The sequence below is a fragment of the Ursus americanus genome, chromosome 12 (genome assembly GCF_024610735.1).
Source record: "Ursus americanus isolate L20-20 chromosome 12, mUrsAme1.1.p, whole genome shotgun sequence".
Taxonomy (NCBI): Eukaryota; Metazoa; Chordata; class Mammalia; order Carnivora; family Ursidae; genus Ursus; species Ursus americanus.
The window spans coordinates 30830618-31407333 of record NC_142138.1 but is presented as its reverse complement, the minus strand read 5'-3'; the positions used below and the strand labels follow the sequence as shown (position 1 = coordinate 31407333).

The 576716-nt window shown below is 39.5% G+C and overlaps 3 protein-coding genes, 1 long non-coding RNA gene and 2 pseudogenes across 8 annotated transcripts in view; 2 read left to right on the top strand and 4 right to left on the bottom strand.

Moving 5' to 3' along the window:
- AK5 (adenylate kinase 5) overlaps positions 1-233688 on the bottom strand; it is a 240236-nt gene extending 6548 nt beyond the window's left edge. The window contains exons 1-13 of one of the 3 annotated variants that reach the window (XM_045801984.2): positions 233270-233688; positions 228592-228778; positions 222937-223104; positions 218005-218174; positions 217789-217902; positions 180058-180249; positions 109077-109167; positions 101402-101478; positions 61565-61607; positions 56541-56585; positions 29788-29951; positions 28572-28688; positions 17517-17705 (exon numbers count right to left, since the gene is read on the bottom strand). In XM_045801984.2, the coding sequence (XP_045657940.1) occupies positions 17517-17705; positions 28572-28688; positions 29788-29951; positions 56541-56585; positions 61565-61607; positions 101402-101478; positions 109077-109167; positions 180058-180249; positions 217789-217902; positions 218005-218174; positions 222937-223104; positions 228592-228778; positions 233270-233329 (1617 nt within the window). In that variant the 5' untranslated portion in view covers positions 233330-233688. The remainder of the gene's footprint in view (positions 1-17516; positions 17706-28571; positions 28689-29787; positions 29952-56540; positions 56586-61564; positions 61608-101401; positions 101479-109076; positions 109168-180057; positions 180250-217788; positions 217903-218004; positions 218175-222936; positions 223105-228591; positions 228779-233269) is intronic. The other 2 variants (XM_045801985.2, XM_045801986.2) reach the window with 2 other exon arrangements.
- A 242-nt stretch (positions 233689-233930) lies between these two features.
- On the top strand, positions 233931-256003 carry LOC123794973 (uncharacterized). Its single transcript, XR_006780288.2, has 3 exons — positions 233931-234061; positions 236911-237000; positions 255493-256003. It is a non-coding gene; the product is annotated as an uncharacterized LOC123794973 (long non-coding RNA).
- A 17240-nt stretch (positions 256004-273243) lies between these two features.
- LOC123794908 (serine protease inhibitor Kazal-type 2 pseudogene) lies at positions 273244-273505 on the bottom strand (annotated as a pseudogene).
- A 3406-nt stretch (positions 273506-276911) lies between these two features.
- On the top strand, positions 276912-387669 carry PIGK (phosphatidylinositol glycan anchor biosynthesis class K). Of its 3 annotated transcripts, XR_015726270.1 has the most exons (12): positions 276912-277042; positions 280369-280422; positions 284382-284473; positions 310867-311002; positions 312434-312545; positions 315367-315463; positions 317589-317706; positions 319013-319123; positions 324135-324307; positions 350239-350323; positions 383484-383622; positions 387316-387669. XR_015726270.1 is itself a non-coding variant. In XM_045801987.2 (11 exons), the coding sequence occupies exons 1-11, from the start codon at positions 276950-276952 to the stop codon at positions 387430-387432; spliced, it is 1188 nt and encodes a 395-aa protein (XP_045657943.1). In that variant the 5' UTR covers positions 276912-276949; the 3' UTR covers positions 387433-387669. The 3 variants fall into 3 exon arrangements, 2 of the variants coding, with proteins under 2 accessions (XP_045657943.1, XP_087722142.1); XM_045801987.2 differs by lacking the exon at positions 383484-383622; XM_087866016.1 differs by lacking the exons at positions 350239-350323; positions 383484-383622.
- LOC123795403 (protein tyrosine phosphatase type IVA 1 pseudogene) lies at positions 302378-302862 on the bottom strand (annotated as a pseudogene).
- An 18890-nt stretch (positions 387670-406559) lies between the features above and the next one.
- On the bottom strand, positions 406560-573930 carry ST6GALNAC5 (ST6 N-acetylgalactosaminide alpha-2,6-sialyltransferase 5). The gene is made up of 4 exons (XM_087866015.1): positions 573714-573930; positions 434622-435031; positions 428211-428318; positions 406560-415939 (listed from the first exon to the last, which is right to left on the bottom strand). The coding sequence occupies exons 1-4, from the start codon at positions 573897-573899 to the stop codon at positions 415708-415710; spliced, it is 936 nt and encodes a 311-aa protein (XP_087722141.1). The 5' UTR covers positions 573900-573930; the 3' UTR covers positions 406560-415707.
- Between the last annotated feature and the right edge of the window lie 2786 nt (positions 573931-576716).

Genomic DNA, 576716 nt, shown 5'->3' with positions numbered 1-576716 from the left:
GTTTTTCGTGTCCTGGCGCCATGGGGCTTCTGGGACAAACCCAAGCTGCCACTGAGTGGTTTATGATTGCTGTGTGCGCCACCTTCTTCCTCTTTTAATCTCATCCTTCGTCCAGCCAGACGGAGCCCCCCACCACAGGGTCCCCTCACTGCTGGACGGGCTCGGCAAAGGCAAAGCCCTTCATATGCAGCCCCTGCGCGCTGTCTGGGGCCCAGCGCCCGATGCATTCTTCAAAAGTTAGGGTTATGTAAACGACGCTTCTGGGGAGCCCTCCACTTCACATATCCGGTCAGGCCACATAGTTCTCCTTGTTCTCAAGGCCCTAGGAAGAAGGAGGGCTATGGAGGCCTTTAAAGACAAGCATCAGCAACAATTTAAGAACAATTTAAAATCTGCACGTTAACGGCTTCTCAGCACGTAGGACTTTCCAAAGTCCGGGGGCGGTTTGTCCATTTAAAAAGTTAATGTTTAAATCTTTCCTTCTTTTTCCTCTTCTTCCAAATTTTGAACGAAGTTTAACTTTGAATGACAGCTTTTTCATAGACATCAAAAAAATTCTAAGACCTACCTGGCCATTTTCCTGTTTAAAATACCAGGAGTTTTTAGGTCGAACTTTCTAGGATAGTCTAGAACTGTGTTATCCAACGCGGGAGCCAGAGGGGCCCCCTGAACACTTGAAAGGTGGCTAGCAGGGAGGAACTGAATCTTTAATGCTGTGGAATTAAAATCAATCTAACTTTCAGGCGTGTGTGGGGGGCTCAGTCAGTTAAGTGGCTGCCTTTAGCTCGGGTCATGATCCCAGGGTCCCTGGGATTGAGCCCCACATTGGGCTCCCTGCTCAGCAGGGACCCTGTTTCTCCCTCTCCCTCTGCTGCTCCCGCTGCTTGTGCTGTCAAATAAATAAATAAAATCTTTGAAAAAAAGAAAATCAATCTAACTTTTAAAACTGGTACTTGACTCAATTATTGGAAAATTCAAAAATATAATGGAACAATTTGGGTATGTGAAACCTACCTTCTTAACCATAAATCTTACGAAATACAAATACAATCTACGATTTCTGATGAAAATTTAGCATCTGAATTGAGTCATGCTTATGTGCCAAATATTGAACACACAGTAAAAAATATTTTAAAGTATCTCATAATTTTTATATTGATGACATATTGAAAAGCTAATACTTAGGATATATTGGGTTCAATAAAATATGTCATTAAATTCATTTCATTTGTTTCTTTGCCTTTTTCTTGTTAATGTGACTACTAGGAAATTGTAAATTCTATGTACATGGCCCACATTCTCTTTCTGTGGGAATATGGGGCTCTAGCAAATTTGTTGAATGAAGGAGGAATGAATGAATGGGTTCAGGTCCTTTACAGTCTTGCGTCAACCTTGCTTTCTGGTCTAGTGTCCCCCTACTTCCATTCATCTGCTTGGCACCACAGTGCCATGCTAACGTTACTGGGTGCTTCCTGTGTCAGGGCCTTTGTCCCCTTCCCCTCCGCCTGTCAGCAACTTGTATTCTCCTTTAGGACCCGCAGAAAAATATCCTCTTTTTTTCTGAAGGCCTTACCTACCTTTCCAGGCCTTGTGCTCCCAAAGACCCAGAACATTCTGTAAATCTTGTTACTATATTTACCACCTTGCTCTGGTGCAGTGTTTTATGGGTCTCTTTTCCTCTTGGAATTCCTGGCATTAAGCATTGGACATTACAGATGCCCCATAAATATCTTCTGAATATGTCAAGGACCTTAAAGGAAACAGCACCAATTCTCTGCTGGTAGAATCCCTGTCAATGGCTCCTGGAGACGTGGGTTAAAGTGACGTGGGACTGCCCTGAACGGGGCGAAGATAAAACCTGCCATGTGATTAGAGCGACCACTGGGAAAGGAAATCAAGAAAGTGTATAGAAGAGAACAGGGTCTGGAGTTCTCTTCTGCCTGCTGTTCTGGGAGGATACAAATATGCAGTGAGCACAACTCATTTCAACAGGACCACAGGGGTGCAAAGAATAAGGCACCGAATCCAAGTCTCCCTGACAATCAGGGAGGGAGGGGGCGTAGGAAGAAGACTCTTCAAGCACAGTCATGAAGAATGAGTTTCTTAAGTCTCTCAGAGACAGATGGAAGATTCATGCCTCATTTGTCATGTGAAAGGACAGAACCTTAGGGCTCCTTGAAGTCACCTGCCCCTTCGTGCACCTTTCTTTTCACTGGGCGGGCAGGAGGGAGCGCGGTCTCCAAATCCGGCTCGCTAGTGGCACTCCACGCAGGCAGGTCCAGCCTGAACCCGGGGAGGCGTCACGCTCAGAACGGAGATGCAAACTTCGCTGATGAGGGGCATTGATAGGAGAGGCCAAGCAGTTGGCAACTGGGAAATCCCAGAGCTTTTCTGAATTCAAAAAACTCTTCTCCAGCGCCAGGGAGAGAAAGGGAAGTGGATGCGAACGGGTTAAAAAAAAGCCTCTGCTGAAGGCAGCTCAACAGTCTCTCCTAGGAGAAACAAAAGCCTGAATAAGGGTGTTCCCATTGATTGCACAGTTGTTAGTAGTGGACAAAACAAACTAGAAACAAACCGGCTGAAGAAACTATAGAATATCCGTATTATAGAGTATTTCATAGCTATTAAAAAGAAAACATCTTTGTGATGTGTACGGACTGCCAGGTGTTTCAGAGAAATGTGTACGGGATAGTAGGATTTTCACGAAAACAGAAGCTTCCACCTCGGTAGGCGTCGGGGGCCAGGTGTTTATACAGAGTAGATTGGTTGGGGTCAGAGAGTGAGAGCAAGAGAATATGAGACAGAGACAGAGAAAGAAGGAGGAGGAGGTGGAGGAAGAAGAGGGTGAGGAGGGGAGGTGGAAGATAGACAGTAAATTGTTCACACTGGGTATTTGAGGGGGTAAGTTTGGAGGGAGCATTGCTAGCTGTTTGATTTACACATGTCCATACATACTTAGATACTTTTACTCTTGGCTTATTCTAGTAAGCACTTATTACTTTGGTAATTTAAAAAAATTCTTTGAAATAAATCTAATCCCAGCCGTCAACATGAGCACTTGACAGTTTTAACACAGCTGCGACCACTGAATCCCCTGCTAATGCTTTTTTCTCCTTAGCCTGTTTGATCTTCAGAGAATCTGAAGAGACTCCACCCCCCCAATTGCCTGGGGAATGGGATCCGGCAAGCCCTTGATAAGGCCTCTCCCGGTTTCCCACTAAAATGCCAATGGAGACCCAGAAAAAAGTGAATGGTCACAAGAATTCTGAAAAACTTGGATTGCTACTTATTGCCAGTGGAATTAGATTCCATAATCTGCTCCTGACTCAGAAAATGACCAGAAAACCAGGCATCCATCCTCCTGCTGTGTGGCCACGACTTCCAAAGGCAAGAGCTGTTCTCCTTAAGCCCCACCAGGACATCCTCTTCTAAATCTAATTTAAGACCGGACTACCAAAAGAACAAGGGGAGAGGGGGACCACCCCCCAAACCAGAAGGACTGACCTGGCCCAGGGGGGACCCAGAACGAGCCACAGGAGCATGTGAATCTCAGGGTGGCGGTGGTCCCTGCTCAGCACGTCTCAGCCCCGAGATCCCAGGTTAGGTGTGAGCCTCCCGGAGGCACCCCAGCTTGCCTTCCAGTGCGAGAACCAAAAGGACCATTCCTGAGTGCCACCCGTCCTCGAGCACACATAAAGTGACACTAACGGTCACCTGCCCGTCCTGTGGGTCAGGAGAGTCCCTTCCACTCCACTCCCAAACTGAAGGACATAGCAGATTATGGTTTCCAAAGAGAGTTGAAACAATATCTCCCACCCCACATATTCTTCTGAATATGACCTTGCTACTCACTCACTGAGAGATGAAATAGAACCCCCTTCTCCTTGAACCTGGGCTGGCCTGAGGGACATTCTGATAAGCAGTAGCATGTGGCAGAAGTGACGCTGTGTGATTTCCCAGGCTTGGCCAGAAGAAATCTCCCAGCTCCTGCCTTGGTGTTTCAGAACACTCACTCACTGGAGGCTCCCACCTTTGGAACCCAGGAACCGAGCTGTGACAAGTGCAAGCCGTTCTAGAGAGGCCACGTGTAGGTGCTCTAGGGGACAGTTCCGGCGAAGCCAGCCCCGTTGAGGCCCCGGACCTGTGAATGAGGACCCATCTCCGTAGTGGACGCAGCAGCCCGCGCCGTGGCAGCCCCCTGCTGCTGGAGTCATCCCAGTTGAAGCCCCAAACACCACGGAGCAAAGAAGCACCATGCCCACCGTGCTTCCTCCAAACGCCTTAAGCACAGAAGCCACAGCTATCGAGTAACAGCTGTTGGTTTATGCCACTAAGTTTTGGACCGGTTTGTCACACAGAAGTAGATCACCAGAAGAGAGGATGAGTACACTTAAGACAAACCGAGGTTTCCGGGGAAAACCACTCTAGATAAACAGGCAAAGGGCACACATTCGCAGAGACTCATTAGGGAAGAAGATCTCTGATAATCATATCCTAGAGGAACTAGAAAAATTTTAAATATAATTTTCTGAATACTCAGCAATCACTATTTATTGAGCACTTTTTTTTTTCTTGTGCCAGACAATGTGCCCCGGGGATAAAGCTGTGGACAAGACAGACATAATGCTTCCCACTACAGAATTTACTTTCTCTCGGTAGCCGCAGACATGTAAAGAAGTCATTATAATAGACGGAGGAGTTAAGATGGCGGAGGAGTAGGAGACACCGTTTTCAGCCGGTCCTCCGAGTCGAGCTGGATAGGTACCAGACCAGCCTAAACACCCACGGAACCAGCCTGAGACGCAGGAAGACGCATCTGGATCTCTACAAATGAACATCTCCAGCGCTGAGTATTGAGGTACGAAGCGGGGAGCCATGAAACTGTGCACAGATATGGGAAGATAAACGGAAGGGGGAGGGAGCCGCCGCGTTCGGGCGCCGTGAAGCGGTAGCCACTTGCACGGGAGAGCGGGCGGGCTCGTGGTCGGCACCCGCAAAACAGCAGACTGAGACCGTGAGCCGGGTGCGCGCGCCACCAGGCATCTCGCGGAACCCCGGAATCCCGGTGCACTCACTGGATCCAAACTGAGACTGGGAGCTCCGGGAGTGCGTGGGGGCAGCTGGCGGCTGGCGGCATTAGAAACACAAAGGACAGAGACGCGCCGGCCCTGGAAGTGAGGGCTGGGACGCCGGGTGTGGGGCGCACATCCCGGACGCTGCAGGGTTGAGCAGCACCAACAGAAACAGAGTTAAAGTGGCCAGAACATTAGTAGAGAACGGGCCGCAATCCCTCTGTTCTGTGACAGAGGCTGAAATTTGGCCGCTGCTGCTCTGACTCTCAGAAGAGGCACAGCAAACCGCCAGGGAAAGCCGCCAGAGAACAAAAGCCTGGAAACACCGGCTCAGGGAGTGCCCATCCCCATCCCCCCTCGCAGGGGACACGGAGTCTCTACCCAAACAGGGTTGCCTGAGTATCGGCGCGGCAGGCCCCTCCCCCAGAAGGCAGGCTGAAAAATCAAGAAGCCCACAACCCGAGGCGCCGGGGTGGCGCAGTCATTGAGCGCCTGCCTTCGGCTTAGGGCGTGATCCCGGCGTTCCGGAAAGGAGTCCCTCGTTGGGCTCCTCCGCTGGGAGCCTGCTTCTTCCTCTCCCACTCCCCTGCTTCTGTTCCCTCTCTCGCTGGTTGGCTGCCACATAAATAAATAAATAAAATCTTTAAAGAAGAAGCCCACATCCCTAAGATCCCTATAAAACAAGGGGCACGGCCTGGGACCCAGTCAATAATTTGGGCTCTGGAAACCCCGCAACCTCTCTTCATCAGAATGACAAGAAGGAGAAGCCCCCCCCAGCAAAGAAAAGACAGTGAGTCTGTGGCCTCTGCCACAGAAATAATGGATATGGATGTAACCAAATTATCAGAAATGGAATTCAGAGTAACGATGGTCAAAATGATGAGTAGAATTGAAAAAACTATTAACGAAAAGGTTACTGAGAATATAGAATCCCTAAGAACAGAAATGAGAGCGAATCTGACAGAAATTAAAAATTCTATGAGCCAAATGCAGGCAAAACTAGAGGCTCTGATGGCCAGGGTCGCAGAAGCAGAGGAACGGGTTAGTGAATTGGAGGATGGGTTAATAGAGGAAAAAATGAAAATAGAAGATGGTCTTAAAAAAATCCACGCCCACGAATGTAGGTTACGGGAGATTACTGACTCAATGAAACGATCCAATGTTAGAATCATCGGCATCCCCGAGGGGGTGGAGAAAAACAGAGGTCTAGAAGAGATATTTGAACAAATTGTAGCTGAAAACTTCCCTAATCTAGCAAGGGAAACAAACATTCGTGTCCAAGAGGCAGAGAGGACCCCTCCCAAGCTCAACCATGACAAACCTACGCCACGTCATGTCATAGTGCAATTCGCAAATATTAGATGCAAGGATACAGTATTGAAAGCGGCCAGGGCAAAGAAATTTCTCACGTACCAAGGCAAAAGCATCAGAATTACGTCAGACCTGTCTACACAGACCTGGAATGAGAGAAAGGGTTGGGGGAGCATATTTAAAGCTCTTTCAGAGAAAAACATGCAGCCAAGGATCCTTTACCCAGCAAGGCTGTCATTCAGAATTGATGGAGAAATAAAGACATTTCAGAATCGCCAGTCACTAACCAATTTTGTAACCACGAAACCAGCCCTACAGGAGATATTACGGGGGGTTCTATAAAAGTGAAAAGGCCCCAAGAGTGATACAGAACAGAAAGTCACAGCCAATACAAACAAAGACTTTACTGGCAACATGGCAACATTAAAATCATATCTCTCAGTAATCAGTCTTAATGTAAATGGTTTGAACCATCCCATAAAACGCCACAGGGTTGCAGATTGGATAAAAAGAAATGACCCATCCATTTGCTGTCTACAAGAGACTCATTTCAAACCCAAAGATGCATTCAGACTGAGAGTAAGGGGATGGAGTACCATCTTTCATGCAAATGGACCTCAAAAGAAAGCTGGGGTAGCAATTCTCATATCAGATAAATTGGATTTTAAACTACAGACTATAGTTAGAGATGCAGAAGGGCACTATATTATTCTTAAGGGAAGTATTCAACAAGTGGATATGACAATTATAAATATATATGCCCCCAACAGGGGAGCAGCAAGATACACAAGCCAACTCTTAACCAGAATAAAGAGACATATAAATAAAAATACATTAATAGTAGGGGACCTCAACACTCCACTATCAGAAATAGACAGAACACCCTGGCAAAAACTAAGCAAAGAATCAAAGGCTTTGAATGCCATACTCGACGAGTTGGACCTCATAGATATATATAGAACACTACACCCCAGAACCAAAGAATACTCATTCTATTCTAATGCCCATGGAACATTCTCAAGAATAGACCATGTTCTGGGACACAAAACAGGTCTCAACCAATACCAAAAGATTGAAATTATCCCCTGCATATTCTCAGACCACAACGCTCTGAAATTGGAACTCAACCACAAGGAAAAATTTGGAAGAAACTCAAACACTTGGAGACTAAGAACCATCCTGCTCAGGAATGACTCGATAAACCAGGAAATCAAAAATCAAATTAAACAATTTATGGAGACCAATGAGAACGAAAATACAACAGTCCAAAACCTATGGGATACTGCAAAGGCAGTCCTAAGGGGGAAATACATAGCCATCCAAGCCTCACTCAAAAGAATAGAAAAATCTAAAATGCAGTTTTTATATTCTCACCTCAAGAAGCTGGAACAGCAACAGAGGGACAGGCCTAATCCACGCACGAGGAAGCAGTTGACCAAAATTAGAGCTGAAATCAATCAAGCAGAAACCAGAAGTACAGTAGAGCAGATCAGCAGGACTAGAAGCTGGTTCTTTGAGAGAATCAATAAAATTGACAGACCACTGGCAAGACTTATCCAAAAGAAAAGAGAAAGGACCCAGATTATTAAAATTATGAATGAAAAAGGAGAGGTCACGACGAGCACCATTGAAATTGGAAGGATTATTAGAAATTTTTATCAACAGCTATATGCCAATAAACTAAGCAATCTGGAAGAGATGGAATCCTTCCTGGAAACCTATAAACTACCAAGATTGAAACAGGAAGAAATTGATTCCTTAAACAGGCCAATTAATTATGAAGAAATTGAGTCAGTGATAAACAACCTTCCAAATAACAAAACTCCAGGCCCGGACGGTTTTCCTGGGGAATTCTACCAAACATTCAAAGAAGAAATAATACCTATTCTCCTAAAGCTATTTCAAAAAATAGAAACAGAAGGAAAGCTACCAAACTCATTCTATGAGGCCAATATTACCTTGATCCCCAAACCAGGCAAAGACCCCATCAAAAAGGAGAATTACAGACCGATTTCCCTAATGAATATGGACGCCAAAATCCTCAACAAGATACTTGCTAATAGAATCCAACAGTACATTAAAAGGATTATCCATCACGATCAAGTGGGATTCATACCTGGGATGCAAGCGTGGTTCAATATTCGCAAATCAATCAGCGTGATACATCATATCAACAAGAAAAGACTCAGGAACCATATGATCCTCTCAATCGATGCCGAAAAAGCATTTGACAAAATACAGCATCCTTTCCTGATTAAAACCCTTCAGAGTGTAGGAATAGAAGGTACATTTCTCAATCTCATAAAAGCCATCTATGAAAAGCCTACTGCAAATATTATTCTCAATGGGGAAAAGCTGGAAGCCTTTCCCTTAAGATCAGGAACTCGACAAGGATGCCCACTCTCGCCACTATTATTCAACATAGTACTAGAAGTCCTTGCAACAGCAATCAGACGACAAAAAGGGATCAAAGGTATTCAAATTGGCAAAGAAGAAGTCAAAATGTCTCTCTTTGCAGATGACATGATACTCTATATGGAAAACCCAAAAGAAGCCACTCCCAAACTATTAGAAGTTATAGAGCAATTCAGTAACGTGGCGGGATACAAAATAAATGCTCAGAAATCAGTTGCATTTCTATACACGAATAACGAGACCGAAGAAAGAGAAATTAGGGAATCCATCCCATTTACAATAGCACCAAAAACCATACGTTACCTTGGAATTAACTTAACCAGAGATGTAAAGGACCTATATTCTAGAAACTATAAATCACTCTTAAAAGACATTGAGGAAGACATAAAAAGATGGAAAGATATTCCATGCTCATGGATCGGAAGAATTAACATAGTTAAAATGTCCATGCTACCCAGAGCAATCTACACTTTCAATGCTATCCCGATCAAAATACCAAGGACATTTTTCAAAGAACTGGAACAAACAGTCCTTAAATTTGTATGGAAACAGAAAAGGCCCCGAATCTCCAAGGAACTGTTGAAAAGGAAAAACAAAGCTGGGGGCATCACAATGCCGGATTTCGAGCTGTACTACAAAGCTGTGATCACAAAGACAGCATGGTACTGGCACAAAAACAGACACATAGACCAATGGAACAGAATAGAGAGCCCAGAAATGGACCCTCGGCTCTTTGGGCAACTAATATTTGATAAAGCAGGAAAAAACATCCAGTGGGAAAAAGACAGTCTCTTCAATAAATGGTGCTGGGAAAATTGGACAGCTACATGCAAGAGAATGAAACTTGACCACTATCTCACACCATACACAAAAATAAACTCCAAATGGATGAAAGACCTCGATGTGAGACAGGAATCCATCAAAATTCTAGAGGAGAACATAGGCAACAACCTCTACGACATCGGCCAAAGCAAACTTTTTCATGACACATCCCCAAAGGCAAGAGAAACAAAAGATAAAATGAATTTATGGGACTTCATCAAGATTAAAAGTTTCTGCACAGCCAAGGAAACAGTCAGAAAAACTAAGAGGCAGCCCACGGAATGGGAGAATATATTTGCAAATGACACTACAGATAAAGGACTGGTATCCAAGATCTACAAAGAACTTCTCAAACTCAATACACGAGAAACAAATAAACAAATCAAAAAATGGGCAGAAGATATGAACAGACACTTTTCCAATGAAGACATACAAATGGCTAACAGACACATGAAAAAATGTTCAAAATCATTAGCCATCAAGGAAATTCAAATCAAAACCACACTGAGATACCACCTTATGCCAGTTAGAATGGCAAAAATAGACAAGGCAAGAAACAACAATTGTTGGAGAGGATGTGGAGAAAGGGGATCCCTCCTACATTGTTGGTGGGAATGCAAGTTGGTACAGCCACTCTGGAAAACAGTGTGGAGGTCCCTTAAAAAGTTAAAAATTGAGCTACCCTATGACCCAGCCATTGCACTACTGGGTATTTACCCCAAAGATACAGACGTAGTGAAGAGAAGGGCCATATGCACCCCAATGTTCAATGTTCATAGCAGCAATGTCCACAATAGCTAAATTGTGGAAGGAGCCGAGATGCCCTTCAACAGATGACTGGATTAAGAAGTTGTGGTCCATATATACAATGGAATATTACTCAGCTATCAGAAAGAACGAGTTCTCAACATTTGCTACAACATGGACAGCACTGGAGGAGATAATGCTAAGTGAAATAAGTCAAGCAGAGAAAGACAACTATCATATGATTTCTCTCATCTATGGAACATAAGAACTAGGATGATCAGTAGGGGAAGAAAGGGATAAAGAAAGGGGGGGTAATCAGAAGGGGGAATGAAACATGAGAGACTATGGACTATGAGAAACAAACTGAGGACTTCAGAGGGGAGGGGGGTGGGGGAATGGGATAGACCGGTGATGGGTAGTAAGGAGGGCACGTATTGCATGGTGCACTGGGTGTTATATGCAACTAACGAATCATCGAGCCTTACATCGGAAACCGGGGATGTACTGTATGGTGACTAACATAATATAATAAAAAATCATTTAAAAAAAAAAAAAAGAAGTCATTATAATAAAGCATGACAAATACAAAGCTGGGGAAAGAAACAGTGTTCTACAAACACACGGGAGGGACGGCAAATGCATATGGTGGCTAGTTTAGACCGTATGTAAGAGGATGTGGTTGCTGTGACCACTAAGTGCAGACAGTCTTGACGCGAGAACAGGTGTGGTGAGAAGGCAGCAGCATGAGAAGAAAAGAATGAGCTGGGCCCACAGACACGCACCTGAGCATTGAGACCTATGTCAGTAGCTCAGGAGCAGGAATGATAGTGCGAAAAACTGAGCCGGAAAGATGCAAACACATTTGGGATTTCTCCTAGAAAGCCGAGAGCACAGCAGTGACCATCATGGAGTGGGTGGTAGATACTGAACTCTGCTCTCCGGTGAGGAAGTCACTGCCACAGGCTGATCTCGAGTCCCTGAGTGTGGCCACTCCCAGCTGAGATGTGCTGTCCCTGTGAAATACACTCTGGGTTGCAAAGACTTAATCAAATCAGGGTCGCCCATTTCTTTTGACTTTTTAAAAATGTGGCTACTAGGAAACTTAAAATTACACATTGGGTCCCATTTATGTTTCTTTTGGACAGAGCTAGTATAGAAGGACCAGAGGAGAAACAAGGAATAGAAGTACGTCAAAAATAAAGGATAATTACAGAAAACTCTCAAGTTAAAAGAAAAAAAGGTGCCTATGCCAGTGCAAGTCGATGAAGGTGGACTGACTGATATCTGGACACAAGTTTTGAATGACATGAAAAAATTGGGGAAAAAAACCTCACCCCAATATATTTAAAGGTACCACCTGAAAACAGTTGACTTCCAAATTTGTCTCTGCCTTTTCCTCCACAACACTAAATGCCTGAAAACAGTGGAGCCATGTTTTCTGGATGCTGATCGAGAAATACTATGACCAGGGCGCCTGGGTGGCTCGGTGGGTTAAGCGTCTGCCTTGGGCTCAGGTCGCGATCTCGCCCTGCACTGGGCCCCTGCTCAGCGGGGAGCCTGCTGCTCCCTCTCTCTCCGCCATGCCCCCTGCTTGTGCGTGCTCACGCGCTCTCTCTCTCTCTCTCTTGCTCTTGCTGTCTCGCGAATAAACTCTTTAAAAAAAAGAAAGAAAACTATTATGACCAAAATGTTATGTCCAGTGAAGCTGTCATTGGTGTGTAAAGCCACTAGAGCAACATTCTCACATTTTCACAGAAAAACTGAAGAGTTAGTTGAGCCAACTGAAAGCCCTCAAGGACGGAGACTTCAAGGTATAAAGGTCATCTGGGGCTTTCCTTTACTTGTGTGAGATTCCGAACTTCGGAATCCAGTCCACTCAGGGTTGTCAAGGGTGAAGTCTGACCTTCCCGTGCCTTCTGCCTCCCCCCTTGCCGGGCGGTGCCAGCGGCTGCCTTTCTCATTCTTTCTCCCTCAGTTCAAGGGAAGTCTCCTGCCAGGTTGGATGACTCCCCAGAACAACAATGGATGTTGCTCTATTTCAGGACTTACTAAAAATGGCTAAACTATTTATGAAGTCGGGACACTGCGGCGGAAGAATGGGCGAACAAAAACCGTAACTTTCCCCTCGGCGAAGGCAGAGAGAGCTGCCAGGGAACTTGATTTCCTGCATCTGTGAAATGAATGTTTACGAGTGCTTGGCCTCTCTCTCTCTTTTTAAATTGGTTAAGACTAATAAATAACCCAGGGACAGTTATCGTCTGTTATCAGGCCCCCTTCATCTATGGCCTGGGGCATTTCTGGGCTGATTACACCATGAGCAAAAAGTACTACCAGGTGGAGAAAGACAAATGTAAGAAAATATACCAAAATGTTCATTAGTGGTTTGGGTGGAAGATGCTTTTTAAAAATTTTTTAAAAAGATTTTGTTTATTTATTTGACAGAGAGAGCGAGCACAAGCAGGGGGAGCTGCAGAAGGAGAGGGAGAGGCGGGCTCCCCGCTGCGGAGGGAGCCCAATGCGGGACTCGATGCCAGGACCTGAGATGTGACGTGAGCTGAAGCCACTCAGGCGCCCCACGGTGGAAGATGCTTATCTTTATACTCTTGTATTTTCAAAGTTTGTGTCTTTTTTAAAAAGTAGTTGTTACTTTTATACTTGGCTAAAAGAGAAGCTTGAAACATTAATTTATGCAATTCCATATATGCCACCGAGGTAGCTATTTCTGGGGTTTCTCACAACAAGCCCTTCTCTTCTAGGAATTCCTTATCCCCCACCCAATTCTCAGGGAAGACTTCCAGGCAGCCATGTGTATAGGGGCCAGGTTTTAATTCAAATGCTACCTCCTCAGAGAGTTTCCAAACACCCACCTAAATATATGCACCCTCCCCCGCCCCATCGACAACTCACTGTTTTGTTTTGTTCATAGAGATTATCCTATTAACAATGATTTTACTTTCTTGTCTAACATGTTTCTCTTTTCAGTCTGTGGTGTTTAGTGCTGTGCCCCCAGCACCAAGAACAGTATCTGACATATAGTAGCCACAACAAAATATCCCCAGAACAATGAAAAGGTCCCATGTGACCCCACCTGCCTGGCCAGAGTCGACAGGACCAGGGAGAAGGCCCTGAGCAAAGCCAGGCCAGTCAGAACATTTCTGTCTGGAACTTGGAACGGCTGTGGTAACATGTGGATGTGGAATTTGCAGGGTGGCCGTATGCTGGCTTCTGGGCCAGAGAAAGAAAAGTCTGGATGAGTGAGAGAAGAAGGCATTTGTGCAAAGCAAGAGGGACCTGGTCGCACAGGTCTGGGGTTTCAGCTGTGGGCTGCATCACAAGTTTTGTGTTTTGGGTTAGGCCAACTGGAGTTGGTGCCTCTTACTACAACCAAGGAGACCTAATCAACCAGTACACCTATGGTTACAATCACGTTGTTAAAATTCACAGCAACAAAGTTGGAGGAAATACTCCAGAATGTGTGCCTCTGAGTGGTGATAAGACCTCATAAGACCTCATATGAGATTTCTGTATTTTCCAAAATAAATCTGTTACTTTTATGATTAGAAAATTATATCTACATATATATTCCCCCCCTCCCAAGGATCGTAGTGATAGACCTGGAGGATTCCAGGAGGTCCAATTCTGTCCATCCATCTTAGTTTAGGATGAAGGAGGGCGAGGTTAGACAGTGAAATCACTCACCCAGATTCACAGAGCTCGTTCACACCACCGTGCCTCAGGCTTCCTGGTGCCCAAGACGGTATGTTCTCTGCCAGGGGTCCTTGGCCGGGTACTATGCTTTTTACCCTGAAATGCTACATTTCAGTGTTTTTCTTTCTTTCTTTCCCTTTCTTTCTTTCTTTCTTTCTTTCTTTCTTTCTTTCTTTCTTTCTTTCTTTTTTTTAAATAAATAATGAGTTCTCTCACTCAAATGGTGAAAAGCTTCCTTTTAGGGGCCGACTCTACTGAGTTGGCTGTGCCTGTCATACTGCGGCGTTGGGCAAGTCTCTGAGGCAGCTGTCCGGACTTGGGTAGAAACGCAGCCCTACCGTTGATTACTGAGGTCTGCCCAGAGCACAGGCGAGGGAGAGGGTGCAATGAAGAAAAGTTCTGTTCCAGCGCTTCCTCAGATGCAGAGCAAAGCTGCCTTTATGAGAGAGGGGAGAGAGCTGGGAAGTCAGGGGATCCATTTGTCTCACATACGCCCCCACCCCTCGGTTTATGTGGTAAGAAGTTCCGTTTTGTATGAAGATGGCATCATGAGGGCGTGAAGAGTGAGGCAGTGGCTGGATCAGTTCCACTTTGCTTTTTTGTTACCTTTGTTTGAAATTTCACTGCACTTTTTTTTTGGCTGGCTGGTGGCCAAAAGGGCTGCCTGTCACTAGGCAGGGGTGTTAGCTGATGGAGTCACCCTTAGCATACCTGGGCCTGAGGGAAACGCTGGTGCTGGGTGGTCTATTTCTGGACTGGACCATAACGTGGCTCTAGCTCCTACGTAAACCTCACCGAGCTGCTGATTTGTCTTGCTCGCGTCTTGGAGTGCGGTCACCACTCCACCTCGTTTTAAGAAAACTGAAATGATCTAGGGCCCCATCTGCAGGGTACACAGCCCTGACTTGGGCTCCCAGGAACCCAACCAGACAGGGAGGGAGGTGTTAACCATCCAAAGAGCATCACAGGGACGAGCCACAAACTGTCACTTAGAATCCAGAGAGAGATGATGCTGTTGCAAGAAGATGGGGTAGGAGCCCAGAGGCCAAGAAGCACAAAGGGACAGAGGCTTTCCCCTTCCCCATGGAATACAAGTCTGTCTCCTTCCCCTGCTTCTCCTCCCGTCCTCACTTCTGTAGCCCAGCTGCTGGCAACGCCCACTGGCCACCTGCAAACGAATCTCACCTCCCTGCGCCCAGTACTCAAGAGGGCCCTGCCGTCTTTAGGCAAGGCTGGGGAGGGGGCGCGTTCATCCAGTTATGGGCAGAGGCACTTCCTCTGAGAGGCCCTCTGGGAGTCCCGCGGGCTGCAGCCGCACTGCTCTGCAGTCAGGGCTGGAGAGGTCTTAAATATCTGCTAAGCGGATCATGAATGTGATCTCACCATGGACCCAGCTGCCAATATCTCCAAAATGCAGGGAAAGCTGACGAGATGAGTCAAATGGAACTAGAAACTTCGTTTTTCACTAACTGAGACATTTCTAAGGAGGATTCCAGAGCTCAGGTTTATCTGAGAACTGGGTCCTGTATACCTGTGAGTGTGTAGAATTTAGGTTAGAATGATTCCAGAGGGAGAGAAAAGGGATTTTCTGACTCTGCAAGTGGTTAAACTCTGAATGACTTCGGGATTTTTTTTTTCACCTCTTCAAATCGAAAGTGGAAGAAATTCTCCTCTATCTGGACAATTTTCTTATGTGTTCCAGGCTGCACAAAGGGTGGAAATCACTAATCTTGTAAAGGCTTTTGTGACCCTGAATTCTTAAGACCCTGCTCTTACATTATGTACTTTCTTGTTTTGCTTGTGTTGAACGTGTGTGTTTTATGTGGCCGACAGAGCTTACACAAGGCACAGCACACAGGTTTCCTCTTGCAGATCAAGTCCTATGACTTGCTAGCAGCCGCCTGGAGTGCTGAGCTAACAAGCGCTCCGAGGGCCCCGGAACGAGTGAGTCGGCAATGTCTGCTGCGGAGAGGAAGTTGGGGATGGGCGCTCTCAGGCCCCGTGTTTGACATCCCTGTGTTAAATCAACGGACACCGTTCAGACCTCTACACCCAGGGCTAAGTTCTTAGGATTCTGGAAAATGGACCATTAGCTGGTGTAGAAGATGAGAATTCACTATCAGTGGTTTCTGCCAAGGAATGGATGACGTAGCTGCCTCAGAGACAAGCTGGGTATTTACTGATTGGTGCCTCCTCTGAACTTCCCGTGAGCAGCAGAAAGTAGGCGCTCCCGCTCTTTACTGTGCTTTGGGACCCAGCCTCCCGGGAGTGGTCTCTTAGCCTTGCCTGTGCTGGACTGAGCGTTCTGTCTTAAGTCCTGACTGTGTCTGCCCCCCTCCCATCCACCACAGGACAATTACTTGCTTCAGCATAAGGTTCGTCTTCATCTGGTCCATGCTTCCCTCTCCATCCCTATCTCTTGTTTTTCTTTTCCTTGGCACTCTACGTCCTAGCCAGACTGAGCTCCCAGTTGCTCCTGACCTTTTTACTTGGGTCTCCTTCTGGGTGGGGTGCCCTGCTCCCCTCCCGTCACTCCCTCTTTGAGGCTCAGCTTAGTTGTCCTCCGGTGACCTTCCTTGATGCTTTTCCTTTCCCCCTAGACTGCTTAAGTCTAAGTTCCCCTGGAACTGGCTCTGTGCTCACTTTGACCCCGTACAGTGATCAGAGGCTTGTCTATCTCTAGGAGGCAAGAACCGTGTCTGGGATTCGTATCTAAACCACTAGGGCAAGGGGTGGCCCATGGGAGGGGTTTCATACATGTTTATTAGATGAGTGGATGAAGGGGGATTAGATGAGGGGATGGAGGGGAAGTAGTTTTCCCAAATTCATGAAATGAATGGTGATTCACCAGGGATTATCCCTTGTGATCGTTAGGTTGACGCGACCCATTTCCCCACAGTCTCTTCACTGTTGCAGCAAACTACCTGCTCTCCTGGCCCCGTATGCTGCTTTTCTCAATCGCAGTTACTGTGAGAAATCCAAGTGCCCATTATGAACTGTGTAGAAATCTAGAAATTCAAAGTCATTGAATATTAAATCCAGAAGAGACCTTTTGGGTCATCCTGTTCAGCTGAGGTCTAGAAGGCCGAACCTACGCCTCGTCCATGTCTCCCTCACCCCTGCCCTTCCTCCCGCCCTCCCTCTCTCTATTTGGGAAAAAGGAGTTGCTTGCAGCACCTGTAAGGGCATCTGTGAAAACTCTGTGACCAACTTTTTATGATCTGTGTGATGACGACAGATATTTAATTTTGATTTATACAAAGGTGAAACTGTGCAGCTGTATGCAGCTCTAATTCCCAGATCCCTTGACCAAAATTTCCCTTTTCTTGAAAAAAAAAGAAAGAGAAGAAAGAAAGAAAGAAAGAAAGAAAGAAAGAAAGAAAGAAAGAAGAAAGAAAAGGTAACCCGCTCATTTTGGAGGAGGCAAGTGAAATGTGTCACCTTGTGTAGCTGTGTTTTCGTCTCATAGTACGCAGTCACAGGGATGGACGCTCGGTAGTAGGTTTCAAGGCGCTTGGCGATGGCGGTGGTGTCTTCCGTGCAAGGGCTGCTCTGGCCCCTCTGGAGAAGGCGGTTGGTCATAGTGTCTGCTGAGCAGTCCATACAGATCACCAGGTGCGGGTCTCCAATCTGGGGGTGGGGGAGCACAACATGGTCAGAAATTCCACTCTGACGTTCTGGAAAGACCTGGGACCTCTAGTTCTTTCCTTTCCTGACCTTCTAGTTCCTCTCAAGGTCCCCGAACTACACTGTGGCGGAGCTGAGACTGGACTTCATGGCTCCTGTTTTCTAGGTTGGTATCTTTCCACATGCCGCCTCAGAGCTGTCTCTTGTCCTCAGCCTTTGTCACCTCACAAAATGTAGAGGTCATAAAATATGCTACTTAATGCAGTCACAATCTGTCCTCAATACTAAGGGGACATAGGTGTGCGTATGCATATGGGTGTTTCTTCTGGGAAGACTTCCTTCCCTGACCTATTGAGGCAGGGCTAATCACTTCCTTCTTTGTACCTGGATGCATCCTAGGCGACCACTAGGGCACGGTGTGCCTGTGCCTGTTTGATGCGGGGTCAGCGGAGCGTAAGCGTGGAATGCACAAAGGTTGGAGTCAGGCTGCTTAAGGTGTGGTGACTTTCTCTAAGGTGGTCTTCATCAATTCCTTGCCTTGGTGTGCTTGAAGCTCTTCCCCCACTGAGACATAGAACCCAGAGCTCTACCTCCTCCAGTTACAGGTGAGCTGACCTGTAACCACTCGGACCAATAGAATATGATGGAAATGATGCCGCATGCTTTTAGAAGCAAGATCATGAGAAATTTTGCAGTTTGGGCTGGTCAACTGTCATCTAAGATGTCCAACTGTTCTTTTTTTTTTTTTTTTAAGATTTTATTTATTTGACAGACAGAGACACAGTGAGACACAGAACACAAGCAGAGGGAGAGGGAGAAGCAGGCTTCCCGCTGAGCAGGGAGCCAGACTCGGGGCTCGATCCCAGGACCCTGGGATCATGACCTGAGCCGAAGGCAGATGGTTAACAACTGAGCCACCCAGGTGTCCCAAGATGTCCTTGCAAACAGAGATGCCTGGCCAGCTCTGGACTGTTTTAGATAGGCCAGCCCTGGGTCCAGATACGTACACTAGCCTTAGCTGCTATCTGACTGTATAAAGTCAGCTGTACAACGGACCTCCAGTGAGAACCAGCCAGCCAAGCCCATCAAACCCCAGAACCCTATTAGAGAAAATAACAAATTGTAATTTTAAGCTGACTCTGTCATTAACTGAAAGTATCACTCAACTTCTCTTCATCCCAATTTTCTTTCTTATTTATCTATTTATTTATTTGACAGAAAGAGCACAAACAGGGGGAGTGGCAGGCAGAGGGAGAGGGAGAAGTAGACTCCCTGTTGAACAGGGAGCCCAAAGTAGGGCTTGATCCCTGGACCCCGAGATCATCACCTGAGCTGAATGCGGACACTTAACTGACTAAGCCACTTAGGCGCCCCTCCTTTTTTTCTTTTTTTTTTTTTTTAAGTAGGCTTCATGCCCTGCATGGGGCTTGAACTCCCAACCCTGAGATTGAGTTGCACACTCTACTGACTGAGCCAGTCAGGTTCCTCTCATTTTCTCATTTGTACAATGAGGATGATCACAGATTGCTGTAAGGACTGAATAAAATTAAATAAAATAATGTAAGGATGTTGTTTGGCATATGTACTCAGTAAGTGTTAGCTATTAGGCTTATTTCTCCTTAGGCTACAATCTCTTTGTGCGGGGTTAGGAGGGCTTGACTCCTGGTCCCAAGTCTTGCAGATAGTAGGCAGGTGATTAAGAAGTGTTTTAGTACGTTGATGGTATGATCAGCAGCGAGAATCTCCCAATCTCCCTATCCTCCCCCAAAACGTTCCCTGGCTCCTGATGTCTCTGTGTCCATGCTGCCTCCACCACCACAACCACCAAGAGACTCGCTCCCTCTAGTCATCTTGCAGTGGTCAGCCTGTGAGTAAACGAAGGCTGGCCACCCCACTCTGGAAACTGCCTGGGACAGATGGGAACAAAGTGGGGGTGGGGTGGGGAAGGAGTACTTTCAGGCACCACAGAACAGTAAGTTGCTGGTAAGTGTTGATCAAACATTTATCTACCCCTTCTATAGGATGTACTTGAAGGAATAGAGTGAGAAAATTCTCCAAAATCTAGAAGAGTGAAATAAACCTCTGGACTATGTCATGCAACTTTTCTGCCTGTATTAATTGGAAAACAAGAATAAGCCTCCGAGCAGCAAGGCTGGGTTTGGAAGAAAATGACTCATGTCTACCAGCAGAGGGCGAGCTTGGGAGGCAGCCTAGGGTTGCGTTAGAGTTTGGCTGCCTGGAGCAGTTTCTGGTTGGGTCTGCATGAGAAGACTAATCGTGGGAGTTTTGAGGCCACTCTTGAAGACAGGAGAGAGAATTCAGGGACACATTCAGGTGCAAACAGAGATAATGGGCATCTGAGCAGGAGCTGGCGGTAATAGACCCTCTGCCTCAAAGTAAGTGCAGAACTGAGAGGTGGTTCTGTCTTCCACATGGATTCTCCAAGTGTGGTCCACAGCCCAGCAGCACAGGCAGCATTTGGGGGCGAGTGAGAAAGGCGGTTTCAGGCACCATCCCTGAGCTGCTGAATCAGTCTTGCATTTTAAGAAAATCTCCAGGCCAGTTCTTCACAAAATAATAATTTGAAAAGCTGCTCAACCAAGCCATTTCCGAGACAATGGGTTTGACCTAACCTTCCTTCCACGCTCCCTTCCCGCATAACATGCTATGGAGCAGTCACTGCATTTGGAAGTGGCCTGTACCACTAATGGTTTTAGTACCGAACATTTTCTGAAATACTATTTAATCATTTTTCAAAACTTTGATCTATATCTATCTTTAGAAAGTCGTCTGGAGTAGCTCTCCGTGTCCCAGCTCTGCCTCTTTTTCATTAGACTGTGGTTTACCTTTAAGCTCACGGGACTGGAAAAGCACTCTGCCCTTGTCTGAATGAATCACAGAGGCTTGGGGACAACTCCCTGCCCCCGACCTCACCCTGCTGGAATCCCTGGAATTCTGCCATAGCAGAGTTGGGTTCTTCACAACCTTTGGGTGTTCAGGGGATCCCTATTACAGCACAAGTGTCCTGTAGGGGCGGTTGGCATCCTGCAAGCAAACAACATTTCAGTAGCTAAGGCCTTTACCGACAGCCATCGCTTTAACCCGTTTAGCCCCCTGCCAGGGAGTATTCTTTCTCCTCTAAGTAAGAGGATGGAGGCTCACAGAGGTTAACTTGCCCAAAGCCACTGAGGACATTAACGACAGTCCTGAGCCAGCTGTGTGTGGTTCCAAAGCCTGGTGACTTTACCCTCGTGGACTTCTCCTCCAGAATGGGGCTCAGGCCAGATGCCTGGTGGGCCAAACGGGGCCAGGAGAGGAGGGCAAGACAGGGGGAAAGGAAGTGGGTGGGGTCAGAGACCATTTTATTTTGTGGGAGCTGGCTCTCGCTGCCTCTTGGGATCCAGTTGGGATGAGTACTCATCCCAGCTGAGGGCAGCCACCAGGATGAGAATGGCAGCTTCAGCTGACTTGTGATAATGGCTTCGCCTCAGTGATTCCAGCAGGGGGGACAGGAGGAGGAGTTTACCCTGCCCTCCTCTGACCCCCACTTTAGTTTTCTTCTGATTAAGTCAGGACACTGGTTAGGCCATGTTTACCAGTGGGCAGGGGCATGCCACCCAGAAATTCTCTTTTGTTGAGAAAAATAGCTATCTTGTTCTCTCTGGGTGCCTCGTTTTCCTCATTTTAAAATGAGGATAATAGTAGTTTCAACCTCAATAGGACGATTGCCAGGATGAAATGAATTAATAGATGTCAAGTGCCCGGCCCATTTTAATGTGAGCCTGGCAATGGATTCATCCCTTTGAATTGTAAAAGCCCCCGTTGGTCAGATTTGGCTTTAGAACGAGTCAGAGGCCCCACCCATGCTTTTCGCTTAAGTCACACGCTCCAGCATATTTCCTCTTTTCACTCCACTGGGAGGTAAGGGTTAACAATAAAGTGGCGTATACCTATTTCCCATTTGCTCTCACCTCTGAGGTACCGCCCCTTAGGGAGCCTCCCTAGAAAGGGGTATCTGGGTCATTCCAGCATTCTTGAACACATAACCTTAATAATAATAATATCATCCCACTGCCACATACTGCCATCACACAGCTCAAAGTTCTACAAAGAACTGGAGGTCAGATGGAAAGGGCAGAAAATTGCAAGTGGAGAATCCCAAGGTGGTCTCCAAGGCTCCTCACAATTCCAAGCAATGAGAACACACCAACTAGAACGTCCTTTGGCCAGATTCATAACCCCCCCCCACCTTTTTTTTTTTTTTTTTGCAAAGAGCTCATTCTGAAAACGAGAATCACTTATCCTGTAGATGGAAGTGTTATGAGGTAGTTAAGAGTCGTTGGGCAGAGGGATAGTAATGTCATCTTTCACACACCCCGGAAAATGATCTGCATATTCAGGCTAAGGGCACAATTTAAGCTAAGAGGCTCCTGGGAGGGAAAAGCCAAGAGCAAGCACGGGCATTTTATTTCTGTTAATATCTGTTTAGTTTGGCTGTTGTTGAGCACAAGGTTGGGTTAATGCAGGAAAGCACTTCAATTTCACACTCGAGAGCCAGGCTAAGCACACACCCCTCCCCGAGATGATAACAACTCTACAAAGTGGAAACAATAGTATCTGCTGAATAGGATTATAAAGATTAATAAAATGACATATGTAAAGCATATTTTAAGTGCTCAAAAAATAGCAGCTATTACTCTGTTAATTGTGTATTCCATACGATATTATCTGTACACAAATGGGTAGAACTCAGACTGGAAGAACATACATCACAATGTTAATAGGAGTTACCTCTGGGTGATGAGTTAGTTTTTGTTTTATACTTTTCTGTATTGTCTCACAGCTATACAATTTTTATTTCTGTAGTCAGAAAAAATACATAATTTTGGAAAAGATGGTAACAATTTATTGAACACCATATGTAGGCTTATAAATGTGTCAGGTACTCTGCAAGGACCCCATCCAATCTTCCCAAGAGGCATGGCTATAGCCATTTTCAATTTACATTTTATGGAAGAGGAGACCGAGCTATGTAAGGTTAGATGACTTGCCAGTGAGTTGTGTAGCAGAGCTTTGAATACAGGCCTGTTGAGACCAGTCCCTGTGCCCAGCGGTTCTCAACTGGACTGGGAGATGGAGAGGGAGATGGAGATGATGGTCAGAAACCCCAACTCCTTCTTCATATTCCTTCCTGTCACCCACACGCTGACACACCTGCACTCGCACACACACACACACACACACACACACACACTCACCCCCTTCCCTCCTCCCCGTATACCATGTTGGATACTGAAGGCACAGATCATGAATTCAGTGGGGCCAAAACCAGCGTTGGGAATAGAGGATAGGACGGTAATAGAGGAATCGCGCACAGACACACTCTTACGCGGTGGACACTGGTTTGGGTTTGGTCTTGGGTGGTGTCGTGCACAGCAGTCAAGCAAACCCTTACAGATGCTGCGTCTCAGAGGACTCCACCATAGGTGTGCGAGAACGCCAGCCTAACTAACTGAACTGGGGTTTTGCGGCAACAGATGGTCCCGTGCAGCAGGCCCATCGGTGTCTGCGACACAGAAAGCCTGATTAAAGCCATTCCCAGGCCTGAAGGGGCTTCAAGCAGCGGTGGGCCTGATTAGTGTATGAGAAACACTCACTGTGCTCCCAAGCCGGCTGATTGCTCTAAGGCTCTGGGGAAAATCAGACATCCGTGTTTGTCTTTGCCAAATTTCGAATTAATTCCTTGCCTGTAATTTGGAGGGGCTCTACGAACGATGGGGTCCCTGCAGGGGCATAAATGAATCAAGAGCGGCTCAGTCCGCGAATTGGTAGCATCTTTGTTTTTCTGGTCAGGTTTAGAGCAAGTAGTTGCTTTGGAAGGTCAGGTGTGTTCCCTTGCATACAGCCTAAGTATGGGACGTTAGAATCTTCCAAGGTCACCATACCCAGGGGCAAATCAGTACTATGCTTGGCCTATGCAAACTCCTCCCAGCAGCGCGTAAAAGACTGTTTTGATAGATGGCTCACTGTAGGTCATCAGTTCATTAATGAAACGGGGCACTCGTGTATTTTTTGAAATGGCAAAATGAATTTTAGCATTGATTGAAACTGTCTGATCATCATGCTAATGACTCTTTCTCTTTATTTATTTATTTGAGAAAGAGAGAGAGAGAGAGCACAAGCTGGGAAGGGGTAGAGGGAGAGGGAGAAGCAGGCTTCCCACGGAGCTGGGAGCTGGGCTCAATCCCAGGACCCTGACATCATGACCCGAGCCCAAGGCAGACTTAACTGACTGAGCCACCCAGGCGCCCCTCTGCCACATTCTAATGCCTGTCTGAACGGGGCCCACAGTGGGAGGGGGAGTTCTGCTTTACTTTGGGGGAGATCATATGGGTTTTTGAATTCATACATACCAAAGGCCAGGGACAGGCCACTGACCATGTAAAGCCTTTACCCCACATAGTCTACCTGGGTTATAGGCAGAGGAGAAAGGTTTGATGAAGTAGGGATTTATAGATTTGTGTGAGGTGTGATTAAAAAAACGAGCGACCCTGGGGCAGTGGCTCAGTCAGTTAAGTGTCTGACTCTTGATTTTGGCTCAGGTCATGATCTCATGAGTCATGGGATCAAGCCCTGCATCGGGATCTGTGCTGAGCGTGGAGTCTACTTACAATTCTCTGTTTCCCTCTCAACCTCTATCCCCCGAATGTGAGTGCTCTCTCTCTCAAAAATAAAAAGTGACCTGAATCTAGATAATATTTTATAGCCTTTTATAGTTTAGAAAACACATTTATGTATGTTATGTCATTCAATGTTCACAAAATCCTCAAATTAGGTTTTAGCAAGTGTATTATTACCTCCATTTTCCAGAGGAGGAGTCTGAAGTTGAGTGACTTGCCCAGGGTCACACTAATATATGACAGAGGCAAGCTTCAGCTTTTTGGACTCTGGACCACGTGAGTGACTTGCTTTAAGGAGGCTTTACGTGAATGTCACCGCTCAAAACAGTTTGGAACCCCACAAGCCTAAAATCAGGGACTTGCCTACAGACCCAGTTATAAAAACCCCCAAGGGAGAATATGGATTATAACTTTGTTGTTGTTTGCACTTTGACCAAAAAAAGAAATGCTCATCTTTACATCTTACTTATCACAGTGGACATTTGGGGGCTTCAAAAGAACAGTTTAGTAAAGTAGACTTTTCAGAGACATTTTCCCCCAGTACTTCCAAGCAAGTGCATGACCTGTCCTGACTCTCTTGGAGATCCTCCCAGGGCTCTTCGGACCTTAAGTTCACAGGCAAAGTAAGTGTGAAATCACCTAGAAGTGTGCTGCCACCGTGAAGCCTGAACCCCAGGATACACTGTGGGCCCTGTGGCAGTCATGGTGTATCTCCCACTGTATTTGAATGGTGTGCTTCCAGAACTCCAATCCCTGCTAGGCAGGCAGCACGTCAAGAGCCTGACACAACTCCTCTCTATTCCCTTCTCGATCCTCTAGCCTTGCCAAAGCCCTACTTCTGAAGTCGTGTAGAAAAAATTTCCCTGTTCCTCAATTTTTCAGCATGTATCCTCAGGAACTTTATCCACTGCACAGCTAAAAGACTAGAATAAGCTAAAATGTAAAACAATCTACGGAAGACTCAATACTGTTAAGATGACAATACTACCTAAAGCTATCTACAGATTTAAAGCAACTCCTATCAAAGTCCCAATGGCATTGGATTTTTTTTTTTTTTACAGAAATAGAAATACCCATCCTAAAATTCATATGGAATCTCAAGGTCTCCTGAATAGGCAAAACAATCTTGAAAAAGAACAAAGCTAGAGGTCGCACACTTCCTGATTTAAAAACTTATTACAAAGTCACAGTGATAGAAACAGTATGGTACTGGTATAAAGACAGACACATAGACCAATGGAATAGAATAGAGGGCCTAGAAATAGACTCTTACATAGATGGTCAAATGATTTTGACAAGGGGGTCAAGGCCATTCAACTGGAGAAAAAATCTTTTCAATAAATGGTGTTGGGAAAACCAGATATCCACATGCAAAAGAATGAAATTGGACCCTTACTTTACACCATATACAAAAATTGGTCAAAATGAATTAAAGACCTAAAAGTAAGAACTAAAACTATAAAATTCTTAAAGAAAACATAGGAGGAAAGCTTTGTGACATTGGATTTAGCAATGGTTTCTTGAACATGACATTAAAACACAGGGAACAAAAGCAAAACCAGATAAATTATACTATAACAAAATAAAAAACTTCTGTGTGCTAAGGTGCCTGTCTGGCTCAGTCAGTCGAGCACAAGACTCTTGATCTTGGGGTTGTAAGTTCGAGCCCCACCGTGGGTGTGGAGATTACTAAAATAATAAAATCTTAAAAAAAAAAACTTCTGTGCATTAAAAGCCACAATCAACAGAATGAAAAGGCAATGTACAGAATGGGAGAAAATATTAGCAAATCATATATCTGATAAGGAGTTAATATCCAGAATATATAAATAATTCCTACAACTCAATAACAAGAAACCAAACTACCTGATTCAAAAATGGGCAAGGGATGTGAATAGACATTTCTCCAAAGAAGATATATAAATGGCCAACAAGAACATGAACAGATGCTCAACATCATTCATCTTTGGGAAAATGCAAACCAAAACCACAATGAGAGATCACCTCATGCTCATTAGGGTGGCTACTATCAAAACCCCCAGAAAATAACAGGTGTTGGTGAAGATGTAGAGAAGCTGGAACACTCGCGAACTGCTCGTGGGAATGTAAAATGGCGCAGCAGCTGCGGTGGTGGTGCGTTAGAGAATTGCCCGATGCTCCAGTGACTTCACCTGTGTATATATACCCAAAGGAGTTGAAAGCAGAGTCCTGAAGAGAGATTTGTACATCCATATTCGTAGCATTATCTACAATAGCCGAAGAGAGGAGGCAACCCAAGTAACTGTTCATGGATGAATGGATAAACAAAATATTGTTCAGCCCTAAAAGGGAAGGAAATTGCAACACATGCTACAACATGAATGAACCTTGAGGACATGATGCTAAGAGAAATAGGCCAGCCACAAAAGGACAAATCAGACTGATTCCACTTAGAAGAGGTCCCTAGAGTAGTCAGATTCATAGAGATGGAAAGTAGAATGGTGGTTGCAGGGGCTGAGGGGAGAGAAAGACAGGAAATTGTTGTTTAATGGGTGTAGAGTTTTAGTTTTCCAAGAAGAGAAGACTTCTTGAGACTGGACAACAATGCAAATACACTTAACACTATTGAACTCTACACTTAAAAGTGATTAAGATGTTAACTTTTATGTTATGTGTACTGTATCATGATATTTTAAGAAAGTATAACAATCTTCCTAATTCCACTTTTTGAAAAAAAGTAGTTGATGTATGTTGAAGTGTGAGCTCTTGAAGTGGTTTGTTGTGTGGGAGAAAGTTCAGTAGAATACTGGCCGTGAGAGCCCCCCCACTGGCAACTGCCCACAACCACTAGAGTCACAGGCTCTGCTACTCTCCCCTTGTTGCTGGAGGCTCTGGAGCTGAGGGACAGCCCTGGTGAGCTCATCCCACTCTTGCCAACTAGGCCAGCGCATATTTTTCTTTGACTCTGGTTGCTGGTAGGAAACGTAGGGGAAGGTGAGCAACTGGTCTTTAAATATTCAGATACTGTCTAAGGAAGTTCAATGAAACAGGCTCAGAAGGTCAGATTAACCTCCAGGAGACACACAAGTACGATTCACTGTCATCCACATTGCAGTGTTAGAGATGGATGGAGACGAGCCCCCGAATCTTCATCCTACCAGCAGTTGTCACTTACCAGCCATGTGATTGTGGGCAAGTCATGTAATCTCTTTGGGCTGAATTCATTACCTTTAACGTGAATTAAATACCTCCTCTATCTATCTAATAAGGTTAGTAAAAATATATGAAATGAAATAGGAAAATTCTTTAGTCTAGAGAGATACCTAGATAAATATTAATTCTTATGAGCTCGGGAATTTTTGTTTAATAAATGGGGACAATTTGTTTCCCCCTTGCTTGGATTTTAGAGGTAAATGTATGTACAGTGTGTAGCACAGGAGTGAGCCCAGAGTAGGTTCAGTAAAGGATAGTTATGATGGTTTTTACTTACTACTGTTCCCCTGTGAGTGGCCCTGCCCCACCTGCTTCCCTAGGAGACGGAGGGACTTGGGGAGGCTGGATGGTGGGAGACCGGAGCAGTGCATACACTGGACTCTACCTGCCCAGCATCAATTCCCTTGCCAGCTTCTAAGGGCATTCCTATTCTTTCTTGGGTAATTTCCCTTCCCTTCTCAGTCCATGTGCTTCAGGTATGGTGCTCCCTCCTCCTTGCTTCTCCCCAGCCTGGTCTTCCAGGATGAATCAGGGTATTCCTAGGTATTCTACTATATGCCCTCCCATCTTCGCCTTGGCCACAGTGATTGGTTCAGCGATGGCTCAGGACCTAATCCAGGATAATGAAACACAACCCTGGGTCTTTTGCTGCCCACATTGGAAAAGAAGAAAACTTTCTGTGAGATCACTTATATGGTGAAATATAAGCCCTGAATCCAAGAGATGGAGAAAGTCACACAATTGATGAACAAATTTGAATACACGGGTCCAACCAAGTGAACCACTCCTGGACATTTTAGTTACTTGAGCCAATTAATCCACCACAATCACCCACCCCACTACCCTCTTTTTTGGTCAGTTTCTGTTAAGTTTTTGCCATTTGCAACTGAAAGTTTGATTGCTGTAATTAGGAGAGGGACAGACTTCCGAACTTATCCCCCAACCTCAATGATGTCCCTTTTTTCGTTCTGGGTAGATCCCCATAACAACAGCTCACCCTACGTCCGAACTCTTCCCCTTGCTTCACTTCCTGGGGATAGCCATCAATCAGAAAGCCCTTGGTGTCACTGAGGCTGGCCAACATGGCCTCCTTCAGGAGCTCCAGAATGATGCCCTGGAGCAGAGAGACAGTGGTCAGGATCTGAGCACTTCCACAGAACAACATTAGCATTACCACCCATTTCCACTAGTCATCCCATTTTGGGAGGGAGAAAGGTTCAGATAAGATTAACAGCCAACATAATACATCATATTTCATCCACTCTTAGGCTCACTTTCCTCCACATTTTATTGTCTATGAAATTGGTAGGTATCTTACAATCAGTCACAGTTTAGTAGTTTTTTTTGTGTGTGTGTGTGCTGGTATAGTTATATATGGAATAGTTTATTAGTTATATTTTACTGGGGTGTCTTAAAATAACATCAGAATAGATGAAATACAGTGGCTGTATTTCATATGTTAACACTCCATAATGGCAGTTTAAAACTAGGCAAAACAGGGCATAAAATGTGCTTCTCTGTTGATTTTTTCCAGTAAATATTTTATAAAATTTGATATCCACTGACTTGAGAGAATTGCTAGGGACTGTAGCTGGTTGAAGAGGAAGCATAAAGCTCTGGTAGTTAATACGGCTGCACTGTACAAGCCCTGATTACAGAGCCTAGCATGGGCCTTCGTAGGGCACAGATGAATATTTTTTGATACCCATGGCATCCAGCTACTCAGAGATGGATGGTGACTTGAAAGGAAAAAAGATGCATCAAGGGATATTCTTTACTTCAACTATCTAAGGAAGATACCAGATTGCAAGATAATGCTATCATACTTTCCAGACAAGACCAAAATGTTATTTTCTATTTTCCAGAGGGTTCTAAATATAGGCTCTGCTACAGCATGCTCACCTCAGCTTTGAAGGTTTTAACACTAATGTGGGGACCAGTTTCTTGGGAGAATATGAGATTGGCTAACACTCGAGGGGCTGGCAGAGCAACAGAGTGGAAGGAACCCGGGCCGGGACAATGTGGTCTGGCAGACGGGTCTCTGCTGTGGACCCTCCACCTGCCTCTTGACTTTTACATCAGAGAGAAATAAAATGTAGCTATCGTCTTTTGGGGCTTCTTTTTTCCAGCAGCTTAGAGTAACTGCAACACTCCAAAATATCCATTGCTTACCGCCCCCCCGCTCCCCGCCAGGGAGGGCAACTGTTGCTTACTGAAGGCACGAGGTCGCCACGTTCCATGATGTCTCTGATCAATTTGCTTCTTTCAGATTCTGATGACAGCTCATTACGCAAGAGCTCACCAGTCGAGAGATGTGTAAATCCATATTTTTCCACCAGCTTTTCACACTGTGTGCCTTTGCCAGAGCCTGGGCCACCTAGAAAAGGAGTGATGTATCAGACACCCGTCCCAAGTCGCCATAATGAACAAGCCTACGCACTTCATTCACCAAGCACGTACGGGGTACTTACGCTTTACAGGAAGCTGCTTTGGGAGCTGTGGATACAGTGGAGAATGGGGTACATTTCTTGCCCTCAAAGAGCGGGCTGTCCAAGGTGGGGGGTGGGCAGGCGTTATATACCCCAACAAGCAGTTAGTAGGTAACTACTGTAGGTATCTAGTGGGGAGAGTTCTTGCTGCTCCAGGGGCCCTGGGGAGGGGTGCAGGACTCTTTTGGTAGAGATGAAAGAGAAGTTTCCTGGGGGAACTGAATACACTCATGTGCAAAGCCTAACCACCGTGCTGGGTACACAGTGGGTGCTCAACAAATGTTAGCTATTAATTTTTAAAATACATTGTTTTCATTTTCAAACAATCCCAAACATAGAGAAGAGCTATCAGTAGAGAACAAAGAACTTTCTGAAATATTTGAGAGTCATCGGCCAACCTGATGTCTCATCGCTACAGAACACTTTAGTTTCATTGCCTCCAGACAAGGAGCACATCCTTCTACATAACTACATCTTCACAACCCGTTCAGATTTCAGTGCATTTGTCCCAGTAAAGTCCTTTGAAGCCAATGCGTCAAGTTCAGAATCATGCACTGTCTTTTGTTGTCATGTCCTTCTCGTCTCCTTCCATATAGAACAAATTTCTTCATATTTCCTCGACACTTTTGGAGGTTATATTTATTTTGTAGAATGTCCCTCAATATGATTTTTTTCCCTGCTGTGTTCTGAATATTATTATTACTTCTGAGTATGAGCCATATTCCTTGGATGAGCATTACACCCTTGACTCTTTCTCTTGTCTTCCCCCACCCCAAGTTCAACCAGTTGCTAAATTATAAGATTTTACATCTGAAAATAACAGCTAACCTTTATCAGCAGCTTACTGTACCACTCACTGTTCTAAGCATTTAATGTATTAATTTAAAATAATCTTAAGAGGCAGGCACTATTGCCCCCATTTTACAGATGGGGAAGGAGAAGCACAGAGAATTAACCCAGCTGACATAGCTGCATGGCTGGTATGTAGCAAGTCAAGGCTGTGAATGAAGCCTGGACTCTGGCTCTCAGAGGCATTTCCTCTTCTCTTCCCTACTAGCCAGGCTTGCCTGTAGGATGAGCAGGTCCTCAAGAGTCATTCCACCTCTGCAGGGGGGGAGGGGTGAGGCTTCGGAGTCCAGCAGACCTGCTAGCAGGATGATTCTCGCCTAAAAAGCATTGACGCTTCCCAGCTTCAGAGCATTCAATGGCTTCCCAGTCCCCACAGGATAAGATCCGGACTCCTTAGGGTGGCATTTCAACCTTTCCGAATCTAGTTTAACCTCTCCAATCTTTCTTTCTTTCTTTTTTTTTTTTTTCATTTCTTATCCCCGTCCAATACTGTCGCGTCCAGCTACATACTGTCCCTGCAACAAGACATAATTTTTCCATGCCACCGTGCTTTTGCTCTCCCAGGTCCTCAGCCTCGTAGGTCCTTCCTTCCTCCTCTAACTACAGAGATCCTCTTCATCTCTTAGGCCTCCATCAGATGTTTGCCCCTTCTGCCAGGAATCAGACTTGTCCCTCTACCCTCTGTGGGAGTGAGCAGTTTCAACAACACGTGGGGGCCTGCGGCCTGTCTGCAGCTTGGACTCCAGGTCCCTCACTAGTATTGTAACTTGCACACAGTAGGTGCTTCATAAGTGCCTGACAGATGAATTTTTTCCTGTTAGAGAGAATACTGAACATTAAAATGAAAAACGTGGTGGAGATGTTGACATAGTAGCGAGGATTTATGACTTATTGCGCCATTTCCCTGGTTCGCCTCACTTCATATTCAAAACTCCTCTCTGAGGACAGTTAGCAACTTCCCTCTTGAGGGAAACTTTGTTGTTCCTTGTTAGTAGAAGGGCCTCGCCTTCTCTCTCCTTTGGCCTGGCCGAAAATGAAGGAAAGTCCACGTTTTCTACGTTCTGCTCAGCCACACAGCTGCTGTCAGCTAAGCAGGGAGGGTTCAGACACCTCACAGGACTGTCATGGACAGGCTAGAGGCAACAGGAAGACAGCAATTACAGGCTCACCAAAACAATGCAGACCACTGGGGAGGCACAGCCAGTCGCCAGCTAATGCCGCACTTGCCCTGAGCACTGGGACGGTCTCCTACCACAACAGAAACGGAGGGAGAGTGCAACGAGAGAAGGCCACTCAGGCAAGGAGTGCTTCCAGATAAAAGAGTAAGGACAACAAGGGGCTGAGCCCCTGCAGAAGCCTCCAGGGCTTCCGTGGTCGGATTTACCTAGAAACCCTTTTCTTGGGATGGCTGGAAACCAGTCATGTGGAAAAGGTATTTTCAGACTTGGCTTACGAGGCAAAAATGCGGCATTCCAAGGACTTTCTTCCTTCAGCATTCCACTAATATGACTATTACAGTTTTTGTGTCTCTAAAATGTTATTTAATAAATTTTGACACAAAGGCAATTAAAAATCTTCAGCTCAAATTAACAACAGCTGTGTGTTCCACGGCAGCCACCGCCCCAGTTAGGAACCTTTTGGAGCAACAGCTGCAAATTCTCAGCATTCTTTGGCCAAATGGTACAGGCACAGTGGAATTCTAAGTAATCCACACAATGCTTTGATTCTTCCCAGGGCTCCAAACTGGAGAACAAAGTGATTTTTATCACTGCGGTGAAGGCACAAACACTGTGAGTAGAAATATGAATTTTCATATAATGTCACTTGCATGTCTTTGAGGCCTGATGACTTTTAAATAAAAAACAACGGGGTTGATATCCCTCTAGGATAATTTGTTATAATGGAAAAAAATCTTTGGAGGTGCCACATATCAGAATGAGTGGGCTGTGTTCTCTGGTGACGGGATGACTGATAGCGGTGAGGAGCTGTCACGTTTCCCGTCCTCTCACTGACTCCTGGTGGATCATTCCTCAAGGCTCAAACCCCGCAGCGACCCTACACGCAATACCACGTGGTGTCATTCACAAAGTGTCTGCGATGTGAGATCCCAGTTCGAAGGGGTCGTCACCACTTCAAAAGAAAATATAGTTGAGAAATCTTTATTTTCAACCTCCAATATAACTTAAATTTTCTTCCATGGAAAGCCCAAGGTGCTATATTGTGCAAGCGGAAATCCTGGGACCGCTCACGTCACAGCTGGGTAGGTATCTGCCCCCCACTGAGGTGCCAGTTGGCAGCGCTACACAGAAGGAGGCCCTGCGGAAGAGCTGCCTACCCGGGGGTCCCTGTTCTTCCTTGTGGTGGAACTGAAAACCGCATCACCACCTCCGCAGTTGTCCGGAGACAACTCCTGGCTTCACTGGCTGGGCCCTGCAAGAGAGCACCTGCCCCCAAAGCAACTATCGCATTGTGCTGGGTGTCAGGATGGAAGGGCTAAGCTGGTGTGTTGTAGCACATTCTGGGCTCAGAAAGAGAAGATCAAACAAATCATGATGTCAGGTAGGTAATTAGCTGAACCCCAAATCCAAACAAATGCAAGTATGTAAGTTTCTATTACACTTTTATTTTTTTAAAAAAAGATTTTATTTATTTGTTTGATACAGAGAACAAGTGAGAGAGCCAACAACTGAGCACAAGCTGGGGGAGGGGGGGCGCGGCAGAGGGAGAGGGAGAAGCAGGCTCCCCGCTGATCAGGGCTTGACATGGGACTCCATTCTGGGACCCTAGGATCATGACCTGAGCAGAAGGCAGACTCTTGACCGACGGAGCCACCCAGGTGCCCCTACACTTTTATTTTTAAATATTTCAAATAGTAATGGCACAGACCAGGTTATAATGTCCTTTGTTGACATTTTATGGTATCTTGTTAACTGTAGGGTGCCACCTGGAATTAAGACTATTAATACAGCTCTTCCTTTGACTAACAGCTGCGGGGCAGCTAGTATAGGTCAGATGCTGTGCTAAGTACTGAGAATAAAAAGATTCCAAGGCCCTGTCCTTTCCAACAGAGAATTCAGTCCAATTGGGAGGCTGGCAGGTGAACCCAGCATCACAGCAGTGAGATAGACCTATGAGCCGGGTCGGTAAACACCACTGCACAAACACTGGGAGGGACTCCTCGCCCCGGCAGGAATTAATGAGTATGCACAATTGCCTTCACCGGTACAGGGGAAATGTGGAAAAGAAGAGCATGAAAGGTGAGCCTGGTATCTTTAGTACGGTGGTTTGGAGTGTGAGCTGGTCCTGCGGGGAATGGCAGGAAGGGAGGAGAGTATTGTACTGGGAAGGGCACGGGGCAGGTGGATCAGTCAATAAAATCCCAGCTCTGCTACTTACTAGTCGTGTGGCTACAGGGGAGTCTGACTTTCTCTGAGCCTTAGTTTCTTCATCTGTAAAATAAGGGGAAATGAGAATCCACTCTCTGCATCATTCCATCTTAGATTCTCCTTCTTCCTTCTCTCCCATACCTGACCAGTTGTTAAGCCACTTAGAAAAGCCGAGTCCATGTTTAAAGTCTCTGAAATCTGTCCCTTTGCCTAAAATTTCATTAAACACTTCCCTTGTCCCCATCTCTTTGCCCCCAAACTGGTGATTGGTAAATATTACATATAGAAAGGGAAGGTCCCTCATCCTGCTAGTTCTTCCTGAGTTATATCTGCAGGGTGTCAGCCAGTGTATTGGGGTTTGAATTACACATCATCTAAAATTTGGGGATTAGCCATCACTTAGGGATGTCCAGACCACTTGTAGGTAATTAAGATATATATCAGCATGTGTGTTTACACACACACACACACACACACACAAATGTGTCTGATTTAGAAAACTCATAAAATTTATTTTCTGTAAGGCACAACAGAGAGGATAGCATTCTCTGGGTTCTAATTGTCATCAGGCAAAGTTTTCCAGGTCTTAATTCCCATTCCACCCCAGCCTCAGCATTCTTTAAACCTCGTCAGCACCGATGACCTGTATCACTGACCCAATGTTAGCTCCCTATTCATCTGGCAGAACCCGAGAGTTCCTTGTGGTGTGGGTCTATCCTTCCACTCTGGTTGTGTCTTTCTCTCACTTCTTCTTTTCAACATCTCAACTTGTTCTCTGCCCTCCTTGTGACCTCATAGATTTAGTCTATTCCCTTTGGACCACTTACCTCCCTAGCCAGCTGGACACCAGGCCATAGCTGTGAATCCTTTGCCCCCAGTGAGTTCTGCTGTGGCTGCCATGAGAACCAGCAACTACTCTCTGCCCAACCTACTTACTTTTATGTGCATCTATTCTGGGTTGCTAAGGGTTCCTTGAGAAAGTTGGAAAACCAAGCCAACTGGGTCATGCTATCTAACTTCAAAATAGCTTCTATTGCTTCTGGGTAAATATATTCCTCTTTTGCTGATACCAAATTGGATGTCCATGGGTAAATTCTAATATTTCCCCATTGTCCTCAAACCTTCCAACATAGTCTTCAAACATATTCAAACATATTCTTACTCCTACAAGTATTTTTAATCCTCCTATTCCCTAGGAAGGTGAAGGTTATCTTCTTTCCTCAACATTTTCAAATCTTATAGTGTCTTCATCTCTTGTCTTCTGTCCCTCCTTTCTTTTGTTTGGAAGACTATTTTATACTACTATTCAGCTGAAGGCTGACTTCTCTGCTCTGGCTCTTGCAGCACTGTGGCATTTTCCTTGATAGCACTTTTTACAGTATAAGGACTCTCTCTCATCTATCTGTCAACCATCTACTTAAGGTCTGTCTTCTGTGTTAGATTCGATGGTTCACAAGCACAGGCTATGGGTATGCTTTGCTCACTCTGGAGCCCAAACTCAGTGCCTGAAACACAACAGACACTTCATAATCATGGCGGAAAGAATAAATTATTTTTATTTTATTTTATATTTTAATTCCAGTATAGTTAACATACAGTGTTATGTTACTTTCAAGTGTACAATATAGTGACTCAGCACTTCCACACATCACCCAGTGCTCATCACAAGTGCAATCCTTAGTCCCTATCACCTATTACATCCATCCTCTTCAAGAATAAATTATTTGATGATGAAAGGATCCTCACCTCCTTCCTGCTCCAAAAACTTGCTCCTCTTTCTTGTCCACATTAAATGTACTCCTCTCAGTTGGCACCATCTTATTTCTCTTCTGTGTAACAACAGGCTGGTTTCTTTCCAATCCAAATGAAAATATTTCTACCATTGTCTGCATCCTCCAGTTATTTTTATATTCTTTCCTATTTTTTTTCGGTATCCTGAAACTGCCTGTTTCCATTTCCCTCTCTTTTATTGACTCCCTGTCCTCTTGCAAGCCACATCCTGCTCTCATCACTCTCTGAAGTTGATCTTTTAGAGTTCAAGAGTGATTGTGTAATTGTCATATAATTTAATGACCTTCTTCTAGTCTTTACCGTTTTTGTCCCTTTCGTAGCATTAATACCATTGATAAACATCTTGGAATTCTCTCTTCAACTGGCTTCAGGACACATATTTTGCCCACATTCTCTTCCTTCCTTTGCTAGGCTGAAGTTCACAGAGAATAGAGAGTGCTTTATTTTTGTTGGTATCCCCACAGAACCTTGCGTGGTGTCACAGGCAACTGTTCAGTAGGGTCAATGTCTAGGAATCTTGTGGCCCTACAAAAGTGACAACTCTATTTCCTTTCATGGAAAGGACCAAATGACTCAAGTTCCGGGTTTATATCTCATACCTGTATCCAGTTAGAGGACACTGATCAAGTCACTTATCCTCTTTGAGCTTCAACCTCTTTAATAACAAATTAGGAAACAGCACTTTCATATTGTGATACTATTTTAACATCTTTAAAGATGGATAGTCTTCACAGTTACAGCTTGTGAAGGTATCAAATATCTTTTGCATATCAAACTATCCTATTTTTATATAGTCATCAGAGTTGTTTAAAAATCTATTCAGTTCTTACCTCTTGAAATACTTCTTTCTCCCTAAGTGAAAATGTGCTCCAAGGTTGGGTTTAGGTTTTTGTAACTGAATGATTCCTTTCAGAGAAAAGCTATTATTCCATCGGATCATGAACCAACTGTGCCCTAGGAATGATCCCCAACCACTGTAGGGCTATGAGTCACTTTCAACTTTCTGTATCTGGGATGAGCTCTATCACCATGCTGAGTTTCAGCAGGCTGTTGCTCTGAACTGACTCTGTCTGACTGGAAACAACTAAGAAAAAATAGATCTTTATCCTCAAAGACAACATCTCTATTAGTTCTGAAATGCACTGCTGCTTCAGGTTATTTGGTGAATAGGATAAAATATGCCAGTGACAGTGTCAGCTGCAGGTTATATGGAAAAACTTCACATGTGACCATGAACTTCTTGATGGCAGGTGTTATGCCTTACGTATCAGTGCCTGGTGTATAGTGGGCCCTCAGTAGTTGTTAGATCAGTGAATGAATGAATAAATGGATGGTAAACAATCTGAGAGCTTCAGGGAATGGGAAGTAGCCCTGTGACTTTGAGAGTTAGCCGATTTTGGCTCTAGGCCATTCCTGCATTGAACTAGCAGAGTGATCCTGGGAGACCTTGGGAGCTTTTGTCTCTTAGGATGCTGGCTTCCTTGTCTGTGAACTGAAGAGTCTGGATTAAATTAGTGGTCCCCTCTCTCTCTCTGTGCTTATGTGTGTGTGTTTTATTACTCTTCCTAAATATTCGAGCTTCCCTTCCATAGTGCTTGTCCCTGAGGAATGATTATTTGTCCCTACTTTTTTTTAACTTAAGAGTTCCCAAGTGCTTTGGTCAATGAAATGTGAGCAGAAGTCGATGTGTATCACATCTAGACAGAGGTTTTTAAAGTCAGTACATGGTTTTCTATGCCTCTTGTCCCTTTACCATGAAACTAACAATGTTTCAGAGAGTAGGGGTTCCATCAGCATGGTTACCAGAGTGAAGCCTAGTCACCTGTCGATGAACATGTAGTATTAGTCCAGAACGAGAACAAGAAGAGGAAGAGGGGAAAGAAGAAGAAGAAAAAACATCTTCATTGCTCTGCACTACAGAGATTTTTAGGTGGGTTTATTTGTTACTACAGCATAACCTAGCTTCTTCTGACTGATACTTTCCCAGACTTGCCTGTGTAGCATAATCACCTAGGGTATTGAAAACATTCCTGAATCAGTAGATCTGTGAACCACTGGGGCTGAAGTCTGGGAAATTAGTTTTAGAAAGCTCTCCAGGTAAAGTATGCCTATATCTGCATTTTACTTGAAATGTGTAAGAAAAAAAAGATGTATTGATGGCTGGACAGAGGGATGGATAGAAGGACAGATACGTGATAAAAACAAGTTTTAGTAAAATGTTAATGGCAGAATCTAGGTGGTGGCTGTACCAGAGTTCGCTGTAAAATTCAGTTTTGCTGAATGTTTGAAATATTCTCATAATAAAAAAAGATGATCAGATGATCTTTAAAAAATTCCTCAGATGATTCTGATGATTAACCCAATTTGCAACTTCTGGATTATATAACCTTAAAGAAGGCAATGTGCTGTGAGCTCCGCAGTGTTCACTGCTGTGAGTCTTTGCTGATCTTTCCTTTAATATTTACAGTGTAATAATGCTGAGATAATGGTTCTATTGTGAATGAATACTTGTTATAATCATTAATAAAAATCCTCATTGCCTTATCAATAGCAGGGTTATCCTCTCTCTTGCAGATGAGGGGAACTTTTTGTTTTCTCAGCATCAAGCCTGAGAGAATAGAAGGGGGACTGTGGCCTATTTTGTACCAATGAAGTGGTTCAGAGACAGAAATGCTTGGGAAGTCATTGCAGACTGTTCAGATAAACATGTCTGGTTCATAGTGCTTTTGGCTTGATATTTAATCTAATAAGTATCTGTACTGTGTATGTGTGTGTGTGTGTGTGTGTGTGTGTGTGTGTGTGTGTTTTAATGTTAGGTTTCGCTGCCTTGGTGCCTGCTATTTTCTCTCACCCAAGACCTGAACCTTCCTTGTCTTATCTCTATGTAAGAGCTAGAATCATTTAATCCTTACAATAACTATTTTAAGTAAGTGCTATTTGTTTCTTTTGTTGTTGTTTTTGTTGTTAAAGATTAATTAATTAATTAATTTATTTATTACAGAGAGAGAGAGAGAGGGACAGAGCACAAGCAGGGGGGAGCAGCAGGCAGAGGGAGAAGCAGGCTCCCGCCGAGCAGAGAGCCCAATGTGGGACAGGATCGCAGGACTCTGGGATCATGACCAGAGCCAAAGGCAGACGCTTACCCAACTGAGCCACTCAAGTGGCTACAAGTTCTACTTGTAACCCTATTATACAGGTTAAAAATCTGTGTCCAAGGTCACATCTGTGCCTTGGTAACTGCTAAGCTCTACAGCCTTTCACATGTAAGGTCATTCTGGAAATCAGGACACCTGCCGCTCAGAAATGCACTGCACAGCCTTCAGTCAACTAGGAGCCAAGCTTTCATGAGGGCCCCATAGGGTTGCCAGCTGACATCCAGTTAATTATTACATCAGATGTGCTTACACTACACACCATCACTGTCTATCCAAAATTCTAATTTAACTAGCTGTCTTGTATTTATATTTGTTAAAACTAGCAAACCTATCAGCTCCACCACTTACTAACCTGGAGACTTTACGGACATGACTTCATCTCTGTTGTGACAGTTCTAACAGTCAAAGATTCTGGCATAGAAAGGCATAGAAAGACGTGTGAAATGTCTAATTAAGAAAAGACTCTGGAATTGGATTCCATGACTTTAGCTTTTAGATAGAGACAAGACAAAGAGGGTTCAAGTCTTGGGTGAGAGGAAACAGCATGCACCAAGGTAGTGATTCCTAAACATTTCCACCACACGATGCTGTGAGCTCTTATAGCTCTTAGGACAAACTGCTCTCCATCCTAAATCCATTTCCATTCTAATCCCAGCCCATCCCATCCCATCCCATCCCCATCTCAGCCCCATCTCCATCCTAACTCTATCTCCAAACAGAGACAGAGACAGGATTTCCAAATTGTAGTATAAATACTACTAAATAATCTGTCCTTTTCTTCTTCACCCAGAGATCTCCAGGGCCTTTTCCAGACCTGACTCACCAAGCTTACAGACTAGAGCCTTCCAAAAGTTGTTTCAGTCAGGCTCTTTTTCTTTTCTTTTCTTTTCTTTTCTTTCTTTCTTTTTTTCTTTCTTTCTTTCTTTCTTTCTTTCTTTCTTTCTTTCTTTCTTTCTTTCTTTCTTTCTTTCTTTCTTTCTTTCCTTCCTTCCTTCCTTCCTTCCTTCCTTCCTTCCTTCCTTCCTTCTTTTTTTTTCTTTTGAGAGGGAGGGGGAGGGGCAGAGGTAGAAGGAATGAATCTTAAGTAGGCTCATCTGCCTGATCTCACAACCCTGAGATCATGACCTGGGCTGAAATTAAGAGTTGAATGCTTAAATGACTGAGCCACTCAGGCGCCCCCAGTCAGGCTATTCTTATTTGGGCTCTAAATTCTGAGAATTCATTGTTCTAGAGTATTCTGCCTCATCCAAATTCATCTTAAATTTATCAAGCCACCTTTTTCCCTATTTGGAAGCCCACTTTACACTATGATCTTAGGCGTGCATTAAACGAATATAGTAGGCAATTTACAAAATTAGTCTCTCCTTTCTATGTTTTCCTTCTTTTAAAGAAAATAGTTTTTCTCTACTGTCAAAGAAATATATGCTCCTTATTGGAGATTTATATAATTCAGAAAAGTAAAAGGAAGAAAAATCTCCCATAATCCTACTTCCCAAAGGTAGCTGCCAGAAATACATTTTGTTTTCTTTCTTTTTTAAAGATTTCATTTATTCACTTGAGAGAGAGAGAGAGAGAGAGAGCAGGGGGAGAAGCAGAGGGAGAAGCAGACTCCCTGCTGAGTTGGGAGCCCGACATGGGGCTCGATCCCAGACCTCTGGGATCGTGACCTGAGCCGAAGGCAGATGCTTAACCATCTGAGCCACCCAGGCGCCCCTGTTTTATTTCATTGCAGCTTTTTTTCTACACATGGCCTTCTGGTTTGGTTTTCACTGGGAATCTGTCTGAGCTGACATTTTCTCCTCTTTGAGCTTCTGTATTCTCATCTGAAAATAAGCTTGTTGGACCAGATAAATTCCAAGGTCATTTCCAGCACTATCATTCTACATTTTCGTCTTTGTCAGAGAACGTAGAGAATATTCGTACTTGCGGTCTATTTATGTACTGTAAAAGGAAGTGAGGATATTTAAGACCAGTAGAGACATTTATGGTGGATGTTAGTTGGATTACATCTGGGGTTTTGTGTTCAATTTTGGGCCATACCACGGAAATTGGAAGTCTTATATCCTATGATGGGAATATAAAATTGGCAAATCTTTCAGAAGGGCAATCTGTTACGTAAGTCAAAAGTCTTAAATTTTTTAGTCAGTGGATTTATCGTAAGGAAAAAAAAATCACTGTTCAGTACATAGATATTCATTAGAGAATTTTAAATGAAAGCAAAAAATTGGTGAAAATGAATAACAATAGGAATAAACTGCATAAATTACAGCAATTCAAAGATAGTGTGCGGTCATTAAAATGACGTATTGAAAGAGGACAGATACAGATACATATAGTATGATTCCGTTTATATAAAGTTCAAAAATATCTTTGGTATTTCTTGCAGGGGGCAGTGAATAGGAGGAGGCACAAGGAAACTTCTGGGATGTTAGTCATGTTCAATTTCTTGATCTGCATGTTGGTAAGATGAATGTGACACTTAGTGAAAATTTATCAAGCTAAACACTCGTGATTTTTCTGTTTTTCTGTTTCAGTGCAATTGCTAGAAAACCTCAAGACATGACATAGTGTATTCAGGATCTTGGAAAGGCCCCTAAGATATTTTGTTAGGTATAAAAAGTAGGATTTAAAGTTGCATGGTCTCATTTTGATGAAAAATGTGTATTTAAAAAATTTATATGCATAGAAAAAAATTAAGAGGACTATAAATAAAAATCTTAATAATATTCATCTTTAAGCTTTGGGATTTTGGGTGATTTGTTGAGATTGATACATGTTTTCTAGATGAAGATATCTTACTTTTTTAAAAGATTTTATTTATTTATTTTGAGAGAGACAGAGAGAGAGAGAGAGAGAGCACAGGTGGGGGGAGGGGAGGAGCAAAGGGAGAGGGAGAAAGAGACTCCCTGCTGAGCAGGGAGCCTAACACGGGGCTCAATTCCAGGATCATGACTTGAGCTGAAGGCAGCCACTTAACTAACTGAGCCAACCAGGCACCCCGAAGATGTATTATTTTTATAAAAAGAAAAGAAGTTCTTCAGGGGCAACTGGGTGGCTCAGCCGTTAAGTGTCTGCCTTGGCTCAGGTCATGATCCCAGGGTCCTGGGATCGAGCCCCACATTGGGCTCCCTGCTCAGCAGGAAGCCTGCTTCTCCCTCTTCCACTCCCCTTGCTTGTGTTCCCTCTCTCGCTGTCTCTCTCTGTCAAAAAAATAAATAAAATCTTTAAAAAAAAAAAAGAAAGAAAAGAAGTTCTTCAATTAAAAAAAAATGTGGTAATCTGTTTTAGGAGAGATTTTGGCTGCATGAGTCCAAAGAGAAATGAGGGAGTGGGAAATAATAAAAGTCGAGCAAATTCATCAAGGGTAGTTTTTCCCTTCTGGTGCTTCCTGCCTGTTCACCAGCCCTGGACTCCTCCTTGGTCGACATCACATTATTTCTCAGCATTCAGGACTTCTATGATTTGGTCCATCTTCTTCCTGTTCCTGGACCATGAAGGGCATATTCCTACTACTATAATTTGTTTCCTGCTTAAAATCTCCCTTCTTGGAAGACCTCTCTCCTCAGCCCTCTTTCAAGCTTAGGGGATCCCATCCATTCTCTGAGGCTCCCCTTGGTTCTCAGACTCCCCCGGAAGGGGCTCCCAACCATTGAGCCATTTTGCTTTCTTTGTCCTCCCATCCCTCTAACACTCACTAAATAGTTCGGCAGTTAACTCTACACTGTCCTGTAGTAGATCTAAAGTTTTCATAAACATCAATTCTCACCTCATCAAATAGATTATAAGCTCCTTGAGGGATGGGAACATTTTTTTAAAATTCTCCTCCTTTTCTTGTTCTCCTATCTTCAAGGGCAGATTAACATTAAACCAACTCTAGTCTGCATTCCCTTCTTTGAATGATGGTAACACTTGGAATCAGCAGCATCAAGGTCAATGATTTGCCAGCTATTGTTTTGTATTTTGCTTCCTGGCATCTATGCCAGTTACACAGTGATGGACTGGAACTTGATTCTGATAGAGAAACCACATGGTACTTTACCCGGCAGAATTTACTAAAGGCATGACATTTTTTATTTTGTTTCTGTGGGAAGGGGCCAGGAAGGCTTCATAAAGACTTCGTATTGATCTTTCAGGACCCAACCAGAGGAAGAGTCTCTTAGTTATGGTTGGTTCTTAAAAATGGTCAAGCCCCATGGAGTGCCGTGGTGGCTCAGTCGGTTAAGCATCTGCCTTCAGCTCAGGTCCTGGGATCGAGCTCTGCATCGGGCTTCTTGCTCATCGGGGAGTCTGCTTCTCCCTCTCCCTCTACCTGCTGCTCCCCCTGCTTGTGCTCTCTTTCTCTCTCATTCTGTCAAATAAATAAATAAAATCTTAAAAAAAAATGGCCAAGCCCTATAGCTTTACTTGATACTTCTGCTCTTATCATTATGACTCTAAGAAGGTTATTGGTAGAAGACAAATTAATATATTTACTTCCGACAATGAAGTCTTTATATCTTCCATTCCATTTTAATCCATTCATTCATTCTTTCTGAAGATATGTATTGAATGCCTACTAAGTGCCAGGTATCCTGATAGGTGCTGCAGAAAGAAGGGAAAAAAGGAAAAAGAAAGGGCATGGTCTTTGTCTTCTAGGAGATTTAGTAAAAACCGTTTTCCAATCAAAGGCCATCATTGCCTTCAAGCAAGCAGTCAGTGGAAGAAGGAGTCTCCGGGAGTAGATTCTAGGAGACTGCTGGTCAGGCTTAGCCAGGTTTCTCACTGCTTAATATTCTCTTCCTCTCTCAATAAATGTTGGAATGAGGGGCCGTCTCAGAGTCTGCCTTAACAGCTCCACCCAGACCGAGCTGAGGATTTCCAAGACAAATAAGACTATGTTCTGCTTGCTGCTCTGTCCATGCCAGCTTTCCACGCATTTACTGTAAGAGCTAGTCCGTGCAGGAAAATATGTAATTGGACCAAATAAGTTCCTTCCACTTTAAATTGAGGTCATTTGGCTGGTGTGGATGGGCAGGTGTGTGGCACTGACACGGTGATCCACTTTCCGGTGGAAGGCATTCTACACAGCACAGTTGAGCCACGAGGAACACTGCCTTTAGAGTCAGTGCCCCAGACAATATGAAACAATAAATCAACTGGGGCACAGAACTATGTCCTTTTAACACAAAATAGCTACGCTCAGTTACAAGAGGAGAGAATCTTTCATTGCCTTGACCACCTGAGGGTTGGTTGAAATATGTTTCATTTACAACTAAAAAAGTGCTCTGAGACTCTTAGTCCTGGAGTCTAGAGCAAAATGAGAGGGAAGTACTTTGGGAATGTTACATTTGGGAAGGCTGAAACAGTTACCATCGCCTTAATCACTGGCTTGTTATTCTGCTTTATTCCTCAAGGCTAAATACAGCCTCCTACAGTAAAATCTGGGTTGTGTTGTAAACAACTGCCATAATGTGTCCACAAGAGGAAATGGCAGCCAAAAGGCAGGTGTAAGCCCAGGGCCTAAGAGATACTTTCCCACTTCAGCTTCCCTGACCCCAGCCAACCCCAGATGCTCCAGGGAAAACACTACTGAGCCGGTCAGTCCCTTAGGGAGTGCTTACTTTAAAAAATGACACTAGAAACAGACGTGCTTACCCAACCTCTTACGCTGTCATGCCCCGCCCCCCTCCTGTAGGTGTCCTTACCTCTTTTCAATTTACTTCCCATCCTATCCTAGCCTCCCCTTTCTCTGGATCCTCTCTTTTTCATTGCCTGTCTCCCCTCACTCACCATATGATAGTTGTAATAGTAGCTAATACTTGTTGAATATTTACTAGGGGCGCTGTGACATATGTTAACTCATTTCATCCTCACATCAACGCTATGACCCAGATAAAATCATTACTTCCACATTACAGGAGAGAAAACTGAGGAAGAGTGGGTGTAAGGATGTTGCCCAAGGTCAGCCGGCCAGGACAGAGGGGAGCTGGCAGTGAACTCAAGTAGGTCGTGCTCTTAACTAGACTCTGTACTTCCGCTCTCTCTCTTTTAAAGATTCATTTATTTATTTGAGAGAGAGAGAGCATGCGAGTGGGGGGGGGAGGGCAGAGGCAGAGGGAGCAGGAGAGAATCTCAAGCAGGCTCGGTGGCGAGCGAGGAGCATGACATGCAGCTGGATCCCACAACCCTGAGATCATGACCTGAGCTGAAATCAAGAATCAGACGATTAACTGACTAAGCCACCCAGGCACCCCACTACTACCTCTCTCTGTAAACATGCTTCATGCTTTTGTACCCACTTTTGACCTTCTTTCCCTTTAGATACGGCTCTAAGTCTTTGCTTTCTCTCAGAGCCAAGTTTCTGGCAAGTTAGTCTATATGCATCCCCATTTCCTTACCTCCCAAGTGCCCTCAACCAGCTGGCTTTACTCCTTTCTGTTCCACTGGAACTGCTCTCACCAAAGGCACCAGTAATTCTGTGGTTGCCAAATTCAACAGACAATTCTCATCACATTTTACTTAACCTTGCCCACATGGAAACTCTCTCCTCCCTTGCCTGCTAGGACACCATTTGCTCTTGATACTCTGCTTTCCTCTCTGTTTTCTCCTCCTTGGACTCTGGCACGGGCGTTTCCTAGACTTCAGGTCTCAGCCTCCCTCCAGCCTCACTGTCCGTAAGCTCGCTGGGGTGATCCCTTGCACATGCGTGGTTTCACTGCCGTTGTATCCTGGCGAGTTCCACATCTGTGTCTATAGCCAGGACTTGTAAAATTTTGAGTACTACATTTAAAAAACCCTCTTGTCTAATGGACATTACCTGATGGATGTCCCATAAGCATCTCAATCTTAAAATGTTTAAAACTCAACTCTTCATCACTTTCTCAAAACTCATTTCTTCTCCACATGCCTTATCTCCTTGAATGACACCTCTGCTTATCTGGTCATCTAAATTAGCCACTTCTGAGTCCTGCTCATTGCTCTCATTCACCCCAACACAATGGGTCTTTATGTCCTATTGATTCTACTTCCTGTAATCTTTTGGATCTGTTGCCTCTTTTCCACTTCAACAGCCTCCTTGTTCCTCACCTGCATGACCATCCGTCTGACCTCCTGGCTGGCCTCCCTGCTGCAGCCCAGGCTCCCTCTCACCGCTTCCAGAGTATGTGACAGAGCAAAAGCCTTGACAGCTCCCCGTTGCTACAGGCTGAAGTTTGTATTTGTTAGCTGGGTGTTCTCAGCCTTTCCTGCCCTGGACCCTGCATCTGTCTCCAGCTCTGTCTCTCACAGCTTCCCACCCCCTCACCTCTGAGGCTCTCGCACACGTGTTCCCTCTCCTTGCCATGGACCCACGCCAACTTTCTTCCCACTTAGCAGCTGGCCAATTCCTTTTCTTTCTCCAGACTCAGCTGACTACCCTCTCCACGCCCACACACCCACTTCGGTCTTTCCTCCCATTACCCGTGCTGTTGCCATGACATGTGCCAGGTTGTGCGGGTTATCTGCTCCCTCCCTAGAATGAGTTCCTTGAGATCTTTCATCTTTGTATGATTATGCCTATCAACTTTGCTGATATATGGTAGAAACTCAATAAATGTATCAAATGAATTAATGAAAGTCACCCAAAGGAATACAGTTAATGGGAGAATTTAATATAGTGGTGAGAAAATATTTTTTATCATTAGGGAGTTACACAGCCTCCCTGAAGTCTGTATATCCCCTGGCCTAGGCTATTTTTTCCCTCCCCTTCAAACTAAGCTATTGTTTGAAATCAATATGTGGTCAACCCACAACGATAATCTGAGAAGCACCAGGTTCCTTCAGATACACCCAGAATCACATTCTCAAACACTTGCTCATTGTTGCCCTTGGCTCTTTGAAATACTTTTGGTAACACTCACAAAAAAGGTACCCACGATATGCCTTCTTGATAAAAAGATGCAGTGTGTATTCCAAAATCAATGTGCTTTGGGGGCCCGGTGTTCAGGACGGTTCAGATACTATTATGGCTTCAAATTGTTTCCTGTTTTGAAGTTATTATGGAATTGCAAATAATTGGCAGAACATGGCTGAGGCACTCAGAGGTCTGTTTCACTGCTATCCATTTGATGTCTTATTATTTTGTCTTTGCTTTCAGACATCAATAGCTAGCTACATAGGAACAAAGTCAAATAGGAACCTGAGGTATTTATTCACATAATTATGGCACACTCAACCCCCACCCACTCTACTCCCATAACCTGTCCTTACTACATTTTAGAGCTTGGGCTTTGAAGTCTAGGAAAGTGGGGTAGGAGTCCCAACTCTGTCATTATTAACTGTGTAACCTTGGGAAACTGCCTTAACCTTCTGAGCCTCTACTTCCTCATCTGTAAATGGGAAAGAACATGAATGTGAGAAATAAATAAGATAATATGTAAAAAGGCAACACAGTATCTACAATGAAGTAAGTCACCAGTACATGTTAGTTTTAATACTATTATTAGGTAATTAAATATATGGGAGGTAGAAGATGAGGACTTGGACTTATTCAGTGGCCTTCACACTTTACTTCCTTGGGGCTATGTCTCTGTTGTACATGTTTCCAATTAAGAGAATGGTTAGCAACGTGTCAATTCATTGGCAGCTCAAATTTGGGGTAGACATAAAACAAATATTATTTTGCCATTTTAAAAGAAACTCAGAGAGGCTAAGAGATGGCCCAAGGGCACACAGAGGTTGGATATAAACATAAGATTCTGGGTGTTCTCTCATTTCCAGTGCTGCGTCCTTCTAGAGTCTGTGGCATTGATCATTCTTAGTGGGTCTCACAACAAGCAAAGGAAGCTTTCAGTGAGTCAGGCCCCGAGATGTGGCCTTGGGTGAGTGAACAGGTTGAGTAACTAAATCTTCACCAGGTGACTGTGTTGGTAAGTTAATGCTGCCTCCAAAAAGATTTCTTCTTTTTTTTTTTTAAGATTTTATTTATTTATTTGAGAGAGAGAGAATGAGAGAAAGAGAGAGCAGGAGAGGGGGGAGAGTCAGATTCCCTGCGAAGCAGGGAGCTCAGCTGATGCAGAACTTGATCCTGGGACCCCAGGATCATGATCTGAGCCGAAGGCAGTCGCTTAACCAACTGAGCCACCCAGGCGCCCCCTCCAAAAAGATTTCAAGAAATAGGTTGGGTGACAATGAGTGTGATGGCGTGAGGTCCCCAAACCCTTTACTTGGTAAAAGTCATTCACTTGTGTGCTTTTCTTTTTAGCAGTAATTTGCCCTTCTGGATAACTCGATTGACTCAGCAACATTCCTTTCTTGAGGAAATAATTTTAAAAACATGGAAAAAACCCTGTACTTCTGCCATGTCATGCAGTGTTCCAAGGACTGTTAAATGTCTTTTTGAACCTCGTAGTTCTCTAAGCATAGTAAGCCCTGGATAAAGGTTTATTAATTTGGTCCGATTAAATGAAGAAAGTGTTTTGTTCTGTTCAGTATTACTTAGAGCCTTTTTGCAGTGAAAAGGTTTATGTTATTAAATAGGTTCATTGTCAGCACACAATGCCTGCATTTCTCCAACATTAGAAAGATGTCCCGGGGCGCCTGGGTGGCACAGTGGTTAAGCGTCTGCCTTCGGCTCAGGGCATGATCCCGGCATTATGGGATCGAGCCCCACATCAGGCTCCTCTGCTGTGAGCCTGCTTCTTCCTCTCCCACTCCCCCTGCTTGTGTTTCCTCTCTCGTTGGCTGTCTCTATCTCTGTCAAATAAATAAATAAAATCTTTAAAAAAAAAAGAAAGATGTTCCATTGGTTTGTAAATGTACTTGAGGCTCTCTTGGAAAGTGGACCAATGTCTCTCTTCCTTTACTCTCCCATCCTGAATGGCCTGGACTTTGAAAAAACAGATGTCAGGCCGGGAGAGTGCCAAAAGGGCACTTAATAACTGTATGCCTTCATGGAGAAAAGGCTGTGGCAATCATGTGTCTACGTCCAGAGCAGAGATGATGTTTCAGTTAGGGCAGACCACAGGTTTGACAGTCATATGGAAACATATTTCTTTCTCTGAACCCAGTCTAGCTGATGACCTATCTGTTTTCATTTCATAGTAGAAACTCAATTGAGTCTAGTCTGAGTTTTCTTAGTCTAATCCAATAATTCTGATAACCACAATAGTCCATTTTCTGCTATAAACTGAATGTTGGTGTCCCCTTCCAATCAATATGTTAAATCCTAAAGCCCAATGTGACGGTGTAAGAAGTGGAGTTTTGGAAGGTGATTAGGTCATAAGGGTGGAGTCTGTACAAATAAGATTAGTGCCTTTTTAAAGGAGGCCTCAGAGAGCTCCCTCACCCCTTCCAGCATGTGATGTTAGGGGAAAAGATAGCCGTCGATGAATCAGGCTGTAGGCCTTCATCAGACATCAAATCTGCCAGTGTCGTGATCTTGGAATTCCCAGCCTCCCACAATGGTGAGAAATGAGTTTCTGTTGTTTATAAGCCACCCAGGCTATGGTATTTTGTGATAGCAGCCTGATGGGACCAATTAAAGCTCAAAGTTTAGTCTCCACGTCAGGGCTCTTCTCCCACCTGAAGGGTTTTCTACACTCTTCCTCCAGTCCTGGTTCTTCCAGTGCTATCGATCCCTGAAACTGGTACCCTCCACCTCCATCTAGCCCCTGCTTTGGATCTCCTGTGGGTCCTCCTGATGCATTCTTCTTTATCCACCTCTGACTAGTACCCAGGCTTTCCTTTCAGGCGTTCCTCATACTGCTGCCTACACAGAAACATCCAGGGCTTCTCCAGGCCCACAGCAGCCCAGAGAAATGGACTTTCAGTAGATGCACCCCTTTATCCTTCACCCCTTGCCCATGTTTGTGAGGTTATTTGCTTTTGAAAGGACACGTGAAAATAAGGCACAAGGGACTATTTTCTCCTCCAAGATTTCCCAAATGCTAAGTATAGGGTTTCATACACCTGCTTAACATACTCCCTACCTCAATTAATCCTAAATGGTTCTCAAAGTGTGGTCACAGATGCTGGGGGCTGGGTGGGGTCCTCTATTTTTTTCTTTCTTTTTTAAAAAATTTAACTCCAGTATAGTTAACATACAGTGTTATATTAGTTTCAGGCGTACAATGTAATGATTCAATACTTCCATCCAACACCCGGTGCTCGTCTCACAAGGGCACTCCTAATCCCCATCACCCATTTTACCCATCACCCCACCCCCCTCCCCTCTGGTACCATCAGCTTGTTCTCTATAGTTAAGAGTCTGTTTTCTTGGTTTGACACTTTTTTCCCTCTATGATAGTTTGTTTTGTTTCTTAAATTCCACATATGAGTGAAATCACATGGTATTTGTCTTTCTCCGACGACTTATTTTGCTTAGCATAATACTCTCTAGCTCCATTCATGTCATGGCAGATGGCAAGATTTCATTCTTTTTTATGACTGAATAATATTCTACGGCGTGTGTGTGTGTGTGTGTGTGTGTGTGTGTGTGTGTGTGTGTATATACACCACATCATCTTTATCCATTCATCTATGGTGGACACTTGGGCTACTTCCATAATTTGGCTCTTGTAGATAATGCTGCAGTAAACATAGGGGTGCATGTATCCCTTTGAATTAGTGTTTTTGTATTTTTTAAAAAAGATTTATTCATTTATTTGAGAGAGAGAGAGAGAGAGAGAGCGGGGGGAGGGGGAGAGGGAAAGAGAGAATCTCAAGCAGATTCTGTGCTGAGCATGGAGCCCAAAGTGGGGTTTGATCTCATGACCCGAGGATCATGACCTGAGCTGAAACCAAGAGTGGGATGCTCAACCCACTGTGCCACCCAGGTGCCCTGTGTTTTTGTATTTTGGGGGGGCGGTCCCCTATTTTCATTACAACACTTGGATGCTATTTTCTTTCACTAACAGTACAGAAGCAATTGTTATAAAACCACAACATGAATCAAGACAGCTGCATCCAATTCTATTACATGTATTCATCACCATGAACTCACAGTAAAACAAAAAGAAAATGCCAGGGTTACTTAAGAATGCCCTTGATAAAGCAGTATAAAAGATCAATTTTATTTAATTTCAGCCCTTAAGTATAAGTCATTTTAATATTTTGTGTGAAGTGTGCACAGAGCGCTTTACCACACCTAGGTTATTGGCTTTCTTGAGGAAGAACACTGTGTGATTGTTGGAGTTGATTAACTAGTTGCTTTTTCTAGCTGGACACCATTTTTTCCCTTTTTTAAAAAAAGATTTTATTTATTTATTTGCCAGAGAGAAAGAGAACAAGCAGGGGGGAGCAGCAGGCAGAGGGAGAAGCAGGCTCCCCGCCAAGCAAGGAGCCCAGTGCAGGACTCGATCCCAGGATCCTGGGATCATGACCTGAGCCGAAGGCAGATGCTTAACTGACTGAACCCAGGTGTCCTGCTGAACACCATTTTTACCTTCTGAAAGATGGACTAACAGATAAACTATGGATTTTCAGACTTGAGTATCTAGCAGACATTTTATTGAAAAGAAATAAAGTAAGCCTGTCACAATAGGATGGGCTTCAAGGACAAGGACAAAAACTGGCAGCATTTGTTGCCAATGATAAAATCCAAGCTTTCAAGCCCCAGATCCATCACTCATTAGCAAATTACTTAACTCTCTACCATCTTACCAAAAAAGTCAGGATGGGGATAGTACTTACCCCATAGGGTAGATGCAAGCATTAAATAAGATAACATTATTTATACAGTATCTAGTGTCTGTTAGCTGCTCAATGAATGTTGGCTTCTAATACAGCTACCTCAAGTTAAAACAATCAGCTTTGTTTTTCATTTTTTATTTAACCAAATATGTGCATTGATGTCATGAAGATGTTTAATCTGGGTCCCAAGAAAATATTCCCTAAAGATTACATTAGTTTACTGTTCTTTGATAACAGGGCAACAATGAAATGACATCAGGGCTATAGTGAAATAATGGCAGGCATTAAAATATTGAGTTTGAGGGGTGCCTGGGTGGCTCAGTTGGTTAAGTGTCTGCCTTGGGCTCCGGTTATGGTCCTGGGGTCCTGGTATTGAGCCACATATTGGGCTCCCTGCTCAGCTGGGAGTCTGCTTCTCCCTCTCCCTCTGCCCACTGCTTCCCCTGCTTGTGCCCTCTCTCTCTTTCTCTCTCAAAGAAAGAAATAAAATCTTTTAAAAAATATTGAATTTTAAGGAAAAATTCTCATTTCTACAGTTTTCCTTAAGGAAATAAATAGGACTAGTTTGCACTGGGTTAAAAATACACAGAATAACACAAAATATTGTAGCAGTGCGTCCTGAAGCTTACTACCTAAAAGCAGTTTATCAGTACTAACGCTAAGGTACACAGAGCCATCTGTGACCGTGACATCCTGAAAGTTATAGTCACAGAATGATGTCTTGACCGTCATGCCATTAGCATCACACCTCCCCTGTAAAGCCAGATGATTTCCCAAATTAAAGCACTTCTACCAAAGCTTTGGATAGGAATTAATGGGAATTCAGGTTATGTCACACTTTGGGCACAGGCAGGCTATGAAAAGCACGGAAGGGAAAAAGAAGCCAAAATAGATTGGATAATAGCAAGATAATGATCAAGAGATTAAAAAAAAAACCCAAAAGACGAGAGAGACAGAAAGGAAAGAAATGTACCAGAAAAGGTTGTGAAAACTGTAGGAGCCTGTCAGTGGGACATAATGAGGCTCTTTAAAGGACATTTTTACACTATCCAAATACTTCTCCGTTTTCAGCCATGACTGAGCCCCAGTCTCGTACATCAGCACAGTTCTTATGTCTTGTGTGTGAGCTACCAACGTCCAGAGAACCTTTTTTCAATCCTTTTGATCACTGGCCTGATCCTGTGAGATCCCTTATCTGTCCTGTGGAAAGTATTTCTCTAGAAACAGTGACTGAGCTGCTTTCTCCATGAACAAAGAGGTAATACTCACACCACATTCGAAGGGCTAACTAGATCCATCCTTGCTGCTTTTCCTTTCTGTCCAGACAGTATACTTTCCCCGAACATGTTTTCCACTCAGATGGTGGCCCGCACTATTAACCGTGACTTCAAACTATTTTGCAAATGAGCAAGAAATTTCACCAGCTTTGGGGAGTGGGATGAGCTGGTGCTGCTCTTCTGGAGGAGAGGGGAGCAGCTACCATGGAGTCAGGAGCTTCTGATGAGGCTCATAATTAACCTGAAAACTGTCCTGCCAAAACAGCTCCAAGCAGCAGCAACCTGCCTGTCAGTTCCAGTCCAAGAATTCCCATTGCTATTTTGGTTGTTATGGAAACTGACCACACTGCCTCCTAAAGAATTCATTATCCCAACAAATATTTGTTTTTCTAAGTCATTATGGGGTAGCTAAATGAGCGGTGCCGACACAAGCAATGGAGGTGCACACAGAAAGAAGGCTGGCAATTAGAGAAGACCTCACGGGGAGCTAGAACTTCCACCTGACCTTGGGGCATCATTAGCTAGGGGAGAAGACATTTCAAGTGACAGGACTGGCAAAACCGAGGGAAGTTCAAGAGATAATGATAACTCAGGTGGGGTTGCAGCCACAGTCTCAGGGAGGGTTGGAGTGCGAAATGGGAAGGTACATGGGGGCTAGTGGGGAGAAGGCTTTGAAGGTCAGTCTAAGGAGTTGCACGTTTCTGTGGACAAAAGGGAACTAGGGTATGTTAAAGCAGGGGGACGGTGCTTTAGGGATATTGATTTTTATCTTCAGTCTAATAGCGAGGATGGCAACCTAGTTTCTGGCTAATACCACAACCCCACGTGTCTTGGTAGATGTCAAGACAATAATTTGAAAAGTTAAAAGTTCAATCATCTTCTCATATAGGCAACACCACACTTGTTTCACTGAAATTGATAGGCTCTGGTTTATTAGGGCTCATCAAAACCGCTATGGGTGTGGCTATGACATCCTGAGTATTTTTACGAGCTTGAAAGTGACCTGTAATATACAGCCCCAAATACCATTCTGCCATCTGTCAAGGAAGTGTTTAGAACTAAGGCCTTGATTTTCAAGCAAATACCCTAGAGGTAGAACAATCATTTTTTCTCATATCACAATGGTTTTGTACCTTCTACCACCCAAACGGTAGGCAGAAATCTTTCCTGGAATAGTAACTGGCCAATAAATTAAAATACAGAAGAACTTGGTTAATATGAGAAAAACCCTTATTCAGAGCAACAGTTCTTGGAGTGTAGTCTGTGGACCCTTGCGGGTCTCAAGCTTTGTCTGAGGCCAAAGATTTTATATTGTGCTATTTGACTTTGCGAAGGGCACAGGTCTTAGTAACAGGTGAGCCAAGGTCTTTAGTTATATATAGACAGAGAAAAGTGATACTTGAAAATACATTTCAAAATTTAATTGTGAGTGGTAAACTGGGTAAATCTGAAATAATATTATTGCTAGAGAAAATAATAACCACAAAACATGGTTTACTATTTTTAGAAGGTTTTTTTGGACCACATTATTAAAAACACAGATTTCCATGTGATAATAAAGGCTCATTCTTTGGATAATGAACATTAGGTTTAAAGAGCCTCTCTTCTTCCTAATTTGGCCCCTAAGATAAAAGCTGAACAGAAAGTATAATTCATTGTGTATGGCCTTGATGCCAAGAAGAGTGATTAAAATTTAAGGGGAAAGGGGCATTTTCTTTGCTATTTCGATGATGAGTCTCTCTTCAGTTAAGGAACAGAAATAATGTACTCCGTCTTTCTGAAAAGAATGTGAAAAGTGTGGCAAGAATTCATCCAGCTTCCATGGTTAAGGTCAACAAGAGGCAAGCAGGTCAGAAACAGAACTCAGGTTGGGCTCCAGAATTTTCACTGCTCAAGACACGCCATTCTCTTTGGCTGGAATTCCTCCTCCTCTCACCTCTGTTAGTCCGGCCCCGCCCCCGCTGCTGTCCCCCGGTTGCTCCATCTCCTCCTTTACTTCCCTGCCTACAGGTCCCTTCTGCGGGGAAGACTTGCCCGATCACTCTGATCCCCCACGTCTACCCCAGATACTCAACTCAGGTTGTTCTGTTTCAGCTCTTTGTTTCCTTCCTACGTGTGTGATAATAATTCCTTGAGTTCTTCCTTCCATCTAGGAGGGAAGCTCTGTGATCCCTGCTCATTGCCCAGCATAGGTCCAATACTCCGGCAGTATTGGGTGGGTGACTGAATGTGGGAGACAGCCCGGGGAAACCACCCACACAACTGAGTGGTGGAGTGGGGAGAGGCCTGGTCTCCCCTCTGCTGCCAGCTGGTTAAATGACCGTGATAAGACCTTCTAAATTCTCTGGGACTCAGTTTCTTCATCTGACAAGGAGGGAAATTTAGTGAGAGATTTCCAAGGCAACATCCCGACTTTAGGGTGCAAGATTCTAAGTTTATCCAATTATATTTCTTGGATCCTGATAACCATTCTTTTTCCCACTCTTTGAGGAGGTGTGGACCTTTTCATTATTTCTAAATATGAATAGATGTTTTTCTGAAAAATGCAAAGGTAGGTGTATTAACTTTTCTACAGACTTGAATCATTAGAGGGAAAAGTACGAAGTTTTGGAAAGTGCTCTGACAATATTTTGTGCTTTTCTGTGCAATTTTAACTGTTGCTCAAATAGCCCCATTGATTTCCATGGGGGAAAACTGGACATCTGGCTCTCACACTCATTAGCTATGTGACCTTGGACCAGTTCCTTTACCTTCCTGAGTCTCTGTCTCCTTATCTGTGTAATAGATATGTAATAGAGATAGACCACCAACCTATAGGATTGCAGAATTAAGTGAGATGACCTGGAACACAATAGGTGCTTAGAAGATGCTGGTGAACCCAAGTGAATTTTATCCCACACTTAATTTACCAGTGACTTTCATACTACAAGGCGCGAAATTGCTTTTATCATTAGCTAAGAGGAATGCAGGGTATGGTTACTGAAGTATAGTTGACTATGTGGTTGCTGGTGTATTTAGCGGTGAGGTTTAGGGAGCAGTGGCTCATCGTTCTAACAGAAAATGTGTGTGTTAGATTTTGATGTACAACATCTTCATACCCCTAGGATTATAATGTATTTTATTATAGTTGAGCTAAACTCAGGAGCCTGACGCTCCTTGGAGTCCTACTTTGTCTATGCTGTAAAGATACAAAGCCAAAAACAATATAAAACTGCAGAAACAGAAGCAACAATCCAGAAGCCTCGGGGGTATTATCCTAACCAAAAAAGCGGCAAGACTTCAAAGCAGAGTGAGAACTGAACCATCTTTTTTCTCTACCAAGTTGTGTATTAGGAGCAGTCGCATTAGAAAACTTGAGGGCTGTTACTCACCAATCATGAAAATAATTTTACACTTTCTCAAATCTTCCGTGAAACCTTTAAAGTAAGAATAATTGAAGTTACTGGCAAGAAATACTGTTTTGAAACCTTAGTATTACTCATGTTGTGTAAAAACCAAAATCTTGTAGTTTTATTTGGTAAGAGGCCCAAGTTGAGTAAATGTGTTAATAGGTCATAATGAATAGGCACCAATGACCATTTCAGCCTTATCCCCAGACCCAGGCAAACATATTTTCATTTTAACACAAACTATCAATTTTAGGTGGCAAAACTGATGATTCATTAAATAACATGAATTATAAAGAAGTATAATTTTTAATAGTTTTTTGCATTATTTTAAATTTTTTTCTTCACATTTGCTGATCTCTTTTAATCAAGAGGGGTTAAAGCACAAATGGGGAGTCTGGAAGACAGTAATTTAAATATAGTTCTTATTTACGGAAAATAATACTATTTTCCATTTAAGGTAGTGATATAAAAGTTCCTTCTATTTAAATAATAACCGTGAGTCAACTTAGAGAAAAATATTAAATAAATAATATCTAGTATAGGTCATATACGTGCAGAGATGAAGCAAAAATCACAAAGATGGTGGGAGTGAGGACTGAATTTTGGGAACCACTATTTTATTTATTTTTTTCAAGTTTTTATTTAAATTCCATCTAGTTAACATACAGTGTCATATTAGTTTCAGGTGTAGAATTTAGTGATTCATCACTTATATACAACACCCAGTGCTCTTCACAAGTGCCTTCCTTAATCCGCATCACCCATTTCACCAATCCCCCCACGCCCTCCCCTTTGGTAACCACCAGTTTTTTCTCTGTAGTTAAGAGTCTGTTTCTTGGTCTGCCTCTCGTTTTTATCCCCCCTATGTTTGTTTGTTTTGTTTCTTAAATTCCACATGAGTACAATCATATGGTATTTGTCTTTCTCTGATTTATTCCACTTAGCAGTATACTCTCTAGCTCCACCCATGTCATCGCAAATGGCAAGATTTCATTCTCTTTTATAGCTGAGTAATATTCTATTATATATCTATATCTATATCTCTATCCATTCATCAGTCACTGGACATTTGGGCTCTTTCCGTAATTTGGCTATTGTTGATAATGCTGCTATAAACATATAAACATCAGGGTGCATGTACCCCTTAGAATTAGTATTTTTGTATCCTTTGGGTAAATACATAGTAGTTCAACTGCTGGATCATAGGGTAGTTCTATTTTTAACTTTTTGAGGAACCTCCATACCGTTCTCCAGAGTGGTTGCACCAGTGTGCATTCCCACCAGCAATGTAAGAGGGGGACTACTACTTCAAAGCAAGGGAATGATTAGGAATTTTTGGCAAAGTGCAAAACCCTCCAGAGTTTGTGGAACCCTAAAAGATTTCCAGTTGTCATGTGGTGCAGTAGGTGGCCATGAAGGATGGATAGACAATAGCTATACTTTTGCTCCTGTTCTCAACTGACTAGACCTAGGCTAGTGACCTCCTCTTCTTGGACTTCAGTTTCTCCATTTGTAAAGTAAAGCTGTTGGACCCAGTAGTGATCTCTAATGTCTCTTTCGGTTCAAATACCTGTGATTCTGTGGTTCCTGTAAACGAATGAACCACAGGAGGAAATGGTTCCATTTGTCTCTTGGCCAAGATTATGATGCGATTATTGTTGCATGTTTAAGATTTACGTGTGTGTGTGTGTGTGTGTTTAGAGAGAAGGGGCAGGAGCGGAGGGCGAGAGAGAGAATCTCAAGCAGGCTCCATGCCCAGTACGGAGTCCAACTCTGGGCTCCATCTCACAACTCTGAGATCATGACCTGGGCCAAATCGAGAGTCAGATATTTAACTGAGTCATCCAGGCTCCCCGCATGTTTAAGATATCTCAAATAAACCAAAATTCTAAGCAGACCTTGGGTAAGAGTGAGGTTACTTGAAGAGATGACCACAGCCCCAAACTTGAATTGGGAATGGCTCTGTGAAAGTGCCAATGGTTACTGTTTGAGCCTGGAAGCAGGGCATCCTCAAACTAAAAAAAAAAAGTTTAGAGTGAGGACCTGAGAGGACAGAAGAAACAACAGTCCTACCCAAGAATGTTTCAGAGAAGAGCAGAAACAAAGATTTCCCCTGGCTTTAAGGCCATGGGGCTTTAGTTATGGAGATTAGGCTGCCTACCCAGCTGTGCCAGGACAGGGTCACAGAGTTTGGGGGCAGGCCAACAGCACAGAAGAAGTAGATTAGTTCAGGACGCTCTGAAGTTCATAGAGGGAATCTGCACAAGCCACTAAGGGGGGTACTGCTCCAACCTAGAGGCCGTCCTGAACAAATGACGGTGAAAAGCTGAAGATGCGGGCTCTAGGAGGCTCAGAGGATGTCACTATGTTCAAGTCGCTCCTTGTACTGGCTCATTTCTGAGCAGCTTAGTTTAATACCCACAGGGCTGGGGGTGGGGTAGCAGGCTAATTCCACAAAGAACTTCAGAAGAGTTTCTTTGAGGTGCTTAGGCAAAGGCCAGGCAAAGATTCTATAACGGTAAGGTGGGTTGGCATGGAGTGTTGTGAACTATAGCTAACAAGAGCTAACCTTCAAAGTCAAGTTTTTAGAGCACCGTGCCGGACAAACAAAATATATCTGAGACTAGATGCTTCCCTCAGCTGGACAGACGTAACTGCAGATGGAGTAACAAGACAATTTTGAAGACTTTATGATTCTTGTTAACCCCTATACTAAAGGACATGCTTCTCAAACTATAATAGACACTGAACAGACAGTAATATATTAGGATGTAGGATATTGTGATTTTTCAGTCCATGGAAAATATGCACGAAGTTTTAAAGTGAAGATTCTAAAGTTCAAAGGTATTTGGTGCTTTTGTTGGAACCCAGGGCCCCTGAGCTGTGTTCAGACCCCGGGCTGTGGAAGTTCTTGGAGCAGCCGCCTTAGTGGGGAGACCCAGGAGGGAGGGGCCTGACTGGGTGGAGCCAGCCCTGAGTTCTTAGTCTAGTGGAGCTCTGGGCTCTTTTCCTGGTTCTAGAAGCAGCTGCTTTTGCTCATCCTGTGGGTGTGAGTTGACTAAAATGATGGAGGGAATGTGATTACCAGAGAGAGAGAGTACAAGGTTTTTATTTCCTATCTTGGTGAAAAAACTGCAATTTTTACACTTAAAATGAACTGATAGCACTCTGACTTCCACTTCACATTTTATGTAGATGATAAGTACTTTTGAAAGCTAGATCGCTCCTCTGACAGTTATCAAACTTGCTTTTCAGAAGAACTGGGATGCTTCATTTATATACACAAAGCCACCTTTTTGCTGGAATCCACTATTAGCTGAGGGGAAGACCCAATTCCAGAGAGAGAGTGGGACATGAAGAATTGGGCTGGGAACAAGAGGGGAAGGGGACAGGGAGGCTAAAATCAGAGGAAAGATGTGAATTTGGGGTTTTTGGAAACATTTGGTTTTCAGATTGAGGGATGAAATTTTTTGTTCTTTCTAATCAAAGAGATGCTGCCGTCTCTTTACAGAATAGCCTACAGTGACTGGAAAAAATCCTGTTATCTGGAGCTTTCTATTAAAGGCACATACATTGGTGCTTTTAACTTGTGGACCAGATGGTCATCTCATGTTCTCTAGACTTCCAGCTTCCTTTTTGGAAGCTGAGCTATGATTTAAAAAAAAAAAATTCCATATAGTTAACGTACAGGGTTATATTGATTTCAGGTGTACAATATAGTGATTCAACAATTCTATATGAAGCTGAGCAACTTTTAATGTACTTGCAATCTAGGAAAGTGTGGTTATTATTAGGTATAGTTGTACCTGTGATGAAGCATTTATACAGTGTAGTCATCACAAGCTACCGTTATAGAGTTTGTAACGACATGAGAATATGCTTATGTTATGATATACACAAAGAGAATAATATGTGCATATACACATGTATTCTCAACTGTGTAAAAATAGGTATATAGCAAACACACTGGAATGTTAACCATGATTATTTAGAGGTCATAAGGTTTTAGATGGTTCTTATTTTCTACTTTAAAAAAATTTCCACAATGAACGCATGCTAATCTTATAACCAGGAAAAGAGGAAACTTTATTAGGCAATCAATCAATCCCTATCCAGTTGGGACTAAGTTGATTATTTGCACTTGGCTCATGTGTATGTGCCTTTCCCCATGAATCACCATGATGTCATCTGGTGACCGAGATTTTCACATACTGCTATAGCCATTATCATCAAATGGCACTTTATCTACCACCTCATGCTCGTGGGTCAGTGTAGGATTAGAGCTGGGTTATTTGGAAAGCCAGATCACTTACTTGTATGTGCTCACAGTCAATACAAACCTATTTTCATGAACCATAATTACAGCAACATTTATTACCGAGTAGAAATGTTAGAAGGTACTTTACCTCAGGCAATCAGGAACCTTATCTCTCTTGGACAATCTCAAATTCACATAATGTTACCTATTTTCAGCTCCATGTGTAGCTAGTTAAGGCTGGGTTTTTTAGTTGCTGCAAGACTTTCGACATGACAGCAGTTACAAAGCAGGATAATGTGGGTGTTTCTTAGGTTGCATCCCAACAGCAGGTTAGTAATTATGCAGGAAAAAGACTTTTGAATTCCAATAAATCTGAAGACTGTTAAATTAAAGTTAGCCAGCTGTCTTTACTGCAGGACTTGCAGGAGTCTTGCTATGCTGTTATGTGTGCCTCTTCTAAAGGGGATTGAGCATTCAGGGTTTCCCAGGTATATTTTACCAGAACATTCTATTTTCGCCGAGCGTGTCGAGGGTCATGTTCTCTGGGTAGTCAGGAAATGCATCTCTAAGTAAGGCGTCCCTTGGTTCTTTGCATGGACCAAGAGGGAACGACCCAACGATTTCCAATCTGAATTATGTAGCCTGGTTAAGGGAACAGTGCATGCTGTTCTCGGTTGGTGTTTAATAAAGAAGACATGCTCAAAGCTACCAAAACACAACTTTGGTCTGATCAGTGAAGGAAACTCACCTCCCACGGTGTCTTCTCCAAATACATTTAACTGGTCATCACCCTGTACATAAAAAAAATCAAAATATTAGATGACAGTACTAACAGGTATTGTGCTAAATTTCTTGCCAACATGCGTTAACATACTTAACCTTCCAAACAACTCTATGAAGGAGGCACTAATACTATCTGCCTTTATAGGTGAAGAAACTGAGAGTTTGAGAAGTAATCACCCACGATCACGTAGCAGTGAGGGACAAAGCCCAGATCGAACCCTGAGTTCTTGCTGTTCTTGCTATATCGCTCGATACAATATCACAAGTCATTTTCCTGGTGCACGGCCTATCTGATCAGAAAAGCTGATACGAAGAAGACAACACTCTTCAGTACTCAAAGCTCACTGATGCGTGTAGTCACGGCAGTTTTACAAACAGCTCCGTGGTTTAATGTTGGACGTGGCACACGTTCTGTACAGCGCCGGATAGGAAGTATTTTCGGCATTCTGAGTCATACGGTTAACCACTGGCCAATCCCTGAAAACTAAAGCATGAAATAAGGGAAATTGGAAGGACCAGCTTTGATTGACACCTGCTTTTGAATTTTTTAATTTTATTTTTTAACCAAGCAGCTGCTGCACTTTCCTTACAGAAGAACCAGTGGTAGTTGGGGAAAAAAATCTAGGATGAAAATTTATAAAAAGACATTTGGTTAGAATTCGAATTTCTACTTATGTCTCCATCCATCCCATTTTCCCACTCCCTCATTCGGTATAGGCGACCACTCATAGAAGGTTTGTTTTTTTTTTTCCCTGCATCTTTTTCCAGATAAACAGAATACGACTTCCAGATACCTATGGACATATTTGAATATAAATATATTATCTTGTTACCTCCATTTTGTACACAGAAAGGAGCGCACTTATGTTACACATGCATATATGTTCATAATATACACACTGCTGTAGAATGATACTGTCCTTGCCCTTGCTTTTTCACTTAATGATGTACCCGGGAGCACTTCCCATGTCCATCCACAATGTTCTCGATTGTACGTCTTCTACTGTATGGAAGCTACCACAGTTGTTGTTTTTAACTAGTCCTTTATTAATGGAGCACTGAGTCGTTTCCGATCTTGTATTATTTTGGAAAAAGTAGCACAACCTTAAGCTCTTCTAAAGGTCACTTTATACACATCTGCCTGCAGGATAAATTCCCGGAGAAGGGGCTGTGTGACCAAAGAGTTAATGTATTTATAACTGATAGACTTTGCCCAACTGCTCTTCATAGAGGTGGTGCCATTTGGCGGGGACAGTCTGTGGCTCATGCTTCACTCCAGCCTCTGGCTTCTAATTTGCTTTGATGTAGGAGTCAGTTAAATGAGGTTGCCTGGTTGCATTAATGCTCCCTTGAGGTAATTGCTCTGAGAGTACTGGTTTGAAAACAGAGCCTTGCCATCCCTTTTCAGAACCATACGCCTTCAGGGCAACTTTACTGCTTGTCTTCTTAGATTTGCCTGTGTATCCAGAGCTGTGCCAGGTGAGAGAAGAGTTTTTAATGGAGTGGTCATTCAGGGACACATTTACATAAATTAACTCCCTTCCACGAATAGGAAAAATGTCAATTATTCCTCAGTGAGCCTACCCCTACTTCTGTTGTTGAAATAATTGCATTTTGGAGCTGGGAGTTATGGAGATTGTCTAATCCAACGCTGCCCTCCCCTCTCCCATTTTACAGATGAGGAAATAAATGGTTACAGAGGCCATTTGAGGGGCCCATGGCCATAGCATCATGTCTTTAGAGCAGTCAGGGTTAGGATGAGAAACATATTTCCTATCACATAACATGGCTCCTAGAGGCTTAGTCCCATCAGCTTAGCTACCACCATGAATCTGTTACTTTCCTGCCACTTCCTGGCTGGTGCCCCCATCCCTCAGCTGTTGCTAAGGGCTCCCAGAAGTCTGGCCCCGCCCTCAACCTGGGATGACTCTGGTATAAGTTTCTCTCGAGATCAGGCTGAAGCTAATATCCAGAGATCACGCTGAAGCTAATAACCAGCAGGCATCCCACCCTTGCTCAGCTCCTACTCTTCGCTATCCTGCATCTATCCCCCTCTCCTAAGAGCACTCCCTAACAACATACTTGCAAAGAATCCCAGTTTCAGGTTTTGCTTCTAGGGAAGCCCACCTGAGACAGGGACCTGTTCGAAGCAGTTTTATGTTTGCCGAAGGTGCATCTACATAGAAAGAGGCTCAGCAGCCTCTGCTGGAAAAGAATTGTTCAGTCAGACTCTGCTTATTGCTTGTCAAACAGCTATCGAACATATCCGGGTAGTGGAGAGGTCCTCTCCCTCAATTTTTAATATTATTGTTGAATTACTAGACTTACACCCCTCTTTCAGGCTGAACTGCGTCAGATCTTTCTTATATCTGGCTGTCATGTTTTGGGAGACAGATCAAGGTTAATCTGAATTCATAAAACAATGCACCGTGTTATAAAGGGAACTATCTCACCTTTATTTGGCTTCTTGAGTCTGACCTGTTTTTGTCCATTGCTCTTATTCACAGCCTTCTAGTCTGTTCACCCAAATGGTTCAAATGAGTCCCAGCTTTATTTCCATGAAAACATTGATAGTGCACAGGTTTTTGGAGCAGAGTGGAGCCAGGAATGGGACACACTGCATTCACTGACAGCAAAGCCCAGGTAAATGGGCTGCTTGATTAAAGGGTGTTATTTTCCAGTGATGCTCAATAAACCTCATGATTCCTATGTGAGTCTTTTGTAAATAAACTTAATCTGGCATCTTAAACACACACACACCAACAACCAATGAGAGGTCAACACCTCTTCTATTTTGTTGAAAAAGATGCCATACAGAGTCTGGAGGCCCTAAGTCTTGTCCCTTTCTTTTCAAATGCTGGTGTGTTCTGCATGAAAGGCATTAATTCAGAACGTCAGTTCTATAAGAAGCAAAATGCTCTAAGTTTATTTGAGAACCACCTGATAAGGTGTTTCTATGCAGCGGCATTGGTGCTGCCTCTTCAATGAGGCATGCCTTGAGAAAGCACAGCCCACGAACTCCCAAGCTCCACCCTGGCAGCCCGTGGGGGCTTCTTCGTGTTACTACAGCCTTTCACAGTGGTGTCTTCCATCTAGTCAGCCTTCTGTCGCCCGTAAGTCTGACTTGTGAGGTTGGGCTTTGTGGGTACAAGGAGACAGAGGTGACTCTCCACAGTATTAAACTAGGTTTTGGAGGCATAACGCGGAATACCAAATCTGAACAAACCAACAGACATAGTACTAATATTGGCCCAGGTTTTATGTAAGTGTCAATTATGACTCACACATATGGAGCCAAGACACAGCCTTGCAATGATGTGATTAATGCTGGGGATGATGGGAAAAGCTGCAGCCAAACCACTAACACACAAAACCGAGTTCAGGTCAGCACGTCTTTTTGTGCTATATTTATGATGGTACGTTGGTAACCGAAGAGGAGAAATCAAGAATTCTGTTGAAGTGACACCACTAGAACCTCAGGATGGGATTTGCGGTTTTATGGGAAACTGGGTTTGGACTATGGATTTGTTTTGGTCTACATTTCTCTTTCTCCAGTCAAGTCAGAGTCATAAGGAGAACAAAAGTGACTTGCATTCAACTTTATTTCCCTGTGCGGATGTGTAGGCAAGGAACTGCCTTCGCAAGGCTAGATTCTGGTAGGATTGGTAGGAAGAGAGCGGCCAGTTGGTGTGTGTATATGTTTTCCTTTCGGATCAGAGCTCTTATTATCACCACCTTGTGATATGGATGTCTGTCACTCCAATTCCTTGAATTACTGAAATTTGGGGGGGAGAGATCAAAATAGAGCAACATGGCCTCCCAGATGGGTTCACCAATCCTAAGAAATGACATCCTGCAGCCTGCTCTGACTGCAGCACAGTGTGTGCTCCTGGCTGTAGGACCAGTTCTGTGTGGCCCTATCACAAGCAGATCAGGTCATAATACGAAGTGGACATTGAACTAGTGCCTTCCAGCTCTGGAACAGTTTCTGCAGATAGAATCTCACTGGATCCTTGCTGCGACCCTGTGCGTGAAGAATGACGTAACTGGAGTTCTATGTGATGCTGGATGGGGTGTGCCTGAGCCTCCACTGCTGCCCTCGGGGCCCTGATACCACCGTGTTTCCTTCTCAGCATCCTCTCACTGGTCTTGGAGGTGAGGTCATGTCGTCACATATTCCTACTGCCCCTTCTTAGGTAGACAGTGTTGATGTTTAAAAATCCTTTTGGCAAGGGGACTCCTGGATGACTCAGTAGGTTAAACATCTGACTTTGGCTTGGGTCATGGTCTTGGGGTCCAGGGATCGAGCACCGTGTGGGGCTCCCTGCTTAGCGGGGAGTCTGCTTTTCCCTCTGGCCCTCCCCCCATTCATGCTCTCTCTTTCTCTCAAATAAATTAATGAAATCTTTAAAAAAAATCCTTTTGGGGACTACAAAATGAAAGCTCCCCTGGGAAGGAGGGAGAAGTAGTAGGTCATTTTGGGGGTGTCCTCCTAGTTCTTGTTTGTATTAAACAGCGTGTGTGGGTTTCATGGTATAAAGATGTATATAGCTTCAAAAGGGATTATGAGAAAGAGGCTTTATTTAACAACAGGATGTCACAGCTAAGATGAATTTCTTGCCCTAAAATTCCAAATGCTGCAAAGAAAAGACTATTTTCTTTCTCTGACCCTGAGCACAGATATCAACTTCAAGATTCAAAAAAATGGATTTCAAAGAGGTTCTCTAGTTTCTGAAACGAATGTGAAGAGCAGTCTTTTCTAATTCTTCTTCTTACCTCAACTAGTACTAAGCAGGTGACCCAAATTCTGGAGGAATCATGGACCATGAAATGCTAGCATACGAGGATTTTCCTAGGTTTCTTTTTAAATTGATCTAATGCCTCCATCACTGGTTCTAAGAAGCAGCAGCAGGAAGGTGGGGATGGGTTTGAGGCACAAAATGTCCCGTAGTTCTCAGAAGGGGTCATCTTCATTGAGAAGCAGAATCTTAACAGAAAGAAATAATAATTCAAAGAAGAACAATCCAAACGATACCAGGCTATTTCCCCATCTTGTAACCTGAAAATGAAAACTTTGGACTCTTTCTTGTTAAAAAACAAAAACAGTGAACACCTCATATGAATGGTTTTAAAAACGGTTATTGGACTTGCTATTTGCTAGTATTTAGAGTGTCTTTAATGTTCATGATCTCATCCGGTCCTCGGAAAAACACTAGGAGGTGGGCAAGTTTGATATTTCCCATTGTTCTGATGAGGAAATTCAGGCTCAGCACGCTTCTGTGACTGAGAAGGATGCCCCAGCGAGGGGGGTTTCCTGGTTCCCAAGCCTGTGCTCTGATGGTCTCCTGCTGCCCCCACGGAGCGTGATGACCTGTCCGCATACCCAGCGCAGGAGCAGAGTCTAACAAGGGGCTACATGACACCTGGGTGTAGTGAATGCTCCTGGTGTCACATGAGTAGGAAGGAAGGGGAATTCATTGGCTAAAAGAGGAACTGAAGCTGGATCGTGCTTACCAAGGGATTTGAAAGTGAAATTGTCAAGTTCACCGGGAAGCTGTGAATGAAGTTTTGAAATTCCTTGATCTTCAGCACAGGAATATTGGCAACGAGAAACATAACTGCATTTTATCAGCAGGAAGAAGGGAGACTGGTCCTTTAGAAATGTTTGGAGTGTTTACAGTTCTTTTCGAAAGCATGTTTTCATTTAAAGTAATGGGCAATTTGGAAAAAAAAAAGTATGGGAAGTAGTGTGTAATTTAGTTACACCCAAGAATTTATTTTACGGCAAGTCTCATTTCTCTTTCACTGAAGTATACACAATTAGAGGTCTGCTTGCTGTGGAAGTACTTGTATAATTGAGTAAACAGGGATAAAAAAATATAGGGGATGCTGGGCTAACCTTTTTCCAGTCTTATTGAATTGCAGGTTCTCTACATGAACTACTTGAACTAGTGGTTTACAGATCTACTTCTCTAGGAGGAATGGTGTTTTTCTTCTTTTATGTATAAATTGAAATGTTGGTGTCTCTAATAAAAATTTTAAAGAAAAAGGCTTTCTTACAACTTCCTGTTTTCATCTCACTGCTAGAAGACCATACAAGACACACTTGGATCTTGTCTTCATAGGTCAAATGCAGCAATGTTGTTAAGCAGGGCTTGGTCAGGCTGCTGGTGTAAAGGAAGGAGCAAAGTTCCCATTCTGATTTCCTCTCATTTAAAGTTAATGCTGGCCATCTTCACAGTCAAATCTGACTAGAGTCGGACGGAGAAGAGTTATTTGTTTTCTGACTCCTTATTAAATGGAGATAAAATGGTAAAGCTTAGTTTCGACCATTGGGAACTATAGAGCACGTTGGCTTGTCTCTAGCCCTTTGTTAGGTGCTATGAGAATATACTCTCCTTATGAGTTACTCTCAGCAAAATGGAAAATCAGATTAACTATTAGAACAACACATACTATATATGTGTTCATGTGTTTTCCAGGGAGAAAAATATTGCCCAGGGGAGTCATCCTTTGTCCCTCCCACCATCTTTATTTAAAAAGGAAGGAAGACTGCGGGGAGGCAGGTGGGGTGAAGTCAGCAAGTGGAGGGCTCAAAGGACTCTTTGACAACCCCTCTCCTGATCCCTCTGCCCTCTGAGTTCTTCGCTCACCACGGGAGCACCCCCAATGCCTTCTCTGCATTCTGAAGTACTTTTCATTGTTTTAAGATTTTATTTATTTGACAGAATGAGCGAGAGAGCACAAGCAGGGGGAACAACAGAGGGAAGGGGACAAGCAGGCTCCCCGCCAAGCAGGGAGCCCAACGTGGGGCTCCATCCCAGGACCCTGGGATCTTGACCTGAGCCAAAGGCAGACGCCTAACCATCTGAGCCACCCAGGCGCCCCCTCTGAAGCACTTCTTGCTGATTACTATGACAGATCCAACAAACGGCTTCCCAAGGACCACCCCTAAATCTAGAGTCCAGCTCCAACCTTGTCCTACATCTCTTGCGCTCATGATTCTCCAACTTGAATGTCCGTGTCCATTTCCCTGAGGTTCTAGAGGGCAAGGCTGGGTGGGGAGTGGAATAGGGTTAGATGGTGGCTGTGGGACATATAGCAAGAAGGAACTAACGACGACATCCAGGCTGGAGCTGTGAATCAAAGAGGCAGGTCAAAAAAATTGTTCTTCCTACTGGAAACAATGTGTAGACCTGAATCGATGGGGAATGAGATCTTGCTGGGCCGCTGATTTTAGCTGAGTGAAATCCGCTTTGGATTTCTGACCTCCGGAACTGTTAAGATGACCAATTTGTGTTATTTTTGTCCACCAGGTTTGTGGTGATTTGTGAGAGCAGCAATAGGGAATAACACAAACTTCCTATATGCTAGGAATGGTTCAAGATGCTGGGAAGGTAACGGTGAGCAGACAGTTAGACTCACCGAGTCTATGAGGTATTTGAGCATGTGTGAAAACAAGAGGTTGCAAATGATTTTAATCCATGGGAGCTTTTATTCAAACAGAATCTCATAGGGAAGCCTAAGATCTAACACAGAGAAGAATGGAGCTCCTATTGGTGGAGGTGGAATAGGTGGTTCCAGAAGCTTCCAGGCCACCCCCCTGCCCTCCCCACTAAACCCCTTTGACAGACACTCTTAGATTCCTACTCAACAGCCCACTTTCTTGCAGGCAGAGCCACCTCCCTCTTTGGACACTGAAGATGCCAGATCCTTGCTTTTCCATCCTTTGCATTATGGGGATAGGATTCTGACCCAAACTGGGCCAACAGGATGTGAACAGCAAGTCTCTGGGCTTCAGAGGAAAGATTTCCTCCCTATTAAAAAGAGAGAGGGACAAACACGGGGATCAGGCTCACTCATCCATTCTATTTTTGCAAATGATCGTGTGAGGACGAGATGCTTGGAGCTGCCCTTGCCACCTGGAGACCTTGAAGGGAGGCAATGCTCACACACTGAGGGGGGAAGATGGGAAAGGGGGAACAGTCTGGCCCTGGGTGACTACTTCTGGTCCAACCCTGGAACCATCTGCCTCTAGACTGTGGTTAAGGGAGAAAATAACATTTAACATTGCTTAAGCCAATTTTAGTAGGTTTCTAGCAGGTGCAAGCAACCTCATTGAATCCTGTTGAACTTATCCAAATGGCAAAATCCTTTCTTGGGTAAAAAATGGCTCAAGTGTATAGAATTTCATTTTTTGCTCATACTTGAAGGCACTTACTAGTATTCCAATAAATGAGTTGTTAAAGGTTAAGAGTATTTGGAATCCAAACCTAAAATCAGTGTGTTTTTAGAGCTCTTGGAGGACTCCAATTCGTATCCTAAGAATCTGGGCTACTGTACAAGGCCCAGAAATGTTCGGTGCTCCCACCAGACTGTGGCACGTGCTAAAACTGGCCATCTTGACAGTTTTCAGGAAGGATGCTTTCTTGCTGCTGTTCTTGTTTTTCATTATAAATTATGATCTCTTTATCTTATTACAGATTTAATTTTTTGTGGTTGTTTACTTAATGCTAGCCCCTGTGGTGATACTTATTTGCACTGACAGACTCTGGGGATAGACTGTAAGGTGTGCAAAGGTAACAGTTCACAGATGAGCCTCCACACTCGTCCAGTTACAGAAGGGAAGTCTCTCTACACCCTAACATGCTGGTGCAATAACGCTCAGCTCTGTCATAGTTGTTTTTTTCAGGGATAAATGAGAATAGGTGAAGTAAGCAGGCAGTTGAGACAATTAAAAAAAAAAAAAAGGCATTTCAGTGCATTCTAAGCCCTGAAATAATATTTCTATCATTTTATTACATTGGTTATAATACTAACAACTGCATTTATTGGTTATCATCTCATTTAATTTGTTCACCAGCAGCCTACTGAAGGAGATGCTATCATTCCTGTTATACATATTTGAAGCTCTGTTTTAGGGATTATGGAAATCTGCCTGAGTATTGGGGCTAAAAAATGTGTGAGCTGGGATTCGAATTCAGGTCTTTCTGATTCCAAAACCTGAGCATCAACTTAAATGTGCCATTAAATAAGAAAATTCAAAACAATGAAAAGTTTGGGGATTGGATTGTGTTTGTATCCATAATGTGTTTTTTCCCCCTGTATATTCAAAAACTGTTTTTGAATGACCACATAGAGACTAAGATATTTGTCAAGTAATTATTTTATGTTGAAAATAATTTTTGCTTATGTATCTTGACCCTACAAAAATAGTTAAATTAAATTTCCAGTCCTGTGCCTCAAATGCGTGTTGCTTTCTTTTTTCTTGTACACAGTAGGTGCTCAAGGGTTGCTGGCAAAGGGAAGTATCATTTGCTGAGCTCCTTCCAGGCACTACAACTGGTGCTTTCACAGATACCTCATTATTCTCATGCAGATCTCATGAGGTAGGTATTACAACCCCTCACTTATAAGTAAGAAAATGAAGGGCTCTGAATATTTTAGTTTATAGTTTTACCTGCCTTTAAGGAGTGGGAAAAGGCATACTCGTGGTTAGAAAAACGTTTGATGTGTGTCCTTTTCTGTACCATTGTATCAAATAGTCTGTGATAGCCGACCTCAAATTTTCACTTTTGTTTGCGCTCATGTGTCTTGCAAGTTCACTTTGTAGCCCTCATCAAGAGGTGAGTCTTTTCTCCCACCTCTGAAGTTGGGCCAGGTTTATGACCTGCTGCAGCCATAGAATGAAGAAGAGGAGATGGTGTACAAGTTCTAAGGCTACACTTCAAGAACCTTGCGTGCTGCCATGTCCTCCTTTGGTCCCCTGCCACTGCCATGAGGACAGACCCAGGCCAGCCTGCTTAAGGACGAGAGACTGTGTGGAGCAGAGTTCCACTCATCACTGTGAGGCCAACCCAGACTGACCAGGCTCTGGCCAACCCAGGAGCTGGCTCAGACCCAGTGAGAGTTCTGTCAAAGAAACGGACCCAGAAAGATACAACTTTATCTCTCTGTTTCTGTCTTTGTAAGAGATTTATTGCAAGGAATTGGCTTACAGGAGTGTGGCGGCTGGGTAGGCAAGTCTGAAATCCATAAGGCAGATTGGTGGGCTGGACACTCTATGGCAGGAGGTAACACTGCAGACCATGGGCAGGATTTCTTCCTCCTCAGGGAAACCTCAGTTTTGCCCTTAAGGCCTTTAAACTGATTGGGTGAGGCCCACCCTTATTATGAAGGATTATCTCGCGAACGTAAATTGGTGCAACCATTGTAGAAAAGAGTATGGAGGTTCTCAAAGAAATTAAAAATAGAACTCCTTTGTGATCCAGCGATTCCACTTAGGAGTATTCATGCAAAGCAAAAGAAATCACTGTCTCGCAAAGATATCCACACTCCCATATTTACTGCAGTATATTTATAATAGCCAAGGTGCCAAGAAACCTATGTCTACTGTGTCCACTGACAGATGAATGGATAAAGAAAATGTCACACACACACACACGAATATTATTCAGCCATAAAAAGAAGGAAATCCTGCTATTTGTAACAATGTGGATGGACCTTGAGGTCCTTATGCTAAGTGAAATAAATCAGATGGAGAAAGACAAATACTGTATGCTATCACTTATATGTGGATTCTAAAATTAAAAAACTCCAACTCATAGATACAGGGAACAGATTGATGGTTGACAGAGGCAGGGGGTGGGGGTTGGGCCAAATGGGTGAAGGCAGTTAAAGGTACAAACTTCCAGGTCTAAGATAAATAAGTCCTACTAGGGAATGTGATGTCCAGCATGGTGACCATAGTCAAAAATACTGACCTGTATCTTTGACAGATGCTAAGAGAGAAGATCTTAAGCGTTTTCACATACACACAAAATTTGCAATGGTGTGTGGTGATGGATGTTAACGAGACTTATCGTGGCCATCATTTGCAATATATACATATTGAATCATTATCTTGTACACCTAAAATGAATACAATGTTACATGTCAATTATATCTCAATTAAAAAAAGATAATCTCCCTCCATAAGGGCAACTCGTTGTAGATGTTAACCCTATCTACAATCTGCCTTAACAGCAACATCTAAATTGGTTTGATTCAGTAACTGGGACCCACAGCCTAGCCAAGGTGATACATAAAAGGGACGTTACATTATGGATGTGTGAGTGAGCCCAGCTTCCATCAGTGGACCTGCTTAGCCAGTCCCAGGGTTTCAAGAGAAATATTAAATGGAGGTGGCTTTAAGCCACTAAGTTCATAGCAGTTTGTAGCAATGGTTCACTGATACACTGCACCTCTTATTTTGAAACAGTATTTGAAAATCCTTTCTCCCAGCGACTTTGCCCTTTCTCTCTTGGCTGTCTGCTATAATTTTGCCAAGACAATGCAGAGGACAGCTAACGGTTGTTTTCTAGAGTGACCTAGCTGTGTGCCTCCTGCAATATGTTGTACTTGAAGGCCAGCCTTTTTATCTCCTCTTTGTTTTAAAATCTTAGTAGAAAGTTCCATAGGAGGTAAAAGAAAAATACTTCACTACCTTTTGAAGAGACTTTGGCAAAGAGTACTTGGGGAATATTTAAAAGGCACGATGACATCATATTGGAAAAGCACACATTCAACCCACTACCAGAAAACACACAGATGCAGAAACCAAGGAAACCAGCCTGCTCTTTTCTACTTCTCAAAGTCTCTCATACAGAATGCCATACAGAAAAAAGAAACGACTGCCAAAAGCAGAAATAAAAGCAGCTCAGGAAAGACGAACTAGATGAGAAGTGAGCTCTTCAAAGCTGGGACATTCAGAATGGAGGGCTGGACTCCCGCTGCTGAGAGAAGGCAGCCCTCTCTCCCTGTTGCTGGAATCTGGAGGCAGCTTGCCCCTGAGGCAGGACTTCCATGTACAGTTCTGCAGTTGTGCACTGTGCAAACTGTCTTCGCTGGGGAACTGAGTAGGACCTGAATCTACTCACCAACCCGTGTGTTCCTAAGGATGTGTGTGCTGAGAGGAGGCTCTTTTCTAATTTGCACAGAGGCCCTCAATGGGCTAGTAGTGGCCTGCTTGAGGTGAAGCTTGGTCATTTTTTTCTCTGTTAAATATTCAGAATAGGAAAAAAAACAACGAGTTATGGGGGAGAGAGCAAATGAGAGTTCTACGGTTCTTGCAAATGCCACTTCCATGGTATCAGTCAGATTCCCCTCACCCCCGGCCTAAGCTACGCCTCCAAGTACACACGCACTCTGCTTCTAAGCCTGGCACCGGCTATGCCAGCTTGGCCTTGGCCTGGTCCTCTAGCCACCACTTTGACACAACCCCAACACTTAAGCCCCTCTTCTCTGTTCCTTCCCTGATTCGTAACACAGGACCCACCACTCCCTTCCTTCTTCACGATGCTACTGTTTTGGGGAATGGATGAGGTCTGAAGAGAAAGGGCAGGGTATGAATACAGGCTGTGCTTTCTGTTTAGGAAACCACTTGACCTGGAGAGAGGGGCAGGACCGGTGTCCTTAGACACATCTTAGGAGCTCAGAGTGGTCTCCTTCCCCTGAAGTTGCAAGACATAAAACTTTAAAGGACAATGGGAATGTTCTAAAGGCTGGAATAAATCTTTCTCTTCAATGGCTCTTCATGTCTTTCCTGCATATGTACTAAAATTAAAGAATGAGACTTGGTGCCTGGGCTCAGGAGATTTGTGTCTATTTGGAGAGACTGATATTAATTCGATGATTATATAAGTAAATGTATATTAAATGTGGATGTACAGAAAATACAAGATTCTAGGAAAATGAAATAGGAGCTCTGATATGGATCATGGTTGGCCATCTGGGAAAGGGAGGGGGAGGGGTGGGGAGAGATAAGGCCATGCCAGGAAGAGCCCTCAGCGGATGCAAAGACCCAGAAGACTAGCAGCCTGCACCCGAACCAGCTCACGGCAGACCAGCGAGGCTGGGTGAAGACAGCCAGGCGGTAGGTGCACCGAGGCACCTTGCGAGGCCCCGGGGAGCTCCAGTGAGGGTTCAGGTTTTATTCCAAGAGCAATGGGAGGAAAGGCATTGAGGGCCGTAAGCTGGAAAGTGACAAGATCAGCTCAGTGTTTTCATAAGGATCCCTCTGTCCAAAGTGGGAAGAACGAGAGAGCGGCGGCCAAGAGAAAATGAGACCATTGAGAGTATTTCGTTAGCAGCATACTCGTGCACAGTGTAAGGTGTTATAATTATTACACCCTTTGTTTCTTAGTCTATCAAGGCAGCGGTAATTTCTCATGTCTTCAGAAAAGTCACATCTCTTATTTAAGATTATAAGAGAAGGTTGGGGTCAGATCTGGTGCTAGAAGCCACCCACCATTCCCACCTACTCTCCCAACATAGGCTCTACTCTGTCACCTTAAGAACAGAAATCTATCCAAGTGGCCTTTGGTGGAAGCTGAATGTAAGCAAATGTTACCCCAGAACATTCCGAGGTGAAATCTGAGGCTCATGTGTTGCTCACCATGGATGACAGCAAGCCTCGCATTTAGCTTGGCATGGAGGGGTGAACAGGACGTGCTGGTGGAAAGGCAAAGCAGAAAATGCAGCCTTAGGAAAGCCTTGGGGAAAATAACTCACCAAACATATTACTTTCTTTTCCTTTTTCTTTCTTTTTTTTTTTTTTAAAGAATGTTAAGCTCAGGAGCAACTACAGTACATTTGTTTTTTCATTTTTTTTTCACTTAATTGAGCAGTTGCCATGGCAACTCAAGAACAGACTACTCATTGCCTTCAATGAATTGCAGATACACATTTTTCATCTACTGAAAGTTGCAGTGAGCTTTTTAAAAAGGTAATCTAGAGCTATTGCTTTTTTTTCCTGGCCTGCTATCAGTATTCTCTCTCCAAAGGACCCTGGAGTGGCAACACTTGGCTTTCATGAATGAGAAAAATATGTCACAGGGTTGGAGGATTTAGAAATTGCATCAGAATTCACACTTGCCAGCCAGTCAACATTCAAACATCAATCACAGTGTGTAGAGCAGAAGAGCAGGCACAGGGGCGCCTGGGTGGCTCAGTCGTTAAGTGTCTGCCTTCGGTTCAGGGCGTGATCCCAGGGTCCTGGGATCGAGCCCCGCATCAGGCTCCTCTGCTGGGAGCCTGCTTCTTCCTCTCCCACTCCCCCTGCCTGTGTTCCCTCTCTCGCTGTCTCTCCTGCTCTGTCCTGTGTTAGAGGTAGCTGTGTGCTTCATTCATCTTCTCATCCTCCACAGTGTTTTCCACGTACAAGACAGAGCAGGTGACTTCCTCCTCATGAACCCATAACATTTCTTTCATTTCTCAACATAGTAAGCATCTGTTAGATTCACTACCCAGCACCCATCCTGCCCCTAAACTAACTGTGGCCAAAGGTGACTGGATCAGGAGTGCACCTACACCAAGCTTGGACTATTAACACTCTTTCCTGGGAATTTACACTGAGAGACACTGGCCTCTCTGTTGGCTGGACCAGTTGGTGAACACTTAACTACCATGAAAGGAGACCAGTAGAAGATGCGTAGAGCGGTACAGAGACATGAAATGAAGGGACTTCTTAATGGTCTTTCGGCACCTAGTTCTGCATTGTTTTAATGGTTCGGTACATTCTTCCTTGGATTTGTGAGAGGTCCCCAAAGTTTAATAATAAAGTTCCCTTTTTGTGCAAGCTAGCTTAAACAGGTCTCTGACTTGCAACCGCAAGAACCTTAATTAAGGCATTTACATAGTGAGGGTATGTTTTTTGTAACGTGCTTGCCTTTCTCAAGAGATTGAGATCTTTGAAGGCAAGCAGTAAGTGAATCCTAATTAAGTTTTGTCACCCCAGAATCTGGCATCATGCCTGATATTCAGTACACAGATGTTCAGTATGCAGCTGTTGAATGGACGTATTGACATTTTCTTGCCTCAGATGAGCTGATGGATAAAACTCCAAAAGCAATAAACCAATGTGAGCCTCATTTATTATTATCAGACTCACTGTGCTGAGCTCTGTTCCCTTGCTTTCCAGGGGAGAAAGGGGACTGTTGGGGGACTTCTCAATTATTTAGAAGTCAGGCAGGAAGGAGGGCTGCTAGCTATTGGGCCCCCCTCAAACATCAGGAGTGAAGGTTCCTCCCTCCAATATTCTCCTATAACTTACATGAAATGCTTCACTAATTCACACCCAACGAATCCATACTTATCATAATCCCATTAGGATCTGAACTCTTTGCATGCCATTAAAAAAAAGGATTTGGTGATAAATTGCAAGTAAAACAGCAGGGACACCATTAAACTAGTCAAGAGAATAAATTTTAAGATAACTTTAAGCATTGCAGAGCTTCTAGTTTGCCCAGAATTGATACAAATTACTTTTCTCCATTAAAACAGAGTTCAAGTTATCAATAATAATCTTCCTAGCCTGTCTGAAGAATATTTTCAACAAACTCAGTTTTATTATTTTAAGGCATAGAGAAAAATGCCGCTGTGTTTATTGAATATGATTCTGAAATTGAGACTATACAAACCTACAAAATTCCCAAATTATTGTGCTTTTTTTCTGCTTTTATGCAGCTGTTTAAAAATGGTGAGGAAGCATATTAATTAATTAATATTAAAAAAAGATTTTATTAATTTATTTGAGAGAGAGAGAGAGGGAGGGAGAGCACAGAGGGAGTGGGAGAGGGAGAGGCAGACTTCCCACTGAGCAGAGAGCCCAACGTGGGGCTCGATCCCAGGACCCTGAGATCATGACCTGAGCTGAACGCAAACTCTTAACCGACTGAGGCACCCAGACACCCCAAGGAAACATATTCATTAATACTGAAAGAAATTCACAACACATTACTATGTTAATAGGTAACTAAATAGTAGGCATACTGTGATCCCTGTTTTTATAAAAAGTATATATGTATACACAAAAAGTTTTAATAAAAATTAAAGTATTAACATGTTAAATAGCTTAAATTTGGATGCATGGTTACAGGTCCTTTTCCTTTTAAATACCTATATTTTATAACTTCTATAAAATAAACATGTATTGCTCAAGTAAAATATTTTTTAATCAGAAAATTCAGGACTCATATATATATAACTCATCCTTTCATTTGTCTCTGTCCATCTGTCTTTCCATCCACCCATCCAGTTATTCAACAAATATTTGCTAAGCACCTACGATGGGCCAGACGAAGGCAGTGAATGTGTTCCTTGGCTTGTTCATTTTCTTGTGCAAAAGCTGTAATAGTAAAGTTTATGATGTGGGTAATATGGACCATCTGCTCTCTTGTCCTTATGAATAGCATAAGAGCTTGTGGGCCTTGGAAAGACAGAAAATGTTCTTAGAAAGTAGAGAGTCAGAAATGCTTTTCTAAAGACTACTGTTTGTCCTCCTATAAAGAAAACTTTCTATTCTTCAAATAATATTCCTAGAACATTTTGATGTCTTCTCTGGATCATGTTAAACCAAGCTGAAATGCAGAGCAATTTTAAGATAGGTAATTTAATTTCCAAACAACAATGGCTATTATGTTTCTTTCCTTTTTACTGGGGCCAATGCATGTGAGAAAACAAATTCTAATCTTAAACTGAGTTTGGCAAAAAATCCCTGTTGAAAGTATGGAGTGGGTCTATATATGTAAATATCCACTCTTCCTTTGAATTGCTTTGTCTATTTCTTGTGACATTTACTATTATTTTGAATGCTCCTCACTGGATTCCTCTTTTGCAATGTAGCTAGCAATGACATAATCTCTTCTCTACACCTTTGCTTATTTTGTGTGTACAGTGACCCATTTTATAAGGTCTTTTCTTTTTTTCATTCTATAAGGTGTTAATCAGTTTATTAGCATTCATCGGACACAGTCACTATGTTTGAAAATGTTTTCATTTTTGTCTTAATGACTCTTTTATTAATGAAATCTGTATTCTTGGGCAAGGTCTAGAATTCTGTCATATTTCTGAGATACGAGATGTACCTTAAGCCTAAAGTGATCACTCTGCTTATTGTAAGAACATAATATTTAGAGCCTTCACAGATTTCTCTGGATGTCAGCGTTTCCTCTTGGTACCTGCACTGTACCAGATGAAAGATTGCAAGTTCTATTTCTTTAAAAGAGTATAAAGTGTATTTTAATGATCCAGAAGTCACAGATATTTAATTAATTATTCCCTAGTTCAAGAAACTCAAGACAAATTTCCTTTTCCAACTGTTTCTATCAGTAATGGTAATAATGATAGCTACCACTTATTAAGACCCTACCATATGCCAAATACTCTGTTAGCTTGTGGGGATGCAGAGGTGAACAAGACAATGCTCCACAGGTAGGCTTTTAATCTGTAGTTAGAAGTGTGGTCCCTGGACCAGAAGCATCGGCATCACTCGGACACTTGTAAGAGATGCACATTCTCAGACTTTACCTCAATCGGAAACTGCAGGAGTGGGGCACAGGAACTGTGTTTTAGCTGGTGCTCCAGATGTTTCTCCGTGTCCTTAAAGTTTGAGAGCTGTTGGGTCAAATGAATGAATGGGGACAGTTTTGGTGTCTTTGTGGCTCTTCCAGGCTACTGGGGTGGGGGTGGGGCCCTCAGAGAAGTCAACAGGCAATGGCAGACTCTCAAACTTGCCATGATAGGGGAAGTACAGGATACTTAGAGAACTTTTACAGGCTAGAGAAGCAAGCAGAAGCCTAACCATTTATGAACTTGTAATCCATGAAAGGCGAAATTAGTCTTGAGAACAGTGAGAAGCATAAAGAGGTTTTAAAGGAGAGGGATAAAATTAGAGCAGTTTTAATAAGATTACTTGGGTTCTTTAGAGAAAGGAGACAGGATAAAAGTTCCAGACCAAGGATCTGGGTCCTGGGACCCAGAAAGGAGCCCAGAGGCTGAAAATGAGACGGGACATATGGACTGCTAAATCCACTCTCAGTGAGTTAACTAACAGCCAGGATCCTGTTCCTTGGCAAGACACCAGAAGTTACTTGTTTGGAAACGATAGCAAAATTTCCATATTCTGGCATTGGAGGTCCACAGGGAAATGCCCAGTCCCTGCCTAGAGTAGGCTGAATAATGCTCCAACCCCCTGCCCCAAATAAATCCACATCCTAATCCTCAGAATTGGTGAGCATGTTACCTATGGCAAAAGGAAGTTTGCAGAGCTGATTAAGTTAGAGGTCGTGAGATAGGCAGATTTTCCCGATGGTCAGGGTGGGTGTGGGGCATTGTAATCACAAGAATTCTTAAAGAGAGAGTTAGGAGGTCAGAGTCAGAATGGGAGGCATGAGAAAGAAGCAGTAATCAGAGAGAGGGAGGACACAGAGGAATGGATTGGCTGGAAGAGGCTAGCTGCTGGCCTTGAAGATGGATGAAGGGTCTACAAGCTAAGGAATGTGGGCAGCTTCTAGAAACTAGAAAAGGCAAGGAAACAGATCTTCCACTAGAGCCTCTAGAAGGAAGGCAGCCCTGCTGGTATCTTGACTTTAGAACTTCTGTAAGATGGTAAGTTTGTGTTAAGTCACTAAGTTTGTAGGAATTTTTTACAGTAGCAAGAGGAAACTAATACACTGTCTAATCATGCTGGCCTGCCTCATTTTTTTTTTTAGATTGATTATTTATTTTAGAGAGAGAGAGTGCACGCTGGGGCGGGGTGGGAGGGAAGGGGCAGAGGGAGAGAGAGAGAGAATCTCAAGCAGACTCCCTGTGGAGTGCGGAGCCCCACGCTGGGCTCAATCTCATGACCCTGACATCATGACCTGAGCCAAAATCAAAAGTTGGATGCTCAACTGACTAAGCCACCTGGGCGCCCCGGCTTGCCTCATTCTTAATAGAATTAGATGCCCATGGATCTCAAAACTTAGGAGGAAAGCTTTAAAGATGAAAGAAAGAGGTACAAACAAACATATACATCCACAGGAAATAAAAATAATGTAGGAAACAAAGAAAATTTAGAAACCAATCTAAATGGTATAGAATGGTATGAGATGAAATTACAACCATAAAAGTAAAAAAAAAAAAATGTGGCGTGAGAAGGGAACAGTTAGAGAAAAAGAAAAGGCTCTTGAAAATTAGAAATATGATGGCCAAAATCAATCAGTAGAACAGTAGGAAGGTGAAGTTAAGGAATTTCCCAGAAAGCAGAACATAGTAGAAAAGCTAAGAGGCAGAAAATGGGAAAAAAGAATGAGATCAATTTAGGAAGTCTAACAGCTGAATCTAAAAAGCAGGAATAGAAATAGCAGAGGTTAGAAAATAAGCAAAGAAAAAAAATACTAGGAAATGTCTCAGGGTTGAAGGGCCTGAGTCTCCACATTGGAAGGTCACACCAAATGCCCAGCCCCGGGAAGGAAACCAAGATTCACACCAAGGCACATCACAGTGAAACTTCAGAAAACGAGGAATAAATAGAGGATCTTTAAAAATTTCTAGGGAGGTGAGTTTTGGGGAGAGGACAAGTTACAATAATAGAGGATGAAAAATCAGAGTAACAGCGGACTGCAACATGGCAAGGTAGAAGACAGTATGCTCTAGCGCAGTGCCTTCCACATTTTGAGGAAAATTGATTGCTGCTCTCAGGTAAATACTTGGGTAGCCAATCAGAAAATGCTGAGGAAAGAATCACACCGTTCAGTAATGGGAGACTTAAAAAAACTTACCTTCTGCTGATTATTTTTTAGGAAGCTACTCCAGGATGTGCTCCAGAAAAAGAAAGGAATACACAGAGAGGAAGACATCGGACCTCAGACACTGGAAAGAGGCTCAAACAGGCCCACACAGAAGGAGTTTTTTGGCCTTCAGAAAATGCTGCCCAGGGCAGGTGGAAAAACCAGGCTTTCGGCTCCACTGATGCCCTGTATGCCACTGCTTCCCCATTCCTCATGGTTTTTTGGGACTAAGGTGGCCAACCATCCATTTCTGTTTGCCCAGAACCCAGGGGCTTCCCAGCATTTGGGTCTCTGGCCTTTAAGATCAGAACAGTTGCAGGCAAGCCGGGACAGCTGGTCACCCTACTTGGAACTATGGCCACACCTGTGCTTTCATGTCTGTGTCTTTGTCTGTGTTCGCCTCACCTCTTTTTTTTTTTTTTAAGATTTTATTTATTTATTTGACAGACAGAGAGAGACAGTGAGAGAGGGAACACAAGCAGGGAGAGAGGGAGAGGGAGAAGCAGGCTTCCCACTGAGCAGGGAGCCCGATGCAGGGCTCAATCCCAGGACCCTGGGATCATGACCTGAGCTGAAGGCAGATGCTTAACCAATTGAGTCACCCAGGTGCTCCTGTGTTCTCCCTTTCTGACACACACTCCCCCTGCCCGGCCAACTCCTCCTCACTCTCTCAGCCCCAGGTCAAGTTTGGAGAGGGAGAAATGCAGCCAGGTCAAGGTGGCTCTCTCCTCTCTGGCACAGGACAGTCTTTTAACCTCTTCAGGAGTCTCTATTCGAGCAGATGCCGAATGACACCTCTCCCTGCTCAGAGGGGATCGCTGGAGGTGGGGTGGGGTTGACTCCCAGGTTCCTGCAAGATCAGAGGCTAGAGTCTTCTCTTGACTGTTCTCTAAAAACTGTGAAATCTCACACTTCCTTCCTCATTTGCTGACTTGAATTATTTGCTGAGTTAGGGTCTTCCCCTGGCGCATTTCTCTGCCAGACAAATCCTGCCACTGTGGGCAAAGTCTGTCTGGAACTGGCAAAGTCCCAGGCACCTCCGTTATACTTACTCTGGTTTCGGGTCACCTTCATGAATTGGCACATCTTTTTCACATTTAAACAAACTTGAAAGGATCCTATTTTCTTGCATCTTGGAAACCACTGCTGCTGGCGCCTTTGATCTGCTCTCCTAGTTCTGTGCCCTTGAGTCCTTTCGGCCATCAGCCTTTGTAACTGGGGGCAGAGGCTCTGCTGCAATTCAGAATCACCTGGAGAGTTTTTAAAGCATAGTTTTGCCCAGGTTTCTCTCCCAGACCAAAAACATCAGAATCTTTGGGGGGTGGGGCAGGTTTACCAACTCACCAGGTGATTCTAATGGCAAGCAAGGGCAATGGCTACCAGATTTAGAGCCCTGGTTTTAGATCAAAGAGACTTGGTACAAGTCCTACTTCAGCAACACACTAGGTGTTTTATTTGGCCAAGTCATGTAACACTCAGTCTCAGTTTCCTTATCTATAAAATGGGCTTAATAATGCTGACCAGATAGGGCTTTGGTATGGATACAGGATGTGCAACACTTAATGCCTGACTCATACTGAGAGCTCAGCAAGAGGGAGTTGGTCATCCTTGCTTGGGCAGTGGAAAAAGCCTTCTACCATAGAGCCAAAGAAAGGACATGATTAACCAACTTGTTCAAGATCTTTGTTTGGCAGGGGGAATGAAGCATGAGAGACTATGGACTCTGAGAAACAAACTGAGGGCTTCAGAGGGGAGGGGGGGTGGGGGAATGGGACAGGCTGGTGATGGGTAGTAAGGACGGCACGTATTGCATGGTGCGCTGGGTGTTATACGCAACTAATGAATCATCGAACTTTACATCAAAAACCAGGGATGTACTGTATGGTGACTAACATAATATAATAAAAAAAACATTAAAAAAAAAAGATCTTCGTTCAGCGAGAAGATGAAACTTGAGATCTTAACTCTTGGTAAAGATTGTGGTCTGTAAATTAAACTCCACAAAAGAAAAAAAAAAGCTTGAGAAAGAAGGTCTCCATTTAAATGGTAGCCTAGACCTACTCAAGCACATGTGTAAAATTACTGTTGTCCAATTACTTGTGTGCCAGACCGAATCAGTTAAAACTGATATAAATCAGTTAAATATTTAGGATCAGTTCAGCTGCAGGTACAGCTGCTCTCCATTCAACTTGACTTTGCCTGACAATGATTTTTTTTTCTTGGTGATAAATATTAATTTCTGGTTTTAGCAAATCTATTAACTCCCTTTGGAAAACATAAAGTCGACAAGATAGCTACTGTCTGGTCTTCAGAATTTAAATACATTATTTGAATGCAATCATCTTCAGAGTAAATAAAAGCTGATAAAAATAAAAATGATTAAAATCTCTAGAAATAAAGCTAGCCGGATATGTGATGAAAAAGTAACCACATCTTATTTTCTGCTGTTGGTTCATTTTACACACACACACACACACACACACACACACACACACACACACACAGGGAATGCAAATGCATAGCTTCTTAGGACAGATGGAGTAATGCTGCCCAAGAGACGATGTGATTGGTGTGAGATCTGAAGAGAGAAGAGTAGACCAATACTGCTTTCCCCAGACGGGACAGTGAGACTACCCCAGCACAAAGAGGGGGTTAGTAGTGTATGGATGGACGAGACCTGAGCCCCGCTCTCATGCCAATAGTCCTAGAAAATGACAAGGCCTGTGGGAGAGTTTGGTAGGTGAATGGCTGGGGTCTCAATGGCCCCTGTGGTCCAGCTGGCCCTAACAGCATGGATGCTGTGAGTGGAGCAGCCCACTTTTGAGTGGATCACAAAGGCTCAAGCAATACAAACCTCATGGTGACCATAAATAACTGAAGAGCAGAAACCACTTCCTCAAACTTTTTGGGCCGGGGAAGTTTTTCCAGACTCTACTAAGACTCCAAAGGAGAGGAAGAAGGGGCTTTCCATACCATAACTGAGAATGGAACTTCCATTGCCTACAAGGATAGGGAGGTAGAAGCAAACTGATTTAGAAAAACACATAAGTGTTACATGGAGGCAGTCTATACCTAACTACTGTACCACTGATGCTAAAAGTGTTCTAAATGTTTCTAATTTAGAGTTGACACATATTTCAAATATAGTATGACTGTACTTATACATGTTTTTACTGATAGAACTGCATAAAGTTATAGAATTGGATGAAGTGATAGAACTGCATAAATCCAATTACCTTTGGTATATTATTATTACATTTAAATATTTAGGATCAGTTCAGCGAGAGCAATTTGGAAAGGTGTAATTAAGTTGAAGATTCCCAAACCCATTGAAAGACTGGCTGGTCAGCTGGCCTCATTTCACTTGTGAAGAAGCTGATGGCCAGAGGGCTGAGCTGATTTCTCAACTTCCCATTCACCCTAGTAGAGATTTAAAAGAGGAAGAGATTTAGCAGAGCCAAGGGCCAGACTCTGTCCACTTTCTCCCCCGCTATTTGTTATAGAGAAGCCCTACATAATGGAAAAGGGGGTAGTTTCCTGATGTTCCTGTACGGAATTTACAATGTTAAAAATCGGAAGGAACCTAAATGTTGATTACTAGAAGCAGTAAAAAAAAATGAAGCAGGGTTTACCAGCACAAAGTAAGAAGGATACATACGATATAGGACAATTTATTGGGGCTTAAAAACATGAAAAACTCCTACATTGCTTAGGAATGCATTGTCTATACTACACACAATAAATACTTATTGACCACCTACCACGTGCCAGATGCTGTTCTAGGTGCTTGCGATAGAGCAGCGAACAGAGCGCCTGCTTTCCCAAGAACCTACATTCTAGGGACATAGCTGCACATGGAGCAGAAACATAAAGAAAGACGTTGGATTGATAAACACTGAATGCAGAGTAGCGGACACCTCTGGGGAGGGCCAGGGGAATGGGATTGGAGAGGTGGTACACAGAGGGCTTCAATTATTTGCAGTGTTTTATTTCTTAAGCTGGGAAGTGGATCCATGGTGTTTGTTGTATCATTCTCTATGGCTTCTAGTCTGTCTGATGTATTTTATAAGAATCGATTTACTTTTCTTTCCTAGTTTTGCTTCTACAAATTTCTTTTGTTCCTGTAAAAACACGTTTTCCTCTACAGATAACAGGGAGGTCAAATGAAACATAAGGAAATTAATGGAGATGTTCTGGGAACTAGCTGTAAGTATTTAAGAGAGCCTGTGTGTTTGGAAATTGCAAGAACTCTTGAATGTTTTGAATGATATTGTTTCTAGAGAAAGGAAGAAGACACCGGCACACAGCTGGGCCCAAGGAAAGTCGGTTAACTGCTTGTTGAAATAAAGGACTGACTGCGGATTTAGCTAGTTCCAAGGAAAAAAATGACAACGGATTCTGCCGCACGTCCTAGAGCCTTAACCAAGCCTGCCCCCCTGGGTGACTGGCATTACGGACTACTACCTTATTGATCAATGGACTGCAGATATTTTTAGCACCTAATGTACGTTCTGTATCCAGAGTCATGTAGGACTAAATTGGACCCAATTTGACAGCTCTTATTTCAAATAATTTAGAAGAACAGCTGTATATAAAAATCTTTTTTAGAATCCTTTTGTCTCGTCAAGAATCCTTGCTTATCACTGAAGTATATCTTATTAGAAAGAAGTAGAAATATTGCAATACTATCTTTTATAACCTGTGGGCTAATAATCTCATTAGGAATCTTTCCTAGGTAATAATCAGAGATACGGGCAAGGTTGATGTGCAATGACATGCCAGGGCAGCATTATTTATAACCGTAAAAAGATGAAAAATAAATGCCCTGGAGTAAGGGAATGATGAAAATAAAGAAAGTATATCTGTAAAATTATATTTTATACTGTCATTAAGGAAGTGTTTATAAAAATTATTTGAGGACATGGGAATTCTATAATATTAAATGAAAAAAATTGATTATGACTTTATTATATATCTGCATATCTATTAATCAATAAAATAATCTAAAATGTTAATGTTAACTTTCTTCTTTATCTTATCGTATTTTCTAAAATTTCCAGAGCATTTAGTTTCGCTTCTATAAATGAGAAGTTATTAAGTTTAAGTAAATGACAAAGAAATGAAAGATTATTATGCATCGAAAGAGAAGCAATCACAGACTTGACACTTCTTACAAGCTCAGACATCTGCTTCTGTGGCTTGCTCATTTTATAAGCCAATTATATGATTTCAAATACTGGGATAAAATACAAGCTAGTTTTCTTGTTTGTATTTTTTTGTTATTTTGTTTGTTTACAGGGAGATGGTTGCTGGGTCATTATTACAGATTCTGGGGCAGCAGCATGGCTTACAGGGAAGAGATGAACTTGGAGTGAAGACGTTATTAGTTTTGTGACCTTGGGGATAATGATACTTTCCTCCTAGGGTAGAGGTGAGGATTAAACCGATCATGAGAGCTCTTGGCACAGGGCAGGCACTTAATAAAAGCTGCCAACTCTGAATTTTCTTCAAGGTTATGAATATACAGTAAAAAACTGGAAGTTTTAGGTTGGGTTCTCTGCTGGTGTCCCCCAAACAAGATTAATTAAAAAGCCAAGTGATTTTAAAAGGGGTGTTGTTGCATTTACTGTTTAGAACCAAGTGTGCTCTTCCTGAGTCATCAAGCTTCTAAATTAAAGACAAGCAAACAGAAAGCCCCATACCTCCTAGCACATGGTGTGTGCCTCAAAAGTCCATCCCATCTGTTCGTCTCTGGGCCCATTCCCTCTCCCAACGTTGGGGGAAGTTCTAGCAAAATCGTCAAAAAGGTAAATGGGTTCCAACTGTCTTTGTCTCTTTTTCAACTCAACACCCTATCTTCCTCTGGATCTTGAAACTGATATGGTTTCCTGGTTTCCCAAGTCCCCTGCCCCACCGAGGGCTATCCTAAAGTAGCACCTTAGTGTGGTGGCTAAGACTTAGTCTCAGTGATGTCAGACTGCCTGGTTTAATTTTTGACATGTTACTTAACCTCTTTGGGCCTCAGTTCTGTATCTGTAAAATGGGAATAATAACAAAACTTTGTAGGGTTGTGGTGAGGCTTAATGCATGTGAAGTGTTTTGAATAGTGCCTGAAACATAGAAAGCACTCCAGAAATTTTAGCTAATATTATCATTATCATTATTATTATTGTTATTATTATTACTCTTCCTCCAGGTTCTTACCCTGAAAATCCCACACGGATGCAAGGCTGGAAAGCAACATTTTCAGCAAGGAGGCTGAGGAGGTCAGGAGCACAGGGCTTGGACTGGACAGAGCAGAGCTGCGTTACAGCTCTGCCGCTCCCCAGCTGGGTGACCTGGGGCAAGCCAGTTGATAGCTCTTTCTCAACTGAAACTTGGGGCCCGAGGTAGAGTTGTTAAGATAACTGAATAATGCTTAGTATTATGTCTGATTTGGAGTAGGTACTTGGTATTATTACTGTTCTGAGTGCACTGTTATTTTATCTCACTTAGACCTCACAAAACTGCTATTTTGCAAGTGAGGAAACTTTAGCACAAAGAAGTTCAAGGCCACACGATTAGTCACTGGCAGGAACAGAACTGCAACCCAGGCTGTCTGACCCCTCAACCTACGGTTTTAACCACTGTGCAGCTCTGGTCGTAACGCTGGACAAACACCACCCCTGGCTAACGATGAGGAATTCCTTCATGCTTCAGGGTCCGTGACTGACAATGACTTAATGTGTTTCTACTCCTACCAAGGTTACATTTTTAAAGAACATGCCTATGGTTTTTGATATTTGATAATACCACGACTTTTACTGGTCTGAATTTAAAGCTGAATTAACAATTAACAATGTTCTAACATCATGACAATTTTATTCACCTGCAGTTGGTTACATTTGATTAAATATGTTTGTGATGGAAAATTGACTGAGACCTTCTAGCGACACAGTATCAAGCCTCCCCTCCCCCTTCAGCTCCCTGGTGATGGGACCTCAGGCCCCGGAGCAGACTAGTGGGGACAATATTTAGATATTTCTGGGATGATGGCAGTGGGAGTTGATGTTTTTACACACACACACACACACACACACACACACACACACATATACCCTGGGTTGTTTGTATACAAATAGACTCAGAGATGCAAAGGACCTTAGGAGGCATGGAATACCCCCACCCCATGCCAGTACAGATCATTTTTGAAAAACATGCATGAGGAATGGCTATCCAGAATTTGAGTATCTTCAATGAGATATTCAACTGGACCCTAATACTAGTTAGAAAATTCCTTATACATTGATCTGAATCTCACCCCTTTGTCATTGCTATTTCTAGGACTCAATTCTCTAACTCCCTCTTCTAAAATGACCTAGTCCCTTATGGATAACGGAATTTCTACACTGAAGAGTTCATTACTGAGCATCACTCAGGTGCAAGGCGTCAGGAACAGAGATGTGAACAAGACCACAGACCCCACCCAGCATGGCCTGAACAGGCCAGCAAGAGCTTGCTCAGTCACCATGCTTTTAGGAGAATGTACTTCTCCCCTTAGATATTTCCAGATCCTTCAACCACATCTTACATGATCGCTTTTGGAACTCTCAACATCCTAGCTACCCTCCTTCAAAAGCATAAATTAAAACAATGTTTTCATCATCGCCATGTATATTTGTTTTATTCCCTGGTCTCTGGTCACTGTGTGAGAATGTCAGATTTCCTCCTTGTACTTCCCTTTGAAATTCTTCATTCTGTTTATGGAGAAAATATGTTGAAATTGCCCTCCTATTTTGTGTCAAGCGTTATGCAAAGAATTAAGAAATTATAGTAAAGTAGACATTGTCCGTGCCCCTGGGTATAATTTATTAGAGAAGAAAGACACGTATACAAAAAGCCATAATCCATGGGACAAGGGCTATGCTAAAAATAGGAACAAGTTCTGGTCAAAGTTAGGAAAGTCTGCCCGAAACTTTTAGGATGGTAGTGGAATCCCAAATAAATTTTTTGTGTTTACTATTTTATTATTTTCTTGGGGTCCTTTAAAAATCTAAGTGGTAAAACTGTTGTTCCCTAACACGTTTTCTATCTACATTCAAAAGAGGACAAGAGAAACATACAGTAAATAATGACGTTTGTAGAACTGCGTATATAGTGTTTTACATTTGACAGAATGCCTTGGTAGAAATCCGCTCTTTAATCTTCACATTATTTTCTTCATTTTACAGATTTGGAAACTGAGGCTCAGAGCATTAAGTGGATGTGCCAACATCACCAAGCCACAAAATGGCAGAACCAGAACTGAGACCCAGTCAGGACTCCAAGCCTGGGGTCTTCACTCGCCGTAGTCACAGCCGCCATCCCTAATAAAAACAGGGATTCCATAGGAAAATTGATATATGGATATACACTGTGACCCAACACCCCAGAAAGAGGAAGATCATCAGCAGGTGGGTGATGGTAACGCTGCTCCTTGGTAACCAGCTCCAAAGGGCAAAGGGCACCCTCGTCACACCGCTCTCCTGCCACTTACTGTGAGGTCTGTGTAAGCCGCTGTTTGCCTTTAGATTGGGTTCTCAGCGTTTTGCACTCTCTCCCCACCCTTACTTCTGTAAATACATCATAATCCTAGAAGCTTATTTGGTTTCCCATTAACGACAGTTTCCTGTTTTTGAGGCTCCGAGGCAAATCAGGTAGCAGGTCACACATAGTTCTGTTTCTTTCCCTTTATTAGGCAGTGATACTATTGTGTTATCACAAATATTTTCATTTTGCCTTCAAAATGACAAGAAATTCAAGATTACTCCAGTTAATAGGATGTCACAGGAGCTTGTGAGATTAATTACCAAACCTGTCTGACAAGGATAATAAGGTTTTTGAAAAGAGGAAAGCAAACAGTCTCTACTGATCAGTCTTTCATATGTTTTTACCTCTGGAGTATATCCTACTGCTTTGAAATGAGGAATTCTATCAGATCTCATTACCTTCTGCAAAGATTTGTCCTATAGTCCTGTGATGGGGCACACTAGACGTGCATAGTGATGAGCCATTTACTTCACGTCTTCAGAGTGTGGAAATATATGGAACTCTGGCCCAAATTGGCAACCTAAGTGATATAATACTGCTGTTGAATATTTAATATCTACACTGAAAATATGAAGGACATCCCTGACTCTGCAGTCAAGAATAGTGGAAATATATTCTGATTAACTTATGACATTTACAAATGGGACTAGTCTTTCTTCTTACAGAATCAATTAGCTCCAACTCCCCATGGCCAATGAAGACAGCCAGGGACAGCTGGCAGCTTCAACCCACAGCAGGTATTTTTGTATCGGTGTTTGGGAAAAGCTAGATTTACAACTTCCTGACCTTGGTCCCTCTCCAATGTTCCTGCTTTTATTATTTCAATGGGCCACCAACAGTTTTCACTACCAAGAACAAGTGCTTACTGCAGAGCTGAGAGGTATACCTAGCCATTCCATTTTTCCAGCTTTGGCTGGGCCTTGTAGGACTTGCCACAAAAACCTGGTTTGCCCATTAGAACAGGACTCAGAATGTCGGCTTCAAGTTAATTAGTGCCTAAATTATGATAAGTGCCGTGCCACTCAAATATACTGGTTTGGGAATGGCAGTGTTTGAATCAGCCTTACAAATACAACCCAACACATGCTTTGGCTAAATGTAGTTTTTCTTGGTTTAGAAGGTAAATACCGCTATGGAAATTCCGTTAACACACACATGTAAACTCTGTTATCTGTTCTGGCTGGGCAATGCGGCATTATGGCTCTATTCATTAAGTATATTTTGATTCTAACGGTGTCCCTGTCACAGTTTAGTAGGCACGAAGAAGTACATCTAAAGGTCTTCCTTTCTGAGAAGGAAAGAAAGAAGAGGATGGCTCACTGTGCCAGGTACCTTCACATAGATTCTCATTTTTTAAAAAGATTTTATTTCTTTTAGAGAGAGAGAGAGTGTGAGTGGGGAGAGGAGCAGAGAGGGAGGGGGACAGATAGGGAGAGGGAAAGAATCCCAAGTAGAGAGTGAAGCCCAACACAGGGACTGATCCCATGACCCAGAGATCATGACATGAGCCGAAATCAAGAGTTGGACCCTAACCAACTAAGCTATCAGGTGCCCCCTGTTTAATCTAAATAGCCTGCAAAGACTTACGTCCATTTTTATAGGTTGAAGAAACTCTGGCTTGAAGAGGTTAAGTAGCTTGGAACTCATGCGTGTGACACGGGCTCTAAATCATGTCTGTCCGTTTCCGTGGTCTATGTTCTTTTTCAATAATGGATGCATGTAGGAGACAATCAAGGATTGATAGGAGACAGTGTATAATGAAGTACAAGATTAAATACAATCAAGTGCTAAGACTGAGGAGTACAAACCTCAAGTGCTCTGGGTGTTCAGTGGGGCAGGCAAGAAATTAATGTTCAATTATTAGAGAAGATCTCAAGGAAGAAGGAGGAGGATGTGAAATCCTTGCAGAATTGCCAGGATCGCAAGATAAAATATTCTATTTAATAAAGAGTTAGCTCGTATTTGTGACATCGAGTTATATTTTTAAAGAAGTCAAAGGTACTGCTAGTTCTTCTGGACTTTGTGCCCTACCTGTCCTGGGTCCACTCTCCTTCCTGTTCTGGGCCCACCATCCCTTACTCTCTGCTGTTGCTCTGTTTGCAGCACATACTTGGGACAACTCCAACGCTGAGTGACGGGAACTACCCACCTTCTCTGTGCCCCATGGAAATTCCACAGCACTCTGTATCATTAGTGTCTAGAGAGTGTTGGGCACCCACGCGGTACCCAATAAACATTTGCTAAATGAATGGGAAAAAAAAAAAAGAAAAAGAATAGATCGGTCAAAATAAATTTCTAGGCACTAACGTCAAATGGACTCCCTGACTGCTTGCCAGTCCTGCTGTGTTTCCTTAGTTCTTTCTCCACTGGATTCTACAAGTCAATCCTCTACTTGCCTCAAATCTCAGGCTCTCAACAGGTGGATGTGCCTCTGCAAGTCATCTGACAGGAACACATTAACTCCCACATTACACACCTGACCCTAGAACCCAATCTTCCTGCATTCAGAGGAAACTTCCTCTGTCTCGTATATTCTCCTTCTCCCTAATGAGTGGATCCTTCCTGTGAGTTTTTAACATGCTCAATTGACTTCCATTACAAACTAACAAAAAACAACGTCCCCAACAGCACTTTGTAAGGTCAACAATTTTCTCCATGTTTCTATATACAATGGCCATTTTCCATTCTCCCTCAACATCTGACCCTCTCTGCTTCTTGAAATACTGTTTTGTTTGGGTTTTGGAACACTGCATTCTTCTGGTTTTCCTCCTATCTCTCTAAGAGCTCCTTCTACATCTTCTCCCTGCCCCATCTTCCCTTACCTGGTCTCTAAATTTCCTCATTGCTCAGTGGTAGATCCGCTTCTCTTCTCAAGTCTGTTTTCTTTAAGTAGCCTCTCCATATGCAGCTTCACTTTCTACCTATATTCAGAAGCTCACAAATATCTATTTCCAGCCCAGATCTTTCCTCTGAGCACCAGATTTGTATATTCAATTGTTCACTTGAATTCTCTACTTGGATGCCTTAAGGCATTTTGAACTCACATATCTAAAATTACACTCATGCTCTTTCCTTTCAGAACTGGTGTTTTCTTAGTGTTCTTTCTCAGTGAATGCCACTACCATCTACCCAGCTGTACAAGTTAAAAACCCAAGTATTTTTTCCAAAGTTCACTCCCTGTTGGCTCTCATACCCATTTTAACACGAAGTCCTGTTGATTTTGCCTCATAAGTACCTCTTAAATAAATCCCTTTCTGTCCATCTCCTCCACCACTCTGGTGCAAGGTACCATTCATCATCTCTTTTCAGGACCACTGAAGCTCCCTAGACCCATTCTTGCCTTCCTCCAATATGTTCTTCACATTGCAGCAAGAGCAATCTTTTTTAAAAACATAAATGTAATCATGTTATGTCCTACCCCTCCCCCCCATACCCCTCCCATAAACAAAACAAGACAACTCTTCAAGGCTTCCCATTGTTCTTAGAATAAAGTCAAAACACCTAACCTGCTCTACAAACCCCGCTCTCCAGGCTCCTCTCATATCACAGACCATAATGGGGGGAGGAGACAAAGAAATGAGGCCATAGAGGTGGCATAAGCCAAGGGATCCAAAAGTTTTAAGAAAGCAGAAAGTGTCATCAGTGTGTTAGACTCCATACATTGTAAATGTCTTCCTGACTTGGCAGTAATGAGATTATTTTTAACAGTCTCTTAGAGAAACAGGGTAGGCAGAAGCTGGTTTACAAGGATAGATTGGGAGGTAAAGTCATGGAGCATAGGAGCTGACTTTGCTTTTACCAAATTTGGTGTTGAAGAAAAGGGGAGAAGACTGTATCCCACTTGGCCTTCCTATGACACTTGGTGCTGTTGACCACTCCTTTCTTCAAAATAGGGATGTTGGGTTGTTAGAGAAAAAGAAAGATACTTTGAGGATGAGAGCCTTGAGAAAGATGAAGCAATACCCATTAATGGAACAAGGTCCTAGGGAGATGGAAGGGGTGGGATCAAGGAGTTGGGTGGACAGTGAGCCTGGACCCACTCTGTTGTTTGGTGCATATCCATTAAAGATTGTTATGTCTTCTTGGAATATTGACTCCTTTCTTGTTATGTAATGCTCTTTTTATCCCTGATAAATTTCTTTGCTCTTACATTTGCTCTGTCTGAAATTAATATAGCTACTCTTATTTTGTTTTTGTTAGCGGTAGCACAGTATATCTCTCTCCATTTGTTTACATTAATTTACAAGTGTCTTTATATTTAAAGTAGGTTTCTTGTAGACAACATATATTTGGGTCTTATTTTTTTATCCACTCTGAAAATCCCTGTCTTTTACTTGGTATATTTAAATTGCTGACATTTTTGTTTATTTGTTCATTTATTTTTTTAGTAATCTCTACACCCAACTTGGGGCTTGAGCTCATGACCCCAAGATCAAGAGTTGCATGTTCTTCCGACTGAGCTAGCCAGATGCCCCTAGATCACTGACATTTAAAGTGTTTGTTGATATAGTTGGATTAATATCTGCATATTTGTTACTGTTTTCTATTTATTGTTCATTTTCTTTGTTCCTCTTTTTGGTTTCCAAACCTTTTCTGCCTTCATGGTTTTAACTGAGCTTTAAATCATCTAATTGGCGTTTTAAATGATTCTATTTTCTCTCCTTTCTTAGCATATCAATTATACTTCTTTTTAAACTTTTTTTAAGTGGCTGCCCTAGAGTTTGCAATATACATTTAAAAGAATCCAAGTCCATTTTCAAATAAGTGGACAGTGAGAACGGCTTATAATAACAAAATATTCCCAATTCATCCTCCCATGCCTTGTATCATTGCTGTCATTCATTTCACTTATACATAAGCATGCATCATTGAATACATCATTGCTATTATTATTTTGAACAAACTATTATCTGTTAGATCAATTAAGAATAAGAAAAATAAAAGTTTTCATTTTACCTTCATTTATTCATTCTCTAATAGTTTCCCTTCCTTTATTATGTAGATACCAATTTCTAATCTATATCACTTCCCTTCTCATTAGAGAACTTCTTTTAATATTTCTTGCAAGGCAGGTCTATTGGCAACAAACTCTCTCAATTTTGGTTTGAGAAAATCTTTTGCTCCTTCACTTTTAAAGCATAATTTACAGCATAGGTTACAGAATTCCAGGTTTAAAAATTTTTTCCCCTTACACACTAAGTATTTCACTCTACTCTCTTCTTGCTTGCAAGTTGTTTGAGAAGCTGAATGTCTTCTTTTTCTTTGCTTCTCTATAAGTAAGGTGTATTTTTTTCTCATGCTTTTTTCAAGATTTTTTTTATCTTTGATTACTTTTGCAGTTTGAATGCATTTGTATATGTCATCTTTTGTAATTGTCTCATAGTTCTTGAATGTTCTGTTTTTTGTTTTTGTTTTGTTTTTTGTCTTCTTTCTGCCTTTCAGTTTTGGAAGTTTTTGTTGTCATCCTCAAGTTCAGATATTTTTTCTTCCTCAGCCAGGTCCAGTTTACTAATGAGCCTATCAAAGGCATTTTTCATTTCTGTTATAGTGTTTTTGATCTCTGGCATCTCTTTTTGTTTCTTTCTTAGGATTTCCATCGCTCTGCTTACATTACCTTGCATGTCATCTGTTCTTGCATGTTGCCTGCTTTTTCCACTTAAGCCCTCAACACATTCATCGTCTTTTTTAGAAAAAATCTTGTTCTGATAAGTCCAGTAGTCCTGCCATTTATTATGCTTGTTTTAATGCTTTTCAAATGTGTTTTTGTCTTTTAGTATGCCTTGTAATTTTTTTGTTGAAAGGTGGACATGATGTACTAGGTAAAAGAAACTGCAGTAAATTAACTTTTAGTAATGTAGTGGTTAGGTGAGGGGACAAAGGAAACATTCTATGAAACACATATAGTCCTATGATTAGGTCTCAGTTTTTTGGTGAGCCCCTGGACAATGAACCTCAGCAGTGTACCTTAGGTTTTCCCCCTTTTAGGTGGGACAGGATAGCTTGCAGGGGTGCTGGAGTCAGGTATTTCCGTTCTCCCAGGTAGGGTAGGTTCTAATAAAATCCCAGAAAATTAGGTTCTGATAAAATAGTTTCTCCCGAGAGCAGGTCTTGTTAAGAACAGAGGGCTCTGGTGTATTTCAAAATGGTTCCTTTTCCCCTCCTTCTTGCCAGAAGCACTAAATGATTTTTCTCTGATATTCACTCTGAGGACCTGGTAGAGCTCCTGGAGGTAAAACTCATGAAAGTGTGGGGACCTCTGTGACTGGCTCCCCCTGGAGTTTTTAACTCCCACACTTGTCCACACTGAGCCTCCTGCAATTTGCCAATTACAGTTTAGGTTTTCCTACCCTGGCCCTGGTTCCTGGTGAGGTTCTTGCTTGTGGGTTTCTACTCTTGTGATTTTTTTGACTCCGCCTGTCTGTCTCTCCAATTTTTGGTACAGCGGTTTGCCTTGTGACCTCACAAGTCTCTGAGAGCTCTAAGAACTGTTGAATTTTCAGTTTGTTCAGCTTTTTACTTGTTAAGAAACACTGGTTACGATTATGCTCCTACATGCCAGACTGAAAACCAGAAGTGCTCAATTAGCATTCCCTTAGCTGAGGAAGTGGGGGCCTCTGTCAGATACAGAAAGGCAGTGATTTCTGAAAAGTTCAGTCTAAGCTGGAAAAGAAGGGTTTACATTTATGGAGCATTTGTTCTGTACAAGGTCCCCTGCACCGTGTCCCTCTCCCAACAGTACTTCTAAGTGAGGTTATCATCGAGTTATCATCATCACCAGGCTCAAAAGAATGAGCAAGAGTTAACAAGTTATCAAAAATTACATATTAAGAAGAAGAACTGAAGTCATTTTATGGGCTTTTAAAAATGGACTTTTATTGGTCACACACTGCACACCAGGCTGTGTGGCAGGCATTAAAGACAACTATAACAAAACACAACCCCTGCAATGCCAGAGAATATTACAATAGGGTCTCAAGGGCCCCTCGAGAAAGTGAACTGAACATGTAACAAGATAAAGGCTTCCTTGAGATGAAGCTTGGTCTTGATGGCACATGAGTGGGGTTATCCGGGATAGGCATGATAGGGTTGTGGAAGTTTCCGTATAGAAGAAAAGGACTGTGCAAATCACAAGCCACTTGGGAGAACTGAAAATGACTTGGTGTAGCTGGAGCACTGAGTATGTTTCGGTGATTGGCAAGGGATGAGTTTGGGAGGGATGCAGGGTGTCAGATTCTGATTCAAAGGTTCTCATGTACTACGATAAGAGGTTCCAGTTTCATTCTGACATCAATGAGGAGCCAAAAAGGGTTTTTAAGAAGGAGAATGCCATGACTGGCTTTGCTTTTCAACAAGATGATTATGATGGGTGAGGAGGCTGGGACAGGGAGACTGGTGAGGAGACAGGCTCTGTGATCCCAGGGACGAAGGCTGAGAGTGCCAACCAGGGCAATGGCAGTGGCACCAGAGTGGGAAGGAGCGATTTCTGCACAGGAGAAATGACTGACTTCTTGATCAAACTGATGTAGGGAGGAGAGAAAGGAAGGAGGCTATGAAGACATCCTGTCTCTGGCTTGGGCAGCTGGCAGGCTGGAGGTATCATTAACAGAAATAGGGAAAACAGAAGGACGAGCAGATTTTGTGGGGGAAGATGGTGATTTTGGTTTTGGATGTGCTGAGTTTGAGATGCACATGGGAAATCCAACAGCACTGTTTAGTAGGCAGACATATGCAACAGGAGCTCACCTGGGAGCCCTAAGCGAAGTGGATCATGGCTGTGGTTGAGCTTTTTAAAGGAGAACATGTTCAGTGAGGATTGAAGGGGCCACAGATGCTGGGGGAACACTCACATTTGAAGAAGGGAGCAGCAGAGAGCAGCTCAGCAAGGACACCAAGAACTAGTGGACCGATATGTGGGAAGAGAGTCAAGAGAGTGAACACAGAGTAGGGCAAGAGATATGTGGCTGAGGCTGACTCAGTGTTCACCAAACTCATCCCTCCATTCCTGGATGCATAAGCAAGCTCCATTTCCCAGCCTCCCCGCATGTGGGGAGGGCCAGGGTTGCCAAACGAATGTGGGAGGAGGTAACGTGCAATTCAGAGCAGGTCCATCTTCCTCAGACTCTGCCTTCCCAGCCATGATCGCTTTGGAGGTTGCATGTAAAAGAACCTCTGGAAGGAAAGCACTCAGATTTTGAGTATTATTTGTTACTACAGCAGAGCCTAGGCTATCCTGGCTGATCCTGGCTCTGGAGTCAGATGGCTGTGTTTGAATTCTGTCTTTATCTCTTGTCAGTTGTGTAACTTTGAATAAACTGCTTAATTTCTCTGTACCTCAGTCTCCTTATTGGAATAACAATAATAATAGAATAAATAATAATAGAATAAATGACAATAAAATATACTTTAAGCAAAATATATGTTAACAAAATATAACAATAATATTATAATGATATCTATCTCCTATAGTTGCCTGAGGATAAAATGAGGCAACAAATGTGAAGTATTTAGAGTAGAAGAAATAATTTAGAAATGTTAGAGTCTAAGGGAGAGGAGAACGTCAAGAATTGGAGGGTGGTTTACAGCTGGGATCAGCCAACTACAGCCTGCAGGTCAAATCCACCATGCTGTCAGTTTGGGTACAGCCTTTCGGCTTAAATGGGTTTTACATTTTTAAATAGTTGAGATAAATCACATGAGAATTATATGGAATTCAAGTTTCAGTATCAATACATAAAGCTTTCCTGGGACCCAGCCGTACTCCTCTGTTTCCGTATTGTTACGGCTGGTTTTGCTCAACAATCCCAACAGAGGACATATGGCTCACAGAGCCTAAAGTATTTACCACACAACCCTTTAAGGTAAAAGTTTGGTGAATAAATTGCAGCAGAGGTCAAGAAAGATAACTAAAGAGGATTACTTGGAATTGGCACTAGACCACCAGCGACCCGGATAACGGCTTTATTGGGAACGGTAAAAAGGAGAAACTAGATTTTGGTGCCAGGCTGATCAAAGTCTGTTTCCTGACTCCACAGCTCACTAGCTGTGCGGTCTTGGGAAGTGTCTTAACTTCCACGAGATTCAATGTCCTTTGCAGTAAATTGGGGAGAAATGGAGCTACCTTTTTGGGTTTTCGTAAGGATTAGCAATAATGCACGTAACTCATAAAACACAGTGTCCGCCTTATAACGGGTGCTCAGTAAATGTGAGCTCTTGCTTGATTTCCTCTGCTGTCACCAAAATTGCTGTTCCTTTATAGGTAATGCCTTTTGGCTTTTAATATTTTATTTTAGTCTTCAGTGTTCTGATGTTTTACATTCTATGCCAGGTCTCTGCCAGATGGCTCCCCTTTAAGGAGGCCATCCTATTTAATATTATAACCTGTTCCCAACCCCAGCATTCCTAACCCCCTTACCTTGGTCTACTTTTCCTTTTCTCATAGGACTTACCACTTCTGACATCTAGAGAATTTACTAATTTATCTTGTTGATTGTTCAGTATCTGTCTACTCTACCAGAATGTAAGCTTCTTGCCTATTTTTTATAGTTACACATTTCAAGTACCTACACAGTACCTGGCATACAGTAGGGGCACAATTAGTATTTGTTAAATGACTAAATGAGAAAAAGAATAAGTGAAGAGTTTTGTTTTTGTTGTTTTTATCCTGCTCAGAACTGGATGTGCTCCTGTAATCTGGGGACTTGTGATGTTTCTCATCTCTGCAAAAAGTCTCAACTATTCTCTGTTAAAATAATAAATCAAAGAATAAATAAAAGGGAGCCTCTGCTCCATCCCCCTATTTTTTCCTGGAACTCTTTTTTGAATATGTCGGCCTAATCAATCTATCCTCAGTGACTCCTGAGTTGTTTCTTATATCTGACAACTGTTTAGCTTTCTGGTTTATTCTAAGGCAATTTCCTCAGTTCTGTCATTTAGTGTCTTCAGCTGTGTCTAGTCTACTATTCAAACTGTTAACAGAATTTTTATTTCAATGACAGTATTTTTTGTGCCTAGAATTTCTATATCTTTCCTTTTCTTTCTTGCCTCTTCCTTCCCATTCTTTTCTATACTTGTTTCATGGCTTATTTTCCTTCTATCTTCTTGAATATTTTAAGTATTTCCATATTGACATTTCTTTCAGACTTTCCTGTTCTCTCTAATTCTTGGGGCATGAAAACTTGTATTTTTTAATCAGCTGGATATCTGGTCATCGTTCATGTCTTTATGCAGCTTGTGGTTTTGGATCATGAGCTCCCCTTCAATAGCGGTGTTTGGAATTTGCCTCTGCTAGGGTCTTGGGAGGTAGCAACTGAAAAGACTCCTCAAGTCTATCACTGAACGCCCTGTCATTGGAGGCTGAGTTAGGAGGCAGTAGGGTGTACATGTGAGGAAATGTGCCCTAAGTTCACTTCCCTACTGTGAATCTATTTTTGTAACTGTGGGCAAATTACTCTGTGAGTCTTTATTTTCTTATCTATAAAATAAAAATAATAATTCCTATTTCCTAGAGATGTTGTAACGAATTAGTGACAGCATAAAACTAAGGAACAGGCACAATGTTCAGTATGTATTAACTGTTAATAAATGCTAAAAATATTATAAATACACGGTACCTATTATATCACTTGTCAATATTTTCTCCTTGCTTTTGAATATGAAAGAAGGAATCTAATGCTTATGAAAATAACTTCTTTTTTTTTTTTAAAGATTTTATTTATTTGAGAGAGAGAGCACATGCACGCGGGAGAGCATCAGCATGGTGGAGGGGCAGAGGGAGAAGCAGACTCCCCCCACTGAGTGCAGAGCCCTACATGGGGCTCAATCCCAGGACCCCGGATCATGACCTGAGCCAAAGACAGATGCTTAACTGATTGAGCCACCCAGGCACCCCTTGAAAATAGCTTCTGAATATGAATATGAAATGCATAGCTAGCCATTATATTCAGACACTGGTTATATCCATCTGCTTTATTTGTGACATATATTAGTTGAAGATGGGGGGAAAAACCCTCATGTTCACTCGGCTTTCAGCCATCGCAGAGGAGCACTGATGAGCAGTAGAAGGAAGTTTCAGACATTACCCTCTTTTTAAACAAAAAGCCTAATTACAGAGTTGGATCATTTGCCAACTATTTTGGATTATTAAAATATAGCAGGAGGGAGAGTTCTTCTGCTGAGAGGAAAATGACCCAGATAAATTTCTCTGGTTTTATTAAAATAGAAAATATATTTGACTTCTTGGCTGTGTTGTCATTGGTCGTTAGTCTTTTCAAAGGTTAGAAATAGCAAAGCAGAACCCTGAACCTGTAGCTAGTACTCACTAAATACTGATAGTTCATTATCGGAAAGGGATAGAGAGACACAGGCAAATTCTTGCGCAAGAGAACCTCACATAACCTCATTTCCTTCTCATGTAACTTAAACCACAAACCTTTCCTTAATTAATTGCTGTTTTGGAACTGTGGGGAAGAGGGGGCTGAAGGGCCAACGTTAGTGAATAAAAGCTGTAGGCTAGTATGATTTATCGTGGAATATGCTGTTATCTGTACGCACCTCAAAAATGATTTATAACTCTAATTTTCATAAAACATTTACAAAGGCTAAAATTGAAACATTTAAAGAGAGAGATCTTTTTAGATTTTAATTACCTGATCTTCATAATCAGAGCCTGTATCAATGGTCTCTCCAGTGTCCAACATCATTGAAGGATCAAGGTCACTCGAACCTAAGATTAGAAAAGAAAAGATTACCCGGTGAAGGCCGTCTGTGTATGTTTCTAAAGCAAACCCTCTCCCACTAGGTTTCCATATTGTTCTATGGTTATGTTAAATTCTCAAACATTTTTAGACTCTTCTCCTCTGCTGGGCACCATGTTTGGGCTCCCAGATAGAAAACATAGATATTCTAGACACTGTTTCCGGCCCTAAGAAGAAGACCGCCCTGTGGAAGAGACTGATTTGTCAACAGCAAGGTTCAGAAACCAAAATAAAGAGCTACTAATTCCGACTAGAAGTGGAAGTGATGACGGAGGTAAGAGCTAAGCACAAGGAATGAATCTATGAGCCCGAACTTTGAGGGTGAGTAAGGATGGTCCAGGAGGGGTAGCGGCTTAGGGGTGTACAGTAGTAAATGAGATTGAGGGAACACCATGAGCACAGTACAGAGTGGGAGAAGAGCAGGAAGTTCCAGAAATAAGTGGGGCTGAGTTTGCTCACTCCATGAAAACAAGTTTTTCCTCCAGCCTTTGGGTCACTTTAGTCCCTGATGATGAGAAACATTGGGTTAACTTAAAGTATTAATAGAGAACTGCCCCCCGCCCAGGTACTACAGGTTACATTAATTTTCTTACCCATTAATCCTCAAGGCTCAAACTCAAACCGGTAATTTTCATAATGGGGCTCCTGGAGCACAACTGATTTATCATCCTTGTTTAATGACTCTTTCCTCCCGGGAAATACATATCACCTATCTAGCCAGAAAAACAGAATTCAGTGCTGCCCATAAAATGCTATATGGCCCTGTGAAGAAACGAACCACTCCGCATTTCATTGTAGACTTGTCCTTGCCAGATAATTCTTGGTCAGAAGACACGATGACTAATGCTTAATGAACATTAAAGACGTCAAGCATCTCACATGCTTTTCAGAGATAGACCTCTCCCAGAGAGGCTGCTCTCATACTTTCTTCCAAAGAGAGATTTAAGGTATATCCTCACACCGTCTTTTCTCATCTCTTCTCTTGTTTTTTTCTACTCATCATTACCCCTACTGTTTATCAAATTAACTAAGGACTAGCCCATTGACCTGTTGTCTAAGTACTAAGCAGTAACAACCTTGTTTTTGTGTATCTTTACACTTTTTTTAAAGGGTGATAAAATGTTTCAGAGTGGAGATCCTTGACCCATCAAAGAATTTTGGAAAAGTAACTAACTGTGGAGTTGCCATAGAGAGCAGCCCTTACCAACCCCATTGTTAATAAGGTGGTTGCCAGAAAGGACTGGGGAAGGGGCGCCTTTGTGGCTCAGTTGTTAAGTGTTTGTCTTCAGCCCGGGGCATGATCCTGGGATCCTGGGATTCTGGGATCCTGGGATCAAGCCCTGCATTGGGCTCCCTGCTCTGCTGGGAGCCTGCTTCTTCCTCTCCCACTCCCCGTGCTTGTGTTCCCTCTCTCACTGGCTGTCTCTCTCTTTCTCTCTCCATCAAATAAATAAATAAAATCTTAAAAAAAAAAGAAGAAGAAAGAAAGGACTGGGGAAGACAATGCACCACACGCTATTAACAAAGTGAGACTAAAGGGGTCATAAGGAAACTTAGATATCATGTATAATTTTATGAAGTAATGGCATCATACGTAATTTTTCTATCTTTGTATTTTTGCTATTTTTCAAATACGAAATTTTATAAGGTATATCTGAGGGCCAAAATATTTGATTGATTTGAAGCCCATTTTGGGATCAGTTTGCACTTATGTGTTGTGGGGTAGTCGAGATGTCAGAAGTAAACATGTATTCTTCCATTATAGGATCATGGAAGTTTTAGGACCAGTATTTCATAGAATACCACCCCCTCATTTTAGAAAAGAAGAAAATAAGCTTTGCAGAAGTAAAATAACTTGGGCTAGGTCCTACAGAAAGTGAGTGAGATCAAAGACAGAATTCATAGGTCCCAACATATCCTGCCTACTCCAAAGTCTAAGCAGGGGGGATCCAAACAGCTTTATGAATAGATGGTTCATTACAGTACCCTACGGGACGGGACTTGGAGGAGTTGCTGTCTCTCCCACATTCTGAGAAAATGAGTAACAGGGGATGGCTGGTGATGAGACGTGTCACCAGGTGGCTGTGGAAATGGGAAAATCAGAAGTGGAATCAAGGAGTGCCACTCCAGTCTGGGACAATCAATGCTCCTTTTGGGGTGGTTGCTATTGAGAGCATCATTAAAGGTAATGCCAATTTTCTTTAGCTTTCACTGTTTTCATAATATGGATATTACCCACCACTGACTCGCAGAAGTGGTGATAGGTACTTGGATTAAGCGGTACCCTCATCTCAGCTGTATTTGGAGTGATTCATGTGGAATGAGCAATGCGCTCTGAACACAAAGGGTTATTAAACATATAGCCGCTTTTAGTTCCTGTGTCCTACTTATTTTATTCAATTAGAAACTGTTCTGTCAGTTGTTTTTAAAAAGTACAAATGTTGAAGAGCTCTTAAACAACCTCGTTAACAGCTATTACACATTAATATTTAAACTGAAACAAGATTGTTAGAAAACTACCTCCAGCAATGATAGAATGAAGAGACCTTTGTTTAAGGGGGGGAAAAATCTCTTTAAAAAAAAAACTTGTGCTTACAGAAAAGAAGAGATTGGCTTTCCTAATAAAATGCTTTTAACAGAAATTTTATTGTATCATTAAGGGATGCAATTTCTTGACATGTTGTTGCTCTTGGCAACAGTACTAATAAATCATAGGAAGCAATAGACAATGGATGTCATTATCAGCTCAGATAGTGATTGAATAGCTTTCATGTTCTTTTAGCATTGGTTGCTTGGTTTGCTGAAAATGGGACCTTTAATAATAGTCTAAGGTTTGACATACAGTAGAAGGAGGTAAATATAGATATATGTACACATTTTTGCCTTCTTTCATTGAACAATTTAACACATAAAACACCTGCAATGATCTCATTACTCAAAAGGGACAGCAAAATTAGGGCATTTTGTAAAAGTGATAGTATGGCTTTCACTTCCCCCCATTTTGAATTTCTCAATTTCTTTTAGATTTAAAAATACTCTTTCTGTAGGTACAGAGCTGAAATAGAATCCCCCAGGGAGCACTCCGCGTCACCAGTTTCAGATGTCGAGTGGTCTTCGGAACGATTATTTTCAGGCTGTCTCCCTAAATTTAAGTGGGAAGATGATACAAATTGGCTTAAGAGGTACTGGAAGGCTAAGCATATCGCTTTCTGGGACAATGTTGCAGACTTTTCTCCTCCTCGTGGATCTTTAATCTGAAGTTTTAGGAAGATCCCCCTCCCACTTTGAGTCCCAAGTCGAGGGGCACTCCTGCAAGGCAGAGCTTCCTGGGTAGCGAAGGGCATCTGCAGTTAAAGTTCCTCTAACACATCGTTTGCCCCGTCTGAGGAGAGCGGTTCTCCCTTGTCCTGTCTCTTCTGCTGAACCGTAAGCAGCTTTAGGTGGCATTGTATTTCATCTCTAAATTTAAGAACAAAATTTAGACATTCTATGCATTTGATACATACATGCTGCATGACTGAAAAACGAGTAAAAGGATATGTACATTTTGCTTTTGCAAATCTCGATCTTCTCCATTCACTCCACAAACATGCAATCCCTCCTAAGTGCCTCAGGCGTCAGGCACCGAGAGCCCAGCTCTTATTCCAACAAGCATGGAAAGTGTTAGTAACAGTTTGCATTAGAATTCCTTTGAAGAGCACTGCATTTCTTTGGAAAAATATCTGGACAGTATTTGGGATTAGAAGGTGAGCTCCTCCAGGGATCTGGTGTTGGAACCATTTCTGGGTGAGCTGGGCAGGAGTGATTTTCCAGTTACTCCAGAGGGAGGAAGGAAAAGAGAGAGGGCAAAGAGAGCAGAAGAGAGGAGGAGGAGAGGCTGTGAGTCCACATACTGAGACGAGTGGTCCAGCTGAGGTGACTAGCTGGATGAAAAAGGGCTTCTGTGGTATCTCCTATGAGATTCATACCACGTATCAAACACACACACACTCTCCATCCTCATAAAGTCTTGCATTCTAATAAAGGAAACAGATTTTTAACAAGCAGTCCTATACCTGATTATATAATCACAATTGTGATAAACACCCTGAAGGAAAAGTACAGGGGAGTGTGCCGGGTCTAATCTAGTCTGTGATGGGGGCTGAGAACGCCTCCTGAGGAAAATCACATTTAAACTGAGATACAAAATATGATCTGGTCGGGTGAAGGATGGTCTAGGGGGTAAGAGAGTAGAGAGGATGCACACGGGGGCAGGGATACTAAGTAACTTGTGCAAATGGCCAGAGGCACCAAGGTGCTTGAGACATTCAAGGAGCTGGAGGAAGCTGGTGGGGTGTCGGGGGTGGGGGAAGGCGGTGCTGGGGCAGGAGGAGGACCCCGCAGCAAAGCTAAGGGTATTTCTGTCATGCTAAGGACACTGGCTCTCAGCCTGCAGGGAAGTCACTGAAGGTTTTGCTTTGTTTTGTTTTGTTGGGAAGGCAGAGGGGGCAGAGCTGCATTGAACGAGGAGCCCCATGGCAGCAACAGGATTCAGAACAGATGGGAGAGGCTAAGGATGGGGTAAGAGGCCAGGGATGAGGTAAAAGGCCCAGAAAGAATGACAAAGCCCTGACGAGTGCAGTGGGGATAAAGAACAGGGACTGTCCCAAGGTATCCTTGAGGAATGACGACTAGTGTGGGCCGTGAGGATAGGGACATTTTTGCCTGGCTCCCTTAATAGAGAAAAACTGCCTGATCTCACTGAAAGGTGGAATCTAAAAAACAAAACAAAACAAAACAAAACACTGAAGCAGAGAGTAGAGCGATGGTTACCAAGGCATGCAGGCAGGGGAAATGGGAGATGTTGGCCAAAGGGGCAAAGTTGCAGTTATATAGGATGAGTAAGTCTAGGGACGTAATGTACAGCCTGATGACTATAGTAATAACCCTGTATTAAGTACTGGAAATTTGCTAAGAGAATATATTTTGGGTGCTCTTGTTACACACAGAAGAATGGTGACTAGGTGAAGAGAAGATATATTAATTAGCTTACCTGTAGTATTCATTCCGCCGTGTAATCATCATGATGCACATCTTAAATATATATTTTAAATATATAAATTTTAAAAATTTAAAAGAAGAATGGAAAGCCATTCACAGGGAGGTGATATGGGAGCTGTGGGGCGGCTGAGATTGTGCAAAGAGGGGGTCCAGAGAGAAAGGAAGAGTAGAGGGACAACCTGGGGGCTGACAATTCACAGAGCAGGGGCCACGGACATGGCTCGTTTAACTGGGTGAGTCAGCAGCATTTACAAGCCTGGAGATTTCACCTACAGATGAGGGCTTCTGTTTTCTCTTGAAAGAGAGACAGAGATCCAGCAATGACTGGCCCATTCCTTAATGGCAACAATAACACGGGGCTCCAAAGTGGCTGCCTCCTGTAGGGGAGGCATCGTGTATTTCCCATTTACCACAGTCCTCCCTTGCTCACTCCATCAACGGAGGGCTGTTATAGATAGAACAGGCTTATTTTAAGGCTGGAACAGGACTCAGTTTTCAGGGTTCTGAGGCGTGGAGGGGAGCTCGTGGGAGTTGAGGCTGTGAGCAGACTCCTCTGTTCAGAAGTTTGGAGGTACAGAGAGGAAAGATGAGGTCCCCAGAAACCTCTGCTATGGGGCAGGGTCTCTGTACTCTGAGGACGCAGCCCCTGCCCTCGGGCGGTTTACAGACGCGCACAGAAGCCAGTGCAGCCACGTCACTGTGGGATGAGGCCACCTTGGAGAAACGCCACTAGAGAGCCACAAAGTGTAGTGTCGACTGTTCTAAAGAAGGCAGCTTAGAGGACGTGGAGAAAAAGGAACCCTCACATTGTCAGTGGGAATGCAAACTGGTGCAGCCACCGTGGAAAACAGCATGGAGGGTCCTCAAAAAACTAAAAAGAGAACTACCATATCGTCCAGTAATTCCACTAGTGGGTATTTACCCAAAGAATACAAAACCACTAATTTGAAAAGATATATGCACCCCTATGTTTACTGCAGCATTATGTACAAGAGCCAAATTACGGAAGCAGCCCAGATGTCCATCGACAGATGAATGGATAAAGAAGATGTGGTATATATGTACATTGTAGTATTATTCAGCCATAAAAAAGAATGACATCTTGCCATTTGCAACAACATGGATGGACCTAGAGGGTATGATGCTAAGTGAAATAAGTCAGTTAGAGAAAGACAAATACCATACGATTTCACTCACATGTGGAATTTAAGAAACAAAACCAATGAACAAAGGAAAGAAAGAGAGACAAACCAAGAAGTAGACTCAACCATAGAGAACAAATTGATGGTTACCAGTGGGGAGGCGGGTGGGGGATGGGTGAAAGAGGGGAAGGGGATTAAGAGTCCACTTATCATGATGAGCACTGAGTCCTGTACAGAATTGTTGAATCCCTCCACTGCACACCTGATAATAATATCACACTGTATGTTAACTATACAGTAATTAAAATTTGAAAAAATAAAGAAAACCCAAGGGTCAGCTTAAATCAGCTCCTCCACTCCACCGTCTTAGCAAACTGAGGATACCTAGCCATTAGATGTTTGTTGTTAGAGGTCTAAGTAAATGTTCTAAATAAAAGATTGACTTACAAGGCATGGGGGTCATAGCATTTTCCAGAGCAGCAACGCTCTGGTTTACATGATCTTACATGCTTCTCACTATTCCACCTTTCCCTGCAGTAGGCTATCTTATTGTAACTATCACTGAAAAACCAGGCAGGTGCGTTTACATTGTTATCTGTGCTCTGCGGGGCTGCCCAGAAAGACTACGTCCTTGCCTTTCTTTGAAACTACTCTTCGGGTGCTTCAAATCAAATATGGTTAAACATTTTAAGTGCATAGCCTTTTTCTTTACAGCTCAGAGCTTTTTTGGTCTTTACCCACTGAGGCCATTATTGAGAAGAAATGTCAGGACTGGGACAAAGATTTGAGAGTCATCCACATGGAACTGATTGTTGAGACTACGAGGGACAATGAGTTGACCAGAGTCAGAGCCAAAGAGAGTGAGAAAAGGGCCAAGGGCAGAACTGTGAGTACTGCCTGCAGAGGGGAATGTGATAGCCCCGCACTATCACAATGTCAAACTTCTGGGGTGTGAGTGCTTAGGAAGAGAAGGCTCAGAGCCAAAACGGGAGCTGTGGGTTGGGATGGGAGTAGCCATCTGACAGAGGGGAGGCTTTTCCCAAGGAGGTGCGGCAGAGGCAAGTATGAGTTAAGGAGTCCTAGGGGAACTGTATCTATATATTTTTCAATTATAGTCACATAGGTCCTATGTTACGTTGGGACTGCCTGCTAATTTACATGTGCAATGACTGCAGGAAAAGCATTACCTATAAGGGCCAGATGGAGAGTCCTTCTTTTCTATTTTGTTTTGTACCTTCATTTTTAAATCAGGAAGTATAAGGCTCTGAGGACAGTGTCATCCTTAAAACCTTACAGCAGATTGTTGTGCTCCAATATTACTACGACGCTCCAGACACTTGGCAGTGGTCAGGCCGGACTGTGGCCCAAAGGACACAGTGACTTACCTGCTGCAGCTTCTTTGTTTGGAAATAACTTGCTGTCAACTGCCACGCTGATGTCATAGAACACCTCATCCTCGTCTCGGTCAGCATCAAACTGGGCGCAATCAGGACAGACAAGTTGGGAACAAGAGAAGACATAGATTAGTTCATTCCCAAATACAATGAGCATGCATCACACAACTGTATTTCTAACACAGCAGGTCAACAGGAATTAAAGCCCCTTGAGTCTTAAACAGACCCCTAGAGTTTTTCAGCCTAGACCACATATCAAACAGAGAAGGATATTGGGGAGTAAGTGTACAGTCACTCACTTATGGTTAAGAAAAATGTGTAGAATTTTCTTAATTTGTAAAGTACGCTCTGGAAAAATGTATTAAAATTTACCTCGTGCCTTCTGGCTCTTAGGGTTTTTGTTTTTAATTAAAAAGAACCATGAAAATACGTAGTTCTGAACAATGGGGGGGGTTTCCAACGTACCCCCCAATGTTGAAAAAAGAAAGAGCCCCAAACCGAATTTTAGTTACTATACTAGATACTATAGATACTATACAATAGATGGAGTCTGTAGACACTACAGACTAAGATGTAATAAAAATTATAGACTTAAACATTTCACCATTCTTTAAAATTTAGAAAAATTTAAATATTAAAAATGTGGTTATATTTATAAGTCCTCTATGTCCCAAGTTGTGCAGTGTTTTTTAAAAAATACATGCTCATCTCTTTAGTTTTTAAAAACTAAAGCTTTGCTGAATTATAATCAACATATAATAAACTGTATATATTTAAAGTGTACGAATTATTAAGTTTTGACATCCATGTCTGCATAGCTGTGAAACCATCATAAAAATCAAAATAGTGAACATAACTATCACCCTCAAAAGTGTCTTTGTGCCCCTTGGGAATGAAGTCCTTCCACCTGCTCCCTTACCTGGTAATTAATCATTGACCTACACTTCTCTAACTCTAGATTATTTTGCATCCTCTAGAATTTCATATAAAAGGATTTATACAGCATGCAATCTTTTTTGTCTGGACTCTTTCACTCAGCCCAGTTATTCTGAGATTCATCAATGTTTTATCCATCATTCATCCCTTTTCATTGCTGAGTAGTATTCTGCTGTACGGCTACACTGTTAATCTCATCCTGGGTATCTTTCAGCTCAGACATTATAGTTTTCATCTCTAGATGTTTGATTTGAGTCTTTAAAAAAATTTATGTCTCTATTTAAGCCTTTGAATATCTGAAATACAATTATAACATTTAATGTCCTTTGCTAATTCTAACATCTGGTGTTTCTTTGCATGTTTGGTAGTTTTTATTGGATGCCAAGCATCGTCATTTTGACTGTGTTGGGTGTTAGTTATTTTTGTATTCCTATAAATATTCTTGAGCTTTGTTCTGGAATGCAGTTTAGTTACTTGGAAACAACTTGATCCTTTCAGATGTTGATTTTAAGACTCGTTGAGCTGACCAAAAAATTGCTAGAACTGATACACAATTTCACTAAAGTCGCAGAATACAAATCAACGCACAGAAATCTGTTGCATGTCTATACACCAATAATGAAGCAGCAGAAAGAGAAATCAATAAATCGATCTCATTTATAATTGCATCAAAAGCCATAAGATACCTAAGAATAAACCTAACCAAAGAAGTAAAAGACCTGTACTCTGACAACTCTAAAACACTGATGAAAGAAATTAAAGATGACACAAAGAAATGGAAAAACATTCCATTCTCATGGATCAGAAGAGAAAATATTGTTAAAATGTCTATATTACCCAAAGCAATCTACACATTTAGTGTAATCCCTATCAAAATATCAGCATTTTTCACAGCTAGAGCAAGCCTAAACTTTGTATCAAACTGTGAAAGACCCTGAATAGCCAAAGCAATCTTGAAAAAGCAAAGCAAAGCTGGAGGCATCACAGTTCTGAACTTCAAGTTATATTACAAAGCTGTAGTGATCAAGACAGTATGGTACTGGCACAAAAACAGACACCTAGGTCAATGGAACAGAATAAGAAACCCAGAAATGAAAACAACTATATGGGCAATTAATCTTCAACAAAGTAAGAAAGAATATCTAATGGAACAAAGACAGCCTCTTCAACAAATGGTGTTGGGAAAACTGGACAGAGACACACAGAAGAATGAAACTGGACCACTGTCTTATACCATATACAAAAATAAATTCAAAATGGATGAAAGACCTAAATGTGAGTCAGGAAACCATCAAAATCCTAGAGGGCAACACAGGCTGTAACCTCTTTGACATCAACTGCAGCAACTTCTTACTAGATATGTCTCTCGAGGCAAGGAAAACAAAAGCAAAAATAAACTATTGGGACTTCATCAAAATAAAAAGCTTCTGCACAGCAAGGGAAGCAATCAACAAAACTAAAAGGCAACCTACAGAATGGGAGATGATATTTGCAAATGACATGTATGATAAAGGATTAGTATCTAAAATATATAAAGAACTTATCAAACTCAACACTCAAAAAACAAATAATCCAATTAAGAAGTGGGCAGAAGACATGAATAGACATTTTCCCAAAAACTATCCAAAGCCATCCACTTGGCTAACTAAAAGATGCTCACCATCACTCATCATCAGGGAAATAGAAATCAAAACTACGATGAGATATTACCTCACACCAGTCAGAATGGCTAAAATTGACAACATAGGAACAACAGGTATTGGCCAGGATGTGGAGAAAGAGAAACCTTCTTACACTGTTGATGGGAATGTGCACTGGTACAGCCACTCTGGAGAACAGTATGGAGGTTCCTCAAAAAGTTAAAAATAGAATTACCCTATGATCCAGGAATTGCACTACTAGGTATTCACTGGAAGGATACAAAAATACTGATTTGAAGGGGTACATGCACTCCAATGTTTATAGTAGCCTTATCAACAGTAGCTAAATTATGGAAAGAATCCAGATGTCCACTGACAAAACCCAAATGTCCACTGACAAATGAATGGATAAAGAAGATGTGGTATTGGGGTGCCTGGGTGGTTCAGTCAGTTAAGTATCTGCCTTTGGTTCAGGTCATGATCCCAGGGTCCTGGGATAGAGCCCCGCGTCAGGCTCCCTGCTCAACGGGGAGCCTACTTCTCCCTCTCCCTGCTTACTGCTTTTGTTTCCTTTCTCTCTAGGAATCACCTCATTGCTTGATGTAAAGTATCTTGAAAATTGTTTTTTAAAATATTTTTTTCTTTTTCTTTTGTCTGTTTGTTTTACGTGGGAGGGAAAATCCAGTCTCTATTATTCCATCTTGGTCAGAAGTCTCAATTCTTTAGCTTTTAATCTTAATTATTATCTTGAAGACATTTAAGAGGATTTAAGTGATTACTCCTTTATATTCTCCTACTGAAGCGTTTCATCATTCTTAGTGAGGGAAATTTTGGAAGCCTAAATTAGAAAGTTACTTCCTTACCTCCTCTTATAGTTAAAGCACATCTGAATGGTGTTTCAAAGTGCTTTTACCATGTCACAACAGCCCATGGGAAAGGTGAGGCAGATAGTTTTCTATTTTACAGGTGAGGAAATATCTACTTAGAGATATTATGACTTTCTCAAGTCAAACAGCTAGTAAGCAGAGCTAGGACTTGAATTCAGGATGACTGACACTTTCCATCCTACAGATACCGTCACAGTAAGACAAATATAGCCCTTCTGCTCAAATGAGTGTTAACACAGCCCTTTTTATCTAAAAGCAAGATAAGAAAAGCAGCTGGTAGTTGATACAAGGGCAGATACAAGGAGACCATGAAGGCACATTTAGTGCCATCTTGATGCACTGTTCCTTATATCCATGCATACTATGGCTGGTTTTTTCTTTCAAAATATTTATTAGCTATCATCAGGAAGAAGCAACATACTAAGGAGGGATTTTGATTTTCTTTTTTCTTGGACTTTTGAGATATGGGTGGCAGCATTGTCATTTTATAAATAAAAGAGCTTAAATTTATGTTTTAGTTTGGGGTTAACATTTTACTGGAGGGTGGGTGTGTGTGCAATCCCAGGGCAGTAAGTGTAAGGAAAAAAGAAAAGGCAAAGAAAAAGGGAAAACAAATGTAAGGTAGTACATTCCTGGAAAGGCCACAGCTTCACAAGAAAACGGAGCTGGCAGATTGGTCTCTAGAAAGGCTAAATGGACCCTCTGCATCTCAGAAGAATCTGACAGAAGGGGGAACAGGAGAGGTATTTATATGTTGGTTCCTTTCAGTTTTTTTTCTCTTTTTTTTTCTTTTCTTTCTTTCCTTTCCCTCTTTCTTCCTCCCCTCCCTCCCTTCCTTTCTTCCCTGCCTCCCTCCCCTCCCTCCCTTCCTTTCTTCCCTGCCTCCCTCCCTTCCCTCCCTTTCTTTCTTTTCTTTCTTTCCCTTTCTTTCTTTCTTTCTTTCTTTCTTTCTTTCTTTCTTTCTTTCTTTTTTCTTTCTTTCTTTCTTTTTCTTTCTTTTTCTTTCTTTTCCTTTTTTCCTTCCTTCCTTCCTTCCTTCCTTCCTTCCTTCCTTCCTTCCTTCCTTCCTTTCATTTGAGAGAGAGCATGCAAGCATGGTGTGGGGAGGGGAGGGGGAAATGGAGGAGGAGGGGGAGGGGCAGAGAGCAGAGGGAGAGGAAGGAGTGGAGGGAGAAGCAGAATCCCTGCTGAGTGGGACTCTGGGCTCATGACCTGACCTGACAGCAGATACTTAACCTACTGAGCCACACAGGTGCTCCTGGTTTCCTGTTTTTCACTGGTCCAAGTTTTTACCTCTGAGGAGTTAAGTACCCTCTAATTCTTGATTGCGCTGTCTAGCCCCTGGGGCAGCCACTGAGAAGCCATACCCCCTGCAAGAGGAAGCAGCACAGCATCTGGATCTAGAAATGCTAAAAGGAGCCAGAGCCTCTGTAGGGCTGGTCTGGTTGGGCCTGCGTGCTGTCTCTGTAGAGATTTCCATCATGGTGGGGATGATGAAGCCCAGCCTTTAACGCTGAAGAGGCTGCTCGGTTGTCAGCAATGTTGGACATACAGGGCAGTGGTGACAAGGCTCTCCGTTCAATAAGCACCCAAAGCCTGGCACACAAGTGAGTCAGGGAGGCTTCAGACTGGGCTCAGACAGCTTGAAACTCGACTGGAGCTTGGTTTGAATTTCTGCTTCCCCCTGTAGCAGCTGTCTGGTTTGAGCAACTTATATCCCCCTGTTCTTAGCACCTACACAACAGGACTGCTGCAAGGCCTAAGGAGATGGTATATATTTAACACATAGCACAGAGCCTGGCATAAACTGCAGTCCTTCTTTTATCCTCTCTCTCTGCAACGACCTAGGTCTGAGGGAGTATATCTTACAGATCTTTGATTGCGTCTGTACTTTGGAGACACATACACACAGACACACAATCACACACACACTTTTTTTTTCTTAACTTGGGGATTGTGGAATAAGGAATACAAGAGACTTTGAGATGTTCTAGGCGATATTCTATCCTCTGACTGATTTGAACAAAGCTATGTTTATTTCTAGCACAGACTAAAGTACCTGATTGTCCAAGCCAAAAGCCAACTGCACCATTCATGAAACATTCAACAAGTATTTGCTGAGTAACTACTACAGGCTGGGTAGATTCCAACGGCTAAGCGTTTGGATAATGAACGTGGACCATGAGGAAGGAAGGCGACACCCACATACCCAGCTCAGCTCTGGATTACACAGATGCTGCTGAACCCCGTTTACTTCTGCATCAGGATCACAACAGTGAACCCAGACAGCTTTATTTTCTGTAACATCCCACTTGTACAACTCCAGGACTAGCGCGGGACTCGTCTCTCCACTCCCTCAGCAGATAACGTGGCACGCAGACCTTGGAGAGCACTGTGATTAGTCACTATCACAACACTTGGCCGCTTACCTGGCTAAGAGTTTTGCAAAATGGTAGCATTCAGTGTTGCAGAGGTTGTGTGTATGGTAAGAGGAGAACTGACTTTTATTTTTTTTTTTAAATGATTTTTTATTATATTATGTTAGTCACCATACAGTACATCCCCGGTTTCCAATGTAAGGCTCAATGATTCATTAGTTCTGTATAACACCCAGTGCACCATGCAATACGTGCCCTCTTTACTACCCATCACCGGTCTATCCCATTCCCCCACCCCCTCCCCTCTGAAGTCCTCAGTTTGTTTCTCATAGTCCATAGTCTCTCATGTTTCATTCCCCCTTCTGATTACCCCCCCTTTCTTTATCCCTTTCTTCCCCTACTGATCATCCTAGTTCTTATGTTCCATAGATGAGAGAAATCATATGATAGTTGTCTTTCTCTGCTTGACTTATTTCACTTAGCATTATCTCCTCCAGTGCCGTCCATGTTGTAGCAAATGTTGAGAACTCGGAGAACTGACTTTTAAATCATCACATTTTACTTATTTGTTTTTGCATAAACCATATATAGTTCTCAACCAGAATAAATTCTCTCTCCCTCTCCTTCCCCCACCCCAACATTAGGCAACGTTGGGAGACATTTCTTGTTGTCACAACAGGCAGGGGAGACACTCCTGGCCAGGGAGGCTGCGAAATCTCCTACAGTGCCCAGGACAGCTCCTCACAACAGAGAATTACCCAGTCTGCGTGTCAGTCGTGCCAGAGCTGAGAAACCTGGGCTTCACCAAGGCATGCTCAGCTTTTGGGTTTCCAAACCGTGTTTCTGAAACTCAAGAAGTGATTATTTTTCTTTTTTCTTTTTTGAAAGGTTTTGAACTGCAAGAACCTGGGCTGTTAACTTCAAAATGCAATGCATAGCAGAAGGGGTGATGCTGCAGGGGTACCATGGGCAGAGCGTGATGGAAGCTCTAGGGATGAAAGTTCATTTACAGCTCACAGGTCAGAAGCAAGCTTCATGGGGCAGACGGAATCCTGCTATCTGAGGTTGCTCCCAGCTCCGAAATTCTGTGATTAGATGGGCAACTTTATCTTTTTGGTGACTGTTATCTCTCTGGCACTCTTTTTTTTTTTTTAAGATTTTATTTATTTATTTATTTGAGAGAGAGCATGAGCAGGGCGAGGGGCAGAGGGATAGGGGGAAGCAGGCTTCCCAGTGAACAACAGGGAGCCCCATCACAGAACTTGATCCGAAGACCCGGAGATCATGACTTGAACTGAAGGTGGCCACTTAACCAACTGAGCCACCCAGGCGCCCCTCTGTCTGGCAATCTTAACAAAACGCTTTTCTTGTTCTGAGGGAAAGGGCTCATCGAGGACATGGTCTGCATAATCTGTTTCAGGTCATTTAATGTCAGAGGCCTGGAGAGGTCAACTGGTAGCTTCAAAATGAAAGGCTTATCAAATTGCCCAGTTCACTCACAACACATGTTGTAATTTGAATAACAAGTGTTGGAACAGCTTTCAAAATCGTACAAAATATACCTGTGTTAGGAAAGAAAATTGTAGTAGGGGGAGGGGAGGCAATGCCATGTGAGGAGAAAGTGCATTTTTAATGGCAGACATGAGGTTTTGGTTTTGTTTCCTTTGGGCTCTGCTTTTCAGCCTGCAACCGGCAGTCCAAATCTTCTCCATGGAGACAGGGCTTTCTGCATTTCTTGCTCTGCTAGGTAGGAATGTTAGGTTTACAAAATGTCTCTAAGTGGACTTGAAGGAAGAACACCATTTCAATTTCTCTTCCCAGATTGCACCTTTCATTGAGTGTAGGTCTATCTCCCACTTTTTCTCTGCTTAAGTTTGAGGAAGAAATAAATGGGTTCTGTTATTCATATTGTCTCAGTTTTATATATGTCATTCTTGGAGCATTAAGCTGGCTTCCTGAATTATTTACCCCTCCTTGGTATCACGCAAGGGATTTCAATTAAGCATGCTCTCCACCAATGGCTTTTGTCATTTGCTGCTGGAGATCCCCCAACATGCAGAAAACTGGTCCTTCAAATTTTCTCTTTTATATGTTTAGAGACTTCTCTCTACATGATTGATTGGTTGGCATTCTCTTTACAGTGACTTTGTTTTTCTCCAACAAAAATTGGAAATTGCCTTAAAATAGTAATAATTTAAAGACCCTTGGTAACTGGAGTGAAATCTGTAGTTATCAGCGACGGAGTAATGACAGTTTATATTAGTCTGCAGAATTGTGTTGCTAAAGCTTCATAATTAATTACAAAATTTGAAAGAAAAGCACCTCCATGGATTTGGTGGGGGGATGGGTAGAGACAATATTCTGTCTGAGAAAGCCGAATCCATCCCATTTTGATGAGCAGAATTCCTGTGGTACGGCCCTGCTCAGCTGGGATGTGTAGAACACATTGCTTAACAGAATGAAATAAGGGGGAAACGTGAGAAGATAGATCTAAAAACAGGCATGATTGGTATGCAAAGTGATGAGTACAGAACAGTAGAAAGCTGTGGATATCTGAGTAAAAGATTCTTTTCAGCTTTTTGTATAGAATCTTTATTTCACTGGATATTCAGATCATAGACAGCATCTGGAAAATTTTGCTGGGAGTAAGGCTACACAATACAGAGGTTCCAGGGAAAACTGTTGCAATATATATGAAGTGTTTCAAGAAAAAGTTTCTTCCTGAACTTGAAACCTTAAGGTAATAATGACTGACGTATCCTGCTATAGAGACTTAGAAAAGGAGGCTAAGAATTTTGATTACTCTCATTATGCTGGCTGACACATCATTTTTCAGAATATGCATCAGCACTCAATAACCAATCAACAAAGTACCAGGTATAGTTACTATTTTTTGAGCACCTACTATGTGCCATTCACTGTTAGAATTTTTAAAATATGTGTTTATCATTATTATTATCAATATTATATAAGGGGTATAATTTTTTTTTAAGATTTTATTTATTTATTTGACAGAGAGAGAGACAGCCAGCAAGAGAGGGAACACAAGCAGGGGGAGTGGGAGAGGAAGAAGCAGGCTGCCAGCAGAGCAGGGAGCCCAATGCGGGGCTCGATCCCAGGACCCTGGGATCATGCCCTGAGCTGAAGGCAGATGCTTAACGACTGAGCCACCCAGGCCGCCAAGGGGTATAATTTTTAATTTAAATTCAATTAATTAACATCTAGTGTATTATTAGTTTCAGAGGTAGAATTCAGTGATTCATCAGTCTTATATAATATCCAGTGCTCATTACATCATGTGCCCTCCTTAATGTCCATTATTCAGTTACCTAAAAGGGGTATCATTATTCCCAGATTCAAAAACTCAGAGAGATTAGATAACTTGTCCAAGGCCACACAGGTGGTAGAGCCAGGATCTGAATCCACATCTGTCTACATCAAACTGCGAATCCTGCCACCCACCAAGGCTGTGAGGATCAGCTCTCAACTCCACAGGCGACTTAATCTTAGCTGGGCACTTGCAGAACAAATCAAGGCTTTTAGAAGGATTCTTAGGACAGACCTCTAAGAATCTGCAGAAGCCAAGCCAAGCTAGGTCCAGAGACAAAATACTCAAACATTCTTGATCCTATTCCCTATTTTTAGACCATACTTGCTGGTTTTATTTGTCTGAATGATGGGTGTACCCTACCAGATGGCTGTAGCTGTTGGCAGAAGGACCTCCCTCTCTGCAGGCTGGCCAGGAGCATTGGAAGGAGCACGGACAGGCGAAGTTGACCGCATGAGGCAGATGACTGTCCAGCTCCTAAAAGAGCTCTCCTAGGGGGCCTTTAGCTTCAAGCTACCAATTTCACAGGGAAACTGGCTACTGCTCCACAGTCCTCTGTGTCTACTGTTGACTCCAGCTGGGTCCTCCACAGCAGCTTTAACAAGCAGCCTGCTTCTTCCTCTCCCACTCCCCCTGCTTGTGTTCCTTCTCAGCTAAAATGTCTTTCTGCAAACAGCCCTGCCTTAAGTCACCTAGCTTGGATTCTGTGTCTCTTTTCATCCCAACTTAGTCTTCCCTCAGCAACCTACCCTCCTTCTAGGAGCTTCTTTGGGGCTGGAGAGCAGATTTCTGATACGGGTCCATGTCTGGTCTGGTGTGTCGGAGAAGCTACTCTGCTTCTGCTCCAGAGCTCCATCGACCAGGACCTAGGGCCTGGCCTGGCTCAACCACTCCTCCCCACAGCCCAGTCAGGGCTTCAGCTCTGCCTCTGACCAACAGGCAGCCTTCCAGACGACTTTCCTAAAGCTCCTTGCTCTGGCTGTCTTATCAGGGGACGGTGGACAAGTCCATATCCCTCATGATAAGAGGGGAGAGGCCCGGCCTTCAGTCACGCAGGGGGTTCCCAATGAGAGAGGAGGCCCAAGAATCAAGAATCCAAGTCAGTGGTGGGAACTGGGTCTGGAACAATTTTTGAGCTGAAGGGCTTGGGGCTGCGGTAGTTAGTTATTAAATTTTGCAGGCTCAGATAGACCCAGAGCAGACTGACCAATGTCCAAATCATGAATGAGTAACAAATGGCCAAGATCCTGCTCATTGATCTGTGGGCACTATGATGGGACACTTTTCTAAAATTAGGTCGCTGCATGCGGCATCTAAAAAATAAAAGCCAAACTCATAGAAACACAGAGGAGAATAGTGGTTGCAAGGGGCTGAGGGGCAGGGGAAATGGGGAGATGTCTGTCAAAGGGTACAAACTTCCAGTTAGTAGATGAATATATTCGGGGGATCTAATATTCAGCATGGTGACCACAATTAACAATACTGTTTATGAAAGTTGCTAAGAGAGAAGATCTTAAACATTCTCACTACACACACATACACACATTGTAATTATGTGACGTGACGGATGTGTTAACTAACCTTATCGTGGGAAGCATGTCACAACACATACATGTATCAAATTACCACATTATACACCTGAAACTTACACAATGTTATAAGTCAATGATAGCTCAAGCCAGGAAAAGTGTTAAATCAATTGACTTTGCTGCAGAAAGCACAGAAAAGGTATATACAGTGAATGGAATTAGCTGAAATAAACCCCTACTGAGTACATGCCAAAAGAATTTAATATTTTATTAAGATGCTGCTACTAAACGTTGTTTCTCCCTTAAAACTTAAGAAACAGATCTGTAGCCCAGCAAATAGGTTGATAGAATGGATTTTGTCAAATAAGCAAAATTTTAGAACATGTCTTGGAATGGATATGGATCCTGTCCAATCTCTTATCCTGCATACATGATGTAATCCAATTCAATTAAGATTTATCGAGTACCTACTTCGTGCCAGGTATGTGCTGGGCACTGAAGATGCATGGAAGGAAGAATAAATCATGTTAGCTTTTCTATAATTACGAAGGTGCCAGTAAGGGCTAAAATACCTTGAGAAAAACTTGATAAAAAAAGATGAAAAGAATACAATGGAAAATAGACAAGACACACTCATTGTAGACAAGACTCATAGTGTAGCTGCTAGTTTTTCTCTGCTGCACCTTGGAAGGCTCCAAGCCCAGCAGCTAGATAGCAAATAGTGTCAAACTGAATTACCCAGAGAATTCAGTGAATTAAAATATCCTTTCCCCTTCCTATTTGCTCTTCTTTCTCTCTCCTCCCAGCATTCCAGCAAGCTAAGGTTTTATCAAGCTACAAGGTGGTGGGATAGAGATTTAAACTTCTGCCAAGACAGCTTCCAAACTAAAGAGGCTGGTTAGGAGTCTCAGAAGTCAAATTTCAGCCTCATGTGACACTTGGCACCTTTTCTAATTACAGGCTCCATTCTCTGCAGCGCTCAAGTGTCTCCTGCTGCCGAGCCCTAAGTGGTACCCTGGGAGCCCGAAAAAACCGCTGTGCTGCCTGAGCTCCAGATGTGTGCCTAGGGGCTAATTCAGGCCTGGGGAAGATCAGACTCATTCTGGTTCCTTATATTTACTTATTTTTCTTTCTTTCCTTTCTTCTTAGTTGAGAGGCTTCATGCTTTTATTTTTTCAAATTTTCTCTCCAGCAGTGTTGACTTTAACTACCATGGCCAAATGTGATCAGTTCCTAATTGTGTGGGTGACTCAGGAGGAGGCCAAGTGGAATGGAAGAGGTTAGCCTAGACAGTGAAAAGCAGACAGAAATGCATCTTTTGATATGAGTGCAGGACATTGCAATGAAACACATCGCTTACAAGTAGGAAAGAAGTTAAAATTTTAAATCAAATCCCTTTGTAGTTCATACACATGTTCTATGTTACCAGTACTAAGAGGCTGTCTTTCTCTTTACACATTTCTTTGGGACAACACTTAACATTTACGGAAACATATTTTATGGGAATAGTCAACAATCATTGCAGATCATAAAATAGCTCTTAGAAGAATCATGTTATTGTTTCCCCTTGTTGGAGACGTGAACATGAAGTCAGTGCGATTTTGGAGAAATAATTAAATTCAGTCAAATATGGCAGAGTCTCTGCCCTCGTGGAGATCAAGGTCTATGTTGAGAATATGATAAGGAAATCATGACAATTCCGTGTGGGAAGGGCTGTGATGGGGGTGCACATGGGGTGTCCTGGGGAATGGAGCTGGGCAAGTGGGCAGTGTGGGAGTTGAGGAGCCAGATCCAGGAGTCAAGTTGTGAACAAGTGAGACTAGGCAAAATGAAGAAAGTAAGGGAAGGGCATTCCAAGGAGAGGGAACAGCAGTGGAAAGGGTTGAAAAGCATCATTTCTTTGAAGAAAACGAGGGTAACTTCTGCCTTAAGATCTTGGGATGTGCCTTCTGAGAAGGGATTGGGTGATGTACCTTCTTGTTTCCTGAAGTTATTTGGAGGCCCACTTGGGGCTTTTGGATCTGGTAGCTGCTTCCTCTACCAGAAATCCCTGGACACGCGCCTGTAGTAAGTGACAGCTTACATAGGAACGTGACAGCTGAGCTCATGTCCATGACAGTACTTACCATTTATTGAGCACTAGCTCTATGCTACGCAACAGGCAATGCACTTTGCAAACATCTCAATCAACCCCCAGAACAACCTTAGGGATACTCTCCCAAGGAACGAGTTGGCTGGCAAAGGTAAGTACTTACTTAAGGTCATACAACTGGTGAAGATCAGGGCTTAGGTATGATTTCAGGTCTATCTTCCTACAATGCCTGTGCTCTTAAGAACTAAGCTATTTTGGCTCTGGGAAGAACAAACCCTATGTTCTTAGTTATCCCACACTCATTTCTTTTTTCCTCTCTCTTTTTAGCTTTAAGGTCATTTCCAAATTCAGAGCCATTTAAGCAACCATTCTCATTTTTTCCTTTACTCACTAACCCCAAGTCTAGTACTTTGTGATAATATTGTGTGTACCAAGTTTCCAAAAAAACCAAACTGGTCTTTGTTTCAGAATAATTAACTTATTAGCAAGATGGCTGCGACAGTCTTGATAGTAAAAAGTAATTAAAGAGTGGAAACAAATGGAGGATCGTTTAACAACTTGATAGCCATTGGGCCCTTTGGATAATTCAGCAGTTTTGCTCCAAGTTTTAGGGGAAAAATAAATGAAGCAAGAGAGAAAAAGAAAATTATGAGAATGGAAATCAGATTTGTAATAATGGGATATATATTTAGGTCCATGGACAGAAGAGGGAAATTAATATGCCAATGGATAAAGCATCCCTATAAAGGCTTCTGATGCTAAGACCTTATGTAAATTTAGCTGACTCAACTAAAAGGACAGCTAATCTTATTTCTCTGCTAAAATGATTAACCTCTGACTAGAAGCAATCTTAGAAAAAGAGATTACGTGTCATCCATAAGCAATATCTAGATTTTATTTGTTGAATTTTGAAGTGGGTCATCTAGAAAAAGAGTTCTATTGGCCACATAACGCTCGTCCAACTGTGCATTCAGCAAATTCGATTCCTGGATAGCGCTGGGTTGATTCTGCTGAGTAAGTGTGGCATTGACAGATCCTTCAGACAGTAGTTGATGCAAATCTAGGGGGGACGAAGATGGGTGAGTCAGGGGTACAGCTGTAGAATATGGCTCTATCTCATCCAATCCCAGTTCTACCTTCTCCATCACTATTTTTTTGTGTTTCTTTTGGTCTGTTCGAAGTTATTTTTGTTTAATTATTCCTCTATCCTTTTATTTTCAAACATGCTTGAGACCCTAGAGGAAATCCTTAGCCTCCCAAAGACACCAGCAATGAGAGATTCTGTTCTACAAAGGTTGTCTTCCTTCAAAGACAAAGTAAGTACAACATTTGAAAAGCTGATCGGTCTCCATGCTGTCTCAAGCTGAGTCTGCTTCTCTTTTTATTTTTATTTCTACATGGTGAATTTCCTCCTAAAGAGGACTGGGATTGGTAACCTTATGTAAGGTATAAAGGGTGTGTAGCATTTGCAAGGTAAGAGACTCCTCCAAAATTTTATAGACAACTTTCCACTTGCTACACATGGGACATGTCAATGGAGACCAAAGCCAATGAGAATCTGTTAGGAGTCTCAGGACACAAAGCTGAGCCTAAGAAAAACAAAATTAATACCAATTTCAAATGCAACCTCCAGGCTCATAGAATGAGGAAGCTTTGATTACACAAAAGCAAAAGCAGTAAGTCATCTTTTACAAATGACAAAGTAAATTTCTAGGACAGCTGGAAAATTTATCATATCCCACAGGGCTCCTTGCAAGCTCATTGGAAAGTTCTCGTGGTTGGTTTTCATTTACTCAACAAATATTTATTGAGTACCTAACGTTTGCTGTGGGTATAGAATGCAAAGATGTTTGGCTCCTTCTATCTTATAATAGAATAGGGAGAATTTTGTTTTCAGCTCCTATGAATGTCTTCTCCATTCAGGGTAAGTGAAAAAGTGATGCTATTGATTTTGTGGAAACTTTTATTAATTCATTCATTAAAAAAAAACACCGTGCACCTACTGTCTGCCATGCATTGGAGGTTCAGTGCTCAGTAAATAGGACTCTTAAAAGAGTTCACAGTCAAGTGAGGGGGCATTCACTTGAACTCTAACATTCATAGAGAGTAAGGGCTGTCACAGACCTATACAGAAATGTGCAGTGGGAGATCAGAGGAGAAAGGAGAATTAGTTGGTTTCAGAGAGGGAAGGGGGATTAAGAAGAATATGTAGCATGGGTGAAATTGAGGATTAAGGAAAGTGTCAAAGGAGAGTGGGCATCTGAGCCCCCAATATTCAAGACCCATAAATGTCCTTGTCTGGTTTTATGGCTGCACCATCAGATCTAATAAAGATACTCTTCTTTATCTGACAACAATTTATGAATCAGAAAACACAGTCAGATCTACACTATTTTTTTTGTCCGGTTAGAGAATTAAGCTTCTCAATAATAATAATTCATTGTTTGGTTTGACCGCAGATAACAAGGGAAGTGATAATGTGTAGAGGGAGATTTTTGAGCTAGCCTGTCTGGAATCACGTTCTAGTGCTACCATTATTCATCGTGTAACGTTGGAGGAGTTACTGACCGGCCAAGCCTCTTTCCTCATCCATAAAAAGGTGATAACCATCGTGCCTCTCTCTGCCCTGTGGTTGTGGGTCACCAAAAGGTTAAGTAAGACAACCCGTGATTGCTGTAGAGCTTGGCCCACAGATCTCAAAAGGTGTCCGCTGTTACTGTATTGGGGGAGTGGCAAATGGATTGTCTGGCAGAATCACATTTTCTGGAAGCTTTTAAAGTGGGATACATTCTTTTAACTCCAAAATGATTTACATATGTTTCTGACAACTTTGTAGGTCTTATCATTGCTTCTGCTTTTTAAAAATCCCCCCTGGTTTAAATTATTTTATAAATACCATCATAAATTGTTAGAGCAGAAATAAGAGGCACAAGAGCAACAGATAACCCCAATCCTGCCTCGCTCTGACTTTCCCGCAATCTCTTTTGTACCAAGCGCAGTCACTCATCTAGGGGAGGTGCTCTGCAAGTGACTAAATGGATAAATACATGAATTATCTGAATTATCTCCATGGTTCTGCCTCAAAAAGATATATAAGGTATTACAAAAAGCATGCCCTAAGAAGTAGGCTAAATTTCTGTGTTTACCCTGAAAGCTGGTAATAGCTGTAGTAGCATAAAATGCCTTCCTGAATTTTAAAATATTTAAAAAGAAATCCCACCGCTGTTTCCTGGCTGGAAGGGCAGGTTGGGAGATGGTGGGCAGAGCTGAACTTGGCATGAGAGCCGACAGTGATGACGCTAATCCTAGATCACCATAACAGGTTTCCACGGAGTATAAAAAAACAGTCCTTTGGCCACCAAAAGGCCATTTCCTTTTGGCATAAAATCATGACCTACTTAGCTGTCTTGTCAGGGGAGGCAGAACCTCCATTATGAATGTGCTGATTCTGGTTCCGCATATGCTTGGTCACAATGAACACAGCTGGGAGATAGCCGAGGGGGTTAAGCCTAATTCCGTGAGCGCGCGTGGAAGAGAAACCAATATAGGTTCTTTTAAAAATTCAGATGCACGATTTTTAAAGATTGGTAAGTAGCCAGCGACTTATCTCATTGTAAGATAATATTAGTATTCATTTAAAATGTGTTATTGTAAGTTTTTTCTCTAATATATCAAGCGAATTACAGAGGGATGTGTCTCTAAGTTCCGTACCTCATCTACGGCCCAGAGCAAACAAGTAATCACACTGAGGAGCAAAGCAACTCATTAGAAAGGCCCCAAATGTGTTAAAGGCTTTTCCCCAAAAGATTCATGAGATTCTGAGTTTGAAAACTTGTGCCTTAGAGGAACGCTGAAAACTAATTACCATCCATTTTAATCTCATGCTTTCCAATAATATTCGTTGCATATTTTCAACTACAGTCAGGTCTACATATAAACAACCAATTTAAAACGCATAATCATATATGTGCACATTCAATGGTGAATCTATCATGTAGCAGAGACAAGAAGACTGTGGATCTTGTGGATATTTCAACCATTCTGAGGGATCCAAGGATTCTAGAATTTCTGATTTTGATTCAAGGATTATCTTAGAGTCGACATTCCTGGCCTTTTAGAAGGAGGGAGGTGAAGCAATTAATTCCTTTTTTTAAAAGGGGGAAAAAAACCACTCTAGGAAGCTACAGATGACCCAGGATCAGTGGTTTTCAGTATTTATTTTATTTATTTCACTCTCCTCATTTCTGAGCATTTGGTAGAATGAGGTTAAGAGCGTGGGCTCTCTTATCGCACCAGCTATGTAGCCCTGGAAAACATATCCATTTCAGTTTCTGCAGGTGTAAACAGGGTCATAAAAATTCCTACCTGACAAAAATAATCCATGCATAATGTCTGCACATGGCAAATGTTTTATAAATGCTAGTTATTATTATTATTATTATTGCTTTCTTATGATCTAGTTCTTCTGTATCTTTTCTGTTGTATCTATCCATTTGTTTATTCAACCCCCAGCTATTAACTGAACACCTGCTATGCACAGACACTGCAATGTCAATAGCCTGAGGATGCTTTTACATGAAGAAGGGACTGAGGGAGAAAATACATATGTGCTGGGTTGGTATACCCATTCCCAGTTGTTGAGAGTGTTGGGGGCTAACAAGACACTCCCGAACTGTTCTGGTGAGAGCTGCTCCCCTGGGCTGTCGCTATGCAATTCACCCTCCAGAGCTGCTGGTGAGATCAGGCTGGGTCTGGACTGCTCTTGAAACCATTTATTTGTTTCTGCTTTGTTTCCCTGCATTCTTCTGTTTCCCTCACTCAATGACAGGTGTCTTCAGAGAGCGCTCCCTCAATGACCCCTCAGAGGCTCTGCTGCTACAGAATCCAGCCCAAGACAAAATATTCCCATGCATCATTCTGGTAAAAATGTTAATAACATAGCTTTCAAGTAAATACATCAATAATAACTAACCACAAATTTCTAGAGCTTCTCTAACGTACATAAATAAAAATTGTCCATTATTTTCCTTAAGTGATTGAATGCATACTTTTAAAGTATTTTTTTTAAAGATTTTATTTATTTATTTGATAGAGACAGAAGGAGAGGAACACAAGCAGGGGGAGTGGGAAAGGGAGAAGCAGGCTTCCTGCGGAGCAGGGAGCCCAATGCAGGGCTGGCTCCCAGGACCCTGGGATCACGACCTGAGCCGAAAGCAGACGCTTAATGACTGAGACACCCAGGTGCCCCTAAGGTATTCTTATTAAGACTTCACTTTGCTGTTTATTATCTTAGTTTCTTTAGAACTTCCTCACCTTTAAAGCTAAGAAATCATGCTATATAATGGATGTAAAGTAAACAGAACAAAAATCTTATTTAAGAACTTTAAAAAGCCCTTTTTGGATTTATTTTTATTTCCTATGTTCTTTCAAAATGGATATAAAAGCCTTCTTTTTTGGATGGATTGGTGATTTTGATCATCTCCCTGGCTCTGTGTTTCTTCTCATTGATTTTTTTTCCTTTACGCATTACAAGTGGTCTGGGTTTGTCGTTCTGCATAAGAGTAGGTTGTTGGCTTCACACACCAGCTGAAATGGGTTTCTACACTCTCGCCTGAGTGTCCAGCACTACAGTTTCATCAACTGTTTCCTGGTACTGGTAATGAGCCCATCCAGGACAGAAGTCTGGCCAAATATAATTTTCACATAATGAAATACCTGCTCTGGGCAAAACTTCACGTATTTGTTTTATAAACCATAACAAATAATGCAATTACGAATAATTACAGATGAGCGGTTGGTATAGTCATTTCACACTATTAGAGATCATGCTAATCAATGTAGCTTTTTAGATGAAACTAAGCATGACTGACTGTAACTGGGTATGAGAATCAGACAAAAACAGAATGAACTTCTTAATATTCTGCGTGTCCCATCGAATGGCTAATTATCCTTCGTTGCTGGTGATCCTTCCCAAACCACAGAATCCCAGGGTTAAATTGGATCTCATGCGTCCAGCTGAGGCCCTCTTCTCACTCCTGAATTCACGAAGACCCACGTTTGAAGTCCACTTGCCTTGCGGACCACACTCCTTTAAAAAAGAATTTTAGAAAACTGTGGCTGTGAAGTAATAATAATTAGGTAAAATAGCAATAATTTGCAATTATTTTACCTCCCCAATTCCACAAATTCCTTAATAATCACACTCAGTTTCTTTAAAGAGATAAAATGGTATTCATTTCGTCTTCCTGCAGTCTTCTCCCTTCTCAGGGCCTTGTCCTGACACTCTTCTGTACTTATGTAATGCAGCATTTCTGCTGTGCTGGGCACCCTCTGTGCCCCGGATAACGCTACTTTTCTCCTTTCTTCTTTCCTATCAGCAAGGCCCCGAAACCTTTCCTGTGGTAGCCATAAATTCATCCACTTTCTCTCCTCGCATCTGGAGCAAGAATTTGCTAAGGTCTTTTCTACATGTTTTAGACTTGAATGTTACTATTCTTTCCCCATCTCCGAGTTTTCTTTTCTCAGGCAGATGGTCTTGACTTTCACCAACAGGGCTTCACATCAGAGCAATTCCATAGTCTCCCTCTGGAAACATCAGAAAATCAGCCTTGGGCTACCTAGTTTGAATACATCTCAGGGCCCCCAAATACAGTCGTTTGTGATTCAGGCTTTGGGTTTGTCAAAGAAGTCAGTTACTATAATCAATGGGGTAAGCTTTATAGATCCTTATTTAGCTATTTGGTTATCACTAAGGCTCCTATTTTCCAGATAGGATAGTTCTCAATCCGTGAGCAAGCTCATCTTCTATCCAGCCTTCCAGCTTGTCTCTTCTACTTTTATCTCCAGTTGCTGATATTCTGTATTTGCTTCCTTACTTTGTGGTCTCTGACTCAGCCTGCCCCCTGGAATAGCGGCTCTCAGAGCTGCCCTGCCAAAAAGGCCTCCCCACTTTACATTTGCCTTGTGGCCAAGTGCAGAAAGTTCAAGGTCGTCATCAATCTTCTTTTTTTAAAAAATAGATCTCGTCCTTCCCACACTTTGTGTTCAGTAGTGCATAATATTCTCTTAAGTGTCAGGTTTTATGCAGCTGAGAAGATTTTAAAAGTATTTCTCCCACATTTCATTCTAAATTATCCTCGTTTCCCATACGTGAGGAATGCTTAATGTGAAAAAGGGAAGATAAGATCTAGAATATTTTACACGGATTTTGGGTTACTGAGTTGTTAAAGATTTGGCAGCAAAGACTCTACCTGAATGCTGAGAACAGCTTCCTGATGGAGAGAGAGGGTGCATGAATGGAGTGGTAATTCAGAAGAGAATACGAAGATTAATTTGCTCCCTAAATGTAGCATTAACAGGGGCAGAACTGTGACTGCTGTTTTACTTTTCCTTCCCTTTAACGACAACCATCTGCTAATCTGGCAGCTTGATTTATACCATAAAATATGGATGTCACTACGGAGACTTTTGAGGTTGGTCTGAATAAGCAATTAACATGCCCAACACTTGTGATATTCTGTTTGCAGAGTTATGAAAGAAAAAAAAATGTCATGGAGTAGAATAAGTCAAATTCGCACCTCAGGTTAAGGCTCCGTTTATTTGTGTATATGACAATGGAAACTTTAAACAATGTGACTGTTAATGTGCCATTATGTCAGATTAGATCAAGAAACAGTAAGCCTGCTCTTGTTTAAAATGGCAGGATAATAACCCATTAAGTACCCGAGAAATCAATGTTAGAAAAAGTATCCAGGTGGTGCTTTTACCAACCAATTTTAACCCAGAAATAATGGCTTATCTTGCTTTCAGCAAGCCTCTAATAAAGGAAAATCCAGTCTTAAGCAAAAGATAAATGAGGGGATCATTATTTGCTTTTTAAGTGACTTAGTTTTTCCCTAAAAGTGCTACTAGTCAGACAGCAGGTCCTGTTAATTCTCAGCAGAACATAACTAATTTTGAACAAGATGCAGGAAGCTCATTCTGGCTCCCTTCTGCTAATAACTTCAAGTGTGATTAGGGATGTAAGTTTCTCCACCTATAAATGGAGACTTTCTGGGTCCAGTTAGTGGTTTCCAACTTGGGAGTCTCCCTGGGGTTTCAGAAAGCAGTAACAAGCATCCATGAGTCTCTTCTAAGTATTGTGTATTTCAGAATGCCTGATGGAAATTGCACTTTTACTCACAAGAATGCTCTGAAAACCACCTAGAACCTGAGTGCCTGCCCTTGTCAACTTGATAAAGTAACAGTCATTAGCTCATGCTAATCAAAGTTTCTGATTGGCCATAATGACATTCTAGAAATTTCCAACGACAATTAGGATAGAATGATTTTTTAAGTTCCTTGGTGGTGAAAATCTTGTGAATCAGAAGTTTTCCAATCTGTAATGTTCCCATATCCTTCCCCTGCATCACCACTGCCACTGTTACAGTTAGAATTATTCTCCCCTGGCTGGAATATTGCGATAACCGCTTGACTCTTCGCCTCCCTCTGGCCTGGTCTCCCGATCACAGCATCCCACATACTACCTTCCACCAGGCTGATCTTGTCTAGTCTTGGTCAAAAATGTTCAGAGACTTATTATTTCCTATGAACTAAAGTCCACACTGGCATGGCTTCTCCAGACTGCCCTTTTGTAATAATTCCCACTCCACCCAACTTTTTTCAACATACATCGTATGCTGCTGCAAGCTGGTTTACTCCCTGGTATGGGCTGGATTGTGTCCTCCCCAATTCATTTGTTCAAGCCCTAATCCCCAATACCTTAGAATGTACTGTATGGGGTGATACGGCCTTTAAAGAGGTCATTAAGTAAAAATGGGGTCATTAGGGTGGGCTCTCATCCAAACTAACTGATGTCCGTATAAGAAAGGTTAATTTTTGCTGTTCTTACTGGTGTAAGGTGGTATCTTAGTGTGGTTTTGATTTGAATTTCCCTGATGGCTAATGATTTTGAACATTTTTTCATGTGTCTGTTAGCCATTTGTATGTCTTCATTGGAAAAGTGTCTGTTCATATATTCTGCCCATTTTATGATTTGTTTATTTGTTTCTTGTGTATTGAGTTTGAGAAGTTCTTTGTAGATCTTGGATACCAGTCTTTTATCTGTAGTCATTTGTAAATATATTCTCCCATTCCGTGGGCTGCCTCTTAGTTTTTTTGACTGTTTCCTTGGCTGTGCAGAAGCTTTTTATCTTGATGAAGTCCCACAAATTCATTTTATCTTTTGTTTCTCTTGCCTTTGGAGATGTGTCACGAAAAAGGTTGCTGTGGCCGATGTCATAGAGGTTGCTGCCTATGCTCTCCTCTAGGATTTTGATGGATTCCTGTCTCACATCGAGGTTTTTCATCCATTTGGAGTTTATCTTTGTGTATGCTGTGAGAGAGTGGTCAAGTTTCATTCTTTGCATGTAGCTGTCCAATTTTCCCAGCACCATTTATTGAAGAGACTGTCTTTTTTCCACTGGATGTTTTTTCCTGCTTTATCAAAGATTAGTTGCCCAAAGAGCCGAGGGTCCATTTCTGGGTTCTCTATTCTGTTCCATTGGTCTATGTGTTTGTTTTTGTGCCAGTACCATGCTGTCCTTGTGATCACAGCTTTGTAGTACAACTTGAAATCTGGCATTGTGATGTCCCCAGCTTTGTTTTTCCTTTTCAACAGTTCCTTGGCGATTCGTGGCCTTTTCTGGTTCCACAAAAATTTAAGGGCTGTTTGTTCCAGTTCTTTGAAAAATGTCATTGGTATTTTGATCAGGATAGCATTGAAAAATTGACAAGGCAAGAAACAACAATTGTTGGAGAGGATGTGGAGAAAGGAGATCCCTCCTACATTGTTGGTCGGAATGCAAGTTGGTACAGCCACTCTGGAAGACAATGTGGAGGTCCCTTAAAAAGTTAAAAATTGAGCTACCCTATGACCCAGCCATTGCACTACTGGGTATCTACCCCGAAGATACAGACATAGTGAAGAGAAGGGCCATATGCACCCCAATGTTCATAGCAGCATTGTCCACAATAGCTAAATCGTGGAAGGAGCTGAGATGCCCTTCAACAGATGACTGGGTTAAGAAACTGTGGTCCATATATACAATGGAATATTACTCAGCTATCAAAAAGAACGATTTCTCAACATTTGCTGCAACATGGACGGCACTGGAGGAGATAATGCTAAGTGAAATAAGTCAAGCAGAGAAAGACAACTATCATATGGTTTCTCTCATCTATGGAATATAAGAATTAGAAAGATCGGTAGGAGAAGAAAGGGATAAAGAAGGGGGGGTAATCAGAAGGGGGAATGAAGCATGAAAGACTATGGAACTCTGAGAAACAAATTGAGGGCTTCAGAGGGGAGGGGGTAGGGGAATGGGATAGGCTGGTGATGGGTAGTAAGGAGGGCACGTATTGCATGGTGCACTGGGTGTTATACGCAACTAATGAATCATCGAACTTTACATCAAAAACCAGAGATGTACTGTATGGTGACTAACACAATAAAATAAAAAAAAATTATTTAAAAATAAATAAATAAAATCAGGAAAACATGTTTCACACTTTCTAGAAATCCTGTAATGCCCTGTTCAGACCTCCTCAGGGTGAGGGACAGTTGTTTTAAACCTCTAAATCCCAAGCAGTTATTACAGGGGCCCACAAACAAGAAATTCTTAGTAAATCCTTGCAAAACTGCTCAATTAAATAAAAATTTCTTCATTCAAAAAAAAAAAAAGAAAGAAGGTTAAAACACAGACAAGACAGAGGGATGACCATGTGAGAGCAAAGCAAAAAGGTGGCACACTGCAAACCAAGAGAGAGAAACCAAACCTGCTGACATCTTGATGTTGGACTGCTGGTCTCCAGAATTGTGAGAAAATACATTTCTGTTTAAGCTGCCCAGTCTTTGGTATTTTGTTATGGCAGCCCTAGCAAATTAATACACTGTCGATCTTGTAATCACATCTGTAATCACATGCTTATCTTTGCTCCCTTGTGCCTCCTACTATCTCTGTGGGAAAGTCTCCTCCCCCCCTCTGCTTAACCATGTGCTGCTTCTCTGTGTGCAATTCTATCTCTTTTCTGTAAACTGAAGCCCAAATCACATCATCTCCTTTCCGAAGTCCTAAGACAAACCAGTTGTTACTCTTAGTATTTGGAATACACTGCCTTCTAACACTGTCTTCCCCAAAAAACTGTAGACTCATGGAAGGAATAGAATGTCTTGCAATTCTTTATATTCCTCCACAGAGCTTAAAATAATTATTGGGCTTACTAAAAGGGCTCAGAGATAATTAAATAATCAATAATTAATATTGATTGATTTATAAAAATTAATCTAAGCATATTGCCAGCTATTACATTAAGCAAGGTTATGACTATTCCAAGTCTTTTTTTAAAATTGAAAATAATTAAATCAAAGCAATACCTCCCCAGAGTTGGAAAGAAAAAGGGTATGTTATTGAAAGGCTCAATGAAAAATAACAGTCTAAAAAAAAAGGAAAGAAGAATAACAGTCTCCTTTCTCTTGCAGGCAAAACATGTTTTTATGTTAGCTGGTTCTTCTGGATGTTACCATGATTATAAAGGATATACTTTTACTGCTATATCTTGAGTTCTCAATTTTAGAATTTATCACTTATACCACCCTCCACCTCCTATTGTTATGATCTGCCAAAATATTATATCACTATTTTCTATTAAATAATTAATGCTCTTTTGTGCATCTTGCCCCTGTTCCTTGCTGACACTATTTTCTCCTGTCTCTCAGAAGATGTAACTAGAATGGCATTAATGTTTTCTCTCATCTCCATTTATTTCAGGTTCATTGTTTTCTGTTGTTTGTATTGTATCCTCTTGCATGCCGAAAGATTCCCTTAAAAGTCTTTTTGGTCGACCAGGCGTATTTATGAATGAGGCTATTTTGCCAAGAGGACTCTCAAATGTCAGAACGTACTTCATTGGGGCCCGTCAGTTTCTCCAGAGAGACATATTTAGTAACTGCCTATGTGTATATCTGTCTCAGCCTCCTGTACATGACATCTTTGAAAGCAGAGTCCGTGGTTTGCTCTTTGCAGCCTTTGGTGCCGAGCATGGCGTCTTATCCAAAGTTGGCCAGAGTTAAATACTCGTTGAAGAAATGGATGGACGACTGGAATCTGGACTAAACTGAATCTTGCTTAAGACACAGAGAACTTCCTTTATTCATGCTCTAAGAGAGCCTTAAAGCATTAACAGTATTAAGTTGAAAAGTGGAGTTAGGATTGTTAAGTCTCATCTCCTCCACGTCCCTTCCTCAGTCTAAACTCCAGCCATAACTTTGCTGTTTGCTGGCTATGCCATGCTTTCACCTCCATGCTCTCTCTGGTTAGGACTTCTTGGGCTCCAGGTCTCACCCCGCTCATTCCTGTTTTTCATTCGTAACTTGATTCAAGGACACCTCCTCCCGGAGACTCTCCCTGGCCATCTTCGATGGGCCTGTCTCTGCAGCACACCTCTACCTTGACAGCATGTGGTGCTCATTCCTGTTATTTGTCCATCCACACCACTTCTGTGTGCTTTTCTTGATGGTGTTCTTTTTTTTTTTTTTTAAGATTTTATTTATTTATTTGAGGGAGAGAGAAAGAGAGAGAGCATGAGGTGGGGGAGGGACAGACGGAGAGGGAGAAGCAGACTCTCTGCTGAGCAGGGAGCCCGATGCAGGGCTCCATCCCAGGACCCTGGGATCATGACCTGAGCCGAAGGCAGATGCTCAACCCACTGAGCCACCCAGACGTCCCTTGAGGATGCTCTTAACCATGTTCGTGCCCCAGTACTTAGCATGGTGCCTGTGCCTGGTACAGTGGAAGGGCTCGGTAAATGCTGGTTCCTCACATCAAGTGAAGAAGTACGCTCACAGTTTTCTGTTGGGGCTACCACCATGTGTTGTCCATAGTGAAGATGTGAGGAGCTGAGGAACCTCCTCCAGATATAGGCATGTGGGGGGGGGGGTGGCAGAGTCAATGGGTTGGCAATGTGGGCTCCAAAGTCAGTCACTGATCTCCAGCCCTGGCTCTACTACTTACTGGTTGTGTGACATTGAGTACTTAACATACCTTCTTCAAACCTCATTTCTAGTCTGTAAGAACAGGGATAGCAGTAGTACCGTCAGTGATGTGGTGGCTCGGGGAGCTGGCTAGACAGTGCTTGGCATGGCATCTGGTGCTCTGCAAGTGCTTTTAAAAGTGAAGCACTGAGCGTGCTAGGCTTAGTTCGTGCCTCTTACTGCAGCCCCCTTCCCATGTCAAGGGCTGTGGTGGGAGGTTCTGAGCAGTTCCCTTGGCCACCCCAGCCCTGAGGGGGAGGATGCCAAAGAGGAGCTGTACCCTTACAGCATCACGTTTCAGCTGGCTTGGCCAGTGTGTGCCTTTTCAACAGTCTCAAACACTCTTTACTCTGTGAGCTCAATAGGAAACTTCAGGATGCTGTCATCAATAATTATTAGTTTCTTGGAACCCTGCAAGCTGTTGACATGCTACAGAAACAGATAGAAAACCCAGTCTTCCCACAGGGAATAGTCAAATATGTTTGAGATTCCATCGGCTTTCAAGGCCTGTGTGAAATGCACACTTTAAGCACTGACCAAGATCAGTTATTTCTGGGGCGCCTGGGTGGCACAGCGGTTGAGCGTCTGCCTTCGGCTCAGGGTGTGATCCCGGCGTTATGGGATCGAGCCCCACATCAGGCTCCTCCGCTACGAGCCTGCTTCTTTCTCTCCCACTCCCCCTGCTTGTGTTCCCTCTCTCGCTGGCTGTCTCTGTGTTAAATAAATAAATAAAATCTTAAAAAAAAAAAAGATCAGTTATTTATGTTTTTTTAGGTTCATGACATACACAAGTTACAATCTGAGAAATGCCATGCAATGGAAACACTGAGATCAAACAGCACTAACGAAGTCAACTGTATTTCTTGTTTCTATCTTCTATATTTATTTTGTTTTCAAATTTCAACATGGACACCTTGTCTAGTCACCTTGTACATTCAGACAGATATGCCTGGCTTAAACCCAAGCATCCTAGTTACAGAATTTAAAAGGGAACTAATGAAATAATAAATTCATGACACTGAATATACTCCTCCATCCTCAAGTATACTTCATTTGCAGGTTCTTCTACTGCCAACACAAAGATTATTTGGATCACTAGGAACAAAGGATTTAAATGGGACGCTGGAGGGGGTGGTCCTTTGAGTCTGTGCGGAGTGCCAGTCCTTGGGAATCTCTGATGCTAATCCTTAAGGCTCCCAAATACAAAGGAGAAATAATTCTGCTGTCACCTGCCATCAGCAGAGAAAGGAAGCAAGAAACCTGGAGCCTCTCCATTTGGGGGCCTGTGAATAATGATGACGATTAATGCCCTCTGCAAACCACAATGGGCAAGTGTCCAGAAGGGGTCTTGAAGATGCCAATTGCATTCATTGCAAGGGGCGCCTTATATGTGAGGGAAACGGCCATCTGAAGTTGTCTGCCAGGGGCTCCCCAAGAGCTAGGGATCTCTGCAACACACTATTCCTTCCTATTTAATCACTGGTCCTTCTTATACTGGATCATCCTAGACCCGTGAAGTTCAAGGGGCATATGATATGTTCCAACCACAAGACTGGGGGGTAATGCTGCTGTGGTGGCTGGGACTGGGGAGTAAAATTAAGAAACACAGTTTTTACAAAGTAGGAACACCTGGTATATTCTCTCCTATGGGTGCTGTGGTGCTTTTGGCCAGACCTCCCAAGATTGTGAACGCATGTCCATTCTATACAGAACAGCTAGAATAATAACGCACCTCACTGTTTATTGTACCTCTTCTCTGTTCAAATCTATGCCAGTTTCCTGTCATAAGATCTAACCTTGCCTCAGCCTAGAGATTCTAAGTACTTCTGACACTTCAATTGTATCAACCCTCATCCTTGTTGCCTTAATAGCTCCAATGTCTTCCCTGGAGGGCCTCCTCAGATTTGTAGACTTTTTCGCTAACCTCTCTGCAGTTCAAATGAGGACTTCTTCCAAGTTTCTTCATCCATCTAGCCTTGCTTTAATATACGTCTTTAATTAATCAGGCTCTACCTTCAAACAGTTACATTACTTCACATGTGGGATAAGGACCTTACAACAGTATGCTCCCAAATCCTACCTCTCATCTTTTGTGCTCATGCACTGTACATTTGTTTTTAATCTTACAGTTTACACTGTCATACATTTTACTTTTACATATGCTATAAACACAAAATACATGTCGGCTGATTATGCCTTAGATAGTTTTCTTCTTGAGCAATTAAAAAATAAGAAAAAATGAGTTTTCCTTTAACTTTTCTTGAATTGTAGGTCTGTTGGCAATGAATTCTCTCGATTTTTATTTGTCTGAGGAAGTCTTGATTTCTTCATTTTTGAAAGACATTTTCTCTGGGTATAGGATTCTTTGTTGACTCTTCATGTCAGCAGGTTATTGCCTTCTGGCTTGCAAGTCTTCTGACAAGAAGAATGCTATGATTCTTATCTTTGTTCCTCTGTATATAATGTGTCTTTTTTCTCTGACTGCCTTCAAGATTTTCTCTTTGTATCTTGTTTGTAGAAGCTTGGTTATTATATGCCTAGGTGTTTTGTTTGTTTTTGCACTTACCCTTTGGTATTCTCTGAGCTTCTTGTAACTGAGGTTCAGTGTTCAACATTAATTTTTGGAAAATTGATTCTTAAATTTAAATTAAACTTAAATTCTTCTGCCATTTTCTCTTTCCTCCCATTCCAGGAGTCAAGTAAAATGTATGTTAGATTATTTAGTATGCTCACTTCTGTTTTTGTTTTTGTTTTCTATTTCACTTCCTCCCCCCTCTGTGTTTTAGTTTGGGCAATTTTTTTTAAAGTTTATTTATTTATTTATAAGCAATCTCTACACCCAACACAGGGCTCAAATTCACAACCCCACAATCAAGAGTCGCATGCTCTTCCGACTTAGCCTGCCAGGTGCCCCAGTTTGGGTAATTTCTATTGACCTGTATTGAAATTCTCTGATTCTTTCTTTGGTTGTGTTGAATAAAACTATTTCATAATTTTTAGAAAAAGAACATCATAAAATAGCATGATAAGTGCTATCAAGGAGGTATTTACAAGTTGCTATAGGAACACAAAGGAGGAGGATTTCATAGAGATGGTGACATTCAAGTTAAGTCTTAAAGGATGAGAAAGAATTCTCCAAGGGTAAAAGGTATGCAAAGTAACATCTTTTTCGAAAGCACAAAGGTATGAAATCACTCTGTGTATGTATCCCTCACTTACAACTGTTAGTATTTCAGTAAAGTCAGAAAGAAATATGGTAGAATAGCCCTACATTCATGCTAAGAAATCCTCATGTTGGGGCGCCTGGGTGGCACAGCGGTTAAGCGTCTGCCTTCGGCTCAGGGCGTGATCCCGGCGTTGTGGGATCGAGCCCCACATCGGGCTCCTCCGCTAGGAGCCTGCTTCTTCCTCTCCCACTCCCCCTGCTTGTGTTCCCTCTCTCTCTGGCTGTCTCTATCTCTGTCAAATAAATAAATAAAATCTTAAAAAAAAAAAAAAGAAATCCTCATGTTATTCAAGACGTAATAAGGAAGCAGTAAAAGACTTTAAGCATTTGAGTGATGTGATCAGACATATCACCCATGAAGAATGCAGATATTGTCTGGAAGGAATTGGATTGGAAAAAAGGAAAGCAGTGAGTTATTGTAGCAATGTCAGCAAGAGGAAACGGTGGGGAGGCTATGCTAAATGAAATTGTAGCAGCAGGAGAGGCCAACCCAAGGAGATCTCTAAAAGTCAGGAAGACAAGAACTTCAGCACTGATTGGACATGGGGATATGCGAGAGAGGGTGGTCAATAATGACTGAGATTTTTGACACTGAGCTCCTTAGAGATGGACATTTAGTGAGGTAAGGAAAGGGCAGAAATTGTGAATTCAGTCTTGGACAAATTGTGTTCAATTGTCCATGGGACACTTTAGAAAGGATTCCACTCTCAGAGAGTCTGATTTATTGATTTTGAGCTCCCACAGAGAGTATGAGATGAGAGGTGGCTGACGAGAGAAACCAAGAATGATAACACAAAGCCCAGAGGAGAAACAGAGCCCACAAAAGATGAGGAGATGACATCCTTCATACTTTTGGAACAAGTGATTGTCACATTACACTGAATACTCAAGTAGAGGGATGTAGTTGTTTATTTCAGCTTTACTACAGAGCAATACTATTTAATGTGTCACTTAATGCAAGTGAAACTTCTGTGTATTTCTCATTTTAGCCATACCCCTTTTACTTCAGTTGGCATGTACAACCTTTATAGAAACTACAACACCAAAATGCCAATGGTTCTTTTTGAAAATTAGAGAAAAAAAATCAAAGAGAAAACCATAGGAATAGCTATATGCACCACCGATCAAGTGAGTAATAATAATAATAATAATAAAGACAAGATTTATTTTCTGGCATTGAATGCACTGAAGTTTCCACCTTTTATCTCTGGTTTTGCATCAGTTGTAGACTTGGTAGGCTCCCTTCCCCAGGTGTTAATAAATGAGCACCATCAGAGCTTGCCTCCGACTACTCGTTTGCCCTCTTGATTTGTGTTGAGTATGAGTAGAGAAGGATGGAGCCTGAACCATGTGGCTGTAGACTCTAAATCAAATTACTGTCATGTTCCCTAATTATCGTTCAGTAACTAGAATCTCAAGTAACATAAACCAGTGGTGCTTTTTGAGTTTTCATGCAGCACCAGAAGTCTGAGGCTGCAGTGAATGTATTCAACACTAAAGCATGACCTTTACTGCTGTTTTTTTTTTATAAGAAACTGTGAAACATTTAATAAAATGTACCATTAGCTATTACACACGCCTCTAATAATGAAAACACATAGCTCTTGGGAGTTCACAGTCCACGTGCACCTACATTCTCATATTTGAGCATCACAGCAAACTAGTGAAACAGGTATTAACATGATTTATCCATTTCCAAAGATGAGGAATCAGAGGTGCAGAAGCTGTCATTAGGTCACACACATAGCAAGTGGCAGAGTGAGAGTCAAGTTCCAAACCACGATCCTTTTCTTCCATGACACTGTCCCCCTTATGGAACCAACACTTTGGATCTGTTTAATTACCGCAGCCTCTCTAAATAGCTGCATTCTGTTGTGTGCGCAAAGGGAAAACGTGGCTCGTGCAGCAGTAAGATGACCCAGTGGGATCCAGCTTCCCAGCTCTACAGATGATCTGCTGCATGATACCCCAGACAGGGACCTTGGAAGTAGCCCTGAAGAACAGCTGAAAATTCAGTCTATCAAAATACTGGGGACCCACAGAGATTGTAGGAAAAAAATTTCTTCTCACATTGAACAAAACATGAGGAGAATGTAGATGGGGCACAGAGCACCAACACTCTAGGGAAGGGCAGCTCTAACACTGTTAGCTCCTATTTCCACTTGTTCCATGATTATTTCTTTTAGGTCTCAGAGGGCAGATCCCCAGCATGCAAGCTGTCACCTCTTTTTTCCTGCATTTACACACACATTAGTAGTCCACCAAAACACTTTTTCTGGGGGCGCCTGGGTGGCTCAGTTAGTTAAGCATCCAACTCTTTATTCCAGCTCAGGTCATGATCTCAGGGTCCTGAGATTGAGCCCCACATTGGGCTCTTCACTTAGCATGGCATATCCTTGTCCCTCTTCCTCTGCTCCTCTCCCTGATCGCTCCTCTCTCATAAATAAGTAAAATCTTAAAAAAAACAAAAACAAAAAAACACTCTTTCTGATAGAGCTCAAACTGCTGTCCTGCCTTGGCACAGCATTTAGGTTGACTACTGATCAAGTTTCACAGGCCAGATGAAATATGTTGGCATTCCTGCTTGAGGCCAATGATCTGAACTGCTGTGCTCCACGAGCACACGGTTCTGACCTGGCTTGAAGATCATGGCCCTTGTTCTTTAGCTGCATGATCTCGGCCAAGGACTTTCAAGTTTCTAGAGCCTTGGTTTCCTCATCTATGAAATGAGGCTACTAATACCTCAAAGTACAGTGTTATTGGGAGGACTAAATGAGATAATAAATATGAGTCTCTTAGCTCATTGCGTGGCACATAATAAGCACAGAGTAAGCAGTGACCTTGTTATTATAGAAACCCTATGTCAAAAGGAAGAGGGATTAATTTTATGAGTTTGAGAAGAATGCATTTGCTAATATTATAAAATTGAGGAATAAGATACATTTACTGAACATTAACATAATGTATTAACTGCTTTTTCAATGATAACTTTTAGGTCTCTGTTATATATCATCTCCTTAAAATAAACCTGCTCTTATGGAAAACGGGTCTCAGGAATAAAGTATATACGGAAGGGATATTGCTAAAACTGAGCTTTTGGCGTCCTTCTCTCGGTTCTTAACACACACACACACACACACACACACACACACACACACACACACACTGCCTTAATTGGCATAAAGGAACTGAACTGAAATGTGACAGAGAACTTCAACCCAAAGGAAATTCTTATTTGGGAGGATTTCATGGTAACTACTTGGAGAATTGATTGGTCGCTTTATTATTAAGCAAAGTGAAAGAGGAAGAATAAAAGCAAGCCAAAAGCCATTGTGTTTGGCTAGGAAAACGAAGTTGGGAACTGCCCAAGGACAAGCTCCCACAGCTTTCCTGGAGTGGTCTGGGTTTTAAAAGAGATTTGCATACCCACTTTGAATTATTATGAAATAGTACTGAGAATGGTAGTTAAGTAAGAGGCTAAAACTAAATTCCGTATTTTAGGCTTATGCTTTGGTAAAGAAATTGAGCTACCAATCTAATTTCAGGTGTTTACAGACTCCAAGTTAGAATTCATTCAGTTGGAAAATGACAGTGTTCTCAATGGAAATCTCAGGAATGACACATTTACCCAATATATGTATTTTATGGGCTGAGACACATATTTTTTCTTGGGCAATTTTTTAAAAAATATTTTATTTATTTGAGAGAGCAAGAACATGGTCACAAGCGGAAGGGGCAGACAGAGAGGGAGAGAGAATCTGAAGCAGACTCCACGATGAGCACGGAGCCCAACTCATGGCTCCATCTCACGCCACTGAGATCATGACCTGAGCTGAAACTAAGAGTTGGATGCTTAACAGACTGCGCAACCCAAGCGCCCTTCTTGGGCAATTTTTGATGTTATTTAGAATAATATTTTTAAATACTTTTCTGATATCCCCATTACATTTAAGATTTAGAAGTTACTTTTAAAATAGAGAATATATTTGCTTCACCAAAAGCATTTACAATTTACTTCAGAGAGTACACAAATCTTGAATAATGATCTAAGGATGTCTATTCAATCATGTTTATTCATTTGTCCACTCTTTACTCAAAAAATATTCCTTGTCACTGTATGTTAGGTTGATATCTTACTGACCAATAAGACAGAAGTCTTCTCAAAGAAGAACCAGACATTTCACTTCTTGGAACCAATTCTGAAAACATAATTCAAGGTGTAGGCATGAATAAATGAAAGGGCTTATTATATCTTTATAACGTAAAAACTTAGAAATCTAAACATCAAACAATTTAAAAAATGGCAGCAAATTAGATAGATCCCTACAATAGAATACTAGGCAACTGTAAAATGGCATTTTTGTGGCATTTTCAATTGGTAGGTGTTCACACTAAAATTCTAAGAACAAAAATTAGGCAATCATATACAGATGCTTTCATATTGTAGGTACACACACTATATTTAACTATTTACATTTTATTTACAAAAAAGAATGTAAACATGTTTAAAAATTGTGGATAAAGATTTTTATTTAAATGGCATTCTGGTGGCAAGGAGCCTTTCCAAAGATCCTTTTATCCTCCTTGCATGAGTAAATCTGATTCCTTTTATATTCAGAGTGATTTGGTAGATATTTTTTTTTTATCAAAGAGAGAACGGGGTTCAGAAACTCATTCTAAAACATTGGTGTTTTAAGATTAGTAAGTTAAATGTATTAAAAATGTCATGCTTCTGTCTTAGAATATTAAATGTAGAGATTTTTCCACAAGCCCAGTTTTGTTATGGATTCTCTTTTGTTTTTATTCCCCAGTGTGCTGAAATTTAATAATAATTTTTTTCCACAAAGATGGGAGAAAAGGTGTGGGAAGTCCTTTGGTGTCTAAATTTTGCTGTTTAGTTTTCTTTAAGTTTTTATTTTAATTCCAGTTAAATTTTGGTGTTTAGGTGCTCCTAAAAGAAGCATTATCATGATTCATTGGGCTAAGTCCCTACATTTTCACCACAATTACTGTGAAAGAGGAAATGGCATGCATTTCTCTCTGTGTTGTACCATTTTTGTTCTTAGAATTTTTGAAAGCACTTTTCTAAAATTCACTGCACAATTTCAAAGAAAACATATTTTTAAAAAATCTACTGGTAGAATTCAAGATCTGGTAAGTGTCAGTTGCTAAAAATGTATGAAGAGAATGGGTTATTATTTGTGATTTATCAAAGACAAGCAAATGCTAACAGTGCATGCTGCATCAGTAAGGATTAGGAATAGGAACAATAAAAGAAATCGAAAGCAGATGCGAGAGATCCAAAGGTTCAGAGGAGGGCAAGCTTTCTTGGAGGAGTGCATGTGTCCCTTCCCTAGGTTCCTTCTGAGAGGGTCAAGCAGCCTGGGAATGACTAATCCAATCACCTAATTCTGTCATTTTGATCCTTCTCCCAGGATAGATCCTTCTCCCAGGATAGATCTTCCCAAGGAGTGTTAATAAGTATCAGAACTAGATAACTAAAAATTTTACTCCCTTTTCCCTCCATTACTCTCTAGTTTGTACAGTAACTATGGAGCAGTGAAATAATGGGGATTTTCATGTATCAAATATTTATTAAATGCAAAGTTCCTTACACTAGGTAGGTATCTTTTAAAATCTTCCTAATAAGCCTGTGGAGGAGTTATTTTATATGAAAGCAAACTGACCCCAATGGAATGTAAGCTGCTCCAATGTAATATAGGTGGGACAAACCTACCATCACAGGACTGCCTGACATAGAAGCCCATGTTCTTTGCAACCAAGCTTTAGAGTGGATTCTTAAATGCTTGAGGGGGTAGGCAACAGTGAGAATAAAAATAAACCAGATCAGGGGACCCCAGACAGAAAGGGACTTACTAGCAGGCCTAAAAGTGCCATTGAATTGACTCCCAAACTTACTGCTTTTGCTACCTCCTTTGAAATCCCCTTTCCAAACACCACTCCAGGCCTATAAAATATTCTTTTCATCTGGAGGTCTCTAGGTTCAGGGATTATTATAAGGTTGGGCTCCTGCCCCATCTTGCCTATCTAGACAGACTAGATAGCCAGCTCCTGGTCCAGCCAGGACCGTTTGTTCCTTCAAAGTCATTCACATTAATATGTTCTTGGAAGGTTCTAAACAATGCCAAAAAGGGCTCTGGGTCATGAGAACTGTAGTTAGGAATAAAAGCACATTATCATGAATCAGAGCCTACGCAGTATTCTGATGGCAAGAAAGAAGCCACTCAACTGTGTGAAGACATGTGAACGGAAAGAGTGTGCAGATGTTTATAATCTCTCTGTGCCCACATCCTCGCTTGTTCAGCACGGGATGGAAATTAGCATGCAATGAAATGTGACATCCAGCCACACAAAGATGATTAAAAGAAAAAAAGAATAAAAAGGAGTCTCTATTATGGTAAAGGAAGACTTTAGAAAGGAGTTACAGAGCAAAGCACGGCAGTCATTGTTAATTTCTGGATAGTGATGGACAGCCAGAATGATCCCAGAAGTATTTGAATGGTCAAGGAGTCACTGGGCTGTTCTGAAGCAATGCACGACTGGGAGGTAGGGTCCTGGAGCCCGGACTGGCCCCACCATGCTAACCTGCACAAGCCCAGGGCTGGAGTCTGCTATCTTACACCTTCCACAGGTGAGGTAAAATACTCCTTTTTTCCCACAATCCACGGCATCTGTACAAGACATTCTCAATGGGAGAATAACCAAGAGCAGGAACACCATTCAGTATTTCTATCCCACTCCATTGTCCTTTCTGACAATCTTGATCCATCCTTGAAGTTTTTAAATCCTGTTCACTAAGACACATACCAGATTATTTACAGTTATCAGATGTGAAGTTGGAAAATAAATTGTCATCCAAATTCTCCCTGGTCTGTTTGCAATTTCTTCTGCTTGGTGTGAAAGGTTACTTTGAGAGAGCCTGTAAAGCTATGAGGCTGACTACGAGTTTGTGAGAGATACGTGGAGGACAATTTGTTAGACGCTGGAAGGTAGAATTTGGTTCCTTTCAGCTTTGAGATCTGGGGCTTCATCACTCTCAGTGACTTATGGGAAAAAGTGTCAGGCAGCCAAGCTCACTGCTGGAATTCTCCACAGGGCGGGAGGTAAAGTGTGGAAACAAAAGCTGTGTACCTGTTGCTTGGGACAGACATGAGCAGGTGAGAACCAGCAGGGCAGGACCAGAGCCCTGAAGAAGGCGTCTGCCTGAATCCAGTCCCAGACTCACTGTGACCTGCTCCCGGCAAGTCAGCCTCAGTCTGCAAGGGCAGAAACACGCTGCTGAGAGAAGTTTCCCCCAATAGCATGGGATGCTATTTTGGGAAGAAAAGTAATATGGGGAAATTATATGGCATTCTCAGCAGATACAATTGCTCTCTCACAGGGATAGTAAATCCCATACTGGTAATGGCATGAGCTGGCAGGAGCTTTGAAGGCTGTTTTTGTTTTTTGTTTTTGGAAGAGCATGGCTATACTCTAAACTCCAAAACTTGTTTATTTTCCTTTAATAATTTATCATGAATTTTCCCTCAATGCTACTTAAATGTTAAGTACTTTTTAAAAAAAGTAATGATTACTTCTGAAGTAAAATACTATATTCTTGTAATACGAATAATTCTAATATGGTAGATTCTTATTTTAAACAATTCACATTTACTATTTTCATATACTGCGTACTATACAAATGGCAGTATGGTCCCATTCTGTTCTCAGATGATGGAGATGGAAGTGGACAAAATTAATGTAATTCTCATGTTTAACTGATACAAGAAATACAATGATTATACATGTGGTAACAGACCAAGAATGACAACAGAAGGTTGCATTAACTTGAATAACTTGGGAAAGCCTATGACATTATAAGAGAGATGTATATATTACTTATTTGGAAAGAAAATGAGAGAAAATAAAAGTAGCATCTTTTTTCATTGAAAAAAAAATTTACTAATAAAATCCTGCCTCCAAAATTTAGATTGCTTTTTAAAAAGTAGATCTGGCCAAAATGTATATTCTTTTGAATAAATGTAAGGCTGTGTATTAGAGAGCAACCAAGTTTTGGAATTAGATCTTGGTTTGAAATCCAGTTTTATCATGTATGATGTAATTTTAGAAAGGTTATTTAACTTCTCTGAGCCTCAGCTTTCTCATCTGTAAAATGGATAACAAAACCACCTTTGAATAAGGATGAAAATGGGCACCACCTTCAGTGAAGCAAACAAGAGCTCCTGGCTGGCTCAGTAGGAGCCTATGACTCTTGACCTTGGGGTTGTGAGTTTAAGCCCCATGTCCACATTGAGCAGAGAGATTACTTTAAAAAAAAAGAAACAAACATTTGTTATCCTGGTATGAAAAGGAAATAGTGTAGGTTCATGGAGTGATGCAGGACACTTTTGTTTGTTAAATGGAGCTGAACTGTTAAATTAGGAGTACATATATTTATCTTTATTTTATTTACTTTTTTTTAAAGATTTTATTTATTTATTTGACAGAGAGAGAGACAACCAGCGAGAGAGGGAACAGAAGCAGGGGGAGTGGGAGAGGAAGAAGCAGGCTCCCAGCGGAGAAGCCTGATGCGGGGCTTGATCCTAGAATGCCGGAATCACGCCCTGAGCCGAAGGCAGATGCTCAACGACTGAGCCACCCAGGCGCCCCTACATGTATTTATCTTTATGTATGTACGACTATTAAGCTATGATCACAATTCAATCAGAAGAACAAAGACCCCTCTATACTATACCTCTATTCTCTCTCTTGAGAATGATTAATTTTGGAACCAAAGACCGATAGAAAGTAACCACAGAGTCTTGGCATTTCTAATGATGTTACTCACAGACAGATCATTGACATTTAACAGTAATGGGTAAAGGTTAATATGCATTCGTTATAATTATTCAAGAAATTTTAAAAAACACCAAGTGTTCTGCTTAGAGAAAGTATAAGCTAAAAGCTAATTTTGAATCACTGAGTAATTTACTAGCTTTTTAGTCCTGTGACAGTTCCTTGTCATCATGACTCGACCTTATTGAAGAGTAGAGATATTTTATTTATTTATTTATTTATTTATTTATTAATGATTTTTTATTATATTATGTTAGTCACCATACAGTACATCCCCGGTTTCCTATGTAAAGCTCGATGATCATTAGTTGCGTATAACACCCAGTGCACCATGCAATATGTGCCCTCCTTACTACCCATCACCGGTCTATCCCATTCCCCCACCCCCCTCCCCTCTGAGGCCCTCAGTTTGTTTCTCATAGTGAAGAGTAGAGATATTTTAAACTGAAAATTGTCCACAAGCTAAAGCCACACACTCTTCCCTGATAATTTAACTCCAAGACATATTGCTTATGTTCACACATTCATCCAAAGCAGAGTGTCAAAAACAAAGCAGCTGAGTACAGATCACTTGATACCATACTTTTCGATACTCACAGTGAAAATAAAAGTTGGGAATCTTTCTTTCTTGGGTAGAGGAAGACTGGTAGGGTAGAAAGAGCTTTCTAGTGGGAATTGTGGCTCCGCCCCTCACTTGCTATGTGAATTTCAGGAAATTCGTACACTCTATTAATGTAAATTATCTTATCCATATTACAGTTAGAGGTTGTTAAGCAGATGAGGGATAATAATGACAACCAAAACAAAAATAGCAGTAGTATCTTTAAATTATTGAAGGCTTACACTGTGCTAGGTACTGGGCCAAATGTTTTATATACATTTAATTTGTAGAGAAGTTCTCTGGAGGTAACGTCAGCCCAGTTCATGGAGGAACAAATGGAGGCTTACAGAGACTAACTAGGATCTGAATCTGTCTGATTCCAAAACTTGGTTATGCTGTCGCCTTCCAAATAGAAAAGACTCAGCACCTGTATGTGCAGTCTCTGACACCCTTGATAAAGAGTATGATGATAGTGATCATATTTCCATTACATGGCTTTTGAAAAAAACTTTATAAAAGTAATGTTTATTTGCAATATTTGGCAATAAAAGAGAGTGATTTAAAAGATAAAAGAAAAATCTTGTAATATTATCACCTAGAAATAACCAGAATTAAGATTTTGCTATATTTTGGGGTGCCTAAGTGGCTGAGTCAAGCATCTGCCTTCTGCTCAGGTCATGCTCCTAGGGTCCTGGGATGGACCCCCATGTCAGGCACCCTGCTCAGTGGAGAGTCTGCTTTTCCCTCTCCCTCTGCCCTGCTTGTGCTCTGTGTGTGTGTGTGTGTGTGTGTGTGTGTGTGTGCCTCTCTCTCTCTCAAATAAACACATAAAATCTTTAAAAAAAGATTTTGCTATATTTCCTTCAAGATTAAAAAAAGTTATGATAGTTTTTAATTTTGCACATGTGTGTGGTATTAAAACATAACTCAATGTTTATAAACATTTCACTGTTTAAAAGTACCACGATATAGTTAATAGTTTTCCTATTGTAGGACTTTATTTCCTTTTTTGCTCTTGTGAGTTGATTAATTCATTCAACAAATATTTACTGAACACCCACCATGTACCATGTACTATTCTAAGCATTGGGATATAGCAATGAATAAAACAGACAAAAAAAAATCTATCCCTACCTTCATGGAGCTTACTATCTAATGGAAAAAACAGACAACAAATAAAATGAATTAAATGGTAGAGTAAAAGGTAATACATGAAAAAGGTCCTGGAGAAAAGTAATGTTGGTAAAACGGGTAGGGAGTATGGTGGAAGGGAACTGCAATTTTGAATAGCGGGTCAGGTAAGATCTCAATGAGAAGGTAACATCTGAGCAAAGACTTGAAGGGCGTAAGAAGAAGAGCATGTGGATATCAGGGAGGCGCATCACAGGAATGGCCAAAGCAAGGTGCTGTGGTTGGAGCTGTGCCTGGAGGACTCTGAGAACAGTAGGGAGGGCAGTGCTGTAAGTGGAATAAACAAAGAGGAAAGGAGGAGGGATGAGGGCAGAGACATAACAGGACACCAGAGCAAACAGTGAGGCAAGGTAAAGACTCTGGTTTCTACTCTGAGATGAGATACTATTGAAGGACTTGAACAGAGAACGTCATAATCTGATTAACTTTTAAAAATGTTTCCTTGGGGGTGCCTGGGTGGCTCAGTCAGTTAAGTGTCAGACTCTTGATTTCAGCTCAGGTCATGATCTCGGGGTTGTGAGATCGAGCCCTGTGTCAGGCTCTATGCTCAGCAGAAAGTCTGCTTCTTTCTTTCCCTTTGCCCCTCCCCCCACTCACTCACTCTCTCTTTCTCCCTAAAATAAATAAATAAACCTTAAAAAAAAAATGTTTCCTTGTGTTGCTATGGGACTTGTCTGCAGGGGACAAGTGTGGAAACAGGGAGGCCAGTTAGGAGGCTACTGGGATAATTTAGGAGAGAGATGGTGTGGCTTGGACTAGGGTGGCAGAGGTTCTGAGAAGCAGGAGGCTTTTGATATATTTTGAAGGAAGAGCCAGTAAGATCTGTTGACAGGTTGGATGTGTGGTCCAAGACTCTAGTGGAGTCAAAGATCACAAAGTTTTTGACTTGAACTACTACTGAAGGATAGAGGTGCCATCAGCCAAAATGGAGAAGGCTGGAGTAGAGCAAGGTTGGGGTTGTGCTTATGGTGGAAGATCAGGAAGGAGGAGTTCAGGTTGTACATGTTAAGTCTGAGATGCCCATTAGACACCCAAATAGAGATGTCAAGTGGGCCGTTGGATATTGAAGTCCAGAGTTCAAGGAAGAGGTTGAACTTGGAAATATAAATTTGGGAGTCAGCAGTGTACAGAGAATTTATAGACATGAAGGTGGATGAGATCACCAAGGAAGTGAATATATCTTCGATGAATATTCTTATTCATAAACACTTATCCTTATCCATGCTCTTTTCATCAGGACAGATTTCTAGGAGTAAAATTATTGGGTCAAAAGGCACACACATTGCCAAGGCTCTCAATGCGTATTGCCAAATTGTTTTTCAAGGTGGCAACAATTTATATATCAGCCAACGCTGAATATTACATTTTAAATAATGTCTTTTAATTTGACACTTAAAAATAGAGTCATATCATTGATTTGATTTTTCTGATGACTAGTGAAGTAAAAAGGTTTTATAGTGTGTTTGCTGATCATTTTTTTCTGCGCATTGGCTGTTAATGTCCTAGAGTAAGTTAATATCTAGAGTAAGTTTTCTGTTGGGGTACTTTTAAGAAAATTTGTAATTTTCATTAGTTTTATTATTTTAATCATTTATCATCCTTTGGTTTTTTATGTATAGGATAAGGAAGTACAAGCTAAGAAGAGGAATCAGATTGATGCCATAGTGGTCTTTCAGCAACTTATGAGTTGTGATATTCCAGGTCATTTCATACGCAGGGGCAGTTAATGGCATCTGTGATATTGTAATTTATGATAAGAAATATATATGTGGGGGCTCCTGGGTGGCTCAGTCGGTTATGCAGCTGACTCTTGATCTCAGCTCAGGTCTGGATCTCAGGGTTGTGAGTTCAAGCCCTACATATGGCTCGTGGAGGCTACTTAAAAAAAAAAGAAAGAAAGAAATACATATGTGGTTGTCATCTGTTTCTGGAACAGAGCTCCTAAAACTCTTGGAATTTCCTAAGTGATGAGAAGGATATGCTATGTAAATGAGGTGACTCCTGGGCCTCAGGATAGGGGCTAACCACCAGAAGAACCAACCAAGTGACCAGAGGATTAGAACTTTCAGTCTCACCCTCCAAACTCCAGGGAGGGGAGAGGGGCTAGATATTAAGTTCAATCACGGATGGCCAAGGATTTAATCAATTATGCCTAGGCAAATTCATCAAAACCCAAAAGGAGAGGGTTTGGAAAGCTTCTAGGTTGGCGAATACATGGAGATTTGGGGAGAGTGGTTCGCTCAGAGAGGGTGTGGAGGCTCTGCATGCTTTGCCCATACCTTGCTCTTGAATTTCTTCCATCTGGCTGTTACATCCTTTTATAATAAGCCAGAGTCTAGTGGGTAAAATGTTTCTCTGAGTTCTGTAACCCTTTCTAGCAAATCAATCAGACTGAAGGTGGAGGATGTTGAAACGTCCAATTTGAGCCAGTGGCTCAGAAGCACAGGTGGGTTTGGGGCTAGCGTCTGAAGTGGAGGGCTCAGAGAACAGTCTCGTGGGGCTGAGCCCTTAACCTGTGGAATCTGATGCTATCTCTGGGTAGATAGTGTCAGAATTGAGTTGAATTATAGGATACCCAGCTGGTGCTGGAGCATTGCTTGTTGGCTGTAGAGAAACTCTCATCCCACCCCCCTAATGCTGGAATTGGATCCAGAAGTTTTTAGCAGTTTAAAAATTTTAAAGTATTGAATGACAACTGGGGACACATACATAGTACTATCCATTTTTAAGAACACGTAACGAAAAAAATCAAAACAATGCAAAAAAAGTTTTCAAAAATTAAAATACTGTGCTTGCTGAAGTAGAATTATCTGAAAACAAGAAATATTGTTGAATTGCTAGAGGGTGAGTAGCAAGCATATAGGTAAGCTATTTTTTTACTCTAATAAGACATGGCAGCACTGAAAATAATAATAACAGCAAATATTTACACAGTACTTATTACATACCTGGTGCTGTTTTAACACTACCTGAGAAGTAGGTACCAGTCAGGAACTCCTTTCTATAGAGGAGGAACTTGCTGTGCAGATAGGCTGAGAAACTCTGCCCAGATGCTACAGCAGAACTCAGAGTTGAACATGGGGTCTGGATCAACAGCCTGAACTCTGTTTCAGTTTCTTTATACATATGACTTCATCTACTTTTGATAGCAACCTTCAGAGGGAGATCTTCCCATTCTAAAGAGGGACAACTAGATACAGGACTTGCTCAGGTCCTATAGGAAGTGACAGAAACTGGATTTGACCCAGGTCACTTTGAAACCAAAGTTGGTTCCTTCCTCTAATACCACACCGTCTCCCAGGAAATAGTTAAGAGTGAAAATGTGTGGTACAAGTGTTAAGTTTCAGGAGTAAAGGAATTCAGAAAAAGAGGAGACGGATGCAGGCTGGGATAGTCTGGGAAAAGAGATGAACTAATGAGGGACAAAGGGGAGGACCTGGAAGGGACAAGAGAAGAGGAAAAGTAGTGTCAGCAAGAGGAGTGAAGCTTGGGAGGGTGAGATGGAACGGCACACTGGGGGAACATTAAGGAGACCGGGCTAGAAGAGAGTTTGTCTTGTCTTGGGGTCTTTCGTATTTTTCTGCTAGTTTTCTTCTGGATTTTGTTTTGACAGATATTAATACATGGCCTCCTATATCTTGCCCTGAATACCCTTCCTATGAGTGAGTTTCTATCAAACTGTAGCTTCTAAAAGACAAAGAATTTATCTTGTATTCATTTTTAATCTCTGGCTTATAAGGGCTTAACATCTATTTGTAGAAATTAGTTGAATTGCTAGTTTTGATCTATTCTAGACTTTTTGATTAGGCTGTTTACATGCATAGATTCAGAGCCTATCTTCTTTCAACTGTGTCCCTTCTACCAGCAGGGAAGCACGCTCGTCTCCCCTCCCTAAAACAAAAAGTGTGATATAAAACCAAAAACAAGCAATACACAAACAAACCAAAAACTCTTCCCTCACCTACTGCGTTTTCTTTTTTTTCCTTTTCTTCACAGTCAGATGTCTTGAGTTGTCGACACCTGCCCACCCAGTTCCATTTTCTCACCTCCCACTAACTCCTCTGCCTACTCCAGTCTGGTGTCTCTCTCTCTCAATCCACCTAGCCAGCAACAGACAATACCATCCATGAACTACCTTCCAATTCTTTAAACAAAAGAGCTTCTTCCAGTCCTTATCTTGCTTCACTTCTCACTGAAGCAGCTTTGGGCACTTGACTCCTCTCTCCCTGGAGCACTATTAATTTAGCATCTGTGACACCCAATTCTCCTTTAACTCACATCTTTGGCCACTTTGTCTTCCTCTCCTTGCCTCATCTTCCTCTACCAACCTTAGGATGTTTTTACTTAAGACTCTATTGCTCCTCAGGCAGTATTAATCAATTACAATCCATTTTCCAGTGACAATACCACATACTAAATTAATGACCAAACAACCTAGTGCCTTCTAGGGGCTGAGCCCTAAGAAAATCCATTTCTTTTCCCTTGTGCTGACTGCTTCACTCAACTCTTTTCCTATGCTAATCTCACATCTTCCTCTAACTCTTGTTACACTCTGTACTTGGTCCCATTACCAATTCCTCCCTGAACCTTGGGTAACCCAAGATCCACCCCTTGGTCTGTTAATTCAATTCCTAGTTCTGAAAGTTATTTAGTTTGGACAACTTTTGATCCATTAATTCCCAGCAGACTTCACGGAGGGGGAAAAAACACTGCCACTATATTTGACAGTTGTTTGACATACCGTGAAACCAAATAAATAACGTGAAGCAAAGCTAGTGGATTATCTGGGGAGAGTTTTACACCGAGTTCAAGTAAACTTAGTGTGTACTTTTCCTATGGAAAATATTTCATTGGTTTCCTGTCAGTATCATGTTGCTGTTTTGTTTATTTCAGCTGAATTCTCCCACTTCTTATTTATTTGAACTGGATAACTTACTGTTATTTTTAATCATCAAGCATATGCAGTTTTTAATCATTTTTGGTTTTTTTTAGATTATCAACAGAGTATACATTATAGTAGGAAAATTTGTAGAAAAAGAGAAGCAAAAGAAAAAAATCATTTAATTCGACCTTCCAGACATAACCAAATACATATGAATTTTCCATGGTAACATGATAATTATGTAAAAATATCCCTTATACGCTTGTGGCAAAAGAAAGAGTTGAAATTTTTTTTCTATAACATAAATTAACAGAATCTTTAGGAGCTCTCTGATTTTATGAGTCTTTTTTTTTTTTCATTTTTATTTTTTTTCAGGTTTTTTCCCCCTTGAGTCCAGGGAATTTTTTTCTTCCATAAAAATACTGGTTTTAATTTAAACCAATCATTACAAGTGATCTCAGTTTATAAAAATAGGCTTTTTCTCTCCTCTTTTTTTTAAGGGGGGGTTGGAAATTTACTATTCAACTGGCAAATTACATTATTATGAGTAAAATTATAATTATATCTGAGGTAAGAAAAAAATAATTCTCTGAAGCATGACTCATTTTAAAATTGAAAGAGCCAAGGATAGAAGAAATTCAAGATCTGAGAACCCTTTTTAAATATTTAAAGCAAAATTCTACTTGTAGTCAAAAGGAGAGTTTCCCTCTCTGCTTTTGTCTAAGGTTTTCGTGTTTTTTCTTTATCTCTGGGAACAGAATATAAACTCTTCTGAGGTCAGGAGTTGTCTTGGGTCTTTTCTGGATCCTCACAGTGATCTAAAGGGTGCTTTGCAGATGTTTAATAAATATGGGCTTTTTGACTACTCAGTATGTGGGTGAGAACAAATAATAATTTCATTTGTGTGTCTAGAAGTAACTTACGAAGGACGCTCACATCTTTTCTACTTTGAGCTTCATGTCAATTCTGTGAAGTAGAAACACTAGGTCATTACTAGTAGGCTTTGAGAAGGTAAACTGCCCAAAAGATGTCTTGCAAACATGCTTAAGATATAATTTTGAGTTAAAAAATTTTTTAAAGCAGGCTACAATATGATTTCAGCTAGCACACTGTCAAAATATCATGGAAAAGACCCAAAATGTTAACAGTGGTTATTTCTGGGTTGCAGAATAATGGATGACTTTTATTTTCTTCTTGTAGTCGTTTGCATCTCTCACCCCCAACACTCACCCACACATAGGCGCGCGTGCAAACACACACACACAATACAGATACATACACACAATCTCCATAAATATTACTTGTTTGAAAAAGGAAGCATAAGATTTTTACGTGAAAAGAATTAAAAACAGAAGTAAATAGACTCCATTTCTCTTCCTCTCGATAGAAACTTAAAAAGCGGCCCATCCTTCAGGCAGCTCTGCTTGCCAATGTTGAGAAGTAAAATGACAGAAAATAACACAGTGTGCATCTGCCAGGACAGATTTGTGGTTGACATTTCTTCTGGAAAAATGTCTCCATTAAGATAAGTAGCTGTTGGTGTTGTCTCCTAGTTTAGTCATTTTGAAAAGTAATGAGTAGCTTTCAGAAGTGGATTTTAGCTTTCCCATGGAATCCATCACTTTGAATGGGTATACCTTAGACCTGACTGAGCACGTGATATAAGAGAATTCATCACTGGGCACACATCATCTTCCAAATATTTGCATGATGTTGTTCAGCACAATGAAGTGCTCAACAAATGTAAACTATGATTCATTATTATTACTTAGCACATATTTTGGTTAGATTTGTTTCTAAGCGTTTTGGGACATGGATTATGGATTACATTAATGACTATGTATTTAACCAGCCATGTGATAGGAGGGCTTTATTCATATTATTTCTAATCCTTAATTAATCTTACAAATCCGTTAACTCAATCCCCATTTTATAGATGAAGATATTTTAGCTTCGAGAGGTTAAGAAACCTGCCAGGATTCAAACCCTGGTCTTTGTGACTTCAAAGCCAGCCTTTGACCCACCACACCACCCTATGTTTTGCTTAATGCCATATTTAACATTGAGTCCCTTGCATCTTTTCCCTAGCATGGAGTATCTTTGAATATATTAGAGACTGAATGATACAGGCATGAACACATGTATGGAAGTGGCAGCCTTACCCACTGTTCTTGGTGTCTACAGAGACTATCCTCAGAGAGGGGAAATGGGGTAGAAATCAATGAAGACAGTGAAATTGAAATTGGAAGAAGAAAAGAGAAGAGAGAAAAATCAACACCAAGAGCCCATAAAATAGCTTCTGAAGGGCTTTTATAGTTGGTGCCAAGTTTGGCAAGGCTTCATTCAGACTGTTAAGCAGTGTTCAATTTTCTGTTTATCATTTCATAGGAACTTCTGCGGCCACATTCCTGAGACCTTAAACATGCCACAGGAATATACGGATTTCTCTCTTGTCATAAATCCAATATAATAAAAGAATCAGGATGTGAAAGTAGCATGGCACATGTGGTTGCATTAGGACTAATAATACTTCTGGTCAGTACAGGAGGCAACATTATCAAAATGATAGTAACAGTAGTCCTGTCTGAGTTGTACTTTCTCTGTTCTGGGCATCATGTTGAATGTTTTAGTTACCTTTTCTCATTCAATTTCCACAACCTACCTAGGAGGTAGGTGTTAAGAGATTTAGTTTTCAAATGTCATAGCTAGGCCCTGAGAGTTTCAGTAACTTGTGCAAGGGCAAGAGCTAATTAATGGCCTAGAACCATGATTGGTTTGCCTCTGACCACTTAGTTTTTAAATACTGGCCTTGTTTTTCTCCTTTGATAAAGAGTGCTGCTTTCAATTGGCATGTAAATTTTTCCTTATGTCTCCAAATCCAGGATGTGATTAGGGTGTTGGTTTAAGTCTATGTTTCATTTGGTAAATATTTATTGAGGACCTACTATGTGCCAGAAAATGTTTTGAGAGTTTGGGATACAGTGGTAAAGACATCAATAAAAATACTTTCTCTCATGGAGCTTTTGCTTTAGTAAGATGCACATTGTTTCTGAAATTTGCATTCTTTGAAGAACACTGATTTGTATTCTGAGAGTGTGGAAAGAGAATAAAAATCTGATGTTCAGTGTGAGTTTGAAAATTTAAACACAGAGATCTAACACTTAGAAGGAAAACAAGGCATTTCAACAAATTCAAAAAGATGGAAATCATCTCCTGCATCTTTTCTGACCACAATGCTATGAAACCAGAAGTTAACCACAAGAAAAAATCTGGAAAGAACACAAATACATGGAGACAAATGAAAATGAAAATGCAACAGTCCAAAACTTTTGGGATGCAGCAAAAGCTATTCTAAGAGGAAAGTTTATAGCAATATAGGCCTAATTCAAGAAGCAAGAAAAATCTTAAATAAACAACCTAATCTTACATTTAAAGGACCTAGAAAAAGTACAAACAAGCCCCAAAACCAATAGAAAGAAGGAAATAACAAAGATCAGAACAGAAATAAACAAAACAGAAACTACAAAAAAACCCAAACAAACAAAAACTGATCACTGAAATAGAACTGATCACTGAAACCAGGAGCTGGCTCTTTGAGAAGATCAATAAAATCGGTAAATCTTTAGCCAGACTCATTAAAAAAAAAAAAAAAGAGGACTCAAATAAACAAAATCAAAAAATGAAAAAGGATAAATAACAACCGACACCAAGGAATACAAAGGATTATAAGAAAATATTATGAAAAATTATATGTCAACAAATTGGACAACCTAGACAAAATGGATAAATTCCTAGAAACATATCATCTTCCAAAACTGAATCTGGAAGGAACAGAAAATTTGAACAGACCAATTACCAGCAATGAAAATGAATTTAAATATTCCCAGCAGACAAAAGTCCAGGACCAGACAGCTTCACAGGTGAATTCTACCAAACATTTAAAGAAGAGTTAATACCTATTCTTCTCAAACTATTTCAAGAAATAGAAGAGGAAGGAAAACTTCCAAATTCATTCTATGAGCCAGCATTACCCTGATACCAAAACCAGACAAAGACACTACAAAAAAAGAAAACTATAGGCCATTATCTCTGATGAACATAGATGCAAAAAATCCTCAACAAAATATTAGCAGACTAAATCCCATAATACATTTAAAAAATCATTCACCACAATCAAGTGGGATTTATTTCTGAGTTGCAAGGGTGGTTCAATATTCACAAATCAATCAATGTGATACAAGAAATTAACAAGAGAAAGGATAAAAACTATATGATCATCTCAATAGATGCAGAAAAAGCATTTGACAAAGTACAATATCCATTCATGATAAAAATCCCCAACAAAGTAAGTTTAGAAGGAACACACCTCAACATATATGAAAAACCCACAGCTAACATCATCCTCAATGGGGAAAAACTGTGAGCTTTTCCTCTAAGATCATGAACAAGAAAAGGATGTCCATTCTCACCACCTTTACTCAACATAGTACTAGAAATCCTAGCTGCAGCAACCAGAGAAGGAAAAGAAATAAAAGGCATCCAAATTAGTGAGGAAAAGGAAAACATCCACTATTCACAGATGACATGATACTATATAGAGAAAATCCTAAAGACTCCACCAAAAATCTACTAGAACTGATAAATAAATTTAGTAAACATACAGAAATTCATGGCATTTCTATACACTAACGATGAAGCAGTGGAAAGGGAAATTAAGAAAACAATACCATTTACAATTACACCAAAAAGAATAAAATACCTAGGGATAAAACTAACCAAGGAGGTAAAAGACCTATACTCTGAAAACTATAAAACACTGATGAAAGAGATTGAAGACAACACAAACAAATGCAAAGTTATTCCATGCTCATGTGCTGGAGGAATCAATATTGTTAAAATGTCCATCTTACCCAAAGCAATGTACAGATTTAATGCAACCCCTATCAAACACAACAACAGAACTAAAACAAATAATTCTAAAATTTGTATGGAACCACAAAAGACTCCAAATAGCCAAAGAAATCTTGAAAAAGAGGAATGAAACTAGAGGTATCACAATGCCAGATTTCAAGATATACTACAAAGCTGTAGTAATCAAAACAGTATGATACTGGCACAAAAAGAGACACATAGATCAATGGAACAGAATAAAGAGCCCAGAAATAAACCCGTGGTAATAAGGTCAATTAATCTACGACAAAGAAGGCAAGAATATCCAATGGGAAAAAGACAGTGTCTTCAACAAATGGTGTTGGGAAAACTGGATAGCTACATGCAAAAGAATGAAACTGGACCACTTTCCCACACTGTACACAAAAGTAAACTCAAAATAGATTGAAGACCTAAATATCAGACCTGAAACCATAAAATTTCTAGAAGAAAACAAAGACAGTAATTTTTTTGACATCAGCTGTAGCAACATTTTTCTAGATAAGCCTCCTCTGGCAAGAGAAACAAAAGCAAAATTAAACTATTAGGACTACACCAATAGTGAAGGAAATCATCAGCAAAACCAAAAGGCAACCTACTGAACGGGAGAAGATATTTACAAGTAGTATATCCAACAAGGGGTTAATATCTAAAATCTACAAAAAATTTATACCACTCAATGCTCAAAAGCCAAATAATCCAATTAAAAAATGGGCAGACAATGTGAAAAGACTTTTTTTTCCAAAAAATATGTATAGAGGGCCAGCAGACACATGAAAAGATGCTCAACATCACTAATCATCAGGGAAATGCAAATCAAAACAACAATGAGCTATTATTTCACACCTGTCAGAATGGCTAGAATCCAAAACACAAGAAATAACAAGTGTTGGCGATGATGTGGAGAAAAGGGAACCCTCTTGCACTGTTGGTGGGAATGCAAACTGGTGCAGCCACTGTGGAAAACAATGTGGAGATTCCTCAAAAAATTAAAAATAGAACTACCATATGATCCAGTATTACCACGACTGGGTATTTACCCAAAGAAAATGAAAACACTAATTTGAAAAGATATATGCACCCCTATGTTTATTGCAGCATTATTTACAATAGCCAAGATATGGAAGCATCACAAGTGTCCATTGATAAGTGAATAGATAAAGAAGAAGTGGTATGTATATATATATATAATGGAATATTATTCAACCATAAAAAAGAATAAAATCTTGCCATTTGCAACAATATGGATGGATCTAGCAGGTATAATGCAAGTGAAATAAATCAGTTAAAAAGATAAATGCCATTTAATTTCACTCATATATGAAATTAAGAAAAAAAAAAAAGAACAAAGAAAAAAAGAGACAAACCAAAAAAACCCCCAGACTCGTAACTCTAGAGAACAAACTGGCAGTTACCAGAGGGGAGGTCGGTGGGGGGATGAGTGAAATAGGTGAAGGGGATTAAGAGCACACTTATCATGATGAGAATTGAGTCATGTATAGAACTGCTGAATCACTATATTCCACACTTGATGCTAATATAACACTGTACGTTAATTATACTCGGAGAAAAAAAGAAATCTTGAGCAACAGCCCCTAGCTGAAGAGAATGCTGTCTGCAAGCAACACAAGTAATAGAAGATAATGTGAGCCAACTGAAGTTTCCAATGTTTTTCTCTTCTCTTCCAATTTTAAAGTAGAACTGTCATTTCACAGAACATGGAGATCAGTGCCATTACGGAATTGCCTACGCATGCAATTTTAGGAAATTAATGAATTGATATTGTTAATACCAAATTTCAGTGTTTTAGGAATTCAGACTGAGTTGATGAAATGAACAGGCACCCACAAGCAAGCCGCAGTCACCCAACATTGCTAACACAGCCAAGAGGGTTTCACCTGAGGCTTTAAGATCTGAGACAGACAGGGCTTCACTGGAGTTACTGCTGAACTCAGTTGTAAGAACCAAGTTATCTTTGTGGACTTCTGTCAGAATTAGTTTGTCATGAACATATGAACTCTAAAGCCTTGGTAGAAAAGCTAAAAATAAACACATCAAGTATATGTTAAGTGACACTGGTGTCTATATTCAGATTCTTAAGCAGAAATTTCAGAATAGATAAGAAAACATATCTCACATTGTAGGACCATCTTGATATTTTCAGATAAAATTTTCAGGGAAGAAAAAAATTCTTAAAAAAAAAAAATCCATTGTTTCTCTTTTTGTTCCTTGATCCCGAATTTGACAGCAATTGTAGAAAATGTTTGAAGTGCACTCTGTAGTATTTCCTGAGAAATCTGTCATGGTTGCTGACACCTTCAAATAACCTGTGAATTGGCAATGGTTAAAGGCCAGAAACAGGGGAAGGCATGAGTTTCTGAAAGCCTGAGTTTAAAACACTACTGAAAAGTACTTATCCAACCCAAATAAATGAAGTTTAACCGTGCTTTATTCACACTTCACTTATTAGAACTAAGTTATTCATCCCAACTCATTAATCAATGCATTAATTAAACATATATTTATATTTTCAAGGCCAGGCTTGAACTCACAACCCTGAGATCAAGACCTGAGCTGAGATCAAGAGTCAGATGCTTAACCGACTGAGCCACCCCATATTCTCTATGTGTCTGGTACTGAAAACAGCCTATGTCACGCTACAATTTATAAACACCCAGATTTATTTTCTACAGACATCCTTTTAAATTTAGGATTGTTTTGTTACTTCCTATGGGAGATCAGAAAGCCAAAAATCAATGTCTTCATTAAGTACCTCATATTAGCTAGAAATCTCAAAATAATTGCCTAAAAAGTAATTGATGATGCTAAGTGAAATAAGTCAAGCAGAGAAAGACAACTATCTTATGGTTTCTCTCATCTATGGAACATAAGAACTAGGATGATCAGTAGGGGAAGAAAGGGATAAAGAAAGGGGGGGTAATCAGAAGGGGGAATGAAACATGAGAGACTATGGACTATGAGAAACAAACTGAGGGCCTCAGAGGGGAGGGGGGTGGGGGAATGGGATAGACCGGTGATGGGTAGGAAGGAGGGCACGTATTGCATGGTGCACTGGGTGTTATACGCAACTAATGAATCATCGAACTTTACATCCAAAACCAGGGATGTACTGTATGGTGAATAACGTAATATAATAAAAAATATTATTATGAAAAAAACGTAATTGAACAAATGTGTTCTTAAGTTTATTTTCTACTGTGCTCAGTTAAATCCCTAAATTAGGGAGGTGGGACTCAGCAAGAAATTAAGATGGTTACAGCAAAATTCCTTTTATTTCCCCACTCCTTCCCTGGTTGTTCAGCCTCCTGATTCAGTCTTTTCTGTCCACCTCTTCCAATTTGCAGTCCTGAAGTTGGGAATGATTATGATTCTCTTTCAGTAATCTCAAATGCCTGATTCCTTTTTTTGAATGCATGGAGTAACTGCCACAGATTGTGTCCCGGAGAGTTTTAAGTTCATTCAGCCCCACAGATTTACCACGGAGAAGGCAGAGAGAATTTGCTCCATCTTGTCACCCTTTGTACATTGAGGCTGCTCGTTTATCTCCTCTCCTCCCCTCTCTACGTGGGCTCCTTCAGAATAAGGGCATGTCTGTGTATCGGTCTCCATTCACCTGCGAGGTTGGGGTAAATGAGATGCAGCACCATGATTGGGGCTGTGCCTGGACGTGAGCCGTCCAGAGGCTGGCGGGGTGACAGGCAGGATGATAGATGAGGGAGTCAGTCTCGGTGAAAACAACACACAGGAGCACACACTGAGTCTCCAGGGTGAAGTGGGGCAGACGGGAGAAGAAAGAGCCGTGTCTGCCGTGAGACACGGAAAGGGTGAGGCAAGAATCGGGTTGTGTGGGATAGGATGTTTCTGTGCAAGGACAGCGAACTCCTGTCCTTACCTGAAATGAGATAATTTAGGTAAAACTCCCGGCGCATATAAGGCACTCCCTAATTTTAATACCTACCTTACAGGGGTGAGTGATTCAAAGAGGTAAATATTTGTAAAGCTGCTGGCATAGCACTTGATACGCCATCTTAGTTCTCTATTTCTCTTAGAATTCAATTTCTCAGTCAAGAACATCTTGTGGTTCACATTCATATGGCTTTATCAATGGCTTTTCTGACTGTTTTGAGAGGTTAACTCCTTGCTTAGATACAAGTCTGCCTCAATCCCTTGTTAGGGACTGAGTGGACTCTGTGAGACAGAACCTATTTCAAACCTCAAGTCCCTTATTTACTGGCTGCAGCGTTTACAGTATGTTCCTGAGCCTCTCTGAGCCTGTTTCCTTCATCAAACTTTAGGGACTGTTGTGAGAATTAGATATGAAGTGACTGGAGATCCTGGAATGTTTAAAGAGCTTGCTGTAAAGTAGCCATTAATATTCAGCACAGACGCTTTCTACTTTAACCATTTTGAACAGAACTACTAGCAAATGTATTTCCCCATCTCTCTCTCTCTCTCTCTTTTTTTTTTTTAAGTTTAATTTGGTGCATGGACACTCAGATTCTCCTCTGCCTCCATATCTTTTTAAACAGAGAAAACTGAATTTATTTTTTTTTATTTATTTATTTTTACCTTGTAGCAGTTATTGTATGTTGGCTTATGCAATATTTGTTCTAATTCCTTTTTCCTTTGCTCTCCTCTACACCAGAGGCTGGGAAGTTAAATAATTCATTTCTCAGCTTCCCTTAAAGGCAACAGAAAGCATGTGACCCAGTTCTGAGCCATGACACTTAAGTACAAGTCAGTGAGGGAGGGAGGAGGGTTTATGGGAAAGCTTTTCTTTCCAAATAAGTATAACAGATGAGGCTGCCCAGCCCTTGCACTACACCCTTTGTCCTATTTGGAATATGGATTTGGTGACTAGGGCAGCAGCAGCCATTTTGTTACAATGAGGAAATACATTATAGAGGGTGGAACAGAAAGATAGAAGAAGCATGGTTCCTTGATGATACCATTAAGTCACTGAACTAGCCCTGGATCTTATTTTTATGCATATCAAATAAACCTGGTTCCTTAAGCCATAGCTATTTGTCCACTCCATTTCTTGTAATCACACACATCCCTAACAGATATAAACTTTTTTTAAAAAAAGTATTGATTTATGTATTTATTTGAGAGATAGAGGGCATGTAAGTGGGGGCAGGGAGGCAGGGGGGCAAAGGGAGAGGGAGAGAATCTTAATTAGACTCCCAGCTGATTACAGAGCTCCATGTGGAGATCCATCTCATGACCCTGAGATCATGATCTGACCCCAAATCAGGAGTTGGACACTTTACTGACTGAGCCATCTAGGCAGCCCCTAAACTTTTTTTTTTTTTAAAGATTTATGTATTTATTTGAGAGAGTGAGAGAGAACTCAAGTGGGAGGGGTAGAAGGAGAGGGAGAGAAAATCTCAAGCAGACTCCACACTGAGCAGGGAGCCCGACACGGGGCTGGATCTCACGACCCGAATCAGGACCCAAGCCCAAACCAAGAGTCAGATGCTTAACTGACTGTGCCACCCAGGCATCTCTGCCCCTAAACTTTTAATTTTTGCTAATAACCCATTACTGTAAAGTGCTTTAATGGTCCTATGTCCTTATATCTATAAGATCTGTAGGGCTGTCTGCCATGAAAATAAATGGTTCCAAATATATCTATAACTTTTCACTTAATTCATTAGCTTATTCACTCAGTGAGTTATGTTGAAACAATTATTTGTGGAAAGACTAATTGGTGATTCAACTGACCCTGCTGTCTGCGGGGATTTTAAGGTCACTTGACAGCACTTTAGCTCATCACAGTCCTTAATATATAACTTTTCCTTTCTTATCCCATTTCCTTTCAACTCTGCCACAAACACTATCCAAATGGGAAATCAAAATAGTTACATCGGTACAATTTATGTTACATCTCATATGCCAGTGATTGATGCATGCTAATTTACTTCAAGCACTTTTTCAGTTACTTCCATGTTTGTAGTCATCTCCTGATGGTTGTTGATCCTGCCCCAAGGAGAACTAAAACCTTGTGTGACATGCAGTCACCATCCCTGGGTTGGCCCTTGTCAAATCCCTTCCAGATGCTTTTTCCATTCAGTGTTTTGCACACAACCACCAGCTTCTATTTCTCCTGAGATCCTTCCTCGGCTCAGAGCCTTTGAAGTCCCCGGGCCTTTCCTCCTTAGCCTAGCCTTGCAGTGCCTTCTTCAGTTTGATCCAGCACATCTGTCCCCACACCCTCCTAATTCCTACAACTCCATTATGTACCCTGCATGCCTTGCGTCTGCTGACGTCCGCTTATAATGCCCTTCCTTCCCATTTCTGGGTTCCAACTCTTACCCACCCCCCAAGGGCCCACGTTTCTAATAAAGCTTTTCCCAATCTTTCCACCTGGAAGTCACTCCCCTGTCCCTGACTCCTTCTAGTTTATTATACGTCCGCGAGTGGCACTTATGCCTTCCTGTGCTGTTCTCAAGTTATTTATGTTTACATCACTGCCTGCACACTAACTCCATGAAGGCAGATTGATCTCCACATCATCTTTGGATTCCGTACCGTGCCTCACGTGGGCCCTTGTACTTGGGAAAGTGCTAGCGTCGGACATGCAATAGGCCCTTGATAAAAATGTTTGAATGGATGACTATAAAAGAACAATCATAATGGGTAAGATGAATGATAAGACTCTAAGTAGAGAAGGACAGGGTTTTGCCTACAGCAAAACTGCAGCCATGGCTTTACATTTGATTTATAGAACTCAGCAAATGAAGAAAATAATATATAGTGGAAATAAACAAAAATATACGGCTTGGGCATTCATGGTGAAATGTCCTTCTTGTATATCTGCTCAGATGGATCACTTCTATGAATTATCTTAATTATTTTATATCTGTTACCTAATAAAATTACTTTTTTTTACAACCTCTCCATGGAACACACAATCAGAGTTAATTCTCTTACTTATTCTTTTCTGAGAAACAGAAATGAAGAGATTACAGCCTAATAGAGGTGCTTATCAAATGATAAATGCCTGGAGAAAGCAGTAGTGGGCTTTCTCTTCACCATCTAGAATGAAGGGAGAATAGAGCAATCACAAATACCTCCTCTGGGGCCAGTGTCCTAGGTCTGGGCTAAAGCTGCACCGCTCTTGTGGGATCCTGGGCCAGCTACACTTCTGTGCTTCAGCGTTCTCATTTACAAAATAGACATGACCATAGCATAGGCTCACCTCCGACATACTGCAGGCTTGATTCCAGACCACCACAATAAAGCAAAGGTTGCGATCAAGTCAGTCAAATGGATTTTTTGGTTTCCCAGTGCATACAAAGGTTACGTTTTCACTAACAACAGTCTCTTAAGGGGGCAATAGCATTATGTCTAAAAAACACTCTACATACCTTAACTAAAAATACTTCATTGCTAAAAGATGTTAGCCATCATATGAGCTTTCAGTGAGTCATAATATCACAGATCACCATTACAAATAATAATGAAAATATCTGCAATATTGCAAGAATCACCAAAATGTGACACAGAGACGAAAAGTAAGCAAATGCTGTTGGAAAAATGGCACCGATAAATTTGCTTGATGCAGGGTTGCCACAAACCTTCAATTTGTAGAAAACACAGTATCTGTGAAGCGCAATAAAACAAGGTGTGCTGTGCCTGCCTCAGGGAGAGTTGGCGAAGATCGATGACCTACAACATGTGAGGCACTCTGAATAGTACCAACGATATATTTAGCACTTGGAAATTATTAGCCATTGTTTTTAAGACCCCATCCATTCATAATGTTTTTTTGTATTTTCCTGACTGGCAACTTTCTTATGCCTGTCCTTTTTCTTTTGCTGTCCTTTCCCCTCCCCTTCCTTCTGTTCCTCTCCTCCTTCTCCTTCCCCTTGTCCTCTTCAGTCACTTAAATTAACTACATTACCATCTCTCTTTAAAGATACTGATCAATTCCAACTGGTTTGGTCTTATATTAAAAAAAAATTAGTCCAAGAACTTTACCAAAAATATGATTTTCTTACTCAATGTCTCAATAAGTCTCAGTATAGCATATTAAAGTAAATTAAGACCTAATTCTAGAAGTCTGGAATGTTCGCTGACACTATCGTCAAAATTATTTTTCTGAGCACAGCATCTCCTGGGAACATGACCAGCTGAAAATGTGTATGTGTATATTGTACATTTTCCTGTCAGGAACTGTAAGGTTGAAACAAGAGTTTATAGGAAGCCGTTAGTATGACATGACAGTCAGGTACCAACTATTTCTAAGTTTCATTTTACTTTTTAAAAAAATTACAAATAAAGACAAGCTGTCATAAAAGCCAGGTACATAGAAACAGCACAAGCCTTAACTAAAATATTCTTAGATAGACTTGTCCATCATAGTTCTTGGAATAGGAATTTTCTTCATGTGAATCTTTCAGATGTGTTCACTTGAATATTATCTCGATTTTACCCACATCACTTAGTTCCAGGCCCTACTTAAGATGATTTAAAAGTCGAGCGTTGGGGTTTTTTGGACTCTATTTCATGGCTGTCTGAAATAATGCAATCAACAGAAAAATATTTTACATTCCTTTGGAGAAGGAAGCATGTTCATTCTTTAAGTTCATCCTCATTTTTCCTATAAACACCTGCATGAAACATCACAATGAGAATACTGCCTTTACTGGTGTGAGCACTCTTATCATCATGTGCTGACAATGGATCTGTCATATAATTGGCATCAATTTCCCACTTTGAAAGGAGAGGCATTCACTGAGTCATTTCGTTTGCTCTCTGTTTGCAGTGTCAACAGCACTGATACTGAGCAAGCTTTGGGTGTGGGGAAGTTGTAGCTGGTGCGTGTTTGTTACGGAGACAGAATGATAGAAACCACTGTAGATTTGGTATCTGCTTCTTACCCCCATTATTCTGAGGCCGATTCTGAAGCAGCCTAATTTGCTCCCAGAACAGCAGATGCTGCTTTGCTACCTGTGGATTGCACTTTGTGAGCAAATAGCTTTATCTCTCAGTGCTTTTACTTTCTTTTCTATATAAAAGATCAGAGAAGGAAACTGGTATCACAGCATGTATTTTAGTTTTGAGAGCCCATAGGAATGAAAATAATCAGAGGGCATCTGGGTGGCTCAGTCGGTTGGGTGTCTGACTCTTGATTTTGGCTTGGATCATGATATCGGGGTTGTGGGATTGAACCCTGTGTCAGAACAGAGTGGGCTTGGGATTCTCCCTCTCCTCCGCCCCTCCCCCGGCTTGAGCACGCTTCTCCCCCCGCTCAAATGAATAAACAAATCTTTCAAAAAAATAATGAAAGTAATCAGATTCATTTTTTAATTTAGTTCTGGATATTTTAAAACCAGGATTACAAAGATCTATGTTAATAGGTAAATTAAAGGTGTACTACTAGAGGAGTCCAAGATGGCAGAGGAGTAGGAGACCCTAATTTCATCTGGTCCCAGGAATTCAGCAAGATAGCTATCAAATTACTCTGAACACCTGTAAACTCAATTGGAGATCTAAGAAAATATCTGCAACTCTACAAATAGAAAAGTGACCACTTTCTGCAAGAATGACAAGATGGAAAAACTCACCTCAAAAAAGAGAACAAGAGGCAGTACTGACTGCCAGGGACCTAATCGTTATGGACATAAGTAAGATGTAGGAACTAGAGTTCAGAATAATGATTATAAAGATGGGCTTGAAAAAAGCATAGAAGAACTAAAAGAAAAAAAGCACAGAAGAACTAAAATCTAACCAAGTTGAAATCAAAAAGGTTATTAATGAGATGCAATCAAAAACAGAAGCTCTAACTACTAGGATAAATGAGGCAGAAGAGAGAATTAGCTATATAGAAGACCAAATGATGGAGAATAAAGAAGCTGAGAAAAAGAGAGATAAACAACTACTGGACCATGAGGGGAGAATTTGAGAGATGAGTGACACCACAAAACAAAACAATATTAGAATAACTGGGATCCCAGAAAAAGAAGAAAGAGAGAGAGGGGCAGAAGGTATATTGGAGCAAATTATAGTGGAGAACTTTTAATCTGGGGAAGGAAATGGGCATTAAAATCTAGGAGGCACAGAGAACCCCCTTCAAAATCACTAAAGATAGGTCAACATCCTGGCATATAATAGTGAAACTTGCATGTCTCAGAGACAAAGAGAAAATCCTGAAAGCAGCTCAGGAAAAGAGATCTGTAAGCTACAAGGGTAGAAACATTAGATTGGCAGCAGACCTGTCCACAGAGACCTGGCAGACCAGAAAGTACTGGCAAGATATATTCAGGGTACCGAACTAGAAAAATATGCAGCCAAGTATACTATATCCAGCTAGGATGTCATTCAAAACAGAAGAAGTGATAAAAAGCTTACAGGACAAACAGAAACTTAAAGAATTTGTGATCACCAAGTCAGTCCTAAAAGAAATATTAAGAAGGATCCTCTAAGCAAAGAGAGAGCCCAAAAGTAACATGGACCAGAAAGGAACTGAGACAACATACAGTAACAGTCACTTTACAGGTAATACAGTGGCACTAAATTCATATCTTTCAATAGTTACTCTGAATGTAAACTGGCTAAATGCCCCAATCAAAAGACACAGGGTATGAGACTGGATAAAAAAGCAAGACCCATTGACATGCTGTCTGCAAGAGACTCATTTTAGACCCAAAGACACCCCCAGATTTAAAGTGAGGGGTGGAAAACCACTTATCATGCTAATGGACATCAAAAGAAAGCAGGGGTGGAAATCCTTACATCAGACAAATCAGATTTTAAACCAAAGACTATAAGAGATGCAGAAAGACACTATATCATAATTAAAGGGTCTATCCAACAAGAAGATCTAGGAATTATAAATATTTATGCCCCTAACATGGGAGCAGCCAATTATATAAGCCAATTAATAACAAAATCAAAGAAACACATTGATAATAAGACAATAATAGTAGGGGACTTTAACACCCCCCTCACTGCAATGGACAGATCATCTAAGCCAAAGATCAACAAGGAAATAAGGCCTTTGAATGACATCCTGGACCAGATGGATTTCACAGGTATATTCAGAACATTCCATCCTACAGCAACAGAATACACATTCTTCTCAAGTGCACATGGAATATTCTCCAGAATAGTTCACATACTGAGTCACAAATCAGGCCTCAACTGGTACCAAAAGACTGGGATCATTCCCTGCATATTTTTGGACCACAATGCTTTGAAACTGGAACTCAAACACAAGAAGAAATTTGGAAAGAACTCAAATACATGGAGGCTAAAGAGCATCCTACTAAAGAATGGGTCAACCATGAAATTAAAGAAGAATTTTAAAAAATCATGGAAACAAATGAAAATGAAAACACAACTGTTCAAAATCTTTGGGATGCAGCAAAGACGATCCCAAGAGGGAAGTATATAGCAATACAAGCCTTTCTCAAGAAACAAGAAAGGTCTCAAATACACAAGCTAACCTAACACCTAAAGGAGCTGGAGAAAGAACAGCAAATAAAGACTAAACCTAGCAGCAGAAGAAAAATAATAAAGATTGTAGCAGAAATCAATGAAATAGAAACCAAAAGAACAGTAGAACAGATCAATGAAACTAGGAGTTGGTTCTTTGAAAGAGTTAATAAGATCAATAAACCCCAGGCCAGACTTATCAAAACAAAAAGAGAAAGGACCCAAATAAATAAAATCATGAATGAAAGAGGAGAGATCACAATCAACACTGAAGAAATATAAACAATTATAAGAACATATTATGAGCAACTATATGCCAACAAATTAGGCAATCTGGAAGAAATGGGTGCATTCCTAGAGACATATCAACTACCAAAACTGAAACAGGAAGAAATAGAAAACCTGAACAGACCCATAACCAGCAAGGAAATTGAAGCAGTAATCAAAAATCTCCCAAAAAACAAGAGCCCAGGGCCAGATGGCTTCCCAGGGGAATTCTACCGAACATTTAAAGAAGAATTAATACCTATTCTTCTGAAGTTATTTCAAAAAATAGAAATGAAAGGATAACTTCCGAACTCTTTCTATGAGGCCAGCATTACCTTATCTCCAAACCAGAAAAAGACCCCACCAAAAAGGAGAATTATAGACCAATATCCCTGATGAATATGGATGCAAAAATCCTCACCAAAATACTAGACAATAGGATCCAACAGTACATTAAAAGGATTATTCACCACAACCAAGTGGGATTTATTCCTGGGCTGCAAGTTTGGTTCAACATCCACAATTCAATCAATGTGATACACTACATAAATAAAAGAAAGGACAAGAACCATATGATCTTCTCAACAGATGCAGAAAAAACTAGCATCCTTTCTTGATTAAAGCATTCTTCTTGATTAAAACTCCTCACAGTGTAGGGATAGAGGGAACATACCTCAATATCATAAAAACCACATATGAAAAGCTCACAGTGAATATCATTCTCAATGGGGAAAAACTGAGAGCTTTTCCCCTAAGGTCAGGAACATGGCAGGGATGTCCACTATCACCACTGCTGTTCAACATAGTACTAGAAGTCCTAGCTTCAGCAATCAGACATCAAAAAGAAATAAAAGGCATCTGAATCAGCAAAGAAGAAGTCAAACTCTCACTCTTTGCAGATGACATGATATTCTGTGAGGAAAACCCAAAAGACTCCACCCCAAAATTGCTAGAACTCATACAGGAATTCAGCAACGTGGCAGGATATAAAATCAATGCACAGAAATCAATCGCATTCCTACACACTAACAATGAGACAGAAGAGAGAGATTAATGAGTCAGTCCCATTTACAACTGCACCCAAAACCATAAGATACCTAGGAATAAACCTAACCAAAGAGGCAAAGGATCTGTACTCAGAAAACTGTAGAAAGAAATTGAAGAAGACACAAAAAGATGGAAAAACATTCCATGCTCATGGATCAGAAGAATAAACATGTAAAATGTCTATGCTACCTACAGCAATCTACACATTCGATGCAATCCCTATCAAAATACCATCAACTTTTTTCACAGAGCTGGCACAAATAATCCTAAAATTTGTATGGAACCAGAAAAGACTCCAAATAACCAAAGGAATATTGAGAAAGAAAACCAAAACTGGTGGAATCACAATTCTGGACTTTAAGCTCTATTACAAAGCTATAATCATCAAGACAGTATGGTACTAGCACAAAAACAGAGACATAGATCAATGGAACAGAACAGAGAACTCAGAAATGAACCCTCAACTCTATGGTCAACTAATTTTTGACAAAGCAGGAAAGAATATCTAGTGGAAAAAGACAGTCTCTTCAACAAATGGTGTTGGGAAAATTGCAGCCACATGCAGAAGAATGAAACTGGACCATTTCCTTACACCATACATAAAAGTAGACTCAAAATGGATGAAAGACCTCAATGTGAGACAGGAAATCCATCAAAATCCTAGAGGACAACACAGACAGCAACCTCTTCCACCTCGGCCGCAGTAACTTCTTGTAAAACACGTCTCCAATGGCAAGGGAAACATAGCCAAAAATGAATGACTGGGACTTCGTCAAGATAAAAAGCTTTTGCACAACAAAGGAAACAGTTGACAAATCCAAAAGACAACCGACAGAATGGGAGAAGATATTTGCAAATGACATATCAGATAAAGGACTAGTCTCCCAAATCTGTAATGAACTTATCAAACTCAACACCCAAAGAACAAATAATCCAATCAAGAAATGGGCAGAAGACATGAACAGACATTTCTTCAAAGAAGACTTCCAAATGGCCAACAAACACATGAAAAATTGCTCAAAATCTCTCGGCCTCAGGGAAATACAAATCAAAACCACAATGACATACCACCTCACACCAGTCAGAACAGCTAAAATTAACAAGTCAGGAAACAACAGATGTTGGCAAGGATGTGGAGAAAGGGGAATCCTCCTACGCTGCTGGTGGGAATGCAAGCTGGTGCAGCTATGCTGGAAAACAGTATGGACGTTCCTCAAAAAGTTGAAAATAGAGCTACCCTATGACCTAGCAATTGGACTACTGGGTATTTACCCCAAAGATATAGATGTGGTGAAAAGAAGGGGCACATGCACCCCAATGTTTATAGCAGTAATGTCCACAATAGCCAAATTATGGAAAGAGCCCAGATGTCCATCGACAGATGAAAGGATAACGAAGATGTGGTATAGCTATACACAGTGGAGTATTACTCAGTCATTAAAAAATGAAATCTTGCCATTTGCAATGACATGGATGGAACTAGAGGGTATTATGCTAAGCTAAATAAGTCAATCTGAGAAAGATAATTATCATATGATCTCATGATATGTGGAATTTAAGAAACAAAACAGAAGATCATAGCGGAAGAGAGGAAAAAATAAAAGACAAATATCAGAGAGGGAGACAAACTATAAGAGACTTTTAATCTCAGGAAACAAACTGAGGGTTGCTGGAGGGGATGGGGATGGAGGGATGGTGTAACTGGGTGATGGACATTAAGGAGGGCATATAATGTAATGAGCACTGGGTTTTATGTAAGACTGATGAATCACAGACCTGTACCTCCGAAACCAATAATACATTATATGTTAATTTTAAAAAATCCAAATATCCATTTAAAAAAATCTACTGAGATGCTACTCTCCTAAAAGAAGAACAGTAGTTTTTCTAGGGCAGCTTTGTCTTGTTGCCTCTGCACACAGTAGGATTCAATAAATGTTTGTTGCCCAGACAGTGTGAATCCTTATAAGCTGCCCTGTATTCAAGCCAAAGTGGGTATTTCTCATGTTTCCTCTGGGCTCTTCACACTGAGATGCTAATAGTATCAGGTTTCATGCCAGAAGGCACTATTTAGTTTTTTTTTTTTAATTGAAGTTAAAACAATTCAGAGGGCCATATATCCAGCACACATCTACACCACTGACACCCAAGTAAGTATGTGCCAGAATACCTCTATAGCCTTTCTTATTAACCTTTGAAAACTACTCCTTGACTATATTTTGTCTTAGTTACTAAACCCGCCCAAAAGGAATTAATGGGCCTTTTCATTACATGACAATGAATATTTAAACAGGATACAATAAGTGACAGTATTTAAAGGAAATACAGCTTCACTATGTTACCTATTTACAAATTCATCAACCTCAAGTATTGAGAAGCAATGAGATTTTCCTCTGAGTGATTTTAAGAGAATGGATGTATTTGGGTCAACTGTTACAAAGTATCTTCATTGCCTTTCTTAATGTTTAGGTGAGTTGCCGCATCGGCTGAGGGCTTATGTTATTTAGACTTCTTTTCCACCATCCCGTGTGGTGATAGCGGAGATGGTGATAATTCACCAATGGCGATGCACTGGCAGTTTAGAGGTAAGTGTACTTGTGTTTAAATGTTAGTGTTGATTCCTATGAAACTAAGTTAATTAACAAATAATTACTCAGTTCTGTCTAAATTAACTTTTACTATTCCTGTTTATTTTCCCTTGGCTATGAGTGCCTGGCGGGATGGGAACTACATAGTTTCAGTGGTGAATTTGAAATATATAATATGGGTATTCTCGTAGTTGAAGGGAGTGATATGGGGCATAAGGGGTTACCTGGGGGCTCAGGGACGATATCTGGTGAATTAACAATACTGTGGTTTTGACAAGGATGTGTTCTCTCTGCCAGTGGTTCCCCAGCACTGATGCCAGTCTGTGATGAAGTAGTCCCTTATCTACCATAAAATGAGAGAAAAAAAGGCAAATGTTGGGAGCTTTGCTTAAAGCCAAATAGATTTATTTAGAGACTTTATTTGTAACCATGTCTTCCCTAATTTTTTGTGTGTGTGCTAAAAACATGCCTTTCTAACAGTAGTAATAATAGATTTTTTTCCCCTCAATGTCCTCACTTAGTAAAATAAAAAAGCTACTTAGGAAATGCAAATTAAAACAAGATACCACTAACACACCTATAAAAATGGCCAAAATTCAGGACACCGATGACAGGAAATACAAATGCTGGTGACGATATGGAGCAACAAGAACGCCAGTTCACAGCTAGTGGAAATGCAAAATGGTACAGCCACTTTGGAAGACAGTCTGGCAGTTTCTTACAAAACTAAACATACTCTTACCATTCGATCTGGCAATCATGCTCCTTGGCATTGATCCAAACAAACTGAAAACTTATGCCCACAAAAAAACCCTGCACATAGATATTTATAGTAAATTTACTCATAATTGCCAAAACTTGGAAGCAACCAAGATGTCCATCAAGTGAATGGTACGTTCAGATCATGGAATATTATTCAGTGCTAAAAAGAAATGAATTCTCAAGCCATGAAAAGACATAGAAGAACCTTAGTGAAAGTAGTCAGTCTGAAAAGGTTACATACCATATGACATTCTGGATAAGGCAATACTGTAGATAGCAAAAAGATCACGGGTTTCTAGAAGCCAGGGTGAGGGAATGGCGAGAGGTGGGGAGGAATGAATAGGCAGAGCATAGAGGTGATTCAGGGCAGTGAAACTACTATGTATGATATTATAATGATGGATTACGGGTCATTATACATTTGTCTAAATCCATAGAATGTACAACACCAAGAGTGAACCATAAGATAAACTATGAACTTTGGATGATTATGATGTGTTGATATAAGTTTGTCAATTATAACGAATATACCACTTTGGTGAGGGATTTAATAGAGTGGGAGGCTATGCACGTTTAGGGGGAGGGAGTGTTTGGGAAATCCCTTTATGCTCTTGCAATTTTGCTATGAACTTAAAACTACTGTAAAAAATAAAGTCTTAAAAAACTAACTTCATCTTAGCCCCAATTAAAAAATTCTTTTCTGATCTATTCACTATTGAAATTAGAAGTCACTGGTTTACGTGGCCTTGCTAATAAGACAGTTTAAAATTAGTCCCTCACCCACTTTCCCAGAAAATTGGTGTTAGTGAATGAGAAATAATCCTGATTTTAACATTTTTCAGTCTATGTCTTTCCTGGCTGAAGAAATCCAATCGATAAGTCTAGGTATTAAATAGTAGGCCTTTCTACACATCTTATGATTACAGCTTACTTCTCACTTGAAGTTATGCTTCTCTTGCTTTCTCCTACAAAAAGTCCAGAAGAAAAATGACCATTTGCTTACTGCAGAGTCTAAAACTAAATGTGGACCTTCACTGATTATTATCTATATTAAGTAGCATTTATTCAATGCACATAAATGTGTGCGAGTGGCATGTTTTTCTGGCTGGATCAACAGCACAGTGCATTTTGGAAAATAACAATATAAACATTACATCCTACCCTATTATTTTTCAATCATTTTAGAAGATCTTTTTCTCAAAACAATGAACAAAACTGTGCATATTTTTTAAAGAGTTCATCAAATTTACTTAAGCTTGACCTGTCTTACCTAATACTATTTCTTCAATAAGTTTCATCCAACTTAGTGAGGATGATTAAAACAGTCTAGGGTTTCTTTAAGCTTTAAAAATAAAGATAAAAAATTGGGGCGCCTGGGTGGCTCAGTCATTAAGCGTCTGCCTTCGGCTCAGAGTCCAGGGATCGAGCCCCACATCGGGCTCCTCTGCTGGGAGTCTGCTTCTTCCTCTCCCGCTCCCCCTCCTTGTGTTCCCTCTCTCACTGGTTGTCTCTCTATCTGTCAAATAAATAAATAAAATCTTTAAAAAATAATAAAGATAAAAAATTATCATTATATATATATATTATTGAGACTTTTGAAAAACCTATAGAAGGGAAATTATGGTTCAAGAGTTCTATAGTTTCATCAAGTCCCAGTGCTTCAAAATGTCATGAAACAGAGCTTACTCAGTAAGACTAAATAAGCAGCTTTTTTGATCCTGGTAAAAAACAAATTTCAAAACAAAACTCTTGAGAAACTTGGGGAACTCATTGCACCTAATTTAATTAGGAGCACAGCGCTGTAAAAGGTATGATTAGCAATTACATCTGATCCTGTAATAAGTTAAGAAACAACATATAAACTTGTCTGAGAAGATTCTACGAAGTACCTAATATCCTAGCCTTGTGATTTCATAGCATTTAATTCATGCACAGATGGCTGTATATGGGTAAGTATAATAAAAGAATAAAAATGAAAAGGTCCATGTGATGGGAACCATGTCAATAAGATACAGTATTCAGATAACAGCATGTTTTCCTGTCTATTTTGATTAGGTTTTCTCTTCAGTCACACTGGGTTCGTTCTTGACTCAGATCTGTCAATAGGTAGTGTCAATGATGAAGTAAAAAAGAAAAAAAAATGAGCTAGTATTTCCTACAATCCAATCGCACGGTTCAGATGCAAGCATTATATGGCTTGATTAGACGATATAGAAGTTAAAAAAGCACTGGGACAATTTAAAAACCGATAACAAAAAAAAAATGAATTTGGCATGAAGTTTTTAAAACCTAGATTCTTCATTTTGGATTTCTTCACTAATCTATCTATGGGAGAAAAGTCAACAGAGAACCCTCAAAGAACACAGAATTGTTAGTGGTAATGGTAGGTTCCAAAAGATGGGATGAGAGGGGAAGGGAAGAGAGAGGAACAAAGACAAGAATTATAAACAGTATCAATCACTTGAATTGTCCTTACAATGTTCCAGGAACTGTTCTAAACACCTGATATCCATTTACTCCTTATAATTACACTGAGGTAGGATGGATGATTGTACCCATTTCACAGGTCAGGCAGCTGAGAGGATAAGAAGCCTGCAGGGGGTCACGCAGGAGGTAGGTGGCACAGGTGGAATCTGAGCCTGGCAGTGGGGCTGCATGGTGCTCCCTAAACATGGCTTCTGCATTGCCACTGTCTGCCGTGGTACAGACATTCTCTCATTGCACCCATATAACAACATGATGTGGTAGGTAACGTCATCTCCAATTTATAGATAGAGACCAAGTCCCAGAGCATCATGAATTTATTAAATGGCACTGGAGCATAAGACTTCAAGTGAGGGTTTCAGACTCCAAAGCCCTAAGGAAGAGAAGCACCAAGATGAAGTTTCTCAACTGGACTGTTGAAGAGGGACGTGGTTTCTGTGGTCTTTAAGAACTTCACACCAAGATAAATGATTCATCTTACTTGTGGGTGGGAGGAGTCTGTTCTACTCAATTCCTAACATGGTGCGTGACATATGTGAGGATGCCTTGTACATTCTCCTTTGTGACAGTTACCACATTTAATAACTCATTGTTTAGTATCTCTTTCCCCACAGACTGTAAGCTTTGTTCATTTACTGGGAGCACACTATGTACCAGGCAGGTACTGTTCTAGCAATTTGTAATACGTAAGGGAACAAAATAAAGGTCCTTACCTTTTGCTTATTTAGCTTTGCATCCCTAGCACCTAGCAGAGTGTCTGGCACCCAGTGATTCTCAATAATTATTTACTAAATGAATAGATGAATCAATTAAGAGGGGCAGGTAGAAGGAACAGAAAAAAACTACAGAGAAAAGGAAATATTTGGGTTTGCTCTATTAACTCCCAGTTTTTTAATTAAAATCTTAATATACTTGTGATTAATATGGATGATTGTTTTTATTATTTAACTCATCTTTAAAGATAGAAATGCTACCAAATATATTTTAATTCCAAAACCGAACTATGATCCGTGTTCTGAAGGAGGACATGTGATTCAGGATGCAGTACCTGCTTCTTTGACAGACGAAATTTTCTAATTCTATTCCCCAGAGCCTAGCCTGTGTTTGCGTTCACCACTTTTTCAAAAGGTGACTTTCCAAGGCAAGTCTCCCAGTAATTAGAGGCATTTATCCTAAAGCTTATTTGGTTTTAGCAGTGAGGTTACAGGCTGTCATCCACATTGTTATTGACTCCCTCAATTACAGGCAATGGCATTTCACCTCCATGCAAAATATTAGTAAATTAACAATCCCCACTCTGCATTCATTTGGGAAATCTGCTCTGCTTGTGATGACGAATGTGACAGGCAGGGAGTAATCAGAGATACTCTGGTAATACCTTTAAGCCTTGCAAACATCAATTAAAACTCTGGCTCTGCACTTTGCAGTTGGGGGTTTGGTCTGTAGGTAAATTTCTTTTTTCATGACACAACGCAGAAGTCAGCATCGGTAATTTGCAAGAGAAACGGGGAAAAATCCCAGCAAAAATAGCCAGAGAAACATCCGCCCTGATTTTCTTGAATCTTTCCTATTTTCAATGTCTCTTTTAGACCAAAAAATGAACTCTGGCACTGTGAACCATTTTCAGATCAGATTTACAGTTCTCTGACATGACAACTTTGACTCAAAGAGCAAATTCAAATAAATATTTCTTTAGAGAGCTAAAAAGACTGCAAAGAGATTATTATTCAAGTGTCGTGACTGTCTCAGATCTAAGGGCATCTTAGTCTAATGAAGAGATTTTTTTACCCAGTAATTGCTAGGTCATAGGCTCTGTGGATGAGCTTCAGTAGATTTACCAAAAATTTGTAAAAAAAAAAACAAAAAAAAAACTTATGTGCATTTTATTAAGAAAGACATGCATTATTTTCATCAGATTGTCTACTGGGCTTTGTAACCTCACTAGATGGGAATCTCTGGTCTGGTGAGAAAGACCCAAGGGCTGGGGGGAGGGTTTTGCTGAGCTCTGCCGCCATCCAGGTCTCATGGAGCTGCTCTGATGTTAGTGTCTTCCTCCATAAAATGTTTTCTACAGATGGCCAATGATTCCTTTGTCTCCTCTGTTTCAATACTTGAATTTCTGATGTGATGGGATTATAATTTAGCTGAATCTTCACCTCTAACTTCCTGTATTCTAATAACTGTATGAAATAATGATTCAGTCTCTTCTTTCATTGGTACATTGAGTGTCATTAACCACGAAACAAACGAATTATGAAAACATTAATATTAGCATTGTGTTAATGGAGCAGAAAGATCAATGCCTTCCATTTTCAGACAGTATTACGTCTTTAAGCAAGTCAAACCCTTAGGAAACTTTTTTGTGCCATCAGGATCTCATTTCCTTATGTGGTACATTGTGATAAAACCTCACTTACAATATAAGTCTCATGTAACACTATGTCAACTGTGTGTTTTTAAGTCTATCAATTTTATTAGGTTTCCACAGACAGAAGAGTTGGGAAATCAGGCAAGTACTACTTAAGATTATTCAAATTATTATTTAAAAAGCCTTTTTTTTCTTTGGAGGCTATAGGATTGTAGCCAAGGTTAAAATTTATCATTTTTTATAAAATTAAAGAGAAAGTATTTTTATCATAATGACTTAATAAAGGCAAAGCAGGTAAAAATTATCAATTTTTTTCCTATTGGATTCGAAGTCCAAGGAAAGCCACTTTTTTTTTTAAGTAAAGTGGGTTTCTAAATGAGAACAGGTGAATTAGAAATCTGAAAGATTGGTCTTATACTAGACATGTAAAAGTATAGCTAACTTACTGTCATGATGAGCCCCTTTTCCTGGAAGTATTTGACCAATGGAGCAGCATTCTGCTTGAAGTTCATTAGTCTCCTTTGGGTAGCTTTCAGATTGTCGTCAGGCCGCCCCTGTTGCTCTGCACGCTTCAGTAATCTCTCTTTGAGCCTCTGATTGGCACAAGCCAAGAATACCACCAAGTCAGGAGTACAGATCTGCAAAGAGAATCAAACAAGCAGACAAGCATTTAACACACCAACCAATGCAAGTGTGGGCAGCGGCATTCATCTCTTTTAATTCTGTTGAGGATGCCATATCTTTGGGCCTCTATGTCTTTGCCAGTATAATTTCTAGGGCTACTGTTCTATACAAGAATAGGAGGGGCCACTGTTTTTATAAAGGCATACCTTGAAGTTCGTAAAGAAAATTAAAAGTGCTACTTCAGTGAACAAATAAATGATAAGAAAGTGAAAGTGAAATGGGCTTATTGCTGATATGGAGAAAGTTATGGATAGAAGATCAAACCAGCTACAACACTCCCTTAAGCCAAAGCCAAAGCCTAAACCAGAGCAAGGCCCTAACTAACTCTCTTCAATTCTGTGAAGGCTGAGAGAGGTGGGGAAGCAGCAGAAGGAAAGTGTGAAGCTAGTAGAGGTGGGTTCATGGGCTTTAAGGACAGAAGACTTCTCTGTAACATCGAAGAGCAAGGTGAAGCAGCAAGTGCTGAGGGAGAAGCTGCAGCAAGTTATCTAGCAAGTTATTTAGCTAAGATAATTAATGCAGGGAGCTTACACAAAACAACAGATTTTCAGTACAGATGAAACTGTCTTATCCTGGAAGAAGATGCCATCTAGGTCTTTCTCAGGTAGACAAGTGAATGCCTGGCTTCAAAGCCTCAAAGGACAGGCTGACTCTGTTGTTAAGAGTTATTGCACCTGGTGACTTTAAGTTGAAGCCAATGCTCATTTACCATTTTGAAAATTCTAAGGCCCTTAAGAATTATGCTAAATCTACTCTGCCTATGCTCTGAAAATGGAACAACAAGGTCCAGATGACGGCACATCTGTTTAAAACATGGTTTACTGAGTATTTTAAGCCCACTGTTGAGACCTATTGCTCAGAAAAAAGATATCTTTCAAAATATTATTGCTCATTAACAATGCACCTGATTATCCAAGAGTTCTGATGGAGATGTACAGTGATATTAGTGTTGCTTTCAATGCCTATTACCACAACGTTGGTTCTGCAGCCCTTGGACCAGCTAGTAATTTCAACTTTCAAGTCTTAGTTAAGAAATACATTTTGTAAGGCGATGGCTGCCAGTTAGTGGTTCCTCTGATGATCTGGGGAAAATCAATTGATGTTGTGAAGATTGTTGAAATGAAAACAGAGGAGTTAGAATGTTACATAAACTTGGTTGGTAAAGTACCGGCAGGGTTTCAGAGGACTGTCTCCAATTCAGAAAGGAGTTCTACTGTGGGTAAAGTGCTATCAAACAATATCTTCACCAAGAGTAGAGTCCATCTCAAGAAACCACTTGCTTTTGCTCATCCGTAGGAATCCACTTCTTAAAGTTTGATATGAGATGCAGCAATGCAGTCATACCGTCAGGTCCACTTCTAATTCTAGTTCTCCTGCGATTTCTACCATATCTGCAGCTACTTCCTCCACTGAAGTCTTGAACCCCTCCAAGTCATCCATGAGGGTTGGAATCAACTTCCAAACTCCTGTTAATGTTGATATTTTGACCTCTTTTCACAAATCACAAATGTTCATAATGGCATCTAGAATGGTGAATGCTTTCCAAAAGGTTTTCAATTGATTTTGCCCAGATCCATCTGCAAGGCTCGATCCCAAGACCCCAGAACCCCAGGACCCTGATGCAGGGCTCAATCCCAGGACCCCGGGATCATGACCTAAGCCAAAGACAGCTGCTTAACTGACTGAGCCACCTAGGGACCCCACAATAAAATATTTTTAAATTAAAGTATGTACACTGTTTTTTTAGGCATAATGCCATTGCACACTTAATAGAATACAGTATAGAGTAAACATAATTTTTATATGCAATGGGAAACCAAAATTTTCACCTGACTTGCTTCATTGTGATATCTGCTTTATTGCAGCATTCTAGACCTGAACCCACAATATCTCCAAGGTATGCCTGTAGCTCATGTAAATGGCATTCCCCAATCTGCACAGCTGTATGCAGTGACCTCCATATATCTGGAAAATACTTTTTGTCTATGTTCAAACAAGTATCCAGGTTAAATTAAGGTCAGTATAGGCAAAACTTTTCCAAAGGTATATGTAACCGGATTTTAGAGGGGACATGATGGTTTGACTATAGATATTCTCTACAGTAAACAAGTACTGCTCCTATTATTACTTTTTTTTTTTTAAGATTTTATTTATTTATGTGACAGAGAGACAGCCAGTGAGAGAGGGAACACTAGCAGGGGGAGTGGGAGAGGAAGCAGCAGGCTCCCAGCGGAGGAGCCCGATGTGGGACTCGATCCCAGAACGCCGGGATCATGCCCTGAGCCGAAGGCAGACACTTAACGACTGCGCTACCCAGGCGCCCCCTATTATTACTTTTTGCTGTTCTTTTAAAAGTATCAATTGTAGGGGGACCTGGGTGGCTCAGTTGGTTAAGCATTCGACTCTTGATTTCAGCTCAGGTCATGATCTCAGGGTCGTGAGATTGAGCCCTGCATGGGGCTCTGGGCTCAGCACAGAGTCTGCTCAGGATTCTCTTTCCCTCTCCCTCTGCCCTTCCTCCACCCCCTCACCACATGTGCGCCCTCTCTTTCTCTCTCAAATAAATTAATAAGTAAAAATCTAAAAGTATCCACTGTATGCCAGGCCCAGTGCTAGGTTATTTTCTTATGATATTGCTAAACTTTGCAATACTCTGCAACGTACATGTTATCTCCAGTTTTCAGATGAACAAACAGGAGGCTCTGAGAAATGAGGTACTTGTCTGAGGTCATATGGTCAGAAAAATCAAAGTTGATATTTGAACCCAGGTCTGTCTGGTCTAAGGCCTGTGCTCCTTTTACTATTACAAAGAACCAATTAACCCAAAAGCTTTCACAAATTTCTGAAAATACCAAGGAACGACTTGAAAAGAACCTATGAAATAAATCGTTCTTATTTAACTCAATTAGGACTAGTACGCATTTAAAAGACAACATGGCCATAGAAAGTGAATGTAGTTTCTTGTTGAAGATGGGACAAGACAAAAAGGTGGTTTTGTATAGCAGTTTAAAGAAATGATTCAATAAAATAATAGAGATGATTCCAATATTTTTTGCATCTTTACATTAGTAAATTATTTGAGCATATGCCCCAATATATACTTATTAATTTAGAAAATATGCATGTGTCACCATACTAATATAGGATGCTTGTTGTAAAACATACACAAAAATGCAATTTAAAAAAGAAGAGATATAATGATTGCAATTTTAACACTTTCTTCCCACACCTTGTAAACTCTAGAGACCACTGTTTGGAAAATGGACCCTGGAGGCTGGAAACATGCATTCCAGTTTTTGCCCTAGGACTTGCCAGCTGAGTGACGGGCATATTGGCTAATTTTGCAAAGCCTCTCTGTCTTCATCTATCAATAAAGATATACAGATCTACCTCCTTGAGTTACTATAAAGATTAAATAAGATAATGAATGTGAAATACACAGCCCAGATTTGATCCGTGGTAAGTGCTCAATAAATTTTAGCCATGTTTATATTTCTTGGCTTTCATGATTCTAGGTTGTCCTGGTCCTCCTTTAACTTTTTGTTATTTATTTGTTTATTTACTTATTTTCTTGGCTCACATTTTTTCCTCCTTAAGTCCACAAGTGGGGGCCTTCCTTGAGGCTTAGATCATGTTCCTGCTTTTAGGTCATGTCTCCAGATTCTCATCCTCTTCTCATTCTTTTTTACCTGTTCTGCTTTCAGCCGCTACCCTTAGTTGATGGATCCTGAATCTGCATTTTCAGCACTGACTTTCAACAGAATCTAAGACCTGTATTTTCAAATGCTTTATAGGACGGCTCTACCTGTAAGTCTTAATGTTACTTGTGACTTTGCAAGGCCACAATCAATCTCAGGTCCTTTTTCCCTAAATGAAATTCCTATCTTGCTTATTTATTTATTTTTCTACTTTTATGGTATTTTATGGTAGCAACACTACTTTCCTAAATCTCTCAGCTAGAAAAGAACCCTTACTCATCATCTCTCTAAGCTCTCAGCATTGCCTACAGGTTTTGTCTTTGAAATACCACTCAACCCTCCCCACCCCCCGCCGCCCCGCCAAGCTCCCACTGCCACTGTCTAAGCCACACATTAGCATTAGTGATTAAGAGCATGAATTTCAGATTCAGATCATCTTGAATTTGAATCTAGAAGCTGCCATCTATTTGTTTTTGGCCTTTGAACAAATGGTTCATTTTTTTCTGAGCCTCAGGTTTCTCAACTGTAAAATAAGAGGAAAAGCTCTCCATCTCTGTAGTTTAGTATTTCCTAACTTAAAAACAAAGAAAAACAACTTCTAAATAGCTTTTGGGAAGCCTCAATACTTTAAAAAAAATCACTTTAATTTTGTGTGATATATGATAAAGGCATTATTTGAAGTTAAAACCTTTATTTTATCAACTATCATATTGGAAAATTTATGTTTAATAAAATCTCTGGTAATGTTTAGCCTTACCCAATATAACAAATGACATCCTTTAAAATTTGCTTTAAATAAATTATATTGGGGGGAGCGCCTGGATGGCTCAGTCGTTTAAGCATCCATTTGATTTCAGCTCAGGTCATGACATCAGAGTTGTGAGATGGAGCTCCAAGTCAGGCTCCGTGCTAAGTATGGAGACTGCTTGAGATTCTCTTTCTCCTTCTGCCCCCCCACCCCCGGCCAGCGCTCCCCCCACCGACCCCCGCTTGCTCCCTCCTTAAAATAAACACAAAGGTAATATTAAGAAGAAGACAATTTCTGACAAATAAAATATTGTATTACTCTTGGTTTAGTTAGGATGTATAGCAAAATAAAGGGGGGAAAAACCCTGAATTACTAGCTTAGTATTAAATGCAGATAAAAACGTTCTGACTTTTGAAATTCTTTCAATTTGCATTTAAACAAATGAAATGGTTTACTTTAATACATCTTGTGTTTTGCTTCAGGCTACAATGTAAGTGCTTCTCCCTACATAACACAATGAAGTCATAGATAGACACATATGTAATCACCACTATATTTTGTTTTTTACTGTTGGCTTTTGAAATAGTAGAGAAATTTAGGTAAGACTGAAATTTATATAAGACTTTTTCAGACATCGAATAAAATTGCATTTTATTTATTTTTTAAATTAAAGCCCTTTTTAAAAAAGCAATTTCAGGTTTATAGAAAACTTAAGAGGCATATCTAAGAGTTTTGATCAGTGAAATTCAACTTTAGGTTTGAGAAAGATGACTTTGAAGTGAATCTGGAAAGTTATTTAATTTTATAACTGATAACTCGCTATCTTTCTTTGGTATAAATGACACAAGATATAATTAGAAATAGAAAAAACAACTACGATGTAGAACCGGTGAGGACTGTGGCAGCTGGGGATAACAGGCTGACGGCTCAGCAGAGTGCCCACAGCCACTAGTGTGCTCATCTGGTCCTAGGAACCCCACGCATGCCCGGTCATTAGGGTCTCATCTTCTCCAACAGTACTCCATTTTAAAGGGAAAAAATATTTCAATTGTTTATGTTTTTTCCTCTAAGTTAGAAGCAGATACCATTGCATTCCAAAAGATGTGAAGTCCCTAGAAAGTTTTCATAAAATGCACTTTTGACATGTTGAGAAGTATCACCAAACAAAATGGATCCTTGACATACCTTTTCTTACCCTAGGTTCTCAAAATATATTTGCTGATTCAATGAATGAATGAATAAATATATAAATGAGAACAAAATTTGAGATACCACTTTTGTCTACAAAGAAGTAAGCTTCTCAGTCGCTGATATTATTTCTCCTAATGAATCAACTAAATCAATTTTTTCTGTCATTATATAGACATGCCAGTCTTCTTCTGTCCATTGACTTAAAGACCCTTACCTGAATGATTACTCTGTTGAAAAGAACCTGTGACTGCCTTTGATAAGCAAAGACATATTCACTGTGTCAGATTGCCAAGTGAGCTTGTTTTAATACTCCCTGTTCCTAACTGTCAGTACTTTTGACTGGCCTATTCTTTATGAAGATGTGTCAGAAGGCCTACACTCCATAATTCAGATGACACTGTCAGAAACCAGGAAGCAATGTACTAAAAAAAAAGAGAGAAAGAGAGAAGATCAAATTGGAACAAAAACTAAAATCACAGAAACTAAAGGCTGGAAAAAACTCGAGAGATTATCTGACCCAAATTAATGCCACATCTGTAATTATCTCCACAGTCTCTTGACAAGTGATTTTTAAAGTTGAACATTTGAACTTGAACGTTCTTGTGAGCATTTCTTGGGATGGGTACTTACTATTTACAAGGTGGCCCCCTTTTTTATTGGAAGATTCTAATAACTGAGAAGTTCTTTCTAATATTGGGCTTAAATTTGCTTCCCTATTCTGCCCACAGTGAAAATGTAAAGTAAATTATTTCTTTCATCCATTAAACTTTTGCTGAACACACACCATTATCACAGAAGCTAGATTAGATCATAAAAGGAAAAAAAGGATAGATAATTAGACTTCACTATCATTTAACATGGAAATAATTTCTGGGCAGAACTTTAAACAGACTACAGGCCTGGGGGACAAAAACTAGAATATGGGTCCCACCCAGGAGAAGGAGCTATAGAAACTACTACTGCTGCCCCCTTTTGGTTGGACTCCATAGGGCTACACCATCAGAGTGTGTGAACCAGCCTCACAGGACAAAATCCCTTTAGAATCACCCCCAAATTCCCATCATATTAGGTGATTAAATGTATTTAACAGTCAATTAGGCATACGTGAAAAGAGAACTAGTGAACTAAATGAACAGAATAAAATATCCAGAATGAAATAAAGGGGAGACAGGAGTAGGAAAAGTACATCAAACAGCAAAAGGGACAAATGAGAGAGAATAGTTAGAAAGTTCTAGAAGAAGAGAGAAAATGAATAAGTGGTATTAGACAATACAACAGCTAAGAATTTTCTAAACTCACAAATGATATCAAGTTTCAGATTCAAGAAGCAATATAAAAGCCAAGAAGAATAAACAGAACACCTCAGATCTAAGCATACCAGAGTAAAACCGCTAAAAGTTTCGACAGACAAAAAGACCAAATCAAAACAAAACAAAACAATCTTTAAAGCTGCCAGAAGAAAAGAAAGATTACCATCAGAAGAGCAACAATGAACAGCTGTATTTTCAAAAGTGACAATGAAAGCCAGAAAACAATGACATGGTATGTTCAAAGTGCCAATACAAAACAACTGCCAACCTAGGTTTCTGAAGGCAGTAAAAATATCTTTCAAAAACTAGGAGTAAATACAGATATTTTCAAACAAACAAAAATTGACAGTATCTGTCCTCAGAAATTCTACACTAATGGAAACATTTAAAAATATTCTTTAGGTAGAAGTAAAATGATCCAAGATAGAAAATTGGCCCAGAGGAATGAATAAACAGCAACGAAATGGCAAATATGTAGGTAAACCTAAATGAGTATTGACCATATAAAAGAATACTGAAAGTATTTTGGGATTTAAAAATAGAGATTAGTCATGAGGCAGGTACATGAAGTTCAACTGTTTTAAGGGCTTGTTCAGGAAGTGGCAGAAATATTGAATTCTATGAGACATTAAGTTAACGATGTACGCTGTGATCCCTAGAACAAGAGTCAGAAAATTTTTTCTGTAAAGGGCTGGATAATGAATATTTTAGGCTTTTCAGGCCATATGGTCTTGTAGCATGAAAGCAGCCATAAACAGGAAAGCTGGCAGTGGGGACTGGGGAGAATCTAGAGGAGGAGGGCAAGCCAATGCAAATGTGCAATGTTCAGTTAGTCACTGCAACTGGGGCAACTGGGGACTGGGACCTCCGTGCTGCTGGGCCTTCTGAGGGGCACATGTAAGGAGTCTCTGTCCACCAGATCCTGTCTCCTACTGGTCAAGAGTTGCTCCCAGACATATTACCTTCCCCATGCTTTCACGTTGTGGATGCATGAGTCCCTGGGCAGGAAGCCAAACATCCCCAGTGAGTTGCCATACATTACAATGGCATGAAGCTGGTCACAGCAGTAATGACCGAGTGATAGGTGGGCTGTGAGAATATAATATAGGGCATCAGAGGTGCCTGATATAGCTGTGAACTTGAAATAGAAAGATACAGAAATGCTAAAAGTAAAAAGATGGAAAAAATATATCATGGAAACATTAACCCATAGAAAGGTGGTAAAACTATACAAATATCAAACCTGATTTGATATTTGATGGGCAAAGGGAAAAAAACCTGAAAGTACCTAGGAGAGTGGATGTTGAAAGTTCTCATCATGAGAAAAACAATTTTTGTAACTATGTATGGTGATGGATAGCAACTGGACTTATTGTGATCATTTTGCATATACAAATAAGGAATCATTATGCTGTACACCTGAAATGAATTAATGTTATGTCAATTATGCCTCAATTTAAAAAATAGGAAAAAATCAATTCCTAATAATCCATTTTCTACAAAAAAGGGGCAAAATGTACAGACATTTCTGAAAAGAAAACATACAAATAGCCAATAAGTACATAAAAAGGTGTTTAGCATCACTAATCATCAAGGAAATGCAAATCAAAACCACAAAGAGATAATCACCTCACACCTGTGAGAATGGCTATTATCAAAAAGACAAAAGATAGCAAGTATTGGCAAGGATGTGGAGAAAAGGGAACCTTTGTTGGTAGGAAAGCAAACTGGTACAGCTACTATGAAATGCAGTATCGATAGTCCTCAAAAATGTTAAAAATAGAACTACCTCTGAATCCATAAATATACTTCTAGGTATATAGCCAAAGGAAACAAAATCAATATCTCGAGATATTTGCACTCCCATAATCATTGCAGGACTATTCTCAATAGCCAAGATATGGAAACAACCTAAATGTTTGTCAGCAGATGAATGGATAAAGAAAATGTGGAATATAGGTATAATGGGATATTATCTAGCCTTAAAAAAAGTAGGAAATCCTGCCATTGTGACAACATGGATGAATCTGGAGGACACAGAAAGACAAATACTTCCATGATCTCACTTATATGTGGAATCTAAAATAGTCAAACTATGGGGCGCCTGGGTGGCACAGCGGTTAAGCGTCTGCCTTCGGCTCAGGGCGTGATCCCGGCGTTACGGGATCGAGCCCCACATCAGGCTCCTCCGCTATGAGCCTGCTTCTTCCTCTCCCACTCCCCCTGCTTGTGTTCCCTCTCTCGCTGGCTGTCTCTCTCTCTGTCGAATAAATAAATAAAATCTTTAAAAAAAATAAAAATAAAAAAATAGTCAAACTCACAAAAGCAAAGAGCAGAATGGTGGTTGTCAGGGGCTGGGTAGAGAGGGAAATGAGGAGATGTTGGTGAAAGGGTGCAAGTTATCAGTTATGCAAGATGAGTAAGCTCCACAGATCTAAAGGATAGCGATGTGAGTATAGCTAACAGTACTGTATTATATACTTGAACCTTTGCTAAGAGGGTAGATCTTAAGCGTTCTCACCACAAAAAAGAAAAACGAAGAAACTGGTAACTATGTGAGGTGGTGGATATGTTAGTTGGCTAGACTGTGGTGATCATTTCACATATATCAAAACATCAAGTTGTATAATTTTTGTTTGTCAATTATACTTCAATAAAAGTGAAAAAGCCATGAACACATGTCAAAGTATAGACTTTAAGGAGAGAAGTATTACTGGAGCTAAAGAGTGACATTTCATTAAGATAAAAGGTTAATTATCCAGGAAGAAATAATAACCTTAATTTGCATGACTCAGTAATATAGCCTCTCAGTACACAAAGCTGAACTTAAACAGAACTAAAAGAAGAAAGTCACAAATCTACAGTCATAGTGGGAGATTTTAATATATCGTTGCAAGTAACTGATAGAACACATGACAAAAAAATCAGTAAAGAAAGGAGATCTTCATACAATTAACAACTTTATAGATAGATAGATAGATAGATAGATAGATACATAGATACTACCACTAAGTTGAATATAAAGTCTTCTAAAATACACGCAGAAAATTTATAAAAGTTGACCATATTCTGAACCATAAAGGAAATTTAAATAAATTTCAAATGATTGAAACTCACACTCAGATTACCTTCAGTGACTACAGTGGAAGTAAGCTCTGTATAAATAAAACTAGAAATTTAAAAATCCTTGTGTTTAGAAATTAAACAATACACATTAACATAATCTTCAGTCAAAGAAATCACAGTGGAAGTAGAAAATATTTTTAATTAAATGATAATAAATTATGACATTTCAAAACTTATGGGATGTAGCTACACCCATAGTCACAGGAACATTTTATTGCCTTAAACGAATACGTTGCAGTGGGGGGGGGGAGATCCTTGAAATTAAGGACCTAAGCATTCGTCTCAAAATGGTAAAAAAAAAAAAAAAAAAAAGGCCATTTTAGGTTGACTAAAAAGTAGAAAGAGAGAAAAGAAAAAGATAATAGTGAGGAAAAAATAAAAAATAAACATAGTATAATTAAGGGTCCCTGGTGAAACTAATCAAGAAAAAGAGGGAAGGCAAAAATAGATATTGATAAGAGGGAATGAATTCCTAAATATCGTACAGAGATTAAGAGGACAGAGGATTTTAAGAACTTAATGACAACAAGTTGCAAAATTTATATGAAATGAACAGATTTCTAGAAAAACACAACTTCCCTACACTGATAGAAGAATAAACAGAAAATCAGGTTATTAAATCCATATTCAAAACCCTCACACAAAGAAAGCTCAAAACCCGGATGGCTTTACCAGTGAATTGTACCAGACATCAAGCTAACAGAAACCCTTCTACTAAATATCAAAGGAGTATTTCTCACTTCATTCTATTAGGCCAGCATAATCTTGAATCCAAAGTCAAATAAGGGCATTAAAAGAGAAAAATTATAGGACAATCTCACACAAGAACATAGATGCAAAAATTCTAGGTAAAATATCAGCAAATGAATCCATCAAGATATAAAATCCACGAAGATATCATGACCAATTTGGGTTTATTCCATGCAGGAAGAATTAGTTTGCCTTTCAAAAATCAAGCATTGTAATTTATCAAATGAATGGAATAGAAGAGAAAAATCAAAAGATCATCTTAACAAATAAATAAATGTGGGAAAAAAATTGGTAAAACTTAACATTTATTCATGATAAATACTCTTATCAAACTAGGAATTCAACAGAACATCCATAATATGGTAAAGAATAAATACATAAAATTTATAGCAAGCATCACACTTAATTGAGAAATGTTGACACCTTCCCCCGTTGAAATAAAAATGCCTATCATAAGCATTTCTAGTCAACATTGTAATGAAGATTTTTGACAGTACAATAAAACATGAACAAGAAATAAAACACTGGATTGGAAAGAAAGAAATACAATAGTCATTTGGGACAATGTGATTGTACAAGTAAAAACTTCAAAAGAAGTTAAAAGCCATTAGAATAAATATGCAAATTTAGCATGGTCTCTGCCTACAAAAGTAGTATACAAGAATCAATTTTATCCTATATATTAGGAACAATTTAAAAATGAATTAAAAATGCTACTTAATTGAGCTTTAGTGTGATGCTGCTTGAGAAAGACGTGACCAGCCATTGCTGGCTTTCCAAGAAAATCCATACAACCCAAAGGGACATTTGCCAAAGATGTGGGGAGACTCAGGACGCTGGAGCAGCAAGGAAATACTTCCTACTCTAGAACCTCCAGAAAGAAATCCCTGCCTGCTGACTTCTTCACATTAGCCTGAGTGAAGAAGGAGGCCCACAGGAAGGAATTCTAGAAGATACGCCTGTCAATGAGGCATATGCGATGCCTTCTGAGGAAGGATACCAAGACCATGAACTTAAAGCCCAAGAAATACTTTTGCTCCCAGTTTCTTGAGACCTACTAACATATGTTCCATCCTGTACAAGTACTCAATTCCAACATGCCCAGTCATGACATTTTCTCAATGTTTTCACAGTGTATTTTATTTTATTTTTTAAAGATTTTATTTATTTGACAGAGAGAGACACAGCGAGAGAGGGAACAGAAGCAGGGGGAGTGGGAGAGGGAGAAGCAGGCTTCCCACTGAGCAGGGAGCCCGACATGGGGCTCGATCCCAGGACCCTGGGATCATGACCCTGAGCTGAAGGCAGCTGCTTAACGACTGAGCCGCCCAGGCGCCCCTTCACAGTGTATTTTGAACTCTTCTGTCAGCAGTGATTGAAGTTCTCTGTACCTGCCCCTACTCAGCATTTCAGTGCTTCCCTCTCACTGAAGTGAATATATGGTAGCAGGGTCCTTATGTGCTGGGTGGATATTGTGGCTTCAAATCTAAAATGTTAAACTAAAACATCTAAGTGACTACCGCTTATTTCTAAATCTTCACTATGTTTTTGTTGCTGTTGTTGAGAAGTTGTGATTTACTACCATACGTTATAAGATTTCTAGGTGTCTTTTAACGATCTTTCTAAGAATAATGATGTGTTGTAACATTTGTTAATGTATACAATACTTAAAAACTATGAGCACGAACCTATGCAACTATAAATATTAACTATGAAATTTTACTGTTTTGTGATGTGTTTTATTAACCTGTGTTTATACATAAATGGTGAAAATTAAAACGTTATCTCATTGAAAAAATAAAAATGTTACTTAACCAAAGAAAATTGTTTAATCACCTAGTGGAAAAAAATCTCATGGAAAAATGATACAAAAGTACTACACAGACCTTGGCAGAAATAAAATGAGGTATATGCCATATTCATGAATGGAACACTTAATATCATAAACTATGTCAATGCTTCCCAATTGATTTATAGATTTAATGTAATCTCTAAATGTCAGCAACTTTGTTAAATTTTTGTCTTTCATGGGAATTGAAAAATAGACTGAAATTTCTTTGAAAATGCAGAACGCCACGAATAGACAAGGCAATCTTCAAGAAAATCGTAAAGAAAAAGAATAAACTATTAGAAATTATTGTCAGATAATGTGATTCATTACAAATCCACAGTAATTAAGACAGGTACTGGGTTTTAAGGAAGACCAGTAAACCACTGGAACAAAACTATGAAACAGATCCACTGCCCAAATATATGGGCATATGATTTATGACAAAGGTGGCTCTGCAGTGCAGTGGGGAAAGCACAGTCTTTTCAATGAACGCTCCTCGGGCAGGTGGATGTTCATATAGAAAACGAGGACTCTTGACTCTATATGATATGGTATGCAAAACTCATTCCAAATGCATGTTCACATCTAAATGTGAAAAGTAAAATGATAAAGATCTTAGGAGATAACATATAAGAAAATAGCTTCTAGACCTTAGGGTAGATAAGAATTTCTTAAACAGGTCTAAAACTTCCAAACCATAAAGATGTTTTACAACTGAATGGTCTTAACATAAAAAAACACTTTTATTTATTAAATACACTATTAAGAAATGAAAATGTCAGTTGGAGAAGATATTTGCAACACATACAATCAACAAAGGGCCTGTTTTGAAAATATAAAAGTATTCTTACAAATCAGGGGCGCCTGGGTGACTCAGTTACGTCTCTGCCTTCAGCTCAGGGTCCTGGGATGAGTCCCGCAGGCCCTCCCTGCTCAGCAGGGAGTCTGCTTCTCTCTCCGCTCCTCCCCCCTTGATTCTGTGTGTGTGTGTGTGTGTGTGTCTGTGTGTGTGTGTGTCTGTGTGTGCGCACTTGCTCTCTCAAAAACAAATAAAATTTTTAAAAAAAGTATTCTTACAAATCAATAAGAAAAACAGAAAACAATAGAAAAATGGGTATGCATGGGCGCTGCATGGTTATATGGTTATAAACTCTATGACCTGAGCTTGGGTTTATGGAAAAGGACAAACAATTGGAAAATGTTAATCCCTAAAAAAAAAAAAAAAAAAAAAAGTGAATTCAAGACTCCTCTTTCATTTCCCCCCATCTCCCTCTTTTCACTTTTGAGGAGAAAAAGTATAGTCAAAGTTGGTCAGATCAAGACTTTTCACTAAGCTACAGTACTAGGTATTGTATAGTACTAGTACTGTAGTACTAGGTAGGAGTGTGGTTTCTCTCACCTAGGATCCTCTCTTCTATTTCCAAGAAGCTGGAGAAGTAATACCAATCTCTCTTTCTGCGGCTCACCTTTCTCTTTGAACTTGCTTCTTTCTATGTAGCTAGAGTGATCTGCTGGACTTAATTATCAGAAGGCTTGCATTGGGCTGCTCCAAGCACCAGCCCAATTTATGTGTTTCTGGCTCTACTTCCTGTCCTCTTCTCCTCCATTGGCATTCTCTGGATTTAGGTTTCTGTGACAATGGTGGGACAATCTGAGACTTGGGGGCTGGGGGGGGGATTAGGGTTGGAGGAGGTCTTCTGGCTTGCTCTGGTCCCAGGCACTAGGCTATCAGCAGCCTACATAAGAGGAATTCTCCATGGAGTTCAGATGGTACTCTTGGTTCCTACTGGGTTTAGAGACAAAATTTCATAATAAAATATTTTTTTCTTGCTGTCAGTTGCTGTCCCTGCACATTTTTTATTTAGAGATCATGCTGGAGGACTGACAGACTGAGGACAGTCTGTTGCTCCCCAAGTAACATTTTCATCTCTCATATTTCCAAAGATCAGTGTAGGTATTACGCCCTGATTAGAAAGAGGAGTACGACATTTTTCCTGACCTTAAGGAACTCAAAGTCTAATAGTTGAGCCAAGAGACAATTATAACATAATATGATTAGCACAATGTTTAAGCAAACACGAAAAGAAAGAGAGCCACTTCCATAGGGCAATTCTATGATACCCGATGTCAGTTAACATACTCTCCCTGAGTCTTCTTTTCTCCAAGACAAATTCCATCCCCTTTCCCAAGATTGTTACAATTACATGAAATTACATGAATTGAATGAAATGTGTTTCACTAAGGCAAACTCTGGTAACAATGTGAAGGAGGCTTTACAGCCCTGGTACTGAAAGAACAACCCTTGCACTGGCTGCCCTTGCATGGGCATTTCCTAGAAGCCTGCTAGAAATGCGGGTCAGCGCACTCCACTCTGTTCTACTGAATCAGGATCTCTGGACACGGGCCCCCAGATGCTGTGGTTTATCCTCTGCTTTATAAGAAACCCTATACAGAAATGAGTGCTCAGAATGGGAGCTTATTAAAGTTTCAGGGTCTTTAAGGTGTCAATAAAAGTCTGAAGTGGATAATGTGATTAAGTCAAAAAAGAAAGAAGCTAACTTAGGGAGACAACTAGTGTGTTAAACCTTATTTTTACAGTTTGGGCATTTCGTATTGAAAAGCTATATTCTACCCTCTTCCATGATCCTGTGGTCATCTCATACAAATGCATTCGATTCTATGACTTTAATTAAGTAGTGATCTAGGTTACTTTTTTTTTTCCCACAACTAGTCACAAACCACATTAATCATATCTGCCGAACAGAGTATATCATGAATGGTTTAAGAAGATATCATTAGTTCATGAAAAGTATCTTTCTGTGGTTTGGTTTTTATGGAACAAATCTTCATTTCGATAGAGCAATTGGGATACATTAGGCTGCCGAGATGGAGGAATTTAATGAAGAGGAAAAGATTAAGGTTTTATTTAATATCTACCAGGCTGACAATATGGAAATGAATGTAAATTTACAGCACTATTTTTTCCAAGATGTCTTTTCCCCACCACTAATTTTATTATGTAGGTATGTACTTCTTCATTTGTTTAATTCATTCATCTAATATGTATTAAGATCCTTTCATGAGCCACAGCTGAAGTTCTGGAAAGGTAGGCTGAGACTAGCTGGGATGGCATTGTCTTCCATGCTAAGCATTAGCAGTTGGGGTTTTATCTTATAAACATGGGAGTATTACATTTTATTTCATGCCTTAGAATGAATGCCAATGGTAGAGCAGGGGAGGACTGGAGGCAAGCAGATCATCTGAAAGAGCTAATGAACATGCACTGTCTACAATGCCCCTTACAAATCAAGAGGTCAAATAAATATAATGTAAAACATGATCATTATTCTTAACATTCTCTTTATAGATGTGCTCAATCTTAATGATCATTTAGAAAATAGGGGGAACTATTAGTGCCAGCATTAGGCAAATAGCCTGAAATAAAACAAGACTGGAGGGGAGAGAGGGATGAAGGCAAATGGGTAGATTTCAAAAATACATCAGCTGTTTATACACCTGGGGGATGAACCATGCCTGCCTGATTCATAGTGGTCAGTCCATGGACTCTTCATTACGAGTGCATGTGACGCATGACTGATTAGACCACAAAAAACAGCGTCTATTAAGAAGCAAATAGTTAGGTGATGTTTCTAGACCCAGCCAAGAAAATCATAGAGACAGACCTTGAAGAAGTGGAAGATCTCAGCATATCGCTAATGTTTATGATTTAGCCAACTTCTAACTGTCCCATCTCTAAACCTGTTTCTTTACAAACATTTAATATTTAAATCCTCAATATTGACAATGAGAATAATTACCCATGCAGTCCTGTCATTGATATGCAGGCACAAACCTGACATATTGTCTACTATGTTCTAAATTCAAAGAAGATGAGGATGAACTTCTAAATATCATGTGGTCCAAATCCCTATTTGATCTATCGCATAGCAATCAGTTTTCCAAAAAAAAATTACTGAAGCTAAATATAGGACATATTTCTATTTGCATTAAGTAAGATAAAATATATCTTAAAAAAGCAAGTACAGTGCAGTTTCTTCCTGACCTACCTATTTTAGACACCTGGATTTTATGCTTTGAGACACTGCCACCATTCAAAGGAAGTATTAAAAAAGTAGTTTAGAAATTCTAATAGCCAGAAGCACATTTCCAAATCTTTAAAAAGCATTTCTTGCAGGAAAATGAAATTCAAGGGTATATTAAATGCTAGTTGGTATACAGGAATATAAATTGGTAAAAAATTACGTGATAGTTCCATTAATATTCCATGCGTAGACTTACTGAATGGAAAATAGGCTGATAATTCACCATGAAATGCCATTATTAGAGATTTCCATTTGAAGTTTAGATGGAAATACTTTTTTTTTCAAAACTTTGGTGTCATTGTAAAGAAAAACGTATCATTTTCTTAGGTGTAAGTTATTTTGATTTGTGTGGCTGAAAGAAGCTAACACTTCAAAAGAAGACACATGCCCAATACAATTCTATTTCACACTTATCTACATTGATTGCTTCGTATCCATTCAAACATAGACTGTCTCCAAGGAAATTCAGAAAAGACTATTATGCTATTAATGGCTGGAGAAGGAGTGATGGTATCCTACTCTATTCATTGGATATTACTATATCTCTCTGCCCAGCTTATCTTAGAATAACTCTTCTCATTCACATTGATAATGAAGAAAAATACTTTAAATTCATATTCTCAGAAAACATTTGAGAAACTAAGACCCAAACAATTCCAGCCAGAATTTGAGAACATATCTATAGAACACCTTGTTCTCAAGATTTTCTTGAACATTCAAAGTATGAGAATCACTAAGGAAGATCCCTTCATTCTTCTAACAAGTATTAATTATTTTAATATGTGCCTACAAGTGGTTAAACTAGATCACTATTATTTCATTCCTTTTCTTTTTTGAAACTCTTCTGGTAAATAGAGTTCTAACAATACTGGGAAATGCATTTACAGGTGCCCACTTCGGTTCAACATACATTAATTAAGCATGTACTATGAGACAACTGCCACACTAGATTAAAGAGATGCAAAATGGACAAGACATGGTCCCTGTCCACAAGGATATCCCAATCTAAAGTGGAAATAGGCACATGAACTCTTATTTCAACACAGTGAGAGTGTATGGAAATTCCATTGTATTGGAATACGGTTCCAAAATGGAAGCCACACAGCAGGGTACAACGAAAGCTCCGAAGAGGGCCTGAAGTTCTGGAAACTTGTGGCCCATGTGAATACTCCATGAATTCATGGGATGTTTTCTTTCCCTAGAAACTTTCCAGCGCTCTTATTTTACTGGAAAAAGCACTTAGGGAGAGGAAGGAATAAAGAAGTTATACCCAAGTCTATGTTCTGGTAGACAAAAATGGGTCTATGAAAACCCCTGCTGATATAATCAAATTATTCTTCTATCACCCACTCATTCACTTAGGTGAGTTTTACAAAGCACCAGAAGTATAATAGCTGCATCTTGTATTTTATAAAGTAGCTCATAATCTGGCCTCCAGTTATGAACTCCTCTGATAAAACAATGGGATGAACTCAAGGTTCATTTTAGAAGTTTATGGTCTGATAGCCATCATCACATCCAGAGTAGCAAACTAAGCTGAAACACTACCTAATGAAGTGGCCGTGGAATATGTGAAATTGGGATTCTTTTTGACAATCAGGAATAGTCTCTGTGGGTACCTTCTCCCACCCCATGTTCTTTTAAATATAACCCCACTTCTACAAGGAGGATAAAGGTTTTGTGTTTTTTTCCTATAAAGATGTAATAGGAAGATTCAGGGTTCTAGAACATCTTGAATGGGAATTCAAAATGTTAAAAACTTCACTGTATAGCACAGATATGGCCCATCCTGGAGAGGCTTTCTATCTGGGATATGCAGAGAATCATCATTACTTAGGATCACAGCACTCTGGTCTCAGCTCCAAAATCCTTCTCAACATAGTAGGCCAGGGAGCCATTACCTCTGAATGTAGTACACACATTGAAGTCTTTCACCACTACTGGTTTATACATATTAGCAAGGTGGCTGCATAAGCCATATGGGAAAACTTAGTTTCAGTCTCATTCTATAGCCATAACACACACACACACACACACACACACACACACACACACACACGCACACTCAGACTCAACTGGATTTTCAGTGCTAAGTAGTGGTGGACAGAAGAGTTATTTTTTATTAAAACCAACGAAGTTACCTAGGTATTCACCCCGAAGATACAGATGTAGTGAAAAGAAGGGGCACATGCACCTCAATGTTCATAGCAGCAATGTCCACAATAGCCAAATTGTGGAAGGAGCCAGATACCCTTCAGCAGATGAATGGATAAAGAAGATGTGGTCCATATATACAATGGAATATTACTCAGCCATCAGAAAGGATGAATATCCACCATTTTTGTCAACATGGGTGGAACTGGAGGAGATTATGCCAAGTGAAATAAGTCAAGCAGAGAAAGACAATTATCATATTGTTTCACTCATATGTGGAACATACAGAATAGTGTGGAGGACCACAGGAGAAAGGAGGGAAAACTGAATGGAAAGAAATCAGAGAGGGAGACAAACCATGAGAGACTCTGGACTCTGGGAACAAACTGAGAGTTCCAGAAGGGAGGGGGTGGAGGGATGGGGTAACTGGGTGATGGGTATTAAGGAGGACACCTGTTGGGATGAGCCCTGGGTGTTATACGCAATTAATGAATTAAACACTACATCAAAAACGTATGATGTACTATATGCTGGTAAATTGAACATAATAAAAAAAAATAAAAGAAAAAATACAACCAACGAGTTATTTTCCAAAATCGTTGATGTCCACTTTTAATGTTCTACTCAGTGTTTTCGGTGGCAATGGGTAATTAGTATATGGGTAATTTTCCAAGGCTCTAGAAGACAATAGCTACTGTAAGATTGGGTCTTTTCAAATTGTGTTGGTGCCATGGAGTTGAAGCCAGACTTTCGAGTCTCTTTTGGCCACAGCAGCAGCCTTCACCTTGGCCTTTCTGCTTGAACAGGGAGCCTGAGCACTGAAGTATAATCATTCTAACAGGATATTTTTAGATTATTAATTTAGTGCTTTGAAATGTATGAGTGATTTGGGCAGAAACAAAACTGAGCTGGAAATCCTTTCCAAATATTTCTCTCCTGTGTGTGTGTGTGTGCATGTGTGTGTGTGTGCGTGTATTTCTTTCTTTCTTTCTTTCTTTCTTTCTTTCTTTCTTTCTTTCTTTCTTTCTTTCTTTCTTTCTGTTTTTCTATCTCTGTGTATATATTAAAATACATACATGTACATACATGCACACTGCCTAAAAATAATATTTATTAGAATATTTGGTAGTTCAAGTAAAACATAGTTGAATGAACTTTCAGAAGGCTCATGATTAAATTTTAATAGAAAGCAAAGAACCATGGATATGGAAAGGCCTGCCAGAGATTTTAAAACATTATCCATTTTATTATTCATTCATTCATTTACTCATTCATTCAGTAAATACTACGTGTTTATTTATTTTTTTTTAAAGATTTTATTTATTTATTTGACAGAGAGAGAGACAGCCAGTGAGAGAGGGAACACAAGCAGGGGGAGTGGGAGAGGAAAAAGCAGGCTCCCAGTTGGACGAGCCTGATGTGGGGCTTGATCCCAGAATGCCAGGATCACGCCCTGAGCTGAAGGCAGACACTTAATGACTGAGCCACCCAGGCGCTCCAATACTGAGTGTTTAATGTGCACAAAAATAATATTAAAGAATTCCTGGGGTGCCTGGGTGGCTCAGTTGGTTAAGCATCTAACCTCACCTCAGGTCATGATCTTGGGGTCCTGGGATCGAGCCCTGCATCAGGCTCCCACTCAGCAGGTAGTCTGCTTCTCCCTCTGCCCCTCCCCCCCACTCATGTGCTCTCTCTCTCTCTCTTTCACAAATAAATAAATAAAATCTTTTAAAAAAAGAATTCCTAAAAATTATTCTAGACAAGAAAAATCAATGGTTGGCTCTTATAATTTGTTCTAATGCTTAACAATTTGTACTTTTAAGGAGATTTTCCTCATATATAATTAAAAATTTTTTTCTCTTTTTTTTAAAGTCTTTATTTATTTATTTATTAGAGAGACAGAAAGAGAGAGAGTGTGAGCGAGAGGGCAAGTGCACCAGCAGGGGGAGGGGTAGAGGGCGAGGAGCAAGCAGACTCTGCACTGAGCATGGAGCCCAACTCGGGGCTCAATCTCATGACCCCTGAGATCATGACCTGAGCTGAACTCAGGAGTCAGACGCTCAACCAACTGAGCCACCCAGGCATTCCCAAAATTATTTTCTTAAATACAAATACATTTACTCAGTAGAGAAGAAAGAAATAGTATACTATTGATAAAATTCTTAGATATGCTTGGAGAACAGTTATGAGTAGGTAACTGAAGACAAACAATGATTTTGAAGTAAACAGAGCTTGTAAAACTCGATGTGCTTTTTCTTTAAAATGGACCGTTCGGGAAAATAAAAATCCATTTTTATATGCTGTCTATTGTTCAAAATGCCTTTTGGATCTAACTACAGAAAGGTTTAGTTAGATGGTCAATCCCAGTCCTTTGGGACTAGACTCATCCTTCTTTAGTGCTCAGGAAGACAATACAGTTGGGTGGAAAGAGCACTGGACATGGGAGTGTGGGCTGCTTATTCTAGCTCAGGGGTTTGAGTTACTTACTTCTGCTCTCACATTAACTAGGTTTGTGAAATCTAGCCATTCACTTAACTTCTCTGGGCTTCGGTTTTGTCATTTATAAAACGAGATCAGCAGCTACCAAACTTTTTTGATTCAAAGACTGTTTTTAAAAACAAATCCTAAGAAATTTTCCATGTAGTAAAAGCTGTACTTTTGCTGTCACTTGAGTGAGAAAATGCTAATTTTGCCTGGTTTTGTTTGTTTCTGTAATGATTCAGGCATCCCCAAAGGCAGGGACCATCAGTTATGATATTCAGTATAAAATACCCTCCAAAATTTGTGCTTCTATGAATCTATGTCCTCATGGAGGACATTATTTCAAGCATGAATGGGAAGCTATTTTCTGGCCATGACTCATGGGGGAAAAAAGAAAGAACTGAGGACTACACCAGATTAAATACAAGGGCTACTTATCACATTAGAACATTAGTCACTACCACTTTTCTGATGCAAACATAAGCATCTTACCCTCTCTTCCATCCTCATATATAGACATGTACTAATGAGTTTGTATTCAAATAATACTATTTAAAAAGATGTTACCCTTCTAAGTCAATATTTTAATAAGGAATTATCATGGGAAGTGAAATTAAACAATAAGGCAGAGGAGACTCACCCTATATTTTCATCATATACACATTCGTCAAATCTGTTGCTAATATATGGAACTAAAATTGACTTGAACATTGACCCTGTATTCTGCAACTTTGCTAGGTTTATTAGTTTGGGTAGTCATTTTATAGGTTCCTAAGGATTTTTTTTTTAATAATCATGTTATCCACAAGAACAGATAGTTTTACTTCTTCTTTCCATATTTATGCCTTTTATTTATTTTTCTTATCTTAATGTGTTATTCAGAACATCCAGTACAGAGTTCAATAGAAGTGGTAAGAATGGACACCTCTGCAATTCCCAATCTTAGGCAGAGAGCACTCGATGTTTCACCACTAAGACTGATATGAGCTATAGGTTTCCATATTAGATTAAAAGAATTCCCTTTATATTCTCAATTTGCTGAGTTTTTTTTTTTTTTAATGAATTGATGTTGACAGTTATCAAATGCTTTTTTGGCCATTGCTGCCAAAGAACAAACTCTACAACATTTCAAGCTTTTACAATTTATTAAGACTTGTGCTATGGCCGAATCTATGGTTTATCTTAGTGAAAGCCCCATGTGCACTTGAAAACAATGTGTACTGTGCAGTTGTTGGATACTGTGTTCTAGATACGCTTATTGTTCCTCAGGTCTGGGTCCTTACGGATATGTTGTTTAGTTTTTATGTCAAAGACTGAGAAAGAATTGTTAAGATTTCCAACTATGACTATGGGTTCGTCTATTTCTCCCTTTACTTCTGTCAATTGTTTGATTCATGTATTTTGAAATTTATTATGTATATACACATTTAAAATTTGAATTGATGTTTTAATCACTAGCAAATGTTCTTCTTTGTCTTTGGTAATACTCGTTGTCCTGAAGTCTACTTTAATAACAATCAAGCAACCCCAGCTTTCTTATCTTCAGTATTTGCATGGTATATCTTTTTCTGTCCTTTATTTTTAACCTGGCTATGTCATTATTTTTAGAAAGCATCTCTCATAAAAATAAAGTGTGTTTGTTTCTACCCAAATAATGGAAATCCCAGCTGAATCTTTCTGAAAAGGTAGGAGTCCTTTTCAGTGTAAATAATTACCCTGTTTATTCATTTTAGAAATCCAGCATCTCTGATATTATTTTCACAAAATACAGGGCACCCTTGTGCACATATTTACTCCTCACAGAATGTAATGTGCTTATAGTCAGGAGGCTAAATTGGTAGGATCTGAGGATAGTATCTTGGGCTTCCAAAATATATGACAGCTAGCTTAATTTAAATTTATATTTTTGGTAATTACTTAGGAGACTCAAATTATAAGTGTATCTGCATTTTCTCAAGGAACTGGCCTTTTCTATTAAAGACATTAAGGGAATTGGGCCTGGAAATTAAGGAACTACAGTAGTTTGTGTTTGAGTGAATCACTGTGCAAAAATTGCAAAATGTTAACATTGGGAAAGCCTTTTGTCACTCATCCTTATCAAGCATTCCAGGGAAATGAAAGCAATGCATGCCGGCATAAAAGAATGAGGCTGTAGTTACTGAATAACTCCTGTATGTAGTGCATCATAGGCTGTGAGAAAGACAAGAGTAGTTGCAAGACTCCCCACTTTAACACATTTATATTTGTGCTGTATATTTTCCTTAGGCCTCTGTAGCTCCACCTTCCACCATTCTCTCCCCAACTCTGTGTCCTGGGTGATTGCTCTTCTGGAATAAATCAATGGGGTTCCTTGCCCTCTAGCTTCCAGTTGGTTCTGCTCACTGGTGAACATCAGCAGAAGATCAGACGAAGGGAGGAGAGGAAAGTCTGGATATTTATTCCCTTGGCTCTCATCCTGTGGGGATCATCAGAGGCTGGCTACCTCTCATCAATGAAGGTCAAGGCTCTGATGAGGAAGCTTTTTTCACAAGTCTGTTTCTTTTTCTGGATTCAAGCAACTGTTCCCCCTTTTCGAATCTACAGGCCTAGAGAGGGTAACAGATCCCACTTTTTTTTTTTTTTAAAGATTTTTATTTATTTATTCGACAGAGATAGAGACAGCCAGCAAGAGAGGGAACACAAGCAGGGGGAGTGGGAGAGGAAGAAGCAGGCTCATAGCGGAGGAGCCTGACGTGGGGCTCGATCCCATAACGCCGAGATCACGCCCTGAGCCGAAGGCAGACGCCCAACCGCTGTGCCACCCAGGCGCCCCAACAGATCGCACTTTTACCAGCCTTGTGACACTGAACTATCCTTTGTAGCTTCCCCAGGCCCTATGCACACCTTTTCAGTAGTTCTTTCAGCAAGTGCTCTTCTGTGGAGCCTGAGTGTGGCACATCTTTCCTGCTGGAGCCTGACCAACACAGCAATCTGATGAACCAGCAGCTAACAATTTAAGGTACTATACGATAAGTGCCATGTAAATCTTAAAGAGAATCACCAATTTTGCCGAACAAGCTGAGTGAGAGTAAGGAGAGATCTCCAAGGCTTTGGGGTCCTCAGGGAAATTGTCCAGAAGGAGGTAAGTTTTGACAAGCAGTAAAAAATGACTATCAAGGAGAGACACATAACAAGGGAGCAAGGAAGAAATGAATTGAAGGGATGGTGGGAACACAAACCAAGTCCAGCTCAGGTCAGACTGCACAGGAAATCTGCACAGAGACACAAGAACCTTATGACATTAATATTGAGAAAAACATCTTATGTGAAACTGTTCCCATTCTGAGGAGTTTCTCTCTCACTCAAGAAAGTAAGGGTGAAGACTAGTGAAGATGACATTATTGGGGTAATGGTGGATGTGTTCCAATGTCAGTACTTTAATATTGTGTGGATATAAATGGCCCGCTTGCTCCATAACTATGGCAACACGCTATGGCTGAGAACCTTTGCTGTGTGCAACTAAACACCAAGTTGAAGTTTGTATTTTAGCGCGCTTAAGAATCAGCTTTGATAGAGGTTTTTAACTTGTTAACTTGTGCATCCTTGGGTTCAATGTACCAAGAAATTTTAATGCAGTAATTCTGTGAAGGGACTGAACAATCCGCATTTTTTAACAAGGCATGTACCCGATTCTGATACAAACCCTCTAGGGAGACACGTGCTTGTGGACAATAATTGGCATTAAAAACTTTCAACCAAAAGAATGAATTAATGGCAGTGGTCTTTTAGAAGGATTAATCTGGCCACAGGACACAAGATAGACCGGCTTTGGAGAGAATAGGGACAAGGAAGGTGGAAGAGTGAGGACTCAAAGTCCAAGCAGATGGATGGGAGAGCCTGGCATGAAAAGGCTAGAAAGAAAAGGAAATGAAGAGAAGAGACAGATATGAACAAAGTGAAGAATGAGCAGGTCTTTCTTTACCGAGCGTCATGGTGTGGTGGTTTCAAATATGTCAAGTTTTTTTTTTGTGACACTCTCCCTATTAAAAAAAAATCATGGATTCTTATTCCCCTCTCCTGTTTTGTATTTTTCAGAAAAGATGTATGGCTTTGGAAACTGGGTTAGAAAAGGCAATTGGGCTCCCTTCTGGCTCTCTTGGGTTACATGACTTTGGAGCCCTGAGCTGCTGGGAAGTCCAGCCACCCTGGGACCTCCATATGGTGAGAAAGGAAGAGAGGCCTGAGGAGTCCCGGTGCTCCAGCCCCAGCTGTTTGAGTCTTCGCAAACCAAGCATCGGACAAGTGAGTAGAGAAGCCTAACTTTGACCACTATTTAAATACCATGTCATGAGAGATCTTGAGTCAAAGGCAGCTGCTGAGCAGTTCTTGATTTCCTGATCCTTAGAAAGCATATGAAATTTTAAATATTGTTGTTTTAAGCCAATAAATAAATTTTGGATGATGTGTTATGTAGCAACAGTACCTAATTTACAGGGCGAAGTCAAAGAGGACTCTGATTTTATCTTTCTATGAAATCTGGAAATTGTCTTCTCTCTTTATATAAGGCAGTTATAAAAACCTCAGCAGCCTTTCTACCGTGATTGGTCTTATAGTCACAGCTCATCAGAATAAAAATAAATAAATAAATAATCATCTAGTAATATATTCTCGATTTCAAAACCTAATTATTAAATAACTAGAAGCAAACTTCTAAGTCATTACTTCCAGGGGGAAAACAACCACATTGCCTTTAATATTTTGCATGAAAGTGCTAATGCTTAGAAAAAATTTGTGTAATTAAAATTAAATCACTCCCCCTTAGAAGCAAATCAAATTTGTCCCCCTTAGGAATAGCAAATCAAATTATGTCTGTCAGATCAATTCACTATGCCAGCAGGATGACAGCCCTTTGAGGATGGGTTTTCTTTTATCTCTAAGTGTTTGGTTGTTTTGTTTTGTTTTTAAACTCTATTTATCTAGTTGAGAATGTTTCATATATCCAATTGCACTCATTCAAACTCAGAACTTAACTCTATTTTTAGGCTCCTTTTAGATGGCAGAGCTGAGGCTAAATTACAGATCCTAGAGGAAATCACAACTAGAAAAAGAGAAAAAAATCACAAAGCTATATACTCCCTGCTCCAGCAGGTCTCACCCTCTCTAAGCCCACAGTGCATGACAGGTGGAATTCATAAGGCTTGTGTGCACCCATGGGCCCAACCCTCAGAAGCACAATTTCTTCACTCAAGAAGTCTGAAGGAGGGGCGCCTGGGTGGCACAGCGGTTAAGCGTCTGCCTTCGGCTCAGAGCGTGATCCCGGCGTTATGGGATCAAGTCCCACATCAGGCTCCTCCGCTATGAGCCTGCTTCTTCCTCTCCCACTCCCCCTGCTGTGTTCCCTCTCTCGCTGGCTGTCTCTATCTCTGTCGAATAAATAAATAAAAAATCTTTAAAAAAAAAAAAAATAAGTCTGAAGGAATGCACATGAGTAAGAGTGGCACAATTACAGGAAACATCTAGGGCCCATCGCTTTATTTAAAATAAACACTCCCAAGTGCTGGTGAAAGCTAAGGTGTCTTGGGTTGCGGCGGCTTTCAAGTTCTCTCTCCATTACCTTCCCTGCTTGACCTCTCCACTACAACCGGAAGTAAAAATGCTTAGTGTCTGCTATTACTAAGCATCAGTACCTCAACTATGATTGTCGTACCTCAAAACCACAAATAACACACCCCAGAAAACAAACCACGGTAAACTGCTGATTTAAACAAGTCTGAATTTGTGTTACAGGATTATTGAAGTTACTCCCCAGATGGTCTCTGAGTATTACAAATCAGAATGTATTTCATCCTCTCAGCCATGATTCTTTTAGTAGGTGGTGAGCACTCCAGCAGGATGGCTCAGTGCAGAAAGAAATACTAGATCTTCAGTTTAATTTTTAAATTTGACAAGTAAGAGAGATGACGCTTCACAAACATTTAATACTTAGACAGACAGTGTGGCCCCCACTATGTCAGAGTAGGGTGTACATATCTTTGTGAGGTATTTTTTTGTCATAAACCAATAATTAAAAACAGACACAGCTGGGGGCGCCTGGGTGGCACAGCGGTTAAGCGCCTGTCTTCGGCTCAGGGTGTGATCCTGGCGTTGTGGGATCGAGCCCCACATCAGGCTCCTCCGCTATGAGCCTGCTTCTTCCTCTCCCACTCCCCCTGCTTGTGTTCCCTCTCTTGCTGGCTGTCTCTATCTCTGTCAAATAAATAAATAAAAATCTTTAAAAACAAAACAAAACAAAAAAACAACAACAAAAACAAAAACAGACACAGCTGAGACAAGGGGAGGACAAGGAGCACCATGAGGTATGGACTCCAGTGCCTTGTAAGGGCCACACTGGTGCTGAAAGAGTGAGATGCCAGCTGGCGTGGGAGTGGGGGACAGCCATGAACAAGACACCGCCTAGACTGTCTAATGACAGCAGCACTACTCAGGTGCAGCAGTGTGAACCAGAAGCTGCTGCATCGTGACCACTGCAAGACAAGGTAGAAACCTGCTTTTTAATGTGAAATCTCCTAATTTTAGAATCTAGCACACATTAAAAAAAATTGTCTGATGCCCACATTCAGCCTCAGTTTGTGACCTCAAGTTTCCAGAAAGCTCCTGGTCTAGAATAGCTGTATCCTCTCCTTGGGAATCCTAGCTCTGTCTGCCTGCTGGTGGCCTTAGGCAAGTTACTTAACTTGTCAGAGCTTCAGTTTCCTTATCTGTAAAGTAGAAGAACAATAGCGAAGGTTGGGGAGGAAAGTGATAATACAGTAAGAATCAGTTATAAAATATGTATATTCAAATGCAAGTTTCTAGAAACAATATACTTTGCTTGCACCAAAAACAAAATAAAAAAAAATAGGAACTATGGAAAAATCAAGCTAGCTGGACACCAAATGGTATCAATAAATACAATAGAAAGTAAATGTCTGGATCTTTGGGACATTTGGGTCACAGAAGCATACATTATATATATTATCATTAAAGAAATTCTGCATAGGTCCCCAACAAAGCAGCCAGAGGCACCAAAACACTCCCCACGTGATAATCGCATGGGTGTGGATGCACTAGGCTGGCTAGGAAAGGAAAGCACGCATCTCTGTGGGACCACTCCCAAGAAAGGAGAAACTACCAGGAAAAATGGGTGAAATCAAAAGAGGGTACACAGAACGGGGGCAGGGGAGGGGAGAGAGTGGTTTTGCAGCAGTATGGAAAGCCAAGATGAGTACTGAGAACACCACTACTAATCAGTGGGCTTCCAAGTGCTTCTGCCCCACACTGTGAATGTCCCCGGACTCTAGCTGACAGATTACTGAAGTGGTTCTAGCCATTTTTAGAACAAGAAAAATTTCTTTCAACAGAGTTTTACGTGGAACCTCAGAACATAAAATAAAAGCAGAGCTGCTCTGGGCTGCGTTAACACCTCAAGGCGGCCTCTGAGGGCTGCATCAATCAATTTGAAGGTTCCCCCGGAAGGAACCCGAAGGTCCTTTTACCTTCAAAGCTTCTGACAAAAGGAAGGGAGAGCTGGTGAGGGCCCTTCCGCTGTACAAATCTATGGAATATTTATCCTCACCATATCTAATAGTAATAATCACATCTATTGTTAAGCGGTCACTATGAGCCACGCATTGTGCTAAGAACTATAAGTACGTGATCATATTTGATCTTACAATAACCCTGTGTGGTCTTATTATCTTCATTCTTCAAAGGAAAACACTGAGGCCTCAAGAGGGTTGGTCAATCCGTCAAAAGCACATAGTAAATGGAGTCAGAACCCACTGTATTCCGTTGACATTATAACCAACTCCACGGATTTAGATGAGGGTCTGAGGGATTGAACTCAAGATCACTTTTGAAGCAGTCACTTGAGTCCTTCCTTTTCTGGATATTCATGACACTAATATTTGTTTTGCACATCAAATCAACACTTACTAGACCCCAACGCGGTAAAGAAATATATTAAGGTAGCAGGGCAGGTGTGGGGGTCATGAGAGTGGGAATGGTGGTGGAAGGAAGTTTACAGCGTGACTAGGACCGCTTTGCCCTAAGGACAGAACAGAAGCCTACCTCGGGGGAGAGACAGACAGACAGACACACTCACTAACACAAAAATGCCATAAAGATCAACCGAGAATTGGTTAGGAAAAAAGTAGCTTATTTCTAATAGCAGCAAACCAGGAACAAAACCAACAAAAAGTGTACAAGACTTTTCTATGGAAAACTATAAAACTTTACTTACTGAAGAGCATAAACCAAGACCTGAATAAATGAAATGACAGGGCGATGTTCATGGGTGGGAAGATGTGAGTTCTCTGAAAATTAATCTCTATATAAAATGATCTATATTGAAATTTAAATAAAATCTCAAGGTTTTTTTTATGTGTCTGACAAATCGATTCTAAAATTCATAAAGAACAGTAAATATATAGGCATAGACAACTCAGAAAAGAAGAAGGGGAAGAGATTGTTCTTTAGGCATCAGGATATAACTTAGAGTTCTTTGATTGAAACCATGATATTGATGCAGAAAAATATAAAGAGACAAAGCAGACCCATGTCTGTCCAGAAATAAGTCACTTCAATGAGGAAAATATGTACTAGGCAACACGTAATCTTTGGACGACTGGATACATTTTTCATTTCCACTTAACACATACAATAAAATTCTATATCTACCTCACATTGTGCACAACAATTAATGTAGATAGAATAAATACCTGAACCTTCAAAACAAAATTTAAAATAAACAGAAAAATGTAGAATATTTTTATGAGACTGCAGGGAACATTTTCTTAAGATCTAAATGTAAAAGCCAAAAAAAAAAAATGCTGATAAATTTACTGCATTAAAATTTAAAACTTCCATAGGACAAAAGACAGGACATGATTTTGTATGTTTCTCTGTCATGATTTGGAAAAATATAAATAGAAAAAAATATAATCAAAATACACAGCAAAAGATTAGTTTCTAGAATGTCCAAATCAATAAAAAAAAAACCTCAAACAACATATCAGAAAAAAAAGGTGACAAGGTTATATTTTGGCAATTCTCAAAAAAGGAGATACAATTAGCCAACAAGCACATTTAAAAAACATTTCAGGTCACTAGAGATTAAGAGAATGCAAAATAAAATAGCAATGCCAAAACATTTACATTTCTAATCCATCGGATAACCTAAAATAGAAAGATCTGAAATTAAGTATTGGTGAGGTGTGGAGAAATGGGGAAAAAAAGGAGTCATAAATTTATGGGACCACTTTTTAACATCCTATTTTAAAAAATCTAAAATGTAGATTTAAAACTACACACACACACACACACACACACACACACACACACATTCCTTCTACATTAGAAAATCCATTTCTAGAAATATTCCTGAGAGATCTTCTTGACATATGCAAAGGGTGATGTGTTCAAGGATGTTGGTCATAGTATTGTTGGCAATAGCAGAAATATTAACGCAACTTATCGCCTGCTTATTGGATATATTTATAGAATGGAACATTATGAAGCAATTAAAAGAATGAGTTAAGTCTATTTGTATCAACACAGATAGAGCTCAAAACAGAACGCACAGTGAAAGAAACAACTTAGGGGATGATATAAATTGCACTGAGGAAATAGCAGGAGCAAGTCACTGTGAGAAATAGGAGGAAGTCCAGCATGTAAAATGCAGAGGTACATACATAAAATTGGAAAATTAGCTAGAGCCAGATAGTTGAATATATTGTTAATTACTATCAGATTAAAAAAAACAAAGATTTAGTATAGGCTTTCCTCCTCCGTTTTCAAAAATAGCACCTTTGAGCTCTTATTGGTTTCAGCTTTACTGTTTGTAATAAATCCTCAGTACATAAATCTAGTACAGAGGTTCATCCCATGAACTATGAAATTCTACAACCTTTAAAAAAACACTTTGCTTAGGTTTTCACCTTGGACTCTGGGCTATCTAGCAAAATCTTGGCTATGTAGTGCGTTGGCTTGGTGATGAAAAGATCTCAGACTTCCCATTTTTACCCACCTTGATTCCTTTCCCCTCACTGACCTGTTATTTCTTTTTGACAATCAGGTGGAAGGTGAGAAGAAATTTTTCAGATAGTAAGGACCTACTGCCAAATGCAAGGAGGAGACCAAGGCTACGCTCTGGCGGTAATGAGCATCTCTATCTCCTCCCCACTCCCTGCAATGGCAGGCTGAGGACTGGGAGAGCTCAGCTGTTAGGCTGAGAAATAAGGGTGGGAAAGAAAGTATGCTGCTTGTGGTGGAAACTGCTGGTTGTCTCTCAAAATCTGTTTCCCCATCTTCCATAATAAGTTCTGTAGGCAAGTCCATGTCTGCACATGTGACTCCATTGTCCAATGGCCCTTGAAGTTAGGATGTAGCCATGTGACTTCAGTTCTCATCAAAGGACTGTGAAGACTAATGTGTGCACCTTGGGGTCTGGGACTTAAGAAGGTGAGCATGTGCCTTCTGCACTTTTGTCCCTTTTCAACCAGCTGGAAGCTGGCCACGGGACATGGCATGGCAGATCTCGCTTTCGCCATGCAAATGTCAAACATGTCCCAGGGTCCTCCAAGTGCACTCTTGAGACCCCTGAAGACTGCTTGAGACCCTTTCAGGAACGCCCCAAGTTAAAGCTATTTTTATACTAACAAATTACATGTCTTTTTCATCTTCATTGTCTCACAAATGCACAATGGAGTTTTCCAGTGGTTACGTGAAGTGTGATATCACAGCAGTTGGAATGCAAAAGCAGACATAAGAACCCAGCTGTCTTTTATTGTTAGAAATTAAAGGGATTTGCAAAATGTAATGTTTCTCTTATCACTAATTTTTTGTTTTGGAAAATATGGTTACTTTTCTTAAAAATGTGTTATTTATGTTAACCTGCATGGATTTATTGTTATTTTAAAATGACTTAATAAAATGACTTAATAAATATTTTTAAATTTCTGTTTTAATTTCTCATATGATAAATATCAGTAGATACAGCCCATGTAATGAAAGCTTTTTGAGGTCTTCAATAATTTTTAAAAGTGTCAAAGGGTCTTGTGACCAAAAAAATTTGAGAACCATTGCCCTAGGACCTAGAGGAACAATGACATGCATCTCTGAATGACTTTATGGGCTGCAGGTTCTCTGCCCTCATTCACAGTGCAGCCATTACATACAAGAGAAATAAGTTTCCGTGCTATGTCACTGTGCCATTGTGTCTTTTTATTACAGCATCTTGGATTTACTCTAAATAATACAGACAATAGTCATATAGGTGGGGCACTATTATATCAAACACTAAATTACGTGGCATTGATTCACTTGGGTAATAAGAGCAAGAAATTTTAGGCTGGAAAACTAATGACACTCGATATGCCATTGCAAAATATTTGGTACAAATATTACCTGTGATAATTTGGAAGGTAGACCATGTTCCTATGGAGCCCACAGCTAGAGAAGAAATGACCAGAAAGAGCTAGAATGGTCATATGTGTTGACTGTTCTCTATTGCATTTAGCAACATACAACAAGAAATAGTTGTGGCACAGCAGGTGGGCATCTGCCTTCAGCTCAGGGCGTGATCCCAGCGTTCTGGGATCGAGCCCCACATCGGGCTCTTCTGCTATGAGCCTGCTTCTTCCTCTCCCACTCCCCCTGCTTGTGTTCCCTCTCTCGCTGGCTGTCTCTATCTCTGTCAAATAAATAAATAAAATCTTTAAAAAAAAAAAAAAACAAGAAATAGAAAACCTGAGAAAGAACTGACCAATTTGCAAACAGATAAAGAGAAAAGAAAGTGTTCAGTAAACTTATCAGGTTGAAAAAATCAACTGCTTCTACACCTCCAAAGAGCAGAAGACTAGGCTACCGTTGCTTAAAAGATTCCTGTTAACACTCTCTCCAGCTTTCCAAAAAAGGGACCCAGCCTTGAGGCAAAACCCAGATTAAGGATGCTGCCTGTTGCTTTATATGGTCTCAAAGTAACTACCATCAAAATGAGAAAACAAAGAAACAAAGCAGCTTAATATCTATATCTAGAAAAGAACTTTGGGTGTCGTTGCCAGCACATGGAACTAACTGGTATCAAAAAGAGAAGATACTTACCAAATTTTTGAGGAAATGGTTTTACCAAAGCAACCATAAGCCTAGCCAGAAAAAGCTTGTTTTTGTTTTACAAGTTAAGAACAGCTCCCAAAGAAGGCATAGTCTCCAACAAATACTTTGATGTGGCCATGCAGGATAATGGACACGAAGAACTTTTCAGAAGGCTAAGGGCTTCAGAAGACAATAGAGAACTAGGAGTTGAAATCGCTCTACTGCTAGGGAAAGGATTTGTTATTTGCTATGGTTCAGTGACTACCATATGTATTTCCCGACTTCCCTTTTCTGAACAGGAGCCTTTCTTTCACTTCTCCTGGTCTTGTTCCTCCACTATCCATTGGTGGCAGGGAGGAAAGACAATGTGATGCTCCGTTTGTAGGTGGCTGAAGAGTCACATGTGTACTTAATGGAGAGAACGGTACATTGAGTAGAGATTCCTGACTTTGGATCTAGATGATGGGACTCGGCGTGTTTTCCTTGGGGAGGGAGTGAGTACATTCTATGGTGGGAAGACGGGAGTGTGCCGATATCTGGATGGCCAGAAGGGCAAACTATGGTAGAAGCTGCTAGTTAGTTCTCCTATCCTTCCGTAGTTACAGAACTGTAGGCAGGCACCTGGCCACCCAGCTGGATTATACTTCCCAGCCTGCCTCACAATTACAACACGACTAAATTCTGAACAACGCAATGTGAGCAGAAATGATAGCTGCCCCTCTCCAGATCCAGGACTTCAGACGTTTACGTTCTCTTCCCCTTACGTGCCAGCTGGAAATCATATGTAGTGGCAACCCTGGTTCGTCCCTACAGATGATGAGAGCATCCCAGGAGACGGCAGAACAACAATGTGGAAGGAACCATGGTCCCTAAATGACCTCAAGGAGAAAAGCTGTCCAGTCAATCTGGACACAAAAAAGCTAGTTAAAGAAAAACGTTGAGGAGTTGTGGTATAATGAAAATACATATTTAGTCGTTTTCCCTGATTCCTGGCACAGAGCTTCTAAAACCTTCAGCATTTCCTGAGTGATAGGAGTGTCTCCTGTTGTTCATAATGAGCACCTTCTGACCATACCTGAGTCTAAGCTAATGAAGTGACTCAGGCGGGGCCCAAAATAGTATCAGGATGAGAGTTTGCTGGCAGAGAGACCAAACATGAGATTAGAAGGTGGGAACTTTCAGCCCGACTCCTTAGTCTCCAGGAAGAAGGAGAAAGATTGGGTTAGAAAAACTCAGCAATGAAGTTTGGGGAGCTTTCAGGTTGGTGAACATGTTGAAGTGCTGGGAGGGTGGTGCAGCCAGAGAGAGCATGGAAGTTCTGCATCCCCAATCCCACACCGTGCCATACACATGTCCTCCATTTGGCTGTTCCTGAGTTGTACCTTTGTCATAATTCCCTAAGTGTAAGTAAAGCATTTTCTTGAGTTCTATGAGTCACTCTAGCAAATTACTGAAACTGATGAGGGTGTTGTGGGAACCCCAGGATTTATAAGTGATTGGACAGAAATACAGGTGGCCCCTGGAACTTGTTACTGACCTCTGAAGCGGGGGCAGTCTGGTGGGACTGAGCCCTTAACCGGTAGGGTCCATACTAATTCAGATATTTAGTGTCAGAGTTGAATGCAATTATCAGATGTCTTGCTTGTGTTGAGGATTGGAGAATTGGTAGGGAAAACCCTCATACATTTGGTGTCAGAAATGGTACCAGAAAAAGAGACACCACAAGAGCTGAAGACTACATAGGGTACGGAGTAATCAGGCCTGACCCTAACACTTTGCTTTAAATAAACATTCAGCTTTGCCTCTGCACCCTCTGAACTCCGGCAGCTTGGCAGTGATGGCATCAACCTCAGCACAACTGTTCTGCTTGCAGTGGCCAAGAAACCCTAGGCTATTGCAACGCCAACCTAAGAAAGTTGTTAAATTGAACTTTTCCAGCCTCGCAAGAATGGCTGAGAATAGTAAATGCAAGTGATTGCATATATTACAGAGAGATACCAGACCATTCTATAGAACTTGCTAACAGGTGTCCCCAACCAGTATTATGATACCTGGCCCATCCCCGTGTCCAGGCTTTGTAGGAGAAGATGGAGATTGGTCAGGTATCCAGAGAGTTGCCAGAAAGCTACATGTTTCCTGCCCCCTCCCCACTACCTGCCCCACTGTAAGCCACATGAGAAACAATTCCAGGAGTCTAAGACATCACTTTGGGTTTCTGAGGCTGAACCAGGTCCAAGAAGACATATGCTAAACTGGATGAAAAACTGAAGATTTTAATTTATATTGGACTTTTTTTTCAATGAAAAAAATTTTCCCCAGCTTTATTGAGATATAATTATGGACTGGGCTTTTTAATACTGGAGAGTGAGACTATCTGTTACTATTTTAAGGATTCACTTATTTTTTATTTTGGAAATGGGAGAGGGCAGAGGGAGAGGGAGAGAGAAAGAGAAAGAATCTCAAGCAGATTCCCCGTGGAGCGTGGAACCTGACACGGGGCTCCATCCCATGACCCTGAGATGATGACCTGAGCTCAAATCAAGAGTTGGATGTTTAACCAACTGAGCCATCCAGGCACCCCTAACTGTTAATATTTAAAGTGACCAGGAAAGCTATGAGATCTACCTGAGTTATTATTCAGGGGAGAAGAAAGAGACTCACAGTATGTTCAAAAGACAATAGAGAAAAAAAAATCACATGCTGCTTGTGCTCGCGCCTAGTGCATGTCATTCAATACACAGGGTGGCCCGGGTTTGGGTGGGAATGACTGCCTTGCCTCTCGGGCCTTCACCAATAGCCAAGAATCACATGGAACGGCTGCCATAGTGCCCATTTTCAACAGCAACATCAGGAGATGCAACAGCAACAACAAAAAATTGATTTTTCTTGTTTTTCTCTCGTCAAGGCCAGAGCAATTAGACCCAAGTCCTTAAACTGAGAAAGCACAGGAGGTTCTGGACTACTGTGGGAGAGGGAAACCTGAGGAGAAGAGAAAGACACTCCAGCACAACAGATGTCCCCAGACAGTTAACCTGAGTATTCAGAGGCTCTATAAAGCCGACTCCTGGGCCTTGAACTGCCTAACCCCAGACTTCTTTCATATGACACATAAATTTACATCTTATTTGACTTTGTTCTCTCTGATATCATATCTGTAATATGTTAAAAGCTTACTTAAATTAGAAAAAAGATAAAGCCCATAGAAAAATAGGCAAAGGAAAGCAGGTAATTCACATAAGAAATACAAATCGTCAATAAAGCATCTGAAAGCATACTTAATAAAGCATCTGAAAGCATACTTAACCCTGGTAGTAACTCAAGAAATGTACATTTAAAAGAAAGCATACTTAACCCTGGTAGTAACTCAAGAAATGTACATTTAAAAGATGAAATACTGTTTCTTACTTATCAGGTTGGCAAAAATCTTAAATATAAATTCTATCCAGTTGGAAAGGATCTGGAGAAATATACTTCATTCAATATTGATGGGACTATATCTTGGAAAAGTCTTTTTTGGAAGACCATTTGGAAATAGCCATGAAACTTAAAAATGCATTCGTATGTGAGCTTGCACACATGTACATGCATGTCTGTGAGTGTGTTTAAGTACAGAAAAGGGCCTCGAAGGGTCTATAACCAGCTCAACAGTGTTTCTTTTTCTTAGGAGAGGAGGGCAGTGGATAGAATAAAATATAATCTTAGGTAAAGTATCTTGAAATAAAATTTAGACAGATTAGCATTTTTTAAATGAAAATAATGAATTCTATTATTAGGTTTTATTTTTTCTTTTTTTGCAGAAACAGTCTCCAATTTTTAGGCATGCATGCCAAGGAAATGACCTTCTGCCAACCCATACTGATGTACTTTCCTGTTTTCAGACCACAATTCTTTCAGAATAACAGCAAGTCTTCCAAGAAATCTTTTTTTTTCTTTTTAAATCTCAAAATTGTAAGCGAAAATAGGTCATTTAAAATATAGAGACATTCTTACTTGGTCCTCAAAAGATAGAGCCTGGGCCACATCTCTTGGAAAGCCATCGATAACGATGCCCTCTTCATCAGGTATTTGCATCAATTTCTGTTTTATCTCTGTAATCGTTGTTTCCTTTTATAAATTAAAAAAAAAAGATGAAAAACCAGAGTTAAGCTTACACTCACCACTGGTATAAAAATCTTTGCAGAATAGAAGCAAATTACGCAGCAGTACCTGTGGGGCCAATTCTCCGGTTGTAATTATTTTGGCAATAAGACTCCATTTCCTATTGCTGCTGGCACTGTGGATCTTCTTTCTTAATAATTCTCCCACCGAAATGTACTGGAATCCATAACGTTCTGCGATTTTCAAACTTTGGGTACCCTTTCCACTTCCTGGACCACCTATTATTTAAAACAGGCAAAACTGAGACCTTCTGATACAAGAAGAAACTCCTTTTTATACTGCTACCACCTCTACCCTGAGAGGCAGAGCCTGGACGACCATCAGCAGGGTGGGCAGCTCCACGCCGGCACCATTCTCAGTGCTAACTCTGAGTGCAGAGCAAGGGTAGACTTAGCCAAGGAAAGACAGAATTATGATCAACTTTATTACATGGAAGAGACATTTTTTCCTTTACCTATTTTAGTAGATAACTAATTTAGAAAATTGGGCAACACAGTTGAAAGAAACTGTTTCGTGTTCTTCTTTATAAAACCTAATTGTTTTTTCCTCTGTAATCAAAGAAAAATCTATGGGACACAAGAGACAATGATCAAAATAACAGAAATGTGTTCCATGCCAACAAAGAGCTAATGTGCAATTTGGTGAAATGTAACAATTATTTTTAAACCCAAAGGGACATCAATATTGACACAGTTTATTTAAATCTTTTTTTTTTTTAAACTCCATTCATGGGTCTCCTTGCCTCATCTCCTTTAAATTCCAAAGGAGTTTAATGCAATGAATACAGAGTGAATGGACTAGGTTCTTAAAGCAGAACAATTTCATACAGCTCATGATAATTTCAATTTTATGATACATTAGTGTGAAGTAAACAACATTTTGCAACCTTACTCAATATTAATCGTTAGTAATTACCATTTACTTTTTAGAAGCTTAAGTCCTAAAATAATTTTAAAATATATGCCTCAGATTTTATTTCCTATCATATTGGATTATTTTAATTTATATTTCTAAACAACCTAGACTAATTGGAATCTAAAGTCTGAACAAATTTCTAAATAAAGCACATAGCAATCAGCCCAGTCTGATTTTGATTTGTTACTTCTTTTTTTTTTCTTTAAAGGCACTATTCATATGAGAGAGAGAGAGCAAGAGGAGGGGGTGGGGGAGAGACAGAAGGAGAAAGAGAGCAAGAAGCAGACTCCCCGTGGAGCATGTTGCCCAATGACTGGGGGCTGGATCCCAGAACACTGAGATCATGACCAGAGCTGAAGTCGGAGGCTTAACCAACTGAGCCACCCAGGTGCCCCGATTTGTTACTTCTTAGTAATTATCAAAATGAAATATTTTCAAGTATTTAAGCATAAATTATTGACAGCAGACAAAATATTTTTAAAGGTCAATGTCTAATAAGTAATGAAATGTTTTGGTAATAGTCACTGAAAATAACTATAATTTATTAAGCAATATTGAAAATAAAAATTCAATAGAAAAGTGAATTGATGTTCTCCCTACTAATTCAATGTATCAAGTTTTGGGGGGGAGTAGAAGTCATTTTATACAAAATTATTTAGTAATTATTTTTTGCAAATGGTATAAGTAAAAAAGAAAGACTGGTGTTTTGTTCTTTTACTTTTTTTTTTTTAAGATGTTATTTATTTATTTGACAGAGAGAGAGACAGCCAGCAAGAGAGGGAACACAAGCAGGGGGAGTGGGAGAGGAAGAAGCAGGCTTCCAGCGGAGGAGCCCGATGTGGGGCTCGATCCCAGGACTCCAGGATCACGGCCTGAGCTGAAGGCAGACGCTTAACAACTGAGCCACCCAGGCGTCCCAAGCCACCCAGGCGCCCCTTATTTGTTTTTTTTCTAAGGAGAGTTCTGAATGAATAGACTTAGTTGGCCAGGGCTTATTTCCTTTTTAAAAATTTTAGAGTGCAAGGGTGCCTGTGTGGCTCAGTTGGGTAAGTGTCAGACTCTTGATTTTGGCTCAGGTCATGATATCAGGGTCCTGGGATGGAGTCTGTTCTCAGGCTCCTTGCTCAGCGGGGAGTGTGCTAATCTCCCTCTTCCTCTGCTTGCTCTGTCTGTCTCTCTCAAATAAATAAATAAATCTTTAAAAAACAAACAAAAAGCACAGAATTCTAAGATCAATGAGAATCATTTCTGAACCTCAATACCAAGTAATACACCTAATAACATGTGGCTTTCACCTTTTTTACTGCTTTATTAAAGGCAGGATAGGAATTTGTTTGCATTTTTAACCATTCTCTTTCTAAGAAACTCTAAATTCTATCCTATTAGATTTAACACTATGAACTACTACTAGATCAAATTCATTACTTTGCAAATAAGAAGTAAGTTTTTGTTCTAAATAGCTGTTTCTGGCCTATTAACCTATGGTGCAGTTCATGGATTGGCTTGAAATAAAAAATTACATGAATAAATCCATCAAATTTAAGCTAACTGATCCCTGAAGAATGAAAGTTATCTTTCATAAACTGTATTTCCACACTTAATCTCACAAACCATCAAACATAGAGATTATAAATCCCACTGAATTGAAAAAAAATGAAGCATGCTAAAAAAGTTATGGCACCTTCAAGAAAAAAGGTTTTTGTCAACTAATGGAAGCAAATAGCAGACAACACAAACATATGATTAGCATAATGGAAGAGAATAGCATTAATTTATTAGATGGGTTTGATCAACAAATTAAGTTCACATTTTTCTCTGTGAAACCAGAGTGAGCTTAATTTTATTCTATTTATTTATCTCTAATACTTATAAATATTAGGATCCATCTAACTCTTAGATTTTATAACTCTAACTCTAACTCTTTAGATTTCATGACTGTGCCGAGAAGGCTAGCTTTTAAAAAAATTCTGCATCACCAGAAAGGAAATTTTGTTTATTTGAATGTAATACCATGTGGGTATTTGTACCTCTTCCACTCTTTTTTAAGGCTTGTACCAACACAAATTTGTAAGGTTCAGGTACAGTATAATTCCTCAAAAGTCATAAAATTGCCCCAATTTTCTTGGATAACTTAAGGTTCAGTTTTTCCTTTCTTCTCAGATCTCAATCCTCTAAAATCTAAAATTTATTTACACTCATTGGTTCTGCATCATTCCTGGCATACATAAAACTTTATAGTGTGTAAGTCTAAAGCCAGAATCACACTCTTGGGAAGCCAGTTGATTTTACTGAGTAAAAAAGAACTGTAGATTTCTTTTGAGTGGAGGAGATTTGAAGCATTTATATCTTCTCCAAAGATCTTAGTGTATTGAAATATTTTAGTCTTTTCATATAAAATTCACAGTGCACAAAAATTTATATAGTTGTTTTACAGAAGAGCATTTTGGTATTACACCTTTTTCATGGACAATCAAACCTCCATTTGTTTATCCTATTAATAATCGCCAAAATTTAAGTAAGAGCAACAAGAACAACAAAATTGAAAGAATATTTCATCATAAAAGAGCAAAATAACTTCCAATTATTCTTCACCTGTAGCTCTATGTTTTAATAAAGCATCTCCTTATCTTCTAGGTAAGGACCTCAAACTTTTAAGCACACACACATACAACATTCCATTTCAAGAACAGAAAAAGATTTATGGCATAATAGAGGCTACCATATGTCATAAGAATAATGACTTTTAGAAAGCCAGTTTCTATACTTTCTACAATATTATTTTAAACAATTCAGGACTAAATATATTTGCAATTTCATTTTCATTACTGACAGATGGACCAATGTCACTCCTTCTGGTCTGGTGAACTTAAATTCTTGTTATAGCTTGGTGTGTTTATTTGCATGCTTTTTTTTCTAGTTGCCATCATCATTATAACTTCTGCAAACAGTAATTCTTTGCATGGGGGCTGTATTCATTTTGCTCTCTGTTAACATTACTGACAAGAAGAGCTTTGAACATTTCACACTCGATTTTCGCTTTTGGTCATCTCTGTGAAAGCTGAGTCAAACTGGAACGTGAGACAATGATGACATATTGCATGTTCACAGGTCTCCTCATGATTTTTACAGATTTTGAGGAAGTTAGAATTTGCGAGAATGGTCAAAAATGCATTTTGCAAAAGACTTTCAACAATTTCCATATCCATTCCTTGCGAAATGACATCAGACTGGTGTTTTCATACTCATTCATAGTAAACAACGTCAAAAAGTAACTGTTTTTATTATTTTGATTAATACTCAGATGTTATGTGCTATGTAAAATACTATTCTATTACATTTGATTGTCTGAAACATCAAAACTTAGATTTTCTTTTAGGTGCCAATTTGCCATATGGAAGATTCATTTATATGAGTCTTTACCAACATATTATTATTATTACCCTCTGAAGTTAATAGTGAATAAAAATTTGATTTGTTGAGTTAAAAAGAAAAAAACATATGTTTAGAAAACTTCTAATGGATTCAGTTATCTATGTTAAAAATTAAAAAGATAGGGGCGCCTGGGTGGCACAGCGGTTAAGCGTCTGCCTTCGGCTCAGGGCGTGATCCCGGCGTTATGGGATCGAGCCCCACATCAGGCTCCTCCGCTATGAGCCTGCTTCTTCCTCTCCCACTCCCCCTGCTTGTGTTCCCTCTCTCGCTGGCTGTCTCTATCTCTGTCAAATAAATAAATAAAATCTTTAAAAAAAAAAATTAAAAAGATAAAACCATAGGATGATAAATTTTGAGAAGAATACTTTCAATACATTATAGAGAATTTCTAGGACATGGTAATGAGATTCTATAAAAGTAAAATTGGCATTAGATTATGTAATTATAATAATTGTTTTCTTGAAAATTATGCTAAAAGTATTTCTATCTGTTGTCTCTTGTGCTTTTGTTTCTATTGTTTGTCATTACCCAACTTAGTATTTGCAAGTACACATAATTAACATAATTTCTTGAAATGTAAATATATAAGCAAAGACAGCAATAGTATAAGAATTTTGCTTTCTGTCCTCATACCTATGACAAGAATGATTTTTGGTCGAGGTCTAGTAGGATCAAAAACCTCATACTCCTCAATTAACTCTGCAGTCTCAGAGAGGTCCGTATCACTTTCTATGGAGAATTGATGGATTGGAGGGAGCCGATCATACCGCCGATATGGAAAGTTTGAATTTTCAGGCATTACTGCAAAAGAATAAGATAACTTTGAAACGGGAAAAAAAGCATAATAAAACATTTTTTGTACTTAGCCAATTAGTAGAGAAAAATTTTCAAACTAAATGAGTTTGATTTTTTTCTACAGGAAGAAGACCCCATCTTGTGAGTGGTCTGCAAACTTTTTCTTAAAGGGCCAGACATTCGATATTTTGAACTTTGAACAGTCTCATACTGAACTAGATGAATTTGGCCATGGTAGCAAGAAAGTGGTCATAGACAATATATAAGCAAATGGATGAGTTTATGTTACAATAAAACTTTATTTATAAAAACAGGTAAGGAGTCAGACTCAGGTCATGGGTTACAGTTTGCCAACCCCTGTTTGGAGGAACCTTCTTAAGTACAGCCTAATCTTGCTTGGTAGTTTGTATATATCCTGATCTCTGCAAATGGTGCTCCTCACAGTTGTATAGTATACAACCTCACAACTTTCACAACATTATGCAGCTGCTAACTCCCGTGTTGTTCAAGGCTCAGCCATGGTTCCTATAGTTCATGGCTCCTTCCTTCCTCACCCTGTGTGTCAATATTCTGGGGCGCACAGAGAAGCTCTAACTACCCAAAAGGCACCTGCATAAAAGAAACAGGAGCCAATTGGCTTTCCATGAGGGATTTAACTATGGGGACAACTGGATTTTAGTATGTCATCATGTTCATATCTCTTTCTGGGGTGTTGATAAGGTAGAACTTTTCGTGCTCTGTTGATACAATAAATGAGGTCACTGACTACTATTCTGCTGGACTCACTCTAGTTCCATGAAAGGAGTAGAGTAGTCTGCAATGATAGTGGATATTCTTTAGAAAATTCTGGGAAGGGTTTATGATAGGAAAGACACTGACAGCAGTATCCTATTTTGCCTTGAAATTAAATTGTTTCACCCAACACAGAACAAAACTCTAGGCATTATCCTCAATTACTTTCTTCCTTCACTCTTCACATCTATTGCCATAGATTTTATCTCCAAAACATATCCCAAATGCATATTCTTTTCTTCATCTCCACTACCACAACTCTTGCCCAAGCCACCATCATTTACCTGGACTACTATAATAGACTCCTTACTGGTCTGCCTGCTTCCAAATTGTCCCCACAATCCACTGCCTGAAGTGCTCTTCCCAATGCAATCCCATGGCTGTCTGCTGCTTGCCATTCACACCTTCGCTCAAATGACAGCTCCTATAAGAGAACTTTACTGACTTTTAAATCTCAAGTAGCCACCTAATTTCAAGGACATCACTCTAATAATGCTCTACATAGCATCTACTATTTCACTATCTGAAAGGTCTCCATTTATTGTTTGTCTTCTCCCATTAGAATGTTCAGTTCCATGAAGCAGGGACCTTACTTATCTGGGACTGTATCCCTGGGATCTAGAGCTGTGCTTGGCACATAGTCAGTGTCTGATAAATATTTGTTGAATTGTTAACAAAGGGAATAGATGGCTTCCCATAGAGAAAAGCCAGAAGATGCGTAGGCAGAGTGTGGCCACAGGGTGAAGGGCCTTGACAACCACGGTAAAGGGTTTAGCTTTGATGGTAGAAAACCAGCGGATAGGTTTTTTTGGGGGGAGGGGTAGAGCAGTGACTAATTAAACATGAAATATGTTTTTTAGGAAGATTAATCTGGTAGTGGTTAGAAGGGAGATGAGGAGCAGAAAGAATAGCAGCTAGGAGTCAGGTACAGTAATTCACAGGCGAGAAATGAGGGCTTCACTTAGAGGGTAGTATGGGAAATGGACACAAGTGGTTAGATATGAAAAACATGGTTAGGATTGAGATCTGTGACATGAAAGGAGGTGATATTACAAAAACAATGACTAGGTTTCAAGTCTAAGTGAATAAGGAACACGTTGCTTTTCATATAGCATCTTTCTGCCGTCTCTCTTCTGCTTCCAGAAATAGTGGGCTTCTTTCACTCCTGTCTGTATCATACGCTCTTCCTCTATGTCAGGAACCCCTGTTCTCTACTCCCTGGTATCTACTCAAACTCCTCCATCCTTCTCTAGCTAACACCCACCCAGCCTTCTGTCTCCAAGCATTAGCATATCACTTCTTCCAGGAAGCCTACCCTGAACCCCAGCCTAGGTTGGATCCATTCCCCTGTTAATATGGTTGATCCTATAGCATATGGTATTTCCTATAGCACCCGCTGTGCTTCTAATTATATATATATTTTTTTTCACCATCAACATTTTTTATTCCATAGTCAAAATGATCACAACTTCATTATTTTTATTACAACAATTATTCCTGATTAACATCTCTTATAAAAATTTTTTAAATAACCTCAGCACTATATTCTAAATAATTTTTATGTATAGCATATATGTATATGATTTATATACATATGATGCCTATATATACATATATACACATAATTTTTATATGTATATACTATATATATATGATACATATATATCATACCTGTATAGGGTGTTCACTATCTACACTCCTATAGTTATTTGTGAAGCATTTCTTTCTAATTTATTTCAATATTTTATTTTTTATTTTTTAAATTGAAGTATAATTAACATAGTGTGGTATTAGTTTCAGGTGTACAACATAATGACTCAATAATTCCGTACATTTCTCAGTGCTCATCAAGATAAGTGTACTCTTAATCCCCTTTATTTCACCCATCTATCCACCCACTTTCCCTCTGGCAACCATCAGTTTATTCTCTGTTTTAGGATTCTGTTTCTTTTGTTTTGTTTGTTTGTTTTGTTTTAAATTCCACACGAGTGAAAAAGAAAACAAAAGACAGACAAAAAATTCCACACGTGAGTGAAATCATATAGTATTTGTCTTTCTCTAACTGACTAATTTCACTTAGCGTAATACCCTGTAAGTCACTCCATGAGGGCAGGTACCGTATTTGTTCTTTCTCAGTGGCTACATCCTCAGTCCTAAAAGAATGTCTGACAATAGTAGTGCTCAATGAGTGGTTATTTTAATGCTCAACTGACTCACTGACTGACTTCTGACTTCATCGAAATAAGAAAAGGAAAGAGTGCTGGTTTTGAAGCAAATATGTTATGCTTGCTTCCAAACATGTTGAGTATAAGATGACAATGAGATATTCCAGAACAGAAGCTCTACAGATATTTGGAGCTATGGGATCAGAACTTTTATTCACAACAAATTATTTATTCAGTTGTGTACATATGGCAGAAAAAAAATGATGCTTATCTTACATTGATAGTAACATCCTTTTAGTCAATAATTTATCCTTGCTTTTTATCATAGCTTTATGTATGAAAGTAATCTGCCTACATGATTCAAATGTTTTAATTCACAGATTATTTTTTCATGATAATTATATATTAGCATAGCTATATCAGTATTTCAGCAAAATATGCACGAATCACTTTTTATTTCTAGAAATAATCATGATGCTTTAAGTTACTGGGAAGTTATCAGTTTCCTTTAATTTAATAATCTATTCCATAAATTATAGCTAAAATTTACAAAGCACAAGTATGCAAAGCATTTCATAAAATAAAATGTTATTATTATGGAAAAGTCCATTTAGAAACCGTTTTCTGTCTTTCAGCATGTGTCCTAGATATAGGAATGTAATAAGGCATTCTTGTCATCATAGTACATTGAAAGGTTCTATTTGATGATTAATTAAAAGATCACTGAGAAGGAATTCCAGTAAAGTATTAGTAGGTATGGAGATTCTAAAATTAACAATTTTAATTCTAATGAAAGTTAAACCTACATTTTCTATTCCTATTTTAGCTTATCCTGCTAAATGAGGAGTTCCAAACTGGTCATTTGTGGGCCCAATATAGCCTGATAGATGTGTTTTGTTCAGCTCAACATTTTTCCGAAATCTGTACATGACTGCCTTTAGACAACGACTGTTCTCACTTATTTGACCACAGTCCCCACTGTTCCCTATTATACACTTGGCTTGCCTGGCTTCTATGTATAATCAAGCCAAGTAGCAGTATGAAATAGAAGCATTCGGATTTTATTTTGTCGCAAAACAGTCACTTTTCATACCTAGTCTGAGAGCAGCTTTTGGACTAAGGGGATGTCATATTCTCTTAGATTTAAATTTAAAAGTATAAGAATATTTTAGACTAAATCCAGTAATACCTAAAGTTTGTTAGTGCTTTAAGGTTTAGAAATGATTCCCCATACTTCTCTCACTTGATTAAACAAGGGCATGGTGCATGTATTTAACATGAGCCAGATTCTAACAGTGTAACAACACACAGAGAAGTAAGTTAGCCATCTTGGGAAGGTACATGAACCCTTCAAGCCCACAAAAACGTCATTTTGTTCACCAAAGCAGAAATTTACTAAGTGGTGTGCCTCAGAGGCACCTGTCACTTGAGCATTCAGGCCTCTTAATCAACTAGTGATGATTCCTGCATGGATTAAGAAGGATTCTGTTCTCTGGAGATGCTTCTGAGAAAATGTTGTTTCTGCTTGTGTTTCTTAAAAAATTAACACACTATGACTTTTCCCCCCACACTGCATTCAAATAAAATTTAAGTGCCTCATGACTAAATAAAATAGACTGAAGTTTATTTCCCTCTTGTATTTATTACAAATACTTGTATTATAAATACTGCAAATTCTGTCTATATAGCTAAAACATCTCATGGTACAATTTTTGAAAGTGGTGTAAATTGTGAAAGTATAATGATCTTGGCTACTGGGAAAGAAAAAACTTAGTTTCCTCTGGAAATGATTCCATACTGCACATACTACTATACTTCTCAATTTCAACCACAGCCTAAAAGGTGGTTGGCTGATGTTGAACCACTAATTTTGACAAGCACGAGCATTTTGATAAGCATGATAAGCGTGTTCAGAAAGCTATTAGAATACACCATGAATCTCCTCTACTGAACTGTTCTTAGTTCCAAACTAGTCTTAAAATTGCTAGACAAGTTCATGTATTTTACTTCTTTTATAGCATCCAAAAATGCCTAATCTAATATGCTGCATTCAGTAGCTGCTTAATAAATACTTGTTGGATTAACTAGTATAAACTTAATATGCATTTATGCAAATGCATTAATATGAACTCTGAGTTAGGAAACATATTATGCCAAGCTCTTCCCAGCTAATTAAGAAATGTTGAATTGTTACATAATAGCTATTTTGTCTATCCATTTATTTGGGAAACTCTTATTTGCAATTTTAAGAAAAATTCATAGTTTGCTAATGGAATTCATTTTGCAAAATAATGAAGTCAAAAATACAAAATTGCATTAAGCCTTTAGGGAGGTGTTGGACAGTGGCAGTTACTTTTGTTTGTCTTATCACAAAGGTGATTAGAATTCGGAGCAGCGAGATTAATCATGCTCCAGGGCCAAAAATCTTTCCAGGCTTTTGGAAACTTAGTAAAATAAGTAACTGCCTACAGTGTGTATGATGTGTTTTAAGGAGAACTGCTGGTAACTATAAACCATTATTCTACATATACATTACCATTTCTTAGAAAGGATCTCCGTGACTGTCCTCCATTGAGCGGAGGTAAGGTCTTCTTTTCCTGGCTGACAAATGTATCCCACTTCACCTTGTCACAGCCACCTAATTCCTTGACCTTCTGTAAACAACTTTCCAAGTACTCTACTGGGTCTTCAGGCTTAGAACACATCAGTCCATTCAAAAGGCTCTGAAATACAACAAAATACGCTCATATAAAACAGATTCCAAAACTACCCTTGTTAAAATAGTTGTATGTCCCATCTTCAAATTCTGGGTTGCTTTTGTTCTTTGCATTTGTTTTTTTAATGAACGATTAGAGGTGGAATTATGACCTGCTGAGTAATTAAGATAACCCCTAAATTCTTGACCATTAGTGTTCAGCTCAGCATTCTCTGCCTTTTAAACAATTCAGACAACTACATAGTTTAAAATGGAGTCACCGGGGCACCTGGGTGGCTCAGTCGTTAAGCGTCTGCCTTCGGCTCAGGGCGTGATCCCGACGTTCTGGGATCGAGCCCCACGTCAGGCTCTTCCGCTGGGAGCCTGCTTCTTCCTCTCCCAGTCCCCCTGCTTGTGTTCCCTCTCTCGCTGGCTGTCTCTATCTCTGTCAAATAAATAAATAAAATCTTAAAAAAAATAAAATAAAATAAAATGGAGTCACCCTATCAAAGTGAGATGAAGTGCAGTGTGTAAAAATGCTCCAGTCATTATTTGTCTTATTCCTACCCATTCTTAAAGTCTCCAAGCCTCAGTTTCTTCATTTGTAAAATGGAGTTTCACCTACCCCAGGGAGTTTTTAAGGATTAAGAATTTAGTATTTGTAAAGTGCATAGTGAGGGCCAGGCGCATAGTAAATACTCAATAGACGTTGGTGGTTTTAGTTAATATTATGATCAGGCCGCCTCCCCTGAGCTCCCAGGTCGGCCTGTGGACCTATTCCGTGGCATTCCTTATTACCCAGAAAAAAAAAAAAATCTTACCTGTCATTTATACTGAAACCATCAGTGTATGTGTTGGTCTCATCTTCTAAACTGTAAACTCTTCAACAACACAGAGTGGGTCTTTTTTATTTTTCAGTCTCTAGCCCCTGACACTATCCCTGGCACATGGTAGGTGCATATTGGACTGTTTTCTAATTAGGAAAAAGATTTTACTCAAAACATAGTCTGAGACTTAAAAAAATGCTATTTGATATATAGTAAGTCATCACAATATCCACTGAGGTTATAGAGGAAAACCTGGTGTCTGATGTGTCACGTGTACTAGTTTCTAAAAATGCTATAAATTTGGAAATGCTGACTCCTGGGAACTGGACTGATATGCAAAATATTTTCCTTTACAGTATTTCATGGAAAAAGCATAGAGGATTATTATCAACAATATACATTATTAATGTACAACACACACACACACTTTGAAAGGCTGACATCTTTGCTAAATACAGTATTTTATTTTCAAATTATTCTTGCACAATTTGCTCAAAGTGGTAGGTAGTTCTTTCTAGGAACATTTGTTCTCTCAAATCCCAAATAGTATGGGTTAGAGTGCTGAGAGGAGTTCCACTGCAGAGGGAGAGGAAAAAACTAATCTGGGCATCCACATTCAGTTTGTGTGTCAAGATCTGTGTGTTACATATACACAGACACACACGGACACACACATTGTATTTAACTCCTCACATTCCTGTTAATATAGTTAACTGTGGCAGTGCTTACTCTCTGTCTTTGTATGCCTTAGCTCACCCAATGCACTCTCAGCCCTATGTGGTATTATTATCCCATTTTATAGATTAGGAAACCATGGCTCAGGGATGTTAATGGGTTGATCAAGGTGATTCTGCTGGCAATTTGTAGGCCCAGGATTTCAACTCAATGTTTCTGATTCCAAAACCCACATATTCCTCTCTCTATATCTTGCAAAAATATGATATGGGATAAAAAGAAAATTCCAGATAATCTGTGCCCCATACATAAACCAACTAAAATATGAATCACTCAAGGTCTCTCTCTTTTTTTTAATCCCTATTATTGCCTAAATGAGTGAACATACTCAATGAAATTTTTTTTTTTACTGGAAAATATACATTTCCAGCCTCTCTAAAGAAATCTAACTCCCCAAAGGGTACTAATTTTAGAAGGAATGAGTTCCACTCCATGGATAATTTTAACCCTTCCTTCTAATAGCCAGCCACCATCAGGGATCCAAGATAACCAACAGACATTATTATTCAGTCTCTTTGAGTTAATCATTTGAGAACCTGAATAATCTAATTTGACTTTCACCAGAATTCAAATTAATTGTAAATCTCTGTTCTAACACACAGTAGTATAAGATCAATACATACACCCTAAGGTTAGCCAGAGCCAAGAAATCATGACAATATCAGGGGGAAAATGGTTTTTATTTTAAACATCTACTCTAAAATATGGAAACACATTTTAAAATTGAACCTATCAGAGATATCCCATTTAGTGCATGTGATGTTTCAAGTCAGGACAAAATCTGAAATGGTCAGGTAGATACATCTAGTTGTTTGATAGTATGTAGATTCAATAATCAATTGCTTGGTCTATAATGATGTCTAAAATCTACAGCCAAGGCAATGTTTTTGGTTTGATAGATACCTAATTGATAAACTCTGTATAGTTAGAAACTTTGCATACCATGATTACAGTTTGACAGAGAAAATCCAGTTTGGAAACAAAGCATTTAGTTTTGCTGTCTATGCTTATTACATGGAGAACTGGCAGGTTTTACTTCTGTCGTGTGCTGAATAAAGCACAGATTCTTACGGGTAGGATGGAGTCTTCGGAGGTCACCAGAAATCTTTTTCCATCTTCCAATTGTCCAGGATTGCATTTAAGTACACTGTATTACTGCATTTCGCCTAAGGGAGTGGACTTCTTTTCTGGGTGTACACTATTTTAAAATGTCCCATTCATATGCAGAAAAACAAAACAACAGAATACCTGGACAAAATTGCCAGCCATCACTTATTTGCACACACAGTGTAGATTTTCATGAACAAACTATCAAAAATCTCTGTGGTTACCAAGAAGGAAAAACAGCACCCACATTTATAAAGAAAACAGACATACTATTAAGCAGCACTTTGCAATCAGGTGATATTCCTGCAGATGTTTCTAAATATTCTTTTAGAAGTATAAAAATGAAATTGATCTCAGTAGTAATATTTATGACAAAACCTTCAACTCTTCGGCTCCATATTTACTTTCTGAAAATTAAAAAAAAAAAAAAAAGGAAAAGGAAAACTCTTTAAGAATCCTACCTATGCCCGAGACCTGTCCTTATGCAACACCTCCTGATTCTTTTCATGCATGAGTAAGGCACTTGCTAGATTTGGGTTTCACAAACCAGGCTTGTGCTCAGTGTGTGGTTTACCTGGAAATCTTGGCTTCAGACCAACCTGAAACCGGTGGCTTATAGAGGTGAGAAAAAAAATGAACATCTGCAATTATGGTGGCCCATTTTAAAGACAATTTGGGAAAATAGGCAACAGATTCTTTTCCCAAATGGTGTTTTAAAATTCCTTTTAGCAGAACAAACCTCCCAAACAGGAGAAAGAACAACTCATGACCCTTAGTTTACTGATCAGTCTACAGTCTATCTTTCAGAGATGGGGAGGCCAGGTTTGCAGCGAATGGAATTCATCTGTCTTCATCTATGAAGCTTGGCAAGCTTCCATTTTTTTTTTTTTTTGTTTGTTTGCTTTTGTTCTCAACCGAAAGCACATAGAATTAAGGAATTTTTCAAAATTCAAATATAGAGAAAAGGAAAGGAAGCAAAAGGTTCCAAAGCGTAGGCTGCGGTTTAGAACTAACAAGGTTCCTCTAGTTCATCCTCAAGCCTCCTCTCCCACATTCCCAAAGTGTTCCTTATCCGCTGGGTCCCTGGTGGAGATGATGCGGTGATGCGGTCCGAAGACAGAGCAACAGGAGTCACGACCGCCTCGCCGCTCTCTCTCGGACTTGCTTTCTCTAGGTGGGTTGGAGAAAGCAGGCGAAAGCTACAGCCGGGAAGGCGAGGAAGGAGAATGATCCCTTCCAAGGCAACGGAAAACGTGCTCAGGAGTTCATTCACCGAAAGCGCATAGCAGCGCTGGGTGCCTGCCACCCGGGAGATAGTGCTGCACTCGACGGTTTTGGATTTGTTTTTTGCATCTTCATCCCTCTCCTCCAAGCTGTCCCCTCGGAAGGCTACTTCCGTTCACACTCCCCCTTCACGGTGGGGTCCTGACCTTCCGCGCGCGGAGGGGCTAGGGCTCTGGACCCATCCGCTTCGAGTCCCTGCTCGCACCGGAGCGCCATCGTACCCACCTGGCCTGGCCCTCGCCCCTAGAAAGCGGGGCCGACAGACGCCGGCAGCCCACCCTCCACATCCGAGGGGTACGGTGGGGGCAACCTGCTTCCCTGGAAGACTGAAACTTGATCTGCGAGATGCGGGCTTCTGAGCCCAGCCACCGGACAAGGACCCCGGCAACCCGCTGGAAGGGCGACTACCCCGGGCAAGCGGGAAAGCGAGCTTCTGCAAGCCTCTTCACTTCCGTGTCCCGTGTCGGCAAGGTGGGACCGGGCGCGGCTTCCATTCCCCCCCCGCCCAAGGCCCGGACATGCCTTCCCCGGATCCTCCCGGCCGTCTGCCAGCCCTGGCCCCCTACCTCGAAAAGCTGAGGGATTTCCCTCCGGGCCAGATACTCCTTGGCATCGTTGGTGTTCATGGCTGTGCCGCGCGTGCCTCGGGGCACGGGCGGGGAGGTTCCTGGGCTGCGGCGACCTGGGCTGGGGCCGGCGGGGTCCGCGCGGAGCACGCGTGCAGCCCTCGATCTCACGCGCAAACACTCCCACGCTCAGCTCTGCTGGCCCAGGCCAGTGCCCCCCTCCTCCGGTCCCCGGGGCCTGTGGTCTCCACGCTCCCGCCGCCCCCGCCTCGCTGCTGGTCCCCGCGCCGGAGCTGCGGGCTTGGAGCAGCGGCTTCCCGGGCTCCCAGGCAGCGCGGCCGCCAGAGAAGGGCGGAGGGAGCGGAGGAGGGAGGACAGCGGGGCGGACGCCAGGCAGCAGTCCGCTCGCCTCTCCCGCTCAGCGCGCCGCGCTCTGCGCCTCCTGGAGCCGGGTCTGCGGCGGCGGCCAGTCACGCTGCGCGGGCGGGCACAGGGTGCGGGGGTGGGGACGGGCGCGCGCGGGGGGCTCGCAGTCACACCCGTCCGAGTCACACCACCGCCGGGGCGCGGCGCTGACCTGCGCGCGCCGCCGGGGGACGCGGCAACTTGGAACCAGGTGGCCAAAGGAAGAATGGGGGCTCTAGGAACCTGCCCCCGGTCTCCCTCTGCCCCCCACCCCCCACCACAGAGTTACTTCTGCATCCCCGTGGAGCTCCCGGCAAGAAACCTAATTGTTACAGAATTTGCCATTTATTCCTAAGGTTACCGATCTTTCATCACAGGGAGCTGGAGGTAAGGAGAAAAGGGGATTCATAGTGTGGAATCCGTCCTTTCAAGATAATTTTCACATCTTGGGTATTTCTATCTTTCAGGAAAGTTTTGCTAGCTGCTTTCTAATTTTTTTTTTTCCCTGTCAGGGTCACAAATCCTTACAGATTTCAGGGTAAGGTCTTAGAGGGAGGCTGAAATCTTTATTAATAGAAGAATTAGTAAGTAGTCAACTAGTTAACTGACCCCCACAGAGAGGAATGGAAGGTGGAGGGGAGAAGTAGGTGGTGGTGGAGAGCTGGAGACCGCTTAAATTGGAAATGTGCTTGGTAGGTGACGTGGGCGCCATCATTAATTGGATAGGAAGGGTGTGGAGTCAGTGGGCCGTTGCTGGGCCGTCAGAGCACCCAGGGGACGGATGGTGCGCCAAGGCAGCCATGAGAGCAAAGAATCTTTCTGTTAAACACGCCATTATCAAGGTATACCCATCCTCCGCTTAGCTCCCAAGATGACTCATTTCCCCCTTTAAGATGTCTTTTCACTGTCTGTTTGAAAGATGGTCCGTGCCACCCTGAGAATATGACCTCTAACTGTGTGCGAGGCCTGACACTGTGGGAGGGTGTGTGAGAGAGAAGGTGGCCCTGATGGCTACTGACATCTGCCAGGGAGAGAAGCAATACTGCAACTGTTTCCCAAAACCCATGTCTGAATGGCCATTTCATGTTCATCTTTGCAGATCTTTCCTTGATTCTATTTCTTGTCGCACAAGCAACTGCTGCGGAAGCCTTAACTTTAGCTACAGTTTTGTTTTACCCAAGGGAGGGAACTCAAGAATTAATTGAGTCTTGTAAAGTAAATGAAGTTTTCTGAACACTTTTGAAACCGTGTGTCATATGGTAGCCTTAAATGAGGCAGGTGTTCCATTCCAGTTCCACAGAAATTGATTTCTGCCCTTAGAATGTACCTCATAACTTAAAATCCCAGCTTCTGACATTCTTTACCTTATTTGAGAGCTAGGTTATGGCCATAGCTTAGCATTGTTCCTTCTCTGTGCAACAATACTTGAAAAGTACCAGGGTCCATGGCATGAAGCCTACTTTGTGAGCAAGCACAGTTAAGGTGAAGTGCCTAGGATTTAAGAGGCCACTTTCTGCAGGACCTTTCAAGGTCAACCCTTTACAGACGGGAATCTGACAGAGCACAGCTCACATCTTCTCTCCTGGAGAGGAATGTAACCTAAATGAATATGTAATTCTAAATGCACTTTAGTGTAACCAGGCAAAGATGGCAACTTACTTATACAAAGAAGAGTGGATAAGAAAGACTGCATTGCACAAAATAGTCAAGAGAGTCTGAAAAAACCTAGTCCAGACATATCTCAGAGATATTGCAGGTTTGGTTCTAGACCAACCCAATAAAGCGAGGGTTGCAATAAAGCAAGTCAAATAAATTTTTCGGTTTCCTAGTGCATGTAAAAGTTTATGTTTATGCATATTAAAGTGTGCAACAGCATTAGGTCTAAAAAATAACCTACGTACCTTAATTAAAAAAAATTGCTAAAAATACTAACCATCATCTGAGCTTTCTGTGAATTGTAATCACTGATCACGGATCACCATAACATAAAATAATAACAAAGTTTGAAATATTGCAAGAATTACCAAAAAATACACAGAGATATGAAGTAAGCAAATGCTGTTGGAAAATGGTGCCAATAAACTTGCTGGACACAGAGTTGCCTCAAATATTCAATTTGTAAAAAATTGAAAGCAGGGTATGCCTGTAAAGCAATAAAATGAGATATGCCTGTAACTGGAGGTATGTCAAGTTTTCAGTTAGCCTTATGCATTGACAATCATTGCTTTTCAGTGTATTCCAGATATATGAAAGGCAAGATATTCATAATTACTTTTTCAAAGGAAGTTGTCGCTAGGTAGAGAAAGGCTGTGTGATGGAAGGATAGTGCTTAAAAGCCCAGCTGGTGGTTTGTAAGAGGGGAAAGAGAAAGGACGAAGAACAACAAATACATGCTTGCCATGGGAAAGCTTTTATATCATTGCCTGATATGAAATTCTAAGGATGGTATATATAAAAGGTTCATGCTCTTTGCTCCTTGTTTACTCGGGGATGCAGTCCTGCAAGCTCTAACCAATGGAGATGATTAGTGCACGTCTGGTGTCACCAGATAGAATCTCTTTTGCTCCCACCGTAGGAGAGTGTGCTAGATTTTGAGATGCAGCAGGGAATAAGACAGACATGACTGCTGCTGTCAGGGAACTCCCATTCAACTGGAGAGTCTGTAAGAAGTACAAATGGACAGTGAGCAACTGGGCCATTTTTATAGCTTGGGCCATTTGTAAATATTTCATTTACCCAGAAAAAAAAAAAAACCCTAAATGTGTAAGACCTATGATATGCCTATATATTGTCCTAGTAAATGTGCCTCTTGTTTACATTGGGTTTTTTTTTTTTAGGTCTTTCTGAGGCTTTACTTTTTTGTAAATGTGGAATATACACACTGATTTGTGAAATCTGGGGTAAATGCAGGCTGAAATAATGGTGTGTAACACAGTTCTTCAGCCAAAGCAGAATTTCCCTATGCTCTATTCTTTTCCCCACACTGGCTGAGTGTCTGAGCCAGACATTTGAATTCTGGATCTCAAAGACATCTAGGAAGTCCTAAATTAGAGGGACTTAGAGGTAGGAGATTAAAAACTCTTCCATAATGTCTGAAAGAATTAGGAAAATTTCCAAGTATATCATATATAGAGAGACAGAATAGCTAAGATTTGGAAAAATCCCGTTTATTTATCTATTCATCAAGTAATGCATTCATTCATTAAACGATTACAAAATAACCTTTTATGTTCCAGACTTGTGACCAGAGCTGGGAATATAAAGAGCAAGACTCAAGGGATTCACTGTCTGGTAGAGAGAGATGGACTTGTGATAATTAAGTACAGGTAAATGTAATAATTTTTTTTAGCAACATGATAGAAGTAGATATGTGGGGGAAGATTGTTATGATGGGGACACAAAGGCACATGACTCATAGAAATATGTATATGGTAAAAAGCACTCAGAAAGTTTTAAAAATAGACTTTCTTTCAATATTTCTTCACCACCCTTAAAAATTGTTTTTAAGCTGTTTTCTCTTCCATTTTTTTCAGATACATAGATTTTCAGAAACATTTTCACAACTGTAATTACATACATTTCCATGCTTTACATAGTAATCTTTTTAAATGGCTTTATAAGAGTTCATTGAGGAGCTATGAAACAGCAACTTATTTAATTATGTTAATAATTTATGTAATTAAAAGAATGAATTACAAATCATACCACATTAAGAGTAAGAACGTCTGTTCCTCAGAGACACCATTAAGAAAACCAAAGGCACCTTATTGAATAGGAAGATAAATTTATAATATATACATCCAATAAAGGACTCAAATATATAGAAAACTTTTACAAATCAATAAGAAAAAGACAATCCAATAGAAAAATGGACAAAAGACCTGAGCAGACACTTCAAAAAGAGGCTCTCCAAATCCAACTTCAAATGAGCAATAATATATGAAAAGCAATAATTTCATTAATCATCAAAAATATGCAAATTAAGCAATGTGGTATCACTATATACCCGCAAGAATGGTTAAATTGAAAAAAGACAATAAATACCAATGGTAACGAGGCTGTAGCGTAATGAGAACTCATACCCCTTAGGAGATACAAACTTGTACAGCCACTTTGGAAAATTGTTTGAAAATAGCTACTAGAGCTGAACATATGTATTTTTGCATTCATCAAAAGTTATGTATTAGAATCTTTGTAGAAGCATTATTCTTAATAGCCCCAAACTGGAAACTGCTCCAGGGTTCACCAACAGTAGAACACAAATGATGTTATAGTCACAAATGGAATACAATGAGCAATGAGAATCAACAGTCAACAGCAACATGTAACAATATGGATGGGTCTCACAAACATAATATTGAGTAAGCACCAGACACAAAAGTTACAAACTATTTGGTTTTATTTATATAAAGCAGAAAAACAGACAAAACTAATCAAGGCATTAGAAATCAGGACTGTGGTTCCCCATGTGCGAGTGAAATGATAGAGAGCTCAAGGACGGCTTGGGGGTTACTGCTCATGTTCTGCTCCTTGATTTGAATGCAGGTTATATGGGTATGCTCATCTTGTCCTGTACAAATAGGACATGCACTTGTGTGTATATATGTTATCCTTTAATAAAGAGATATACTAAAAAGTACAAGAAGGTAAAGTGTGGGATTCAGATCCCACATCATCTCATTCTTAAGTTCCATGCCTTGCTAAATGTTCCATGCTATTTTGTCACTTGATAAGCAGATTAAAAGTAAATTTGCGATGCATGGACCTTTGCTTGTGCTTTTAAGATTGCATTCAAGTCCAATTGCTGCTATAAACTCTGTGTTGTTTGTGATTGATAATTTGTAGCCGAGTCTCTCTCACTGTGAAGTTCTGGGCTCCTCATAAGCAGGGACCATGTCCTAGAAATCTTTATTTTCACAGTGCTTTGGACAATGCCTGGCCTAAAATAGATACACATGAATACAAGAATGAACCATGTATATCTGTATCTATAGAATGTGTAAGACTCAGCCAAAGAAATTTCAGAAGATACCCTAGCAGGAAAAAGTAAACTTTCTAATATATATATATATATATTTAAAACAAACATATTGAAGCCTTTTAAAGTTACATCATGATGACTTGAAAGAGTTAATGCCATTTATAGGGATTCCTATTTATCATGTGGGAGTATCTTTAGGTGCAGAGAAACTCTAGCTTAAGCAATGTCTTTGTAATATCTAGAAATATAATGGTTTATAAATATACAATTAGGCTGCACACATTACAATGAAAATATTCTTTTATGATAATTCATTCGGTCAATTATTTCTTGCATACCTACTAACAGCAGGCATTCCTGACACTGATGTGCTGCTAGGCACTTACCTGAATAAAGCAAATGCATGGAACATACATCTAGGAGGGGGAAACAATAAGTAACGTAGGTCATAAATAAAATAGAGGGTGATAAATGCCATGGGAAAAGAAAAAGTAGAGGAGAATAAGGAGGGCCAGAGGCTGGTTACAATTTTAAATAGAGAGTGACAAATGTATCATGGAAAAAGTGACATTCCAGCAAAGATTTGAGAAAGTGAGGGAAATAACGCTGCCAATTTCTGGGGGAGCAGCCAGTTCAAATGTCCTAGGGAGGGAGGATGCCTGACATGTTTGGCAACAGCAAGAGGGCTGGTGTGGCTCGAGCAGGGTGATGATGGAGAAGGGCAGAGAGGAATCACATGGGACCTTGTGAACTGTGTTAAGTTCTTGGACTTTCACTCTGAGTGAAACTGGAAATTTGTGAAAGGTTTTGAGCCAAGACTAATGTGATCTGACTTATATTTTATCTTATTTTTTTTAAGATTTCATTTATTTATTTTAGAGGGAGAGAGAGTGTGTGTGCAAGCAGGAGCAGGGGGAGGGAGAGAGAATCCTCAAGCAGACTATCCCCAGCGAGGGGCTTGATCACCAGGACCTTGAGATCATGACCTGAGCCGAAATCAAGAATTGGATGCTTAACTGACTGAGCCTCCCAGGCGCCCCCTGACTTACATTTTAAGAGGAACGTCTCTCTGCTGTTTAAGGAAGCAGTAAGAGAGCAAATGTAGGAGCAGGGCATACAGTGGGAGGCTATGTGATTCAAATGAGAGCTGAAGTCAGTAAAGGAGATGAGAACTGGTTGGATTCTAGATCTATTTTGAAGATAGAACAAGCAGTATTTCTTGACAGATTGGCTATGGTGCGTGAGAGAAAGAAAATACCAAAGATGACTGCATGATTTCTGGCCTGAGAAGAGTAGGAGACTATTAACTAATTGGCCACAAGTAGTTTACTAACGTACAAAAGCAGATAACATAGAAGGGAAGTCGGACTTGCTCTGAAGGGAGTGTGGCATATGGTGAGTTCTCCCTGCTACTTAATGACCACATGTCTGTTTTCATCCACTACCTTTGGCCTACGGCAGCCATCGTAACTCCAAAGTTAACCTACACCTTAGGTTAACCTACATGTTTCACAAAGTTAAACTGTTGTGCAAGTAGAAGAGAGGAATTTCCACTCGTTTCAGGGCCGTACTTGGAACTTAATGTTTTAGAATTTCAATGTTCATTCATCTGCATAATTATTTTACCTACCAACGGGAAATTTGTAATTCCATTAGAGCTTGTCTTTATCGGTCAACTTAAGTTGTCTATGATAAATATAAATAAGTTCCTTGAACTCCAAGGAACCTCTAAATTTTTTTTTTTTTTTTTGAGTATAGTTGACACACAATGTTACATTCATTTCCGGCGTAGAACTTAGTGATTTGACAAGTTTACACATTTCACCACAAGTGTAGCTACCATCAGTCCAATTGCACTGCTATTGACTAAATTCCTTATGCTATGTCTTTTATTCCCATGACTTATTTATTTCATAACTGAAAGTTTGTATCTCCTACTCCCTTTCACCCATTCGGCCCATCCCTCTTCCCTCTGGCAACCATCAGTTTGTTCTCTGTATTCATAGTTCTGATTCTGCTTTTTTGTTTGTTTATTCATTTGTTTTTGGGGTTTTTTTTTTGTTTTAGATTCCACTTATGAATGGAATCATATGGTATTTGTCTTTCTCAGTCTGACTTATTTTTCTAAATGTAATTTCTAAATTTTCTAAATTTAATTTCTAAATTTAAAAGCTATAGCTAAAATATATAAAGAAGCATTTTCATTTTGATTTAAATAAGTATTCTGACATATGCTTTGAGGTAAAAACGTTTTTAAGTTTCATATAATCCCCGGAGAAAAAGAAACATACGACATCAATTAATTTTTTTGTTTTCGCTGAATGCAAATAACACATTTGAGTTTTTATTATTCTTTTTTATCATTATTGACAAATGGCAATTCTGTGAGCCTAGAGGCCTAAAATTTCTTAATCACACATATGTGTAAGAACCAGTAAGCCCTTGTGAGTGTCTATATTGCTTATTTTTGTGTTTCTACTATATGTCTCATGAGCAAACTATTAGTAATACATACTTTAATCAGCTTAGGATGAGTAAGATATAATCTTTCCATCCAAGGAATGAAATGTGTTGTTTCTCTACAGTCACAAGGCATTCATGTTGGTGTGCTAGAAATTTTTAAAACTTACCAGAATTTACCATCTGCTGGTGTTTTTTCTTAAATCTATTCCGTTTACCCATGTTTCCTCTATTAATTGTTCTTCTGCAATAGAATTAATGAACACCCACACTGTTTTTATAATTAGATGAAATCATAAAACTAAAGATTACATGGGCAGTGATGAATTTAAAGAGGTCCCTTCCCCAAATAAATCAACATTTTAGATTGTGCAAAGGAAAACTAACACTACAGGATTTCTCCCATCATGTCACTCTTTTGCTCAAAACTTTTAGTGGCTACCATTGTCTGCACTGGCCAGTATACACTAGCCACATGTGGCTATTTAAATTTGATACATTATTTAATAATAATCTTAATACAATAAAATTAAAACTGCAGTGTCTCAGTTGAACTAGCCATATTTTAAGTTCTAAACAGCCATGTGTGCAGATATAGAACATTGCTATCATTACAGAAAATTCTATGGGAAAGCACTGATATAGAGTGTAAATTGCTGTTTTTTTAGCATAGAGTTCCATGCCCTCTCTAATTTCATTCCAGTTTACCTTACTAGTTATATCTTTTGCTCTACTGATCATGTGTAAGCTATGCATCCTATACTTTTTTATTTCTAAGCCCTTATTTTATTCCTTCAGCTTATAATTAGCTTTCTCTGTTTTTCAATTAGTGAAAAATTCCCATATCTACAAGGATTTGCTTAATGCACCTTCTTCACAAAAGCTATCTGTATTCAGCCCTAATGAATTTAAGTAATTTCTTCCTTTGTGCTTTCTAAAATGTTCTTGAATCTCTAACGTACTTTGTACGTTATTTATGTACATTCGTTTGTATCATCTGTTCCAGACTCCAAAATATATCTTCATAGTACCCCTGTGTAGCTTACCTCTGTGCCATGTATATAATGAATATTCTAAAATGATGATTTGAGTAATTCATAATAAATTTAAATGTCACTTCTGTTTTGTGAGCATTTACAGGCCCATTGTTCGGTGTGCTTTGAATTTGTGAATTTATTTGCTCTATTATTTTTTAGGATTATCATTTTCAAAACCCATTGATACTGACTAGCCTAATGGGGGGGCAGGGGACTAATTAAATCAAGTTATAGACGCAAGTTTCTCTTTTCATGACTGTAATTTGGTGCTTGAGCATTTCAGTTGCCTTTGCTATTATCTCCCATGCCTGTAGCTAGAAAACAGAGTGCAATTTAAATCAAACAAATAAGAGAGTGTCTTCTAATCCCTGATAATTGGTGCTAGGTGCTAGGTGTCTTTTATTCAGCTGTCTCTGGTCGTTGGTTTTACAGAATCATAAGCGACAGGACAGAAAGAGGTTGTTATGACCTTGTTCGTGCCTTTCTAAAAACCTGTTGATCATTGCTACACTTCCATTATTTAAAGCAAAACAAAGTGTCACATCAGTTGATCTATTTTCAAATGATAAGCTCCAAATGGATTCCCAGAGGTCATCGCTTCTCTCATCTCCAGAAAATACAGCAGAAGACCACTGCATATTCCTTTTAAGAAATTTTGAATTGTGTTTCTCTTGTCTTCCACAACATTCTCATTTGTAAGTTTCAGAAATTGGCAGGTATTATTTGTGAAAATTTCATGCTAATGAAGTTTCGGAAGCTCCAGCCTTGGAACTGCCTTTGTGAAAGGAGAAGAGGTGGTTTTTGTGTATCTCCATGATCCTGAGTATCCACTTTCAAAAGAAGATGTTTCTTAACATGGCATTGATGGCTTCATAGAGACAGTCATCCTGATATCCTTGGACTTGGTAGCTGCCATTCAGTATGAGTGGAAAGAGAAAGTCTTCTGTGCTCACCCTAAAGTCAGTGTATTCATTACATGCTTTTTGAATTTATTATAAATACCTTTCAACTCATCTATCTTATGGCTACACCAGTAACTCCTCAGCAGACGACTTCCTACATATAGATATCTCCGGCCTTGGGCTTTCTCCTATGCTCCACTTCTGCCATTAAAACGGGTTACTAGATAGTCATTCTTTCATTCAGCTAACATTTATCGATCACATTCTATATGCCAAGTACTGTGCTAGGTTTTTAGGAAACAAAGACACAGCCAGTGTGGCAAAATGCTCATGGTCTGCGCAGAGGAAAAGGCTACTAAACCAAAGATGACAGTGCAGCAAGGGACAATAAAACAGAGGGGAAAGAGTCCTGATTGTTAGTTTTGTGTCCTTCCTACTCACATGTCTGAAATCCACAACTTAATCATCTGTCTGAGCCTCAGTTTTCTCTATAAAAATGGGAATATTAACCTTTACCTCATTGAGTTATTGTGAGGGTTAATTGAGCTGGTAAGTGCAGAATTGAACCGACCTAATTCTCTGCCTCCAAATCCTAGCTCATTGCTTACTGTATTCCTCATTCTATTATTTAAGACCCTGATCCCAATTATCCACTGTTTTCTCTCCCACAATGTAAGTGCAAATTAAACTGATTTGCTTCCTGTTCCTTGGATACATTTAATGCCTAATGCCTCCTTGCCTTTGCTCGGGCTTTTCTTTCTGCTTGGAACATCCCCAGTTCTGCATGTCTAAATCCTTCCCGCTTCAAGGTGTCTTGATGAAATACAGTTTCCTTCATGAAGCTTTCCTATGTTGCCGCAGCACGAAATAACTGCTTCCCGTAAAATCACGTAGCATTTTGTTCAAACTTTTTTAAATGATGTTTTTATAAGGCAAGTCACATCAAGTACTAGGGTGGGAATGATAATTAATATCTGTGCACTTAAATGTTGTAACTGTGACAACAGTTTGTCATTCCAGCTTATGGAAGAGCTGGTGGAACAATCTTATCTCTGAAATGAAAAGCAGCCAATAGACTTCAGAACAGGAATGCCCAGGGGCGCCTGGATGGCTCAGTCGGTTTAGCCTGAGATTTCAGCTCAGGTCATGATCTCAGAGTCCTGGGATCCAGCCCAGCATCAGGTTCCATGCTCAGCGGGGAGTCTCCTTGTCCCTCTCCCACTGCCCCTCCCCCACCACGTGTGTGGGCAGCTCTCTCTCTGAAATAAATAAAATCTAAAAAAAAAAAAAAAAAAAAAAAAGCAGGAATGTCCACTTTTCCCCGTATCCAACCCTCAGTTAGCCCTTGCTCTCTCACTTCACCCCTTTTACTTTATTCTTACTGTCTTCAGGAAGCTGTTTCTATGTCTCAACGTAAATTAGAGGTAGTGATAATGAACCCAACATAAAAACCAGCTGATAAAAATGCTTACGAACAACTTTGAAGTGAGCATTTTTAAGCTTCAGTTGTTATCCTGGTTCTTGGCAAATAGATTGGTGGCTGATTTTACCTTGAAACCAGCTCTCAAAAGTCTTTAATGCTTGAAAAGATGTAACTCTCTGGAGCTTTAAACTGTTTTAATTATTGAAGAAAGAATGGACTTCACTGGTAATTTCATTTGCTTCATATGCCACTAGACCACTCAACCAATAAATAATGTTGAATCTTCATAAGTAAGAAATATTTTTCATAGCAGCAGTTTGGTACCCATTGTTCCAAAGTTTAGGAATACCTAATGAATTATTCATTGACGAAGTAACTTCAATTTCTGTGTTTGTGAATACTAGTAAAGCTCATAGATCTCTATCAAATTCCTAGGCTCTTTAACAAATGAATACGAATTGATGATAACTGTCACCACTTTCATAGGAGTTATCAACAAGGCAAGGACTGGAAGATGCTGGAACAAACCAGTGAACAGCCCTGGGTAGTTTTAGATGTCCACCAATGCTGCCATTTGTACCTTCTTTTGCAGGAATGGCCATCATCTCCACTTTCTCGTTACTATGAGTATGAATGAATTATGATATACAATATGAATGTACATATGGATATGTACAAATTACTTCAGTGAGCTCCGTGAGCAACTCTACTCTATTAATCCTAATGCACAGGTGTATATTTTTGCATTCCATGAAATGAAGCCAATGAAATTCTGTTTGCTTTGCTATACAGTTTCTTCCTTGGTTGTTGCTAGAAAGTTTTAAATAGTGTTGATTTAGCGTCTCTATACATTAAATTTCAAAATCTTGATCATTTTATCTGTCTCTGTCAGCTGGGCTACAGACTACATACCATAAATATTCCCTTTTTGTTTTCCTGAGCCTGCCACAGACTTTGTTCTTTACTTTCCAAGTTCTCTAGAATTTTTTTCTTTCTGTTAACAGCAAATATTTTTGTAAGGGATATCTCTGCTACATATTTCCCCCATTCTCTAAGATTTGACTTACTATTTTTTTGTTTCTCTGATATCTTTATTTAACCAGGATTCTGAATTATTTTATTCTATGTAGAAGGCCTATATTATTCACCTGACCCATGGAGAATGAATGGTATGCTGATGGCCACTGTCCACTGCCGAGTGTCTATATGAGGCATTTCATCTTGAAATAGTTGAGCCAGGATAGTGTCAGTGACTAGTGATATAACTATTTAAGTTTGTTTTCTATTTCAACCATATTTACATCTAGCAGTTGAATCCTTACTTCCACCTCAGCCATGAATAGTTTCCAGCCTAGGCACCCTCTCGAAAGAGAGAAGGTAGGTCTCACGGCTAGGTACAACTGATGCCGCTGAGAGGAGTGTTCATCCTTCTTTAGTGGCACATACCACTTTTTCACTAGTGGTTAGGAGAACAGATGCTGTGAGTAATTTGTTGAGTGGTTTATATAAACTAACTGCATTCCTTTTTTATGGCTCCTGACTTCCCATGATTGAAAATTTAAACCTGAGGACAGGAAGAACGAATCTCATCTTTCTCCCATGATACTTAGGTTAATGGAAAAAAAAAAAATTCAACCTGACAATTACATAACCTCGCCACTATTACAACACTATATGGCAACATCTAGGCATCCTAAGGAGCCTGGGAAATCATTTCTACACATGACTGTGAACCATATATGGAAAAGATTCTGCCAGTGTCTTCACTGAACTAGGCAATCTACTGCCCTGTATTATTCTGGAACCATAAGTTCATAGCTGACTTATAATCATTTCCCTTCGCGTGGTTTGAACTGTGAGTCACCTGTTCCACTGAGATTATGGACACGCTGGTGTATTTTTAACACACTATGAGCCACTCTTCTAGAATAAAACAGAACAAAAATGCAATATGCGATTGTCTGGAGGGTAATGGTGTGTAAATTCTTGAGTACAGATCTGTGTCCTGGATCTTATAGGAGCTGATGAAAGGCTCCAGGGCTGAGGCTCTCAGCCCATCTCCCCCAGGGCTGCCTTCCCAATCCAGGAGAAGAAGAAACACGATTCCTACAGTGAATCATTCTTTGGGGGGCTCCCACAGCCCTTGGTTTCTGTCTACCTCTTTTCTGGATCTGGTCTTACTCGGCTTTGTAGTTTCCAAACCAAGCATAGTAGAATCTGTATACATATCTTTTGAATCCATCCATCCATTTACTCCTTTATTTAACAGATATTTGCCAAGTACCTATTCTGTGCATTAGCCTATGCTAAGCATTAGGGATGCAAGAGAATAAAGCAGACAGTTGCTTCCCTGAAGGAGCTTAATTTAGTATGTTGAGGGTGAGGGAAGTCAGACTATACATGAAAAATTACACAGATAATTCCAACTTCAATATTTTTAAGTGCTCTGAAGGACTGGCGAGTCCTGACCAAACTCTGGTAATGAGCTAGCAATATAACACTGGCCAAATTACTTAACCACTCTCAGTTCCAGTTTTCTCATTTGTAAAATAAGAGATTCATATGAGTTAATGTCTAAAATCCCTTTTAGGCCTGCACTTTATGATTCCGTGCTTGCTTAATGAAGAAATATATTATGTACAAAGAGTAGCTGATCAAAATTACCCATTAAGTTATAATAACAGTAATGATTATCAGGAGTTCGTTTGATAAGTGTTCAAACTCTCTGTAACTATAATGGGAACCTTACCGCTTGGAGAAAAATAAAGTAGGGACTCTGCTAAGGAATAACAACAACAACAGCAGCAAAACACAAAACAAAACACGGTTAGATTAAGAATTAGAGTAAAATAAATGAAATGTCTTGAATCCTAAATATTTGTCATCATTTTGAATGAGTAACAAGGCAGTGTGAAGTCGTAAAAGAAATCTTTTCTAGCTCCAGAAGATTACAAATAGTGCATGGGGTTACAAAAGAAATAACATATTTTTGAGAGTTAAGTTACTCAGTTGTCTAATGCTGCATTTACCAAAGGCCTGGGTCGTGGCAGGAGACTTCCAGTTTGTTTTCCTGTGAAAGGGAAAAACTTTACCGGTGAGACAGATAAGAGGAAGTGGGACAGTTACCTCCTCCTCTCCCCATAGAGGAAGGAAGGGAGGTGCTCCGATAGTTCTTTCCCCAAAGCTGAGGGAAGGAAGCTCAAGGGAATCCCCCCTAAAGTTCGTGGCATAGCCAGTAGACAGACTGATATCTCAAAGCCTTGTGGTCGTCTGCTGATTCATGGCTTGCTGACCTGCCGTGGGGCTACTGGAAGAAGAATAGGGGGAAGAGGTGATGTTACTACAGTGAGCCGGGGGGCCTAAGAGCAGGAACTTTGCCTGCGAGTTCACTATTCCCAAGAGCTACAGCAGATGCCTGTGAGTAGGTGGGCCTCACCTGTGCCACAGAGCATCTGTGCAGCGTGCAGAGCTAGCTGGGACTGCTGTAGCAGGAAGCAGAGAGGCACACACCCAGAAGGGATGTGGCATGATGCTAAATAGGAGTCCTACAACGAACAGACCCTGTCTCACCAGGTGCCACCTGTGTCCAAGGGTAGTTTTAGGGATCTGAGTCCTTCATCAGTGGCGTCTGCTGGGTCCCCTAGTCAATCCAGACTGAGACAATAGATGGGAAGTCTTATCAGTGGTGATAACCACAGAAATGGGGGCAAGACTGCCACACCAAGGTGGAAGTCTTCCTGAAAGGAAATAAGTGTTACATCTGAGAATCAGGAAAGGAGAACAATCAAGTAGCCCTGGGTCATCAAAGAAGGACACATCTGTGTCATTCTCTTGCCTGAGATGAGGCTTAGGAAGAAGGACTTCTCTCTGACCAAGCCGATAGGTTTCAGATCATGAGTTATACCCTCAGCAGACTCTGGGTTCTTCTAGCAGCTCAAAGTCAAGCTGCAGCTGAACAAAGCTTATCTCCCAGGGACCAGAGGAAGCACAGGACCTGGCGTCTGAAGACTCCAACCCTTCCTTGGCACCTCCCCCACAGGCCACACCCTGGGAGACCATTTTAGGAGAGAAACAGGGGCAGACTCTTTGAGACACTAGCTAAGCTTATCTAAGAGATACTGATGGGGCCGCTGGCTGGCTCAGTCAGTAGAGCGTGGGACTCTTGATCTCTGGGTTCTAAATTCAAACCCCACATTGGGTGTAGAGATTACTTAAAAGTAAAATCTTTAAAAAAAGAGATCCTGGATACTTCCCAAATGAGTTTTTAAAATGTTTGTGTGATACTAAGCTTTAAAATGTGTTGGACTTTTGTTCCTACTTACCAGTGGATGAGGGGGCCAAGGGAAATCTAGAATAGCTATAACCAAAATAAAGAATTTACACGTACTTTGTACACTTGAGTTTTCAAGTCTGGATTCCTGACCCTCCTATACACTATTATTTTTGTGTAATTGAGGTAAATAAATTATTGGATCACCAAAAGTCTAAAAAATTAGGTTCTCTTGTAAAAGTAATGTATTATAGAAGTAATGTAATACAGAAAAAGCAGCTATGACCAAACCTGTTTTTTTAAAACCTATTTTGATAGGAACTAGAGCAGTTTCATTTCCCAGCTCTGCCACTTATTAGGTGTGTTGCGTTGGGCACATTGCTTAATCTCCCTACTTCAGTTTCTCCATCTTTAGAAAATATAAAATAATAGCTACCTTGGATTAGTGTAAGATCTAGGAATAACACATGTAGAGTTCAAATATAGCCCTTGGCATACAAGTGATGCTAAACATTGAGGATTACCATTAGTATGATTACTGTATGTTGTGGCCTTCTTACTTCTTTTAGAACAGGGAAGTCAGAATCACTGGCCTTTGCTTAATATTCTCTTCTCTTAATCATAGCCAGTTCTCCAACTGCATATTGTAGTCAGACTATGTTTACCAAAAACCACACTGGAAGTAAAAATCTATTTGTTGTTGACATTACTTTGTAGAGTCTCTTAAGTTAAAATATGCTTCCTCAATGAATCAGGAAAAAATGAGACTAAAATGTGGAGATTAACTTTGGAAGTCAATGAAACCCTTGAGACTTGTTTCTTAGACAATGGAAATAGAGAGCTGAGACATTTTTATTTGATCTTCCAAGGTAACCAAATAGGCTGTTTTTGGCCCTGAATTCTTCCTCTTCCAAACTAGTAGGAACCATTTTGTCCTGAAACATCAAAAAATTACTTTAATTCCCTTTGAAGAGCTAAATAGTCTCCTGTCATGATGGAAAAGGCATGGAGAAAAACTCTTTATGAGAATAATAATAGATAAGAAGAAAACAGCATGGTTTACTTGTTCTATAAATACTTGAATAGCAAAAGGTACCGAGCTTTTCTGTCTCCGGTAGCATATTTTTCTTATTTATCCATAGCATTTCTGTGTGCCGAGAAGATGTTTAATAATATACACTGAAAACAAATCAGGAACAAAACATCTCTCAAGCTTCCTAATTCAGAATGACACAAATGTAATAACATGACTATAACCGTTGACGTGAAAATCGAAAAGAGGTAGTGCATCCAGATATTTTCATGATCTAGGTATCTTTCATGGTTTTGCTTTTTTGCTGAATTCCTTCCGTCTTATCTCTGTGATTAATCATAATCCGTGATTAATCATAATTGAACTCTACATGTGTTATTTCTAAGCCTTCTAATAATCCAATAACCACAATTTCAATATTGCCCTAATGCTTCTGCTCCCTGTGATTACTCCATTTTAGCATGATGCAGCTACAGCAGTCGTACTACTCCTGGGTGTTCCGAGACACTTGCTAAGTCAAATATTCTGTATCATTGGTCCCTCACCCTCACTGATCTATGAACACAAAATACCTCCTGCCTCTGGGCTCTGTCTCACTTCATCTTTGCGCCATCCTTGGGAAGGAGGATTTTATGAACCCTTAAAAGTAGACAGAAAAACAATCAGATGGAGTCCAGAATTAGTTGTTGATTCATTTTATCCAGATACTAATCATATAGAGGTCTAATATTAAAATTAGCCTGAGCTCAAAGGCGGCAGAACAACACAACCCAGTTTAACTCCTACCTCATTTCTGTTGGTTCCTCTTTGTCTTCCTAACTTTTGATTGTAGACGGTACAGTCTACAGAGGACTGCAGAGAGGACTCTGTACTGGGACCCTTTCTCTCTCTGCAGACCCTTTACAGTCTCATCCAGTCTTGTTGTTTTATATGCCATAAAAGCTTGGTCTTTCCAAATTGATATTCCCAGCCTAGGTCTTTCCTCAGACCTTCTTGTATGCAATTGCCTGTTTGATGATTCCACTCTAAATTCTAACTGGCATCTCAAATTTAATATTCCAAAACCAACTTTCTGATCATCTCCACTTCTGCCTGCCCCCTCAAAGTCTTTTCAACCTCAGTCAATGGCCATTTAATCCTTTCAGTTGCTCAGGCCAGAAACCTTGGGTCCTCCTTTACTCTTTTCTTTCTTTCATCTCCCACCTCCTGTTACTATAGCTTTACAACATATCCAGAATCCAACCACTTCTCTCTACTTTCATCACAATCACCCTGGTCCAAGTACATCATTTCTCACCTTCATTATTGCAGTAGGCTGCTGATGGTCTCCCTGATTCCATGCCATGGGCCCACTTCTGTTCTCAACACAGCAGCTAAAGCGATCCTGTTAAAAACTGAGTCTAATAATGTCATTCTTTGCTCTAGTAACTTCCCATCTCACTCAGAAAAAAAAAACAAATTTTATAGTGGTTACAACTGTTATACACAATCTGCCTTTATGTATGTGTGTATAATAGTACACACACACACACACACACACACACACACCACCTCCAACACTTCCCTCTGACTTTATGACCTTCTACTATACCCACCCCCCTCTGCCTTGTTCATTCTGCCTCCTTAGGATTCCCAGATCCTGCCACATTCATTCTTTTCTCATGGCCTTTGACTTTATGTTTCTTCGGATGGATAGCTCTTCTCTCAAATATCCACATGGATTGTTCCCTCACTTTCTTCATACTTTTGCTCCAACATCCTCTTCTTACTCATGCCTTTCCTGACAATCTTCTTTAAAACTCTAATACCTCCTTCCCTTACGGTTCCCCACACCACATGACTTCCTATTGCTTCTCTCATCTCTTATTTTTTCTGTATACCACTTATCACCATCTAGCAAACTATACAATTTGCCAGTTAGTTTTTAATATTTTCTGTCTGATGGTCTTTCTTCAATTAAAAAGTAAGTTCCGTGAACACAACATTGTTTTTGCTATTGTTTTTTGTTGCATCCCCAGTACCTGGTACATAGTAAGCACTCAATATTTATGAAATAAGAATGGACTCGTACTGAACTTTATGTGTATTAATTAATTTAAATATCACAACAACCCTATAAGACAGATCCTATCCATATCCTAATTTTACAGATAAGGAAATTGAAGCACAAAGTGCATAAGTATCTGACCTAAGGTCACACAGCGAGGATACAGTGGAGGCAAGTTTCTAATGCACCTATGCTAGTTCTAGAATCTTAACTACTTTGCTGAATCATTTCTCAGAAAATTTTACCTTATGGTTAGATAACTTTAAGTAACCAGACATTTGCATAATGGTTTTACTTCATCCTTTTCTTTTTGGTTTATTATATTAGAAGATCTTAGTGAAACAATCATAATTCTAAAATCTTGGTATCAGTTATAACTCAAATTTGTAAGTGGGCCAAAAGAGAGTGTTTCTCTCTTCTTGGTGTACACAATTAGGACTGAGAGTTTTTGTCTTTTGTCCTAGGGCATCAAGGTGTTCATGGCCATTTACAATATTAAAGGACTAGATCAGACCTCTCAGGTCAAAGGACCAGAACTTGTGGCCATCAGACCTTGCACTCTGATTTTCAGTTTGGGAAGTATTGTCAAGTAGTCCTGATGAAAACAAAATTGCCTTGTTGGGTTTGACTGTCAACTCTGAAATTTGCGAACATTGAGACACCATGGGAAGAAAGTTAATTTCCTCATCTGCAAAAGAAGCTCGTTTGCACACATCTTGCCTACAACACAGTGCAATTCAATGTACATCATTATTACCAATGGATAATATATGTGTCAAATTGTTTTCCCACTACTGAAAAGATTAGAAATGCAATGGAAATAGACACAAAATACAGGCTGAACCCTCCCTGTCAAGAAGTGATTTGTCTCTTGGGGTGCCTGGGTGGCACAGCGGTTAAGCGTCTGCCTTCGGCTCAGGGCGTGATCCCAGCGTTGTGGGATTGAGCCCCACATCAGGCTCCTCTGCTGTGAGCCTGTTTCTTCCTCTCCCACTCCCCCTGCTTGTGTTCCCTCTCTCGCTGGCTGTCTCTCTGTGAAATAAATAAATAAAATCTTAAAAAAAAAAAAAAAAGAAGTGATTTGTCTCTTCTAATGTTTCTATACACTAACAATGACCTATCAGAGAAGAAACGAAGGGCGCCTGGGTGGCTCAGTTGTTAAAGCATCTAACTCTTGATCTTGGCAAAGAAGGTTCGTGGGATCAAGCCCCATGTTGGGCTCTGTGATCAGCAGGGAGTCTGCTTAAGATTCTCCTTCTCCCTCTTTTTTTCTCTACGTTTTGCTACTAACTTAGTGTTTTCAGATGTAGTGAATGATGACATACTTTCTTTCATTTAGATAATGTGTGTGTGTGTGTTTAAGCATTTCCAGCGTTAAAAAAGAAGTATTTGAGCCACTTAAATGATTTATCATGTCTGTTATATTTATCCTTCACTTAAGATATTTTAAGTCACTGTAGGAAAAAGCTCAAGTAGTTCTAACCTTGATATCCCATTTTATCACTGAATTTTCTTACCCTTTCTTCCTATCCCTGCCTTTCTGCTTTAACCCCCACACCCAACCCTACACTCAGCCTCCTAGCACTGGATTGTACTTTATGTCTTAAGATCACTTCCCAATGATATTTCTTTTTTATTTTCTTTTTTTCCTAAGGGGGAAAGGGCAAGAAAGAGAGGGAGAGAGAGAATCTTAAGCAGGTTCCCCACCCAGCACCTGAGCCCAAGTGGGGCTCCATCTCACAACCCTGAGCTCATGACCTGAAAATCAAGAGTGGACGTTTAACCGACTGAGCCACCCAGGTGCCCCTCCCCGTGATATTCTTAAATGTTTGGAAAGACAGTCTCCTGCACACAGTCTTTCAATCTCCTCTCAGCTGCATAAGAATGGCCCTTAATCACACTTCCTTAACAAGTGATAAAAAGAACTCACAGCTCATGCTGAATTTATCACCTTGTGTAGGAATCTCTTCCCTTGTTTTATACTCAATGTGTACTCCTTTGTTCTGCTTGAGCATGGATGTCATATGGCACCTGGCCAGCCCCACTACTGTATCTGTCCTCTTTGGGAAAGGTCCTTCTGTTGTAGCATACGACTGGTGCATGCAGGTCAGTTTCCCTGTGTTGGCTGCTGAGAGGGACTCCGTGGCCAGGGGGGACCGCTACTCACTACTGGAGCCGATCTTGCCTGTCTTTTCCCTGTGTGAGCAAAGCATTATTCCATCCAGTGCTTGACTATGCTGCGTTTTCCTTGGTGACTGATAGTAAGATGCATTGGGCAGAAGTGCTTGGACTTCTACTCTTGGTGATAGGCAACAGATGCCACTTGCTCGACACCAAATCTTTAGAAAAATTACTACTTGTTTGTGTTGCTTTATTTTGTTTTCATGGAAAGTACTGGTAGACTTGAACTTTGTGCCCCAGTACAGGAATCTGAGTGGAGACACGGGAAGGATAGAGAGAGGGCCTGTACTCACATAAGCCTTAAAATTAGGACATCAAGCCAAGTTTCCATAAATCCCCAAGGCAAAGAGAAAGCCTCAAATGATACTGAGTTACAACAATCTTATTGTAATCTCAAAAGATCAGTGAGAATATGGAGGAAATGCTATAACATCTCCATAGTATTATGGCCAGCACCAGCTTTTTTGAAATCCAAAAAACTGGGCACTATTGCCCTAGCCAGCAGTCCCTAGTCCTATCAGACTGTAATTTATATACATACTTCCTAAAACTAAAATTAACTTCCTAAGTATACTATAAAGCAGAAACAAAAGGAAAGCAATTTATAACAAACTAACACGTGGAATAGAAACTAGCTATCCAAAATTTTACTTTGAAAAACTTACAGTGAACTAGGTAAAAGCCATTGTGAGGTCATTTCTTTATTTTTAATTCACAGAAACGTATTTTAAATTTTTGCATGAAAAGAGGGAGCAAAGCTTACTGGCTAAGAGTGTGGTTCTGCATCTGAATGCCAGGGTTTAAATTCTGATTCTGCTCCTTCCAGCAAGTTACTTAAATTCTTTGGCAAGTTACTCAAGTTCTCAGTGTCTTGATTTCCCTGTATAAACAATGGGGACAGAATTAGTGCCACCTTAAAGAGTTTTTGTGAATATTCAAAGAGTTAATACATATAAAGCGCTTGGATGGGACTCAGTAAATGCCAGCTGTCATTATTATTATTATGAAAGGGCTTGAACGAGAGATTAGATATGCCAACACAGTAACACAGTACATTTGTAGAACTTCTACAAAGATTTATACTGTTTTGTGCTTAAGTTATTTTCAAAATATATAAAATAATAGACCCTTCGTCCCAAGTTGAAGAGAGCTTTGGGCAAGGGCTCTGGAAGGAGAAGGAGAGGAGCTCAGATCACAAGGACATGCAGGCTGGGAAGCAGAAGTGACCACTAAGCCTGACCAGGGGGGATGATTTTGGGCTCATAAACTCATAGAGTCAATGATTCAAAACTTCGAAAGGAATAAAAATGAGAAGCAGAATTCTGCTTTCTTGCCCTCTATGCCAATAGGTTATGTCATTGCCAAGGATTACTACTATTAACAGTGTCTTATTTTTCCTTCCAGAAAGTATCTGTAAATTCCAAAGCATATATATTTTTATTTTATGTAAATAAAATGAAGTTTCTGTCTCTTTGTTACTGTAGTGTGCAATAACACCTGGATGGGATTCCAACATGTTTGAGAGGAATTCGTTTAGGATGGCTTGACTTAAAATACAGACTTCGCGACAGAGATGAAAATCACTTTGGAGAGTCTTTGGGTCATCCCAAGAAGCCAGGCAATATCCTCCAAAGCAAGTGGCACTGAAGTCCAGGAAGCTTGTGTGCTGCCAACTGGGAAAGAAGTACCATATAGATTAAAAGTTCAAGGACAGAAAAACCAAACTGGGGTTTCAGACATGGATCCCAAATGGAAATTCACTGAAGTAAGCACTCCAAATAGCAGGTGTTGATTTCTGAGGAAGCTCTTTATCGTGTGATAGCTTTTTGCGGTATCCTTTAGGATAAGTAGCTGTAAGGATTTATTTATTTAATATCAGTTAATACATTTCTCAAGCCACCCTGGGCAGGTTCACTAATTGTACATGGATCCTTTCCTCCCTCACATATGGTATTTTGTGGTATAAACAACAAATATGAATGTGTACTCTGTACAGGCATCACATTAAAAGGTTATAAAAATAACCAGCACTTTGTCCTTGATCTCACAGAGTTCATGTCAAATTAAGAAAAAATTTCCACCAATGGTCTGCAGAATATGTCAGATATATTCCACTTTGAGCCCAAAGCTCCAAACTTTGTAGAGAAGAGAGCAAAGAAAGGGCATCTTTGGATACATTTTTAGAATAGTTTTTTATTCATAAATATTCATTTACACGTTCCTGCAACAAATAATTACTTAGTACAAATATTTGGTTGATAGGCCCTGGTAGGTCATTGTGAGGACTTTGCTTTTTACTCTAGTAAGAGATTAGAATTTTGTGAGCAGAGTTGTGACATCATCTGACTTCCTTGGTAGCAGATTTACTATGGTTACTATATGGAGAATAGAGTCTGGTGAGCAAGGGCAGAGAAACCAGGCAGGAGGCTATTATCTAGAGAGAGATGATGATGGTTTGGACCAGGGTGACGATGGCTTGGACCAGAGTATTGATGGTACAAGTGATTCACATCATTTGTATTCTGGATATAGTCTGAAGACAGGTTTGGTGATGGATTAGAGGTGGGGTTTAAGCATATTGTTGAGGGAGAGTTAGATTTAACAGGTTTTGGGCTTTAGGCAGGCATATACGCTGTATGCTGGACTATGATGACTTCAACATGAACACAGGATAATTGATTGTAACGATTGAATAGGGATGTTAAGTTGGATAAAGGGGGCTATGAGCACCTGAAATGAGGTGAAGGAAAGTGAAAAGGGGATAGAATCAACAAATCATTGGTTTTGATATGGTCAGAGATCTCTGGAGACAGGGATCTAAGAGAGTGAGCTAGAAAAGTAGGTGGTGGTAGAAGGTTGGATGCCAGAAATTTAGATGATAGAAGGGTTGTAGTTTTGGTAATAATGAGGTCTACAATATAGCAAAGGAATGAGTCACTGATGTAAGGTGATGGGCAAGGAGGAGAGGAAGAGAAGGAATTTGGATGCTAGAATATTGGAAGGATCATTGGAATATGGATTTCGAAGTGCCTAAGAATTAAGACAGTAGTAGTGTTGAAGAGACTGACAGGGAGCCAAGGATTAACATCTGGTGGATGACTGCAACACGAAGAGGTATTGGGTTGTATAGTCAGATGATATGAGATTCAGAGGCAGAGACTTTTAAGGAGGAGGAAAAGAGAATGACCTGGAGGTGAAGCAAAGAAGACACCTATCCCACATCCTATTTTAGCTGCAGACCCATTATTTCCGGGAATATGGAAGAAAAACTACCACCATATGAGAGGATCTCAGGAAAGAACCGGGTTTGCAAGAAGGTGAAGGAAATATTGAGAGAAGAGATTGGGAAAATAAGAGAGTTTGCTGATGACGATCTGGGAGTTCCAGCAGGCACAGGGCCCTCCTCCCTCTGGCCCCTGAAAAAGCAGAGGCTGGGAGCACGGTGGTGATATTCCAGGAGCCCCCTCGTGGGCATAAGCTTTCTAGGCTTCGGCAAATCATGAATCTGTATTAGCAGAATATATAATATAGTGGATTTTTGAAGTAGAAATGCCTTTTGCATTTTAGAATTATTACTCTGTCTACTCCCAGGGGGTCCTAGATGTTGAAGCAGTCCACATACCCACTGCAGATTTTCTGTAATGGGCACCTGAAGGGATTCATCAGGCATAGAGAAGGGACCCATTTAGATTGATTAGCCCCCTAGGACTAAGACTATTAAGCAATTATCAGGGAACAGAGACTTCCTGAACACCTCAGTGAGTGCCCTGTTTGGTAAGGAAATTAACAGTAAGGTAGAAGAGAGTTGAGGTTCCTGGAACATTCTGCTGGGTAAAAGCACAGAGCCAAAGACTGCATTCATTGTCTAGTCTTTGTATGCTAACCCTCTTGATTTCTGCAATCTGGTTGGGGTGCCTGAGAATGACAGGACTGAATACCTCTTAAATTTATCAAATCAAACAATGCTCAAAACTAAAGCAGCACAACGCTCTTTTCTTTTTAATGGAGTTAGATTTTCTTTATAAAGCTTTTTTTGTGTGTATTAAAATAAATCATCACTACACTTCACTCACGATCCTCAGCTGGAATTATGTAATGGATTTTTAAAAAGCACTTTCTTTCCTGATATAAAATTTGGGGGTAAAAATCGATCCTTTGTCCAAGTAATTTCAAAAGCATTTAATTGACTTGTTTCTGGAAGATTCCATGCCTGTATTCTTAGAATAGAAATTAAATGGTATTTGACATACTTAAACTGCACAGATTATATTTGGCATCCTTTATAACTGTCATTAAGAAAGCAGTAATGAAAATTGAGTGGATGTGCCACTTAATTATATACAACAGGATAAAAAAACTTTTTTTTCTGACACCCATATTTTCATATATAATCCTTGTGGCACTGTTACATTATTGCTTAGGTACAGTTTTATTTTTACAAATTTTTAATTTTAATTTTTGTTTTTTATTTTTATTTATTTTTACAATTTTATTTTTAGCATTTCTGTGCCCTTTTTGGTCTGTATCAAAAGTAGAATATTATAATTATTCAAGGAACAAAATAGTTGTTAGGCTTTGATCTCACGACCCTGAAATCATGACCTGAGCCAAAATCAAGAGTTGGATGCTTAACTAACTGAGCCACCCAGGCACTGCCATTTAGGTTTAAACATAGTCCAGTTTAGAGCACTGTCCCTTCTTCAATTTCCCCAGGATGGTGTCTCATCTGAGCATGGATAGAGAGGGAGCAGGTGCTGGAAGGTTATATATGGTATTATGGTTTTGAATAAGCAGAGAATTTTGCCTGGATTTCTCTAAGGTAGCTGGTAATTGCCTCTGCTGACATGCACTAGGTCCATATCTGGTGCTCTGAGCCATCCATGCTAATGTCTGCAGATGGGATCTGTTTTAAGGTCTATAAGACCATTTGGGCCTCTGGCTGTTTGCTTTGTATACTTTATTCTCTGAAGCAAGGAGGAGGTTTGGCCATTGTCCCTCAGTGCATATAATTGACATACCCACTGCAGATTTTCTGTAATGGGCGCCTGAAGGGATTCCTCAGGCATAGAGAAGGGACCCATTTGGATTGAGGAACCCCCTAGGACTAATGAATGACCCCTAGGGCTGATGAATGACCCAGAGTTTGTCACTGGGCTTTTCTGTGCCACTGCCTTCACTCTGTTTTGGCCGAAGGCACTTCTTTGGGAACCCTTGTGTTTCACTTCCAGAGATTTGTTATGAAGCAGGCACGAGTCTCCTCCATGGAAACCCCTCAAAGTTTATGTGGCAGGTTTGTTACCTGTCACCTTTTCCCAAGACCAGCTGCTAGAGGGGTCAGGAAAGAGACCTCTTGTGAGGACCCACCAGAGAATGAGCTTTCTCCTTTCACTCTTGAAACTCTTCTCCCCAGAGGATGGTAAGTGGCTATTACTCTGGCTTTCTTTTGGAAAAAAAATCTCAAACCTCAATTCTTCTAGAGCTGGGCCTTTTTAAATTCAAAACCTACAAGTTTCAGGAGCCTACCTCGGAATTCAAAATATGAACGTTGACCTTTCGTTTTTTACATCCCTACCATCCTCTGAGGCAAAGGATGCCCTGACCAAGTTAGGGAGGGAGTTACTTACAGGAGGAAGTGCTGGGAAATAATGGGTGGAGGAGGAGGATGTAGGGAGGGCGAGAAGACATGCTGGTGAGTGCTTGATGCTCTAATCCCACAGCATCTACTCTGACCTAGTGACCATCATTGATATATTCTGCTCGAGGTTCTGCGACATTAGTCTATTTTCATTTTCTTCCTACCTCTTCAATTTGTTCTATTTCTTCTTTCCTCCTTTTATCTCAGAGTCTTGTTGGGGCTCTGGATTATTCTCTTTTCTTAGCCTCTGCTTCTTTGAAATTTTGTGCATTTCAACACCTTCATCCGGTATAGCTACACAAGCAGTGCCCGCCTCCAATCCTCATCTCTCATCTCACACTTCAATGGCCTTGAAGACATTTTGACTTGGACCTAGCATCACTTCAAAATAACATGTCCAAAGCCAAATTCTTCACTTCCTGTCACCTATCAAAACTAGCTTCCACTTTTCACCCCATTTCTATTAAGGGCATCACCATTTTTGTAGTCACTATGTCCAAAAGTCCCTCTTTTGGGTGTCTCACAGCCAACACATCTCATATATTATTACTTGGAAATATATCTCATCTGCAACCCCATCCCCACTCTGACTCTCACCACTGGACTGTGGCAGCTTATTATCTCAGTACCTGTGCTAGGACTTGGGGGTTCTTTATCCTTCCTTCTTCCTGTCATGTCCATCCCCTTTGGATGTCTTGGTTTCTCTTACCCTGTTTTGACTCTATACTTTGGCTCTTACAATCAATCTTGCTTCCTAGGTGGGTGAACTGATTTTGGATGTTCTAGCAGGCTCTGATTCTGAGTGACTTTCAGAGTACCTGTTCTTCAGTGTTTTGGGCCACCCCTGCATGCTGTCTGATTGATGAGGATTCCACTTGATAGAGCCTCGTCCTCCCCTTCCCTAACTGGAACAGGGTTTCAAATTAACACACCTTGCTGCCTGCAGTCTGCCAAACACCATCCTTAGATTAATGATAGTCTTATCCTGGCTCTTTTTTCCTTCCTAGTCCTCAGGGGTTCTTCTTACCTACAGGAGAAGACTCAAACATGCTGAATCTTGCATTTAAGCTCCTCCATATTCTGTCACAACTAGCTTTCTAGCTTTATTACTAATGGCTATCATAAAAGAATCCTCAGTCAACACCACTAAACCAGCCCAATTACCGTTTCTGCAGCATTTTGCTTTTAGACATCTACAATTTTGTCTTTTCAGATATCTCATGACAGCCCCCCCCCTCCATTTCACCTATATTAAACATAGTCTTGTATCCAGTTTTAGCTTAAATTCCTTACCAAATCTTTCCTACCAGCTTCCTATATCTCTCCCAGTGGAAACGCAAAACAGTAACGGGAACTGAAACAATGAATCATTATAATCATATAAGCAGAAACGGGAAATATAAAGATATCTATAGATAACAGTTGCATGCAAGTAATTTTACCTGTTGTTGCAGCAATTGGATTGGCCAGGCCCTGGATGGGTTTCCATGGAAAATGGGAGATGATTTTTCAATTGCTCTAGCAAAGGTCATAATGACCTCTGAATCCCCAAATCTAGCCTTTCTTCCCAGGTCTCTTCCTTCTTGATGTTTGTTGCATTGTTCTCCCCAATCCCCTACCTTCACCCCCCATTTCCTCCCTGTTGATCCTTCTTCTTCTTCCTCACTGACTGCCCCTTTTCAGGCTGGTTTTCCATCTTTCTTTGCCTAAACCCTGATCTGAAGGTGCTCCCTGGGTGATAGCACTATTGATTTCAAGGACAAGCTTATGACTCAGACATAATGAAGTCTATCCCTGACTCTTCTACTAGTAAGCACAGTTTAAATCTTTCTAGCTTGGAAGTTCTGCCAGTAATTCAAGTTCTAAGTATCCCAAACTGAACTTACTATTAGCCCCCCCCCCAACCCCAGATTGCCCCTCCTTCAGTATTTGCCATCTGTGATGGAAACAGCATCATCCGCTCAGCCACCCATTCTGAAAGAATTTTTTAAAAAACTCTAGAAGACAGGGCTAATGTAGTCTCCACATACACATGGAAAAACTAGGGTTAGTAAAATTAGCTAGAATTAACAAGTTCTCTGTACTCCAGTAGGACTTTAAAGATATTTATTTATTTATTTATTTAAGAGAGAGAAAGAGAGCACAAGCAGGGGGAGGGAGAGGGATAAACAGACTCTGCATTGAGCATGGAGCCCAATGTGGGGCCTGATCTTACTACCCTGAGATCATGATCCAAGCTGACATCAAGAGTCAGACTCTCAACCGACAGAGTCACCCAGGCACACCTAGTAGGACATTAGATACACCTCTGTTATAGCTCCAGAACCCTGTTACACAATTATTTATTCACGTGGCTGCTCTCTGCCTCCCTTCATGCAGAATGAGTCCCTTACAACTAAGAACTGTGTTATTCAATTTTTTATTCTTGGGGCTCACTCTGATGCCCGGCACATAGTAGTTAATCAGAAAGCACTTTCTTTTGTTAGAATTTTGTCCTTCACTAAGGTGTCCAAAATCAGTTTTAGACAACTTTCTCTAATTATTTCTAAGGTTTTCTTTGAATCCTTGAGCCTGGCTTAAAATGACCTCAATATCTTTTTCTGAGATAAATAATTATAAATCCTTTTAAAGAAAGGATGGAGAAAACAAGAGAGAGAACCACATGGGAACATTAAAATTTGTTTTACTTATTTGAAAATCAACTTAGATCTCAAATGATAAAAAGCTCCAACTATAAAAAGAAATAAATGTAAAGAGAACATTCATATTCATTTTGTGGTACTAACACAAAAGGAGTAAAAATGCCTTTTATTTTGATTAAATTTGTTTAGAGACCTCTTTACCTAATGATGCCCTTAAGAACTAGAGTAATTTTTGTCTTGTGTTTTCTTTAAACAGTAGGATGCAGCTACAGAAGTTTACTGACATAATAACCCTACATATCTTTCACTAACGGTTACTTCTCTCTTCAAAAGCAATTTATGTCTTATTTACAAAGAAGCTTTTGAAGTCACACATGAAAAGATTAGGATTTTTCATCAGAACTAACAGATAAAATTAGAAATGCTGTGAAAGATCTATTTATGTGAAAACTTCAGTGTGTTTTTTTTTTTTTCAGAATATGCCACTAAATAGAGAGATGTCTGGCGATGTGATATATAACTTAACTCTATTTATTTTACTTCCCCGTGGATAGAAACATTAGAAATACCTGTTTTAATTTTGCAAAGATTTTCTTGAAGTTACGGAAGAAACAAGAACATGGAAAATAAATGATTTTATTAATTAAGTGAAAGGAAAGCAGCGGAAGTTTGCTGTGCAGTTACCAATCAGAATACCGGAATAGCTCCTCCCCATCCCCCACCACAGTCCTGTGATTTGATTTTTTACTGGGGCAGACAGATAACAAACTTGAGAAATTGCTGGATCCTGGGACTAGGGCTGGCCATAGGGGAGGGGAAGGAAGAAGGGCATGTTAATAACTAATGTTAGTTGAATACTCATTAGGTATCAGATGCCGAGCTAAGGGCTTTAGCCTGCACATATATGCGGTATCTCATAAAGTATGCTTTATTATTACCTCCACTTTATAGGCGAGAAAACTGAAGCTTATAAGAATTATGTAACTCACCCAAGGAGACACAGCTAGTGATGTCTAGCTGAGATCAAAACCAAGCAGCCCTGATTCCACCGGCTGCATTTTTAACCACTGTGCCATAATAGATTCAAGAGACCAAAAGATAGGCTCTAGAGGTTCTATGTTCAGCTTTAGTCTCCACAAATAATATTGTTAGGTTCAACCTAAGAAATTGAACAAATAGAAAGTTGAGAAATGCATTTCTAGTCAAGACCAGTCCGTCTTGGTCTTGGGGATCTTGCAAGGACTCCACATTAGGTATGCTCCTTAGACAATAAGCAAATTAATGTACAATTGGAAAGAGTAGGGTGTTCATCTAGAATCACATAATTTTTTACGACAATTGAAGAGGCTTTACTTCCAAAGCCATTATAAAAATAAAGTCTTTACAATATTCTTAAATATCTTCAGGAGAGGTAGTTCACAGCCTCCTTAAAAAACATGACAGTCATGAATTTCTTTCTGACATCTAACCTAAATCTATTAAATTGAAATTGAAATCCTAATTTCCTTAAGTGTAAATGATGAACATTTTTTCATCTATATACATTCAAGGAAACTATACAAAATGCTGAATATAACTCTGCAAGGCCATGATAACACACGGGCAAATTCCGAGCCATTACTGGGAAGAATTTTTAGGCTGGTGGAATATTTGATGGGTCTGAAACAATTTGTCAGTTGTTGATGAATCTGTCAAGTGTTGATATATCAAAGGTCTAGGTAATGATATGCACTTATGGATTACCCACGTCCTTTAATTTTTGTCATTCTCTCTTTGGCTGACTGCCCCATATAATTGCTCTGCTTACTTGTAATTAAAATCTACCATCTTGCTATTTGTTAACTGCTGTGGTTAAAAATATTTGCTAGTAGTTAAAACAACGCTTTATCAAAAGAAAGGTATATATCATACATAGAATCATCTTTTTAAAATAGCCACCCTTTTTCTTACATATAATGGACTAATTTTGCTTTCTTTGACATACCATTTCACTTTCTTCTTGATTAATTCACTGAATTTGGCCCTTTCCATTTGTCTTTTCTCATTTTGTAACAATAATGTGGCTGTACTTTTTACTGATGTCTTTTTTAAAAATAGAATTTATTTCTTTGAAAAGCTTTAGGTTCAGAGCAAAATTGAGTGGGGAGTACAGAGTTCCCAAATATCCTCTGTCCCTCACCCTCTTATGTACAACCTTCTTCTCTACTAGCATTCCACACCCCAGTAGTACATTTGTTACCATTGATGAACCCATATTAGCACATCCTTCTTACCCAAAGGCCATAGTTTACATTGGGGGTCACTCTCGGTGTTGTGCATTGTATAGGTGTTGACATGTATAATGACATGTATCTACCACCAGTATCATACAGAATAGTTTTACTCTCCTAAAAATTCTGTGTTCTGCCTATTCATCCCTCTCTCTCCCCAATCCCTGGCAACTACTAATATATTTTTACAGTCTCTGTAGTGTTGTCTTTTTCAAAATGTTGTATAGTTGGAATCATATATTGATTGTACATAGCCTTTTCAGATTGACTTTTTCCCCCTTAGTAATACACATGTAAGATTCCTCTATGTCTTTCACAATTTGACAGCTCATTTATTTTTAGCACTGAATAATAATATTTCATCGTCTGGATATACCAGTTTATTTATCCATTCACCTATCGAAGGACGTCTTAGTTGCTTCCAAATTTTGGCAATTATGAATAAAGCTGCTATAAATATTCATGTGCATGTTTTTGTGTGAACATAATCCCTCCACCCATTTGGGTAAATACCAAGGAGCTCAATTGCTGTGTTGTATGGTAGGAGTGTATTTAATTTTGTAAGAAACTGACAAACTGTCTTCCAAAGTAACTGTACCATTGTGCATTCCCACCAGCAATGAATGAGAGTTGCTGTTGCTCCACATCCTTGTAAGCATTTGGTGTTGTCAGTTTTTGGATTTTGACCATCCTAATATACATGTAATTATATCTCATTATTTTTTTTAAGATTTTTTATTTATTTGGGAGAGAGAGAGCATAAGCAGGGGGAGGAGGGACAGAGGGAAAGGGAGAAGCAGACTCCCTGCTGAGCAGGGACACCCCCCCCCCACCTCCATTGTGGGGCATCCCAGGACCCTGAGATCATGACCCAAGCTGAAGGCAGATGCATAACCTACTGAGCCACTCAGGTGTCCCTCTTTTGCCCATTTTAAAATATGGTTGTTCATTTTCTTATTGTTGAGTTTTAAGAGTTCTTTGTATATTTTGGATTAAAGTCCTTTATGTGTTGTGTCTTTTGCAAATGTTTTCTCCTATTTTATTTTTTAATATACAATTTCCATGATTTCTATAATTATTATTTTTTTCCAGTTAGTATTCTTCATCATTTAATTTTTTTTTTTTTTACTTGAGAGAGAGAAGGAGAGAGAGAGCACAAGTGGGGAGAGGAGAGCACAAGGGGGGTGGTGGGAGTGGGGAATCCATCCCAGGACCCTGAGATGGTGATGTGAGCCAAAGACAGCCACTTAATCTACTGAGTCACCCAGGTGCCCCAGTATTCTTCATTATTTAAATGTCTTTGAAACCTTATTTATTTATATATTTATTCAAAATACATTTATTGAGCACCTTTTAGCGTTTTCTAGGTTATGGGAATACAAGATGAATAAGGCATGGTTTTTGGCCTCAGCACAGTCTGTCCACCATGACAGACAACCTACCGAATGTTACCACAGAGATACATGTTGGGTGTTAAGGTAGCCAAAGATACTTACGAGTCTTCCACCACATAGAGGGTCGAATAAATAACTACAATAAAAGCAATGATAATATCTAAGGTTTATTTATTAAGCTTTTACTTTGTACCTGACACTGTAGCCAAGAGTTTTATATACATTATCTTATTTATTAAGTTATTTATTTATTTCTGAGCGAGAGAGCGAGAGTGAGAGCACACGAGTGTGCGGGTGGGAGAGGGAGAAAGAGAATCCCAAGCAGACTCCTGCTGACTGCAGAGCCCATAGCAGGACTGGATCTCAGGACCCTGAGATCATGATCTGAGTCAAAATCAAGAGCCTGATGCTCACCGACTGAGCCACCCAGGTGCCCCATATTATACATTATCATATTTAAAGTTCACAGTAATTCTGTGAGGTATGTCTACTTTAATCTCATTACATTAAGGATTTCTATTCAATGAAGGACAAATAGAGTTGAAAGACCAATAATAGGAGGGGGAAACATATCTGAAATGTCTAAAACCAGTGAAGGATTAAATACCTGTACTTTGTAAGGCACTCCTACAAATGAACAAGGAAAAGATAGAAAATCCACCTCTAAAATGGGCAAAGAATATGAGCAGACAGTTTACAAAAGAGGAAATCCAAAAGGCTAATAAGTGTATGAAGACATGCTCAAAAGTTCTAGTGCTCAGAGAAATGCATATTAAAAGATTAGGCTATCTATCTCCTCTGAGAATGGAAAAAAAAAAATCAAGTGTGGTGGTATAGGAATCTTCATGCACTACTGGTGGTAGTTTAGACAGAACATCTATTTTGCAGAGAAATCTGGCCCCACTTCATCAAATTAAATGTGCAGATACTTTGCCCAAGTGATTCTGCTCCTTCTTCTTTGCTTACAGAATCTTAGCTTTCTTTCTGGAAGCAATGTTACGAGCCATTAGGGACAAGTAGTGATTGATCTCTGCTAGTCCTACCAATCCTGTACCTTTTTGTTGGGTCTGGAAATGGGCATGTGTCCAAGTCCTGGAAAAGCATACTTAAGGGAAAGCCTACTGGGAGGCTACTAAGAATTCCTTCCTGATATACAAGGATGTGATATTTGGAGCTTCAGCAACCATCCTGCTACCATGAGAAACAAATAAGAGTCCCAAAGCCAATATGCTGAAACAGAATCAGGAGGACACTTGGTCTTTGAAGAAATCATTGAGTTTGCAAACCAACCCTGAAACTACCTTTCAGTGCACTGCTTTTCTGGCCAGCTAGTTAAATATCCTTTTTATTGCTTTTGAGCAAAATCATCCTTGCTGATGCGATGCTCAAATATTCATTGAATGAATAAATGTTTATTGTGATAACCATCACAAAACAAATTGCTCTCTGTTGGTCTCTATTAATACAAAAGAAGATGGTAAAGAAGTAGAGAAAATAATGAATGCAGATAGCATAATACTAAAAAATATTAGCTATGAAAATAGCTACACTAGATCCTGTTTAGGATTGCCATAACAGATTACTACAAACTAGGGGGCTTAAAACAACAGAAATTTACTCTCACAGTCCTGGAGGCTGAAAACTTGAAATCAGTGTTGGCAGGACTATGCTCTCCCTGAAGTCTCTTGGGAAGAGTCTTTCCTTGCCTCTTCCAGCTTCTGGTGGCTCCTAGCATTCCTCGGTGTCCTGTGGTTTTTAGTTACATTAACCACCATCTTACATGACTCTATTCTCTGTGTGAGTCTCTGCCTCTTCTTGTAAAGACACAATTATTGGATTTAGGGGCCCATCCTAATGCAGTATGATCTGTCATTTTGATCCTTATCTTGATTACATCTGCAAAGACCCTCTCTCCAAATAAGGTCGCATCCTGAGGTTCCAAGCATTCATAAATTTTGGGAGGACACTATTCAATCCACTACAGATCCAAGATGTTTTATTTATTTCATCGATAACAGGAATATCTGAACTCTAAATCTTCAATTTGTATAACATTCTCATGAATATCTTTATTAATAGTCTCTCTTATTTGCATTTTAGCTGATATAAATCTGTTGCAAAAAACATAATTTCTCATTATGTCATTATTATAAGTCAGTTCTACACTATGATATAGTATTTGTTGAAAATAGTTACCTTTATGCTGATTCTCGTTAAAGGACATTACCACTCAAGATGTTATAGACACCGCAGTGTACTGAGATGCAAGCAAGCAAACAAATAAAAATGATCATTTAAATTGACAGCACTTTACTTATTTAGCAATTATGGTGGCATGATATTTATTAATAGATTCTCTCTATTTTTCTTCCTTTTGGTTTTTCTAGAGATGTTAATCCTTAACAACAAACATCATCACAGCATATTTATTATAGAGGTGTTATTCTCCCCTCTCCCCTTCCAAAGCTACCTCAAACTATAGTTTGGAAAATACTTATCTGGAAATTGTAACAGAAGATTCTAATTTTGAGAAATTTGGAGTTCTAATTTTTAATATCAAGTTATTTCATTTATGAAATTCCTTTGAGAAAAAAATCCTTTAGTGATATATTTTGTGTCAATTTCAAAATAACTTCTATCCTTTGTTCCTTCACTTGTGTTCCTTAATTTTGATCTGATAAAAATAGAACTTCAACTAGCAAAGAAGGTAGGTCTTATTTCCCATTTCCCTCAAGGTCAATGTTAAGTGCATTTCACAAGCTCTCCTTGGTAGATTGGCTACCAAAAGTAATAAATTTAAGTTTCCTAACTTATGGTTTAGACAAGGAGGCTATGTAATTATTGTTTTATTTTACTTTTTTGTCTAGTGGCTTTAATTTATTAACTTAAATATTTTATTTGACTGAAGTATTTGAGAGAGAGACAAATGTCTGATCGTTCAACTAAATTTGGCTAAATCAATCAGTGAGCAGAGCATTTCCAGCACTGAGCAGCTGTTGTTACCAGATATAAAGAGAGGGAGAGATGTTATTTATGCCTTTAAAAAAACACTAAAAGTATTCATTTTTTTATGAAAATGAAAGTGATATTTGCTTTTAGTAGAAAATTAAGAAAATTGTATTTCCCATTTCTTTCTGGCAAATTCCCATTTATCTTTGAGTTCTAAGCTGTAGTTCCTCAGGAAAGCATTTCCTGACTAGGTGAGGTTGCCGTCTTATATGATGATGTCACCAGTACTGTTACCACAGTATAGTTAATTAATAATTTGCATAATTGTCTGTTTAATATCTGCCTTCCTTGCTATGTCTAAGTTCTGTGAGGGTGGACATTGTGTCTATCTTATTCCCATCTGCATCCTCAGTTCTTAGCATATTCTCTGGCACAGAGTAGATGCTCAAAGAATAACTGTTGAGTGAATGAATGGATAAATAGAAACAGAACATCCACAATCTCAATACCCGGGACTAGAAACTGGTAACATTTTAGTAAGCTTCCTTCTAATTTTTGTCTTTTTTTAGATGGTTAAGAAATTATTCCATATACAATTTTCTACATTCTTTTCACCTCATATTATCTTGTTTTTTAATGATTATTTTTATTTAAGATGCTATATAAATCCATGATTAAACAGAGAAGTTCAACTAATATGAAGAATGGAGAGTAAAAGCCCTCCAAGACCCCAATCTTCCTTCTCAGGTCTCCAGGGGATGACTAGTGTTCACAGTTTAGGTACTGGTAGTAGTCCTCTTGCTGCTGTAACAAATTGCCACAAACTTAATGACTTAAAACAAGCGAATTTACTATCATAAAGTTCTGGAAGTCAGCAGTCCAAAATGGGTTGGTGGAGCTGTTTCTTTGGGAGGTGCTAGAGGAGACTCCATTTCCTTGCCTTTTCCAGTTCCTAGAAGCTACTCACATCCTTGGCTGGTGGCTCTTCATCAGTCTGACTCCTGCTTCCATCACCACATCTTTTCTTCCCTGACACTCTTGTCCTCCTTTTATAAGTACCTCTGTGTTTTCATTGGTTCCACCCAGAAAATTCAATATAATCTCCTTCACTCAAGAACTTAATCACATTTGCAAAGTTCCTTTTGTCCTGTTAGGTAACATATTCACAGGTTCTAAAGATTAAGACATGGACATCTTTGGGGAACCATTATTCTGTCCTATGAAAGTAACTTTCTGTAAACACACAACTCCTTCCCTCCCCTCCACACTACTCCTATGTCTTCCTAAGAGAGGCCTTCGAGGATGTCCCACACTTTATTAAACGGAGTATAATTAAAATATTTATTAAATCTTCCTGGGACTTTGGAGAATTTCACATGATGCTTATTGAATAAAAGCAAAATGCAATTGAAAAAAAAATCAATTGAACCAAAACAATTGCTCTTATAGGAAATTTTCAGCTCATGGAGAGTTGAACTCTATCAATTAGCTTTGTACGAACAGAACCAGTGGCTTCTTGATTGACAAGAGATGATTACACTACTGATGCGATATCAAGTTTTACATCACTAAAGCATTCAACATGATTTTCTGTCCAGGTCATTATGGCATTTTAATGACAACACAGTATTTCCAAAAATGAGACTTCGAAGGGCAATTGCTCTACCCTTACATTGAAGCAATGTTATTATGAGTTAGTTCTGAAGCTAATGAGAAGGTCATGAGATGGAAATTGATTACAGCAGGACAACAAACTATTATTAAAAGGCTCACTAGAAGGAGGGACGGAAAGTATTTGAAGCCAAACTGAAATGGAATTGAAGGTGGTCCAATATCAAAATTAGTACTAGGAAATGATACAAATACACTGGAAAGAAAGCCCTTTTCCTTTATTTTAACTGATTTTTTTATTTGTATTTTATTAAATATCTTATTTCCATTTTGAATTTTATCTTGCCCAAAGAAACATTTTGGGTGTTAGATATGAAATGTTGTATACATCAGATCCTTGTGGTGCTGATTGTTGTAGCAGACAGTTTTGCCTGAAGCAATTAAACTATATGTAGTAAAAACCACAGTGTACAATCTCTCTGCCTGACCATGTTCTTTTTTTTTTTTTTTCATGGCAGAGCCAGGTTTGGGACCCAGCTCTTTTTTTTTTTTTAAAGATTTTATTTATTAATTTGACAGAGAGAGACAGCCAGCGAGAGAGGGAACACAAGCAGGGGGAGTGGGAGAGGAAGAAGCAGGCTCATAGCAGAGGAGCCTCATGTGGGGCTCAGTCCCAGAGCGCTGGGATCACGCCCTCAGCCAAAGGCAGACACTTAATGACTGAGCCACCCAGGTGCCCCTGCCTGACCATGTTCTGATCCTGATTAAATGTATTCTTTCCACCTATTTTATTCTGTAACAACATTTATTTAGTAACCACAAAAGTATTGATAATAAGTTTATGCAATTTGTCTTCCAAATTGTTTTGCGTAAATATTTATTTATTTATTTATTTATTTATTTATTTATTTATTTATTTATTTTTAAAGATTTTATTTATTTATTCGACAGAGAGAGACAGCCAGCAAGAGAGGGAACACAAGCAGGGGGAGTGGGAGAGGAAGAAGCAGGCTCATAGCAGAAGAGCCTGATGTGGGACTCGATCCCGGAACGCCGGGATCACGCCCTGAGCCGAAGGCAGACGCTTAACTGCTGTGCCACCCAGGCGCCCCTGTTTTGCGTAAATATTTAAACCAGACCTTATTTGTCTAGGAATCCTAAACCTGGTTGACTTCCTGTGATCCTTATGTTAAAAAAAAAAAACAAAAAACAAAAAACCAGGCACTACAAAACATTTGTTTGTACAAGTTGGATATTCAAAAGTCATTTTCAAAATTGTCCTCTCTCTTGCTTTCCAAATATAATCCATCATCATGTTCTGTTGGTTGTGATCTTAAAATTCTAATTGAATTTCCCTCATCTCCGTTTCCATCATCTCCACACTTACCATGCTGGTCCAAGCTACCATTGCCTGCACTATAGCCATGGCCTCCCAGATGCTCTGCCTGCAGCCATTCTCATTGAAGCCAGCATGATTTTTGCCTTTCTGAGGCTTTCCTTGACCTGACCCCCAAGGCTTTGAAGGGATGTGACACCTGCTTAGCAATGCACTTTCATCTTGCAGCACTCTCTCTTTCGTTCTTTGAACTGCATGCATAAGGTCATTCAAAAATTCCTCTACTAATCCAAGCTTCCTTCTTCCATTGGTTCTTTGTAAGAGCTGGTTCCCGTCTTGAAAGCTCTTCTCTTCATCTTTGCCTCATTAACTCATTCATTTCAGCTCAGTCCATTTCTTCAGGGAAGCCTACGCTGGTTTTTCTTACAAGGCTGGGTTCCCTACTAGGAATTCTTTTGTTAGACTTTTACATTTGTTTAAGTGCTTCTACTGTTAATATTTGTCTCCCCTAGACTGTAAGCTCCAATGAAGGCAGCAAACTGCTCAGTTTTTGATCTCTCTCCTATTGCCTGTGACTAGCACAGTGCCTGGTACGTAACTGGTGCTTAATAAACATTCACTCAGCGAGTGAATAACACAATGGTGTTCTTGGTGCAGACAGGAGGAGAGAGAAAAAGGTAACAAAAAAGAAGAACCGGTAGGGGTATAGGTAATAAAAGAGAGCAAGAATAAACACTGATCTAACACTAGAGTCAACAGAATAAACCTGAGTTATCACTTGATTGAAGAACAATAGTAACAGCGTGGATAGACTCTGGTGAACTCCCTGTGAGGGTCATGCATAAAAACTTTTATTAGTGATGTCATGGATGTGCGTGATTTTGATCTGATAATCAAATGCTTGTTTTCTCTGTTAGTTGCTAAGTCAGTTATTCACTAAACGAGTAATTGAATTGAATTCTAGTCTAAATGCAGACTCTGGTTAATTCTTTTTTTTTTAATTGAGATATAATTGACATAAAATTGTTACAGTTTTAGGTGTATAGTTTTTTCCTTGTGATGAAAACTTTTAAGATCTACTCTCTTAGCAACTTTAAAATATACAATACAGTATTGTGTGTGTTTTTTTTTTAATACAATGCTGATTTTATTCCAGCTAAATAAAACAAGTTACCTGGGCAATAAGGTTCACTCAAGGGGCAAAAGCCAAGAAACAAGGATTTTTCGTGTTTTTTTTAATTATCAGTCACTGCACATTGCTCTCTTCCACACTTCCTCTCAGAAAATGTGGGCTAAAAAATCCTGTGCAAACATAGGAAAGAGAAAAAGGGACAATGGAATTCCTCTAGTATACTGTTGAAGGTGGTTTCTCTAATTTCTCTTCTATAAACTGCTCCATCAATATGGTCCACTCTGAATTATTTTAATATCATAACCATCTCCCCCGATTTTCATGCACAGAATACACCTGTTGGAATAAGTGGATATGTAGCTTCCCCACACAGAGCTAAAGTTTTTAGGGCATCTGGTAATTTATCCTGATCGCAGTTTGGTGTTCTGTATTCCGAAGGCTGGCCAAACTCAAGAGTTCAGAATCCAAAGAGGCTGCCAAGTCCCTGTCCAGGAGCAAGAGCACCAAACCTAGCTCCAAGAGGGCCATACTCTCTCTCTGGCCGGCCACCAGTTCTCTGTTTTTTCCAGTGCCAGAGGGACACGCAGTGTGCTTCAAGGTCGGGCAAGTGACAGGCTGGGGTGGGGGTGGGGATCAGTATTATTAACTAGAGTTACCATTCTAAGCATCACATTCCCAGGCTCTACTTATCTTATAAAGTAAGTGGAAGTTTATACTTTTTGATTGCCTTTGCTCCTTTTTCCCACCCCTACCCCCTGCCTCTGGCGACCACCAGTCTGTTCTCTGTATCCATGGTCAGCAATTCTAACCAAATTTTAAACAATGCTATTTCATATATTAACAGATAAAAAAATTATTTCCCGTGTTGAGTGGTGTTTAAAACTGCCCGTGTGTCCTACATTTGGGTATGAAGCTGGCTCTCTTCCATACTTGAAAATCAGTGGTTTGGGGCGCCTGGGTGGCACAGCGGTTAAGCGTCTGCCTTCGGCTCAGGGCGTGATCCCGGCGATCTGGGATCGAGCCCCACATCAGGCTCTTCCGCTATGAGCCTGCTTCTTCCTCTCCCACTCCCCCTGCTTGTGTTCCCTCTCTCGCTGGTTGTCTCTATCTCTGTCGAATAAATAAATAAAATCTTTAAAAAAAAAAAAAAAAGAAAATCAGTGGTTCAATGAAAATACAAAAAGAAATAGAAATCTATTTCTTTAAAATGACGAGTATTTATTCTAATCTCAGAGGTAATGATAGACTTAATGGAAAAATGTTAAAACCATCCCTCTTAAAACAAAAATGAAACAAGAAACTCTTGCTATCAGCATTATTAGTTAGTATTCAGTGATAATATAAGCTGTGAAAAAGAAATAGAAGAAATAATATTGGAAAGGAAGAGACAAAAAGGTAATTTGAGGATAACATTATTAAAAAACTAGAAAAGCCATAACAATTTGTCAAACAAAAGTTTTAAGTAATTTTCATTATTAATATAGTCAAATAGTTCTTAATAAAATAACGGAAGAGTACTTGGACAGAAAATATGATCTGCCTATCAGCAATAACTGACCAGAATATATAGTATTATAGATATTACTTATTTCCTATATATATATTTCTTATACAATGAAAAAGAAATCCATTAAGAATAATAACAAATGTTAACAATACCAAAAAAACCCCAACCAATGTTAACAATGCTTAGGAAGTAGCTTAATTTAGATATCTCTGGCTTAAAGCTCTACTGAGAAATTAAAAAAAGGAACCACAAATGAGAGAGTTACATATTCCAGGATGAAGGACTAAATATGATAAAGATGTCAGCTTTTCTCAAATTTATTAATAGATTTTGTATAATCCCATTAAAAATCCAAATAGTATTATTTTCTTATAACTTGGAAAAATTATTATAAAATTCATTTGGAAAATTACCTGGCAGAATCACAAAAATCAAAGAATTTTTGTGAAAAATTAAGTATACTTAAATGGTTAGCCCTAATGGCCAAATATTAAAACATATTAAAAGCAACAGTCACTAAAATAACATGGTACTGGCCCCAAAATAGACATATATTTTAACTGAAGAGAGCAGAAAGTTCAGAAATACTTTATTTCTGGTAAGTGTTTAGTAAGAGAATTATGAGTCAATGGGTAAGGTGAGCATTATGTAGAAAATCCTGTTGGATAAAAGAATACCAATTTTGATAAAAGTAGTAGATTGTTACAGCAATGGCTCCCTAGAATCATGTCTCCATTTCTATACCCTTGTTTCTCTAGCTATGGACACATACAAAGTTTTGGGTGGTTTGTTATGCAGCAATAGATAACTCACATAACATCTCATTGCATATACCAAAATATATTCTAGATAATTGAATAAATATAAAATCAAAAGAAAATAAAACTTGATCTGAGACCGAAATGAACTTGTGATATTTCAGGTGTAAGACACTCTGGTAGTGTGCTTTCTTGGCTTTACAAGGGAAAACCTGAAATTTGACTACCTAACATTAAATACGTCACGAAATACAATAGCGAAAGAAACAAAATGTAAAGAGAGACAAGAGACTGGGAAAAGCAATAGCATAAAATATGGCAAGGCTTAATGTCACTTCTTCATAAAGGTATTCAAATTCATATGTATAACAAGCTATGAACAGAATATTTACATCAGAGTACATAAGATAGTTTATAAACACAAGGAAAGACATTAGAGCTTGATAGCAATCAAGGACCTAGAAGTATACCAACCTTGAGGTAACATTTTGTAGCAAGGAACTGAGAAGGAAAAAATGGTGTAATTTGGTATTAGGTTGTATTTTGATGGCACTGGGAGTATACTTTGGAAAGCAATATTACAAACAGGCACTAACATTTTTGTACCTTTTGACTTAAGATTCCTGTTCTAGGAAATTATCCAAAGAATATAATTCAACAAATGTAAAAGGCCAAATGCACAAAGGTATGCTTTACAATATTATTTTTATGGTAAAACTTGGAAAATTTGTATTCTCCAGTAGCTGGGCAATTACTATATCTGAGGCAACAATAAGGGGTGGAATTGAATTACCATTCAATTTTAAAATTGTGAAGATCACGAAGTAGCATAAACGTGTTTGTCATGCTAGATAAAAATAATTTAAAATTGAATGCATATAATGAAAATAATGGGATGAATACACATGATTTTATCAAATCCTCAGATTCTCTTTGAAGTAAATTTTACCTCCATAATTACAGAAGAAACAAAAATTTAAATAATCTCCATGTTCAAGCTTTTATTTATTTTATTATTATTTTTTAAAGATTGTATTAATTAACTTGACAGAGAGAAACAACCAGCGAGAGAGGGAAACAAGCAGGGGGAGTGGGAGAGGGAGAAGCAGGCTCATAGCGGAGGAGCCTGATGTGGGGCTGGATCCAAGAACGCAGGGATCACGCCCTGAACCGAAGGCAGAAGCTTAACGACTGCGCCACCCAAACGCCCCTCAAGCTTTTAATAATCGACCCCAAGCCTGTTAATTGCAGCATCCACCCATTTTTCCATTTAATCCAATTAATCTTTTTGTTCCTAAAGGCTTGCTCTTCCCACTACATCTCGCTTCACAGCTTCTTATATTCAAAGAATTGACAGCGCTGTGCAAAATAGGAAATAGCTTCTGAAAGTTTATGGGACCACAGGTTTTTCTCCCTCACCTTTCAAACAACTTTTTAAACGTTATATCTATTTTACAATACAAAAACTGAAAATGCAGTTAAAGATAAAGGATCAAAGTCTTCCATCTATCCCGCCCCAGCCACCCGGGAAACTTGAACTCTGTGCAAGTGCTGGTTACCAAAGGCGGGCGAAGGGCCGGCGCCAAGGAGGTGGGGCGGGCGTCGCAAAAAAAAAAAAAAAAAAAAAAAGTCACGCCAAACCCCGCCGCGCTGCTTTACGGCACTCGCTCCGCCCCCTCCAGGTGCGGGAAGCTGAAGCCGGGAAACATGGTGACCGCCTTCTCTCTCAGCAAGGGTTTGACTACCCTGTCAGGGTTATTGCTTTTGTCCTTCGGCAGTTTGGCCGCTAGTCAGATCGAGGTAGGAGTCAGACCCTCCGAGCAACAGGGCCTTGGGAGGACAGCTCTGTCGTGGCTGTGAGCGCACCAGCAGATATCCGCTTCACAGCAGCCGAGGGGACCATCAGCTTCTTAGTAGGCTGATGGGCTGTGTGTGTGTGGGGAGGGTGTCACAGGGGATGGGATAGGACAGTGTCGATCTGTTTCGCCCTTTTAAAACGACGAATTTAAAGAATCAAATTTCAGGAGACGGGGGAGGACCTGATCCATTGCTTGGACGAGTGTGCAATTCCTGGCAGTTGAAATGTGAGCACAGGAGGGAAGCACCTTCTTTCCTATTACTGAACTACACTGCTCCCCTTTGATAGGAGTCAGATGGGTACGGTGTTTTATTTTTGGCTCACAGGGCATTCTGGCCCTTTATAAAGCTTTCACTCTATCCAGTACTCCGACAGTACTTCAGGCCGGTTCTACAGTCTAGATCTGTTTTCAGGCCTGCATATCCTGTTGGCTAGGGAGCCGGATAGTTAGCTGACATTTGAAAATCTATGTCCAAAGTTGCATCTTCTGCCTAGCCCACCTTCTATGGGATTGCTACTAAGTCAGAAACCTGTTTGTTTGTTTTAATAAACTCTTTTTATCTCACGTGTTGATCATCACTAAATTATATGTTCTGAAGTTTAAAAATTACTTTCACCTTTCCAGTTCCATTGGCTTAACGTGGGCCTTGATCATTTCATACCTATACTATTGCAAGAACTATCTTGTTTCCTCCAAGCTTCCAAAGTTCCTCGCTTAGATGCTAGATTAGCCTTCATAAAAGGCAAACCCAGTCAGGTTATTCTTCTGATTTAATCCTTTTATTATTTTCCCATTGCATACAGAGGAAAGTCTAAACCTCATAATGTGGTCTCTGCCCACTTTTTGATCTTTTTATTGGAGTCCATTCTTTCTACCACCTAAGTACCTTGAGCTTAGACCAATGAGTTCTAAACATACCCTCCATTTAGAAAAGATATGGTGCATTCACCCTCTATCTGTATCCATGAATTACTGCTAATTTATATAGTCAATATTTGTAAGGTATTTTTTTATATATATAATACAAATAGAAACAGAAGTTCTGCTATTTTCCTCCTTTATATTTGTGGATTATCTTGTATACTTCATTTTGGATACCATTATATTTTTTTGTAGTTATGTTGTTGCTGTGCTTTTTCACAACCATGTTTTTTTTAATACCTTTTGGTTCTTCTGTTTTTTTACTAAGATGCAGTAAAAGCATAACCTCTTTATCCCTTGCCTTTGCTTATACTGTTGTAATTTGTATACTTAGCTAGTATAGTACTCATCTGTTATAATCCACATATGCTTTGTAGTATCTATTATTCCTTCATCTTTCACTTAAGAGTATAATAGCTCCCTAACTGGTCTGCCTCAAGTCTTTCTTCCTTCCAGTCTGTTTTCCAAGCTGCAGCCAGAGTGACTTTTAAAAATGTAAATCCGATCATCTCACCCATAGACACCTTAATGTTCCCTTAAGGTTAAAGAACAGAATCTTCATTATGACCCATGAACAAGGCCCTTCTCTTTCTGTGACTTCTAGTGCTAATCTTTTAGTTTCTCAAAGCCTTTAAGAAGGCTTTCCTTTCTGCCATTAGGGCGGATGTTATTTCTGTCTGGAATTATCTTCCCTATTCTCTTCATCTTTTGAATCCTAAGCTAAATGTCACTTCTCTAGGGAAAACTTTGCTGATGCCTTCCCACTTCCCACCGTCAGAATCAGGTCAGGTCAGGTCTATTTGGGAGGCTATTGTACTCTTTAATGATACTGTGTGTCTTATCTCTATAGAATTTATAGTTTGCCCTCATCTGCTTAATGTGTGTATCAAATTGAATAGTATCCTCTTTGGAGGCTAGTACTATGAATATTTTTGCCCATCATTGTATTCTGAGCACACAGGACAGTGGCTGGCACACGGCACCCCAATGAATGTGATGAATGAATGAATGTTACATTGCAGTGTAACATATTTGCATGCTTCTTTATTGAACTCTGGGGTTCTTGAGAGAAAGCAGCATGCTTTTTAGTGATTTTTGTACCACTGTACATTACATGTAACTCACACATAATAGGTGCTCCATTCATTATATGTAGAATGAATTACTTTGCAGCGCCTGTATTGTCTAAACAATCACAGAAGAGTTTTGCCATATCAAATTTTTCACTAAAGTCTTAATGATGTAAGAATTTTCAGCTAGAAGGGACATTGAGATTATTGAGTCAGATCTTACTTTCTACGTTAGGAAAGTCAAGTCTAAAGAGATAAGTGACTTATCCCAGTCTCACAGCCATGTGTGGGGTAGGATTTGGGCTAAAGCCCAAATCTTCAAAATTTTAAACTAATGCTTTATCCACTATAGCACATTGTTTTCTTTTGCATCTGGGCAGCTGTTGAGAAACGTTAAAAAATACATATATATGTGTATATGATAAAGAGATTTGAGGGAATTTTTAATTTTATTCTCCCTGAAATTTTCTTGCCAGCTGAAAATTAAAACAGCTAACATTTGTTATACAATTACTATGTTCCAGTCACCATTCCTATCTTCTGTGTGTCAGGTAATAATACTATTTTATAGATGGGGAAATGGAGGCACAGAGAAGCTTTCCTAAGCTTTTACAGCTAGTAAATAATAGGGCCCAGATTTGAATCCAGACAGTACTACTCTTCTGATAATTAATACTGTTTGGTAGCAGATCTGGGGTCATTAAGGTTTATATTCACTGTAATTTTAATATATAATAAATATCATGTTCATTAGGTATCTGGAGGTTTGGATGTTGAGGTTTTCTAATGTTCCACAATGGCAAATAAAGTTCAGACTTTAACAGATTAGCAAAATGGTACATGGCAGCATGCCAGAGAATGTGCTCTATCAAATATACCGATGTGTTCAAATAAAGTAAATGGAAGCATCTAGCACAGAGTAAGAAGTAGTGAAGGAGACTTCAGTAAGAAGGGTATTAATTGTTATGTGTAGAATCAAGGCATGAAAATAAGTCGTTCACAATTTGAAGACTGAATGGAAAACTAGAAGCATATGAGGAAGAGCTGGTTGTGTTTGAGATAAAATGTTTAAAAACAAGCAGCACCTCCCAGACCCCCCCCCCAACAAAAAATAAAACTTCTGCCCTTTATAAGGTCAAATACTAGAACCTTTATAAATTTGCATAATGATAACTTACTATCATAATAAAGACTCCATGAATCTTAACTGTTCTTTATCAGTCTTTATTCTCAGAAATGTGGCTTTTCTAATGTTTTGAAATTACTTGACTTGTAGGATCAAGCAGAACAGTTCTTTAGGAGTGGCCATACAAACAACTGGGCTGTTTTGGTAAGTATGTTCTATAAAGGTATATGTTGCTGTTCACATTAGATATGTGTCTGAGAAATTTTGTGTGAATCAAATTTTTAAAAAATTATTTTCTCATATAACAAATTCCTTACTTTGATTTGGCTATATTTTAAATTGACCTTATATCAACTAATATTCTAGGCCTTCATTATATTGTCAAGTGGTGATGTGTAAATGAATATAAGAATATATTTGGGATACTGTTGCTAAAAGAAATATGTACAATTATTTTAATGATGGAAACTAGTAATTGTATTTCTTATCTGTAATACTAGTGTGTAAATATTCTCTATTTAGGCTATTTAAAAAAATTTTTTTTTTCTGCCCACAAAAATAAATGATCATCATAGAAAATTCAAATTATACCGAAAAGTTTAGGAGGGGACAGATTAATTTTATGTTAGGTGACTCTCACCTCAATTTAAAAAAGAAGACTGAGAAAATATCTTCAAGTTCCACACATGCCAGAATTAACATTTTGATTCTTCTGGCCTTCTTTCCCTTCACATATAAGCATAAAGATAATAATTTTATGTAACTGGGGTCATCTTATACCTATTATTTTGCAATCCCATAGCGATATATCTTGGAGATCTTCCCCTGTCAATATGGAGATCCAGTCTCATTTCCAAATGCTGTATTATTTTGTATTTTATGAATGTACCATAATCCCTAGTTCATGGGCATATAGATTCTAAATTTTTTATTTTAAATAAGGCTATGTTGGAGAGCCTTATACATACACCTTTGTGAACTTGACTGATTTTGTCTTTAGGATAAATTCCTAAGCCATAGGCTGGGAAGTTATGGAGCATAATTGCTCTCCAGAATGCTATACCTCTTTTTTTCTAATTCCAAGACAACTGTGTATTATTAACTTTTGCCATTTCTTTTTGACTGCTGGGTAACAAATTAAATTTTGTTTTAATTTGAATTGTTTTGATTGTTAGTAAGGTTTGCTTATTGGCCTGTTTTTTTCTCTTGCCTTTTTTTTCCTTGATGTAAAATATCATCTTAATTTATCTGAATTTATAAATTTGTATTTTTAATTTCCCTAATAGAATACACATCATCAATTTTGTCTTTTCTGCGCTTGGAAAGTATTTGGATAATAGTTTTGGTGCTGGGGATTTATTTAATGACATTTACATGATTAGAAGATATAATAAATTTGACTTAATGAAAAAATTGTAGAAAAGAGTTGACTAGAAGAAAGAATGAGGAAATAAGGAGGCAGGAAAGGAAATGATTTTTGTAAAAAAGGAAGGGGGTCATTTTATTGTTCTTCAATTAAGAACACCTATTTGCTGCCCCTCAAAAGAGATTTTATGAAGGAATCGAACAAAAGCTCTTAAGATAGGGAGACAGGTTTTCCGTGACCACTTAAAAGAGAGGGAAACTTATCAGGAGGCAGGCCACGATCCACCAATTCCAGAGGATAACTTGCTCTTCAGGACACCAAGGGCTCTTCAATGACTAGTCTCTCTATAGGAATTCTTAAAAGAGGGAGTAAGTGCCTATATTCAGACAACTAATTGCCAAAGGACTCATCCTTTAGAGTAAGAGCCTATTAGCTTACACTGCACACTTCACTAAAGCTTTCCTTGTCTGGGAAACTTCTAACTGAGGCCCTCTTCAATCTCAGTAACTTGGGTCTCAGATGAGAAATGAAATGAGGATGAAAAATAATTATTACTGAGCATTTCACAACAATTGCAATTTCGTATTGTGTGCAATATTTTACACATTAACTCAGACTTAGTAAAGTGAGACTTCAGTGAATTATGCTTTCTTAAATGGAAAATCGTGAAATTTGACCAGGGCCAAGTTGAAAGTATTAAACATGCATTTTTTTCAGTGTTATGTGCTTCAGATTTAAAAAAATGTATGTTTTTCTTTACCAGTTTGAATTACTTTGTTTTTAGTCTTGACTAAATGATTAGAGGTAAATGGAATGCCCCTTTGCCATTGTACTGTGACTGAGAAACTTTGGCCACCAGAGGGAGATAGAAGGAAAACTGGATTCCATTTTAGTTTCAAGATCTGCTTCGAGTGAATCATTTTTGCACCTGTTTAATAAAAAAAAAGTTATAATGATAATCCTTACTCATGATTAAAAAAAAAGTACAGTGAGGAATGGTATAAACTGAAAAATCATTGTACCCTTCTTTGACTCCCATTTTTATTCTCTATGATCACGATTACTATTTTCTCGTGTATCCTTTCAGAGATTCGCAATGCATACAATTACATTTGTGTCTACCCCTCCTTCCTTTAAAAAGGACTAATGGATCATATCACATGCTGTTGTAACAACTGGTCTTTTTTTTTTGTATTTCATTTTGAGAATATGAATAATTTATATTAAGTTGATATTTCTTGGTCCCTTCTCTTTTGCCACCTTCATTTCATGTCTAGTAAATTGGTGGTGAAAATGAAAGCAGTTTCTTTGGTTTATGCTTAAATACTGTAAGAGCTGAGAAAAGCTTTTTGGTTATGGTAAAATGCACTGAATATTCTGGTTTTTATTATGACTAATTCAGATACAAATTAAACTGTTTCTGCTCAAGTTATGGAATCTGTAGATTTCTAGCTTTTTTATTTCCATTTTTGCTAGTACAGGCAATGTTATGATGAAAATTCTTGATTACATATTTTTGTGTACTTATGTAAGCTAAATCGAAAGATAAATATATATTCAAACTTGATATATGTTGCAAATTACCCTCTTAGAAGGTTTATATTAGTTTACATTCCCAACAGTAGGATATGAGTTACTCATTTCCTCACACGATTGCCAATACTGTGAATTGTCATGGACTTTTGAATATTTATCAATTTGATTTGTATTTTTTAAATTATGATAAAAGTTGAGCATCTTTAAGAGTTTCTTGTCCATTTTGAAAACCTTTTTTTATGAAATGGTTGGTCTCATCCTTTTCCCATTTTTGAAAATTGTTCATTTTTTTCATATTGAGTTATAATTATTTCAAGTTTTTTATTTCATTTAGGACTTTATGGTATTTTTGACACTTGGAATTTTACATTTTAATGCAGTCAAAAATTATAGTCTTTTCCTTTTTTGATTCCGGGTTAAAAATTCATTTCAATAAAAAATCTTGTAGTTCCTTTCTATTTGCAGGGACGGGACCATTTATGTGGTTCTCAAAGCTGTCATTATACCTACAACCAACAAAGGCATGTGGTAGGAGATAGGGAGGGTGCTCCGGGGGTAGGTATACTTCCTTTGGAATGGATTTTCCAGAGGGCTGATTTTTTTGAGGCATGGCGTTAGATTTGCCTAGTACCTTTGGTATCATTTTTAGGAATCAGTTTGTTCTTTTTTTTTTTTTTTAAATGTAAAACTTATTTGGGTTGTTTCTAGTTTTTTATTCGGTTCATCAGCTTCTTTATAATGTATTCTCTTATTGCATGTAGAAGTGTGTTGTATGTTATCTATCTATCTATCTATCTATCTATCTATCTATCTATCTAACATTTTTCAAAACTAGAATTAGGAAGCAATCCAGAGTAAAAGGAACATTATATAACCCAAGATAGTTAATTTTCTGTTCTGTGAGGAGATTATGGGCATTGCCTTTGATTCTAAAGAATTTAATCTTTTAGACATAGGAACATTATAGAATCACATATATCGAGAGTAAGTTGGTTCAGTATTTGATTAAATTCCCTAAAGATTAGGTTTCTCTTAAGCTGAATGGTCTTTCTATTTAATAGCAGTTATGAAAGACCTCTTTCTAGAGAGATTGGTTTTATTGACAGTTTTTTATATGCTTTCCTGTTTGTAAGCCTAAATTATGATATACTCTTTTTTTTAGGCATCTCTGAATCCTACTTAAAGAGAAATAATGCTGTAACTTATTTTGCTGTGGCTTATTTTGATTCATAACAATAATATATTTGTTTTAACACTTTAGGTATGTACATCCCGGTTCTGGTTTAATTATCGACATGTTGCAAATACTCTCTCTGTTTACAGAAGTGTCAAGAGGCTAGGTATTCCTGACAGGTAAGAATTCTTCATGAAGCTTAACTCTGAACTTCAGTGAAAATTACCCTTAGACAATTGTAATTATTTTTGCATTTTTGTGTTGCTTTGGAAGAAATAAAGAAACCTGATTTGAAGGTTTTTTTTTTTTTATTGTTGTTAGAGCATCCCATCATGTATAAAGTAGCTGTTACTTAAGAACATAATGGCAAATTATATAACAACAATCAATACCTTATCAGGTGAAAAGATTTGATAAAATATAATTATTTAGTGTCATTTATTTAATTATTAAACGCTTCAGTCTGGGTTTTTAACTGTAGACAACAGAAGACAATTTTGACTGATTTAAGTGTAAAAGTGATTTATTGAAAGTGTATTGATTAGCTCACCAAATTGCTGGGAAGGCTGTATATAGTCTTAAGTCAGGAACATGTTAGACTAGGTAGCAAGAAAGACACCTAAAATCATAGCATAAAACCATCTAGTGGCAATAATGCTGCCACAAATTGCTGGCTAGGCTCTGCTACTGCATAGCTGCTACCATTACCTTGGGAAACTTAATGTTGCTGCTGCTGCCTGCTGCCAAAATCCAGCCTTTGCTGTCCCAGCTTCTCACTGTCTCTAGCTCTTAATTTAGAGTCCTTGGTGGGAAAGTCATATTGGCAGAGCACAGATGAAAGTGCCTATGTTCATGCTGAAGGGGTGACAGGAAGAATGACTGTATGGCATTTTTAGCTTCTATAAATGGAGGTGGGCTCTGCCTTCTACGAAGACTCATAAAGTGGGATATTTCCTAATTACACGAGGGAGTTCAAGTACAGGCAAAACCCCTATGCATCCACCCGGATACATGTTCTCTACATTTGGTTTGTCAGATATGATAGATCTGTTTTTGCTACTACCAACGTAATTATAGAAGAAACTGCATTCAATTCAGTTATTTAGGTTTGATTTATTTAGTCCTATGTTCCTCTCTTCATTTGAGGCAGAATGGAAAGAGCTTTGCAACCAGATAGATCTGAGTTTGAAATCTGGGTTAGTGGTGATTTTCATGAAGTCACTTCATCGTGCTAAGCCCGTTCCCTTGTCTTACTTTACTCGGACCTGAAATTAAGTATAAAGATATCTCTAACTATATTCTTAGGAAGTAACAAAATATTACAAAATAACAGTTTGGAAACTTCAAATCATTAAGAACAGGTTTTAGTTTTAACGCTTGAATTTCAAAATACAGTTTGAATTTATTTTTATACATATGGAACATTTTTAAGTTAAAAAGTATTATAACTTTTGTTCATATTCTGGGTACGTATGCTGAGAAAGATGTTTGTTACATTTAATAAAAATTATGAGTAGAGCTCTGTTTTGTTTTTGTTTTTTAATTTGTTTGTTTTTCAAGGGAGCATTTTACCTTTGTCTTGAGATGCAAGGATTTGCGTTTAATTTTCCCATACACTTCAGTAAGAAATTAGTCCATGTCACAAATCATTTGTTGAAATACATGACATGAGTGATTGCCTTTTATTTTGGAAGGTCACATCAATTCCATGGGTCCTCTTTGAAATATCACATTAGTCATGTCACTACTCTTGTTCTGATTTCTCTCTGATCTTCTGACGTATTTCACATGTTGCCACCATACTGAGCCATTCGCTGAGCCTGGAACAGTTGTCTGTACTTCTGGCTCACTTCTACCAAAACCTGGCTGTGATTCCAAATCCCTTGTGGTTAAAAATATAGATTTCTTGGCTTCGCCTCTGGTAATTCTAATTCACTAACTCTTAAGCGATGCGTAGACATCAGCTCTAGATGTGGTTCTGATGCACAAGCAAGTTTAGGAAGCACAGCCTTAATTTATACCTGATCTTCCAAATTTACTTTACTCTAGTACTTCTTCAAAAAGCCTTTCCTGACCCCTTTCTTTGGTTCTGTGGTATCGTGTGTATACTTTGATTATAACATGATTATATTAATTATAGTATGTCTCCCTCATTAGATTATAAACTCTTTGAAAGGAATACGGATTATATTTTATTTCATTTTTACTTCTAGCATCTAGCACAGTGCCTGACATATAGTAGGTTCTCAATAGGTATTGGATAAATAAACAAGTGACTTGGAAATACTTTGTCAGGTAGGCAAAGCAAACACAAGTCTGTACTTTAAAAATAAAAACACTTCTCTTTCCTAAATTGTGTTAGTTTAGTTTTTAGCAAATGTTAATATGATATAAAAGACATTTTAGTAAATAGTTTGTCTGAAATTTATAGTAGTATTTCAAAAAGTTGACTCAGGGGAGGGGATTTTAATGGTTATATGGGAAAATAAAGAGACATACTATTATTTGTATACCTAAGTTCCATGGAGGACAGGTGTTTTGTACTTTGTGTCCATGCTTTCTGTAGCCCTACCTACCCTCAGATACTTTTTTTTATCTGTCTGGTTTTAATTCTTTAAAAATTTCACTTTTTCAGGAAGTTTTCTGCCCTCAAATAATTGTTTTGTACTAAATCCCTGTTTTGCTACCTCCAGTATGCTTAAGATGCTTAAGATGAGAGAAAAAAAAAGGCATTAAGCAGAGGTTAGACCCTAAAATTGGTATGTGAAACAAAAATTGAGCCAAAATTATTCTTGAAAGTTTCTTAAATAGCGCATAAAGTACAATATAGTATTGTCTTTCATCAAGTCTGACACAGCCAGTTTTTCTTCTAGTGCTAGAACAGATTACTGTTTTCTTTTCCTCTGGTGGAACACTTGACGAAGTGGTTTATTTAGGACTGGGGGATATGTTATCTGGAAGTGTATCTCCTTAAGAGTAGAATTATGATGCTCATGCTATAAGAGTCATACAGTCGATTGAGACTGATGGAGAGGCTGTAGAATCATAGCTCCCATCTCTTGTTTACTTTGGAGAATAAATGCATTGCATATTAGGGTGGGGGAGATTTAACCCCCTACTTTTTTTTGGCTGAGTGCATAAGATTAACTTCATGGAGTTAAATATGTACATAATTTTTCTTAAAATATGATTTAGCTCTACTACAAGTTTGGTGGATGTGAATTTTTTTAATGATCCCTGTCTGATAAGCTATTTCTATAGTTAAATCCAGCAGCTTTTCTGACTCCTTTTTTCCTCTTTACTCTATATTTTAATCATTATGTAAGATTAATATTCCTAATTTAAACCTTTTTCTTCATCTCTCCTAATTCATACTTTCAGTTTATACAAAATAAAGCTCAAGTCCCCTATGCTAGTACTCAAGGGTTTGCAGTCTGGTTCCAAATCTGACATTCTGATAATTTAATTTCAATCCCTATGCTCTAGCCACTTCCTTCTTATAAGTTCCTGTATTGGCCTTACACTGGTCATTCCACCTATAGTTCTTTTCTTCCTCTCTCTTTCTAGTTTTCCTATGCCCAGATTCAATTTATATGCCCCCTAGAGCTTTCTAGGTCCTTCTTGCATAAATATTTTATTTATACTTTTGTCATGGGACTTTTTTTGTATGTACTGATTTTAATTCTTTAGTCCTGGTTCTCATGGGATGTTTGTAATCCTCACAGTACTTTAATATATTGTACAGAATATATTGTACAGAACTGAATGAATAAATGAATAGTATGCTAAAAAACTAGCCAAGTGGAACCTGGTTGGTCTAGGCTAGAAAGGAAATATTTATGAATAGTGTTTATTTATATCCCTTTATTTATTTTTATTTTTTTAAAAGATTTTTTTAAAAGTAATCTCTCTTCAGAGGGGAGGGGGGTGGGGAAATGGGATAGACCGGTGATGGGTAGTAAAGAGGGCACGTATTGCATGGTGCACTGGGTGTTATACAGAACTAATGAATCATTGAGCCTTACATTGGAAACCGGGGATGTACTGTATGGTGACTAACATAATATAATAAAAATCATTAAAAAGAAAAAAAAAATAAAAGTAATCTCTATACCCAATGTATGTATATACCCAATGTGAGACTTGAGCTCACAACTCCAAGATCAAGTGTCACATGCTCTACTGACTGAACCAGTCAGGTACTCCTTTTATCTCCTTTAAATCTTGTTTTGCAAACTTCATTGAGCTAGAAATGCTCCGTAGTCAATTTTATAAACTATTCCCTAACTCCTACTTTAGGGATCCATTGGTGGGGTGATCTCACCAGGGAACTTCAAATTCATTTCTTTCTATCAGATAGAGGTCTATTAAAGTCTTGCTTAAGATAAATTAACTTCAACTTTACTTATTCCCTACCTTTCCACTATTTAAGTTCCCTTGGCATGTGCTTTTTTTGGGAGGGGGTCCCTTGTCCCTTTTTACTTGTTTTTAAAATAATGAATATTAGAATTCAATGTCAATTAGAAATGTGAATTCTGGTAATGTATCTATAACCTAGGATTGAAAAAAAAATCATGAATTGCCTGTTATTACTGGTTTTAAAGTCATGGTGGCAGTATAACTTTTGACCATTGTGTTTTAAGCTGCTGTGGATTATATCTTGTACATCAGAGGGCATTTTCTAAGGTGGAGCATTAATAAGATATTTCAGGGATTTTCTTGTACTTATTAAAATAATATGGAGAAGGGCATGGTTTTTATGGTTCTTTGAAAAATCTGTGGCTTTCTCTCCAGTAAGGTCAGACAAAATGGGCCCCTATTTCTGGCCTCCTCCTCCACACCCTGCAACACACACTAACTGTTCACAATAATTCAGAGACTACATAGGGATTTTCTAATGACTTCCTTCATTATTCCTTGAGTCCTTTATGAGAGATTGTTTTTTCCTTGTATTACATATTAAAAATAGTCACTCAGTAAAAAAAAAATTAGGAAAGGAAAAAATATTACAGGTAATTGCAAACATAGTAAAAGTAGTAGATTAATCACTTAAGAAGCAAAGCCCCAAACCAGTAGAAGGAAGAAAATAATAAAGATTAGAGCAGAAATAAATGAAATAGAGACTAAAACCAAAACAAAACAAAACAACAATAGAACAGATCAGTGCAACCAGGAGTGGTTCTTTGAAAAGGTCATAAAATTGATAAACTTTTAGCCAGACTTATTAAAAAAAGGGGAGTGGGATACTCATATAAAGTCAGAAATGAAAGAGGAGAAATAACCACAGCACCACAGGGGTGCTTGGCTGTCTCTGTTAGTAGAGCATGTGACTCTTGATCTCAGGGTTGTGAGTTTGAGCCCTACATTGGGTATAGAGATTACTTAAAAAAACAAAACGAAAGACTTTATAAAAAACAATCAACACCACAAAAATACAAAAGATTATAAGAGAATATTACGAAAAATTATATGCCAACAAATTGGACAAGGTAGAAGAAATGGATACATTCCTAGACATAGATACCTTCCAAAACTGAATCAGGGAGAAATAAAAATATTGAACAGATAGATTACTAGCAATGAAATCAAATCAGTAATCAAAAAATTCCCAACAAATGTAAGTCCAGGACCAGAGGCTTCACAACTGAATTCTACCAAACATTTAAAGAAGAGTTAAGGGGCATCTGACTGCCTCAGTTGGAGAGTGTGAGTCTTGATCTTGGGGTTGTGGGTTCAAGCCCCATGTTGGGTGTAGAGATTACTTAAAAATAAAATCTTTAGAAAAAGTAAAGAGTTAATACCTATTCTTCTCAAACTTTTCCAAAAATTAGAAGAGAAAGGAAAGCTTCCAAATTCATTCTATGAAACCAGCATTACCATAATATCAAAACCAGATAAAGACACTACAAAAAAAGAAAACTATGGGTCACTATCTCTGATGGACATAGATGCAAAAATCCTCAACAAAATGTTAGCAAACTTAATTCAACAATACATTAAAAAATCATTCACCATGATCAGGTGGGATTTATTCCAGGAATGCAAGGGTAGTTCAGTATTCACAAATCAATCAACATGATGCATCATATTAACAAGAGAAAAGATAAAAACCATATAATCATCTCAGTAGATGTAGAAAATGCATTTGACAAAGTGCAATAGCCATTTATGATAAAAACTGTCAACAAAGCAGAGGGAACATACCTCAACATAATAAAGGCCATATATGAAAAACCAATGGCTAACATAATATTCAGTGGTGAAAAATGGCGCTTTTCCTCCAAGATCAGGAACAAGACAAATACGTCCACTCTCATCACTTTTATTCAACATAGTACTGAAAGGAAAACCTAGCCACAGCAATCAGATAAGAAAAAGAAGTAAAAGGCATCCAGATTGGTAAGGAAGAGGTAAACTTTCACTATTTGCAGATGACTTGATGCTATATATACAAACCTGAAAGACTCCACCAAAAAACTACTAACAATGGTAAATGAATTTAGTAAAATTGCAGGATACAAAATCAATATACAGAAATCTTGTAGTTCTATATACTAGTAATGAAGTAGCAGAAAGAGAAATTAAGAAAACAATCCCATTTACTATTACACCAAAAAGAATAAAATACCTAGGAATAAATTAACCAAGGATGTGAAAGACCTGTACTCTGAAAACTATAAAATGTTGATGAAAGAAATTGAAGGTGGTACAAACAAATAGAAAGATATTCCATGCTCTTGGATTAGGAGAATCAATATTGTTAGAATGTCCATACTGCCCAAAGCAATCTGCAGACAATGCAGCCCCTATCAAAATGCTGTTGGTGCATTTTTCACAGAAATAATCAAATGATCCCAAAATTTATATGGAACAACAAAAGATTCTGAATAGCCAAAGCAATATTGAGAGAGAACAAAACTGGAGGTGTCAAAATTCCAGATTTTGAGATTTACTACAAAGCCGTAGTAACTAAAACATTATGGTATTGGCACAAAAATAGGCATAGATCAATGCAATAGCATTGACAGCCCAGAAATAAACCCACAGTTATATGGTCAGTTAATCTATGACAAAGGAGGCAAGAATATGCAATGGGAATAAGAGAGTCTGTTGAACAAATTGTGTTGGGAAAACTGGACAGCTACATGAAAAAGAATGAAACTGGACCACTTTCTCATGCCATACATAAAACGAACTCAAAATGGGTTAGAGACCTAGCTGTGAGACCTGAAACCATAAAATTCCTAGAAGAAAACATAGGCATTAATCTCTTTGACTTCAACCATAGGGACATTTTTATATTTATGCTTCCTTTGGCAAGGGAAACAAAAGCAAAATTAAACTATTGGGACTACACCAAAATAAGAAGTTTTTGCACAGTGAAGGAAACCATCAACAAAACCAAAAGGCAACCTACTAAATGGGAGAAGATATTTGCACATGATATATTTGATAAGGGGTTAATATCCAAAATATATAAAGAACATACAACTCAACACATACTCACACACAAAACAATCCAATTTGAAAATGGACAGAAGACATGAATGGACTTTTTCCAAAGAAAACATATAGGTGGCCAACAGACACATGAAGAGATACTCAACTTCACTAATCATCAAGGAAATACAAATCAAAACAACAATGAGATATCACTTCACAGTTGTAACAGTGGCTAAAATAAAAAACAAACAAAAAAACGGGAAATAACAAGTGTTGGCAAGGATGTGGAGAAAAGCTTTGTGCACCATTGGTGGGAATGCAACCTGGTGCAGCCATTGTGGAAAACAGTATGGAGGTTCCTTGAAAAACTAAAAATAGAATTACCATACGATCTAGTGATCCCACTACTGGGTATTTACCCAAAGAAAGTGAAAACATTAATTCGAAAAGATATATGCACCCTGAGGTTCATTGTAGCATTATTTACAATAGTCAAGATATAGCAGCAGCCCATGTGTCCATCCATAGATGAATGGATTAAGTATATATCTATATCTATATATCTATATCAGCAATGGAATATTACTCAGCCATCAAAAAGAACGGAATCTTGCTGTTTGCAGGAACATGGAAAGATCTCAAGGATATAATAAGTGAAATGTGTCAGAGAAGGTCAAATGCCATATGATTTCACTCGTGGAATTTAAGAAACAAATGAACGAAAAAAGAGACAACAAAACCACACTCTGATTACCAGAGGGGAGGTGGTGGAGGCAATGGGTAAAATAGGTGAAGGGGATTAAAGAGCACACTTATTGTGATGAGCACTGAGTAATGTATAGAATTGTTGAATCACTATATTGCATAACTAAAACGAATAGAGCACTGTATGTTAATTATACTTGAATAAAAAAGAAGAGAGAAAAAATAAAAATAGTTACTCAGAGTGGTTAAATGACTTGCTTAAGGTCCACTAAAGTTCCCATTATGTAATAGAACCAGAATTTGAATTCACATCTTTCGACTTTATGGCCTGAGCATTTCCATTATATCACAACTATCTCTTCCCTAAGAAATTGCAACAATTAATATTTATGTGACATTTACAATTAGAGAATTCTTTTAATAACATCTGATTTTATTCTTATTCCAGTCCTATAGAGGTTGGTGTTATTATGCACACTGATCACTTAATACCTTATTAATTTTAAAGATGTATATCTACATGTTGAAGGTAGTACTGAGGTGTTATGAAAATACTTAATTTAATAAATATAAGGAATGCCTCTCCTATTTCTTCATTTACTTATTTTTTCCATAGTTTCTACATTGTCTTAGTCTTCATTATTTGATGTGTCACGTACTTTATGCTTCTGCACATCATCCTGCTTTGTAGCTATAATACATGCTTCTGTACTTCAACAGCTTTGTAGCTGTTTATTCCCTGTCTCTAGTAGTCTCTTTCTCCCTCCAACTCATCCTACACACAGCTGTTAGAATTCTTTCTCAGACACTGCTTTCATGTTTTCACTCCCACGATCAAGAAACTGCAGTGACTCTCTGTTGCCTTTCTAAAAAATCCAAAATTTTCATCCAGCCTTCAGTCTTTACTGCTTTGTTAATTCCAATTTACTATGTTCATTTGTAGATTCATTATGGCATCTACTACACAATACTTAGTCACTCTCATTTCTCTCTATATATATTTATATATATAATTTTTACCATTTATCCTACCTAAAAAACTTTATATCCTCTGTGCCCTCCTTTCCTACTCCTATATCAGTGCATTAAAAAAGAAATTGCAATTAATTTATACAATTTTCTAAATAATTAAATATATATTCAAATTTTTATTATTATTTTTATTGTATGATTTTTGTCTAATTTTTTATGAACGAAAGGACTGGAACTATAGTAAACGTGCTTTGTAAATAATTTGCAATATATTATTGTAGTTATTGTCAAGGTATAATATTAACTCACGCCTTTGATTGTTCTGCTTCTTGTCTCCTGTCACTTCCCAATGCTTTTTCTCGTATACTCTGTAAAAACACAAATAATAGTTTGAATATACTTATGTATTCCTAACAGTCTGTCATTTTATCCTCACGTTGGCAGCTGATCTGTCTGCCACTCCACATGATGTTCGTGAAGTGTATAAAATCTTGAATAGGGGAACATTTAGAATAGTTAAGAAGTTTAAATGTGCTTTGAGGAGAATAGTGACAAGGATAAAAGGAACATTTTGGGGGCGCCTGGGTGGCACAACGGTTAAGTGTCTGCCTTCGGCTCAGGGCGTGATCCTGGAGTTATGGGATCGAGCCCCACATCAGGCTCCTCCGCTATGAGCCTGCTTCTTCCTCTCCCACTTCCCCTGCTTGTGTTCCCTCTCTCACTGGCTGTCTCTATCTATAAATAAATAAATAAATAAATAAATAAATAAATAAATAAATAAATAAAATCTTTAAAAAAAAAAGAACATTTTGGCCACTGCCACTGTGCTCTTACCTTTAAATAATTAGAAACCATTTGAGAGACTAAGAAGACTGTGAAGGATTTTATGGAGCAAAGGGATAATTTCTTTATTGATTTGTAAATACATGGAAGGTTTTGGGATGTCAAAGAAACGAGAGATGCTTATTTCTTAATCAATACCACAATGTTTTTATTACTGAAACTAGCTTCTTATCTGGTAACTTGATTTCCTTGACTTTGTTCTTTTTTAGAATCATCTTGGCTATTTTGGGGTCTTGTTTCTTCCATATTAGGTTTAGAATGAGCTTGCCAAATTCTTAAAACTCTGTTGAGATTTTGATTTGCATTGCAGTAAATTTTAGATTAATTTAGAATGGGCTTCTTTATGGAGTTAAATATTTATGTATAAGGTATATCTTCATGTAATTATGTGTTTAACAGCTCTCAACTAAGTTTTATAATTTTTAATTTTTCTCCATAAACATTTTTGGTAGAATTTTTAGTTGTCTTATTTTTTTTGTTGTTGATATTGTGAATGTACCATTTAAAAAGTACTTTTCTTCTGTTGCACATACAGTTGGGTTTTGTATATTGTTCTAGCAACCTACTGAACTGTATTAATTTTAATAATTTGACTATAAATTTTCTTTTTTTAGTAGCCATAAAATCTATAAACAATGACTAGTTTCTTTCTTTCAAATCTTTATACCATAAACTTTTTAAAAAAAGATTATTTATTTGAGAGAGAGAGAGAGAGAGGACACGAGTGGAGGGGAGGGGCAGAGGAAAAAGGAGAAGCAGACTCCCTCTTTGAAGGGAGCCCGATGTGGGGCTCAGTCCTGGGACCCTGAGATCATGACCTGAGCTGAAGGCAGCCGCTTAACTAACAGAGCCAGCCAGGCGCCCAACCATAAACTTTTAAAAGTCTTTAAAAGCTTTCATATTTGAAAATTTGGGAATAAAAACTATCTTTAAAGACCTCAAAATTAGTAATCCAGAGAAACCCTTATTTTGTCCATGAAAACAAATGTGTTCCTGAGAGGTAACGTGATGTTTAAGGTCAACAACTGTGTGGTGGCAGACATAATGCTAGAATTCTGGTTGTAGTGATTATATTATACTATGTTGTGCAATTTATCAGAATAAATAAGTGAAATATTAAAGAAAAAGGATAAGTGAAACAGTTAATTAAAAATAAAGATAAATGTTGATATGCTTTATGAAACTGATGTTTGCATGATAATATACTTAATTTACTAATGTAAATAATAATCTAATAACCGTACCAAAATTACAATAGCTGATCTTCAGAGTTTTTTCTTGTAATAATCTTTCTCTAGCACTGTTTCATCTATTCAGCTTGAAGATAACTCAGAAAGTTATTTTTATTTTCACTTTGGTACCTCCAATAAAGTGAACTATTGGTGTGTTGTATCTAGTATTTATATCAGGATGTGCAGTAACTTGATTTCCTGGATATTTGTCATAACCTTGTTAAATAGTCTTGAGGCACCTGGTGGCTCAGTTGGTTAAGTGTCTGACTTGATTTCGACTGGGATCATGATCTCAGGGTCATGGCATCAAGCCCCATGTCAGTCTCCATGCTCAGTGGGGAGTCTGCTTGAGATTCTTTCCCCCTCCCTCTCCTTCCCTTTCTGATTCTCCCCCTGCTCATGGTCTCGCTCTCTCTCTAAAATAAATAAGTAAATAAAATCTTTTAAAAAGTAGTCTTATTGGATGCTTATTTTAAAGTCAGTTATAAACCAATTTAAAATTCAGGTGCTTCCAAGGATTGTGCAAATGTAAGGAAATCACAGTTTAGATGGGAGGCCATTAGCACAGTATTTAAGAGAATAGACTGTTAGTGAAACACTCTTTCTTTGTAGAAGACATAACATTATATATAGAAAATCCTAAAGACTCCAACAAAACACTGTAGAGCTAATAAACAAATTCAGTAAAGATACAGGATATAAAAGCAGTGTACAAAAATCTATTGTGTTTCTGTACACTCATAACGAACTATCAAAAAGAGAAATTAAGAATCCCATTTATAATTGTATCAAAAAATAATAAAGTACCTAGGAATTAATTTGATCATGGAGGTGAAAGACCTATAGACTAAAAACTAAGGCATTAATGAAAAAAAACTGAAGAATACAAATAAATGGAAAGATATTCTGTGCTCATGGATTGGAAGAATTAATATTGTTAAAATGACCATACTACCCAAAGCAATCTACAGATTCAGTGCTATCCCTATCAAAATTCCAATGGCATTTTTCACAGATGAAAAACAAGCCTGAAATTTGTATAAAGTCCCCAAATAGACAAAGCAATCTTGAGAAAGAAAAAAAGGGTGGAGTCATCACACTTCCTGAATTGAAACTGTAGTACAAAGCTGTCGTACTCAAAAACACTATGGTATTGACATGAGAATAAACACAGCCCAATGGAACAAAATAGAGAGCCCCTGGAATAAATTTATACATATGAGGTCAGTTAATTTACAACAAAGGATTGAAGAATATAAAATAATGAAAGGATGGTCTTTTTGATACCTGCTATTAGGAACACTGGACAGCCACATGCAAAAGAACAAAACCCGGACCACTAACTTACATTGTACACAATCATCAATTCAAAATGGATTAAAGACTTGAATGTAAGACCTGAAACCATAAAACTTTTAGAAGAAAACATAGGCAGTAAACTCTGACATCAGTCTTTGTGATGATTTTTTAAAATTTGACAACAGAAGCAAAAATCAATAAGTGGTCAACTAAAAAGCTTCTGTCCATCAAAGGAAACCGTCAACAAGATGAAAAGACAACCTCACAAATGGAAGAAGATATCTGTAAATCATATATCTGATAAGAGGTTAATACCCAAAATATTAAAAGAACCCATATAACTCAATAACAAAAAAAGAAGTAATCCAATCAAAAAATGGGCAGAGGACCTGGATTAGACATTTTCCAAAGAAGACATGCTGATGGCAAATAGGTATATGAAAAGGTTCTTAATATTACTAATCATCAGGGAGATGCAAATCAAAACGACAGTATCACCTCCCACTTGTTAGAATAGCTATTACCGAAAAGACAAGAAATAACAAGTGTTGGTGAGGATGTGGAGAAAGAACTCTCATGCAGTGTTGATAGGAATGTAAATTAGTACAGCCACTATGGAAAGCAATAAGTAGGTTCCTCAAAAAGTTAAAAGTAGAACTAACATGATCCAGCAATTATATTTCCGGGTATTTATCCAAAGGAAATGAAAACACTAACTCAAAAAGATACCTGCACCCTTGTGTTCACTGTATTATTTACAGTAGCTGAGACATAGAAACAACCTAAGTGTCTGTGGATGAGTGGATGGATAAAGAAGATGTGGTATGTATATACAATGGAGTATTATTTAACTATAAAAGAAGGAGATTCTGCTAATTGTGACAATATGGTTGGACCTTTGAAGGCGTTATGCTAAATGAGATAAATCAGAGGAAAACGAATACTGTATGATCTCACTTATGTGTGGAATCTAAAAAAAACTGAACTCATAGATACAAGGAACAGATTGGTGGTTGCCAGAGGCAAGGGGTAGTGGGTGGGCAAAATGCGTAAAAGTGGTCAAAAGGTACAACTTCCAGGGGCACCTAGGTAGCTCAGTTGGTTAAAGTCTGATCTAATTTCAGAAGTGGGCAGGAATGATGACTTATGTTGCTTTTGCTTCTGATTGCTATCAAACTAACAAGCAATGCAAAGTATATATGAGATAAGAATATGAGTAAGCGACTGTAGCTCTCCTCTATTTGTTTGTTACCATGGTGATCCTGAATTTGGTAGTTCATGCAGCTTGCAAAGCATGAGAAACCAGCCAGGTCAGAGTGATCCAAAACAGTCACCAGCAGAAGGGCCATGTTGTCATTCAGAATTTCTGCCTACTATCCCATTAGGCAATTTCTCTCTGTGCCTGACATTTATACTTACATGTTTTATTTCCTACTGTATCATCAGGCCTTCAACAAACCTGGAAAGGACCTGTTAAAGTCCCTGCTGGTTTGTTGATCTTGGACGAACTATTTAATATCTCTCAGTGTTAATGTCCTTGTTTATAAAATGGAGAAAGAAGACCTGTATGGGGTGAATTTTGGTGGTTCATCAATCCGGTTGGGAGTAACTCCCAGCTCCCTTGCATCATTCCACAATTTCATGAATCAGCCTATCCTTTTTTCTGATTATTGCATTGGCTTAACATCAACTGACTTGGTATTAATTTAATGATCCTGAATACTAGGTTTACTGTGACAGTCTTAATTACCATAAGAAAGGTCATAAAAGGGTACAGGTTTGTAAGTTGAGCCATTTTGAGTTATGAGTTGCCTGTACAGACCAGGCAGGAGTAACATGCCTCTTAGTAAGAAAAGGAGAAAGAAGCAGATGCTTGCAGAAGAGCTGAGTCACATTAGTGTCAAATCACTGGCATCTATAACGTTTCACAGGTTTTTATTGTTGATATCTCAAACTACTTTCTGGTCTCTGTAAGCCTTTATTCTTGAATTTTCATTGAATTATGTGCCATGCTAATAATTCATCTTCCTTCTTTGAACTAGCTTTAGTGATTCCTTACAAATCAGAAAGCCTAACTAGAGTACATATTAGGGTGTGGATAAAGGGTTAACAAAGCCCTTTTCTAATACAGAAGAAATTGACTTTTGTTCACTTTGTGACTCTGTTCTTTTGGATATCTGATAAAGGTAGGCAACATTGCTTTCGGTAAAATTGTTCCTTTACTGATTAGATAATTGTAAGTGGACCAGGATAAATAAGTCATAAGTACATAAGGAGAAGGACATACCTTTGGGCTTTTCTGAGTGGGAGGATTCTTGTAACTGGGTTTGTTCCTTGAGGGACCCTGAAAAGTATGTCTATGAAGTTATTGCATAAGATGTTGACTCTAGTTGGGCATGAGGTTTCTAAGCCAAAGTGGATATTCTGCCCACCCATATAAGTCTCACTACCTCATCCTTGAGTGTCATCTGAAGCACCAAAAAGAATAGCTTGGGAGGATCACATACACATATACACTATGCCATGCTGTTAGCCTCTTAGACTTGAAAGAGAAAGCCCTGGATAGTTATGTATATTGCTATAGATTGTTGTGAGGGTACTCCCATGGAAGAGGAATGTCTAACAGGTTTTATATTTTGCTGCTGTAACAAATAGTCACAAATTTAGTGGCTTAAAATAATGCAGACTAGTTTTGGATATCGGAAGTCCAAAAATGTGTCGTCAGATCTATGTTCTTTCTGAAAGCTCTAGGGGAAAATCTGTTTCCTTATTTTTTCCAGCTTCTAGAGGCTGCCTGCTTTCCTTGGCTCATGGCTCTATTCTCCATTTTGAAAGTCATCAGCATAACATCTTCAGTGGCTCTTCTGTTGTCATATTTCCTTCTTTCTCTTTGTTTCTGCTGTCACATTACCTTCTTTGATTCTGATGCTCTTGCCTCTCTCTTTTAAGGACCCTGGTGATTACAGTGGGTTTACCCAGGTAATTTAGGATAACCTCCCCATCTCAAGATCCCTAACTTAATCACATCTGTAAAGTCCCTTTTATCTTTAAAGGTAATGTATTCATAGCTTTCTAGGACTTAGGCATCTTTTGTGGCCGTCTTTTTTTTTTTTTTTAAGCTTTTATTTATTAATTTGACGTAGAGAGACAGCCAGCGAGAGAGGGAACACAAGCAGGGGGAGTGGGAGAGGAAGATACAGGTTAAGGGAAGATGCCAAAAGAAGGGAAACATAAAAACCGGAAGAGAGGGAATAAAATTAATTTGGGGGTTTTTAGGTATCTGCATTGACTCTTCTATTTATTACACTGATTCTTTCTAAAGTAAAATTAGGGGAAACCGATAAAATGCCTGATGCATTTGAGGTCATATGACTGACAGTGGGTGCTAGATTGGTCTGAGAAATAAGGAGGAAGGCAACTGATAAGGGATGGTGTGGAATATTTACTTCTTTTCTCCTTCTTCCCTCTTCCCCTTTTCCAACCGGTAAATATATGTTGAGAGCCTATAGCATTTGGAATACACTTGACAATTTGTATAATTTAAACTAAAGTGGGGATATAGGGAAGAGAAAAGGGCAGGAGAGTAAATTGTAGCCTCCAAGAAAAAACATAAAAGTGTTTGGGTGGTGACAGTGGGAGTGACCACAAAATAAGTCAGACTCAACTTGACATTTCACCATGGAAAGTGGTGGTAATAATAAGTATTTCTAAAGAGTTCTGAGGATTCTAATGGAGAATTGATTAAAAAAAATGTGATTCTCTGTCACATTATATCCGACTCTTTCTGAGGTGTTGAAAGGGTAAGTGAAATTAACATTTATGGACATAATTTGATTTCTTTGGAGAAAAGATATCTCACAGAGTTTTGTGTTAATGGTTTCCAAGAATTTGACCTGAGCATAATAAGCAGGAGGTTACTCAGGTCAGTAAAAAGTATCCTGACATTAAATCCTTAATGCCCACCCATTAACTTTAATTTAACATTATATCCATGCCCAAGGCTTCCAATCTTGAAATTCAGATATGTTATTTTAGAAATTAAAACCCTTATTAATCAGAACATAATTTACCTAAAATGTCAGTTTTTCTCCACTGTATTAGAAGCACAGGACAATCAAATAAGACCTTCATAGGGAGTTTGTTCTAACAAACATATTTTAGGTTTTATCCTGGGCAAATAAAATCTAACTTAATTTCCTGCATTTCATCGAATTCTGTTTATATTGTTATATTTAATAAAATAGATATTCAAATGTTAGCTTTCATATACTAATAAAGATTTTTGTTTAGTAGATTGTTCTTATTTAGGAAAGTAGTTTAGATACTGACTTTTTTTTTTTTTTCATTTCACTATTTATTTAGATGTTTAGCTCTCACACTAGGTTTTTACAGGCTGGTGAACCCCGACAAATTATTTCTCCCATGGAACTGTAACTACACATTACAAGATAGTGTAAATACATGGTTGAATTAACATTAATACACATTGCTGTTTGATCAATTATATAATAAGTTATCAAATATCTAAATACTGAGTTACACAGCTCAAAAGCATATAAAAATTAAATGTCTGCTCAGTTCCACCAGCAGAAATCCACTTCTTTTTTTACAGGGGAGGTTGGGAAGAGAAGGAAAAAAGGCATGCTTCAACAAAAATCCTGGTAAACAGCTTCCAGTAGATATGGAAAAATAATACGAATTTTATGATTAAGAATTGTTGTAGCTACAATAATAAAGCATTTCTACCTTTAAAAAATGTTTACTAAATTAAAGAACATATTCTACATATTCTGCCATAAGGCAAAGATAGTATCATACTAGAAATACTGAGTAACCTTCTCTCATTCCTTTTTAGGTTTTCTCTGTTAAGTTGCACCCAAAAGTGCAACCATTAAATTAACTGTAAGGCTTTTTGCCTGGAGACATTAACGGTGTGCTTCTGTGCAATGTAGATTTTCAAGATAGAGGTTTTCCATAACAGCACAAAATGAGATCTATAAAAAGACATTAAATAATCACTGTACAACTTGATAAAAAAAATCTAACAAAAATCATTGGTTACATAAATCTGATATATACTAGTATGAAGGTGGGCAATTTAAACATAAAGTGAGCAAACAAATAACCATATAGTCTTTGATTCCAATGTTTGAAATGACTGAAGGAATGAACCACATAAGAACTGGCATGTTCATAGTTCCTAGGTTTTAGTTCTGTATGATAGTAAAAATATACAAGTATTATATTGGATATTTTGGTACCTAATCTGTCTATATTTCTTATGTATTGATAAGATTCTGGCATAGATTTAAAGACTTAAGACTCAGTACTGCATGATTTCAGGAAGGGTTGGCTGGTACAAATGATAAGCAAATTTTAACTGCTGAACTTCTAAGTGTCCGGAAAGGTTGGCCGTAACCCAAACATAGAGGTTCTGTGAAGCATGTAACCTGGTAAAACTGCTTTTCAGTATTCCTATAAAAGTTTCATTAGACTTATTCACCCAGCCAACTTCTTGGGTAGTATGCACAGCAGATTAGGTCCTGTCTGAAGTTCCATTCCAAGACAGTAGCGTCAGGCACCCCAGTTTTATTGGCCATTGATGTCTTTGCAGTACAGACACATTCTATAGTGATACTTCTCTAAATACAAAAGTTGCTTAATGTTAAAGCTCAATGGCTGCTTTTGTCTTACGATTTCTACTGCATCTTTATATTTCATTCCTAAGCATACAAGCATTGGAGCTCTTCCGTGGCCTGCAAAACAGTGAACAGAAGCACAACAACCAGGTTCTTCACAAAAGTTGAGTTTTTCAAGACTTAACCAGTTATCAGTAATCTGGTTGGATGGTAGTACAGCTTCATCAAAAAGCCACTCTAGAACATGGATACTTTCCTTTTCCATAAGAGCAGTGTCATACATAGCTTCCTATACTCTTACTATTGTGGTAATGCCATGCTTCTTAAGTTTCTCAGTAACTTTGTTTAAAGTCTTACTGGTTGGATCATGGATAATAAGAAATATATTCTTGTATGGTTGACCTCCATGGGAGTTGAGCAGTTTATTCAAGCCATGTTCATTTAGTTTAAAATATTCATTAGTTAATGAACTAATTTTAAAAATTGAATATAGAAATGATTAAAGAAACTTCAATATCCTCCACTTGTAATTCTCAGTGTTGTGAGTATAAAGTTGGGAGTAATGGGAAATGAAATGAACCTCCTAACAAGAAGCAGGAAATCTTCAATCCACTAATATTGAGCAATGGAAAGGAAGTGCGCTGAGGCTTACCCCATCTAGATCAGAACTGGAAAATGCTTTGCAGATTTCAATTCAACACTTCTGTGGTCAGGCTAAGTGCTCTTCTGTGGCTTCTTAGAGTGCTAATGAATTTCTACAGTTCTCTTGCCCTCATAAAAGTCATGCTGTGCTTGGCAGTAATCTTTCCTGTCCTTTAGAAACTTCATAAATGTGTGATGATAGAAAAGAATATACTTATTCATTGAAGACTGCAGCTTAATCCTACAGTGGGTACTGAGGTGGCAGCGACACAGGTAGCAGTGGCTACAGCCATAGGACAGGGCGTCCGTGGTGGCCAGTTGCAGAGTGGAAGCCGTGCAAGTGCTGCTAGGGGCACTGGGCCGGTTTTGGGTTTTGAAAAAGAGTTGAAATTAGAACATTCCAGTCCCTGGCATTTTTAGTCAGATTTTATTGTAACTTAAAAAAAGATTTGGGGAAGATTTTTTCCAGTTTTTTTTTTTAAAGGTGAAAACAGACTTAAAATCTATAGCTCTGTAATTATATGATTTATTTAAAATTTTAGAAATGTTTGTAATGAAGTTTAAAGCATTAATTTCATTGAGCCATGGAAAATAGAAATACTAAGATGTGGTTCTTATGAGGAAAAGTGATGTCCCTTTAATATTTGTTGATGTGAGTATGAAATTACTAAAGGTTTATTGTTATTGTTTTTGTTGTTTGGCTCTGCTCATTACTTGGGAGTGGAGTAAAAGCCAGGGTATTCCAATGTGCCAAAGAATGCAGTAATGGATGGAAAGTGTGTGGGCTTGGAAATAAAATCTCAACTCCTCAGCTTACCAGCCTTGTAACTTGGGGCAAGTGGTTTGACCTCACTGAATTTCCTTATCTTTAGAATGAAGACAATAGTAATCTTCAGGGTTGTTGTGATTTAGTGGGAATGAAGTATCTGATAGGACTGTAGCACAATGGCTGTCACACAGTCAGCTTGGCAAATATTTGTTTCCACCATCTTGTCCCTACCCCATTACCTCTAGCATATTGTGGCTACATTCTAAATACTAGTAATCATCACTTCTGTGTTAGAACTGGAAGAAATTTTAAAAGTTCCTTACTCAGAATTCTACCTTCCCCTTTTATTTTTAATTTGCTTGTCTACTAAAATTCTGTGTTCAAATTTGTTTTTGAAAGTTCTACCATATTGCTTGACATATCTCTTCTGAATTTAAATCCATTTTCTCTTTTACTCTCAAGTGGTGCACTCTGTAATCTTACCTTGTTTCCATTTTTCTATAACTTCTACTCTTATTTTTTGATAATCTTACTGAAATATGAGTCTATATTTGATAATTTGGATAAAATACTGTAGTAAGTGCTTGTACAATTTAATATGGAATGGTTAAATCAAATTCATGTCAATGAACACCATTTTATTGCTTTAAAAAAACAAATTGTTGAATTATATTTGATTAAGATTTATCATTATCTTCCAGTTAATTACTCTTTTTATATGGGATAGTCTCCATTCTATATTTTTCTTCTATAATTTTTGTCCTAGTTGATTCTTATGATCAAATTGAAGAGCGAAGTGTGGTGGCAAAATACTCTTCACCAATGTTTGGTCTGTATATCTTATCCTTTGGCAAATAGATTTTTTTAAAAAAATGATAAAACTGATACCTCAAAAGAAGCGTAGCCATCAGGTCCTCTTGATGAAAAAAATATCTAAACTCTTTTGCTTAATGCCCCCAGAAAGTTAAGAGGACTTTTTGATTTTCTTGTTATTTGAGAATGGAAGTGTACCAGAGAAGACATATTGTGGATATTTGCAAGTATTTTTCAGTCAAAATATGCAACTCAGGCGTTGTGGTTGAGTACTAGGCGAGTGCTTATAGCATTCCAAAAATTTTACATATAGACTAATAAAATCTACTGGTGCTAAACAAGACTCCAAGATACTTGATATAAAGTGTTTGAATTGGGGGAAACCTGACTAAATCAGTACAGATCATTACTAGAAAAATAACAAAGGTAAAATTTCTGTTAAACATGAGAATATGTGAAAGATTCCACATATTGTGGAATTTAAGATTTTAAAAAAATTTAAAATTTTATCCTTTCTATTTTGACAAATAATGCAACATTCTTTATTTGACTATTGACTGTTTCTGTGAGCCATCCATAATGGTCGAGAAATATAGTAACTTATAATTTTGGGTAATATAATGCACAGATTTGAATTCCAAGCCTTGAGGCTGGTGTGCTTGAGTCAGTCAGTAAACTAGTCAGTGGGAAATTGAACAATGGAAAATGGGGAAGAAATAAAAAACAAACAAACAAAAAACTTGCCTATTGGAAAGGGGAAGGGCATGGGTGAGGCATCTCTGCTGCTTGCCCCTCCCCCATTATTGGAAGAGGGATTAAGATTGGGGAGTGTTTGGAAGCAGAGATGAAGCAGTGAAGACTTGGTATAGGCTACAGGAGCAGGTGCAGATGGTTGAGAGTGAAAATGTCAGGCTTGGTGGCTGAAAAGATCTGGTGAGGGAAGGCCCTGCAGCAGGATGTAATCCCACTGCCTTTCTGTAGAAAAGTCAGGGGCTCCCGGGAATTGATTGGAGACTGTGTAGAACATTAATCTCTGTACCTCTTTGAAGTTCTGTTCTCTGATTTTTGCATTTAAGTGGGCACTTAAAATTTTAAGTTATACCTTACTACATTTAAAGGAGAAATTATATGCTCTAGTGCTATTCTTTGATTTGAAAGTTTGCTAAGGTCTCTTGATGGTTCCATTTTGAATTTCAAGGGCCTATTTTATGTCAGTTATGTGCTATAAATATTGAACAGCAATAATGAGTTCATTTAATCACCTGAGTTGATTAAATTATCAACATAAAACAAAACACATCATTATATCCTTCCAAATCCTAGGTCATATAATTTAAGGGTGTTATAGGATTCTTAAGAGCAAATAAATTATTATGTCAAACAAACTGGGTTGGAATCCTAACTCTACTATTTACTAGCTTTGTGACCCAGGACATTTAAACTTCTGTGTGCCTCAGTTTCATAACCTGTAAAATAATACATGTCTTGGAAATAATGTATGAGATAATTCTTACAATGTGCTTATCTTATTAGTACAGTGCCCGAGATATACCAAGTGCTCAATAAATGTTCTATTATTATACTAAACCACATGTGACTTTAAATACACGAGGCTATAACTAGCTAGCTCTACCCTCATATGACATGTCTGCTACTGTTGATTTCCCATCTCTGCAATGCAGTTTTTGAGTTTTATTTCTAATAATATAAGTATAAAATACTTGGCATCCTATAGCCTAGTAATGCCAGTTGTTTGACATTTGGCAAATTGAAAGTAATTTAGAAAATCCTAATGGTCTAGAACCTGTGGCTAGCAGATTTGTTATGATTAGCTTCATAGTACATTGGTGATGAGATTTATTGGCTTGGAAATTTCTCAAGACATAGAAGAAAAGGAGGAGAAAAGCCTAAAAGTAAATTATTCTGTTATCAAGCTAATGATTATACACAAAATTTGTTGAATTTGCTTTGTCCAATAGTCACTACATTGCTACAGAAGCAATAATCTACAGAGTATCCTGAATTTATATCAGGGGGAAAAAAAAGCAACACCTATGAACAGAAAGCCAGATATTTAAGAGAAAGCATCAAAGATCCCTATGATTCTCAGATCTCCTGCTGCCTTAATTTCAGCTACTCTTCTACGTTGGGATATTGATATTACTGAAGATAAGCCTGGTGATCCTAGCTCTGGGAGCTAAAGATGATCTCAGGTGGAATTACCTGATTAGTAGCAGGGCAATAGAGTGTATAGCAGTTTTAAGGGAACATTTAAAAAACACTTTACCAACACAGTAATTTATTTAAATTTAATTCAGTGAAAAATTTTTATTAAGGTAATACCAGTCTATTAATAAATGAGGAGCTATGCTTTTTGAAATGTCACACTCTAATAGTGTAAGGAAGTGAAAGATTACTCATTTATTTAAAATGGGCTCTTTTTTAACCCATTGGTTCCTGGTTCCTGATTGGGTCAAGGAAGAACTTTAGGGAGGTGAGTAAAAGAATGGCCTAGCAGCCTTGATGCAGGGTTTACCTGTTCCTTTAATGTTTGGCAAACATAATGGAATGTATTTATTTTAGACTCCCTCCCCCCGACATGTTTCTCAAATTGTGTTTCGTGCCCTCTTTTTTTGAGAAGGTTTAAAATTTCGTTTTTATTTTAATTGCCCTTAAAGTCTATATAAGCATGGTCAAGGTATTCTTGATCAAGGTATTAAATCAGATACCAAAGAGTGGTAAGGGAAGAAAATATTAGTTTTTTTTAATCTATAAAAGTAAAGAAGTTATGCTTCATTAATACTCATTATATATATTTAAAGTAGCAAATACATATGATGTACAAATTAGTAGATATATATAGGTATGTCCTCATTATTTTTTTAATTAGCAAGAATGCGTGATTTAAAATATGTAGAAGGGGGCCTGGGTGGCTTAGTTAGTTAAGTGTCTGACTCTTGTTTTTGGCTCAGGTCATGATTTCAGGGTGGTGAGATCAGACCCCCCCTCCTTGGGCTCAGCACTGTGCGGAGCCTTCTTGATACTATCTCTCCCTCTGCCCCCCCCCGCCACGCAAGCTCTTTCTCTCTCTAAAAAATAAAAATAAAATATGTGGAAACTCATGTAAACAACCGACATATTGTTTGGATTCCAACCCAGTTTGAACTTTATACAATTTCTGTGCTCACTTTTTCTTTTGGTTTTGTGTTTAGAGAAGGCCATATTGCCATATGATTTGTCGTGTGATGTAGGTTTTGCAGGGCCTTGAATAGAGTGTGAGAGTTGAGTCATCACACATGGTAGTATAAGATTGCCAGACTGTAAGAATATCATATTCTTGTATCAGTTGGATATATTTGAGGGATTTTTTTCTTAATTTTAATAAGATACAAAGCAAGTTGCTGTCATTATTTATAGGAATGTAGTAGTATGTCTTCAGTGTAGATTTATTTTCTTTGGTTTTGATTCCAGCAGTGATTGATTTGATACCAACTTAGTGAAGACTTAAATAACTGCTGGGATGCTCACTGGATATTCAAGTGAAAAAGACACTTTAAGGAGTCAACAAGTTAGGTCTCATAATAACTGATGTTTGAAGAATATTTATTGGCAAAGTCTTAAATATAAAATCTGATCCCTGAACAGTCAAGTAACATAACATAACAGGAATTTATGAATTGCATTTTGTGCAACATACTTTTGTGAATATTTTCTGTATTATCGAGTTATATTGTAGTGTAGATATCAAAATATAGGAAAAAAAAATAAAGTGTAGAACCAGGACGGATATTATCTCTTTCTACTGTTAAATACAACAGCAGTCAGTTAGTTTTAGCAAAATAACATCCTTCTTCAAATGGAGTTAATGTTTTTAGAGTACTATTAGTTTGGTAATTTTGTTAAAATGTGATTGATAATTTTGTATTTATTCATAGTTTTATAAGAACTATAAGCCTAAGGAGTTAACTTTCATTTATATATGTAAGTTTCATTATACAAATAATTTAACACCTGGACCAAGTGAGAATTTTTTTTTTCCTCCAGAAAAGAGTTCTGAACGTTTCTTAAGTTTTAGAAACAGTGAATTAGAATATGTGGTTGGACTTCTAAACCTTTGAAATTGTCTGTTCCCAGTGCTGCTTTTCTCATTGATTATCCACAAATAAAATGATTTTTTAAAATTTTATGTTAACTGAGGGTTATAGTACTTATATGGAGGCTCAAAATTGTCTGTGGGAAAAATATTGATTGAATTTATGATTTTTTAAAAGATTTATTTATTTATTTTAGAGACAGAAAGAGAAAGAAAGCAGGGGGAGGGGGAGAGGGAGAGGAAGAGAGAATCCTAAGCAGACTCCCCGCTGAGCATGGAGCCAGGAGGGAGCCCGGATGATGTGGGGCTTGATCTCATGACCCTGAGTTCGTGAACTGAGCCAAAACCAAGAGTCGGATGCTTAACCGACTGAGCCACCCAGGCACCCCTGAATTTATAATTTTAAGCTGAAATTACTGCTTCTTTATGACATTGACATTGTATAGATATTGAATGGTCTTTAATTTCATAGATTAAAATTAACTGTTAATCAAATAGATGGCCTAAAGGAATGGTCTTATATTGAGATTTGGAGGTCAGTTCAGTCTTATTTAATAGTGGTTTATAACAAAAAAGGTGATTGATAATAACTTAGTGTAAGTTAGTCATCTTACGTTTTGAAAAAAGGAAAGATATATTTTCCATTTTAAGAGGAATAACTTCACCATTCTGTGAGCATGAATCAGTAACAGCTGAAGATTTGATCTTTGAATGTGACAGGGTTGGAACCCTTTCAAAATAGAAATCTAGCCAATTCTCAAGAAAAATCACAATGTTTCAGTTTTGAACTTTAATGTATTTGGAACATATGCAGCAGAACACTTTCTTCTTGCTATCTCCTGCCAAACTAATTATGTATACCACATTAGTTTTTCCCTTATGTTTGGGAAGCTCAAGTATATGGTAGAATTGCCTGATTCATGTTCACCACTTTTAATAGTAAGATCAAGATGAGAAGTATTTAAGATAAATTTTATAATTTTCTCTCAAAGAAAATGTATGCAAAAATGAAAATGTTTCATTCACTCAACAGATATTTATTGAATACTTACTATCTGCCAGGCTCTTTTACCAAGCCTGAATGTGAGTGATACAGTGGTGAGCAGGATAGAGAAAGCCCCTGTGCTCGGAGAGCTTATATTCCAGTAGGGGTAGTGGCAGGATGTGATGGGGATTTCAAATTCATAAATGACCTGCAGAAAATAAAACATGTAATGAGAATGGAGTAGCTCAACTGAGATTGGGATAATAGAAAGATTTGGGAGAAGTCTAAATTTATTTGGTCAGTAGCCCCTAAAGTGGTAATGGCTTGGCATAGTCCTGAACAGAAAGGCTAGTGTGGAAGGAGCACAGTGAACGTGGATGGTAGGAGCTGCAGTTAGAGGTAGACAGAAGCCACATTAAAGTAAGCCTTTTAGACCATGAAAGGAGTTTCAGTTTTCCTCTAATTAAAATGGGGAGTCTTTGGAGGATTTTAAGTGAGAAAGTGTAATGATTTGACTTATTTCAGAAAGGTGACTCGTAATTTTAAGGAAAATGACCTGTAAGAGGGCAGGAGTGGAACCAGGAGGCCAGGGAGGGAGCTATTTCAGTACCTAGTCTCTTACGGAGGTGGAGTGGAGCCAGTGAAGAGTGACTGGGCCGGGATATGTTCCTGTGGCACCCCCTGACTGCACTTGCATGTTTTCATACTTAAGCAGTTGCGATTCTGAAAGTTAAATTCTTTGGAATATCATAGTTTAATTTGGAGTCGGTAAATCTAAAGAATGTCAAATATTACTGAAATTAAAAAAAAATGTTTGGGGAAGACAGTGTAGCTCCTTCAGCTTCCTTTGCTCTATGGCATAAAATACACTATGTTGGGAAAAAATTTAAGTTAGTAACTTCAAGTTCTGTGGATAAATTCATGCCAGATTGCTCTAATTTCTTTGCTTTAAAGCTTATACTACATCAGGATATGAAAACAATTAAAGAGCTCTTTTTAAATATGTACTCAATAATTATTTTAAGTTATTTTTAATGAAAAGAATGAACATAATTGTCTCATGATATAAATAAAGTGTATCTGCTTTTAACTTACTGGTTTAAGTAGGATAGTTACTGGAATTTTTTTTTTTTCTAGTCACATTGTTCTGATGCTTGCAGACGATATGGCATGCAACCCTAGAAATCCCAAACCAGCTACAGTGTTTAGTCACAAGAATATGGAACTAAATGTATATGGAGATGATGTGGAAGTGGATTATAGAAGTTATGAGGTAACATTGATTTAGCAACGTTTTTGAAATGTAGTTATCATTACTTTTAAATTTTAAATTGTGGTAGAATAAAATAGTCTTTTTTTTTTTTTTCTTTGAACTTTGTACATAATCGTCACTGAAGCTTTGATATAATTCTGTCTCTGGAGTTCATATTAAGGAAACAATACCGGAGTAAAACTAACACAGCATGAAATTTCATATATATATCTGGGATAGAACAACTTTTTCTTGGCTTTTATGTTAGAGTATTTTAGTGAGGTTTCATGTATCAACTTTTTTTTTTTTACAGTAAATTCATTATTCGTCTTTCATATTTGACCTAAAATTTCAAGTTTTATATATTTAGTATATATATTAATTGAGGAAAAATTTAAATGATTAACAAAAAACTCACCTATATTTCCACTACTTAGAGGTAATCACTTTTAAGATGCTTCCAGTGTTTTTATGCATATGATTAAAAATTAAAATGTAAATTTGAAAAATGGCATCATACTGTGTTTTTCCCTTTGAAACTTCATTTTAAATTTAATAGGTAATGAAGATGTTTAAAATTTGAAATCTTCTTGGTGAAGTCTACCTCAATAATCCTTCCCCTTTTACCAAGCCTACCAAAAGTAAGACAATTTTTTGTGTTCCTGGACCTGTTTTAAAGCAATTTGAAAATCATCTCTGTCTCCTCCCAGCCTGTAAGCTCTTTGGGGACGTGGCCTGGGATCATGACCTGAGCCGAAGGCAGATGCCTAACGACTGAGTCACCCAGGCACCCCAAATTTTCTGCTTTTTAAATTTAGATCTGTGTGATATAACTTTAAATATGCTTTCAAAGAATCCTAGAGGTCCACAAAGTCCAGGTTGGGAAATCTGGTTTAAAGTGCAATGAATTTTTTACATGTTGAAGATATCCCTAATAAAATTTAAGAACAAAATATATTAAAAAATCAAAGATACACAATTTGGGGATTATTTACGGAACTATCCTTATGGTTTTATTTTTATGATTCATGATGGACCTGTCTTTCAGGGTTTATGTAGAATTCACTAGGTAGTTGTACTAATCAATTGCAATAGTTATAATGTTGCTGAATTTATTCAAGTTTCTTTATTTTGTATCTTTCCAAAGAATTGCCTCTGAAGACATTAATAATTTTTAAATTTTGGGCAATACTTTGCATAGAATTTAAAGTTTTAAATTTAATCAACTGATTTTTCCCCAGGATAGTTTTGTTAGCTATTAGTATTTAATGGAAGCAAGTTAACTCAGATATATATTTAAATGAATAAATTTGAGTTATATTTCACTTTGTGCTTTATTTTCAGTTTATGCTGAGTAATATATAGAGAAAGAAGAAGGAATGTTTTTGAAAAAAAAAAAATTATCACGTTTCCCCTGATTCTGTTTCATCCCCTGATTTCTTTTTTTTCCAGGTAACTGTGGAGAATTTTTTACGGGTATTAACTGGCAGGATCCCACCTAGTACTCCTCGGTCAAAACGTCTTCTTTCTGATGATAGGAGCAATATTCTTATTTATATGACAGGTAATTTGAGAATTTAGGTATTTAGAAATAGAATATATTGTGATTCTCCTCAAGAAGAAATCTTCATGGAAAGAAATTTAAACGCCTTAAATGAATTTTTGTTAAAATAGTTTGTTTTGTAGTTCTCTTTTCTCATGACAACTTGAAATGATATTTGGAGGCAGCATAACATTTTATACTGTCCCTTAGATTATTATCTCTATTTTTTTTTTTTAACTATTACCCTGGTAAAGCTTATTACCTTTTATGTAGTATCCCTGCTATAGCCTTGTTGCCTTCAGTTTTGTCTCCTGATGATTAACAGGATTAACTAAAGTAGTTAATAAAAATTGCCAATCTGTCCTTCCTCTGCATAAAACTTTACAATGGTTTCTTGTTGATGGAGTCTCAAATTTTAATGTGTATCAGGATTATCTGAATGCAGATACTCAGGTCTTTAAAATTCTGATTTAGTTTTGGTACGGGGTGGGGCTTATGAAACTGCATTTTAAATATGTTAAATACATACAAACTGTAATAGTCTTTTGTCTATACTTTGAGGAATATCGGAGATAAAGTCTTAATTATATAGTTTAGTTTTATTGTTTATTTAGTTATATATGTAATATATATAACAATATATATTATTATTTAGTGATATTATTTATTTCATTTTAGCTCTTGCACTTTCTCTAATTTTCTTCTAGGACTTTTTCCATCCTCTAAACATTTGCTTAAGTTGTTACCTTTGTTTATTGATGTCTTCTCAGTTCACTTTGCCTACCTGATTATTCCTGATCTTTTTAGTCTTAGCTCAGGAGTCACTTCCTTTGGTGATTTTCCTCTGTAAGTCTAGGGTGACCTATATCTCCAATTGCCTGGGACAATTGTAGTTTACACCTGTTATCCTAATGTAATTATTAATAGTGCCTCCTTTACCCCTCAGAAGCGTCCTGGTATATATTTTATAATTGCCCAGAGATACTTCTTAGCTCCTTGGCTGGTGTAGGCTCTCCTCTTTGCACTCCCACGTTAATCTGTAGTTTCTTTATGAGCATTTAACTTACTACTTTCTTGTTTGGATATTTATTGCCTTCATTAGATTTTGAACTCCAAGATGTCATTGATAATGTTCACCTTTTTATTTCCAGTGCTCTGTTTTATGGTAGTATTTAGTACATATGAATGTTGATCAAACAATATTTAAAAATGTTTTCGGAGGGCATTCCATTCAACTGATGATAAAACATTTGCAGAATGGTTTTAGATGTCACACAGCAGGATGGTTACTGACTTCTACCTGGTGGTGTATTTTTCTTTGTCTGTCGTGTTGCATTTACTTACAGCTTTTCAGATTCAATTAATTTAAAAACTTTATAAATTAGCAGAGCTATGTCAGGAATATTGTCATTTTAGTTTATCTGACAGTGATAAGAAATTTTCAAGTTTTTGTGTCAAATATTATGAAGTACAGTACTAAACTACAGGTTGTACAACTTTTTTTCTAAGTCTATGGATACTCTTTCAGGATAGCTCCAGGTAGGGAAAAAATTCCAATAGTCAAAGATAGTATTTGATAAACTGTGGCCCACGGAAGGTTGTCTGTTTTAGAAATAAAGTTGTATTAGAACTGGTTGCATCCATTTGTTTTACTTATTGTCTTTGCCTACTTTTACACTACAGTGGCAAGAGTCCAGTAGTTGCAACAGAAACCATATGGGCCATAAGTCTAAAACATTTACTACCTGGCCCTTTACAGAAAATTTGCCAATCCATGTAAGAGAGTAGGAAGGCTGACAGTTATAATAAAATGATAATAGCTAATATTTAATGAGGGTTATTGTACCTCAGTCAGTATTGTAAATCAGTGTGTGTATGAATTCATTTCATCCTTACAGTAATCCAAAAATTTAGGTGCTATTATATATAGCTGTGTGGGCTGTGCACTGCACATAAGTGTTTGGCTAGGGGGTTGAGTGGGAGCTGCCATCTAGTATATGTTTACACATAGTAAGCTCTGTGCCCTGCCGTAGAGTTGTTCTAATGGGAGGAAGAAGTATCATATTTCCCCCACAAAGATATAACTACTAATCACTTTTGAGCTCACAGAACTGCATATATTCAGAGGGGCCACTGAAATAGACAGATTTTTCTACTTTGAAGCCCTGTGGGAAGTACCTTTTAAAAATCCACACAAAGGAGCTTTATAGGCGTTCTACTATGGGGCTGATGTATTTCTTACTTACAGCTAGGGAAACTGAGGCATAAAAAGAGTAAGTTATTTGCCTAAATTAATACAGTCGTTAAGTGGCAAGCTAGCATTTGAATCCAGACAGACTGGCTCTAATGTCACAGTCTTCTGGTCAGCTGTCATGGGATAGTGGTTGTTGGTAGTAGAAACTTTAATTTATATGTGAGAACGACACTTCGGTAGTATAGCATTCCAAGTATACACTATGACTAGTACTAGCATACTATGGGACCCCTTTCTCACCAAAATGTTTGCCTGGTATTTGAGAAATTATTTATCTCTAGAAACTCACTTCTGACATAATAATGGAGCCAGTGCAAAAATATAAATGTGCTTTTATAGAATGGAATGATAAAAGAACTTGTGAAGATATTATATCTGCTATTTTTTGCACAGTCTATCATTATTCTATTTTTAATTGGTGTAACAGAAAATTATTTTTTTGTTTTCATAGTACTTTTCAGTTTAGAGTATAAAATAACAAGTGATATTAAAATATTGCCATGAATGAAGTAAATGTTTATATCTGGATGTATGCAGTATGCATTTAAAAAATGTATGTATTTGATCTTCTTTAACTCTTCCTACAAGGACATGGTGGAAATGGTTTCTTGAAATTTCAAGATTCTGAAGAAATTACCAACATAGAACTTGCAGATGCTTTTGAGCAAATGTGGCAAAAAAGACGGTAATTAGCAAATGACTACTTTTCATAAGATAAATTAGTACCTAATTTTTCCATGGTTAGTAGATTTGTAGATCCTATTTTATGAGATTTTAACTTACTTTAATAACTTCTACTCTTTTAGATGTATGTTATTTCTACTGAACTATTTTTAAAAGAAAACTTAGTGTTCTTGAAGAGCATAAAAAAAAGTTAACCCTTTAAGATCATCTTTCTGTTATTTAGCAATGTTTTTGGAGGAAATAAGGATCCCACCAATCAAGTTCCCCATAATGTAGGGGGATGGTGAACATATATTTATTTTCCAACTTCAGCCTAATGTTACTTTTTGTACATTCTCTGACTTTCCGTGCGATAGCGATACGTATTTCTTCCTTGGAAAAAATGCTGAAATTATGATTAATGTAATATTTGTAATCTAACCCACATTAAGGATGATATATTGTTAGTAATCCATGGTGAGCACCTCTCTAGTTGAAAGTTGTCATATGAATGTAAGTGAATATAAAGCAGCAGAAAGTGCTTTTTAACTTGATTACCTTCGATAAATACTTACGGGTTACCTTCTAAACACATGGCACGGAAAGGAATATGATGCTTATTCTGCCTTCACAGTGTTTAAAATCTAGTGGAAAAGAGAAATATGTATACAACTCTGCTACAAATTAATTGTAAAATTGAATTATGTGCATAAGCAGAATGAATGGTAGTATCGAAGGGAAGCTTTTGCTAAGTACTGGTTTTTTCTTATTCGTGGTTTACATTTATTGCATGTATACTAGGTGCTAGGCACTGTTTTATATATGCTGTGTCATTTAATTTCAGTAACAACCCCATGAGGTAGATACTATTATTATTCCTATTTTCACACATGAGTAAATTGAGGCATAAATAGGTTAACTTGCCAGACTGCACAACTAGTAAGTCCCTCACTAGGACTCATTCCTAAGTGCTCCAGTCGTTTTACTGTACTGCCCCTCGTAACCTTAGATGTTTCCGATCCTCAGAGGCCTCCACAGACTTTTGTCTCAGAATGAATATGTCGTATGAATTGTTCCTTTTATCACCTGCTTAGATATTATGGCGCAAGATTGCTTGCTTTCTTTTCTAGGTGCAATGTTAGTTGTTTACCTTGTACAGGTGTCTGAGAGAAACCTTTGAAAAACATATCTGCTCCCTACTTTCACCAGCTAGGCAGCTCATTCTAAAATACAGAGCTGATTATGTTATTTTCACTTTAAAAAACAAGCCCTGCTTGACTTCCTCAGACTTAAAGGATAAGATCCATACTTCATGTGGGATACTACATAGATTGACCCTACTACCCTACCTTTTTGAAATTGATTTCCTCCATTTCCCCAAATTTAATGTAAATCCTAACTACATAGTACTAGTCCCCTTTTCTGAAACAATTATACTTTTTCAAACTTAGGTGGCTTAGTAGAGCCTTTTTCCTCTCCTGGAATATGCTCTTCCTTTCTTTTTTAGTTAAAATAACTCACCCTTCATTGCCCAGGCCAGACATCACCTTTCTCTGACCTGCCTTTCTTTACAGCCCCCTCTCTTCCTTTCTCAGTGCTCTTAGAGCACTTTGACTTTGTTACACTCTAACCTCTATGAAGACAGGGACTGCTGTATCTCCAGCTGAGGGTCAGGCATGCTATAGGCTCTAATAACTATTTGTAACTCTTAGCACATTCCATTTGGTTAAATGTTTATGTGTTTCTCTTCCAGTTAGATTTTAAGCTTTTTGAGTATGGTGACTAAGTCATATATGTTTTTTCCTGAATCTGGCTCATTTTCTAGGATAGCCTGGGTCCCAAATAAGTGTTTTTTGAATTGAAGGTTGATTTGGATTCTGATTCATGTGGCCAAGATAAGGGAGGGCAAAAGAGTTGGAACAGCCATTTTGTGGTACAGCCTGTTGAGGTAGTATCCTTGGACAAGATTATAGCTTTAATATTTCTAATATCAAATTTGTATTGGGAATTCTGAAAACTCCCAAATTTTTAACTAACGAAATGACTAAGATATGACTTCAACATGTTATGCAAGTATTGTAAAAATATTAGTTAATGTTTGATAAACAGCATGATTCATGTTAAAGATATTACCACTTTTCTTTCAGCTACAACGAGTTACTGTTTATTATTGATACTTGTCAAGGAGCATCCATGTATGAACGATTCTACTCTCCTAACATAATGGCTTTAGCTAGTAGCCAAGTGGGAGAAGATTCACTCTCGGTAGGTGCATATTGCCCTATTCCCCATTTGTAAACTGCATTGTCTTTGGAATATGTAGCTATTTTGGAAATCACTTATATGCTTTATGAATATATCTTTTTTTTTATTCTTAGACTTTTTAATGCCTTAGAAGGAAATTTTGATTGCATTTAAAACATTTTCTTATAATGACGTTATTAGACATATACTTCTTTTTTCTGCTTTGCTTTTTAAAAAAATTTTATTGAAGGGGCGCCTGGATTGTTCAGGTGGTTAAACATCTGCCTTCAGCTCAGGTCATGATCCCAGGGTCATGGGATCAAGGCCCACATTGGGCTCCCCACTCAGCAGGAAGCCTGCTTCTCCCTCTCCCTCTGCCTGCTGCTCCCCCTGCTTGTGCTTTCTCTCTCTGTCAAATAAATAAATAAAATCTTTAAAAAAATTTTATTGAAGTATAATTGACTACAATCTTGTGTTAGTTTTAGATGTACAACATAATGATTCAATATTTGTATATATTGCAAAATGATCACCACAATATATCTAGCTAACATGTATCACTAGACCAAAAAAAAAGTCACCATACGTAGTTACAGAATTTTTCTTTCTTGTGATGAGAACTTTTAAGATGTAGTTTCTTAGTAACTTTTAAACATGCAATACAGTATTATTAACTATAGTTGCCATGCTGTACATTATATCCCATGTCTTATTTATTTTATAACTGAAGTTTGTCCCTTTGGCTTCCTTCACCCATTTGGTCTACCCTCCACCTCTCATTTCTGGCAACCACCAACTTGTTCTCTGTGTCTATAAGATTGGTTTTTTGTTCTTGTCTTTGTTTTTAGATTACACATATGGGTGAGATCATATGGTATTTGTCTTTCTCTGACTTATTTCATTTAGTATAATGCCCTCAAGATCCATCCATGTTCCCACAAATGGCAAGATTTCTTTTTCTTCTTTTCTTTTTTCTTTTCTCTTTTCTCTTTTGTTTTCTTTTGCCTCTTTCTTTCTTTCTTTCTTTCTTTCTTTCTTTCTTTCTTTCTTTCTTTCTTTCTCTTTCTTTCTTTCTTTCTTTCTTTCTTTCTTTCTTTCTTTCTTTCTTTCTTTCTTTCTTTCTTTTCCTTCCTTCCTTCCTTCCTTCCTTCCTTCCTTCCTTCCTTCCTTTTCTTTTTCTTTCTTTCCTTCCTTCCTTTCTTTTTCCTTCCTTCCTTCCTTCCTTCCTTCCTTCCTTCCTTCCTTCCTTCCTTCCTTCCTTCCTTCCTTCCTTCCTTCTTTCTATGGTTGAATAATATGCCATTGTATATGCTTTGTTTTTTCATAGCATCAACCCGATCCTGCAATTGGAGTCCACCTTATGGATAGATACACATTTTATGTCTTGGAATTTTTGGAAGAAATTAATCCAGCTAGCCAAACCAATATGAATGACCTTGTAAGTATTTGCTTGATTTGATTATAGCACATAGGTATGCTTAATGTGATCAGTGAAGTCCTTTACTCCCTGTACTGCCAGGGTACTGTTTCTTATGTTGAATGGTAGCCTTTCAAACTGTTTTGAATCTCCCTTTACAGTAATCTCTTTCTCTTTACTACAGGAGGCCTCAAGTTTAGCTCAGTTAACTTGTTACTTTCATTCATTTGCTCATGCTCTTTTCTCTACCAGAAGTGTACTTTTTTAAGATTTACCTAGTGAAATTCTACCTAGTCTTTGGGTGTCAAATCAGATCCTACCACCTCCAGGAATAGCCCCATAGTTCTTCCCTGTTGGAATTTAAGTAAGATAAAGTTTCTCAGAGCTTTATTTCTCTCTTCTACCATTTATCATATTCTGCCTTTTTTTGAACTTACTGAGTATGAATAATAGGATATTCTTGGAGGAAAAGAACTTTCTCTTACCTATTTTTGTCCACCCTTCAACTTCTAGTACAGTGTTTGTTTTTTTAAGATTTTATTTATTTATTTGAGAGAAAGAGTGAGCGAGAGAGAGAACACAAGCAGGAGAAGCAGCAGAGAGCCACCCAGGTGCCCTAGTACAGTGTTTTGATACAGCTTCTTGAATTTAGTTCAGTCTTTTTCCTGACTTTTCTGTGCTTAATATATCGTTAAATAAGTCTACTTTGGAGTTGCTATTAAAAGTAGGCATAATACAGTTAGAATGGCAAAAATAGACAAGGCAAGAAACAATAATTGTTGGAGAGGATGTGGAGAAAGGGGATCCCTCCTACATTGTTGGTGGGAATGCAAGTTGGTACAGCCACTCTGGAAAACAGTGTGGAGGTCCCTTAAAAAGTTAAAAATTGAGCTACCCTGTGACCCAGCCATTGCACTACTGGGTGTTTACCCCAAAGATACAGACGTAGTGAAGAGAAGGGCCATATGCACCCCAATGTTCATAGCAGCAATGTCCACAATAGCTAAATTGTGGAAGGAGCCGAGATGCCCTTCAACAGATGACTGGATTAAGAAGTTGTGGTCCATATATACAATGGAATATTACTCAGCTATCAGAAAGAACGAATTCTCAACATTTGCTGCAACATGGATGGCACTGGAGGAGATAATGCTAAGTGAAATAAGTCAAGCAGAGAAAGACAACTATCATATGATTTCTCTCATCTATGGAACATAAGAACTAGGATGATCAGTAGGGGAAGAAAGGGATAAAGAAAGGGGGGGTAATCAGAAGGGGGAATGAAACATGAGAGACTATGGACTATGAGAAACAAACTGAGGGCCTCAGAGGGGAGGGGGGTGGGGGAATGGGATAGACCGGTGATGGGTAGTAAGGAGGGCACGTATTGCATGGTGCACTGGGCGTTATACGCAACTAATGAATCATCGAGCCTTACATCGGAAACCGGGGATGTACTGTATGGTGACTAACATAATATAATAAAAAATCATTAAAAAAAAAAAAGTAGGCATAATAAAAAAAAGCTTGAAACAGCAATTCTGATTGCAAAATTACTGTGCATCAATGACTTTCACTCTTTTTTTCATTGATTTACACCCTGTTCTTTCATTTGTAAGCATTTTTTGAGTTTTGGCTAAGTGCCAGCCACTGGCAGACACTGTCTGCCTTTATGGAGCTTCAGAGTGAAAGGGAGGCCAAGTAGACCAGGCTTGGGACTCTTGCACATCAGCCAAGCAGCTTTGCATTGATCTCTTTTATCACATAGAAAAGTTTTAGGTGACCTTTTTTTTTAAAATTAAAGATGTTCTGCAAAATTCTAAAAACTACTGTTATGAGCTATCATATTTGATAACATAGAACTACTTGCTACATTTTGAAGATTATATATTTTGATGCTTGTTAAATCTTAATGTTAACTTGTTATAATGCTACTTTATAAGAAAACTATAGTCACCTAAATTCCAGTTACTTTATTTTTTAAGTGTATTCCCATTTTAAATTATATATTGTATATTTTATTTAATACATGACACACTGTCTCAAAAGTTTACAAAATATGCACTTCACACTTCAAACGTCTAATGGATTTTTTAAAAAAATAACTTCTTCCTTTGAAATCATATAGGAAAGGCTGAAGAAACTTTTGTTTTTTTCCCACAATTGCTGTATAGTTTTTAATAAACATTCCTCACTAATATCTTGTTCCCTACTTCTGTTTTTTTAATTTGAATGATGATTATTTTAATCTTGTTCGGTGAGAATGATCCATTTCTTTGAAGTTAAATATTCTAGTGATTTGATATCCCTTACGATGTTGTGGAATAATACCTATTCTGCTGGATTATGTGTGTATAGGAAAATTTGTTGGGTATCAGCTTTATTTCAAAGTACAATTTTAGGAGCTTCAGGGGCAGCAAAATTAGAAGACCTGGTTCTTGGCCCCTTAAAAATTTATAGTATCATTGGTAACAGCTGAAAAACACATTTATAGAGTATCACCTATTAAATGAAGTCTTTGGATCCTCCAGGTAATATTTTTTCTTCTGTGAACACATAACTCTTGCTATGTACATTTAAGGTGCTTTTAATATTGCTCTGTAATTGTTTATATTTGTGACATTCCCTCGAGGCTTTGAGGTTCTTAAATAAGAAGTAAAAGGACCATGCTTCATGCATCTTACTATCCACAGAACTTAATTATAGTACCTGGTGTATTTGTGGATTCTCAGTGAATATTTGGAATGAGTGAAAGGATATGACAACCATGCACATTTTATGGTTTCTTTAAATCCAGTGGGTTTGGTGTTAACTTTTTCTTGGAAGAGGTAGATTTTCAGGTTTGGAAGAAGAGAAGAAGTATAGTATACTCTAGGAAAATGGAATACCTGCAGGGGCACACAAGTTGGAATCCTTGTCTTCAATAATGAGCATGTAATCTGGCTAGAGTGTGAAGATTCTGTAAGTGAAGGAGATTATTAAAAATTAATGTTGCTGAGGCTAAGGAAATCAGATTGATAGGATAAAATATTTTTGAAGGAAGGAGTAACTTCATAGAAAGTGGAAGTATGATCAAGTTAGCAACAAAGAAGATAGTACTTTTTATCTTGTTTCCCAAGCTCATTCCCGTGTGCTTTACCTGCTTTCTTCTGCTGGTACCTAAGAAAGCTTACCAGGTTGCTTGCTCATACAGGAATGCCTTCAATATACATAGGACTTAAATCGTGTCTTTGTGTATTTTGTCTTATCTTTTACTCTGTTTCTTCAGCCTTCAATCTGTATTGTCCTTCCTGTTTGGCATGTTACTTTCTTGTAAAGTAAGTTTGGCATTTTACTGTCCCCATCCTTTTTGCCTTCACTGCTTCTTAATTTATATCCTGATCTCTTCTTTGTATTTCCTTTTATTGTTTTCCTGAACCAGGAAGGTATTGTGGTATTAGGCAAATTATTTAATGTTTTTGAGCTTTAGTTTGAATTAGAGATAATAATCTTTATATACCTCAAGGTTATTGGTAATTTAAATCAGAGTATCTACAAATTGCTTTGCACAGTGTTTGGATCACTATGTTTCATAAATTCCAGCTGCTCTGCCCTTCCCCACCCATCTCCCATCACATTGGTGATTCCCTATGCATATGGTCTTGTCTCCATAGGTGGGCAAGTGCTGTGGCCTCTAGGCCCTTACTAGCAGGACTGTCTTGGTTTTCTTCATATATCCTGTGCTTCTGCCAAACTAGGTTATTTGCCTTACACATCTTTGCAGCTGCTCCTTTATTAAGAATGTTATTTCCCATCTGTAGTCTCCCTTTTCCTTCAGAAAGTAGCTTAAATCCCACTCCTTCTTTTTTCTTATCCTCAGACTATGAAAAGTTTATCCTTTTCTGAAGTAGAACCTGTCACCTTTGTTTCTACCTTGTTATGTTTATTCATCTCTGACTTGACTTAAAGCCTTGAGGATAGGACCATGTTCTATCAACTTTTGTATCCTCTGTGGAAGATAACAGTATAAAATATATGTAGTAAGTATTTTTTCTGCTTTGCCGAGTGAATGAGTAATGTCTATCCTTGGTAGTTCACCAAGGATTCCAAGGATGTGGAATATTGGGGATATGATTAACATAGAAATTATCATGAGATCTGTGTGAGATGAAGTCATGGTTTTCAGGCTGTGTTCTTTGAGCACTAGAGGTGTCTCTTGGATTTATTTTTATTATGGCTAAACTAAGGAAGTTACTACTTACTGAGATAATGTAGATGCAGAAGAAAAGCAATTCTTTTCATAGTGTTTCATGTAAGTTCTCGGTAAATTTAAAGTTCAAAATATATTTTGTAGCATATGATTCAAAAAAGTGAATTTTTTTTCCCTCCCTGGTCAGCTTCCTTTTTATCACCTACAGTAATGTCTGTATAGCTTTCTTAGAATGTCAAGTACTATCGTAACAATGAAACTTTAATCTTTAGAATCAGTAGCGTCTTTAGATTGGGAGAGCTTTAAAAATGCACTGTAGGGGCGCCTGGGTGGCACAGCGGTTAAGCGTCTGCCTTCGGCTCAGGGCGTGATCCCGGCGTTATGGGATCGAGCCCCACATCAGGCTCCTCCGCTATGAGCCTGCTTCTTCCTCTCCCACTCCCTCTGCTTGTGTTCCCTCTCTCGCTGGCTGTCTCTATCTCTGTCAAATAAATAAATAAAATCTTTTAAAAAAAAATAAATAAATAAATAAAAAATAAATAAAAATGCACTGTAGTTGGGGTTCCTGGGTGGGACAGTCACTTGAGTGTCTGACTCCTGGTTTTGGCTTAGGTCGTGATCTCAGAGTCATGGGATCAAGCACCATGTTGGGCTCCATGCTTGGCAGGGAGTCTACTTGGGATACTTTCCCTCCGCCCCTTCTCCTACTCTCTTTCTCTCTCTCTCATAGGTAAATGAATCATTAAAAAAAAATACACTACAGTCTACGATACTGTGTTATTGATTTGATAAAAGTTATATGTGTATGGGTATATTTATTATTGTTATATATATGTTTTTCAGTTTCAGGTATGTCCTAGAAGTCTCTGTGTGTCTACCCCTGGACATCGCACTGATCTTTTTCAGAGGGATCCTAAAAATGTCCTGATAACTGATTTTTTTGGAAGCGTACGGAAAGTGGAAATTACAACAGAGACTATTAGTTTGCAGCCGGATTTAGAAATCATGGAAAGCAGGTATTTATCTTGAATTGTTATTTTATTAGAATATTCTAGTCTCAGAATTGGTAAAGTTTTATGTAACATGATGTTACATAATATTAAGAGATGAGAGTTGATGTTTGTTAATAAAACTACACATTTCTACCCAATCTTCACTTTATGTAGGCCCTACACTTTTCAGGTTTATGGGCAAAAGCTATAAATATTAGGGGAAAGCTACGATCATGATTAGGATTATGTTGTAACTTCAAAATACAATGTTCAGAATAGTGATTTGAGACTTGCTCAAAAGGACTAAGACTTTCCTTGTAACTGGCTGAGAACCATACTTTTCATTAGTGGAGGTATGTATAATGGTTCAGAAGACATTCATGAAAGGGCAGGTATGTGAATGTTTCAAACATTAATACTCTAATGAGTGTGTATGCTTTCACCTATTGCAGTAGAAGGTGTTCCCTGAAGTGACATTGAATAGGGAAGTTGGCAGCTGGGCAGTTAGAGTGAAATAAGGGCCCTAAGAATCTGGCAGATAAACATAAAAAGGAGAAGCGAGTGCCAAAAGTGTATAGGTGCCAAATACATATTTCAGACTACAACACAGTGCTTCCATGTTCAGAATTTCTGTGTGTTCCAGCAGTCTGGTTACTTCTCTGACTGCCATATATTTTGGTTCCTAAAGTCTGGGTGGTTTGTGAGCCTGTGGTATCTCTGGCTTTTCTTTAGTGTTATATTCTCTTAATCTGGAACAATTTATCTGGAGCTATTGTAAATTTGGAGTGACCCTCTCATCAACAGGTGCCACTGTTTCTGCTTTATTTGGGGGCTCTTGGTAATTCATTAGAGAAAGGAAGGGAGGTATATGCCAGATACTCCTCTCTTGGGGAGTAGATGGTATGTGAATGTGCAGTTAGTGTGCATGCATGCATACATGTTGATGTGCGTGTATAGGTGTGTGAGTGAGAGAGCACACAAACAGGAGAGAGAGATTGAGAGAAATTGGTTGATTTGGGGTGTGCAAATTTTAGAAATATTTATAATGTTTCATTTGTTTTTTTCCCCGTAAACATTTTTAAAGGCAAAATACTTTGTTAAGATTAAATAGTGTCTCAGTTAATAGCCACTTTCTTGAAACATATAGGTGATATATTTTACTAGCATTAAACTTTGTTATTTGTGATTATCTAATACTATCTATTGGAAACTCATACTCCTAGGAACTTTTCTGGACTGCTAACTGGCAACATAAATTACTCTCAATTTTGAAAATTTCAAAGACTTGTAATTGAGCTTAGGATGTTTTAGGAATAAATTTAAAAACTAGCACAAAATGCATCTTTTTCAAGGATTTAAAATTGATGTTATTATTAATGATTTCCTATTCAGAATATTCAAAGCCTTGGATATTTTCTTTTCCACTTTCCTATAGCTGTTGGCTTAAAAATATATTTTAAGACATCAGATGATAGTCTACAGCAATATCACTTTTGTTATTTTATTATATTTTATTTTTTAAGATTTTATTTATTTATTTGAGAAAGAGGCAGAGCATGAGCAGGGGGAGGGGACAGAGAGGGAGGGAGAAGCAGACTCCCCACTGAGCTCAATCCCAGGACCCTGAGATCATGACCTGAGCTGAAGGCAGACACTTAACCGACTGAGCCACCCAGGCACCCCTTATTTGTTATTTTAAATACTGAATTTCAGATTACGCTTGTAAAATAGCTAAACCATATCTTAATACTTAGCAACTAAAATTGAAATCTTTTACCAAATTTATTTTGTAATTTTCCCTGAATTTAAGCCTGTGAGATTATAAGATACACCTTCTCTTAACCATCTGAACATTGCATTAATTTACTTTTAAAGGCTAGGACCATCTTTATACTTCTTCTGAACTTATTTTCTATTCTCTCCACTTAGCACAATATTAAATATGCAGTAAGTATACAATAAAAAATGATTTCAATGGAATCTGCTGAGTTTCATTATATATTCTGGAAGAATGGAATTTTGTCTCATGAATTATCTCTGTGTATTAGTTCAAGAGCGAAAATTGTTGGTGCTGAAAATTATCTTAATTTATCTTTAATCGAGGAGAAAATTTTGAGCATCAAAGCCAGACACCAGGCACTGTTGAATTATAGCACCCTCTAGTGTTTATAAATAAGTTTGTGTAGAATATTGTGTACAGATGGTTTCATGATCACTGGTGTATGTTATCCAATTAATTTAGGAGAATTAAGTTTCCAGCATACTTCAGGAATTTTTAAGTGGATGCTACAAATATTATTTCATTGTATGTAGGTAGTATTTATACACAAATAAGAATAACAATTAGATATTTGTTTAGAGAAAATTATATTTGTGAGAGGTCAGATATCACAAAAATATTTTATTAAGAAAATTATGGGTTAGGATGTGTATGTATTTTTTCAGATCTTAGGTTAAAGATATCAATACAGTCACTGTTATTGAAATTGGCCGTTATGCTTTTAAAAATATTACTGTCTACATACTGTACGTGGGATTGATTCATTCAGACTATTCATATTTCATATTTTGCATACAGGAGTATACTAGACTAAACTCAGATATGATGGAGAACCTTAGTACCTAAAATTGACTGATGTTATGATGTGATATTGTTATGCGTCTTCTGAAACAGATATTGAGTAAGGTATAGTGATAAAGTTAGTAACAACACTTTGTTTCTGCATGTGTCTTAGTAGTTGTGTGATTAATTTGTTTGCAAGAACAGATGGCATAAAATAAGAATTGATTGCAGTAAGTTTGGCTTATATAGCTTGATTCTACACTGCTTCATTTGAGTATACATAGGTTGGCTTTTGATATGTATGTAGGCAGCAGCCTGCTCTCCTGAAGGAGTTGGGCTTTTTAGAATCTAGTGATAAGTCCATGTTAGCATTCCTCAGATTACCAGTTTTGTGTCCTTACTCTATGGGGAAAATAGCCTCCGGCTTGTGGATGTCAAAAGATAGACATGTTTTAGTGTTAGAAAATGTAAAAGTCTAAATTCAGTAGGCATTGCTCAAGAAAAAAAAAAGGGAATCCAGGATGTATTAACTGTAAAGATTCAACTTCTATTGTGGTTGGTTAGATGAAAACTTACCTAGTCTGACTTTTGCTTTAGGCTCTAAATTTAGGCACTTGATTCTATTTATGAATGTCTTGTTGCTGTAATTTTATTGTTATACTAGAAGTTCTTTCTCTTCTGAGACAATCTATAGCAATTGAAATTTTTTGAGTCTAGCAGGAAATTTGAGACTGGACTGTTTTCTTACAGATTTCTTACAGACCTCCAACAGAAGGGTGGAATATGGCTTCCTCAAAGTCAGTCTGTATTTTGAACACCAGAGTAGGCCTCTTTCAAGGGCTTGTTAAGGCAAGTCCCCACCTCATGTAGATCAAAGATCAGCTGTTGCTGCCACAGTCATCATATTTTGAGCCCTTTCTATGTGCTTCATGCTTTATATGATACATTAGCCAGGACTCTTAAGTTGTAAATAATGGGATCCAACATAAGCTACATTATTTCCTTAAGGACACTTGTTATACAGATAATTCTGTTTTATGGAACCCAAGGACTGACTCCAGGAAGAGACTGGAAACAAGAACCAGATGTCAGTCAGAAGCAGAGACAGCACTCTCTCCATCTCCTGTTGTTTTAGTCTTTTCTTTCTCTACTGCTCGGGCCATGTAGGGGGTAGAATGTGTACACACCACTGCTCTGGAGATTTATATCTCTTCTGTTGATGATAAAGCCCAGATAGACAATGAATTTGCTCATTCCTGATTCCAAGCTCCCTGGAGGACATGGTGATTAGCCCAGCTTGGGTCAGTTACCCACCTTTGGTCCAGCTGGGCAGTAATGGAATCGTTCATATAACACAAAATCAGGGCTGCTGGGGAGCCCACCCCATGTGTGTAAGGCTCCAAAGGGGAGCCCATCCCATGTGTATAAGACTCCAAAGCCTTGAGAGCTAGGCAGATATCCTAAAGGGTGTTTATATTAATCTCATTTTAATTCACATGATAACTTTATGAGGCAGATAAAATTTCCTCATTTTGCAGATGAATAAACTGAGCCTGAGAAAGGTTAAGAAATCTGCCTTAAGTCACACATCTAACAAATGGTGGAGCCAAGATATGAATCTGGAAATGCCTCATACTTCTAAGAAATATATATTCTTATTTTATTCTTTTATAATTTACCATGAGCTACTTGGCTTGCTTTCCTTTTAAAGGATATAAAATATAAATGGTAGCTCAATGAATTTTCACAAACAGCTACTCATGTAACCACGAGAAAAAGAAATAGAATAATGCTGAAAGCTCCCCAGCCCTTGTGCCCTTCCCAATCTCTGTCCTCTCACTCCTTATCAAATTTAACCAGTATCCTAACTTCTATGGAATTTACTTTCTTGCTTTTCATTTTGTATCACCTAAGCATGTATCCCTAAACATTATGTTTTGATTCTTTTGCTAATATTATGTTTTTGGAATTCATTTAGGTTGTATGCAGTTGTAGTTTGTTCAATTTTTTGAGTTTTTAAAAATTGAGTATAATTTATTTACAGTATAATCACCCTTTTTTAGTATATAGTGCTGAGTTTTGACAAATGTGTACAGCTGGATAATCACCATGTTCATCCATCGCCACAAGAAATTTCCTTATGCCCTTTCTGTCCAGTCCCTTACTCATGTCCCTGGAAACCACTGATCTGTTTCCATTCCCATGTTCCTACCTTTTTCAGAATGTCATATAGATGGCATTATATTCTGTACCCTTTCAAGTCTGGCTTCCTTTATTGGCATTATGGATTTCAGATTCATTCCTGTTTGTCACATGCATCAGTAGTGTGTGTTCCTCTTTAGTGCTCAATGCTCTTAGCCATTCACCAGTTGAAAAACATTTGTTTTTGCCCACCAGTTTTGGGCAATTATAAATACAGCCACTATAAACAATTACATACAAACATAAGTTTTCATTTTACTTGAATGAATACCCGTCAGTAGGTTTCCTGGGTCATACGGTAGCGCATGTTTAACTTTATGAGAAACTTTCAAATTATTTTCTATTAGTCACTGTACCTTTTTGCATTCCCACAAATAGTTATTCAACATTCTTAATTATTCTTGGTATTGTCTTTTTAATTTTAGCTCTTCTAGTAGGTGTGTAGAAATACCATTATGATTTTAATTTGCATGTCCCTGATGACTGAGGATGTTGAGCATCATTTCATGTGCTTATTAGTAATTCACTTTCCATGAAGTGTCTATTCAAGTCCTCTGCTCATTTTTGAGAAAATTGGGTTATTTGCTTTCTTCTTAATTATAAGATTTTTTTATACATTTTGGATACAAGTTCTTTGACAGATATATGTATTGCAAATGTTTTTCTTAGTCTTTGGCTTTCCTTTTCTATCCTTAATATATTTTGAAGAGTAGGAGATTTAATGTTGATGAAATTCATTTTCAATATTTTCTTTTATGCTTTATATCCTTTGTATAAGGATTCTTAATCTAATTCAAGGTCACAAAGACTTTCTTTTATTTTCTTCTAGAAGTTTTATAGTTTTAGCTTTTATGTTTAGGCTATGCTTTAAGTTTTGAGTGTAGTGTTAAGTTGAAGTTCATTTTTTCCATATGTGTATCTAGTTATTACAGCACCGCGTATTGAAAAGATTGAATTACTTATTGGATTATATTGGCACCTTTGTAAAATTCACCTGACCACCATATATGTGAGTCTGTTTCTAGGCTCTATTCTGTTGTATTGAACCACGTATCTTTACACCAGCATTATACTATATTGATTATTTTAGCTTTATACTAAGTTTTAACATCAGTTTATATACACCATACAAACCAGTTTTTCAATGTTCTTTTGACTATTCTAGATCCTTTGTGTTTCCATGTAAATTTTAGAACCAGCTGGTCAATTTCTTTTCTTTTTGGGCAGGGATGGGGGGTGGGAGGGGGTATGGGGGAGGAACAGAAGGAGAGGGAGAGAGAGAATCTTAAGCAGGCCATGCCCAGCACAGATCCCAGTGCAGGTCTCAGTCTCACAACCCTGAGATCATGACCTGAGCCAAAATCAAGAGTTGGGTGTTTGACCTACTGAGCCACCCAGGCACCCACACCAGTTTGTCAGTTTCTTAAAAAAAAAACAAAAACAAAAACCTGCTGAGATTTTGTTTGGGACTGGATTGACTCTATATTAATTTGATGAGTATGGTTATCTTAACAATATTGAATCCTCTGATCCATAAACATACCTCTACATTTATTTAGAGTTCCTATAATTTCTCTGTATTGTTTAACAGTTTTCTGTGTGGATGTTTTCTGAACTTTTCATTAAATTTATTCCTAGTTATCTTTGTTTTTGATGCTGTTTAAGTGATATTTTAAAGTGATATTTTTATTTTTCATTTGTTGCTCAACTATAAAAGTACAATTTTTATATTTTAAAAATTATTTATTTATTTATTTTTGAGAGAAAGAGAGAGCACAAATGGGGGAGGGAGCAAAGGGAGAAGCCGACTGCCCGCTGAGCAGTGAGCCTGATGCGGGACTCAATCCCAGGACCCTGGGATCATCACCTGAGCCAAAGGTGGATGCTTAACCAACTGAGCCACCAGGTGCCCTAATTATTTTTTATATTAACTATATTCTGGGATCTCACTGAATTTGGGTGTTTATCAAATCAAACCCAGTCAAAATGCCAGCAGGCTTTTTTATAGAGATTGACAGAATGATTCCAAAATTTATATGGAATGTAAAGAACCTATTTTAGTGTTTCTTATATTACATGAATTCTAGTCTCTATTTATAGTGTTTACTAGGAAATCAAATCAAAATTTAAATATACATATTTAGTAGAGTCATCTGTTTTAGAGCTGGGCAAAATAGACTGAGGAATATGAACTTTTGTGACCAAATAATTCACTGAATAATGCTCATAGAAATTATAAAATGATTATGAAACTATATGAACCAGAGATTCATCAGAATGGTTCAAGCAGTAGTTGACAGAATTTCTCCCCACTATTCTACATACTAGTATATTTTTTCAAAGTGATTAACTTAGTCATTTATATGATTCTATATTATCTTAAGCATTTTATTTGCCCATTTATTTTATATTGTTTTTTTTATAATTGTTAGTCACTACAGTCATTCAAGAACTCATTAAAATTTGAGAACATAAGTTAGATGTGATTATTTGATTTATAAAAACAAAACTGACAATTAACCTTGTCAGTTTGTATACATTAAAGTTTTTATTGTTATAGTTTCAAATAATGTGTTGATCATTTCATGGACAGACTTTTTAAAGCAATTTATTTCACTACCTACAATTAAACAAAAATATCCATTGAGATGGTTTATGACTTTTTTATGAGTTTTTCATGACTGAAATCAGTGTATGTGAATGATATATAGCAGAATATAGTATTATATCCCTTTGTATCAATAAAACTTCTCTGAATAGAAATTAATAAATACTATGTTTCTTAGGGATATTAATTTCCAACTAATGTTTATTAATGTTTAAAACTGATCAAAGCAAAGTTAATTTTAATTTAAACACTAAACATATAGGACCTAAAAAATGTAAATTGAAAAAAATCTAAAAATGATATGATATTATTTATGAAATAGAACATTACGGGTGCCAGGGTGCCTCAGTCAGTTAAATGTCTGCCTTTGGCTCGGGTCATGATCCCAAGGTCCTGGGATTGAGCCCCACATCAGGCTCCCTGCTCAGTGGGGAGCCTGCTTCTCCCTCTCCGCTGTACTCGTGTTCTCGCTTACTCTGCTCTCTCTGTCTCTCTCTCACATAAATAATCTAAAAGATAAAAATAAAATAAAGTAGAACATTAGAACTTAATCTGTTGGGCTGTTTATGGAATAAGATTCTGAATTACATGGGGAAGTAGATTGTGGGATCTTTAAGGTTTAACTCTTTGAGTCTATGTTCTGTGACTCTCTTGCCCTCCTTACGAATTGTAATATTGTTGCTCTATTCCACTAAATTAAGCTTTAGTGTCTTAAATGAGTTAAATCAACTTAATGTCTATTATTTGAATAGAGGATATTATAGCGTAATAACCAAATTCCAGTCAATTCATTGGAATCAGTCAGCTCCTGAATTAAGAATATTTGTCCTTTACTAGCTGTGTACTGTGGACAAACCACATGACTTCTTTGATTCTCAGTTTCCTTATCTGTTAATGGGATTAATAACTCCACTTTATAAGACTATTAAGAGAGTTAATTTTTATTTCCCTTACAAAGGTCTTAGTTCTGTGCTCAAATATAATAAAGCGCTTAATAAGTGTTCAACATTCGTGAGAGAACATATCACATATACTGATAAGAATTATTGCTAGGATTCTAATTTTAATGTATTTTTGGCTATTTGCAAAAATTATCTATTCTACTTTTATTAATCTAGTACTAGAAAGTCCTTATTTTATATCTGGAGGTTTCTTATTTGGAGTACTACAAAGAATTGGAAAATTGTGTTTAACCAGAAGATGGCAGTAGAATTACATGTTTGTACATATGGAACAGCCCCCCCCCCCCTTTTTTTTAATGCTCAAGATTGAGGTAGTTTGTATCTTCAAGTAAATTATGATATTTGTTTCTTCATACCAGTGACAGGAGAAAAAGACTCTTGATATTGAATTTTCACATTAAAGGATGATAAAAATTTTCTCTATATGTAAGTTGTTTTGCTTTAGTAAACTATAATAATACAGAATTTTAAAAAATAGGTAAATACAACATCTTTTTGAATTGCTACTCTTCTGGCATAGTTTTAGCATATTATTAAATACTTTATCAGGAAATTGAAGGGTCATAAAAAATGTTAAGGTGTGTTTGAAGATCATTTATGATTAATTAGTAATAGGGCTAGAGCAGTTTTCATTTATAATATATCAGCGAAGAAAACTGGATTCAATATTTTAAAAATTGATTTATATATAACACTTTAAGGTTGTAGCTATTAGGCAAAGCAGGAGGCAGAAGACATTTATATTAATAATACAAATCTGTAATCCCCATTTCAGAAATTGCCATTTTTATTGAAATCATGGTATGCCTTGTTACCTGGTCTTCAAGTATTCTACAGGTGAGGTATTGCCAATTGTACATTCTAGTGCTAGAAGGAACCTTTAAGGCAATCTGATTTAGTGGAAAAAGTATGGAGGTGAATGGACTTGAATTCAAATTCTGGTTTAGTTCTCTACTTTTGTCTTCAGACACATTATTTAATCTCTCTGGAACTCAGGTATTTTATCTCTAAAGGGTGATCTACTCTCTCCCTCCAGAGTTATTGTAAGGATTGGTGATAATGTATATAAAAATGAGCATACTTTGTCAATGCCTTTTTTAAGAGCAGAGCATGTAAAACTCACGGCAACCATACTGATGTCTCTCCTCCAATGCAAAAGATAGAGTAGGAATGTTACCATCTTTATTTGGTGTACTATATAGCACTTTTTGTAGCTTGGTTTACATTTTTATCAGCCATGCTACATATTGCTCATTGATGAGAATTATTGTTAGCTTGGCCTTCCCGTATTTTTGTAATTGATTTTTTTAAAAAATTTTATTTATTTATTTGACACAGAGAGAGAGAGAGAGAGAGCATAAGCAAGGGGAGCAGCAGGCAGAGGGAGAGGGAGAAGCAGGTTCCCTACTGAGCAAGGAGCCTGATGCTGGGCTCAATCCCAGGACCCTGGAATCATGACCTGAGCCCAAGGCAGACGCTTAACCGACTGAGCCACCCAGGCACCCCTGTAATTGATTTTTTAAAAAAAATTCTATTTCAGGACTTTATGCTTATTTCATTGTGTTCTTATCTTACCAATAATTATCTTATAAATATTAGCTCATTGTTGTAGCCTGTCAGTCTTTTAGAAACTCATTCTGATATGATAATATTAGTGTTAAACTATACAGATTTTACTGTGGGGGGAAAATAAATCTGGTAAGGAACCAGAGCCATGAGTTCTTTGCCAGTAATATCTTTCATGACTGATACCAATTTTGGGGTGTGGCTGTTAAATTTATTAGAATATTATGATTTTCTCAAGGGTAATTAATTGATAGAGATTTCTTAATAAGTTTTTAAAATAAAGCCAAACTGTACCTAAAAGCTGCAAGAAAAGTCATTTATGTTTTTACTAAATTGATAATAATAAATATTATTTAAAGTATATTTTTCTTTTTAATTTTTTTTTAGAGGGGGTGGATACAGGGAAAGGGGCATAGAGAGTCTTAAGCAGGCTCCATGCCCAGTGTGGAGCCTGATGTGGGGGTCGATCTCACAACCCTGAGATCATGATCTGACCTGAGCTGAAATCAAGAATCGGACACTTGACCAACTGAGCCACCCAGGCGCCCCTAAAGTGTATATATATACTTTATATACATATATACATATATATGTGTATATATATGTATTTTCTATATATGTAATAGATAAATTCCTACAAGGTAGGTAATTGAAAATGCTTATTTCAAATTTAATTTTCTCATAAAAATAAAGAAAAAACAGGAAATGGAAAACATTTGATTTTGGCTGTGTCTTGGTAGTATAAATAGTAATTAAATATTTATGTGAGAAAGGAAACATATTATGTTTCTTCATGGAACAAACATTAATAATTTTCATTTGAGCTGCAGACAACAATCTATCTCAACATTGACTAGTTCTGGTATTGCTTATTCTTTGTTTGAGATTCAGGTATATCAACTTCTTGTCATTTTCAATATTCCAGACTTTGTGTCCTTTCTTTAATTCTATGAAATTGTCACATATTATTCTGAAAGTACTTATGCTAAGGAAAGCACGCATATTGTTATGAAATTTTATCGGTAAGATTGATCAACCTCATTTTAACTTCGAAATTAAGTCTTTCTTTGTTCTTCATCTCATGGAATCAGCTTCTAATGTTAATTGATGTTTTCTAGTATGATTTCTCAAAAGTGAAGAACAAATGAAAATTAATGGAATAGAGTTCAAAGGGTATGATTTCACAATATGTGAATTTGTCACATGATACTAAGTGTGGATGCTGGCCGAGAATTACTTTGCTTCACACTGAGTAGTAGTGGACCTAGTTTGATGGTTATGAACAACATTGCCAGTCAGAGATTCAGATACTTGGTAAGCAGTTTAAACTGGGTTGTATTAAAATTAGTATATCTAATTTTTTAAATGTTTATTCTTAAACCAAATATATGCATATTACGCATATGTATGTTGAGAGGTGGAGTAAGAACATGGTATTTTACATTTCTGTTAGGTGATTTAAGGACTGCATGCTGTAGGACAATTTTTTGCACTTTTCCTATAAGGTACTGAGACAGGTAATAATAAGCTCTATGGTGAGATATAAATTATGAGTATTAACAATCTGTGGCCTAGAAATACTTCTGTCAGTTTCTGTTGCTTGCAGTACAAGGAGTTGTAACTGTTCTAATTGCTTTGCATAAACATGATGTAGACATTTAAATCTTGTATCAAATGATAGGGAGAGCTCTAACTTTTGCTTTAAAAAATAACTGATGGTCATAGTGATTTCTTTTTAGTATGCTAAAATACTATAATATGTCTTCTAAGTCATAGAAAATGATTAAAATATATCTTGTATCACTTCAGTGTTACGGGTAGTTTTTTTTTCTTTCTAATTTGTTGAAAATTAGGCATAATAAAACCTTGAATATCTAGAAATTAGGTAACTTCTAGTAATAAAGAGTACATGAAAGTTGCCAGAGTTGGCTTTGAATATGAGAAATCCCATTTTTACCTTAGATGTAAAAACGCAGCTTGACTTTAATGGCCTTTGGCATTCATAGTTGGAAATTTCATCAGAAGGAAACATTTCTCAATAAAAGAATACCCTGTAATATTCAGAATTAGATACATTTCACTTTCCCCAGCATATGAAATGAATATAAATGAGTTAGAGAGGTGGTTTGAAGTTAATAATAAAGAACAATCAATTGACTTCAGTTTCAGAATTGTTGCTGACTGCATTTTTCTGAGAAAACTCTGATGTTATAAAATACTGAGATGCTCGGTAAATTACAAAAAAAAAAAGCACACTTTTAAATACATAGCTGAGCTACAAAGAAAGTAGTTGCATGGAAACAACACAGTTTGATGGATGGCGTTTCTGGCTTTTTCCAGGTTGAACTAGAACTGGTGGCATCCCTTTATTCAGTGGAAGTGCTGCACAGGTTCAGTTTTGTATATAATGTTTCTAGGTAGTTGCAGTTGGTGTTCCAAACATGCCACTTCCCTAGGCATTTGGCAACAAGCTCAGATTCTTTGTCTCCCTTTTCTAGGCCTACTTAGACTTACTATAAAAAGTATCAGTGAGTTGGGTCCCTCTCCTAAAGCCAACCCAAAATGTGTCCAGGTACACCTTAATCCATACATGCCTTTAAAAGAACCATGCTTTCTCTTGCTGTAGGCCCTTTTATATCTGAGGCAAAGTGTGTATAAGAGCCCATTGCTGAATACTGGCTCCCAGTAGGCAGCTCCACTTTCCTTAGTGATAGGAAAATCTGTTGGAGGAATACATATAAGGAGCTAAAATCCAAGGGGTTAGTAAATGTGGAAGGCGAGGCTCCCCTAAATGGTAATTCCTGATATAGAAGAGTTTTGAGTTAGAATGTCTTTCTGTGAGAGTCAAAAAGCAGTGGGTCCATTTGTGGGTAGTTAGGCTCAAGAAAATAACTCTACTTAAAATTGATTACCCAGCTAAACTATGGTTAAAGAATGAACAAAGAATAAGAACATTTTCAAACATACAAAAGCTGAGAGTATTTTTAATCAATGCACCTTACTTAAACAACATCTAAAGCAGGTGTACTTCTCGAAGAAGGCAAAGGAGCTGGGAAAGTCTGAGTGGAAGGAAGAATGCTGAGCTTATTAATTAGTAAAAATGGTAGGAAATTTAACAAAAGTTGAGTATGTTTTATCATGATGATAATGATAATTGGGGAAGTAAGATAAATTGAAGCGCTAATGTATTTAATAACAATAATGCATAAGAAGGAGAGGGTTAATATTGTTAATTTAAAAACAATAATACATAAGAAGTGATGAGTTTTAAAGTATTCTGAGGTTTTTTTGAGGGGGAGAAGAGTAGTAAGTTTTAATAGCTTTAGACAGTAAGGTATGTATGCATTTTACTTTGAGAGTGACCACCAAATCGATAGAAAGAGAGGAAATAAGATAGAGTACAGGAGAAAAAATGGAATTAAAAAAATCAAATAGGCTGCAAAGAAGTGAAGGTGAAACAAGCAAAGACCGGAAAAATAGAAATTATGAAGTAAGAAGACAAATAATCATAATTATGTTGCTTATAACAATACATTTAAGTTAATTTTAATTAAAAGAGATCTTCATATTAGATTAAAAAAATCTTACTACAGACAGAAAACCTAATGACCTTAAATAGCTGAAAATAAAAGGATTATCAGGCAACTGCTAATCAAAAAAACTTATATGGCTATATAAATATCGGACAAATAGGTAAGGAAAAGGCATTAGCAAACATAAAGAGGGTAACTGATGGTTAAACGTCTAACTCATTAGGAAGAACATGTTAACTTTAATTACCTAATAACATAACTATAATATGTTTTTTAAATTTACATACTTAGGAGTTTGATAAATTTGCCATTGTAGAAGAAGATTTCAACATCACATTATCAGAAACCTTTTTTCAGAAATCGATAAAAGATTTCCCCAAATGTTTTTAAATTAAAATATGAGCAACGTGATCAGTAAGCTTGGTCTGGTAGATTCAACAAATAGTGAGTAAACATTCTTCTCAAGCCCAAATGTAAAATTTTTAAAAATTGACCCATAGTTGGCCAAAAAAACAAGCATGTCTTAAAAACTGTGTAAAGTGTTAGAATCTTATGGAATCTTTTCTCCTGATCACCATATCATTGTTACAATCAATAGCAAAAAAAGAATTGTCTAAAATATATATCTGTGGAAATTCTAATGTAAATACACTTTGAGTAATTCTTAGAATAAATAAAATATCAATGGAAATTTTAAAAACACTTAGAAATGAATAATAATGAAAATATTAACCATCAAAAGTAGTAGGATACAGTTTCTGATTCTGGATAGGATGAAAAAATTTGCAACAGGCTTATGTGATCCCACCAAGAACAACTAGAAAAAAACAGACAAAAATTATATTTTTAAAGACATGAGGGAAGTACAGAAACAATGAGGACTGAGAAGCTGAAAATCTGTAGCCACTTTTCACTGGGTTAATTTACTAATTCTGGGAGTAGGCCAAAAGTTGAGAATCTGAGTTTGGTCCAGGAAGTGGGTTACTGCTTGTGGATAGAGAAACCAGCGGAATTTTTGTTGATTGTGTGAGGCTAGAGTAACACAGTTGTCACTCAATCACAAAACCAATTTCCCTTTCAAGATATTTGCCTCAATCACATGACCAGTTTCCCTTTCAAAATATTTGCCAAATTCTGAAACTCAAGGAAAGCTAACTGCTAAGCAGGAAATCTCTAAAACGAGAGCTGAATTTACTAGTCTTGTAATTCTGATGAGATGAAGGTCTTCAGGGTGAGAGTTCCCTAAGAATATCTCAGCTGAGGGTTGACAGTTATGGGGACAGTGAATTGACACACAATTTATAGTTACTTTTCCTGTTGGGTATAGTTTTTGGCCAAATCTGGCCTGCTGCCTATTTTGTAAATAAAGTTTCATCGGAAAATAGCCATATTCGTTCCTTCATTTGTTTACACATTGTCTATAGCTGCTTTCATGCTATAAATGGCAAAGTCGGGTAGTTGTGACAGAGATTGTATGGCCGAAAAGCATAAAATACTCTCTGGCCCTTTACAGAAAAAAGTTGTTCACCTCTACACTAGAGGAATCTGGGTTTGATCTCTGATAAGGGTCACTAATGGGGACCGAGTGACCAGTAAAACTTTTGGCAGTTTAGTGGGCCTAGAGTGCCTAATTCTGAAGCTACACAGGACAACAGGACAAAAATCTAAACCAGAAACCTTTGAAAAGCATAGTGGAATTTTCTGTGTCTGTCTGTATTGAGGAGACGAGGACCTGCCAGGCTTCAGTTTAAACCTTGAAGGTCCTTACCACAAGAATAGGGGCAAATTAAAGGTAGAATGGGTCTTATTAAAATTGTAAGGCAGTTTTAATTCAGTTCAGTCTCTGGTTGAATGGAAGTCATCAGACCCCCACTCTCCAGGTGCCTAGTGGAGGAAAGTGTGGATCTTTACAGACGGGAAATAGCATTGTCAGTAGGTTTTTTATTTATCAATATGATCAATCAAAAATTACTGGGTACATACAAGACAGTACACTATGACCATATACCAAGAATAAAACAAAAACAAACATAATATAGAAGTGGACCAAGAAGTGATCCAGAACTTGGAGTTAGTAGATAAGAACCTTGTAAGTTCATATTAAACCATATTTTTAATATGTTCAAGAAAAAAGGGAAAAAATTCTTGAAAACAGGTGAAAAGATAGGGAAACACCAGAGAATATGAATATATCTAAAATAATGAAATGAACATTCTAGAATTGAAAAATGTAGTATCTGAACTAAAGAACTCCATGAATGGCTTAATATCAAATTGGATGCATCAGAAAACAGGATTAGTGTGCTTGAAGACAGTTCAATAGAAAATATCCAAACTGAAGCAGAGAAAGAAACAAACAGAAAAGAGAGTAAGAAACAATAGATTCAGTAAAACAGTGTAACATGTATAAATAGTGTCATAAACTAGAGGGCAGATTGAAAATAGAGAAGAGTCAATAGTTAAGGAAATAATGAGCAAAACTAATGAAATACATCAAAACACATTCAGCTACCTCTGCTAACCCTAAGCTAGATGAACCACAACTTGGCACATCATAGAATGCTGAAAAATCATAAAAATCTTTAAAGTCCACCAGAGAAAAAAAGACATGTTACCTTTAATACTGACATAAACAGTGGAAACCAAAAACAGTAGAATAACATGCTTAAAGTGCTGAGAGGAAGAAAACTTCTAATCTATAATTCCATACACAACAAAAATATCTTCCAAAAATGAAGGTGAAATAAGATGTTTTCAGACAGATAAAACAGGATTTGTTGCCAGTGCACCTGAACTAAAATAAAAATAGATGGAGTTCTTCAGCCAGAAATAAAATGATCTTAAAGGGAAACACAGAAATTCAGTAAGGAGTGAAGAGAAACAGAAAAGGTGAATGTACCATTTAATATAATCACATGTTGATGAGACCAAAAAAAAAAAAAAAAAGATCTCATTGAGTTAAAAAATATTTGTAGAGTTAAAATATATAACATCAGTAATGCAAAAGACAGATGGATAAATGGAAGTGTAAAATCTATTCTTACGGGAGAAATGGTAAATGTAATCAGTTTGATAGACTAATGTACAAGGTAACCGCTATAATAAGGGTAAATATATGTGTCATTACCATGTTAAAAGAGGAAAAAAGGATTAATAAGATATTTGGTTAATTCAAAAGAAGAAAGGAAGGAAAAAGAACATCAAACAGATGGGAAATAGAAAATAGTTATAAATCCAGCAATATCAGTTATGAAATTAAATATAATTAGACCAAATACCCCATTTGAAAGGATAAGTGGTCATACTAAATTAAAAACAAAACCACAAAATGTGAAATTTTCAATATAAGGGCACAAAAGTCACTTGGAATGTGCCTAAAGTAGTATTTAGAGGGGATTTAGGAAAAAAGTAAGTAAAAGAAATAAGTTAACCATTCAAGTAAAAAAAAAAAATTGCTTTTTTTTTCCAATTGTAAAACATATATACCCTCTCCCAACAAACTGCCAACAAACATTAGGCTTAAATGGTTTTTACCTCTGACATCTCCCAAACGCATGTTGAGCTGACATTTATAAATGTCCACATTTAGTGGAACTCTTTAATTTTAAAACCAAAACTAGATAAGAAGAGTATGAAAAAAGTATAGAGCCAGCCTCACTTATGATCACAGATGTATAAATCTTAAATAAAATTCAAATCCAGTAAATTATTTAAAAAATTATAAATAAAAATACTTCCTGACCAAATAGAAGTTCTTAAAATTGCAGGGATGGTTTAGGATTTGAAAATATATTAATGTATTTCATCATATCATTACACTAAATAAGAATTATTTTGATACAGAGAAATCATGTGACTGAAATTCATCAATCAACAATGATGAAAAAAAGGCAACATGGCTTAGAAATAAAAGGGAGCTGTCTTGACTTAATAAAGGCTATGTATCTAAAGCCAGCAACAAATATTATACTTAGGATTGAATCTTACTTATTTATTATTTTTTTAAAAGATTTTATTTATTTTATTTTGAGAGAGAGAGTGAGTGAGGGAGAAGCAGACTCCTGGCTGAGTAGGGAGTCCGACACGGGGCTCAGTCCCAGGACTCTGGGACCATGACCTGAGCAGAAGGCAGATGCTTAACCAACTGAGCCACCCAGGAGCCCCAAGATTGAATATTTAGAAACATCTCAGTAAAATTCAGACAAGATAAGGATGCGTGCTATAATTTCATCAATTCATCATTTGTACGAGAAGTCCCAACTAATGCAAAGAGCACAAGGGGACAAGGGAAAAGATAGGAGGTATAAGAATCAGGAAGAGAGAAATTTTCCCTGTTTTTTTACAGACCATATAATAGAAAATCCAGAAAATCTACCATCTCATAATTATTAAACTTAGTAAGAGTAGAGAAATAGGAATAGGGAAAGATGTCATGCTACCCAAAGCATAGCAAATTTTAAAAGATTGATAAGGTTTACTGCAACAAAATTAAAATATATATAGTAAAAAAAAAGTAAACAAAGTTAAGAGAAAGTGTGAGTGCAATTATTTGCAACATACATGTCAAAGAATTCTGTCCAAATAATATAAATAAATCTGCATAATGATTTAAAAAGAAAAGACAAGCCAATAGAAAAATGACCAAAGGAAATATGTTTGGAAAAGAGGAAACACTGTTGTTTGGTGACCATTTAGATATATTTTTTAAAAGATTTTATTTATTTATTCATGAGAGACAGACAGAGGGAGGCAGAGGAAGAGGTAGAGGGAGAAGCAGGCTCCCCGAAGATAAGGGAGCCCAATGTGGGGCTTGATCCCAGGACCTGGGATCATGACCCGAGCCAAAGGCAGATGCTTAACCGACTGAGCCACCCAGGTGCCCCTAGATAATGTTTTAAAAAAGTAAGTATAAATTTAAAAAATGAGATACTATTGTAGAAAATTCAGAGGTAGTGATGGAGGGAAATAGGAACTTACACATTTCTGGTGGCAGTGTAAATTGATACAGTCCCTCTGGATAGCAATCTGGTTGTTTCTAGCAAAATTTAAAATGTGTATAAGTTATGCCCTAGCAAATCCATCTTCTAAATAATTACTCTAGAATAGGGGTTGGCAAACTTTTCCTGTAAAGGACCGGGTAGTAAATATCTTAACCTTTGTAGATCATACAGTCTTGGTTGTAAATACTCTTCTGTTATAGTGCAAAAGCAGTCACAGATAATATAATAACAGGTGAGTGTCTGTGTTCAAGTAAAAATTTACTTATAGATACCAAAGTCTGAATTTTATGTGTTTTAATTTGTTATGAAATAATATTTTTTTAAATTTATTTTTTCAACCACTAAAATATGTACAAACCATTCTTAGCTCATAGGACATACAGTAACAGGCAACATGCCAGATCTGGCCTGTGTGCTGCAGTTTGCCCCTAGAACATCTGTTGCACATGTAGACAAAGTAGCCTGGAAGGATATTTATTGCAACATTATTTCTAATATATAATTGAAAGCAGATGTCTATTAATATTGGAATATCTAAGTAAAATGGAGCATTTTCATATTATACCATGTATCTATTAACAGGAACAAACTAGATTGATAATCACATCGACGTGCTTGGATTTCAAAACAATATTAAATGAAAGCAGCAAGTGGCTCAGTTATATGTAGAATATAATTTATTAATGAAACTATAGATATTCTATATACTTTTCATGTATCACAGATGTATGTAATAGCAAAATAAAATGGCCAGAATAATACACATAAAACTGTAGTTATATGTACTTAATAGAGTGCCTACTGCAGGGTAAAGTGCTCAATAATTTTGACAGGTTCCCTCTGACCACCCCCACACTGCTATTTTATAATTGCTTTTGACTCTAAAAGGCAATTTCTTATGTATACAAGTTAGCTGGTTTTGTGAACTTTTGGAAAGCCTGCCTACAACTTCTACCAGACAAGAGGTTACTTCTGAAGTCCCTCAGTGAGGACTAGAGCTTGGTTTTCAGGGATTTTGTTAAACGTGCTTGACTGAGTTGCTCAGGAGGTATTCTTTTTTTAACTGGTGTGTACATTTTTTATACCATACTGCAAGCTGACAGAAAATAAGATGCATTTCAACAGTTGGGCCATAAGTTAATGTAACTTAGTTCTCTTGGGAATTAACTCTCTGTTTTCTACCTCTAATTATGTCTCTTTTCCCTGGTTCATCTTCTTCCTTGTGCTTCCTCTAAGTAAGTAATAGTCAAAGTTATGTTTTAATATCTTCTTTTATAAGTTTTTAGTTTGATAATTACAAGAATGATGATGCTGCAAGTTTAGGAGGGGATCTCATTTCAAAGAAATGTTGCATTAGATTGTCATCTCGTGATATAACCAATATTCACAAAAAAAATCTTCAGTGACTCTTGAGAACTTTCTGGAGTTGTAATAGTATTTTATGTTTGTCTCGATTAACCAATGTATTTGAGTTTCTTTTCTCCCTTCTTTAAACTTTCAGGAATGTCATAGGGCCCAGGTTTGTCAAGTGTATCTTGTACAACAATATATGTTGTCAATTGTATGAATGCTTGGGCATTTTTAAAAATACAGTTTAGGAGTGGAAATTTTTCCATCTTTTTTTGAAAAACAAGATTATATTAAGAAATTAATTTGGTTTCTTTATATACTTTTAGTTTCAAGTAATGACTTTGAGTTATCATGTTCAAGAGGCTACACGAACTTTGGCTAGCTTCCTGTTTTTGATATGTTTTGAGAATTTCTTCTTAGTGATTTTGGATTTTGGATCACCGTAGGTGATGTGTCTTGAATTATTATTATTTTTTTAAGATTTTATTTATGTGACAGAGAGACAGCCAGCAAGAGAGGGAACACAGCAGGGGAGAGGGAGAGGAAGAAGCAGGCTCCCAGCCGAGGAGCCCGATGTGGGACTCGATCCCGGAACTCCGGGATCACGCCTTGAGCCGAAGGCAGACGCTTAACAACTGCACTACCCAGGCGCCCCTTGAATTATTTTTTGATCTTCTTAATTTTTAGTTTGTACTTGGCATAGCACACTGTCTCTGCTTTCTTCTTCTTTTTTGTTGGACATATTTCCTGTGTTTGAAAAGGTACCTTGGTGTTCTGCTCACAGTAAGCTTTGTCATTTTATACACAAATAACCTAATCTCAATATGGCATTAAAGAATAAAAATCTTACCTGCTTCTGAATCAGAGATGGTCTCATATATGGACAGAGTAAGTAGTTTTACAGTGTCATTTTAGGTGTGCTTGGATAGCACAGAAAGATTTTTGAGGGCATCAGTGACAGAATAAAAGAACACAAGAGATGAAGGTTTGTAAAGACCAACTTTATAGGTGTCAGAATTTTGCCAGCAGTATTTTATTTAGTTATACAGAGGATTTGGATAATAGTTCAATTTGACATGGTAGCATCATTATATTGGATCTAAAACCCTTTTATAGTATAAACAAATTCCACTTACTGTGGTTTTCTACAAAAGCACAGTTTAGAAAAAAGTGGTTGAGTAAAAAAAGGAATACACAGCTTTTTCTGCATAGAAATCACTCCCTTGTTAAGTTATTTGGTAGATTTTAGTGAAGGATCTTGGAAAAAGGTAATAGAAAAATTACATCCTTTTAGGTGGGGCTCAAAATATTAAACAAAAGGAATACTAGGATGGTTTTAAGAAAGAGAACCTTACCATATTGCAAGAGAAAATTACCAATTTTCTTAGGATGGCAGCCATATATACATTGAAATTAACATTTGTAGTTTTCTCCCTTTCTGAATTATACTGTAAGCATGAACTACTTGATCAGAGGCCTGGCCTCTGGATTTGGGAGATGGGGCTTAGAAAGTGTGGCTGACCTTAGGTGACAATTTGGGGAAATCGCTCATTCTGAGAGAATGGGAGATACCTTACAAGGGATAAGGGAAGGGTTCCATTGAAGGCTTGGTGGTAAAAGGAAAGAAAGAAGCAGTTGAAGATAAGGGTCCAAAGGAAATAAGATAATTTTTTTAAAAAGACACCACCACCACCACCACCACAAAAAATACCATTTTTTAAAGAATCTACAGTTCACTGTAGCCACAGAGGAGGGTGCTCTTGAACTGAGAAACCTAGTAAGCCAACTTAATCTCTCTTCTCATCACAAGGTAACTTGCTCTTGCTGATTCTGGAGAAAACCAATACAAATAATCTTCAACAGAGAAAGAAGCCAAGATCTGCATAAAATTGCTATAAGAAAACAAAATTTAAATAACACCTTCTACACACACACACACACACACACACACACACACACACACAGAGGGGTTAGGGAGAGAGAGAGAACAAAAGGAAAAATAAAAACAGAAAAGAAAAGCCACAAAGCAAGAAATTTGAAACACAGCACTCGAACATGAATAACCTATATTAAACAAGCAGTTGCATTGTGAAAGGACACTATGAATCAGAGTTCCAAAACTCACAATTGAAACGGACAAACAACAGGAAGATGTATGAAACAGGAGCTGATTGAACTCTGGAAGGAAATCGACAGAAAAAGACAAAAATCATTTCAGAAATGAAAACTAAATTACAAGGTACCCAAGGGAAGATAGATATTACCAAAAGTTCAGTAAGAGACATAAAGAAGAGAAATGAAAAAGAGTCAAGAAAATGAAACTGAAATAAGAGAGCTGAAAGGATCAGAGAGAGAGTGATAGAGAAAATCCAATATATTTAGTTCAAGATCTCAAACTAGAAAAACAAATGGAAAATGAACAGACATAACATTTAAAATAATAAAAAAAACTTCTCTGAAATAAAAAAGAGATCTTCGTCTCTATATTGAAAGGGGTCCTGTGTGCCTGGGAGAACTGATCTAGAACAACTGACTTAGCTATATCCTATGTCCAAGTATTAGAAGTTAAAAGGATAAAAGGATCACCCATGCCTCCAAGCCAAAACATGAAAATACATTTAAAATTTAAAATATATTAAAAATGAAAATAATTAAAATTGAAAGAAAATCACCTTTGATATCACACTTCTAGCAACATATAAAGTGAGAAAATGATGGACATTTTTAAGAAATTCAAAATGAGAAATAATTGTAATTTATTGTGAAAACTGAATAAGTAAAAAAATTTTTAAGTCCATAGTGATAAGTGATACAAAGATTACTTGTGAATTATACTTAGAGTGACTTTTTAAAAATGTCCTACAGTTATTAAGAAAATTTTCAAACCTACCCTTGATGCATGGTAAAGTGTTTAGATGTGAACTGTCATGGTATCTGCAACTTACTTTCAGATGTTTCAGAAAAAAATAAAATAGCAAGAAGAAAATACAGAAATGTGTCTGGAATTTTTCATACTAACTATTTGGCATTTTTAAGAAGTCACTCAAGGAGTACCTGGGTGGCTCAGTCAGTTAAGTGTTCAACTCTTGGGGCGCCTGGGTGGCACAGCGGTTAAGCGTCTGCCTTCGGCTCAGGGCGTGATCCCGGCGTTATGGGATCGAGCCCCACATCAGGCTCCTCTGCTATGAGCCTGCTTCTTCCTCTCCCACTCCCCCTACTTGTGTTCCCTCTCTTGCTGGCTGTCTTTCTCTCTGTCAAATAAATAAATAAAATCTTAAAAAAAAAAAAAAAGTGTTCAACTCTTGGTTTCAGCTCAGGTCTTGATCTCAGGGCCACTAGATCGAGCCCCATATCCGGCTCCTCACTGGGCATGGAGCCTACTTAAAAAAAAAAAAAAAAAAAGTCAAAGCAAATTGCTAGATTTCCAATATTTTTGTATCTTTTACAGTTATTGAGAAACATTTTGTGAATTAAATGTATTCCATCTTACACATTGTTACTTTACATTTTTGGAATAAACAAGAAGGGAGTGTCTTTTTCATATTTCTTTATACTCTTAGAATTACTGCAGTGATTTAATCTTTTTTCATTTGTTTCAGCAGATATTTATTGAACTGGCTGGTGCCTTAACAGGACTCAAGGCAGTGGCACTGAACTGTATTGAGTAGTCATTGTATTCTTCCCCTCCACAGGCACACAGTAAAAAAGAAACAAACAAACACAAATGCATGCCAATTTCACTTAGAAATCTCTGATGATTAAGGAAAAATTTTTTGTTGAATGATTTTTTTTGATGATTGAATTGTTAGAGCTATTTATATATCCTTGATACAAATCCTTTTTCAGATATATGATTTGCAAAAATTTTCTCTCATTCTGTAGGTTGTTTTTTCAATTTCTTGATAGTGTCTTTTGAAGCACAGACGTTTTAAACTTTTTTTTAAAAAGATTTATTTATTTTATGGAAAGAGAGAGAGAGTGGGTACAAGCAGGGGTAGGGGCAGAGGGAGAAAGAGAATCTTCAGTCAGACACCCAACTGAGTGAGCCACCCAGGGGTCCCAGAAGTTTTAAATTTTGATGATATTCATTGTATCTATTTTTCTTTTGTTGCTTGATATGTGTTTTATATACTTAAACATATAGATAGACTTCTTAAATGTACATGTGAAATTGTACATTTTAAAATAATGGTTTTTTGGTAATGGACATTGATTTTGTTTTATTTTTAATTGTGGTAAAATGCAATGTATTAGTCTGCTAGGACTGCCATAATGGAGTACTACAGACTGGGTGGCTTAAATAACAGAAATTTATTTTCTCACAGTTCTAGAGGCTAGAAGGCCAAGATCAAGGGGTTGGCAGGATTGGTTTTGTCTAAGGCCTTTCTCCTTGACTTATTATAGATGGCCACATCTTCCCTTGGTGTCTTCATTTGGTCGTTACTCAATCTGCCTCTGTGCCCTGATCTTCTCTTCTTATAAGGACATCATCACATTGGATTAAGGCCTATGCCAATGACCTCACTTAACCTTAATTACAGCTTTAAAAGACCCTATTCTGACTCATATTCTGAGGCACTTGTTCAACATATGAATTGTGGGGGGGACACAGTTCAGCCCATAATGTATATGTAACATAAAGTTTACCATTCTAATCATTTTTAATATCCATTTCAATTATCATGAACCATCATCACTATCTCCAGAGCTTTTTTCATCTTTAATACAGAAACTACCTTTTATTTTATTTTATTTTATTTTATTTTATTTTATTTTATTTTATTTTATTTTATTTTATTAACATATAATGTATTACTTGTTTCAGGGGTACAGGTCTGTGATTCATCAGTCTTACACAATTCACAGCACTCACCATAGCACATACCCTCTCCAGTGTCCATCACCCAGCTCCCCCATCCCTCTCACCCTCCTTCACTCCAGCAACCCTCAGTTTGTTTCTTGAGCTTAAGAGTCTCTTATGGCAGAAACTATTCTTTAAACAATAACTTTCTGTTCTCTCCACCTTTGCTCCTGACAATCACCGTTCTGCTTTCTGTCCTTACAAAACAGTGTTTCAAGACAATTTTTTATCATGAGTGAGTCTTCAAAATCCCCCAAATTAATTATTTTTATACTAAATCTGCAAGGTATACACAAGCTTTTACCTAGTTAAGAGGTTCTTTAAGTTCTTAAATCATAGGCAATATTTTGTCCTTGTTTATCTGCCTTTTTGTCTGGAGAGATTCCGCATTTTTCATCATCACATTCCTTAACTGCAGCCCTAGAGACTTAGAACAGTCTTGTTTGGTTATTTTTGAAGACAAATCAAGGTTTCAATTTTTAAAATTTAATTTTTAAGTTGATAAGTTGCTGTGCAATTTACAGAAAAAAATGGATAAAGTAGGCTTAAATATGTTTAGGTCTTCCTGTTTTGAAATCTAATGCTTATTTCCTATTTCATAAAAGGGTCAATAATTTTTTAAAAACATTTTATCTAATTCTCTTCATTTGGGGAGATTTTATTGTTACTGTGTACTTTACTATTTTGTACTATATTAAGTCTGTATTATGTTAACTCTATCTCACTGTAAATGTGGATGTTAAAATATTTTTCATATATAATAATATTGTAGTTACTGTTTTCATTTTATTCATATATTCATTCAGCAAACATTTATTGAGTATTAATATACAAGATAGAGTAAGACATGATTTTTGTCTTCAGGGAGGTGAAAAATATATCTTGACAGGTTTAAATAATTATATTTGAAAGAAGAGTAAGTAAAGAAGGAATTGGTGGTTGGTCCCAATAGGAAACAGAATGGGGAGTATCAGAGAGGCATAGAGCTGCAAGGATGTGGCTGAAACAACAGACTGGTACACAGAGAAGGAGTTGCATAGTTTTAAATCTCAAGAGTAAAAGACAGGATCTGAGAATATTAGATGATGTTAACTAATCTTATTACATAGTCATTAAATGCATTCTTAATGTACTTACGTCATTTAAAAATTATCACTAGGTGGTTTTTCATAGATTTTAATAAATACTGATTATTCCAGAAACATTAAATATAGATTTTTAATAGTTTTCATATTTGGCATATTTAAATATTTGCTGTATTTAAAAATAGTATTTACCTGAGCCACGGTTTTTTAATGCCTTTTTTCCAGAGATAAGAAAGACTGGATGGATGAGGAACTAATGGAACCACTGAAATATGCTGAACAACTTCCTGTAGCTCAGATAATACACCAGGTTTGCTTCCCCCATTTTATTCTTTTGAAAGAAACAAGATTTTTAATCTTTGAAAAGTAATTGCCTTTGTTAGGTTTTTCAGAATCAATGTGGTGTAGCTGAAAGGCATTCCAGGCCATCTATCCCTATTTAGACTCCACCTATTACAGTTGGAAGTCTCATTCAAAGCACAGTATTAAAAGGCTACTTGCTGTGCATAATGGAATTCTTACTTATATAAAATACAGGGTACAATCAGAATTATCTTTTGTTCATTACTTAACAACAAGACTTAATTTCAGAAAACTTTCATTTGAACCACTGTAGCACTTGTTAGTGACAAGGAAAAAGAGCTGAAAAATTGTCATTTGGTGTAATTTTTTTGAGTAGCTAAAATAAGAAAACAATCTTTCCTTACTTCCTTCACCCAACCCCATTATCAACTCTTGTAAAGTGTAATTCTGAATGTCATGTGGGCAGGTTTTTTTTTTTTCATTTCCAATTATAATGACTCTATCATCCATTCTGCATAACTATAATCTTAGAGAAGGCGGTGTGGTAGGTATTTAAACTAAGATTTTATGGTGTGATTTTGACAGAATGTAAAGTCTGGCTCTGCCCTGGCCAGAATCTGAGAATTTTAAGTGGTCTATTGACAAGAGTCAGGGCCTTCATATCTGCCAGATTTTTCAGAATCTATAGATTATAGAAAATATTAAAAGCCCTTAAATATCAGAATATATCAGAATTTTAGGTGACTGTTAATTATTATTATTAGTCTTTCCATATGTCTTTGTCAACCAAAAGGATTTTCATTTAGTGGATTTGGTTAGAAGTTCTGGTTTGAGCTTATTAAAAGAAACAGGCTTTTACTTTAAAATGTTGGCTATATAGATCTTTTCATTGACATTGAAATTTAATATTAAATTCTATGAGAAATTACAAAAAAAATATGACCAAAAATTTGCTGCTTTGGGAAGCCTATCTGGGTTTGGTAATCAGGTCCAGTTTATATGTCAGGAATTCCCCAGTGTTGTCAGAGCTTAAATGACCTAACAGCCTGCAAATGTCACATTTAAAATTCTGTCTTCATGCCTGACTCTCGGCATAAATGAATTAAACAGCAGAGCAGGCAGCAAGTCAATATGTTCTTAACAGTAAGAGTGAGCAATGAAACAGTTTGTGGTTTGTTCAGAATAGGTAAATAGAATCTGCCCAGAGCAGTTCACCTGGAATAAAATCTGAAACAGGAAACAAGAATTAACCTTTAGGATGGTTGACCAGATGAAATGTCAGTCATATTTTTATAGCATGAATGAACCAGTAAACTATGCTTTATGTAACAGCTGCATTTTGCTATTATACACTGTATAAATTCAAAGATGAAAAATTTTGACCATGGTAAAAATTTATATTATGATATTTTTGGCAATACAAGAAGCTATATTAATTTTAACAGTGAATTATAATATTATAATGAAAATTATATAGTACCTATAGTTACAAAATTTCAATTTTTAATAAGTTTGCAGGATAAGGATTTATTTTATTTTTACTGAATAAAATTAATTCTGTTCTCAAGGGGTAATCAGGAAAGGGCATTGTTAAACCAGGCTCTTATTTACTCTTCTTGTTATTTCCTTTTACTGACAGTAGTACAACTTTGGGACTGTTACTATCATCTGTCCAAGTGGTCTTTAAGAAATATAGGAGTTACGTTGCTAGAAGTTCACTTATGAGTGAATTATTTGAAAGTAGTTTTTTCCTCTAAGAAAATAGTAATACATGTGCTAATTAGGTTCAGCCAGTCCCTCAGAAGCTTTTTAATCTATAATATATCCAAATTATAGCATGATAGTCATATATATGTAACCTCCACTTGTTGCTGTTTCTACACTATAAGTAACTATTTTCCTCTACTCTTGATTCCTGCCTATTTTGGAACATGTATCATTTCTGTCTGAAATAACATTATTTATTCATATGTCTTTCATCTCTTATTTGATTATCTTTCTGGACATTCTTGATTTCTTGATATTCCTTTCAGCATCTTACCTTGTGCCACATATGCATATATCTGAATATATGGAGATGTATTTTTAATGGTACACTGAGAGCCAGCAGCACCTCTTTTCACTACTACCCAGACATCAGAAGCCAGAGCCTCTCACTAGTAGCACAGTTTAGAAGCTGCAGGAGAGGAGGAGCAGGGACAGGGACTGTAACATAAGGAATAACTTGAGAAATGGAAGAGAGAGGAATGGATCTCAGTATTCTGTGTAGTTAATTTCTTTTTCTTTTTTAAACTATTTTATTTATTTATTTGTCAAAGAGAGAGAGCATAGGCAGGGAGAACAGCAGGCAGGGGAAGAAGCAGGCTCCCCACTGAGCAGAGAGCCCAATGAGGGACTCGATCCCAGGACCCTGGGATCATGACCTGAGCCAAAGGCAGATGCTTAACCAACTGAGCCACCCAGGCGTTCCTCTGTCTGATTAATTTCTTGTGTATGTTACTTAAATAGCATTTTACAGTCACGAGCTAAGCAAGATTCTTAGTGTTGCCATTTTATACTGCCAAATTATTTACCATTTTTAGGTGTCCTAGCAATACAATTAGGTAACACAAGAGACTCAAATTATAAACAATAGAATTAATAAAAGAATCTGGTAAGATAGCTAGATATAAGATAAATTAAACTGATAGCGTCTCTGTATTTGTGGTAAGCACACAGAATGGAAATGGGAAATTTTTTCTTTCACAATAATGAAAAGAACCATAATATACTTAGGAATAAATTTAACAAGTAAACCACAGGACCTATGTAATGCGAATTATAGAAACATACCATGTTTCGTAAACAGACATACCAAATACTTGATGGGCTGCAGGGAACTTAATATCATAAAAGTATAATTTTTTCCAAATTAGCAATTCTAATTAGAACAGAAGCAAAAAAATGTTTTTAATGGTAGGAAAATATTGACCACATAGTTCATGTGGAAGAACAAACATCCAGTAGTAAGCTAAAAAGGGAGATGCATCGGGGCACCTGGGTGGCTCAGTCGTTAAACGTCTGCCTTTGGCTCAGGGCGTGATCCCAAGGTCCTGGGATCGAGCCCCACATCAGGCTCCTCCGCTGGGAGCCTGCTTCTTCCTCTCCCACTCCCCCTGCCTGTGTTCCCTCACTCGCTGGCTGTCTCTCTCTCTGTCAAATAAATAAATAAAATCTTTAAAAAATAAATAAATAAAAAAATATAAATAAAAAGGGAGGTGCATCTGCCTTACCCAGATATCAGAACAGAGCCACTAGAATTAGATACATATGAGCAAAGGAATAGACATATTTGTCTATTGGGACAAAGGAATAGACAAGTGGATTAATGGAATATAATGGAAGAGTGGATTTCAAATTTTATTTATTATAATTCACAATAAGAAATATATTTTATATGCATTATGACCCTTGATATATGTGTTTATATGTTTGTGTTAAAAAAGAGAAATAAAGGGGCACCTGAGTGGCTCAGTTGTTTGAGTGTCCAACTCTTGGTTTTGGCTCAGGTCATGATCTGAGGGTCATGAGATTGCCCCGTGTTGGGCTCTGCACTCCGCGTGGAGTCTACTTAAGATTCTTTCCCGCTCTCTCTCCTTCAGCCCCTCTCCCCATGCGCATGCTCTCTCTCTCGCAAAATAAATAAATGAAATCTTAAAAAAAAAAATAGAAATAAAAGTTTCATGAAGCACTTACCCTTGTTATATGTAATATATATACTGATATTTTCTTTATCTATTTTATATTTTTTAAAATACCAAATAAATCCTACTCAATTGATTTTAAAAGCAACAGGTAGTCCTGACCTGTGGCTTGAAAAACACTAGAATAGAGAATCCAGAGAAAAAATTCATTATTTGATCATTTAATATATGAATAAGATGGTACATCATTTCAGCAGAAAAATGGTTAAGTTTCTGTTTCATACTGTATATGATGTAGATTTCCTATAAAGACAAATTAAAATAAATAAAAATTTTAGAAGAAAATTTAGGCATTTGCTGTTTATAATCTGGAAGTAAGGTAGAACTTTTTAATAAACACGAAACCCAGAAGATATGTTCAATATTGTATACAACACAAGATACCACAACATTAAAAGAGTAATGTTAAAATCAAGACAAAATGTTTACACAGAAGACAATAGTAAATTACTTAATACCTAAAATATACATAAAACTCTTATAAGTTTGTAAGAAGCAAAAAAAGTAACTCAGAAAAAAAAGACAAAAGAGATGAAAAGTAGCCCAAGCAAAACAAACCGAAATTACCCATGACTGAAAGAAAAGAGTCTCAACCTCAGTAAGGAAGTGCACATTATGAAGTTGGTGAAACTATTTTATGCCCATCAAATTGGCAAAAATTAAAGTCACACTTTGGAAAACAGTTTGGTGATTCCTTAAAGGGTTTAAACATAGAGTTACCATATGACCTGATGTTTCCAACCTGGGTATATAAAAACATGCATCCACACAAAAACTTGTACATGAATGATCATAGCAGCATCATTCATAATGGCCAGTAATTGGAAATAACCCAAATGTTTATCAACTGATAAATGGATAAAATCAAATACAGTGTACCCATACAGTGGGATATTATTCAATGATAAAAGGGAATGAAGTACTGATACATGCTACAAAATGGATGAACCTTGACAACGGTATGTTAATGAAGACAGTCCCAGAAATCCACATATTGTATGGTTCCATTTATACAAAATATCAAGAATAGGCAAAATCTATACAAAGAGAAAGATTAGTGCTTGCCTTGGACTGGAATGAGGCAGAGAAATGGGGACTGAATGGGTACAGAGTTTCTTTTCTTGGAGTGTTAAAGATGTTCTAAACTTACTGGTGATCATTGCATAGCTCTGTGAATATACTGAAACTATTGAATTGTACACTTTAAAAGGATGAATTTTATAATATCTGAATTATATCTCAAAGATATTTTTAAAAATTAAAATCACCCATTTCTGGCAGAGATGCTAGGAAAAAGGTACTTGTATACCTTGTTGCTAGATATCTGAATAATTTCTACCTTTTTAGAAAGCCATCTTGTAACATCTCTTCACATTTAATATATTCAGTACACCCTTCAATGGAATGGTTCCAGTCATGAGAATCTAGTCTGTACTACTAATACATGAATCAAAGTACTAATATACAAGAATCTCAGTACAATAATATTCATAGCAGCCTTCCTTGTGGCCACAACATATTGGAAACAATGTGAATGTCCCTCAGCATAGTTAACCGTTGTATATGTTTTTTAGAAACCACAATTCGATAGAGCACATATATTTTTTTCTTCATTTTCTTATAATTGGATTGACTTTCTTATCAACTAACCTTTTTCCTTTCTTTCCTTTCCTCTTGACTAATGATAGGAAGTTTAATCCAGGCACTCACACCCTGGATTTTCTCCCGCTTCCACTCCTTCCTGGGATGATGGAATCACAGTTTAGGTAATAGGGGGTAGTTGATACAGCTTCACAGCACTGAGAGATTCAAAGTGTACCTACTGAGACATATTGTTATATTGTGTCTTTTGGGATCGGCATCAGTCTCTTCTGGTACTCACAGAGATGGTTGGTGTGCATAGCACATCGGTTAATACTTACTGTACCACCTCTGCACGTGGTTGCCGAGCTCTAGCAATGTTGGAGGAAGAAATCAGGGTTGACAGTGGCCAAGACCAGCTCCTTATTTGTTGTCATTCCTCCTCTATCTTTTTTTATCCCTCTTGATGACTTTCTCACTTTTCTCTCTTGCCCCTTTTCCCCATATTTCCTTCTATTTGAGTCCTGTAAGCTAAAGTTATATAAATTCTTCCCAAATGTTGGTGAATTTTGTTGGTATTTTCATTGGAAAGTACATTAAATGCAGTGTCTGATACCTAGTAGACACTGGACAAGTATGGTGACTGTTGATTGTTGAAGGTAAGGATCTATGACATGCTAAGAAGCTAAGAGAGTTAAGGGATCTCCAAAGGTCACTAAGAGCTTGTTGACAAACCTATTTATGATTTTCAGGTTCCTTTCAAAGCCAACAACGGTAGTATTAATTAAGCATTTTTGAGTATGTATGCAATTGTAGGATTCATTATATTAACAATTTAAGCAATCTAGTGTCCTACTATGAAAGTTAGAAAGTACAAATCATAGAAAAGTGTAAATTGCATTTACTGATAAAAGGGACATTACTATATAGGAAACTACAACTGATCTTTTTAAGAATTTATGACGTTTGTTAGGACTTAAAAATACTATCAAGAAATAGAAAAACCATACAAAGTAAGTAGTTTGGTTAACTTTGCATGGTTATATCGATAATTTCTTTTTAAAGGTGATTATCTGGGGTGCCTGGGTGGCTTAGTCGGTTAAGCGTCTGCCTTTGGCTCAGGTCATGATCTCAGGGTCCTGGGATTGAGTTCTGCATTGGGCTCCCTGCTCAGCAGGGAGTCTGTTTCTCCCTCTCCCTTTTCCTCTCCTGCCCCTGCCCACGCGCTCTCTCTCTCTCTTTGAAATAAATAAATAAAATCTTAGATAAATAAATAAGTAAATAAAGGTGATTATTTTTTTCTCTTCATCTGCTTACTAGGAAAGCCAGTATGAGACTATGTTACTGAGACAGATATGAAAGGAAGTGGATTATTTTCCCATATAAATGATTTACATTTACATCACAGATGTTAATTTTAAAATTAAGCCACTTTTAAAAATAGCTTAAATTTAAGATTAAGATTTGAAATATGTGACTCTATTATGGTACTTTTATGAAAAGTTGGTATTTCTACTTTGTAAAAAGAATTGCATGCAGAGGTGTCAGAGAACATTTTCTTTAAGAATTAAAAGTAGCTTCATTTCACTCTAATTTGTAAACATAAGTCGATTAGCCTCATGTGGAGTTTATTGAATGATAAAATAATGACAAGTAGAGATTTAAAAAATAGACACAAGAATCTTTTCAAAGGAGAAATTTGTTTATAGTTAGGAATGCATATTAGAGAAGTCTCAAATACAGATGTTACTTAAGCTTTCTTTGAAATAAAATATTTTAGAAATGTACTGAAAATGAAAAGGTCAGTAATGAATGAATATGTATAATTTAACTTATAACACTTTTTTTTAGTCTCATCTAGTTAGACATGTGTTTTATTTTTTTTTTAAGTTTTGTGTCAAGAATTAATTTTAGTTAGCCCTGGCAGATGTTAAAATATCTAGGCCTGGGGGTGCCTGGGTAGCTTTGTTGGTTAAGCATTCGACTCTTGATTTTGGCTCAGGTCATGAGCTCAGGGTCCTGAAATCGAGCCCTGTGTTGGGCTCCACACTGGGTCTGGAGCCTCTTGAAGTTCTCTCAGTCCCTCTGCCCTGCCCCTTGTGCTAAATGAATGAACGAACAAACAAACAAACAAAGTTATCTAGGCCTGTATACATGTTTAGATATACAAAATGACACTAATACAAAAATGTAGGTAAGTCTTATGTGCAGAATTCATAGATCATCTTGCTATCCTAGAAACCTCGGTATGTATATAGATTATACAGATGATAAAGGTCATATCACAAATCAGTGGGAAATTAAAGAACTATTTAATAAATGATGCTAGGACAATTAAGCATTTTGGGGGGAGGACTTGAGTCTTGCTTTATTACACATGGAGAAGTAAATTCTAATTGGAGATCAATACAAAAAATGGAAAATATCAAACTAATGAGAAAGCATATTGGTAAATATTTGTAGGTAAGGACTTTCTAAGCATGGAAAAACTACGAAGGATAATTGACATATTTGACTTTGTAAAATGTAAAAGTTATGTACATCAAAGTGAAAAGGCAAATATCAAGGTGGAAAAATACTTTCCTCAGAGAATTAACATCTTTAAATATCACTTTTACAAAGTGATAATGAAAAAACCTAACACTCCAGTAGAAAAGGAGCAAAGAAGTTAATACAGATATGCCTCAGAAGTTGAAATAAAAATGGCTAGTAAACTGATAAAAAACATGTTAATATTCATTAATAATCTAAGAATTGTTCATTTCAACCATAAAGGACCACTTTAAAAAATCTCTTAGGTTAGCAAAGACATGAATAGTAGTAATACTCAGTAATGACAAAGCACACACACTACTGTAGAGGAGTGTATATTGGCACAAATCAAGGACAATATAGTAATTTGTACCAACATTTGTAAATATATTTATGAGCTATGTTTATGTAACATGCCCAGTTGAATACACATGTTTATTCTCCTTCCTGAAAAACTCCACTAAAGTGACAGTAAAGACTAAAAATATATAAACTCCAAAAGACAAAATGTAACAGGAGAGAAGAGCAGATGAGAGGCAATTAATATTGGAAGAAGAAATGTAGTTGAACAAATGGTAACCAACTTAGCAGAGTGGAAAACTTGAGCCCTAACTTCCATCATGGGGGAGACCTGTAAATCAAGCCAATTTGTACTGTAGAATCCTGGAAAGGCAGCCACCAGGTTGGGTGCAAAGAGGAACTCCTACTGACCTCCTCCTACTTAGTTCTCAGAACATTGACATCTAAGCTTATATGCTATCAGATAGAAGGTTGGAGAATTCCTTCCTGAATATATTGGTCTAATAGAAAAATAATGTACATTTTAACATTTGCAGGACCCCAGTTTAATACCCCAGTTGCACTGGCTTATCCCACTTGTAGGCCCAGTGGTTGATAAGTGCTACTAATGCATGATTGCTGTTTTATTTTTTCACTCTAACTTTGAATATACAACTAAGGATTACCAGACTATTGAAGAATGTCCTTATTTTGAAAGACAAAGATCAAAATAAGCAAATGGAACAGAAGAAAATTTAATAACATTACCACCACCTTAGAAGGAAATGAGAAGATATTTATGAAACAGGGTGCTATATAGAAAAGGAATATTCAGAAAATAAGTAAGACTTCTTGGAAATTAAAACTATGAGAGTAAAAATAATTTCAGTAGAAATTTTGAAGGCAAAATTGGGGAACTCTCTCAAAAGGAAGGACAAAAAGACAAAAGGAAAATTGGAGAAAAAGGGTAAGGAGGAATTGGAGGAATAACTGTTGGTAGACAATTCTATATGAGTCTCTCATATTTCTGTACATCTTGTGAGCAGAGACACGGATAGGCTTTTGTTCTGTATTCTCTTGTTAAAGGTGTTTGTATAGTGAACAGACTTGGAAAACAGAGATAGTGACTCCCTCAGGAGCAAAGGGCAGATTTGTTTGCTATGCAGTATGATAAAGATACTATTTCCCTCTAGGACAAAGATAGATTTGTTGCAGCATCTTATAAAAAAGCTTAGGATTTTCTGATCTTGGGATTTCCTAATCTGTTACATAAATTTATTATGTGCATAGCATCTGCCTAGGCCTGCCACTGCATTGTCCCCATGGGACTTGGGAGGCAAGGAGAACTGGCACAAACATGAAGAAGCTCGTGCTGCTGTGAGCAATAAAGTCGCTTGTCTCTGACCCAGGAGTCTCATGTCTTCTGCAAGTATACATAAAACTGTTCCAGGCTAACCTGTTACCCTGGAAGCAGGTAAAATTTCACATCTCTTATAGTTTTTAGACAATAACTAGTGAAGTCCAACATCTGACTAATGCAAGTCCTAGAAAAAGAGGACAGAATAAATGGAGGGGAGCATATATTAAAGAAATAATACAAGAAAACTGTTCCAGAACTCAGTGGCTTCATAAGTGATCCGTACTGTGAAACAAATAGACCTCATACCAAGGAATATTGTTTTGAAATTTTAAAACAGTAAAAAATAAAAAGGAGATTCTAAAAACTTTCAGAATAGGAGAGGGGGGAAAAAGGCCACAATAAAAAAACAACAACAACCAAGAATCAGAGTGTCATCATACTTCTTGATAGCAACACTTAAAACGAGAAAGCAGTAGAGTGAAGTCTTCAAATTTTGTGAGAAAATATTTCCAATTTAAGATTCTATTCATTGCTAAATTATACTTCAAATATGGTATAGAAAGATATTCAAAGTTGCAAAAAAGTTTTTTTTCCTCCTTTCTCAAGAAGTTACTGGGTGACTTATTGAGTGAACAAATAAACCAAAAAACCTGAAAATATACCATCCAGATGCAAGAGATTGATCCATCACTGTGAGATGCTAGTGAAACTCCCAGACTGATGGTGAAGGAAGTTTCAGGTGACAGCCTTATAGAATAGAAGCTGTATTCCTTAAATACAGACTATTCAATTATATGTCAGTAAAACTTGGGGGAAAAAAAGAGTATAAACTAGAGCAGGATGATGGAGTGCTCCAAGATGATTGTCTGTGGGACCAGTGGAGTGATGACAAATTATCTGATGTGTTTAACCATACTAAGAGAAGGTTTAGTAATATCTTAAGAGTAGATTTAGTAATAGCTACATAGAAAAGCCAACAGGGAGTTGAAGTAACAATTTCAGGAAAAAAAAAAGTTGGGTAAAAAAAGATGTAAAATCAGAGTGTATTTTGTGGCTCAACTCAAACCATAGTTACATAGTTATAACAATGAAGCAATTGATTGTTTTACCAGAAATTTTAATGTAAGTATATAGGGAAGATAGGAAGAGGAGAACTGGTCGGGGGAGGGGAGGAATAGGGAGCATGATGATATCAAGAAACAAACTTATCCTGCATCGGAAATCAGTAGATACAGTGTCTAAGATTGCAAAACAAGTCAAATAATGGTATAAGCATATTATCTAGAAATATTGGAGGTCAATACAGAAGAAACAGATGACTTTGAGATGGTTAACTCTGAGGCAGGAGAATTGGAAATGAAGTGGTAATGGAACTATTATTTTTTGTTATGAAGTTCATGTTACTAGTTAGGTTCTAGAACAATGTTCAGGTAATACTTTACTAAATACAAAAATTTACTAAAATTAGAAATTAAATGGAAAACAATAAAGAAAAGTCAATGAAACCCTTTGTTGTTTCTTTGAAAAGATAAAATTGATAACACATTTAGCTAGCCTGAATAAGAAAATAGACAGAAAAAACCTACCAAAATCAAGAACCAAAGAGGGAGCATCACTATAACCCCTTTAGAAATCAAAAGGATTCTAAGTAAATTTTATGAAGACCTTTATCCCAACAAATTAGATAACTTAGGTGAAATGGACAAATTCCTAGAAAAATACAAATATTAAAAGTGACTCAAAAAGAAACGGAAAAGCTGAATAGACCTTTATCAAGTCAAGCAATGAATTTGTAAGTTCAAAACTTACCACAAAGAAAAGTCTAGACAGTGATGGCATCAGTGGTGAATTCTATCAAACATTTAAGTAAAAAATAATACACAATCAGAAAAGCGAGGAGGAGGGAACGCTTCCCAACTCATTTTATGAGGCCAGTATACCCTGATATCAAAGACATCACAAGAGAGGAAAACCACAGATCAATATCCCTCATGAACATAGACATAAAACCATATCAAAGTATTAGCACAGGAACAAGAGACAACTTATATAAGATCAAACAGCTAGTCTGTGGTAAAGGCAAGAGTTGAACATGGACAGTCTAGCACCAGAGCTTGTATTCTTATACACTTGACTACATTATGCTATGAAAGCAACAAAGATATGCTGTGAATTCAGTAAATACTGACTGAATTTAAACCTCCAATGAGTGTGTCTCTTCTTGGTCCTGATGATTATTGTCCCCATTTGTGAAATTAAATTTATCTTACTATCTCAGCCTGTTTCTGTATTAGACAAGCATGTCTATGCACGATTTAAACATTTTGATTAGAGACCTTTCAGTAGATGCTTTCCTGGGATTTAAGATGTGGGAGGAATTCAGTTCTGGGATTCAATAGCATGAAACAGTTTTATCTTCTTCATTAATTCCAGACCCTCCACTAAGACAAAGGCTCTGTGTAAACAAAGGCACAAACCCCTGTATGCTTTTAAAAACTTCAACTTACTCAAATGTTATCTATCTATCTAGATAGATAACGTATCAGTGAATACTTTGCCTTAACAGAGATATATTATCCAGTCCCCCCACTCTGTTCTTACCCGTATTCCAAGCTTTCTCTGAATCCCCCTATTTCAATTATAAGACTCCTTATAGTCCTTTAACATTTTTAAATATTCGTGGATTGCAGGATCTCTGTGTTTTAATGCATCTCTACACAGTGTACGTGATCATGATGCAGTTTAACCTTACTGTTCTCTTTCATTCAGACAAGCTGCTCAGAAAATTACTGTAGAGTGCCATGTCCATTAAAGATAAGTTTACTAGAGAGAGGTATTGGAGAGTGGCCTGTCAGGCCCCGGTTTAAAACATAGAAGCTTATTTTGCAAATGTTTCATCTGTGCTTGCTTAATTCCTTTTTAATCCTAGATAAATTTTTTTCCAGCATAACCAGTCTGTGTAGTGACCTGGTATATGCATTGTTTTTCTTTGGGGGTACTCTTGACATCTGAGTGGAACAGTTCTTTCACTGTGCAAGCCTGGTCTGGGCATCACAGAACATTTGGCATTCCTGGTGCCATTAGCACTTCTCAGTCATTATGGTACCACACAATGTCTCACCTTTTCTGAACTCCTCCCCTAATGGAGGGCAAGACCTCAGGTTGAGGACCATTGTAGGCAATTATTTGCAATATATGCCCATAAAACCTTTTATTTGTTTAATCCAGTCTCTTAATCTTGTAATTATGATATTTAAATATATATGTAACTAGAATCCTGCTCACTTGTCTGAACTCTGATATGTCTTCTCAGACTCTACAATTCTAGCTTTTGTCACTATATGAAATGGATTCAGATCTTTTTTCTGTTCTTCTGTCCTTGATAACTCTTCATCTTGTTTTACTGTAGCTATTTTGGCATTTTAATGTTTTTCTATTCCAATAATACCTACCTCATTATAACTAAACTTTACTAAAGGTTGACTGAAATGTCCGTCAAGTAGAAAATCTGACACGTTTTTGGAAATGTGCCTATTGAATTATCGATATCTGGAAACTCATCAAAAGGTTGCTGAATCCATATCACTCTCTCTGCCTAGGGACTGACTAAGATTGCTTTCAAATCTTATAGAGCTTTCCCTAATGATTGCAAATTTAAAATGGAAGTCTAATGGAAAATAATATACTGTTCATTTATTTTCATTCAAATAATAAGGCAAGTAATAAAAATTAAACTACTTGAAGGTCATGTGCTGTTCTTTTAATATCAACTAGGATATGATTTTAAATTTATATAAATTAACCTCTGCTTTCATATTATAACTTATGACAGTCACTTCCAAAATGTCACTTTTCAAGGAAGAAATGAAATGATAAAGCTGTTTGAAAATAGTGATCAATATTTCAATACTGATATGTCATCAACTTTATGTAAGCTTGAAAAATTTTGTTCATCTATAAATTTGTCACCATAGTTTCTGATATATTAAATTTCTGTATTAGAAATGAAAAATGTGAGGGGCACCTGGTTGGCTCAGTTGGAGGAGCACGCAATTCTTGATCTCACGGTCATGAGGTCAAGCCCCATGTTGGGTGTAGAGATTACTTAAATAAATGAATTTAAAAAAAAAAGAAAAATGTGAGCCTCACTAGTCAGTAAGTGTTCCAAAATTTAAAAAAACAGATACCAGTTTTCACCTAATTTGTTAAGATTTTTAAAATGATTGTTGATATTGGTAAAGAGGCAGTGCGATGGGCAAAGGGCATGCTCGTAAATTGCTGATGGGATTTAAGTTAATACAGCCTTTCTGAAAAGTAGTGTGTGTGTGTGTGTGTGTGTGTGTGTGTGTGTGTGTGTGTGTGTATTTTAAATAATAATGGTAATTCTACCTCTCGGATTTTATTCCAGAAGAAGGAATAAGACAGAAAGATTTATGTTTAAAATTGTTATGTTCGTTATGGCATTTCTTAGGAAACAATGTAATAGGGTAAACTGGAATTTAATCCAAGTTTCACCATTTAATAACTGTCCCGTCTTGGCCAAGGCTCTCTCTCTCTCTGTCTCTCTCTCTCTCTCTCTCTCTTTTTTTGAGAGAGAAAGAGAAGGAGAGAGAGTGCATGTGAGCACATGTAAAGTTGGGGGAGGGGCAGAGAGAAAGGACGGGAGAGAATCTTAAGCAAACTCCACGCTCAGCATGGAGCCCAACAAGGGGCTCGATCTCATGACCCTGAGATCATGACCTAAGCTGAAATCAAGAGTTGGACACTTAAACAACTGAGTCACCCAGGCACCCCTTGGGCAAGTCTTTTAATCATTCTTTTTTTTTTTTAAGATTTTATTTATTTATTTATTTATTTATTTATTTATTTATTTATTTATTTGACAGAAACATAGAGCCAGAGAGCACAAGCTGGGGGAATGGCAGAGGGAGAGGGAGAAGCAGACTCCCGCTGAGCAGAGAGCCCAGTGTGGTGCTCAATCCCAGGACCCTGGGATCGTGACCTGAGCTGAAGGCAGATGCTTAACCTACTGAGCCACCCAAGCACCCTCTTTTAACCATTCTTTTGCAGATCATCCTTTGGAAATACGATGATAATGATAACAGTGAGAACAATATGTCTTGACAATGTCTTGACGATGACAAGACAGCAGACTGCTTCATCTGGATAAAATGCTGCTGAATATATCTAGTTAGGTCCCTGTACAATTTTCCATAGCATATGTTGCAAATATTTGCTATAGTCTTTATAACTCTGCTTCACTTCTATCCCCTTTAATGCTCAGCTTATGACTTAGCCTCCTAAGTCTGGAGAAAAATGAGGTCATTAGGCCAAAACACTGTCAGTATACCTTCCCTGTACCTTCAAACTCATTTGCGTCTTCCTGAGTCTTTATCTTTTCTGTCCATCTCAAAGGAAGAAGTGTGTGAATTGTGTGAGGGATACCTTGCTTACACAGCCAGGAACCTTGTTCCATCAGTTAATGCCTCTCTCTCTCTCTTGTCTTTACACTTTCCACTGTTGACTTAGGTGTCCTTAGTCCTTAAAACAGTCTTCCTCAGTTTGCTTTCCCTTCAGGCTTTACTTGTCTCTCTTTTCTCTCTTGTTGTGGTTTTAAAAATAAACTAGCTCCTAACAACAGAAAAACAATCCAGTTAAAAAATAAAGGACTTCAATAGACATTTCTCCAAAGAAGATATACAGATGGCCAATATGCACATGAAAAGGCACTCAGCATCACTAATCAATGGGAAAATGCAAATCAGAACCACAATGAGATACCTCTTCATACCTATTAGCATGGCTATTATGAACTAAAATAAAATAAAATACAGAAAATAATGAGCGTTGGTGAGGATGTGGAGAAATTGGAACCCTTGTGCACTGCTAGTGGAAATGTAAAATGGTGCAGCCACTATGGAAAACAGTATGGTGGTTCCTCAAAAAATTTAAACAGATTTACCATATGAGCTAGCAGTTCTACTTCTGAGTACATAATCAAAAGAATTAAAAGCAGGAAATGAACAGATATTTGAACCCCAAGATTTATAGCAGCATTACTCATAATAGTCAAAAGATTGGAACACCCCAAATGTCTGTCAGTGAATAAAGAGATAAAATGTGGCATATACATACGATGGAATACTATTTAACTTTAAAAAGGAAGTAAATTCTGACACATGCTTGAACTTTGAAGATTTTATGCTAAGTAGAAAAAAACCAGACACAAAAGTACAAATGTTGTATGATTCCATTTATATGAAGTACCTAGAATAGTCAAATTCTGATAAAGAAGATAGAATGCTGGTCACTAGGAGCTGAGGGAGGAAGGACGGGGGAGTTATTATTTAATGGGTAGAGAGTTTCAGTTTGAGAAGATAAGTTCTGGAGATGGATGGTGGTGATGGTTATACAGCAGTGTGAATGTACTTACTGCCATTGAATTGTACACCTAAAAATGGATAAATTGGTAAATTTTATGTATAGTTTACCACAATAAAAAAATAAACTAGCTCTCTTCATTTCTTCATTCCTATTTCTTTTTCAATTTACTTTATTCAAGCTTGTACTTCAGCAGCTGCTCTGTAACTGTTTTTGCAAAGTTTACTACAGTTCCTTTATTTTCACATCATCCTAATCTTTGACTTCTTTGTGATATTTGCCTCTGTTAATTAATCTCTCTGAAACCTTTTTTCTTTCCTCCTGAACCATCACTGTGTACTGGTTTTCCTCCAATGTCTGATCACATCCTTCAAAAATCTTTTGCTGATCTCTTCCTAGCCCCATCTCTAGGATTCTGTGCCTTTTACAGATTCCTACTGGACATGTACTCCCTATTGTTTAATCTACGATAATGGTTTTAAAATATCATTTATATGCCAGTGATCCCCCACACATCCTCGTCTCCTTGCTGAGTAACAGAACAATATTTTATTGTCTGTATGATAGCTCCACCTAGATATTAAACACATTGTATAACAGAATTCAGCCCTTTCCTAAAAGATTCTTCTATTATGTTTATATATCAATGCCACTGTATTCTCAATAACGTGGCTTTAGAATCTTGGGCTTTTTTTTTTTTTTCTCTGTCTCTCCCCCCTTCTTCTCTCCCTCCCTCCTCCATCCTCTCTTTCTCTCTGCTTATCTCTTCTCCCTCTCACAATATTCATATATATTGGGTTTTAATTCATATTTACTCTGTCCCTTAAATGTCTCTTAAATTCATCTGCTTTTTTTCTTAATATGTTGTGCATCTGCAAGTAGGTGCAAAACATATTTTTTGGTTAATCATAATTATCATCAGAAAATAATTAGTACCATTGAAAAAGTTGTCACTCCCATTTTGTTCATGGATGAACAGAAATGAGGTACAGAATAGTTTAAGTAACTTGCCTAAGGTCTTCCATCTTGTAAGTGACAGAGCCAGAATTTGGATGTAGGACTGTTCGACTTCAAAACCCTTCCTCTTAACTACTATGCTGTAATACCTCCTGTGAACATTGCGAAGTTCTTACAAAGGAACTTTGTCCTCAGGAAATGTGATGAATGAGGTGTCAACAGATGTAATGCATGTTATGGTTAGTTGAAACCATATTTTGGAAGACGTAAGTATCAACATTTTAGTAAATATTCAGTACATGAATATCCATTCATTTAGAAACTGGCCTGAAGAGAATCCATTACCTTCTTCACAATTCTGTTCCTGATTTCCTTCTCCATCCCAGTTGTCCTTGGCTCCCTGGTGAGGGCTTGAAACAAGGTAGAAATGTGAAAGGATACGGGTACAAGAAGTGATAGGAGAAGGTGCTAAAGGTAGCTTGATTAATTTAAAATTTACCTGTAGTTGACTTGCTTGAATCGAGAAAAGTCTTTCCTATGTGGCCACCTGACCTGAGGTCCATGTTTAGTTCTGATAGTTCAGCAACATTAAGAATTTGGTAGCCTTCTGGGGCGCCTGGGTGGCACAGCGGTTAAGCGTCTGCCTTCGGCTCAGGGCGTGATCCCGGCGTTATGGGATCAAGCCCCACATCAGGCTCCTCCGCTATGAGCCTGCTTCTTCCTCTCCCACTCCCCCTGCTTGTGTTCCCTTTCTCGCTGGCTGTCTCTATCTCTGTCGAATAAATAAATAAAATCTTAAAAAAAAAAAAAAAAGAATTTGGTAGCCTTCTGTGACCTGTCCTGATCATCTAACAGCTATTTATAATATGATTTTTGAAAACATCTTTTCTAGTTTCCATTAAACTGATGATAAAAAAGGATATTTGGAATATAATTCATTCACTATTAGCCTGTACTAATGCTTTATCTGTTCCTCACCACTGAGAGAGGCTTAGTGGGTAGTAGTTTGTCCAAAGTTGTGAGAAAAATGAGTGTCACAGAGCCCTGATGATCTCTAACTTTTATGACTGGACCTTGAGTACTTGAGAATTTTCTGTACACAACTAAAATAAACAATCAGTGATTAAAAACAAATACACATTTCTTTCATAAATTGAAGTAATTTAGAGTTTGTCACATTTAGAAGGCAGATATCCCTAATAAATATTAGACGTTTGTCCCTTTGTGTTGCTTTAAATATTAAGAGTTTGATAATAATTAACTTTATTCCCTTTGTAGTATAGCTTCATCATCTTAGTTACTAAGATGGAGCGCTTTCAGAAAACTTTCTGGTATCTCTTCTTAGAAAATACATAATTTTCATTCTTCTTTTAAAATATTTTATATACATAGTGAAGACTTGTTAAAATATATCTTATAATGAATTTTCATTTTGTTGGGATATCATGATATAATTGTAATGGCGGTTCTAAATTGAGTTTTTGTCTTTTAAAATTCATTGTAATTTGGTAAATATGCCAAATATAAAGGATATTTTCATTTTCTTTATTCCATTATATCGAAATGTATCACATAGCTTCTGATGTCCTCTTAGATTTTTCTGACTATTCGTCTTAAGCATTAAGTGTATTCCATAATATTAGGGGCATCAGTGTGCTTTGGTGGAGGATTGTTGGTGAATGAATAAATGCTGACTTTCTGGGGATTGAGGCAAATAGTACTAGAAGTGAGGAGATGTACCCTTTTCCAGCTCCAGGAAATGGAAAAGTAATTTGCTCCTTGGCTAGTTCCCTAGCTATATATTTGTACCAAATTTTAAGATAGAGAATCTGTACAAGGAAGAAAAAATATATTAGACAGTGAGGAAAGTAGAACCAGATCACTCGTGCCCAATGCATCCTGTGCTTCTAATAGAAAGGTTTTAATTTACGATGTAATAAGGTAAGTTAACATTTTAGTCGTTAAAAAAGTGAGGGATATACATTGTCGCTTGTGTCAGTTGGCTGTCTTTGTTATATTCCCATCCTAATGAACTTGCCAGCAGTTAAACCCAGGGATCCACCAAAAACAGAAGTAACATGGAATAAAAAGAAAATGAAACCCAAGAGAATCTCTTCCCATATAAATCCAGAAACTGGCTGTTTGGATATAAACATACTGAGATACAGTACCCTTCAGCTTCGTGCTACATACTTGGCAGTAGTTAGATACTGACTAGCAACAGATCAAAATAGTGTAAGTAGGAGTTATTTAGTCTGTCATCCAAATTGACCTGAAATCACCTTAATGTGCTTCCGGATAGGAGTTTAGATTATCGTTCACTTTAAAACTGATATATGCATGTCAGGAAAGTCATTTTTTATAGTAAAAGAATCAATATCTTTAGTTACAGATTTTTAACATTCAGGATGAACTTTCATTTCATTGTACCAGTCGTGTCTGGTGGGTAATTTGTAGTATATTTATTTCAGTTATAATTTCCGATAACTTTAGATAAGTACAGATTTCTTTCAAAGATTTTTTTGCTTTGATCTACATTCAGATGTATTTATCAGTACCTGATCAAGTTATTTAATTGTTTGATTTTGCTTGTGTATCTTTTTTACCAGTTCTATCTCCAAGGTTATTAATACTTTATGAAGATAATATCCGTGTTAGCCTAATTTTGATTAAGTGATTTCTAGTTTAAAATGTGCCAATAGACATCTTGTGGAATAAACATGTTTACTTTTAGGTAGTGTTATTAAATCTATGACATTGCTAGAGAGAGATGTAATAATTATAAACGGATATGTTAGGCACTAATTAAAATTTTTATTCCAATAAATATCTCTGTGTACTATACCTAAAATTGTTAGTCTGTGATAAAAGTAGATTTAACTGACATGTTAACAACTCATTTTTAAGAGTTTTCAGACTTCTTATTTTACTTCTTTCCTTGGCACATCTCTGTTGGCTGTTTCTGCCAAAAATGAAATAAATTAATAATTGTAATAGACTATAAACCTTAGCCTGCTGTTTTCAACTAGTATGGAAGTAGAAAAGGGCTGTTTGAGAGTATTGTCATTGATTAAACCATATACAGGCCCTTTTCCATGGGCAAGACCATTACTAGTAGAATATGGGAAAAACAATTTTAAGATTTGTTTTTGTTGTGCAAATATGTTGAACAATTTTATAATGACTACCATGACTAAAAGTGACTACTTTTGTTAAAAATACTTTCTCAAACTTTTGATAATTTATTTTAATAGAAATTTAGTTTATAATCTTTTTAGAAACAAGCAAATGATATTGCCAAAAAATTAACTGAAATTACTTTTGTCTATGAAGCATGACTTCGCTTAAGCACAGAGGAGGCTTCCTGATTTGTTCTTTAGACTATATGTTTCAAAAAGAGAGGATGCCAATCTAACACTTAAAAGCATTTTGATGATTCTCTTGGGAGACTCACATTGAAGAAGTCATGAAAATTATGCCTAAAAACAAAGATTTGGAATTTAATTTTTATAGTAATTTTTTTTCTCAACTGTTTACCCATTTAGAAATAGTTATACAACTGGAGGCAAGTATTATTTATTATTGGTGTATTAGTGGGGTTTGTGTTACTTGGGTTTTGGTTTTTTGGTTTTTGTTTTTTGGTATAGCATAAAATGTAATTAAATGTACTTTTTGGATTTTCAGATGAAGTAAGTTGTAATAATTAATCACTGACAATTTTCACATGAGAGAAAATTTTCCTACTGGTTTGAAATCATAAAATAATATAAGAATATACTGATTTCTCACTGCTTTCATAGAATCTAGACTTTTTAAAATCCATCCGATACTTGCATCTCTTAGGTGACGTCCCTCCAAAAGATTACCAAGTAAAGGACAGATTCAGACAACTCTAAAAGAAAATCACTATACAGTTAGGGAAGAGAGATCTTTCTTCTACTCTCTTAAGTTCTGTGGCTGGGTCTGCAAATTAAACAGAAATAAGACAGATAAACAGGAGAAAAAACACACTTTTATTTAGTACTTTTATGTGCATGTGAGGGTATTCATAAGGAAAATGAATACCCAAAGAAGCAGTTAGGACTAAGAGCTTATATATTTTAATAAAGAAACACTGCTTTTGTGGAGAAGTGATGAGACAAATGGGCTTGGAATAGGGGCAGTACATTGTGGGAAAATGACTAGGAATTATATGGGGGGGAACTAATGGAAGGTAAGGGCTATTTTAGTAGGTTAGTTTGTATAGGCTGATTTTGGTATCGACTGCCAGTATCCCGTGATAAGAATGTTGTCTTTCTGGAACAGAGAAAGCACCTTTTCATGGGAAATGTTTTGATGGGCTCTTAGGTAGAAATGTGGACATCAGAGCACTTCCTGCATCTGCTGTTTCTCAAGTGCCTTCAGTTCAAAATAATCAGTATGCCAAAGTGGCTCATTTGGGGGTGGTATGTTCTGAACCCATTAACAACCATTCTCTAGAGCATGGGTTGGCAAACCATGGCCCACAGATAAAATCTAGCCTGCCACATGTTTTTGTAAATAAAGTTTTATTAGAACATTCCTAAATCCATTTGCTTACTATTGTCTACAGTTAATTTTGTACTATGAGGCAGAGTTGAGTACTTGCAACAGATTATATGGCTGGAAAAGCCTAAAATATTTACTCTCTGGCCCTTTGCAGAGAAAGGAAGAAAGATCCCTGCTCTGAAACCTTTTCTTCATCTGTAAAACAGGGTAATATTATTATCTATCTTAAAGGCTGTGCTTTTAAAACTCTTAAAATAATGCATGGCATATGATAAACATTTAAAAAGTGTTAGGATTTATTACCTGCAATTTCTACTTGACTCTCTTGGGTTCATCCCTAGGCATTCTTGGTGGTACAGGTCCCTTTTGTTTTATACTCTGACTGAAAATCCCTTTCCTCGTTCTAGACTGAGGCTCTCCTCCTTTCCATATCCATTAGGAATATGGAAATCTGTGTAGACTTTATAGAAATACATGTCTTTTTTACTTTCTGGCTTAAAACTAGAGAAGATGGCAGTTTGTATCTTTCAGAGCACACACTGTCAAATTTATTGCCATAAAGTTATTTTTGTATCATCTATCTTTTGAATGTCTGCATAATCTATAATCATGTCCCCTCTTTGATTCTTCTTTTTTTCTTTTAATCAGTTTTGCCGGAAGTTTTATCAATATTATTGAACTTTCAAAGAAGCACTTTTTGGTTATTGATATTTTTCTGTATTTTTTTGTTTCACTTTTATTGAACTCTACTTTTTTTTTTTTTCTGCTTACCATGGGTTTCATTTGCTCTTCTTTTTCTAGTTTCTTTGGGTAGAATCTTAGATTACTGAGTTTAGAATTTTCTTCTTTTTTAATACAAACATTTAAAGCTATACATATCTCTGTAAGCGTATTTTATGTGCCTCCCACACATTTTGAAATGTATTTTCATTTTCACTCAGTTCAAAATAATCTCTAATTTCCCTTGTGATTTCTTTTTGGGTTATTTAGAAATGTATTTAATTTCCAGGTATTTGGGGGATTTTCCGAATATCTTTTCTGTTAATGATTTCTAGTTTAATTCCACCATGTAGAATACTTTGTATGATTTTAGTCCTTTAAAATTTATTGAGACTTCTGTTATAGATCAGAATTTGGTGTGTCATGGTGAATGTTCCATGTGTACTTTTAAAGATTTTGTATTCTGTTGTTATTGGGTGGAGTGAAATAATATCAGCTTTATCAGACTGGTTGGTAACATTCAAGTTTTCTATATTCGTACTGATTTTTTAAACTTATTAATTCTGGGGCACCTCAGTGGCTCAGTCGGTTCAGCGTCCAACTCTTGATTTAGGCTCAGGTCATGATCTCAGGGTTGTGAGATAGAACCCCATGTTAGGCTCCACAGTGGGTGTGGAGCCTGCTTAGGAATCTCTCTGTCCCTCTGCCAATAAATAGGTAGATAGATACATAGATACATACATACATACATAAATACAAATTTGTTAATTCTGAGATTGTGCTGATATGTATAATTACAATTTTTCCTTTTCTGTCAGTTTTTGCTTTGTGTATTTGAAGTTCTGTTGAAGTACATACACATTTAGAATTCATGTGTCTTTTTGATGAATCAATCAATTTATCAGTATGAGAAGGTCCTTTTTATCCCTATAATATCCCTTGTTCTAAAGTCTGCTCTGTTCTAGCATTAATATAGCCTGTCCAGCTTTCTTTTCCATGGTATGTCTTTTTCCATTTGTTTACTTTTAGTCTATCTGCGTCTTAAATTTAAAGTAAGTTTCTTATGGGCAGAACATCAGTGAGTTTTATATTTTTAGTCAACCTGCAATCTTTTCCTTTTAATTGGAGTTTTAAGATCCTTCCACTTAATGTAATTATCAGTATTTAAATTGCATTTAAATCTGATTGGATTTAAGTCTACCATATTGCTATTTGTTTTCTGTTTGCTCCATCTGTTTTTACTTCCTTTCCCCTGCTTTTTTTGCCTTCTTTTGGATTGAGTATTTTGTATGATCCCATTTTATTTCCACTTTTGGTTTGTTAGTGAATCTACTTTGTTGCCATTGTTGTTCTAAAATGTATGATATTAATCTTTATTACAGTTTCTTTAAATAATACACTATTTTATGTATAACATAAGAACTTTATAATGATATATTCTTAATCCCTCCATTCTACCCTTTGTCTACTGTTGTCGTATGTTTTGATTCTACATGTTATGATCCCTATAATACATTATCATTATTGCTTTAGTCAATTACCTTTTTAAAAAACTGAAAATGAAGAAGAATATTTTTATATTTATCCACCTCTTTGCCAGTTCTATCTATCCTCATTCACTTGTGTTAGAGTGCATTTCTGTCTGATATAATTTTCCTTCTGCCTGAAGAACTACTCTTAACATTCCTCCTAGTCTAAAGCTATGATAGGTATACCTTATATAGTACAGGTATTTGGTATATACTACCTTATAGTATAGGTCTGTTGAATTCTCAAAGCTTTTGTTTTACTGAAAAATGCTTTATTTCACCTTCATCCTTGAAAGAGTTTATTCACTTGGTACATTTTCCCTAGAATTCTAGGTTAACAGCTCTTTTCTTTTAGTGCTTTAAGATGTCTTTCCACTGTCTTCTGGCCTCCTTCACTCATTCTTTGTTCCTCTGTACCTTTTTCTTAAAGGACCAGGTAGTAAATAGGTTAGGCTTGTAGGTCATCTGGCCTTTGTGCCCACTACTCAACTTTGGTGTAATATAAAAGCAGCAATAGATGATATGAAAGTGAATGAGTGTGGTTGTATTCCAGTAAAACTTGATTTATAAAAATCACATGACTGGCCCATGTGCTGTGGTTTGCTGAACCCTGCTCTCTAAGAACAAATCTCTTTTTATCTGACTGCTTTTAAGATGTTCTCTTTATCGTTGTTTTTTGGCATTTTGATTATGATGGTCCTTTGTGTGGTCCATGTTTATTATGCTTGGTGTTGAGCTTTGTGGGTTTGGTGGTTTATAGTTTTTTTGAAATTTGGAAACCTTTCAGTCATTATTTGTTTTGGATATTTTTCTCCCTCCCCACTTGGGACTCCAGTTGCACAGATGTGATCCTGTCTGATATGGTGCCACAGCCCACGCTCTGTTTATTCTTTTTCCTGCTCTTTTTCTTTCTGTGCTTCATTTTGAATAATTTCTATTGCTATCTTAATAGTTCTCTGATAATTCTTCCATAGTGTCTAATCTGTTAATTCCATTCAGTATATTTTTTCATTTCATATATTGTATTTTTCATCTCTGGAAATCCTATATAGGCCTTATTGATGTATTCTTTTTCTCCCTTCATATGTTCATGTTTTCTTTATATCCAGTTTATAATAGCTATCTTAAAAGCCCTGTCTACTAAATCTGTCATCTCATTTATGAGTCTTTTTCAGTTGATTGATTTTTCTCCTAACTATGGGTCATATTTTTCTCCTTTCCATGCCTTTTTTTTTAATTGGATGCTAGATATTTTAAGTTTTGTTGTTGGATTTTGGATTTTTGTTTTATTCATGTAGCAGTATTACATTTTGTTCTAGATTGAATTTGATCCCTTTAAGGATTGTTTTTAAGTTGTTTGAGGCAGATTGAGAGCAGATCCTTCTTAGGAAGGTGGGATGGGGAGATAGCCCCACTATTTCTGATTTATTCTGCTTTTTTCTGCGTTAGACCCAATAGGAACTGTGACTTGGTGCTCTGCATATTATGAATTTTAGGAAAGTGTTTGGCCTGTTGCTTTTAGTGTTTTGTGCTGTTTTCCCTCTGCCAGCTTCTTGTTTTGCATGCAGAGATGAGTACTGTGCAGAAGACTCCAGAAGTCCCTTTGCAAATCTCTGGAGCTCTTTCTGTATGCTGCTCCCTTCTCTCCAGTAGTCAGCCCTGCAAATTCTAGCCACCCAAACCTCCCTGAATTCTAATCTGTGTCTCCTCAACTCAGCAAGACTGCCAAGTTCTGTGTGGGTCCCCCTCCTTGTGCTGCAGCTTCGAAGCTTTCTTCACGCAATAAGCTTGGGCACTCAGGAGACTCATCTTATTTGTTTCCATCCTTCCAGCGGTCAGAAAACTGCTGCAAATTGTCCAGTATCTGAAAACCATTGTTTCTTACCTTCTGTATGATTTTCTAGTTGTTCAGAATGGGCCGATAGTTCTGTAGCATTTTACCCTCTGTCGGCAGAAGCAGGACTCTGATTACTTCTTAACAGACACAAATAACTATTGATAAATGTACTTTTATTATTTATTTGTGGGAACAGTGACTTCTTTCTTAAGAACTAAAAACAGATTAATTTATTTCAAACTTCAAATTGTTTTCACATTTTTTAAATGATGTTTTTAATTTCTCACTAGGGATTCGTAGAATAGATTATATTGTTATTTGAGTAATGCAATTCTTAATTTTTTCTGTAAGTCATAAAACCGAGTATAAACTAGTAAATTAGTACTTAATATTTGAATATTTGTATTTCTTATTTTCAAGAAGAAAATAACTGGTAACTAAGGCAAATTGATTGCTCTATTGTATTCAAAGCTTATGAGACCTTGATAAGGTTCAGAAATTGATATCACTGACAGATCACAGTGTGGTAGAATCACACCCACAAACTGACTATAGTGTAAGACAGGAGCCAATTGCCATTGGTGCCTAGAGAAAAAGAAATTAATTCTTACTGGGGTATGAGAACAGGCTTCAGCTGAAGGTGACATTTGAGCAGGCTCTTAGAGAATGAATAGGTATGGAAGAATAGGAGGAATTAGACTAGACTTAGACTTTCATTCTCTTCACTTCTATTTTTTAAACATATAAAGTTAATATCTTAATCAGTTATTCACCCAAGGAACAGTTACCAGGAGTAATGAATAGTTTCATTTCAAGTCTTGGTTATTAATTAGTTTTCTGTTGCTGGGTAACAAACAAATTCAGTGATTTAAAAGCATTTATTATCTCAGTTTCCATACTTTATGAGTCTGGGCAGAGCTTAACTTAGTCCTGTGCTCGCAGTCTAACAATTCTTTGATTCAGGAGTCAACCAGGATGGCAGTGTCATCTGAGGCTCTGGGTCCTCTTCCAAGTTTACCGGTTATTGGCAGAATTCCGTTTCTGTGGTTGTAGGGCTGATTGAGGCCCTCGGCTCCCAGAGGCTGCTTGCTTTCCCCGCCTGTCCGGCACGCCACAACATGGCTGTTTGATTCTTCCTGAGCAGCAGGAGAGCATCTGGGCGGCTTCTAATATATTGATCTCTTTGACTTCTGTCCCTGTTATATAGACTCTCTTTTAAAGGGCTCACCTTATTAGATCAGCCCCTCCCCCCCAGGATAATCTCATTTTTGATTAACTGACCATCAACTGATTCGGGGACCCTAATTATATTTTCAGAATCCCTTCATCTTTGCTACACAATGTAACCGAATCATAGGAGAGATAGCCCATCAAATTTACAAGTTCCACCCACACTCAAGGGGAAGAGATTAGACAGGGAATGTACACCAGGGAGAAGGAGTCTGAGGGCTGACTTGGAATTCTGCTGACCACAGTTTGATTTATACCATTAATATAATTTGAAGAGTATAAATTATATTTTATAGAGAAGATATAGAGAGACTGGAAATACTAATAAACCACCACAGATCAAACAGTTGAAAACAAACAGCTATTTTCTAAAGTTATTAGAATCGTAGCTTCAGTATATTGGGTTTTTTTTTTCTTTACTTAAAATGAACTAACTGATGTGATCATTATATTTTAAGAAAAGAATCTCATTGAAACTTTGGAAATTTTCCCTTTGCTTCCCGTAAACACGTAAATTTTGAAAATCCTCAGTTTCTTCTTTGTGCATAATTTTAGTGCTTAGATCTATGCTCCGTTAACTATTTTGCAGTTTTATGGTAATGTTCTCCTAGCAACGTGAAAGGGGAGGCTGTATATTGTGCACAATTGGCAGTGCAGTGTTGCTTAGCTACCTATCTTTTTAATTTGAAATATTAGTCATTTAAATAATAGGTAGCCCTTAAGCTCTTAAGTGTTTGCTCATGACACATTGCAGTGTTTTATGTGTGCTTTTCACCTTTGTATTATAGCTGTTATTGTGAAAGGTTAAAAAAAATAGGAGTGTATTTAATAGCAGTCAGTAGAGTACTTTAACTACATAAAATCAGTCATTTTTTGAGAAGTTCTAATATGGACACAAATGAAATTATAAGCTATACTTTAATATGAACTTACCTCAAATGCAGCTGTACTACCAAATGCGATAATTATACCAATCTGTCGTTTGATTGCAAGGAAAATCATTGTAGAATGTCTGAAATATTACCTATAGTTTTAAAAATAGCAATCTTGTTATACTCCAGGAGTATCATTAAATACATACTGAAAAAGCGCTTTATTATATTATGTTGCTGTCATGCTATTCATGTTACTTTTTCTTAAAGTTAGGACATCAAGTAGTAAACAGGGTTATTGTAATGCATCTCCTAATTTGGAAAAGATGAGTATATGAAGATTCTTCTAAGTGGATTCTTTCAGTAGAAGTTTTTCCTATAGAGTCCCTTCCCCCTGCACACATACAAAATAATTAAAGAAATACGTATCCATTGTAGAAAACATATTTTCAAAAGTATGTATAAGTTTAGAGAAGAAATTAAAACAACCTAGTTCTGTTTCTTCCAGAGAAACACTATTAAGACCTTAGTATATTCCTTTTCTTTGAATATTGTTATAGATCATATTTTATACTTAATTTGAGTCTTGCTTTTACTTTCTTATTATTACAGTATAAGCGTGTTTCCAAATCATTAAAATTGTTTGAAAACATTTTTGATTACTATTTATGTAGATGTACCATATTTCCTGTATTATTTATATGGATTGTTTTCTGTTTTCTATTATGTAAATAACACTGAGAAGAAAATCTTTGTGCAAAACCTTTGTCAGCATTTCTGAGTTTCTTAATATAGATCCTAGCTCAGAGTGTAACAGTTCCTATGAATGAAAAGATGCAAACATTTTAAAGACCTCTAAACATGTTAATAGATTATTTTTCTGAAAAGTTGACCATCCTCATTAACATTTACTAGTTTAATTTTTAAAAGATGAAGAAATAGTTAATGTATTATTTTAATTTGTTTTTATGATCAAGAAGATTGAATTTTTTCAATGTTAGCCATTTGTAATTATTTTGTGAAAATTTTATTCCATTAATTGATAAATCTTTGTGTCTTACTGATTTTGGAGAGATCTTCATGTACTAAACTTATCCCCCTTTCTGTCATATTTTTCCATTTATTCGCCTTTTGATCTGTACACTTTGCAAAATACAGAGTTTTCAAAGAGTTCGTTTAAAAATTTCTTCACATTTTTTTAAATTTTCATTTATTGCTTTTAGATTTATAAATCCCTTTACTGTGCAAATTCTCCTACATTTTCTCTCTTTTTGCTCCATTCACTTGTGGGTGGGCACTGATTCAAGCTAGTGGAAGCTTCTTGTCTCAAATCCCAGCTCACAACTGGGCATTTACAGAATGAATCTTTCTAGCCTTTGAAGCTAGCTAAGCCCAAAGGGCATCCATTCTTTTGTTTCCCAGTTGCTATGGTCCTGGGGGATCAGCAGCGAACTAACAAGGTAAATCTCCACTGTTGTGGATCTTCCATCACCTTCCTTCTGTCTTTCAACAAGGTCTGGCGTTTCTCATCACCCGACTTTGCTCTGCTCTCCACCAACCCAAATATGACACGCTGTTGTTCAAGGGTCCGCTCTCCTGAGAAGTACTTTCTGAGTCAGCCCGCAGGCCCTTAGACTCCTGTGTTCTGCTCCCCACAGTGAGTTTCCTCTGCCACTGCTCTCCACTGGTACTTTTTTTTTTTTTTAAGATTTTATTTATTTGTCAGAGAATGAGAGAGAGAGAGAGAGAGAGCACAAGCAGGGGGAGTGGCAGGCAGAGGGAGACACAGGCCCCCCGCTGAGCGAGGAGCCCACCCATGGACTCCATCTCAGGAATCTGGGATCATGACCTGAGTCGAAGGCAGACACTTAACCGACTGAGCCACCTAGGCATCCCTCTTCCCTATTTTTAACATAGCTACCATTAAGATGTGTCCCTAAGTGTCACTTCACAAAGAAAATTTTTAAAAAAATATTTCTATATCTAATATTTTTACAGCTAATTCTAAGCCATGTAAAGTTATTTTGGCTTATAATGTTGGGCTAGAAACAAAACTTTTTTCCAAATGTTAATCCGGAGCACCAGTAAGAATATTTTCTTGCCCGCTGATCTGTGATAGTTCTTTTATCACATACTAAATTCTTGGCTACTGGGCTTGATTGCCTGCTTTCTATTCTGTTGCATTGATCTTTCTATTTTGCATGAGAACAACATTATAGATTAGCTTTATCATATCCTCTTTTATATTCAGGACTGTTTACTCGATTTTATAGGGTAATTTGGATTGTTTACCTTACATCTCATGTTATGGCTATTTCTGTTATTTTATGTTTTTTGTTGCTGTTGTGAATGGAATTTTTTTTTCCTGTTCTGTTTTTTGACTCATTTTTGGTAACATATTGAAAGGTTTTTTTTATATTTATCTCAAATCTGAGCTCTTTATTCTTCATAATTATGAATTGATTTTTGTAGAGTTTGTTGATATCTAATAATATTTGGAAACGAAAATTTACTTCTCCTTACTAGAAGTTATATCTAGATTGGCTGGAAATTCCAGAGCAATATTAAGTAATAATGTTAACAGTGGATATTCTTGTCACAGGAAAACTAAAATCAAAGTGAAGGAAAGACTGTGGTCAATTTTATATTTAACAAATTATAATTAAAAAAAAGTATCTTTAATTATCCTAGATTAGATTACTTGCTTTGCAAATTTACCATGAGTAAAGTGCATCAAAATCCTGGGAGATGTTCATTTCCCCAGCAGGAGGCAACATCTGGGTAACACTAATTACTAACTTCAAAAGGAAAGGAACTAGACTTCCAGTCTAGATTGCAGTTGGGAAGAGGAAGGCTAGAGGAAGGTAGGTGAATTAGTCTCTGGGTTCCCCTACTTCATTTCCTGGAGAGCAATTCCTGGCATGGTGGCAAGTGAAGTCAGTCTCTTTCTAGAAAGACCGTGAGAGTGCTGGAAGAGCATCAATATAGCTCCTTTACTGGTGAGGTTGTGCAAAGAACATTCATGAAATTTAACTCTAGAAGACGTATAGCAGGTGTTTTTCCTGGATGGCTTCATTGGAGTCTGGCTCTAGATAACTGTTCAGGTGTGACAGATGCTGGTTGAAGTCCTTTGTGAAAGTTAGACGAGTTAATGGGGCTGGATTTCTTATTCGAGGAGGGTCAGAGGAGATTATCTTGTCAGACCTCCCCCACCTCAGCAGAGTTCATGGTGGACAAGAGGTTGATTTGTTGCCCTTTATGCTGTTCTTATTTATACCATTACTGCAGAAATTTGAAGCCCCAAGTATGTAGATGGAAACTTATTTTCTTATGGTACTAAAAGATTGGGGTGTTTCCTTCCACATTAATTGCATCAGTAGTTGTATTCCATAGCTTTTGATGCATAATAAAGCATTCTAAAACTTAGTGACTTGCAGTATCAACCATTTTCTTACCTCCTAATTCTGCAGGTTGACAGTTTAGGCCAAGTTTAGCTGGGCAGTTCTGTGCTCGGCTGAGTTCCCTCATGAGTCTGTGGTCAGTCCTGGCTTGCTTAGGCGGATCTGCTTCTGGGAGTTGGCTGGTTCTTGTCTGGGGGACCTGAGTTCTTCTCCACGTGATGTCTTTTCCTCCAGAAGCCTTGCCTAGATTTTTTCTCATGGTGGTAGCAGAGGTCTGAGAGAGCAGAAGTAAGCAAAGCCTCTTGAGGCTAGCCTTGGAATTAGGACATTGTTGTTTGTGTTGCGTTTTGTCAACCAAAAGATGTCACAAGGCCAGCTGATTCAAGGAGCAAGGATATAAATTCCACTTACTGGTGAGAGTTGCTATAATGGCACAGATCGCAAAGGGCATGAACACAAGGGAAGTATAGAGAATTGGGCCATTTTTTTGCCACCAATCTGCCACAGTTAGGTAAATGAAGGACTCAAAGATGTGCTTAGGACACTATTTTCCTCGTCAATGTGGATTTTAATTTTGCTCCGTTTTTATCTCAGCCTGTTTCCTTGTATCTTGTACAATTTTTCTCTTTGTACCATTCTTTTATTTTTGATTTCTTGTGCATCTTTATTCAAGTCAATGTCAAATAAAATTTTTCTAAAATTACCTTTTGGTTCCTTATTACCTCTTATTCTGAGATATGTTCTCTGCAACTTCAGGATATTTCTTTCTTGTGTGTGGGAGTATTTTTACTCATAGACCTCACCGTGTTTTTTCTTTTTTCTTAGAATGCCGTTGGTACGTGCCAATGGAGTATGTGGATGCTTCTCCCTATCTACTTCAGTTTGAATGCCTTCTCAGACCTGCATCTGAGGAATAATTTGTTAAATGTTTCTTGTGATTGGTAGGCAGTTGTCAAATGTAGTTTTGCTAAACTAAACCAGGATCCTCTGTTACCACGCTACCTGTGCCTGGTTTGAGGGCACTTTAAAAGGAGGAAGTATATGGAAAAACCTATTTCTTAACATATGCTACTAAAAGGATTTTTCCTGTATTTTCTCTTCAGAGCTTTTCATGTGGATGCTGAATCTTCTTAGATGCAGTGAACCATTGTCAGTGCCCCTCTACTTTCTGACTTGTTCTTTACTGGTAATTGTATTCAGATAATAGAGAGGTTTGCCACTGAGGGGATAGGAACGAGTTACACTACTTCAGCTCTTCATAAAGCCACCTTCTACTTTGTAAACACTATTTCTCTTGAACAGCAGGCAGAAAAAAGGAGAGAGCTAAAGTCCCTTTCTCAGTTGACAGAATTACTGTGTTTCACAGAGCAAAGCAATCCTTCGCATTGTGTGTACTAATCAGAAAACTGGGCCACGATTAATTTGTTTGTAGACCTGGTTTCCAGGACTTTCAGATAGTGAAATTATCTGAGGTTTCTCATCAGAGGTTAAATTCATTTTAGTAGGATGTGCTCTTATCTTTCTGTGTCTTTATATGTATTTTCCTGAGAAGATGGGAAGAAGTAGAAGACGATTCTACTTAGATGCCCTGTTAAGCTAAGAGTCCAAGTTGTATTTATTTAATATTTCATTTGCCATTTTTTTGTTAATCAAAAATATGTAGTGAATATACAATAAAAAATATAGCAACCGCAAATAGCCATTTTGAAAGCTGAGATTTGCTGCTTTTGTTAGCCTGTACAGTGTTACGCTGTAAATAAATACAAAATTCCATGATAATTTTGGAGTGAGTACATATATTTCTTAGTCCTCCATTATTACATTCTAAGCTCTGGCACTTTGCTCTTCTCTCTGGTCCTCTCCTGGGCATTAGTGGTCTAAATATGGGACATATTTTGTTGAAGGACCAGAAAGCAATGCCTCCAGAATTCTCTGAGCCAGTCTTTGGAATAATAGATCAACATAGCCGCCAGGACCAATCCTGGGAGAAATGATAGTGCCTACCAAAGAAGCTGTAGTTGCCTTCCTGGCAACTGTTTCTGGCTAAGTTTAAGATCTAATGGTGTAACTATGACCTCAGGGAATCCATCTCATTGGAAAGTAACTAGAGTTTCTACAGCTGCAGAGCTAAGATTCCTGTTAACTACTTGATTATTATTTCAGTAATCTCTAACAAATCATAGAACTTAAATGATGTTCACCTTTTTTTTTTTTTAAGGCATGAGTCGGTTTAAATACTATCTGAAAGTTACAACTCTTGAAAGTCACATCGCGTGAACTCTTTTAGCACTGAAAGTCATTAAATTGGTTTATGGAATAATCATCTGTATTATATATTATAGCCTGTTCTTCTATAGGTAAGAGTTTAATGCCAGATTTTGAAAATATTTAATTTTTTTCAAGCATTAACGTGTGTGTGTGTGTGTATGTGTGTGTGTGTGTTTTCAAATACCATCTAAATCAGAGACTCCTAGTTATTGGGGAAAATGTGAATCTTGTCTCCCCAGGTAGGTCAATACTCTTAAACCGAATTTCCAGGGAACATTTGCAAACTATTGTATAAATGTGTGCTTCAACTAATAACTAATAATGACAATCTTTTCCCCATCTATGGAAAAATAATTTTTGGTTTAGCTTTTTCAACCCTTTGGCATGGATTACAAATTGTTTCAATAATAGAAAATAAACATGACAAAAACCAAGCAGTAATAAATCATGTTTAGTTTACTCACTTGTTTTTCATTCATGTTTGTGATATCTACCTTCCCAGTCTTTAATATAACTATGATTTATATTAATCTAGATTTTCTACTGGAATCAAATTAAGATTTTTCATAGTGTTTCACAAAAGCTCTTCCATCTGAAATTCCACTGGACTTACCATCTTGTAAGTTACTGGAGGAAAAGAATCTCTGTCATCCTCATCATTTCACATATGATCAGAGCCATTGCAGAGTTTTGAATAGAATGTAAAATGAGGAAGAATTGGATTATAGTATTTTTGGTGTTTGGGGAGTTTTCTGGAAGGAATGGGAGAGGGCGAGAGTAGACTTAGAGTTAGTGTGGCAGGTAACCACTGTAAACAGTATTGTCAATTGTGTTTATATTATGTGGTTGATTAAAACTCCAGCATGATACGAAATAGTAAGGTTGGTTTCTCCCCTAATAGTTTGACAAGTTAATTTTGAATTGAAATTCATACAAGTTAAAATAATAAAAATAAGATTGTTTCAAACATTGTTCCTCATAACTAACAAACACAAAAGAAAGTTATCTAAAATGTACTTTGAGTTTCAAATCATTAGTTTTCTAGGTAGGAACAGGTAGTTACAGACTACATTTTCAGAAAATACATAATTGCTGTAATTGTGCATTCATTCATTCCCAGGAGGTCTGTGTTGCTATGCCCATTTTATAGGTTTAGAAATTCAGAGTGGAGAAGTGGCTTGACAGGTAGCATGGGCTTTAAGCGTTAAAACCAAACTTTGAGCCCAAAGCAGTTAATTCTAAATCCCATGCCCTTTGAACCACACCACACTGAGCCTTCATTTTTAAATTACTTATTTAATTTTTTAAATTACAAAAGTAATGTGTGCTTCAAACAAACAATACCTATGTGCATACATGTGAGGCTTTTTTATACAAATATGTATACATATTATACAAATATATATTTGTATTTTAGGAAAGTGTGTCTAGCAGCAATATGATTGATAGATGGAAAAGAGAGGGCATCTTGGAGGAAGAGAAGCTAGTCAGGACGCTATTTCAGTGATCCTGATAAGAAATGATAAGAGCTAAAACTAAGGTAGTGGCAGTGGCAATAGAAAACTTAGAAAGGACAGACATGATGGTGAGAAAATCTGTAAGAATTAGGAACTCATGTAAATGGGAAGATCTGAGAGTTGGGGTAGCTAAGAATGACTTCCAGCTTTATCACTTTGACAACATGGTGATGCCCCTGATATGGATGGAATGATGGAAAACAGGGAAGAGAGAACAGAATTGGGTGGAGGACTCAGGAATGAATTTGCTCTTGGCTATTGTAAAGTTTGTGATCCTTTAGAATATCCAAGTAGAGATGTCTGTTAATTGCATGTAAACCTAGAGTTTAGCGTAGAGTTCCATGTTAGTGATAGAAATTTTGGAATCATGAGCTTGCTGACAGAGATCAAAACCAGGGTACAGGTGTCACCCAGAGAGATTATATAAAGGGAGAGAATAAATGGCTGAGGGCAGAGCTCTAGACAACACTAGGATTTAAGGAGCAAAGAAGACTGAAAAGGAATGGTTAGAGAAGTAGAGCAAAAACCTGGGGAGAGTATCACTGAAGCTAAGAGAGGAGAATTTCAGAAGAGAAGGAAGACGTTACAGAAAGATCACCTAATTGAAAACCAGGCATTTCCATAGATAACTTCTCCATTTATAAAATTAAAAGAAAAATAGAGTTTACTTGTATCAAAATATTCTTTTGAATTCTTTTAGTGGGTTTATAATGTTGTATACATTAGGCAACTATCAGATATTTTAAAGCATAGATAATATAAGTAACTGTAAAATGTGGCAGGATTACTAGCATGGCCCTTACTGACGAATTCCGGTTGATTTGACTTGATTTGTTTTATATTGAAGCTTGCCGCCTGCCAACCTGCCTGCCTTCTTTCCTTCCCTCTCTCCCTCCCTTCCACCCAGCCTGCCTCCTTTCCTCTTATAATGTGATGAGTTTAGGATTGAGTAAAGAACATGGGGTGTCCTGGTTATATATGGGAAACCAAACTTTAAGATGCAGATACCTCTAAGAGATTTATGAACCTTCATTGGCTTGTTTAGGTGGCTAGGTGACTAACGACTTTCTCTTCATGCAATTCTGCTCTAAAATATGATTCTAGGGGCGCCTATGTGGTGCGGTCGGTTAAGCAATCGACTCTTGGGTTCAGCTCAGGTCATATCGGGTTGTGGGATCGAACTCTGTCTTGGGCTCCACACTCAGCACCATGGAGTCTGCTTGGGTTTCTCTCTCTCCCTCTACCCTGCACCCCCCCTACACCGCACGTGCTCTCTCTCTGTCTCTCAAATAAATAAATCTTTTAAAAAATACATGATTCTCATATCATAACTATCCTTACAATCTTGGCCAGTAGTTTAGGAAGTAAACCTCATAAAAAGATCACAGTTACAGACCTCCAATTTCAGGGACATAACATAGCTGTTGCAATGACAGCTAAATGAAGAAGACTGGTCTGCCTTTCCTTCTTGACAAAGAAATATACAAGACACTTGGCTGGGTGTTGAGGGGTCGGAATGGACAAGAGGATATAAAATGGACTCAGCCAGACTTTGCCCCCTTCAAGTTTGCAGGGAGATAACCAATAAAGATAATTATGTTACTAGATAGAAGTAAGAGTAGAAGGAGCTACACATTCAAAGAAAAGAATATATCAGGTGGGAAAACCTGAAGGAGTTGCCATTTCAGTTGGTGAGTTTCAAATAGGCAGAATGGAGTAAGGAGCATGCTGTCTCAAAGGCTTAACATGAACAAAGGTATGGGCCCCCAAACAAGTATTTGTTGAATATCAGAACAAATGGAATCGGGTAGCATTTGTTTTTCCACTGACTTAATCAGTATAATATATGTATGTCTCCTGTGTGCCAGGCACTGTGGCAGGTGGATGCTGGGAATACAAGCAAAATGATCCTCATAGAGCTATAGTCTAGTGGAAGAGACAGACAAAACCAACAAACTAATGAATACATAAATTCAAAGTGAGAAGGACTAGTAGGCTACTGAAGCGCCTGGGTGAAGAGAGATTGTTTGGCTGGGTAGTCAGGGAAGCCTCATTGAAGGAACAAAATGGCATCTGAAACTAACCTTTGTAAGAACCATGTTGAAATATTTACCCAGTTAGAAGCTTTTGTTGTTGTTGCTGTTCTAATACATTTAATTTGGCTAAATTACTTCCCCTTCAAACACAGCCTGTGAAATTTCTATGTTCCGTCAGTATTTGTTTGATCCATTATTGTTAAGTTTACCTGTCCTTTTTGTTTTGCAGAAACCGAAGCTGAAAGATTGGCATCCTCCTGGGGGTTTTATTCTGGGATTGTGGGCACTCATTATAATGGTTTTCTTCAAAACTTATGGAATCAAGCATATGAAGTTCATTTTCTAGACGTGATGTGTGAAGAAGATGGCATGGAAGACTGCAACCTTGGATAAAATTTTATGTCATGATTTTTAAAAAATACATTGTTCGTGTGTGAATTGGGCAAAAAGTATATGGAAACTAAATTTGAATGAACTGTTGATTTTGTAACTTAAAGAAAAATAACTGTTAATGTTAAGTGCTAAGTGGCACTAATTGTACTTGGTTTTTGTTGTGCATGTTATTAAAAAGATGGGACAGAGATCAGAGGATATTTAATGGCTGTTTTTGAAAATAAAAATTTCCCCTTAATATTACCCCCTTTTCATTCGGAAAGCAAAAAAAAAAAAAAAAAAAGTGAAGACATTAAATTCTCGCTAGCAGAGGTAATTTCTGTCAACACTTGTGTGTGTGTTTTCCTGGTCTTTTTTCCATGTACATTTTTCCCCCAAATAGAGTACATATAGAATATTTCATTCTGTAACTTTACTCTTCATTTTACAGTATGTTAACCCTTTCCCTCTTCTTGGACAAGTTTCAAAACACGTTGTGAATGGTTGCACAGTGTCCGTTTTGTGAACGTACAGTAGGTTATTTAACACTCTTCTGTTGTTGGACCTACTTACCTTGATCTCACAATCTTCCTTTGGTTCATTCTTCAGTGTGTTAGTATTTTACTGTCAGCCATTCATGGAATTCTGCAGCTTTAATTATAAGTAAATATAAAAAAATCAGTTCCTTAACTTATAGTACTGATAGTCTTTGGGACCTTATTTGCTGTCAGTTTATCTGGGAAATGTACAACCTTTGAGAATTTCATATTATTGACTGCTCCAGAGAAATAAACCCCATCATTTTTCATTTCTAGGCATTCTGTGATCCTCAAGAATTGATTACTTCCTCTTCATTTCCATATTGAAAGAGACATTGTTTCATTCTGTTTAAGGTAAACCTTGTCCGCTGGCTTGATCTATACCTTTCCTGAGATAATCCCATAGAGTGGATAACTGTCCGGGAAGTTCACGCGTAGGGCCCGGCCTTCATGTTTGACTGATGCGTCGCTTAAGGCAGAAAAGCTCTCTCTGGTCTCTGAGATATTGTAAGAGTTCACATTTTCATCACTGATTTTATTTGTTTATTTTATTTTTATTTTTATTTTTTATTTTTTTAAGCTAATCAGCCATCTTCCTATCTTTCTCATCACTGAAAATGGTATTGAGATTGTGTTTTGCCATTAGCCCCAGATACTGGTTTTTTTTTTGCATATAAGGGGGAAAAAAACCATGAAAGTGGAGTATTCATGTCCCACAGGATACCTTTTTGTATTTTATCTGTTTTTTCCAAGAATTTATGTGTTAATCTATATTCATTACAAAGACCTGATTTATAATTATAGGTAACATTAAGAAGACAACTCTTCCTCTACAATAAAACCTCCTAAAATTAATATTCCTTATGATTTGTTTTCCTTTTAACACTTAAAATATTACCCTTTAATTACATACAAAATGGTCATACTTTTTACAGGCAAAGGATTAACTGTTAACTCTCAGGTTAGAACAAATGATATTAAGGCTTTTTGCCAGCTCTGAATCTTCATTTGAATTGATCTTTTTATTGGTGTACTAGATATTTTATCTGAATAAATGGAGAGGGATTCTTTTGTACATAGAGGGGAAAACAAACTTACTCTTGACTAACCAGATCATAGTAGCTCTAAGAGACAGAAAGGGTTGACCATAGCGCCCTGCGAACACTTACACAAGGTCATGAGCACTAGGGTGAGGCGGAGCTCCTTAGCGTCAAAAGGAAATATGACTGATCTCGAGCCAAAGTCATTTAGTGTGAATATAATGAAACATACCCTGATGGTAAAGATCTCTGGAAAGTAAAAGACTTCCTCTTCAGAGGCTGTAGAAGGTGCCCTTCTTAGTTAAAACCAAACTGGGAAAAGTAATACTGAATATAATATACAGGATTAATTTTGCCCAGGCAGAGTTTCAAAGGGCAGTTATTTCTCTTTCTGTTTCATTATTGAAATTTCAGAATATAGTTAAAGCAGAAAGCCTAAACTATGTTAAATGTTCAGCTCGTAACCATAATCTTTTTACATAAAGTATATTCTGCTTTCAATAATAAGTAAATCCTCTGCATGTGGTAAGTGGGTAATATTGTAAGTGCAATTAAATAGTCCAGACTTTAAATTATGCCATAAAAGCGCATCCTTAAATATATTCTGGAGTCACAAAGAGCTGAACAACGGAAAGGGGTTTTCTTTTTGCCTTTCTCACAGTGTTGTTCTGAGGATCAGATGAGATAATGTTATGACTAAACACTTTGGAAATTGTAAATCTATGGTGGTGTATTTTCCTTATTTTGGCTTAGGAAGATACCAACGGGGAAGTTAATGATGCTGCTGTCCCTCGTTCTGCTGCACTTACTCACCTGTGTAAGCTACTTAATGTGCTTCTTGTTCTCTTTGGTATTCTTTTTCTGCCACCCCCCTCCCACCACGGTGCCCTTCTGGGAGACAAGGAATATAGATAAATGGGTCCTGGCAGACATGGCCTGACCTTTTAGGGGAGGGACAGGATATAATGATGCCATTCGGCACAGGCAGCCTGCAGGAGAAAAAGAAACCAAATGATGTGAATTTTAAAATTATGAAAGGCATTCATTTGCAGTTTATGAAAGGGAAATGTAGTTTGGATGCAAAGCTGATTAAATTGGATCAAGAAAAATTGGAATTAAATACATAAAATAATGCATGCATTTATGGTTTCAATTTTTATATATCCTCAGCTAGTTGAAAATGATGATTCCCACAACAAGCATAACTCAGCTTGTTTCTGCTTACTGAGTATTTTCTACTACGGTATATGTTGATAACATTTCTTCCATTATGTATGTTGTATAGCAGAGTTACAGTTACTGTGGGAATCATAATTTGAAATTTTGACTTGTGTGTTTCTGGAATCTTTACAACAAATGTTGCATTAACATAGAACTTTTTCCATTGATTTTACCAAAATTAAATCCATCTGTAGCTGTTTTAACTTGTGAAAGAAATATTTTATAAACATACCACAAGGTATGGCTATAAAATAATGAGATCAGCATCCATTTTGGCTTTATGAAATCAGCCTCATTTACTTCATTGTCGCATCTTTTACCCAAGGGCATTTACCACGAAGAAAGTGTTCTCCAGGATCTCCGTCCTGTTGCCGCCTGCCCCATCGGCGCATGTCCCTGCAGTGTAACTACGAAAGTCTTTCTATTCATGGACAGTACGCCGTGGTAGTACCCAGTCCTTTTTCTCTCAGTGCAAAAAATGTTTCTGTTTTGGCAATGTGCTATAAAATGTTTGGTTTATTTTAACTGTGTAGACCCTTGAATATGGGATTGATGTAGTTGAAGTTGTGACCAAGGCACAGTTATTAAAAATTCACTTATTTCAAACATAGCAAGGTGGAAACTGTCATAAAAAGGTGCTTACTGTTTCATGTGGGCTGCTCGCAGGCTCAGAGACCTCAGAGGACATCCAGATTTGCCCGTGGAATACCCAGTCGTAGGGTCTACCGCATGAGGCTCATGCGATGGAACTCATGTTCGTATGATCTGACTTGTTTTGATTGTGGAAGTGCCCGCTGCTGGCTGTGTTAGAGTTTCAGGGACAGCTGGCAGGAGCAACGTAGGACACTTTCCTAGGGGTCATTAAATCAGGTCATAAATGTAAAGCATGTCATACAGTGCCTAACACAGGAAAATTTCACCCCTCTGTTCTTTGCCAGCCAGGACTCTACCTAGCTCTTGTTTTAAACCTCCACTCAGGCCCAGGGGTCACTCTAAAGAGCATTAGCCCTGGTGCTCCCAGACTCTCCTATTCCCTTCTCTTCCCTGAGCCTTAGCTTCTCATGTGTTTAACTCCCTCTGTGGTCCTTCCACTTTGTTAGAAATACACCTTGAGCATGTTTGAATGGCCAGTCCATCCTCACCCTAGGCCCCAGATGTCTGGATAGTAATCCAGTCTGAAGTTTTCTGTTGTCCTCCATCCCAGTGGGTACTGCATTTCCAGGAGACAGCCTCTTCTCCCCCCGACCCCATGTTAGTTAGGACTTTTTAAGTTTCAAATGATAGAAACCCAACTAGAACAAATTTAGACCAAGAAGGGAATTTGATGGAGGAACATTAGACTATCACACATAATCTTGAAGGGGGTCTCACCTGAGCCTCCCCAGGGACTGGAATGTCACCTGGATTTTCTTCTCTGCATTTCTTCATCCCTCCCGGAGACTGGCTTTCTCGCATGGATGGTAACACCAAAGCCTTATGTCTGGTGCTTCACTGCAGGAGAGAGGAATATTACTCTTTTCCTGTATTTCTGTTCTAAAAGGCTTGTGAAAGCACAGGCTAACCTTGCCGGCATCAAGAGCACACTTGGCCAGAAGGTCGGGGTCCCGTCAGCACATCAGGACGTGTGGGCATACCCCCGTATGCAAGGGCCTCCCCCAGAGAAGGGAGAGAGCACAGGAGCCAGGCAGTCCCCCACTACAGCCTCCTGCTAGCTTGCTGTTCATGCGTGGTCCATGCAGCTGCCGCATCGCCCCAGAGCTCACCTGGAAACGCAGAACGTCAGGCCCCACTCAGACCCACTGAACCAGAATCTGCATTTTAACAAGGTCCCCAAGGAAATCCTCAGGCACATGAAAGTAGGAGAAGCACTGCTCTACGTTAGCTTCCTAGACTAAACAACCCAACTTTATCCAAAAGGAGACTGTAAAAGCAAATACTTGTAAAACAACAGCCATGGGTAGCAAATTTTATGGGTTAATTAAGTCGATTATTCTCAGCATTATTATTGACTTCTCGTCAGACCTTTTAAGACTGCACCACTCTCCTCTGGCTTTTCTTCTCAGCTTTTTCCAAAATGTTAACTGGTTAAACAGGCATCTAATTAGCACTTACTGTATGTAGTATCTGCAAATTCCTTGACACTGGGTGGAGCATAAATGCCCCTCCCCTGAGTATGGGCTGGCCTTAGTGACTTAATTCTAATAAATAGAATGTGACAGAACAGTACAAAGCTAGATCATAAAAGGTGCCTGACTCTTTTTCTCAGGACGCTCGCTGTTGGAACCCAGCCAGCATCCCCTGTGGAAGCCCAGGCCACATGGAGAAGCCACGTACATGTACTCTGGCTAACAGTCCCTAGTACGTCGCAGCTAGTAGCCAACAGCAAGCCCCAGAGATGTGAGGGAGAGAGCTGCAGAGGCTTCCTGTCTGCAGCCACTGGAGACTGGCCCCCAAGTGACAACCACCTAGTTGGGCACCAGAACTGTGAGGTAATAATTTGGGGAAAAACTATTTTATTCCACTAGGTTTAATTTGGTTTGTTGTAGGGGGATTGTCGCCTGAACCACTGTGTTAATGTGTTACCCACTCTGGCAGATGCTTTCAGGCATACAGAGAAACAGAATTCTTTTTTAAAAAAAAACAGTTACAAATTAATTCTTAAAAGACTCACATGAAGAGATGAAGTAACTACATAGCAGAAAATGACAAGTGGATTTAAGAGCTACAGAACAGGCGTTTTAGGGGAAAAAAAAAACCCTTCTATTTTTAATTGATACATACATATGTTATTAATATTGTTTACCTCCAGGGGAAAGGGCAGAGGAGACTTCAAGATGGAAATGAAATTTGACTAAACAATCAGATTTCTCTTTTTTTTCCCTCCTCCATTTCCCACTATTGCTCTTTCAAAACTATAGATTTTCTTCAGTCCTGTCCCATTGACTCAGACTTTCCAGTCACTGGAATATTTTGCTTTGTGATCTGAAAAAGAAACTGAGGGAAGAACCAGCTTAACTTCCTTCTCTACTGCCTGCAAATTGACCTCTGTTTCCCCCCCCCATCCCACCCCCCCACCCCGTTGTTCTTGGAGATTGAGTCATTGACTCCATCCCTTCTTCTGGGATATTGCGTACTAATAAATGCACCTCTCCTTATCCTGCAGTCTTCCTTAGTATGGATGTGATTTCCCTTATGTTTTAGAAGATGTTCAAACTTTCTCATCTTAAAAACTCAAAATCCTATTTCCCTTTTAAATGCAAATATAGAAATGCTATATAGTATAGAGTTCTTTTCTACTTCATTTCATAGCCTATTATTTTGCATGAATGGGTAGCGTTCACTGACTTGACTTCCCTGCCCTGTATTTGTTTGTGAACCTTTCCACGAATCTAGCTTCTGCTTCCACCACTGCCCTGAAACTATTTTCTTTCCTCTTATCAATGATCTCTTAATTCACCAAACTTGGTGAATTTTTCTGCCTGTACCTTTTTCTTCTCTCTCCTTAGTATGTAACAGTTGTTGATTACTTCCACTTTTAGAAACATTTCCTCCTCTGCCTCCATGGTACTGCTCCCTCCCTGAGTTTTCTTCACTCAGCCTCTCCTTTTCGGTCTTTGACATCCCACAGCAGCCGTTCTGCAGAGTTCTGCCCTCAAACCCTTCAGATTCAACACTGTCCCTGAGTACTTCCATCCCCATCCGTGGTTTCCATTATTACCTCTACGTCACTGGCAGCCAAATTTCTCCGTCTCAGGATGTCCCTTGAGTTCCAGAAATGCCCTTTTGTACTGGAAAGCTCCACAGGAATCTCAAACTCAGCATAACCCAAACTGAATTTATAATCTCTCAGTATCACCTCACTACCAGGCTCTTCTCTGTTTTCTTCTTCTCAGTTCAAATTCCCTCTCTGAATAGGCACAGATTGTAAAGCACTCTGTGTCCCGTGTAAGTGCTCACTGTAAGCATGTGCTGCAGAGGAAGCCTTAGTAGTCAGGTGGGCAAAATGCCATGCTCTGTGGCTGTCGGATAGTCTTTTTCCCAGTGCTTGCTCAGTGGGCCCCTGGGGGGGAAGTGGTTATGGTGGCCAGGATGGAGACTGTGGGCTCAACTGAGTAGTGCCTAGTCTACCAACAGCAGAGACCTACATTAAAACCTAGCCACTAATCGGTGCTTCCATTCCCCAGCTGACTGGTAATAGGGTGATTATATTGACCACCAGAGAGTGGACAGAAATGCATCCACACTGAAACAGACACATCTATTGGGTATGGATTTGCATTCTCTGCTCTTAAGCTTCTACCAGCATCACCATCCATAGACTTCCAGAAATCTTTATCTACCATCATGGCATTCTGCAGAGTATTGAGTCTGAGCAAGGAACTCATTTCACAGCAAAGGAAGGGCATCGGTGAGCATATGACCATGGAATTGCTTGAACTTACCACATACCCCACAACCTGAGAGTGGCTGGCCTCACTGAAGATGGAATGGCTCACTGAAGATTCAGTTATGCCACCACCTGGAGATGACACTCTGAAAGAAGGGGGTTCTGTTTAACAGGGTACAATACAGGCTTTGAACCAGAGACCACTACGTGGCATTATTTCGCCCATGGCCAGAATACAGGAGTGGAAAGAGGAGCAGCTCTTCTCACTCTTACACGTAATAATCCATTCATGGAATCTCTGCTTCCTGTCCTGCCAACTTCGAGCTTTGCTAGGTATGGAAGTCTTAGCCCTGAAGAGAGGAATGCTTTCATCCAGGGGACACCACAGTGGTTCCATTAATTTTGAAGAGAAGACTGCCACCGGGCCATTTTGAGTTCTGATATCACTAAACATGCCAAAAATAAGGGGTTGCTATACTGGCTGGAGTGACTGAGGCCAATTACCAAAGGGAAATGGAGTAGCTGCTACACACTGAAGGCAAGGGGGTTTCTGGGGGTGCTCCTTACGAGTTCCATGACCGATAGCAAACATTAATGGAAAGGATGATTGAGGACTCAGTCCTCTGAATGTAGGTTTGAGCCACTCCACCAGATGAAGAACTGACTGATTCAGCTTCTGGCTGAGAGCAAGGGACATAAATAGGTAGAGGAACATAGGAAGCCATGGATATCATCAGCAATAGCCCACGGCCAACTACTGAAATGAGGATCGTAATAGCTTTACAGATCTCCTTTTTGCCTGTTACATGTTTATGTGTGCATGCTATTTCTCTCTCTTTCCCCATTTTTATTTTATGCAAGTCGGTGGTGCTTAACCTTATAATATAGTAATTAGATAAGAAAATATTCAGTGGACTGATGGAATTTAGGGAGTAATTAATGAAGCCAGTAGTGCATACAGTACCATTTCTGGCTGCGTGTCTCCTTATTTGGTGAAGGGTGAGAATGTCTTCACTTGGACAAGTAGCAACATCTTCTTAGATGGAAATACAGAGTTGCATCATTGTTGTACAGGTCTCAAATGTGTGTAGAAGAGTGAATGCAGAAGCTAAATAGCCAAAGGGGTATTCTGGTCCAATTACCAGTTCATTGTCTCTTAGCTCAAATCCACTCATTATCCATCTGTGATAATGGAGCTGAACCCTTTAAGAATTTCTTTTGTGTTAACAGGATGTTAAGCTTTGTCAATAGAGGGTTCTGGGGGAGTGTGGCAGGAAGAAGGAGCTTCTCTTCCTGTTTCTGGTGGGTTCCTTCCATGTCTCCTGCCGTGTGTGTCTCTGCACGAGTGCGTGTGCATGTGTTTTCTGCCTCGCCTAGTGGCTGGCCCCACAGAGCACCTTCCTGTGGGCAGCTTCCTTGCAAAGGGTTGCTGGGCGCCCTCATCCTGAGTGGCTGGCTCCCCCAGGCAGCCTGGCTCCAGCAGCCTTGCCGCAGGGTACATGTAGAGGGCACCTTCCCCCAGCACACGTCCGTGGGCATCTCCCTCATGGGGTGCTGCTGGCCGGGCACCTCCTGGACAACTTGCCCCATACCATTCAGGTGGCTTTTCGGGAGTTCTTGGGTATGGCTGCTTTCAGAGGATAGCTTTGCCTAGCACTCCAGAGAGCAGCTTTCCAGCAAGTTCCAGTGAGATGACCTCTCAGTGAACCTCTCTGCCATCCAGTGAGCCCCACGGCACCCTCTCCAACAATGTCTGGACCTAAGCCCCTTCTTGGGTGACTTCTTCCCCTATCACAGCCCGAAGGGGTGGTGACTGCCTCTGAGGCCTGCTGTTCTATTCTGTTGAGTTCTCTTTCTCTCTCTCTAGTAAATTCCCCCTTACTCTAATTCCTTGTTCAAGTTGCTTTGGAATTTCTGTCTTCTCATTGGACTTTGACTGACACACCTCCTCCCAGAAGCCTGATGGCATTAAATGGAGAGATTCTTGGCCATAGTCATTTAAATTGTTCAAATTATGCCTCTGGCTAGATTGAAGGGAAAGCCCTCTTCCCTCCCAGCAGTCGGGACAAAGGTTTGGAGGCTCTTCTTACCACCTCTGCCTAATTCTGCGGGCTTCCTGGGAAACTCTCACGGAGGGTTAAGACATGGCAGAAGCACTTCCTTCTGACAGTCTGTAGCTGGAACCAGCCCAGGCCAAGAGCAGACTTACCAGACATGTGGAAACCATCCAGTAAGGGGCTCGTCGACTCTGTTTAAAACTCTGGGTTCTTTTGGCTCTAGGCAGCTTCTTCTTGCTCTTTGTAATGAGTACATGGAAATGAAAAGATTCGGGCAACAGGATTTCTTGTAACGCTGCCAAGAGAGAAGATGGATCAAAGGGGAAAAAATGCGTTAGAGGCACACTGGTAGAGGAAATACTCTAGTTTGGTTAGTGAGGAAATGCTTACAGAGTAAGAAGGCTGAAGAGTATAGTGGTTGAGAGCCTGCATTTTGCGTTTCTGTAGCTTGTCAGTCTGATAGATGCACATTATATAAGGAAGAGAATAATTAAAATTACAAATAAGAAAATACACTTATAAACCAGTAAAGCCAAAGGTGGGGGAGAGAAATTGAGGCTGAAATAAGAGAAACCAAATAAAAGGAATAAAAACAATACGTTACACAAGTTAACAAAACCAGAAGCTCAGTTACAAAGTATAACTGGGGAAAATGAGACAAAAGAATTAAAATTTTAGATGTTAGAATCAGAAGCTTACAATTTCAAGGATGTGTTTCTGAATAAAGCAAAAGTTGGAAAAGGAAACAAATGTTTTAAAGTGGCAACAGTGGAGGGAAAATTTAAACGGAATATAAAGAGTAAGTGAGGTAGCTGAAACTATTTTAAAGGAAGATAAAAATAAAAACAAAACTTCAGTCAAAGAAATCTAACATTCTCTAAGTGCTAAACATTTAGAGAATGAAACAAACTATAAATATGGAAAACAAGGAATGAACAATTTAAAACGTGAGAAGAGCAACACAAATTGCCTGCTTTTTAAGAGACAACCTGGCTTTTGTTACTTTTATTCTCCAGATACTCAAGCATCCTCGAATTCTAGTAGATGTCTCTATAAACTTTAAGCCCCAAGGTCAGGTTTTTTGCAGAGTACACCCTTGGGGCTCCTTTAGGGCGGAAGCCAAAGGTAACCAGCAGTTCAAAATGTTTATAGCCTCCTTCTCCAAAGGGTCCTGGCTCCTGTGTCTACATGGCTTTTAATTCAGTGCCCTGAAGGGTTGGGCATGGAAATAGGCAGGAAAGATACAAGCCCCATCAGGGCCGGCCCTGTGGTCGACCTCTGTTCTATAAGCAGTTGTGTGCACGTGCCCTTCACTGTCTAGAAGTCCAGCAGTCCTTCTGCAAATACACTGCCTGCCTACATAGCTCGGAGGCGATTATGAAGGCTCCCTCCTTCTCTTCACAGTGTGGCTGCAGCTCAATCATACAACATACGGAACATCGTGATATTTCTGGCCTTAGGGAGAAAGCTGATCAGTGGTTTTCAGACTTTTTGGCTACCACCCACAGTAAGAAATACATCTCCTATCGTGACACTACGTGATGTAGGAAAGATGTTGGGGTTTGGAGCTGAGGGCCAAGAAAATTCTTGAGGCGTCTTTGGTGCAAACAGGTGGTTTTATGAAAGCACAGGGACAGGACCCAGGGGCAGAAAGAGCTACACTGGAGTCATGAGGAGTGGCCCATTATATACTTGCAAGTTGGGGGGCTTAGGGGAGGTTTGGGATAGAGTCAGTCTCTAAGGAATTTTGGAAGCAAGGTTTCCAGGACCTTGAGGGGGCTAGCTCTTGTTAGGAAAAGGTCATTTATTACTGTTTAATAAAGACTCCATCATGAGACCCTTCAGATGTGTATCAGTGGGTCATATGCTTGGAGGATGATTGCCAACATATATCTTGGGGGTAGTGATAAAGGAAGTTTCCAAAGGAATTTTTTTTTTTTTTTAAGATTTTATTTATTTATTCGACAGAGAGAGAGACAGCCAGCGAGAGAGGGAACACAAGCAGGGGAAGTGGGAGAGGAAGAAGCAGGCTCATAGCGGAGGAGCCTGATGTGGGGCTCGATCCCGGATCGCCAGGATCACGCCCTGAGCCGAAGGCAGACGCTTAACCGCTGTGCCACCCAGGCGCCCCTCCAAAGGAATTTTTATATGTTAAAGTAGACTTACAGGATCCTGGAGGTCGGGCCAAGATTGCTTTTTGCCCTTAGCAAGTATTTACATCGAGGCAGCTGAGTTCCTAGAGGAAGGTCACTCTGCCTGTTTCAAGGACTTGTCAATGGGCTGTAAGTAGTAAGGACATTTAATTTTTCCTTTGCTTTTGTTTCCCATATCACTACATATATATGTGTATCTATCTCTACAACTAAAAAAGAAATTATACAAAATAAGTACCCTCTCTAACCTCGTACACTCTGTTATTTTCAATCCTTTTACATTCTATATTATAGAATTGTCTCAGGTGGGAGCCAGATCAATGTTTTTCAAAATATTGCACTTCCATCTGCAGTAAGAAATACATTTTGCATTGTGACCTATGCACATATATGTGTATGTATCTATATAATTAAAAGTTTTACAGATAGTACTGACATTCTTCCTAAAATGCACCTTTTAATTTTCTATCCTTTTATATTATAGTTTTATTGATGGTTTCCCAGTAATATCTAGCTATACTTGCATCACCAAACTTCCTACCAAGAAGACATAATGAAAGCCTGGAAAACCACAGCCAAGAATAATACCCAACAGGGTGGTAAATTATTACAAACATCTTTGAACTGATAATGCACTTCGCGCTCCCTGGTGCTGCTCTGTGTCCTTACATTGTATCCTTATTCCTCCAACATTTGCCGAGTATGAATACCTTGGATGTGAATGGCACTGCCTCTGTCTCTAAGGCATTTATAGTAGGGGAACTGGAACACTGGTGAAGAGAGTTCCAGGAAAGATTCTAGAAGGTGTCATTGAATTGACAGTAATGGTTAGACATTTTTTTTTTGACAGTGACAGAAATCCAACACAAGTATGCTTAAATAATAATTTTTTAAAGTATTTATTTACTTCACTGAATGTCCAGGAGAGCGTTGTCTTCAGGCTCAGCTTGATCCAGCACTAATGACATTCTAAGCTCTATCATCGTATCTGCTCCCCGTGGAATGGCTCCATTCGCAAGGTAATTCTTCTTATGGTAACAAATATGGTTTTAGCAGTCTCAAACCCTAAAGCACCATGAGCTGGGGGAAGAGTTTGTATCCCTGCATAGAGTCATGTTCCCATCCATGAACCAATTACGGGGTCTGGGAGACTGGATATGCCAGTAGGTGTAAGCTAATCAAGGCCTATCCCTGGAGCTCTATGTAGAGTTACTCCCTCATTAACTACATAGTGAAGAGTGGATGGATTGATTTTCCCAAGAAAATATGGGGACCTGTGGCCTGAAAGGTGGGAACCTGGAAGCTGGGCTGCCAATGGCAGCAGGTGTTTGAACCAGTGTGCAGCCAGGGGCAAGAGTTCTGTGGGGAAGGCTTGTCGATAGATGAGAACACAGGGGAGGGGGGCACTGAGGGCGCAAGAGCAGCGTGAGCAAACCTGGAGCCACCTTAAATCAGCTGGTGTAGCTGGAGCTTTCGGGATGTGGAGGAGCCGTGAGAGCTGAGACCGAAGCTCATAAGGCAGGCCGTGGGTTCTGAATCCAGGCATGAGACTAAATCGAGCAGCTAGTCAGATTTCAGAAAAAGGTTGCAAGTGAAATGTATACTTATGAGACTCATTTTGCCTTGGGGAACAAATGAGTTGGAGAAAGGCTATCCTGGAAGGCCATGGACGTCCAGGCAAGAGTTAGTTCAATGAGCACGGAACCGGGGAGCAGTACCTGTGAGTGGGGTGGGAGGGGACGAATGGATGCAAAAGCTCTGTGCTCCTTTTCTCAGAACCCTGTGATATGACCTTTCAATTTGGTTGGTTCATGTGAAGGAGGGAGAGATCCTTTAAGATTTAATTGACTTCAAACAAAGATCAAATAATTCCCAAAAGCTTTACTTTTCAAAAGGGAAGAAACTACCTGTTGGGGGGTGTGGAGCCCATTGTGTTGTAACTCATCATACAAGTCTATCCCATCAAAGAGTTAAATTACTTTGCAATAAATGAGATGGAGTAAAGACATTTCTTTTTTTTTTTTTTAAGATTTTATTTATTTATTCGACAGAGATAGAGACAGCCAGTGAGAGAGGGAACACAAGCAGGGGGAGTGGGAGAGGAAGAAGCAGGCTCCTAGCGGAGGAGCCTGATGCAGGGCTCAATCCCAGAACACCGGGATCATGCCCTGAGCTGAAGGCAGACGCTTAACCGCTGTGCCACCCAGGCGCCCCATGAGTAAAGACATTTCTAACTCACCAGACAGGCTCTCGGGGCAGGGTTTGTCCCCTCCCTGTCCCACAGAGCCTTGGGTTCAACTGTCTTGCTGTCAGCATTCCATGTGTGCATCTTTATCACCCACTAGATTATGAGCGGGAGGACAGAAACCTCTTCTGGCTGAATGAAACAATTTCTCTTTTCCTCTCTCCCTCCCTTTCCCCAGTATCTCCACTTGGATCAAGGCATCACGCAGGCACTGGAGACATAGAGTTGAATCTCAGCTGGACCTGAACCCAAACTCCTTGGTTTTGGGGTGGGTTCTAGTGTGGGAAGTGAGACATTTAATGAATGCTGGGAGAGACATCTATCCAGAATAGAATGGGAGGAAGGGTCAGCTCCACGTGGTGAGATCAGGAAACGCTTCATCAGAGGCAACACAGAACGTGAGTCTTTTTTTTTTTTTTTTTAAAGATTTTATTTATTTATTTGACAGAGATAGAGACAGCCAGCGAGAGAGGGAACACAAGCAGGGGGAGTGGGAGAGGAAGAAGCAGGCTCATAGCTGAAGAGCCTGATGTGGGGCTCGATCCCATAACGCCGAGATCACGCCCTGAGCCGAAGGCAGGCGCTTAACCGCTGTGCCACCCAGGCGCCCCGGAACGTGAGTCTTAAGGCTAGTGGCCAGAGAAGGTGGGCAGGAGAAAGGAAGGCAGATGTTTTAACATGGGGGAAGCCATAATGACTTTGACCTCATGGGTGTCTACAGATCTACGTAGCCATCTCTTTTAGGTGCTATTAGAGAACACGTCTGCGCATGCTGGGACGGAGTCATCATGGACATGAGCCCTCCATATATTCTTATTTAATTCTTACTGCAGCACTGTACAGTGGAAACAATTGGAGGGACCCCAGTCTTACAGAAAATAGAGGCTTAGCAAAGTGGTTGAGAGACACCCAGCTGGGAAGGAAGGGGAGCCTGGGCTTCTGACGTCAGCTGATTTACAGGACTTTGCTTCAGTGGAGCACACGGCGACTGCCCCGAACTCTGCGAGCAGCGACTGCCCTTTGCAGCTGAATCAGACTGGACAACGAGGGCTCACTTTTCTGCCCTCAGCTATGTCATTTCTTCATTTTATTTACCAGAATCAGACCAATAGTTTTGATACCTGCTTAAAGAAGAAGCCCATTACAGACAGAATAAACTGTATACACACACACACACACACACACACACACACACACACACACACACACACACTTGGCAATAGTGATGCTTAATCTATGGTGAAAGACGTCTGGTTTTAAGGATACAGGTTTATTATTACTAAAATAAGCCAAACAAGATTTTTTTCTCTCACATTAGAACAACTTACAATTAAATGGAGAACAAGGAATAATCTTTCAGAAATTGAAGCACTGATAGTTATTTTGATGCTTTTCTTAAAAAATAATTCTCAGTAGAAGAAAAGTTTTTAGCATTCCGAGAAACCCATGAAACTTTGCTTTATTCCTATGACTTCCATGCTTAACAAGCTTCAGTGATACATGGCTAACATCACCAAGTCCACATCTTCATCTTGGAATTCAAGGTTGGCAACAATAATAAAACCAAACAGACACTGAGGTAGCTATTTTAATGGCAGAAAAATACAGACTTTAAGGAAAAGGCTATGGTAGGGATTAACAGTGGTTAATACCAAATGATAAAAAGCAATTCAACCAGGAAGACAAAATAACTACAAACTTGTCTGCATCTCACCGCAGCTAACGCAAAGTGTTTGTAGACTACTGGAAGAAAACTCAGTGTCATCCTGGAGGACTGCAAAACACTTCTCTATTATTATTTGAGCAGACTAAAACTAGTAACAATATAAAAAATTTGAACAACCCAATTGGCAAGCTTGATTTAATGGACAAATATAGAAATCTGGACCACCAAAAATTTAAAAATACACATTCTTCTCAAGTACTCATGGAACACTTACACAACTTGGCAAATGTAGTATATAAAACAAATATTGAATATTGCAAAGAATTAGCATAATGACCACATTCTCTAACTATAACCAGTTAACTTAGATATCACCACAACAAAAATCAGTCAAGTCTTATATATTTGGAAATTTTTTAAAATTAGTGTTTTATTTTATCCATTTTATTTTACTTTACTGTTTTATTTTGTTTTATTTTATTTTGTTTTGAAGGCAAAGATGTGTCCACCTTAAACTTTTTAAAATTGAAGTATAATTGACATACAATATTGTATTAGCTTCAGGTGTACAACATCGTGATTCAATATTTATATACATTACAATACGATCACCCTAAGTCTAGTTACCATCTATCACCATACAAAAAAAGTTTTTACAGTATTATTGACTATAGTCCCTATGCTGTATATCCCCATGTCTTATGTATACCTGGAAGATTGTACCTCTTAATCCCCTTCTCCTATTTCATCCATCCCTCACACCTCTCCCCTCTGGCAACTATCAGTTTGTTTTCTGTATCTGAATCTGTTTTGTTTGGTCATTTGTTTTGCTTTTTAGATTCCACATATAAGTGAAATCATATGGCATTTGTTTTCTCTGACTTATTTCACTTATCATAATAACCTCTAGATCCATCCATGTTGTCACAAATGGCCAGATTTCATTATTTTTTATGGCTGAGTAATATTCCTTTGTATATATATATATATATATATATATATATATATATATATATATATATATATATATATACCACATCTTCTTTATCCATGGACACTAAACTTCCTTCCACATCTTGGCCTTTGTAAATAATGCAATGCATATGTATTTCTCAGTTCATGTTTTTGTTTTCTTCTGATAAGTAACCAGAAGTGGAATTGCTGGGTCATATGATAGTTCTGTTTTTAATTTTTAAAGGAATCTCCTTATTGCTTTCCATAATGGCTGCACCTATTTACATTCCCGCCAACAGTGCATTGCAGTTCCCTTTTCTCCACATCCTCATCAACATTTGTTACTTCTTGTCTTTTTAATAATAGCCATTCTGACAGGTGTGAGGTGATGTCTCATTGTGGTTTTGATTTGCATTTCCCTGATGATGAGTGATGTTAAGCACCTTTTCTCATGTCTGTTGGCCATCTGTATGTCTTCTTTGGAAAAATGTCTATTCAGCTCTTCTGCCCATTTTTTCAGATTGTATGTTCTTTTGGTGCTGAGTTGTGAGAGTTCTTTGTATATTTTGGTGTTGACCCCTTATTGGATAGATCATTTGCAAATACTTTGTCCCATTCAGTAGGTTACATTTTCATTTTATTGATGGTTTCCTTTGCTCTGCAAAACCTTTTTAATTTGATGTAGTCTCATTTGTTTTTTCTTGCTTTTGTTGTTATTGCTGGGACCAGTGTGAAAGAGCTTACTGCCTGCTTGGGGCGCCTGGGTAGCGCAGTCGTTAAAGTGTCTGCCTTCGGCTCAGGGCGTGATCCCGGTGTACCGGGATCGAGTCCCACATCGGGCTCCTCTGCTATGAGCCTGCTTCTTCCTCTCCCACTCCCCCTGCTGTGTTCCCTCTCTCGCTGGCTGTCTCTCTGTCACATAAATAAATAAAATCTTTAAAAAAAAAAAAAAGAAAAAAAAAAAAAGAAAAAGCTTACTGCCTATGTTTTCTTCTAGAAGTTTTATGGTTTTAGTTTTGACATTTGAGCCTTCAATCCATTTTAAGTCTACTTTTTGTATAGAGTGTAAGAAAGTGGTTCAGTTCATTCTTTTGCGTGTAGTTGTCCAGTTTTACCAGCACCACTTATTGAAGAGACTTTTTTCCATTGAATATTCTTGCCTCCCTTGTCATAGATTAATTTTATGTGTGGATTTCTTTTTGGGCTCTATTCTGTTCTATTTTTCTATGGGTCTGTTTTTGTGCCAGTGCCATACTGTTTTGATTAATATAGTTTTGTAGTACAGTTTGAAATCTGGGAATGTGAGACTTCCATTCTTTCCATTTTTCCTCTTTCTCAAGATTGCTTTGGCTATTCAGACTCTCTTGTGGTTCCATACAAATTTTAGGATTATTTGTTCTAGTTCTGTGAAAAATGCCATTGGTGTTTGATAGGGATTGAACTGAATATGTGGATTGCTTTGGGTGGTATGGACATTTTAGCAATATTAATTCTTCCAATCCATGATCATGGTATGTCTTTCCATTTATTTGTGTTGTCTTTAATTTCTTTCATTAACGTTTTATAGTTTTCAGAGTACAGGTCTTTTACTTCCTTGGTTAAATTTATTCCTAGGTATTTTATTCTTTCTGACGCAATTGCAAATGGGATTGTTTTCTCAATTTAAAAAATCTGAAGAAATAGGAAGAATGGATGGTTTTTTTCTTATAGTACAATTCCTAATCTAGGAATAATACAGAATAAATGATGAAAAAAGAAAAAAAATTCCAGCATTTGTCAAGTACCACAGTAACAATTATTGCCTTAAGAATCATCTGTGGATGCTAAAATTTGTGCTTATGTTGAGAAACAGGAAATTCCCATATTTAAAAATATCTTCCTGCAAGATTCCTAATAATTATAAAAGGGGAAATAGTAACTTTATAGTGGAGAAACCTGAGACATCACTTGCCTGAGTCAGGGTTTCCCCAGAGGGAAAAAAAAACAATAGGATCTCTCTCTCTCTCTCTCTCTTTCTCTCTGTATCTATGTACAGATTTAGCTCGTATGATTGTGGAGGCTAGCAAATCTGAAATCTTGGGCAAACTGGCAGGCTACAAATTCAGATAGGAATTGATGTTATAGTCATGAATCTGAAATCTGCAGGACAGGTTAGCAAGTGGGAAACTCAGGTAGGGTTTCTATATTGCAGTCTTGGGAGAGACTTGCTTCTTTTTTCAGGAAATCTCAGACTTTGCTCTTATGGCCTTCAAATGATTGGATGAGTGCACCCCCACACACACACTATGGAGGGCAATCTGCTTTACTCAAAGTTTACTTTGATTGTCAGTGTTATCAAATCTAAAAAAATATCTTCACAGCCGTAGCTAGACTGGTGTTTTCCCAAACAACTAGGCATCACAGCCTAGCCAAGTTGACACATGAAATTAACCATGACACTACCTTAATATAATGATCAAATTCAGCATCACTGTTAATGAGATATATTGACATCTTGTACCTCCTGATACTATGCACTTAAGTACATCACTTTAATGGTATTATATGACCTTCATTTAAACTTGACAATTGCTGAGTTCATTTAGCTATAATGCTGAATATAAGATCAATAAACAAAAATCAATTGTATTTTTGTATATACTAACACAAACAGGTAGAAAATTAAATTAAAAAAAAAAACTGTTTATAATAGCACCAAACCTATCAAACACCTAGGAACAGATGTAAGAAAAGATCTCTATGTGGAAAACTTCAAATTGTGTTCATGAATTGAAATACTTGATATTGTTAAAATGTCAGTTCTCCCCAAACTGATCCAAGAATCAATGCAATCACAATAGAAATCCCAGTAGGTTTTATTAAATATGGAAAATGATACTCTGATTCTAAAATTCTATGTGTATGTGGAAATACAAAATACCAAAAATAGTTAAAGCAATATTGAAGGTGGATAAGCTGGATACTTACTACTTCTAGATATTGAGACTTATGAAGTTATAATAATTAAGATAATGTGATAATGGTGCAAAAGATAAAAATGATACAGAATTTTAAGTTAAGAGACAATCCCACATATACATGGTAGCCTATTTATTGCCAAAACAACACTAATTCAGTGGAGAAAGGGTGGTATTTACAATAAATGGTGCTATTATATCACTGGATCTCCTTAAAGGGGGGGGAACCAAACCGTGACCCCTACCTCACATCATATCCCAAAATTAATTTGGGATGGATCACAAATCCAAATACAAAAGGAAAAAATATAAAGCTTTTCTTAGAAGAAAATGTAAGAGATGCAATGGGCCAGGTAAGAATTCTTAATAGGACACATATTATACATGAAATCCAGATAAATTAGAATTAAAATTATTAAAATTAAGAACTTTCAGTCATTAAAATATACCATAAGACAGTGAAAAAGCAAGCCATTCACTGCAATATATGTAACAAAGGAGTTGAAACTATATTATATAAAGAATTCCTGTAAAGAAGAAAAAGCATGACAACCCAACTAAAAGACTGGTCAAAAGTTTAGACTAGGCATGTCACAAAACGGGATATGCAAATAGTCAACAAGCATATGAAAAGATGCTCAACTTCATCCTTCATCAAGGAGATGTGAATCTAAAGCCATAGTGATGCAGCCAGCAAAAGGGATACATTTATAAGGACTGCTAATACCAAGCACTGGTAAATATGTGGAGTAAATGGAGCACTCAGTTATTGCTGATGGGAGTGTAAAATGGTGCAACTAATTTGGAAAACTGGCAATATCTACTAAGGCCTAGCACAGGCATACCCGTGACTCAACAATTCCACTCCTTGCCATATTCCCAATAGAAAAAAGCTCTCTGTCCATCGAAATGCACATACAATAGTGTTCATAACAACTGTATTCATGGTAGCCCTACACTGGAAATAACCCAAAGACCACCAATATTAGAATTGCCAATTCCGTTGCAGAGTGATACTATATAGTCACGAAAAAGAACCACTGCTATATGCATCAACACAGATGAATTTTTCCCCCCAAAGATTTTATTTATTTGAGAGAGAGAGAGAGAACATGAGCAGGGGGGAAAGGCAAAGGGAGGGGGAGAAGCAGACTCCCCACTGAGCAGGGAGCCCGACTTGGGACTCGATCCCAGGACCATGGGATCATGACCCGAGCGGAAGACAGACACCTGACTGACTGAGCCACCCACGCACCTGACAGTGATGAATCTTACAAACATAATTTTGACTGAAAGAAGCCAGAACCAAAAAAAGTACATAACATAATTCTATTTATATGAAATTTAAAAATAGGCAAAATGAATCTACACTGGTGGGAGTAAGAAAGTTCTCACCCTTGACAGGGAGACTGCAAGAGAATGTGAACGAACCTTCTGGGGTGCTGGAAATGTACTATGTTGTCATCCTAATAGTGGTGACATGGGTGTACAGATATATAAAATGTCATCAATCTATATACATAAAGTTTGTGTACATTATTGGATAAAAATACCTTGGCAAAAATTAGTCATTAAAAAAAAAAGAATCTGTAAGACATTCTTCAATATTCAATAAGGTGAGGGGGAAATTGCCCTACAGGATACCAAGACTTATTATAAAACTATAATAATTAAGACTGCGTGGTATTAATACAAAGATAGACAATTAATACAAAGATAGACATCTAACAATTTGGTTAGAATGAAACAATATAGAGGACAGAAATAAATCCTCACGTATATGGAAATCTGATTGCTGATCATTGGAGAAGAATTAATTCTCAGTAAATGGTGTTAGGACAGTTTGTATTTATATAAATCAAAAGTGATTTCTACCTCACTTAATGCAAAAATATAAATCTTTACTGCCATATGAGAGACAAAAACTTTGAAATTTTTAAGAGTAAAATATAAGGAAATAATTATTGATCAGGAGCAGTGGAAGATTTACTAAAGAGGGTGTAAGAAGCTCTAATCATATAAGATAGAAAACATGACTACATTGAAATTAAAAACTTCTGTTCGTTGAAAATCACTATAGAGAAAAAGGAAAGACAAGCCACAAACTGGAAGAAGACATTTGCAAACATACAGTCAACAGTAAGTACGATCTAGAATATATTGAGAATTCTTTAAGAGAAAAAAAGGAAAAGTGAACTAACCCAGCAGGAAAGTAGACAAAAATGGGTAGGCATTTTACAGACCGGATAATACTAACTGAAGAGAAAACACACTAAACCTGATAAGAAATCAGGGAAATGCAAGTCAAGATCGCAATGCGATACAATTTACATGTACCAGAAGGGCAGCATTTTACAGTCTGAAAATACCAAGTCAAGTGTTAGCAAAGATGTGGACAACTAGGAGCTGGACAATTAGGAGCATAAAGTGGAGTATAAACTAGATGTGGACAATTAGGAGTATAAAGTGTCCAACCACTTTGGAAAACAGTCTGGCAATATCGTGCACGTGGGTACAATTTTACTCTATAGCTCAGCAATTTTATTCCTAGGTATACTCCCTGTGTAAAACTTCTGCACACATGTACCAAAAGAATTTCCCAGGATTGATCATAAAAACATTGTACATATTAGCAACAAACTGAAAACCCTAATGTTCCCTGAAAGAATGGATAAAAATAAGTTATGTTAGAGTCACACACTGGCATTACACAATCATGAAAATAAACTAGTTACATGCAAAGAAAATGGATACGTCTTGCGAAGAAAAAGCAAGTTTTGGAAGACTACATACAATGTTGAAGTCTTATAATGTTTATTACTATGTAAAACTAAATATATTGTTTATTGATACATCTGTATTTAATAAAACTAATATTTAGAAAGTAAGAGAATGATAAATTGAAAATCCAAGACAATAGAAAGAACACTCAAGTGGCCTTCAAGGATAGTGGTGATAGTCTATGTTTGTTTCAGAATTTACATATTTGTCACTCATTTAATATGTATCAAATATTACATACATTGTGAATATGATGTAATAGAGTATTTCAATATTCTAATAGAAATTGCTATGTATAGGTTAAATTTCTGCCAGGAAGTACCTGGTGACTGAAAGCAGAGACCCCAGCAACAGACCCTGTGGCTTCTAACCAACTCCCAGTGACTAGCTGCATGACCTTGGGAAAGTTACTCACATGCCCTGTGCCTCGGTTTTCACAAATGTAAAAGGGGAATGAAAAAGTAACCAATTTATTAGGGCTATTGTGAGGATTAATTGCAGTTATACATGTAAACCTCTTAGAGGATGCCTGGGACATGGCAAGCCATGTGTCAACTCTCATCTTCATTTCCCTGGGGGCCAGATGCACTTCTCTTACTCTGTTTACTTATCTGCACAATGGGATAAGATTACCTTGAATAATATATATAAAGCGCATGACATTGTGCAGACCACCCAGTAGGTATTTAGTGATAAAATTTAATTTTAAAAGATTTTGATTCAATCTCATGGAAAACAAAACCTATGTTCTGTTTTAAAATTAAAGAACTAGTCTCATGGTAGAAAAGTAAAGATGCTAACACTTGAGATGATTTCTGTACATAGCAAAGACATTCTTTTAAGTGTAGTTAGATGTGGCATTTACCAGATTTCTCCCAATATCCCAGCTGGGATTCTGTTTGAAATCCTATTATAATGTCTTTCCTAATATTTTATGAAATAACATTTTGTGATTACAATAAAGATTTTGAAAATGTGCGAAGATCTATAATCCTGTCCATTCAGGAAGAAGCATTCTCTCAGTTTCATATAGTGTCCTAGCCCTTTTTCTATGCTTTTCAAAATGAAACTGAGATCACACAAATAAATATGTAGAAAAGCAGGCAAGGAAAGAAAAGGATTCCCGAGTGTCCACATGTTCAAGAAGGCAATGATTATGGTTCCTTGTGGAGGCCCCTATTGGCCGCTGACTCACCTTTACTGACTTGGTTCCATCTTGCCCTGCCTTGTAACCAGGAGATAACTGGACACCAGATGCTGGCCAGGTGGGGACTCAAGACGGTGACCGGAATCCTCCACCTGAGGGCAACTTCTCCCAAGAGTTCTCCTTTCCCTTCATGTTCTGGTAGGGCTGAAAGCATTTGGGATCTGCTTCATGGAAACAAAAGTGTTCTGGGGTTTTTTTTGTTTGTTTCATTTTGATTTTAAGATAAATGTATACATAATTGTTTAGACCCTCAGAAATCATCAGCTGGAATTCCCGGAAGTTTCGGGAAGCTGTCAAGTTGAAGGCAGGCGAGAACTCCTCTCTTTTTAGCCTCCCTTTTGTAGTTGGACCAGAGCAGTCAGAGCCCGGGCTGCTTCTGCATATGTTACAGCATTTGTCCATATTAAATTTACTTTGCGCTAAGAGCAGATTGCTAACAGCGAGAACACAAAGCTTGCTGAACTTCACTTTGTCTGTGTGTTCGGTACGGCCAACATTAACAAACCTAATGAATTCAGCTACATTATCCTATCCAAATCTAGGTCAGTTCTGTTGATTAAAAACGTTGTTGGTTTGAGGACTGACCCCGTAAAAACCCACTTAAAATTTAACTACTTCATCCCCTATTCTGTCTCCTGCACTTCTCAAATGGAAGAATATATATGGTTACCAATCCAATGGGCCACCATTAAGAGGTCATCATCAACAACAGACATTTATTGAGCGCCTATTGTGTGCAAGGCACTGTACTAGGCATGGGGCTACAAAGACAAAGGAGAAACTGTCCCTGCTCTCAAAGAGCTTACAATCTAGTTAGGCTAATAGGACACATACGTAAAGAGACAAGAACAATCCAAGGTGGCATATAATACTAGGGCACTGAGTAAAAACAAACAGGATCGCAGCCTTTTTTTGCTTTTCTATGGTGGCTCAGTATCCTGAGTAGGAGGGGATGAGTGAGCTGGAATGGAGGGCTTACTCCTCTTCATTTTTAAGCCGACAGACACTCTCTCACCTCTCTCCACTCCGGAGTGTCTTCTGGCATGTGCTAGAACCTAGGCAGTGGATTCACTTCTCCCCGCACCGTCTTAGTATTATAGTTCTCTTTGGGTGGCCCTTCTGTAGGGTGACCCACTGGCCCAGTTTGCCTGGGACTCATCCTAGTTTTAGCACGGAAAATCTGTCTTGAAGCTCCCCCCACCCCTCCCCGAGCCTGGGGAGCAGCAGGACGGTGCTTCTGAAGTACCTAGTCCTGGAGTCAGATGTAGTCCTCCCTCCTACTGTGCTCATTGCCTGGCACAGCCCACGGCAAACCTGTTCCCCAGGTAGGTCTCTAGTTAAAAAACCTACAAGGAAGACCTTTACAGCCTCCAAAGACTGCTGATTTAAGAGCTCAGTGTAGACAAAAGAAGACAATCAGGAGAGAATGATGGCAGAAGGATGGGATTGAGGTTCCAGAGAGAAGCAGTGAGGATGGAAGGAAGGGTTGGCTCAGGTATGAAACATGTAGGAGGGTTACCTTCACCTCCTAACACTGCAGAGAGAAGAGGAATCTCAGAGTAAGTCCGAATTAACAGCCTGAATCATCACCCCAGTGGAGTTCAGGGTATATTTCTGAAATGAGGTCACTCCTACTAAGGGCAAGTATTGGGGTGGGTATTAAATCAGTATGGATATGTTCACAAAAGACAGTATGAATCTGGACAAAATTCCAGTTTATTCCTTTCACTTTTACTTAGCATTCATTTAAATTCTAACTTTTGAGGTGAGTTTTTATTTTAAAATAAGGTTATATCCTTCAATTTTAATGTAATTAAAACAGATCGGTAATGGAGACTATTTCAGGAAACAAAGGTAATCTGTCCTGAGAGGTGCTGTTTGGAATCTGACGCACATACCTGGCAGTAATGTCAGGATTCTGAGAGATCACACACAAATTTCTCTTTCAGGTACAGCATTTTATGTTTTGCTTTAATTTATTTTTTTGAAGAAAAGCTCTCACTCTGAAATCTTAGGACCTTGGAAGGTCCTGAATCACTCTGGTTTTATGTCTAGCCCTTAGGAGCATATCCCAGGGTTAGTGAAGCACAGGGACTTAGTTACCAAACACCCATTAACCATAATGGAAATCACACAGCAAAGTCCCCACGCAGCACAGTGAATATTTACCTCCTAATGTTCTTTTAATGTACGCTTTCTTGGGTGAATATTTACTGTAGAATATTAAATGTAAGATTCCTCTTTTTATGGGCCATTTGAAGTGATTGATTTTGTTTGTGAATTCCTGTATCTTTGCCCATAATGGCTATCTATTGTAATGGCCTCTGCCAAATGTTCTTGCGTTGAAATAACAGACGCCATGGATCGGCCAGCTGTGGCTTTGTATTACTGGGGTCTTAAAAGCTAGGAGGTAGCTGATGACACAGCTGGGAAAGAAGAAAAAGGTGTATAACATAACGAGTATGACTAAGGCTCCCAACACAATTGGATATTGAAATCACTGAGGTCTGTAAACATGGTTCTGTCGTTATCTTTTATATCAGAGTTGATGTTTAATGGTGTTGAATGGTGTTGAGACCGAGAGTCAGGAAATGATAGTAGCAAGATAAGAATTCAATTGCCCACAACCAGCTCCGTCGGCACAATCTATCAGAATTCCAGGCATTTTCTTGAAATGGTATAATAAAAACCGCTGCCCAAGTGATCAGTCTTATACCTATTTATACCATATTTTTAAAAATATAAATTCCCATACTCCCATATCTTAGCTACATTTAGATTTAAACTATTTCCCAATGAAGCCAGGGATTTCAGATTTGGTTGCTTTACACTCTTTTGAGTATTTGGGAGGGGGGAAGACGTTACAAAAAAGATGGAGTTATCATATGATCTTTTTAAAAAAACAAAAAAAAAACCAAAAAACAAATCCTAAAACCTAGAGATAACCCAGGCATTTGAGATATTATTAGATTAGGTAATACAGCTACATTTTTGCATGTCCAAAGTATGCTTTTCCATAAAAATAAAACTTGTTAAAGGAGCTACTTACATCTGAAAAACATAATGTCTTCAAGTGATGGTAAAGTGCCCTATAAATCAATCACATGAAATTCATGTTCTTTTTCATATGTTCACAAAGCATTGTGTGTCCAGAGTCCATGCTGCAGAAGAGATTGTGCTGGAATAAAATTCTACAGTCTCTTTAAAAACTATGAGGAAGTTTAAAGAACACATACATTTCAATTGTACTGGCTTTTAGCAGCTCAAGCCACACCACAATAATCCCAACTTTGTTTCTGTCATATAAACATCCAGACTGCGTTTGCACCCCAACCACAGTACCCTACATAATTAGTAGTACTAATTAGTGCAAGGGAATGGAATCTTAGTACTAACTGAGGAAAGGGAAAGGAAGCGGCAATGTGAAAAACCTTCTTAAATCACAGGTCAGGTCATGTTCTGTAAAACAATGTCGGTCTCCATACGTAATACTTGCTGGTGCCTTTGAATTTGGCATTGGAAAAACACATGCCTTCTAAGTCATTTGGAGAAAAAACACTGGTATATTTTTAAAAAGACTATATTTGAAGAACATCACTGGCTTAATTGAAGGTCCTTCATACTGCTATCTTGGCTCTGAATAAAGTAAGTCCTTCATACTCCTCCAGACCAGGGAATGGCTGTGACTATAATGTAAGACTTGGCAATGAGTGAGTCTGAAAGTTCACAGGATAAATGAGTTGTACGATAGGGAATTTCCTTGTGTTCTCTTCTCACAGACTGAGAGAAGGGCTGTTCCTTGCTCCTGTAGCCAGGGAACACCACAGAGGTTCTCCCTCTCTTTCTTACCTTTTTTTTGGCCTCCCCCTGCCCCTCTTTGGGTGCAAGAAACACCAGAAAAGCAGGGGGTAGGCTGTAGCCAATGGAGACTGGTGAGGAAATTATGTTTTTAACCACAGAAGGAGATAGATAGTAGGGGAATAAAAAGACCCCCTAGAATCAGGCTTTTGCTACTGCAGAAACCCCAGCATTCCAAGTGCAAAGTCCTCAAATGGGTCAATGAGAGGCTTACAGAATTTTAGATTTGGAAGGAAACTTATACTGTCATCTGGCACAAGGACATCATTCTCAGATGAGGAAACTAGGGTTTATGCCAAGTAACCTACACCAACTATTACTACAGACAACTATCTTCAAGTTTCTTTTGTTAGTATCTTTCTGTTGTAATAACACAGTTTTTGGTTTCCAGTTTTGTCACATGGAGCATTTCTTTACGTTAGAAAATGTCATAGCTCTTCTTGAAGCCTAAGGGTTCAAAAAACGCAATGTGACATTTCCAAGACAACCACACGCTAACAATGAGCATCGTGAACCCAGTCACTCACCAGCCCCATTCTAGGTGTCTTCCAACTACCATTCAGGGTTAGAATTAAGAAGGATAAATTACCACGTAATCATAATCTATAAAAATACTGGCCTAGAGTACACTAAAAAACTCTTAATAAATAAATACTGGGCATTTGCTTTATGAAAGTCAGTGGAGATGTGCTCTTCAGAAATCATGTCCATACTTTCAGACTGTTTTTTACAAATCACACATACAGAGCCCAACAGATGACAAAGGTTATAGATCAGGTTAGGATACAACTTGGTAGAAAAACGTCTTTCAATGTGGCATTTCTACAAAGGAACACAACTAACATTGTTGAGTTGCTCGTGTTTTGGTTTTGAAGGCAATACTTAAAGAGATCCAGAATGTTCTTTAGCCACGGCAGCATCATTGACATGGGTGTTTAGCTCCTACGGTAACCCCTGTTGCAAGGGATGACACTCATGAGGACGTATTAATTCTGGAATTTTCTCCTTACAAACCAACTGCACTGCTTGGTCGTCATGCCTCCGAGGCATCTGTACATGTTGCTGATTGAGGAGTTTCCTGCTCCCGATTCTGTCCCTCTTTTGCGTCTGGTGGCTCCAGAAGTTCAGTGCCCTGGCGTCTAATACGGTAGGTACCTGGGATTTTGGTCTGGCACCCTCATTGCTCAGAACACAGGTTTATTCTCAGGAGGCTTTAGAGCAAGTGATTCTGGTTTCCAGTCTGGTTGAAAAAAGTGAATGTTGAATGTCCGTGCCCAGTTCTTAAAGACGCGTTTCTCTGTGATGAAGCGGTGATGACTGCCCTTCCGTCCTCGCTCGTGGGAGAGGTACATGGTACATTCATCAGGTCCAAACGGTTCATAATAGTGATAAGGTACTGAAGGGTGATTGGGATCCCTGTAGGAGGAAAATGAGATGATTGAGTAAAGGGGAAAAAAATTCCTTTGACTGATCAAGCTGAGGAGCACAACGCATATTTCCAAGTTAAATAAATTGCAACGAAGGGTTTTTCTGAAGTGCACATGATAAGCAAGTGGAAAGGTTTTGAGGTGGCGAAATAAATGCACTGAGCATCATTTTCCAACAGAGAGATTAAAAAGGTATATGGGACCTGCGGGTGTTTGGACTTTAGAAACTTACATATTACTAAGACCCGACTACCTGTAAGCAGGTACAAAGATATTTACAAAACAAAAACATCACACCTGCCTCCCCATCCCCACCCCTCCAAATCCTCCAGAGGCTTCTAATTATAACAAGAGCATGGCTTAATGGGTGTTACATGAGTCGGTTCTCTCCAGAGTCTTCCTCTAACCCAGCCTTGCCCGCTGTGCTCCAGCCATACTGACCTTTCTGGTCATCAAGCTTGACCTTCAGGCCTTGGCACGTGAAGGCAGTCCCTTGGTTATAACACACTCCTAACCAGTTCACTTCTCATCGTTGGATACTGACTTCAGTGTGTCCTCTTCAGAGAGGCTTTACCTGACACCTGTCCCTTTGCTCTCTCTCTCAGTCAGGTTTATTTTCCTCACAGCATTAATCCCTGTTGTTTACTTCTTTATTGTCTGTTCATGAGGGCAGGCCTTTGTCTTGTTCCTAGCAGGTGCTCAATAAATAGTTTTTGAATTTCTGTTGTTGAAAGAAATTTTATATGGAGTTAGCAGCTAAACAGCAAACCTCTAAAGACAATTTCTCCTCCAACACGGAAAGCTGATGATCCTGGTTTGATCCCACGGAACGAAGATAGCAAACACGACGCCACCGTTTTCTTCTTGTTGCCCTAGGTAGACGACGTACTCAAATCCAGAGTGTCTAATTCCAGAAATTCCAGGTCCTCAAATCCTTGCATTATAGCCTGATAGCCGCAGCGTTTTTTCTGTTTCTCTCTCCCTACTTCAAGTGAGAAACACTGGCTCATTTCCTCAAGCTAGTGTGCAAAGGATTAACATGTTGAGGCAGTTGGGTGCCCTGTTGTAGGGTTACTAAAATATCTAACCCCCAAAGAGTCCTGGTCTCAGACTGGTTTCCATTCTGGTCCAGTCCACTCCACTCTTCAGTCTGGAAGTCTAGATGATTAGTCGAGGTATCCCAGCAGCTAAACCCTCCTGTTCCGAGCTACACTCCCCAACTGGTTTGGATGTAGAGCTTAGTTAGTGCTGCTCTTAAAAGGCACATCACCTTTCCATGCCCGGTGCCCTGGGGTCCCCACTCCGGTCACTCGGGCTCTACTCCAAGTACAGTAACATTGTCTCCCAGGGATGTTCATCTGGCTGGATACCTATTTGTTTTCTTCAGAGGAGATCAATACACAAATAGCTTCTAGACTAGCAGCTTTACTGAGGTCAGGGATCGAAGTCTTTTATCAAGAGGGGTGTCAAGTTTGTGGCTCTGACAACAATAAACCTTTTGAGCTGCCTCTCCTCTGAGGTTAAAGTTCTTCCAGGAAGAGAGATTTATTTTTGTCATGCAGCATTTAAACGTTTCTCATCCTGGGTTGGATGCTATGTGGAATTAATACTTTGTATCTCTATCATGCTTGTCTCGGAAGTATCTCTGTGTTCTGCAGTGTAACAACAGATCCAATCCTATCTAGTTATTAAAGATTTCACTTCTTTACCTACTCCAGAAATTGGAATCCCGTTAAAATTTTAATAGAGGGTATTTTCAATACAGAAAATGCATTCTAGGAAGAATTCAAGTTGGAACTGACCACCATGAAGAAAAGAATAAATAAGAAAAGATAGAAATTTGTGAGAAAAATGTCCCCGGATTCATATGGCATAATTTGGGGAACCATGCCAAATTCACTGCGGCATGGTATACCTGGGGGTTAAGCTTTTATTCCAATATAAATCAGGTTTTAAATCTGATTTATCTACACTTTGAACTTATTACTGGCATCAATCTGATTAAAGAAACAATTAAGCTTCTAAAAATATCATGAGATTGAATTGGCACCTAGGAATACAGAGAAATTGGAAACCAGCTAAAGGATGCTGTAAGATCAATTTCCTTATTCAGGAAGACCATCTCTTGGAATGAAAACTTATCTGGCTCCCTATTGATCCTCTAAAGGGAGAATTAAATTTACACATTTAATTGTTATGATTTCAAAAGGGTCCAAATAACTGGGGTTGTTTCCACACTTTAAAACTCTGCCCAAATGGCCAAGGAGGGCTTTGTGGGCCTTGAGAAAGCAGAGCCCACCCACCAGCAGGAACAGACTGCCATCCTCTGTAATCCACTGCTCTGTTCAGGAGGCCCTTCCCAGTGTAAGGTCATAACTCCTTAGGTCTTTTCTCAAACCTGACTTTCTAAAGGCTGCCGTAGCTTTTTCTTCCTTCACCTGACCCAACAGCAATAAATATCAGCAGAGTTTCCACATCAGGAGGCTACCGTTGTAGAGGAGGTTTCTGGCACCGAAGTTTCTGTTCCGGGGCCAGGAGAAGCTGAGGCAGTGGAGGTGTGGGGGCGGGGGCGGGGCAGAGATCATCGCAGAGCCAGGAGCCCAGGGGGCTGCAGCCTGTCATCAGCACCCCAAGGGCCACCTCAGGAATAAATCCTGCAAAATGATGTGCCGAAGGATTTTTGTTTCCTTACAGAGGAAGCAGAGTGGGGTGGGGGAGGAGGGAAAGAACAAACATTCAGTGCACACAGGGAGCTTTAAAGAAACAGCATTGCCTGTGTTCCACCTCCACAGATTCGGGTTTAATTGATTTGGAGAGGGTCCCAGGCATGGCTATTTTAAAAAGTGCCTTCGGTTTGCGTATCAAAATAAATAATGGTAGTATTGGATTATAAAACCCATAAAATAAAAGAAATATCCATGAGTCCATGATGATTTCAATAAATAACTGAATCTATAAATAAATGAGGAAGAAGAAATGGCATTTCCTTACAGAAGAATTCCAATTAATAAATCCAGAGAGAATGAGGGACTAGAGGAATTACTATTAAAACAGCCTTGTAACTGTTGCCGGCAAGGTGTGCTGATGAATGAAACATTAGGGGGAAAAAAGATGAAGAGAAATAGGTTATTTGAATGAAGTATCTCCCCCAAGATATTTATTAATGACAAAGGAAAAAATAATAACTTCTCGGTGAGTAACCCAGCAGATACCACCTTAGCGAAGCGATCAAGGTTAACATTGCCAGTAATAAGACATTTGACATCATGTGTCTGTCGACGTGGGATGCTGGGAAGGGCTTACTGCTTCTGTAGTACCCTCCCCAGGAATTCATAGCTTCAGTCCGATCATGAGAAAACATCACACAAATCCACATACAAATGGCTAACAGACACATGAAAAAATGCTCAACATCACTAGCCATCAGGGAAATACAAATCAAAACCACAGTGAGATACCACCTTACACCAGTTAGGCAAAAATTAACAAAACAGGAAACAACAAATGTTGGCGAGGATGTGGAGAAAGGGGAACCCTCTTACACTGTTAGTGGGAATGCAAGCTGGTGCAGCCACTCTGGAAAAACAGTATGGAGTTTCCTCATAGAGCTACCCTACGACCTAGCAATTGCATAACTAGGTATTTACCCCAAAGATACAGATGTAGTGAAAAGAAGAGGCACGCGCACCCCAATGTTCATAGCAGCAATGTCCACAATAGCCATATTGCGGAAGAAGCCGAGATGCCCTTCAACAGACAAATGGATAAAGAAGATGTGGCCCATATACACAATAGAATATTACACAGCCACCAGAAAGGATGAATACCCACCATTTGCATCGACATGGATGGAACTGGAGGGGATTATGCTAAGTGAAATAAGGCAGAGAAAGACAATTATCATATGGTTTCACTTACATGTGGAACATAAGGAATTGCATGGAGGACATTAAGAGAAGGAAGGGAAAAATGAAGGGGGGGAAATCAGAGAGGGAGATGAACCACGAGAGACTATGGACTCTGGGAAACAAACTGAGGGTCTTAGAGGGGAGGGGGGTGGGGGGATGGGCTAGCCCAGTGAAGGGTAAAGAGGGCACGTATTGCATGGAGCACTGGGTGTTATACGCAAACAATGAATCATGGAACACTACATCAAAAACTAACGATGTACTGTATGGTGACTAACATAACATAATAAAAAAAAAATCAAAGTGAGGGACCTCCCCAGTATCGACCAGATTTCTTTAACGCTGTGAAACATAAGGAGAGGCTGAAGAACGGTTACTGACAGGAGGAGACGGAAAGCTGGGGTAAGTTAACACAAAGAGATCCTGGAGTAGGTCCTGGAGGAGATCAGGGACATCAGCAGGAAAACTGGTGAAATCTGAATACAGTCTGTCGTTTGGGTAAGAGTTTCGTATTGGTGTTAATTTCTTAGTTTTGACCATGGGATCATAATCATGCAGAATGCTAACATCAGGGGAAGCTGGGTGAAGGGCGTACAGGAATCCTCTGTGCTATTTTTGCAACTTTTTTGGGGTAAGTTTAAAACTTTCAAAACAGAAAATTACAAACACATGTTAATGTTGAAAAGCGCCTTAGGAGATTCTAATATACAGCCAGGTCAGAGGCGGGTGATTTCGTTCAGTACCTGCTCAGCTCTCGCGCTTCACTCCCGTTAGCTCTATCACGTCCTGGTCAGGGGAGTGAGGGAGCATAAGGTCAGTCTCCCTGCTCCGTCTGACCAGTGAGCAGCCGGCAGGCGGGTGGAGTCCAGCGCCTGGCTGTAAGCACGCAGCCTCACTCGTGGACCGTCCCGGCTGCTGGACTTCATTTACCCTTCCAGCCCCAAATGGAGCCCTCAGCACGACATGACTGAATCCTCACAAGGCCCCCATGACAGAGGTACCGTGCTTACCCCTATTTTACAGATGACAAAACTCATGCATAGAAAAATGGAAGAAGTTTCAGGGCTCAGATTTGGACCAAAGCGGTACTCCTAAGAGTGAAGCTCTGTATCTTGGAAAAACTTCTGCTCTACCAGGTGGGTTTCTGCACCAGTGGCCCCTGCTGGAACCTGGTTTGGAACCACTCTGTCCTTGCTGCGTTCTCCCGAGCACCTGCAGACAGAGGCGCCCCGTGCTCGGTGGACACTGTGCAGCCAGTCGGTGCAAGCAGCAGAGGGCTTGGGCTCATTGACAACTGTACTCACTAATATTAATGGTAACAGGAGTTTGTCATGTTCCATTTGTGAATCCCCTAAAGCTTAGCTGCACAACTGGGAGAAGCATAACATTACAAGCGTGGAAGAATCCTTCCAATTCTGGATATGATCTGGGTTGACCCTGATCCTTTAGTTGGGGCTGAACTATACGCAAGGCTACAGATGTCCCAGGAAAGGAATGGTGGCTTTGCCTCTCTCTAGAGCTCTCACTCTCTAAACACGCTTCTGTTCTTGGCATGGTACCCAGCATCTAGTAGGTAGTCAGGAAATGCTTGAGGAATAGAGCTGAATCAGCAGCCGTCAAGTGTCTACGGTGTTCTGAAATTGGGTTGCACTGGGGGCCTTTGGGGATACTCTGTAGTATTCAGAAGAAAATGTTCCTAGAGCAGTCCTTCCTACACCTCTGCTTCAGCCTGGTGGGACCTGCGGAGTCACCTTTACTCTGTCGCCTCGATTTCTATAGCTTCTTTTGGAAGTAAAACAGCTGTACACCTTGGAAGCCAGTAGACTCATGCTGGTGACTCTGGGACAGACAGCACCAAGGGCCTGCAGCTGTCCACCCTCTATGGGGCAAAGAGCTGGAGTCAGTCCTCTGAACCCCGCCACTCACCGTCCATGACGCAGGCAACCCCGGTGGTGTTACAAGATCTCTTGATCAATGGTACTGACAGGAGAGGAAGGTGATGAAAACACCCCAGGACCGCTAAGAGTGGGTCAGATTATGGCAAAGATGGAGGAAGGAAGTCATGGCCAAGAGAAGTGTCTGGGAAAAAATACAATAATATATTTGAAGTCTACTTCATAAAATGTGAAGCTCCTGGGTGCATTACCATTCCCTACCTGTCCTCTGTAAGCATCTGATTCTACACGGTGGACTGTCGCCAACTAGGAACTTTCCCTGTTATGCTGGCAGCTTCATTAATGTTCGCTAGCTAATAATTCTAGCAGAATCAACTCTCTGATATTCACGATACCTTTGAGATGTCCTTCACATTATGGATGGGATATTAATTTAGTTCCATGACAGTGATCACTCTGAGTCATTACTCTGCTAATTAATACTCAAGAAATGATGGGTGACAGAGAGTTGTAAACTTGGTAATGTGTTAAGTATGACCAGAAATAGGATTATTAGGTAGAATTTAAATGCTTGGCCCATTATTATCACAAATAATTTACAGTGGAAAATGAGATTAAAAATACTCACCATAACTTAGTTTGGAAGGCAATGATAACAGATTTTTTTCATTGCAATTTATAGTCCATCTAGAGAGAATGGATTTGGCTTCCTGTATGGACATGGCATGACTTAAGGGTCTACTGTCCACACAATAATATATTTTGAGGCTGTCTCTGGTGCAATGTGGCATTAATTTCCTCCGGCTTTCAGAATACTGATGAGCCTGGAGTCCAGTGATAGAGGCAGGATGGAGACTAATTGCCTGATGCCCGAGCCCGTCTGTGAAGACCCAGTGCTCGCTCGAGCTGACAAAGACAAAACAGGTGGCTGCCACTGTCTTCCTAGAACCCTTGAGATTTGAATCTGCTTGGGATAAATATAGAATCAGTTTCTTTCTTTTTTTTTTTTAATGAGAAAGTACTTACACTTTATTTTTTATTTTATTATTTTATTTTATTTTTATTATTATGTTATGTTAGTCACCATACAGTACATCATTAGTTTTTGATGTAGTGTTCCATGTTTCTTAAACACTACCAAGGAAAGGAGGGTTTTCCTTTATTCAATGGGTCAATCAATACTGACTACATACTATGTGCCAGACACAATAACAGGTACTAAAGACACAGATGTGGCCTGAGTACTGCCCCTCCTCTTGACTAGATTACAGGCAAATAAAGGATCTGCACAAATCCATCTGTGAGGTGGGGGAGGGGAGGGGTTGGCAGAGGGCCCAGTGGGGCACAGGTAGGGTCTGACTCAGATAGGAGATGAGGGAAAGCTTGTAGGAGGAGGGCCTGCTGCATGTGAGACCGTGGAGTGAGGTCCTGGAGACCACTAGCTCTGTCACTTCCCTGCTCTGTGACCCTGGGCGGCTGTTTCAGGTCTTTAAGCTTCACATGTGAAATGATGATGAGAATAATGTTTATCTCATGGGATTATCATAGAGCTTCGATGAAATGGTGCATGTATTCATACTAAGGGCAGGGCCAGTGTGTGGCATGTCCAGACAAATATTAGCCATTAATATTATTGTAAAGAATGAGCAGTGATCAGCTGGATTAGGAAGGAAGGGGATGGAAATTCCAAGCCGGGGGCAAAAGGCCAGATGTTACAGGGCGAGTTCCTTTATAAGTTTTCCCTATGGCAAAAAGAAGTCTGTGTGAGGGGAAGAGGAGACTAGAGCAGATGCAGAAGCCGGGTCTGGAGGGCTGTGTGCCAGGCGAGGAGGTGGGAACTCGGTCCTAAAAGCTTTGGGGAGCTCCTGAGGCGTTGAGCCGACAGACTCAGATGTGGTTTATCCAGCAGCTCTGTGGTGTCCGGAGAGGAAAGAGAAAGACCAGAGTTGGGGAAAGCAGGCAGGAGCTACCCCGGCACCAAACTACAGAGGACAGCGTTTCGTGCTAGTCAGGTGACTTTGACTCTGTTAGATTCGGCCAGGTTTTGAGGACCGCGTCCATCGCCTGCCCGCATGGCCATTTATATGTCCGCTGCTCCCATCTGTGGTTTTAAATATGAATGTGGGGCTGTTGTTCTTCCTGAGGAGTCCATGTGCTTAATAGTTTAGGGGCTGCTAGAAGTTTTCTTGCCAAAGAGTGACTCCTGGAAGTAACTCAGCCCTTTGGGTGGAGGGGCAGGGAGGCCAGACCTCCAGGAGAGCTGGATGGAAAGTGGGAGCTCTAGGCTTGCGGGGCGAACCTATCCACCCTTCCCTTGGGAACCGGTCACTCGCGGATTGCTTAGCTGTTTGCTCCCCCACGGTATATTTAGTCCCCTACTCCCTTGCCTCCTCTGTCCCCTCTGTCATCCCATGCATATAGCGGTTGACATTCCCTTTGGGTCACTGCCACCTTAGGCGGACAGAGATGACTGCAGAAGTAGCCCAGGGTTTGTTCTCTCTGTGCCTTGGTTTCCCCAGCAATAAGAAGGCAACGGTTAGATCGGAAAGGTGTGTGACGACTGACTCAGACTGGAGAGCAGCAGGACTGTAGCTTACACCAGAGGTCGTCCGAGTTCTTGCTTGCCGCGCAATCTTGTGGTGGAGGAGATCCCGCTGTAAAACAGATAGAAGTGGGTCTGCTCCTGATGGAGTGCGGATGGGAGGGCCCAATCTTCACTCTGTCTTGGCTCCTTGCCCCTGTTCCCCCTGGTAGGGTCAGAGCAACGCGAGGACCCCCCAAGTCTGGCAGAAAAGCAGAGGTGGATGTTTGAGTAAAGCTCCGGGTCGGATGTGACGGAGAGGCAGACAGGTTTTCTCCCACAGGCACCTTCTGAGCCTTCTGTCCCTTTTGACTGAACTGTGTCCAAGTGACACTCGGGAGACTGAAGGCAGAGACCCTGTCTTATTCACCTCTGATTACGTCCTCCGTACCCAGCACGAGTTCAGTTGAGTGAATGAAGTCTCTGTGGTTCATCTAGCAAATAACTCCTTTTGAGGGTACTAGTTGCGTCTTAAAGTCTGAAAAAGTTAATTTACCAAAAATCAGTAGTCGGCTCTCTTTTTGCCTGCTGAATTCTGGCCCCATGTGCCTAACTCTTCAGTCCAGTGAGAAACTGCGGGCATTAAGGAAGCAACAGAATGGACAGGTTCACTCGAGCCACCCCATGTGATGTCCTGTAGGAGCTGGAGGCCACGGGCAGCCGGGGAAGAAAAGTAGCATCCCGTTCATACAGGAGGCCACGCATGTCCTTCCCTTTCTAGCAACCAGGCTCTCCTCACCACCTGGCCGTGATTTGTTCGTGCTCGCTGGACATCTCCTTAAAATGTGCTAACGGGCATCCACACTTGCAGATGAGCGCGTCCCTTGACCTGATAAATCTGTACGTGCTTAATATACATCAGGGGTGTGCCAAGGCTTTCTCATCTGTTATCTTGTCAGATTATCATATAAACCCTTCAGGTAAGTGCTCTTGTCTTCACCATCTTACAGATACGGAAGCGAAAGCTTTAGAAATAGTAAGTAACTTGCCCAATATGACTAAGGTCAATAAAGTCAAATAAATTTCTCAAAGTCACATAGCTTCTGAGAAGCAGAAATGATTATTTTGTCACCCATGTGAACACCCTTTCATTATAGCACTAAGGGGAGAGTAGGGGACTTGCTATTTACGAAGCATCTGCTGTAGACGAGGATGATAAACATCTGTGGTCCTGTGTACCAGACCTCCGACAGTGAACCAAACACATGGAAATCGCGGGCCCTGGAGAGTTTATATTCTGGCAGACCCAACCAGCCTGAGCTCTGCCACCTCCCAGAACCTTCCCCACCATTTTCGGGTCTTGGTGATATCTTACCTCCTTAAGTCCTGGAGTTCAGGACACATGGACCCTGCTTGGCCCTTATAGTTCTCAACTTCTTCCAAAATAAAAACAAAAGGGGGAAGGGTAGACAAGTAGCGGGACTGGCTTACAAGTTGCTTTTTCATTCTCTGGTGGTAGATTCTGTTTTCGAGTGTCATTTGACTCCAAGAGGCTGTGCTGTGTTCATTACATTTTCATGTGGATAAGGCTTACTGTGAGTTTCTAGAAAGCAAGAGCTTGTCCTATTCTTTGAACCCCAGAAGTTCTTGGTACCTTTTGGGGCAACTCTCAAGTACTTAGGAAGACATTAATAACTATTTTATATGTCTTATAATATCATATTCATGTATTAGTAATATTCATAATACTAATAGTCTTTCCTGAGGACTGACTGTGTGTGGGACACTGTGTCAGACAGTCTACCATCCATGATCTCATTCAATCCTCACCATGACCGGCTTGCTTTTCTGACTGTTTTCTTATTATCATCTTGCAGATGAGGGAAGCAAGGCTCAAGGTCACCCGGTTTCTAACTGGGTGGTTCAGCTAACCTGTCCTGGAAACAAAGATTAAAGGAAGTTGGGAGTCAGTGTGTGCCACTCCTGGTTCTTTCCTTCTTAGGCTCCCTGAACAGATGCTCTCTCCAGCCTAAATGCGTCTGCCGCACGACACCCGGCACACTTCTCCACTTGCTCTGACAGCCCGCAGAGAACAGGGACCCTCCTGAGGAGTTCTTGGAGAAAGCATGCTGTGAGAGCAACCGTGGAACCTTCGGGATGGTGGCTGGGGAACAGAGCGCCTGAGCCAGTGGCAACATAAGGTACGCCAGCAGTCTCTGGACTCCCTCGTTAGCGCCATTCCCAAAGCTGTTTCCCTCCCACGGATGTGAAGTCGTGATGAACTAACTCAGAGTAAGAGAAATGACAGGTTAACTTGCCTTTCATTTGTTTTCCATAATAAATGGAATATTTCCTTGAACACTCTAAGTCATTAACATTTCAATTTATTCATGCTCTTTCTCTCCGGTGTCCTAATGGCAATATTACATAATTAGACCTGCCACATAGCTATCAACTTTGACGGCTCTTTGCGTGCCCATAAGCCCCTGCTCCCACTGCCTTTGTTAGCCTGTCGGGTTGAGGAGACAGTTTGCTTTTTCTTAATACTACCCCACCTCCTTTCTGCACATGGATTGCTAAATAAGGAAACAAGGCCAGTGAGTTAAGTGACGAAGGACTGGGGGGGGGGGGGATGCAAGCTAACTCTTGCCACGTACGAGGTGCTGTTCCAAGCACTTTATGTGTATTAACTTATTTAATCCACCGACGACCCATGGCCGAGTCTTATTAGTATCATCACGTCCACTTCTAATGAGGAGGAAGCCGAGCCACAGAGAGACTGAACAACTAGCTTGAGGTCACACTCGGTCAGGACGTGGCCCGGCCGGGCTCTGAACCCGTGCAGTCTGACTCCAGAATGCACAGCCCTCCTTGCACATCACGTCCCTCCTGGGGACCAGTGAGTCTAGGTGACTGTCAAAGGCCTCGTCTGTCCAACCTTCTCCTCTGGGCCCTGACTCTCACATACAAACTGGTTCTGCTGCTGTGTTGGGTCTTTGGGCTTAACAGAGTGGGTGAAAAGTGGCAAAGTGGTAAATCAGCATGATTAAGACCTGTCGTCCCTGCATCCAACCTCCGAACTGCAGATTTTGTGTAAAAGGCCCGTGGCCTTCAAGAAGTTGTCAGGTTTCAAACACACGAAGGTATAAGCAAGCATACATTTTAATGAGCAAGTTCAAAATGCCCCCACCCTAGGTTTCGCCATTTGAAGATCAGGATGAAGGCCATACGCAGGTCATCAGGCATTCCCGAAAAGTAGGACACTTTCTGAACGAACTGGCATCGCTACTTTCAATCACGGGTGAATTTTCAATCAGGCTTCCACAAATCAGGCCCTGAGGTTTTCCCAGTGCGTCCGTGGGCTCACACCCAACGCTGGCCCGGCACATGCCAGGAGGGAACTTAAGGGAGCAGCAGAGACGTGTGTACGTTCCCTTTAAGTGGTACATCAAAATAATTACGTCTGTGCTTTTGGCCTTAGAAGCACAAACCACGGCTACTGATGTGGCGAGGAAAAGAGGCTCAGAGCAATATTTTAATTTTAGAAAACAGGCCTTACCGTCAAAGAAATTGCCCTCTTTAATTCATTAAAAATTACCACATTCCTTTCAAATGAGAATAAAACTAATATCCCTTAATGCTTGCTCATCATTAATATTATGCCAATTATTGCATTACTTTTGGTTGATAAATATTCAGAGGATAAATGAAGCCCACAAGATGGATTAATTCTCCAGCAGTACAAACAAAAACTTTCAATATTTTATATCACATAATTAAATGCTGTTTGTTGTTTCTAGAACCAGAACTTGGGACGTGTTAATTAATTGCTTCGAGAAGACAGTTAGACATGTTTCATGGTTGATATTTGGAATCAGATATTTATAAACCCTGCACGACACTGCTGATGAATTACACTTGCAGAATAAATCCTACCTGCAGAAGTCTGGGGGCACCATGCCATAAACATTGATCCTGTCACAGAGCTCCAGGGCAATTGTCATTGTGAACCAGCCAGTGCTGAGCCAAGTGTTAGAGATCTTCCTGGAAGGAACAACAGTGAAGTCCGCAAGCTGGTAAAGTAATCATCATAACCGTTACTATCTTAAATCCTTTTGGGAGCAAGGCCGACGATTAACACACTCTCTCTATCCAATTGGTAAATAGCTGAAACTTGACCAAGTAGCAATCTCTTACCAACAGCATCATGTTCCACGGTACGATGAGAAATGACAGGCATGTTCTGCCGTGGATTGTGACATGAAAGGGTGCTCAGGCAACTTTTACATCATCAAGGATGATGACCAATGTTTCAGGATTTAAATGCGTATGACCACAGCCCAATTTCTTAAAAGATGACAATCCCCATGTGTCAACTCTTTCTTTATTAACTAGAATACTTGACTAATTAGAAATATTCCTTGTTCCCCAGGCAGGCTAAATAAAGAAGAGCTTATTAAATATGTATAAATACACAGATGTGTCTGTCTATGTATTGATTGATATCTACTGATCGATCAAACGATCTTAGGGTAAAAGCTTGCCTTCAATTAGACTAATTAACATTGACAACTTGATTGAATGTCTTTCTTTGGGAAGAGTACAGTCATTTGGGAAGGGGCTAATTACTAGAGGAAAAGGACCACAGGCACGCTTATGCTTAATTGAGCATTTGCTTTGTTTTACTTCAGGACATCCAGAGCCCTCTAAAACGTTTTTCTATTAGGAGACCGAACTGACAAACTTTAAGGAATGAATCTGTGTGTTCCTAAGTTCATTCATTTGCCCATTCAAACATCTGTACTGAGCTCCAGCCATGTATGTGCCAAGCCTCAGGATGACTGTGGAGACGTAACATCAAGGTCTAATTTGACCCTGTGAGAATGACTCAGTCTACCATGCTTTGCTGCTGTGGATATTAATTTCAATTCTTAGGGGGTTGCCGCTTTTGCTTTTTTTTCTCAGTGCTTATGGCATGCCTCATTAGCCAGTTTCAAACACCTTATCCCCAAGGTCAGACTGTCTGACTTTGCCCGGCCATAGCACCTTATGTGATGTGAATACCAGAGTTGCTGAAAAGCTTTTCTGCTTGCACTGCGTAGCACCCCTCTTTGAGAAGGAAGAAGGCTTTTTGTGAATCTGTTTGCATTATTTCCATTTCACATATGAAGCCAAAAAAACCCCGAAAAGCAAAGAAGCACAATAAGGAGTCCTTTATCTTGTCAAATACCTGGCAGGAATAGGTGCTGTAGTCATGCCTGAGTTCGTGGTTTCCACTTTGTAGTTCTTAATCCCTTTACTCACTTTGGCTTTCCATTCCATTGTCTCCTGACCCAGGACTAGCCCAGGAAGTACGTTTTAAAAGCTCCTAAAGATGGGAACACCATGGTTTTGTATGTTGGCTGTCCTATCACGGGCCCAGCTGAATGACCCGACTTGGGTTATCGCTTATCTCTGAGCCCAGATTTCCCATCTATAACGCAGGGCTGGGAAGCTCTTTCTTCCTGGGCTACTCTGAGGGCTAAAGGAGAGAACACCATAAAGAGAATCTAGTCTGGGGGCGCCTGGGTGGCACAGCGGTTAAGCGTCTGCCTTCGGCTCAGGGCGTGATCCTGGCGTTATGGGATCGAGCCCCACGTCAGGCTCTTCCGCTATGAGCCTGCTTCTTCCTCTCCCACTCCCCCTGCTTGTGTTCCCTCTCTCTCTGGCTGTCTCTATCTCTGTCGAATGAATAAATAAAATCTTAAAAAAAAAAAGAGAGAGAATCTAGTATGGTGTATTGATACATCAAGACCCCTTCTTCGTTTCTTGGTGGCCAGACTGGAGCAAAAGAAGCAAATAATTCAGCCATTACTTTAAGTGGTTTTTTTTTAGCATCCTGAAGAAACTGATATCCTTCCAACACTCTGCTGCTGGCTTGGGTGTAGGATCCACCATCCATCATCAGGGCAGTAAGGACAAAATCCTGGAGCCTCTAGCCTACAGAGCTATGAGCAATCCTCTTCTTTCTCACCAGGGCTGTGTATTCATAAGAACTCTGGGACTTAGGAAGCCTGGGTGGCTCAGTCACTTGAGCAACTGACTCTTGATTTTGGCTCAGGTTGTGATCTCAGGGTTGTGAGATCGAGCTTGTGATGTGCTCTGTGTTGGCTGTGAGCCTACCTGGGATTCTCTCTCTCTCTCCCCATGCCTCTCTCAAAAAAAAAAAAAAAAAAAAAAAAAAGAACTCTGGGACTGAAGGATGATGCAGGGCAGAGCAGAGCCAGCTGACTGGGGAAGGGAAGGGGAAGGAGAAGGGGAGAAGGTCTTTTGCCTCAAGTTAGATTCTGTCCTCACCTCTGGGGCTGTGACAGTGCAATGGCCAGCTGTTCTAGACTCCCACTGGGTCAGTGATAACTGGCAGCTTGGGCGGCCCGGGAAGAGACTGTGTCCCTATGCTTTAAGAGTTGTCAGAAGCACCAAAGGGCTCTCCCAGTGGCAGAAACTCCCTGTTACCGCGGCTTTCTTTTGCGGGATACAGTAGAGATCGTAAGGCACAGCCAGAAATACAAGAGGGTGTGGCTCTATAGAAGGTTTCATGGGGAAGATGGGGGAGAATGCACAGTGAAGGACAAAAGAAACTCAAGTGAAGAGTTCTCTAAAGCGCCACTTACAATTCCCCGGACTCCAGAAATAATAGCCTTTTGGGATCACGTGCTATCGAAATGCAACTGCCTTGTGCCGTCTTTCTAAAAAGATTTGAACTCTTCTTCCAACAAAGGAATATCTACTGTTTTTACACTTAATCAGCTATAATGAAGGAATATGAAGAGCTGTCATGTGCTTATTAGGGAAAATTATCAGATATTCTTTTATATGATGAAGTAACACACTGAGCTGATAATTCTATAGTGCACACTAAATTACAATTAAAGGCCTTTCTGCTCCACCAGAATCTCATTTATAATCTCTATGGAAATATTCTTCCTGCAGTTATTTCATTTATGCTTCCTTTATCTAATTACTATAATATTGGTTCTGAATCATATTTTCCTAATATACCCTTATTCAATTATAAAGTTATTTTCAAGTACAGTTACTTTCTAATATCAAAGAATACCACTTGGCCATCTCTGTCATTTGTCATGCTTCTTAATTGCAGATTCTTCCTGAGCCATTTCTCCCCCACCAATTTTAAGTAGAGTGAAACTTCTATAAATCAAAATCTATTGGAATTATCCTGTGTTTTTTTTTTTTTCCAAAATCATAGCCTGAAATGAGTGTCCTGATCATGAGATGTACAAAATTAGACATTCCACACTTTGTGTACCTGTAATACATCTTCCTGTTTGGCTGGGTTTCAAGAAAAGTATACAGGGAAGAAATACTCTTGGACCCCCAAATGTTTTGTTTTAATTTTCAGAAACACGTTTGTTCTAAAGGGCTATTTCTGACTTGGTTCTTTCAGCTTGGAGTAGCCAAGTTAAGAATATGGACACATGAGAATATTGAGTCAACACAGTATTAGCCTCTTTAAGACAGTTTCCTAAAGGTAAGAGGCACAAAGCTTCCAGAAGTGACAATGTGGTTTGGTACCCGACAAATCTCTAAATCCGATTCCCCTGAAAAGGGACTATATGGATCCTTGTAGATGAATGTCTGCACGTGAGATGCCCAGTAGCCACTCCACAAAGACTTGGTTCCCTCTACCAGCTGGGTCCACCAGGGAGACAGACCCACTGAACAGTTTTCACTGGTCAGAATTTAATAAGCTTAGAGAACAAGCTATGTCTCCATGTGAGTGTGTTTCCTAAAGATCTAAGTGACCAAAGGGTGGGATGACAGGTCTCCAAGTTATCAACTTAAGATAATCCCATAAAAAGATCCAGAGAAATGTGTAGTTATCTTAAATATCTTAGACAGCAGCAGTGTTTCAGGAATTCTTAAATTTAGCAAACAACCATTAAACTAAAAAGAGGGAAAGTGTTTTCTACTGAAGAGTGTTGCTACTTATTTCAAATTTTCCAAACAGCAAAAATGAAACTGTAAATAACTCCTCTCATTCTTCTTCCCTTATAAAATGCTCTGCTGGTTAAATAACTCATTCAAATGAGTGACAGTCTCTCTGGTTTGTGGTTTCTGCAGCGAAGTCAGTAATTGGATTTCATGATGACCAGGACCCCCTGTGTGATCTACTGGCTGGCCTAACCACAGGGTCTCCTGGGCCTCTAGGGAAGGAGGCCACGGGGCCAGCAGCCAGCTCTCCCCCACTTCTGTCCACCAGATGCCACACTCACCCTGCCCTGGACCTGCTCTCAAATGGTTGCAAGGTTTCCAGAACTTAAAAAGGAAGGTCTTCCACACAAAGAAGTTGGGGCAAAGCTTTTTTCTTTCTCTAAGACCCTGTTCTCTGATAATGAGCTGCCCAACTTAGCCTAACCATGGATTTAGTACTTGATGTTCTCGTTTTGCTGACCATGTCTCTTTAGTTTTAAGAAATCAACCCAGCAGCAGTGTTTGTAAGGGGAGGGGATAAATTACATCATTAAGTGTATATTAATGATAAAATTACATATTTTAGAATTAAGGAAACAAATTTAATCATAAGACAGTCCTATGAGCCTAGTCACTATGCCTTTTACTCATGTGAGGTCACTGCAAGGTTAAACTTGTCCGAGGCCACACAGCTAGCGAAGGATAGAGACAGAATTCCAGCCTCGAGCTGTGTATTTAGACTACACTACACCACACCTTTTGATACCTAGCTGTCCTTTCTTTTTCACCTAGATTGGGCCAGCTGGTGGCCCTTCGTCTTGGCCTCATCAAGGGCCACTCCCCTGACTGCAGCCAGAGGGGACTTTTCTGGAATGTTCTCTCACCTCCGAACCTTTGTACCCATATGGAGGTTTCCCTCCCCTTCCCACCTTCTTCTTTACCTGGATAAATACTTATTGGCCCAGGTCTCAGCTTCACTACATCCTTTTGAGAAAGCCTTTTCCTCATTCCCTCATCTCCTAAACCAGTGTTTTTCAAAATATTTTGACCTATAACAAGAAATACATTTTACATCATGACTGAGCATATATACGTATGTGTGTATGGCTTTCATTTCATTTTATTTTTTAAAGTGTGTAATTCAGGGGCACCTGGCCAGCTAAGTTGGAAGAGCATGCAACTCTTGATCTCGGGATTGTGAGTTCGAGCCCCATGTGGGGTGTAGAGATGACTTAAATAAATAAAACTTAAAAAAATAAATAGGAGCACCTGGGTGGCTCAGTCCGTTGAGCAACTGACTCTTGGTTTCAGCTCAGGTCATGATCTCAGGGTCCGGAGAATAAGCCCGTGTCAGGCTCCATGCTAATAAGCAGGGAGTCTGCTTGAGATTCTCTCCCTCTCCTCCCCCCAACCCCGCCGTGTCCCTCTGCGCCCCCCCCGTGTCCCTCCGCACCCCCCAAGCACACTCCCGTTCTCTCTCTCAAATAAATAAATAAACAAATACATAAAATCTTTAAAAAAAATGAAATGTGTAATTCAGTGGTTTCTTCTTTTGTATATTCACAGGGTTGTGCAATCATCACCACTATCTAATTCCAGAACATTTTCATTACCTCAAAAAACCTTGCATGTGTATTTTTATATGGAATGAATGCTGATATTGTTCTATTCCATTCCATTTCATTCCATTCTATTCCACTACATTAAGAAAAATCTTACAGCGACTCACTACGTTGATTTCGTGTCCCGTTACTGAGCTGTCACGGATAGTTTGGAAAACCTTGCCCTGGACTATGGTGGGTCTCTCTGTCCTGCATGTCACAGCACCAATTTCTTTCCCTTGCGTGACGCTTAGCACTTGGTGAATATGTGCCCACCTGGTCAAACTTTATATTCCAGGAAGGGAGGGCCTACATCTGTCTTGTTTTCCACTCTATCCCCAGAGCCTGCGGCAGCGGAGGCATCGGTACTCAGTAAATATCCGTGAACTGCCGACATGTTTGCTTCGAAAGGGAAAAAGAAACCCCATAGGCTCCTTGTGGTCAGTTCCACGCAAGGAAAAGGAAATGCAGTAGAGATTATCTTGCACTGACTACCCGGGTAAGCCTGCAGCTGCGTAGCCTGCTCCTCCAAAACAGGGACTTGGCCTTGCATTAGCCATACAGTGTCTCAGTGCTTCATTCGCTTTGCCTTATAAACGCAGTTTGAGCGGTCGGGTGGCCGGGACCCCCTCCAGACCGGCTCGATCACGGGCATGCGCAGCGGGCCCCAGTAGAAAGCCTCGGCCAAAGTTTTGCTCTCGGTGAATCGGCCAGCGAGGACGTGCGTCGCCCTCCCTGCGGCCCTGCCCCTCCCCAGCCCGTGCCCCCCTACCTGTCTTTGCCAGTCTCCTGCTTGAAGAGCTCATCGAACTGCAGCATCTTGTGGCGCGTGGTCATGAAGGCCTTCAGCCGCGGCAGCACCTGGCTCAGCAGCTGCAGGTTGTTGTAGACCTGGCCCTTGCCGTCCCTCCGCATGTAGCTGCTGGGGCCCCAGAAGATGAACACGGTGCCCTGGCTCACGTTGAGCAGGTCGTGGCGGTTGCGGAGGATTCTCTGGATGCTGGAATGCGCGATGACCCGCAGGCTGGTGCGGTTGCCCACGTCGCGCCCGTAGCCGCGCGTGGGGGCGTCGTTCATGCGGATGACGCACTCCGTCTGGTCTATCTGGGGGCCTTGCCGGCTGCGCAGCAGGTGTCCAGAGCTGGTCACCAGGGCGCAGTCCCTGCAGTGCATTTTCAGGGGCTAGAAGGCAGAGGGAGAAGGGCGCCATCAGCAGGCCACCCTCACTTGGCCCCAGCGGGTCATTTCGCTGCCTCAGTAGGCTGCCAGTCTCTCCCCTCCCCCACCAGCATCTATCCCTTCTGCTGTGACCTCATCAACCCTTCCCTACATTCTCTCCCAAATCGGTGACAAGCAGCATACGCCAAGACCGCAAGGGGGCTTGCACTGACCTGTCAAACACCGGGCCCTGGGCTTTACTGATACAAAATAATCAAATCCCCATCCCAACCGGCAAGGCTGCTGTCACTGCCATTTTACAGGTGGGAGTTCTCAGGCTTGGAGATGGTAAGAAATCTGCCCAAGGATGCTTAACTAGCAAGTAATGAAGTCACGCTTTCAAACTGAGGTCTTTCTGAATCCAAAGTTACCCCCAAATGAAGTAAAGACTATACTACCGTTTGCTGTGACACGAGCTTGGAAGCTCTTAACTCACCTTATTGAAAGTTAAGCACGTATCAATATTCTTGGATGCTGTACAACTATGTTTATCCTAAATAAACATCGTCTAAGAATCACATGGGGGAAGACATGCATGTTGTAATCAGATGCCATAATTTTGAAATGACAACAAGGATAGTTTCTCCCAGTTTAAGTGGGGAGGGAGTGAGACTGAGTTGGTCCATCTTCAAAAAAAAAAAAGCCTCAAGCTCAGAGCCACCGACCTCAGCCAGTGAACACGTGCCCTGTGGAAGCCCATCAGCGACGGCTCCAATGACAATGCTCCTTTCAACACCTTGAACCAATGATTTGCTTTCTGAACACCTATGTTACCACACATTAAACATTCTCCTGTTCATGTTTAATGATAAATATCTCTTAGTTGCTGTTTGAAGATAATGTAATTAGGGCTTGAGGCCAAGGCCAGCAAGTGCACAAGAAAACGACCATCAAGAATGGTCTGAAGGAAAGCTGCATTGTTACACGTGCCCCAGAGCCTCTGCCCTTCCTCCCTGTGAATGCTGAACGGGGCACACGGGCTCCCTGCTCGCTCTCGGGAAGTCGGATCCAGTTCAGGGCTTCTAGTTACTCTGGGACTTTCCTGCACCATAATAGCTCTGCCTTCAGAGCCAGACAAGGGCACCTGAGGACAGCCACCTTCCCTCACTGCGCAGTCACCGAGGGTGCCAGCTCCGGGGCCTTACGCCACGGGTCCAGCCTTGTCTCCGTTACCTATTAGCTGTGGGACCTTGGCAAGCCACTGACCTGTGAGAATCTCAGGTTTCTCATCTCCAAACGAGGATAATGAATGCCTCATTCTATCTTCGTAGAATGAAAATGCACACAGTATTAGACCGGGCCATTTGAAATTGCCAGTATTTGAAAAATAGCAATTGCAGGGGGTTGAACCCAGATCCTGACACAGGCGCTGGCGCGGCGATCATCGGGTAATGATGACTGTTACTGGGATTACCTGTCGGAGTGGAGTGATTGCAGGCTCTCAGTAAGTCAGTACTGATCACTTTGGGTTGATAATTGACGTATAAACTTAGGAAGTGTTGACTCTACCATTGCAAATTCTCATCATTCATTTGACACCCAATTACTCTGAGGTGACAGGCACTACGGTGGGCAGTAAGAATGCAAATGGGATGCAAAAACAGAAACCTCTCAAAGTTTATACTTTAGTGAGGGACAGTTGGTCAGTCAAGATCTGCAATAAGTGTGATGGGATGAGGCGGGAGACTGTGTGAAAGTGTTAGTAAAGGGGGCTGTTCAGAGCACAGCAAGGCGGGGGGTACAAAGGAAAGAGAGGGCACTTTTTGCTAATTGTGATTAGATGCCTTCATGGGTCAGGCACTGTTCTGAGCTTTTTATATAATTGCACTAATTCTTCAAATAACCCCATAAGAAAGATCTTATATTATCACCCCTATTTTACTGATGAGAATATGGAGGGATAGAAAAGTAAGGAACTTGTTCAAGGCCATACAGTTAGGAAGTGGCAGAGCTGGAATTGAAACCCAGGAAATCAGAGTGCAGAGATTAACCATCATAGCATCACAGTGCTGTAGAATAAACCGAACACGTGCCATGAGATGTTTTCTTAACTCATTGCCTTCTTTTTTCCCTCTCTCAACCCCAGAAGCTCAGTGATGCTGTTTCTTTTTTCTTTTTTTAATTTTATTTATTTGACAGGGATAGACACAGTGAGAGAGGGAACACAAGCAGGGGGAGTGGGAGAGGGAGAAGCAGGCTCCCCACTGAGCAAGGAGCCCAAAGTGGGACTTGATCCCAGGACCCTGAGACCATGACCTGAGCTGAAGGCAGACGCTTAATGACTGAGCCACCCAGGCGCCCCTCAGTGATGCTGTTTCTTAATCAGTAGTGTTGTTATTGCTTTTAGGGCATTGGGCCAGCTGGATGCAGTAAAGTGACAAAGGTCTTGTATCCAATACGTCCATTCCTTGGAGTCCCGTTAACAGTAGACCCATCCGTTTAGAGCCTTAAGTGAAGGCGAGTAAAATGTACTTAAGACCAAATCTTCCTGGGACTCCTGGGTGGCTCAGTCAGTTAAGTGTCTGCCTTCAGCTCAGGTCATGATCTCAGGGTCCTGGGATCAAGTCCTTACTTCGGGCTCCTTGCTCAGTGGGGAGCCTGCTTCTCCCTCTGTCTGCGGCTCCCCCTGCTTGTGCTCTCTTGCTGTCTGACAAATAAATAAATAAAATCTTAAAAAAAAAAAAAAAAGACCAAATCTTCCTTTTGAGGAATAGCCACATTCCAGAGGTGTAGAAAGTGACCCCTATTCCCCTCAGAGAACTCCTGGAACCTGGAATTGGAAGCCCTTCTGAATCCCCTGAACCAACTGCTGGGGGTGAGGGGCAATTTCATGGGCCAAAGTATGGAGGAAATACTTAGTTTTTCTTTTTCTGATTTTACCTGCACATCCCACACAGAAAGGATGAAGAGGGAAAGTTAAAAGATCTGTTCAACCATGGAGTTCTTATCATGTCTTAGGCACTGATCTTGGTGCTATAGATGAAAAGACCCTGTCCTTCCTCTCAAGGGGGCACACAATCTAAGGTGAATGTGCCCCCAGGTAAGCAATTACAGGACCACAGAGTAAGTGCTAGAATACAATTAGGCACCAGGGGCCATGGCACCAAAGGTGAGAGAACATGTGAGCCTGTCTGGAGGAGCTGGAGAGGCGGGAGGACCAGGAAAGGATGGTGCGATGGAGACCAACAGATGAGATAGCTTTAAAAAAGAGGCTGTGGTCGATGGACTCACAAAACATGAGAGGACAAGTCAAACAAGACTTGGCAAGTGTTCTCTGGATTTGGTGGCGTTGGCCATGAGACTCTCAGCTGAGCCAAAGGGGCAGAGCCTAAGCTCTGTTGGCCAGGAGGGAAGTGGAGGCAGGAGCTTGGTGGTGAGGGCTGATGGAGGGTGGCTGGGGGAGCAGGTGGAATTGCAGGGCAGACTCAGACACTCAGGGTGACCGACCCACCCGGTTTCTTAGGAGTTATTTGGGTGTCAGCATGGAAAGTCCTACATCCTGGGAAACCTCTACTTGTGGGGAAGCCCACTAAAAAAAGTCCTGCAAGATTGACAGGGGCACCAGCAAATATCACGTTACTCAGTGATGATTAGGGTCAGGAGACCCAGGGTCTGAGTTTTATAAGTCAGGTCCTTAATGTTCTCACCCATAAAATAAAGAGAAGATCAACTAGATACTTGTGGCCACATGACATTCATTCGTTCATTCATTTAAAAGACACACACTGAACACTCAATACACCCGTGAGGTACCGTGTAACTCAGTACATTTGTTTAATAAGGTCACTTTGTAGGATTTCATTTCATTGGACCCTAAGGCCATTGGAACCTGCTTTTTCTTATCAGACTCACCTCGAATTATCATCTGAACTTTCTAGTGTGACTGATAATTACAAGACATTGTGCTTATTTTTACTGGGAAAAACATTCTGAAGAAGAGTGCCCACATCTCTCCCCCCCATAATGAATTATTCTGCTGCAATTCTCAGAGCACAGGCTGGGTGACAGGTGAACCGTGTCGCCTATGGAAATCGCAGTGCCTTCCGTCCTCCGCCTCTGTGCACGTGAGGCCCACGGAAGACCCTTTCAGGCAAGGCCACGGCTCCTGCCTGTGCCCTACTGACCCTCTGTGATCACTGGGCATCACACGCATACGCTGGGTCCACCCAGTCCAGAAACCCCTCCCTCCTGATTCCCGCCCATCTGCCTGAGCTCCGAGGTATTGATTACCTCCGGCAACAACACCCACTCTGCGTTGTGCAGATGCACCAAACAATGTGAAAAAGACTGAAGTCTGAATTATGCCTTAAGTGTCTTTTGGTAAGTGGTGCCAGTAAAATGACAATAGCTGTTCTAAACAGAATGTAACATTTCCCGCAGCTGAGAAGAGCATGTACCAAAGGCTGAATCACTTCCAAAGGAGGAAATGAAGTCTGTTTTCTGCCTTTGGAAGGACTGACGATGTCTTGGGAGGCAGGATGACTAGAAATTACACAAACTCCATGACCCTGTTTCTCAGGATGCATTATGGTCCTCGGAGAGAGCCAGGCTGCTCCACATCTCAGTATGATTAAAATCCTTAGGGTCCTAATGATATGGGTGGAAATATGCACGCCTTGGCGAGTTAGGATTCCTGATGCAGTGTTCACACATGCTTCCCTTAAGCACTCAGTTGCTGGGTTGATGAATCACTGAGCAGAGGACGGAAGGTGAACTTGCAGCTCTGCTAGCGGGCCCGGGAGCTAAAGCTCCACGGAGGACCCAAGAGCAGAAGTGGCTCCCAGGGAGCTCGCTGGCTAGCCAGGCCTTCTCTCTGACTTCTTCCTCACAGTGCTCAGTCTCCTGATTCTGGGGGACAGTTTCCTTAGAGCCCCATTTAGTGAGGTATTCCATCCTTTGCTAAGAAACATGGGCCTCCATATGAGATCACTCCAATCTTGGTCATCTCTCTTGCTTCCTGACCCATAAGAGGCACTCAGTGAACACTGACTAGATGGGTGGATTGATAAATGAGTGAATGAGACCCAGCCGTCTGCCCTGTCTGTTCTCTGAGAAAACCAACCTCCCGAGACGCAGAGAGAAGACATGATGTGGTGGCCCTAACCAGGTATTTGCCTGAAGACCCCAGCCCTCTGTACTAGATGCCATGGAGAGAAAAAGGGAGGGGGTGTATAATGTGGAAAGCCTGTCTGCAGAGAAGGAGGCTGTGGCCCTTTGCCTCAGGACAGCGTCTCCGTCCAGGGAGCCATAATGGCCAGAGCTGAGGGCACTGCTTGGAATTAATGGCTGGCTAGGAAAATGGCCCAGGACACAGCGAGGGCCATTAAGCCCAGCCAGTTATTAATCCCCAGTAAGAGCTTGATGCCAAGGTCGTTAGAGCTGTTGTGAAGTAAAAAATGCCCAGGAAAATCTACAGTGCATGGAGGCCACTGGTGCTCAGGGCTGCAGCCTGGTTAGGCCCCAAAAGTATGCCGTACAGGGGCCCGTGGGAGGCTCTCTGGGGGGAGCGTGCACGGCGAGGACAGGCACACACACGGAGCTTACCATTTTATTTTTGTCCTCACTTTTGCTCTTTGTTAATGTGTAAGCATTTGTCATCATCCCGGTACCTAGGACAGTGTCTGCAACTTAGTAGGGGCTCAGGAATGTTTTAGAATATTTTAGAAGGTGTGAATGAGTCTCTCCTTCCACCTACACCCCCTTCTCCCAATCAGAGAACAGGGGAGCATGACAACTTGAATCACAACTTACTCCTTTGGGCTCAGGCGACAGGAGCAATCCTTGCTTGAGAAGGCACGCTCAGGGAATCAGGGTCTGATTTCTGTCACAGCCCAGAGAGCAGGAGCAGAAGGAATTCTCCCTGTGACCCAGCTGATGCCTCCTGAGCCTTTCTTAAGAGAATAGACCAGGCCAAGTCAAATTAAACTTGACACCTAAAACGCTCAGTGATGTCCTTGCAAACATTTGCAGCATGGCAATCTCAGGCTTCACTTTTTAAAATTCTGATTTATTTGGCAGAGGGAAAGGTACCTCAGAGCATAATGTCCATTAGCTCAGTAATGAGACCAGTCTTGCTCTGGGAGCTGCTTGTTGGTCTGGAGCAAACATAAGATATATTAAATGGCTTCAGGTGTTTCAAGATTCTCTGCACTTTTCAATCTGATGTTTTCCTGTAATTACTGGGCTTTTATTAGCTGTCAATCTCGGTTCAGCCTGACATGGGTATAAGCCATTCTGATTATTTAATGTGATTCCCTAGAAAAATGTTACTCTTTCAAGCTGCTCCTGTCTCTCAGTGACAAGCCCACCCACCAGCCTTCACTGCCAGAAGTCCTCCTCTCTCCCCCCAACCCATTTTTCATGATTTCCATCTACTGGCTGCCTTAGGATGAGAGCTCCACGGGCAGGCGGCAGTACTGAGCAGTGTTTAAGTTACCGCCTTTGGAGTCCCTGGCTTGAACCCGCTTCTTCCTCTCCTTAGGTGGATAATTTTGGGCGAGGTGGCTTAGTTTTTCTGAGTCCCTGTTTTTCATCTGTAGTATGAATATAGTAAAGCCATTCTCAAAGGGGAAGGTTTGCCATCTCAATTAAAGGCATACCTTCCACCCAGTTTCTCCAGACAAATTTAAAGCTCCTTCTTGATACCCCTCTCTCTCCACCTGCTACGACTCCTCCAGCCCTATTGGACCCATCCTCGTACACGTGGCCCAAACCTACCTCTTCTCAACTGAATAGCAACACTGACCGAAATCGCAGAGATTGTTTAGGCTAATAATTTTCAAGGTGTGGTTCCCAGATCCGCAGTGACAACAAAGTCTAGGAACTTTCTAGAAATGCGAATTCGCAGACCCCATCCTAGATGCTCTGAGGCAGCACCCAGCAATCTGTGTTTTCACAAGTCCTCCAAGTGATTTCTGATGCATCCTCGAGGTTGAGAACCCCTGGACCACACCAGGATCCTCATTTTACAGAGGAAGGAGCTGAAAGGCAAGACATTATATGATTTGCTCAAGGTCACACCCTAAAAGAGGCACCTGGGATGAACCTCAGGTCTCCTCACTCCTACAAATCTAAGAATTTCCACTATATCCATAGACTGGTCAAAGTCGCTGGGGACTCACTGACAAGGAATCATGAAATAGTGGTGCACTGAAGCTGGACCCTACAGTTGGGAGTGGTTTTGTGGGGACAGATGAGTAAGAAGGATCATTCTTTATTTGACAGGCTGCCTGCCCCGGCACCACTTGCCTGCTTATTTGGAATGAGCTGCCAGGAACAGCTCGAGAGCAGGCATACCCCACATTACAGGGAGAACGCACGCAGGGCTGGAGGCTGCTCTCGTCCCAGGAGGTGGGCCACAGGGGTTCTTCTCCAGCCAGCGCAGCCCTGCAAAGGTGTGGCCAGACTCAGAGACCTGCTGTGGGTTGAACTCTGCTCATCCCACAGCTCCTCGCCACGCACCCACGAAGCAATGTTGAAGTCCTACCTGTGGATGTGACTTCATGTGGAAAAAGCATTTTCGCCAACATAATGAAGAGGTAAGTCAAGAGGTGGTCGCACTGGATTAGAGCAGTCCTAGTGTCCTTGTAAGAAGAGACTCAGAGGCACAGCGACACCCAGGGAGAACACCCATGAGGAAGGAGGCAGAGGTCGCAGCGAGGCACGGACCGGCCCGCGGATGCTGAGGAAGCTGTAAGGTGCAAGGTACGATTCTGCCCTAGACCTTGCAGCGAGTCAAAACCCTGATCTCGGACTTCGAGCCGCCGGAACCGTGAGAGGCTCCATTTGAGTTGTTCTAAGACAACCAGGTTGTGGTAATTTGTTCTGGCAGCTCTGTAAACAAATACACTGCTACCTACGGGGTCTTCACCCTCTGCCCCCCACCATGCCACCGGCGCCCCTACCCACTGGTGCTGCTCCTGGGTCTGGCCGCTTTCACCCTACACGTCATGCCCCGCATGGCTGCAAAGGTGAGAATTTTAATGCACAGAGTACGCCACTCCCCTGCCCTACTTGAAGAGTAAACCCAAATTCTTTACCTGGTCGAGCCTTGCCCACCTTGTGGCCCTCAGCTTGAGTCACTTGCTATTCTCAGCCCCATAGACCCCTGGGAGAGATCAGGTGCTCCTTCTCTGCCTCTAGTCTTTGCTTCCCCAGTGATTCACATGCCCCGCTCCTTCTCATCTCTCAGGTCTCTGCTTGGAAGTCATCTCCTCCAGGAGGCACTCCCTGACTGCCTTCATTGGAAGGGGTCTCTCCCACTTATTACGTAACAAAGATATTAACCACTAATAACACTGACAAAAACGTTCAGCTGATATGCCAGGCACTGTTCTAAACACAATACATACATCACCTAAATTAATCCTGAAGCAGCCTTGAAAGGCAGGTTTTGCCATGGCTCTCATTTTTACCAGACGCGGAAGCAGAGCTACACGCTTCTCACGATCCTCTTATGCACGATCCTGTTTATTTCCTCTGGCACTTACCACAGTCTCTAATGATTTACATTTTTAATTTCTTTACTGTCTGTCCCCGCCACTAAAACACGAGTGCCAAGAGAGCAGGGATCGTGATGTATGCATGGCACACAGCAGGCACTCAATAGATTGTTAGAGAAAGACTTGAGTGCCTTACTTTCTCGGCAAGCAGTAGATGGTTTCTCTCTGTCCAAAGAAGGTGTAGATGAGTTGTCAGAGAGACAGGCCCGTTTCCAGAGCCTGTTTCTTCTCTGGCGTGCCAGGACAAGGCCTGACGGGAGAGGATGGCTCCCCTCCCAGCCTTTCAAATAACCCCCTGCTGTGAGGGGAGTGGATATATAGGCCCCTGTGCTCATGAAAACAAACGAAAAGCTGCATTTTTATGAGGGTAGGGTGATATTTAATGCTGCCAGACAAACCAGATTCCACAAAACTGGCTTCTCTGGCCCCTGCTACATTTAAAAGGGCCTTCAGGTAAACACAGCATGGTCCAAATTTGATAGCTGATAACAGATGGTCAAAAACAAGAGAATTATGAGAATGTAGGGGTTCCACATATACCTGAATTAAACGGAGGGGAAAAAAAGCTATGGTTTCAGTTGACCGATGAGAAAACAATCTAACCGGACGGATCATTAAATTTGTAGAGTTGAAGTGAAAGAGTCAGACTTGGATTCAAATCTCAGTTAAGTCATTTATTGGTAGGTACTTCCCTACTCTGAGTCTCAACGTTCTCATCTGTAGAATGGCACAGCAGACGCTCAGTAGGGTGTAACCAGTCCGACTGTCACGGCTTGATTGTTACAGATACAAAAAGGACTCTCCTGAATAACCCACTACCCACCCAGGTTGTGTCTGTGTTTGATCTTTTCTACCCACCTGCACCTTGCTTCCCCCTGCCCCCCACCCCTGCTTCAACCCACTGTCTTCAAGGATCACCGCCAGGCCTCCCCCACACTTCTACTGTCCACCTATGTCAGGGAGGCCTTTCTAAAATGCACATCTAATTAAGACCTGCTTGTGCTTCTTGTCCCTTTTCATTTAGTATCCCTAAATCCTAAAATCCCTGAGTATCCTCCTGTTGCTTTGAGGACAAGGTCCTTCCAGTGGCTTACGAGACCCTCATCCCTCGCCCAATCCTTCTGTGTCCCCACCCCCTCGTAGCTCTCCAGACTCCAGTCGCATTGACTTTGACTTTGTAGTTCCAAGTGGCGCGATTCATAAGGCTGTGCCGTGGGGCCTTTGCACATACTTTCTCTGGAAGCCGAGCTGGCTCAACTATAAACTGGAGCAATAATGTCTACCTCACAGTGTGTTTCTGTGGCTTAACTGAAATAACCACCACGTTCAAAGTCTCCCTCCCCTGTCTCCTCTCTCCCAAAGCATCACATCCTCAGAGAACCTTCCCTAAACTCCAAGACTAGCTTCGCACTCTGTTTCTCCTTTTCTAACTCTCACCATGTCGACAGTCTTGGAGTCAGTGTCTCTCTCCCCACAGTGGCAAGGTTCTTAAGAACTGGGTTCATGTCTGTGTGGGGTTTGGCTCACCGTAACATCCCCAGGACCTAACATATAGGCTTGCTCACTAAGTATGGGATTCACAAGTAGCTAAATTAGCTCATGCAGGCGAGGAGAGTATTCTAGAACCACAGCCTTGCCCAGGTTTTCTCTTCGGTTTTCATTTCCAGTTGGTATGCCCGAGTGTAGACCAAGAGGCAAAATCGTCCAAAATCGAATATTTAATTTAGTGCAAACACTTCATCTTCTCATAGAGGACTGAGTAGTACAAACTACACTGATTACACTGTAACCTTACTTCTATCTACTTTATCGTCTAAGCATAAGGGAGTTTTCAAAATGAGTCATTATGTGAGGCTTTGGACATTGACTACTGCCAAGTAGCAAATAACCAGATTGTGTCAGTGTTGACACTTTGGTTCTCAAGCTGATGGTTTGTTTATTGAACTGCCTGCTTTAGGGGCTCTGAGAGTGGAAGAATGGTCATCAGCCGCCTGAACAACAACTCGGCACCCCAGCTGGAAACACATGAGTAAACAAAATCATAATTTTTAACTTTGCCAAGCTCAGTAAACACCATCATGATGCGCTACCAGTAAGGCAGCCATTAGTTAAATAAATAAAGCACAAGGCTAGGAACAGGATTATTGATGCTGGCCCAGTATACTCGTTCGCTGACCATTGATGGACATTAGCCGTGATGTACACACGAGGGAGGTACTTTGCCACCTGCTTTAATTTGCTAAACATCATGCATCCTCTGGGCCACAGAATTACTTACTTTGTATTAGTGAAAAATCACCTTTTCTTCTTTTCCCTTTTCATTTGCTCACTATATAGTTATTAAGTACCCACTCTCTGTTAATGGAACCTCTCGGGCATGCTGCCCAGCACACAACCGCCTTTGCTCCTCTGGCCATACCTCAGCTCGGAGCGGTTGTAAAATACAGGGAAGCTGTTCCTGGCAAGAGAGACAAAGGGGTCTCAGCTTTGTCAGGAAAGCCGGGAGTGGATGAAGGCAGGTAGGATTGACAGCTTAAGAGAGTTTCAGTTCCTTTTTCTGAGAGGGGTGCTTTTTTGGTAAAAACAAGGCAAAACCAACACCACCAGGGAAGATATTTACTCAGTCTTCTTTGTTTCTTGATCGTCCTCTTTTGGCTTCATCCATATATATATTAGACCTGTCGTTAGAGGACACTCCTGCTATTAGAAGATCCACAACGCCTCGGAGACTTTCAGGATCCTGACTCATGGCTTCACCCTCTACTCAGTGGAGATGTGTCCTCTATCCTACCTCTTCCTCATTCATGATTGGCTTCCAAATCCCTGGAATCCTGTGGATTGTTTTTATTTCTATTGATGGTGCCAATAAAAACCAGGTCCCATAAATGCCAAAATAACAGTGATGGCTACCAATTGTTACAAAGAAACTTTTTATATTATTATTATTATATGAATCTCAATTCTAAAGTGAACTGGCAAGGTACATATTACCACCTTGGTTTATATTTGAGGAAATAGAGGTTCAAGGTTAAATTGCTCAAGGTCATAGTGTTGCTAAGGCACCGTCTATATTGGCACCTGGGTCAATCCCACTCCTAACTGTGTGCATGCTCTGTCTACCATTAACAGGCAAAATAGAGTCTAGTGGAAGACTGGCAAAGAAAAGAAGATTGCCGAGTCTCAAGAGAAGGAAAAAGAAAATCTACAGAGGGGAGGAACTAGTAAATAACAAGAATGGCGGGAGAATGTAGAAAGCATTGGAAAACAGACATTAGAGGCACTGAGATGACACAGTGACTGTAAAACTTCTTAGAGGGACAGAAAGATTAAAGAGAAAATTTAGCAAAACAGCCTAGAATTCTGGAGGCGTTCAGTGCAGGAACAAATATTTTCACCACTCAAAAGCCATCCGTTTACAACACACTGCATTATAATAAGTGACATTCATACTGGGGACCCTAAGTCATCAAGAAAAGCTTAAATTAAGTTAAGCTTTGTTCACTTAGGTAGGAAAGTATAAAATCAATTTGGAACCTTCAAGAATAATTTAGACAAATATGATTTGGTGCTAAAAGGAACTATGCTTATGTTATTTTATTTTAAGCCTCATTTGTTCATAAGAGTCATTCCTCAACCATGCTTCAAAGTGAGGTGCTAGACTACTCTGAAAAGTTATTGCTGACGGGTAAATAAGCTTTTCTTTCCCCATTCAGGTGTGATAGACTTTCCAACAAAAGTCATGCTTCCCTCCCCTGGAGCAGTCATAGATGGAAGCCTGCTCAGTCAGGCACCACATTCCTTGTCCCCATGCCTCTGGTGGTGGTGGGACATGGGACATGCCTCCCAAGGAAATTGGAGGAGAGTTCATTGGAGAACTTGAGAAGCAGGTGCCTTCCCCACTCTCTCTCTCTTTCTGATGTCTTGATATACATAGCACAATGAACCTGGAAGCCACCTGTCAAAGATGGCAAAGCCAAAGATTGAAAGGAGGTCAAGTCCTTGAATCATTGCTTAAATCAGAAATATCAGAAACTTCCACTTTTTTGACTATGTGAGCAAAACTGTAATTATTCTATCAGGCAGCCAGGAAACTTTCTTTTCCTTTCTTCCTTTCTTCCTTCCTTCCTTCCTTCCTTCCTTCCTTCCTTCCTTCCTTCCTTCCTTCCTTCCTTCCTTTCTTTCTTTCTTTCTTTCTTTCTTTCTTTCTTTCTTTCTTTCTTTCTTTCTTTCTTTCTATTTTACTAAGTGGCTAGAGCACAGGAATCACATTTTCTTTTTTAAAGTACAGCTCTGATCCTATCACTCCAGCTCAAAGATCTTCCACAAATCCCTATCACCTGTAGAGAGACGTCTGAATTTCTAAAAGTGACCCATCATGTCTTATTTTTTACGAATCCATTTCAAGAACTCTAAACTCCCCCAAACAGGACCACCACTCATTTACCCAAATGTGTCATGTCCTTGTCTTTGCCCACAGTGTAGCCCCTTCTGGAATGACTCCAGTCACTGAAAGCTAACCCACCACTCACAGTCCTATGTCAAGGCCATTTGATCACAAAGTGTCTTTCATTCTAATTGCTTGAATTCAAATCCCATCACTTAACCAATTGGTGACTTTGGCAAATTTCTCAACTTCCCTGTGCCTTAATTTCCTCATCTATAAAATAATGGTACTGATAGAAACTACTGCAGAAGGTTGTGAGGGCTCAGTGAGCTGGTCTGCAGAGGGCCCTTGGCTGCTCTTTGCCATCAATGTAACCCACTTCATATTGCAAGTTACTTCCTCACCAATCTTGATCGGTCATGTGTTGCCTACTTGGGAGGCAGACGAACTTTCCATCACTGTGTCCCATACTATCCTGCAAAGTGGCTTAATTAAATATAGAAGATGCCTAATAAATGTTGGTTGAATGAACGGTTATATGGATTTCTAAAGCTGCAAGAATTGGGTTTCATTTTTTCCATTTACTCAGAAGACTATGCTGTCCACTGTGGAGACCAGTGCGGAGCCCCTCAGAAAGTTAGAAACTGAGCTACCCTGTGACCCAGCCATCGCACTACTGGGTATTTACCCCAAAGATACAGACGTAGTGAAGAGAAGGGCCGTATGCACCCCAATGTGCATAGCAGCATTGTCCACAATAGCTAAATCGTGGAAGGAGCCGAGATGCCCTTCAACTGACGAATGGATTAAGAAGATGTGGTCCATATATAAAATGGAATATGACTCAGCCATTAGAAAGAACAATTACCCAACATTTGCAGCAACATGGACGGGGCTGGAGGAGATAATAAATGAAATAAGTCAAGCAGAGAAAGACAATTATCATATGGTTTCACTCATTTATGGAACATAAGAAATAGGAAGATCGGTAGGAGAAGGAAGGGAAGAATGAAGGGGGGGTAAACAGAAGGGGGAATGAACCATGAGAGATTGTGCACTCTGGGAAACAAACTGAGGGCTTCAGAGGGGAGAGGGGTGGGGGATTGGGATAGGCCAGTGGTGGGTATTAAGGAGGGCACGTATTGCATGGAGCACTGGGTGTTATATGCAAACAATGAATCATGGAACATTACATCAAAAACTAAGGATGTACTGTATGGTGACTAACATAACATAATAAAAAATAAAAAAAAAAAGACTATGCTGTTTGACAAGACTTTTTTTTTTTTAAACAGTTCTTCCTCAACTTATGAAGGGTTACCTACCAATAAACCCCTTGTAAGTTGAAAATACTATAAGCCAAAAATGCATTTATTTTTTTTTCAAAAATGCATTTAATACACCTAACCTATCAAACACCATAACTTGGTCTAACCTACTTTAAATGTGCTCAGAACACTTACACTAGATTGCAGCTGGGCAAAATCATCTCACACAAAGCCTGTTTTATAATAAAGTGTTGAATATCTCATGTTATTTATTGAATGCTGTACTGACAGTGAAAACCAGTGGTTGTCTGGGTACAGGATGGTTGTAAGTGTATTCTTGTGATCACATGGGTGACTGGGGGCTGCCACTTCCCAGCATCTCTAGAGAGCATCGTACCACATATGGCCAGCCTGGGAGAAGATCAAAAGTCAAAGTTCGAAGTAAGGTTTCTACTGAATGCATATTGCTCGCACACCACTATAAAGTCAAAAAATAATAAGTCAAACCATCGTAAGTTGGGTACCATCTGTATCCTGAAGTTCTGCTGAGGCTCTAATCATTTTTCTGATCTCCAGTGAAATTTTCTGACCACACCGCTTGAGCATGGGGACCTGTTTTACTAGGAAGCTTTGTTTTGGCTTTGAAGGCAGGAGACACAGAGAAAGGCTCTGGCTAGGTTGAGCAGAGGCGGACACTTTCACCTTCTGTGCTTATTCCTAGACGTGTCTGAGGTGTCTCAGATGCCCAGGATTTGTCTTGAAAGGCCCTAGAAGGGTTAAATGATTTGAGGCTGGAAGGATAAATATCCTTTGGAGCTGACAGCGCAGGGGGCCAGAGCAGGGGTCGCTGAAGAAGGGCACAGAGCCAGACAGACCGAATTCCCCACTGCTCTGGCTCAGCTCATTTTCACTTGCACTCAGGGCTGATGTGATGCTTGTTTCAAAGCTAAGACTTTGAAGGGACGCCACCCCCCACTTCAAACAAGGAGGAGAGGGCTCTTTAGAACATTATTGGTGTTTAAAAATATTAAAAGAGCGAAACTCTCCCGTTCTGTAAATGATATCTGGTATTAAATTAGTCCACTTCCTGGTGGACTTTTCCCACTGGATGGCCCGTAGGAGCCTCGCCCTCAATCCGTCTAAAGCTGAACTCTTCCATCTCCCAAATCTGCCATGCTTCCTCTCCAGTGCTGAGAGTCCCAGCCCCACCCCACTACCCCAGTCCCAAACCTGGGAGTCATACTAACCCTCCCTCTCCTTCTCCACCTCAACCAAGGTGGAGGTTAAGTTTTGTTATTACTCATTAAGTTTTGTTATCTTTAGCCTCAAGTTCTCCCAACTCTGTCACTTCTCTCCATTCCTGCTGGGAACGCTCCCATTCAGCCCTCGCCATCTCTTACTTGAATTCCTACTACCTTATTACAACCATGCTTTATATGCCAGGGCCGCTTGCTAGCCTACAAACACCTTGGGGATGCTGTCTTACCCACAGAGCCTACTCCAATATCCAACACACAGTAGATGCTCGATAAATGGTCACTCATCTCAAGCTTATGCTTCCAGCCTTTGGAAGAGGCCAAGGGAAACTGAGTAGACCTTCATCCCTGTCCCCAAGTGCAGGTCCTCCGAGACTGGGTCATAAGTGCCACATCCAAGTATAAAGGAACCTGAGCACATTTCAATCCATCTTCAGTATAAAAGACAACACTTATTTTTGTTATGATTAAGGCTCGGGGAATATATCTTTTGGGCTTAGTTACATTATAGAACCGTGAAAAGACCCACAGTCACTGTGCGGTGGGAGTTAGCACCTTCTTGCTCTCCTTTATACCACGAACATGTATTACTTTCTGTTTTGGAGTGGAGGTAAAGGAACTCTTTGTCAGCACCACCCCCTCCTCTACTCCTTCCATCACCTGGGGGAACATTCACGTTGGAGCAAGCGCTGCTGCCTGGGACCTCTGCCTGCCTTGCTCTCAATCAGTTTAGGGGAAGCCTGTGGGGCAAGAACCAGATGCCAAGAGTATGCTCTGCAATATAGCTTTGTACCAAACATATTGCCATTCATTCATTCAAAATATATATATTTAAAAAAATTTTTTTAAAGATTTTATTCATTTATTAGAGAGAGAGAGAGAGCACGAGCAGGGTTGGGGGGCAGAGGGAGAGGGAGAGGGAGAAGCAGTCTCCCCACTGAGCAGGGAGCCCAATGTGGGGCTTGATCCCAGGACGCTGGGATCATGACCCGAGCCCAAGGCAGACGCTTAACCGACTGAACCACCCAGGTGCCCCTCAAAATATATTTCTTAGTAGTGGACTATGTTCCAGTGCCATTCTCCATGCTCAGGATACAGGAGCGAGCTAACTAGACGAACCTCTGCCATCACCAAGGCCACCTACAAGCTGGGGAGGCAGATAGCAAACTGATAAATAAGTAAAATAGGCAGAGGCGTGGACACCTGCTGTGCTGAGCCCTTCTGCTGACTTTGGAGAGCCCTGGACATGATGCTGCTCCTTGGCACGGGGAGCCAGGGCTATATTTGCCCCACCCTGGAGAGCACTAATGTTAGTCCTCCCAAACCCTCCCAATGACACCTCTGCAAGCCAGTGCCAAGGCTGGAATTAGGCTTCGGAGATGAATCAGCCCCAGCTCTACACAAAGGCATCCCAGCCAGGATGCATGTGTGTGCCTTTTAGAAAGCAATTTTACATGCAATCTGCCGTGCTGTGCCCTTACACGGAGACAGCGGGATTGGTGAGAAGAAGGAGGAAATTAACACGAAAGGAGCTGAGCCAAAGTGCTCGCAGGGTCTGAGCATGAAAGTCCCCTCCTCTGGCTAAGAGGCCAGGAGCCTCTCCTTAATCACATTTCCCAGGGTGCTTTTCCCTGCAAAAATGGCAGCAAACAAGTCAAAGGTGGCATGACATTTACATGAAAGAAAGAGCCTCTCCAGGAGGTGAAGCAACTTGCCCAAGGTCACACAGTGAGTCAATGTCAATGTAGGGAAGAAATATCAGGTTAAAACTTCCAGCCCAGTTTCCTTCCCATTATGCAATGCATCTCTTCACAGAAAATCTTGGGGGATAATATTCTTTCCAGAAAATAGTTTGGACAAGTGCCGGCCTCTTTACAGAAAATCTTGGGGGATGATATTCTTTCCTGAAAATAGTCTGGATTGGTGCCCGCCTTCCTCTGGAAATGAGCTCCATGATAGAAGACTTGAGCCCACCTACCTGTATTTACATGTTTATTATTTACCATCCACTGAGGCCAGTTAGGCCTCTGGGCCGGTGGTCTTGGCAGCAGGGGCTCTGTAGTGGGAGAGGAGACTTGCCTGCCTGAGTGGGGAGAGCGGCATGAGGGAGGAGCTGGTGATCTGGACGCAGTACACAGAGCTGGGAACTGGGTGACCTGTCTTCTGACTTTTTCTATCACTTATCTTGCTTGCATCACCTGCAGTGACCCCCCTTTCCCCACCGTACCTCATAACCAGCAAACTCAAGGTGTCTCCCTCCTGGCCACCCAAGGATGTCACTGAGGCTGCAGAAACACCCCATGTTCCAGACCTTCTTAACCATGTTTCCTGGTCAAAATCCATCTAGTCCATGACCCATTTTCCCCAAGAACATTCCAGGTGCCCAGAGAAAGCCAATTCTCACAAAGTAAATTATGTCCAGGTGTAATAAAGTTCAGTTGTAATCTTTTTAATTCCTTAAGGCAGAGGAGTGAGTGTGCTGGATGGTCAGGCATTTTAGCATCCTTGGAGTGACATGTATCTGTGTGTGTGCGTATGTGTGCGTGTGTGTGTGTGTGTGTGTGTGTGTGTGTGTGCATGAGAGAAAGATTTCAGAATCTATAGGGCACTTTCAGTAAATTTTCAATACCTATGATGTTTATGCCAAACAGAATCCACCAATGCTGGGGGCCAGGGGAAGAATACAGAAGTAGAAAAGGCAGAGGGGCCTGGGAGATGACCTGCCAGTGTTCTGGTGACACGGAAAGGTATGTCACAGCAGATGGAGTCTGAGGATAGGAAGCTTCTCTGAATCCGTGCGCCGGGCAGCTGGGGATCCGGTGTTCTGCAGACTGTGGTGATCTCTGCTCCATGACAGCAGGTTTCAAGGCTGCTGAACAGTCATCCATGTGGCACGCCCTCCTGCCTGTGAGGACTGTGGACTTTCTGGACAAAACCATCTTCTGGCTGGTCTCCATTGCTCCTCTTTTCTTTGCAGAGTTTTGGGGTCTCACATGTCAAAGTCTTTTCTGAAATCACCAAAACCAGACTCTGCCATTGAGATCTTCCTTCGCCTTCCAGAGGGAGATGCTCTCCCAATGCACACTGGGGCACCTGTCATCCCAGGCCCTGAGGTCAGGTGAGGGCACAGGCTTCTCAGCTCACCCCAGGGAGGATGCTACTTCTTGACCTTGACCTTCCATGCATCCCACAATGTTCCACACCAGAAGTGAGGCTCTGACAGCTTGGGGGCATCAACACGCATCAGTTCATTCATTCACTCAACAAGTATTTCTTGAGCGCCAACTCTTGCATGTTAGGACCACATTAGGTACCATGAAGTCAATGGAAAGTGAAATAGGCATCGTTTCTGCCTTCATAAAACATATGGTTTAGTGGGGAAAACAGGTGTCAATAACTACACAAATACATAATTACAAACTGTAATAAATGCTATGAAAGAAAAGCACAGGGTGTTATGAGAAGATTTTCTGGGGAAACTGATCCAGGCTTGGGTTTGGGGTGTCAGCATCATGATGTGGTCCTGGCTTCTGGAAAGCTCCCAAGCTGCCAAGCCCACCTGAACCAAATCGTCCTTTCCTCTCTGCCTTAGGTCGGGCTACAGCTGGATGCCCGGGCTCTCTTAAACCTGGAGCCCCGACGGTGACCCCTTTACCTACATGGGCTTTACCCACATCGGTCAGCATTAGCACAGGACACCTGCCTAGGGGACCCATGTTTAAAAAATGTCCCACCTGCTTTGTAGCTCATGCTTCTCTGTTTGTCTCTGCAACGTCCCGATTCTGCCATAGCCCCTTGCTCGGCCTCTCTCTTCTCTGCTGTGTAAACACAGCGTAATAAAGTGCAGTGGGTACAGAAAAAATGCCAACCCTAAATTCTAACCTTGAAGGCTCCCGCCTTCTTTGCTGCCATGACTTCTGAGCCTGCCCCAGATTTCAGGTCTGCTTTTGTGGAGGACCCTCCTAGACTGGTGTCACCCCACAGTTCAGAAGGGCCCTGGGCTCCGTGACTGAATGCTGCTATGTCAGCACAGTCCTGAAGTTACTTTTCATGCCTTTCCACGGGAGCCTGTGCTGGAAGGGCTTAAACAGCTCTTGCCAGTGCCGAGGCTCTGCCTGAGTCTGGTGGCCCTTGTCAAAGACTCTCTCCTTGATCAAATGCTAGCCAGGCTCCTCTGAGCCTCTTTCTCCACCAGGCCTGTCAACCTTGGCCTATAAAGATGAACAAACACTCACAGTTTCTAACCTCTCAAGGCTGCATCCCTAGGATGGCCCGACTTCCCCTCAAAGTGCCTGCCTGAGAAGACTCAAGGCTGCCAAGAGAATTTCCTGTGTGCTCCAGCCAACATTTGAAGACCCCTATCTCCCAGTTGCTGTGGGAGGTGGCAACCTAACCTCCTTTAGTGCCAGTTAACAAACCCAAGTGGATTTCGCACGGACCAGCTCCGCCTTCCTGGTTCTTGCAGTTTTCCACTTCCCTGACTGCACTGAGCCCCACGCGTACCCTTCCCGGTGCCCTTACTCTGCCTTTAACATGCCCTGTCATCTCCGCACAAATCAAAGCATCCTTCCCATTTTAATCTCTGTCCAGCATTGTCCTTGGCACCCTGAGAGTAAGGATTGCCACAGCCTCAACTCTACAGCAGGAGACAGGGCCACTGTCACCTTGCATGGAGCTATACCCACACAGCGCAAGGCACTTTTAGTTAGCTTCCCAGAAAAACGAGTTCCAGCTATCTGCAGGAAAAGCTCCCCAAGTATTCGTTCGCTAGGATGGCTGTAGCAGGATGCCACAAACTGGGGGGCTTCAGCAGCAATTCATGTTCTCACCATTTTGGAGGCAGAAGGTCGAAGGTCAAAGTGTCTGCAGGTTTGGTTTCTTCAGAAGCCTCTCTCCTTGGCTTGCAGATGGCCTCCTTCTCACTGTGCCCTCACGCTGTCTCTCGTTCTATGTTGTCTGGGTCCCCATCTCCTCTTCTTCTAAGAACATTGGTCAGATTGATTTAGGGCCCACCCTGAAGACCTCGTTCTGACTTAATTACCTCTTTAAAGGCCCCATCTCCAGATAGTCGCTCTGAGGTCCTGGGGGCAAAGACTAACATGCAGATTTGGGGTGGGGAGGAACACAGGTTGACCCAGAACACTCACTGTGCCCAGAAATACTGATTCAGAAAGAGTACAGATGTAGGAGGAAGGAAACCAGAAGGATTGTGAGATCTCTCTTCTAAAGGGGTCAATCTAGAGAAGTGACATTATCCGATGTGAGAACCAGATTGGCAGTGAAATCCAGCTACTCGGGAGAGCAACGTTTTCATAACCTTATTTTTTCCTTAGGTATAGTCATGTCTTTAAGATTTATTTGAGAGAGAGAGAGAGTGCAAGCCAGGGGAGGGGCAGAGGGAGAGAGAATCTCAAGCAGACTCTGATGCTGTTCACGGAGCCCCATATGGGGCTCGAAGCCACAACCCTGAGATCATGACCTGAGCAGAAACCAAGAGCTGGACGTTCAACTGCCCGTGCGGCCCCGGCATCCCCTAAGTATGACTTTTTAAGTAGAAAAGAAACCCAGTTTTCGTACCTATTAGTTTTACTGGTCCACAGTGTGACTGTACTGAATTTAAAGAGACAGAAGCATCTTTCCTTGAGTTCCGTGTAAACTCATGAACAAATCATGACTCCAGCTTGGGCTGCTCAGAAACTCTGAGTCCGGAGGGACCTCTACTTTCTGGATGCTGGCATTCATTTGAAGAACACCCAGAATCTAATAGTGTTGCAAGCAAATACGGCCTTACGCTGGCTACCTTGGCCTGCACACTTCAGGGGTACAAAGTTCACACGAGGAATCAACACCTTCTACAGAACACTTTCTTGGTCCTGCAAAAATAAAGTTTTAGCTCACGCATGTGTCCGTGGGAGAAGGCAACACGCCGTGGCTGTAAATCTCTCAGGAGTTCGGTTCTCCTAGGAGAGATACAGGTACGTTATGCAGCATGGCTTCTCTTCAGTGAGGTGTTTGCAACCACCCTGATTTTCTGTTTTTATGGAATGGATGGCAAGTGAAAGCTTTTATTAGAGTAATTAAAATACCACTCTCCTCGGAAGAAATGATGCATGCTGGGTTTCTAGGAACTGGACACGTCCCACATGGCATTAGATGTGCATCTTGTCAGCTAGGGAAAAAAATGTTTTTAAAAAAGACAAAGGGGCATCCCACAGGCTGCTGAATGGCATGACAGTGTCTGTGTATGAAAGGCATTTCTGTTCTTATTAGGAGGTCTGATTACACAGTTCTCAAATTTCCCCTTAAGCCTCCCGAGACAAGTGTGAGGTGCAACCTTGTAAATTGTCAGCACATATAAAGCTAAGATTTAGAGAGTGGTTTCCACTGTGCATCCTATAAAATGTGTCCCATGAGGAAGATTAGTATCAATCACAGGCTTATTGGAGAGGGAGATGGGATCCAATGATAACCTGGCACTATCAAGTAGAGTAATGGTCTAAGAAGAAAAAGCAATCAGAGAGGAGAAAGGAATATCCAGAAAGAAAGACAGAAGGAGAAAATCAGAGTGCAGTGTATCATATTGATGAACAGGGGCTGTTATCCAGGACAAAGGCTCATGTGAGCAATGCGTGTTCTCAGACAATGGATATCGCCGAATGCTGAGCTGCGAGAGAGCGGGAGGAGACTTCTCTAGAACACCCAGCAGCCAGACTCTGGGCATGGCAGCACCGAAAGGGAATGAAGTCATTACCATGTGAGAGTTTTACCTGTCCTACTGGAGAGTCACTGGCTTATTTCAGAGGCTTCTGAAAGATCTCTTGGAAAACATCAAAGCAGCATCCTCCAGCCCCAGCCAATTGGGTTGTTGGACTCTGGCAGAATTCTTTGAGCTGCTACTCCAAAGGGTCGTGAGGGGATGAGCGGGGGATGGAGGAAAAGTGTGACTACTTTTGAAAAGGGAGTCTGGTCTGATGACTTTTTTAAAAAGACTGATTGGAAGTTTTTCCTATCCTGGAATTTGCTGACCCTCCTCTCATCAAGAGGCAGAGTCTAATTCTCCTTAATCGGCCCTAACTATGGGCTGACCCAAGTGCTTCACCTCCCGTGAATGGAATGCACTGGAAAGTGTCACTGTGTGACTCCTGAAACTGGATTAGAAATGAAGATAAGCCCTCTGCCTGGCTCTGTCTTGGGATACCTGATGCTGGAACACAGAAGCCCAGGCAACAGAGGGGCCATTTGTAGGCGCTCTGGTCAACAGCTCCGTGTGAGGTCCCAGCCAACAGCTGGCATCAGCCCCCAATGCTGTGGGAGAGCCTTTCCTGAGCCCTGCCCCAGCCTCTCTCTGATCGCAAACCTATGAATCATATAAGCGACCTTGAGGGAGACCAGCCTCGCTCGATCTAGTCAACCCTCAGGACTGAGAGTTAATAATAATAAGTGATTCTTGCGGTTTTATGCCAACTTTCGAGTAGGTTGTTACTGATAATTCTGTAAAAGGCACGGCTAAACACCATTACCCACTGCCGGGCAAACTACAGGACTAGAATGAGGAGGAAGCTGCAGATCCTGCCTCAGGAGCTCAAGACCACAGCCCCAGCCACCTCTCAGAACCACATTCGAGACACACTGCAGGTACCAGTTCCCCAGGAGAACCCCCTGTAAAGCCCACTTGTCAGTTCAAATGGCTCATGAGGAGAGTCTACAGTTGAAAATGCATCCCCAATTTATAGTTCAGAGTTCAAAGGCCATTGCTCAACGTCATTAGTACAATTAAAGTTTTCCTCCTCATCAAAATAATACGGATACTTAGCTCCATTCTTTGCATCATTTGGACAATACAATGCAACCTGAGGGGTTTCCATGTCGAACACGGTCTGCGTCTTCTTGCTACAGTATTGTGTTGGAAACACAGCCTGATGTCTGTGGTCTGACTCTGAGACCTTTTAATTTTCAGGCCAGTTTAAAGTAAAAGACAGCAATTTGGAGGAGGAAAAGGACACACGAGCCACTCCTACATTTCTGGAACTGTGAGCAAAATGTCAGTTTCTCAATGTGACAGACACTTTTTTTAACCGTGTCCCAGGACTGCAGGCACACCCAAGGTGGGACTTTCTAGCAGAAGGAACTAGCCTCCTAAAGCACTGCAGTTGAGACTGGGCAAGAACTTTCAGGAACCCTCTTGTGACTCAGGTGGTTGTAAACAAAGGATCCAGGCGTGCCTTTTCCAGCACACCGGTCTATTTATGAAGTCTGGCGGAAGTGCCTCCAGGCTGGACTCTGGAATTAACATGAAGTGGGAAAGGAGTTGGTGCCCTGGACAGTGTGCTTTTGGTTCTCTCCTCCCCTTGGCTCTGAAGGGGCAGGCTCCCTCAGTGAGAACCCCCAGGGCTTTGAGCACACGCATCACAATAGGATGAGTAAAGCAAAGGTGGCTGGGTGGGTCCCGGGGTCACCGGTGGCCCAAGGCACTTCTGCAGTGACAACAAAGCAGCTTGCCCCTACTGCTTCGAGGCTGGCAGGAGGACAGCCTCTTTCTCCCTCTTCGAATTTTATCTACAGAAGGGATGTGTCTTTCAATGTTCCATGCCACTGAGCCGTGGGGGACAGTTAATACTTGTGCCCGGAACAAATTGCATTTGGGAAGATCCAGGCGTATTCTCCTGCAGCCCTGTCTTCAGAGCGTGATTTCTTTACGATGGAACAGTGTAAGCAGAAAGAGCATTGTTTTCCTTTCCAGGAGCTCAAGGGAATTTATGAGGTTTCACTGCTTCCCCAGGGCTTCATGAACCAACAAGTCCAGTGGGCAGGGCCAAGGGGCTGTGTGGGGGCCCCTCGAGTTCTTTTCTAGCCCTGACCTCTGGCTCCCTGGGGAAACATCACGTTCATCTGTTCTGCAGGTTCCATGCTTTTCAACTTGATGGGATGGGGAAAGTTTGCAGCCTCTTCTGACTGTTCAGTGAGAAAGAAGACAATAGAGCGTAATAATGGACCAACCACAAGAACCACTACCATTGATTGAGTGCTTACAAGTACCTGAGATGCCTTATCTAGCTCACCGATGCTCAAAACTTGGGGCAGGTACTTAAATTCTTCCCCATCACAGATCAGAAAAGTGAGGCTTCAAAGAAATTAAATACTTTTCCACAGCCGCTCAGCCAGTGGCAGATGCTGGATCTGAGCCGAAGTCTGACTCCAGGAGCCCAAAAGGTGAAGCCCAGGACTTGGCCTCCTGGGCGTGATTCAGGTCTGGGGCTTTGGAGCCAGAGTCCCTGCTAGGCTGCTTCCTCCTCACCGCGTTCTGCACAAATGGTTTTTCCTCTCGAAGCCTCCATTCTCCCATCTGTGGAGTGAGCACAGTAACGGTTCTCTAGGAACCTATCACTTGGCGCTGTTGGGAGGAGTAGGAACGTTTGTAGCTGGCGTGGTGCCCCGCGTGCGCTCAGTACTCTGTAGATGGTTGCTGCTGCTAGGATCCTGAATCCTTAACTGTTGTTAGGATTCTTCACTGTGGATAAGAAGTCTAATTATCATCCGTGAAATGAGTGGACCTGGCAGGAGAGAAGAGGTAAGATACTGAGGCAGGAGAATGAGAGTGCACCAACAAAGGGTGGCTCTTTCTGGAACTCTCCTTCTGCCCTTTGTGTTTCTAATATTCTCTGCACCCCTGGTGTAATAGACTCTTCTTCTTCTTCTTCCATTACTACATTACAGAAGAGAACATGAATTCAGAATGAAACAAAAATTGCTCAGTGCTAAAAGGGGATCCCTGATGAGGTGCCCCATGGATATCACTGGAAGTGGGGGTTGGGGGGGTGGGGGGATGGGGGGGTGGGTCACCGGGGTTATTATTGTTAGAAGAGTGCTCAGGTACAAACTGAATCAAATTTTTGGCTTTACAGATAAAGAAACTGAGGCGGGGTCTACTGAAGCCCTTGTCTGTGGACACACCGAGACTCCGAAATTCTTACTCCATTTTCCTGTGCTCTTTCCACTCTACCTCTCTGGCCATATTAGCTCTGCAGTATAGCTTCCATGTTTTGTTTTTGTTTTAAGGATTTTTTTATTTTTGTCAGAGAGAGAGAGGGAGAGAGAGAGTGTGCACAAGCCGGGGGAGCAGCAGGCAGAGGGAGAAGCAGGCTCCCCGCTGAGCAGGGAGCCCGACGTAGGACTCAATCCCAGGAACCTGGGATCATGACCTGAGCCAAAGGCAGACGCCCAACCAACTGAGCCACCCAGGCATCCCAGCTTCCACGTTTTGAACAAGCTTTGTTTTTAGTATTGAATACCAAATCCTTACCTCACACTTACTTCTTTTCATATTATTGAAATTTACAAATACTACAAAGTCCTATCTAGGAACTTTCAGTAATAAGCAGTAAATGATCACTTTTCCCCTTACTAGCTAAGGATACAAGCCAAGGGTTGCAGCACTTCAAAGTCAGGAGCTTTCCAATTAAAAAATATAAAAGAAACATGCAAAATCCAGAATTTGAGCTTTCCTTGAAAATGGAGAGGAACTGGGCCACCAGGTCCCTGTTCCCACACCATCCCAGTCAGGTGGAGTGGAGCGGCAGCCCTGTGGTGTGGGGAGGGCATCCACTTGCCCCTGTGCCTTTGGCACTTTTGAGGCCAGTCTCATATTTACAGCTCCTGCCTGGCTCCTTGAGATGTCTCTATTTGCACCCCCTAAACCCATACGACTAGATAGCTACTAGCTCTGTTGGCCGGTGAAGAGAGGATAAGACTGTTACTTACTATCTTGTGGAAACATCCACTGTTCTACTTCATTGACACTGTGATGCTGAAGGAAATAGAAAGTGACGTCATGCATGTCGAGAGCAGCCCTCAGGACAAGCCCCTCCAGCGTGTACTGCTTGGGAGGGAACGCAGAGGCACTCACTCGTCTCTGCTTGCTTTCTACCTCTTCCTGGTTACAGTCTGCAGCACACAGCTAGGGCCAGGCTTGCTTGCTCCCTGTATGCTCTCTGACTTACAGGAAGGCCCAGTCTCTCTTTTTTTTGGGGTGCTGTACCCAGACTTGTAACACATAACGTCCCGTTCATGTCATTGCCAATTTTCCTTCTTTTCAATTGCTCACGTAAGTCAGAAACAAGGAGTCTTAATAATGAGGCTTATCACATTGTTTTTGAAACAATTGTGAGCATATTACTTACACTCAATTAAAAAGAAAACATTTAAGAAGTTGCTGAAGCTCCCCATTTCAGTGCAATATCCCCCGTCCCTTCTATGCACAGAGGGCAGTTCGAAGGCTTGGAAATGGTGTTATCTTCTTCAGTATGAAACTATTTGAGAAAGAAAATAGTATGATTAAAAGAGCATGCAACCCAGTGAGTTTGTGAGTGGAAAGACCGACATACAAGAAGGCCAAAGGGAGTGTTTAAGTATCACTAGGGACGCAGCTGGGACAGAAAGGCTGGTGGCAACCTCAGGCCCTTCCTCGACTAGCAGCAAGGACCTTCAGCAAACCCCTTAGCCTACAGAGACTTTTTTTTGGGGGGGGGATGTTTGAGTGAGGAGTCACCGCTGTGTACTTTGAGACAGACCCATTACCTCTGCTGTGGCCACTCCAGAAATGACTGATGATGACTCAAAGTCAATCATCTTTCCTCCTGGAGAGAAGGAAGAGGAGGAGGAGAACAAGGACTTGGCTGGGGCTGAAGCTGAACACCCCCCAGAAGCCTGGCTCTGTGGAAACAGCCAGTTCCAAGCTTACAAGTGCCTCCATGAATAGGCTGGAGACCTCTCCAGCCCACCTCTCCCCTTTCCCACATTGTTTTCTAAGCTCCAACCGTCTGCCAGTTAAGCTCTGTCTTGCCTCTGGTGCTTTTCATATGCTGTTCCCTCTGTCTAAAAAGTCCTTTGAACCTGGCTCTTTGAGGCCTTATACCATTTCCTGTCCTTGAGGCTCTACACAATTTCCTCAGGAGAAACGTTGCTAGACCACACCCAAGACTGAAATAGGCACCATTCTGTCCTCCCAAAGCACCCCCACCTCAACTACTTCAGTACCGTCAGTTCTGTGTCATTTTGATGCTTACTGCTGTCTCTCCTTAGACTGTGAGCTCCTGGGGGGGGCAAAGAGTAATAATCACATAGCGCATGCTGCACTCTCCACACGCATTTGTTGAGCGAACAAGAGAATAAAGAGGGCGTAGGTGTATGAGAACATTAGTGAATGGAAATCTACTGACTGAGAAAATATTCTGTAGAGAAAGAGGTATCTTGCCCTAGAGACATGGAATCTAAACCCAGCTCTGTCATTAAGGAGCCACACATGAAGGAGGGTCACTCGGATTTCTAAACCTTAAGTTTTCTACGCCGTAAAATCAAGATTTAAAAACTCCACCCTTCCCACTTCACAAATCATTGTGAGAAACATGTGATAATTTCTGCACATGGCCATGTTTCTCAGAAAATTCCACCCCGGTTGTTTTCTGGTGGCTGACACACAGGTCCCAGAGGCCGTCTCTGCATGAGGACCCATCAGGACCCACAGTGCAAGGACGGAGGTCGGTGGCTTGGGGGCAAGGGCACATGCGAATCTGAGTGGGTGGCCCTGCTCTCTTCATGGCTGCCTAGTGGGGCTCTACCCGGCGGGGCCAGTGGCGGCTTTTGGAAGCAGCCCATCAACTAAGTCAAGAACACATTCCATTTTTACAACATCTTCTGAGAGGGCAGTGGTTAGAGTCACAAAATTCATTGCTTGGATCATTCCAAGCCTTTTAGGGGGGTGGTAATCTGCCTCCTTATATCCTTTATTTCTCACTTTCGGGAAAGCTACACTAAATCTGCCACTGCCTCCCGCTAATTGCCTGTAAATCACCCATGTGTGAAGTTCCACAGGCCTTTCCATACGCATAACGTTGAAGGGCCCCACACATTCAGAGGCCCTGATGGGGAATCCTGTCATTTGGCCGACGGAACAGTAATAGATGTGGAAGTAAGTGATGCATAATGGATCATGGGATTTAAAATCCAACCTCCACAGCCGAGCCGCCTGACAAGGTTAGGGGATTATATGGCTGCAGCCACATCAATTATGAAACAGCAAACACTCTCCCCTCCCCTTGCATCTCAGAAGGTGGTAAACATTTTATACTGGGTCCCTCTGTAAGAGCAAAATACTTGCTTTTATTGATCAGCCTGGAGTCTAAGTAAGTGGAAGGGATAGGGAAACACTTCTGTCCCAGGAACGACAGGCAATGATCCTTTACTTATGACTTTATCCACAATTTGGCTTGACAATTGATGGGAAATGAAGTGTGATCAATTTCAGCCGACTGTACATCGTTTCCCATTGACTGACCTGCCAAATCGTTGATTGAATAATTAGTTAAGGTTGGGTGTGAGCAGCCATTTTGCACAGCCCTCTCTAAGACAAGTCCTAATGGTGTCCCAGAAAGGCCAGCCTGCTGCCACAAGCTGGGACAGTAATTGTTTATCCTTTCACTTAAGGTGGTAAGCCACCATGTCGATGTAAATAAATGTTAATAGTCCCTAAGGGATGAGTGGCAGCTGGGAAATACGATGTAGCATGAGGATTTAGACGTGCTTCTCCTAGAGGAAGGAGATGAATCCAAACGCAAATAGAACCCAGGGGAAAACAAGTCATGACTCCTCTCTGGTTAAAAGAGGATGCTTCTCAGTGACTATGAAAGCAAGCTGCTACAGTTTGGTGAACAAGTTGCTGGTAAAGGCAGCAAACACCAGCCTCTGCCCCTGAAAAAAAACCCTAACGACCCAAAAGGCACCTGGTGCCTGGAACACAGCCACTGCTCAAGAAATACTAGCGTCTTTCCTCCTCGGCAATTCTAGTTTTGCAAGCAAAAGGGGCTGAATGGTTTTTACTATCATCCACCTCCCAGGTGGTAGCAGTATGAAACTACACACAGAATCACAGGAGCCTGAAGAAACAGGGACTCTGACTTCCTGCTGACGCATAGACCCAGGCTGGGGGTGCTGAAGATCAGGATCCAGGTCTGAGTACTCCTCAAAGATTTCCTAAGAGTTCAGCAGCCTGCTGGCTAGTTCTGTGTGTTCATAAGGCACCTAAGGAAAAGGGGCCCCCTTTGCCTTATGTTCTATTACACACTACTCCCTTGATACCTTCACATTAGCCAGGACAACTGCAAATCTTTCATGACGTAATGCAAGATCCCTTTAGGGGATGTTCTTGGGCTTGACTTTCCCACCCCCAAGAGGTTTGAAGTGCCCTGGCTTCACCGTTACCAGAGTAACTCTCCAATATGTCTATGGGAACAGCCTTGAAGCTGGTGCAGGTTTTCTGTCTGTCTGCACCCCTCAAACTGTGAGATTCTTGGGGAAAGGGACCATTTTTCTTCATTTCTATATCCCTCTCATTATATCCCTTTCTGTGTCCCCTAGAGCACTGCCTGGTTGGTCAAAAGTACTCGATAGATGTTTGTGAATGAATAAATGAATCCTAAGATGTAGTAGAAAACTCTTCCAATCAACCCATGATCTTCTGGAACCTTAGCTGAAAGCACCTAGACTCGACTACTATAAAAGCCCTTCCAATGGCTCACAGCGTTCACGGGCTCCCCGACCAAGAGAAAGTCCATTCACTGGGGCGCCTGGGTGGCACAGCAGTTAGGCGTCTGCCTTCGGCTCAGGGCGTGATCCCGGCGTTGTGGGATCGAGCCCCACATCAGGCTCCTCTGCTATGAGCCTGCTTCTTCCTCTCCCACTCCCCCTGCTTGTGTTTCCTCTCTCGCTGGCTGTCTCTGTCTCTGTAGAATAAATAAATAAAATCTTAAAAAAAAAAAAAAAGAGAAAGTCCATTCAGTTCAACTAGGCCTTGTCTTCTTTCCTCTCAGTACAGGAGGGTTTCCATCAAACAGAAAACCTAACAAGGCCTGTAATCACAACCTGTAAGTTACGTTGGCATATCTTGTACTTGTTCCTCTACTGTCCCCAGTTTTAACTGGCACCGGAAGCCGCACCTCCTCCCACCGCTAGGCTGGTAAAGAGCGAGAGCCGCTTCATATTGATGCTGTTCCTTTGTCACTTGCAGAGCAAGCACGCACCTGGGGTTCCTGTGACTCCGCACCCACCTCAGACGGGTTGCTGGGGTTCTGCGAAGTCTGTAGATGTTAATTGACTAAGCATGCTCCCGGCCACAGACAGAAGGTCTATGTGTATCTAAGGCTCAAAAAACTCCCAACCATTCCTTCTGCAGAGAAGGCGTTTCTCTCTCTTCTAGACTCCTGTACCTCTCTGCTGCCTAGTGATGAGGCAGTGCTCTCTGAATTTCCAAACGCTCTTGGTCACTTCAATCAGCACAGTGTGGTGGTTAAAAGTTGTCAAATCCCTAAGTTGTACACCTGAAACAAATGTAAGTGTGTGTCAACTATACTAAAAACAACAACAAAAACAAAAAAAGTCTTAGGCACCAGAATCACCAGGTCAGAGGTAAATCCCTGCCCACCACTTGTTAGCTGTAAGATCTCAGGCAGATCTCTCACCTTTTTGTGTCTCTCTTTTCTGATCTATAATATGGTGATGGGGCACCTGGCTGGCTCAGTCGGCAGAACATGCATCTCTTGTTCTTGAGATTGTGAGTTCAAGCCCCATGTTTGGCCTTGAGCTTACTTAAAAAAAATTTTTTTTTTGAACCACATACTTTAAATGAGTCAACCGTATGATATGTAAATTGTGTCTCAATAAAGATGTTATTAAAAAAATGAAATGGCTGGGATGCTTGGGTGGCTCAGTCGGTTAAGCGTCTCCTTTCAGCTCGGGTCATGATCCCAGGGTCCTGGGATCCAGTCCTGCATTGGGCTCCTTACTCAGCAGGAAGCCTGCTTCTCCCTCTGCCTACCGCTCCCTCTGTTTGTGCTCACTCTCTCTCTCTCTTTCTCTCTGTGTCAAATAAATAAACATAAAATATTTAAAATAAATAAATAAAAATAAAATGGTGACAATAATACACCTCTTTCAAATAATAATTGTGAGAATTAAAAGTGATAATGTATTTAAAACACTTGGAACAATATCTTGTATATGATAAGCAGTCCTTATACACAGTTAATATGTTACCATTACCACTATATTACAAAATAAAATACAATATAAAGATACGATATACAAAATAATTATATTCTATTATATACTACATACACACAATACAAAAAATGAAAATAAAATATGATTATATAGGAAATAAAAAGAAAACAAGCACAACTCATCTGAGGTCCAACTATGTAAACTACACATGGGAGGATGCTCTCAGAAATACTTATTCCCAAACCCTTTTGTGCTTTAAAATCATTCCAGGCAAGGTGCTCCACTTGTTAAAAGACAAAAATAACTGGGCTATATCCCTGGAGAATATTCTCATGTTTTTTCTGTCCCCGGACAGCAAACCTGTGCCCTGTGACTCCTGGGGCTGCCTCCACTAATGACACTTTCGTGTCCCTAAGAGTCCGCTCCTGTTTTGATGTGTGGGTGACCTCGTACAGGCCAGAGAAACCAAGACACATAAAACAAAAATGTTTCTCCATCTCTTAATTCCCCAATAAAGCTCTCATTGCTGTAATCACTGTTGTGCCGGCGAGGGCTCCTCACAGTGCACCCTTCCAGTAATGTTTCACCTTTAAAAAAAAGCCAGAGCTGGGGCACCCGGTTGGCTCAGTCGGTGGAGCCTGAGACTCTTGATCTCGGGGTTGTGAGTTTGAGCCCCACGTTGGGTGTAGAGATTGCTTAAAAATAAAATATTAAAAAAAAAAAAAAGGCAGAGCTTAGTCCCAGTGAGGAGTCACTTACCAGCCAGAAAGTGCTCGGGCATTCTATTCCCTGCTTTAAAGAGGCCAACAGCAGTAGCTTCAGACTTCAAGGAAAATGATCAAAGTTTCTTATCTCCCCTGAACCATCAGGGGATGAAGAAATTTCTGCCTGTTGAGGGTCCTCAACAGGACATGCAGATTTCTTGGGGCAAGATAGAGGCATCTCAATTTTCCTTTCAAACATCATTTTTAGGAGAACTGGTGAACTGAATCAACTCATCCCTAGGTTGCAGGTGCTTTTAGAAATAGTCTGAGAATTTCCGTTTCCAAACTAATTAGAGTGTGATCTTTGACATATTTAAGGAGAAACTGGCCAGGTGTTCAGTCCAGAATGCCCAGGTGTCCTGGAAGCATGGTTCAGGTGACTGACACACATGCAGTCTCCTGGCTTCCTAGGGCGCAGACCATGGGCCACACATTTTAAATGCAGAGTCTCAGGCTGCAGGAGAGTGCTCCAAGGAAGGAGGGAGATGCCACCCGGAGCAGAGCTGCCTGGGACCACTTGTTGGGAGGCATTAACCCCAGTGGTTTCAGTTATATCTCGCATGGTTATTATTTACATCATAGATAACCTGTCTGATCAATGAATAAATATTTATTGAGCACTGATTGTATACCAAGCCCTATGCTTATACTTGGAGAAAACAGACATAATGAAGCTCCAAGTCTGTAGTACTATCACTTCATGGATGGTCACTGGTAGAAATGCTCAAGGCCTCTGCTTCAAGGACTCTGAGAGCAAACATTTTGAGCTCTCTCAGTGGCTATTGCCACCAGGCTGACAACCCCGTCAATTCAATTTTTTCTAGCTCTTGTCTAGAAATTAGAAAGAACAGCAAGTGGGAAAAGATCGAGGTCACGCTATTAAAAAAAAAAAGTATTTTAGTATTTTCCATAAAAGAGGAAATTGGCAATTTGTCCTAAGAAAATACTCTAAGACTAGTAAGAAAGTTGAAGGCACCTCAATTTCCACAGTGATAGAATTATGATTTTCTCAGAGGGAAAAAGATCACCTATAACAAGGTAGGAGGTGAGACAAAAGTGAGGAGAGAAATATAGCCACAGGAGGAAATAAATCGAGGCAGGCAGATCAGCTTCCTGTCACATGGGGGAGGCCGGGAAGATGATATTCTCCCCACTGCATTACAGTTAGTGTCGCTCACAGAACTCAGTCTAAAAATTTGCCTTTTACCCTCATTCATTTCCTCTCTGGGTTCCTCTCCTACCCCTGACTTCTTTGTCCCACTGTTCTCCCCAGCACCAACTCCTTGCAATCCCCCCACCCCCACCCCAGCTACCCGGAGGTAGCATCCGACCGTCTCCCTAGTATCTCATGTTTATGATGAAGTCACACTGTTCCAGAAAATGCAGATCGCATTGTTCCTCTACCCATAATCCAAAATTCTTTGTCCCTTCTCTTACTTCAGAAAACTCCATTCCCATCCATCAAAGTCTACTCCCCACTACACTCCCACTGGGTCCAGCTGCTACTTTCATCTCAGCCCAAAGTGAAAACATGAGATTGAATAAATTCACATGTTCATAGTGGGCTCTTCCAGAAAGTCTGCGGAAAACTACCCAGGAGATGTTTTGGGGGGTTTCTTTCTAGCAACCCTAAAATCATTCCAGGCAAGGTGCTAGCATTTGAAGCGCTGTTTGCTGTTGTTGGGAAAAGATTGATTTGGGACTGCTTCTACGGAAACTCCAAGACACTGAAAAATTGCTCAAATAATGGGCAATAGCCCAAAAAGGAATCCCTGACAGGCTAAGAATAAACAACAAGCTTTAATTCCATAAATGTCTTTGTCTCCACTTGAAATGGTGCTAGGATGGTTCAAAGAGCACCTCCCCTGTAGCTTAATTTCTGGCACTGACAGCTAAGTCAAAGGCACTTTTTATAGTGATGGAAGTGTAGATCATAACAGCATTTAAGATAACAGCCTTTAGCTAGTATTTTTATCAAGTGCCCACTACCATTACTGTGCTAAGAGGTCCATATGCAATCTCTTAACATTTCCAAATTTCATGAGGTAGATAGTATTATTGTCCCATTTCATAGATAAACAAACTGAGACTCGAAGAGGTTAAATCTTTTGCCCAAGGTCAATGCTAATAACCGACACATCTGTCTGACTGTGAAGTGCATGCTTTGAACCCTTCCACTGGCAATCTTCTGCTTCTCTCCCCCTGGGATGTCTGACTACACAGAAACATGAAGCTTGGCTGCTATCCAAAGAAAGCTCTTGTGCATATAGTGAGTTTTCTTTGGCAACATTACTTAGAACTGAGTGTCCCAGCAACTCTGAACCACTGGCTGGACATTAAGCTGATGTTACTTTTAGTCTATAAAAATCAACCTTTCCAACAAAGTCGTGCTACTCTGAAAACACTGAAACCCATTCTACTCCCACAGGACCAAACACACACAATAATAAAAAAGAAAGAAGTGTCCAAAGAAAATGTCTGTCCTAGACATCCATCGCTATTCAGTTGTATGTGACCCTTCAGTGCCCTTTGAGCTGTGAAGATCAGGTGTTCTCCCTTGGGCAGTTGGGGGGCCAAAAGTTTTAGCCACAAAACTTTGCAGAAAGCATGAAAGAGATGAGACCCATGTGTCTTATATCAAGATTACAAGTTGAAAGTCTGTTCTCATGTCCTACAGAGCTTTACATCTGCTTTCTGGCATTCAAATATTTGGAACTTCTAATTAGCCAAATTATCATGAATATTCAAATATTCATGAAAGCACAAAGGGTGCAGAATGGGAAATAAAGCATATTCTCTAGGCTTTCTCTCTCTCTCTTTCTTTTTTTTTTTAGACGACATTCTGGATATGCGTGGGGGATCCAAACACATTTATTCTCACTTCTGAAACTTTCCACCTACAGTTGAATGCAAGTCCTGAGAGAACAGGAACCTGGAATATTTGTTGATGGCTTTGTACCCAAGCCTAGAAGAGTCCCAGAGACAAGCAGATGCACAAAAAGTAGGTATGAATGTATGTATGCATTTTTAAAGTAAACTCTAGCCTCAATGTGGGGCTCAAACTCATGATCTGTAGATAAAGAGTCAGCTACTGACTGAGCCAGCCTGGTGCCCCCACAGTAAGTGTTTATTACATGAATGAGTGAACACACACATGGAGAGCATTTTAGAGCAGTTGGGACACGTAGTTCTGAGGCCTGCATGCAACTTCAGGGACTACTGTGTTCCATTCGCTGCTCTACAATGGCAAGAGAGTTTTTGGGTAACTCAAGAGTTTGTCAGACGATTGAATTAAGCAGGTAAGTTGTGGTGGAAAGATAATAGTAACGGTTTCAGCTCTTCTTCTGCCTCGTGAGATCCACACCCTTTGGTAGCATCCTCCATACTGCCTCTGGGTGTGACCAGGTGATGTGCTTTGGCCAGTGGGACAGGGAAAGTAATGCAAGAAAACACTTGAAAAGTGCTTGTGCATTGCGGCTTGGAACCTTGCCACCATGTGAACAAACCTGGACTAGCCTGCTGGACAATGAGAGATTCTAGGCGCAGTCACTTCATTGCCTCCATCAACAGCTGAACAACCACTATACACATGACCAAAGCTAACTGGGACTAGGTGACACCCAGCTGACCAGCCATGTGACCAAGAAAGTTTGAGCTAGATGGAGAGAGATCAGATAAACCCATCCCAGCTCAGAAGAGCCACCCAGTTGAATTGCAAGCTGGATGAATGAATATTATTTTACACTATTAATTTTGGGGGGTGGTTTGTTTTGCAGCAATATGCCACCGATAAACAAGTGTTTTCCAAATTACCTGATCTCAGGACCACCTGGAGTGTTGGTTAAAAACCATACATTCCTACACTATGGTGGTTCCTCAAAAAAATTAAACATAGAATTAACATATGATCCAGCAATTCCACGGCCAGATATATACCAAAAGAACGGAAAGCAGAGACTTGAACATCTATCTGTTGACAGATATCCCAATGTCAATGGCAGCATTATTCTCAATAGCCAAAAGGTGGAAACACCCAAATGTCTATTAATGGACAATGGATAGACAAAGTGTGGTCTATACATACAGTGGAATATATTCAACCTTAAAGAGGAAGGAAATTTTGTTGTGCTACAACATGAATGAGCCTCGAGAACATGCTGTGTGAAATAATCCAGATACAAAAGGACAAATACTGTATGATAATATGAGTTCATTCATATGAGGTACTTGGAATAGTCAAATTCATAGAGATAGAAAGTAGGGCTGGGGAAGGAGAAATGGGGAGTTACTGTCTAATAGGTCCAGAGTTCCAATGTGGGATGATGATGGAGCTCTGGATAGGGATAGTAGTGTTGGTTGCTCAACATTGTGAATGCACTTAATGCCACTGAATTGTACAGTAAAAAATGGTTAAAATGGTAAAGTGTATATTACGTAAATCTTACTGAAATAAAGGGAGAAAAACGCTACGTGTTCCTGAAGCCCACCCTACACCTACCAGGCACCCTATCTCCGGGGAAGGAACAGGTTTGTGCGAGATCATCCCATCTCCTGAACTGTTTTGTTGTGTTTAATCAAAACAACATACTTACACACTAGGTCAGAATTAAAGTTTAAGTCTCTTTCTCTTTAGGAACCAGGGCAATATCTGAAGAAGTCACAAAACATTGGGTTTGTTTGAAGGATTAAGTTCAGTATCTAAATCCCTCATTATTATGGAAAAGCACCAGATTCCCGATAAAATACCCTACAAGGGAAATCCCTTACTATCCTGGAGCCTACGGCTGGCAAAGCTGCTTGTCTTCCATTTGTTTAGGCATCAAGGGGAAATACCACATCGACTCCAAAAGGTAATTCTAGCCTTTTTTATTTTGCTACAATATTGGAACAAAAATAAATTGAATCACTCTGTCTGAAAAGAGCCAGCTGTGTGAGTTTACTTCCCTTCCATAGTCACTAGATCTAAATAATAATGAAAAAATGTTGCATGGAAATGATTCTAAAATAATTTCCATTCCAGGTATGAAAACAGCGCTACTCTTTTTAGAAGAGGCTGACTGTTATTTACGCAAGATAGAACTTTCAAATAGTATCCTCAGGTAGGTAATTCACACGGCAGAAACTATTCCATATTCTGCAGTGTATAATTACAAAAGAGAGTTTCATCTTCAAACATTTCACACATATTAGTCACAGAACTTTTAATGCCTCTGGATTTTTGATGGATTACTCAATGATGGCTCAAAGTCTCTGGAGAATTTTAAAACTCTAAACTTTAAAAATTTAAGTTCTCATCATGAGGAGAAAAAATAAAACCCAATAGTCAAGTGGTATGTAAAGGAAACTAGATTTTCTTTTCTTGTGAATAATGCCCTTCATTCTGTTCAGCACAGGACATAGTTCATCTCCTTGTCCATACATAGTCCTTGCAGATGGTCATCAGATCTGAAATAAAAATATACTTGGTCCAATTATACAATGTAATTGTCCTAAACATTTTTTCCCTTTAAAATGTCATTCATAGAATGTGTCTATGCTAGGTACAACCCAAAATTGTTCGTTTCAAATGTAACCTATATCATAGATATCTAATTTTATTTCTTTAGTACAAAATGAAAGAAGAGATGGAATCTTGACATGCTATTCACTCTAGTAGTCAGTGAGTGGTAATTTAGTTGCCTGGATCCTGTTTAAGAGGGATTAACTAATAAAAGTCCCAACAAAATTTCAATCCATATGGCAGGGGTTTCAATGACCTAGCACTGCTTGGTTGGAAGCTTTGTATAGAAGATTTTCAGGTCATTTTGAGCTGAAGCTGGCCTAATCTGTTGCTGCCATGCTCCATGTTTCATACAAAACCAGTCCCTCTAGACCCCTTGCAGCCTTGTCAGGTGCCTTCTGCCTCTGTACCCTTGCTCTTAATCGTCTCCTCCCCGAGTGTTCTTCTACCCTATCTTGAAGCCAGGAATTACGACTGCCACAAACCCATACACACTGTGTGCCTCTTCCATGGAAAAACAAATCCTTTATCACTTACTTTATTTCCCGAATTTCTACTCACTTACAGGGTTTTTATTCTCTTTTTGTTTCAAAGTCATCTATTGTGAGACAAACAAAACAATGGATTTATTTTGTAATTTGGGACTTCACCTCTCCCAACGCTGCTTCACCCAGCACACTCCCTCTGCGAGTGTGAGAGCCCATCAACCACCTCTCTTCTCCAGGGGCTCAAGTGACATTCCTGAAACGGACCCTTCTGGGAACTCTTCTTGTTAAAATATAACACATCCTGCTACAAACCCTGGAAGATTACTCTGCTGCACTCAAGTGCCATTTTCTTCCCCACGACCTCTGAGGATCTCACCAGCTCGAATGTGGTAATATGATTTCCACCTCACACCTTTGCAGGTTCTCTTCTCACTTGGAATTCTATGGAACTCTGACACTGGAGTAAGGGGGAAAGACAAAATGCACTGGCTGCCAGTATTTTCCAATGCAACTAACTCCCTGACGATCCCATCCCGGCTCTAACTGTACATGATGAAAAAGTTCCACAGTCATTTCATAAATTTAAGCCTTCTGGCCTCAGCTCTGCAAATAAGTACTATCGTGAGGATGCCGAACATAGGTGCAGAATGATTAAAATCTTGTTTCAAACCTGAAGCAATAGTTGTTAATGTATGTGCAAGCCACCAAACCTTGCTTTTCCTCCCATTTAACCTGCATATTATTGTATCTGCGGGCAGGGTAGGATTTCAATCAAAAAAAAAAATCAACAATATAAGTTGAAAATGTACATGTTCAAAAACCTAGGCTAGTGTGAGATGGTGAGTATTTTGAGGGCAAGGACAAAATCTCATTCACGTGTGCCACCTGAAAACTTGGCACACTGTAGAGTGGCCTGGCTCGGGCTGAGGAGATCGGTTCAGAGCCTGGTTCTGCCATGAGTTAGCTATGCAACTTCGTGCAAACTGCTTAGCCTCTCCACTCTCTCAATCCCTTCTCTAAGTGGGGTAGGGTAATCGTGCTCGTCATCTTGGTAATAAGGACCTGTTTGTGAAAGCTTTGTTAAATGATAAAGGTGCTTATAGGACTGCAACATGATCAAGCCACATTTATTAAGAGCAGAGCTTTTAAAGACAGTGAAATCTAGTGGTCTCTCTCTTCTGTTTATCCATTCATTTCATATAAACGTATTCTGCTCTTCCTGGGCTCTGTGCTGGTTGCTGAGATGAAACAGTACATCAACAGAGACATGGTCCTTTCCTTCATGGGACAAGTTCGTAGATGACACAGAAACATGTTTAGTAAACACAAATATAAATGTCCAATAGCAATGGTGGCAGGCACTACATATAGGACTTCAAGAAAGAAAAGAAGGGGAAGAGAGAGGAGAAATAGGAATCTGAAAAGCACAGGTATCTTGGCTGTCGATAAGAATGGGGCCCATGTAAGTGTGAGGTAGGGTCTATGAATCTGCTCTTTCCCTGTTCTGTCCCAGTTACCCTGCCTCTCAGTGCCCTGTTGAAGGGGATTCCTGATATTTAAAGATACGGAGTTTCATGTAACAGGCCCATATGCGAGCTGACTAATCTGGTGATCAATCTAAGAGGCACTGATCCATTCCAATGGTGGGGGATTTACCAATTGGTGGGTAATTCTGACCACATGCAATTTTCTCCTTAAAGTTGACTTTAGAATCAACTTCCTTTTTGAGGGACACTAAAAAGTTTGGGGGTTGAAGTGGGGTAGACAGGAAATGAGTCTTCCTAGGTTTCTACTCTGGGCAAAAGCCCACAGTTCTACAGGAGCCCAAACCACCTTTCTAATAATCTCTTCTGGAGTTTGAGCCAAAAGTCTAGCAAAAAATAATGGAGGACTTTCCTGCCGTTGGCTGATTATTGTCCCATGTTTGTTTTTCTCTTGATGTTGTAAGACATGACTGGTATGCCCTGGGACAATACGGGGACATTCCCCAATTCTCTCCCATTGGTAGCCCATAAATAGCATCTCTGAGTCATCCCAATTCCTAAGATGTCACATACATGTTACCTAAAATGGAGGTTCCAAGTGTGGGCTCATGGTTTTTAATACCTGCCATTTGCATTTTTTTGCTCTTTCATCGAAATGAAATTTAAGAAAAGGTGTACAGCTCATTCAACAGGAGTCCACAACGCAAACAGCTCTGAGAAACTTTGGAAAATCTGTTTCCTACCGCAGGCCATGCCATTCTGAATTTAGTTGTAATGTTTTAGTTACAGAAAAATTCTCACCTGACTGAGTAAAACAAAGTCATTTTGTAAAGACAGCCAATGACCAAATTAATTCTTTTATGGAGCTGTCTGATTTGATTAAGTTGTTGTAGCACATTTAAAAACTCATTAACAGGAGCTATCAAGCTATTTTGTAAGCGATTTTTTTTCTAATGTCTTCACATTTACTGTCCCGGAAGGCTTTTGGTGTCAATCAAAAGGGATGACAACGCGAAATCACTAGCTTCATAACATAATTCAACAGTGGGTGAATTCAGCTGTCTCTATGAAATATGACCTTGCCAAGATGGCTGATGTGCCTGTTGCCTTCTCTGATAAGAAAATACATTTATAACGACATCGCGGTTGCATGTCTATTTCACAGTGTATGTTCTTTTACAACACGTTTGTTTACTCTTAAAGAAATTTCTTCCAATTAGGTGAGAAGAGGGAACCTTAAAAAAAAGTCTTTTTCCTCTTTCTCTTTTCAACCAACGTTTCCTCAAATAGATTCTATGTCAGGAAGCTCTAGAGAAGAGAAATTCACCATTGAAAACAGAAGGAATATGGCTTTACTGAGAGAGTTTAATGAAAGAAAGAGGAGACAGTTGGATAAATCTGCACAAAGGAGGTGAACAAAGAGCATTTTCTAGAGCTGAAAGCTGAACATAACACAGCAGAGAATTAATTGCTCAGATACATGGAATAGAGCCTGGCAGAGTCAGGCCTGGCAAATTTCTCTAACCGTAACAATTTCCTCAAACATAAATCTCAGAGATTTGCCATTTCAGGGAAAGTCATTATTTCTAGTAATACAAGAAAAGTATAAACAGGAATTAAAGTCCCCTACAATCAAAGGATACTGTAACAATAGTCCATATTTCTCACAAAATTCATTAAAGCAACCTTCAGTGAAACATAACACTGAGACATAAGAGAGATGGTACTAAGACTGCTCAATAAATCAGGTTAATATAGGGTTCATTAATTTAATAAACATTGATGGAGCCCTTGCTATCTTCCAAGTTTTGCACTGAGAAGAGGAATGACAAAGAAAAACTACAGTACAGTCCAGGCCTTTGAGGCTCGAAAGGTAGCTGAGTAAACAGAAATGTAAAGATGTATTTACTGTGCAGCTCAGAGGTAGAGCACCACCAAGTCACAGAGGTAGGAGTAACTAATGCCGGAGAGTTCTCGAAGGCATCATGTGGGGGTGATATTTGAGGCATTTCTTAAAGTATGAGTCAGAACTCCTCTGGGAGAGAAAAGGATGCATGGGACCCAGAAAACATTTGAGGGAACTGTGAAAGGTTGATGTGTCCAAGTTCTCAGGCAGTGAATGGGTCAGGGGAGGGAGATGAGGCTGGGAAGATAAGTTGATTTCCACCCTAAGGAGTTGGTTCTTTACGCTAGAAATAAGAGGAAGTCAACTGGAAGGTAGCTGCTCATGGGTCAGTGAGTAACTAGAGAGGACACACCTTGCCTAAAAAGACTGTAAATTCAAATGTAAGGTACGTTGTCAGGTGAGCGCACGCGTGCACACACACACACGCACACACACACACACACACAAACCATTTGTGTGCCCAGCAAACAAGGAAGAGCTAGCTAGTGGCAGTCTTTATTTTGTTTTATTATATAAAAAGGAGGACGGTGGGACCAGAATTACATTTCAGGAAGGTAAGTGGTTGCAGTGAAGAGAAAGGATTGGCAGGGGGTACTATTGGGAAGCAGGAAGAACACAGGAAGTCTTGTCAGTGCTCCAGGAAGAAGATGACGAGGATCTATGTAAGGATGGTAGCAGCAGGGAAGGAAGTGGAGAGACTTATGACCACATGGTGTGTGGGGAATGGAAGAGAAGGTGTTGAGGAGTACCTTTGGGAAACTGACTCCTACATAGACTATAGAAATTTCTGATTTCTGCTTCATTTTAGTAAGCACCAATGAAAAATTTTGAAAATTTATTTATTTCTCTGCTAAAAAAGAAATCCCCTCATATATTTATCTATTTTTGTGAGGAAACAACAACAACAAAAAACATGGAGACCACACCATGTTAAATAAGTTTGAGACAGCAGAAAGAGGCACAGGAGTGTGTGTTGAAGAGAGGGGTGTTGGGAGGGCTGAAGATAATGAGTTAGGTTTTCAACATGTATATTAGAGATGTCTGTAAGGCATCCAAGTGAAGCTGTCCAGTAGGTATCTGGATTTGTGGGCTTGGAACTCCTGCAGAAATAGTTTGGAATCTCACTAGAGAAGATGTAGAAACTGACATCAAAGAACTGGAAAAGCACCCACCCCCCCACAGAGAAAGAGTAGAACCAGCAGAGAAGATGGCTGAGGTAGGAAAACCAGCCAGGCATGAAAATGAGGGTAGGAAGAGGTGGGCTGTTTATGGAGAATGAATGAGAAGTGGTTGGAAGATTCAGGATAAAATGGTGATAAAAAGTTGATGATTTTCAATAGTGCTCAGTGGGCGTGTGTTGGAACATTTCTATGCCTTAGCTTTTAAATCTAGAGATTTGTTCCTTTGCTCATAATGAAGCATAATTGTGTTGAACTCTAAAATTCATCCTTTAATTGACACGTGGCCTTAGATTTATATTTTCTTTAGAATAATCTTGTATTTGCTGTCTGCAAGCTAACAATCTTTGCGACATGTTTGCTACAGAATAAAGTCCCTTTCAAATTTTGTTTAATCAATTGGTGGATCCATGGAGTGCTGCTTGTCTTCTGTCGGCCCCTCCAGATCCACTGTCCACTCTCCTCCCCTCTGCCGTGGGAGCCTGATCTTTACAGATTGTTTGATGGGCTCTGTTTGCCATCTGGCTTTTAATTGGGTTTGGCCAATGAGAGCAAGGCAGAAGTTGGGAGAGTGAGAGGAGAGAAGCTGGGCTTCTTCCCCCTGCTTCCCTCCTTATGTGGTCTGCATCCCTCTACTGAAGGCCACTGCTCCCTCCGGGAGGCCCTCTCCAAATAAGACCCTCTATGGTTCCCATACCACTCCCACTCTTCAGGATACTGCAGCATCCCTGACTGCTTTCCCCAAACGCTAGGGGACAGTTCACAGTTCCACAGGGTTAATTAATAGTCCCTTCATTAAATCCTCAAATAACCCACTCTGAGTGTGCTCTCTGGTTCCTGCTGCCAGGAGAGGTTAGTTCATAAAAAATTTCTCAATTGTCAGTGACCCATTTTTCCACTGGCTCCTGAAGTAAATGGGGAGTGTGTGCGAGAACGTTCGGTGGAAGAGAGGGCAGGAAGGAATCAGGAAAGGAACAGGTTGTCTTCCTTTAGATTCTAGCTGTCTGTATAGAGCCAGAAAGCCAGCCCCCAGATTATTCCTCTGGGCATTTCTACACAACCACTCTGAAATGAGCAACAGAGACAGCAGAAGGCCGAGAAGGTCCACATTTCACCCTGACAGAACTGACAGATTGGGGGATGAAACCTCATGTGTGTGGGTTTTCAGGTAACTGCTGTTTGAGTTTATGCTCAGCACCATCAATTCTGTGGTAGAGAAGTTTCATAAATCAGGTTGCCATACAATGAGCAATGCCTGCCGTTGCAAAGAAGATGTTCTAAAAGTATTTCTGGCTACTGTTCAAGAGACTCAGGTGGCAGAAGAAAGAATCTTCAAAAATATAAAAGAATATCCTTTGGGTGGAAGCTGGGGATGGAGTAAAGGTCAGTGTATACCCATGGCTGTGTAATGCTGCCTTATACCTTCTCTATCTAGAAACCACCCCAAAGCAAATGAAAAATGGAAAGGCAAGACAAAACACAGTTTTGAATAGAACTTCAAGAGAGATTAAAACATATTTTAAGTATTTTCTAAAAGCAACAAGGAAGTGGAGAGATGCTGAGGAGAGATCTTCAGATCTCAGTGGCTGGAGCCCAGGCTTGACAGATCTCAGGAAATGTCACAAAGAATTCGCTTCTTGAAAGTGAGAGATACGCCTTAAGAGGAGGAAGTTAGACCTTTTCCTGGCAAAAGTGTGTGCGGAAACAAAAGGTCACTTTCTACCCCAAGAGAACCATAGTGACTTCAATAAAAAGGAGGAAGCAAGACCAAAGGAAGATTCGGACAGATGAGGCACACTTTTAGGAGGTACTCTATTCTTGTAGAAGCCCTGAGAAGAGGAGAACCGTTACACTCTGCAGCTGTGCTAGAAAGGAATGCCAACCTGGACTCAGGAAAACACTAATGAATGCCTGGTCTAGGAAAAGGAAAATCATTCAGTGATGCATAAAGTAAAAAATAAAACAATGAGAAGATGATCACACAGTCTATACAAATGTACTGTAAGACAAAAGACAAGGAGCAAAATCTTTGAACATCCTTTTGTCCATCTTTTTGTAATTTATTACCATAGGGCAGATGAAAATTGTGAATGTTGTGCCATGAATTTGGAGGGGAAAAAACCCTTCAAAATAAAGGGCTCCCTGGCTGAAAGATGATAGATAATAATGCAGAAATGGCTGAATTTAGGGAAAATATGGTGGGAGAATAGGAGGAAATAAGGTACAGACTGGTAGAACTTCAGAAAAATGTATAAGGAAAAGAATAGAATCTTATAAAAGATTTTATTTATTCATTAGATAGAGAGAGAGTAGAAGCAGGGGAGGGGCAGTGGGAGAGGGAGAAGCAGGTTCCTTGCTGATCAGGGAGTCTGACTCAGGGCTTGACCCCAGGACCCTGAAATCATTACCTGAACTGAAGGCAGTCGCCTAACGGACAAAGCCACCCAGGCGACCCAGGAAAAAAGAGAGTTTAAGAAGTGACAGCAAAAAGGAGCAAAAGAGTGAACAGATGCTATGGAAAACACAGTAGATTCACAGAGAATAGAAATGAGATACTTAATGCAATGAAATAGAAATAAAGAAAGACCCAGAATGACCGATGAGACAGAGGCCAGTAAAGTTATCAGGCTTAGAAGATAAACAAAACTTTCAGGTAAACAGGTGAAAAATCAAGCCAATTTAATTAGGAGGAAAAAAAACCTCAAGCTAGTTTTATAATTTTATACAAAAGAGCTGAATACCAGATACAATCCCTACGAAGAGTCTCAAGAAAAGAAAGCTTGAGGGAAGTACTGTACCTACATACAAACTCTTCTTTAAGTACAAAGGCTACACGCAATAATTTCAAGATGCACAAACTGGAGAAATACTATTTTTCTGATCACTTTTTGTGGAAGTGAATAAAGGACAAAATTCAGTCAATCAAGTAGTTTGGGGAAGAGATTGGAGGAGCATGAATATATTTAACAATACCACTAAAACTAGAAGAAATGTAGGCTAGGGTGGGCGATATAGTATGATACAACTGAAAGATTGGGAGGGAATGAGAGAAAGCAATCACTAGGAAGAGTAAAGGTGTTTGTTGTCTTGTGTAAAAACGGGGTACTAAAAGATTTCATTTAAAGTTGACAAATCAAAGGGCACCTGGGTGGCTCAGTCGGTTAAGTGTCTGCCTTCAGCTCAGGTCATGATCCCAGGGTCCTGGGATTGAGCCCCGCGTGGGGCTCGCTGCTCAGTGGGGAAGCTGCTTCTTCATCCCCCCCACTCATGCATTCTGTCTCTCTCTCTCAAATAAATAAATAAAATCTTAAAAAAAATAAAGTTGACAAATCAAGAAATAAAAACCTAAACCTACTTGACTATATCAAGACAAATACCAAGAAAAATAATACTGACTAAAATCAATATGGTGGAGGAGACATGAGGGGGAGAAGGGGAGGAAATGCACTAAATGTTTAACTATCCACAGTTATAACTAATAAGAACAGACAATCACTAAACAGAAGACTAAGAGGAATTCATAATGAAAGGTAACTATAGAAAAACCATAAACCTTCCGAGAAGAGCACACAAAAAAACTTCACCAGGGAAATGAAGTGAAGAAAACTGACCATAGAGTGAACACTTTAATTAATTAATTAATTAATTTTTAAAGTTTTATTTATTCAATCTCTATACTCAACGTGGGGCTAGAACTCATGACCCTGAGATCAAGAGTTGCCTACTCTTCTGACTCAGCCAGCCAGGTGCCCCTGTGAACACTTTAATTTAAAAAAAATTAGCAAGACGACATTATATAAGATGAAGTGATAGAACTAATACAAAATATATCCAACTTTGCCAAAATTACCTACTAAACAAAAATGGATTTCAGATGTGATATACAGCATATAAGATATACATTTAAAATTAAGTGATTCAAAAAAGTAAAAAAACAAATCAAAGAATGGACAGAAGTATATCACGCAAATGCAAACTAAAAGAAAGCAGGAGTCATGATCTTAACAGAGCTTAACAGCACACAATGTTTAACCCAACATTTATATAGCACTTACCATATGCCAGGTATTTTTTAAAAAAAGATTTTGTTTATTTATTTGAGAGAGAGAGGGAAGGAAAGAGCATGAGCATGAGCACGAGCAGGGGAAGGGGCAGAGGGAGAGGGAGAAGCAGACTCCCACTGAGCATGGAGCTGGATGTGGGGCTTGATCCCAGGACCCAGAGATCATGATCTGAGCTGAAAGCAGACGCTTAACCGACTGAACCACCCAGGTGCCCCAATGCCAGGTACTGTTTTAAGTGCTTTATATTTATTAACTTACACAATTATCTCCCCAAAAGCAACAAGATAGTTGCCATCATTATGTCCATGTTGCAGATGAAGAAACTGGGGCACAAAGCTAGTAACTGTGAAAGAATTTAAACCTAAGCCAGTCTAGGATTTGTGATCTCAATGCCATTATTTCCTGTTTATCCAGGCAAAGATGCATTAAATGAGAAAAAAGAATACTGAAGGATATGATTCACAAAGCAGAATATAAGTTACAAACTGCACAGGTACTCAAAAAAGTAGATTGGAGGAGTAAAACCTAAAAGGGATATTTACAAAGAGAAGTAAGCAGAAAACCTGTAGGAGAGGGGACTTTAGTTTTTAAACAGCTATACTGAGAAAGAATTGGCATACCATACTTTTCACCCACTTAAAGTGTACAACTCAATGGCTTTTAGTATATTGACAGAGTTGTGCATTCATCACCACAATCAATTGTAGAACATTTTCATAACCCCATAAGGAAGTTCTGCACCCATTAGCCATCACCACAGAGATCTACATATAATTCCTTTCCTTTTAAAAATACTTGATTTTTCCAATAAAATGGATGTATTTAAGGTATACAACATGGTTTGGTGCACATATACATTGCGAAATGATTATTATTATCAAGCTAATGAAGAAATCATCTCCAATGTAGTTTGTAACTACAAATGTAGTTACCATTTTATGTTTGATGAGAACATCTAAAACCTTATTCTCTTAGCATGTTTTCTGTATTCAACACAGTATTATTAACCATGGTCACAGTGCTGCATATCAGATCTTTACACTTACTCATCCTATGTAACTACAACTTTGTACCCTTTGACAAACATCCCCCCATTTTCCCCACCTCCTTACCTCCTGGTAACCATCAGTTTACTCTTTGCTCCTATGAGTCTGACTTTTTTTTTTTTAGATTCTACATCTAAGTGATATCATGCAGTATTTGTCTTGTGTCTCGTTTATTTCACTTAGCACAATATCCTTCAGGTTCACCCATGTCTTTGCAAATGACAAGACTTCCTTCTTTTTTTTTTTTAAGGCTAAGTAATATTCCATTGTATATCTTGAAAAAAAAAACAAAAGCAAGGGAAAACATTTCACTTCTGCATAGTGATGCAAAAATTGTAAATATGTAGCAAGTAATTCAAAAATTTTTCATTATGCAATATACACACATGGAAAAACTGCATTAAATATAAAGGTAAAGCTCCATAAATTATTAAAAAACACATGTCTATGCAAATACTACCTAGATCAAGAAATCAAACATCACCAGCTCTTTAGAAACCTCACTGGTAACTATGCCCAATCACTTTTCTCATTTAAAGGTAACCACTATCCTCACTTTCATGAAAACTGTTTTCTTTATATGTTTATCACCTAAGTATGCATTCCTAAACACTATAGTTTGGTTTTGCCCCTTTTGAACTTCATATATATAAAATCATGCAGTATATATTCTTCTTTTTTTAATATTTTTTTATTATATTATGTTAGTCACCATACAGTACATCACTGGTTTTTGATGTAAAGTTCGATGATTCATTAGTTGCGTATAACACCCAGTGCACCATGCAATACGTGCCCTCCTTACTACCCATCACCAGCCTATCCCATACATGCAGTATATATTCTTTCATGTCTAGCTTTTTTCAGGCGTGAGGAACTCAAAATTGGTTTATGAGATTTGTTTGTCTTAGTGCATGTTTCTGATGCTTTAATTCCCATTAAATATTTTGTGTATGAAAGTATCCCAATTTGTCTATTATTCTGTTGACGAACTTGTAGATTATTTTCCAGGTTTTGAATGTTATAAATAATGCTGCTCTAAATATTCTTGCCCTGCAGAATTGAAAATCATTATGACCAGGTGGAATTTATCCCAGGAATGCAAAGATGGTTCAATATTGGGAAATATATAGATATAATTATCATTTGAATGGGTTAAAAGGGAAAATAATATGAAAATTTCCATAGATACAAAAATATGTGAAAGATCCACATCCCTTCTTGATGAACATTCAATCAAACAGTAATCAGCGGTTAGTTGCTTAACAGGAGATAATGTAGTTACCTCTGTCTCAAAGCCAGTATCATTCTTTTATTTTTTATTTTTTTTTGAGAGAGAGAGAGAGAACCCAGTAGGGGCAGAGGGAGAGGGAGAGAGAGAATCTTAAGCAGGCTCCAGGCCCAGGGACATATGGGGCTCGATCTCAGGACCCTGAGACCATGACCTGAGCCAAAATCAAGAGTTGGGTACTTAATTGACTGAGCCACCCAGGTGCCCCATCAGTGTCATTCTTAATAAAGAAACACTGTAAGTATTTTCACAGGTAAAGGATACCAAGTATTAACATCACTATTTAACGATTTTCCAGATTTACAATCCATAAAGTCATCATGAGAAAAAAAAAGAGGTATAAAAATTGGAAAGGAGAAGGAATGATAAGATTTAATATCTAAAAACTTATACTAGCAATAAAAAATGTAGCAATGTATACTTATAAAACTAACACATAGATATCAATAGCTTTCGTACAAAACTCCATTTACAACAGCAACAAAAATAATAAAACACCTATGAATAAATTTACCAAGAAAACTTGCCGGCTTTTATTAAGGGGAAAAAAGCCTCTAAAACAGGCATAAAGAATATAAAGGGACAAAGGAAAGGCATACTACGTATTTTGATATGAAGATTCAAAATCATAAAGGTATCAATCTTTGCTAACTAATAATTTTAATTCAAATCTAATAAAAACACCAACATTGTTTTTTCCTGTAACCAGATAATTTGATTTTCAATTTTATAAACTAGAGTTGTCGAGAAAAAGAGGAAGAACTAGTTTTAATAGAAATTTAAATATTCTGTAGGTTTTTAGTAATTAAAGCAGGTGCATAAGAATAAATGAGTAAGTCCAATCAGCACATAACACACTGGAGAAGATTACTGGACAATCTCACTCATGACCATAGTAGTAAAAATTCTGAATAAAATAGCAAACTGAATCTAGCAGCACACACGCACACACACACACATGCATACACACACAAACCATGATAGGATGGGATTTAATTCAAGAATACAAGGTTGGTTTAATATTTAAAGAATAAGTTAATATAATTCACTTATTAACAGTATAAAAGAGAAATATCATTGACATGATCACTTCAGTAGATCAACATTCATCCATGTCCAAAACACTTAGCGAATGAGATACAGAGAAGAACTTCTTTAATCTGATAGATGCTATCTACAAAAACAAAACAACTTTCAACAAACTTCATACCTCATGTGAAGTAATGTTGCTAAACCCTTTCTGAAAGGAAAAATGAGACAAGAATAGCTGCTGTTGCTATTTTAATTCGACATCGTACCAGAAGTCTTTCTTTTATTTCTTTTTTTTAAAAGTAGGCTCTACACCCAATATGGTGCTTGAACTCACAACCCTAAGATCAAGAGTTCCAGGCTTTACAGACTGAGTCAGCCAGGCGTTCTGACACTGTACCAGAGGTGCAATAAAGAAAGAATAAGAAATAAAAGTGATTTGGAAGTAAATAACATTTTCTTTGTTTACAGATCATTTGATTGTTTACATAGCAAATCCAAAAGAACTCAGAGATGGATTATTAACATGAAAATGAATAAACTCCAGCTACACACAACACCTGATTCTCAAAAACAGTGCTGAGTGAAAGCCACTCAAAGGAATATTGACTGTGTTATTCCATTTATATAATGTTCAAGAAACTGACACAACTAAATTATATAAGTCAATGACATACACATAGATGACTAAATTATGAATAAGATCAAGGAAGTGATTATTATAAAAGTCAGAAAAGTTCCCTCTGGGGGGAAGTTTCTGCATCCATTGAGGCGGTTAGCAGTATGATATGAGGTTCAAGAGTGGTCATTAAGACTTCTGGGTTTTATTCTAAGGGCAATCAAATCATTGAACAGTTTTGAGCTAGAAAATACCATTGATAGGATATTTTTCAAGAGGACAACTCTGAATAATTGTGGGTTGCAGAAGGACAGAATTGGGAGCAGGGAAACCAGTTAGGAGGGGACTGCTGTAGTTCAGCTGAGTGATGTCGGTGGCTCAGGTTAGGGGACTGTATTAGTCGTCTATGGCTGCTGAAACAGATTACCATAAACACAGGGGCTTAAACAACACATTTTATTATTTTAAATTCTGTATGGTAGAAGTCCTATACAGGTTTCACTGGGCTAACATCAAGGTGTTGGCAGGGCTGTGATCCTGCCCGGATGTTCTAAAAAGAATCCATTTCCCTGCATTTTCCAGTTTCTAGAGACTATATCCATTCTTTGGCTCCTGGCTTCCAAATTCCACCTTCAAAAACAGCCCTGTGGCATCTCTCTTACCATTCTTTTGTAGTCACATCTCCCTTTGACTCTGACTTCAGCTGGAAAAGCTTATCCCCTTTTAAGAATTCATAGGATTAGGTTGGGTTCACCTGGATAATGCAGAATAATCTCCCCATCTCAAGGTCCATAGCCTTGATCACATCTGCAATGTCCCTTTTGGTAAGGTAAGGTTAGGAACTCTAAGGTAACATATTCACAGGTTCTGGGGAATAGGATATCTATTAGGACCTATTAGGACATCTTTGTTTTATTGGAACATCTTTGTGGGTTTTTATTCTGCCTATCACAGAAGTAGATGGGGGAAATGGAGAGAAAAGGACATACTCAAAGTAATTATGTGTTTTTGAGAGAGAGTGTTCATGTCTCTGGTAACCTCTACCTACCTATTGAATTAGACTCCCAACCTATTCTCTATATCACCTAAATTAGGCCATCCTATAATTAAGACACCCACTCTTCAGTTCAGGCCTGTCCTGAATTTGTTCCTTCATCCCATCTTGCTTTGTCCCACTTATCTCTTCTCAAGGTCAAAAGACATTCCGACCAACTCAAGTCTTTGGTTATGCACAATTCCATGGGGTTTTTATAGGCAGGGGTGTATCTGTTCTAATAGGAACAGCTGTAAATGCACAGCAGTCTGACTGGCCAGAGCACTCACTGTGTGATCTTAGCCTATTATCAATAAAGCATTGGATGGTCACATTAAATTTGATTTATTTTCTAGCTGGAAAAAAATGTAGGGCTATTTGAGCCTTTAGCCATATAGAGAGTACGTTGGGCAATATCTCTTTCCTATCACAGTACTCCTCAAGTCTCTCCTTAGCCCTACCTGTTCCCAGTCTCCTACTAACTCCCTTCTTCTGTATTCTCACCAGACCTCTCACAGATGTCTCTAATAATTCTATGCACAAATTTCCACAGGATGAAAGAGATATATTTCAAGAACTATGCTTTGAGAAGCCAATTCCATCTCTATGCTCATTTGAAGTATAACAAACAACTCTATAAAAAAAGTCAGGGGTGTGTGGGTGGTGCAGTTGGTTAAGTGTCTGACTCTTGGTTTTGGCTCAGGTCATGATTTCAGTGTCCTGGGATCGAGTCCCACGTTGGGCTCCACACTCAACAAGGAGTCTGCTGGAGATTCTCTCTCCCTCTCCCTCTGCCTCTCCAACTCATGCTCTCTCTCTCTCTCTCCAATGAATAAATCTCTTAAAAAAAAGTCAATGTTCACTTATTCCCTTCAAAACCCTTGGTAAACATTAAGGAATTACTAATCTCTCTTCACTTTGGAATCAGTGGAACCAACTGAGTAGAAACAGTCATATTTCTGTTTCTTTTAGACTAAAAAAAAAGAGGTTGATTAAAATGCAAGATGCATATATAGTATTTTGCTTTAAAAGATCAAATTAACACCATCTCTGCGTTATACTCTTTATTTTTTATACTTTTCTTAAAATAAACATGTATGTGTGTGTACGTATGTGTGTGAGAGGGAGAGAATTCATTCACAGATACAAGAATGCTTTACCCTAGTTATCAATTTCAATACTCGACACTATCCTATGCCTTTAAAGCCTTTAGTTGTTACTGATAATAAAAAATACTTCATAAATTTGCCTTGAATTTTCCAGACCTCCACTCTAGGATCTGCATTGCATAAACAGGTCTTTGTTAAAATGAAAGCAGCCAACGTTATCACATACAGCAATTGAGCTTTGGATCTATAATTACATCTCCTTCAAGTCCTCTTGACTTTCCACTGTAAGTCTCTAAACTTTCTGTGAGCTGCTTGACATTTGATCTGGGATCACCCAGGCTGCCCGTCCCAAGCTCTTCTCTTCACTCTATCTTTAAACTCCTTGCAGCAGTGATGTGACTAGAAATGAACACTGTGCTTTCAGACACCACCAGCAAGTAGCTCTGAATTTTTTATCATGTTTTCTTCAACCTTCTTCCTCAATTTTCTCTCTTAGTTCTTCCATCTGCCTCTCAGGCTACATGTGTTCAGTTGTTTCAGACTCTTCCTCAGAGATTACCAAATAATGATTTTTAAAAAAATCAGCCTATTGTCTATCTGATTAAATGATTGTTCACTATTTGTTTCATTTTGGACAGTTAGTTGCTTTAAATCAATCAATTAATTCATGCATCCAACAAAAATTTTTTTACCCAGCACTTTCTGTGGACCAGTCTTTGTTCTAAACACAGGGGATTCAATGGTTGGCAAAAACAAACTCTGTTTCTACATGTGCTGAGGTTACGGTCTGGTGGAGGAGGAGAACATTGTTAGTGAAATGACCCTGCAAAAATCTAAAATTATAACTGCAATAAATACCTTGGAAGTACAAGTTACTGTGGGGATGTATGATGGAACATTCAAGGAAGACTTCTCTGAATAAGTGCTCTTTGACCTGACAGCTGAAAGATATACAAGTATTACTAAGGGATGAGATAGTATAGGTACCTTCAAGGAAGCAGGAACAGCCGGAGAGTGAGAACAACATATGGAAACATCCTCTGGTGGCAAGAGGCATGGAATGTTTGAGAAACTGAAACGAGGCCAGAAAGCAAGGACTTTAGGATGGCAGATGATGCTGGAGAAGCAGGCATGGGGCAGACAATGGAGGATTTTATAGCCTCTAAGAATTTGTTTCTTATCCCCAAACCAGGAAAACTATTGAAGGGCTTTTTCAAGAGAGGGTAACATCATTCGATTTTAGTGTCCCCCTGTCTTTACTTATTTATATCTCAGGGACATGTGTGTGTTATGAAAAACAACTGTAAACAGGGTAACTCACAGGACTTCAGAAAGGTCTAATGACCTTTTGAATTTGCAATACAATGCAGATTCTTTTCTTTTTTTTTTAAGATTTATTTATTTGAGAGAGAGAAAGAGAGAGGGAGAGAGAGCGCGAGCATGGGGGAGGGGTGGAGGGAGGGAGAGAGAGAGTCTCAGGCAGGATCTCATGACCCTGAGATCACAACCTGAGCTGAAACCTGAGCTGAAACCGAGTCAGACGCTTAACTTACTGCACCACCCAGGCACCCTTGACTTTTTTTTGACAGAGTTATTAGGTTATACTTCAAGTGAGCATAGAGATGGAATTGGCTTCTCAAAGCATAGTTATCAGGTATACCTCTTGCATCCTGTGGAAATTTGTGCTAGAATTACACAAAGTTGGACGCTTCACTGACTGCGTCACCCAGGTGCCCCGCAATGCAGATTCTTAATTGAACTTATGATCTAGTCCCTTCAAAAGTGCTTTCAGGCAATGCTCGGGCAGCTCCTTGGACATTTGCTGTTGGATATACCCATAGGAAATAGATACATATACATGAAAGAAGGGGATGGATAGCCCTGCCTTCTCGCCACTTCTCAAGCAGAATGAAGAGGTCTACTTAGCCAGCTGCAGAGCTGGCCTCTGAGAGGCTGCACAGCACCCAGGTGCTTCTACACTCATTTCTACTCAGGTGTCTTTCTTTTCTTATCAGTCTCTAAAGAAAAATAAACTGCTTTTGATGTAACACCAATTGTGATCTCAAGGTAGATGCAGGCTTTCAAAGGTGTTAGAATGGTCCCTGAGAACCGACTTTGCACAAGACTCCTCTGAGTGCCCTGGGAGAGAAGAAAGTTATAGTTGCTCATGAAAAGATGAAACCTGAATGGAGAATTTGGGACATAAGAAAGTGACTAAGAATGTGACATTCCATAAAGCTATTCTGAGAAATCTGATGAGCAGCCAGCTTTGAAGGGCAGTCAGTCCTCAAAAAAACACTCAGCAGAAATGAGAGCCTCAAGTACCAAGAGGCTGGCACTCAACTTTTCTAAGAAACTTACAATCAAGTCCCTGTCCACTTGGTGCTTCAAAAAGCATCACCCACATTTGGACAAGGCCCTAGTTTACATGTTGTTTTTCTAAGCATCTTCCATTTCTAAGCAAATTACACCAAGATTTCTTACATTCTACTGTGCCCATAGGCCAGAAGAAAAGCCAAAAGCAAAGAATACTTCCAGAGGAGTTAAAGAGTTAAGTGTAAAAAGCGAAAAAAGAGAAAAATATAGATATAATTATGCTACCATGACAGGTTTAAAAAAATACAAAGTATACAATTGTATTTACACTAAAACACCAAGAAAGTACGAATAAATATATGCAGGGTTTGAGTTTCTACATTAACTAAATATGGATTTCTCTACACATTCCTCCAAAACCTATAGAGATCAATAAGGAGAGCAAATAAAACCACCCATAACCCCTGTCTACAGCATCAGTAGGAGACCGAGAGTGTTACAAATCTCAATTTACACAGAGATAGGGAAAGAGAAGTCTGGAGTCTGCAGAGCCAGCACTGCAACCTTGCTGGAGCTGGGTCGGCTGGAGAATGCCTGGGACAGAGGGGAGACAGCATGGAGCACAGATAAAAATCCTTCCTGGTAAGACAAAGTCATGCTCTGAGAGGATAAACACTGACAAAGGACTATAACCTGCTAGATTAAGGTACTGCTACTGGAGACATAAAGGGAGAGCCTACCAGTGCACAAGTACAGAGGGGGCAGCCTTGGAAAGGCACCTTCTTTGGGAGAGGGGAGGTGTCCTTGGAGCCTCGGTAGTGAAGTCAAAGAAGGAAGCAAGTGTTTGAGATCATGGGTCGATCAGAAAAGAAGGCACCCCTCACCCCCAACAAAAGGTGCAATCTATTTTAAGATTTATTTATTTGAGAGTGAGAGAGAGCACGCGAGATATCATACACGCATGGGCGAGAAGGGGGAGGGGCAGATGGAGAGAGAGGGAGAGAATCTTAAGTCGACTTCCTGCTGAGTGTGGAACCCAACATGGGGCTTGATCCCACCACCCAGAGATCATGACCTGAACCAAAATCAAGAGTTGGAGACTTAACTGATTGAACCACGCAGGCACCTCACGATCTAATTTAAAGAAAGTAAGCTTAACTGTATCAACAGAACTTAGCTCTCTTGAACTAAGACACCAAGTGAGCCTCCCCCAAACCTTACCACTGTCTACAGAGAATCACCTGCTATTGCTGGTCCAGGAAAACATGAGACAATTCAAAGTTAAAACAGCAGATAACATTTCCTAGTCACGGTAAAACCCTGGAAAATGAGAATCAAAATATTTCAGTGGGTGAAAATTCTTCCCTGCAAAATGACAAAGCAGAAGAAAACTGTAGCACAACCCTCAAACTGAATTAAATGTCTGTAAAAGAGCACTTACTATATTTTTAAAACACCTCTAATCATCAGTCAGTTAAGTGTCAGATTCCTAATCTCAGCTCAGGTCATGATCTCAGGGTTGTGAGATCGAGCCCCAGGTCAGGCTCTGCACTGGCCATAGAGCCTGCTTAGGATTCTCTCTCTCCCTCTGCCCCTCCCCACCCCACTCTGCCCCCCAAAACCAAAACCAAAAAACAAACAAAAAAAACCACACCTCTAATCAGAAATTCAAAAGTTTGGAACAGAAATAGACAAATTTTACTTACTTACTTACTTTATTTATTTATTTATTTGAGAGACAGTGAGAGTAAGAGTAGGGGCAGGGAGCCGGGGAGGGGCAGAGGGGAGAGAGAATCTTAAGTAGACTCCATGCTTGGTGTGGGGCTTGATCTCACGACTCTGAGATCATGACCTGAGCTGAAATCAAGAGTCTGACGGACTGAGTCACCCAAGTGCTCCAAATTTTCGAAGACAATATAAAATAAGAATTAAATGAATGGGGAATCATTGAGAACCCACTACAATGGAGAGAAGTGGCTCTCAGCACCTTAGTCAAGCGATTGTATTTAGCATCACCAGTAATGCAGCAAATGAACATTCTAAGCCTCCAGGGTGTGATGTAATAGGGGCATACAATGTTGCCTACGTAGTATTCTTTCCAAAAATATTTAGCCTGAATCTAAGCCTGAAGAAATAATCAGATGAATCTAGAATATGGAATATTTTCAAAGATAACTGATTTGGACTTTTCAAAAATGTCAGTGACATGAAAAAAAGGGGTGTGTTTTTTCTTGTAAAAGGAGACAAAGAGACATAATAAATAAATGCAGCACCTGGTCCTTTATTCAATCCAGATTTGGTAAAAAAGACATTAGCTATAAAGAATATTTTTGAAATAAATGGGAAATTTAAATATTGCTTATATCGCAGATAAATTATGGTTTTTAAATTTTTTAATTGTTAAATATATTGTTGTCATAATAATATTGTGATTATACAGGACAATGTCTTTTTGTGTTAGCAGATACCAGCTGGCTGAAGTATTTAGGGGTGAAAATTCCTGTCTAGTGCTAACTTTCAAATGGATCAGCAAAATCTGTGTGTGGAGATGAATGGATACATGCATGCATGCATGGATAGAGGGTAAAATAAATGGTTAAAAATGTTAATAATTAATAAATGTAGGTATACTGGGTTAAATAATACCCCCAAAATTCATGTCTACCCAGAAGCCTAGAAAGTTACCTTATCTGGAAATAGGGTCTTTGCAGATAACATCAGTTAAATTAAAATGAGGCCATATTGGAATAGGATGTGGGCCCCAATCCAATATAATTGGTGTCCATATCAAAAGGAGCAATTTGGATACAGATGCACACATAGGGATAACACCATGTGGACCTTAAATCCAATATGACTGCTGACCTTATAGGAAGAGGAGAGGAGGCACAGAGACACCCGCAGGGAGAAGGCTGTGACAATGGAGGCAGAGTGATACAACCAAGGAATCCCAAGGACTGCAAAAAATCACCAGAAGTTAGGAAGAGGCAACGAAGAATCTTCCCTGGAGCCTTCAGAGGGAGAAGAGCCCTTTTGACACCTAGCCTCCAGAACTATGAGAGAATGTGTTTCTGTTGTGTAAGTCACTCAACTTGTAGTAATTGTTATGGCGGTCCTGGGAAACTAGGTAGGTCAAGGTCAAGGTAAACATTGTTTAATGAGGGGTTCCTGGCTGGCTCAGTCAGTAGAGCATGAGACTCTTGATCTTGGGGTTGCAAGTTCGAGTCCCACATTGGGTGCAGAGTTACTTTAAAAAAAGAAAATCTTGAAAAAATTCTTTAATGAAAGTACTTCCAGTTTTTCCACAGGTTTGAAATATTTCAAAATCTCAAGTTGGGAAAAAATAAAGACAAACAAACTTTAAAAATTATATGCACAGAAAAAAAATCAAAGAAATAGCTATCTTCCTAATAGTTATAAGAGGTTGCTGGACCCCATGACCTCAGAAACCCTTCTACCTCCATGTTAACAGGTGCACTTAAGCACTGCCCTCCTCCCCAAACGTATGCTCAATTCTGCATGTGACTTTGGCTGTTAGGCAAAACAGCCAGATGTTCAGATCTGGGGAGGGAGTTAGGAGTTATATTCTACATGATGGAAATGCACTTGGCCTTCTGTAGAAATGCGTAAAAGGATGATTCAAAGAAGATAAAGAGACAAAACAGATTCTCCATTTATAGAAGTGTTAGAAGATATCATGTAAGAAGGCAAAATATGAACAAAGTCAATACTGGGCTTGGGTGGAGACAAAGAAACAAAGAAGGGGATATGTTGAGGAGAAGGGAGGAAGTTGGCTTTCTGTAATCCAACAAAGTCAGTTAGCCTGTGGACTTGGAACTGGTCTTCCTGAGCCAGAATTTAGGTTATGTGCCTGATTGTGACTCTAGAAAAACGGGGGTAGTAGTAGGACTCTTCAAGGGCTTTTGTAAGAAATGAATCTGCAAAGTGCTTAGACTCATTCCCACACCACAGCATCATGCATATTGAAGCTGCGCCTGTTTCTTGGATCAGGACCCAGGTTAGGTACATGGCTTCCCCCATTAGTCTCAAACTGTGGTACACATGGAAGCAATGACTTTGACAGAGTCCAACTCTGAAATTTTGGAATTATCATGCCCAGCATTTCAAGGTCTGGGAGAAGAATTCTGCTAACTGTAGAACCACTTTTCTTTTGTTCTTTGTAGTTTTTGTTATTTTCCAAATTTTCTACACTAAGGCAGCACTGATTTTTCAATCAGAAAATATTAGAGAAGGGAAACAAAAAATAACTAACCATGTCCCTCTTAGTCCTCCATCTTCCCACTGAAAAATGGAGGTAATAGACCTAGTGGTAGAGAGGAAAGACGAATCCTTTTGTTCTAAAGGATAAGAGCACCAGCCAAGGAGCAGAAGCCCTCAGATGCCTCCACAGCCCCTGCCCAGGCAGCTGACATAGGGGCTGGCTGCTCAGTGAGTCAGGGGAGGCTTCATGGAAAACCAGGAAAAACCGAAAAACCAAAAAAACAGAAAGACTCCAATTCTGATGAAAACACACAAACTCAAGCAGGAAAGCAAAAGCATACCAACAAGTCTGAATGTTTATTTACTGTGGATTTATGGACTTCATTACAAAAAAACATTGATTAACAATAACATATTTTCGAACAAAATCTGATGTGTATAAGAGTTGAAAATAAAATTGGTAAACACTTCAGCAGTCATTTCTTTGACCCAGGGTTCCAGATTCTAGCTCCCCAAGCACTTTTTCATAATTTAGTCCATTTTTAGAAGGGCACAGTGACTAGGGAGTATGCTAGAAAAATAGTATTAAAAATATAAATATATATAGCATCAGACCTAATGACTACCATATTGGCTGAATTTATCTGTGTCTTTAATGTAAACAAAGGAAACAAATCCCTTCTTGACACATGACTTGGTCACTGATTCTTAGAGTAGGAGCGGGACCTTTAAGTACCTCCAATTCAGCTTTATAAGCAAAGTGAACATTACAATACTCAGCAAAAACGACAGTAGTCAGACCCTCAGATGAGGTCTCCAATGTCTGCCTGGGCTGCTCTGAAACTTACCCAAATCCATAATAAAAAAATAGCTAACACTTAGCAATTTCCTAATTCCTTAGCTAGTTTCTGTTACTGGAACTGTGTTGGGTTTTGTTGTTGTTGATTGTTTGAATCACAGCACTTGCTTTTTTATTTTTTTTAATCTATGACACTTACCACAATTATAATACCATTTTATTTACTAGTGTGCTGATTTTCCATTGCCCACCTTCCCACTGGACCATAAGTTCTTCGAAGGCAAAATTCATGATGACTTTGCTCACTGCTCCATCCTTAATCCCTTCTACATAGCCTAGAGCTCATCAAGTATTCAATAAATTAATGAACACAGCTTTTGATTCTTCTTCCCATTTTAACACCAGGGGAGAATAAAGGTCAATGAGGTGTTTCCTCAAGGCTGAGAAATGTCAGGGCCAAGATTCAGACCCAGCTTTGTTTGACCACAGAGGTCACAATTGTCTTACCAAGTTTCTGGGCTACGAAATTAGTATGAAGGAAACCCATTAATTGAGCAATTTCGAATTAACAATATGAATTACATTCAATTCCTGCTCCCTCTCCCCAAAGCTAATGAAGTGTGAGTTTCAAACCTGAGTTTTAATTTTCTGCAAGATGGTACTAATGCCACCACTGGGCCTTGACACTTTTATAATGTTTTATGTTATATATTGCAGTGTTTGCACATGCTCACCATCCCTAATCATCTCTATGACAGCACCTCACCCCCTTTCCCCAAATCAAAACCATGCAACACAGTTAAAATCAATAGTTTGCTGGATCTAGAACCCATGGTCAAATTATCAGGGAGTTTGTGAGCTGGAGGTCAAACCACAGCCATTATTAACAATTAAACTTAAAAGAGGATAAATTACATATAAAACAGAGGAAATTTCAATGGAGAAAAGATAATCTTTTGAGCAAATGGTGATGGAACAGTTGGGCATCCATGGGCAAAAAAATGAACCCTGACTTAGAGCCTCACGCCATATAAAATTAATTCAAAATGGATCATGGATTTAAATATGAAATGTAAAGCTAAGAAAACATAGGGGAAAATCTTCAGAATCTCACCTATGTGAGGAGTTCTCAGACATGATACTAAAGACATGATTCATAAAAGAAAATATTGATAAACTGGGTTTCATCAAAATTTAAAATTTTTGTGCTGTAAAAGACCCTTTTAAGAGAATGAAAAGACAAGTTACCGACTGGGAGGAAAAACTTGCAAACCACATATCTGACAAAGATCTTTTAGGCAGACCATGTATTATATAAGGTCTGTTATCACGCCTCTCTTCCTTACTCTGCACTCAGTGATAGCTCATTGGTAGCTGGAAACCAGCCATGGGGGAGGATTTATATCACAGAAATAAGCAAACATTACAAGTTGGAACTTGGTTTATTATACTGTTGACTGTTAAGAAAGGGATGGAGAAAATATTAATGTTATAAAATTAAAAGTGTGTTTTGTCTGAAGCTATTGCATCATGAATAGCATAAAAACGAGTTGTCTATTATTTGAAAACTACTGTTTGATTCAGCGAAGAAGTCATATGTTATTGAGGAGTGAATAAAGTTCCAACATAGCTAGGTATTTTTTGTTTCATTTAAATCTTACTCATTAAGTAACCAAAAATATCAAGCCCATTCATGTTGGAACTATACTCATTCAACTAATTCCAACTTATAGGTTGGCTGCAGACACAAGAATTTGGTAAAAATCCATGAAAGCATTCTGCGAGAACTGATGGCTATACGGAATTTACAACAAAGAGTATTGTATATTTTATCCTTACCTGTAAGTTGTGTGCGGCCTTTATATTAATAAAATTCACAATAAGCTTAAACATGTAATATGCACATTTAAAAAAAGAACTAGTGTTTAAACGTTTCCCAGCACAACATGGGCTTCAGCCTCATCTTTTCTTTTTGTTCTTACTTCCGTGGGGACAAATCACCACTCCTCTTTAAAGTGGTGATGAGGATTAATTGTGTCGCATCAGGCTTTTCTCTTTTGCAGATGCTCTGTTTCTGGGAAGCAGATCTGACCCACTGTATGTTCAGATTTCTGCATTCAGAATTAACGACCTATTACGAATATAAATCCTGTGGGCCCTACAGGAAAACACTCTTAGTTTTACCCACGAAGAGATGCTCACAGTGTTGTCAGCTCCACTTTGCTTTTAGTTCAGACACCAAGTTTACAAGTTTTCTAATGGTTTTCCCATTTCTTTTGGTATAACAAAATCAGAAAGCAAGATTTCTTTAGAGCAAGTGGTTCATGAGATTAGTCATATTTGCTCTTTATTTACTAAATGTTTTATACTCCCTGTCCCTTTTGCTGTAGCCACACACTGGTCAGAGATCAGACTCCCGGACTGATTTGCCATTTGGTTCCAGGCATAGCTAGATTTTCAGGCTCTGTGCCCTATTTATTCTACCCCAACTCCAGTGCCCAGGACCTACCCTTCTTTTGAGGTTCAGTTCAGCTACCTCCTGACCCTTGTCTTTCCTCCCTTAATCCATTCAATATGAAAAACAAAATACAGACCTTTCTCTTAATTCCCCTGCAATGCAGCCAAATCTTTCTTCTGACACCAGTCCTACTTTCTCCTTTATGTTGCTGTTATATGTCAGACGTCACTATTATTTCTTTGAAGGCCGAGCTCCTTTCTAGTTTATTTCTAAATTCCACCACAATGGCTAGTTTAATGCCTGTGCGTAGTAAGGACTTAAAAAAAATTGGTTCAATGGCATGAGTGGCTATATGTCACCCAATGAATGAGTCAGTTCATCTCTCTAAGCCTCAGTTTTCTTACCTATAAATTGGGAACAATAATAAAGGGATTATATCCTGTAGAGTTATTGTACAATACAGAGCTAGGTGTATAAAATGACTAGCACAGTGCCTGGCTTATGGTGGCTACACAATTAATGTTGTGTGTGTGTGTGACTGTGTATGTGTAACACATATGATATGCATCATTACCATTATTGGCATGGTCACCATATTACCATTCTTGATACCGGATTCAGGTTTCAGTGAGTGTGTCCACGAATTCTCTAGCACGGGATAGAATAAGAGTACGGGCCTCTGAGTCAGGAGTCTGAAGATCCAAGCTTCATTCCAGTTCTATCCATTGTTCATCACCTTGAGCTAGTCAACCTCTCTTGGTTTCAGTTCTCTTGTCTACAAAATGCGTGTAAATGTGGGGAGGAGGCTGAGCCTCTGAAACTCTGAGGTCTAAAACTTCCCAGTGTTGTATGGTAAGTCCCCTTGGGCTGATCTGTGCTCCCAGTGACAGGCAGTTCTCTGCCTTCAGTAACTTTCTCTCTATAAACCCATGAACTCTCCCCCAGCCATGGGCTAAATATCTTTTGGCGAGGCTGTCTCAGTGATGTATTTGTGGGTACAAAGAGACCCAGCCATTCCATTTGTTGGCTTTACTGGCTGGAGGAGTATTTATTTCTGTCTTCAGTCTGTGACCACAGTGAGCATCTGGAGGTTGTGGGAGAAAAAAACCCAATGCCAAAGAGTTCTAGAGGTGACGTGTCTAATGGTTTTTCTCTTGGCAAGTCACTGTGGAGCAAATCCCTTTTGAGGTGATCAGCCTGGTGACGCTGCTCCAATCCATCCTCCCTGCAGATCCTGCAGGACACAGGGCTGCTGACCTCAATTACAGAGGCAGGAATGCAGAAGCCCACCACAACAGGGTGTCACAGCTGGGAGAGCCCTGTCATGTCCAAACATTCGATTTTACACATGAGGGAACTGGAGCTCAGAGGGCCAAAGGACTCCACCAAGGTCACAGAGCTAATAAGTGGAAAAGCTGGGTCTAGGGAGCACACCTCCCCGAGTCTGGGCTTACAGCTCCTGTCCCACTCCAGGTCCACCCACTACAGGCCACCACCATGGCCAGCAAGGAGCATCTCTGATGGTAAAAGGGAGCGCCAGAGAGGCACAAACAGGCAATGCTCAGAACATTGTTCTCTCCCCTGCCCCCCAATTATCAAATAAAATCTGACAGACATTTGGAGAGAGTTGAAGTTTGCGTTGGGAAAGACTAATCCCAATTCTTAACTTCTGTAAGAATAGCAAATATTTTGTCTTTTATGTATGTGCCATCCCATCCTGGATAGAAATATTTGGGAGCAGTAAGAAAGCAAAGGGTACCTCAGAGGGCCTTCTTTTTCTGGCTTAGCACAGACCCAGCAGCACACCTCCGGGCGTGGATTACAAGAAACAGTGGTTATGGTTCCCCTAGCGTATCTGTCCAGACTCAGATGGCAGCTGCTAGACCATGAGCTCCTGGAGAGGAGTGCAGCCTCAGGAACAAGCTGGCACAAGGCCTGGCACTTGGAAGACATTCAAAATGTTGGTTGGCTGAGTCCAGAAAGTGTCACTCATGCTGGGGACCACAATGTCACTGAATATTCAGGAGAATATGAAATGGCTCAGTAGTAGCTACCCTTTAAGAAATGAAGATAAGGTTGACAGCCAGGTGGCTTAAGATTAAGGAAGCTTAAGGTTCTTGATGTGTTCTTGGAATAAGGAAATCAGACATACAGTTTATCATACTCACTACAATGGGAGTAATTACACCGGAGGAAGGGAAGTAGAATAAGTATATTCTTATTTATATTCTTATTTATTTCAGTAGTGTAAGCATATATTCTCATTTCAATAGCATTATGTTTCTCTCTTTTTACTCTTTAAGAAATGATGTGCAGGATGACCTGAAGTGTGTAACACTGAAATATGGTACCATTCTGGAATTTTGTACTCTTAGGCTTGGTAGGAAAGCTAATGCTCTCATTTAATGCCTCTTTCTTTCTCTCTCACTGGAAAGTTTTCTTTCTTTGGAGGGACACTGGTTCAAAGGAGAGAAAACAGGGAGCTGACTGTTAAGGTGGGATGACCTTAAGGGAGTTAGCAAGTCTCCTGTGGCAGAGACTCTAAGTCCCCCTTTGTGTCTTCTCACTGGCCCCACACTGCTCCACATCCCTTGCATTAGGTTGGGATAACGTGGCTGATTATGGTCAATGGAATGTGGGGGGAAGTATCACAAGACACTTCCAAAGCTGGCCCTTACAAACATTTGGAGCAAACTGTTAGCTCTTTCTTTCCTTGACACAGTAACCTTGCAGGTTATAAGATGGAGGAGGGACATCTGCTTCATTTTGGACTCTGAGCGAGTGCAGATAAACCCTTAGTGTGTTAAACAACTTACTCGTTAGGGTGTATTTGTTCCTGAAGCATAACCTACCCTTTCCTGAATTTTCCTCTAATCTATCAAGCCCATCTCACCTGAGGATGAAAAGGGGGCCAAAAAAGCAGAACCTCTGCCAAATTAACAATTTTGCATTTGTCTCCTGCTCCTTCACAATATGAATGTATCAGTCCAGAAGAGAGGGATTTGAGGAGAATTAATACACACACCCAAATGTTCTCTTCTGCTTTAAACACTTTTTTTCCAAAGTCCTAGTTTTCCCTAACTGTTCCTTTTTTCATTTTAATGTGTAGTAGAAAAAGCTTTTAAGAGAGAAGATAAAACTTTAAAGGTGAATTAAACTTTCAATATTGGTTTTGAATGATAAACTTTCAATATTTTTATAACTTTTTAATAAACACAATCGAATTTGAAGAGTCCCTCACTTAAAAGTTACTCATTTAGTTTAAAGAACTATCCAAATGAATTTCTAGGCCCAAGATGGAGCTGCTTCTGCCTGGTGGCACCATGCCAGCATTGGGAACCTTGATAAGGTTCATGACCCTGTAGTTGCCACGCTGACCGAAAACATGGTATATCCCGTCAGCCAATCCCAAAAACCAAGCCAACTCTGGGGGCTATGTTTACTTCCTTTTCCCCAATCCACTTACATTTTTCTTTTCCTGTTCCATATTCTTTATCCTACAAAACTTCCTGCCTCTTACCCCATTTTATAGTTCTCTAGACCCTTGAAAATGGACACTGCCCACTTTCTGAAATAGTTAAATAGTTTGCATCCCTGAAATTGTCTTCTTTAATCATTTTAACTGAGTTTAAAGTCCACTTATTTCCTGCTCTGTGATAGAGAACAATTTTTTAAAAGCTACAAGACATAGCTCTTAGGCCAGAATTATTTATATTGTGAGAAACCTAGATGTATAAAATATGCATCCTAAACTTCGGTTCATATCTAATGAAAAAAAAAAAAAAGCAAAGTCATGAATTCTGGATGTGGTTGCATTTTTGTTCTCAAAGTTAAATTGTTGCTAATAAATAAATTCTTGTTGTGAATTTGAATTGTTGCCCATGCAGATTAGAATCATGGATGCCTGAGTAAATAAAAAAAAATGTGTTTGAGTTTGGGTAAGTGTTTTATAAGCCTAGTATTTCACAAGAGAAAACTGAATCAGTTTTCTCTTGACTCAGCTAATATTGCCACCTACTAAAATTGTATAATTCCTACCTACTTAAATTAATTTTGTGATCTGGTGGGACGCCAACCTATCCATTTGAAGTAGGTGCACCCATATGAACTAGATAGTTAAATTACATGTACAAAGAATGGATGTGTGCTTATCCTTAGGTACAGAGAATGCATCATTAAAATTAGATCCAAAAGCATAAATCCCAAATCATTAAAATTCCTAGGTGAAGTCATTTAAAGTGTTAAAACTAAACAACTGCAACTTTTTATCAGCTACAAACCATTCTGGCCCACTCTTGCAAAAAAAAGCTCACAAGGCAATTTGGGTTGCAGGCATTTTTCTCCTTTAACTCTTCCAAATACAGCTTTGTATTAGCATGTTCAATAAAGCAAGTAACACTTCCACTTGATTGCTTGAAACCATTCTTGACCCTCATTTCATTCTAGTTGGAGGTAATTACTTGCTTCTAATGCAAAGTGCTAAAGACAGCCTTAAATTCTGTTGAATTATTATGTAGATTGAGAATCAGGCCTCCCCAGTTCTTCTCTTAAAACGCACCAGAGCTCCAATGTCTGCTTTGTCAAATTCAAGAGTCAACCTATTTTTCCAGAGTGAAAAATTCTCTCTTAAAATAAGACATGGGTCCTGGAAGGGTGGAAGCAATGGGTGAACTGCTTTGGGAATGAGGTCAGGAATGAATAAATCAATAATGGTGGAGGGGAAGCATATACTTTTAGGATCTCATGTACCACAGATGGAGGAGTGGAGCTTTTATTCTTTTTTCATATCTGGTGCACTGAAAACACAAGGTTTTGTTCAGGCAATCTGAGCAGAAGCTCTACAATTTATCCACAGTCACTGGATAATTTTGTTGTTTTACCTGAGTCTAGATGGAAATGCTGAATATTAACTCATTTGAATTCAAATCAATCATTTCTCTACATGAAGAACTCATCTCTGGATTAATAGTATTTACAGTAAAATGGAGCAGGGTTACTCTTAGCCTCATTCCTGGAATCAATAAAAAACAACAACAACAACAGTAAAAGGCTATTTTTTCTGTGAATACCTAAATGACTTCACAACCATTATTCCACTCAGAGGAAAAATTATTCTTATATCACAGCGAGGGGGAGAGAATGCATGGCTTCTATTAAGACTAATGGAGGCTGGGATGCAAAGTTCAGTTGTCAGGAAGGAAGTTAGTTGCCACAAGCCTGGAGAACTGGAGGGAAATTTAATAATCAGTTCCTCCTAAACCCAGGAGCTGATTGTTTTACTCTCTTTCCTGCATGAGAAAGTAAAGCACAGGATCATATGTATTCCTAAGAAGGGTAAATGAAAGATCTTCCAAAAAATTAAAAAGATGGCAAATATAACAATATGAGCTTAAATGTTAGGGGATCGTGCATTAGCTAGTTTTTCACAGTGTAGAAAATTTAAGTCTACATAATGTAGAAAAAAACCTCACACTTGAAAAACGGGGGACAGAGGGGATGATTTATGACCTCGGTTCATCTTGGGAGGGTAGGCCCCAAGCTCATTTTCTGCTACATTTCTACTACTTTCCATTTTCTAAAATTATGCTTTTGGTCTAATCAAAACACTATTTTGACACAGCCTTTTTAATCTTCCTTTTTTTCTCCCACAAAATCACCTCAGGCATCACAAATCCATTTTATTGGAAACCATAATCTTGTATTTAAAGAACAACTCAGCGTTAACCCTGGGCCCTCTGGACACCTTTTATCAGGTTTAGACGGGTCCTAGAATCTTTAGAATGCCAGATGGGATGCGAGACAGCAAGGAGGGTCTTCCAGCCCCCAACCACGTCATTTTCCCCAGCCGCCCTGGCACGGCCTGCACTTCGCTGAGCCAGAAGAGAATCCAGAGGCAGTCCTGATTTCCCGGGGAAGCCGTGCTGAGTGGAGCCCAAGCGGCCAAGCATCCCCCAAAGCAGCAGTGGCACTGTCTGCCTTGAGCTTCCAGGCATCTCACGTTTCAAAAGGTGGCTGGATGTTCACCTAAGTTGCTTTTACTCAATTTGCTAAGCTTCAAATGTAAGAGAAAGTCAATCTTTCCTCAGGTGAATTCTGGGGTGAAAAAGCTAGAACTGTAGATCCAAAACAGAGGCTAGGAAAGAAAAACTGGTGGAGGGAAGCAGAGAGCAGATTCTGTGGGAAAGCAATGTCGCTGGGCTGGATGCTGGAACTGCGAACGCTATGCTATCGAATGTTAACCTAAAAGCCAGCACTTAACGAGGGAAGCTGCTTGGGAGGCAAAGCACTAGCTTATTTAACACGTGAATCCTTTTGCAAGGATTGTTCTGCAGATTGCAATTCACTCCTTCATTCATTTGCTTGCCAATGAATATATACTGAATACAGACTATGAGCCAGGCTCTGCGCCTTCAACGGAGCAAATGGACAAAAATCCCTGCCTTCATGTGGCTTACATTCTTGTGGGGTGGGCAGGGCATGCCGAATAAATAATTAAGAAGATAAGAAAGGGAGACAGAGAGCGGGCAATCGAATTTTTCCTACGCTAAAGACCTCTTTCTATTCATCCCTCCGGGGCCTGTGATACATGAGAAAATTCTTTACCAAACAAGACTCTCTTTTTCATGCTGTGTCATAATGAATATTACATTTCTTAGCTCCAGCTCATCTTGACCTATAAACTGTTGGCTGTGGAAGCGACACAATAGTTCTCTATTTCTTGCTTTTAGAAAATGAAAGCAATTCCACAGGAATTGTTACCAGTGTTCTAGATAGAACCAGGACACGTTTACCTCTAGATTTCCAGCACCATACATCAGGGGAAGCACTTTTGTGTCCTACTGGGATGAAAACTATGGCCTCGGGCAGCCTTGGGGTAGAGAAGCGGCACCCGGAGGCACACAGGCCTCCTCTCTTTTGATCCACCTACACTTGGGCCCTTGCGCTCCTCAGCCCAAGACCACTAAATAAATCACCTGCTGGGCCCCCACAACACTCCTGCACCCTGATGTGCAAACCACACCCTACTTTTCTTAAAGAATGCGGTATCCGGGTATTGTGTACTCCAAAGAAATCCCACACGATTTCATATGTGTACTGACCAAATTTTTTTTTTTTTTAAGATTTTATTTATTTATTTGACAGAGAGACAGCCAGTGAGAGAGGTAACATAAGCAGGGGGAATGGGAGAGGAAGAAGCTGGCTCCCAGAGGAGGAGACTGATGTGGGGCTCGATTCCAGAATGCCGGGATCACGCCCTGAGCCAAAGGCAGATGCTTAACGACTAAGCCACCCAGGCGCTCCTGACCAAAGTTTGGTTCCTAACTTACGGTCACATTTTAGAAGCGGTCTCCATGAATTAGATGCAATATCTTGTCACAATAATGAATTAGAAGCATGAATTTTATACTGAGACTCTGGGGAGAAAAGATTCCAGTTAAACTCTGATGTTACTTGGGTCTCTGATTGTTGATGAATGGACCGAGGTGGCCTCCTCCCCACACTGGTAGAAATTGGTGAGGGAGCATCGCTGCATCTGGAAATGTTTCAGGCTTGCACAGTCTCGGGCCGAAGGCAGCGCAGTAAGGTCTCACCCTGTAGGGTGTGCAAGGGTACTCTGCAGAAGGGTGCTGTCCGACCGGGAACTCTTCCACATCAGTGAGAAATGAGGCTTCAGTGCATTGCCTTGCACTTTAATTTTCGATCTCCCTCTCTCTGCAATTATTTTGTCCAGAGCAGAGAGATCGGTATGTGTCGGCAAAGACCCAACGTCAGCCACAGACAGGTTCACAAGGCCTGACGCCCAGGCCCTGTAACCGCAGCCTAGCCTAAGGCCTAAGACTGTGGACTCGGGAGCCAAACTACCAAACCCCTTTGCCACTTTGAAAATTGGGAAGTAACTTAACCTCTCTTTACCTCAGTTTCTTCATTTGGGAAATGGGAATAAGTGCCCCTATCTCAGGTCGTTAGGAGGAGCAAATGAGTTAACACTTCTAAAGATGCTTAGAGCAGTGCAGGGCGGATCAATATCTCAATAAACGGACATTGTGGCTAGAGGGAAGGAAGACGCAGAGGCTATTTGTGAGAAGCAAGTGGAACTGGCTAGTCAGGCTCTCCAAAAGCGACGATTCCCACTCTTAATGTTGTTATCACTTTAGGGCAAAAAGAAGAGTTGTTTCTTATGGGATTTATGATGGCTCACGTTAGCCTTAGAAGAGGGGTAGCTCTTCAGATTGCTGCATATCGGGGACAAATCCAGTGCAAATGGGCTGTTTGTGGATCTTGAGTCGGGTTCTTTCTTAATTGGGTTGGGGAGAGGTACTCTGGAGGTCTGTGCAGGTGGAGGGTGAGTGGGGAGGGGACATTCCCAGAAGCTCTGTGGGTGCCCTTGTCATTATCAGAACTCTCTTTTGGGAGTCCAGGTTGCTTTGATTCAGACCGGGAGGGGGAAGTGTTCAAGAGAAAACCAGTGACGTTAGATCCCAAGAAGGTTCAGCCAACACCAAGCCTGGTCTGTCACGATCCAGACGTGCTCCTGTGCCCAGAGCTCCCGAAGGGCAGCACCGGGCCTGTTCTGTGCGCCTGAGCACTCTGTGCCGAGCACAACGCCTGGCACACACAAACGTCTCCACAGACCCAAGGAAGGACTGCGCAAACGTGTGAATGTCAGTCGGCATTTCTCCAGATGCTCCCAATCTTTGGTGCTGGAAATACCAAGTGCCCCAGTTATTTTGGAGAGTACTCTGTTGGGAGCGGCTTGACTGGTTTACCTACCATAGGTGAACCCAAACCAATCATAAAGGAACATTGGCGCGTCATATGACAGATGCATGAGACTGAATGGTAAGGGGAAAATGAATGCTAAGTTAAGTCAACAATAGAAAGAATTAAAAAAAAAAAACCAATTTAAGAAACACTGTTTGCTAACGTGGTGGATTCTGAGGTCCAAACTGTTCTTATACCGCAGGTTAGAAGAAAAAGGCAAATTTTGGGCATCGCTTCACCACATACATATGAAGAAGGGGAGACTGGAAGCGTATGTGAGAAAACAAGCAAACGAGCCGCCCCTTTGGAAGTAAAGCACGCGTGCAGAGGCTCCGTAAACTGTTCTTCCAGCAGCTCAGGGCCAGGCCTCTCCTACTGCCATCTTGCTCAGGCAGGTAGGGCCCCTCCTCCCTCACAGGCCTGCCCATCTCTCCACCCACCTGACTAGCATTCTCCAGAATGGACTCAGTCCCCTGCTCCATCCAGCCCCTCTCATTCAGGGAGCCCTGGGCTTGCAGTCAATGTATTACTTTCCTGGGGCTGCTGTAATAAATCACTACAAACTTGGTGGCTTGAAACAAGAGAAATTGATTCTCTCACAGTTCTGGAGACTAGAAGCCTGAGATCAAGTTGTCAGCAGGACTGCCCTTCCTCCAAAGACTCTGAGGGGAAGGTCATTTCTTGCTTCCTCCGGCTTCGGGTGGCTCTAGAATTCCTGGTGTGGGGGTGCATCACCCCAGTCTCTGCCTGTCTTCGCGTGGTCTCCTCTTCTGTCTCTTAGAAGGACACTTGAAAGTGGATTTGGGGCTCACCCACATCACCCGGAACGATCTCATCTCAAGATTCTTGATTCCATCTACAGTGACCCTTTTTCCAAATAGAGTCACATTGATTAGGAAGTGGACACGTCTTTTTGGGAGCCACTATTCAATCGACGACAGAGAGTGAGGACAGCAACCAGTTCTTAATTCAGTGTGTGGGGTCCAAGCGGAACTCTGTGCATCACCTCACAGGAAAGTCAAGGATGACAGAGCCTATTATGGTGACAGTAACGTGAACTCCTCAGCATGGGGAATTATGTGATACAAAGATAAATCCAGGTCCATTTTAGAAGAAGCTGCCTACTAACGTGCCCAAGTGTTGCGTGTTCCGTGTTCAGTGGCAACAGCTGGACACAGCACCGACTCTTTAAGAATGAACAAAGGTAGTATTTAAGAGGCCCGTGTGATAACAAAATGTCTGACCCGCAGAGTTGTCATTCCTGACATTTGGTCACCACAGCCACAGCTTCCATATTTGTTTCCAACAGCTACTTAACTAGAGCGGTGTCCAGTAAAGACAATTTTTATTTAATTACAATTAAAATGCTAATTTTTGTGAGGCTCCAAAGAGTTTTCAGTGAATCTCTGCAAGCACAACTAAGCCACAGCCATCCGGTGAGACCAGCTATACTTGTCAGTCTTACAATTGTTGGGTTTGGGGTTTAGTTTCATTATGAACCCACACAGGTGGCAGAAAGGTGAGGAGCCAGGAAAAGGCAAAATCGCTGCGCTCCAAAGCTTATAAGTGTTTGTGTGAAAGGTCAAGGTGTGTGCAGTCTGCCCTGTGGGATGGATGTAACTCATTGTTGTTGTTGTTAGATAGGGATGAAGCGGTGAGAAGAGGCGGTGTGGGGTACAGCAGACCTTTTCCAGCTGGGCCAAAAGAGCAGATTTTAGTTCCCAATTTACTACTCACTGTGAGACTTGGGCAAGTTATGCTACTTCTCCAGACCCCAAGTTCCATCATCCAGAGGAAGCCAGATGACATCATTCCTAAAAGCCTTTCCATTTCATACATGCTTGGAATAGCCTGCCATAAAGGTGCAGACTAATGTGTGTGTTCACAGGTGTGGGTGAGCTAACATTTATTAATTATTTGATAACGTATAAGCACCACACTTCTGCTCCATTAAGTCAGTCTTATTTACTTATGAAAGCTTCAAGGCCCAATAATCATAATAACACTAACAACGACTAGCATTTACTGAGCACTTATTTCAGGCCAGGTATGATACTAATGTGTCTGATCCATTGCCCAAACTCAGAAATCCATCCTCTCTAATATCTTGTCACCATAGCCACGTCCTCTGTATCTTGTCTCCAACTGCTACTTAAGCTAGAACTGTGTCCAGGAATGATAATTTTAGTTTAATACTCATAATTAAAATGCTAATTTTGTTAAATGCCCCAAATACAAGTCTTCAGTGAAACTATACATGCATAACTAAGCTACGACAACCCAGTGAACTCAGCCTAGGCGTTGGTCTTAATATGTCTGAGTTTTACATGCATTTGCATGTAAATAATTAAAGACTCATCACAGCTACCCTATGAGGGAATTACTCTGATTATTCTCATTTTCCAGGTAGGATATTAAGGCCTGGAGAGGTTACTTAACTTATCCAAAGTCATTCGCCTAATAGGTGGCAATCATGACTCAAATCCCAGAGTCTTATATTCACTGTAAGTTCCATGAATGTAGCCACCATATCTGTCTTGTCTGCTTATCTCTTTGGTGCCTAGTACAGTGCCTGGCACATAGCAGGTGATCAGTAAATACCTGTGGGATGAATGCCTAATTCATATCTCCCACTCTTAACCACTGTGCTGTATAGATCATATAATCAACCCTCCCTGTGATCATGTAAGTGGTAACAAGGGAGACCCCCCTGGGGTACATAAGTAGATTAGCATCATTCCTTCTATGTTCAGTCCTGGAAAACCAGCTGAAGCCAGTGCACGTTTTGTTTACCTTCTGCACAAAGCATGATGGAGTTATGGGGTATTTGTGTCAGGGATGCTAAGACGGATAAGGCTGTTTCCCTTGGCCTTTGTTCTGAAAATGACATTCCCATTGACAGCGGGTCCTGATTTCGCCATGGAAAAACTGCCTGGCCGATCAGTTTGTGTGAGTGACCACCTCTTGTGAGAGCTATGATTAGTTTTCATCATGCCTCTACCTTTCGACCACAAATAAAGTTGTTTCGCTTTTCTATCACTAGAACCGGCTCCTTGTTAATGTGTTTCCAGCCCTAACCGAAGAGAAATGAGAAGGGAGATGGCGTGCGTGTCCCAGTGGCACTCAACCTGCTAACACTAATGCGGAGCAGGGCAATCCATCCCATTAGAGTTGACAGAGTGTCCCTGAGACAGCCCGGATGCTGCAGCTGAAGCCGTCCGCGCCGGGAGTGCAGCCACCTCCAGAACACTGGGGTGCAAAGGAGGCCTCCCGGAAAGGTTTACTGCAAATTGAAAACATCCAGCTCTGTGGAATCCAAGAGGGCTGATTGTTTAGTAAATATTTCATTGAGAACATTAGCTGTGGAATTTGGATGCTTAAGTAAAGCAGATAATTAAATGTAAATAATTAAAAATTAATACTGTTTGAAATGTTAAGCATAATGAGACAGGCGATATTTCAGCAATAAAAGGGGTCCACTCATCCTGAATATCTGCTAAGCACCTTCCAGGCTGTGTCACAGCGCACGTGGCCTGCATGGAGTCCTCGTGGTTCCACTGTCGGCAGACACCTTCTCCAGTAGACACCACCACAGAACAGGTATCTTTACAAAGGAGCTACACAGAGCAGGTGTCGGGGGGCGGTGAGGAGGGGACAGGGGAGAATCTGTAAATATATTGTCAGAAATCACACGTCCAGTCAGAAGGAGCTCGAAATGAAACCAAGACGGGTCCACGCTTGTCTAGTGAACCACGTAATGGCGCGGAGGACTGAGTCTTGCTCTTGATCTATCATCTGCAAATATTTCCCTTTCCTCCACGGCAGCTACTTCTCAGTAAAAATAATATGGTCAAGAGCTCCTCTTCGTACTAAGAGAATTCCCTCAACATGTCTTCCTGTAAACATAGTGCTCCTGTCTCCTTTCTTTCCTTACCAGACCTTTTTAGAGAGTGCAGCACATTCCCTCCCTCCCTCCCTCTCCGCAGCCCCCTTTCCCGGGTGTGGCAACCTGACTCTGCCCTGAGCACACCACACAAACGCTGCTCTTGTCAGAGTGACCAATGCGAGACTACTCGATACATCCAAGGATCTCTTAGGAGCTCCCCACAGCATCTTACAATCGTGACTACTTTTCTGAAATCCTCCCCTCCTCTGGTTGTAGACCTAATATTTTCTCTTGATGTTCCATCTACCTCTTTTAGTCCCTGGCCTGCCCTTAAATGGGAGCTTTACCCCTAAGTGCTTTTCTTCTCTACAAAAGGGCCTTGGAAATAAAAATGCAGCAGAGGGGCACCTGAGTAGCTCAGTCTGTTGAGCGGCCAACTCTTGACTTTGGCTCGGGTCATGATCTCGGGGTCCTGGGATTGAGCCCCAAGTAGGGCTCACACTCAGTGGGGAATCTGCTTGGGGATTCTCTCTCCAGCTGCCCCCCTTCCCCCCGTTTATGCTCTCTCTGTCTCTCTCAAATGAATAAATAAATCTTTTAAAAAATGTAGCGGAGACAAGGCAGGAAATATAAATGCATGAAGTGGATGGGAGATGAAGGTGTATAAGACAATAGGGAGTGGTGGAGCCTGTGGCAATTGGACATCGAATACCTTAGTCCTAAAGGCATTCAAATTGAAATACAATCAGTTTTTTTTTTTTTAAAGATTTTATTTATTTATGTGACAGAGAGACAGCCAGCGAGAGAGAGGGAACACAAGCAGGGGGAGTGGGAGAGGAAGAAGCAGGCTCATAGCCGAGGAGCCCAATGTGGGACTCGATCCCGGTACGCCGGGATCACGCCCTGAGCCGAAGGCAGACACTTTAACGACTGCGCTACCCAGGCGCCCCCGAAATACGATCAGTTTTGATCTCTTCAGGGTCCTTTCTGAGAGCAATGAATTATACACATAAATATTATTGGTCATATAGGATCAGAGGAAAACAAAAGCCTATTTTTTTTATGTGCTTCTCTGGTAATGGAGGCTGACATCAGGTACAGGTTCATGGTGATTTTATATTGGTTTTTCTCATCATCTTACCAATAACAGTAGCTGAATGCAACGTGCACTTACTAGCTGAACACATTCATTCCCTGTTCTTCTTTCAGTTTGCCTGCGCTCTGTCTTAGAAATGCCTATTGGGTGTTTGCCTTAATCAGTACATTTGCTCTTTCTTCTACAACTCAGCAGCTTCAACTTTTCCTTACACCATCTGCCATCAAACTATCCATCATTTTCTTTTTAAAGAACTTATTGGGAATTTAACATGGTTTTAAACCATGAATGGAAAATGTTTGCACATCATTTTAGCTGAGCAGGGGTTAATATTCAATACATAAGGAACTCATACAATCCAATAACAAACAAACAAACCAATTAAAAAATGAGCAGAGGAAGTGAATAAACATTTTTCCAAAGAAGATATACAGATGACCAACAGCTACATGAAAAGGTGCTCAACATCACTCATCATCAGGGAAATGCAAATCAAAACCACAAGATATCACCTCACACCTGCTGGAATGGCTTTCATCAAAAAGACAAGATATAACAAGTGTTGGTGAAGATGTGGAAGAAAGGGTATCCTTTGTGCACTGTTGCTGAGACTGTAAACTGGTGCAGCCACTATGGAAATCAGTACGGAGATTCCTCGAAAAATTAAAAATAGAACTACCATATGACCCAGAAATCCTACTTCTGAGGACACTGCCAAAAGAAATAAAAACAGGATATCAAAGAGATATCTGTATTCCCATGTTTAATGCAGCACTATTCACAATAGCCAAGTTATTTAATTCAAGTGTTCATCAACAGATGAGAAAGAAGGAAATTCTGCAATTTGTGACAACAGGGACCTTGAAGGCATTATTAAGTGAAAGAAACCAGAGAAACATAAATATTGCATTGTATCACTGATATACAGAACCTTAAAAAAAAAAAAAAGGTCAAACTCAGAAACAGAGGTAGAGAAGTGGTTGCCACAGAGTGGGGGAGTGTTGGGGAAAATAGGGATGGGTTGGTAAAAGGGTATAAACTTTCATCTAGAAGATCAGTAGATGTCAATAACTGATTACTATTTACTATAGTTAATAACACCTTATTATATATTTGAAATTTGCTAAGAGAGTAGAACTTAAACGTTCTCCCCCCCCCACACAATTGTGAATTTAACATGATTTTTAACTGTACTGGTAATTTTTGAGATTATTGTTGTTTTTATTAATGTTCTAGTTATAAACTTCTGGGTTTCGAGTTCTCTATCTTATCTATATTTCCCCCATTAAGTCTTATTATTTTTTAGTGTTTGATTTGCAAAACTTCAGTTTTTCAGAAAAGCTTGTATTATCAAACATCAAAAACAACAATCAAAAAGAAATGACAAGTAAAACCCAAAAACCACCTTCAAGGCCAGCTTAGGACCTGCTGGGGTCATATCTTTCCTTTTGGCTTCAATTAACCACTCTTATGGAGACTTATATTCTCCAGGCCAGACCATTCTCTGAAGAGGTAGGTGATATTCAATTATCTACCAAAAATCTGAACATGGCATCTTCAACGAATGTATGCAAAATAAGCCTTTTATTTTACAGCTCCCCTTTCTATCCTACCAATATGAGCCCCCCTCCCCCTGCCCCCCACCCAACCACAGGCTCTGCTTCTCCTCTTCCTGTCCTAATTTGGATTGTGAACTCTGAGACCATTTTGAGTCTTTATTCTCTCTGACCTTCTACCTTCAGTGGGTAGTAAACACCTATTGATTCTCACTCTGAAATAGCTTTACATCCGACAGTTCTGTATCTAATTCTGCTGTCTCTCCCTCATTGAGGACCTCATCTTTGGCCTGAAGAAATCCACCAATGTTGAATTGTTCTCTGACTCCATCCCTTCTTTGCACACTGACATTTCAGATAGACAGAGGGATAGACAGTAAGGGGAACTGATGAGAGACGAAATAGGCTGTTAACCTTCCATTCCAGTCAGAATCAGCCTTAGCTCTTCATGGGACTTACTTGAAGGGGATGAGTTATGTGGATAAGTGTTACTGTTCAGGTAAATCAGAGGAGAAAAAAGTCAGATGATCCTGAGAACCATCCAAATTTGTTCCATCTGGTGGCTGTCAACAATGGATGAGGCCGATTTTCTGAGTATCTGGCACTTAGAAGGTAGTTGAAAGGTATTTGTTGAATGAAGGTTGGAACACTGGTTGGGGTCTTAGGAATCTGAGAACTGCCTGCCCTTTTCTCCTATGCTACTCAGATTTTGCATTCTGTCTTAAAATCCTTCCATCAATAAAGAGAAAGGAGAAGCTAGTTGGTGCTCAGTCGGAGGATGTGTATTCTCCCTAGAAGAATACACACTGGATTGAATATGGGGAATTTCCTGTTTCTTGGGGATACCAGGGAACTAATGATGGAGTATGGGAATGACCTTGTAAACAAGAGGACAGCTTCCTGTCTAGTCTTGTGTCTTTTCTTCTACTCACACTTCTGATTCTAATCAAAGGAAGCTCTCTGAGTCTGAATGTGTTCAAGTGTTAGTTCATCATGCTTAATAAATAAATTCAAAATTATTTGTCTATTTTTATGATATTTATTTATTCTACTTCTATGATTTTAAAATCTCCATTTAAACTGGTTATCTAGCATCAATTTCTCTATTTCAAATTCATTCGGTAACTTCCAGTCACCTGACTGGTTATGAATAAGTTCCTCAAATGGCATTTAAGGCTCTTCATAATAGGGCCCTACCTACCTGTCCTCTTCAGCCTTCAATTCCCTTGTGTTCGACTGGCTACAGCCTGCTCTGCCCTATGTTGCTTTCTGAACGTACCTAATTTATGCCCTTTTCCTACTTTGGCTTAGTTTTCTTGTGCTATCTAGAATGTCTTCACCTTTGGCTTCTCCCACTATCCTTCTTAGCCCAGATTAATTATTTCCTCTTTCATGAAGACCTTCCTGGTCCCCCTTCCTTCCCCCCCCTTCCCTTTACAACTGGATAAGAGGCTTCTTTCTTCAAAGTCCTAAATTATGTAGGAATTCAAACAATAATTATAACAATAAGGTATACTACATGGACCTTCCAGTCCCTTATTTATTTTATCATTTTAGGCTACACTTCTTTGTTATTTTGATTTATCTGTGCTAATTTCTTGACACTAACCCTGTTTTAATTCTGCATCTAACAGAACAACCAAATGGCATTTTAATTCTTGGACATGGTTCCCTGTCTCCCTTGCCAGTTCCTCTTCTACAGAACCATTATATTGGATCTTTCCAGTTTCATCCTGAATTCTTCTGATTTCATATGTTTCTCATGTTATCTATTTCTATGGCTTTAAATAATATTTGCCGGTTAACAACTTCCAAATGTGCATTCATTTAAAATTTTTCATTTGGATTTCAAGTCCATACAGCTAAGAGCCAGACTCAACATGTACAACTGAATTCTTGAACTTCTCTAACCCTAGAAAGGAGGAGAAGAAAAAAAAGGAAAATAACTTCTATTAAAAATGGGAGAGACTTTTCCAACGGTCCTAGAATCATACGTTCCTAAAAGGACCTTGAAATCATCTGGTCCACATTCCCACTTGCAGGTGAAAACCCACATCTTCTGGTACAAAATCCAATGTTCTTTCCACTACATCACCAAAAAATCGCTAGGGGCCTGAGAAAAATCTTTAATATCTACAATTCATTATTAGGTGTGCAACAATTAATGCAATTTCAAAAGCTAAGTGATTATCAAACTGAAAATAAATCTCCCAGATTTACTCCATTTGGGCAACCTCATAAATATATATTTAATTACCATATAATAATGTTCTCTAAATGAAGGGTTGACCCCACAAAGGGAACTACTCCATAGAAAGGATTCCTTCCTCTCAAATTCCAATAATACACGCACAAAATGTCTCAATGAAACTTGCCAGTGAAATTTTCTCCAAGGGGAAAGACTCTTTTACAAGAAGAAAAATGCCATTATTTTTGGTGTATATCTTTTCCTTACTGTATTTTAAGGTATGAATGACCAAATAAACTGCAAGTTTGGTTCTTTAAGAAAAGATCTGTTGCTTCAAATAAGACAGTAAATTAGACATTTGCTTTAAAGAGCTGTATACCAACAAAATAAACTGATAGATGGGGACACTATTAATAGTACATATGACAAAGACATATCTTAATTATGTAATGAGCTTCAAATATAAAAATACTAAGACCCTGAGAAAATAGTCAAAGAACAGCTTATAAAAAAATAATACAATGAGCAAATTTTTCAAATACGTAAAAAATTTTCAACCCAACTAGAGGTGGGGTGCCTTTTATGTTTCTTTTGAAAAATTAAGAATGTTTATTATCTCCACAGAAGATAATCTTTCTGTTACACTAGGGAGAAGTTCCATGTGCTTGGTTGGAAAGTCAGACAGGAGGAACCAATTCCTGGTTCTTTCTGAAACTATGCCCCATACGGTTAATAGGTTAAGACTAGCAGAAAAATTAAAGCTTATTTTTCAGAGAACTGTTTCTCCTTAATTGCCTATTGCTTTTTTTCAGATTCCACTAACAAATGCACTAGCTGTCTCTGGCGGAAGCCTGGAGTCAGGGTCAACTGATAAGAGTTCCAGCCTACGAACAAGCAAGGCCCTGTATTCCTTCGCCTGAATGGTCTTACACCGCAGAATGACCCTAGACTTCCTACTGGCCAACCAACTAAGCCAGTTTAAACCAGCTTCAGCAGGATGCCTAGGTGTCTCAGTCAGTTAAGCCTCTGCCTTTGGCTCAGGTCATGATCCTGGGGTCGTGGGATAGAGTGGGGTTCCCTGCTCAGTGGGGAGTAGTACTAATCTTAAAAAAACAAGCAAACAAAAAACAAGCTTAAGCTTGGCTACCATGTCAACGCCTATGCAGATGAGCCAAAAAGTGTTCCAACAGTTACCTCTGCTTCATTATAATGTTCAAGTCTCCACCCTAGGAGAGCCCAAGGTTCATTAACATAAAGTACGAAGCCTTCATAGGCACAACCTCATGCCCGCTTTTACATGTGATGACAAAGCTCACCTTTCTAAACATTCATCCTAAACCCCAAATAAAGAAAACTTGCTCACCTCTGCTCAGGGTGTCACAGCTTTGGAAATTACATGATTCTCTTATTGGTTGCCAGTAAAGAGTACTTTGTGTCACAACTCCACCTGGTGTCATCTCTAGCAGTAACTCACTAAGGGGAGGAGTCACATTAGTCTGGTTACACTTCCTGCACCAACAAATGACCACTCAGAGTCTCAACTATGTCTGGTAAGAAATTGGTATGATACGTCAATGAGTTATCCTCGATTATACCTTAGATGTTCTACAGGGTCTAGCACAGAATCTATGCCTAGTAAGTATAAGCTCATGAGAGTAGAGCTTAATTTTGTTCACAGCTGTATTCCTAGGATCTAGAAAGCTCATGAGAGTTGTGCTTAATTTTGTTCGTGGCTATATTCCTAGGGTCTGAACTTTTCAGGTATTTAATAATAATAATAATTCTTGAATTAAATTGCATCCAAATGATTTGAATTACCACCTTGCTGGAGGTCTTTTGTACAAATCCCAAATGTTTTGCTATAAAATGCTACGGCCAAAGGTCTTCAGTTTTGTGCTAACTTTACAATTCAATTCTTTTGACATCTGGGCAATTTCCCCTTTCCAAAAAAAAAAAAAAAAAAGAATTAACTAAGGAATTTAAATCATAATGACCAATAACACCAATTTTATTCCTAAATTATTACCATTACTTCTAGTTATTTAGCACTTCACAGCATAATTAACTTGCCAACCTATACCTTTATATATACATCTTTATTCAATTCAACACAAGTATATAATGCCACACTCACTGAATATATTGCCAGTAGTGATGATTTGTGCCTAAATAATAACTCCTGAACACAGCTCACTGTTTTATGGGTCTTTGGTGGGATTTTTAAAAAACGAATTCTGCATAAGAGAAGACGTTAAAAAAGGAAAAACCCATAATCTGATTTTTCCCCAATCCGGTCATTGTACTAGTTTCCTTTTATTAATCTAAACAATAAAATCACTTTGACATACTATTGTTATTTGTTATTTATTTCCCACATATTTCCAAAAAAGGATTTAGAGTAGTCCATTTTAACATGCTGTTAGTGTCTTCAATATTTGGCTCCCTGGAAGCAGCTATAAATTTGAATATATACAGCTCGTTCAGGATAACATCCTATAGAACCAATTTTTCCTATGACCAATAAACATATGTACATTCTTATTATGCTAAAGTATTTTCTATTCAATCAGCAATTAAGCAAAGTAAAATCTGACTTAGGAAACAATCAATGGCAGCATGAATGAAAGTATTTATAGACTAATTTGTGAATACTGTATAAGGCCTTAAAAATATTAAGTACAGATTCATGATACAATTGATTAGCTCAAAATTTCCAAATTTTGACTGAAGACTCCACAGAGGCTTTCTAAAGGGGGCTGCCGGTCTTTCCTTCTTTTTCTTTTTCTTTCTTTCTTTCTTTCTTTCTTTCTTTCTTTCTTTCTTTCTTTCTTTCTTTCTTTCTCTCTCTCTTTTTCTTTCTTTCTTTCTCTCTCTCTCTCTCTCTCTTTCTTTTTCCTTCCGCATTGCTTCAGAAGAACTGACTAGCAAAGGTTTCCCTTTTAGCCTGTTAATAACTACCAAAATATTCAGAGTATTCCCTGGGCTTTCCCCACTTCTCACATCATCAGGTTTTAGCATGCAGGCCTTATTCTCAACCCAATTACCTGGATATGAAGCAGGAACTTCGCAGCTGTCACAAAACACCTATACCATTTTAGAAAGGCATTGCTATCAATAACCAAAAAACGGGGATTTTATCGCAGACAGTATGTGAAACTGTACCTCACTGACAAAACCATTGCAGAACCCGGGTGATAATATTATTATAGTAATTACCATATGTCTTACATCAAATGCAACTCCAGTTTTATTATCATTCAGGTTTTCTAGAAGGAGATAGGAGGGAGCTGTCATAGTTAGATAGTTTGTCCTCTATTCAACTGCCAGCTCCCCTTTGAAACACAGGCTTTCTATTCTACTAAAGGAAATACAATTATAACTCCATTTGCATGGAGAACAAGAGCCGCCCTGGGTTAATTACAGGTAAGTTTCTATTTACACTCCCTAGGGCTAGCCACAGCCAGATTCCATCTCTCAGGTGGAAAAAACGCTGCCAGAGTTTGAGCTAAATCCACATTTTTTTTTTTAAAGATTTTATTTATTTATTTGACAGAGATAGAGACAGCCAGCGAGAGAGGGAACACAAGCAGGGGGAGTGGGAGAGGAAGAAGCAGGCTCATAGCAGAGGAGCCTGATGTGGGGCTCGATCCCACAACGCCGGGATCACGCCCTGAGCCGAAGGCAGACGCTCAACCGCTGTGCCACCCAGGCGCCCCCCCACATTTTTTATTGCACTCTTGCAGTTCTGTGTGGCCAAAGGGAGACTGTCAGTCAAAGATCTCTCAAACGTAACCTCAGAAACCTCCATTTTCCAGAGTCTGAATGTAGTTAAAGTAAGTTCTAAACCAAAGCCTAAACAAAAGAAAAGAAAGATGGAGATCTGAGGCCATCCATGTGAAGAACAGGGAGAGAGAGGGTGGCAATGTATCATTAATGTTATGTAATCAACTGTTTAAAAATGTAAGACAGAAGAGTAGTAACAGGTGAGAGCCTCAATACCAATATACTAACAAGACAATTTCTTTACAAAAGACTGGACATCTAAAAAATTATTTTTCTCATCTGTAAGTCTTTTCTGGCTTTCAGGCCTTTTTTTTTGGCTGAAGAAAGGGTGGACAGCTGATGTCAGAGATGGGTCTCTGGGTTCCTTTCTCCTGATTTAGATTAAGCTTTCCAAAAATATATATGCAGCAGGTCTGACACCACCTCCGTTCTTGCCAAGGTAATTGCAGACTGTTTAGCTGTCTGGTTGCAGTCTGATAGTCTTTTGAATTCTGCATATTCTAGATGTCTGAAGCCAGCCTCTTCCCAGTCATTATCGTATCTATATTTAATAGATATCACATCTCTGTTATTTTGCCCATACTCACTACTTCTCACTATCTGCTAGATCTTTTTAAAACATATTTGTTCAATTGTTTATTTTCAGCTTCCCTCTCCCTCTTCTCCCCCCATCACATGCACATAAGAATGCTAGCTCCCTGAAAGCAGGTTTCTTTATGTGGAGCCTAGAACAGCACCAGACACGTAGCAGTACTTACTCATTAGGTTAAATGAAAGAATAAACTGCTATAACAATTCGGGATGATCTGGATGCTCTCTCTGGTAGTAGCTACTGCCAGGGCTCCATCTATTCACAGATGATGTAGATATGGAGGCTGCTCTCTTTATAGACCATTTCTCCGAGAGCAAAAATTTAAGATTCCATTTAAGAAATGAAATGGAAAACAATTCCAGCCTTACGGTTTTAGATTCTTCTGAAGAAAAAACAAGTTTCTTCTGAAGAAAAAACAAGTTACCTCTGAAGAGTTGTAATGCATGCATTCACTGTTTCCAGAAGAACCAGCCAGAGAGAAAAATGAAGGATGATTCTGACCTCGTTTCACTCAAATTGGATGAAGAAAGAGGTGGGGACTGAAAATAGTGCCAACGAGAAGAAGAAAAAGTATCACCCCTTCTAGTGAGGAAGGTGTGCATGTCACCCCACTCTAAGGAGTTTGTCGTACAAATAGAATTCCTTACTTTCAACCTGAAGACCTATGTTTTTCTTTTATTATGCTAAATAAACAAAACAAAACAAAACAAAAGCCTAGTTTGTCAGTCAAGAGGTGTGGGAATAGTTCATATGAGTGCAAGATGGATGGCCTTGGTAATAGCCTTGGAAGCTGGGCTACGAGGTTACTTCCCAAGTTCAGGCTTCTCATGTTCATGGACAAACCAAAATCCATTCACCTTCAACTCCAAGGGAGATTTCATAGTGGGACAGCTTTCAGCTTGGGTGAGAGTCTTAACTCCTCTTGAAAACTCCGCTCTACTCAGCAAGACCCTCGTTTGTGTATAATGAACTTCCCTTCTAATTCCCGTCAGTGGTTGTACCCATTTAGCCACTTCCCCAAAGCCCCTACTCAGCCCAGCCCCACTTACTCAAGGCAGGTGGGAAAACGAAAGTCATATAAATTCCCTGACTTCTCATGTCCACACCTATGAATGTATTTACTTCCACATGTAGGTTCATTTCTTTCCTCCTAGTCTGAAAGAAAGATGTTCTCCCCCCATCTGCAGCTGATTCTTCATGCTGGCCACACCACCAGTTACCTCTCACCAAATCCTGGACCTCACTTGTACAGTAATCCCCTTTCTTTTCCACACTGACAAACTCTCTTCTAGTAACTCTTCATGGCAACAAACATGAAAGTCTCTTCTGTCTTAAGAAAACCCTGTCTTTGATTTAATGTTCCCCTTTAGCTATTCCTAAGTATTTATCTCAACTTCTCATTCCTAAGCTATTTAGTGACTCATTGAAATCCAACTTCCATCCTATCTCACTAAGATCAATAATCAATTCCTAATTCCTACACCCAATTAACTCAGGTTTCATTTTTTTTTTTTGGTACTCTCTTTATCTTGAAACTCTTGGCATCCCTGACATAACTCCTTCTTAAATCTTTTTAGCTTCCTGACTTGGTTTCCCTTTTGCTGATTCTTCTGTATGCCCCCTAAATGTTGTTTCTTTCCTGAGCCTTGTCCAGTCTTATCTTCTGGGGATAACAAGTGATTTAATCCATTTTAATAACTCTAATTACCATCTGGAAGATGCTAATGATTTGAATGAAATATCTGGTCCAGGGATGCCTGGGTGGCCCAGTCAGTTAAGCATTTGCTTTGCACTTAGGTCATGAACCCAGGGTCTTGGGATCGAGTCCCACATCAGGCTCCGTGCTCAGCAGGGAGTCTGCTTCTCCCTTTCCCTCTGCCTCCTCCTCCCTGTTCTTGCTCTCTCTCTCAAAATAAGTAAATAAAATATGTTTTTAAAAAAAATCTGGTCCATATCTCTTTTTGGAGCTTTAGATGTATGTGCCTGGTACACTCTGAACTACAGAATCATGTCAAACCAAACTATGGGAAACTGAATTATCATTTACCAACCAAAAGTCTATTACATGAAACTTTAAAATGCTATAAACTATTATACATATAACTGATTTATTATTAAATATACACTTAAATCGCTTAGCCAGGCTTGAGAAGATGGCAGAGGCTACTAAATCAAAGAAAAGGAACAATGAATTCCAATAATTTCAGCACACATATCTTACTTAAAATATGCTTAATGGTTACAACTTGGATAAGTCAAAGTACCAAGTGTGTTAGTTAACTATTGCTGAATAACAATATTACTACAAATTAGCAGCTTAAAATAACACGTATTTCTTGCCCAGTTTTCAGGGGTCGGGAGTCTGGGCAGGACTTTCCTGGATCCCCTGCTTAGGGTCACAAGGCTGCAGTCAAGGTGTTGGCAGGGGTTACAGCTTCTTCTGAGGCTCAATTGGGAGAGGATACGGTTTTAAATTCAATCTGGCTGTTGGCAGAATTTAGTTCTTTGCAGTTTCTTGCTGGCTGTTAGCAGAGGCTGCTCTCAGCTTCTAGAAGCTTTCAGCGGTGTCTTTCTATGTGGAATCCCTCAATAGGAACACTTACTTCCTCAAAGCCATCAAGGGAAAGAGAAACTTCAGTAAGATGGGAGACACTTTCTTATGTTATCACACACATAAAATCATAAACATCCCATCACTTTTGCCTTGTTACATTGGTTAGAAGTAAGTTACAGGCAGGAAACACGGGGGCGGCTCTAGACCTTCTCTGCCACAATCAACATATATTTTTTCCTTTATATACAGGTGTCATAAATACCTTAATTTTTGACTGACTTCCCAGTGTCTCCTCTGCAGTTAGTTAACAAGTACACAGAGATTACAGAGTGGCTGCTAACAATGCTCTTTAGTGGGGCTGTTTTGCAAAGAATCTATTCTCTAACATAGAAGCTTGGATTTTCATATCTTAGACTTCTTTCTAAGAACCCACACAAAGTAACAGGGGCCTGCAATTATGTGAAAAGAAAAATCTTGTAGATTTGCCATTCACTTAAGCATCTTTTCCCCAAATAGCTTGCTAGAGAGAAAGGTAATTAATTCCTTTTGAATTTTATTCGTTTCCCTCCAACTGTTCTGGGCCAAGAGGAGGGTAGGGAGAAGGGAATTGAGCTAATAAACTATCAAAATGTTCCCCATGTCAGTCTACAATCACTACTCCTGCCCTAGAAAGCGATGGGTTATTTACAACACTGCTATTTATTTTATTTATTTTCATTAAAATTTTGTTAGTTAACATACAATGCTATATTGGTTTCAGGAGTAGAATTCAGTGATTCATCACTTACATACAAGACTCAGTCCTCATCACAAATGCCCTCCTAATACCCAGCACCCATCTGGCCCATCCCCCACCCATTTCCCCTTCAGCAACCCTCACTTTGTTCTTTTTTATGGCTTGTTTCCCTCTCTCCTTTTTTTCTTTCCCCCATTCCCTATGTTCATCTGTCTTCTGTCTTAAATTCCACATATGAGTGAGATCATATGGTATTTTTTTTTCTCTAAGTTACTTCACTTAGCATAATACACTCTAGCTCCATCCATGCTGTTGCAAATGGCAAGATTTCATTCTTTTTGATGGCTGAGTAATATTCCATTGTATACGTATATCACATCTTCTTTATCCATTCATCAGTCAGTGGACATTTGGGGTTCTCTCCATAGCTTGGCTATTGTTGATAATGCTGCTATAAACACTGGAGTGCACGTACCCTTTTGAATCCGTATTTTTGTATCCTTTGGGTACATACCTAGTAGTGCAGTTGTTGGATTGTAGGGTAGTTCTATTCTTAACTATTTTGAGAGCCTCCATACTATTCTCCAGAGTGGCTGCACCAGTTTGCATTCCCACCAACAGTGCAAGAGGGTTCCCTTTTCCCTGCATCCTCACCAACAACTGTTGCTTCTTGTACAACACTGCTATTTAAAAACATTACCCCTTTGATCATTCTACCCACTAGCATAGACGTGGTAGCGACCAGATTTGTTTACTTATTTAACAAATCCATAAAGAGTGTATACTATATGCCAGATACTGTCTGTATGGATCTATTCTCATAGCAATGGCATGAGTTAGGTACTACTGATTATCTCGATTTTACAAGACGATAAGACAAAAGAATTAAAGGCAGATTTAGTAAGTTGCCAAAGGCCACAAAGCCTGTAGGAGGACATGATCAAAATCAATAGAGGAGCATTCTCCAGCCTATGCTGTACTACTCTCTACTCACAATATTCAATAGCAATATAATGCAAGCCACAGATGCAAACTGCATCAGTAATTTTAAATTACTAGTAGTCACATACATTATTTTAAAAATGAGGTGAAATTAATTTTAATAACATTTTATTAAATCCAAAATACAAAAAATATTATTTCAACACATAACATGAAATTATTAATGAGATAGTTTACATTCTTTTTTCCATACTCAATCTTCAAAATCTGGTGTGTATTTTATAGTTGTCGTACATTTGAATTCAGACTAGCACACTGCATGTCCTCACAGCCGTATGTGGCAAGTGGCTACTACAGTGGATTACACAGCTCTTTGTGTTTCTCTGCTATACGACGCTGCCGGTAGCAAAGTCCCAGATGCAGTTTTTTAATTTACTTTTTTAATATGAGGGGATACTTGATTTGTTTATCCAACCTGAAATTGAAAAACATGTGAATTGGACAAAGAAGACTATTGAGTTATTTCATTAGATTTTTAACCCCCTAAAGGCAGGTTTTTTTCTCTCATTTTCACCACTATTATTCTCTGTGCCAAGAACGATGTTCGCAATATAAGCAAGCACTCAGAAAATATTTTTGAAAGGAAGAAAGGAAGGCTTGAAGGAAGACAGACTCTGTTTTTCATCATTAGTTGCCTGTATGTATTAATCACTCAATACCTTAAGATGGCAAGACTGGGTTCACTCGGTTGAATTCGTCAAATGATCCCCTGGTGCTAGGGCCCATGGCAGGCACCAAGCCCTGAGCATATACAGAAGACAGGCCTGAATTCTACTCTTAAGACCCACACAAGGGAGAGAGGTACTTTAACAATATAGTGTGGGTATGGACAAGAACAGAACCTGAAGGCTTGGGAGTGATTAACTAACCCTGGACAGGAATGGGGGTAGGGGAGCGTGGATGGCAAGGGGCCACATCCCAAAGAGCAAAGATGATAATACTGAGGCTAGGCGAGAGTAAAAGACATACACGTTTCCAAAATAAGGCACCTTTTCACTTACATCTATCCAATTATGCACCTGACCCTTACTAGTTGGGGTAGACTCACCTAACTGATTTAGGTGAAATGCCATGGAAACTACAAGCAAAACCCATTGTTCAAAACAACTCTAAAACCTAGATAAGGCAATGGAACGGATGTGCTGCATTTATTGCTGTGAAATTGGGGAAAACGCCCCTACTGAATTACAGTGTATGAAGGACTTGATGTGACACAGTTGATAAGGCACAAATAATCACAAGCATTTCCTTTTATTAAAAGTCACACTTCTAAAGCATAATTTTGGTGCTGCACACAATAATGAATATGGCTATAATACATCACATCATGTTAGAAATCAATGAAGGATGAAAATACAAGTATAATATTCAAAACAATTCAGATTAGGATAAAGCTGTCGACCTTTATGTTCTATTCCCTGGTCTTGGTGAAGAAGAGAGAGAAACAACAGAGCCGGTAGTAAAATGTGAGGCTATATTTCACCCTGGTTGGTACTAGAAGTCCCACAATATAAATTGCTGAATAACAGCAAACTAATACAAGGTCTGTGTGGGGGCTCCCTCCCAACTGTCTGCTCCCAGATTGTCCCCATCAAGCTTCGTTTTCCTCCAATAAATCACATGTTGAAAAGATCACCACTTTCTACTTTGAACCCCAAATTAGGCCCTACAACATATGGTTAATCTTCTGGAAACCAGCATTAATACTGGCATACACAATTATACTGGAATCAGAAATAAATGACTTTAACAGATTTACGAACAACCTTTATGGATAAACTCATCAATCAAATTTAAATGCTTGAATGATGCAATAATGCCACATATTAGACAAACCTAAAGAGATTGGATACATTTGATTGTTGCCAGGAGTAACAAAATGTGATAGAGATCATGAGGGGACTCCACAGTTAAGGAATAGAAGACTTTATATCCCATTAACATAAATGGGACAAATGCAAAAAAAATGAAAATAAAACAAATCTCAAAGCTTCATTTGAAACCATGAGTTACTAAAACACACAAATTTAGTGTGTTCTTGTCCTGTTTATTTATTTATCTTCCCCCAGGGCTATTTTTTTCTTTTTTTCCTTAAAGATTTAATTTATTTAAGAAAGAGAGAGAGAGAGAGAGAATGTGTGTGTGTGTGTATGTGTGTGTGTGTGTGTGTGTGTGTGTGTGAGAGAGAGAGAGAGAGTGAGTGTATGTGAGAATGAGTGTGTGAGAGAGAGAGAGGGGGAGAGAGTGCATACACACACACAGGTGGAGGGGCAAAGGGACAGAATCTTCTAGCTGACTTCTCCTTGTGCACAGAGCCCCACATGGGGCTTGATTTCAGGACCCATAAGATCATGACCTCAGCTGAAACAAAGGGTCAGTTGCTTAACCTACTGAGCCATCCAGGCGCCCAGGGCTTTTTTTTCTTAATATGCATCTCATCTTTTTTAAAATGATATTACAATTGGGCCTTTGTTAAATCTTTGTCCCTCTAGCAAGGGTGATAAAAAAAAAAAAGAGTGTCTCACATCACTTTCAATCTCTCCTATTACTAAAATTTTGAAGAGCCCCACCACTTTATTTTTTCTGTCTGCTTATCACCTCGCTGTCCTCTAATCCAGCATTGTTTACAGTGGTAAGAAACATACAATATCAATATAACCAGCAGTAGGGAAAAAAAATCACTAGGAAACTACATTACAGTAAGATAAATAATGGTACATTCCTAAAACATATTTTATACACTCATTAAAATATTTTACTTGAATTTTTAATGAGGAAAAGTAAAAGCAATACAATGTTAAAAAGATAAAAGCCAGATATAAAATTATGTATTAGGTGTTATATGAAGGTATTAAAATTCATACATAATTTAAAAACATCCAAAACAAGTCAAAACACAAAAGACAAATAACAAATTGGGAAAATATTTGCAATACATGATAGACATGAAGTATGTATTTATAAGATAAGATAAATCTTTAAAAAGCAATTTTAGACAAGACAAAAATCCCAATTTGGAAATGGGCAGTTCACAGAATAAAATGGTCAATAAACATACGAAAAGATGTTTGACTGCACCATTAATGAAAAACCAGTAAAAATGACCTATAATTTCTACCTAATGAATGGGGTAAATATTTCATTTTCTCCTAGTAAGCTGGGAAAATATTAGTAATACTGATAAGGGTATGAGGAATCCACCTTTCTTACACATTACTAGTGAAAGCATAAGTGCTTAATCTTTCTTTTGGTAGTCTTGAAATAGATATCAAAATTCACCCAGTAATTCCTCTTCTAGAAATTTATCTAGAGCTATTAAGTATAGGATACATGTACAAAGAGCATCAGTGAAGCATTATTTCAGAGAACAGAAAGCTAGAAACAACCTTCCTTTTCATAAATAAGGGACTGGCTGCTCAATTTCTAAAACATCCATCCATCCATTTAAAAGAATTATTTGCATCCATTAAAAGGATGCAAAAATATATTTCCTGATATATATTTTTATAATATAAAATTTTTATAATATAAATTTTTATAATATAAAAATATATTAAAAGGATGCAAAAAATATATTTCCTGATATAGAAAGATCTCCCAAAAGTACAATTGAGTAAAAAAATCCAGATGCAGGGTACAATATAGAGAATGACCCTCATAGAAATTATAGAGATAACTGTATGTAGGTGTGATTAGAGAGATGACTGGGTGATGGATTTGGATTTGTTTTCTCTATGCTTGCATTTTCTAAATCAGCATGCTGCTTTAATTTTAGAAAAATATTTATCTGCAGTGATTATCACTTAATAGCAAGATTATGCAATTTTTTTCTTTTAGAGCTTTTGGTATTTTGTTTTTTACTATTGCTTTGTTTTAGTTCAGTAACAAGAATAAATAAAATAAAATAAAATAAAATAAAATAAAATAAAATAAATATTAAGAAAGAAAGAAAGAAAGAAAGAAAGAAAGAAAGAAAGAAAGAAAGAAAAGAAAAAAAGAAATCATAGAATTGCTGGTGCCCGTTACTCGATCCTACCAGAAAGATCTATTTGTTCAGTTTTCCCACCAATGTGGCAGGGGTATGAGAGGTATGGAGGTTCCTCTGACCCATCAGCTTTCAGTAACCAGGAAGCCCATGGGTTGAAAGTCCTGCTTTCAGTGTTGCTGGATTAAAATATGGATTAAAATGTGTCACTCCAGGTCCCAAACGTCTCTTCTGGACAGTTTTGCCACTAGTTACCTTTTAAAATCCTGTTTCTCTTGAGTTGACAAAAGCAAAACATGCCCAATTGTTGAAATGGCGATCTCTGTCTTTCACAGGTTTACGGTATGGAAGAAATGTTTACATTTATTAATGAAACTCTTGGAAAAAATTACAATCTAGGTTTTTATTCATAGATTTGTTTTCAAAACATGTAAGTAATGATGGAATGCATCAGGCAGGACACACAGACCTCTTTACTGCTTTTCTTCTGTAGGTATAGGATATTTGGCTTGGGTGGACTCCCCATAATGATGGGGGCTTTGCAACTCCTGAATGTATTTTCATGAGACTCTCATTTGAAATTTTAAAGCAAAGGACAGACTGCTCTTATTCTGAATTAATTTGAGTACAGTATTGACTGTAGGCAGAAATATGGACTCTGCTGTGGTCCGTTCACCCCACGATCTTCTAGTGTAAGTTACTCTGATGGCAAAGATAAATAGGTCTTTGGCTTTGAATTGGCAAATTCAAATAGATTGCTAGAATCCTTAAGGAAACCAGGCCAGCTATAATTGCTCATGGGTCCGTACTGGTCAGAAATGTTTGGACCCAAAAGGCTACCTATTTCATAACCTTTCAAGATGTCTTGGAACCTCTTGATTTCATTAGTTGAAATTGCCCTTGGTCTGAAACCCTGGATGTTTAAGCTAATCTGACTGCTGGTGTTCTAGTCCAAGGGTAGGGTGGAGAGGGACTTTGGTTTATATGTGACAGCACATGAGCTTCTCACTAAAGAAACAAGTTTAAACTAGTCTGTCAGCAAAGGTCACATTGTGGATAAGAGGACATGTAAAAATTCTGGTTGTAAACATTTTAGGGAAAGGACAGTGCATTAAATATTTTGGTATCCTGCATAAAGCCCAATAAACTGGTAGAAATAAAGTTTGATTTCAGTAATACGTGTGAATTCATCCAATCGCTCAACAAATATTTGTGTCCCTCCATAAAAGTACCTGGTTGGGATATTAAGATGCATGAGATGGACCTGCCATCAAGAAATGTGATTTGAGTGAACCTTCCCAAATAGAAACATTGTCTCTAGATACTGAGGTAGTGGAGCACCGCCTCAGTGTCTGCATTTCATTCCTCACAGCCGAAATTGGAGTGGAAGGGCTTAGTGGAATGCAAAAGCAATGCTGCTGAACGGACCCTGGTTTGTGGGGTTTGAAGATAAAAATAACATTTCTTTTATCTGGGAAAAAAAAGCCTTTAATTCAACTCACCCATACTGCACATCTGCACACACACACAAATGCACAGAGTTTAAGACAACCCAGCAGACGGGCACCTGGTGGCTCAGTTGGTTAAGCGCCCGCATTAAGGTCAGGTCATGATCCCGGGGTCCTGGGATTGAGTTCTACATCTGGCTCCCTGCTCAGTGGGGAGTCTACTTCTCCTTCTCCCTCTGCTGCTCCCCCTGCTTGTGCTTGCTCTCTGTCTCTCTCATTCGCTCTTTCTCAAATAAATAAATAAAATCTTAAAAAAAAAAAAAAAAAAAAGAACCAAGCAGAAATCTGTCTTTCCCACTCTTTGGTATCACAGAAGTGCTGATTTTTCCCCTACCTGGTTCTAATGCTCATTTTAGTACCATCACGCTGTGTTTATTTGACCATGTTTTCACCAGGATGTCATTTGGTATGCTTTCAAAAGCCCAGGAGTACAGCATGCAGTACGTTTTCATTGGAATGGAACATGAATATGTGAAGTGTTGAGCTGATGCATTATAGTTTCTGTGAATATCTGTATGGTGTTTACTAACTGTGATATGGGTTGGTCATAGGTTGGGATCATGTATTTCCAAACACACTTCATTATGTCAATTGGTCTGCTGTAAATCTATGAAATCTAACCTCAGCAGGTCTTGTGATGGAACTGTGTAATCCTTTGGTTGGCAAACAAGTATCTTTTATACCCAAATTGACCACCTTTCCCCTCCTCCCTAACTTCCTGGAAGCCGCTAATCTGTTCTCTAATGTGGTAGTTTTAAAAATATTATAGGGACCCCTGGGTGGCTCAGTTGGTTAAGCGCTTGCCTTCGGCTTGGGTCATGATCGCGGGATCCTGGATTGAGATCCACGTCGGGCTCCCTGCTCAGTGGGGAGCCTGCTTCTCTCTCTCCCTCTGCCCACATCCAACCCGTTCATGCTCTCTATCTTAAATAAGTAAATAATATCTTTAAAAAATATATATGTATATATAAATGGCACTAACCAGTAAGTTACCTTTCAAGATGGACTTTTTTCACTCAGCATAATGCCCTATAGATACAAGTTGTTGCATCAACAATTTGTTCCCTTTATTGCTGAGTAGAATTCCACGACACGGGTGTAACACAGTTTGTTTAGCAGTTTGCTCATTGAAGGACACCTGGTTTGTTTCCAATACTTGGCTACTATGATGAAAGCCGCTATGAACCTTTCTGTACAGGTTTTTGTGTGAACGTAAGTTTTCATTTCTCTAAGATAAACTACCAAGAGTGTTACTGATGGAATCAACAGTTTTATGAGCAACTGCTAAATTGTTTGCTAAACACAGCAAAATAGCTGTATCATTTTATATTCCTACCAGCAACGTGTGAGTGATTGTTTCTCTGCATCCTTGACAGCATTTGGTTATCAAGCCATTCTGATAGGTGTGCAGTGATACCTCACTGCGGTTTTAATTTGCATTTAATTAATGACTGATAATATTGAACATATTTTCATGTGCTTATTTGCCATATGCATATCTTCTTCAGCGAAATGTCTGTTCGTATCTCTGTCCATTTCCTAGGTGGATAGTTTTTGTTTCTTTACTGCTGAGTTTTGAGAGTTCTTTGCATATTCCAGATAATAATCCTTCGTTGGAAATGTGGTTTGCAAATATTTTCTACCAAATTGTATCTTATTTTTTCTTTCTCTTAACAGAGTCTTTGCTGTGCAAAACTTTTAAATTTTGATGAGATACAATTTATCAATTTTCCCTTTTATGGATTGTACTTTTGGAGTCAAGTCTAAGAACTCTGCCCAGTCCTACCTAGATCCTGAAGACTTTCTCCTAATGTCTTTTCTAGAAGTTTTATATTTTTTATATTTTTTACATTTTTCCTTAAAGTCTACAATGCATTTTGGGTTATTGATTTATAAAGTGTGAAGATAAGTCAAGTTTCCCTTCTTTTGCCTATGAATGTCCAACTGCTCCAGCACCATTTGTTCAAAATCCTATCCTTCCTCCATTAAACAGCTTTTGCACCTTTGTGGAAAATCAGTTAGGCATATTTGTGTGGGTCTGTTTCTGGGTTCTCTGTTCTATTCCAATGAACTATGTGCCTATTCCTCCAGCAGTATCATACCATCTTGATTACTATAGCTATCTAGTTGGTGGCAATATCAGGTAGAGTGATAACTCATTTTACTCTTCTTTTTCAAGATTTCAGCTATTCTAGGGCCTGTGCCTTTCCATACAAATTTTAGAATAAGCTCGTCTGGTTACAGAAAAAGGTTGCTTGGATTTTGACAGGAATTGCATTGAATCTATAGATCAGTTTGGGGAAAATTTACATCTTTATTATGTTGAGTCTTTCAATCCATGAACACAGTATGTCTCTCCATATATTTAGGTTTTTTTAAAATTTCTTTTGTCAATAATTTGTGGTTTTTCAGTATACAGATTCTGTACATGTTTTTATTAAGTCTATATTAAGTATTTCATTTATTTTGGAGTAACTGTAAATGGCTTTGAGTTTTTATTTACTTCCACATGTTCATTGTGAATATACAGAAATGCAACTGATTTGTGCATGGAGATCTTTTTATCCTGTGCCCATAGTGAAATCACTTATTGGTTCTTGGTTCTAGGAGCTTTTTTTTTTTTTTTTTTTTGATAGATTCTTTGTAATTTCCTCTGCAGATAGTCATGTCATTTGCCAACAGAGATAGTTTTAAAAACCATTTTTCTTCCTTTTCAATACATATGCTTTTAAAATTTCGTTTTCTTTCCTTATTTCAGTGGCTGGAACTTCTAGTACTATGATTAAGAAGAGTGATGACAAACCTGTTTTCCTTGTTCCCTATCTTAGAGGGAAAGCATTCAGTCTTTCACTGTTACATAAGATATTAGCTATAGTTTTTTGCAGATATTCTTTATCAACTTGAGTAAGTTCCTATCCATTCTTAGTTTTGCTGAGAGTTCGACTGTAAATGGGTGTAGGGTTTTGTCAAATGGTTTTCTGTGTCAATTGATATGATCATATGTTTTTCTCCTTTAGTGTACTGATATGGCAGACTACATTGATTGATTTTCAAATGGTGAATTAGTTTTACACATCCCAGTTTCTTTTTCTGGTACTTTTAAATGACAAATTCAATTTCATTAATGGTTATGAACTATTCAGGTTGTGGCTTGGTAGTTTGTGGTTTTCAAAGGATTGCTCTATTTCTTCTAAGTTGTCAAATTTGTAAGTGTAAAGCTGCTCATAGTATTCCCCTGTGACCGTTTTAACAAATGCAGAATTTGTAGTGATATCCCTGCTTTATCCTGATATTGGTGATTCATATCTTTTCTCCTTGTACTTCAGTCAGTCTTGCTAGAGGTTTATCAATTTTATTGATTTTTTTTTTTTTGGAAGAACCAGCTTTTTGTTTCACTGATTTTCTTTGTTTTCTTGTTTTCAATCTCTCCCTCTTTTTTATACCAAAATTTAACAAGACAGGAAAAGAAGAGCTCTTTTTTTCTCTCACTTTCTTTCAAGTTCTTGGTATCCTCCTCTATCTTTTCTTCATTCTTTTTGTGTCCAAGAAAAAGGCTCCTTCTTCCTCTTTTCAAAAGCTAAGCCCTTTCTCCTAAGTTTTGTTTCAGTGTTCTCCTCTGGGGTCATGCCAAATTTGGTAACTTTGCTTTTTCATAGTCGAGCTTCTCCTTAGCCCATAAGTTTGTTCTCACCTCCATTCCATCCTAAAGAAAGCCCCTCAGGCATAATTGCCACTAAACTATTGCTTCCCTTCACCATCAAACGTCTCAAGTAGGTAGCTACACTCACTGCCACTAGCACTTTATATTCTGTTCATTCTGGCTGTCTCCTATTCTTGTGACTTTGCTCTAATCATATCTCAATTTATTTCTGATTCTGCTCTTTGGCTCCTATTTCTCCTGACACTAACCTCTCGATAAATGTTGGTTTCCCCTGCTCTGCCCAATTCTGACCTTCTATTCTTTTCTCTATCTTATGTCTTCTGTTTTCTTGTGGCCTCTGCCTACTGTCTGCCTGTTACCTGTGTGTCTGTGGGTTTTGGTGTCACTCTATTATTTGTGTTTCTGCATTCAGACTCTTCAGGAGAGTATCTGACTAGTTGGCCAGTCACTCTCTAATACAAACTGCTGGACTGGCCATGTCCATTTTGGAGGATTAGCCCATAGGCTGACTTTGGGCTGCCCCTGTTCTCTGATCCAACTAGCTCTGGCTAGCACAGCAGGGTAGCATGTGTACAAAGCATGGTAACTATGCATAAAAAGCTTGCCAGAAGGAGACTGGGGGCAGGGTCTCTGAAGCATTCAGAGTAAACTACAATTTAAGATTCCAGATTATGTATACTTATGGTGTTAGTTTGGAATTTTGGCATTTTTAGCAAGGGAGATCAGTAGACTATTCAATGACAGACATTATATCCAAATTGGCAGGTTTTTTTAAAAAGGCCTAAATATCAGTATTTTAGTTTAAATTTCTTTATAGTTTCTATGGCACATGATTTCGAAATTCATCAATGATATGGCTGTTTTCCTTTCAGATGTATAAAAATAAAGGAATCCTCATTACAAATGGTGTTGGAAAGCCCTGAAGGGAGAGCTCTTAGACCCCAACGCTGAGACCCAAACAGGAGGAATCTTACTTTACATATCCCAGCAGGAGAAGGGAAGAATTTCTCCTTACCCAGCAACAGCTCTGTCAATGAGAAACTGTGACACTCAGCCAATGAGAAGCTGTCACCATCCAGAACTCTTCAAAATAGCCCCTCACAATTTCTTTCCTCCATAAAGCAAGACTCTCTCCTCTGTTCTCTGGACTTGCATATGGTTTGCCAGAGTTTGATTGCCCCAAATTGTAATTCTCTATTCTTGAATAGACTCATTTTTTGGATAAAATAGCTGGCTTTTTTTTTTTTAAGGTCAACAGATGTTAAAAAATAATGAGATTGATTCATGGAAAGTCACTGAATTTACAATAGCTGAGATTTTAAAATTTCTTAGTTTTGTTATTTCTTTGTAGAAAGAAAGATTTAAAAATTCACCAGTACTTCAAAAGACCGGAATATACAGAGAGCTGACTAGAGAAGCTATTCTAAGATACTTGACTCTCCTTTCCTGGACATGACACACATACACTTTCTCCCCCCCCCTTTTTTTTCTAATTTACATGTGAAATATAGTCATCACCAGAAAGATGAATATAGCGTGTCAAAACACAAAGCAGGACATTATTTCTCACCACCTTATTTTTCCACAAATATTTTCATCTTCCCAAGCTTCAACACAGCTTTCCACCTTATTTAACGCCATATTTATGGTGTTTTCTCTGATTTTTTTTAGCAGTCTTCGGTGAAACTGGTTATGGCTCTTTTCTATTATTTCTTACACACCACTAAAAAATTCGTTCTTTAATGCTACAGTTCTCATTCTCACTCGAACTTCAACTCTCTGATTACAAAGTTATTTTAGGGTAAAAGTATTCTGAATTTGCCAAGATTATAATGAAAAAAGGTGAGAAGTTTATTTTATTTTTTTTAAAAAAACTAAGAACTCTTGACTTCATCTTTGGGAACTCGGCTTAGGTTCAGCCTACATTTACTCAGCACTTACAGTGTTAGACACTGGGGATGTTAAGATGAATTAATACAAGTTCTAAAACCAAAGACCTTACAGCCTAGCAGAAGAAACGGTTGGATATAAGGTTCATTTATGCCCGGTGTGACCACTGGTAAATTTCCTGTGGACAACAGGGGAAAGGCACCTTGTCTTTTTGAGAGAAAGAAAGGGTATTAGAGAAAATTTTTCAGACAAGAAGATGGTTGAGCAATGCCCTACTAAATGAGTAGAAACTCCTTGAGGGAAGAAGGCAAGGGATTTGTGAGGTGCGGGGGCAATCCAGGAGTGAGAATAGTATGCATGAACTAATTAGTACTCCAGAATAACATGGCTGCCTGGAGGAGAGGAACAGGGAGACAAGCAGGGAAGATGGAACGGCCTGTCCAAGCTCTGCTTAGGAGCTTTCACTCAATCCTCAGGGCGCCAAGGAAGTTCAGAAGCCATTTAAGTTGAGAGTGTTGGGGTCACATTTGTTCTTTAGAAGGACCACTCAGTGGCATGGAAGATGGATTTAAAGGAGTAAAACCAGAGGCAAGCAAACCACTTCAGAAAGTTCTGTACTTGTGATTAAAGAGAAAGATAATGAAGGTCTGAGAACTAAGGTGTTAGTAAAAGGAGCAGAGAGGTGCTTCCCTGAGGATGTTAAAAGATAGCATTTTAATGCTATTTTCAGTATCTTAAGTGACACTCTGGTAAACCTAGCCTGTAAATACAAAGACATGGGGAAGAAAACAAGTGGGCAGAATGGAATCCTTATGATTCTTCAGTTATAGAGGGAGGCCACTTTACGTCAAAAACCTCATTTTAAATCTCTGCGTGTGTGTGTGTGTGTGTGTGTGTGTACATAATAGATAACAATCCACTTAACATCCGTTTGTGTTGTTGTCCAGCTAAAGAGTGTTCATTAGGGTCCAAAGTACCAAAATTTCACAAATTCTCAAGCATTTGTAAGAAGGACAGGAGCTTGTAGTGCTCAGCATAGGACCTCATTCTTCTGGTTTTCTAACACTCATGTGATGGTAAAAATGACGCCCATATTTAGAAACGTTTTATTGAGTTCTTTTCTTTTCCTCATTTTCAAACCATATTAGAAGCCAGGAAAGAGATTTCAGCACGTGAACAACTTGCTCTTGGGTGTCTTATAGAAAAAAGATAATTTCTTAATTTCTTTAAAAATAATAACTTTTAGAATGTTACTTAATAAATCACCTACTAAAAAATAAGAAAGGAAAAGTTTAAATTATTTATAACTGCATTAAGCAGAGGCAACAGGAGTATGTGTGTGTGTGTGTGTGTGTGTGTGTGTGTGTAGGTTGGCAGTTTAATTTTTCCAAATAATTTAATCACACTGTATATATTTGTTAGTGATCTTAGCTCAGTAATAGATCAGGAATAAATACAGGCCATTTTGACCCTGCTGTCAATATTTAGTCTAAGTCTTCCTAGCTTGATTTTTAGCAATGTTCAATGTTAGGAACTTGTTAGGAACAAGTCAGTTTTTGCCCATCACAAATTTTACTCTATGTTTTATAAGTTCTTTTTGCTTTATTTTGTGTTGGCTATTTATACTAGTAACTTGCATTATAAACTGAAGGAAAAAAAACCCGCTTTGCTTTCATGTATATGCAAAGAGAAAGAGGAAAGCACACACACACATAAGATCTTGGCTCCAGGCAGGGTCTAATAATGAAGTCAAAATTTCCTTTTCCAAATAAGAACTTGTATAGCTGAATAAAGTAGGGCTCAGATCCTTGTCCACCTGACTTTCCACTCATGCTGAAGGGATTCCTGGGGAGACTGCGCAATTGATCTAGGAGGAATTGATTATGGTAAAGTACAGAGATTCTACTCAGGATTTGTACATTTTTTTAGTTTGTTCATTATAATTATTTATCAACATACTTTGTCAATTTCTATACTAAATTTTTAGTGGCATCTAACACAACAAAGCTTAATTTATAAGGAAACCACACTAACATTTTCATTTAACCAAACATAAGGAAAAACTCCGTGTTTGGATCATAAAGCTGTAGCCGAGGTAATGATAAGATAAATACTAGTTGTGAGAAGAATACCTAAAAAGAAAGAAAAAGTCTCAAATTTTTCATTGATAAACATAATCCTATTTTTTACAAAGCCAATGACACACCAGCTACATTTTAACTGGTGCATTAAACGAGAAATATGGAAAAGTTTATTCAAGCTTTGTGGTTTCTCTTTACTGAGGACTGAAGATTGCTTCAAAATCCCACCCTGTAATAACTTCATTTACTTTCCAGTGGATATCCAAATCTTGATTAAGGCAACTTTACTTTTTCCCTGCACTGAAAAAGAAAATTTAGACCGAGATCACAAGGGGAAGAGAAAATTTCTGGATCATGAAGTTTCTACTAGTTCCAGACCCTAAGACCAATGAATGATATCTGAATAAGGCATAAAGAGTTTTTTTTTTTTCTTTTGAAAGGAACTAAAGAGAAAACAAGAAGATTGAGAGTCTCTCTGGCAACACACAACCATTCTTAGGATGCTGAACAAGGGATGGGTTGCTAGAGATAGTTGCAAGGCAAGTGTGTTAGGTGGCTGAGTCACTTCTCTCCTTGACATGTCATCTGTCCCAGCCTCCCACCTGCAACTTCTGTCTCAGGAACACTTCTGCAGAGCACAAGTATAGGAAATTTTGTTTTCAGTCAAAATTTGGATTCTCTTCTTGGTTCAAAGGCAAGAGATACTTTCCTTCTAAAAACTATGAATGCAGTCATTCCACGGGAGAGAAATTCTACATGAATACTTCAGAGAATTTTTTTTAACGCTGATAACTAGAGCATTCTTGTCTTTCAGTAGAAAGCACGTTTTCTCTTCACCTTCCAAATTCTCAAATACACAAAATGATTATTATTACCACCAAGGTACTTTTATAAACATGTTAAAATCCTCACAAAGATCTATACCAGTTGCAAGCCTTCCCTGACTGAGCCTATGTGCTTACTTGCAAGTCTCTCATCTTCTAAAAGCAAGTGTGGTTCTTTAATTAAAGGTGAATGTAGCTCAGTAGATGCTCTCTTGGTGCAAAGGGAATCCTAGAGCTAATGGGGTTAACTTTATTAAAGCCTGGTTTTAATCACCTAGGATTCCAGTGGGTGCTGAATTAGAATTATGCTAGTTTGGGGCGCCTGGCTGGCCCAGTCATTAAGCGTCTGCCTTCGGCTCAGGGCGTAATCCTGGCATTCCGGGATCGAGCCCCACATCAGGCTCCTCCCCTAGGAGCCTGCTTCTTCCTCTCCCACTCCCCCTGCTTGTGTTCCCTCTCTCGCTGGCTGTCTCTCTCTGCCTAATAAATAAATAAATCTTAAAAAAAAAAAAAAAGAATTATGCTATTTTTTTGGCCTTGACTGCTTTCTAAAGATACTATTTACCAAATGCATAGAGAAACAAATTTTATAGTCATAGGGATTCTGAAAGTCATATAAATCACTATCTGTATCTTTATCTATGTCAACATAAACATCTTTATCTTTATAGATAGAGATGTCAATATTGATAATAAACGTTCAGTTCAAGGAATAAATGTGTCTTCAAACTTGCATTGGTAACAATCTCTAGGAAAGGTGTTTTTAGAAGCATATGATCCTCAGTGTTTTGTGTTTTAAAGTTAATATCGAAACTTTCTTTAAAGTGTTTCACCAGCAATCAAACCAGTTATTTAAAACTAAGATGTCCGAATCTCTTAGTTGTCAATACAAGCAAAAACCAAACCTCTGATCCACATTTAAATAAAAATGTTTGGCTAATTTCTTTGGGCAATCAATTCAGACAGCTAAAACGCTCTCCCCTGAAATTACTATATTTACTTATCTTTTTTTTTCTCCAAAGATTAAAAAAATTATACATCTTTAACCACTGCAATTGTGACATTGCATATCACCACCCACATGTTCTAATTCCATGATTGCATGTATTTACACAAATTATATAATAAGATGCAATTACAATAATTACAGAGGAATAGGCAACAATTGAAAAAAATTACAAATTCCCACTAAAATAACACTACATGATATGAAAATCATCAGACAAACCAATACAAGGAAAGAAACAGTTTTAAGATGAATAAAACAATACAGGGCCAAACAATCCAGCAAAACACCTCAGTCTGAGCAAACGGAAACATGTTATGCTGGGAAATTTGAGGCTTTTGATTTGAGGACCAAGCTCTTTTTCCTTTAAATTTGCTTCCCAGTCCTATAATGTGAATGTTTACCATCTTGACTTTCCTAAACACGTTATGACTAGAGAACCTTTTTTTCTTGGTGATTTCTTGTCATTTCAAACAAAAGAGGAAGAATCATTACTTAAACAATAAAACATGAACACACTATAGACGACTCTGTGGAATTTAGGTAGGAAAAAGCAAGTCCTGCTGTAATTTTCTCGTCCTTTTTTCCTATAAGCCATCTCCAAGTGTGCATCTCATTTTCAAGGGATTTACAGTCTGAGAATATTGTTTGTCCAATTTCATTCTCCTTTTTGAAAAGAATATTCATAAGACAAATAATGCAACTGATACATTTGAGCTCTCTATAAATTGTCCTATAGTGCATTTTATTTGCATCCCAACATCTCATTTTGTTTTCTATTTCAGACAAATATCCCTATATAAACATCGGGAAGTTTGCCTTTTTGGTTTCTCTTGCAAAGATTTTAGTAAATCTGAGACCATGTCTTGCCAGCCTATGACAAAGAAAAATCCATATTCTGACATACCAGAATTCTCTACAAAGGAGCTTAGCTTTATCCTTCAATCTGGCTTATTTGTAATTTCCTTATGTTCCACACACTCATATTATATTTTATGTAATATTTCCTAACAACCCCACAAGATGATCTCTTCTATGAGTCAAATCCTCATTTTACAGATGAACAAACTGAGGCCTTGAGAGCTTAAGTATGGAGAGAGGTGTCAGAGATAGAAAATAGTTCAGCCAAGACTTGAATTCTGGGCTTGTCTTCAGTATTTGTATAAACACTTGCTGACTGCTGACACTGCACCAGATATGAGGTTGTGAGGGTACAAAGATGAATATCACATGGTCCCTGCCCTTGGGGCACTTAATGTCTCATAGGGTTACACAGACACGAACACAAGCAGTTTCGATATACAATGGAAAGTGCAGAGAGATTGGCCTGGAGAATTTTTTTTACTATGAAACAGGTTTCTTAAGGCAATATTAGATGCCTCTTGTATTTTACCATATAGCAGCAGTGGCTTTAATAAACACAGTAGTACAATTTAAAGTAGGGATAAATCAGATTCTTTAAGAAATGAAACAAATAATATAATTTCAGAAAATAAAACTTCAATCTCTGAGAACATCAGAGACGTGCATAAAACTGTAAATGCATTGGTTCACTGATTGATTAATGGAGTGATCTTTTTATTCATTCATTAAGAAATGATCATTAAGTGCTTGCTCTGGGCCAGGTACTGCGGCAGGCTTTGAGGATGCAAGGAAGAACAAGTCAAGAATCCGGTATTCAGGGGCGCCTGGGTGGCTCAGTCGTTAAGCGTCTGCCTTCGGCTCAGGGCGTGATCCCAGCACTATGGGATCGAGCCCCACATCAGGCTCCTCTACTGGGAGCCTGCTTCTTCCTCTCCCACTCCCCCTGCTTGTGTTCCCTCTCTTGCTGGCTGTCTCTCTCTCTGTCAAATAAATAAATAAAATCTTAAAAAAAAAAAAAAAAAAAAAAGAATCCGGTATTCAAAGCAACCTGCCAGAGTGTGTCAGGTGCCCCATGAAGGGAAGGGGGAGGGGAAGTGGAAGTACATAGGACAAGCTCTAACCCAGATATTCTGGAGGAAGTGAAGTCTAAACTGAGATTACAGAGTAGCCAAGCAAAGAGGTGGAGTAAGGTCCCAGTGGTCTGGAGGCAATCTGGTCTACTAGTTTAAAAGCCTTGAGAAGAAAGACAGCATGGCAAAAATGGAATCTGAGAGAAATTTAGTCTGCTTGGAGCCACAGGTAGGAAGGGAAAATAATGAGAAGTAATAGGTAGTATCATCAGAAAGGAAATCTATTGCATTAAAATCAGATTTTAGGCTAATGGTGCATTTGGGAAGTGAACCCTTCCATAAACTCTGCAGGTGGTCCTGCATGCTGGGAATATTTCGTGTTACCCTCAGAGGAATGTAATGTTCTAAATTAATGTTTTTTGTGTTAATGAGATAAGTGAAAATAATAACAAAATAGAAAGGAGGGAGATCAGGACCATTTTAGGATTAAAAGTAAGGGGAGCTAAGGATATCCACTTAGCTGGAATCCAGTAAGAGAAGCAAAGTCAAAGGCTAAGTTCAAACATCTGCTCTGATGGTCCCATTTATGAGATCACTCTTCCCATCCTTAATAAGGAGCAAAACCTCATGTAAATGAAGCACATAGTAACCACGAATAGGGTAACGTGGGGTAGACCCGTGAGGGGAGTTGGAAGACTGAGTTCAGGACAAAGACAGAGAACATGTAAGGAAGCACTTAGGTGGTACATGGAAGAAGCCTGGCGATGTAAGAAATTGTGTAGATGGACTTTCTCTCAGCAGTGTAGTCGCTGCTAGCGAAAATCAACTACATGTTTTGTTACCATCACCCCATGGAAAGGACCCTTGTCTTAGACTGGGCGGCTTTTGTAGGTTGGCCTTAGCAAATCTGATAGATGGCTGCCTCAATTGTTCTGTCTTTTGCTGCCACCAAAGATAGCTGGGCATCTTCAGAGACAATAGGAACAGGGGCATCACAGTGACTAGAGTAGTAAGATCATAAGTAAGTGGATCATAACCAAATCTAAGCCATAATAAGGATTTTAGCTTAAGAACAACAAAAACCCAACAAATAGGTAGACAAATGACACGAGAGCTGAGTTTTAGAAAGATTCCTTTGGTGGTAATGGATTGAAGAGGGCAAAAGAATGGATGACTTACAGGAAGGCCAGTTAGGAAAATGTTGAAGGAGTCAATGGAGGAATGATGGTGGCCTCTAAATGGGCAAGAGTTGGGGCTGCAGGAAGTGGGTGGCTTTAGGAGGTATATGCGAGGGGACCGGTTGCGAGGTCCCACCAGCATGGGAGATGGCAGAATGCAAGTATGATACCTAGACATAGGATTTTGGAAACTGGTTTAACAATGATTAATAAAAAGTAGAAATAGTAAAGGCCCAATTTTGGGGGGGGGCAGGAGAAGGCTGAGATGAGGAGTTTTATTTTGAACATGTTGAATTAGGGTACCTGTGGGGCATTCAAGGGGATGTGTCTAGTAAAGTAGTTGGATATGCAGATCTGCCGCTTAGGAGAGAGACCTGGGGTGAAGACACAGGTGTTTTGCATTAATTATGCACATTTCTGAGCAAAAGGAGACAAGTTCAAGTTCCAAACAGACACACCTTACTACTTAAGAGCACTTTCTGTTTATACTCCATCTTATCAATCAGACCTGTCTTCATAAAATTCTTGTCATGCCTGTACTCAACAATCAAAAAATTATGGGAGAAATACTATATTTAATGATAGTATTCCTCTAAAATTCAACACTTTAAGTGGCGTTAATTCTCTTTTTCCATCTTGTAAAGACTTCCAAGAATAATTATCTGATGAGGAAGTTCAAAAGTTCAGATATTATTTTAACTGACTTTCTCAATTTAAATTCTTACTTCACCTTTTGCAACTGTCATGAACGACTCTGCTACTTTACTTCCCTCATGGAGGAAATGATTCCTGAGAAGTGCTGCCAACAAAAACCAGTGTGAGAAACCTTAATGAGAGTGGCTTTATTCTAGAAGCTCTTGGAAAGCCCACTTTGGTGGGGGGGGTGTGTCACTTTTCTTGTCATATTCTCCATCTCAAAAGGGCTTTTAACTCAGCTATATTACTGTGCTATAGAAAGGAATTTTGGCAGGCAATTTTTTTCACATTGGCTTGGAATTTTTTTTTTTTTGCTAGATAATAGTTTAAATATCATTTGCTGCTGTTCAGTTAAGAAAAAGAGAAAGAAAGGACTCATTGTGGCTTTTCCTCCCACAAAATGATGAATACATTTAAGACCAGAGCATTCTGCTTCCTTTCAAGCAGTTAAAGTCATGCTAATTTTCTGTATGCTTATGAAAAAGGTAGTTCTGCAACAACACTACAGAAGGTACCTTTCTCAATCTTAACACCCACTAAAAAATCACTCTGCTCTCAGGAAAGATTGCAGCAAATGAAAGAGATGTATGTATCACTCACTTCCACCAAAGCTCCCCAATACGTCAAGCTAACTGAAACATGCCCTAGCACATTTATTGGGAAGATTTTCTCGATAATCCGTGAATGGACCTCACTCTGCAAAAGACTGATTTAAGAAAGTTAGGTTTTGTTCTATGAAAATAACTTTTCAATACAGAATAGTAGTTTTGTCTTTATAATTGGAAAAATTATTTTTATTCATTATCAAAGCACAGAATTTTTAGTTTTTCACTTAACTCAAAGGGAGATCCCCTCCCCAATTCAGTCTGGAGGACCGTGCCCTGACAGTTACTAATTACATTTCTTATTGACAGATTGAGCATGGTTCCTGATTTGGATATAAGTACACCGTGGGGAAATATACTGCCTTGTACTCCATGTACTCTCCCACCTACATCTCCTATCTCTATATAAATCTGGTTGGGAGGATGTCTGAGCAGCCTTACCAGTGTGGTAGAGAATGGCCACCACCACCGTTAACCTGACATTTAGAAGAACTGCTGGACCGTTTGGTTCCAAGGTAATAAAAATGAAATGGTGAAGCTGGAAAGGGTCTGTTCTTTGCATGCTCAGGAAATGCCCCATTACTTTGATTCCTGTAACTGATACCCCTCCACTCCATCCTTGGACAAATTCTCTACCTCTGCAGGAGAGAGAAACATGATTTACTGCCTAAAGCTACAGAAAATAAACAAAGCTCTTGATTTTTTTCACTTTTAGCAAAGTATAACTTGCATAAAGAAAGATGCATTAAGAAAGATGTTATAGCTCAATGAATTTTCACAAAGTAAACATACCCATGTTGACAGCACCCAGATCAAGAAATAGAACACTGTCAGCACCTCGACAGCCCTTCCTCTGCTTTCATTCACAGCTCCCCACCAGACAAACACTAATGTGTCTTCTTACAACATAGATCCATTTAGTCTATTTTTGAACTGTATTTAAAGGGATCTATAGTTTGTATCCTTGTGAATGACTCTCTTCATTCAACACGAGGTTTGTGAGATTCATCCACATTTTGTGCTGTTGTACTTGATTCATTCTTGCGGCCGTATGGTATTCCAGTTTGAATACACCACAATTTATCTGTTCAGTTGCTGATGGATATTTGGGGCTATTATAACTAGTTTTGCTACAAACATTCTCGTACATGTGTTTTAATGAACGTATTGATGCCAGTCACCTGACTCAGTAACTCCAAGTTTAAATCCCTTCCCTTTGCTCTTCCCAACTGAGTCTAATATACTCCTCCTCTGCCGCTTCTGAAAAGACCAGATTTCTTTAGGATCTCAAGACATGTATGGTAGACTTTTGCTCTTTTTACCAACCGGCATTTTCATCCTTCTTCTAGGAAAATTACAACTCATGTATTCAGGTGGAACTTCTCCCCCAAAACAGGCAAGGAGCATGTGGCCTGGGTCTAAGCCAAAAGAGAGTCACATTCCTGTTTTGTTTTATTTTTATAACAGCTTTTGGGAGATATAAATCATATACATAATTCATATACCATATAGCTCACCCGTCTAAAGTGCACATTCAGTGCGTTTTTCAGAGATATGCAAAACTATCACCACAGACAATTTTAAAACATTTTTATCACCTCAAAAAGAAACCCCATGCCCTTTAGCTGGCACTCTGCTATCTACCAATCCCTCTCCACTAACACCCAGCCCTAAGATACCAGGAATCTACTTTGTTTCTGTGGATTTTCCTATTCTGGATATTTCACAGAAATGGAATTCTAGAATATATGGTCCCTTGTGACTGGCTTCTTTAACTTAGCATCATGGTTTCATGGTTTCATGGTTCAGCCATGGTTGCCACAGTTCAGGCAGGGATCAGTACTTCATTCTTTTTATGGGTGAATAATTTTCACTTATATGGATATGCCATGTGCTGTTTATCTGTTCATCAGTTGATTGACATTTAGGTTGTTTCCACTTTTTGGCTGTTATGAATAATACTGCTATAAACATTGTGCACAAGTGTTTTTGTAGCTAGACATTATTATCTATATTGGTATATACCTAAGAGTGGAATTGTGGGGATATACGGCAACTCTGTGTGTAACCATTTGAGGAGCTGCCAGACTGTTTTCCAAAATGGCAGCACTATTTTACATTCCTACTAGCAGTGTGTGAGGGTTCTAATTTCTTTACATTCTTACCAACACTCACTATCTGTCTTTCTAAATATAGGCATGCCAGTGGGTATGAAATGCTAACTCACTGTGGGTTTGACTTACATTTTGCTGATAACTAATGAGGCTGGGAATCTTTTCATGTGCTTCTTGTCCATTTGTGTATCTTCTTTGGAGACGTGTATCTTTTGCCTATTTTTAATTGGTATATTTTTCCTTTTTATTGAGATGTCCGTGTTCTTTATGTATTCTGGATAGCAGTCTCTTATCAGAAATATGAGTTGCAAATATTTTCTCCTATTTAATGGGATGTCATTTCACTTTCTTGATAGTGTCCTCAGAAGCATACAAAATTTTAATTTGGATGAAGAACAACTATTATTTTCTTCTGTTGCTCATGCTTTTGGTGTCATGCCTAAAAATTTATCGTCAAATCTAAGGTCATGCAGATTTACCCCTAAGTTTTCTTCTAAGAGTTTTACAGACTTATATTTATAGGCATTTTACATTTAGGTCTTTGATCCATTTTGAGTTAATTTTCTTATGCAGTGTGAAGTAAGGGTTCAATTTCATTCTTTTAACATGAAAATATCCAGTCATCCCAGCATTTTTTGTTGAAAAGAATATTCTTTTTTCCATTGAATGGTTTTGACATCCTTGTTAAAACCAGTTGACCATAAACATATGGGTTTAATTTTGGATTCTCAGTTCTATTTCACTAATATATAGATCTATCCATATGCCAGTAACTCACTGTCTTAATTATTCTTACTTTATGGTAAGTTTTGAAATAGGGAAGTTTTAAAATTTGAAAGCCTCTAACTTTTTCTTCTTTTTCAAAATTGGTTTGGCCTTCTGGGTCCCTTGCAATCACATAAATTTTAGAATCATCTTGTCAATTTTTATGGAGACGCCAGCTGGGATTCCAATAGGTACTGAGTTGAACTGGAAGAGTAATTTGGGGAGTATTGTCATCTTAACAATACAAAGTGTTTTGATCCATAAACATAGGATGCTTTTCCATTTATTTAGATCTTCTTTAATTTCTTTCAACAAGATTTATTCATTCTCAGAATATAACTTTTGCATTTCTTTTCTTAAACTTATTCCTAAGTATTTTTCTAAAAATTTTATTTATTTATTCATCTAGATAGAGAGTTCAAGTGGAAATGGGGGGAGGCAGAAGGAGAGGGAAAGAGAGAATCTCAAGCAGACTCCTTGCTGAGTGTGGAGCGGGACACAGGGCTCAATTTCATGACCCTGAGATCATGACCTGAGCCGATGTCAAGAGTGAGTGTTCAACACACTGAGCTGCCCAAGCTCCCTTATTCCTAAGGATTTTTTATGCTATTGTAAATGGAATTGTTCCTTCATTTCATTTTTGTATTGTTCATTGCAAGTGTATAGAAATAGAATTGATTTTGTATATTGATCTTGTATCTTGCAACCTTGCTGAACTCATTTATTAGTTCTAACAGTTCTTAGTGTATTCCTTAGGATTTTCCTTATACTAGAGATCATGAGTCTTTAAAAAAAAAAAAAGACACATAATCACAATAAAGAGGGAACCAGTTAGTTTCAGTGTATCATCTTCTAACAATTTTTTGGAGATGAGAGAATAACATCCTCTGACCCTAAGAGAAACTCTGTAAAGGAATTAAAGGGATAAGTGATGTACTACTCTGTTTTCTCAATTTATTGTAAAATAGAGCTGGGGGAAAAAGCAAGTATAACATCTTGTAATTAGAAATAGGTTATTCTATTTTAAATGGCCACCTGATAAACATATTGAAGAGAAGTTAAAAATCAACTATATAATAAGGTAAGAAAGCAAAATTCAAATTAATAAAGACACTCTGAAAAAAAGAAAAAAATAAGATTTTATTTGCTGCACCAAGCAACAGATCAGGAAAATGTGATCCAGTTCAGGAAACCAATGCAATGGAGTTTCTCTGCAAGTAACAAATCCATAGCCAGAACAAAACATCTCTCATTCAGGGGGTCTTATATTCCCAAAGTACCCTGTTCTCTTGTTTCTTGTTATTTCTCAGCAGTTTCTGAATGTACCATAATTTATCCTCATGTTTCCCAGATACAGTGTTTGATGACTTGTAATAAAAGTGCTAAAATGATACTATAGTAGACTAGGAGAATATATATCACCACAGGCTGGTCTGAATTCTTCCACATAAAAACCTAGGTTTTAACCATACTTACAGTGGAGAATACTGCCCTAATGTAGAAAGAGGTAAACCAGCCCTGGGCTGAGGCAATCTCAGTGCTACTGCCTCACAGCAGGTGCTGAGAAAGGACATTAGCAGCCAGAACAACCAGGCTCCTTTCAACCCTAATTGCAAGGTCCCCAAAGGATGGCCAGTATGCTGATGTACAGTAAGACCTTTTGGTCTACCAAAAGGGCATTAAGGACTAAGGAAGTAAGATATATCAAATGAATACACAATTTTTTATGTCCTTGAAATACTCTGTAGCCCTGCTTTTGATAGATATGTATAAATATGCCAATTATTTATTTTCATCAGAAGAAAATGCTGGAATTAATGAACCATAAACACTCTTGCAACTATTCCATTTCCTCAAACTCTATATTCTAAAGCAAAACATCTTCTCATTCAAGACTACTGAGGAATTTTAGAAAATATTTATTAGAAAACCACATTGACATCTAATGAAGCTAATAATGTGCTGACTGTAAACATCATGTTCTTCCCTAGAACACTGATGTTCTGAACAAATATTAATCCATAAATCTGTTCACAATTCATTATCTGAATTAATTATATATTCAGATAATTTTCAACAAGCTAGTATTATAAAACTATGGAAGATATTCATTAGCAATAGATGTATCTAAATGTGATTTTTAAAATCACTGAGGAAATAAACATATTCAAGAAAAATTATTCCTATTTGCAAAGCAGAAAATGAAATATTTGAAATAATTATTTTTATCAGTTTGTTAAATTTTGAAATTAGGCTGACCATTTTCTTACTTTCAATTTGTTTGACAGCATGTTCAACTGCTTTGACCAGGTATCAAGGGAATTTATTAAAATCCTAGAAAAAAACTACAAATATTTGTAGCTCTGCCTTATAGCAGATTTGATAAATATTTTCTTTTGCAAAAGTATGCTTTAATTCTGGGCTAACACCAAATACTTCTTTGAGTATGGAATATTTCTACTATATTGTAACCTATACAACCTTTAATAATTGAAGTTAGGAATATAAGATATTGGGTATTACTTATTGTGGGGGAAACACTGAACTATAATCATGTAACTTCATATCTCAAACAAATTTCAATACTTACCCCATCCCAACCCACTTTTATCACAGATCTACCACTTTGTAGCTTAGTAGCATTTTATTGTTTATTTAATTTTAATTGTTTTGAATGAAGTTATTTTTAAATTGAGATAAATTGGATATAATATATATTGCATATATAATATATGCAATATATGCAATAATATATAATTGAGATATAAGTGATATATATAATTGATATATAATATTGTGTAAATTTAAGGTATACCACCTATTGATTTGATATATATATCTTGCTATTACATATATATATAATATACTGCAATATATATAAATACATATATATAATACTGCATATATATAATATATGCAGGTATACTGCCTGTTGATTTGATATACCACATGTATATGTATATATATATATATATATATATACATATATATATACACACACACACACACACACAAACAGGTGATATACCACCTATATATAATACTGCATATATATAATATATTCAGGTATACCACCTGTTGATTTGATATATATCTTGCTATTACATATATATATAATATACAGCAATATATATATATAATACTGCATGTATATAATATACATACGCTACTATAGTATAATCCTACTCAAGATATATAATTATATATATTGCAGTGGGATTACCACCATAGCATTACCTAACACCTCCATCATGTCACATAGCTATCATTTCTTCTTTGAGATGAGAACATTTAAGATCTACTCTCTTAGCAACTTTGGAGTATATAATATACAATTGTTGGCTATAGTTCAAGTGTTGTGCATTAGATCTTCAGAACTTATTCTCTTCCAACTGCAAGTTCATACCCTTTGACCAACTTCTTCCCAACTTCCTCACCTCACCCCCAGCCACTGATAACCACCATTCTACTCTGTTTCTAAAAGTTTGGCTTTTTTTAGATTCCTTATCTAAGTGCTATCATACAGAACTTTGCTGTCCGACTTGTTTCACCGAGCATAATACACTCAAGGTCCATCCATATTGTCACAAATGACAGGATTTCCTTCTTTCTCATGAGATTCCATTTTGTTTGTATGTTATATATGTGCACCTACATATATATACACACATATGTGTATATGTATACAGATATATGCATATACATATACATACACATACACACACCACATACACATATACACACCACACACACACACACACACACATATATATATATATATATATATATATATATATATACACACACCACATCTTCTTTATCCATTCATCCATTGACAGATGCTTAGGTTGTTTCCCTATCTTGGTTATTGTGAATAATTCTGCAATGAACATGGAAACACAGATATTTTTTCATAGCCTATTGTCATTTCCTTTGTATACAGGGATTTATATATCCATATATAAATGGGATTGTTGGATCATATGGTAATTCTATTTTTTTAAAATATTTTATTTATTTGACACAGAGAGAGAGAGAACACAAGCAAGGGGAGCAGCAGGCAGAGGGAGAGGGAGAAGCAGGCTCCTCACTAAGCAAGAAGCTTGATGCGGGGCTCAATCCCAGGACTCTGGGATCATGACCTGAGCCAAAGGCAGATGCTTAACCGACTGAGCCACCCAAGCACACCTATTTTTTCTATTTTAGAACAGTGCTCTAGGGTTCCCTTTCCTCCAGACCCTTACCAACACTTGTTATTTCTTGTTTTTTTTATAATAGACATTATAAGAGATGTCAGGTGATATCTCACTGTGGTTTTGATTGGAATTTCCCCAATGATGAGTGATGTTGAGCATCTTCTCATGTACCTGTTGTCCCTTTGGATGTCTTCTTCGGAAAAATGTCTATGCAGTTTCTTTGCCCATTTTTTAATTGGATTGTTGTTTTTTGTTATTGAGTTGCATGAGTTGTTTATATATTTTGGATAGTAATCCCTGATCAGATATATGGTTTGAAAATATCTCCTCCCATTCCGTAGGTTGCCTTTACATTTTGTTGATTGTTTCTCTTGCTGTGTAGAAGCTTTTAGTGTGATATAGTCCACTTGTTGATTTTTGCTTTCGTTGTGTGTGCTTCAAGAACTCATTGTCAAGATGAATGTCAAGGAGCTTTTTCTCTGTTTTCTTCTGAGATTTATGGTGTTATTTAAGTCTTTAATGCATTTTGAGTTATTTATTTCTGAGTCATGTAAGATAGGGGTCCAATTTCATTTTTCTGCATGTGGTTATGCAGTTTTCCCAACACCGTGTATTGAAGATACTGTCCTTTCCCCATTGGATATTCTGGGCACACTTGTCAAATATTAGCTGACTGTATATGTGGGAGGGTATTTCTGGGCTCTCTATTCTGTTCCATTTGTCTCTGTGCTTCTTTTCATGCCAGTACCATGCCCTTTTGATTACTAGAGCTTTGAAGTATAGTTCGAAATCAGGAAGAGTGATGTCTCCAGTTTTCTTTCTCAGGATTATTTTGGCTATTCAGAATTTCTTTTAGTTCCAAATTTAGGATTATTTATTCTGTTTCTGTGAAAAATGCCATTGGAATTTTGATAGGGACATTACTGAATCTATAGATGGCTCTGGGTAGTATGGACATTTTGACATTATTAATTCTGACCCATAGATGCAGAATAAGTTTCTACTTGTTTATGTCTTCTTCCAATTTCTTTCATCAGAGTCTTGTTAGTTTTCATTGTACAGATCTTCCTTTTCCTTGGATAATTTTATTACTGCATATTTTATTTTTGGTACTGTGGTGAATGGGATTGTTTCGTTTCTTTTTCATATGTTTTGTTGTTTGTGTGTAGAAACACAACTGATTTCTGTATGTTGATTTTATATCACACAACTTTATTAAGTTCTAACATTCTAAAGAGTTTGAATTAACTGTGGAGACATCACCACCTTCACTCATGAAGTGCCATGCTGAGAGATAACACTGTGGAAGGTAAGAGTTTTTTTCATTTTAAGTGTGGCCTCAATCACCAAGTGATAAGTGACAATGGGGTGCCTATAAAGTCCACCGGGAAGGCTGTTGGGCACAGCTAGAGACAATGTTTCTTTGCTTAAATTTCTCCCTTGCCTCTCATGTGTTCTAAACTTCTATGTCACATGATATCATTAACTACACTTGGTTAATTTTTGTCATAACTCTGCATGTAAAACTCCTTAGCATCCTGAACACTGCTGCCCCAGGGGCAGTGGCCAGGCAGGGGGTATATACTCCATGCCCTGGAATGGGCTGTTCAGCCTGACAGAAGGTCAGTTACCAAGAGACCTCATCCAGGTAGCTCCAAAGTAGATTCAAAGCAAACTTTAAAAAGTTTTATGATGATTCAGTTTGTTTCAGCTTCCAGGAAGTTCACGCGGGAAACTGGGGGTTTCACGGATCTTAGAAAGGCAAATGGTACAAAAAAACTATGGTTTCTGATACAGACACTTTCCATGATAGCATTGTCTTGAACCTATTTCAAAGGTAAAGAACATTTAAAAGCCTCCCACCCATGACTTATTTGAAAATGTTTACCTTTTTGTGCCATGGTCACATTTCAGAGTTAAAGAAAATGTGCATATAACTGGCATCTTCCATGTTAATGGCTAAAATTTCCTGAGCGCTTCCTACGTTCCAGGTATTGTACTAAAGGGTTAACATTTATTATCTTATTAAATCCTTCCAATAATCCATGAGGTAGATACTGTTACTCCTTACACATTCTGGAGGGAATTGAGACTCAAAAATAATTACGTGATTGCTCCAAATCACAATCAATGAATGGCAGATCTAGGATTGAAATCTGGTCTCTGTCTCCAAAGACAGTACCCTTAAGCATTATGCTATCATTTTCCTTTTCTGATGCTCTCCCTTCCTTAACCCACCTCTTCTCTCCTTTTACCACTTGGCCTCAGTGTGTCATCACGTGGTTCCATCTTTCTCTGGTATGAGGGATGGAATCCAAGTTTGTCCATCCATCTGTCTGTCAGTCCATCCCTCCCTCCCTCTTTTCCTTCTTCTTTCCTTCTTTATTAACCAACTTCTACTAAACACTGTATGCCAAGCTATTTTCTGAGTGCTAGGTCTTCAAAGCTCATGCAATGCTTAGGGTGGGACCTACATTTTTTGCATTGTGTTATGCCTTATCCTTGCCACAACTATAGATATAAATTAAGTAGGGAATACATGAATGATATTTAGAACAAATCCTGCTCTCTAGTAATCTCATGTGCTTGGGGCTACAGCAATGAATCTGGACATACTAGCAAATGATAATTGCTGGTGAGAGTAAAAAAAGTTATGGTAGACGACAGAGACATGCTGATTCACTTTCAGGAAAGTCTATTTAGGAACTAGAGACACCCACTACTCCATTGAATATTTAATCCTCCTCCCTCTCTGCACAACTTAAAATGAGAGGTGCAAAAACTTAAAATGAGGGGTTTAATTACGTATGTTGGGGTTATCATGTGCACTTCATGTTGATTCATTTGTTTATTGCTTTAAGGACTCCAGGTATGGGAAAACAGACTTTTTTCTTTTTTCATAAATTTCCTCTATATCAGCTACAAGTGACCCTCCTACTTTAAAAAATATGCAATTGTATGATGTTGCTGTCCTCCCACCTCAGACATTCATTTTTTATTTAAGAATGAGATTAATTTGGATGGAATATTTAATATATATTCAGATGCTTCTAGAATTGAAGGGAAAATTTGAGATACTACTTTTGCTCTATTTATAAAGATTTGCATTAGAAACCACATTTGTCTTCACTGTTTATAAGTAATGGTGACTGCCTTCCAGGGTAAATAGAAAATAACTGTGAATAAAGAAAACAAAAGTCCTAAACATGGCTCTCTCTATTTAAGATCTACCTTATGGTTTTGCTGCTTAATGCAAAATGCAATCATTTGAAACAACAGCAACAAACAAAAAAGCCCTAAATAACAACAGCAGCCATAAATGAGACGTGGTCTTTTTCTCCGTCCATAGTAACACTCTCATGGGAGTACTTCCATTCGAGACTGTCATGTACAAGTTGTGAAATCTAGCTTCCCGCAAGTGTGAGCTTTGAGAGACCTGAGAAATTTTACCACCTTTTAACCACTTACTCAATAGTGTACAAAGCAGACCTATTCCTGGTCCATATAAACCAAACAAATTCTCAGTTGCACGGGCATTTTGACAGGACCTTTGGAAATAACAGACCATGATTCTTTTCTATGACCATTGATAATCACTGTCCATGTCAGTCTTAAGTACATAAGAGCTAGTGACTATATATCTACAATTACTGATGCAATAGAGTTGAGAGTCCACAAATAAACCTTTATTATTTGTGGTCACATTATGTTTGACAAAGGTATAAAGGCAATCGGATGGGAGAAAGAATAATCTTTTCAAAAGGATGCTGAGATAACTGGATAACATGCAAGAGATGATGTCAGACCCCTATGTCATGTCACATATACAACTAATTCAATCTGAATCACAAACATAAATATAAAAGCTAACACTATAAAGCTCTTAGAAGAAAACATAGGAGCAAATCTTCATGACCTTGGATTAGGTTATGGTTTCTTAAATATGGCACCAAAAACATACATGGTGAGAGAAAACAACAGAAAGTTAGCATCGTCAAAATTAAAAACTATGTCTCATTAGGTTAATATAAATAAAACCCACAATGAGACAAAGAGACATTATTTCCCATCCACTAGCATAGAATAAAAAAAGACAGACAATGACAAGCATTGGCAAGGATGCGGACGCATTTGAATCCTCATACATTGCTGGTGAGATTATAAAACAGTGTAGCCTCTTTGGGAAACTGTTTGGCAGTTCCTCAAAAAGTAAACCTTGAATTACCATATGATCCAGCAATTCCCCTCCTTGGGTATGTTCCCAGATAAAATGCAAACATGTGTTCACACAAAAATCTGTACTCGAATATTCATTATTTGTTATTTTTAATAGCCAAAAAGTGGAAAAACCCAATATTGAACTGATGAATGGACAAATAAAATGTGGTATGCCCATATAAGGGAATATTATTCAACAGTAAAGAAGGAGGAAGTTTTAATACATAAATGAAGCTTTAAAAACTGTGCTAAGTGAAAGAAGCCAGTCATAAAGGGCCAAATATTGAGTGATTTAATTTATGTGAAATGTCCAGAATAGGTAATCCATAGAGATAGAGAGTAGATTAGTGGTTGCCAGGGACTAGGGGCAGAGAATGAGGAGTGACTGCTAATGAGCATGGAGTTTCTTTTAGGAGTGATGAAATGTTCTAAAACTAGATTGAGGTGATGACTGCACAAGTCCCAGTATGCTAACAACCACTGAATTATGTACTTTAAAAGGGTGAAACATATATGAATAAAACTGTTACTAAAAATCTAATTGGATCAAGAAACACTTATTGAGCATTTGTTTAATTGTCTGCTTTTTAAAAATATATCAGGAACTCCAAGGTAGAGTTCTAATGTATCCCCCGACGTGCCTAGCTGAGAGTCCAGAAGGAAAAATTCTGTCACACAAGAATTTTTTCACAGCCAAACTGAAAGTATTTAAGAATGTCAGCTAGCTCGTCAAGAAACCAAAAATTTCATCCACCAATTTATTCCTACTGAAGAAGTGATTTAAATGTATTTTCCAGACAAATGAGATAAAGAAAAATTAACACAATGATTTGTTTGGGGGCAAAAATGACAGGAGAGTCTTCTCTTATCTTACTTAAATCCAAAGTTAGAAATCCTATTATGGATTATATTTTCTTGTGGGTGTTTTGGTTGGGGGTAAGGTTGGCCTTATAGTTCTTCTTCAATTGTTCCATTTAAGATTTTCATTCCACTCACAGAATTGGAGCCTATTTTTTAAAAAACTCTATGCTTTAGATGAAATGTCTTGCTATATTTGATGACCATTCAAATCAATTACTGATACTGTTCTGTTATAATACTTGCTAAAAATGGCTATTAAAAAAAAAAAAGCTTGGGAGGTGCCTGTGTAGTTCAGTCATCTAAATATCTGCCTTTGGCTCAGGTCATGATCTTGGGGTCCTAGGATCCAGTCCTGTGCTGAGCAGGGAGCCTGTTTTTCTGTCTCCCTTTTCCCCTACCCCCTGCTCATGCTCTTTTTCTCTCTCAAATAAATAAATAAAATCTTTAAAAAATTTTTTGGTTGGGACATGGTGCTAAAAGCATTACTTAACAAAATATTTTTGCCTTCCACAAATAGAAGTCTGCATAATGGAGAGTTTTATTGTTTAAAATATGCATGGTGAATTATTATATTTTTAAAACTTATATTGAATGACACGAGAATTGAGATTCTGATTTGGAAAGACTTGATATTATTTGCTGCTAACCTCTCTATATTATCCTCCACTTTTCCACTTATGAATATCTTTTCATTATGCTTAAATTGATACATACAGTATAATTTCATCTATGTAAAAATAATGTACATAGAAAGTAGACCTTAAGAAAGAATATAAAAATTTTTACAATGGTAATGTTATCTCTAGTTTACAAATTTCTGGAAATTTTAGTTTTAATTCTTCTGGTTTTCTAGATTTCTAAATTAACCATAATAATCTTACATCAATATTTTTAAATTTGCCATTGATACAAGCACTCACATAAAATTCCTTGAGAAGTTGAATAAAGACGTTTTAAAATCTTTTTTTAAGTGAAGTAACAATAAAGTAAGGGAAATAAACAGAGGTTGAAAATGAAGCCAGAGTACAAATCTAGCATGTTGAGTGGGCACTGAAGACAGCTGCGGCTCTAAGGATAACGGCTGATCCTTTCACCTAGAGCCCCAGATTTCAATAGCCCTATGGAGGAGCAGGAAGGACAGCCCTGCGCCTGAACAAGGAAGGGAGATCCTGAAAGGCCAATATAGCTCAAGGAAAGATTGAACTTGAAAAGTAAAATCTTGTAGCACAGGGAAAATACCTATCTATTCCGTCCTTGGCTCTGGGTGAAGGTGGTAAAAAAATCTTCCTCGACTATTCATAAAAATCATGTAGATTTGTAGTTTATATTCACTTTATTGGTGTGTATGCAGAAGGTCAGGCTTATTTTAAAGCAGTAGTTTCTTAGTTGGTAGGGCCCCCAGGAGTTTGGGAGAAGCAAATGCAAGCTTTCTTTGGAGGAACACATTTTCAACATAGGTCACTAAGGATTTCCACAGACACAGTCCAGATGAACATGGAGTCATGATAAGCATATATACCCACACAAACACAAACTAACTAAATAAATAAATAATTAAGTAAATTCCTTTGAATAAAATCGGAACAAAAATTGCTTAGACTCTTGATGATTTATGACATTGGAGTTATCAGATACAGAAATAAAATGAATGTAAGAAAGAATACACTATGACAAAGGACCAGGATGATTTGGGGGGAAAAAAAACCTAAAAATGACTTGGGAAAAAAATCCTTGGTGGATGCATTAAGTAACAGATTAGACACAGAAGAATACAGAATTACCCAACTGAAAAATCAGAAGAAATTATCCAGAATGCACCACAGTGAGACAAGTAAATAACATATAATGAAGAGACAGAATAAAGAGGAGACAATGTATTTGAAGAAATAATGGTTTAGATTGCCTAAAATGTAATGACAAATAGCCTGATGACAAAGAGCTCAATATCAACTCTGAGAGGGAAAGAAACTGCAGGAATTAGGTCTTCCAAATATTGCAAGCGAAAATAATTGATGATCTGGAATTGTATTCTCTTTCAAGAATGTGGACAAAATAAAGATATTTTCAGATTAACTAAAACTGCATTTACCACCAACAGATCTTCATCAGCCAAACTTCCAAAAAATTTAATGCAAAAGGGATAATGGAAATCTAAGTTACAAGAAGAGATGATGCAAAGAAATTGGTAATATGCAGGTAAATCTATATAAACATTGACTAAAACAAAAAAATAATAATGCTGGGGTGCCTAGGTAGCACAGTCAGTTGAGCGTCTGACTCTTGGTTTCGGCTCAGGTTGTCATTTCAGGGTTGTGAGATCAAGCCCTGCGTCGGATTCTGTGCTCAGCACAGAGTCTGCTTGAGATTCTCTCTCCCTCTCCCTGCCACTCCTCTTGTGCTCTCTCTCTTCCTCCGTCTCTCTCTCAAATAAATGAATAAATCTTGAAAAACAATAATAATGTTAATATCCAATTTGTTAGACTTTAGGAACTAAATTAAACTATTTCAATAAAATGGTATGTAAGATTAGTGTTTGAGTTAACCAGGGTTCAAATATTCTAAGGTCTTTGAACTGTCTGGGAAGAAGATAAAGATATTAATTAAGACTTTGGTAAGTATGCATGTTAAAATTTCAAGAATGACATTAAGAAAGTAAATATCAAGAGTATAATTTCCAAATCAGTATAGGTTAAAAAATGGAATAAGGGGATAGGTGGGGACAGGGACAAAACCCCCCTTATCCCCCAACTCCACCAATCCAGAGGAAGGGGAAAAAGAAGAGGGAGAATAAAGCATAGAAAAAGAGACAAATATAAAGCCAATGTTTGAGATTAAAAAAAATCAATAATATATAGCAAAAATCACCGTAAATGTAAATGAACTAAACTTAACTCTTAAAAGACAGTGATTTTAAGTTTAGATTAAAAAATAAATTCCAGTTATATGCTATTCATATAGAACATACATAGTATTATTCTTAATATCAGATGAATGGCACCCCTGATGTGGCCCTGTGCTTTAGAGTTTTGCTACTCAAAATGTGGTTCCTGGACCAATAGCAGCAGCATCACAGGGTGCCTGTTAGAAATGCAGATTTTCAGGTCCCAAGTCAGACCTAAAGATTCAGAATCTGGATTTTAATAAGACCCTCAGCCAATTCATATGCACATTAATGTTTGAGATACACTGCTTAAAGAACACAGCATATCACAAACAATGCACAAATTATATTAAAGCTCACATGGGCACCTCTGTCATTCTGTCATAGCATTATCCATAATCATAAATATCCAGTTTGTATCTAATACCATTCAGGCTCCAGAAAAAGTGCGTCTCCACATTTCTTACCCTGTCTTTGAAACAAAAGGCCACTATTTTCAAATGCCATTTGTGGGTTGTACTGCTACTAAGATGGAGCTGGTCGCTGCTTCAGTTTGTATATGGGGGAGGGAGAATAAAACAAGAGTTTGAGATTCTGATAAAATAGAACATATGAAAAGAAACTTTGTGGGAAGGGGAGAAACTGAAAAATAAATAGAAAATCTTCACGGAGATAGTCTGTTTACATTTTTAAAAATTGGAGATGATGTGAGCGGGTAGACTTCTACTGAACATTACCCACATAAAATTCTCAAGCATGATATTACACACATTTTATTTAATGAACATTTAATTTTGATCGAACAATAACATGACCAAGAGAATGATTCTGATCAAATCCGTAACTGCAATAGGTCAAATAAAACTTTGAACTTGAAAATCTTTCCTAAATGAAGACATAATTACTGATGAAAGCAATTAGGATGTCTGTGGGCCTCCATTTGTACTCTCGCCTCAGGCTTTGAAAATATTGTGGGCAGGTCTGGACATACATAAAATATAAGTACACAGAAAGATTGAAAATTTTAGGATGGGAAAAAGATATAAAAGGCAAACGCTAACCAAAAGAAATTGTAATGGCTACTTTAATATCAGCAAATGGAAACAAAACAGACAAAAAAATCACATGCACTTTTTTTAAAACCACAGAGCAAGCTCACATTTAGGTTTAAAAAAACAGAGGAAGCAATGCAAAAAATTGGCAGAAGTAAACCAAAAGTATATCATTATTTACATCAAAGTGTTAAGAATATGCAGACATTTCCCCTTTCCTTCTGTTTTTCAAAATGTTTACATTTTTAGATAAAGAAATATAATCAATGCAATTAATGTATTTTCCTCTATTTTTATTTGTCTGTTTATTTATGTATTTTTTTACTTATATAGAGGTGGGAACAGCTACAAGTAAGGTGGTCTGCACAAGTGTGCAGTGTTGGGAACTGGAGACTCAGGTATTTCCACGGGGATAGAAAAAGAGAGAAAAAAGAGGGAAGTACTTCAAAACATGAATGAGAATGCCAATGTTCATTGCAGCATTATTCCCAATGGCCAATAGGTGAGAATAATCCAAGTGTCCATCAAAAGTCAAATGGATAAACATATTGTGGTATATCCATACAACAGAATATTATTCAACCATAAAGAGGAACAAAGTTTTTGTTGTTGTTATTGTTCCAAGTTTTTATTTAAGTTCTAGTTAGTTAACATATAGTGTAATATTAGTTTCAAGAGTAAAATTTAGTGATTCATCACTTACATATAACACCCAGTGCTCATCACAAGTGCCGCCCTTAACACCCATCACCTATTTAACCCATTCCCCCATGCCTCTCCTCTCCAGCAACCCTCGGTTTGTTCTCTATAGCTAACAGTCTCTTATGGTTTGCCTCCATCTCTGTTTTTGGGTTTTTTTTTTTTAAGATTTATTTATTTATTTATTTATTTATTTATTTGAGAAAGAGACAGTGTGAGAGACAACACAGCAGAGGGAGAAGTAGGCTCCCTGCTCAGCAGGGAGCCTGATGTGGGACTCAATCCCAGGACCCCAGGATCATGACCTGAGCTGAAGGCAGATGCTTAACCAACTGAGCCACCCAGGTGTCCCTCCCTCTGTTTTTTTTTTCTTCCTTCCACTATATTCAACAGTTTCGTTTCTTAAATTCTACATATGAGTGAAATCATATGGTATTTGTCTTTCTCTGACGGACTTGTTTCACTTAGCATAATACACTCTAGCTCCATCTACAGCATTGCAAATGGCAAGATTTCATTCTTTTTATGGCTGAGTAATACTCTATACATACACACACACACACACACACACACACACACACACATCTCCAACATTTTCTTTATCCATTCATCAGTTGATGGACATTTGGGTTCTTTCCATAATTTGGCTATTGTGTGTTTTTTTTTAAGATTTTTATTTTTAACTAATCTCTACACCCAATGTCGGGCTTGAACTTACAACCGCAGGATCAAGATTTACATGCTCTACCAACTGAACCAACCAGGCACCCCTATAATTCGGCTATTGTTAATAATGCTGCTATAAACATTGGCACGCATGTGCCCTTTTAATCATTAACGCTTTTAATCATTTAATCACAAAAATCATAATTTTTGTATCCTTTGGGTAAATACCTACTAATGCAATTGCTGGGTTGTTGGCTAGTTCTATTTTAAGCTTTTTGAGGAACCTCCATACTGTTTTCCAGAGTGGCTGCCCCAGTTTGCATTCCCACCAACAGTGTAAGAGGGCTCCCCTTTGCCTGCATCCTTGCCAACATGTGCTGTTTCCTGTGTTGTTAATTTTAGTCATTCTGAGAGGTGTGAGGTGGTATCTCATTGTGGTTTTGAATTGTATTAAAAGGAACAAAGTTCTTTTTCTCCAACGTTCTCACCAATGATGTGGGAACTTTGAAACATTATTCTAAATGAAATAAGTCAGACATAAAATGACAAATATTGAATTATTCCACTTCCATGAAATATCTAGAATTTGCCTGAATTCTTAAAGGCAGAAAACAGAATAGACATTACCAGGGCCTGGAGGGAGGGAAAATGGGGAGTTATTGCTTATGGTTACTAAATCTGTTTGGGGTGATGAAAAATTTTAGAAATAGGTAGTGTTGTGGGCTGGCTACACCATAAATGTAGTTAATGCCACTGAATTGTACACTTATAAATGGTTAAAATGTCAAATTTTATGTTATATATATGTCACCACAATAAAACTGTTTCTAAAAAATGGATGGGAAGGATTCAGTGATACCTCAATCTAGAGGATAAAGGAGACAATTTGGGCAAAAAACCAAGCATTGGTTTGATAAAGAGCTTGTTGGCAAAGATCTCATGTTCTCAGACTTGAGAAGCCACCAACCAAGCTATATAAAATATAGCTCCTGCCGGTTGGCCATCAGAGTAGAAGCAGGCCCTGATGTCTCTAATGACAGAATTATTCTACCTATGAACTGGAATAGTAACAGGAGAGCTGAGATTATGCCAAAATGAAGAAATGATAGCTGGCACATATTTGAAAAATGTAAGAAATAGAGTAGCTCAGAGACATCTTTGAGTACAAAAAAAAAAAAAAAGAGTCAAGAAGAACAGTCATAGAATTCAGTAAGTTAGTTAAAATAAGATAAGGGAATTAAGATGTTTAATAAAACTAGAAGATGAAAAACACAGAAAAACTTGCTAATTAAGAAGAAGGTGATAATTACAATTATTTGTACTGTATAATTTCTTTTTAGGAAAGGCACTTATGTCCAAGTACACCTGTACTGTATATGGACAAGGAATTAGATTTGTACTAGACATGGACAGAGAACCAAACCACAGAGTGAAGCCCAGAAAATAAAGGCAGAATTGAGATATGTATCTGGACAGGAACCACCCAGTGACCATGAAGACAACCATCATCTCTAACCCTGTCCTGGAAGCCTATATGAGTTTGCCACAAGCTATGCCCATGAAATAGCTATTGACAGGTTAGAAGGAATTTAGAGAAAAGTGACCAGAAGGATTAAGGGACTACTGGGAATGATTCGTAAAACTTAAAAATTCTGCAGCACATTCGTAGCTGAGCAAACAGGCAGGAGATCAAAGGCAGGGAAGGAGGCATCCTCACAATTTAAAAGTGCTTTAGGGTTGTAAACAACAGGGAAAGAACGGAGATGTTAAGTGAGTAGAAGGATGTATACACCTTCAAGATTAGTAAGGGGAGAATTTAGCACAATTTTGAAGACGTATTTCCTGACTATTGTAATTCTTTGGACTACACTTTGGTTTTAAGCTATTAAACAAGGTAAGGATCCAACAGATAGTTCATGCCACCCTTTATATCACTGATGACATCATATTGATAAAACAATACACACATAGACCCCACATACCCAACATAAAGGAATAAAAAAAATGGGAAGGAATTACATTAAAGTGTCACATCTACACACATCTGATATGTATGAAAAAATCTGTAAGGAAATACATCAAATTACTAACAATAGTTATGTCTTGGTGGTAGGTTTATAAATAATTGCTACTTTATTTTTACTTTTTGCCATTTTGAGAAGACAATGAATATAAATGCATTTACAACTGGGCAGGGGGCTAAGTTTGCTTTTCATAACTAGCACTCTGGCTCTCTTCTTCCTTATCTGTTTTTCAACATGCTACAGTGGGGATGATGGAGAGGAAGCTTTTCCCAGACTGAAGCCTTTCCATGCTCTCAAATATGGTCTATGGGCACAGATTGCATGAAATGCTACTGAGTTTGGTGTTCACAGGTTGGCAGAATACCCTGAAAGATACATAAATTAAGGTCTGGCCCCTTTCCATCCTTCAAATCTTCTAGTGGGTGAGACACCATCAGGATGCTCTGTGGGCTCAATAAGAAGGCCCTTGACTTGGCAGACCAGTCAGTATTGAGATTCATAACTCCCTCGAGGACATGAGCTTACTCATCTTAGAGGGATCCTACGGTGCCCATTTCAGAAAAAAAGCCTGGTTGCTACTCTCCCCAACTCTTGTGCATCCTGGTTACAGGAACTTATTTTTGACAAAGGGATTCCTTTGCTTTCTGATGTTCTGTCTGTTATCCAACAGCACATCAAATCACATTCAAATGTAATAATGTCAAGTAATTGTGACCTCATCTTAGATACTACAGCCCATGACAAGCCACCCTTACTAGAACCCAGTCAGCATTTCGTGTCTGTATGGCCAGAAAGAGGGCTCCTCTGCTAACAGTGAAGAAACAATTGGTGTTATTTCTTGCTCTGATCCTTATTCTTGGTCCTGGGTCCTGTTATTTTATCTTCACACTTCACTACTGCAGGCCCATTCAGTCAGGATACCCTGTTCTCTAGGGCAGCTCTCTGTTAACTTTAAATTTCTGAACTTTTGAGTTAACGACTCATCACATTTCAAACTGAGCCCAAACCACACGGAGTTGTTAATAAAAATAATGGGCATATTTCTTTAAGGGATTCGTGCTGGTTCAAGCATCAGAGCAAAGCTTTGTTCAGTCTGGTTGGGGCATTGTTAGTGAATACATACAAATTCCTACAATCCCCTTTTCCTTTTCCATGTTCTGGCAGAATGTCATCACTTCCTGCACTTTGTTCAAAACTTGAAGCAAGTGAAGTAAAAATGAAATGAACCAGCTTTATAATTTGCAGTATAGAGTGGAAACACTATGGGTAATGGGTAATGAGAGACAACTGGAAATCCCAGACAGCAGCCTGGCAGGTATGACATGGCCAAGTCACCCCATGTATGGGCCCCATAAAAACAGAGTTCATTCAGATATATACATTTTTTTGTGCTCCCAATCAAATGTTTTTTAATGAATTAGGAGTCAGACTCCCTCTCAACAAATTTTCCATTAATTTATGGCCAATTTCCTTCTGATGCAAGTGAAATAGAAACTTGACTTTTCCTAGAAGTTGCTAACAAGTGATTTAGAAGAAAAACAACTGTTTTCTCTATAAGTCTGTGGGAAAAGAAGGAGGAAATCACTCTTTACCCCATACTTCCAACAGATCTATACCTGGTAAGATTTATCATGCAACAACTTGACAAGCTTATTCTAGAATCAAGTTTCTCCCAAGTAGAACTGTGTTACAGCACATTTATTCCACACCCCATTGGCTGTGCTGCAGATGGAAACTTGAATTCCTGGTGCGGCCAGTGTGCATTAAAGAGTCTCCACAAATGGCTTGCTTTGGCCTTAACCATAACACCATTGTTTTGCTCAAGTCAGTGTGTGGTATTAAGATAGACAGTGAGGTTCAGAATTAGACAACGTTGGAGTGCCATCTGGGATCACCCTCCAACTCTCTTTGCTAACTCCTGAGAGGCAATCTTGAACCACTAAGCTGCTATTTGAGAGCTGCATCCAGACTGTCTGCACTGACATGGTAGGGTGGGCAACCATGCAAACCAAAGGTGGGCAGAAACTTAGGGTCTCTTCATCCTCTGGCCACCAGCATCATTCACTCAGATCACAGCAACAATCTGCTAACTGGCCCTCTTCCCCTCACCCAGAACTGCTCTGACCTGTGCCACCCTGAAGCCATGGTAATCCGTTGGAAATACATCTGATTGGAGTCACTCCTACAATTTACCCCTTAAAGACTTCCTCAAAACTTGAACACAAGGTCAAGTATATGGTAGGTACACAATATTATTTGATAAATAAAGTAATTAATGAATTTAGTTTAACTCTTCCTCTGCCACAGACTAGCTCAGGCCTAGAAGTTACATGACTTGCCAAAGAACTCACGAAGGTAAAAGGCTTGGGTATGTCTCCCTGCCTCCCATGATATCACACTGTCTTCAAACATGGACATTCCTACATCTCAACACCTGGTCTACAACTTTGAAGGGTCAGCAGATGCCGCTCTGTATTTAAAGAGGAACCAAAAATTAAAGATATGTATGTCACATATGTGAAGTCCTTCTTCCCCTACTTATCACTTCTGTCCATTCCTGTGACTAGTAAGTCTATTGTCCACACTTGTTCAAATCTCTTCCTATTATATACAGTTACAACAGCCGACTTCCAACAAAGATTTATTGAGTTTTGACATATGTGAGTTATGGTTTTAGGTTCTGGAGATACCATGATGGATTAAGTTATGTTCCTTGGCTTCAAAAAGGCACAATCTAGTCAGGAACACAAGCCGTGGACAAATAACCACAATATTGTGTGATTAGAGGCATATACAAGATACAGAGAATATTTTAACACTTAGCAACATATAGTAATTGTAGTATTAACTCCACTGTGACTATCCTGTGGTCAGGACTAGGTCCTTCCTCTCATTTCCTCCCCTGTGTCTAACACATTGTAGGGACGCAGTCAATATGTGATTGACTGACCAATCCAAGGCTAACATAAGAGAATGTGGAGTCAACTCTGCACAGATGTTACGTGTAGGAAGACTCTGGAAAGGAGAAGCTTGAGCTGGATCTTAATGAACGATTAGTTCTCTACCCGGCAGATAAAAGGAGAAAGGGCATTCCATGATGGAGGAAAAGCAGGGAAGCATGAGACGGCAAGATGTATTCCCCCGGTGTCTGGAGCTTGGGCAGAAGGGAAGTGAGGTTGGAGAACTAGGCCAGACAGACCCTATCAGGCCTTGTGAGCCTTCCTGTGGAGTCTGAACTTGATCCTCTAGGCAATGGGAAGCCATTGGAGGCATGCAAGGAACATGAGCAGATCTGTAAATTAGAAATGCAGTAATGCAGTTCAGTCAGTGGAGAGGTCCCATATGTGCAATTAATTTCCAGAATATGCTTTCTTATTAAAAAAATAGTTTAACTCTGCATTTCAGTCTGCCAGAGTGTTCTCAGACTCTGTGAGGTTCCCAGGAACACTATGGACACCTTCTTATCCATTAAAAGAGAATAAAATAAAAAGTTCCGTTTTCATACTGAGCTACAACTATCAAGGTTAATTTTCCCTACTAAGGGTAAAATGGTTTCTCATCTGCCTAAAGTAATTCTATCTCAGAATAAGTATTACATCTCAGAAGTTAGGAGGAGTCAATGGTTACTTGCAGAATGGCAGTGTTTCAAACACTTGCTTAACTGAGTCTCCTAATGATGTTTTCCTCCCCACTGTGGAGAAGGTAATTCAGCTAAATGAGTGGTTTGTTCATGACATTTTCCCACAAATAGTAACATGGCACTCCTTTTGGATTGGTTTACTTTTTAAAGGCAAAACCCATTCTGATTTGCAAATTGTTCTAATTACATGGGTACCATGCATTTATGAAGACTTTCAAGTACCCAGTGCTAAGCCAGTGGTTGGTGGAAGCCCTTCTGAACTATCCAAAGGCATATTCTCATTTTCATTTCAGAATGATAAGATATTTAAATATTTATTTCTTTCCAATAACTGAGTAGGCCTGGGCTCTACGTTTTAATAAATTCTGTTCAAATAATGTTGAGTCATTGCTTAGAATATATTGGCACCGAACTTCCCTTATGGTAATGACATTCATGTCAGAGGCCCACATTGTAGCCCCAGCTCTGCCACTCACTGGAGACTCTGGACAAATCACACGAGCACTTGTGAATTCCCTTTGGTAATTTTCAAGTTTTCCTTCCAGCTCAAAACTCTGAGTATGTTTTAAGAGATCTGATTAGTACAAATACATAGAAATGCAATAGTTACAGAACTACAAATGGTGGCAGGGGAAATTGATATTTATGACATAGTGCCAAATAGAAATTTTTCAGGCAGGTTTAGTTTAGAAGAAATTATAGTCTTTAGATAGATATACTCATGTATTCAACAAATACTTACTGAAGACCCATTCTATATCAGACATTATATTAAAGCCTGAGAATACAATGCCAAGAAAGAGGGGGAAAAAAAGCCCTAGCTTCCAAGAGCTGATTGTAGTGCAGGGAAGGCAGACAATTTGAGACAAGAAACAACAATAAGCTGGAATAAGTATTATCATGGGATCCTGGCTATGAAGACAAAACATACAGTTTAGATCTAACCTGGGCTACAAGTCAGGGAAGGCTTCCCTGCAGATATGCTGTCTAAACTGAAAGAATATGCATGCTTCTGACTTTTATTTGGGAAACCATATTGAATAGAGCATACAATAAAAATATTTATTTGTCCCAGGCCTAGTCTAAGAATTTAGGACTAAAAGTGCTCGTGAAGAAGAATCAGAGTGCATCTCATAAATATCCCCACCCTCAAGTTTTTATCAGTCATTTGATCATAAACTCACTTCTAAGGGAATTCTTCTCTTGAATCAGGTTCACAGGGTATGGATAATAAAATCATTATTTAAGAAATAATAATTCCTTGTCTTTCTATACTTCTATCCTTCACAGCTACTCAAAGAGTACATAGTAGATGTACAGAAGGTTTCAATGATTTGTTGATCAGTGATGGGTTTTAATTTTTCACAGTGTTTTCTCGTCTCCAATCTTCCTTCACCTCAGCATTCACAGGATGAGAATTAGATTGCACTGCCACTTGACCCTAGAGGTTATGGAAAGTCTCCTCTGTAGCAGATGTCATCTGTCCAGGACAGATCTGATGGCAAATGTTGTCTTGTAGCCAACACAAATTTCTCATACCATGAGTTATGAAATTTGGTTTGGAAAACATAGTCACCGTGTGACAGAAACGGCTGAACAGGGCAATAGGGTTAGCTCCCTTCAAGAGTCCAGGAGATCCTACGTCATGCTAAAGGAAAATCATTAAGAGACTGAATATTTTGAATTTAAAATCTATCCACTTTGAAGTTGCTTTGACATCAAAGTTGTTTACTAAGTATTCACTGCATGTCATACACACACACGCACATACACACACCAAAAAAGGGCTAAAAAATGCAATTTCAGTTTGAAAGTTTTATAACTTCTAAACTAACACTAGTATTTAACTTACTTTATAGATGAGAAAGATCACAGAAATTGCTTCCTTTTTAGTGTCAATGTCTTGATTTATTGTTTCCTGGTTTCATATTATTATTCAGCACTTGCTTTATTATTTAACCTTTCTTGCTTCTTTGTCTTTTCTCTCCAATTAGATCAAAGATTCTTTGATGGTAGGCACCGTGTTCTTCCTCTAGAATACCCAATTTTGCAACTATGAGGCCTTCAATGAATATTTACTTAGGGCTATGAGTAGTTCAAAAACCCAGAAACAAATTAGCTACAGAACTACGCATTATGAGGATTAAAAACATTTCAAATGATGATTCTCAAACTTTAATGTGCACAAGAGTTGTAAGGGAAGCCTGTTAAAATGTAAACTCCTAAATCTCCTCCCCACAGAGTCTTGTTTTAAATCATTTCTTCATCTTCCTTCTATCATTATTACTAGTAGTGCAGTAGTAGTGGATCAAATTAGGAAAGATGAGACATACCAGGGCCTTGGGACTGCACTGCTGTTTCTTACAGACAAAGGACTTTACATAAGGTGAGGTAGCTTTGTCCCTCTCTACAACCACCTCTCCCCATATACTCTGCTTTCTTCTTTCCTTCAATAAATACTTGTTGTGTGCTCATTAAGTGTCAAGTATTATTCTAGGTCCTGGAGTTACGCTGGTCAATAAGATGTACAAATACTTTGCTATCACAGCACTTAGATTCTACCTGGGGGGTAGAAAAACAATAGAAAAGACAACTTTAAAATTCATTCAGATATTGTTAACTAGTATAAGGAAAATAAAACAAACTAATATGATAGAGAATGACTGTTAAGGAGAGAGCTATTTAAAGAGGATGGTCCACAAGAAGATGACGTGATCTGAGGACTGAATGACCAGAAGGAGCTAACCATGTACAAAATCTTAGGGAAGTTTTCCAGGGAGAAGGGACAGCAAGTGCTAAGGTTCTGAGGCGCAATGAGTTTTCAAGGACCAGCAAAGAGGCCAGATGCCCAGAAGTGGAAAGAGAGCCAGCTTAGACTCATTTACCAGCTGTGGTCTGGACTTTGGCTTGGGGGTATCTTGGCATTACTCCTTGGGAACCTGGAGAAACACTCCTGGCTCTCAGAATTAAGGAAGGTTATATATTATATGGACACTTCTCCTGTTAAAAGCAAGCACATTATTGCAACTCTTCGCCCATGAAAAATAGTTCATTTCATAATTCCTTTTGGTTGACGATTTGTGATAACAGGGTCTCATCACCATTGGCAGATTACATTTTGTTAGTATTTGAGCACTGAAAATTAGCTCACTTTGATTTTGAGATCCAAATTATCGTTGATTGGATGCCTCAAATATTATAAAATAGGGTCTAATAAATGGTACAAACGTATATTTGAGAATTTATATACTTTTTAAAAGGAAGAATACTTATGCTGTAATTCCAAAGTAAGTTATATGGCATGTGCCTTTTTTTCTGGTTTTGAATTATTTTTCAGCTCCTGCATTGACTTGTCCTATCACTCTAAATGGACATCTGTGAATTAATAGCAAACATACTGTTACCTCCAAGCAGTTCCGTTTTGTCTGAATAACTGAGTGCTTAAGGAAGGAAAGAACCAAGGACAAGCATGTTAGTAGTATGTGTAAAATCCATTCCTGGGAGCTAGTACTGAAGCAAGGAGATAGCAGCTCAGCTTGAGACCCCATTGATCACTGCTCTTTCATAAGCCATCTTAGAAAAGGGCAGCCCAGGTGACAAGTGGGCCTCCTGTGATAAGGGCTCCTATCCACTGGAAATGGGAATCGGCTCATAGTTTCATTTCACAGGGTCTACCAGATGGCAAATGACTTTATCTACCCAGACCAGATCCAGGCTGGAAACAGAATACACTCCATGCCCCCTTCCACTCTGCTGGGAGAATTGGAGCTTTTCCCTGAAGGTTGCTTGATTTAGTGTGTGTGCCTGTATGTGCATGTGTGCCGCACGCGTGCGCACACACCCCCACATGCTTTCGTTTGGTTATACATTATGCTGTATTTCTAAATACAGAAGGTTTCCGAAGCCATGAAAATTGGCTTCTTTGCTTGTTGTCTGGCTGATCTGGTTAGAAATCAGTGGCTCCAAAACTGGGGAGCAGAAGAGTAATGGCAGAATACAGATACAGTACCTGCAGTGACAGACATTAACAAGACTGAAATGAGCTGGTGAAACGTTTGTGGGAAAAGGTCTGGGGAAAAGGGTTGGCAATGAAGAGAAAGAATCTCTCTAACAAAAAATGAAATGTCTTCATTATCACAAGAAACTCCAAGTAGCCTTCACTTAGTCACACTGGAATTACAATTTCAGCTCACATCGTTTGTGAACGAGGAAGTAGAGAATATGACCATGGAAAGTGATATTTTAAGCTTCAACACACATTGCTCATCACCGGCTTGACTTGCAGCATGTCTTTCAACAAAAGCACACAGTGATTTAATCTCAACAGTAATTTAGTCTGCAGCCGTATGAGACAAGACTATCATTGCAGACAGGCTGTAATTTGAGAAATTCAGGTGCTGGGGATTAGGACCACCTGTTGAATTTAATCTTAGAGTTATAATGTTAATACCATCATGTAACTGAACATAAACACTACATATTTATCAGACTTTGGGACCTCCAGCCATGGAGATGTGAACATTTTCCTAAATGGTATCTGTAACTCTCTCCAGATTCTGTAAATCAACGGCAAGTAAAAAGTCTGTTGGAATTCTGATTCAGTATGCAGTAGCATATGGCTTGGTGGTCATCACACTCAACACATCCTATAATTTTTCTAAGGCCTGATATGAGAGGGAAAAAAGACAGCAATCAGGATATCATCTAGCTACATAATAAGAACAGAAAATCCTGATTTCTTACCCTCCCTCCGCTGTGCTAATCTGGAAAAAAAAATCCAAGCAATGTTCTAACAAATTTCTACCTCTGCCTAAGCAAGACTGTAGGCAGATCTTAAGTAAACCTAAGTAAATAGCAACTTTTGGAGAGGACATAAATACTACATGCACCTCCCTATAGCCATCAGAAATGAAACTTCACCCAATTTCCAGCCAGGTGAATAGCAGCAGTAAAGTGATGACATTTTGAGTAGAAGTTTACATGTGGGTCAGTGGGGAAATTGGTAGATATCCAGCTAAATTCAGGGGACCAGTTGAAACAAGGTCCCCTTTTCCTCTGCCATCTTGCCTTCCTCCCCTCAGTGGGACAATTGGGATAATGCCTAGAGAAAACACATAGATTTTAAGATTTGCATTTGTTCTTTTGCTTTGGGGTGGAGTAAACTGTTGAATCCTTGGAGTGTGGAATTTGATGACACGTTGGTTTTCTATGAAAGAATTCCACTGGTATTCATTAGATGCAAAGACCATCCTGGTCACGTTTATAATTCTCTTCTAAGAATTCCAAGGACATTCACACATTTATCCTCCATATAACACTTCACAGTTTATAAAACCCTTTACTATAGATTATCTCAATTTCTTGTATAGAGTTTCAGCATTCCTTTCAAAAAAGGGCTGTTTTTCATTTTAATGAAATAATACTCTGATACACTAAAAATTCAATCCAATATATTTGTGTGAATAAACACTGTTTTTGAAAACAAACATGAGGGCATCATATTTGCCTTATGCTATCAATATTCTCAGCTGCTATCCATCCAGCAGGAGAACACAGGAAGGAAAGTATTAGGAATACCATCCCAAAGGCAGATCAAAGCTTTCAGCAAATTTACCTTTTGACACCCCATTAATCAAAGTTTCACAAGTGCTATATAGCCATTTCCACTAACAACACCATGAAAATCCACCAAGTTCAATATATTCATCATATACCAGTTACACATAAACACTACATCCATCCAGTCAGAAGCCGATGTATAAACTTTTCCAGAACTCTAGCCCTTACAGGTTGCTGGCACATACAAAGAGTGTAATCGATCAACATCTTAAAGAGAAAAGTGAAGCTGTTATTATTGAAAAACTGATGACCCTCTCTACTTTTGATTTCAAGATTCTACCACCAGCCGCCTCCCCACTCCCCAAATCGCTTCCTAAAGAAATCCCTTCCTCTTCTCTTGCTTCCCCAAATACTCACCAGTGCAAAGTCTATCTTTTCAGAGCGAATTTCCTTAAACCTTCCAGGGCAGTGATGTTTCTCATTTCTGTACCCCAACAATACTGTTTTATACCTAGCATTTCTTATACGTTATACCTATATATCTATCCATCCATCCACATTTCATGGTATGTTGTTTTTTTCCACAAGCATTCAAAGATTCCTACCAACTGGGTCCTGCCTTAAATTTTTACCCTCCAAAATCCTTTTTGCAATATGCATTGCACAAATGAGTGGAAATATTCTGATTGTCACTTAAAAAAAAGTTTGACTTTTTCATGAACGGTAAAGACCAATCTTTTCCTGCAAAAGGACCACCTGCTAACTAATACTTTGGTTCACAAGCATAAAATCTAGTAATATAAAAAGCGGAATAGCTGTGTGGTTTCAAGAAATCCTCCAGCCTTTATAGAGCAGATACAGAGTGGAATTGTGTTTTAATAAAAACATATTAGCAGCTTCAGATAATGGGGAATAAATTTAAAATGTATTAAAATATCTTTTCAGAATCAGGAAACTTGATTAGAATTCTTCCAGAGGCTTCGCACATTGAAACCAGAGATTTATTATTTGAGGGAAAGGAGGCTCAATTTAAAAAAAAAAAAAATCCATCTTATTAATTATTAGCCAAGCCATGCAACGGCTTCCCGGAAGGCAGAGAAAAACAGGCCCTCAACGAGGAGTTTCAAGCCAATGGAAGCTGAGTCTGTGCCTCCAGCCTTCCGCGCCTGCCTGGGACCGCTCCCCGAGGCTGTGGTAATTCTGCCCAGAGCAATGCGAAGGCGAGATCAGAGGGGAATCTTTGAGCAGCGGCCGCGGACTGGCTGCTGCTCACCCTCCAGTTTCCGGCGGGCCAATGCTCCCGCCGTTACTCGCGCCATCCCGGCTCTCCTCACACCAGGGCGCGACTTGGCGGCCAAACCCGACGCTTCAGGCACCCAGCAACCCACCCGCGGCTGCAGCTCTGGGGACCAGAAGGTACTACTTTCAGGGCCGGTTCCTGTTAGGAAATTTGGCATTGGGTCCACTCGTCTCACCCCTATTCCCTGAAAAACTTTACCTCCGACTCCAACAGGAATTCACGCCAAGAAGGAACTATCCCACCCCACCCCAGTGGGTCCGCTCCCCCTTCCAGCCTCCGAGCGGCACCTACTCACGGCGCCTCCCAGCCCCGGGGAAGGGGCAGGCTCAGGTGTGCGGGATCCCCAGGCTGGGTGGCGTGCGCGCTGGCGAGCGAGCTGTCACCTTGTGGTCCCTCACGCCGAGGTATCCGTCCAGCGGCTGCGGTCCCGCGGGGGCCCGGGGCCTCGGGGGGGGGCTGCTCTCCGCCGACGGCTGCGCGCTGCCGGTCGCCGCTGCCTGCTGCTGCTGCGGGGGCCGCTCCTTCTGGCCGCCGAGGCTGCTGTACACGAGCAACAAGCTGGTGCACATGGTGGTGAGCGCTAAACACACAGCCAGACCATGGCGCTGCCGGCGGGCGGGAGAGAGCAGAGGAGAGCCGCTGAGAGCCAGCGCCGGAGGAGCGCGCCGGCGGGGACACGCGCGAGACGGTCAGACGCGCGGGGGGAAGTCCGGGGCAGGCGGGAGGTGGCCCGGGTCCTAGCCCCCCACGCGCAGCCGGGGCAGGGGAGGCACCGTCCTTGCGCGTACGGCAGGGGATGCTCCCGAGCGTAGCTGCTCTCGGCCGACGCCACCTCCCAAATCTCTCGGCAGAGGGCAGGTGGTGCGCGGCGCCCGGCTACGCGAGGGAAAGCGCGCCGGTGGCGAGGGCAGAGGTGGGCTTGTACTTTGAGGAGGGGCCTCCCTCCCCCAGCTCGGCTGCTGGAACCTCTAGCCCTTGCACCCGGTCCTTCCTGGACCCGCGGGGCTCTACCTCGGCGATTTTTGCAAGTTTGAAATCCGACAAGCAAACCAAGAAAGTCTGCAAAGGTCCCCCCTTCCCCTCCCCTCTTAGTTTCTGCCAGGCTGTTGCTTTTGGGCATCCCCCATCCCCCGAGCCATGCGCCCACCCCTCCACCGCTTCTCCAGCTCTCCGTGGGTCCCCAGACCTCTCGCCTGAGATCCAGAAGCCGAGGCAATCCGAGTTCCCATCCCGGCTCTGGGATTCCGAGCCAGGCAGAACCAGAGAACCGGAAGGGGACACGGAGCAGGTGGAAAGTTGTCCCTTTGTAACAGGCGACCTCGCGGCGCAGGGTTAGGCGCCTCTGGAGCTCTCCGGTGCGCCCCGGGGACGCCGCGCCCGGGGGTCCCCGCCTCTGCCCAGAGGAGTTGCCACAAATGACTCACCATCAGGGTCTTCATTTTGGGCACCTCTTTTGTGAGGAATCCTCAGGCACACGCGTCCGGAGCCACTTTTTCTTGGAGGGTTTCCATGGTGGGTGATGGGGGGCGGGCGGCTCTGATTCTCGCTCGGCCGCCGGCCGCGAGTGGGTAGGAGAGCCGCGGGACCCAGGAAGCGCGGCTGTTGCAGAGATTAGAAACAGAATTAAAACTGAACCGGACCCTCGTAGTCTCTCAGTGATCTACACAACTGCCGCCTGCCGCCGCCTGCTGGGTCCTAAAGACCTCTGCATCCCCCTTTCCCGCCCCCAAATAATAATCTTTTCAGCCCACTGGAATTTCTGGGGCGAGAGAGTTAACAGTGCCAGTGTACCCACCTATTGGTCCGAGGGCTTATTTATCTTTTATGAAGTCATCAAGTAAAAAGGAAGGAGAACCCAATTGGATTCTGAACATGATAGCCGTTTGAAAATTGGCAAACTAAATTCTGTTTTGTAATTTTGATAAAAACAAGTCAACTGCCCAAATGTCAGTAGCCCTATTTATAGTTTTTGCATTTATGTTCATAGCATGGGGAATCTGTCAGGAAATCATTTTTCAAAAAAATTATTATTATTTCAGTTGTCCAATTGTAGGCTTTCTGATATCCCCCTTTATTTTACTTTTTTAAATCCAGTTACTCTCCTGCAACCTTTATATCTAAATTTTCATCTAAATTGTTTAATTCATTTACTTGTTTTAAATATTACAATCTATATTTCTCTCGAGCTTTGAGGTTTCTAGCGTTCATCTAAATGATTTTAAAGTGTTAGAAACATTGAGCAAGCACATCATAGCCGCATGATTAAATGGACCTGTAGATTCTTCCTAATTGTGAGGAAAGATTTCTGACTGCTAGAGATAAAACTGCTTACTGCTTATTTTTTAAGACTCCTAAGGACTTTGGTGTTCTCCTTGTATTGGTCTACTGCACTGACAGTACATAATCTCACATTTAGAATGTCAATTAAAATTTTTTTTAAAATATTGTCCTATGTTGGGAAATTCACATCAATAGCTTGTTTTAAGGACATTCTCCCCTCCTGCATTGAATTACAAATGGCATTTGTTAAATGTCTAATTTAGTTAAAAACATATTTCTTGTGAAATTGCTCAGTGAGACTAGTTGTCTTAATGTATTACTTAACACCTCACCTGTAGCAGCGTAATGTTAAAGATTACATTAAGATGGAAATGATCAGCAGGCCAACTGAACCATAGGCACAATAAGAGCTTTCTCAAGGCCAAAAAAGGCATTACAATCATTTTTTAATCTTCAGTAATCCATTGCTCCACTGATGATACAACAGGAACTATTTTTAACTTATGAGGCATCCTTCCATACTTAGTATTAAGAAAGTTAAAATTATTGGTACCACAGTGACTATCCATGCCACGTGTTTGGGGGAAGGCAAGACACACATAAGATTTAGCCTTTTAAGGAAAAACAAAAAATTCAAAACACGGTCCAACATTGCCAGCCTTGAAGCTATTTATTCAATTTGTGCTCTAGGCATGAATAGTACCAGTTGTTAGGGCAGGAAAAGCAGCAGCCAGAAGAGAATCTTATCGGGTCTTGGCAATTCTTTATTGTATGGTTGCACTTGACACTCAAATTAGGGAAACAAAGGACCAACTTGATGAATCATTGCAAACCGATTATCTGTGTTTCTCCAGGGCTCCTTCTGAGATGCTACTAGACAGAGCTCCTGCATTTTTCAGGATCATTCCCCTCCCATCGAGCAAGTTGCCCAGTGACCGATAAAACACTTCTAATATATTTTGCTATGCCAAACAGAGCCATCATATTTATGATTTAAGCTCATGGCAGCACGTTGGACATCTGTTACACGGTATGTCTGACCACATTCATTAGGCTTATGCTTTTTTTTTTTTCCCTCCTGGGATGGCAGTTAGCTAGTTGCTAAA

Coding starts and splice junctions, on each gene's coding strand:
- PIGK (XM_045801987.2), top strand. CDS start 276,950: ATGGTGACCGCCTTCTCTCTCAGCAAGGGTTTGACTACCCTGTCAGGG. Junction 280,423..284,381: donor CAAACAACTGGGCTGTTTTG/GTAAGTATGTTC, acceptor TTAACACTTTAG/GTATGTACATCCCGGTTCTG. Junction 284,474..310,866: donor AGGCTAGGTATTCCTGACAG/GTAAGAATTCTT, acceptor TTTTTTTTCTAG/TCACATTGTTCTGATGCTTG.
- ST6GALNAC5 (XM_087866015.1), bottom strand. CDS start 573,899: ATGTGCACCAGCTTGTTGCTCGTGTACAGCAGCCTCGGCGGCCAGAAG. Junction 428,319..434,621: donor CAGGAGACTGGCAAAGACAG/GTAGGGGGGCAC, acceptor TGTTCCTTCCAG/GAAGATCTCTAACACTTGGC. Junction 415,940..428,210: donor GTGCCCCCAGACTTCTGCAG/GTAGGATTTATT, acceptor TTCCTCCTACAG/GGATCCCAATCACCCTTCAG.